The sequence below is a fragment of the Mesoplodon mirus genome (genome assembly GCF_964341445.2).
Source record: "Mesoplodon mirus genome assembly, chromosome: 5".
Classification (NCBI taxonomy): Eukaryota; Metazoa; Chordata; class Mammalia; order Artiodactyla; family Ziphiidae; genus Mesoplodon; species Mesoplodon mirus.
Window position 1 is genome coordinate 84,444,351 of NC_138980.1, and position 576,716 is coordinate 85,021,066.

At 35.9% G+C, this 576,716-nt stretch overlaps 2 protein-coding genes and 3 pseudogenes across 5 annotated transcripts; 2 read left to right on the forward strand and 3 right to left on the reverse strand.

Moving 5' to 3' along the window:
- The first annotated feature begins 149,034 nt into the window (after window positions 1–149,034).
- Window positions 149,035–151,303, forward strand: LOC309804379 (cytoskeleton-associated protein 2-like; annotated as a pseudogene). Its single transcript has 2 exons — window positions 149,035–150,414; window positions 150,662–151,303. The product of its transcript is annotated as a cytoskeleton-associated protein 2-like (transcript).
- A 5,363-nt stretch (window positions 151,304–156,666) lies between these two features.
- LOC309804911 (bolA-like protein 2) lies at window positions 156,667–156,939 on the forward strand (annotated as a pseudogene). Its single transcript has one exon. The product of its transcript is annotated as a bolA-like protein 2 (transcript).
- A 40,650-nt stretch (window positions 156,940–197,589) lies between these two features.
- On the reverse strand, window positions 197,590–470,345 carry PRR16 (proline rich 16). The gene is given in 5 exon segments (XM_082621216.1): window positions 197,590–198,861; window positions 298,440–299,343; window positions 351,348–351,380; window positions 351,383–351,445; window positions 469,840–470,345. Coding segments are annotated over 4 exon segments (1,011 nt in total). The 5' UTR covers window positions 469,999–470,345; the 3' UTR covers window positions 197,590–198,861; window positions 298,440–298,587.
- Window positions 470,346–492,162: 21,817 nt separating this feature from the next.
- Window positions 492,163–492,776, reverse strand: LOC309804153 (diphosphoinositol polyphosphate phosphohydrolase 2-like; annotated as a pseudogene). Its single transcript has one exon. The product of its transcript is annotated as a diphosphoinositol polyphosphate phosphohydrolase 2-like (transcript).
- A 5,918-nt stretch (window positions 492,777–498,694) lies between these two features.
- On the reverse strand, window positions 498,695–499,461 carry LOC309804604 (ADP-ribosylation factor-like protein 1). The gene has a single exon (XM_082622023.1). The coding sequence runs from the start codon at window positions 499,422–499,424 to the stop codon at window positions 498,948–498,950; it is 477 nt and encodes a 158-aa protein (XP_082478149.1). The 5' UTR covers window positions 499,425–499,461; the 3' UTR covers window positions 498,695–498,947.
- Between the last annotated feature and the right edge of the window lie 77,255 nt (window positions 499,462–576,716).

A 576,716-nucleotide genomic window follows, 5' to 3' on the forward strand; every position in this document is an offset into this window, starting at 1 on the left:
TTTTAACATGTTTCACTCTACAGAAATAATAATGTAAATATTTTGTTTTAAGAAATAGGCCTTTTCCACTAAAAGTGAAAAATTAAAAATTTAATGTTACCCTCCAGGCTTAGATTATCCTTGATTGTAAACTGAACATGAGTCAAAAAATGTAATGATGGTTAATTAGCAAGTCTTATACAGGGATAGAGCAAGAGCTTCCCAACAAATGTGTCAGAGCACTCTTCAGATGCTAATGGTTTACAGGCAGACTGAGATATCAATCCCATCAGGCTTTATGTATTCAGGGTGGGGCTGAACTAGTCAGACTCCCCAAGGGGTTTTGTCCATCCAACAGTGACCAGTCTCTTTACCCTAGTAAGTTGTAAAATATAATCATTTTCAATACGCTTTAATGTAAGGGGGGAAAAAAGAGGCAATTTACAAGAGGGTGCTGCGTGAAGACGAGAGAAATCTTATGCTGTTATTTACTCACTCACATGTAATTGTTGCCTGGCAATTCGATTTAAGAAAACTCTGGAAAAGTACTAGAGAGAATTAAAATGAAAATCACACAGGTAAACAGAAACTTCGAGAAGAAAAAATTGTAATTGTGTTAGAATTCATTTTCATTAGACATAAAGGAAACTTTTTTCTGACTTGCTAGGTTGCCAATAAACTACTATAATATTTTATGGAGTTATGGAGAGAAATGATATCTGTCTATGATAGTAAAATTCAAAATAGGGGGTGGGCAAATAATCTCACTGTTTCTGAGATTCATTCATTTGGATAAGAACTAAAACTTAAAGTGTCACCTTCATATTGCCCCTTGTGAAAGTCACTATACAATTGGATTATTGAGGGAAAAAAAAAGTAATGACAGTAGATACTCAAGAATAAAATTCAGGAGGTTTCTTTTTCAAGGTTAGTAGATTTAGCATTCTACCTAAAATATTTTTACTTTCAGGACAGTTTGACGTTATAGACATTATTGTCCCAAATGGTGCCAATGCTATCATTACCACAGCCATCCGTGTTCTAACCTGGAGTCATCCTTTAACCCCAACAGGCACCAGATTAATAGTCTTAGACTGTGGAAGGGAAGAATGTATTCCAAAGTCCAAAGGAGTATTTTGTCAAAGTCTAAGAGCTAAAAATGAGAGGACTAGATAATATAAACTATATTTATGGGAATCTCTAAAATCAAGTTTGCCATTTCTCAACATGTTTTTAAGAAAAGAGTTAAATTTCCAAAATATTTCTATCAGATTTGTATTCACTTTAATTAATAAAGATTCTACATGCCTCTATTATCTTTTTATAAATGTATAATCAATATTAAAATATATTCATGAAGAAAGAGATAGAGACAGAGAGCACTCCCCTGTTGTATTTTTTGTAGTGGAGGATATTACAGTAATGAAAAAAGTACTTAAGGGCTCATTTTTATATCTAGGACATTTCAAGTAAGTGTTAAATCCATTTTCCTTTCTAAAAAGTATGCATTAAAAAACTCTACATTTATGTTACGGTTATGAAATAGGATAGGTAACATGACAGAAACATGTTACCTAAAGTACAGTACACATTAGGACTTAAATAGGAACGAGGGAATGGATAAAAAAGTTAGAATTGTATTCTGTTTCACATGGGAGAATTCCAATATTAATGAAAGAATGAAAGAAAAAACAGTTGGGTAGGAAGGTAGGAAAGCAGGGAGGGAGGGAGGGAGGGAGGGAGGAAGGGAGGAAGGAAGGAAGGAAGGGGGCTATGTAACCTGGAAAGGCAGAAGTAAGGTTACATATGACTATAACCACAGACACAAAGTCATAAGGAATCCATTCCATAATCCTTCCCCTCTAACACGACAGAATAATACTGTTTTATTATTTTGGAAGTCTGGTTAAAGTCCCAAATCTAAGGATAATGGGTACGCTCTATAGCAAGGCTTTAGATAACATCCCATCCATCTTAAGAATGAGATGGCCAATAGGTCCTTGGATTTTCAATTCTATTATCCACCTTCCTATAATATAAAACAAGGCTGGAGTTTTGTTAGAGATCACTTGATTGATCAAACTTTGCTCATATTTTCACAGTGGCTTGGGGGTATAGTGAGACATAGGTAAAAGGTCTGCTAACAAACAACCCAATCCAAAAATGGGCAGGTCCATCAACAGATGAATGGATAAAGAAGATGTGGCACATATATACAATGGAATATTAATCAGACATAAAGAGAAACGAAATTGAGTTATTTGTAGTGAGGTGGATGGACCTAGAGTCTGTCATACAGAGTGAATAAGTCAGAAGGAGAAAAACAAATACCATATGCTAACACATATATATGGAATCTAAGAAAAAAAAGTCATGAAGAACCTAGGGGTAAGCTGTGACAAAGTGAGAGAGTGGCATGGACATATATACACTACCAAACATAAAATAGATAGCTTGTGGGAAGCAGTCGCATAGCAGAGGGAGATCAGCTCAGTGGTTTGTGACCACCTAGAGGGGTGAGATAGGGAGGGTGGGAGGGAGAGAGACACAAGAGGGAAGGGATATGGGAACATATGTATATGTATAACTCATTCACTTTGTTATAAAGCAGAAACTAACACACCATTGTAAAGCAATTATACTCCAATAAAGATGTTAAAAAAAAAACAAAAACAAAACAAAAATGGGCAGAAGACCTAAATAGACATTTCTCCAAAGAAGATATACAAATTACCAACAAACACATGAAAGAATGCTCAACACCATTAATCATTAGAGAAATGAAAATCACAACTACAAGAGATATCATCTCACACCGGTCAGAATGGCTGTCATCAAAAAATCTAGAAACAATAAATGCTGGAGAGGGTGTGGAGAAAAGGGAACACTCTTGCACTGTTGGTGGGAATGTAAATTGATACAGCCACTATGGAGAACAGTATGCAGGTTCCTTAAAAAACTAAAAATAGAACTACCATATGACCCAGCAATCCCACTACTGGGCATATACCCTGAGAAAACCATAATTCAAAAAGAGTCATGTACCAAAATGTTCATTGCAGCTCTATTTACAATAGCCAGGACATGGAAGCAACCTAAGTGTCCATCATCAGATGAATGGATAAAGAAGATGTGGCACATATATACAATGGAATATTACTCAGCCATAAAAAGAAATGTAATTGAGTTATTTGTAGTGAGGTGGATGGACCTAGAGTCTGTCATACAGAGTGAGTAAGTCAGAAAGAGAAAAACAAATACCGTGTGCTAACACATATATATGGAATCTAAGAAAAAAAAAGTCATGAAGAACCTAGGGGTAAGACGTGAATAAAGACACAGACCTACTAGAGCATGGACTTGAGGATATGGAGAGGGGGAAGGGTAAGCTGTGACAAAGTGAGAGAGTGGCATGGACATATATACACTACCAAACGTAAAATAGATAGCTAGTGGGAAGCATCCGTATAGCACAGGGAAATCAGCTCAGTGGTTTGTGACCACCTAGAGGGGTGGGATAGGGAGGGTGGGAGGGAGGGAGATGCAAGAGGGAAGGGATATGGGAACATATATATATGTATAACTGATTCACTTTGTTATAAAGCAGAAACTAACACACCATTGTAAAGCAATTATATTCCAATAAAGATGTTAAAAAAAAATAAAGAAACTGGACAGGGTTATGGGCAGAAAGAGTAGAACATCAGCTTCAGTGGAAATTGGTACAATGTCAGAAAAGTGTCCAGTGGCCCCAGAAGAGGCCAATAGCCATCTACTCCTTAAACAGCCCTGTCTGTGAAGAGGACTGGTTCCAGTATACCGGGTGAAACCAAATCTACATGAAAGGTACCAATAGGTGCAGCTTGAAAAATTCGAGTAATATAGAGTAACATGTGAAGCATGTCATTAAATTCATTTCTTCAAAGGTACGTAGAATCAATTTTTTACCTTACCTCCTGGCTGAACTGCATTTCAGTTCTCAAAGAGCATGTCTTTGAGAAAAGGTAAAACGATCCTTTCAAAGTCAAAAATTGCAATGTACATGCAAAACTTTGGATACATTAAATGGCTTGTCCATAAACTGACTCAAACAGTGTCAATGAAACATGATAATCTCTGTGTGTACTTAACTCCATTAGTCTTTGCTTCTTGGAGGGGTAGTAACACAGTTAACAACTTAGTTTTAGCTACTTAAATATAATTTTGCTTTGGGAGCATGGGTTGCCTTCAAAAACCTAACAATAAGTGTAATCATGGAAATTATCACCGTCTTAGTTTGAATTCCCCAAAAGCAGGCACGAAGTTATGGTTTGGACATACGTAATTTATTTAAGTGACAAGAAAGAAGCACAGATGAGGAAGCAGAAAAAGAGACAGAGGACAGAAAATTCAGTAGAACAGCAGTCCCCAACATTTTTCGCACGAGGGACCGGTTTCGTGGAAGACAATTTTTCCACGGACCAGGGTGGGGGGATGGTTTGTGGATGATTCAAGCGCATTACATTTATTGTGCACTTTATTTCTATTATTATTACACTGTAATATATAATGAAATAATTGTACAACTCACCATAATGCAGAATCAGTGGGAGCCCTGAGCTTGTTTTCATTTGCCACTCACTGATAGGGTTTTGATATGAGTCTGCAAGCAGTTGATTTCTTATGGTCTCTGTGCAGTCAAACCTCTCTGCTAATGATAATCTGTATGTGCAGCCGCTCCCCAGCACTTGCATCACCACCTCAGCTCCACCTCAGATCATCAGGCATTAGATGCTCACAAGGAGCGCACAACCCAGATCCCTCGCATGCACAGTTCTCAGTAGGGTTTGCGCTCCTGTGAGAATCTAATGCCGCCGATGATCTGACAGGAGGCGGAGCTCAGGCAGTGATGCAAGTGATGGGGAGCGGCTGTAAATACAGATGAAGCTTCACTCTCTCACCCGCCACTCGCCTCCTGCTGTGTGGCCCGGTTCCTAACAGGCCATGGACCACTAGCAGTCTGTGGCCCGGGGTTGGGGACCCTTGCAATAGAAGTTTTGATAAACACTAATACGGACAACTGGGGATAGAATTGTCTCACAATTGTCCTACAGAGGGCCAGAGAATAGTGACCCTAACTGGTTGAGGTGGCTGAGGGTTTCCCTAGTTTAAATATCAGGCACTTCTGAGCTGCTCTTGTGGGCAGAGGAAGTTCCTACAGCACTAGCTGGTGAACGCATTAAGCAGAGAAGCAGACAGAAGCTGATGCTTGCTGCTTGACATGGGATGCATGTCAGGGAATCAGCCACTGCAGTTTCAAGTGAATTCAGAGGTAAACTGAGAGGACACAGAATAAGGAATGAGTGTTTACTACAGTCCATCCCTTGAACTACCCAAATCTATTCATGCCCTATATTGTATATATTTGGATACTGACATTTCAAGCAATTGGCTAGCCAAAATCTTTGAAAAATTAGAGAGTTAGTAACAAGCTAGTGCTTGTTATTTAACAAGATGGAGTTCTACAGCTCCAAGAGGTTACAAGGCAGTAGTGGTGTTCAGGAACTCTCTTCTATTACCAATTCTTGATTTCTTTTCCCTTTGTTCATTCTTCTACTCATCTAGCTTGTTTACATGAAATGGCCTAGATTTAATCTCTAATAAGTATGAGCCCCTAGTTATCTTGGAATTGTACATTTACCATTTTCACTGATAGTTGAAATATCACCACAGTGATTTCCAGCCTCCAGACATACTCTACCCTTTCTGCAATAACTATTAGCAACCCTAGGTTCCTAGGTCTTCATGATTATCAGTGTTGATTATACACAAGAATACAATAACGACTTTCTTTCTCTATTGTTCTATAAGAAAGAGCAGACATGTTTTTTTTAACTACTGGGGACAGAGTACTATTCAATAGCCATTGGTTCAGTATACACTGTATCCTGTATCATATATACATCCAAGCATCCACTCAAGCCTATCACCCCTATTTCAGATTATTGGTTGAGCTTAAGAGGTCATTCTACAATGTCCTCTAATGCTGTAGCTACCAGATGATATGATAGGGCTGCATGCCTACCCTAATTCTTTATTATAAAACTGATCCCTGGATCTAAGACATTTCATGATGGATCACATTTAAGGTAGACAAGAAGATGCTTCACTTAGTATTCCTTTCAAGAAAGAAATTTTTGCGCACTTTGGGAAGTACAATCCACAGACATGCCTAGCTGCCAGTTTTCAGTATTTTCCTGGGGTAGTCAGTATATGGTGACTAAAAGAGATAGAGGTATAAAGCCCCAGCCATTTCTATCTGATGCAGGTCCACTCTGACAAGCAATGCTTGCTCCAAAGCTCCCCAGTAGTTGGTCATGACTTGGTAAAATATACATCACAGTTCAACTTGGTAAAATATACATCATAGTTCAACTTCTCCCTGTATATAACCCTGCTTTTCTCCTCTTTTCATATGTTTCAGTCTCTAATAAACATTTTATACTCCAAAATCCACTTTGGTCATCTCTAGAAAATCCAACTCATGATAATTTGTACCAGAGAGGTCCAAAAAGGAAAGATGGCAATTCCTTGTCTTGTCTATTAGCTCATGCACATAAAAAGTCCAAAGTAGCCAGGTGGCAACCATAGCTGAGAGTTCAATGGGACTTTTGAAGTGTATACTGCAAAAAGACTGGTTTGGGGCCGAGACCTCTAACCATGCAAAGTATAGAGTTTCAGAGACAAGAAGTAAAATGTCCCTCAGTAGGTCAATTGGGAATGATGCTAAGTGGGACAATTTCTGCTCTTCCCCCTGTATTTTTCCTTTTAGGGGCAAAGTATAGTATTAAAGTATTTGCTACAATTCACAGACTGCATACCTAACGATGGACTCCCTGAACCTGCAGATTATTGCCTGTAAATTGGTGTTTTAACTGTATCTTTTGTTGTTCATTCCAACACTCTAGAAACTTCTGAGTAGTTGAGTATGTGGCAGATAAAGTGGATTCCATGGTCTTAGAGACACTTCCATAATTCCATTGAGGGAAAGAAGGTCCCCTGATCAGTTTTAATGTGTGACACCCCATGCTGATAGACTAAACACCCTGTTTGGATAATGGTGCTGATTGGCACCTTGTAAAGATGAAAAGCAAACTCATACTCAGAATGTATTTTCCCTGTTAGAATAAATATATAACCTGCCTAGAATGGAAGGATTCAATGAATAAACTTGCCACCAAGTAGACAACAGGAATTCTGGAGGAATGCAGTGACAGCAGTAACTAAATGAACCTTTGTAAAAGACAGCCCACGCTTTTGGGTCCATACATAGCTTCTTCTCTGCCACCATGGCCACTTCAGTGAGTTTTTGGTTAAAAAACTTGCTCAGGTCTGCAAACTGGACAAGGAAAAATCACTTTGTATTGGAAAGCCAGCACTCAGCCTCCAAGACGTCCATTCTTACCTTCTTCTGCTGGTACAAAGTGAATAGTACCCTTGTTGGCTGCTCATTTATTCTTCCCTTAGGAATGACATATTCTGTTAACCAGCTCCATAACATTCTGCAGTCAAACTCCTCTAGCTGCCACTCCTACCCTACCAGTCCATGACAAATGCATCCACCCAGCTCATGGAGGTTAAGTGCTCCTATGTGGCCTCTGTTTTTTCAGGATTCCATTATCCCAATGTTATTTATGAGTCTGTGTCTATCCTCTTGTCCTTTCCATAAACATCACCATCTGACAGGTTTTCCAGCCTTGCATAGTATATCCACTCCAGCTTGCTCACCTCTCTGTACCTTTTAATACTTTCTTCCACCCACTGTCACTGCACTTCTGCCATTTCTACTTCATTTAACATGAGCCATCAGTTTTTCCATAGATCCTTACCAGGGTATTTAGTCTTATATCCCAGGAGATTGATCCCAAATAAATGAACTCAGGATGCAATCCCACTTATACGCTACTGGCTCCTGATGGTTGTTTTGCAATTCTTATAGAGTGTAAGATAGCTTAGGTTATAACTTAATCCTAGTTTAAGGCCTAGAGGCCAAAAATGGAGGTGGAAACTAATCTGAGTGCCATATATGACTTGCAGGGGAGAAGCATTTGCACTCTCTTAAGGGAGAATTCTACCTCTTATTAGGGAAGGGTACACCATTTCTGTAGGCTCAGAGAGCTCACAGGAATCTGACAATTCTTGATTTGAAGGGACATTAATCCATTCCCTTTCTATGTATCTGGGATGCATTTTTTTCCCAACTAGGGGCCTGACCTTAGCAAGGAAATCTTGACTATGTTGAGAGTTTAACTTCTTTTGGAAATTGTCTTTTCTGATAATTAGAACCTGAGTCTGATTCTCAGCTTGCTATTCTCTCCAACTGCAGGAGACATTAGCCTCTTCATATGCTACCATGGAAGACTTCAAGCTTTAACACTTACCTTGTAAATGGAAATCAATCACTCAGTTTTTCCCGAAATAAAAGATTTTCCAAAGCAACAATGAAAGTGGATGTAGGTGTTCAACCCAGTCTTCTCCTGTCACCTTAGAATGTTCAGCTGTACTAAATATCTCCCCTTTGGTCAAATATTATAGGACTTCATTTATTTCCCTATCAGGGCCTCTGCTTTAGTATAGAAGCATTCAGGGCTATGCATTCCATCTACTTTATAGCTCCACCATTCTTACAATCAAATTCTGGACCTAATTTTTAGCATAATCTTCTCTCCTGCTATAGCAGATGAGAATATCTTTAAATGTTGCTATAGATGTCTTCTGGATTTTAGAGCATGCTCTGAGTAAAGAGTTGGCTGCACTGATCCTGTATTATCTGTCTTCAAAACTTTGGGGGCAGTTAAAAAAAGCCACCCAAGGCTTTACAGTCAACATTACCCTTACATCTTTCAATTACCGGAACTATTACATAAAACGCTAATTACTCTTCCATCTAAACACCATCCCAATGTACCACTCGTGGTGTTCATGGCAAGAAAGATGGTATACCACTCAATGGTGATTACCACTCTTTCCACTTACTACCCTAAAATGTTCCTTGTTGTCATCTGACAAATGACTAATTCAATTCCAGAATATTATTCCACAATTCTGCTTTCTTGGGCCATTTCCTTTACAACCATCATGATGTGGGAGAAAGCCCTCAGGCAAAAGATCAGAAAGATTTAGAAGGTTGGTGCGGAAAGATATTGTCCCATATATTAACTCTCCACAGTAGTTACTGAGAGTTGAGCTGAAGTTACATAGGTGGGCATCAAAAGTGCCTCTTATAATCATTTAATCATTGCTCTTTAAAAGGTAATTCTAATGAACTGCTTGAACATGTTTCCCCTCTGCCTACTACATAATTTTCCAAAGAATACATCTAAACATAAAATACATAAATTTGAATATTTAGTTAATCCATTGTTTATACCTGTCTTCATGATCAGTTCAATAGCAGAAGAAAACCCGGGTTATTTGAGCCAGCCTATACCAATAAAAATATGATCTGTAAAACCATATTTGTTGCAGCCTCTTAAATGATTTAACCTAATATAGATTTTTCTTATACTTTAGCCTAAAATGAATTTTGAAAGAAACTTTTGTTATGAAAAGACAACTTGCTTAAAAAAGTAGTATCAAAATTATAAGACACTGATGAAAGAAATTAAAGATGATACAAACAGATGGAGAGATATACCATGTTCTTGGATTGGAAGTATCAACATTATGAAAATGACTATATTACCCAAAGCAAACTACAGATTCAATGCAATCCCTATCAAACTACCACTGGTATTTTTCACAGAACTAGAACAAAAAATTTCACAATTTGTATGGAAACACAAAAGACCCCGAATGGCCAAAACAATCTTGAGAACGAAAAATGGAGCTGGAGGAATCAGGCTCCCTGACTTCAGACTATACTACAAAGCTACAGTAATCAAGACAGTATGATACTGGCACAAAAACAGAAATATAGATCAATGGAACAGGATAGAAAGCCCAGAGATAAACCCACACACATATGGTCACCTTATTTTTGATAAAGGAGGCAAGAATATACAATAGAGAAAAGACAGTCTCTTCAATGACTGGTGCTGGGAAAACTGGACAGCTACATGTACAAAAATGAAATAAGAACACTCCCTAACACCATACACAAAATAAACTCAAAATGGATTAAAGACCTAAATGTAAGGCCAGACACTATCAAAGTCTTAGAGGAAAACATAGGCAGAACACTCTATGACATAAATCACGGCAAGATCCTTTTTGACCCACCTCCTAGAGAAATGGAAATAAAAACAAAAATGAACAAATGGGACCTAATGAAACTCAAAAGCTTTTGCACAGCAAAGGAAACCATAAACAAGATGAAAAGACAACTCTCAGAATGGCGGAAAATATTTGCAAACAAAGCAACTGACAAAGGATTAATCTCCAAAATTTACAAGCAGCTCATGCAGCTCAATATCAAATAAACAAACAACCCAATGCAAAAATGGGCAGAAGATCTAAATAGACATTTCTCCAAAGAAGATATACAGATTGCCAACAAACACATGAAAGAATGCTCAACATCATTAATTATTAGAGAAATGCAAATCAAAACTACAATGAGATATCATGTAACACCAGTCAGAATGGCCATCATCAAAAAATCTACAAACAATAAATGTTGGAGAGGGTGTGGAGAAAAGGGAACACTCTTGCACTGTTGGTGGGAATGTAAATTGATACAGCCACTATGGAGAACAGTATGGAGGTTCCTTAAAAACTAAAAATAGAACTACCATACGACCCAGCAATCCCACTACTGGGCATATACCCTGAGAAAACCATAGTTCAGAAAGAGTCATGTACCACAATGTTCATTGCAGCTCTACGTACAATAGCCAAGACATGGAAGCAACCTTAGTGTCCATCGACAGATGAATGGATAAAGAAGATGTGGCACATATATACAATGGAATATTACTCAGCCATAGAAAGAAATGAAATTGAGTTATTTGTAGTGAGATGGATGGACCTAGAGTCTGTCATACAGAATGAATAAGTCAGAAAGAGAAAAGCAAAAACCGTATGCTAACACATATATATGGAATCTAAAACAAACAAACAAACAAAAAAGTGTTCATGAAGAACCTAGGGGAAGGATGGGAATAAAGACACAGACCTACTAGAGAATGGACTTGAGGACATGGGGAAGGGGAAGGGTAAGCTGGGACAAAGTGAGAGAGTGGCATGGACATATATACACTACCAAATGTAAAATAGATAGCTAGTGGGAAGCAGCAGCATAGCACAGGGAGATCAACTCCGTGCTTTGTGACCACCTAGAGGGGTGGGATAGGGAGGGTGGGAGGGAGCGAGATGCAAGAGTGAAGAGATATGGGGATATATGTATATGTATAGCTGATTCACTTTGTTATAAAGCAGAAACTAACACACCATTGTAAAGCAATTATACTCCAATAAAGATGTTAAAAAAAAAAGGTAGTATCAATGATAATACACAGTGAGTACCACCTGACTAAATTTTGAAATTATAATGGAAAATTAGTAAAATTGAATAAAGGGGTAAAATCTAAGTGACTATATATGGAGTGAGAGATAGTGAAACCTCAATGGACCGTTGAGGAAGAGGAAAAGTGAGCTGGCTTTATCATTCTTAGCTATTGTTTTGAGCTTTTTTTTCCCCAAAATATTCAGCTTTTTCAAGATTGATAGAAAAAGTGACTGAAAGTGTTCTAAGATTAGTAAGTAAATTTTAGAGGGAGAACAATCCTATAATTAAAATATAAATATATTTTTCTTACTGGTAGACAATCAAATCTATTTGTAAATTATAACAATTTTTTTATAATGATTGGATCAGAGAACAGTGTTTAAAAGTGTACCTCAATACTATGGAGTCAGATAATCTTTTTTTGCAGTAAATATGGAAAAGAGCTACCAATATTCTCTACTACTGCCCTCTTAGCCATATATTCTATCCTTCTATGATAAAAAATGGCCTATATCTACTTTCCTAATTTATAATCCATTTAAAAGAAAAGTCCTTCATTATCAGTAAGAAAAAAATAGTATGCTTCCATAACCTGTGTTTCATAAATTAATAAGATGGAAAAATTAGAATTTATAACTTTTGTACTATTTTCTTTAACAAATAGCTTAAGTATATAAATGAAATGGAACAACATATAGTTAAAATTTAAACCAAAAAGGAAATTCACAAGAGCTCAATAAAAACTTTGCTTCCTAAGAATATGATTTTATTAACATAATCTACACAAACATATTCCTTCACTTCCTTCTGTTTCTTTGCATATTATGTTCTTCTTATTTCCATAGAAATAGTACAAGTTATCTCATACCAAGATAATAGTTGTCTCACACTTACTTTGTTCACTTGTTGATTTTCCCATTGATTTTACATCTGGTCCAAAACGGTGTTTTTGTAAAACTTTAGAGAAAAGATAAAGGAAGTTTTTTCTGGAATTCTCATAATAAACTCACATGCCTATGGTGTAGTGAGTCTTCAATCAAAGGAAAAGAGGAAAGGATTTTTGGGTTCAAGTAAACAGAAACAATGGATTATAGACGACTCATGACATCTTTAGAAAAAACACGTAAATTTAATGACAGTTTATGAAGAACTGTGAAGTATCTAAAGATGTGAAATATAAATGTTTACAACATAGGCAACTGCTCCAAAACTTCAGTTCCCCTACACTGCCCATCCATCTCTAATAGATGATTTTGGACCACTCTTTTCAACTGTGCTTTCCATAAACCCATAATGAAGATGATGCTAAATTATTATTTTTATAAATCATCACAACAAACACATTACTTCTATTTTATAGAGAAGAAAACATACTCACAAATAGGTACTAAATAACTTTCCCTAAAACTGGGGTTTCTAACTCTACTTCTTTATGCAGTATTACCTTCAATCTCATAATATTTCTTCCTGCTTCTCACACATATATCAATCTCAACTTTTATCTCATATGCCCATATACCTCTTGTCTTTTTCCTTCCTTCCTTTGAATTCACTCCACACACTCAGTTATCTTTACAGGTGATGCCTCCACTATAAGGCTTTTGTAGTACAGATTTCCCTTTGCCCTAAGGGACAGAGTATATGGAACTCAGCTCTATATACTAACATCAATCATTTCTCTTATACCATTTTAAAGATAAAATCAATTCACCTTTTGAAGTAGCCCTAATACCTTGAAAAATTGTTAAATGTACAGCAAAGACAGAGGATTATAAGATACTTTCTCTGAAGCATTTGGTGTATTATTGAACTCTATCCAGAGCATCCTTTCTATTTCTATTAAAGACAATATCTGTGCCATAATCTGTGGATTCAAAATTACAAGCATAGTGCTAGCTCCAGAGCTTGTTAAATATTTCCTCAAAAAGAAAGAAAAAAAAAAAAGCCTTATTTGCTTGCTACTAATCAAATGCCTATCAAAATTCAACTGGAAAAAATGGAATCCTTTTTAAAAAATTGACCCAATATTTGACTAGAAAGATAAAAAGCTAAATAAAATTTATAAAAGAAAAGATAGAAGCGTCCTTGGAAAATTTGTTTTCCAATTTTAAGTTTATACCTACGAGTAACATAGAAATTATTTTCAAATTGTTATTTGAAGTCTCTATAAATAAAAGAGAATTGCCATTTTATTTTCTTTGTGTGTATCCTTATGAAACGTGAAAATATTAGTGTACCAAACACAGGAAAATTCAAGGCAGATATCCCAAATAAATAAATATTTAAAGCAAGGTTGTCCAAAAAAAAAAAAAAAAAAGCCCTGATGAACACCCATGCATTAGATCTATATATTTTCATATTACACAGGAATTAGTGGATAGAAAAGGAGAGATATATTAAGGTTAGTTTACATGGTGATATGGATAAATCAATTTATCTTGTTTCCAACCTAAGTCCTTTCCTTTGATACAGTTTGAAAAGGAAAGACTGCTGTGGCATCTGTCTTTATCATATAGCAGAGAACAACTAAATAGAGGGCCTGCCCTCGTGGAGCTTGTAATGCTGAAATATTTTATTCCTTCAAATTTTACATCTACATGCCTTTATTGAAAAAACTGAAGCCAAATAGATAATTGTCATTAATAAAAATGTTCCCACAATCTACAAAATAGATTCATATGTAGATATATATGGTAAGATTTTAGGTCATAAGGTAAACTGGTGACACATGAGATATATATATCCAGCCATACAATTCAAACAAACATTAACCTAATGACATCTTTTCTTCTCTGGTTCTGGTCTTTCTATCACTTACAGGTGTGACAAAAACTTTAGAATAGCAAAGTTCTCAGGATCACTATACCACAGAAGGAGGAATTAATGAAGAGGTAAGAGAAAGTGAGTGCTGATAGAACAAATTTCCTTAAAGCGCAAAATAGCAGGCAAGCAAGAGCACAATTTGAAGAGTTAGCCAAGGAAAGAGTGGGATAAATCAAAATAATCTTAGGTAGAGAGCAGAAATTTAGGGAAGCTTAAGACAACTGAATAGAGCCACACACTGAGATCTTCTGTTGCAGGAATAAATCTAAATCCCCAAAAAGGTTTGGAAATTTTTGAGACATTAGTAGGGGGAAAATAATAGAAAATCAACAAGAATAGAACATGAGAAATATGGGTTAAATTTGTTGTGATTACCAAGACTTTGCGATTTTGTAGGTGAAATTCCTTCAAGTAATAAAATTCAGTGGTTGGTTGTATAGACAAATGGTTGAAATAGATCAGATGAAGTATCATTAGGCTTGAGGAAGGATTGTGAAACTTGCATGTTCTATGGGTCATCAGTGGGGATGCAGCGGTCATCAAGATAATAGAATGTGGCCAAGAAGAATGAAAATGTGAGACAAATACAAAAACCCTTGGCCAAAGATTACAAAAGAGTGGGATGACGTGTTTCAAGAGGAAATTTGATTTTGTGAAAATTTTAGTAATGTAAACTCTAAAAATTAATAGGCATCGAGACTAGGTAAAACTCCTTACTTCTCACTTAAGCTAAGGTGGTATTAGAAGATTCCTTGTTCAGGCTTTTACTGTATGGAAAATGGAATTAGCCAGGGAAAGATTAATTTTAGCTCTGGAACTTAATATTGTGTGAGTAATATTCCTATCATGAAATTTTGGTAGAAGGACTTGAAGTTGTGTTCTCATGACATATTATGGCTATTCATATAAAATACTGGGAAAGGATCTTGAATAGGATGAAGAGTGATTAAATACTGTTTAAGATCATTAATTATTGGGTTAGGACTATCCTGCTATCTAAGACATGTCTTGGTGACTACAGTAAGAATAGAGGAAGAAAGGGAGAGGAAACAGTAGAAGTGATGGAAGGAAGGGCATTTATAACATGTAAACAAAAAGAACAACGTGTCACTCATCATCCCATTATACAAAGGGTTAAGTCACAACCCACTGCATTCATTCACCCACCCCCATGCCAGTGCAATCTGAGGAAAATTTAAGATGAAAAACAGGATTAAACATTTTGTGCTTTGGATATACAGGCCCCTGGATAGTTAAGATGCATATCTAAGGAAGAATTTCAATGACCCCAGGTTCTTGTATCTTCCCATACCTAGAAAAGCACTAAAATCATTAACTTGAGGTATCTTTTCTTTGTGATTAGTAGTACTCTTTTAACAAGATGTACATCTGACAGCATGTATTTCCCAGCGCCCCACCCCAAAAAAAAAAGAAAAGAAAATGTATATAGGCCACTCTCCTAGCTCTTTGAAGCAGTCCCCTCAGACCTATTGAGAAGCTGTTTCCTGGGCTCTATCCTCAGTAAGGTCCCTGAATAAAACTTAACTCACAACTTTTATGATGTGCATTTTTCTTTAAGTCAACAGTTTTGTGACTTAGGTGGGACCCAGAGAAGATTTCTCTACTTAGCCCACTATGAGGATCCGGAGGCTTGGTACCAGCAAGGGCTCTTTATGTCCCTCTGCCTCCTTGGTGAGTCCAAATGATTGGGTAACTTCCTCCTGGTCTCAGATCTCTGATCCTGGTTAATGATCCTAAGCTTTTATTTGGTGGGGGATAAGCTCCTAGCTGTGAGGCGTAGGGTCTCCCTGAACCTCAGGCAGTTCAAGAAAGAGGTACCTTGAATTGAGTTGAAAGATATTGTAAGCAGAATTGAAACCTTTATCTTTTTTCTCTACTTAATCCCTCCAGAATTTCAAAAATCTGAGTGTTCATATTTTTTATGGCGATGTAGTTATGTGTATAAGTTCAATAAGAGCTGCGCACCTTATAACAGGACAATTGGAAACATTGGTTATATTACTATAGTTTTGACTGAAAGGTTACATTTGAGAATATACAAAAAATCAAATCTAACCAGATAGCTTTAAAGAGCTAAAATAGACTTTATGGAGCCATAAATCCCCTTGGAAAAACAATCTGGTACTTTGCTAACAGAGTTCCTAGCAGCCTTATCAGGTGAATTACGGAAGGCCATTTCTTGGCAGGTACAGGAATCTCAAGATATTTTAGGGTTATGGAGATGAGAGGAATCCACTCAAATCTGTAAGTATTACAGGTGGAATCTGATGACAAATCCTTGGCATGACTTTCCTGGTCTTGAGAGGCCTTTTAAAGTTTAATCTGAGATTCCTTATAAAAAGTTCTAACAAAGCCAACTTAAAAGCATCTATATGATCAATTATATTTATGATTATATTTATGTAAATAATTAAGACAAGTTTATTGTAACCAGACTGATTTTGTTAACAAATTAGCCTTAATTTTGCAGAAATAAAGGTAATTTTAGTGACAAAAATTATGTTTCAGTAAAATACCTTTGTGGATATTAAGTCTTAATGTTGTTAACTGTATTTGAGGTTTGGTATTTACTGCCTAAGAATCACTTCCTAGATAGTTCCTTGTTACTATGTTGCATCCTTGTAGGGTTTAATTGAACTATTAAAAGGACATTCTAAGCTTGTTTCTGAGGTTTATCACAGTAATCTACCTTTGGATAAAGATCAGATGCCTCATGACTTACAACCAGGATTATATATACTAGAAAAGACAATTCTCTCCAGCATAAATGGAAAGTCCCTTATTAGGTAATTTTAACTAGCTTGTGCATAACAAAACTGAAGAGGATTAACTCTTGGATTCAAATTTTCAACTTAAAAGGGCCCCTGTAATGGACTTGTCTATAGAGAGGACTGCTGACTTCAAACCCACTTTAAAACAATGTTCAAAAGAGAAGAAACAACATCCACACCAGGATGAGAAGAAGATGACATCAGAAGTAGACAGCTATCTCAAGATACCAGACCTAAGCTGAATGATTATTTATAGTGTTTCTGATTCTTGGACTTTTGCACAGTATAGCAAATGTTTTTCTATCATAGATGCAATCCTATGCAAATTTTAGATATCAATCCAATTGTTGGGTTTGTGGTCAATTACCTATATCCTTTACCTTCTTGTTTATTTTCGTGGATTTTTCCTCTCCAAGGCTCTAATTGGATGGACCTTAGAAAATATATTTTAGAAGAAGGAAGCTGTAGTTCTTTTCAGACCACTATTGCTATTACTAAATGTGATCCCCTTGCTTGGCAAATCATACTTGCTCTGACCCTGGCCATAAATATGAATTTTCTTTTAAAGTTACTTAAGCTCAGTCAGCACAACAAGCAAAATTCCAGTCAAAGAATAAAACTTCCCAATTATTAGGAGGGCCCTTCCTTCAGTTATGGAATAGATTTATATGGTTAACACCAGGCTATGGTAATTTAAGTTTAAAGGCTCTGCCTATATTGGGAACAATTAAATCATAATAAAGATAATGAGTCTAATAATGCTAGGAAATTTGGTTGGTGCTATATGAAAAACACCAACACATCATTTCCCTTAAAGATAGCAGTTAGTATGGAACAGACTGAGTCTGGCAACCAGGGATATACTAGGTCAATCCTAAAGGAACTCAATGGCTTTGTGGCCCTGGTTTCCACCAGTATGGATAGGAAGATATACCTTAGGATTCCCTTGAGCTCAAGACCACAAGTGTGCCACTTTAGATATGACTCCAACAAATTTATCTTTAGTACAATCCTGATGGATCAAGAATTCTGCATTTCATTGGTATGAACATTTAGCAGCTATTTTTCTGCCTTCAGTAGAATTGGAAGATATAATTGCCCACACCAAAGTCTTAATAAAATTCACCCAACAGGCCCTAAATTATAGTAATCAGGCTATTAGCCTACTGAATTCTGAGGTCTTTATGATGAGAAAAGCAGTATTACAAAATTGCATGGCTCTTAATATCCTTACAACATCTCAAGGAGACACCACCACCACAATTTAAACTAAATGCTGTGCTTTATACCAGATGAATCTTCTGATATAACACATTTAATGACCCACATGAAAACAGATTTCTGCCTTAAGTGACTCCCTTCTTGGTCTTGGTGATTTTTTGATCTTTTAAAGAGCTGGTTTGCTTCTGGATTCTCATGGCTTAAGTCTCTACTTATGACCTTATTAATGCTACTAGTTATGTTCCTTATATGCTGTCCATTTTCTAAGATTGTTGTTTCTTGCATTATACAATGTGTAACCAGGTCTCTGACAAAATCAATGATGGCTAAACACCTTGAAGCAACTGATCACGTATATAGCTCTATGTAAAATTAATTGTAATAGTGCAACTCTAGATATGGGACGAAGCAACAAGAGACAACATTTTCTGGATCACAAAAGGCTAGTAAGACAGAGGATTTAGAAAACTTTTAGCTTACTAACAGGGCATAATCCAAATACAGCACATGAATGGCCTATCAACTAAATTCTCCCCTGACCTAGAAATAAGCCTTCCTCATGCCATAGGACAAATTGATGATGAAATGTCTCCTAAACCTTGATCAAAGTTATGACCAAAAGAGGGGAAGCTGTAAACAAAATTAACAAAGAGTGTCACTCATCATCCTATTATACAAGAGGTTAAGTCACAACCTACTGCAGTCAGCCACCTCCACCACCAGTGCAATCTGAGGGGAATTTAAGATGAAAAACAGGATTAAACATTCTGTGCTTTGGATATACAGGCCCGTACATAGTTAACATGCATATCTAAGGAAGAATTTCAATTACCCCAGATTCCTGTATCTTCCCATACATAGAAAAGCACTAAAATCATTAACTCGAGATATCTGTTCTTTGTGATTAGTAGTAATATCCTGCCAAGATGTCTGCTTGACTACATGTATTTCTCAGCCAAAAAATTCATATATATACTGGACCCTCTCCTACCTCTTTGAAGCACACCCCTCAGACATACTGAGAGGCTGCTTCTCAGGCTACAGTCCTTAGTAATGTCCCTGAGTAAAACTTAACTCACAACTTTTATGTTGTGCATTTTTTTTAACTTGACAAACAAAAGGGTTTCTTTTTTTTTTTTTTTTTTTTTTGCGGTACACGGGTCTCTCACTGTTGTGGCCTCTCCCGCTGCAGAGCACAGGCTCCGGACACGCAGGCTCAGCAGCCATGGCTCACGGGCCCAGCCGCTCCACGGCATGTAGGATCTTCCAGGGCCAGGGCACGAACCCACGTCCCCTGCATCGGCAGGCAGACTCTCAACCAGTGCGCCACCAGGGAAGCCCAAACTAAAGGGTTTCTTACAACAAAGTTAAGGGAATCTCAAATGGGTAGATGGTAGGAAGTGTAGGAATGGACAAAAATAGGGAAGGTCTGAACAGAGTTGAGTCTAGATATGGAAAAAGCCACAGTGTAAAAGAGGGTTGGATAAGAAGTTTGGAGCTAAGGACCATTGATCATTTCCTCTTTGAGGTTATTTTTTTTAATATAAAAATTGACAGTGTTTGCTTGAATTTGTTTAAATTTATTGGAAATCAAGCATTACTTAAATTTTGCAATATTTTAAACTAATTAGAAAGCACAGTAAAATACTTTCCAAAAGAGAATTTTATTGTAAAAACTTAGTCTTGATTCTGTTATTGAAAATATTTGTATAAAAAGCAAACCATTAAGATTATTTATAGATAATACAAATACTATCTTTCTCTCACATACACACAAGCACATAATTAAGTAAATAATTAAATATTCCATTATGTGCTTCTCAGGGGAATCTTGTAAGAATCTATAGAAATATATGCATTTTTAAAAGTTGATTGCAAATATTTCTCTACTTATCAACTGCTAAGAAACATCACACTACTTTTATAAACATCACATTAAATTGAGACAGATTTCACTGTGTTCTGGCTTTGGTGATGCCCCTATCAAAACATTTTAGAATCAGAAAGTGTGAATTTTATTTAAATAGATTAGTACAGTTTCAATCATGTCATGATTTTCTTTTGTGACATTTCTTGCAATTTATCAGCTTTTTCTGAGTTTCCAGTGGTGGTTGGATGGTGATGATGGTAAACAGAAAAAATGGTCCTGGAAATATCAGCTAAGTTCAGGGAAAAGGACAGCATATGCTGCAAATAAAAAAGTCTTCAGAAATCATTTCAGTAGTTCTTAGTGCTATATTTCCAAAGGGGGGAAAAAAAACAAAACCAAAAAAAAAAACCAACCACTTGGTTTTCGATGATATATTATCAGTGTGTAAATACTTAACTCCAAGCTCTTTGGTCTGTTCAATTTTCTTAAAGCTAAAACTGCTCTAAAAAGTGAAGTCTCTTAATTTTAATAAATAAATAAAAATAAATGGTCTCTCTAGACTCTATATATCTCTTTCTGTGATTCAACAAATAGCTCTGGAAATAGTGATTTAATTATAATTTACAGAAATCATTATATAAATATCCTGCCTCTATGGTTTTCCTTAGGACTGGGTATTTGGAAAAAGATGGAAAGGATTTTTTATTTTGCAATATTTTCCAAAAGAGCTTTCAGGTTACATTTAATTTTTATAACTATTATTTTCTTACTGAAAATTTATGTCATTTATTGCAATTGCTCTGGGCTAACAGATTATTGGTTCACACTGTTTTCAGTATTTTCTAGATAATTTATTTGAGAGTGGATGGTACTGACTGCTCATTCCATGGGACAAACATGATTCCAGGCAAGTTTTCAGTCAAAAAGAGTCAGGTGAATTATGAAAAGATAAAGCTTGCTTACCCAGTTTTAATGAAATTTTAAAATCATACACATGAAATCATCAGTGAGCTGAGGACAGTTTTATGTCTTTGAGCTTCAATAGGTTCTATGATTTTGAGGCAACTTTAATTCTTGTGCCTCAAAAACACAAAAAATTGAGTCCTCTAAAACATGTTTTAAAAGGGAATTCTGCTGGATAGCATGGAAATGCCCTAAATGATATGGTTGCCTACAACTAGGATTTCACACCAGCAAGTCAATGGAGAAAAAGATAATTTGCGTTAAGAAATAATCTAGGTCACTTGTGTTTATGATGACTCATCTGCTATTCCTGGCACAACTTGCTTCCAAAAATCTTGAGAAAATCATGATTACCAAAAAGACAAGAGCATAAGACTATTGTGGAAATATTGTTTAATTTTATCATCAAGAATGTCAGTAACTGGCTCTGGAATATACTGTCATAGTAACTTTATATCACATTCTTTCCTTAGTTGTTTAAATTTTTAAGCAATTAAATTGAGTAAAGAATAAAAATAATGTAAAGCATTCAATGAATTTAAAATGTTACTTTAATAGGTAACTAACAGACCCCTCAGAATATTATAATTAATTTCTTTGAATAAAGTAAAATAAAAAAATATAGTTCACATTTGGTATGGTCCTTAAACACCCTAAGAAATAGATTTTTCATTAAAATATTTTGTATTTTTATTAATGATTTGGTCTTTTCTTTAACCATGATGATGGAGGGAATATCTATTGGTTTATTTGTTTTTACCTAAAATGTAAGACCTTTTAGAGGAATATTCTATTATTTGCATAAATTATTCTTAGAGGATTTTATTAGTAGCTGTGTAAAACTTCTCAAGCTGGGTTACATGAAACCTTGGAGGACATGCCAAGTGTATGTGCATAAGTTCTTATAGGACAAACAAAGTATATTTAATTAGAACACCAGTCTTACTCAAAGATTTACAGAGGAAAAGTGAGGTAATGTACTCTTAATGGATCTATTAGGGTAATAAAAATGTGTTGCTCTTTGGAGAAAAATGAAAAGATTTTACGTGTAAATACAAAAGTGCAAAGAAAAGTTATTCTCAAAGCAGGACACTTCCAACCCCAGACCAAGCCCCTGGCTCTGTCCTTACAGGTAGGTAGGGAGCCCAGCTCTAATTTAAGTGGATAATAGTAAGCCAGCATGGTAATGTTACTGCTACCCCTGTCCTCTTCAATAAACCTTAGGAAATGAGACATCATGGGTTGTAGCATTAAGAAAGGATGATAACATTGAATTTACTCATTTAATTATGTATTCATGCACCCAATGCATAGGTGTTGAGAACCTACTATCTATCTTGCGAATTCATCAAGGAAAAAAAATAATCTCAGTCTCTCTTTTCATAGAACTTACATTCTAAGTGGCCTATGTTGTGGCACAAATGGCTTTAACCACAGAAGACTTTTAGGCAATTAAGTACCACTTCAAAACATAATTATGTACTAGGGAAGAAAGAAGAGCATGAGCACCACAAAGATGGCTGTCTCTTGTGTTATTTATCATCAGCACTTTCTTTGCAAGACCCTTTCTTCTCAGACACATGTAATACCAGACACAGCTACACCCAGAGCTCAATCAGTTTTGAACAAAGCAGCCAGTACAAACTCAAACTCACTAGCTACTAGAGTCTTGGGTTTTCTTGCTGCTGATATACATATCTGAATTTATGAGCAGTAGTGTACTAGGAAATAGTTAACACCTGGCTCTCTGGCCAAAAAAAAAAAGTATATAGCTACAGACCTACAGATATGGATATATAGACATGTATCATAAAATTGTACTAAGGTAAAGGATGTGCAGCACACAATCTACAAGTAATAATAAAATGTATTCATTATTGTCATTTCCATATAGCCAATTAATTTTCACAGGTTTTTTCAGTTGATTTTTGCCAACCTTTTGGATTTGTTGCCAACCTATAGTTTCAGTTGATGAGCCAGTGTAGTTGCAACATGAATGCTGGTTGATATTTTTCTTTAATGAGTAAAATGATAGTGAAATCATAGGCATGTTGGACTTTACTCATTTGTCAATGATGTAGGCTACTTTTTAATGAAAAGAGTTCTCAAATACTGAAGAATATTTCCTCTTTTGTGTGTGTGCTATACACAATGTAACAGCTACAGACACCATGCACTTGGAAGTTTAATCTGCATTATGAACACTGCCTCTATCATTTTCTAGAGAAACAAAGCACCTTTCTTCCCATTTCAAGCTTCCAGCATGATGTCACAACGCACAGCTGGGAAAAGATACACAGTAGTCCCCAATTTTGTAGTATCAATATTTCTACCATACGGATTGATACAATAAACATAAATAACCCCACAATTATAGATGAGAGAAAACAACCCTAAAATTAGAAAGCAGTAACTTTTCTTATTGATATGTTATGTAATTAATTTTAATTTATATAATTTAATTTTTAATAATAGTTCTTTAAAAAATAGCTTGCAAAATTTCTGAAAATTTAACAATCAGCTCTCACAAGCACTTATGAACCAACTTCGGCACAGCACTGCTCATGAGCCTCTAGTAAGCCCCAAACACCCGTACACCCATATCACCCTTCCTGGTTTTCTAGGAACTTTTCCAGGTTTTAGCACTGAAAGTCTCACATTCCAAGACACTGGGACATTTGGTTACCCTAATCCATGGACCATCCAAAATAGTTATGTAACTGCCTAGTTACTAATAGAGCTGGATTTTTCGTCTGAATTTATAGCCCTTGCAAATTCCTTTCCCCTCAGCATCCCTGTCCTCTGCTGCAGCTGTTTGCTAGAATGATAGACTCTGTAAGATGAATTATTGTCATGGTCCCAGTCACTGTCAGATTTTGAATAGCACAGTTGTACTATTTACCACCTTGAATTTGTTGTAACTCAAGTACATACAACCTAAGTTCATCATCTCCTTTTGGTTCATTGAAATCAAGGCTTTGGTACCATTAAGTCCTCTTTCCTTCACATAATGGGATCTCTAAATATTCAGTTGGTAGAGCAATTCTGAAATTAAATGAGGTTATGTTCACACAGTGCCTAATACAGTTGTTCATTAAGTAGTAAATATTACAGTAGTATTCTTATGATTATTCCCAGTCCCTTCTTAAACCAACCATTTATTTTCCCTGGCAGCCCTTGCTGAGAGCCAGCCTGCCTTTCAGCCAAGTATGTGCAACTATTGCAGAGCCCCTCTCCATTACATACGATTGAAGAAAGGAGCCCTATGGCTGGCACTTCACACTGGAATAATGAGTATCAGCCATTACTTGCACCAATGATTCAGTCCCTGTTTCTGTCCTTTTTGACCAAGCAAGCTCTAAACATAGCTAATTCATGCAGTCAGCCTCTATGAGCCACATTTTACTTCAAGTCCTTTATTTCACAGTTGTCTTTCAAATTTAACCCATATTCACATCCAGAAAGAACAGGGGACTACTTCTTGCCAGGGTGGGAAATACTTCCCACCTTGATATTATAGTTTTGGCTGGAAATCAAATCTAGGAAAAGGAGTGCAAAATGTGGGTAGTGAAGACTTCTTCAATTTTTTTTTTCTTTTTCTTGTTTTTAGGAAATTGTTTAAATAGCTAACTTGAGATAGGACCTAAAAGATAAGCCAGTGCTCTAGAGTAGAGGTCAGTAAACCCTGGATGGCCCACAGTCTGCTGTTGTAAATAAAGTTTTATTGGAACATAGCCCTGCCCATTCATTTACATATTGTAAAAAGCAGCTTTTGCACTACAATAGCACACATAACTGCGTAGTTGTGACCCAGACCAAGTGGCCTATAAAGTCTATATATATACTATCCAGCTCTTTATAAAGAGAAAATGTTTGCCAATCCCTGCTCCAGTGTCTAAAAGAAATATTTTAATAGTTTTGCCTGGTCAGGGGTAGATGACTTGGGAAAGGGGAATGCAGATCTCTAGCTGCTTCTAGTTTTTCAAATCAGGAAGAGGACATGCTCTTGCTCCTTCCTCAAATAAAGCCACATAGGCTCTTGCTGTGAATGCATTTACCTAGAATGTATTGGAGACCAGGACTAAGGCTATTGCTTGCTTTGACAGAATTTTCTAAATCCAAAGTCAGAGAGAGCCCTAACAGCCTGCATTGTCAGATACTGATATGTTTATTCTGAAAATGCTGGGATGGTTTCTGTTTGCCAGGCAGCTTTCAGAACATCATCATCATTTTCCAAAAATTGTATCTGAATTCACCCGATAGTGAAAGATTAACAAGTTGTATCGCCCTGGGCTAAAATTAAATTTGCTCTTTCGTGAAAAAACAAATTCATTTTTTGTGTAGAGGAATAATCATGAGTAGAGATTAAGAAATTCTTATCATAGGCTGAGATTTATACAACAAAATCAAGTATAATAATCTTAGTCAAAAAATGCATTAATTACACTGTTATTCTTCTATGGTGCTTCATTGGAGAGTTGTCTGAATTAAAACTATTTCCTTCTCAGTTCTTACATTGTTTTTCTCTACATGTTTTCATAAAATAAAACCAAAATAAAACCATGATTATTGAATTTTGTGAAGTCTGCTTCAATTGATATAGTAGAAAATTAGGTGAGACTGGATTCTTACTCATTGATAGTTTTTGTTTTTTGGTTGTTTTTTTTTTTTTTAGTGTCTTTAAACAAGAAACCACATTTTTGCCTGAAGCACTGGCAATATTAGGTGTTTGAACTGGGGAAGCTCTCCCAAGATTGCATATCATGAGTAATTTTTTTTAAAAGAATGCCATAAGTCTCCCTTGTTGAGTAGATGTCCTTTAAGTGTTTTCCAGTAGAAATGATAGAATTATTGAGTCAGGCCCTAGAAAGTGGTATAAGTCTACCCTTCAAGAAGAAACAAAGTCTGGGATAGAATGACAATCTACCTTATGAACAGATCTATTTTTCTGCTTCATTGCACAAGTGTGGGGATGAGGGTGGAGGGAGCAAATTGCTTGGGGTGTAGGGCCAGGCCTGAACACGTCTGAGTAAGCTGTCATCACCACTGACTCCCTTCTTAGGGCTTACCACTCATGGCTATGTCTACCCACCAAAAACCCATACAAACACACACACACATGCACACATACTGAGTCATTCATGGTTTCAAGAAATTAAAAGTTAGCTAAACGTAGTCACCCCACAAGCCAATTTGAGTTCAATGCCATAAGTACTGACTCTGCCTAATTCTCCTTCACTCTTGCTTGCACAGCCCAAAGCATGATCAGGGTGGAGCAGACACCCACCTTTACGTTGTCACTCTCGACTGGGCTATAAACAAAATCAGTTTTAACTTATACCAGAATCTTGGGGGTGGGAGGTGGGAAGAATGATAGGGCCTGATGAAAATCATAAGGAAAATGAATTATCTATTTGCCATTCTGCTTTAGTACTCAGTCTCACAGCCATGTCGTCTTTGGTGGCAACGGAGGGAAAAGAAAGTCACACTCTCTGTTATCTTTGTTGTTAAAACCATCCCCAATCTTTAAGGCAAATAGCGTCCTATTAGAAAAGTATTCCTTCACCTACAGAAGAAAAATTTAATTTTCTTTACTGAAGTACTTAGGAACTTTGGTTACAGCTTCTCTTCAGCAATTATTACCCTGTGGAACTGATAAAGTAATGAGGCATACACATGATTTGACTACAAGTGAGAGTGGAGCAGGGTTTGGGGATGGGGGCAGACACTTTTGATAATTTATTTGTGAGAAACAACTCCCTCTCTTTTGTTTTGCTCCCTGTAAATATATATTTTTTATCCCCCTTAAAAGCTCCACTCTATGCAAACTCAGTCTTTCCAATAGCCATAGGTTTCTAAATAAAGCACTAGTGATTTAAGGTCTTTAAAAACTGAGCAGAAAAATTAACACAAAATGAGATTCACTAAAATTTATATTACTTATTTTTCAAGGTAAAATGTTATTAAATTAGTTAGTGTTTATTTATACACATAAGTACGACTACATTGATAAATGCACTATCAATGTGGCATCTTTATACCGCCATTTGATGAATGTTTATTGAATGAATAAACAAATAAAATATTACATGCATGGCACCTGTTTAGTGATATGAAGAAGGTCAATCATATGAGACAGACCTTGCTCGAGAGATTAAATTTTAGTTCCCAAGTCAAATATATACCCTGTGTTGAAGGGTAATGTTTTGAACATTAAATTGAGGGTAATTTTTCTTTTAAAAAATATTATGAAGCCTTTCAAACACTGAGAACATTGATAATAATGTAAAAAAAAGAAAAAAGTCCATGAATCCATCATGCAGCTAAAACTATATTTGTCTCCTCAGCAATATAATTTCACTAAACATTAGACACTGACATGTCTATGTTGAGATAAAGATAGATAGATAGATCTATTTCACTCACTTTAACTGCTGAATACATATAACAATTTATTTTTCATTCCTCTATTGGATGGTTGGATGATTTCCACTGAATAAAGTTTGTATTTCCAGAAAAATTTATTGCTACAATGTGATCTCTGAGCACATAGAGCCAGTAGTACCTACTGATCAGGAAGAAAGAAGGTGATGCTTAAAAGAAAAAAAAGGAAAAAATTGCTTGGACTTGATATTTAAGACACATTTTTAAAGCTCTTGTCAGAAATAATAGTTTGGAGAGAAATGCATGTATTTGCAAGACTCAGATTTTATTAAAAGAAGAAAATCTTAATCGGTTCAAAATGCAAAACTAAAAATTAGAGAACTAAGAGGGCAACAGGAAAAAAATAAAAAGCTATGGGAGGGCTTCCCTGGTGGCGCAGTGGTTGGGAGTCCGCCTGCCGATGCGGGGGACATGGGTTCGTGCCCCAGTCCGGGAGGATCCCACATGCCAGAGAATGGCTGGGCCAGTGAGCCGTGGCCGCTGAGCCTGTGCATCCGGAGCCTGTGCTCCACAACGGGAGAGGCCACAGCAGTGAGAGGCCTGCGTACCGCAAAAAAAAAAAAAAAAAAAAAAAAAAAAAAAGCTATGGGACTGCAGGAGGGCCTTGGAGAGGTTAAGGACCCATACACTGAGAACTATAAAACATTAATGAAGGAAACTGAAGATGATGCAAAGAAATGGAAAGATAGCCCATGTTCTTGGACTGGAAGAATTAATAATGTTAAAATGTCGATTTTATTAAAAGTAACACACAGATTTAATGTAATCCTTATCCAAATATCCACAATATTTTTTTACAGAACTAGAATGAATAATTCTAAAATTTATACGGAACTACAAAAGACCCCAAATTGCCAAAGCAATTGTGAGAAAAAAGAACAAAGTTAGAGGTATCAAGCTCCCTGAATTCAGTCTATGCTACAAAACTACAATAATCCAAATAGAATGGTACTGGAACAAAAACAGACACACAGATCAATGGGACAGAATAGAGGCCAGAAATAAACCCACACACATATGGTCAATTAATTTATAACAAAGGATGCAAAAATACACAATGGGAAAAATATAGTCTCTTCAATAAGTGGTGTTGGGAAAAGTCAACAGTTCCATGTAAAAGAATGAAATTAGAACATTTTGTCACACAATATACAAAAATAAACTCAAAATGGATTGAAGCCCTAAATATAAGACTGGAAACCTTAAAACTCATAGGAAAATGTAGGCAGAACACACTTTGACATAAGATGTAGCAATTTTTTTTTTTGAACCTATCTCCTCCAGCAAAGAAAACAAAAGCAAAAATAAACAAATAGACCTTATTTAAAGTTTTACACAACAAAGGAAACTATCAACAAAATGAAAAATAACCTACTGAGGATGAGAAAGTGTTTGCAAATGATTTATCTGATAAGGGCTTAATATATAAAATATATAAACAGCTCATACAACTCAGTATCAAAAAACAACCCAATGGGGAGTTCCCTGGTGGCCTCGTGGTTAGGATTCCAGGCTTCCACTGCTGTGGCCTGGGTTCAATCCCTGGTCAGGGAACTGAGATCCTGCAAGCTGCGTGTGGCCAAAAAAAAAAAACCCTGAAACAAAAAACAGCCCGATATAAAAATGGGCAGAAGGGCTTCCCTGGTGGCGCAGTGGTTGAGAGTCCGCCCGATGCCCGGGACACGGGTTCATGCCCTGGTCTGGGAGGATCCCACATGCCGCGGAGCGGCTGGGCCCGTGAGCCATGGCTGCTGAGCCTGCGCGTCCGGAGCCTGTGCTCTGCAACAGGAGAGGCCACAACAGTGAGAGGCCCGCGTACCATGCAAAAAAAAAAAAAAAAAAATGGGCAGAAGACCTAAATAGACATTTTTCCAAAGAAGACATACAGATGACCAACAGACACATGAAAAGATGCTCAACATCGTTAGTCATTAGAGAAATGCAAATCAACAACCACAATGAGATCTCACCTCACACCTGTCAGAAAGGCTATCTTCAAAAAGATCACAAATAACAAATGTTGGTGAGGACACAGAGAAAAGGCTACACTCATGCACAGTTAGTAGGAATGTAAATTGGTGCAGCCACTATGGAAAACAGTATGGAAGGTCCTCAAAAAACTAAAAATAGAATTACCATATGATCCAGCAGTTCTACTCCTTGGTATATGCACTCCTTGGTGTATATCCAAAGAAAATGAAAACCTTCATTTGAAAAGATACATGCACCCCAGTGTTCATAGCATCATTATTTACCACAGCCAAGATATGGAAGCAACCTAAGTGTCCATCAACAGATGGATGAAGATGTGGTGTATGTATATACATAATGGAATATTACTCAGCCGTAAAATAATGAAATTTTGCTACTTGCAACAACATGGATGGACTTGGAGTGAATTGTGCTTAGTGAAATAAGTCAGACAGAGAAAGATAAATACTGTATGTTATCACTTATATGTGAAATAAAAAAAATAAAACAAACAATAAACTGTGACAAAACAGAAACAGACACAGTAGTATCGATAACAAACTATCAGTGGGATATCAGTGGGAAGAGATGTGGGGGAAGGGAAAGACTGAATAAAGGATAAAGAGCTACAAAATACTATGTATAAAATAAATAATCTACAAGGATATTGTACAGTACAGGAATATAGATAATATTTTATAACAACTTTACATGGAGTGTAATCTGTAAAAATATTGAATCCCTCTGTTGTACACCTGAAACCGATATTATATATCAACTATAAATTTTAAAAAGGGACAAAAAAGAATAGGAAGGGACAGCAGAGCTCTCTCTCTAGGAGCATACACTGAGTAAAGGCCATGTGAGCACACAAAGAGAGGCAGCTGTCTACAAGCCAGGAAGTAGTTCTCACCAGACACTGTATGCCAGCACCTTGACCTTGGACTTCCCACCTCCAAAAGCTTGAGAAATAAATGGCTGCTGTTAAGACCACCCAATTTAAGGTAAAAGCCTGCACTGACTGAAACAAGCATTTTTTTCCAAAGGCAATCTGAATACTTCTGCCTCTCTTTTCCATATTTTTGATGAATCCTTTTCCTTGAATGTTAACATTTTTTCTAGAAAGGACATATATAGGTCCTAAGACTGCCCATTTTGATTGCTTACCAAAACGAAAATGAAATAAAAATACAAGCAGTGTTTGTTGACTAACTTTTCCAGAAAATATTCTGAAAACTTTGTATTTGTTTGGTTTTTCTTATTGTGCATAATAACATTTTTTTTTTCCTTTTACTTCTTACTTCTCTACACAGCAGCCACATTTTGGTCTTGGATATCTGGACTTCCCTAGAACCTGAAAGGAGTATTTGGTGTTCTGCCATGTCCTAGAATGGCTTCAGTACTTCAAGGGAGAAGGGAATTAATTCAACTACAAAAAGAAAGGGAACTAAATGTTAAGGTTAAGGGAGAAGTAACAAGGTTCTTAGAAAAGCAAATATCTTTAAAAAAAATTCTTCACTGCAACCAGAGAATGCAGAGTACCTGTGAGGGAGTAACGTATAGACACCTGCGGTCTGAACACGATGCCCCTTACCCTTATGAGCCACGACCGAGGGTCAGCAGCCTGCCTTGGCAGTGAGGAAGTAGGCATTTAATGTTTATGGGGCTCCCTGCTTTGGAAGAGATTAACTCGGCTTGAGCAGTGAGCAGTTCATCAATGACCATGATGGGCTGAACAATGGAAGTTTGGCTCCCACATTTCCTGCAATATTTAATCCCAAGGTTTGTGTTGGAAAGGGGGCCCTGAGAAATTACTAATATTGGGCTTTCTTCCAAATGTGATGAGAGGCTAGTTGGGTTAAATCCGAGTTAGAAAAGTAAACAAAAATTACCAAATACCATCATTTCAATTACAGTAGCACACCTAGCTCACAATGTCTTTGTTTATCTATTTTATATATAGTCATGTTTTTCTGTTCATCCCAAACTCCTAATTTAACCCTCCTCCCCCTTTCCCCTTTGGTACCATAAATTTGTTTTCTATTTCTGTGAGTCTGTTCCTGTTTTGTAAATAAGTTCACTTGTATTATTTTTTTAGATTCCATATATAAGCGACACCATGTGATATTTGTCTTTGCCTGACTTACCTCACTTAGTATGAAAATCTCTAGGTCCATCTATATTGCTGTAAATGGCATTATTTCAAGATGAGAAATTATGAGAGAAACAGGACTGTGTCTAGGATCTTGCTTTTCACAGAGATTTCCAGACTTGATATTTAAGTTCAAATATTATTTTATAGCAGGTTATTTTCCTTAGGAGGTAAACACCTTTTTTATACATGAGAGCTTTTATGAACACCGTGTGAGGTATGTAACAATTATAAGGTTTTGAAACTCATTATTTTACTCTAAATGTCACCTTACAGCTGCTAGTCACATTATTACATACTTACCAAAACTATGTCATTATCACATTTTTAAGAAACTAATCCTAATCATAGCTTGCAATCCTGAAATATAAAAGACCCAGACATGCACAGAAATATAAAAGAAACCAAATCTTTAGAGTGTTCCATATAAACAAACCTATAGAGGTACTGTAGAAGCCGTCCTGTGGAACTAACTAAAGGACTGCAGTACCCCTATATTTCCCTTTGACATGGGTCTTTTGACTGACATCCCTTACTAAACAACATTTAAGAGTGCAAAGCATTTTAGGCACCCTCTGCATTATAAAAGGATATTTCCATGAGATAATATAGTTGGCTCCATTTTTATTCTCTTTATTACTTCATGTGAAAATATGCAACTTAATATTTAACTTATTTAACATATTAAATTTTTGTCTACTTTGTTTCCACGTCTTAAAAATCACCAAATTATAGTTCAAAAATTACACATTTATCATATAGAAATGGCCAAACTAGTTTACGAATAAACTTGCGTCTTAATTATAGGTGAAGCATATTAGAAACCACAGATGTATTTGTGGTAAGTATTGATTTTAATGTTGAGTACTGAAATCCAAGACAGAATACATTACATGTCTTTGTTTACCTATTTTTAACTTCTCTCTCATTTATTTTCCTTTGCAATAGAGCAGGCAAAGTTTATCAAACCAGCCCCCATATATACATACAAGTGATCCCACTCAGTAGTGGATATATAGTAAAGTTTTCAGAGAAAACTGAGTAAAGCTATTACCATTACTTCATTGTGAAAGACATCCATCACATATTAAAGACTTCAGAAATGTGACACTAGGTTTGAGATAAAAGAACCACAAGGGAAAAGAAGCCTATTCTCTGACCTTCAAACATTCCTTGTATCTGTTGTAATTCTTATTGTATTTTCTAAAAATTCTTAACAAAACTATAGATTGTGAATGTCTAATCTGATTGTGAACTATGGGACAGAGTCTGAATCTCCTATTGCTTTTTGAGCATCTACTGCATACCAGATTGACATCCATAAATACTTCTTTCTAATGGCCAAATACAGATGTTTTGCCAAGGTGACATTAATTACTGGTGGAAAATAAAAAAATATATATTTCCTACATATTATTCTTCAAGGAAAGTCATATAATAAGAATATGATAGATAAGAGTTAATTTGATTAAATCAAGATTTTAGTAATTTTATGGAGGTTTTTTTAAATTAAACAACTTTATTATTTGTTATAATTATTCTCTGTATTTTTAGATTTAAAACATATTAGCTTCAAGTCAAAGGGACACAGCTTGTTTCTTTCCTCAGTCCTCCTGTGTCTTTCTTTCCTTCCTTTTTTTTTTTTTTTGGAAATAATATATATTATAGATTTCAAAGCAATGACTTTGATTCTCAATTTATTCTGTGGATAATTAAGGAAGATAAATGCTCATTGGGTCCCTATTTTTCAGCAAATCAGCAGGAGCAGATTGTTACAAAGTCACTGGGAGTTGACCAAGTACAAATTCAAAGGGCTAATAATGGATTTTTGCCAAAGAGTGCTAAAAAGGCAACTACAATTTTAAAATAATGTATTTAACTGAAAATAGTAAGTTATTTATGAGAGAGTTCTACTCAATGGTGGAGGAATGACTTTAAAATGTTTTCATACAGTGTATCCCCCAGCGTGATTTCTTGACAGGTTTTCTCTTTCTCTTTACTGAAGGTAAACCTTCAGTAGGTAATAAACCCAGAATTCACTTAAACATGATTCCTGGATGATTCTGTTGAGTAAATGTTGTTTTGTTTCTCTCTTGATCTTTCCTTCCTTTATTTCTACTATGTTTCTATTATTTCTTGTCATTATTTCATACCTTCCTAAAGCAGCTCCTCTTTCCCTCTCTCCCCTTCTCCGTCTCTGAAACACACACACGCTCCTCAAATTGTTTGTGTATCAGGTACAGATCTGTCTTACCTATTTTGGAGTCCCTAAAAGAAAGACCAGAGATGCCTGATTTTACTCTTTGATAGTAATGTAAGAAATTTTCTGAAAACTGTATTATCTTGTGCCAAAATCAGATATAAACTGCAATAGAAACATTGTTGGACAATTTTACTTTTGAATTTTAATGAAAAAATCAAATGAATTATTAGCAAAATGAATTCAAGAATGTATAAAAATAATTAGGGAAAATCATTACCAAGTATAATTTAATCACAGCAATAGAACACATGTCTTAACCTTGGCCAATTACTTTATATAATTCACCAAACTGAGCCACAAAATTTCAAAGTCAAATAAGTGATCATATTCGTATGTGTGTAAAAAAACTTTGCTTAAAGTTTAACAATTCATAATTTAAAAGAAAATCATAGTGAATAAGGAAGAAATTTAACTTAACTGGTAAAAGATATCTTTAAAAAAAAAAGAATCACATATAACGGTGATGTCAGAAGATATCTCAAAAGTTAGGAGCAAGACAAGGATGCCTGTTATTATCATTCTCTTCAACACTGTATGGGAAAACTTAGGTAATACAATAGGACAGATAGATTGAGAGAGAGACTGAGTTTAGTATTAGAATAAAAGAAATAAAATGGTTATTGTTCAATTAATGTGTTATAGATTCATAAACCAATCCATGAGAACCCACCAATTATTATAACTAGTGACTTCAAATTTATACATTTGTGAAAGTTTACTACACAAAAATCATTTTTCTATAAACCAGTAGAAACATTTAAGAAACAGACATTTTTAAGGTTATTAAAATAGAAATAAAAACTGTAAAGCAGGGCTTCCCTGGTGGCGCAGTGGTTGAGAGTCCGCCTGCCGATGCAGGGGACACGGGTTCGTGCCCCGGTCTGGGAGGATCCCACATGTCGGGGAGCGGCTGGGCCCGTGAGCCATGGCCACTGAGCCTGTGCGTCCGGAGCCTGTGCTCCGCAACGGGAGGAGGCCACAACAGTGAGAGGCCCGCATACCGCAAAAAAAAAAAAAAAAAAAACTGTAAAGCAACTGAGAATACAATTAACAAAAGTCAGGAAAGAATAATGGAAAAACTTTTAAAATGTTATGGAAGGCCATCGAGGCAGACTTAAAATGTAGAATATGCTATCTTTAATGGATGGCAAACAATACAATACAGATGACAATATTTATAAAATGAATCCTATCAATACCTAAATTGGGGTTGTCATAAAAATTAAAGTGTTCTTCAAATTCATAAAGCTAAAATACTGAGAAGAAAGAAAAATATATCCCATCAGATATCAAACTTTTTATCAAGTTTTATTTAAACCATATGATACTGGCATAAGGATAAACAAATATATCAATGGGCAAAAGAAAGATTCATTCATACTTAGAAGCTTTGTAGAGGAAAGCTGGCATTACAAATCAGTAATGCAAGAAACCTGGAAATAGTACCCTTGAATCACTATTTTACTTTATACAACAATTTACCACAGTACAATCACATAACACAAGAAAGTTTGGGCAAAAAGGAGCTGATTTAATAACTTTGGCAAACAGTATTTTGATTAGATGCCGTAAGACCAGAGACAAAAAGAACTATACATAAGTACCAGACTCTAGATGATAAATTTGCTTCTCAGAGGGGCAAGAGGTAACATTTCTGGAATTACTTTATGTGTATACTAAGTTTGGAAAAACAAATTATAGGTATGTGGAGTCAGTTTCTCATTGCCATTATCAGATTAAGAAGTTACAACTAGGCAAAATGGGGGTAGAGGAGTCTAGGATGACTTTTGAGGTGAATCAGAGTCAGGGTTATCAGTATGAACTAAAGTTTATGATACATGTATGAGAAAACATCAGAAGAACCTAAATTGAGGGACTTCAAAAATATCTACCTATTCTAAAAAGTGTCAATGCCATGAAAAACAAGGAAACACTGAGAAACTCTCACAGATCTCTTTAGAGACTAAGCACACACACCATCTAAATGCAGTGCATTATCCAGAAATCCATCTCGGAACAGAAAAAGGACATTATCAGAAAAACTGATGAAATCCAAATAAAGTCGGTGGTTTAGTTAGTAGCACTGCACCAATGTTAATTTCTTAGTTTTAATAAATATAGCATAATTACATAAGGTGTTAACATCAAGGGATGCTGGATGAAGGGTATAATGGAAATCTCTGTGCAATCTTTGTGACTTATTACTAAATTTAAAATTATTTCAAATTAAACAGTTTAACAGAAATAATTTCAACTTTACTCAACTTTCTGTTCCTCACTTCTTCTAAATGTAAAACACACTAATAATAAATTACATAAAACATGAATTTTATTTTTATTTAAGACATTTATGTAGAAACAAAGTATCAGCCAACATTTCTACTTAGTAAAATTACATTATGCAAAATATGACCTCCCTGTACAACCCAACTTCCCATCAAATGAGAATTGTTTAACTGGGCTATAAAACTAATAGAAAGTTTCATTTTCCTGGCAGTTTTATAAAAAGACTTTTTAAATTTTTATTTTTTTCTAAATAACTGACAAATATTTCTGGGGTTAACCAAAATATCTCTTTGCATAAAATCAACAGAAAACCTGTAGTATTAAATGATAATGGTCATTTCTTTAGCAATTGTCTCTTTATCCTATTCATTAACACAATAGTTCATTTTGAGAGAAAATGTTTATGAAACAAGATTTGAAACCTAATTATATTTTAGTAGTCAAGACAAGAATTCCACAACTAATCCAGAACAACAGAGTCAAAAAGTAACCTCTATTTGAATTTATTTTATATTGTCTCATTTGAGTCATGCGTGTATGTATGCATATGTGTGTGTGCATGATGGGATTGTATAATAATTACGTGCATTCCATGAGCAGCCAGTGAATGGACATAGGAAAGAAACAATATTGGGATTTTAATTGGTTCTCAGCCTCTGTAAGGTACATAAGGAAGAGCTGAACTTTATATTAATTATTAATTTTCTCTGATTCAGTCAATACCCTCTTATTTCTTTTAAATACTTCAAGTATTTATCACGTAATCATATTTTCCCAATTTTTATTATAATGGAATCCCTGGCCTTTAATACAATCATTCACAAGCTTTAAATTCACCTGGAGTGCTTGTTAAAACACAATTTGTTAGGTCTCACGTTCAGAATTCCTGAATCAATAGGTCTGGATGGAGTGTGAGAATTTGCATTTCTAGTCCCTACCTGATAATGCTGATGGCATGCTAACCACACATTCTTATTGTATCTGTCAGGTGCTTCTGCTTCTAGTGTGAAAAGTAGGTATTTCGCTGAGCCTGCGCGTCTGGAGCCTGTGCTCCGCAGCATGAGAGGCCCGCGTACCGCAAAAAAAAAAAAAAAAAAAAGTAGGTATTTCAAGCTTCTTCTTTCTCCTAACACCCGATCTGGCAAGAAGGAATTACAACTGGTAATTCCAAATAATGTGTTTAATGTGAATAAACATTTAGAATGAAAATAGATTTGCAAAGAAAGAACTGATATGTTTATAAAGTTCATTCATATCTCAAGAATTCTAAACCATATTAACTACCATTTGATTGCACAGCTGATTATCTCTAGAACAATGCTACATTTTGCAAATCAATATATGGTTGTCTGAGTAAAGTATAAATCAGAGAGCTCCTGAGACAAAATGGGGTTCTTCTTCTTATATACTGTCCTCCTTCTTCACCTGCTGACCAATGAGAAACATCTGCTAAACAACAATTTTAAAATATCTCCATGGACATTTCTTTCTGAATGGTATATAAGGAAGCTTTGATCAAAAGCAGCTTAACTGAAAAAAATATATATATATTCCTTATGCCAAAGAGGCATATTTCGGGGTGGAAAATTCTGCTCCCCTTCATATATTTAGAATCTTCGATTGGAATAGGAAGACATTTAATGATTATATTTAATAGGAGTCCATGTTATACACAGATTTGGGTAGAACATTAAAATGATTATTTACAGCTTTATTTTGAGGTTAAGGTAGTTCAGGTTTATATATAGTCTACAGTTTTTTTTAACAAAGGAGAGACATGATGGACTATTCTTAAAGTATAAAAAAAAAAGAAGCAGCTTAACAAAAAAATGTGCCATGTTAAGTTTTTAATTTATATTTCTAAGCTGAAGTATATCTGTAAATGAATTGGTATCACACCTCTGCTAAATTTTTTTCTTGTTATTTTTGTTATTGTTAGTGGTCTAGTAGCATGGATGAGGCTAGTACTTCATCAAAGCAATCAGAATTACATTAAAAATCATTTTCTGTTGTTGTTTAATAGGAGTTTTTTTAATGACTTTTTTTAGACCATTTTAGGTTTACAACAATTTCGAGAGAAAGATAAGAGTTTTCCCATATACCCCCACCATCCCCATACATGCATAGCCTCCCCATTATCAACTTCATTCACCAGAATGGTCAATTTGTTTGTTTGTTTGTTTTTTCATTCTTACCATGGATGAACCTATATTTACATATCATAATCACCCAAAGTTCATAGTTCACCTTAGTATTCACTCTCAGTGTTGAACATTCTATGGGTTTAGACAAATGTATAATGGCATACACTCTTCATTATATTATAACATCATACAGAGTATTTTCACTGTCCTAAAAAAATATTTTTATAACTCTAACATTTCATCACCTGAAAGTTCATGATCCAAAAAGTTACAAGTATTTATCTACTTATGGTGTTTCTAATGATTTCTTCTAAGACCTGATGGAAATTATCAAACCCTATGTAGAAAGATCTTCGTCTGATAAAATGAATGTATTTCTACTTGTCAATTCCCTTTGAAAACATATATAATATTTAAAATTATTTGCAAATGATCATGAACTCATTGGGAGATATAAAGCTAAACTACTAGTTCAGATATGCATTGAGACTTTCAAATGGCTGTGTCTAAAATTTATTATTAATAGCGGTTATTTTATTATTAGATTTTATTAGACCATTGTGCTAGTGAATTTTTTTCTAAGAATTCTTTTTCCTTGTACTTTCTTTGTACTTTAAAGCTTATAACCTTAAAATCAAATAAAGCTTCTCAGGGATGGCATTTACTTAGAGTCTATGTCCAAATTCTTACCATATGCTATCTTAAAATACCCCTATAACCTTTTCAACAAACTTAAGAGGAAGGTATTATAATTCTCATTTTGTAGGCAAGGAAAAGGTCTCAAAGAGATGTTATCATCACCTAAAGTCACACTAGTAATAAAATTCATTTATCATTGAACACAGGCATACTTTGATTGTACTCATTGTACAAATAAATAAAGACAAATAAGTTTGGGATAAATGTTTTACTTTCTACCAAGTAACAAAAATACAGAGATTAACTTGGAACTACAATGTTGAGTTTAGTTTTCTTTCCCCCAGAGAAGCAACACTTAGTTTCTCAAACTCCTTGAGTCTACAATATCAAGAGAAATTGATTCTAGAAAGGGATGGGGGGAGAGCTCTGTCCTACCTTTGACTTCCTCTTCGGTTTACCTTAAAATCTAAACTACATTTCAATTTCCCTCTCCTTTTGTTTCATGGTGACTTAATGGCTTCCTATCCTTCACCTTCTGCCTGATATATAATTTATGATTATTCTGAGCTTTGCCTAAAGGGAATGAGTCTCTGGAAATATACTCTCTCATTTGACTGGTAGGTTAGTGTTGCTTGCAGTTCAACTAGTTTCCATGTAAGAATACATATTTAACTTCATCAAATCCTAGATTATCATTTGCTAAAGTAAGTGGAAAATGGCATTTTGCAGGTCTTTAATTGACTTAAGACATTGATACTAAAAACTTTGATTAAAGACAGAATTTGTATAGCTCCATCCAAAAATCTTCTTTCTACTTCATATTGTTTCTCTTTTCAAATCTATTAGAATTTTCCATCATTATCATCCTGGCAAAAACCCAGCTCACAGATATAACCTGGGCTTGATCCTGTTACTATATACGCTCATGAAAAACAAAGAGAATGGATGAGACAAAAATAATTTCACTATTTCTATGGCTGTCTGATTTTCCTAAGATCCAATATATGTTTTATTGAATGTCCTGAGCCCAAGAACCACTGATGATTAAATCATTACAGTATCATTTTTTCATTTGCTACTTTTCCCTGGTTGACTTTAAATGCTGTTTCTAAAACTTTTATTTGGTTTTTCCTTAACAATTTTGTTTCTGGTGGCTGATCTACTAAAACAAGGCCACCAGAATAGTTTGCCCCTGTTCCCAAGGCTTTGAGCTATGTGGGACAAACCAATTATAATTGGATCATTTGGCTTTTAGAAGCCTACCTAACTCTTCCAACTTGTTCAACTGCCATCCCAGAGTCTGTGTAAAACAGGCTGTAATGAGCCAAGTACTGCCTTGGAAGAACTCAGAAGATTAAATTCCACTTGAATCAAGATGTTAGCTACTTTTGCTTTCTAAGCAGTATTTCCAAAGACGAAATGATTGAGAATAAATCTAGTACTCAGGTAAAAATAAATGCCGACCAACAGAAGGCAGGAAGACTCAAATTACTTCTGATGATGAGTGGCATCAGCATCAAACTATTGACCAAGAACATAACGTTCTTTGGTGAACAGAAGCTCAGGAAAGAGAAAAGAAAGAAGAAAAGTAATTTAGGAAAAGTAGCATTTAGCTATTTCTTTCCTTCGACATTCACCCCCTCTTCTAATGAAGCCACTTCCCACCATCCTCTTATTCTCATTTTCTATGTTTCATGCTTAAAATTCGAAGGTAATGTGTCTCAAGGCAGAAAAGCAGCCTGAACTGTCAGGAGGGGAAGGGGAAAAGTTGCTAACATGACCCAATGCAGCTAATGAGTGAAAGGATGAGAAATGTGTAAAGAACTGACTTTCCTTCCAGGCTTCCTGTATTCCAGATCAGTTCTTTCCTACTAACAGGCTCTCTCCACTGTGCTCCAACTAGGGAACGCTGAACACTGAGAAAGCAAGACTCCAAGCATATTGGCCAAAAGGCTAATTTGCTTTTCTCATATCTACAGAAAATATTTTTTTCTTTATACTTAAATGTTTTCCAGAATCAATAAATATGATATATATGTATTAAATAAATGAAAACCAAATACAACAGGTTTTCATAGTTTAAAAAGTTCGTACTGATAAATTAATGAAACCATAATACAGAATTTAGCCTGCCGTTGTGAAAGGGCCATAGGGACCAGAGCCTATAGAGGCTGAAGAGAATAAAAGATGTTTTCCAGAAGATCAGAAATGATGTTTGAGGTTCAGAAATTATCATGTTAATTAAGATGTGGGCATTAAATCTTTAGAGCCATAAGGATGGCTATCAGAGACCTAAGATGTTTCCAGCCTTCAGGCAAATCAAGAGTCCTGGATTTACAGATTGCTGGAATTCTACAAATAAGTAAAGTATTTATAAATAATATTTCACAGATAGGTTACCAAATATATGCCTAAACTGGCCTGGCTAATGCCTGAAATTTCTCCAAAATAAGTCGACTCTGTTCACTTGATGCTCTATGATATTTTGTGTGTGTGATATTTATAAAGCATAAACAAAATTTTGTTTATGCTTTAGCTGAATTACAAGTTACAGATTCATTCCTAATAGTAGGTCCAGTGGAGAAAAGAAAGGGATGACAGGGAATGTCTGAGAGATTGGGGGAAGCGGACTCCACTAATGTGAGAAAAAAAGGCAATGAATATTGGGGTTGGGTGGTTTGACTACTTCCCAAGTTGATTAAGAGGAGGACTTAAAAGGGAATCACCATTATACTCTACTATGCTAGAACTGAATGATTAAACTTTAAAAATGCCTGATTAAAAAAATTTAATACCTGATATTATATTTGGAATGCTAAGAGAAAAAGTGCTGTATTACTATGAGTTATTTTTTCTTCCCCCTGTATTCATAGTGAAAAATTCCAAAAACAACCTGGCCAATAAAACAGCTTAGATGTAGATCATATTTTTATAGTGAATCATCTAGCAAGGCAAGAAAAGACAATGGACACTGTTAATGGATTTGCACAAGTCCACAGAAGTGAGTTGTTTATGTTACAAAAAATGTTTTCTTATAATATATATTTGTCATATAAGTATAGCTGGTAAAAATCTTATAACTATTATTATTTTTCATTCTAAAAAGATTACAAGGTAGCTTTACAGCTTACCTGAAATCTGTAATTTTGAATGACATTCATAGAGAATACAATACAAAAAGTTTTAAGATACTCTTCGGCCAGAGATGCATGAGACTTACTTGAAATTCTAAGAACTTCACTAATTTGAAGTTTTAAAGGTAAAATTAGTAAACTTTCAAATAAAAATTGTTTTCAGCTCTAAGAAGAAATTATATACTATATTTTTATGATACAAAAGCAGACTTCAGGAACAAAGTCATTGCCCTTTTTGAAGGTATTCCTAGTTTTACAATAAAATCACAGAACTTATGCTTCTCCCTGTGTTATTTTGAGTTTACTGTCAAAAGAGCCTTAGAGAATATATCTATTTAGACCCCTCTGTGACCTTTGCTTTCATTGAAACCTTCTGTGCATAATATGCTTTAAAACTGGAGTTGCATAGAGATTTAGCAACTAAATGTATGAACATTAAATATACATGCCTGAGGACAAACCAAAATTATGCATTGTGACCACTGTTAAAACTGTGCTACATTGCCTTCCTTTTTAATCACAGTAAGTTGGGAGAGTAGGAAAGGGAATATTCACATGGCTGAGGACCAGATTTTCCTCTATTTCTACAGAGGTGTATGACAGCCCAAATTCCATGAAGATCATCAGTCACTTTAGGTCTAATTCCACATGTTTTTCCTTGGCTTTTAGACCATATGCCATCCATATTTCATAATTATTGAGTGCTCTCCTTTTTTTATAAAAAACCTAAATTCATTCTTTCTGGGTTTTCATAATGTTGTACATCTTTTCCTCTCAATATGACACCTGTCCCTCAATCCTCTAGATATATTTTTCCAGATCAGCATTATCCAAAATAATGTTATATAGCTGTCCTTGCAGATCAGTTCTGAGATCTAAGTTAGGAAAGGCTGCACTCTAGACTCTCCTCTCTTAGAGAATCACCATATACATCCCCTATTAAAGATTCTGAGAAAATTAAAATTAAGAAGAAATAAAACTGTTATACAAACACATTTTTATTTATAATTTTTTCCATAACACACATGAAAATCTTAGGGAAAAATATAGTGATAGGAAATGCTATCCCAGATTCTAATCTCTTGAACAGCTGCAACTCTTGACTATTGGCCTCTTATGTGCAAACTATTCAAGAAGTATATTATTAACAAGAAGATAGTACTCAGAACAGAGCCAGTATTCTTAATTACAGACTTAGAGAAAGCTGTGGTTTTATTCCTTCATATCCAATAAGCACAGACTGCGGTGACTTGAGATGACAATACTCAGAAAGATTTTTCCACCAATACATAAAGGTTAATGAAGGCCTTTAAATTCTTATTTCATATGATTAAAATAGCCAACTCTTTTTTGTTACCCACCTTAAGATTTTTCTATACAAAATAGAAGAAACGATATAAATAATGGAGTATAATGAAAACTAAACAACCAATGGAATTGGACATTTTCAACTTAATGTCAGAGTTTGAGCAAATAAGCTATGTAATACCGAACAATATTTTAAAAATAAAAAGCACATTTAAGGTAGAGGAATCCAGATCCAAATAAACAACTCCCTGAAATCTGCCCCTTATAAATATATAGCTAGTTAAAAGACTGATTCAGAATGGCAGCTCTTCTTCACAAATTAAATAGTCTCAGAGAGCTAATTAGAGATTCCTGAAGAGGATACAACATATTAAGGTCAAGAGACTTTCATACCAGAATCCTATTTGACTATAGACAGAATATGTAGAATATAGACATAACACAACACACACACACACACCTATTGTGTATTGCAGATTAGCAGTTTTGTATGCTCAAAAAATGTTTCCCTTTTACTTTAGGGATAATCTATTCCCATTTTGAGCTATATTGGGGTCTAGCTATGAGTTCTCTTTAGATAAAAATAAAGACTACATTGAGCATCTTTTCATTCTTTAACGTGGTAAATTCCTTCCCATTTCAGGATCTTCAGGACTCTTCTCCCATTTTGACCTGGCTTCTCCTACTCTTTTTCTCAAGTTTTAGCATAAACATTATTTTTTTTCAGGACAGTTTTCTCCAAAGTTAATCTTGGCGCCTATTTTACTCTTTCATTGCACACTCTACTTTTTCTTTTGTAATACTTATTGCAACTATAATTAAATAATTATTCCTATAATTATATATTTTGTGATTGTATCATTATCTGAGATATCTACATTAAGTTCATCATTATGATCCCCAGTTCCTAGGACACCTAGCACATAATAGGTCACTGAAATTTTTTTAAAATAAGTAACAGAAGGGAGTAATTATATTATCTTTTAGTTTTAGCCTACATGAACATATTTGGAAATGTATTTCACTGTAAGTTTTATACTTTATCATCTTCTGCTATTTCAGTTTTATCAGAGTGTTCGGTAGTCCTCCTATCCTCTTCTCAGGCAGATATTGGTAGGTGAGATAACTTACACACCCAGACTAGCTCCACCTTCTTGCTACTACTTGTCAAATGAAATTATGATCCCCATGTCCTTTATCAGAAAGGGCCAGTTCAACTGCATGACTCTTCTCTGTTTTGTACAGCCTCCCAGTTAACTGACAGGAGCTTCTCTCTCCTTTCCATGAGAACAGATGTCTCATTGCAGCTGAGTTCTTTCTTTTTCCAGTTGTTCTTTAAAAATTAAACTTGGAGGACTGCTGAGTCCAATGCATAAATCTGAGACCATGAATGACTTCTAACTTAAGGATAAGCATCCTATAAAGGTGGTTGTCAATGGTTTGTATAAATATATTAATGTTTGTGTGAAAAAAGATAAGACATAGATGGAATTACTCATGTCCTTAAAGGAGACAGAAACTGAAACACAAGAAAGAAAGAAAAAACAACCCAATCAAAAAATGAGCAGAAGATCTAAGTAGACATTTTTCCAAAGACATACAGATGGCCAAAAAGCACATGGAAAGATGCTCAACGTTACTAATTATCAGACAACTACAATGAGGTATCACCTCACGCCAGTCAGAATAGCCATCAGCAAAAAAATCTACAAACAATAAATGCTGGAGAGGGTGTGGAGAAAAGGGAACCTTCTTGCACTGTTGGTGGGAATGTAGATTGATACAGCCACTATGGAGAAGAGTATGGAGGTTCCTTAAAAAACTAAAAATAGAACTACCATATGATCCAGTAATCCCACTCTTGGGCATATATCCAGAGAAAACCATAATTCTAAAAGATACATGCACCCCAATGTTCACTGCAGCACTATCTACAATAGCCAAGACCTGGAAGCAAACTAAATGTCCATTGACAGAGGAATGGATAAAGAAGATGTGGTACATATATACAGTGAAATATTACTCAGCCATAAAAAAGAATGAAATAATGCCATTTGCAGCAACATAGATGGATCTAGAGATTATTATACTAAGTGAAGTATGTCAAAGACAATATCATATGATATCACTCATATGTGGACTCTAATTTTAAAATGATATACCTGAACTTATTTAAAAAACAGAAACAAACTCACACATTTCAAAAACAAACATGGTTATCAAAGGGGAAACATGCAGGAGAGGGATAAACTAAGAGCTTGGGATTAATATACACACACTACTATATTTAAAATAGGTAACCAACAAGGACCTACTGTATAGCACAGGGAATTCTACTCAATAGTCTGTAATAACCTATATGGGAAAAGAATCTGAAAAAGAATGAATATATTCTTTTGTATATTCATTGAATATATATATTCAATGTATATGTATAACTGAATCACTATGCTTTACACCTGAAACTAACACAATATTGTAGATCAACTGTACTCCAATAAAATTAAAAATAATTTAAAAAATAAGAAAATAATACTTCTCAAAGCTCCTCAGATAATATGACTGAAAGATCCAGGCTATGAGGGGTATACACTTATATAATTAGCGAAGAGGCCACTTTAACAAAAAATAATGTGAAATTAAGTAAAAGACTGGCATAAGACAGACATATAGAATGACAATATAGACAACTCTATAGACAATAGAATACAATTCACAGTTCATAAATAAAGCCATACATTTATGCTCAATTGGTTTTTGATAAAAGTAACAAGTCACTGGTAAAAGAAGAGTCTCTTCAACTAATGGTGCCGGTACAACTGGATTTCCATACGCAAAAGAATGAAATTGGATCCCTACATTATGCCATATGGAAAAATTAACTCACAATGGATCAATGACCTAAATGGAGGAGCTAAATTCATAGAACTATTAGAAGAAAACATAAGGGTTAATTTTCATTAGTTTGGTTTCAAAATGGAGTCTTAGATGTGACACTAAAAGCATGAGCAACAAAATAAAAAATAGATAAATTGGACTCCATCAACATTTAGAAAAATTTTGTGCATCAAAGGATATTAGCAAGAAAGTGATAAGCAAACCTACAATATGGTAGAAAATATTTGCAAATCATGTATCTGATAAGGTATCTAGAATTGTAAAGAACTTCTAAAACTCAACTACAAAAAACAACTCAATGTAAAAATGGGTAAAAGACTTAAATAGACCAATGAAGATATACAAATGGCCAAAAGCACAAAAAAAGATGTTCAGCATCATTAGTCATGAGGAAAATGCAAATCAAAATCACAAGGAGATACCATTTCATACCTACAAGGATGGTTATAATCAAAAAATGGAAAAACACAAGTGTTGGCTGTGATGTGGAGAATCTAGAACCCTCCTACATTGCTGGTGGGAAGTAAAACGGTGCAGTCACTGCAGAAAAGTTTAGTGGTTCTTTGAAAAGTTAAACACGCAATTAGCATATGATCCTGTAACTCTACTCCAAAATAATTGAAAACAGGGACTGAAGGAGATATTTCTATATCAGTGTTTATTTCAGCATTATTCACAATAGCTAAAAAGGTAGAAACAACCTAAGTATCCATCAACAGATGAATGGGTAAAAAAAACGTGGTATATCCACACAATAGATATTATTCAGCCCTAAAACAGAATGACATCTGTTATGCAACAACATGGATAAACCTTGAAAACATGAGTGAAATAAACTGGAACAGAATAATAAATATTGTATGATTCCACTGATATGAAATTTAAAGAATAGGAAAATTCACAGAGACAGAATGTAGATTAGAGGTTACCAAGGGCTAGGTTGAGGAGGCACTGGGGAGCTATTGATTAATGGTCTTTCATCACCTCAAACAAAATCTGAGTGGTTACAGAATTGTTGTTTGGGGTGATGAAAAAGATTTGGGAATAGATAGTGATGATAGTTATCCAACGCTGTGAATATAATTAATGTCATTGATTTGTACACTAAAAAATAATTGAAAATTTTATGTTATGCATATTTTACTGTAACATTTAAACTAATATAATTAATGCAGATTAATTTTTTAAATAATATCATGCATAAATTGTAAAAATTCTATTGAAAAACAAAGAGGGAGGAAGGCCCATTCCTTGATCTTTCCTTCTAGGGAAATTGTTAAATAGTATCTCATAGATGTGTACAGTATAAAAAGTATGTTCAACGTAGGAAAACTCTCAAAAGCTAAGCACAAGAGTGAATGTTTATTTAGAATAGGAAATGCATCACAACAAATTACAACTTGTAAAAAACTGACAAATATCACAAAAACCTACACACATAAGATTTGCATTAATTGACTGCTTGATACATACACCTCTATGCTTTTCCTATTTCTTTTTGTTCTATATTCTTTGAAAGTCTCTTACTAGGATAATGATTTGTAAACCATTTTCTATGGAGGAACAGCAAGATCATTCAGTGTTTCCTCTAGCATGATCTGTATTGTAAAGTTCAGCTGTGTAATAAGAGCTTTCATTTCCCAGGAACTTCAATATCACTTCAGAGAATCTTTTTTCTAGCCATTGTAGTTTACTTTTGCTCACAATCAACTGAACCCTCCTGTCCTGCAGGAGTAAATGCATGTCTTAAGGGCCATGTTCATTATCCCAAGGGACTTAATTTATATCTCAGGTTCATTGCTGAGCTTCCTTAGTAGAACCTTATGTGGGTTTCTTTGCCACATCCTCCCTGTACGCTTTAGTCTCTGAGAGCTTCAGGGTCTCACAGAAGGAAAGAGATTTTAAAAAGCATTGAATGACATTCAAAGTGAAACCGAGAAGGACTCTGTGGGGCTCCTCGGCATGGAAGCCTTTCAAACAGTTGCTAAACAGGGAAGGGATGAGATGCAGAGACAAGGGAGGAGCAGCTAAGAAGCAATAGTGTAGCCTTGGGGCAGGGTCCTGGTACCGCCTCAAGGGACACACATAACAGTATCTTTAAGCTCTTCTGCAGAACCCCTGACCAAATGGAAGATGTTCTAGAGAGAAGGTCACAGTTTGATAACCTTGAAGCTCATCAGGAGACCACCTGAAGCCAGATTAAAGGAGTGCAGGCCCTGCACACACCCTGACCCTTATCAGCAATCCCACCCCTGAACCACTGCTACATAACTTCTCACCAAATCCTCCCAGATTGGGACACACAGCTTTTCAGGGCATGAGCCCACTGTGTCCCTCTGTGCCCGGCAAAGCAATAAAGCTATTCTTTTCTACTTCACCTAAAACTCTGTCTCCGAGATTTGATTCAGCACCAGTGCACAGAGGCTCAGCTTTCAGCATCAAAAGTGACCATAAAAAGCACTCAGTCTAGGATATTTTAAACTTAAGTCATGTAAGATTCACCCTCACCTTTCCATATCCATACACCATTTTTGCTGTTACTTGCCATTTATTTTCCAATTTTTTCCTTATTCATGTTAGCCTGGCCTGACACAATTCTATTCATAAAGTCACAGCTTTGAATTGCAGCTTAGTTTTTTTTCCAATGGACATTAAAATACATTTACAATTCAAAAAAGAAAAAAAAAAATAAAGAGGCCTTCTGGGTCCAGCTAAAACTGTCTTATTCCCTGTGTGCCATTAGAGTAGATGATGAAACAAAGTATGTTATAGTGACTGGAGAGGAAGAATTTTATTGGGGAAGTTATTGATATAGGAATAAGAAATCCCACTGATGAAAACTACATGGAAATCTCGTTATTTTCCAAGGCTAAAGTAATTATCCTTTTTATTAAAGTGAAGTGGTGAAAACAGCTGTGCCTGCATTTGTTTTCTTTTTTCTCTACAAGTGCTTTATTTTTTTTAGACAAGAATAATGCTATTCATTAGATTATAGCAATGTTTAGTGCACTCAGAAGTCATTTTAATCAAGTAAAAAAAAAGAGTGAAATTAAGTAATAAAGAAAGCAAGTGAGGGAGCCAGGCCTAGGGTTAATGAGGGGCAGAAAAAAGATCTTGCTTCGGTCACTTCCTCCATGAATCCATAAAAACTTTCTCTGTCATCTCCCTAGTCAATCTCTACAGGTAGAAGCAACCATCTCATACTTCCTACACTTTATTGCTTATTTTTTCTCCTATAGTCCATAGCTCCTGGGGGCACAGAAGATGCCTTATTCCCATAGACACCCCTGTCTCCTGGTATCGTGTTAAGTATATGGGACTTGCTTAATATTGTTGAATAAATGGCCAGTAAGGGATATATATATGTGTGTGTGTGTGTGTGTGTGTGTGTGTGTGTGTGTGTATATATATATGTATATAAACACACACTTAGAGAAAAAGTATTTTAACACTTATTATTAATAATACTTAATAAAATGGAGAGTATTCCTAAAATCTGAGACCCCATGATAAAAAATAAATGAATACAGATTTAAGAGGAGAAAACTGGAAACATTTTTGTAAATTTCTGTAAGACATAGCATTAGTCTACATTTAAATTAAGTGTTAAAATACTCTACACTACAATAATAGGTTTTAGTGTTTTCTAGCCACCATACTGACAGATCTTATTGTTTGCATTTATATGAGACTAGAACAAAGAACTTTCAAAATATCTAAAGTGAAGATACCATCTGAAAAAGGGAAATAAAGAGATTAAAAAGGATAAAAAATTAATCAGGATAGAAGCTAACTTGTGGACAATTAGATTTAAAAATCATCTGGATATATGCAGAACCACAGAAAAAAACTCCATAATTGTATTTAATAAACTTTATCTATTCTACTTTAACTTGGTCTTGAATAGTAACAGGTAGTTTTTAGTGTATAAAAATTACCCTACCGCTTTCCAAATTGTTCCTTGTGTTCCAATTTGCCCTCTACATACTCATTGCCCAGTGTCCTCTGCTACAACCCAAAGGTCTGTAGAAGGACAAAAGCCAGTGATGCAGCAGGTAAGTGTGAGATGGTCATGGACATGAATCCTCTTTGCTGAGCCTTGGGGCCTGTACCACCACATGCACTCCTTAAGGCCTTACCAAATCAAGTGTCAATAGGACCTGGATGGTGATATAAATGGGTATAGTGCATTAGGCAACGATGTGCTGACCTGGAGAATACATAATCCAAATTTAAACAACAGCTCCTCTTCAGTAACTACTAATGCATTGTCATAGAAAAACAGAGCACCAGTATCGTTGAAATTGTGATTTGTTATAGGTAAACTAAAAATCTTGACTTTTATATGAAATTTAACAACTATTAAGTCTTCACAGTTACATATTTAGGAACATCATAAAGGTCAGACAAAACACATCTGCAGCTCCAATTTGTCCATTCATCCTCCAGTTTGTAAACTGTGATTTAATTACATCTCAACAAAATTTTAAATTTTATAAGGATTATCTTAACATAGCAACGGTTCTAGAAAGTTGTGATTGGAGTACAAAATAGTAATACCTTAAAAAATGTATTAAAACAGTCAGGAAGAGGATACTTCCAAGAATTATATTATACTGGATGATGTTAGACTGCAAAACTCTTGCCTACAGGGACTAGTGACTTTTATGTTTTACATGATACATTCTGACTCTTTGTTTCTCCTTCACTCTTCCAAAAAGTTAATTATACACCTTAATTCATGACATTAATCTCTTTCTCTATTCAATTGTTTAGTATACTTTACCTTTTCCCCACTTCAATTCCATACCTCCCTAAAATAGTAAACCGGTCTAATGTATTTGATGCATATACTTCTATTGCTATGTATTCTAACAAATTGAATTGTTTTTGTTCTTTTTAGCTTTCAAGAACAGAATTATAATGTGCTATAGAGCTAGTTATTTTTACTTTCTTACTATGCGTGTTGCTTTCAGCATTTGTGATCATCTAGTCTATTGTCTAGTATATCTGTGTAGCACTCCACAGAGTGCACCCACCATGTATACTTATTCATCCTGAAGTTATGGATGCCCAGAGAATCTCTGACTTGCTGACACCATAAGTAACACTACAATAATCAACCTGTGCATGTTCCCTTGTGCATTTGTGCAAGAAAGTTTTTGGTCTATATGTTCAGAACTTGGATTGCTGGTTCATAGGGTATATGAATATATCATTTTACTAAGCATTGCTTGACTGCTTTCCAGGAGCCCTGCAGCAATCTACATTACCACCAGCAGAACATGAGCATCCCTGGAGTCCACATCCTGCCGAATGTGTAGCATTATCCAGGACAATAATGTATCTAAAATTATATCATATAATTTTCAATTCTCTATCAATTAACACAAGCATCTCTTTATAAGCTTACTGATCTTTTAGTCTTTGTAAGTTACTGGTCCAACTGTTCACAAGCTTATATTAAGTTGTTTATCTTTTTCTTATTGATTTGTAGTAATCTCTTATACAGTAAAAAAATATGAATTATATTAATTTATGATGTTGAAACATTTTGTAAGTTCTGTAATAAATATCACTTATCATTATGTATAATACATTTTTATTTAGCTCTTGCATTATTTTGATTTTTAATGTACAATCATAAGTAAGAAGAGCCAATACTTTTCCTCTTTATCTATGCAGACTAAAACGAGTTTAGAAGGTTTGTCTTTTTTACCTTTTCTTAACCAGTTTGTGTTGACAATCTAATTGTTCTTGAAAATTTGACAGAGTTTCTGTGAAACCATTTGGACCTTGAATATTTATGACCAGGAGATCTTGAATACTATCTTTTAGTGTTTATTAGTATATTCATTGTTTTTATTTCTTTCCATTTTAAAGTCAGCAATGTTTAGTTTTCTAGGAATTTATTATTTCATCTAATTTTCAAAATTATAACATTTTTAATTAATTTTTTCTATGCAATGGCTTTGGCTTAGTAACATTTTCTACTGTTCTTTATATTTTTCTTTTAATACAAATTGTTTAACAATATGTCATTTGATTTCTAAACATACTGGATTTTTAATATAGCTTTGGGTTATTCATTCCTAATTACATTGAATCATAATTGGAGAATTTATTCTGCATGATATTGATACTATGGATTACTCAGGCTTTTTAGTGGCCTAATCCATAGTCTGTTTTGTAAATGTTCCAGTTTGTTGAGTATAGACAGTGTATAATTAGCAGCTCAAGATTTATTCATTATGTTATTCATATCTCAGATACCTCTCATTATGATTTTCTACTTAATTTATCAGTCTAAGAGATGTGTTTTAAAATGGCTTATTTTTATCAACTGTTTTCTGCATTCTGTTTTTTTATAGTTTTTGAGGCTCTGTACTAACATGTATACATATTCATGACTATAATATTATCTTTCTACATTGTTCTTTTTTAGTAGATAATAAATTATTGACATCATTCCTCAGAAATTAAATCATTGCTTTGCACACAACCTTCAATAATATTTTTAATTGAATTGGGTTAGCACTGAATTAGATAATGTAACTGGTTTTAAGGGTGGACAAACAGGGAATTGGGAAGTTGGAGGCCTATAAATGAATTAGAATTATCAATAATATGTCATTCTGCTCTTGAAATTTCTCTGAAATTGAATGCCCCCAAGAGTTCCAAAAGCCAATTTATTTTGAGGTTTAACCTAAGATATTACTGAGTCTATGAAACCAGGACTAGAACCCAGATCTTCTAGTTCAGTTTGAGAAAGAAAGAAAAAGAGAAAGGGAAAGAGAGCAAGAGAGCAAATCAGAGTCATATGCATGACTAAGAGAGACCAAGGATTGACGAAATCAGAGATGGAGGGATCAAGAGAAGGAGAGATTGAAAGAGATAAAAAGAGAAAGAGACAGAGAGAATGACCCCATTCTTTGACCAATTATTATGTGCTAGGCACTGTTATATATTCTTCACATATATTATTTTGTTAAAGTATGCAAACATACTCCATAGAGCCATTTCTAACAAACAAGAAAAACAACTTCCAACAAACAACATAGATCAGACTCTTTCCAACACAGCTTAGATATTTATGGCTTAACTCTTCACAGTCAATTTGATTCGGAATGAGGACATGCGTTTTCATAATCCACAGGCAGGTCTATTTTTTTTTTGAAAACTGTATCTAAATTTTTTCTCTTTTAATCAGAATTTCACTATTGGAAATCAATACAATGAAAGTAAGCCTAAAAATGGTAACACTTTGTATTCAAAATTGCTCAGTGAACAAGAATTTATAATTCAAAGGGGAAATTTACAATATATACAGGTAGTATAATGGGAAAAGATTTAAATGTGATTAATTCAACATGACATGATAAAGTCATGAAAAAATTTGATCAATGAATGAAATTGTAAAAATATTTAGGAAGACTCTTATTCACTTAGTTAAAGAATAATGACAAAAACTGTAGTGATAAATTGTCTCAAAAATCATTGCAGCATCATGGGTAGGTGATTACTTTTATTACACATTTTCAATGTTCATACAAACATACACACATACGCACACATACATGCACTTATTGTTTATTATTTCTAGTTGAATTTCAGATGGTCAGAGAAAAACTTTGTAGGCTTTGAATTTTTTTTAATTTATTGAGATTTGTTTAATGGACCAGAATATGGTCTATCTTGGTAAGAGTTTGTGTGCATTTGAAAATAATACACATTCTTTTGTTGTTGGGTGAAGTGTTTTATAAATGTCGATTAAGGCAAATTGGTCGATGGGGTTCTACAAATTGTCAATATTACTGCTGATTTTTTCACTGCTCATATTTTCAATTACTAAGCAAGGAGTTTTGAAGTCCTCAATTATAATTGTACATATATCTTTTTCCTTTTTCAGTTTTGTGATTTTGTTCCATGGAGTTTTAAGTTCTGCTATTTCACTAATAACATTTGGGATTGTTATAGTTCCTTGATGAATTCTTTTTATTACATAATGTTTTTGTTTCTCTCTTTTATGATTTGTGTTTATATGGTATAAATTTTTCATCCTTTCACTTTTACTTTGTACGTATTTATAGTATAAGTATTTTAAATGGGTTACTGAAGACAGCATATTACTGTTTCTTCCCTTTTATTAGCTTAAATATCTGTGTCTTTTCATGGGAGTGTCTACACCATTGATGTTTAATATAATTATTACTATAGGTGGGTTTATATCTACTATTTTATATCTACCTATATCTACTATATCTATAGTAGATATAGATCTCATCTGGCCTTTGTTCTAATTTGACAAACACTCTCTCCTTGACCAAACTTGAGTCAGGATCCTCTGAAGACTCTTTTTGACCATTTCACCTTTGAACTCTGTCCTTGGTCCATTTAGTCCAGTTTTAGTAAGACCTGGAGAAGACTGATGTCCCAGCTTGACATTAAGCACCAAGCAAATTCCCACTCGTTCCACCTCTTTGCTCTATTCAGGTCCTCAGTAAGTTGGATGAGGTTTACCCAAATTGGGGAGGGCAATCTGCTTTACTAAGTCTACTGATTTTACGTGCTAAGCTCATCAGAGGCAAACACCCTCACAGACACACCCAGAAATAATGTTTAACCAAAATTCTGGGCACCCTGTGATCCAGTCAAGTTGACAAATAAAATTAACATTGCAACCTCCGTTTCAACTCTACTGTCCTTTAGTTATACATTTTTAACAAATGTCATTAAACCCCCAATACAATATTATTTTTATTAAAATTAACTTTGCTTTAGAAAACTAAAAACTTGAAATAATAATTTATATTTGCTGATATGTGTACCACTTATATCACTTTTGTATCTTTTGTGCAAGTCTATCTGGTATTACTTTCCCAAAATATAAAACACTTCCTTTAACAGATTTTATAAAAGAGATCCTTTGGCAATGAATTCTCTCAGCTTTTGTTTTTGCCTTCATTAAAAAAAAAAAAATTAACACCTTTATTGGAGTATAACTGCTTTACAAGGAATGAAATTGATTTATTTACAGTGAGGTGGATGGACCTAGAGTCTGTCATACAGAGAGTGAAGTAAGTCAGAAAGAGAAAAACAAATACCATATGCTAACACATATATACGGAATCTCAAAAAAAAAAAAAAGGTGGGCCTCCCTGGTGGCGCAGTGGTTGAGAGTCCGCCTGCCGATGCAGGGGATACGGGTTCGTGCCCCGGTCCCGGAGGATCCCACATGCCGCGGGGCGGCTGGGCCCGTGAGCCATGGCTGCTGAGCCTGCGCATCCGGAGCCTGCGCATCCGGAGCCTGTGCTCCGCGACGGGAGAGGCCACAACAGTGAGAGGCCCGCATACCGCAAAAAAAAAAAAAAAAAGGTTCTGAAGAACCTAGGGGCAGGACAGAAATAAAGACGCAGATGTAGAGAATGGACTTGAGGACATGGGGAGTGGGAAGGGTAAGCTGGGACGAAGTGAGAGAGTGGCATGGACATATATACACTACCAAATGTAAAACAGATAGCTAGTGGGAAGCAGCCACATAGCACAGGGAGATCAGCTCAGTGCTTTGTGACCACCTAGAGGGGCGGGTTAGGGAGTGTGGGAGGGAGATGCAAGAGGGAGGGGAATTGGGGATATATATATATATATATATATATATATATATATATATATATATATATATATAGCTGATTCACTTTGTTATAAAGCAGAAACTAAGGCAGGTCTATTTTTAACAGATTTTATCAAAATATTTTACTGTATTTCTATAGCAGAAATAATGCAGCCAAAACATATCATTGGCAAGCACATTTCTGATATTTCTATGCTAGTACTCTCCAAACCTTATTATAAAACCATACCCAAATGCATAACTAATAGCTGTATGTGGAAGAAATGCACTTAGCAAGCAAAATTCATACCTATTGGTAAAAAAATAATATTTTCTAACATTCAGTTATAAAAATCATACTATTGTGGCTGTCTAAAATATAAACAATGAAAAGATTTTCAGTATATTTATATTGTCTACCATGTTACATTTTTTACTCTTTGGTCTTCAGGTTTTAATCAGGAGTCTGTAAACATTTAGGGTTTTCCAATAACATTTGTTTTTACCTGAACTTCTCATTAAAATCAGCTTGAACTGGTTTTATATTACTTCAACTGGGAAAGTTGTAAATGATAAGTGGCTTATAATGAACAATCTTTAGGGGTTTATAAAAACTCAAATTATTTGCAAATGCTGTGTGTGTGTGTGTGTGTGTGTGTGTCCATGTGTAACAGTGAGGGGATTATTTAGGAGTAAGATCTGCTTTGATGAATGACATATTGGACCACTGATTTTTGTCAATATGATATATTGAAAGCTTCAAAGAAGCCAAGTTAAAAAAATTAAAAATCATTTAACCATTAACACTTTTCAACTCATTATTTGTTGTAAATTAATCCATGAGTGTTTTGTGAAAAGGCAAAGTTCAGTAAAGTTGTTTCTTCAGCAGTCAATATCTACAGTTGAATGAAAATGTTTATTACTAAAATTTTATTCTCATAATAGGAATTCTATCACAATTATACAGATAAATATTTTTACATGTAACTGATTTGAGATATGCAAATATGTCCTAAATTCAATTTATTTAATGTTTAAAAATAAATCCACATTAAAGGATAAACAAAAAACATATGCCTTAGTTCATAAAAGACTATCCAATAGTTTATGAATGTGGCATAATTTTTAAGATTATAAACTGGAGATAAGAAATTAATAAACCTCTTAAGAATGGTAAATTGTTCTAGTCATTTAAAAAGAAGATGGCCCGCAAGAGACATTCAATACAAGTCTTAAGGCTGTATTTTTTGAAATTCTGACTAACTTTATACACAGTAAAATAAGGCATTTGTGGAAGCAATAACATATATATAACATTTATAACATTTATGGAAAAATAAAAGCACACAAGACATGACTCATCCTTTGAAAGACTTATGAAGTTATTTCCTCATACATATAAATATGTCTCTACAGCTGGTCTTAATAATCAATATGTGTATCATGAAAATCAGTTGTGTTGTTGTCTGTTTCCACTTCTGAAGGATAGTTAGTAGAAACATCAAGCTCAAAATAATTAAAATAATCTATGTTATGGCTCTTTATAATAAGCTATAGTTAAAGTGGCTGTACAATTTGTTATCCAAAGTGGGACAACTTTGAGAGTGACAGTGGGGTAAAAATTGAACCTGTCCCAGACAAACTGGCATATATGACTACCTTAACTACAATAAACTTTGATTCCTTCAAATTTACTTCTTTTTTTCCAGGAAAAAAAAAATACTGTCAGTATATGAAGCTTTGGAACTTTCTCTACAGAAAAGGTTCAGATGGCAAACTGGTTTCATTTCAAATGTCCCTTCTCATTAACGCAATGCTTGGCCCACTGGACCGATTGAAAGGCCATGTTGAAACTTAGCAGGAAGGCATGCCATGATCAGTTTTCAGTGGAAGAGGTAATGCTACAGGGGTGGAGTATTTTCTGATTTTGATGGAGTGTGTGTTTTACTAGTTTAACACTTTATTTTTCCTCCTGCTTTATTGGTTTCTTGACTAAAGAAGTAATAACAAAAATGTGCCAGTATCTTTTCTACATGATCTACATTATTAGTCTTCAAAACAACTCTATATGAGAGATTAACACTATTGTTCCCAATTTACCAATAAGAAAGATGAGATACTGAGAGTTTTAAAAACTTTTTAAGGTTGTACAGCTGATAACAAGTAGGTCTGGGATCCAGACTCAGACAGTCTGGCTCCAGATGCCGTATATTTAAGCAGCATGCTAGAATTCCTTTGGATAGTGCTTGAGAAGTAAAAACAGACAAAATAAAAGGATAGGAAATACTGAAGTATGGATAAGACTAGAAAGTCAGAATCCACATAGAGCAGGCCTTAAAATCATCTAAATTTTAAATCCATTTTGCTTAAAACAATCACTTTGTTCATGTCTGTAACCACAGTAATAGAAGGACATGTTCGGCATTTTATGGTGCTTAATAATTGTAAAATGAGTGACTCAATATTCTATAGTAAACATGTGGGCTTCTTCCTTGTCTTTTATTTCAATTCCATAAAAGGCAGGAGAGGTAAGTATAAGGTAAAGTGACTCTGTTCAACAGTCATAGGTATATTTAGCTGGGAATAGCAAAGTGAAATACCATGGGTGGTGCCTTGTAAAAAAGTCCTGCCTTGAGATAGGCAGTCAGTTCTTAGACTGCCTCCAACTAGTGGTCTCATCTTAAAATCTGACTTGAAAATATGTAATGTCCCATAAAGTTTTATAATTTTAAGTCCACGTTTTCATTCCTAGACTAGTGATTTATTGTTTCTACATATTAATAAGGACCCTGTCAAAGCGGGGGTGGTTAAGGTCTTAAACCTTCTCAAGCTCTTTTGTCTTTTTTCAATTATTTCTTCAATCTACTTTTAGAATATTTTGTCAAATTATTTCCCCCAATGGTTGTGATGCTCCTTAATTACTATGAATTCAGAGTATCTAATAATATTTTTAAATCTCTGTTAAAGTATTTTTAAGAAAGATGTGCACTTGGCAGAAAAGTCCAAAGTATGTTACTACTTAAGATGATTTGTGTATGGGTAAGTGACATTAGTGCTATATATCAATGTTAATAATTTAGAGGGGTTGATCTGGCTATTGATTATTATCTCCATGTTGGTTTAAGGGTATCTCAATTAGCAAACTATGATCCAACTCTAATATTCTAATAGAATGAATAGATTTCCTCAATCTACATATTAACTCTTGAGAATAAACTCAAAACCCCAGGAAATCATTTCTAATTCACACAAGAGCTCCAATCAAAGATCTCCCATGTGGTCAATTATCAAAATCAAAGTATTTCTTACAGGGTCAGAGGAGGAAATTGTTCCATCTCGTACTGTTTCACATGTTCTAACAAGTATATATTATTTTTGCAATTTAAAAATGAAGTAAAGTTGATTAAAGACAAAAAATTTTCTTTTAAGATTATTACAAAATTACCACTGATAGATGCAAATTAATTACTCAATTGATTACTTCATACAACACTCAATAAGGTAGATTCTCTTAAAAACTCCAATTTACAGGGGAGTTGAGCAAATCACACAGTTTGTATGTAGTTTTATTGAGTATCCTTTCTGATATCTATTTGCATAATTGAGAGGCAGGAAATCTTAGAGGTGGAATGGCTGAGTCCAATGTTTACATGTCTTAATTTTCCAAGTTATCAGCAATTGGCCCTCCAAAAATTTTAATTCCATTTACACACCCACGATCAAAGACTGCTAGCCCATTTTCTTACCAACATGCATCATTAGCCTTTTTAATTTACCAAACTTTCAGATGTTTGTTGTCCGTTTTTAATTTATTACTGAAGAACAATTTCAAGGGAAGAAACACAAATTATCAAGAGGTACAGGCAAAATTCTTTTTTTTTCCCCAATCCTGGAAGGAAATTTCACCAGTGGGATTGTATCTTTGCTAAATGAATAGGGTAAAACATCATAACTGACCCCATGAATCATATTGCTAAAACTGGCATCTAAATATTTCAGTGATTATTACTGGCTGGGTGCAGTTCATACGATTTGAAGAGAAAATAACCCCCATAAAATTTGAACATCCTAATCCAAAGATATAGATATTATTTCTGAAAAGAAACCAACAACTAGGTATTTTCTCTTTATTTTTCTCTAAATATTCTAAAACTCGGGTTTGGGTTCCAACTCTGCCTCTGAGGAGCAATATCAGTGTGGGCTCCTTACTTAACCTCTGTAAAACTTGGTCTTCTAAATTGCAAAATACAGGTAATGATAGTTCTTAACTCAGAGTATTAAAATAGTAGAGGAAGATAATGCTTTTAACGTGTTTGTCACATTAAATATTCTCAATAAATTGCTATGATTAAAGTCAGAAAAACCAAGATCTATAGAAGGATTATAATAAATTACCTATACCCAAGATAAAATTTGTAATGAAAGTGAGAACATGATGAAATTGAAAGAAACTAATTAGAATTTAAATGAAAATGGAGACTTAATGTGTCTCCTTTAAATCACTGTTACTCATTCCAGGTCTTTCAGAGAATGTGATTAAAAGATTATATAGGGAACAAGAAATTATTTGGAGGAAGTATTTCATCACAAAACAAAACATTACATGGTAAGAGTAGATTAATAAAATTCAAAATAAAAAAATAATTATAATTTTGTTCATGAAATGCATTTTGTTAACTTGATTTCTTGTCCAAAATTTTTTATTGTGCTATGAATACTTCACATGAAATCTAATCTCTGAGATTTTTAAATGTACGATACATTAATGTTAAGTACAGGCACAATGCTATACAGCAGATCTCTAAACTTACATAACTGAAACTTTATACCCATTGAAGAGAAACTTCCCTTTCCCTCCTTCTGTCAGCCATTCTGCTCTCTGCTTCTGCGGGTTTGACTATTTTAGATACCTCATATAATTGTAATCAAGCAGTATTTGTCCTTCTGTAACTAGCTAATTTCACTTAGTATAATGTCCTCCAGGTCTATCTATGTTGTCAGATAAAGCAAAAGAAGGATTTCCTTCTTTTTAAGGCTGAATACTATTCCATTGTATGTACATGCTATAATTTCTTTATCCACTCATCTGCCAATGGACATGTAGATTAATTATTTCCATGTCTTGGCTACTGTGAATAATTCTGCAATGAACACAGGAGTGCAGATATCTTTTTGAGGTCTTGATTTCAATTATTTCAGATGTACAATATATCCAGAAAGGGGATTGCTGGTGCATACACTAGTTCAATTTTTAATTTTTTGAGGAACTTCCATACTGTTTTCTATAACAACCTCATCATTTTACATTCCTAACAACAGTATATACGAGAGTTCCAATTTCTCTACTCTCTACCAACACATGCTATCTTTTGTTGTTGTCGTTTGATAATGCCATCCTAACAGGTATAAGATGATAGCTCACTGTGGTTTTATTTGCATTTCCCTGATGATTAGTGATATTGAGCCTCTTCTCATTTATTTGTGGACCCCTTTTATGTCTTCTTTGGAGAAACGTCTGTTCAAGTCCTCTGCATATTTTTTTTTCTTTTTTTTTTTTTTTGCTATTGAGTTATAGGAATTCCTTATATATTTTGGATATTAACTGTTTATCAAATATGATTTCAAATATTTTCTCTCATTCCATAGGTTGCCTTTTCATTCTGTTGTTTGCTTCACAGTATACAAACTTTAGTTTTCTACTTTGGTTTTGTTGCTTATGCTTTTGGTGCCAAGAAATCATTGCCAAGATCAATGTCATGAAGCTTTTCTCCTAGGAGTTTTACAGTTCTGAGTCTTATATTTAAGTATAATCCATTTTGCGTTGATGAGTATAAGACAAGGGTTCAATTTAAGAAATAAATGCAATAGAGAATAGAAAAACAATTTTAAAAATCTATGAAACTAAGAGCTTTTTGAAAAGAAAAAGCATATTGATAAATCTTTAGTTAGACTAAGAACAAAAGAGAACACTCAAATAAGATAATAAATGAAAGAGGAGACATTACAACTGATGCCAGAGAAATAAAAAGGATCATAAGAGGCTACTATGAACAATTATACTCCAAATTGAAAAATCTAGAAGAACTGGATAAATTCTCAGGAACATACAACCTACCCAGGCTGAATAAGGAAGAAAAAAAAAAATCTGAACAAACCAATAGAGTAAGGAGATTGAAGCAGTAATCAAAAACCTCCCGCTAAAGAAAAGCCCAGGACCAGATGACTTCATTTATAAATTTTATCAAACACTTAAAGAAGAATTAATGTTGATTCTTCTCCTCAAACTGTTCCAAAAAGTTAAACAGCATTGAATACTCCAAAACGTATATTATAAGGTCCTCATTACCCTATTACCAAAGCCACACAAAGACACCACAAGAAAACTACAAGCTGATATCCCTGATGAATACTGCTTCAAAATCCTTAAATATTAACAAAGTGAATTCAACAGCACATTAAAAGGATCATATAAAATGGCCAAGTATGATTTACCCCTAGAACACAGGGATGGTTCAATATACACAAATCCACTAATGTGACATACCGACAGAATAAAGAATATAAATCACATGGTCTTCTCCACAGATGCAGAAAAAGTTTTTCACAAAATTCAAAACAGTTTAATGATAAAAACTCTCAACACATTAGTTATAGGAGGGGTTTACTTCAACGTAATAAAGGCCACATATGACAAGCCCACAGCTAACATCACACTCAACAGTAAAAAACTTAAAGCTTTTCCTCTAAGATTAGGAACAAGGTAAGGATACCTACTCTTGCCACTTCTATTCAATGTAGTATCAGTATAGTACTAGAAGTCTTAGAGCAATTAGTTAGGAAAAAGAAATAAAAGACATCCAAATCACAAAGGAAGAAGTAAAACTATCTCTATTTGCAGATGACATGACATGATCTTATATGTAGGAAACCCTAAACACGTCACAAAAAAGCTGATAGAACTAATAAACAAGTTTTAAAAAGTTGCAGGACATAAAATCAACATACAAAAAGTAGTTGTGTTTCTATATACAACAAACTATCTGAAAAGGAAATAAAGAAAATAATTCCATTTACAATAGCATCCAAAAAAAATGAATAAACTTAATCAAGGTTGTGAAAGACTTGTACACAGAAAACTACAAAATATTAATGAAAAATTTAAAAATACACCAAAACTTTTTAAAAAATTAACATTATTAACTAGTAATAATTGAAACTCTTGTTGAAAACTAATTTCTATTATTGTATGTGAATATGTTTATTATTTTCCTCAATGGCTAGTTTAATACTAACAATTAATAACTCAGGGAAAATATAAAATAATGATGAGTTTAAAGATATGGAAACAGAAAAGAAAATCATAAAGAAAACCTTTAATAGACTCTAATTATAAAGTTAATTTAAAATTATCCTTTCTAAAAACCAAAACAAAGTTGAAATCTAATTAGAATATAGCTTATTTGTGGAAACAAAATAAGTATACTCTAAAAAACAGACCTCAAAACAGTTTTTCTTTTTGTCATGAGATAAAATAAAATTATACATTTTGAGAGGATTAGTGACAAATTTGAGGAAGTAGGTCATATTGCTAGGAGTATCTTGGCAATGTATATCATACTTTATTTCACAGCAATGTTGGGTATCCAGGGTAAGGAGAAGGTATTTAAAAAGTACCGTGCACCGACTGTGTTTTAGAAACTCACAAATATTATGATTAAACATGAGAGATAAGTATCACAATAATCAAAAAATGCACATTAAAAACTAATCCAAGAAGAAGTTACTCAAGCTAATACAGCAAATTAATAGAAGAGAAAGTATTCAACCCATCTCTGAGATTAGGAGGTACTAGAATGTATGTGCTTTATGTGTGGGCTTTAAAATCAGACACATAAGACATGAAATTTACACCAAAATTTCATTTAATTATACACAGTTGACTATTGTTCTATTACCCTAATCCTCAATCCCAGTTCTGTTTCTAGACTTTTTCTTGTCAATCTCTAACCCACAGAGGTTGTGTGAAGCTTCGAGTTCCCTCCTGAGAAAGGTGATAGTTAAAATATTTAATAACTTGCATAGCTTCATTACTACTCAATCAGAAGTGATATCAGATGCAAACCAGACCTTGTGAACAGACACTTGATGGATGAATTGAATATTGCTTATTGCTCCAAGACATTTTGGTCCTGGCTTTTCCTATTTACTCCATACATACATCTTATTCCAGCTCCTCTGTTTACATACCAGGCTACACCTCATCCAGCATAGATAAACTGGGGAGAGGGAATGTGTGGGCCAAACAAACAGGATTGGCAGGTTTAAAATAACAACTTAAAGTACTAAGACAATAGACAATTTTCTTGATCTGTATCCCTAATTTAGAAAATTGTTAACAAAAGTAGTCACTTAATTGAGAAACTAAAATAGAAACAGATTATTATTTAAATACCTTAAACTGGACCCAACTAAAAATATCTAAATATAACTCTGCCTAGCAAAGAAATACATTTATTTTCAATATAGGTTTAAATGACAAATGGTGGCAATTCAAAGAAAGACCAAAGATCAATGTACTTCAAAGTAAATACTGAACTTAGAGATAAAGCTTCAGAAAAAAAAGAAAAAGAAGTCTTACCAAAGGTAATGAAATCATGATTTTTACACCAAGAATATAGGAATTGAAATGTGTTTAGGCTAAACTGTGTTCTATTATACTAGGTGTTTTTCATGTGCTATTTATGTGATTCTCCTAATAACTCTATATTAAAGGAACTACTAGTCTCCATTTTACAGTTGAAGGAACTGAAGCCCAGGGAATCTAAATAACTTTGCTAGGAATTAAGTGGCAGACATAGTTAAACCAAGCAGGACCCTGTGGGGCTCCCAGGCATGGAAGCCTTTCTGTTCAGCCTCCATGACCTTCCCTGAGCTCCAAAGGGCAGGTTCAAACAGTTGCTAATCAGGGAAGGGCGGGGTTTCAGAGACAAGGGAGGAGCAGCCAAGAAACAATAGTGCAGCCTTGGAGCAGGGTCCTGGTTCTGTGGCAAGGGAAACACAGTATCTCCTGAGCTCTTCATACAACTAAAACCCCCAATAAATGAAGATGAAGCAATCCTCATTCCAGAGAGAAGGTCACAGTTTGATAGCCTTGAGAACCAGAGAAGCTTATCTGGAGACCACCTGAGGTCGGATTAAAGGAGTTGCAGGCCCTGCGTACACTCTAATCTTATCAGCAATCCCACCCTTGAAGCACTGCTATAAAACTCCTCATCAAATCCTCCCAGGTTGGGACATATAGTGTTTCGGGGCAGGAGCCTGCTGTGTCTCCCTTTGCCTGGCAAAGCAATAAAGCTATTCTTTTCTACTTCACCCCAAACTCTGTCTCTGAGATTCAATTTGGCACTGGTGCACAGAGGCCGAGTTTTCCGCATCAGTAGGGCATGCTTTTACCTTACCTTCTGGGGTAGAATTCCTAGGAGAAATGTGCTCTGACAGGAACTACTGCTCATAACCCAATGGAATGGGAAGAAAAGAACAATTACTACTGGAGGGTATACATGTGGGTGTATCTAATATCTGAGGGTTTCACCTGGCTAAAAATTGAGTCCCAAAATAAACATAGAAATATACTCACCTGTAGAAAAACTTCCTGCTAAATTATATACTTAAAAATTGAACTTTCCTCTTTAGGATCCAAACAATCCTTCCCTGCTTCCGCATCCCCGCATGTTATTGAAATTGCTGGCACTAATATCACTGGATTCCAAGGGTTGTAAAATATAATGACTTTTCATTATGAAATGACACAATTATATGTTGAAACACTGTATTTAACACCATCTCTATGTGTGTTTCAAAAACTCATGGTATCTCTGGGAAACCCAGTGTTTTGCAGTAGGTGGTTCAACCAAATATTCAGTGTTCCCAGAGCAAAATAGTGAAGTCCTACAGATAAGATTCATCTCTGTTCTATTTATCTTTTCAAATTTTTCTTTAAGTCACAGAGTTATTAAAAATATTATCAGCATCTTGGGCAAAGGCCTTGAACCAGAGCTTTCTTTAGATTCACTCTCTCTGAGCCTAAAATCTCATGAGTCCAGTCAAAGGCCTTTACAGAATACCCTGCAATATTTCTGGAATATTTTGGAAAGTAATGTTGTTCCCAGGTTGTACTGATAAGAAGTTGTGCATCAGGAAGGAAGGCAGCCTACTCTAACTGTTCTATAACTGGCATGGCTGGGGCACATCTTTTCTAAAGAAAGCTTTAACTCCAAGTGAAACAACAGCCTACTTCTCACTTGCATCTATCTGTTGCAAATCCAAACAGTTTTTCTCTTGGCCTTCTTAAAGCAAATCACATTTTGTAAACTGAAATATTAGGAGAGGGCTTTTCAGTCTCAATTTAACCGTAATTCTTAGAAGTATTTGATGTTGTTTGTCCAATTTCCTTCTATCCTGCTGAAGCTGGGTGACAGAGCCTGATGCCAACTGAGTGAATGAGCAACCTTGGGCTCTGACAGTCAAGGTCTGGAATAACTAAGCAGTTATCACCTGAGAAGAGCTGGAATGTCAGGATCAGTGTGATGAGCAGAGAGTGGAGATTTGAGAGCAAAGAATTGAGCTTCAACTCCTGGGCAAGGTCTAATTCCAAAGGATTAGACCAGAAAATGAAAGTGAAAAATCACAGAGCCAAGAGTTTAGCAACGTAGAAAACAAGTGAAGGTAAAATAGGTTCAGAATTAGCTAATATTGGTTCTGTGTAATTTCACCCAAAACTGACTAAACTCAGCAACTCCCTTTTTGGAATTCTTAGGTGATTTCAGCTGATATAAACACCCTATTCCTTGGCACCTTTTTCAGAGCTTTCCTGCCTTTCCCTGGAGGAAAAGTGAGATATGTGTAGAACTTTTAAAAGCTCTTTAAAGTTTTCATGACTGCCTTCCCGACATTCCTCTTTCCAGAGATTGAGATTGGTTTTTGTGCTCAAGGGGCCTGATATTATCTCCACTGTGTATTCTGATTCCCATCATGGGCTATTGGGGGTGAATTCACTAGTATGGAAACATAAGACCACTAGCATTCCAACAGAGATGCTAAGGAACAGTAAAGATGATACAAGGGCTAGTAGAGGGTACTAGTGATTTGGTCTGGTTTCTATGAAACATTCACTGTTTCTCCTGATGGAGTAGGTGATATCCTGGATGGACATATAGGATGTACAGAATCTGGACCCTGTGAATTCAGGGGTCTATCTTTCTCCAAAGCATCCTGATGCTTTCAAATCCACCACAGTGTAAAAGCCCATGATCAAATACCAACCACACAGAATTTCCAAATCACACATCCACTCTTTCTCCCCTTTTACATACACTTGATTTAGAGATGATGGTTCAATAAATAATGGACTGGACCAAGCCAAGCCTTGGGCCCATTTACTCATAAGTTGACAATGCACCCCACTATTTGCTATCTGTGATCATAATAATCCCTTACAGGTAGTGGCTTCATAATCAGTAAGATTTTCACCAATTTCATAAATTGTAGAGTAGACTGATTTCTATTAATAGAAATAGAAATCTTGGTGGGGGACAAAAAAGGATCAGGGTAGCCATTTGCCAATTCAAGTTACAATCTGAAAGCCAGAGGGTCTCTCTTCCATCTTTTTGAGGAGATTCTCAGCTCTTGAGGGGCATACTGTACAGAAAATCAGCCTAATATATCATTATAATCAGGATAGAATTGCAAAGGAGACTGAATGCACAGTTTCAACAGGTCATTTGTCAAATGCCGATCCTTATAGGAAATAGGAGTAGAACTAAGAAATCTAAGATAGGGATATTAGTTAGGTGAACCTGAGAATCTTGAACCTCCAAATTCTCTGAATCTTATGCATTAGTAGGAATAGCCTCACTTCATCCAGTGATCAACAACTTCTTGACTGGAAATTGTACAATGGCTTCAGATGAGGCAGATGTCTCTTACAAAAATACTTGCTTTCTTCTAGATCTTCCCCAGTTCTTCTCATTACATTCAGGCAAATAATGTCATGTCCTAACACAGCTGAAGTGGTAACATAAAGTCCCTTCTCCAGTAAGAAATAGTTGGCATACCAAAAAAATGTCAGTAGTTAGCTAAGTTGTACTGGCAGGAAGCAGGAGTACATATACATGAATGGATCTAGAGAGTTGGACTGGAAGGTGAAGTAGAATATGAGACTCAACGACAAAGAATTTATCGTCATGACTCCACTCACCCATAAGTTGATATTCAGTGTTCTGACAACACCTGGAGCAAGTCCTAATCATCTGCTGGCATCACTCTTTGGAGGTGTACATAACAATGATCTTCAAGAAATAAGTGGAGATACTGGACTTCCTTGGTAGAGATGTGAGAAATAAGGTCAGAAGACTGGGAGGTGGCAATGTAAGGCTAAACCACCATTTGAATTTGGAGGAGGTAATGTCTCTGATTTGATCTTTCCACATTTGTAAAAGAGATCTAACAATACCCTAGATTAGACTATAAACTCCTAGACAGCAGAGACTATGTTTTAATTCACTATCATACCTTCTATTCCTTGCAAGATAGCACAAACATTTGTTGATAGAGCAAATGAAGGAATAGGGTTACTGTGAGGATTCAAGTGACACAATGTACAGATGGAAAAAATATATATATATCTGGTATGTAAAAGAGCTCACTACCTCAAAGTAGTGAGCTTTCACTTCCTTCTTCACCTTCTTTCTTTTAAATCCGTCTCATAATCTCTCTCCATTCCACTCTCTGCAAAGAGAATCACATGCTCTGCCCTGTTTGGAACAATTATTATCTTCCGCCTTGTCTGTTAGAATGATTTTTTATCTATTAATCCCTGCTCCTCTGCCAATGTCTACAGAACTGTCTGCTGAGATAAGTTTTCTCAGTCTCAGATCTAATCATGCTAATACTTGCTTTCCACTTACTTTAGTACAAAGCTAAACTCCTTTACCCTGGAAATCAATGCCCTTTACTGATATGGTGGAAACAGTATGGGCTACAAGTTAGCAAATGCCTGGGGCATGGCCGCTAATTAGCAAGCTTTGGCTAGATTTAATCTGTCTTAAATTCATCCCCTTATCTGTACAAGTTGTATACTAGTACATAACACAGAGGTATCACAATAAAAAATAAAGGGTTAAAATATGGGAAGCACCTAGTAATGATAGGCACCAGATTAGCTTTAAAAATACATATAATCATCTCTCTTGTTATACCTCCTGTCATTTCCCTTCAACTCAAGATGAGAATGACTCCAAGTATCCCATTTTGGGAGACTGAGTTGTTGATGAGGCTATCTAAAACAATCTAGTTTATATCTAGAAAATAATTGTTTCTTCGCATTGCTCATGCTGCCATTTTCCTCTAGAATATACCAAATTCCTTCTTTACCCAAAAACTTCTTCTATTGTATCTTAGATTAAATTAACCAGCTGCCCCATGAAATAGTAGTACTTCCTTTTCCTAATTCTATAAAACTAACTGGTTAATTTTGTTACAATACTGATACTACTATAAAGTAATTGCATTTGCCATTGCCACTCATCAGACTGTGTACTCTCTGAAACACCTATTTAGTTATTTCTGCATTCCTCCAATATCTTAGCAGATTCTGGTGCACATACTCATGCCTGGTAAATATATGAAGGTGATTGAGTGAAGGAATAAAAAAACTTCAAATTTCATCAATTTAGAAAAAAAGTTTTAAATATTTAATGACAGAGATCTATTTGGTCAAAACCTATGGCTAAAGCAACAAGTATCCTCATAAAATAATAAAATGAAATCAGTACCATGAAATGGGCGAGCATCTTAGCAGATATGGTAAATAAATTGTTACTTAGACATTAGTGAAGGTTTTACCAAAACCCTCATGAAAATTTTAGCATTACATGAAAGTGAAGAAAAGTACAAGTGTTAAAAGTGAAGAAAATTATAGTAAATATGAAGCTTTAAAATGATTTATTTTAAAATATTTATGTTTGCCACTTCCTAAAAAGAGTTATTCTCTCTTGCTATCTCATTGACTCACATCCATATGCTTATATTTTGGTTAACAGGTCCACTGTGAAAGAAGAGAAGAAATTTAAGACTGGGAGTTACTGTCTGTACTGAGTCCCATCGAGAAGGAATAAAGAGGAAAAATCAGAATATTAGATATAGAAAATATCAACTGAAGTGACATACATCATCCCTTAAAGTTTTGCTGCCACTTGCTCAGCAAGCTTTCTCAAAATTTGACAGGGGTGAAAAAAATTTTTTAAAAAAATACTTCATTTGGCCATGGAATAAATTCTGTTCTTGAAATATTACATGGGGTCATCAATGCAAAGAAAGTACATGGTAAAAAAAGGAACTTAGAAGATTCAGTTAAAGGTGTGCTTATTAAAAGTTATATAAAGGATTTTGACACAGAAACTCAGTGGACCTCTTCAGATCAATGCATGATAAAGAATTTTCCACATGCAAAGAAAAATTCAGTTCAAAGCAAAGGAAGCAGATTGCAAATGCTTGGAGCATTATCTATTTAACAAAATATACAAATAGAGCCTTTCAGATCTTTTAGATGGTTAACTCCTACAAATGTGGATAATTGTAAAATAGACTTTAATTGGGCTTTGCATAGCACTTCAAGAAATAGACTTAATGAAATATTTTAAGTGCTAATAATTAAGAACAGTAGTACAAAAAGATTAAATATTCTAAACTTGCTTTCCAGCAAGTTTAGAATAAAAGCCTTTATTTTTTGCTTTATTTCCACTGAACTCGAAATTTCCAAGACAAAATTCTTTGCTGATTGACACTCAGTGATCATTTTTTCCTATAAATCCACTGCTCAGTAAATCCATCGGCCACAGACATTTGCATTCCTTCTTCTTTTATTTCCTGTGTGAACTAATCTCAATCATTTTCTTTAGATCATAAGCCTTTTGGGGAAGGAACATAATTTCTTTGCTCCAAAGCTATTAAGGCCCAGATACAACTGCAGCTTCACACACAACAAATGACTTAGATCATCATTTGAAGTATATTTGTAAAGCTAGTAAGACTTGAGGCCTGCATGCTGAAACACCTAAAGCGGGTGAACTGAGCTCTGGAATATTGTGTACCTGCCCTTCCTGAATGTACAAACTGAACTACCCTGGGCTATTTAAATATTTGTAGAAAAGCATTATCTGTAAAAGTAAAAATGATAAGCAGCTCCATTTTAAAGAGAGAAGACTACCAATCACGCTTAGCGATTCTTACCTATTTTGAGTCATGTGAGGAGCCTGGTGTTTTGTGTATCAGTCATATGATGAGGGATAATATACCTATTCACTATATAATTCACAACAGTGGGTGCCCATTCTCATTAAACTCTCTCATACTCATTAAACTCTGTGCTGGAATCCCTAAGACATTCTTGTCTCCCTTGAATAACTGTGCAGATACCAAAATCAAACCTAGTTTGCCACAGATCTTTACCCAAACCTATATTTAAACTGTAACTCTGGGTAGTTGAGAGAATTGGACTTCCACAGGCTGTGCCCAGGACAGTTAACCCTCATAGACTTCCTTCCTCCCGCTCCACCCCTATCCAGAGATAGAGCTACCTACAAGCGTTCTGGGTCTTCCACACTCTAATAGCGATGTTTAAGTGGAATAATTGGTCCACTCCAGTTCCTTAAGGAGATATATAGGCTTCTGTCCCAGCTATAGGGAATTTTGGGGAGATATACCCAAGTTCACAGACATAGAGCTGTAGGGTACCAATGATTCAACAGTGTCTTGCAACGTACCTTTACTTCCCTAAGCCTACCAAACTAAAGAACTCACAGATTGGGGTAGTTCAAGATGGTGGCATAGGAAGAGCCTGAACCTACCTCCTCCTATGGACACATCAAATATACAGCTACATATGGATCAATTCCCTCTCAAAAGAACTTGAGAACTAGACGAACACATGTTCCACAACAAAGGATTTAAAAAAACACATCAAGAGCAGTAGGAGGGACAAAAAACACTCTCACCCAAAACCCTCAGCCCCAGCATAGTGTCACACACTAGGGAAGTATCTCACCAAATGAGTGCTTTTCCCAGAGAAAAGAGGGGTTGGAGACCCACATTAGGAACCCTGGCCCCCGGGATCTACACTAGAGAGACAAGCTCTCAAAATGTTGAGTTTACAAAACCAAAGTACTGACGTCCAAAAGTTCCAAAGTGCTATAGGAAACTGAGACCCCTTCAAGGGCTTACATGTGGTCTCATTCACACCAAGACCCAAAGAATCATAGCAATATGAAAAGTGCCAAGACTATGTAGGAAGGAGAGGCATTTGCAAATCTAAAATCATTGGCTGGAGGGGAGGGAGCCACTGGAAATTCTCCCCTCTGTTCCACATAGACTAAGGGATTGGCAGGCACCACTGTCACATTCCCCCCTAACCTGCTAGCATAGGAGGATGAGCTCAAACATGGGGAAAAGTAATTGCAACACTATCCTGCCACCTTGCTGAAGCCAGAAAGCACTGGTAGTTGCAGCACTCCTCCATTCCCTGGCTGGGGCAGGTGGACACAAATGGTCATGGCATTCTCCTGTTCCCTAGCTAATGTCTGCAAGTAGGAGCAGTTACAACAGCACCCTGCCCACTGACTGGAGCTGGGAAACAGTGTCCACAGAATTATCCCTCTCCCAGACTTAAAGCAGAGTTGACATTCCCCTGTCCCCTGACTAAGCAAGCAATCTCAGCATTCTCCTGCTCCCGGCATCAAGCGGATGCACATGCACAGACAAGGCACTCTCTTGCTGCACTTCTGAAGCCCATAGGCACAAGTCATATTCCTTTTGTTTTTCTGAAGCAAGAGAGCAAGCCCTTCCCCCTAAAGTCTCCAGGTGCCTAGCTAAAGCCAGCAGCCATGCTTAATCCACACAAAGGATATCCCTTGATCATCTGGCACTGGTGTCCAAGGGTGCTGGTGTTCCTGAGCTCCATGGGACTTTAGCAGTCAGAAAGAGTTCTTCACAGGCCACCTCCGCCAGCACACTGCACAGACAGCACACTGAAACACAACCCCAATCTTCCTGGGATAAAGGCTTATTTACTTGATCTGGCATTTAATTGGGAGAGGCAGATTTCAGATTTCTCACACATCTAGAGGTTAAAGAGGCACTCCAGGGAACATAAGCAGGGAGACATCATCCTTGAGCACTGCCTTGGCCTCACTACATCTTGACAAAACTCCTCAAAATGGAGATCATATACATACCAAAAGCCCCAGTTTTGGTAAATGTCGCCCAGGACACCTCCAGATTTCCTGGTCTGGAGGCCAGAGGGGATTAACACTTTAGACCCACAGGACTTTGTATAGCTGCATACATCAAAATCTGCTGTCTGAAGATCTGGCTTCTAGCTAGCCTGAAACTATGGACTAAATGAGATTCCTTCCTTGGAACACTGACAGGTCTTGGCACACTCTCAACCACAGAAGCAATATCAAGAATATATCAAGTGATACAGATAGGCACACAGATTTGAGAGACAACCAAGAAAGAGGTAGGTCAGGTTAAGCAAGAAGCATTATCACCTATACAAGGCCACTCCTTAAAGACAGAGAGGTAGCAGTTTGCCTAATACATAGAAACAAACACAGAGAGACAAGCAAAATTAGGAAATAGAAAAAATATGTTCCAAACACAAGAATAAAACAAAACATCAGAAAAAGACCTTAATGATATTGAAATAAGTCATCTACCTAGTAAAAAATTCAAAGTAATGGTCATAAACATGCTCAATGAAATCGGGAGAAGAATGGAGAATTTCAACAGAGAGAACACACAAGAAAGAACCAATCAGAGCCGAAGAATAAAAAACTAAAATGAAAAATTCACTAGAGGGAATTAATAGCAGATTAGATGGTACAGGGTAGTGGGAATCACCCAATTAGAACAGGAAAAAAAAAGAATTTAAAAAATGCGGATAGTTTAAAGGACCTTTGGGACATCAAGCATACTAACGTTTACATTATAGAAGTCCAGAAAGAAAAGAAAGAGAGAAAGTGGCAGAAACTTATTTGAAGGAATAATGACTGAACACTTTCCAGACCTGGGGAAGGAAACAGACATTCAGGTCCAGGAAGCACAGGGAACCCCAAACAAGATGAATTCAAGGAGATCCACACCAAGTCACACTATAATTAAAATGCCAAGAGAAAAGTAAAGAGAATTTTAAAGGCAGCAAGAGAAAAACAATTACTTAAATATAAGGGACCCCACCCATAAGATTATTAGTGGATTTTTCAGGAGAAATTTTCAGGCCAGAAGGGAGTGGCATGATACATTCAAAGTGCTGAAAAGGAAAAAAATCTTACAACCAAGAATATCATTCAGAAATAAGGGAGAAAGAAATTTTCTGAGTCAAGCAAAAATTAAAGGAGTTCTTCACCACTAAACCAGCCTTACAAGCAATGTGAAAGGAACTTCTTTAAGTGGAAAAGAAAAAGTCATAACTAGAATTAAGAAAATACATGAAAGAAAAATGTCTCACTGGTATCAGCAAATATATAATAAATGTAGTAAATCAAACACTCATAAAGTTAATATAAAGATTAAACAACAAAAGCAGTAAAATTCACTTCAACTACAATAAGTAGTTAAGGGACACACGAAATATAAACATGTAAAATATGACATAAACAAACTGGGGGGGGTGAGTTAAAATGCAGTATTTTTAGAATGTGTTCAAACTTAAGTAATAACTATCAACTTAAAATTGACTGATTTATACAAATATTTTTATAAATAAACATTGTGGTAACCTCAAACTAAAACCCTATAATAGATACATAAAATAAAGAAATCCAAAATAACACACAAAAAAATTCATAAAAACACAAGGGAAGAGAACAAGACAAGAAGAAAAGAGAAAAACTACAATAACAACCTGAAACAATGAACAAAATGTCATTAAGTACATACCTATTAATAATTACTCTAAATGTAAATTGACTACATGCTCCAATCAAAGGACACACAGTAGCTGAATAAATAAAAAAAAAAAACAAGACCTATTTATATGCTGGCTACTAGAGACTCATTTCAGATCTAAAGACACAAACAGGTTGAAAGTGAAGGAATGGAGAAAAATTTCCATTCAAATGGAAATAAAAAGCTATATTAGCAATACTTAGATAAAACAGACTTTAAAACAAAGACTGCAATAAAAGACAAAGAAGGTCTTTACATAATCATAAAGGTGTCAATTCCCAAAGAGAATATAACATTTGTAAATATGTATGCACCAAACATAGGAACAAATACATATATAAAGCAAATATTAACAGACATCATGGGAGAAACTGACAGTAAAACAATATTAGTAGAAGACTTTAATACCCCACTTATATCAATGGACAGATCAGCCAGACAGAAAATCAGTCAGAAAACATTGGCCTTAAATGTCACATTACATCAGATGTACTTAATAGATATATACAAAATATTTCATCCCCAAACTGCAGAATATACATTCTTGGATCAAGAGCACGTGGAGCATTCTTCAGTATAGGTCACATGTTATGCCATAAAACATGTTTCAATAAATTTAATAAGATTGAAATCACTTCCAAGCATGACAGTATGAAACTACAAATTAAGAGGAAAATTGTAAAAAAAAAAAAACAAAAAAAAACCAAGTGGAGTCTAAAAAACATGCTACTAAAGAATCAAAGGGTCAATGAAGAAATAAAAAGGGAAATCAAATAAATGTACCTTGACATAATGAAAGTGGAAACACAACTTTCTAAAATCTATTAAACACAACAAAAGCAATTCAAAGATGGAAGTTCACAGTGACACAGGCCTACCTCAAAAAGCAAGAAAAATATCAGATACACCTTTCAAATTTACACCTTAATGAACTAAAAAAAGAAGAAAACACAGTATTCAAAGTAGTAGAAGGAAAAATAAAAATCAGAGAAGAAACAGGTATAATATAGATAAAAAAATCAATGAAACTGAGATAAAACTTTAGCGAGACTCATCAAGAAAAAAAGAGAGCACCCAGATATAATGCATCAGAATAAAGAAAGGAAAGAAAGAAATCATAAAGATCACATAAGAAATAAATGAAAAAGAAATGAAGGAAACATTAGCAAAGATCATTAAAACTAAAAGTTGATTCTCTGAAAATTTTAAAAAAATTGATAAACCATTAGTCAGACTCAACAGGAAAAAAAAGGGAGAAGATTCAAATCAATAGAATTACAAATGAAAAAGGAGAAGTAACAACTAATACCTCAGAAATACAGAGGATCATGAGAGATTACACAAGCAACTATATGTCAATAAAATGGACAACATGGAAGAAATGGACAAATTGTTAGAAAAGTACAACCTTCAAAGACCAAACCAGGAAGAAACAGAAAATATGAACAGACCAATCACAAACACTGAAGTTCAAACTGTGATTTAAATTCTTCCACCAAACAAAAGTCCAGAGCCAGATGGCTTCACAGGTGAATTCTATCAAACATTTAGAGAAGAGCTAACACCCATCCTTCTCAAGCTCTTCCAAAATATAGCAGGGGGAGGAACACTCCCAAACTCATTCTACGAGGCCACCATCACCCTGATACCAAAACCAGATAAAGATGTCACAAAGAAAGAAAACTACAGGCCAATATCTCTGAGGAACATAGATGCAAAAATCATCAACAAAACAGTAGCAAACAGAATCCAACAGCACACTAAAAGGATCATACACAGTGATCAAGTGGGATTTATCCCAGGAATGCAAGGATTCTTCAATATAAGCAAATCAATCGATGTGATACACCATATTAACAAATTAAAGGATAAAAACCATATGATAATCTCAATAGATGCAGAAGAAGCTTTCAACAAAATTCAACACCCATTTATGATAAAAACTCTCCAGAAAGTGGGCATAGAGGGAACCTACCTCAACATAATAAAGGTCATATATGACAAACCCACAGCCAACATCATTCTCAATGGTGAAAAACTGAAAGCATTTTCTCTAAAATCAGGATGAACACAAGGGTGCCCATTCTCACCACTACTATTCAACATAGTTTTGGAAGTTTTAGCCACAGCAATCAGAGAAGAAAAAGAAATAAGAGGAATCCAAATTGGAAAAGAAGAAGTAAAACTGTCACTGTTTGCAGATGACATGATACTATACATAGAAAAGCCTAAAGATGCCACCAAAAAACTATTAGAGCTCATTGATGAATCTGGTAAACTAGCAGGATACAAAATTCATGCACAGATATTGCTTGCATTCCTATATACTAACAACAAAATATCAGAAAGAGAAATTAAGGAAACACTCCCATTTACCATTGAAACAAAAAAATAAAATTCTTAGGAATAAACCTACCTAAGGAGGCAAAAGATCTGTATGCAGAAAACTGTAAGACACTGATCAAAGAAATCAAAGACAATACAAACAGATGGAGAGATATACCACATTCTTGGATTGGAAGACTTAATACTGTGAAAATGACTATACTACCCAAAGCAATCTACAGATTCAATGCAATCCCTATCAAATTACCAATGGCATTTTTCACAGAACTAGAACATAAAATTTTACAATTTGTATGGAAACACAAAAGACACTGATAAGCCAAAGCCATTTTGTGAAAGAAAAATAGAGCTGGAGGAATCAGGCTCCCTGACTTCAGACTATATTACAAAGCTACAGTACTCAAGACAGTATGGTACTGGCAGAAAACAAAAACACAGATCAAAGGAACAGGATAGAAAGCCCAGAGATAAACTCATGCACATATGGTCACCTTATCTTTGACAAAGGAGGCAAGAATATACAATGGAGAAAAGACTGTCCCTTCAATAAGTGGTGCTGGGAAAATTGGACAGCTACATGTAAAAGAATGAAATTAGAACACTCCCTAACACCATGCACAAAAATAAACTCAAAATGGATTAAAGACCTAAATATAAGGCCAGACACTATCAAACTCTTAGAGGAAAACATAGGCAGAACACTCTACGACATAAATCACAGCAAGATCCTTTTGACCCACCTCCTAGAGTAATGGAAATAAAAACAAAAATAAACAAATGGGACCTAATGAAACTTAAAAGCTTTTGCACAGCAATGGAAACCATAAACACACAAAAAAAGGTAATCTTCAGAACAGGAAAAAATATTTGCAAACAAATCAACTGACAGAGGATTAATCTCCAAAACATACAAGCAGCTCATGCAGCTCAGTATCAAAAAAACAAACAAACAACCCAATCAAAAAATGGGCAGAAAACCTAAATAGACATTTCTTCAAAGAAGACATATGGATGGCCAACAAACACATGAAAAGATGCTCAATATCACTCATTATCAGAGAACTACAAATCAAAACCACAATGAGGTATCACCTCAAACTGGTCAGAATGGCCATCATCGAAAAATCTACAAACAATAAATGCTGGAGAGGATGTGGACAAAAGGGAACCCTCCTGCACTGTTGGTGGGAATGTAAATTGATACAGCCACTATGGAGAACAGTATGGAAGTTCCTTAAAAAACTAAAAATAGAACTATCATGACCAACAATCCCACTGCTGGGCATATACCCTGAGAAAACCATAATTCAAAAAGAGACATGTACCACAATGTTCACTGCAGCACTATTTACTACAGGCAGGACATGGAAGCAACTTAAATGTCCATCAATAGATGATTGGATAAAGAAGATGTGGTGCCTATATACAATGGAATATTACTCAGCCATAAAAAGAAACGAAACTGAGTTATTTGTAGTGAGGTGGATGGACCTAGAGTCTGTCATACAGAGTGAAGTAAGTCAGAGGAAAAAATAAAATACCATATGCTAACGCATATATTTGGAATCTATAAAAAACCTAGTGTCAGGGCAGGAATAAAGATGCAGAGGTAGAGAACGGACCTGAGGACATAGGGGGACAGTGGAAGCTGGGGCCAAATTAGAGAGTAGCATTGACATATATACACTACCAAACATAAAATAGATAGCTAGTGGGAAGCTGCTGCATAGCACAGGGAGATCAGTTCAGTACACTGTGACGACCTAGATGGGTGGGATAGGGAGGGTAGGAGGGAGGCTCCAGAGGGAGGGGACATGGAGATATATGTATACATTCAGCTGATTCACTTTGTTGTACAGCAGAGACTAGCACAACACTGTAAAGCAATTACACTCCAATAAAGATGTAAAAAATAAATAAAATAAAATCTATTAAACACAGCAAAAGCAATTCAAAAATGGAAGTTCATAGTGACACAGGCCTACCTCAAAAAGCAAGAAAAATCTCAGATATACATTTCAAATTTACCTCAATGAACTAAAGAAGGAAAACAAACATTACTCAAAGTTAGCAGAAGGAAGGAAAAATAAATATCAGAGGAGAAATAAGTGAAATAGAGACAAAAATGTAGAAAGATCAATGAAACTAAGAGAGAAATCTTTAGCCAGACTCATCAAGAAAAAACTAGAGCACCCAGATAAAATGCATCAGAATAAAAGAGAAGTTACAACTGATATCACAGAAATACAAAGGATTATAAGAGACTACTATGTACAATTATACAGCAACAGATTGGAAATCCTAGAAGAAATGGATAAATTCCTAGAAACCTATAACCTACACAGACTGAATCATGAAGGAATAGAAAACCTGAACAGACTGATTACTAGTGAGGTGACTGAATCAGTAATCAAAAACCTCCCAACAAATAAAAGGCCAGGACTGGACAAATTTATTGCTATATTCTACTAAACATTTAAAGAAGAAGTAATACCAATCTTTCTCAAACTCTTTCATAAAATAGTAGAGGAGGAAACACTTCCAAACTCACCTTATGAGGTCAACTTTACCCTGATATCAAAACAGTCAAAGACACCACGAGAAAAGAAAATTACAAGCCAATATCCCTCATGAACATAGAGGTAAAAATCCTTAGCAAACTGAATACAACAATACATTAAAAGAATCATAAATCTTGATTAAGTGGGAATCATTCCTGTGATGCAAGGATAGTTCAATAACCACAAATCAATGTGATACATCACACTAACAAAATGAAGGCTAAAAATAATATGATAATCTCAATACATGCAGAAAAAGCATTTGGCAAAATTCAACTTCCATTTACAATAGATGTCTCAACAAAGTGGGTATAAAAGGAACATACCTCAACATAATAAAGGCCATATATGATAAGCCCACAGCTAATGTCATACACTATGGTGAGAAGTTAGAAGCTTTTCATCTCCCCAGTCTTACTCAACATAATACTGGAAGTCCTAGCTAGACCAATTAGGCAAGAAAAAGGAGAAAAAAAAAGCATCAAAATTGGAATGAAGACATAAAACTGTCATTATTTGCATATAAAATGATATTATACATAGAAAACCCTAAAGACTTCATCAGAAAACTGTTAGGGGCTTCCCTGGTGGCGCAGTGGTTGAGAGTCCGCCTGTCGATGCAGGGGATGCGAGTTCATGCCCCGGTCCGGGAAGATCCCACATGCCGCGGAGCAGCTGGGCCCGTGAGCCACGGCCACTGAGCCTGTGCTCCCCAATGAGAGAGGCCACAACAGTGAGAGGCCTGTGTACCACAAAAAATTAAAAAATTAAAAAATTTAAAAAAATAAAAACTGTTAGAACTAATAAATGAATTCAGTAGAGTAGTAGAATAGAGAATTGATATATAACAAATTTGTGGGGTTTTTTACACTAAAAATGGACTACCAGAAAGAGAAATTAAGAAAACAATGCCATTTACAATTGCATCAGTAAAAATAGATACCTAGGAATAAATTTCTCTGAGGAGGTGAAAGACCTATACTCTGAAAACTGTGATACACTGATGGAAGAAATTGATCATAACACAAATAAATGGAAAGATATACTATGCTCATGGATGAAAAGGATACTGTTAAAATGACCATACTTCACCAAGCAATCTAGAGATTTAATGCAATCCCTATAAATACCAGTGGTATTTTCCACAGAACTAGAACAAAAACTTCCTAAATTTCTATGGAGCCACAAAAGACCTTGAATAGCCAAGAAATCTTGAAAAAGAAGAACAAAGCTGAAGGTATCACACATCTTGACTTCACTATACTACAAAGCTATAGTAATCAAGACAAATGGTACTGGCAGGAAAATGGAGACAGATCAATGGAACCAAATAAAGAACCCAGAAATAAACTCATGTATATATAGTCAATTAATTTTTTAACAAAGGAGTCAAGAATAAACATTAGAGAAAAGACAATCTCTTCAATAAACAGTGTTGAGAAAATTGGGAAGATACATGCAAAAGAATAAAACTGGAGTACTACCTTACATCATATACAAAAATAAACTCAAAACCAACTAAAACCTTAAACGTAAGACCTGAAACCATAATATTCCTACAAGAGAAGTTAGGAAATAAGCTCTTTGACATCAGTCTTAGTGATAGTTTTTTGAACCTGTCTCCTCTGGCAAAGTCAAAAAAAAAAAAAGAAAGAAAAACAAACAAATGGGACTACATCAAACTTTTGCACAGCAGAAGAAATCACTAACAAAATGGAAAGGCAACCTACTAAATGGGAGAAGATTTGCAAGCGCTTATATCTGATATGGGATTAATATCCAAAATATATGAAGAATTTATACAACTTACTATCAAAAAACAAAGAATCCAATTTAAAAATAGGAAGAGGACCTGAATAGACTTTTTCTAAAGAAGACATACAGGCCAATAGGTACATATAAAGACCTTTAACCTCACTAATCATCACAGAAATGCAATTCAAAACCACAATAAGATATTACCTCACACCTGTCAGAATTGGATATTATCAAAAAGACAGCAAATAAGTGTTGGGGAGAGTATGGAGAAAAGGAAATCCTCATGCACTGTTGGTGGGAATATAAATTGGTGCAGCCACTATGGAAAACAGTATGAGGGTTCCTCAAAAAATTAAAAATAGAACTACCATACAATTCAGCAATTCTACTTCTGGGTATTTACCTGAAGAAAAAAAAAAACACTAGTTCATAAAGATATATGCACCCCTATGTTCATTGCTGCATTTTTTACAATAGCCAAGCTATGGAAACAACCTAAGCACCCAGTCATTAACAGATGAATCGATAAAGAAGATGTAGTGAGTACACACACACACACGATGGAATATTACTCAGCCATAAAAATGAAATCTTGCCATTTGAAACAATATGTATGGATGTAGGAGTATTCTCCTAAGCAAAATAAGTCAGACAAAGAGAAATCCCATATGATCTCACTTATATGTGGAATCTCAAAACAAAACAAACTAAACAAAACCAGACTCACAGACAGAGAAGGGGTGATTGCCAGATGGGAGTGAAATGGGGGTGTGGGTGAGCAAAATAGATGAAGGGGATAAAAAGATACAAATTTCCAGTTATAAAATAAAGTCATGGGGATGTAATGTACATCATAGGGAATATAGTCAATAAAATTTTAATACCTTTGTACAGTGACAGATGATAACTAGACTTATCATGGTGACCATTTCATATTGCTATGATGTACACCAGAAACTAATATGATATTGTATGGCAATTATATTTCAACCTAAAATAAAGAACACAAATATAAGGATCCCAGCTTCTGTCAAGTCCTATTCATGTAGGCATTTCATGTATATAAAAGTAAGTAGGAAGGGAAGAAAATCTTTTGGCAGTTTCTCTATTAAGGTAATGAGCCATGCTCCAGAGAGTATAAGGGCATTGTGATTTCGACCCTCTTTAAACTGACCCTCTGAAGGGGTAATTGCTACTGTTGTCATTAAAAGTTTCCAAATCTGCTGTCTTCAAAACACCGCTGGACTGGGTTTACTAAAGAGTAAACAAAGGGGTAAGGTTTCCATTCTCTTCTTTCAATCTTGCTTTGGATCCTACTGAAATACACTCCCTGTCTGTCTATGGAATCCTAAATAAGCCCTCCTCTTTCTGGTTAGGTTAAAAAAAGTAGTGTAACTCTATTTAAAACTTCTAATCTCATATCCAAGGAAAAGCTCAACAACATTTATGCTCCCGTTTACAAATGTTTACTTTTCTACTAAGTTAAAAACAGGGAGGGCTATAAAGGGTAAAAGTCTCTTTACTTGGTTGCAAACCACTGCTTTCAGAAGGTTATTGCCTCTTAGGCCATGCCCTCTGTGCAGCCAGTGTTCAAACACTCTTTTGAACGATATGTGGTTGGCTTCTCTGGAATGCACTTTGAGAGTTGAGACCCACAAAATTTCCTGTCGTAGGTTATCTGGATCTAGTTCAAACTCTTCCATTCATAGCTGTTCACATATAGCCATCACTGATGGAGCTGTCTGTCCAGTGAGCAGGCCACTTCAGTTAGATACTTGCAATATGACTCATCTGAGCTATTTTTTATGATTTCTGCTGCCGAGGGAAACCTCTCACATCCCGGACTCAAATACCAGCAGTGGAACCTGCATCACAGCTACCTCCTGTGCCATATCTCTCCATTCTCCTTCCTTGGTTCTACTTGAGCTGGACCGGTTCTAAGTAGATTTTCAAAGGAGTTGCATCCTAATTTCCCCTTCTTTTAGATGCTCCCCAAATGTTTTTAACTGGTTTCCCTAATGTTCTATTTTTCCCACTTGGCTTCAAGGAGAAGAAAGAACCACTTTCCCTTCTCCTGAGTGGAGGAAAATCTCTCAGCAATAAACCTATCCAGTCCACAAGACTCAAAAACGTTCCCTCAGCTTCTTTTCCCTGCAAGTCAAGCCCCTGTCTCCTCTACACTGATAGAAGTGCTAGGGTAGTGCTTCCCTCCAGGAATGCCTTTCTGCTGCTCCTTAAGAACTTACACAGAAGCCTTTAAACCCAATTTCTGACCGCTTTGACTCCATTAGAGTGAAGGAAGACTTATTTTCAGATGTGGGTCTGGCAGCCAATTCTAGGCAGGTGGAAGAGCTCCTAAAAGCCTGTTATTTACATCTAAGAAGAACATTTCTGCCCTCACCCCTTGATTAACCTCCCCAGTGATAAGAGTAGTTGTGTCTCCCCTCATCATGCTGGCAGAGTAGGATAGGACAATAGCTACTCTGATTTTAAATTAGCATATGCATCAATGAACACAATGCATACACTATTTTATTCCACTTAATTAAAACTCCATTAACTGTAGTTCAAGATTATTAAAAATCTCTGTGCTTTATGCCCCTGGAAGAAATAGCTACAAGGATCATTATGACACAGAACACCAAGCTTGGGTCTAGAGATCACACAGAGAATCCTGGCAATAAGCCTCTGCCTGTGAAGTTGGTCATTCTGTTGTTTTTATTGTTTAAAACTGCAGGTGACAAAGATCTGCTTGAAATTGATTAGACTAACTCCTCATCCCTATTAAAACCTAAGAAAGAATCTAGTTTTAGGTGCCACTATTTGTCTAAGATGGCTCAAACAGAGCCATTCAATGCTTATTTTGTGGCACTTTGTAATAAAACAATCTTAGTCTTAGGAACGAATTGAAATGATTCTTAGCAAAATATCAAGGATTTATTTTTCCTTCAATCAGTAGAATAAAAGCCAGAAAACAGAAAGCACTTTCATTTTTAAGTAATACTAAATTGTGTTGTATAAAAAAATAACAAAAATATAGAAATTACAAAGATGAGTTATCTTGAGAGGAGACTGACTGCAATCACACTGGTGGAAAGAGGGGACTACACCCCCTCACTCCTGGGAACCCAAGCCACCCCTCTCCACGTCTTCCCTGCAAACTGACACACATTGTTTTAGTTGTGTATTTCATAAGGATGCTACAATTAAGGGTGTCAATTCTAGCGCAGTCATGTAACTGTATTGACTCACATAATGGTGTATAGATAGGTTCTGGGCATCTCTGATAAAGCCTAGAGCTGGAAGAAGAGGGAGCTTCCTACAAATCCTGCACCTGCACATTCAGCCATGCACACACTCCAACAGAGAATGTGCGTACACTTTCACCAGCACACCTGTGCGTGGGAGCGAGTCCTGTCCCTCCCCTAGTCTTTGTAAATGCTGAGGTGGCTTTTTTCTCCCAAACCTGTCCACCCTTGTCTTATGGGTATAACAGGGTATATGCACAGCCAGTTAAGAAAAAGAATTACATTTTAGAAGCTTTGCCTGATCCTTACAGGTCCAATGCATATGCTGTAACGGTGGATTTAAAAAGGGTTTTCTTTGGAAAAATACTTATTTAGATTTTCTGCCCATTTTTAGATTGGGGAGGTTATAAATTAGGAGCTCAGGATTAACATACACACACTACTACATATAAAATAGATCACCAACAAGGACCTACTGTATAGTACAGGGAACTCTGCTCAATATTCTGTAATAACCTATATGGGAAAAGAATCTGAAAAAGGATGAATATATGTATAGTATATGTATAACTGAATCACTATGCTGTAAACGTGAAACTAACACAACATTGTAAATCAACAATACTCAAATAAAGTTTTTTTAAAAATAATGAAAAGGGTTTTCATATATGGGACCTTTCACATAAATATACACTAAATTTTACCAAGTACCTGAGCTCATGATTCCTCAGCCTCATAAGTGAGCTGTAGTGTGTGGTTGTTCAGACTTTGCAATAGCATGCAAACTTTTTTTTGGGGGGGGTGGATAGGAAGTTCCTTTCTGTAATTGTCAAGATATAACTTAGGCAGAGCCTTAACAAAGTCTATGCTTAAGAAAACTTGAGTCTGCAGAATAGGAGAAAGGAAATTGTCCTCAGTTTCCTTCAAGAAATAGGAATACCTTGAGTTTTCTGAGGAAGGAGATTTTTCATACCAAAGATGAGGATGAGAAATATATAAGGGGGAACCAGGGAAAATAGGTCACAGGAGACTGAAATAAAACTGTGAGGTTGTGAGAGCAGGAATATTTCACACCCTCCAAGGGCCTAAACTCTCCATGCTCCTTCACCACTCCTGACCTCTTTTTGAAGCACATGGGAATGAGTTAGTTAGGCTGCAACTGGTAATTGTACTCTTTGGTTTAGCTTTAAGATGCTGATATCACTGTTCATTTAAAAATAACAACGAAACACACTTCAAATATCTTTCTGGGTTAGCAGTGTGTGTTCTCTTAAGGGAGGCTGAGCAAGAGATAACATCTGTCTCTAGTCACCTAGCTAGGGCCCATCCCCACAGTGTCTGTCCCCCTCATGTGTACTCCCAGCTGAAAAAACCAGAGCAGCAGATGGTTCCCCAAGCAGGAGAGATCACAGGCCAGTGGTCTCTGTCTTCCTCTCAGAGCTCACCCAGATACCCCACTCTGGGAAAGACAGGACTGGTCCCAACACATCGATTCTTCACAAAATTAACAAATAGATCACTGAGGAAAGATTTGGAAAAAGTTATGTATTCTTTATAAGCCAATAAACGTAGTAAATAAACCAACAAGGATATGCCATTCAGCATGTAACAAGTCTGATAAAGAAGAGCAACCCTTCTTTCTGCTTCTTCCATCTTTCTATCTGCTGGTTCTTTTTCCAGCATGTGCAAGGTGCATGGCTCCCCAATTCTGGGATTCCTGGGTATGTTTCTCTACTTGGCTCTCATTTTCTTGTCCTCCTGGCTCTTCCATGTTTCTTGAAATAATCATCCATACTCCCCATCTCTGCTTCCTTCAGTCTCTCTTCAATCCCTTCCCTTTTCTCTACTCACTCTTCTGGCTTAGGTCATCACAGACCTCCATATTATCAAATCCAATACACTAGGGAGGGAGGGGGACTTTATTTTTGTAATTGGTCCACTATCAGAATTCACCAAGGCCTGAGTTTCCCAGACTTTTTTTCACCTTTATGAATATATGATGCCAGTAACCTTTGTGTTTGCTGTGTTCACAGTGGGACCCCAGAATTAAGCCCTTGGCCTGTGCTCTTTGCTCTGTGGTTTCACCCAGGCTAAGGGTTTCCACTATACCACCCACGTGCTGATGAATCTAAGCTCTAATGTGCACATTCTGTCACTGTCAGACTCACCCATCTGGGATGTCCTAAAGGACCACATATCAACCTGTCCATGTTCTTATTTATCATCTTTCATCCAAAATCTTCCTTTCTTTTATATTCTTGTACAGTCTCTGGTTTAGTCCTTAATCCCCAATATTGTCCATAAATATTTTAATGAATGAATTCATAATGTTTAAGAAGAATCAGTAATGGCTCATAAAAATTAATCATATGAACTAAAGTAATTTACATGCTCACCCAAAACAATCAAGTTAACTGAGTGTATAGACATAACTCTTAAAGATTCAAAACATAAAATCACTAACAAGTCTCCTTCTATGAAGCATTTTGTGACTCCTCTATCACCCTGCCTCCAACAATCTGTAGAAAGCCAGAGAAAAAATGATGATCTGTGTGTCCTACCATAATACTTCACAAATAAAAATTGCAGAACTGATCACATTACAACCAGGTAATTTAGGTGTATGTCTTACTATAATTTGAGTTTCCTAAAAGCTAACAGTATACATATGTAGTTTTCTCTTATCTGTGACTGACATAGCTGGCACTTGATATTTTTGGACAAATAATAAAGTCCAGTAGACTTATCTTCAGTGTAGGATGTTCTTCTCACTTTATTTTTTATGTAAGATTCCATTTGATGATGAACTATTTGGTTTTAAATATCTTTTAATTAATATTTACTAAGCCACCCACTGTGCTTAAAATACAAAGATAGGTAAATAGTAACAGTACCAGTTTAAAGACAACTCCTTTGTTGATGGATTGTAGACTACTAAATATTGAAATAAATGTAGTACAACTCAATTTGAGGCACAAGGATACAAATCTCAACTACTTCAGGAGCTTTTTCAATTGCCCACCACAGACTCTGATGGACAATTCCAGGCAGTTTCTCTTTTACAACCCTCCAAGAGTCATTGCTAAAGGGTGACACTGTTACCAATTGGAGGGTGCTCTCTCAGGTGAATTAGAGTCAAAACACATTAAAACAGAAAAAAAAATGAGAATCTCCATAATGTATTATTTTCATCTGCTACATATACATACATACATATATATATATACATATGTTACTTTATAGGAATATTCCAAGAATGCATGGTCACCCAAAATAAGTTTTTTTTTTTTTTTGCTGTACGCAGGCCTCTCACTGTTGTGGCCTCTCCCATTGCAGAGCACAGGCTCCAGACGCGCAGGCTCAGCGGCCATGGCTCACGGGCCCAGCTGCTCTGCAGCATGTGGGATCTTCCCAGACCGGGGCACGAACCCGTGTCCCCTGCATTGGCAGGCGGACTCTCAACCACTGCGCCACCAGGGAAGCCCCCAAAATAAGTTTTAAACTTACTATAATTATCAGAGCATTTTTACTTAATAAGACTATTTCTATAGATCATATCTTAATCCCTAAATCAGTTTTGTGAATTTTGACCATGATAATGGCAACTTTTTATGAAATGGATCATATTACCCTTACTTAGTCTACCGTAATCATTTCATGATCAAATGGCACCCCTTAAGAACCCTGCCTACGTGATTTCTATTTTTAAGTTATCTAAAGAAAACCAAGTTAATTATATGGCAACCTAAAAACTTAGTTAGCAATCTGTGCTTCCTACAGCTAAAAAACCAAACTGACAACTTATTTAGTGAGGGAGTTCAGATGAGTTCATACTCTGAAAAGTTTTATTTATTTAAAATTTCTGTTTCATTTGTTGTGGTCAATAACCTGAAAATTGTTTCTGAATGATCGAATAATTTCATAATCTTAAATATATTTTATAAAGTGATAAAAATATACTCTAGGAGTTTAAAGAAAAGCCAATACTTTGATTAGTAAATAAAGCTAAAATTTCATTATTACAAAAATATAGCTGTCACACTATTTAAAATATAACTTCAGAATCTACCAGCCAAGAGGGTGATTATTTACTGATAGAAATTTAGTTTTCAATATTTGCTGCCTGGAATAGACATAGGTCAAACTCCCCTGGATTTAAAAAGCAAAAGCAAGCCTTCCACAGAAACAGCAACTCAAGAGAAAAGTGAAAGGTACAAACATGGTTTTATAAGAACTCTCTTGGCATCCAGTAAGAACTTATCTTGGATATTCACATAGCTCTACAACATTGTGTGGCTGAGTCACTCGCTGACTTTTAGTGTGAGTTTCTCTACAAAATAAAAACATAAAAAGTCATTATTTGCAATATCTCAAATCCAAAATATGTCACATATATTCAGATTATTAATCTCAATTCCATTTGTGAAAAGAAGAGGAAAAATGGTTTTCATGGCTGAAAAATGTTTATGCATACTTGATTACTTAAATAAACCTTATGGCAGTCAAACTTACTGAACAAATTTACTCAATGCTGGATGGAAATATGGGCACATAACAATCTTCTGAGCATTGAAGTCAGAAGCTATGGGTCCTGATTTCAGTAGTATGAAATGTAAATGTACATGGTAAATGTGGTACAAGCTAACTCTATTTTAGCTTTCCACGTAGACATTAAGCAGCTCATGACTACACCATAACACAGTATGCATAAACAGTGTATTTCATGGCATGGGCTGCCAGATTTTCATTTCCTACTGTCTAGACAGCCAGTCTAAACACTGTATTCTGATGCCTACATGGAGTATAATTCTCCAAAGACTTCTTAAAGCTCCTGGTAGAAACTATGCTAGACACTCCCATTTTATTGCTTTTCTATGGTACACTTTGTATTCAGAAAAACAAATTACAGGATTCCTTAGGAGTAGGGGGGGAAAAAAGATTCAATCATTCTTTAACTTATAAAATCAATAAGGCCTTAACAACCAACCACCCACTCTCAGTCCACTATCCTCCTGATGGCTTTTAAAGTGTGTTCAGCAGTCATGCTGAGCAGTTTTTAGAAGAGAAAATATTGCATTGTCATGAAATACACAGTGTATAAAATGTTTCCTGAGAGAAAAACCCCTGGAATTAAAATGAATGTTCTCTATAGATTATTATAATCTTCAACGTACTGACAAGCCTAAAATAATGTTTTGTAAAAATCGAATAAAATAAAATAACCTAGTCTTCAGTTTTAATTCCACAGGGAACAGTCAATTATAATCAATTTTAAACCAAAACTAGAAGAAATGGGTTACATCTGAGGTTGACCAAAGTACAACCAGAGACAGTCAGCCAAATTCATGCAGGGCTCCCAAGGAAGTGCTTAATATCAGAATATAACTTAATAATCAGGCACAGAAACCAACCTGGGATCAAAAGTCACAGAAAGACAATGGGTCAGAAAGAATTAGAAAGAATCAGGCCATAGACACTGTCCAAAAACATTCAGAAGAGAATAACAAGACACTGAAACAATGTGAGCAATAGTTTGACATCAGGAGAACTTCTAAAGTTGTATGAGAGTAGATTACATGGGAATTATTCGTTTGTGTTGGCCTTCCTACAAAATTATGATCTTTTTACATGCAGCAATGTTTTTTCCCCTAAACCCTTATTATAAACCAGAGTTCTTGAAACTTAACAACATCCTCAGAAAAAAGATATTGAATGAAAGAGGCACGAATGACAGGGAAAAGCACCAAAATGGTGCCTGATGATACCTGGTTCAGCTCACTTGTAAACGTCTAGAGTTTACAACTAAACCTTAGCCTGCACCCTAGGAAGAGAAGTAGGTTTGTAGTAGTGTAGAGCAGAAATGAAACAGAAAATCATCAACTTAGAGCAGACAGATCCTGATGTAGATTTTGCCAAGTAGAATTAGTAGGACAAAGCACATGTTGCTGGGATTATGGTACATAGTGTAATCCAGCTCTTTACAATGTTGCACAGGCTAATCCCCTACACACACTCCCCAGTGGAAGCTGCAGCACTCTGTCATTGTTTCTGTGATTTCATCCTGCATTCTCTGTCAAATACAAGCATGATGTTATGTATTTTAAATATTTAAAATATTTTAATAGTATAGTAATTAAAAATTCACTTGGCTTTAAGAATTCAGCATCATGTATTGCCCCAGGCCCAGGGAACCAAACTTTTTAAAATTTTAGAATTTTTTATGTCAGAGGATGAGTGATGAAAATTTGTGTATTATTTATAAAAAGCAATAAGCTGTTAAAAAGTGTCCCTGTGTTACTTTATTTAAACAGACTTCACTGCAATATAATTTACATAAGTAAAATGCATCAGTTTTAAGTATACAACTAAATGGATTTGGTCAAAGGTATAAATCTATGTAATCAAGAAATATTGTCTAGTATTCAGTGTATATATTTTGTTAAACTCATCCCAAAGTATTTTATATTTGGGGATGCTATTATAAATGCAATTATTGTCTTAATTTCACTTTTAGATTTTCCATTGCCAGTGTATAGAAATAAAATTATTTCAATCATTTACATATTAAGACCTGTTTTGTCACCCAGAATATAGCCTATCGTGTTAAATATGGTCCATGACTGCTTGAAAAGAATATATGTCCTGCTGTTGATGAATGAAATGCTAAATATTTATCAATCAAGTCATGTTAACTGACAGTGTTGCTCAGGTATTCTTTTATCCCTAATTGTTGCATTGCTTTTCTATCAATTTCTAAAACAGGAATGCTGAATCTCTAATAGTAACTGTTCATTTGTCCTTTTCTCCTTTCACTTTATGTACTCTCAAACAACTATTACAAGGTATCTATTTATCTATGATTTTTATGAATGATTAAGCTCACTCTTTTATCATTATGAAATATCTCTATCTCTGGTAATATCCCTTCCCATAAAATCTACTTTGTCTTATGTTAATATAGCAATTCCAGCTTTCTTAAGATTAGTGTTCACATGGTTTATCTTTCTCCATCCTTTTAATTCATCTGTGTTTTTATATTTAAATGAATTTTTGTTGAAAGTACATAGTTATGTCTAGACTTTTACCAACTTTTATGCTTCGCTGCCTTTCAATTAGAGTTTGTATCATTTACATTTACAATATTACTTAATATGGCTGGTTTAAATCTACCATCTTGCTATTGGTTTTCTGTATTTCATATTTGTTCTTTGTTCCTTTTTTCCCCTCTTTTCTGCTCTTTTTGGATTACTTGAGTGTTATTTAGCATTTTATTTAATGTCCACTGTGGGCTTATTAGCTAAACTTCTTCCTTTAATATTTTTAGTAGTTTCTCTAGGATTTATAATAGGCATTTTTCCACTTCTCATGGTTGGAGGGAAAGAATATGTTTATTATCTTGACTATGGTGATGGTTTCATGGTGTATACGTTTATGTCTAAAAAATTATCAAACTATATACCTTAAAATGTTTCATCTATTTCATGTCAATTACACCTCACTAAATCTGTCTGAAGAACAGAAGAGAAAGAACATTAGGGTAATTAGCACTTGTAGTTTAATAGGGTTATAAGCCCATTGCATGGTAAGAAGTGTTGTGCTAGACAAAATCCTGCCTTGTGTAAAAATACCTATATTACTAAGTAATATTCCTGAGTTTCTCTTCTGTCTGGGAAACTGGAACATATATTTAAGATCCAAGCTAAATATCTGAAACATCACAAGTAACTTCTGAGCCATTGGTGCCTCTAGCTATCATAACCATAGGGGAAACTGGGGGAAAAATGACCATAATTTCACAATCTAAAGGAACCAAAAAATTAAACATTCATCTGTGAGTAGTCCATTCCCATATGTGCTTTCTTATCTACATTAGATTCATCTGTTCAATTTTTCTGTTATTTTTGCCTCAATGCTTCAGAACATAAGTTGGCAATTTTTTTTTCTGTGAAGGGCACAGAGTAAATATTTTAGAATTTGCAGATCACATACATTCTATTTCACATTTTTTTTTAAATAAGGCTTTAAAAATGTGAAAACAATTCTTACCTCGGGGGCTGAATATAAACAAACCACAGGCCATAGTCTGCAAATCCCTGCTTTAGAATAAACTGTTTATTTACGTTCTTTGGGAACTCATCAATTGCTATGGACATTAAGCACTGCAAAGGCAGACATACAATACTGGGTATGGTAATATACACTCAGCATGTTTCCTTCTTACATTTCACCCAAATACATATGAGGTAAATATTCGAAATCCTTTGCATCTCTTCAGTTGGCACAGAGTGAGAATTGACACGTTAACATTTTAGAGGCTTACTTGAATTCTAGGCTGGCTTTTAAGTATTTGTAAGTTAATGGAAACCTTGAGAAACCTTGAACTAAGCTAAAAAAAAAGTCAGCCATTGTATATGTACATATACATGTACATTGTACATATTTGTAAGCTAAATGGAAACATTAGATTTGCATAGTTTTCTTGTAAATTAAAATCCATTACTTCATCAATATAAATGAGGTACAGTAAGTCCTTTTTTCGGAAGCTACATGATTTTTTAAAATTTGCATTAAGGGTGTATTTGTAAAGGCTAACAAATATATGTAAAACATTTATTCCTATAGTGCACAAGTATTTTTAAAACTGTCTCACCCAACCTCATCTTATTTGGGTAAATGTGTCAGCGTTATTATTCATACATTCAGCAGATGTTTATTGACCATCTAACTTGTCTACTTAGAAGAGACTGGAAAACAAGATAGGCATGGGGCTTACCATGATGGAGTCTTTTTTTTGTAAGACTGAGGTGATTAAAAAGATATAAATAACCAAAATAATTACAGACTATGAAAAGTGAAGGAAATAAACATGACAACCTTGCATAGATAGAGTAACCTCCAATATGAAAACAAGGAGGTAAAGTTGGAAGAAAAGGCAAACTTTGAAGACATAACCCTAACCCCAAGACTGAGGAGAGCCAGTGAAACGACATCAAATGGAAATATTTTAGTGTGTTTAAGGAATCATTAAGAGGTCAATTGTCTGACATAGGTGACCAGGAACAAGGGCATGAAATAAGGCTGTGGTAATTGGGAATAAGTCTCACATTGCTACTTGGAGACAAGACTGGAGGAGGAAACAGTGGAAGCAAAAGGACTAGTAAAGACTCAATATGCCCCCCTTCCCCTTAGGGGAATTATTCCTCAGATGAGAGACAACAGTGCTTTAGAATATGTTAGCAGCAGAGGGATGAAAAGGAGTGAATGGACATATAGACATGGAGCAAAAAAAAAGATTGATACCCTAGTCCATTTGCATATCTGTAGCAATGATCCAACAGAGAGAGAGAGAAACTTATGTGGCAAAAAAAAGATGAAATAAAGATTCAAAGTGCTTTAGAATTTAAATTACACTATCTTATTCGGCATATGTTTTTAGAATAATGAAAATGAGGAGGAAAGTTGCTACTTGTTTAAACTCATGAAAAATTTAGAAGCGGTGTTTAAAACTTAAACCATAAACTCATCCTATTCATCAAATATAAGTATTTGCCATGTGCCAGACCATATGCCAGATACTGAGAATACAAATATAGAGATATATGATCTTGATATCTCTGAGCTTATATTTCTGACATTACTTAGTTATCTTCAGTGAAACTATTTAATATTTTTCCTGTATGTTTTCTATTGTATATTAACCAAGTAAAGAAATAAGGTGCTTTAAAACCGTGCAAGGACGCTTCCTCTTCTTCCTCTTCCTCTTTCTTTCTTTTCCTGAATTATTCACTTGTCTAACTGTTAAGTGAAGCAGGACAAGGCATATCTGTAGTTGGGGTGGGGTTGCTGTGTTGGTCCAGCACAAGATGTTGGAATTAGAGCAGGATGACAAAGACATCTACCTAAGAGTGAGGGTGGAGCTGGGCAGCTTGACATGGCAAGTCAGAGCTGGAGGAGGCAGAGGAGGGTACCCATGCACTGGGGCAGTCCAGTGCAGAGAGTTAGATCTCAAACAGGATGAAGACAGAGTCCACACTTGAGAGTAGCCCCATACAGGGTTTTGAAGCCCAAGTGTAGAAGGTGAAGTGACAGAGGTATCCACACAGGGAATAGCCCTGTGTGTGGAATCAGAGCCCAAGCAGAATATGGATGGCATCCATTCCAGGGTCAGCCTAGCTGGGGGTGTCTAAAAAGGGTAAGGAAGGATTCCATGTTTGGGGGCAGCCAGATATAGAGATTCAGAGCCCAAATGGGGCAAGGCAGTCTGGTATGAGGTTTCAGAGCCTGAGAGGAGTAGGGAAAGCATCTTCATAAGGCAGTACAGCCTAATGCAGTGAGGGCCAAAGCCATGGGAAACTAGCCAAAGCCTAGTTCAAATAGGGTTCAGAGGGGATGAAATGACCATGGAGATGGGAGACTCATTATATACATGGGAACTGACTGACTAAAGGGTAATGGGAGCCAAGATTCTCACTCTTAGAGAACAAATGGAAAGAGAAAAAAACTCGAATGAACACTGAGGTGTTGAATTAGAAGTAGAAACACCGCTGTGAACTCATGCCATACAATCTTTATAGATAGACACAGAATACATATAAAAGTACATATAATTTGCCCCAAGCAAACTGTAGCACAAGAAAGGGAGTGCTTACAAAGTGCATGCACCCATACCCACACATCCACACACCCACACCCATACATATACACACACTAGCTTTGTCTATTGAAAGAACCTGGAAGTAGGAACACCGTACACATCTAGCATACCAATTGTGGCTTTTGAATGTATTCTCCTCTAAAAGGAACTAGGGTTCCTTGGAGACATGGCTAATTCCACTGCTGGACCAGGGAAAGTATGAAATAAACTTGGAATCCACTGCTGTGCCAGAAAGCAAACAAGTGCTTAAAGAAAGACACAGTCATGCCAGAAGGACATAGAAGCCAATTTCAAGGGGTTTCCACTGGCCAGTTCAACAACCACATGACTAGCATTTAAAAAATTAAGCATGGGATTATAAACCACTTAAAATGTCATAAATCTATATAGATATAAACAAAAATGTATACATTTGAAGTTTGAAAAAGAAAGAGATATTTATATAGTTTCAAAGTACCTCCCCACAAAACTCATACTGTTTTAAAAGGAGAAAAGAGACCCTTTATAATAAATAAGCCGGGCAAATATTCCCTTAATCAATAATCAAGTGTTATTATTTTAAGTAATAGGGCAAATCAAAATTATGCACCATCTGGTAGGTTGAAATAATAAGAGCAAAGCATCACTCCTTGTGATATTCCTCTCAAAGGTACATAATCTGAATCCAGTCATAAGGAAACATCACAATAACAAAAATTGAAGGACATTCTAAAAAAGAACAAATAAACTGGCCTGTAATCTTCAAAAGGATCAAAGTCACCAAAGCCAGAGAAATGGTAAGAAACTATTCCAGACTGAAGGAAACTAAAGAAACATTACAACTAAATGCACTACTTGATTCTAAACTGGATTTTTTTTTTGCCATAAATGTGTTTTTATTGAAATAACTGATGAAATTTGCATGGGGTTGGATGAAAGTAATGAATCAATGTAGATTTCCCCAATTTTTGGTGGTAATAGTGTGGTTTTATAGGAGTGTTCTGGGATGGCAGGGCATCAGAACAGTAGTTACTTTCAAATGGTTCAGGAAGCAAATATTCTTGTACAATACTTACAACTTTTCTGTAAGTTTGAGCATATTTCAAAATTTAAAAAAAAATAGTACCAAATGCAGTGCTGGGGTTTTGATCTCAGATCATCTCAAATCATATACTATTTAAAAGTTGTTTAATTAAAAAGTGAAACAGACTTCCGGGGAAGATGGCGGAAGAGTAAGACGCGGAGATCACCTTCCTCCCCACAGATACACCAGAAATACAGCTACATGTGGAACAACTCCTACAGAACACCTACTGAACGCTGGCAGAAGACCTCAGACCTCCCAAAAGGCAAGAAACTCCCCACGTACCTGGGTAGGGCAAAGCGGAGAGATTCCCACACAGAGGACCGGTGCCGACCAGCACTCACCAGCCCGAGAGGCTTGTCTGCTCGCCCGCCGGGGCGGGCGGCACTGGGAGCTGAGGCTCGGGCTTCAGTCGGAGCACAGGGAGAGTACTGGGGTTGGCGGCGTGAACACAGCCTGAAGGGGCTAATGCGCCACAGCTAGCCGGGAGGGAGTCCGGGAAAAAGTCTGGACCTGCCAAAGAGGCAAGAGAAGTTTTCTTCCCTCTTTGTTTCCTGGTGCGCAAGGAGAGGGGATTGAGAACGCTGCTTAAAGGAGCTCCAGAGACGAGCGTGAGCCGCGGCTGAAAGCGCGGACCCCAGAGATGGGCGTGGGACGCTGGGGCTGTTGCCACGGCCACGAGGCCTGTGTGCGGGTGCAGGACACTGTCCACGCCCCCCTTCCGGGGAGCCTGTGCAGCCCGTCACTGCCGGGGTCCCGGGATCCAGGGATGGCTTCCCTGGGAGAACGCATGGCGTGCCTCGGGCTGGTGCAACGTCACACTGGCCTCTGCCGCCGCAGGCTCGCTCAGCATCCATACCCCTCCTCCACCGCAGCCTGAGTGAGCCAGAGTCCCCGAAGCGGCTGCTCCTTTAACCCTATCCCGTCTGAGCAAAGAACAGATGCCCTCCGGCGACCTACATGGAGAGGCGGGGCCAAATCCAAAGCTGAGACCCAGGAGCTGTGAGAACAAAGAAGAGAAAGGGAAATCTCTCCCAGCAGCCTCAGAAGCAGTGGATTAAAGCTCCACAATCAACTTGATGTACCCTACATCTGTGGAATACATGAATAGACAATGAAACATCCCAAATTGAGGAACCAGGAGTCAGTGCTGTGCCTCTGAGGTGGGAGAGCCAACTTCAGGACACTGGTCCACAAGAGACCTCCCAGCTCCACATAATATCAAATGGCGAAAATCTTCCAGAGATCTCCATCTCAACACCAGCACCCAGATTCACTCAACGACAAGCAAGCTATAGTGCTGGACACCCTATGCCAAACAACTAGCAAGACAGGAACACAATGCCACCCATTAGCAGAGAGGCTGCCTAAAATCATAAAAAGTGAACCAATCTTAGCCACTGGGGACAGACACCAAAAACAACGGGAACTACGAACCTGCAGCCTTCAAAAAGGAGACCCCAAACACAGTAAGATAAGCAAAATGAGAAGACAGAAAAACACACAGCAGGAGAAGGAGCAAGATTAAAACCCACCAGACTTAACAAATGAAGAGGAAATAGGCAGTCTACCTGAAAAAGAATTCAGAGTAATGATAGTAAAGATGATCCAAAATCTTGGAAATAGAATAGACAAAATGCAAGAAACAGTTAACAAGGACCTAGAAGAACTAAAGATGAATCAAGCAATGATTCAAAACACAATAAATGAAATGAAAAATACTCTAGATGGGATCAATAGCAGAATAACTGAGGCAGAAGAACGGATAAGTGACGTGGAAGATAAAATAGTGGAAATAACTACTGCAGAGCAGAAAAAAGAAAAAAGAATGAAAAGAACTGAGGACAGTCTCAGAGACCTCTGGGACAACACTGAACGCACCAACATTCGAATTACAGGGGTTCCAGAAGAAGAAGAGAAAAAGAAAGGGACTGAGAAAATATTTGAAGAGATTATAGATGAAAACTTCCCTAATATGGGAAAGGAAACAGTCAAGTCCAGGAGGCACAGAGAGTCCCATACAGTATAAATCCAAGGAGAAATATGCCAAGACACATGTTAATCAAACTGTCAAAAATTAAATACAAAGAAAACATATTAAAAGCAGCAAGGGAAAAACAACAAATAACACACAAGGGAATCCCCATCAGGTTAACAGCTGATCTTTCAGCAGATACTCTGCAAGCCAGAAGGGAGTGGCAGGACATATTAAAAGTGATGAAGGAGAAAAACCTGCAACCAAGATTACTCTACCCAGCAAGGATCTCATTCAGATTTGATGGAAAAATTAAAACCTTTACAGACAAGCAAAAGCTGAGAGAGTTCAGCACCACCAAACCAGCTTTACAACAAATGCTAAAGGAACTTCTCTAGGCAAGAAACACAACAGAAGGAATATACCTACAATAACGAACCCAAAGCAATTAAGGAAATGGGAATAGGAACATATATATCAATAATTACCTTAAATGTAAATGGACTAAATGTTCCCACCAAAAGACACAGATTGGCTGAATGGATACAAAAACAAGACCCATATATATGCTGTCTACAAGAGACCCATTTCAGACCTAGAGACACATACAGACTAAAAGTAAGGGGATGGAGAAAGATATTCCATGCAAATGGAAACCAAAAGAAAGCTGGAGTAGCAATTCTCATATCAGACAAAATAGACTTTAAAATAAAGACTACTAGAAGAGACAAAGAAGGACACTACATAATGATCAAGGGATTGATCCAAGAAGATATAAAAATTGTAAATATTTATGCACCCAACATAGGAGCACCTCAATACATAAGGCAAATACTAACAGCCATAAAAGGGGAAATCGACAGTCACACATTCATAGTAGGGTACTTTAACACCCCACTTTCACCAATGGACAGATCATCCAAAATGAAAATAAATAAGGAAACACAAGTTTTAAATGATACATAAAACAAGATGGACTTAATTGATATTTATAGGACATTCCATCCAAAAACAACAGAATACACATTTTTCTCAAGTGCTCATGGAACATTCTCCAGAATAGATCATATCTTGGGTCACAAATCAAGCCTTGGTAAATTTAAGAAAATTGAAATTGTATCAAGTATCTTTTCCGACCACAATGCTATGAGACTAGATATCAATTACAGGAAAAGACCTGTAAAAAATACAAACACATGGAGGCTAAACAATACACTACTTAATAACGAAGTGATCACTGAAGAAATCAAAGAGGAAATTTTAAAATACCTAGAAACAAATGACAATGGAGACACGACGACCCAAAACCTTATGGGATGCAGCAAAAGCAGTTCTAAGAGGGAAGTTTATAGCAATACAATCCCACCTTAAGAAACAGGAAACATCTCGAATAAACAACCTAACCTTGCACCTAAAGCAATTAGAGAAAGAAGAACAGAAACATCCCAAAGTTAGCAGAAGGAAAGAAATCATAAAAATCAAATCAGAAATAAATAAAAAAGAAATGGAGGAAATGATAGCAAAGATCAATAAAACTAAAAGCTGGTTCTTTGAGAAGATAAACAAAATTGATAAACCATTAGCCAGACTCATCAAGGAAAAAAGGGAGAAGACTCAAATCAATAGAATTAAAAATGAAAAAGAAGTAACAACTGACATTGCAGAAATACAAAAGATCATGAGAGATTACTACAAGCAACTCTATGCCAATAAAATGGACAACCTGGAAGAAATGCAAAAATTCTTAGAATTGCACAACCTGCCAAGACTGAATCAGGAAGAAATAGAAAATATGAACAGACCAATCACAAGCACTAAAATTGAAACTGTGATAAAAAAAACTTCCAACAAACAAAAGCCCAGGACCAGATGGCTTCACAGGTGAATTCTATCAAACATTTAGAGAAGAGCTAACACCTATCCTTCTCAAACTCTTCCAAAATATAGCAGAGGGAGGAACACTCCCAAACTCATTCTACGAGGCCACCATCACCTTGATACCAAAACCAGACAAAGATGTCACAAAGAAAGAAAACTACAGGCCAATATCACTGATGAACATAGATGCAAAAATCCTCAACAAAATACTAGCAAACAGAATCCAACAGCACATTAAAAGGATCATACACCATGATCAAGTGGGGTTTATTCCAGGAATGCAAGGATTCTTCAATATACGCAAATCAATCAATGTGATACACCATATTAACAAATTGAAGGAGAAAAACCATATGATCATCTCAATAGATGCAGAGAAAGCTTTCCACAAAATTCAACACCCATTTAAGACAAAAACCCTGCAGAAAGTAGGCAGAGGGAACTTGCCTCAATATAATAAAGGCCATATATGACAAACCCACAGCCAACATTGTCCTCAATGGTGAAAAACTGAAACCATTTCCACTAAGATCAGGAACAAGACAAGGTTGCCCACTCTCACCACTATTATTCAACATAGTTTTGGAAGTTTTAGCCAGAGCAATCAGAGAAGAAAAGGAAATAAAAGGAATCCAAATCGGAAAAGAAGAAGTAAAGCTGTCACTGTTTGCAGATGACATGATACTATACATAGAGAATCCTAAAGATGCTACCAGAAAACTACTAGAGCTAATCAATGAATTTGGTAAAGTTGCAGGATACAAAATTAATGCACAGAAGTCTCTGGAATTCCTATATACTAATGATGAAAAATCTGAAAGTGAAATCAAGAAAACACTCTCATTTACCACTGCAACAAAAAGAATAAAATATCTAGGAATAAACCTACTAAGGAGACAAAAGACCTGTATGCAGAAAATTATAAGACACTGATGAAAGAAATTAAAGATGATACAAATAGATGGAGAGATATACCATGTTCTTGGATTGGAAGAATCAACATTGTGAAAATGACTCTACTACCCAAAGCAATCTACAGATTCAATGCGATCCCTATCAAACTACCACTGGCATTTTTCACAGAACTAGAACAAAAAATTTCACAATTTGTATGGAAACACAAAAGACCCCGAATAGCCAAAGCAATCTTGAGAATGAAAAACGGAGCTGGAGGAATCAGGCTCCCTGACTTCAGACTATACTACAAAGCTACAGTAATCAAGACAGTAAGGTACTGGCACAAAAACAGAAAGATAGATCAATGGAACAGGATAGAAAGCCCATAGATAAACCCATGCACATATGGACACCTTATCTTTGATAAAGGAGGCAGGAATGTACAGTGTAGAAAGGACAGTCTCTTCAATAAGTGGTGCTGGGAAAACTGGACAGGGACATGTAAAAGTATGAGATTAGATCATTCCCTAACACTATACACAAAAATAAACTCAAAATGGATTAAAGACATAAATGTAAGGCCAGACACTATCAAACTCTTAGACGAAAACATAGGCAGAACACTCTATGACATAAATCACAGCAAGATCCTTTTTGACCCACCTCCTAGAGAAATGGAAATAAAGACAAAAATAAACACATGGGACCTAATGAAACTTAAAAGCTTTTGCACAGCAAAGGAAACCATAAACAAGACCAAAAGACAACCCTTAGAATGGGAGAAAATATTTGCAAATGAAGCAACTGACAAAGGATTAATCTCCAAAATTTATAAGCAGCTCATGCAGCTCAATAACAAAAAAACAAACAACCCAATCCAAAAATGGGCAGAAGACCTAAATAGACATTTCTCCACAGAAGATATACAAACTGCCAACAAACACATGAAAGAATGCTCAACATCATTAATCATTAGAGAAATGCAAATCAAAACTACAATGAGATATCATCTCACAGCAGCCAGAATGGCCATCATCAAAAAATTTAGAAATAATAAATGCTGGAGAGGGTGTGGAAAAAAGGGAACACTCTTGCACTGCTGGTGGGAATGTGAATTGGTACAGCCACTATGGAGAACGGTATGGAGGTTCCTTAAAAAACTACAAATAGAACTACCATATGACCCAGCAATCCCACTACTGGGCATATACCCTGAGAAAACCATAATTCAAAAAGAGTCATGTACCAAAATGTTCATTGCAGCTCTATTTACAATAGCCTGGAGATGGAAACAACCTAAGTGTCTATCATCGGATGAATGGATAAAGAAGACGTGGCACATATATACAATGGAATATTACTCAGCCATAAAAAGAAACGAAATTGAGCTGTTTGTAATGAGGTGGATGGACCTAGAGTCTGTCATACAGAGTGAAGTAAGTCAGAAAGAGAAAGACAAATTCTGTATGCTGACACATATATATGGAATTTAAGAAAAAAAATGTCATGAAGAACATAGGGGTAAGACAGGAATAAAGACACAGACCTACTGGAGAATGGACTTGAGGATATGGGGAGGGGGAAGGGTAAGCTGTGACAAAGTGAAAGAGAGGCATGGACATATATACACTACCAAATGTAAGGTAGATAGCTCGTGGGAAGCAGCCACATAGCACAGGGAGATCAGCTCGGTGCTTTGTGAGCACCTGGAGGGGTGGGATAGGGAGGGTGGGAGGGAGACGCAAGAGGGAAGAGATATGGGAACATATGTATATGTATAACTGATTAATTTTGTTATAAAGCAGAAACAAAAAAAATGTTATAAAAAAAAGTGAAACAGCCTATTTTGATTCATTCGTTTATCTTTATTTTACCTATTAATGCAGTAATTTAACACCTGCTCTGTGTGGGACGGACGTTCAGACATTTTATATACATTTTTCATTTAGTAATTATAATATCCCTGCAAGTTATGAACTATTATTATAATTTGTACATGGAAATAATGCTCAGAGAGTTAAGTTGACTAATGCCACATACAATATAGGACAGCCTGAGTTTAAGTCCAAGCCTTATATATGCCACTCAACAGTTAACACTTGACTCAAAGACATTTAAAGACAAATCATGGGGCTTCCCTGGTGGCGCAGTGGTTGAGAGTCCGCCTGCCGATGCAGGGGACACGGGTTCGTGCCCCGATCCCGGAAGATCCCACATGCCGCGGAGCGGCTGGGCCCGCGAGCCATGGCCGCGGAGCCTGTGTGTCCGGAGCCTGTGCTCCGCAACGGGAGAGGCCACAGCAGTGAGAGGCCCGCGTACAGCAAAAAAAAAAAAAAAAAGACAAATCATGTATCCTTTTGATTAAATAGCCAATTAACTAATAATTGTGGTGTTATATAAACAGACCTTAAAACCATAGAAACGTTAATCTTCTTTACTCAGTATTACTGCTTCACAGTAACTCCCAGCAAAGAAATGTGACCAGGAAAAAACATGGAAGAAGCTGAAATGCTTATTATTATGTGAAAGTATACAATCTGAAAAGTCTACATAGTTTATGATACCAACTTGATGACACTGTGGAAAATGCAACAATATGGAGACAGTAAAAATGATCAGTGGTTGCCAAGGGTTAGTGGGGAGGGAAGAATGAATAGATGGGGCAAAGAGGATTTTTAGGGTGGTGAAACTACTCTGTATGATACTGTCATCAGAGATACATGTTATTATTCATTTGTCCAAATTTATAAGATGTACAACACCAAGAGTGAACCGTCATGTAAATGATGGCCTTTGGGTGGTAGCAATTTGTCAAATGTGGGTTCATCGATTGTACTAAAATGTACCACTCTGGTGAGAGATGTTGATAATGGGGGAGGCTACACATGGCGGTGGGCAGAGGGTATATGGGAAATCTCTGTACCTTCCACTCACTTTTACTGTGATCCTAAAAATTCTCTAAAATTAAGTCTCTTAAAAAAACTGTGGGGCTTCCCTGGTGGCGCAGTGGTTGGGAGTCCACCTGCCGATGCGGGGGACGCGGGTTCGTGCCCCGGTCCGGGAGGGTCCTGCGTGCCGCGGGGCGGCTGGACCCGTGGGCCGTGGCTGCTGGGCCTGCACGTCCGGAGCCTGTGCTCCGCAGCGGGAGGGGCCGCGGCGGTGAGGGGCCCGCGTACGACAAAAAAAAAAAAAAGGTCCATACACAACATCAGATGACCGTGTCAACACATATTTAATGGATGAGGCCAGGGGAGAAGCTATAAGTAAAGCTTGCTCATTCAAATTTTGTTTTTCCAAATGTGCTTGAAGAATTGAAATTTTCCTCACATGCAATTTGTGCAATGAAGTTACTGATCACATGTGAATAATATTAATATGCCTATACATTTAACATGCCTATACTATCACAGATATATACTTATTTTTATACATGTAATACATACCTATATGTAGTAGATATATACAGAGAACATAAAGTCTCATTTTATGATGAATTAGGTTCCACAAGAAGGAGTCAAAAGCTCTTGGAAAGGCAAGTGCCACATCATAAAACATAGACCTACACTCCTTCATTATTTATAAAACAATGAAGTTTCCTAAATTAGGAATAACTCATTATTTCTTCGATTTAGAACCATATGAAGTTGGCTGACATCTCTAAACTGGAGAATTACACTTCCCATGGTGGGTTAAGAGAAAAAATTTCAGAAGAGAGACTGGCTAGGAGATAGCAGATTCCCAACTCCCATCCCTCCCTCATGAGCTAGGAAAAGAATAATCTGTACTATTTAACTTCTAATCATTTTTCTTGTTGTGGGGTAAGTATGGAAATATAGATTCACATAAGTTTAATATATATGATAAAACTATATTCCATTAAAGTGTTTGCATGTATGGATTCTGTCACAAGTTAAAGTATATGTTATGAAAATCCATGAAGAAAACCTTTTAAAAATACACCAGGAGGGGCTTCCCTCGTGGCGTAGTGGTTGAGAGTCCACCTGCCGATGCAGGGGACACGGGTTCGTGCCCTGGTCCAAGAAGATCCCACATGCCACGCAGCGGCTGGGCCTGTGAGCTATGGCCGCTAAGCCGGCGCATCCGGAGCCTGTGCTCCGCAATGGGAGAGGCCACAACAGTGACAGGCCTGCGTACCGCAAAAAAAAAAAAAAAAAACACCAGGAGGACAATTGTTTTGAAAAAGAGTTCTACCCTGTCACTCACTTCAACAAATAATTATTTTGCGTCAATCCAATACTGCATGCCAAGTAGTGTGAAAAGTCTCTTTTCTAAAGAAGTGTTTTGATGTGAGAATAAATTAAGAGAGAGATGGAGAGAGGGAGGGGAGAAAGGAGGGAGGAAAGCTAACTAAAGGAGAGAAGCTCTAGTTTATAATTTAAAAAATACTCCTTAACTTTGCTTTCATGGTATTTATAAATTATACTGTCTGTTTAAAATCACAGAATTGTTATTAATTTAATAAACCTGGAAATTCTGTACACTCATTAGGCATTAATATAAATAAGAATCTGAAAGAAAAACCATATTAGAAAATTGAAAACACAGGCGGTGGGTTAAATAATGGGTTAAGTGGAATTAGATTGAGCATGTCTGAGTACAGAACTGAGGAACAAAGGAAGCTCATTGCTCAAAATGTGTTTATGTGTGTAACAATATCCACACTATCCATGCAGCTTTGCATATTGCAAATATATATCTTTTAAAATCAAACTATAGGCACAAAAATCTTATTCCCTAATCAGAAAACAGACCCCAAAAAAACACCAAACAAACAAAACTCCAACTTGGAGCGCTGCCTGCAATCAAATCCATTTCATTTCCCTTCCCCTGCAGGCCCACAGAGCAATTCCCCCATGCAACAAGCCCATTGCTGAGGTCTGTGTGGTAGCAAATGACATTATAATCCTGTATAAATTCTCCTAAGGGCAGATGAATGGTCATTAAATCACTGCTGAGTCATATCTATGTTCATCTTATAGAGATGCAGAGACAAGGGCTATGGCCAGTGACTGTAAGTTTCTGGCTCCAGTTCAGTAAATCAACAAAAGGCAAATCCATCTTGTTTCTTGCAGACAATATCAGAGGGTAAGAGAAAACTCTGCCACAGCAGGTATGCCTACACACACATACAGCCTAAACGTTAGCTGGGGCATTTCAGGCCCTCAAAAGCAAGGTAAGATTATTGTGAAACCCTGTGCAGAAAAATTTAAGCCTCATCAAATTTCTGCTAAGCTGTAAGAATAACCCCTAACCCCAATTTCTATAGTTATACATGTGTTTCTCTTTCACATTATGGTTTTTCATTCATCTTAAAATATGGGTGTCCTCAAAAAGGGTAAATTTTAGTAAACTTTACTAGCAAAGATAAAGCATGGAGAAAGTGGCCTTACAGCCACCTGCCCTCTAAATACATAGACCCCTCTCTCATCTCTCTCTTCCCTACACCCTTCTCCCACTCAGGATTCAAAACAAAAATTCTTATCACCTGGAGCATAGATTCATGCCCTTCCCCATAAATGCAGGTATTATCTGACACTCAGGCTCACAACGACTCAAATTCTATCTCAGTGAGCTTACCAAGAAATCACTCTCAAATAAATAGTGTGCATTGTAGGGGGAATTCTTGTAAGTAGAATGTTCTCCATCTTATTACCTGTAATACATATAGATGTAAAGTCACATGTACTTCGTGCAAGTATGAAAATCTGTACATGTATGACAACTATCAGGAATTTTTTTGGAAAACCAGTTGATCTCACAAAGGGCTGAGCAGAGTCAAGAAAGAAGTTCAACTCATGATTTCTGTCTCCAATGAGCTTACTGACATGTTAGAGTGACAAAAGTGGCCTCAAGTTTGGTGGGCTGCTCTTCACACTGTATCTGTTCCTTTTGGAAGCTAAATTTACTCAGCCTTTTATTTCCAGAAATACTGTAGACTAAATAATCCAAGAACATTCTCTTTGGACAGCACCTATTTATCAATATTGTTAATGCCTGGCTGAGTGCATGGGATATTAAAGGAAAACCTATAAACAGCTATGATGTTCAAACATTCTATTTGACATTCAAGTGTTTATAAAATATGGTTCCAATTTGTCTTAGTGATGACCACTAAATAGAATTAGTGTCATATCAGAGGGTGATCACCATTACCTTGGAATCATGCTTTCATTAGATTTTTCTAGAATAACATTACTGGTCTCTCTCTGCCCTGTTTCTAGACTCTGCTCCCGATTGGTAAGTTTGGAGAAGGAACTGAGTAAACCCTGAATGCAACTAAGAGCCCCTCTGTTTCTCCACTCTCCTCAGTCTGGTTGGTGCAAATAGCCTGCCCCAGAAAAGACCTGAAATTATCCAATCATGCAATAGTTTGAACATGTTTATGAGAGAAGTAAAGCATTAGGTGCCCATCTAATGCTTTTAGTGCCCATCTAAAATTATATTCACCAGTTGGCTTCATATGTATAAAGTGGATAATGTTACACCTCTCTCCCTGTCTTTTTTATTGATGTGTTTGAAACTCTGAGAATCAGAGTAGAATATGAAGACAAGCTTATTGCTCTCTCCAAAATGCCAGCATGTTATAATGTAGATTCATGAAAAAAAAAAACCCAACAATTTACTGTGACTATCATCACTGAGTTCTAAGTATCCCAGAATTTTCGAAGTCTACAGGCTCAGTAAAATATATTTTATTTACAAGCCAGGCCTAGCTTCATACACTCTCTAATCACAAACTACTCCTCTAGTGGATATTTGCCATGTTTAGTCATCCAGGGTACTTAGAAGATCCATTTTGTGTTTAGAGAATTTCCTAAGTTCTAAGTTTTGGGGTTAGTAGGCTCTTCTTTGGTGAACCAATACCATCAGCCTCTAAGCCTGGTTTTTTAACTCTCCTGAAATGCTGTAACCTTTGTACTATCCTTTAACTGAATCCTTTACTACTTGAACTACAGTAGATTCTGTTAAATACAGCAAGAACCAGAATAAATTCTAACTTCTTCTAGGTAGAGTTGGCCAGAACTACCCTATCCCTGCCAGCTATAGCAGTCTTCATTAACCTGTGGCTTTGCCCCTTATAATATCATTAAATTTAAGAGAGAAGCTTTTAACTAAAGTTCAATATATGTTAGATGTTATTTTTACTTTTCAAGTCTTAGAAGAATTTCCCATCTTTAAAAAGTTCTGCTAAATACATCGAACTCTCAAGTTTGTTTCTTATTTGAACTCTGAAAACACAAACTGCCCATACGATGCAATTGCCCTTGCTGAACATAAATTGCTTTTCCAAGGGAACAGAGGGAGCTAATCTTTACTGAGTATGCACTATGGGTTATAAATTGAGATAAATGCTTTATATACATTATGACCTTTGATTTTCCCATTTTAACTCCAAAAATAACATGAGTTTTCTATTTTTATTGTATAGATGAAGAAAGCAAGGCTCACAGAAATTATTTAATTTTTCACACAGCCAGGACTCACATACAAGTCTGTGGAATTTCAGCTATTTTCATTCCTATACCGCACAATACAGATCTCATTTTTTATTTATTTATTTATTTTTTTTTCCAGATCTCATTTTTTAGATCCATCTTATAAAATATTGAGTACTATGTCAGATGTAATATGTTATATTTCAGGCAAAGCCTCAGGGCAAGATAGTTCCCATGGAAACATGGGACCGCAGAAAAAGAAAAACTCTGAAGCTTGAATGAGCACACACATTGGAATAGGATAGGCCTGGTTGGTAGGTCCTTAGTAGCTGGCTCCTAGGTGTACTGCCTGACACATAACGGCCTTATTCACAGAGCAGAAAATGGTTTGCTGTATTCTAGTGATGGCCACTAGAGCAATTTTTTCATTGGCTAGCAGCAAGAAACCAGAATTATAGCCAGCCATAAATAAGCCATAAATGGACCATGAGGTCACTTCTTCTTATTCATTAAACTATTATTAGGTACTTAGGATAGAGAATAATTGATGTTTGGGATTCTGACCATCAGTAGCAGAGATCAGCCACTTAGTCTTGAAATCACAGCAGAATAAAATTTCTAAAATAAGGGGAGATATGGAGAATCAGAGTGGAAAACAAGTTGTAACCTAGAGGTAGGAATTTAGGTACAATATAAGCAAGAATTGGGGATGACGGAACAAGTACTTGTAGCACAATGTAAGATTCAGTAGTCACCATCAACATCAGGCTCTACAGCTAGATATACACCTTATGGGAATTTCAGTAATGACCCCTTTACTTAGTTCCATGGTCTTAGATTTTAACAGAATTCCAGAGTCTCAGATTCAAGAAGATGACATATGGTTCCCTGTAGTGTGTTTCATAACTTTCCACTAAACTCACTATAAAAACATAGTACTGAATAATTTACTGTTCAATTCTGCTTCCAACTCTTAATGTACCTCCTACAGCCAAGATTGTTCTTAAACAATATATCATAATATTATCTTATCAAACTACTGAATTTGGTCTTTTTTCTTGGTGGGGGAGAGTGAATATTTTATTTTAAATCTTTCGAATATAGGTTTCATATTGGGAAGTGGTCAGTTATCAGCATAACGATTGGTTATCATTGGATAGAAGAGTAACATTTTTGAAGACAAACTTTGTGCTTTTTAAAATAAACTTGGACCTACTATATTGCTGTTGTGTGTGAAATTTGAGAAGACTGTAGAGCTCCTTATGGGTAATATGTATGCTTCTAATGGATTTTCACATACTTTTAGATTTTCTAAGTATCTTTTAAATTTCCACACAGATAGAGGTGTCAAAATCTGGGAATCAAATTGAATGCTCAATCATCATCACATCAAATGGTTAAGATTTCTCGTAGTTTATTCTTATCATCCCACCCCCAATATGCAGACACCCCTTATGTAGACAATGCCCAATCACTGATTTTATATTGGTCCCTTTTTTTTTTCCTCTACTCCTTTCTGTGGTGTATAGTGATTTCTGCAAAAATTACCAACACAGATCCCACATCTAAGACACATGCTCCTTTCCTCGGTACATACAATACTCTAAATTTTATGTTGTACTGAATTATAAAAGTGATAATAATAGTGAGAAACTCAACAACATGCAAAGAGAAATTATTTAGACCAGGGATCAGCAAACTTTGTTTATAGAGGTTCAGAAAAATAAACATATTAGGCTTTGCAAGCCATATAGTCACTGTCACAACTACTCAACTTTGTTGCTGTAGCTCAAAAGCAGCCACATACAATAAACAAATGAGTGTGGCCATGTTCCAATAAAAAGTTGTCAAGCAGATTTAGTCTGTGGGCCATAGTTTGCTGACCTCTGATTTAGACACCATCTACAAGAACATTGCAGTTTATTTAACTGTAATAACTAAAATTACAGGATGTTTTGACTAGGGATGAAAGAATGAAATCAAAAGTGCCAATTATTCCACATTTAAAGACTACTAAACATAATCGAGCCAGACACAATCCCTGAGGGTCTAACAAGGGTCAATAAAATCTGCAATACTACAATTATCCACATCTTCCTCTCTCATGGCTCCCTGCCACCACTTTACACTCCACTCCCTGACAAACTTAAGAGGAGGGGGAATAAAAAAAAGGAGAGGTATAACATAAATGTAAAAGCTTTCCCCTTTATGGGAACTATGTCAGTGGTGAGAAAAAGTGTCCCTCTGGATAAAGTCAGGAAGCATTTCCCATCTCCTCAAGTCAAGTTTCATGGTAGGAAGGTCTAGCTTAACCCCTCACAAAGATTTGAAGTACTAAGAAGAAAGGAAAATGATCACTTCATCCCTGGCTGGGTAACTCATGTGCTGTAGAATCCTGAGTTCTAGCCTGTACCACAGTTAGAGGGAGGTTGATCGTAAGGAGGTAGTTCTTAAGAGCACTTGACATATAACCATTGCAATTTGAGGCAGGATATAAACATTGAGCTCAGTATCCATTTCTAGTCTAAGAATTTCTAGCACTTGAAACTTCTTGGAAATGCCTGGGTTAAAAAAAAAAAGAATAAAGGAACTGATTATAGTATTCTTGTGAAAAAGTACAATCTTCCTCCCCATCTCAATCTTAGTTATTGGAAGCCTTCCCTCAAAACCTGCAGAAAAGGAACTTGGAACTTTTGTAAAAGGGTCACAAACATCAGAAGAGGTGGCAAGCACTAGAAAACACCCAGGACCATCAAGTCTATTGAGTAGACAATTTACCCAAGAATAAGCTGGAGACATGTACCACCAGTGAGACTGAAGGAGAATCAACCAATTCTCTCTGAAAAGTTTCTCAGTAATCAAAGGGAATTGGATGAAATGGAACACTATTCTCAAAGAAACTTGCAAACTTCCCACACAAAAACAATCACAGGGGGGCTTCCCTAGTGGTCCAGTGGTTAAGAATCCACCTTCCAATGCAGCGGACGAGGGTTCAATCCCTGGTCGGGGAACTAAGATCTTACATGCTGTGGGGCAACTAAGCCTACACACTGCAACTACTGGGTCCACACACCGCAACTACTGGGTCCACACTCCACAACTACTGAGCCCATGCACCACAACTACTTGAGCCCACGTGCTCTGGAGCCTACGCGCCACAACTAGAGGAGCCCGTGTGCCACAATGAAGTGAAGCCCAGCACAGCCAAAATAAAAAACAAACAAAAAAAACCCCAATCACATTGGTGGAGGTAGAATCCACCACAGAAGATGAACTCTGACAAATTGACACTTCCCCATGATCACTACAAATTTTCTTATATTAAGAACAATATTCTCTCATGTCTGTGTGACTCCAAATATTGTAATAGCTGAAAGATATGAGAGATGTGTTTATCATAGGTATCCATGCTTTCCCCCTTTACTCCAAGCAGAGATACAACTCAAGCCTATGATCAGAAAGAAAAGGAAGATAAATTTAAATTCAGTTCAAAACTAAACTCTCATAATGACTTAGACTTTTATTACTTAAAGAAGAAATGAAAATTCTTCTGTTAAGGGATATAAAAGGACATACTTTTTATGTCATGCTTGGAAACAAAAAAATTAATATTTCATATTTATTCCTAATAGACCAACTCAGTATAAAACCCACACAATCATGGTCAGTTCATTTAGAATATTCAAAACAATTATAAGATGATCTACAGAATACTTGTTTCATAACAAGAAAAATTTCAGCTATAGTTAAGCTTAATATATATAATAGACATATATATTTTACCTAGACCACCAACACATAACATGGATCCCAATTATGTACATTGCTTTAGTGTGTTCCTTCAAGAAAGGAAGAAAATTGTGAATGTATTTCTGTTCTGCCCATTTATCATGATTTCTAGAATATCCAGGATAAATTCCCCTGAAAATATTTCATTTACATAAGTCACCTAAAACTCAAGTAAGAGTCAAGGAGCAGTCTTTGAGATCTGGACATGCTTGAAGTAGCATTGCATTCTCAAACTATAAAAGTAGCTTAGGGCTTCCCTGGTGGCGCAGTGGTTGAGAGTCCGCCTGCCGATGCAGGGGACACGGGTTCATGCCCCGGTCCAGGAATATCCCACATGCCACGGAGTGGCTGGGCCCATGAGCCGTGGCTGCTGAGCCTGTGCGTCCAGAGCCTGTGCTCCACAATGGGAGAGGCCGAAACAGTGAGAGGCCCGCATACTGAAAAAAAAAAAAAAAAAGTAGCTTATTCTGTGACTATATAACTAAGGCAATAATACCGTCATCATGTACCCAGGTGATGAGTATACCATAGCCGTTGGTTATTCACTATTTGGTAGTTCACAATGAAGTTTCAATTACTATGGGATCAGTTACTCAATATGAGGGCAGTAAAGAAACCAGACCTTTTAAGTACCATGTGAGTATTAAGTACCTTGTCTCATAAAATCCTTTAACCAAACAGTTCTGCTTTTAAGAGCAATGCTAATTCCAAACACTGCAATTTATTGCCCTTAGAACAGGACATAAAAGTTATATATGGTACCCAGCAAGGAAATGAAAGATTTTTATAACACAATTTTATTCTTTCTATTAGTCAAGGGAACCATTTTAACATAAAGTATTATCCTGAAGGCATCTAGGAAAAAACAATCCTATGTTAAAAACTGAGAGGTACATAAACGCAAAAATACAACCTTATTTTTCAACATGTCTCAATATTGTATGACTCTATGACAGGTATGGGTATTCTAGAGATTTGAGCAAAGATATAAGACTGAGTTCTAAGGTAAGAGTAAAGGACAATAATATATTGAGTAATCTGATAGCTGAATGTCTTCTGAATACTTAGCATAGATATATAGAACACAAAGCAAGAAACAAAAAAGCAAACAACTTTAGCTACAAATGTAGATGCCATGTGATACAAAAACATTGTGATGATAATATATGGCCATTAGCATGAAGCTTTCAATAAATGTGATGGGTTAAACTTCTGTTTATTTCTGTTTCTTTCTATATTTAAAGGATAAAAAGTTACATAGACAAAATAACAAGAAAGAAGTTGACAAAATGACAGCAGGTTAAAGATATCAAAAAATGATAGCAGATTAAAGGTTTAGAAAACAGGAAGCAGAATAGCTAGAGATAGCTGGCATGTCATAATTGGAAAAATATATATATAATTGCCTGCAGATCAGTAAGCCAATCAGAAGCAAACTCATAGCCACAGCATAATTTGACGGCTGGACACTCCAGTACCTCTGAAGAAAGGGTGTCAGGTTTCTCTCAAAACAGGAGAATTTTTTGGAAACTCATATACATATAAACATCTTAAGATATTTTTCCCCAATTCCACCCAACACAGGACTACTTATTATCCATCCTGGCAGACATTTAGAAAGTCAACCTATGAAAGTTAGATCTAGGAATTTTCTGGACTTGGGGATACTGGGCACAACTGAGTATGAGGCAGCTATACTAAAATATGATAATTCATTGTAAATCTAGATTGTAAAGAGGGAAATGTTCCAATTCCCTATGCAACTCCTAAAACAGATTTATCTCCCAGGCTGGAAAATGAAAGATTTCCAAAATATCTGAGTGACCCATAATAGAATTAAAAAATTAAAAGTAGTTTGATTATGTTAGGACCTGGCATGAGAAATTGTACCTTGTCCACTGTGACCCTCCCTATACTGTTGATGGCAATACTGACTATGTGATTTGATTTGTTCAGTAAGAAGTAACCAGAGGTAGCACTTCCCAAAAGAAGTAGTTAAAGCCATTTCTTGATTTAACATATTTCTTTTTCCTTTGTTGTGAGATCTGGCAGACTAGGTACCACAGTAAAGACAACATTGAGCAGAGCCACCCAAGAGCAGCTTTGGACAAGTGACAGGAGTGAAAAAATAAGGATATGACTTGCAAAAACAAAAATTAAAATAAAAACAAACAAAAAACCCCCAAAAACACAGAGCCACACCAACTCACAGTACAATGATATTTCAGAATCCAATGAAAAAATGAAAGGTATAAAAAATTTCCAGAGAAGTAAAAAGGGGAAAGAGGTGACAGCTAAATATCATACTAATAATCAGTTTTGTGAAAGGCATCTGATTATTCAACTAACTGGAACATTGAAAGCTAGAAGACAGTGAATCAATGCTTTGAAAATCTTGGTGGGAAATTATTTCCAAACTTGATGTCTATACCCAGTCAAATTATCCATAAAATGTGAGAGATACATTTTCAGACAGTATCTCAGAAAAACTCCATTCTTCAGCTATTGAATAAAGCTTGTGCTGTTCCAGTCTCAGAATCGGTTTTTGTCACTGGCTCCTATGAACCATGGAAAGCTTCTAGAAGATGCATTCCACCAAAATAATATAATAAACCAAGAAAGAGAAAGACATGGTGTTGTATAATAAAGAATTTGACCTTTATCTCTGGTTCCTGAAAGGGAGACTAAATTCTCGGAACTTCTCAAGTAAGAGGAATGTCTTTGTTAATCATGAACCCTCAGATCACACCTCAGTTTATGAGATGAGTGCTGGGGGCTGGTCAATAAAAAGGCCAACCATGTAATCAGAGGGTTTGGGTTTTGAGACAGCCCAAACTCCCAGGAGGGAAAGAGTACTGGAAAGTGAATTCAATCATGTGGCCAGTGATTCAATCAATTATGCCTACATAATGAAACCAAAAAAAAAACACTGTACACCAATGCTCACTGGAATTTCCTGGTTGGTGAGCACCTTGATGTGCTTGGAGGGTGATGCACACTGATTCCATGGGGAGAAGGCATGAAAGCTCTGGGTTTGGGACTCTCCCAGACCTTGCCCATTTTATCCTCTATAATTAAAATTTAATAGTAAACAAAACAAACAAAAAAAAGCACTTTCCTGAGTTCTCTGAGTCATTCTAGCAAATCACTGAAGCTACTGAATTTGTAGACAGTTGGTCAAAGTTGCGAGTGGCCTGGGGACCCCCAAAGTGCAACTGTTGTCTGAAGTGAGGACAATTGGGAACCACGTCCTTTAACTTTGGGGGTCTGTGTTAACTTTGAGTGATTATCAGAATTGTATTATAGCACACCATTTGGTGTCACAATGGCACCATGGCTGTTGCCCCAGAGTCATAACCCTGCCCCTCCCTTGAGTGGAAACCAATTACTCTTATCTAAGATTCAGGAGGAAGCTGCAAAGAGAATAAAATAAGAATTGGTCAGAACGAACAAGGCCCAAGATGCCAGAAGATGTGACTTCCAGTAATCTTTGAGCCTCATTAGATGCTCACTGTAATACACTGCCCTGCCAGATGACACACCCACCAGTACCACAACAGTTGACAATTGCCACGACAACAAGTGGAAAATCCCATACAAGCACTAAAAAGGAGAGTTGCTTCAGTTCTAGGTTCAAATCACGTCCCTGTTCTCAGATAACTCATGAACATTCCTCCCACTCTTTCCAATTCCCTCCCTTTTACTTTGACTCTCCTATATATTTGGTGTCTCCACCCGAATTGTGTTGAGAAGTTGATTTGTGAACTCACTTCCCACTTCTCCATTCTTCGGCCATTGAATAAAGCTTGTGCTGTTCCAGTCTCAGAATCAGTTTTTGTCACTGGCTGCATGAATCTGATTGGAAAGAGAGGCTCTCTGGCCGAGTCAAAGGTCTTGGCCCAGGCTAGAACCTCAGTGCAGGTCTAGTCGACCAATTTGGTAACAAGAATACAAATAATTCAGAAAATACAAGATACAACATAAGAATTCCAAGGTTGCTTATATGAGGAAGCTCCAGGGTTGGCAGCTTGAAAAAGGTTTAAAGAGAAACCATCCCAGAGCATAGGATGAAGGAAAGCTCCAAGAAAAACCAAACTGATAGATGACCTGATGGTTTGGATTATATATAGAGGATATTCTTGATTCCTTGATAATTTTTTTTTTTTTTTGCAGTACACGGGCCTCTCACCGTTATGGCCTCTCCCATTGCGGAGCACAGGCTCCGGACGCGCAGGCCCAGTGGCCATGGCTCACAGGCCCAGCCGCTCCACGGCATGTGGGATCTTCACGGACTGGGGCACGAACCCGTGTCCCCTGCATCGGCAGGTGGACTCTCAACCACTGCGCCACCAGGGAAGCCCCCTTGATAAATTTTGATTGAATTGGTGAAAGTTACATTAAAAAAAAATTAGCAAATAATAAAAGACAATTATTTACTCCAGATAAATCCTAAAATTATAGAGAATAAACATCATAATATATTATGTGTCTCAGCTCTAAATGATAAAGGCATTAATTTAATCATCTCCCAATCTGTTTTAGAAATATGGAGAGTAAAGTTTTGAAACAAGAGAAATAAGTGCTCATCTTCCATCTCTTTATTAGTAAATCAATATGTATTGTCCAAAATTAAAAATTCTGTAGTATAAAGCACATTATTTTGAAATATGAAGGTAAAAACCATAAATACTAAGTAAAAGAACTGAAAACACCACCTTTGGGAAATGAGTCCCAGAACTGTGCTAGAGTGATTTAGAGCCTAGGTCTCTGTAAAGATCCAAATTTCATTGGCGATTCAGAATTCAAAACTTAGAAATTTTCCATTTAGAGAAGCAACAAGGTACAAAAATAATAAATATTATGTTACACATCCAAAGGAGTTTTGGGCAGCATCCTATAACCATATATATTCAAACTTCTGAAGTAAAACATTTCAATGTTCACAGTTTATGGATTACAAAAAAAAAAAAAAAAAAGATTATAAATAGCTTCCTGATTCTTTAAGCAAGGTTTAGGTATGGAATTAGTTTTTAAACATCTTGCATTTTTCTAATTTTTTTGAAAATTGGAATTGTAGAGAGGAATTCCTTACCTGTTTGGCTGAAACTTTTATTTTTAAAACCATGTATCAATACATCCTATCATTTGCTAACAATTCAGATCTTGAAAGACAAATAGGTAAAGAGTAAATAATGATACAATTAGAAAAAATGAAAATGGTGTGGCTACTCATTTTCAGATAAACATGCAGTCTTATAAAATAGGGTTGGTGAAGAAATGGAAGGAAAGGCAAAGAAAAGGCTTGCGTTTTGTGTCCTTGATGCTAAAGGAGCCAGATAAAGCATCAGACCATTTAGTGAGTATAAAGGATAGACAGATAAAAATATTTGAGTGTGTAAAGGTACATTTTTAGAATAATATAATAAGTTCTATTTATCTTCAAAGAAAATATTACAATAAGTTAATTGCATTATATATATTAAACTTATTAAAGATTCCAATGATCAACATGTACAGACCACTTGAACAACTTTACAGTGGTTGAGAGGAACCTGGTTTCAAAGAATATTTCTTTAATGATTTTAGTGTTCCTACATTAGGATAGCATAGTGTGCAGGAAAGGGTTAACCTAGCAGGCCAGAGTTGCTCAAACCCTGCACATTCTCAAGAAAGGCTTTCTTTTCCCCCCAGGACTGGCCCTTAACTGGCTCATGACTGCTGAGCTTTGGAAGATTTTGCCTGAGAACAGTGTTTTTGTATGCTTGTAGCTTTGGGCTACTCTGTACAAATTTGACCAGAGAGTTTATGCTAACAATGTGATTTATGCTAAACACCTACTTTTCTTTGAGGTTCTGGAGTCTGAGTGGCAGACCAGCTGCATATATAAGTCACAGGTAATGAACACCTGCCCACCTGCCTGACCACTAATAAAAAAAAGAGGCTGGGTACCAAGGCTCAGGTGAAATTCCCTGGTTGGCAACACTTCCTACATGTTGTCATACATCATTGATGGGATATACATCATCGATGGGATGATTAAGTGATCCTGTGAGACTTCACTTGGAAGATACCTAGAAGTTTATACCTGGTTTCTCCCAGACCTTCCCCCATGTGCTTTTTCCCTTTGCTGATTTTCATCTGTATTCTTCCACTGTCATAAACTGTAACTATGAATACAAGAGCTTCCAAATCCTTTGCGTCCATCAAGTGAATCATTTAGTCTGAGGGTGGTCTTGGGGGGCCCCGACACTTGGGGTGTTAGAGATTATCCTAAATAACAAAAATTTGGCCGTGCTTAAGTGTGTGTTTGATTCCAGAACACTAGGTTAATATGACCTCATTGTTTTGTTAAAGTTGCCAGCTACTGTTTCTCTTACTACAAATTTCTCTTGACTTTAGATATATTTTGCTGTTGCCTTACATACTCATAGCCTACTTGGAGCCTAAAGCTCTGTCAGTAGAGTAGGAGTCATCCATGAGCTGTACCTCTAAGCAGATCCATTACTTCACCAATCTTCCAGATAAAATTTATTCCCAAGTTTTGCCATGATTCCTGATAAGTCATATGTACCATACAGGAAAACTATTAAGCCTTCCAGCTGGCTTCCAGCAGAATCTCATTTTTGCTACAAGTAAGGTAAAATTGGTAGCAACCAGCACCGAGAACAAATACACATTTCTTTTACCTAACTCATAGTGCTGTTTAGAAGACTGACCAAAATGAAGTATATGAGAAGGGCTTTGTAAACTCAATAATGTTGTTAGTTATCATCATTATTATGTGTCTATGGATTAAAGCAGTTGCCTACTTGTTCAATTGATTTCTTTCACTCACATTTGACTCCCTCTTTAGCTCCATAATGAAGAAAGGATCATCTGAGATTTGTGTCTGGATGATGTCCCAATGACAAGGAAAAGGATTTTCAGAGTAATATCCTGCTTAACAAGGTAGCATGGGTTTCAACCTTGTGCTAACAAGGTCTGCAACGAGGTTTCCCAGAGTCAGGGTCAATAAATTCCTCGTAAGCTGTGTGTTATCTGATGGATGGAATGGCCCATGTTCTCAAAGGAATTTCTAATTAGAAGAGTAGTTAGAAAAAGATTCTGACTAATGAGCCTATGTTTTCAAGGTTGAGCCCAGAGTGTGGGGAGACTAAATTTTTATGTGTAAATAAAGTTGCATCTGTGTGATCATTAATTGAAACCCTTCTCTAATACATAATTGATGGTTTATATTTTTTGTCTTTGAGCAGTTGTTTCTCCCAAGCATGCCCTGCCCCTTGCTGTGTTGTCTGGTCCTTCAACATCTTGTTACAGTAACAAGAAGCAAGCCTGCAGGGAGAGCATCCAGTCTTTCCTTCCTGCTGAGCTTTCAAAGCCAGCTTCTATGAAAATGTATGTTACATGCAGAAAAAGATTATCGTAAACCGTGAAAATCATGCCTTGAAAATAATATTCTAAGTTAAATCACTGTTTTATTTTCCTAGATAAAAATAATAAATTGTAATTTGGAAAGGAAAACGATTCTAAGTTCTCTACAAAGCACCTACTCCTTTCTTTCTTTCTTTACCTTGTATCTCACATATAGAAGCCTCTTAGCATTAAGGGGGGTAGAGTTCAGCCCACCTTCCTCAGCAGGACATAGAAAGGTATCCCTTATAAAGACAGATAAGAAAGTGCTGGCATGAGTAAAATGGAGCAACAAAGAGCATTTGTCTGATCTTCCTCCTCTTCCCCGTATATTTTCTCCTTTCCTCTTCCTCTCCTCTTCTATTTGCATCCCGCAGGACTTAATTTAAAAAATGAAAGGTATTATTGTGGGAGACACAGAGACTATTACCAATGCAAATTCAGTGAAGAAATATGATCATGGATTGTTTACATAACCTAGGACTATCCTATTAACATGAAGAGTAGTCTAAGAAAAGCAAAATGAAATCAATTTTTTTCAACATGATTATACAAAGGTGAAAATCGAATGCTAAAAGCAATGTTACTGATTTGATTTTCCTCTGCCGATACTCTGTCATAAATTTAAAATCTTATTTTACTTCCAGAACAAATTCCATGTGTCAATTTGCATCCTATTTCTTCATTCAACAGGAGTGTTTTGTGTTGTGTTTACTACATGCCAGACACTCTTCTATGCACTAGGGATACAGCATTTAACAAAACAGACAACAGTCTGTCATGGTAGAATCTGTGTTCTAAGGGAAAGATTAGACAACACACAAAAGGAATAAACAGGTTAGATAGTTTACTTGAAAGTAACAAGTACTTTGCAAAGAAAGAAAGCACGTTGATGTACTGGAGACAGGAAGGGAAAGAGCAACAGGACCTGAGTCAAAGAAGTAAGGAAGCTCAGCTCACGGTGGGCTTTGCCAAGGAATCCTTATGACTCTGGCTTTTGCTGTGAATCAAAGGAGACATCCATTGGGCTATTAAACAGGTGAGTAACATTATCTCAACTAACAGTTTTTAAAAGATCACTGTGACATGAAATTACAAGAATGAAAATTATTTATAACCACAAGTCATTTTTCCTTTTAGAAGCCTCAGGATCTAAATTCTTTATGGTGTTAAGCTGAATGTCACAGAATGGATCAGCAGACTGGATTCACAAAATCTGGAGGCAAAAGTTTTGGTCCAAAACTAAAAAAGGCTGAGGCAAGCAAGCCACTTAGATAAGTGTCCCTGCAGTGTCAAGAAATTGCTTGAGGAAATAAAACACCAATGGAATCATTCCATCTCTGCTTTCTTCCTATAAGAGTCTCCTGTATATTTTATTCCTCTCACCTCACACATCCCCATGGTGGCTGTTGTTCATCCAGACTTCACAGTCTGAACACACCTGTTATCAAGAACATTCTGTGGTCACACCACCTTAGAAACACATTATCCCCTCATCTCTGCTTCAGGCCAACTTAATTCATATATTGCAGTTCTCTTTGATGCAGTCATTTTTCTAAAATGCTGTTTTAGAGACTTCTCTCGCTTCTATTCCACAAGTGTTTTGAAGTACTTATTGTGCCTTAACCTCTTCATAGATACTCTTTAAAATAGAGGATCTTAAGAAGGCACAATCTCAATTGCTAATATCTAGGATAAAGACATGCAGCACGTTTTTCTACCCTTCCTAAAAATGTTATACAAAATAAAACTATTTTATTAATCAACTAATTAGAAAAGCTTTTATGTACTGCTTAATAAATCTACATGCAATCACTGTCCTAGAGTCTTAGACATAAAAATGATGCACTCCTAGGTTTTTAAAAGCTCACAGTCCAGTGAAGTAGAAAGACAAACAGACAAATGCGGATCAGAGAGATACAGTCAGAGATGGGAACACATAGGATTAGTACAAATTCCATGAGACAACAGACAGCTTAAAGAGTCTTTGGATTAAATTGTACCCCTCTCCAAAATTTATAGATTCAGTTCTAACCTCAAATGTGACTGTAGTTGGAGATAAGGGCTTTTAAGGATGTAATTAAGTTTAAATGAGGTCATAAAGGTGGAACACAAATGTAATAGGATTGGTGTCCTTATAAAAATATGAAGACACCAGGCACACGTGCACAGAGAAAAGACCATGTGAGGACACAGAGAGAATGCATGTCTGCAAGCCCAGGAAAGAAGCCTCAGCAGAAACCTAACGTGCCAGCACCTTGACCTCAGACCTCCAGCCTCCCGAACTGTGAGAAAATAAATTTTTCTTCTTTAAGATACACAGTTTGTGGTATTTTATTATGACAGCCTGAGCTGACTAAGACAAGGAGATCAAAGACAGCCAGGACTTCAGTAAATAAGACTGGAGCATAGGATGTAGGGAGACATTTGCAGAATGAGGACTGGCTAGCCTTAACTCTGGTAAGATTGGCAGTTGTCAAATCATGAATCTGTGTTCTAGAGGCAGGGTAGAATCTGTGTTCTGGAGGCAGTGCTGACCGAGAGTCAGTTCAAACTGTTCAAATTAAAGATATGGTTTTTTCGTAATTAATAAAAATTAGAACCATTCTTCCTCTTGTTTGAGTAAATATGCTACTGCTATTTACTTAGTACCTGGACAATTTCATTTGGTTTCTCTGAATGACTGAAAGTCAAAATAAAAGAAGGAAGAAAGGAAAGAAGGAAGCAAGACTATCACATGATGTTTTGATTAAGGGAAGCAAGATTAAATACCCTACACAGTACAATCACCCTTACTGTTCTATATTTAATCTAATCAGCATAAGTCAATTTACCAATGACTAGGTTCATACCAATTAGAGAAATATAAAAAGGTTTCCCAAATGTCAAAATCACTTAAATTATTATAAATCTCAAATCCACAACTTAAGGACCTTCCAATTCAATAGAGAGAGGAGTTACAGCATCCTACATTTGAAAATCTCTGGTTTAAACAAGGGGAATAATGCAAAAGTGAATAAGGCATCATCTCTTACCCCTAAAAGATTATGTTCTAGTGAGAAAAAGCAACAGGCAAGATAAAAGTTTGTTTTTTTTTCTTTTTTTGAACATGGAAAAAATGCAAATAATACAATATCCAATCTATCACTCCAATTTAACAGAGGTTCACTTCTTTCCATATGTAATTTATTTTTAAGAAATAAGATGTTAGATATTTTTTTTTTTTTTTTTTTTTTTTTGCGGTATGCGGGCCTCCCACTGCTGTGGCCTCCCCCGCTGCGGAGCACAGGCTCCGGACGCGCAGGCCCGGCGGCCATGGCTCACGGGCCCAGCCGCTCCGCGGCACATGGGATCCTCCCAGACCGGGGCACGAACCCGTATCCCCTGCATCGGCAGGCGGACTCCCAACCACTGCGCCACCAGGGAGGCCCGATGTTAGATATTTTTAAGTCTCCCCCTCCACCTTCTGCTTCCTCCAACTCAATGCCTTCCCACCAAATCATCATCCTGAAGTTGTGCATATCCTTCTATAAATGTACTTACAGCAATACATAGTATTGCTTTCTGCAGATTTAAATGTACAATGAAAAGCATAGCTCCATTTATTTTCTAGAGAAAGCATTCTAGCCTTCTGTTTCAGCCATTATCATTTACCTATTATCAAAATTTCAGTATTTGTTAAAATTTTCTATTTTAGAAAATGAGTTCTTTATTGTATGAATAATTGGTACGGATAAAAGTTAATCCACATAAAATAGAGAAAAATGATTAAATAGTGAACAAAAAGATCGATTAGGATATTACCTTGACAAATCAAACTAAAATTATAAAAATTATGAATTTTAGGTTGTGATTATGATTCTTTAATGTTTTAGAGTAATTATGGTTCAAATGTTTCCAGGATGTATTTTTCTGACAAATTTTATGATAAGGTAAATCTACACTCATCATTTTGCATTTGACTTTATCCTCTTTATGTTTTTGTTATTGAATTTTTATCAAATTTCCAATAAGTCTTCCTTAATCTATTGATAGTCAAATCATTCTCTGTTGAAACTCAGTTATATCAATACCCATGCAGATTTTATTTTTCAATTGTTAATTGCCCCATCTCTGCTATAATTTTATCAGTTTTGTTTGTAATTTACACTTAATACCACTTTCATTAATTTTCTAAAATTTTTCAATTTACAATTAGTTCCCATTGATTTTTGTGTTCTACACAAAGTATTACCACGCTGAATTATGAGGAAGTGAATCAATGCAGATTATGACAGAATATATGACTGAAATTACTTACTTTATAATCATCGAATTCATCATTAAATCATTTCACAAAATTTTAAGTTATCAAATACCAAGACAGCTGAATGCTCCCCTCAGCTTGACTAAATTTTAGACAAATTTCTTCCTGACCATATGTCCCCTGACCTTCCTTTTCTTAGAGCACTTACTTTAAATTTTTTTTTTTTTTTTTTTTTTTTGCGGTACGCAGGCCTCTCACTGTTGCGGCCTCTCCCGTTGCGGAGCACAGGCTCCAGACGCGCAGGCTCAGCGGCCATGGCTCACGGGCCCAGCCACTCCGCAGCATGTGGGATCCTCCCGGACCGGGGCACGAACCCGTGTCCGTTGCATCGGCAGGCGGACTCTCAACCACTGCTCCACCAGGGATGCCCCTAGAGCATTTACTTTAAAAACTTACCACAGCAAATATTTACTCAGCCACCTCTGTAATGTATACACCTCCTTCAAAAGTCTCTCGCCAGCTTTAAGACTGGGAAAAGTCTTTTGCAAGTACCTGGAAACCATCTCTTTAAAATGTAATCATCCAGGAAGATAACACCTCTATCTAACAGTCTTTGGGGGAGGGTAGGAGCCTAACTTCAAGGGACACCTTGCTCCAGTTTATAAAACTCCTGCTACCATGAAGATACCAGAAAGTACAGCTTACCTATGGGCAAGGCCAATTAGTAAACTCAGGTGGCCTGTATTCTCCACACCCCACTCCAGCTCTTAAAATGTCTCCAGCCCTCAAAGGAGTTAAGTTCAAACTCTCCCCTACTGTAACAGTTTTGAACAAAGCCTTCCTTGCCTGTTTAACTTGTGTGGTCCAATTTTTCTCTGACAATGTTTTTTCCATTTCATTCTCTTAATTGCTAGAACTCATATACATAATGAATACTCAACTAACCACAAATTTCTCTATTTCAGTATTAGGCAATTTGGGAGGGTCCCACTGGTTTTTTTTTTTTTTTTTTTTTTTACAAGGCAGTCAAGAAACTTTGAAATGAGCAAGGCCTCTTTATTAACATGTTAACTGCTTAACTTGAGTAGATATGGTGCATTTTGATCATTCAAATTGCACTGTTGGATTTTTAAGAGGAAGGGCCCTGCTTTACAATTTTGTTCTCCATAATGCCTAACACAATACTGACTGTGTAAAATGTATCTCAAAAATGTGGTGATGTTATATGATTATGGCCATTTGATTCCTAAATTTCTATCTCTGAAAAATAGCTAAAATGTAATCACAAGTTATATTAAATTCAATGTATTTACTTGTGTTTCAGACAACACAGCTGCACAAGAAGTGAAAAAACCTAAACGGCCCAATTGCAGAGAACCTAAATGCCCAATTGTAGAGAACTGTTCATTAAAACATAATAACAAATATATATTCAGTGGGATAACCTGCAATATGTATGTCAATATATTTGATTGGAGAAATGGTAATTACAGACCTGGGGTAGGAAATATACAAGATGAGAATATGTTATCTTATTACAACTGAAAACAGAAGCCACCAATGAATTTGGGTCTTATCCAAATGGCACAGAGCCAAGATGAAGGGGTCAAAGATGGAACAACTTGAGTACACAAATAATACATTAATTCATGCAAATGATCCAACACACTAGTATTAAAACAAACTTATTAGCTCATAGTGATTTTTCTAAAAAGGATAAAGACAGAAATCCAAAACTCCGACTAATTTTACAAAGAGTAAACAGCACCAACTCCTTATTCTGAAAATTGACATGTAAAAGGAAATAATTAAACATTTATCCTGACTTTCTTGCACAAATTATTTCAGTGTAACCAAATCAACTTAGTTTATAAAAGAAAATGATTCTTGGGCTTCCCTGGTGGTGCAGTAGTTGAGAGCCCGCCTGCCGATGCAGGGGACACGGGTTCGTGACCCGGTCCGGGAAGATCCCACATGCCGTGGGGTGGCTGGGCCCGTGAGCCATGGCCGCTGAGCCTGCGTGTCCGGAGCCTGTGCTCCGCAACGGAAGAGGCCACAACAGTGAGAGGCCCGCATACCGCAAAAAACAAACAAACAAAAAAACACCACCACTGAAGTATTTTGCCACAGAAAAAAGTCTAACCTAAATGTAGTTAAGACTCTAGCTGAGTTATATTACAATAAATACAAAGGATAGGAAAAGTTAACTTATACCACAAAGAATCAAACAAACAAACCCAGAATGTAAATGCTCTGCAAGACAACTATATTAATTTTCTATGGCTAGTGTAACAAGCTATTAAAAAAAAAAAGTGGCTTAAAACAACGCAAGATTCTTACCTTACAGTTCTGTAGAAGACCCACACAGGTCTCACCAGGATAAAATCTAAGTACGGTCAGAGCTGAATTTCCCTTTGGAGGCTCGGTGGAGAATCCATTTCTTTGTCTCTTTCAGCTCAAAGCTAGCAATATTCCATCTCTCTTGCAACCACATTTCCCCCTGAACCTCCTCTCCCGTCTTTCTTCCATCTTAAGTACCCTTGTGATTACATCGGTCACACCTGGATAACCTAGGTTAACTCTTCCCACCTCAATGTCCTTAACTTAATCACATCAGCAAATACCCATTTTCCCTGTGAGGTAACATTCACAGGTTCTGGGGATTAGGGTGTGATCATCTCTGGGGGCCATTATTCTGTTGTCTACCTCAACAACTGACTCATTTGCTTTATTGAATCAATGGCATTAAAAAAAATGACAGTAGAAATTTTTCTAAGTATATTTAAGAGACATAACAATAAAATATTACGTATGGTCCTTTTAAATACTAATTCAAATTTTAAAAGATAATTTTGGTAGGTGTGTTGGTTGCATTGTGCTAATATGAGAAAATGTCCCTATATTTTAGAAATATATACTTTATATATAATACAGGTACTGAAGTATATAGGAGATTATACAATGTCTAGATTGGCTTCAAAAATACCTCAACAACAAGCCCCTCCACCCCAAAAAAGTGAGGTTGATACCATGATCCCCATAAGGTAAAGGTAAGGTAAATTCCTCAGCATCATACTGTGAGCAAATAATAAATTGAGATTTAAATCCATATCTGTCAGGTTTTGAATCCAATTGTTTTTTGAAATGCTGTGCTAACACTACTCCTTTCTCCCCAGGCTTAGCACAAACAGGCTTATGTATAGATCGAACAGAAAGAGTTCAAGTCACTTGTTCTAGCTGTTTGTTGATCTGGAAAACTGGGTCACTTCACTTTGAACCCCACTTGCGCTACGGCTCTCATAAGCTTTAACAAAATTGCCATCCACATGAGAAATAACTATTATTTAAATAAGATTGCCAAACTTGCTCCTTTTTATTCTAGAGCAACTGCACTCCTGGGATTATTCACAATTCCCTCAGCCCTGCTTAATCTCTGTGGCTGCATTCTATACAGCTGTAGACGCTAAGAGAAATGGACAGCAAAAGCCCTCTGCTCCCTATAAGGCATCACACCTGGTTCCCTAAAGGTCTTTTTGGATGCAGAGCATCTAGGTCAATTTCATTTATCATCATGTTGCTCAAAAGAAAAAATGGCATCCAGTCCATTTTACATAATCATAAGAGAAAAGATGGACACTGCATGAAAAAGAAATGTTAATTACAGAAAGAAATCAGATTCCTTCTACTTATTGCAATGAAGCTGACCATCCTGCCTTACAAAAGCAGCTCCTATCCCCAGATTTCCATGACATGGCCCCTCCACATATCAATACCTTTTAAAAATTGAGTCTATCAACATAAAGCAAGCATCAAGCCCTATCCATTAAAAGCTAAAATTTGATAGGTGGATGAAAAAAATTAATAGCAGTTGTGTACTCTGATTTAAAGATTACAGAATTTATTTGAAGTGTTCTTGATCTCTTAAAATATAATAAATTCATGCCATTTGAAATCCAAATTTTCAATGAGCCTGATGTCTTTCATACTGATTGTACAACAGGAAGCCATTTCCTTAGCAATGAACACATTTAGCATACTCACAAATTTCTAACCTATTAGTCTCTAAGCTCTATTTTATCTCTTTTTGGCATCACAACATTTCCTGAATCCACCCACCTCCTTTGCAACCCTCCTACCAGAATTCCAGTCTCATCATTTCTCACTAGAGCTATCAAATTAGATCCCTGACCTGTCCACCTGCTTCCACTCTTACCCTCCTTCAAATCACCTTCTACAGTAAAACCAGAGTGGTTTTCCAAAAAGCAAAACTGCCCATAAACTTTTCATTAACCAACAGATATGATCTCAGTGATTTAGCATGACATCTACGGTCCTTTATGATTTTAGCTTTGCCAATTTTTCAATTTCACCTAATACTCCTCAGCTTGTGCTCTGCATTGCAATTATCCAAAACCCCTTCTATTCCTGAGAAAACTAGGTTGTCTAAAGTCTCATAAATTACTCCTTTCTGCCCACTTTTGCAGCTTTCTCCCTACCCAGAGACACAAAAACTGATCTGTTTCCACTTAGCAATGCCCCTTGGGACTCTCTCTAGACACCACTACATTCTGTTTGTTCTCCCAAATCCACCACTGTTAATGAGCCTGAAATAGGTCTTTGATTCTCATCCTACTTTGCTTCTCTATTCTACCTTCTTTCTTCAAATCAGACTCTGCCTTATTCCCAAATTCTGTCCAAGTTAAAGTGTGATCTAGTTAAAAGAGAGAGAGATTCCCCAAAGAAAACTGTTATTGCCTGTCTCAAGAATCCTCACCCCTTTCCACCATCATTGTAAGCTACAGGAACTCCTACAACACATTAAGTCTCGACCCAGATCTCATCTTCTCTGGAGCAAAACCCTTGATTCTCTCTGCCTCCAAAGCACTGTTTTTATACTTTTATAATTTAGGTATGTGTTTTCTTGCCTGTCCTTGCTACACTGTGAACACCTAGAGGTCGAAGGCCCTCTTTTATATTTGCAGAGAGTGGAACATAAGTGGTGCTTTCCAAGTATTTCTGGAATTAACTTGAAAAAAATTATGACCATCTTTTGCTCACCATTCTCCTTCTCCTCTTCTCCTCAAGTCCTGTGTTAGTAGAACCTTTGGTTCCAACATGAAGAACTATACTTAAATGAAAAGATATATTGAAGAAATTTCTCTGGACTGAGAGGGAAGTCAGAGATTGGACAGTATTTGTTTTATAAATGACAATAAAGAGATGATTTCAGTAACTTCTATCATTACAAAAAAAATTACATTATCATAAATGACGTTTCCCCCTCTATGTCTCATATATGACAGAAGCTGTCCAAAATGTGGGTATTACCAATATGGAAATGTAAGAAGCATTACATTGAACTCTACACGGTTAACTCAATCCTATAAATGCATAGCCCTGAACTGAGGCATTATAGTATTTGCAAAAGAGGATTTCGTTGTTGTGTTGTTGTTGCATGTACAAACCTTGCCTCCTTAAAATGTATACGCTGGTAATGTGAGAAACAAATATTTACACAATCAGTTAGCAATTTTTAAATTGCTAGACTCCAGCTGAAGAACGTTTTTCGTCTGTGGCATCTGTAAATTAGAGCCTGATTCTTTACCAAAAGGAAAACACTTAGGAAAGAAACATGTAAGAGCACACACCACGAAAGCTGAAAGTTTTAAAGGGCTACTAATAACATCTTCACCACTTTGTTTCTAGTCATTCTATATCCCAAACAAAGCAACATAAAAGTTATCAACATTCTGTCAAATAAAGCAGCGGTCCAACCTTTTTGGCACCCGGGACCACTTTCATGGAAGACAATTTTTCCACGGACAGGTGGTGGGGGAGGATGGTTCAGGCGGTAATGTGAGTGATGGGGAGCGGCAGATTAAGCTTCACTCGCCTGCCACTCACCCCTCCTGCTGTGCGGCCAGGATCCTAACAGTCCGGTCCACAGCCCCGGGGGGTTGGGGACCCCTGAAATAAAGGGCTTAACTTTGAATTCAAACATTGGTTTGAAATTTAGTATAATTAACAAGACTTTTAAATTCCCAAAAGCCAAGCCAATAGGCTAACTTGTTAAAGTTTCCTTAGATTAAATGATCTCTCCCTTTTATTCACTGATGTGCTTTTTCCACTCTAAGTAAAATTGTTATCTACCTCTGGAACTCTTGGGAAACACATACTGTATACTCTCAAATTGACAATAATGGGTTTTGATCTTCTGATGAAACAGGCCAAGTGAAAGTGCGCTTTGGAAGCAAAATGCTCCCATATGTGAGGGTCACCTATACTGGGGTTGTAGAGGTAGATTAGACCCAGACAGATGGAAGCATCTCTTTTCACTGTATACTCCTGACATTTTTCTGCTCTGGTAGTTTTACTCATGCTGTTATTTCTACCAATTCCATTTCTGCGATTTCTGGGTTCTCAAGTCTCATCCATTCTACAAAATGCATCATAAATGTCACTTTCATGGGTATGCCACTCCCAGAAATGTTACACACCTTTCACAGGACTGGAATCTAAATTTAGCAGATATGATCAAAGTACTCATAGTCAAAATTATACTTAAAATACCTCAGGAGGGCACCACTTTAGAGAATGAGATCATCTTTCATAAGTCTTCTCCCACGGGAACTCTTGAGCTGAGCATGAGTGTAGGGGTTTCTTGTACCCCTGCCCAATACAGGAGTCACTAGTCACATGTGATTACTGAGCACTTAAAATGAGGCGAGTGGTACAGGTTGAAATGATAATGTCTTGGATGTATTTGATTCAATGAAATAAATTATTAAAGTTAATTGTACCACTTCCAGTTTCCAGCCTGGCACAGAAGGAGCTCACAAATCTGTCCCAACAAGTAAAAATCAGTTAAACTATAAATTATCAACAACTCTTCTTAGGTTTGTCAGAGAAGTGAGTTCACAGAACGAACCACTGCCTTCCAGATTGGAGAGACAAACAGGCAAATATAGAGAATCACACCTATTTGAATGGAAACCCCTGAGCAGTAACCTTTGCAGGAATCAGCACCAGATAGGAAAACCTAAACTGTAATTGATGAAATGTTGAAGCTCACTGTGGATAAACCTGGGTTAAAAGCTTCGGGGGGAACAGCCACGGGGAGGCCCTCACACTTTGAGTTTGATCTTCCAGACTTGACCAGGTTCTCACAGTGAATATCTGAGAAAAATCTCCTCATGCTTCCAGCAAGGAGAGGGGGAAAAGGAACCATTTTAAAATACTCCAGAGTATTCTGTTCTTACAAGCCCTGTCCTTAGGAGAGATTATTCTACCAGAACCTAACCTACTAGGGTTTTATTAGAATCTAACCTACCTGGAAGGAAGGAAATAGCCAATTCCAGACAGCTCTAGCTTTCCACATATGCGTAAAAGGAAATATCCAACTCCTAGCTCCTTTTAGCCATCCTGTCCCACCTAAAGTAGTGTGTGTGTGTTGGGGGGGGGGTGGTATAGAGAAGTACTGATGAAGTTCACAGTCCAGAAGCACAGGCTTATCAAAAACCTAAGACCTAATCATAGGACTACAGAATGTTTTCCCTACACCCACATCTTACCACTACAATACCAAAGGCCAATTACCCTTTTACCCAGTACATTATGTCTACCTTCCCAAAAAAGTTACAAGGCATACTAAAAGGCAAAAACAGTTTAAAGAGACTGAACAAGCATGAGAACCAGAGTCAAATATGGCAAGAATGTTTTAATTATCAAACCAGAAATTTTTAAAAATATATTATTAATATGCTAAGGGTTTTAATGGAAAAAGTAGTTAATGTGCAAGATAAATGATGTAATAAGAGAGATGGGAATTCTAAGAAAGAACAAAAATGAAATGCTGGAGATCAAAAAACAGAGTGGAGCCATGAAGGATACTTTTGATGGGCTCAATAGTAGACTGGATATGGCTAAAGAGAGAATCTCTGAGTTTCTGGATGTAACATTAGAAACTTCCAAAACTGAAAAACATATTAATTATCAGGTTTTTTTTAAAGTATAAATTCCTGGTTTAGAATGGCTATTATCAAAAAAACAAATGCTGGGAAGGATGTGGAGAAAAGGGAACCCTTGTGTACTGTTGGTAGGAATGTAAAACCTGCATTGGTAAAACCAGTGTGGAAAACAGTATGGAGTTTTCAAAAAAATTAAAAGTAGAATTACTATATGATCCAGCAATCTCATTTCTGGGTATATATCCAAAGGAAATGAAGTCACTATCTCAAAGAAATAGTACACCCCCAAAACACTCTCATAGCATTACTCATAATAGCCAAAACATGGCTATCAAGCAAGAATTGGCTAAAGAGTGTGATATAATATTATATATATATATATATATATATATATATATATATATATATATATATATATAACTCAAATATTATTCAGGTACAAAAAAGAAGGAAATTCTGCCATTTGCAACAACATGGATGAAGCTTTAGGACACTACTCTAGGTGAAAGAAGTCAGACAAAAATAAATACTGTATGATCTCACTTATAAGTGGAATCTAAAAATGTCAAACTCATAGAAACAGAGAGTAGATTGATGGTTACCAGAGGCTGGGATCTAGGGGAAATGTGGAGATTTGGGTCAAAAGGTGCAAACTTCCAGATATATGATGAATAAGTTCTGAGGATCTAATGTATAGCATGGTGACTACAGTTAAAAATATTTTATAATATATTTGAAATTTGCCAAGAGAGATCTTAAAATTTCTCCCCCATTACACAAAACAGGGTAATTATGAGAAGTGATGAAGGTGTTAATTAGCCCTATTTTGGTTACTATTTCACAATATATACTTGTAACAAATCATCATGTATATCTTAAATTTACAAGATAATGTATGTCAATACAAGATAATGTATGTCAATTATATCTCAATAAAGCTGGGTAAAATGTTACATTTAATATTTAAAAAATAAAAAGGTATGTCCAAGATTCAGAACATGGACATCACTAAATCCGGGCAAGAATGTGGAGGAACAAACCTCTCAGTACTGTTGGTGGGAATGCAAAATTGTACAATCTCTTTGGAAGACAGTGTGTTAGTTTCTTACAAAACTAAACATACTTTTATCATAAGATTTTTGTGTGTCACTGGATTTTTTAAATACATATATTATTTATATTTTAACAGCCCATATTAAAATTGTATTATTCCACAACAAAACAATAATTTTTGTGTAATAATTGGAGGAAAAAAATTTTGCCACTGTGTTCTAGAAGTCCTTTGTAAAAACTAGTAACCTGTTTGAAAGCAGAACAGTTATAAGTGTAAACATATATACATTTGATATGTTAGTGGGTTGATTAATATTCTTATTAAAATAATATTTGTTCATTTAATATTTCAGTGTATAAATTAATTGAATTGAACTGCATCTGATAATAGTGAAGTAACTTGTTACAAACACACTTATAATCAAGTAGAAAACAGCTACCAAGGGAACTAGGACTTGAGGGGGTTAGAATTCTGGAGAGAACAAAAGCTCACTGAAGTGAGCTTGGCATAGAAGTAAACTATACTTTTCCCACAAGGCATGTGCCAATTCCTAAGTTACATATAGCAGAGAGGCTAAGAAAGCAAGAGGAAAGCATCAACTAGAAGGATTAGAACATGAGATAAGCTTCTGGCAGCCTTATGGGGTTGAAGAACCAAAAGTTGAGTTCAGGGCTACTAATCAACCAGGAATTCTGGGGCAATAATTTCTGAGAGAAAGAAAGTACACTAAGATAAACAAAGAGAGGCTATTGTGTTGCTAAGGCATTCACTGATCTATAAGCAGCTTTGTGGCCAAGAGGCTAAGAAGGTAAGGAGAATGCTGGCTAAGAATGGAACTTTAGGAAGTTTCATGCAGCAGGGTTAACACAAATTAGAAATTAGAGCCTGCCAAGGGAGAGTGACCTCGGCATACACCCAAAACTTCCACATAGGACTCTAGAAATATTACAGCTTAGGAATAAGAAGAGACCTGAACACAGATCTACCCTAACAAAAGACTTGACCCTAACTGCACAAGTTCAATCTCAAGCTAAACTAAAGTAATTTACCTCTACTCTAGCTACATGTCAGAAAGCAACTGGAACTCCATTCTGGTAAGAAATAACATTGTCAAGTGTTTCTAACAATCTCTGCAAAGTTTCATAGACAATGTCTGGTATTCAGTCACAGATTACCAGCTACATAAAGTAAAAAACCAAATGAATGAAAACCAAGGGGAAAAAGTAAGATCCCAAGGTGATCCAGGCATTAGAACTCCTTACACATGGATTTTAAAATAATAGTGATTAATATATTTTTAAAAGATGAAAAGACTGAAATTTAACCCAAAAACTAAGTCTATTTTTAAACAGAACTACATGGAAATTAAAAAACTAAAAATATTATACCTAAAGATAACATACTGAAAATTTTGTTAATAGAAGATTAAACACCGTAGAAGAGAGGTGACAAAGACGAGTAAATAAAAAATATTAAGATTGATGCATGGAGAGTAGTAAAGGATAGAAAATATATGATATAGCTGAGAGACATGGGGTAATAAAAATGTCTAACTTGAGACCCAGTAGGAGAGGAGTGGTGGGGGTGGAGAAAGAAGAAATATTTGGAGATACAAGTTAAAACTTTTTTTAAGTGATAAAATATGTAAGTCACAGATATAAAACTCTCTAGAAACAAAGCAGGATAAATATAAAGAAAACAACACCTAGGCACAGCACAGCAAAACTTTTCAAATCCAAATACCACGAGAGAATCTTAAAAACAGCCAGAACAAAACCTACATCCTACTGTCAAAGGAGCAACAAATAAGACTGACAGTTCTTTTTTTCAACAGAAACAATGGAAGCTAGAGACGATTAAATGACATTTTTAAAGTGCTAAAAGAAAATAATTGTTAGCTTAGAATTCTGTATTTAGCAAAATTAGATGATGAAGTAAAGATGTTTTCAGGTAAAAATATATATATATATATTAGAATTTGTCACTAACAGATTAACACTAAAAGAAATACTTAAAGGAGACTTTTATGCAGAAGGAAAAAAGTTGCAGGAAGTAATGAACAGTATATAAAGCACATCCTTGTCCAAAATGATGGTCATAATGATAATGGTAATGGTAATGGTGATGATATTGATTTGGGGAATTTAAGGTGTAGAATTATAATAATTCATGTCAACATTAACAAAAAAGGATAGTGTGCTAAAAGGAGACAAAATGGCATATTGTACAGGAAGTGGTAAAAGTACTAATTCGTCTTAGATTCTATTAAGCCAAGAATTCAAACTGTAATCTCCTGGGTAATCATTAAAGATGCATTTATTTTACAAAAAAAAGCTAATAAAGGGGAAAAATGGAATGATTAAAAACAACTCAAAGGTAAGAAAGAAAAAAAAAAAGAGCACAGAACATTAAGGAATGCAGGGGGAAATTTTTAGATGGTAGATGTATACCCAAATATAAGAGTACTTTGTTCATTTAAGGGCTAAGGTTTCCAATTATTTGGCAGTCCCTGCTAAAGCTGAACATAAGGATATTCTACAAACTAGTAATTATTCTCATAGTCATAGTCACACATAGCCCACAGAAATGTATATATGTACCATTGTCAAAAGACACAAAAAAGAAGCTTTATAACAGCATTATTTGCAATAGCTGAAAACTGGAAACAATCCAAATAGTCATCAACAATGAAATAGATAAACTGTGTATAAAAATCTTAAATGAATTACTATGCTATGCAGATAAAATGAACAAGCCACTGCTAGAGGAATCACACAGCTGAATCTCATAAATAAAATGCTAACTAAAAAAAACAGACATAGGGCCTCCCTGGTGGCGCAGTGGTTGAGAGTCCGCCTGCCGATGCAGGGGATACGGGTTCGTGCCCCGGTCTGGGAGGATCCCATATGCCGCGGAGCGGCTGGGCCCGTGAGCCATGGCCGCTGGGCCTGCGCATCCGGAGCCTGTGCTCCGCAACGGGAGAGGCCACAACAGTGAGAGGCCCGCATACCGCAAAAAGAAAAAAAAAAAAAAAAAACAGACATAAAGGAGTATATAATGTATAATTATACTTACTTCAAAAAAAGAGTTGAAACTAATATAAGGTGTTTAAAATCAGGATAATGGTTAATTTGAGGAGGAAGGAATGGTATTAATGGGGAAAGGTACCAGGAATTTTCTGGTGTACTGGTAATGCTCGTTCTTGATCTGGGTGGTGGTCATGTGGGGATCCCTTTATGAAAATCTGTTGATCCCTTTATGAAAATACATATGATTTATGTTCTTTTCTGAATGATGTTATACTTGAATATATGAATTCATCTTTCAATGTAAATAGGTAATGAGAGGCTCTCAATGTAAAGCCAATTTCAATATGTGGAATTTTAGAAGTTAAACAAAATGAATTTAAAACTTTTAGCCAATATGTGAACCTCCTTATTCCTAAAATATTATTTTCTTACTTGTCATCAAAACAATAAAAAAATTAGTCAGGTCTAGTTTTCTAACATCGATGTTTTCCACCAAAATAAATGTGTAAATAACTTTCTTTTCATCTATTCCTTTAGCAAATATTCATTATGTTTTCTGTGGGAAACTTTAGGGGCTTCACAGAACACAAAAATGTAAACAGCATAATGACACTCCCGTTTATATGAAATGGACATAAGAGACAAATGTGCTCCCAGGTTTTCTGTTCCAGTCTAGTTTAATATCTTATCAAACATCTCCTCCAAGGATGATACATCATGTCAGTCTAGGAACTTATATTCAAAGGGGTCAGCAAATTTTATGTTAGCTGTTCTTGAGTTATAAAATCACTTTTGGAGGTATAAAAAAAGTATAAAATTCAAAATTTATTTTCTATATTTTAAATGAATTTACTGAACCAAATCTATTATGTCTTCCTGCTAATAACATTTGAGAAGAAGAAATAAAACAAATTCCTATGGTGAAGAGTTCACATATCAGGAGAACAATCCAGAACATTCTTCATGAACTGCTTAGCCAGATTTCATCTCAAACTTCAGGGGCTGGTTCACATTTGAGTTCAAGACTAACACCTGCATGGTTATTTAATGGCAGCCTGCAGGGTCTCCTGAGAGGTTGGAAGACGTGAGGCTGCACTTCGATTGCACCGTCTTTCACAGCAGATGTTAAATCCAAAACATCCTAGGGAAACATTAAGGTCACTTGTTCCACAGTTGGTAAAGAGAAAAGGTGTACTTTTCATCTCTTAACAGTACCCTCTCCAAAGCTCAAGTTCAACTTTTAACCCTTGCTAAGTATTAAAGTACACCTATATCTGCTTTCAAATCCCTCCAATCATATAATGTGCCTCTTTATAGAGTGAGGAAAGCACTATGGGTTTGTGGAAGAGAAAATGTGCTGGCTTGAAACCTAAAATCTCTTTGAAATTGATTTGAAATGCTTACCAAATGATTCCTGAAGTGAACTCAAATCTGGAAATGGGTATTTATGAAAATTTGAGGATTCATTTAGAAAAGAGGTTCTGTTACATTTAGAAAAGCATATGCTCTCACATCCTACACTATACTCTGCAAAAGTTTTTACATTTCATACCTAAAGTTACTATCTTATTTTCAATAAGTCAATTGAACAACATTGGTTGAAGGCCCATTCTGTGCTGCCTCCTGGCTGTTGTATCATTTAAGAAGCTCACAAAATTTGTGGAAGTTATAAAACAATAAAGGCATTAAAGCATCTTAATATCAGTACAATCAATATAGAACCAAATGCTAGACAATAATCAAGGGAACCTTGGTTAAGGTAAATTCTTGGCAAGATAAAGAGAACACCAAAAGATCAAAAAATAAAAACATAACTGTAGTATTTGGGAGATAGTGATATAAAAGGCTGTTGGGAGTGAAAGTTATATGTTTGGGAACTAAGTTGTAAAGTATAATGAAAGCATTAAGGTACAAGGGATGGCAAACCTTGAATGCCAGAATAAGCATCATGGACTCACTCTGCACTCATTCCTTTGGACAAGTCTGGCAGCAAAGTATTACACAGACTAACAAGAGATGAAAGAAGCTGAAAATGGATGAGCCAGCTGGAGTTGTTGAGTTGATTCAGGCATGCAGTCTAGAATACTATTAATAAGAATGAAGAATAGAGACCTGTGGAAACTTTAAGACAAACTGCACAGGAGCTGAAAGGAAAGACAGGGATCACAGCCAAATTTACTAAAAAATGTATAATTGCCCTTCATTTCTGTTCAATAATATGAATATAATTCATAATATCACAAAGGGTAATTTTTAATTCTAATGACTATTCAAAGCATTTAACTGAGAAGACTTAGTTGTTCATGTAATTCTGTCTCTATGACTAGACATTCTAAATTACACAGATCAATAGGAAATCTCAACAGTGATAAGAAAGCAGAGAGAAACTAAATGTCTTAACTTCAGTTCTTTCACAGAGATAAATAATTTTTAAAGGCATACATTGAAATTTTAGAATGTTCTGATGATAAACAATAATAAACAATAGCAAATAATATTTATGCTGTACTTACCATGTGTCTATCACATGTTAAGCATTTGCATAAATCATTTCATGTATTCTTCAAAAAATTCATTTGGGATAAAATCTGTAATTATCTCCATATTATAGGATACAAAATTGACACTAAGAGAGGAAACTACCATAGGCATAGAGTTACTAAGTGGCAAAATCTGAAGAGACAGAAATGGGTCTGCCTATTGACAAACTCTGCCCTTAACTACAGACATGGTCCTAAAACAATCTTTTGTTGCACTCCTTGCTTGGTAGACTTCAAAGACCACATGACAGGATTTAAGATACCTGAGTATTAAACTCTGGTCTCTACTACTGTTTCTATGACTTTGGGCAAGTCAGTTCATCTTGATGGCTCACAATCTCCCCGTATATAAAATGAAGAGATTGGGGGAACTCAGATTCCTTTAAGCAATAAAATTATATGATTAAATGATATTTACCATATAATTAAGTTTTCAGAACTGCAAAGATTTATAAATTGTTCTTATTCTAATTTTGGCATTCAGATCAATAATGATTCCTTGTTTCCATTTAGTCAGAGAGTTAAGGATACTTGCTGCTTGATGGCAACCTCAATTTTAATTACTCAGCTTTGTAGTTGTAGAAAAGTACTTATTTGTTTTTGAAGCATATTATTTTGCCCTGCTCATTCTGTCTGTTGTATTTTTATTCTGGATGGCATGATAGGAGAGCTTAGCATCTTTACTTCAGCATTAATACTCAATCATGAGTTATCAGTGAAGCTTCCGATATTACAACAGTAAACCCATTTAGTGCATAAATACATTTAGAAAGAACACATTTAGCCTGGATTACACTTGCACTCTACAATTAAGATCCAATCCCTTCCAGAAAATTATAACTATGAGAAAAGTGCATGGTGAGGTTGGAAAAAGAGTTTAAATTATGGTTTTTAATTTTAAAATCACAGATATGCATACATACACATATATAAAAGATATTTTTGCTACTCCACTTCTGGTAGTAATCTGAGTCACAACTTGCACTTGTTTGAGTTTGGCAGTAACTGTTTTCTTAAAATGTTAAGCATAAGCTCTCTGGATATATTCCAAAAGCTAATAGCAAATATACTTAGATAAATTAATGCATAAATAAATAACTAAGATTAAAGCAAATCTCATGGGATTCTGTTAGTTATAATAAAAGAATATATTTTACATGTACTGATTTTTCTTTTAAGAAGAAAACAAATGAAACAACAAAAAAACATACATCTGGTTCAGGTTTTTCCAAAATATCAGGAATAACAATATTTGATTCTTTCCAAAATATGAGTATCCAACTGGTCTCATTATGATACCCCACAACACTTGTATATCTTCTTCTATTACATATAAGTTGATAGAATTTTTTTAATCTCCTTTGAAACATGGGAAGCAAAGTGACATCAAGTTGAACATACATATTTCACTGGCACTAATTCAACTCTGTGTGTGTTTCAAAAAGTTACTAGCAAGCTAAAAATATCAATTTCAATAGTTGGAACAACTCATCTCTCTTTACCTAAGCTTAGGCATGAGAGGGGAGACACAAATTTTCTGTTTTTCCTGAGTCTTCATACCACTGTGCATCTCAGTAGGAGCACATCACTGGGTTTAATGTATTGTGCATGTATAAAGGTATATATTGTACAACATGTGTTCAAATAGTAGCCTAATGACTTCAACATAGTGTCAACCAAAACAAACAAAGAAACAAACACAGCAATCTGATCCCGTGGTGAAGAAATAACTGGCTTTGTTGGGGTCACTAAAACTCTTTGTAACTCCAACGTAGTGCTCTCCCAAGGAGGTTTCAGTGGTAAGCTTGCTAATATGTCATTTTTTGTTTTTGTCTACTAGACTTTAGAACAAAATTTGTACTAATGTGTAACTCACCTAGATTGTGTTCTTCAATTAGGCATGCATTTCAATTGCCACTTTATATAGCAATCTGAGCACACACTGCTGTTGATTTTTTTCCCCATTCTTTGCTACAATCCCATACAACTAAAATAATCTTTCTGATAAATTCTGAAGATAATATGTGTAGATCTGAAGACATGAATTTTCCAGGATACAGGTGCCAGATTATCTAGTCCATTTGGATGGAGGAATATGAAATGTGGATTAGATCCTGAGGTGAAGACTACAGACTCTGTGGTTGCCTGTGAATTCCCAGCCTGTGCGTGCCAGAGCACATCTTATGTGTACAGAAAATTAAAGAACTAGTCTCTCTCCTGCATTCAGTCCTTTGGAAGGCTTTGGGGAGACCTACTGGGTGTCAGGAGCTCTGATGGGCAAAATTTCCACCAGATCAAGTGGTTGAGAAAGAGTGGACTCTCCTCTTGCTTTCACCCAGAGACCCGGACAACAAAGATCTCCGTGTCTCTCCACCACTTTCAAAACCAACCCACCCCTAGCCTTTGCTTCTATGTAACTTAAAATTAACCAAATGGACATCAAGACTCTTCCAAATAACTCATGACTGAAGATGAAACCAAAACAAACTGCAGATTACTTAAAATTAACACAAATAAACCTATTTCATATCAAAACTTAAGAACACTTTGCCCTATGTATTTATTAAGAACTTTGTTCTATGTATTTATTAAGAACTTTGGAACTCAGCAACTGGAGCCAATGGGTACCTCTAAAGACAAGCATCCAGAGTGAGTTCAAAGGTGAAGATTTTCATAGTCCTGAATCTGGAACATTTTAACCCCTCTTGGACTCCAAAGGAATTCTAGAACAAAGTTTGCTCTCTCTAGAGATGCTGACCAAAAGAGCTTTGAACATGGGGATACCAGGCAAAGCTGATGGAGAAGGTGGAGTGCACTATGGAAGAAGATTAGGTCTCTGCATATCGAATGGTAGTCACCAAACAAGACAAGAAAAATAAATTACATATAATATGTTATATATTATAATACATATGTGAATTTTACATTTTATATTTTTTACTAACATGGCTAGAGCATCAACATGCTAAATAATATTTCAATACAGTCATCTTTGGCATTTTGCTGACTTTTAGTCATATAAAATTAGGCTTTACACATAGTTTTCATTTTGTCAGTATAAAGGTATTTTTGTTGAGAGAGAAGAATATAACTTTTTAATTTAGCAATTAATTAGCTAGATCTGTAATTTTTAAATATTTGATTTTGAAATGTGGGCCTCTGTTTGTATTTTTGTAGTAGGTCTTGCAAATATGAGTGGCAGGCTTGTTTTTCTTATGTTATTTTTCAATCAAAATTTATTCAGAGAAAAGAAAAATACATGTGCTTTACACATGTATTTAAACTGAAGTAAGAACTTTTTTGACCCAGCACCATTACCAGAACACAACTCAGGATATAAAGCCAGTAACAGATATAATAATGAAAAGAGTAGAAATCTGAACTTCATCTTTATTTTTATTTAAATGTCTACTTTTAGAGTTTGTTCATATTGATGAGCTTTATCCTATAGTTATGAATGCAGGAGGAATATTTTTAACTTAAACATGTATTTCTTCAAAAGAGAATTTATATGAATGAAACAATATTGGCAAATGGGCTTTTATTCAATATAGATTTCTAAAATGAGATAGTAATGTTATGTATTACTCATAAAAACAATTTTACATCTACAAATAGTGTTTAAAGAAGCTGTTGTTATAATTGCACAGTAATTTTACTGTAATTGTGATATTGGTAATTTTTTAGGAAGCTGAAGGCACACTATAAAACTGTGCAATGCCCTCTGTGAAAATGTGTGTGGTAGATCCCCCTGATATATAATTAAATGTGTTCATAAAAATAAAATCATAAAAACCTTCCTCTCCTTTAAAATCAGAACAGGCCCATATGCCAGAAGTGCAATGCTTTTCTAAGCTACATGTGGAAATAACATCTGACCCACAAATTGTTTAACATTTCTTAAGACATCAGAAATTGCCTATGGTAAGGAGTTCCGTACACCAGCACCCATATCCACAGAGAACATTTCAAAAGGTGTAGTGACCAAGCAAATATTATATATGTTCAACAATTCTACTCCTAGAAATTTCAACTAAACTCATAATTTGAGGAGGAGACAAATTCAAATCAATTTGTGTATAATTCAACTATTAATGGATATATTAAAAAAAAGACTTTGGTTTCTTTTCATCATCACTCACTTGAGAAGTTAGAATGTGGCTCAGAATTAAGTGACATGATGAATATCAAATGTTAGTTCAGGAATTTGCCTAATCACAGACTCCTTTGTGGAACACAAATATCACCTTAGGATTTTGCCCATAATTGGATGGCAATTTTTTAATAGCTACTTCATTAAAAATACTCTTTTCTTTAACATGTTTTAGTCAAACTGGAAACTGCATTGTTCCACTATCTAACTGTAGTATCTCCGTAATAGCATAATGTCGAGAGAATACAGCACACCTGGTGCACCTAAACAATAACTGTCTGTTTTTGTATTTATAGAGGGAAAGTCTCTTCAGTGGCTCCTTGCTGAAAAACAATTTGCAAGATAAATAATGGTTACTTGTTTTGGGAGAGATGGCTTTCCAGCAATACATTTATATGAAATTCTAGAAAATGAATGTGACCAATTTATAATTATATACATATAGCAACTGGAAAGAACTATGAGTAAAGCCACATACAGGGACATATCTCATATTGAAATAGTGAAAAGCAACATGAAGCCCAATGTGAACACCTCATATTCTGGAGAAGCTGATTCAATTTGAATTAACTTTTAATATCTAAAAAGTGTTTGTTCTCTTCCCAACCAGTTTCCTAGAGGCTGCAAAACCGTGAGTGCTATGCTCGTGTAAATGTGCACAGAGTTCATTCTGTCTTCACTAAGTTCATTCTTATATTCCTGTAAATTGCTGGTAGTGTCTTTATTCTTGGTATATTTTAGTTAAGGGAATAACATATAGTTAGAGTTTTATGTGTGCCATTGTTGCAGGTTATATAGCACTGTATGCTTAAAAAAAAAAGACAGTGAATATACTTGGATACTTGGATATAAGTGAACAAATATTTAAACACAGAATGGAAACATCCTTGATTTGAATCTATTTTTTAATGTAACAGAAATAAAATGGACAAATATCACATACAAATGATAGCTCAGGCCACACTCATGATTCTGCCTGAGAAGAGCCTGTGCCTCTGGCACGAAAGATGCATCTACACAGTGAAAAGGCTCGTGGCTGTTAGATTAATACTCTTGCCACAGATAACCTGCAAGACCCAGGAAGAGAGTGAAGCCAGGACAGGACACCACAGTCAATCCTGTGAGCCATTCTGTGAGAGGAAAATATTGGCAAGACTTATAGAAATTGTTCAAAAATAAGTGGGGTTGATAGAAAAAGAAAACTGAGTGAGCTGAGACAATGTAGTATGGTTGAAAGGAAGTATTTGTATGGGGTGTGGAGCATGTATGTGTGTGTTTGGGTCTGTGTCTCTGTTTATGGGCATGGTATGTGAGTCTGTCAGATGTGTATTTTCTGTGAATTTTCTACCTTACTGTTAAATACATATTGGGAATATGTGGCCATGATGCTTTCGGTAATACCAAATTAGTCTTAATGTTTAAGCACATATATTTGAAGTCATTCATTATGACTACATGCTACCTGGAAATGAATTTCTTTCAAAAGTATTTATAAAGAAAAGATAAATTTTCTTATTTCACTGCATCTGCTGAGATTTTCTCTACTGTAGTCAACAAAATCACATATGCTTTCTTCAAACATCTGGAACAATTTTTTTTCCTTTCAATTTGTTCCATTTCAATTAAAAAATACTAAACTAAAAGTACTGTGTTCAGGATTTTCTTTTTTAGGGTTGGCATTTTCTTAGAATGGACATGAATATTCTTCAATTAAAGTTCATGCAATTATGGACATATATACACTACCAAATGTAAGGTAGATAGATAGTGGGAAGCAGCCGCAGAGCACAGGGAGATCAGCTCGGTGCTTTGTGACCGCCTGGAGGGGTGGGATAGGGAGGGTGGGAGGGAGGGAGATGCGTGAGGGAAGGGATGTGGGAACAGATGTATATGTATGACTGATTCACTTTGTTATAAAGCAGAAACTAATAAAAAATAAATAAATTAATTAAAACAAAACAAAACAAAAAAAAACCGTTACATTAAATGGTCTCTGGAGCAGGAAAGTATTTTCTACTGGAATAAATTCTAAGGGTAGATTTCTGATTCATGAATAGATAAGTTGAAAGATTCAGTTAGGATTAGGGTTTTTAGTTATGTTAGCCATTATTTTTTGTCCCTCTTGGGAAAATATAAAACCCAAGGCAAAGCTAGAATTTATTAGCTTCTATCACATAATCAGTGCATTCTTCTTCACATAGTAACTAATCCCAAACCTTCAGGGTGTGGATTATACTTTTTTTTTTTTAAATGGCTTTCACTTTTAAAGTCACTAATATTTAACTTCAAAAATATCAATTATTATAATCCTATCTTCTGCCTACACAGACAATTTATAAAACCTTTAAAACTCTTTCTTCATTTCTGCTTGATATACCAATAAATGGTATATGTAACATACTCTATCTAGTATCTCTATAAAAAGTTTTTCCTTTTGCCTTGTAAAATATTTTGAACCTAATTGTGATATTTTTTAATAAAACACATGTTTTACCTTAAAAAAAAAAAGTTCATGCAATTAAAGTATGTGCAAAAAAAGACCTGAATCAATTCATTTCCAAAGTGAGACTAAAGGAAGAAAAAGAAATAGAATTTTGTGTGGTTATGCAATTTGGAAGGCAGGAACTGGATCAGAGTAGCCTAACAGAGAAAGAGGTCAGAAAGGCATTCTGGGAAGAAATGGAGACAGACCATGTTGCTGGGCACTGTGTAGAAACTGAGCTAACATAAGGAAGTGCCTTGGGACAGCAGAGGCAGAAAGGAATACAGGGAAAGTAAAATGTCTCATACAATTTTTAAGTTAATATGTAAGTTTCTCCCCCATTTCCTCTGTGAAACGAGTAACACTTACACACCACTCCCATGTTTTTAGAGTGAACTCACTGGGGGAAACTTAAACTGGTCCTAAATTTGAAATATAAGTTTGTAGAGGATGAAAGGCAGAAAAAGGACAGCAAATAGCAAATATCTAGAATACATATGTTCTACAATGTTCTTTCCAGGTTTATTGAGGTATAATTGACTTAAAATATTATGTAAGTTTAAGGTATACAATGAGATGATTCATATACATATATATAAATATATATATATTTATATATATATAGCAAAATGTTACCACAATAAGGTTAGTTAGCACACCCTTCAACTCACAAGACTTCCATTTTGTGATTGCAATTGTTATGGTGAGAACATTTAAGTTCGACTCTCATAGCAACTTTCAAAGATGTTGCCAGAAAACTACTACAGCTCATCAATGAATTTGGTAAAGTTGCAGGATACAAAATTAATAAAGAAATCTCTTGCATCCCCATACACTAATAACAAAAGATCAGAAAGAGTAATTAAGGAAACAATCCCAGTAACCATTGTATCAAAAAGAATAAAATACCTAGGAATAAACTTACCTAAGGAGGCAAAAGACCTGTACTCAAAAAAGTATAAGATACTGATGAGAGAAATCAAAGATGACACAAACAGATGGAGAGAAATACCATGTTCTTGGATTAGAAGAATCAATATTGTCAAAATGACTATACCACCAAAAGCAATCTACAGATTCAATGTAATCCCTATCAAATTACCAATGACATTTTTCATAGAACTAGAAAAAATAATTTAAAAATTTGTATGGAAACACAAAAGAACCTGAATAGCCAAAGCAATCTTGAGAAAGAAAAATGGAGCTGGAGGAGTCAGGCACCCTAGCTTCAGACTATACTATAAAACTACAATCATCAAAACAGTATGGTACTGGCACAAAAAGAGATATATAAATCAATGGACCAGGATAGAAAGCCCAGAAATAAAACCATGAACTTATGGTCAATTAATTGATGAAAAAAGAGGCAAGAATATACAATGGAGAAAAGATAGTCTCTTCAATAAATGGTGCTGGGAAAACTGTACAGCTATATGTAAAAGAATGAAATTAGAACACTCCCTGACACCATACACAAAAATAAACTCAAAATGGATTAAAGCCCTAAATGAAAGACCAGATACTATAAAACTCCTAAAGGAAAACACAGGCAGAACACTCTTTGACATAAATCACAGCAATAATTTTTTGGATCCCTCTCCTAGAGTAATGGAAACAAAAACAAAAATAAACAAATGGGACCAAATTAAACTTAAAAGCTTTTCCACAACAAAGGAAACCATAAACAAAACGAAAAGACAACCCACAGAATGGGAGAAAATATTTGCAAATGATGCTACTGATAAGGGATTAATTTTCAAAATATACAAACAGTTCATACAGCTTAATAAAATTTTTTAAAAATCAAAAAATTTGCAGAAGACCTAAATAGACAAAGAAGACATACAGATGGCCAACAGGCACATGAAAAGATGCTCAATGTCACTAATTATTAGAGAAATGCAAACTTCTTTATTCATTTTATCTATAGATGTACACCTTAGGTTGTTTCCATCTCTTGGCTATTGTAAATAATGCTGCTATGAATATGGGAGGAAAGATATCTTTTGAGTTAGAGTTTTTATTTTCTTCATATATATTCTCAGAAGTGGAATTGCTGGATAATATGACAATTCTATTTTTAATTTTTTGAGGATCATCCATATTGTTTTGCAGTGGCTATACCAATCTACAAGCCCACCAAACCCTTTTCTCCTCATCCATACCAGCACTTGTTATCTCTTTTCTTTTTTATGATGGCTATTCTAACAAGTGTGAGGTGATGCCCTATTGTGGTTTTAATATGCATTTCCTTACTTACTAGTAATGTTGAGCATTTTTCCATGTGCCTGTTGGCCTTTCTTATATCTTCTTTGGAGAAATGTCTATTCAGGTTCTTTGCCCATTTTTTAATTGTTTGGTTTATTTGCTACTGATTTGTATGAGTTCTTTATATATTTGGGGTATTATTCTCTAATCAGATATATGGTTTACATATTTTTTTTCCCATTCCATAGGTTGTCTTTTCACTTTGTTGATGATTTCCTGTGCAGAAGCTTTCTAGTTTGATGTAGTCTCACTTGTTTATTTTTGATTTTGTTGCTTATGCTTTAAGTATCACATTCAAAAACATACTGTGAAGACCCATGTCAATGAGCTTTACTCCTATATTTTCTTCTAAAAGTTTTATGGCTTCAGGTCTTACATTAAAGTCTTTAATCCATTTCAAGTTAATTTTTGTGAGTGGTGTAAGATATGGATCCAGTTTCACTCTTTTATATATGAGTATCCAATTATTCCAGCAACATTTATTGAAAAAATTCTCTTTTTGTTGTTTGTGTATAGAAATGCTACTGATTTTTGTATGTTATTTTGTATCCTGAAAATCCACTGAATTCATTGATTAGATCTAACAGTTTTTTGGTTGAGTCTTTAGGATTTTTTATCTATAAAATCATGCCATCTGCAAATAGAGACAATTCTATTTCCTCCTTTCCAATTCTGATACTATTATTTTTTATTTTTTTTCTTGCCTGATTGCTTTAGCTAGGACTTCCAATATTATGTTGAATAAGAGTGGTGAGAGTGGTTTCCCTACCTTAGGGAAAAAGTTTTCAACCTTTCACCACTGAGTATGACATTAACTGTGGGCTTGTTACAGACAGCTTTTATCATGTTAAGATATGTCCCTTCTATGCCTAACTTGTTAAGAGTTTTTATTGTGACTGGATGTTGAATTTTGTCAAATGCTTTCCCTGGATCTATTAAGATGATCATATAATTTTTGTATCAAGTTCAATATCAGGTCAGAGGATATGGGACATAGACATAGAATGAGATCATTTGTAGTATTTACTCCACATAAAAATATCAGCTGGAGAATGGATAAATACCTTGTGGTATAGTCATATGCTACAATAATATACAGTATTGATATAAATAAATCATGCCTTAACATCAAATTGGATGAATCTCAGAATGGTGGGTGAAAAAAAGCAAGTTAGAAGATACAATATGGGCAGTGTGCAGCCACGCTGGCTTGAGGGAGTCTGCGGCGGTCAAGCTGGAGACGCGTCCCCCCCCCAACCTAGAGCTGCGATGAGCACCCCAGCCGTGCCCCAGGACCTGCAGCTTCCCCCGAGTCAGAGGGCCCAGTCTGCATTCAGAGAGCAAAGAAGACAAAAACTTAAGGAGCATCTGTTAAAAAGAAAAACTTTTTGCATACAAACAGGAAAATCAGATATTATCCAGTGGTAGAGACGAGAGAGTGAAGACATCTGAAGGCCAGATCGAAGAAGAGACAAAAGTTCTGAAACTTAAGGCAAAAGTGGTTGATAAAAAGAATGTTGGTAGACTTACAGGGATCAAGAATAATATAACAATGGAAAAAAACTGTATTCCTTTAAAACCTTCTAATAAATTAACCAATTTAACTACAGCAATTGGTACACCTAATTTTGAGGATAATAATCAAACTCTGCCATTGTTACCAATTAAAGATGACCCCCAAAGTCAACATATGTTAAGCCAAGCATTTCACCTTAAAAACAACAGTAAAAAGAAACAAATGACTACAGAAAAACCAAAGCAAGGTGCTAACATGCCCAAACGCCCAAGAAACCTGTGCTTGGATCTTATCATAGCCAAATTGTTCAGTCTAAGATTAATTCCTTTAGAAAACCTCTACAAGTCAAAGATGAGAGTTCTGCAACAATGAAGAAACTTTCAGCTACTGTCTCTAAAGCCACAAAGTCTCAGCCTGTAGATGCCAGCAGTGTACCAGTGAAAAGTGATAGAGCCTCACATATGACGACTGCTACTAAATTTGTGAGCACTACATCTCAGAGCAGTCAACTTGTACGTCCTTCTATTAGCAGTCACCACAGTAATAACCAGGATGCCATGAAACGAGGCATCAGTCTGCCAGCATTACAGTTCGGAAAGGGCCTCAAGAGAAAGAATGATTACAGTTAAATACACTTTCGTCTATTATCAAAACCAGTTCTTCTCAGGACATAAAAAGAAATAAGACACTATCAAGAAGCATGACATCTGAAATGGTAGCCAGACCTGCTTTTTCTTCTAATACTAAACTGATAGAAAAGTCAAAAAGCATTGACCACCACAGACATACCATGGTGAAAGCAGCTATTGATAGGAGATGGACTCAGCCCAGAGAAACTGCAGAGGAGAGAAAGGCTCATCTGAGTGAGTGGAAAGCTGGCAAAGGAAGAGTAATGAAAAGGCCTCCGGGCTCAGTGGTTACCCAGCCTGAGCCCAAAGCACAAAATGAAAAACTAGTTGGGTCCTTCTGGACTACCATGGCAGAAGAAGATGAACAATGATTGTTTACTAAAAAAGTAAACAAGACATTTTCTGAATGCCTACACCTGATTAATGAGGGATGTCCAAAAGAAGAAGTACTGGTTACACTGAATGACCTGATTAAAAATATTCTAGGGCTTCCCTGGTGGCACAGTGGTTGAGAGTCCGCCTGCCAATGCAGGGGACACGGGTTCGTGCCCCAGTCTGGGAAGATCCCACATGCCACGGAGCGGCTGGGCCCATGAGCCATGGCCGCTGAGCCTGCATATCTGGAGCCCGTGCTCCACAACGGGAGAGGCCACAACAGTGAGAGGCCCGCGTACCGCAAAAAAAAAAAATAATAAAAAAAATAAAAAAATTTAAAAAAATATATATATATACACACACATATATATTCCAGATGCCAAAAAACTTGTTAAATATTGGATATGCCTTGCACATATTGAACCACTTACAAGTCTATTGAAAATATTTTCACAATCTATGAGAAGGCCATTCTGGCAGGAATTCAGCCTACTGAAGAGATGTGACATGCAATTGTTGACATTCTGACAATGAAGAGTCAAGAAAAAGTTAAATTTGGAGAAAATATTGAGGAGGCTTGTGCAACCAAGGAACAAATCCAAGAAGCCACCATTGATGATATAAGTGCTAATCTGGAGTCAGAAAAACCAGAAATAGAAAATAAGCATCCTAGGAATGTGGTATTTCAAGGTTGTGAAAAAAAGCAAGACGACAAAACAAAAGATCCAACCAGTGATATTAAAACCCCCAATACAGAAACTAGGGCGGGTTGCTTAATTAAATATAATGTGTCTACTACTCCATACTTGCAAAGTGTGAAAAAGAAGATGCAGTTTAAAGATGTTAAACTGTTAGACGTTCTCAACGTCTTCAAGAGAAGACTTCTAAATTGCCAGATACGTTAAAAGACCATTATCCTTGTGTGTCTTCACTGGAACAGTTAACAGAGTTGGGAAGTGAAACTGATGCTTTTGTGTGCCACATGTACTCAGAGACTGACACGACAGAAGAGAAGTGAAGCTCTGATAGGAATGTGGTTGTATTATTCCGAGGGCATTTGGTTGGTTGGTTTGTTGTGGCTTTGCATGTCCCTTAGGTCAGGAGTTGCCAAGTACCTAAGTATTCACAGCAGTCAGCACTCTTACTTATGTCCACTCTAAAGCAGGTGTTGCCTTCTGTACGTCGGAAAGCTAATCCTACCTTGGCAATCTCAATAGACTGACTTTTTCTCTAACACAGGTAAATTTTGTGAAGACAGAGTTAGCTTGCTTTGTCACCCAATTCTAGTAGCCCAGACTGCTGTGGTCTCCTGTGTCCCTGGGACTCTGCCCCTGGTTCTTACTTGTCACTCTCCAGCAAAGCCAGTGAGTCTGCATCTGTGGTCTCTTGGCCTCTCTTTTATTGTAGCCGAGGTCCCCAAGAGGGATAGTTAACTAAATACTCCATTTCTAAGAGAAGATACTTCGTTGGAAGAAAGAAAATGTGCCAAACCTAGTGGGCATTCAGAACTTTAAATCTGAGTTTCTTTCTTTAGTTCCTTTTCTAACTTGACTATCTAAAATATTAAAAATTTTAACTTCCATTGCTTCGTTTGACATAGTTTATAGACTAATAGAAGGGATTTAGAGAAGGAATATATAATATTTCATAAATCTCATTCTAGTTTAGGTAGTATTTCTAAAATAACTAATACTTAAAATTGATTTCTTCCTTGTAACATAAAAACTTCATCATGTTTCCTAAAACATGATAGTCATACACAGTAAGTAGGTCTCTGTTCCCCACAATAAATACCACCAGTAAAATTGTTTTGTTAAGTCTCTGAACTAATACTTAAATGGCATACATCCTTTACCAACTCTAGAGTTTCAAGTAAGGATTTAGTCGTTGTAAAAGATTAGATAGTTTTAAAACTGCATAATATGAATGTGGTTGAAAATCACATATTTATGTTCATTAATTCCATTTGTATAATAGTGCCAATCTTTGTTCTATTTATTGTCTTATGTTCTAGAGAGTAGGGTTTTTATTCCTTTTAAACTGTGTACCTAATACGTATACAATAAATGAAAACATCTATATAACAATTAAAAAAAAAGAAGATACAACATGATTCCATTTTTGTGAACTTCAAAACCATGCAAAACCAAAGAATATTCTATTTAGAGATACAACCCTATGTGGTAAATGTTTCAAAAAGTATTAGTTAATACACTTAGTGAATTTTTTTCACTGTGAGTAGAGGAGAAGGATGGGATCTGGAATGAACCCTCAGAAACCTCAAGGCTTTGGACTATTTCCTGTGTTTCTTTTTTCCTTAAGGTAGACAGTGAATAAAAGGGTGTTTGTATTTTTATTCTTTATACTGAATCATATGTTATAAATACTATTTTGTACTTCAACTTTCATACTAGCAATTTTGAAAAAAGCAAAAGAAAAAATTAATGATAATCATAACTAGAAAATAATTAATATGTAGATTTTTTTAAAAATCATTGGAGAAGGGAGGAAGGTCAAAGAAAGAACTCAATCCAAATTCAAGAAAAGGAAAGCTAAAGGATGAATAGATAGATAAGATCTCAGCAAGTAGAAAAGGAAAATATACAAAGTGCCCTTTGGAGAAGGGAACAGCTGCCAGGGAATGGCAAGGAAACTGGTGGCTTTACTGTGAAACTGAGAAAGCCAAAGATGTGAGACAAGTCTGAAAATAGAGATAGTAACCCGAAAGAACTTCAGTGCTCAGTGGATGAGTTTGTGAGGTTTGCTTTTGTTTTCTTTTGTTTTATGTATAAGAAACATTGGAAGTCTGTTAAGATTTTTAAAATAGTATACCCTCAATATATTATGTTTGAAAGCCAATTGGTTATCCTGTGGAAGAAGAATTGGAAAGAGAAGTTCAGAAACAGGAAGAACTGTGAGGGGCTCAAAAGCATTGTGACTTGACTTACTTTTCACATTTAATGCAAGCACTGTTTTCTAGCATTTATGCTTAGACCTTCTACAGAAAATGCACTTCTGCAATGTGACTTGCTCAATACCCTGGGCTATATGGCTCGAGGCATTTCCTCTGCATTTTAAATTCTTGCAGTCTAAATGTTTACTGTAGTAAACATTGTTGGTTTCTTTCCTCAGAAAACACAGAGGAAAAAAGCTAAGATGGAGAAACAAACAAACAAAAAAATCAGGTAAGAAAAAGAAGAAGAGTGAGTGATAGATAACCCAGTAGGGAGGGCAAGAACAGGAGGGGACTGGGAACTACAAAATGTAGCTCATAGAGGCTGGCTGGCCTTAAGTAAAGCACTTAACCTTTGCTCCCTTCAGTTTCTTCATCTGTAAAAAGAGAAGTTCAGCTAGATGACCCAAAGTCCCTCCAGAAAAATAAATGGATGATTTATTTTGTAATAGCATGATTCTATTATATTATATGATTCTACTGAAAAGGTACAAATTCATTCTTGAAGAGCTTTCCTTGTGTTTAAGATACTAAAGCAAGATTAAAATAATGCTAAAAATACATTATATGATTATATGTTTGAATTTCAACTTTAGCTTCATAGTTTTATATTTTTCAGGGGTTTAATTTGGATCTAGGAACAAAATGAAACATTAATAACTGCCACAGCCTCCTGGCAAGTTATTATTTTGCGATAGAGAGTAAGAGGAGGAATGCAATGATCTGCTCAGCACTGCTCATCATCACATGTTGTTTTTGAGACCAGAATTCAATGATTTTTTTTTCCCTTTGCTGCATTAAAATGATGGCATTTTTCTTAAAACATACAGGGCTTTTAATTCTGTAAAGATTGGCCTATTTAAGGTACCAACTATTTCAAAAAGAACAGTCATTTTAAAAAGCAGCAGAGGGCTTCCCTGGTGGCGCAGTGGTTGAGAGTCCACCTGCCAATGCAGGAGACACGGGTTTGTGCCCCAGTCCGGGAAGATCCTACATGCCGCGGAACAGCTGGGCCCGTGAGCCATGGCCGCTGAGCCTGCACATCCAGAGCCTGTGTTCCACAACGGGAGAGGCCGCAACAGTGAGAGGTCTGCGTACCGCAAAAAAAAAAAAAAAAAAAAAAAAGCAGCAGAGCAACTGGAAGATTTTATGAAAAAAATACAAATCAATCAAAATGAATACCATTAATAAAATGGTAATGGAAAGAACTACTATTACAGTCATCACACTTATAAAGGCTTGTGGAGTAAGAAAGCTATACTTGGGAAGTATCTATTAAATTAATTTATTTTTATCTTTTCTTTTCAACTCGAAAGCAGAAAAATATTTGTTAATTGGCCTAGTGTGTTTTTGTTTTTATATTTTATGTGTCCTTACTGTAGTAAAGTCTTCTTTTGTACTGTGTCTTGCTAATAAAATTAAAACTTAAAATTGCTTTTAATTGAGATTTTAATTGCTTATAATTGCAAAAAAACCTTAAAATTACAAAATAAAATTTAATTGGTAATAAAGTAAAAATGGCAAGTGTGATTTAAAATAGATAATATTTGAGGTAGCTTATCAGACATTTAGGTACATTATTATCTCCTTGAACAAATTCTACCTAGGCTCCTCTGACCCCTTTCTCAACTAGACCTCAACCTTGATCTATAAAGACTTGAATACCAGCATAGTTTCTAACAGCTCAAGGCCACATCCTTAGGATGATCCTGGTTCCACTAATAGTTCATGCCTGCAAAAACTCAAAGCTGCCAACAGAATTTAGTTTGTTCCAGCCAATACCTGAAGATAGGGCCCCTGTCTCCCAGTCTCCATGGGAGGATAGGAGCCTAACTTCTATAAACTCTGGTTAGCAAAACCATATCAGTTTCAGATAGACCACCCCCCCACTTCCTGCTTTTTGTAATTTTACACTTCCCTGGCTCTACTGAACCCTGCCCACCTCCCTCCTTATTCCCTCATTCTCCCTTTAGAATGCTGGGTCACCTCTGTACAAATCAAAGTTGAGTTCAATTCACACTAGTCTCTTTTCCCTATTTCCCTATTGCTGATTAAAATCTGTCCTTACTACTTTAGTATCTAACATTTTTTATTTTTGACCCTAATAAATTCTTAGGGTCAAAAATAAACAAATTAGAAGAAATTAGGCCAGAAAAGTAACTTACCTGGCAAGACAACATAATTAGTAAGTGATAACGTGGTAATTTCAATCCAGGCCTGTTTGATAATCACTGTTAATTACCTTGCTTCTCATTTGGACAAATATAGTCAACTTTTCTTAAAAATTGAGAATAAATCTTATATTGAAGGTTAATCAATTATATAATACTTAAAGTATGAGATATAGGCTTTTGAAAGTCCATTGCCATTAGAATTCACAATTGAGAAAGCTAACTTCTGTTAAAAATTGCATTAAAATAATTAATTCATAAAGGAAACTATAAAAGCCTAAAAATAGATCTATGTAAAATAAAGATAAAAAAGACAATATGTTAAATAAAAAGAATATTGACATGTTTTATTTCTGGATTTATTAATGGAATTGATAATTATAGGAAATGTTTCTTTATAAAAGTTCAGCTAGATGTTTATAAATTCCTTCAACAGAAGCTACAAACAGAAAGAATATAGGCTTGAGAATCAGAGAGGCTGAAGTTCTAATCATAGTCCTGCATTTACTGATTATGTAACTTGAGCAAATTACTTAATTCTCTGAGCCTCAGTTTCTTCAGCTACATAATAAAGACAACATTGTGGTAGACAGAATTCTAAGATGGTCTCCAAGATTTCTGGTTCATTCTGTACATGCCCTATATGGTTTTGTGGTTGAATGTGCGTGAGACCTATAAACACGATGCATTCCCATAATTAGGTTCCATTATATGGTAAAATAATCATATTTTACAGATGTAATTAAGTGCCCTAATCAGCTGATTTTGATTTAATCAAATGGGATATTATCCTAAGTAAGCGTGCAAGCTCTTAAAAGAGGGTATAGATGGCAGAGAGATGTATTTCTGTTGGCTTTGAAAAAGTAAATTGCTATGTTGTGCAAGCATAATAAGTAGGTGACCTCTTGGAGTTGACTGCAACTTCCAGCTGTCAGCCAGGAAGAAAATGAGAACCTCGGCCCTACAACCACAAGGAAATGAATTCTGCCAATATCTGACTCATCTTGTAAGAGGACCTCTAGCTTCTAAAGAGATCAGATCATCGGCTGACAACTTGATTTTAGCCCGATGATACTATAAACACAAGACCCATCTAACTCATACCCATTGCCCTTTGCATTGCTGAATCACTCCTTTGGTATAAATGCAATTCCAGATTATAAAGCATGAATTTTTAAAAAATGCCTCAGCTAGTAAGGGCAGAAGCAGTGTGGCAGAGGTCCGAGCTGGGCTACACTCCCCCCACCCCGGGCTGCCATGATGGAACTCAGCATTGAGTACCTCCCAGAGAAGCTGCACTGGGACCTGGAGGCGGAGCACGTGGAAGTGGAGGACACAACTCCCACGTTGCATGTCCAGCTTCCGAGTCCTCGTGGTGTCAGCCAAGTTTGAGGGGAAGCCACTGCTTCAGAGACACCGGCTTGTGAACACTTGCCTAGCAGAAGAGCTCCTGCACATCCATGCCTTTGAGCAGAAAACCCTGACCCCAGAGCAGTGGGCCCGTGAGCAGCAGAAATGAGGGACCCAGACCAGCACACCTATTAACTTATGAATCAGGGCCCCCAAAATATAAATAAAATAAAATAAAATGCTTCAGCTATTTCTCTTATAACAGAGGCAAGAAAGAAATAATAAGGTACCACTTGACTCACTATCACTTCCTTTATTATTTTCAAGACTATTTGGGGAAAAATAAACCTGCACAATTGCTCTAAATTCCTCATTTTCTCTTTTTTCTCTACTCCAAATTTTCAAATCCAATTCCTAAATATGGGATAAAGGCTCCTATACAGTAATCTTTTTTCTAAAACTGTAGTCACTGGGTGGGTCATCTTTGTTGTAAGGCAGCTATTTCAGTTAGAGTCTCTCAGTTACAAGTTAAAGGATATTTGACTAAGGTGGTTTAAGCAAGAATCATATTTCTTTATTCCATATAAAAAAAAAAAAAAAGAAGTCCACAATAAACTTTGGCTTAGTGGTTGAACAACTGGAACCTAGATTCTTTCCAGTTTCTACTTTACCATTATCAGGTGTTAGTGATGGGTTTTCTGAGCAAAGCATAGCTGGTGTAGTACCAACCATCATATTCTTAACAGCACACCAAGCAGGAAGGAAGTAGATGATGTCATATAGGGCCTTTATCTTATACCATCCTTTCTTTTATTCATAAGACAAACCTTAATAAAAAGCACTCCAGTAAGACTCCTTTTTAGCTACCATGGGCTTCCATGACTGTTAGCAAAGAAGTATGGAATTGCTATGGTTGGCACAGACCAATACAGCTCACTCCCTGGTGATGGACACATCACCATCCAAACACACTAAGAAGTCTCTTAACACAAAAAGCCAGAGAAATGGCTAACAGATAGCCCAGCAATGATGACTACCTTACTAGGGATCTTTTTTCAATATTGTGCAAGATGCTGCTGTGTTTGGTGACCATTTGTCTTACACTAGGGCTTGGGGCAAATTCCATAAGTCCTATAGTATGGATTAAGAAATGACTTAACTGGGAAAAGGGGAAATGTACAAAGCTATAGAGCTTATAAGAGAAGGTAATCATCCTCCATCTTCCAATTATTCCACAAAGAACAGTGCTGGGGCCTGGGAGATTTGCTGGAACAAAGTGTGTGTTTCTGTTTCAGTGAAGGGACCGCCAATCCTCCAATACTTTTCATTCTTGCTTATCAGTTAAAGGATACACAAACTGCACGGACACCAAGATTTTAGTGCTTGGTTTTTATAGGAGCTTTATGGGAATGATAGCTGACTAACACCTGAAAACAATGGGTTCTATAAGAAGTTGCAATCTTCTTGCAAAGAAATGAAGGTCACTATTACCATGGAAACTTTTGGATACAGCCCTTCCACTAGAAAGTGTTGAGTGGACTTGTTCCAGCTGGCTTATTTCCCCAGCAATCCAGAATGAAAGCATATAATCATTTTCAGAGAAGTCTTCCCCATGGTCTCATCAAGTAAATATGTTCCATCTTGCAAATTAGCCTGTCCACATGCTGAATAGGAAAACAGTGATATTATTTGTCATTCCTTCATCCTAATCTATTCCCTGTTTGACTTTGGCATCCAAATTGAAGTTTATCATTCTCCTTGGAGGTATGTCAAATTGCTCTATTTTAAAATTTTGTTCTGGCATTGCATAATAAGCTCTGTGAAGATAGAAAAGTTGAATTTTTTTTTATCACCATTGACCTCTCTAAGAACAGAGGAAGTGAGAACCACCCAATGCAATCCTAATTTCTACTTGGGTCCATTCAGATACAACCTACCATTTTCCCACTAAAGTTAAAGCAATAAAAAGAGATTTATCATGCCTTCTTACCCCTTACTCACAGATTTCCAAGTATCTGGGAGCCCTACAAAGACAGTTTTAGCTCCTACCTCAATGGGCCCTCCCTTCAATTTATCAACTGGCAGAAATCATTAATTTGATGCACCTCAAAGTTTCACTTGTTGGTGACTACTGATACAGGGGATGATTTTCTCAAGTCACAATTAGTGCTGGTAGTTTCAAACATTGGTGACAGTGCTGTGTCAGGATCACCCCTAAGCTCCTCAAGCATTGTAAGTACTGTGAGTATGGATGGTGATCCCAGCTCCTGAGATGCCAATGGCCACATTGCAGCTATACATGTAAGGTTCAGACTGATTTCTACACAAAAGCCAGTGACTCCACTTGCTACTGAATTTCCCCACACAAATTCTACAAATTCACTGATGCCTTAAACTCTAAGTCTCTTTAGTTCTTGCTCGTCTTTTTTCCTACAGTTCTACCGCCTTATGATTTTGTCATGTTGGGCAGGAAGCTAATGTGAGAGAAATTACTTTACTATAATTGTAATACTTTCTCTATATCACTGACCTGTCTGCGTCAGTTAGCTTGCCTTGTAATTAATTCTTTATTAGAAGTCTCCTCATTCTCCCATATAAATTGATAAATACCTGCCCTAAACCACTAGTTTTCCAGACATGCCTGAATGCTGGGATGAATACAGCATAGGCTCAAGCTAGTGACTACCCCCACTTCCTCCAACTCCCAACATTGGAAACTTAAATATTTATGCCTTTCCAATATTTGCTATTTTTCATCTGTTTCCCTACATAGGTTGTCAGTAAATTTCCTTAAGAGTAAATAAGCCCAAGTGACTATTTCTAACAACATCAGTCAAAGAATAAATTTAATACTCTCCCATATGTATTTCTGCATTGCTCAAAGGTTTGAAGAGTACACTGTATTTCTATACTTTTAAAAGATATAAAAAATAAACAAAAGCTCAAAGATAGAATAGTTAGAAATAGGGAGGAAATGTATCTTCAGAAGATAGGCAGGTTGATGACAGATGCTGAGTGAAAAGAAAGGAGGCTGAACTTTGGAACTGAATATGGCAATCCCTATGGATCTGAGCAGAAGTCTGCAGTGATCGACGGAAATGAGCCTGCACCTTCCCCCACATCTCCTTCCCCCACATCTCCTTCCCCCCAACCATAACCTCTTCACACTCTTTTCAGATCAAAATCACTAAATTCTGCATCTAGAAAGGATTAATTATTTCGTTCTTTTCTGTTTAAACAAAAGGCCTGCATCTGTGTGAACCCTGAAACCATATTTACAATGAAGAGAATGTAGTGCTCCAACCTCCTATGAGATTGTCCTTTAATATCTCCTTCTGGAACAATATGTTCAGGGAGCAGCAAGATTAACATATAAAAAAACACAGAATGGCAAGATGACCTGAGTTTTCTGCCCTTCCGTGAAACCCTATTTGCCTTAGGCAACTTTTAAAACATTAAGAGAGTAAATGAGGAAAGAGTAAACGTAAATTGGAGGAAAACCACAACATGCTAGAGCTAAAAGCAATCTTAGCAGTTGAAGTACATGGCATTAATGTCCTCAGTTCTTTACCCTTCCCTTATCCACATCCACTACATATGACTTGGCAGTACCTTCTCCCAGAAAAGGAAGAGAAGATTCCCTACCCCTTGCTTTCGGGTTTGCCACATGATCTGCTTGGGTTAATGGAATGTTAACAGAAAACAGTTTGTGCTATTGTGCCTGCTCTCCTTCACATCTGTCAGAGCAGGAGAGTAAGCCTGGGCTAGCTGAGGAGGAGGATTAGAGACCTACAGGGCTGAGCCAGCCAGGGATGTACCCAGCCTAGAACAGGAGACCCTCAGGTGACCTATGGATGTGTGATCTAGGTAAATGCATATTGTTGTGGGATACTGAGATTATAAGGTTGATTGTGCCATATATTAGTTGATACCATACCCAACAACTTCAACTCCTTCAATTTACTGAGGAGAAAACCAGACCCCCAAAGTGGAAGCAGATGGATAGTAATGGAAACAGGGCTGGAAATTAGGCCCTGAAACAACCTTGAAAATCTGAATATTTACTCAAGGTTCAGATATCAACTTGCCACATGGACATTGGAAAGCCGATTAGTTTCTCTGAATCTCAGAGTTTTGTTGGAAAATGAAGGTAACATGTACCCTAAATAAAAACTGGAAATTGCCTGGTCTAAATAAGGTATTCGATGTGAAGACACTTTGTGAAAAAGAGAGAAAGAAGCTCAAGTGGTTAGTGCTTAATGAATGCCAAGTGCATGATGTAATCTTTGCTTATATGATGGCATTTTATCTCACTTTATCTTTAAAATACCTACGTATTGGGACTTCCCTGGTGGTGCAGTGGTTAAGAATCTGCCTGCCAATGCAGGGGACACAGGTTTGATCCCTGGTCCAGTAAGATCCCACATGCCATGGAGCAACTAAGCCTGTGTGCCTAGACTACTGAGCCTGTGCTCTAGAGCCCGTGAGCCACAACTACTGAACCTGCATGCCACAACTACTGAAGTCCACGCACCTAGAGCCCATGCTCCACAACGAGAAGCCACCGTAATGAGAAGCCCACGCACTGCAACGAAGAGTAGCCCCTGCTCGCCGCAACTAGCAAAAGCCCGTGCAGAGCAACGAAGACCCAACACAGCCAAAAATAAATAAATTAATTAATTAATTTTAAAAAAAACCTACCTGTTAATAAGGTAGGTGTGCACTTACTTGTTGAAAAACAGGTGATTACTGTATGCTTACAGAGCCAGGTCCTATATACATTTAATGAATAAACAATTCAGGCTGAGGGAACTTAAGTAACTTACCAAAATAACCTCAAAGAACTTGGCATGTTTTTATTAGTCAGTAGGAACTCTGCTGATTGTAGCTCAGGAAAACTGTTAACTACTGAAAAATAACTTTCTGCTACTGGGCACCCAGAAACATGTTACAAAGTTATCCAAATTAGAGTGTCTGCTTTTAGAGCTTTGATATGAAAATTTTATTAGAAACATTTTTGTTTTTACTATACAAATGTCATGATATATATGACATGCCACCTGCCATTAACAGTCACCCTGGTCTCTAATTACAACAACATTCCATCTGCTCTGGAAGATGACTACCAAGGCCTTGTCACTGGCCACTGGTCCCTGGTGGTCTAGTGGCTAGGATTCAGTGCTCTCACTGCTGCAGCCTGACTTCAATCTCTGGCCAGGAACCAAAATCCTGCTTCAAGCTGCTGCAGGCCAAGACGACCTAAGACCATACCCATTTGCATTTTGTAAACTCTATGAAGTATGTACTTATCCCCTGCCTGTATTTCAAACAACACGTAACAGTCACTGTGCCAGATTTAATCATAATTTACATTCACCAATACAAAAGTGCTCCTGAAAAACAAATCATATTTTTCAGCATAACTGAGGTATAATTGAGATAAAACTGTAAGATATTTCAAGTGTATAATGGGATGATTTGATAAAAAATATTTCTTTTAAATGGAACTCATTTATGGGTAGGAAAGTATTTATTATGTTGAATCTCCACCCAAGTCAACTTCCATTTCATTTGAGGTTAAGGAACATAAAAAGTAAAGCATGGGCTTTTATATCTTCTAAGTGGGTTTCTACTTAAAGATAATAAAAGATAGCATCTACACCAAAACACCTTGTTCAGTTGGTATTTATGTCAATATGTATATGGTGGCACAATATTTTGAAATATTAGCAGAAGTTTCCATCTTTTAAGCTTTTTTTTTCTTTTTCTTTTGTAAGACTGTGGCCTTTTTACTATTCATGCACACATTGTGAGACATTCATTGCTCAATGAAAATAATTTTACAGCAAAAAAAGCCATTTGGGATTCTAAAGGCAAAAGCCTGAGTCTGAATGGGTTTGAAAACAGAGTTAGAGATAGATTTCCTACCATGACACCATGACAGCCAAAGATTCTCCTGATTTGATGGTGGCAGGCAGGGGACAGGAAGGGCAGTAAAGAGCCCAAATGAAGAGGAAATAGGGAATAAGGAGAACTTACAGTTCCCTAAGAAAGGTGAGTCCTGGTCCCTGGCCACAGTAAGCTAAATAATTGAAATCCATATTGTTTGAGGATGGTTATAGATGCATCTGGAGATCACTAAATCTATTTCTAGTTACCATTAAAGGCAGGTGGGAAGGCAGCAAAGTATTCTAAGGAGCCTCTATTCCTGAGGCCAGCATGATATTGAGATCTACTTAGGTGAAAACTGAAGAAAGAAGTGCACTAAGGCTTGGCTGTTAGCCTGCACTGCTCCAGAAATAGTTCTCAGCCACAGAGACCACAGCAAATAAAAAAGGAGAGGACACGGGGTAGAAAGTGAAAGGTTTTCAGTTCTAAGGTTCTTGGAAACTGGTCTGCAATCCAGAGACCCACCTTGGTGTGGGGGTGGGTGGAGGGATAATTTAATGAGAGAGGAAGAAGCAGGCATGAATCATCAAATATTAAAAGAGATATTTGCATTTTAAAGTGATACATAGGGCAACAAGCACAGAACTGAAATAGGTGGAAGCACTATAGGCTGGTCTGTGTTATGCCTCCTTTGAGGGTGACTTGGAGACTCAAAAGTGCCTGACAACTGGGAATGTGCTGGTTACTTATGCTAATTATTGGCAAGTGCTCAGAGTTCACTGCCCCAGAGAAGCTGCTGAATAAATACAGTTCCTTGCCTCTCATAAGGCACAGCTGTGTGAGATAACCTGCAGAACCTGATAAAAGTTTGGGGAACTAAAAGGGAACAACTTTCTATTTTTCAATCTGCCCTTTGATAATAGTGTTTTAATATTTAAAAAAGAATCCACTGACTAAGCACATTTTAAATGATGCCAATAAGCAGAGAGCAGACAGCAGAAGCAAGAAGAACTACAATCCCACAGGATGTGGAACGAAAACCACATTCACAGAAAGACAGACGAAATGAAAAGGCAGAGGATTATGTACCAGATGAAAGAACAAGATAAAACCCCAGAAAAACCACTAAATGAAGTGGAGATAGGCAACCTTCCAAAAAAAGAATTCAGAATAATGATAGTGAAGATGATCTAGGACCTTGGAAAAAGAATGGAGGTAAAGATCGAGAAGATGCAAAAAATGATTAACAAAGATCTAGAAGAATTAAAGAACAAACAAACAGAGATGAACAATACAAAAAATGAGATGAAAAATACACTTGAAGGAATCAACAGCAGAAAAACTGAGGCAGAAGAACGGATGAGTGACCTGGAAGACAGAATGGTGGAATTCACTGCCATGCAACACAATAAAGATAAAACAATGAAAAGAAATGAAGAAAGCCTAAGAGACCTCTGGGACACATTAAATACATCAACATTTGCATTACAGGGGTCCCAGAAGGAGAAGAGAGAAAGGACCAAGAAAATATTTGAAGAGATTATAGTCAAAAACTTCCCTAACGTGGGAAAGGAAATAGCCACCCAAGTCCAGGAAGCGAAGAGAGCCCAAGGCAGGATAAACCCAAGGAGAAATGCGCTGAGACACAGAGTAATCAAACTGACAAAAATTAAAGAAAAAGAAAAATTATGAAAAGCAACAAGGGAAAAATGACAAATAACATACAAGGGAACTCCCATAAGGTTAACAGCTGATTTCTCAGCAGAAACTCCACATCTAGAAATGAATGGCATGATATATTTAAAGTGATGAAAGGGAAGAAACTACAACCAAGATTACTCTACCCAGAAAGGATCTCATTCAGATTTGATGGAGAAATCAAAAGCTTTACAGACAAACAAGAGCTAAGAGAACTCAGCACCACCAAACCAGCTCTACAATGAGTGCTAAAGGAACTTCTCTAAGTGGGAAACACAAAAAAAGGACCTAAAAAAACAATTCCAAAACAATTAAGAAAATGGTAATAGGAATATACATATCAATAATTACCTTAAATGTGAATGGATTAAATGTTCCAACCAAAATACACAGGCTCGCAGAATGGATACAAAAACAAGACCCATATATTTGCTGTCTACAAGAGACCCACTTCAGACCAAGGGACACTTACAGACTGAAAGTGAGGGGATAGAAAAAGATATTCCATGCAAATGGAAATCTAAAGAAAGAGCTGGAGTAGCAATTCTCATATCAGATAAAATAGACTTTAATATAAAGAATGTTACAAGAGATGAGGAAGGACACTACATAATGATCAAGGGATCAATCCAAGAAGAAGATATAACAATTATAAATGTTTACGAACCCAATATAGGAGCACCCGAATACATAAGGCAAATGCTAACAACCATGAAAAGGGAAATCAACAGTAACACAATAATAGTAGCAGACTCTAACATCCCACTTACACAAATGGACAGATCATCCAGACAAAAAAATTAATAAGGAAACACAACCTTTAAATGATACAACAGACCAGATAGATTTAATTGATATTTATAGGACATTCTATCTGAAAACAGCAGATTACACTTTCTTCTCAAGTGCGCATGGAACATTCTCCAGGATAGATCACATCTTGGGTCACAAATCAAGCCTCAGTAAACTTAAGAAAATTGAAATCATATCAAGCATCTTTCCTGACAACAACGCTATGAGATTAGATATAAATTACAGGGGAAAAAATGTAAAAAACACAAACACATGGATGCTAAACAATATGTTACTAAATAACCAAGAGATCATTGAAGAAATCAAAGAGGAAATTTAAAAAGAGAGATAAATGACAATGAAAACACAATGATCCAAAACCTATGGGATACAGCAAAAGCAGTTCTAAGAGAGAAGTTTATAGCAATACAATCCTACCTCAAGAAACGAGAAGAATCTCAAATAAACAATCTAACCTTATACCTAAAGGAACTAGAGAAAGAAGAACAAACAAAACACAAAGTTAGTAGAAGGAAAGAAATCATAAAGATTAGAGCAGAAATAAATGAAATAGAAACAAAGAAAACAATAACACAGATCAATAAAACTAAAAGCTGGTTCTTTGAGAAGATAAACAAAATTGATAAACCTTTAGCCAGACTCATCAAGAAAACGAGGGACATTACTCAAATCAATAAAATTAGAAATGAAAAAGGAGAAGTTACAACAGAGACCACAAAAATACAAAGCATCATAAGTGATTACTACAAGCAACTCTGGATAACCTGGAAGAAATGGACAAATTCTTAGAAAGGTATAACCTTCCAAAACTGAACCAGAAAGAAATAGAAAATATGAACAGAACAATCACAAGTAATGAAATTGAAACTGTGATTAAAAATCTTCCAATAAACAAAAGTCCAGAACAAGATGGCTTCACAGGTGAATTCTATCAAACATTTGGAGAAGAGCTAACACCCATCCTTCTCAAACTCTTCCAAAAATTTCAGAGGAAGGAACAATCCCAAACTCATTCTATGAGGCCACCATCACCCTGATACCAAAACCAGACAAAGATACTCCAAAAATGAAAATTATAGACCAACATCACAGATGAATATAGATGCAAAAATCCTCAACAATATACTAGCAAACAGAATCCAACAACACATTAAAAGGATCATACAGCAGGATCAAGTGGGATTTATCCCAGGGATGCAAGGATTCTTCAATATGCACAAATCAATCAATGTGATACACCACATTAACAAATTGGTGTTAAAATACACCACATTAACAAAAAATAAAAACCATATGATCATCTCAATAGATACAGAGCAAGCTTTTGACAAAATTCAACACCCATTGATGAGGAAGACTCTCCAGAACATATGCACAGAGGGAACCTACCTCAACATAATAAAGGCCATATATGACCAACCCACAGCAAACATCATTCTCAGTTGTGAAAAACTGAAAGCATTTCCTCTAAGATCAGGAAAAAGACAAGGTTGTCCACTCTCACCACTATTATTCAACATAGTTTTGGAAGTCCTAGCCATGGCAACCAGAGAAGAAAAAGAAATAAAAGGAATCCAAATGGGAAAAGAAAAGTAAAACTGTCACTGTTTGCAGATGACATGATACTATACATAGAGAATCCTAAAGAGGCCACCAGAAAACTACTAGAGCTAATCAATGAATGTGGTAACGTTGCAGGCTACAAAATTAATGCACAGAAATCTCTGGCATTCCTATACACTAACAATGAAAGATCAGAAAGAGAAATTAAGAAAACAATTCTATTCACCACTGCAACAAAAAGAATAAAATACCTAGGAATAAACCTACTTAAGGAGGTAAAAGACCTGTACGCAGAAAACTATAAGACACTGATGAAAGAAATCAAAGATGACATAAACAGATGGAGAAATATACCATGTTCTTGGATTGGAAGAATCAATATTGTGAAAATGACTATACTATGCAAAGCAATCTACAGATTCAATGCAATCCCTATGAAACTACCAATAGCATTCTTCACAGAATTAGAAAAGAAAAATCTTACAATTTGTATGGAAACACAAAAGACTCTGAATAGCCAAAGCAATCTTGAGAAAGAAAAACTGAGTTGGAGGAATCAGGCTCCCTGACTTCAAATTATACCACAAAGCTATAGTAATCAAGACAGTATAGCACTGGCACAAAACAGAAATATAGATCAGTGGTACAGGATAGAATGCCCAGAGATAAACCCACACATATATGGGCACCTAATTTATGACAAAGGAAGCAAGAACATACAATGGAGAAAAGACAGCCTCTTCAATAAGTGGTGATGGGAAAACTGGACAGCTACATGTAAAAGAATGAAATTAGAACACTACCTAACACCATACACAAAAATAAACTCCAAATGGATTAAAAACTTAAATGTAAGACTAGACACTTTCAAGCTTTTAGAGGAAGACATAAGAAAAACACCCTTTGACATAAACCACAGCAAGATCTTTTTTGACCCACCTCCTAGAGTAATAAAAATAAAAACAAAAATAAACAAATGGGACTTAATTAATCTTAAAAGCTTTTGCACAGCAAAGGAAACCATAAACAAGAGGAAAAGACAACCCTCAGAATGGGAGAAAATATTTGCAAATGAAACAACTGACAAAGGATTAATCTCCAAAATACACAAACAGCTCATGGAGCTCAATATCAAAAAACAAACAATCCATTTAAACGTGGATGGAAGACCTAAAGAGATATTTCACCAAGGAAGACATACAGATGGCCAAGAGGCACATGAATAGATGCTCAACATCATTAATTATTAGATAAACACAAATCATGTCATGCCTTTATACTTGTATATTTAACAATTAAAAAAATGAAATCAATAAAATATGTATTTTTTGTATTGCATAGGTAATGTACATGTTTTTATTTTCTATAAAAAATAAGGGAGATTGTTTTATTCAAAGCACATAGCAATAAGAAGTGAAATAAAAATGCTAGAAAATGCTCCCTTTTTATTCAGTTAAGTAAGTGAACTTTCTACCTGGAAGATGATGCTCTCATTGGCATCAGTGTCATAGATTAATGGCAGCTTTTTGGATGCAACCTTTGATAAAAGATTTTTTTCTGGTCTTTAATAAAGTACTATTCCATGAAAGATATTATAATCTCCCAACATGGTTCTTTTGTAGAGTGGTTCAATTTTTTTCCACTTGCATAATTTTATTTTGTTATCCAAACAATAATACTCTCTGAAGTACACCTAGATAGCAGTGCAGACTTAGGATTGTTAATGGATTTTTAATTGTCAAAGTTTTTTTTTAACTTAGTAATTATCAAGGGTTAAGTACTTCTCCATTAGTAAGTATTCCTTGACCAGAGAAAACCATTTATGTTATGAACACTTTTATTATAAAAGAATGTAATACCTAGTTCCCTGTATGACTTAATGTTATTAGTTGATCATTTTTCCAAACCCTCAGTAAACCATGCTCTACTACAATTGAAATCATCAGAATCAGCTGCTCATCAAGTTTGAGAAACTTATCTTTAAAAGCAGAGCTATTTTGATTGTATAAGGTGGACAATGTCATTTGTTCTTTAGTTTAAAATCAGTAAAAAGTATTTTTCATGCTCTTTTGCCTTCTTTCTCTCTTTATCTGTTCAGAAGAAAAATGATTATTGTCAGTAGGTGCTAAGTACCTCAGGAAAAGTAGAATCCCTTGACAGAACGTGCTTCAGCCGGATAAGGGGAGATGATGGACTAAACTCATTTTACAGGGTGAAGCTCCCAAGATAAACCAGAGGAAGACATCTGGGATCTGTTGAATGAGCTGCTGTGAAGATAAGGCCACAGCCCTGTGCCTTAAAGGAAAGAGACTTGGTAGCAGCAGGCAGTTGCCAAGAGAATTTAACGAATTTAATTACCTCCTAGTTTAGTAACCCTGAATTCACTGAAAGGACACTAAAATGGATTTATTCTATTAAAATTTAATTTAATAAAATTTCTGAGGCTTTTGCTGCTTACAGAGAGAAGCTATGTTTAAACATTCATGCACATCAGAGGTGATGATCAGTATGACACTCATCAATCAGGAAGAACACTAGTGACGGCATTAATTCAGGGTCCTGGAGGTGCCCGGAATTATAGGCACTAATCCTTCAGATACTGAATCATGGAGACTTGGGAGATCCCGGATAGAAAAGGTTAGTGACTATCTACCAGTTCAGTGTTTATTATCAGTGTCTTCTAAATGAATATAAGCCCCATACAGCTTTTAATTTTGTGCATATTTATTCCTTCTAATAGATAGTATCCCTGTTCTTTTTGACTAATGCCTATTCCTTCCTATTCTCCTAACCCTGATACATTTTTAATCAGGCAATATTTCATCCTGCTATCCAATCACATTTTTTAGATACTATGCCCTTATGTTTTACTCTCACTTCATATTTTCAGAGTAACTCGCACAATGACATAGTTGTCATGGAATATAAAGTGATCCCCCTGTAGGTTGCATTTTCCCCTCATTTCACTTTTTCTCACCATGGAGTTTACAGATCACCCCCATTCTTCCTCCTGCAAATGCTGATCATTAAACTCGCAGGAAATGTTTAATCAACTTACTTCACAAGCCAGAAATTGATGGTCATATGTAAAAATACATACAATGGCCACAAAAAATCAATATGAATATTTACACTCTCATCCTCTTCCCACACTCACCTTCATCTTACCTCATGGAACATTTTGCTCAGAATATTTCTCCCCTCATCTGCTTAATTGCAAATAAAATTAATGGGGATAGCATTTGGGGGCAGGGAAGAGAACCAGAATGTGAATACTCATACCATAATTCCTGTCACACACATACATCTTGAATGTGATTACCTAAAGTGACTGAGATAGTAATCCCTGAAGGGGTCTTTCATGTCATAGATGTTGAACGTGGACTTGTGGACAAAAAAAAAAAGAAGAACAGAAAATAGCTCTGTCTAGGAAGAGTTCTCCATTCACTAGACACCTCTGCCCTTCCCAAGTTATCGGTGCTACGTCGCATTGTGTAGTCAGCCACGAGTACAGCCAACTATCAGAACTGAAAAAGAAACATTAATGAACCAAATTCCTTTAGACTCACAGATGTTTGTTGCAATACATTCTAGCACTATTTTTTCCTCTTTTAACTCAATCTCCTAGGATGACAGAGTCAGTGCAAAGCTGGAGGAAAAAAAGAGTATTATTAACTTCATTCAGTAAATGCTTTTCAGTACCTACTATGTGCTGACACTGAATCACTCAAAACCCTTTTGAGAAGTAGGTAAAGAAAGATGTACCAGGCACTGGTCAGCCATTAGAGATGCTAGACAGGCAAATATGATTATAATACAGTATTGATAGGCACCAAGATGGGGATAAATGTTTGGGGTATTAGCTATCAGAGCAACACAGGATGACAGCCCATGAAAGGATAGGGGATAACTTTGGAAGTTTTTTGGAGGTACTGATGCTGAGCTGAGTAGCAGTGAGCCCCTCAAAGGGAAGAGGGAAAGGGCGCTCCAGGCAGTGGTGGTTTAAACTAGTTATAAAGGAAACAGGCTGTAAAGTTATAAAGGGCAAAGGAGGATCAGAGACGTCCCTGGTTTAATAACTATTGGGTCTGGGCAGATGATTTTTCTTCTAAGCACCTAACTACTCATGGGCAGCCTTAGAGAGAATGAGAGAGTGGAAAAGAAAAACAAAACAAAAAAGAGCCCTTAAGTACTTAATAAATTGCATTTTATCTGCAAAATGTTGGTGATACACTCAGGGAACTCTATTTCTATAAATCTGGAGTGAAAAATATTCAAGTTAGGTAACGATCTTTGAGGCAGAAAAAAGAGTTGAGGGTTAAAGGACTTTCTGCTAGAAATTACTAGTTGTTGCAGGTTGTAATTTCCAGAAGCAGACACCACGTAGAGTATGGGGTATAAGATGTTCATAAAGGATCAAAGCATATGAAAGAAATGGTGAAACAAGACAGAGAAGAGGAAGAAGTCAACTGTGAAGCAAGCACAAGGAAGCCCTGGCCACCCCAGCAGCGAGTCTTCAAGTGAGCAGTGCCTCTTGGAGTTATGTGCAGGGGCCAAAACGGCCATGTCTTTATCCCTCTGCCTCATTCAGTTACAAGTGGGCTACCCCAGGAAAGGTGTGACCTCAGACAAGGCAGCTCTCAGCTGCTGAGACACACAAATTCTCTGCAGTTGGGCAGCAAGACCTTCCTTGAAGGGGGATCTGGGAGGCACACCTCTGGATCTATTACAATAGTGTTCCCTAAAAGTATGTCCTCCTCCCCTTCTGGGTGAATGCAAGATGGTGCTTCTCAGCCTCTTTCAGATGGGCTGGGCACCTCACTTTTTGTGGACAATGGAGACCCTACTTGGGAGTCTTCTGTTTCTCTCCTCCTGCACCAAGGGGACTGCATGTTCCATATGGTGGAGCTGAAGGACAGAGGAGCCTCCCTCCACCTGCATTGAAGAACAACTACATGGACATGATTCTGAAGAGTTCAACCTTCAGATGTAATGGAATGAGGAATTGTGATAAGCTCTTAAGGAAGATGGTGACATGATTAGATCTGCCTTTAGAAAGATCAGTTTGGTTACAATATGCAAAATTGTTGAAAATCGATGAGGCTGGAGGCAGACAACTCATTAGCTACTGTTTGAGACAAACAGGATGACAAGGGAAAAGGATTTACAGTCAGGGAAAGAAAGTAAAGCTACAGCTAAGGATTAACTATACTATTTGATGACAGATTGGATGGAGGTCAGAATACGTAGTCTGGGGTGTGAGGCTGGGGTCTTCTATTGTATTTCCCATAAGAGCGGCTTGATAGGACAATAATAGCAGCTAATATTTACTAAATGCTTTGGTGCACCAGTCACTGCTCATCACTTTGCATGCACTGCCCCCTCTTCTCAGCGGTCAGATTTATCCTTTCTGCTTTGCTGGCAGAAACCCAGCTCTATTTAGGAACTAGGTTTTTGTGTATCTTTAAAGGGGCTTCCCTACCCCCAGGGGTAGATGCTCATCAGTCTATGCCAGCCATTATAATTTCATTTCCCTTATTAGTGATTTGTTACACATGGTCATGTATTAGAAAAACAAGACAAAGAGGAAAGTCTAGTGAGAGGCCTCTGGGATTGTTTTCCTCATAATTAAAAAAGGAGAAATAAAATAGGGACTCCCTTGTTCCTGCCTTTGGCACTGCCAGGTGAGGCCTCTATGTTAGGAGCTACTTGTATTCTTTTTGTGCCCAAAAGGGTAAAGTCAAGAGACTACCAGAGAGAGTGACAGGAGCCCTCACATCATGGAGGTGAGCAGGTAACCAACTCTGATAGAGCCGACCTTGGGACTTCCTGTTATGGGAGGTAGCAAATTATTCTCGTTTGTTTAAGCCACTTTTAGTTTATTCAGTGACTTGCACCTAAAGGACCCTCGCTGATACACCTGTTTTAGAGTTATTATCTATGTTTGAAGGAGGTAGGAGAAGGAGTGAGGGGATGGCCCAAGCTCCGCAGATCTACCAGCAAGAGTAGGAGATCCTCTCACGATCTTGGTGGTCACCCCTGTGGAAGTACTAGAAGCTTAAATGCCAGTATTTGGGAAAATAACGTGCTTTGTTCACTTTCTTTTTCCCTGAGACCTGACCTCAGACTTTCACAATCTCAAGTTTTCTTCTCATTTGTAAGACATCCTTTGTTTCCAGGGATTTTGAAGCCATAGCTTTTTTCTTCACTTCTTGCTCTGGCCCTTAAATATTTCAATGGCTCCATTCACCACATTAGATGAAGAATGTCATTAGCTCCGAATGATTGTTAGTGGCTGTTCAAGAACTGACTATAGAAATTCAACCTTTCCCTAGTGACTGGTGTGCAATTTTGTGACACTTTACAGGGTCCTATGCTCTGTAGATCATAGGATTGGGAATGGCTGTTACTGTGGCTGCAGATTTTTCAAGAACTGTATTCTTTTGAACAGAAGACCCTGCAACCAAATTCTCAGATTCTGTCTTTTGTTTCCATAGTCTTATTTGTGGCTCAGGTGAAACTATGTTTTCCAACAGGATAAAATTGTTTATATGTTTTCTTCTTTCAATAAATACAACCTCAAATAGTATAACCTTTAGAAAATGCATTCTTTTCATTTTAACTTTATAGTAGTTATCTAGTGAAGGCAAGATATTCCTGAAGGATAGACAAAACAGGGAAAATTGAAAAAATGAACAAATCAGCTCCTTGGTACCAAAGAAAAATCCCACTGAATGACTTAGCTTTAACTTTTCCATCAGCAGTTGGTCGATAGATGCTTTGGTCCTAAAGAGGTGACCTAGGCAGAAAACCCAATATCCACTATAGACGCAAAATGCTGAAAGCAGTTCCTTCATTCTTTCTCTCTGATTTCCACACTTGTATTTGCAATTGCTTAGTGCTAACTTAGACAGCCAACTTGGCCAAACTTAGCATTGTGCTCCTTCATTCTATTTAGTAAAATCCACCTTTTTTTTTTTCTATTTCTTATCTCAGTTTTTATCATCACTATTTACCTTGTTAAATAAAATGGAACTCTGGAATTCATCCTTAGATCCTCCCCCCTTTTTTCTGTCTTTAAATTTTTTTCTGATCAAAATGCCCTTTCATCCTCTTCTTTACATAATGAAATTTTATATATCCTTTAAGATTGAGCTCAAATATCACTTCCTTTGGAGCCACCTTTGTTGCTCTAAGCAAAATTAATTATTCTTTCCTCTAAACCACCAATTTACTTTGTACGTCCTATTAGTCCTCTAGGCTGCCACACAAAATACCACAGACTAAGTGACTTAAACAACAGTTACTTCTCCCAGTTCTAGAGTCTAGAAATCCAAGATCAGGATGCTGGCATGGTCAGGTTCGGTGAAGGCTCTCTTCCTGGCTTGCAGATGGCTACCTACTTGCTGTGTCCTCACATGGCAGAAAGAAAGCATCTAAGCAAGCTCTCTGATGTCTCTTCTTATAAGGGCACTGACCCCATCATGAGAGCCCCATCCTCATTACCTCATCTTATCCTAATTACCTCCCAAAGGTCCCATCTCTAAATGCTATCACACTGGGGTTTCAAGTTTAAACATACAAATTGAGGGGGAGGTAACATATATTTAGTCCATAGCATACATTATTCTATCAGAAGAGTTACCACATTGTAATAGTATAATCAGTGTATATGTATAACTTCTCTTTATACCATGAATTTCTAAAAGGCAGGCACAGTCTCATTTCCTTTTGATTTTCAGTGACTAGCACAGGGACAGCTATCAGGTTATGTTTAAGACTTATTTGCTGAACTTTGAATAAATCTGTTATTCATATGCCACATTTAATATAAAATGACAAGTCTGCGTTTCTAATCCTATTTTTTTTATATGCTGGTAGCTTGCCAATATCAAGATTCTGGTAGTGATGAATTAGTCATTCTTGGATGGCAGACCCTATTTTGCACTCACAGAACACTAGAACTTTATAGCACATTCCACAAATGTAATGAATTAGATGTATATTTAGCTCCTTACTATTTTTTACTCTAGTTCCACAAGAATAGAGACTATGTATATTCTATCAATCACTACATATCTTATGCCTAATACAATGTCTTGCATTAAGAAGACAGACAATAAATTTTTAAGAAAGTATAGACATGAATACATTGCGCGTGCAGATCTGGGAAATATTGCTATGGAAAAAATACAACATTTCAAATATTCACCAAGGAAGAATTTTAGGCAGATTAACTTGAGTATTAACTGCTGATAAAACCCCCAAAAAACAACAAAAACAAAACCATCAGTGATTCTCATAGAAGTAGCACTTAAAAAAGATAGAACCAGCCTTCTCTGAGAAAAAGCATGTAGATTTTGAGGGTAAAATCCTAAGCTAAAAGAACCGCCTTTGTGAGGACTAGCTGTAGTTACTGACCAGTTATTAAAACTTCTAAATATTCCAGATATTGAAAGCCCTGAATGCCTTAAGTCAGAGTTTAGTCACATACAAGCACATGCCTAGAAAACATTAGATCCCAAGGAAATAAATGTGACCCTGATAAGCACAGTATTTTCTGAAACAAATACCAACTCTGTCCACACTGAAGAAAAGAGGCAAAGTCCTGTGGAGGATTTTTAAGGAAACATATTTGGTGAAAAGGAAACAAGAGTTGCTTACTAACTTACACAGTGAATGATAAAAATGTTAAACTGTCAGTGGGTAAGAAAGTGGTAAGGATTATTATATATATTAATATGTTACAGTAAATATTTTATATTTACATGTATCTTCAAAAATGCAAAAGAAAAATTTTAAATGAATTAATTTCAAAGACTTAGTAAACTTTTTATTGTTAATCATGAAAATCAGATGAGCTCAGAATTGTCCATTCACCCATCTCTGTTCATCCCTCGGTTAAGTCTCTCCTTCAGTTGACTACTAATGAAGCTATGTAATATTGGTGCCTACTAAGAGCATATTTGATGGAAGAAACTGTGTCTTATAAACTAAAAGCAATGTTTGACTTAAATTATGATAGGAACTCAAATCCCCATTAGCCAAAGGACAGTTATAAATACAACAAGCCCATCAGGGCCTCTGAAAATTGATGGCTCAATAGCTGATTTAAATAGGGATGACTCACATGCCAGTAAATCATCATTACTGTGAGTAAACCAGGTTGTAACCTTTCAGTGATCTTAGAAGAAACTGCTTATTGATCATAAACAAAAGTCATAGAATTTGATACAAATGTAATGAAATGAGAAAGAGGGAAGTATCCTTCATGTTAATGGCAGTTGACACTACCATGGACCTTATTTTGAAGTAATTCGTATCTACTTTAATGGGATTTTCTCCCACAAGAAACATTTTCCAAACCCTAAAATTTACTTTGTTCATTCCCTGTGATGTGTGGCAGGATTTATTTTCTAGAATAATGGCTTTAAGCCCATAGAGCTTTCTTCAGTTTTGGACTTATAACCTGTTTTTATTTATTTATTAGTTATGATTAAATGGAATAGCACATATAAATCTTCACAATTAATCATTAATTACTTGTAGGCATTTTTCCTTTGCAGTCTCAAAGTAATTTTCAGACATGTAATTTTAAGTGTAACAGCAACTTGCCTTTAAAAAACACTAAGCAAAATTTGTCCTTTGCTCTATCTCCAAATGTCTGGATTATAGTTTGTTTTTGTTTTTTTCTTGAAATTTCTTTTTACATTAGAAGTTCATATCAAGTAACAATAAATGTTTTAGTATTAAAACAAGGAGTTGAAAAAAGACTTTTTAAAAAAACTTCTTTTTAATAATGACTATACATGGCTCAGTATAGGCTGAGATATGAATGGGAGTCTCCCCTTTACTACCTTGAAACCAGAAATTCTGAATAAAATAAAATCCTGAATAATTATCCTTAGTAGGAAAAAATAATTATTTTATCACTGAATTGCCTTCTACTTAAGGTTTAATTACAGACTGTGTGTCAGCTTAAAAATAGTTTACATTTTAGGCAGAAATGCAACCATATGAATATGTAATTTGAGCTCAAGTTTTTGTGTTTAATAAAAATATAGAAATATTATTATCATGTCATGTATTAATAAATATTAACACTGTAAGGAAGATATCTGTTTAAGCTCATAAATTCTAAAAATGGGTCAACAATTAGTCATTATTTTGTAAATCTTGAATAATAAACATATTAGAATATGCAGATAATTCTAATTTCCAAAGTAATTACCTCAATTAATAAGTTATAAAGGTTTCCAGGTACAAAGTCAATATACAAAAAAATCAATTATATTTCTATATAATTGCAGAAAACGAATGAAAAAATAATTTTATGAGTTGTATTAACAATAGTGTCAAATAATATAACATAGGTAATTTTCTTTCAAAAAAATTCAGGAACATTGCAGTGAAAAAATTGCCAAGACAAATTAAGACAAAAAGAAATGGAGAGATATATCTTTTTTATGTATTAGAAGGCTCAGTATAGTTAAAAACACAATATATGACAAAATGCAACACAAATCCAATCAATATTCTAGCTGTTTTGTAAAACTTGACAAGCTAATTCTAAAATTTAAATGAAAATACGAAGGGCTTACAATGGCCTAAACAATTTTGGAAAAGAAAAAAAAAAAAGCAAAGTTAGAGAACTTAACAACCTGAATTTAAAGCTTAGTATAGCACTATAATAATCAAGACAATGAGGCATTGGCCTAAAGACAGGCAAATAGATCAATGGAACAGAAAGGAGACCAGAAATGGACATATACTTGAAATGCCAATTGAATCAAGGTAATTCAGTGGTGGGTGAAAGTAAAATCTTTAAAACAAATGATGCCGAAACAACTAGATATCAATATTCGGGGAGAGGGGACAAAGATCTTGACTCAACTCCGACTGATCAAATTCAAAAACACAAATTTAAGTGTACTACAGTCCTAAACATAAAAGCTAAAACTGTAATGCTCTAGATGAAATGATGGGGAAATATATTTATGACATGAGAGTAGGTAAATATATCTTTGACAGGACACAGAAAAAGAATAATTATAAAAGAAAGAAAATAGACTAACAATCAACATTTTAAAAAATCTGTTAATCAAAGGACACTATATAGACAGAAAAAGTAACCACACACTAGGAAAAAATATGGCAAGGATATATCTGACAAAATACTTGTATCCATAATACATAAAATAATGCTACAACTTGGTAATTAAAACAATCCAATAAAAAGAAGGAAAAAGAAGGAAAACTACTTGAATAGACACTTCACAAGGGAAGGTATATGAATACCAAATAATCCTATGAAAAAGCATGTTCAATGTTTTTAGTCATCATGGAAATTCAGATTAAAACTAAAAAAAATAAATATCACTACACACCCACTAAAATGGTAGGGTTAAATTTATTAAAACTGAAAAAGACCAACAACTCAAGTGTTGTCAAAAATAGGGAGTACCTGAACTCTCATACATTTCTAGTAAAAGTAAAATAATACAAATTTTTGAAAAACTGCAGTTTCTTTAAAAGTTAAATATATACCTACTTTATGACCCAGGAATTCCAATCCTAGGTATTTATCAAAGAGAAATGAAAATGTATGTTTACAAAAAAACTTGTACAAAATATGCATAGAAATGTCCATAGCCAAAATCTAGAAACAACAGAAATGACCATCAACAGAAAAATACATAAACAAAATGATTATGGTAGAGTTGTATTATGGAATACTACCCAGCAACAAAAGGGAACAAATTACTTATACAAAAAACAACATGGTTGAATCTCACAGACATTCTGAGGAAAAGATGTTGAATACAGAAGAGTACATACTTGATGCTTCTATTTATATAAACTTCTAGAAGAGTCAAAACTAATCTATAGTGAAAAAAATCAGAAAAGTGGCCATTCCTAGGTGAGTGGATATTGAATGTTAGGGACACATGAAAATTTCTGAAGTACTGGAAATGTTATATATCTTGACAACGTTGTACATTTATCAAACTCATCAAATTAAACACTTATGATTTGTGCATTTGCTACAATTGATGAACCTTCAATGACACATCACAATCACCCAAAGTTCATTAGAATTAACTCTTGTACATTCTATGGGTTTGGACAAATGTATAATGACATGCATCCACCATTATAGTATCATACAGAGTATTTTTACTGCCCTAAAAATTCCCTGTGCTCCACTTATTCACCTCTACCCCCCAACCCATAACAACCACAAATCTTTTTACTAGCTCTATAGTTGTGCCTTTTTCTTTTCTTTTTTTAGTACAAGAAATAATAGAAAAGTTTTATGTTTATGGGAATTTTCCAACAAATAAGAAAAACAAAATAATGATATAGGGCAGAGAGGAGAGAGCTCCTGGAGTGATATCCTTAAGTAGATAAGGCAAGATGTAGTCTAGCTCATAAGTAAAGGAATTACCTTTGGACATAAATAAGCACTTATGGATCATCCATGATAACAGATGGGAAGGCAGACTATGCAGGTGTAGATACCTGTAGATGGGTAAGGCTAGGGGTGGGAGTCTGTGGAAGTTTTCTCCTGATAGCTTCAGTTTGTACAGTGAAGTAGGAATCAAAGTCATCCAATGAGAATGAGGATTGAGAGGAGACTTTTTAATGATCTGAAGAGAAGGAGACTATAACATGAGTGGAACAGTGAAGTAAAGTAAGATTTCCAGAAAGTACTAAACACTCATTTGCTATTCTTGTTCATGAATTTATAGTGGGACAAAGGTGTGTATTTGCATGTTCTTTCCAGTCCTATCCAATTTCATGGATATATATATATATTTGAAGTGTTAGATTTAACCATAGCTGTAGTTGAGCTCAGCTATCTAATGAAGCAAGAAGAGAGGGACAAGGGACTTGAGGGTTTATCAGAAGAAATGCATAAAATGATTGAGTAATTTAAGCAATGCAAGTTGGGGAAAGATATTAAGAGTGTGAATTATTATAATCTCAACTGATTAGAGTGTAATGAATGGGTTGTTCGAGTGGGGCAAGGGATACTAAAAGAAGAGCCAGAGAAAGAGAAGTGATATTCAAAGTGAAATGCAGGAAATAAGGATAATGAAAATTTTAGTTTGGGGTAATAATGAGGTCTAGAATAGGACTAGGGAATAGCTGAGGAAAGACAGAGGTCAAGAAAATTGCTCAGGAAATCGAGGGGGCAAGGTGCTGGAAGTTTCATCTGTGTGAATACTGACATTGCAACAAATTGACAGGAGAGGTGTTGAAGATCATGACAAAGAGCTGAGAGCTAAAGTCTCTGAGAAATGAAAGTAGAATGATCAGGCATGGGTAAATGACAGAAACAATGAGAGGTAGTGGGTAATCAATCTGTTATCAATCTGTTATCATGAGATTCAAATCTGGATGGTGGGGATGATTAGAGAGAAACAAAAGAGAATGGTCTGAAATGGTCTTGAAAATAAGCCTGAAGAGTATAGACAAAGCCAGCCCTACCTTAAACCCCAGTGATAAAGCTGAGGTGAAAAAGCAGCCATTGATGGAAACCTGCAAAGGAAGTATTGTCTTTGAAAGACAGACTAGTTTTTTTGTAAGTGCTAGAAAGTGAAAGCATGTTCAGAGAAGATAACAGATTGTGAGTTCCAGTGGAAGGATTTTGGAAATTAAGGAAGAGTTCGAGAAAGAGATAGAATAGCAGGTAGAAAGGGTGATTAGAGTGAGTGAGGTGACCCTGACTGGGAAGCCTGAGCTCCTGGTGGCAACTGTAAAGGGGAATAGAGGGTTTAATAAAATTACTTGTTTTGGATTTAAGCCAAATGGAGACAGCAAGGCTGTGAGAATAGCAGGGGGTAAGAAGGTGTGGGCATCTGGTTCATTATCTTGACCTCTGCTGATTGAGGAAAGAGATCTGGGAACTCAGGGCTAACTCAGTGTGAAGACATTTTTATGGTTGGAATGATGGCCATAGAAGGCCTGGAGACATAGGCCTTGACCATTACATGGGTTTACTCTTGACTTCTATTAACAAAGTGGTATTTTACACCAAGTTTAATCCAACTTAGATTTTTCTATCATTTGTAAAGAAAAGTTACACAGTTTTAGCTAATATATATTAAGCATTTAGTAGATGCCAGGCAATGTAAGGGTGTAAGCATATACATGTTTTAACTCAATTAATTCAAACAATATTATGAAGTTAATGTGATTTTCATCCCTATTTTATAGATGACAAAACTGACAGAGAAGGTTAAACATCTTGCCTAAGATCACAAAACTGGTAAGTGTTTAAAGCCAGGATTTCATCCCAGAGAATCTGGCTCTATAGACCTTGTATTTACCTAAATGCCAATAAATGAGACAACAGTTTGTGTGTGTGTGTGTCTGCGTGGTCTGTCTTAATAAGAGTTTCATTTTCATATGTTAAATGCTCACTTAAAATAAATTAAAAAAAAACAAAAAACCCCAAGGTTTTAGAAGTAAAAAAAAAAAAAAAACAAAAAAAAAAAGAAAGGAAAGAAATGTTCACCTAGAGAACTTCCAAAACTGTGCTCAGAATGAGAAAATTATGCTGCTCTGTTTTAATTCTTAGCCTTTAACTGAACATCTGGACTTATCACCTTTTACATTTGGGGATGAAAATGATGTGTTTAATGAATTCAATTATTTCCTCTTTGCAGATTTTAACAACTGAACTATTGAAAACATTCATTTCCACCTGTTAATTACAGCTATTAGACAGAATAGAAACACTTTCCACCTCAGAAATAGAAATTTAAGGAGTATTTTTGACAACAATGTTCCCAAGAACATTCCTTGTATTTGGTTAGAGCGCAGTCATCAAAGATACACACATGGGCTGTGAAAGCAGCACAGAAGTGGAAGCATCACTAGAAAAAAACTGAGAATAACTCCTCAAGGAACAAGGTGATAGAAAGGTCAGTTATTTGGAAAGCCATTAGACAAGAGCCTGTTTTTATTTTTTTGCCCAAAACTCTGCATTTGGGATTCAAGGGTGATGTGTTTGATCAATCATTATTTTAAGGTGCAGCCAGATGGATGCTCAAATTGTCTGCTTTGGCTCTAAGTAGGTGGCTGGTAGATTTTCAGGATAGGTAGATTTCTTACATGCCTTAATGTTCAACTTGACAACTAGCTAGTGGTCATTAAACCAGCTGAATCATTGTTTTGGATTAATATTTTCTATAAATTAAATATTATTTTGCAAATATAGTTAATTATAAAACAAATCCCCAATTTTGAAAATTTAAAATGTGTTAATTTATGGATTTTTTTGAGGGGGCACATATGTACATTGTTCTATTTTATCAAATTTTATTTTTCCTTTCTATGGCTTATTATTAACTATGAAAAGAAATGGTTCATAAATGTCTGCAATTTGTTCTCCTGCTTCTGGATGGGAGAAACCACACTGAAGGAAAAAAAAAAGAAAGAAATCAATACAAGACAAGTCAATAAATGGAGGCTTAGTGCAGTACCTACCACAGAGAACATTTCCCCTTTTTTCAAAAATCTATTTAATAAAGTTTAATTATACCAATTTCTTTTTACTTTGTCCACATGGAAACTAACTACTTAATAGTCTTTCTTGTAGGGATTATTCACACATTTGAAAATTATTTTTCAATTTGTCCTTAACTTGTTCCTTCTCCAACTTAACATGTGCAATTCTTTTTGTATTGGTTTTATTATCTAACCCTTTAATCATCTCTGTATATCTTGCTACATAATTAACAAGATCTGCAATGTTCTTCAGAGTGAGATTTCAACACATGAAGAATCCACATTTCAAAAAACTAAATAGAAGGTGGAAATACATTAACTATTTCCATTATCTATCATCCTGCCAATGGTCCCAGGACTGTCTCCCAATTCTTAAAATATAATCAATACCAGATGAACTTCCCATATGAATATAGTATTCTCGGTACTCAAGACTAAGAATATTTCCTCGCTGTTTACCAGTAGTGATGATAAATTTCTACCAAACAAACTTATTTCCTTGCAGTCTCTTTTGAGATCAATACTAAGCGTTGTTGGGACAGTTGAAAGGAGCTCTGGGACCACGGACACTTGCATTTTAAAGTGTCTTTCTTTTGTCAGTAACCTCATGGCTTTCTGCTATTCATATCCTAGATAATGCCCTATGCAGTACACAGAACAACAGACTTACTCAATACTTCCAAGCTCTTCAGGGGTAGGAAAGCTGGAGGAAGATCTGACCATGCCTCAACCAGCTGAGCACTGCCCTAGCCAGCCTGACTCCTAGACATTTTGCAAAGAAATAAAGGGGACCAACTAGGACAGAAAGATAGGCTCAGGAAAGGCAATCCCATTTACGGGGCCTGGAGGAAGAATGAGCACCAAAGCAACATGGTTGAGTTGTTCAAGGTTGTTCCAACAAAGAATCTTGATTGATCATCCATTATCAATCCACCCTGGTGAAAGGATCCTTACAATCCACTCCATGAACATACTGTCCCCAAATTTTTACCCAAATTGATCAGACAACCTTTCACTTGGAACCCTAAACTCTGGACCTGACACACCACCTTTACTTTTTATTTTACCAATTACCCTCTCTCCGGCCTTCCCACTGTGTAGATAAGCACCACAAACATTAGCCCTGCAAAGAGGACTTTATTCCCTGGGTAACATCACCCCAACTACCAATTACTGGGTACTTCTTACTGTGCCTTCATACTTTGCCTTTTATAATTAATCATGTTTAGTTGCTTCTTTTAAGTTAAACAGTATAATCTCTGCTCCATTTTTTTTTTCTGCTCCATTTTTAACAGCAATATGGGCAACCTGGATGCCTTTTTACTCTTCCAGCGTTGGTACAATATGAATCATAATAGAGTAGCTCATAAATATCACTTAAAATTGAATTGGTTGGGCTTCCCTGGTGGCGCAGTGGTTGAGAGTCCGCCTGCCGATGCAGGGGACACGGGTTCATGCCCCGGTCCAGGAGGATCCCACATGCTGCAGAGCGGCTGGGCCCGTGAGCCATGGCCGCTGAGCCTGCGCTCTGCAACGGGAGAGGCCACAACGGTGAGAGGCCAGCGTACCGCAAAACAAAACACAAAAAAAATTGAATTGGTTGGGGTTTGGGGAGGCTGAGGAATTTGAAAGTGATAATTTACTAGATCATAGTCTCAGACCAGCATCATTATTCCATAGCCAGACTGAATATGGGCCATCATGATCACCACATGTAGTCTACCCTTGTGGTCTTGCCAATGAGAAGCTGTCTAGCGTCTCCCTAACACATAAGTGAGCATAAAGGATACAAGTAGATTGCCTTTAGATTGACCACTATGCTTTCTGCTAAAATGAGTAGAGTCATTTTCATGTCATTTGCAGTTTGACCTCTTAACATATATATTTTTGTCATTTTAAATTTCTCTTTGTTTTCTTCTATTTTACAAGCCCGATATTTACATATTCCTTTGTTGTTTCCTCCTCATCCTCTTGATTTCTAAATACTGGAGCATGCACAACTCCATCTTTGAACTTCTCTATTTATACTCCTTCCCTAAATGATCTCATCTAGTCCCATGGATTTACTCATAATCTACATTATGATGTGATGAGTCACAAATGTAATCCCTCTCCTATATCTTACTTGGAATTCTAGCTACCCCTCTTGACATGTCCATATAGACATCTATTATGCATCTTAGACTTACCATATTCCCAAACCAAATCCTCATTCCCCCTCTCAAACCTGCTTTTCCTTCCACTTCAATCGTCTGAATAAATAGCAATTTCATTATTCTACTTGCTCAGAATCCAAAGAACCAAAATACTTGGAGTTAATTTTGACATCTCTATTTCTCTCATAACCCATAATCTAGCAATCTATAAGCAAATGCAGATGGCTAAACTTTCAAAATATATCCCAACACTGAATACCTCTCACCACCTTCACTATGATCCACCTTGGTCCAGGACAATGTATTCTCTCTTCAGGATTATTCCAGTATTCTACTAAACTGTCTCAAACCCTGTCCTAAGTCTCATCTACATATAAGAGTAATATTTTTTAAAGATAAATCATCTTTCTCCTTAGATCTTGCCACTTCTCAGATATAATCCATTTAATAACTTCTCACTTTACTCATAAGAAAATCCAAAGTCCTAAAATCCCTACAAGATTCCACAAAATCTGACACCACCCTTACTACATTGTACCTCATCTCCACTGCTCTTCCCTCACTCACTCTACTCTAAGCTAAATGTCTTTTCCTCCAACACTCTAAGCATGTTCTTGACCCAGGGCCCTCACTCATATTCTTTACTTTCCTGAAACCCTCTTCTCACAGTTCACACAAGGTTGGCTCCCAAAGTTCCTTTGGGTCTATGTTCAAATGTCACCTTATCAAAAAAGCCTTGCCCAACTGCTCTAAATAAAATAGCACTTTTACAACCCTGACTTTCCTAACCTCCATCATTTCCTATTCCCCTTTACACCGCTGTATTTTTCCCAAAATTTTTTATTAACATCAGATATACTCTATATTTGATGTTAAATTTGTGTTTACTTGTCATCTGCCTACTCCCATTAGAGTGCAAGCACTGTTTTTTTCTATGTATTCTTGTACCCCAGTTCTTAGAATAGTAACTTAGCCTAAAAACACTTATTAAATATTTGTTGAATCCATTAATTTTATAGGAATGCTAGCATGGCTTCTTGGAATGCTAACAGATTTGTTGCTTGTAAAATTAATATACTTCTAAAGTAATCAAACATACTGTATTCTCTCAAATGATTTCTGCCCCTCTAATTAATAGAATTGTATGAACATTTGGTTATTGTATCTTTGTCACTCCCAGTAAACATCATCATTTAAGCCATGAATATAAACAGAACATAGATATTCAAATACTTTGGTTTTTCCTCAAATAAAACACAGGAATTAAAAACAAAAGCAAGGTTAATGTTCTGGTTAATCATCTTACCATAAGAGGTCATAAATTCATTAATAAAAATGTATTTAGCTGAGTGCTAATGTAATTGGAGGAAAACACACAAACGAAACAACATCAGCAACAAAATCATCACTCCCAGTTCCACAACTTCTGAAGAGTTATTCTGAGCAAATAGAAGATAATTTTTTTTTTTTTTTTTTTTTTTTTTTGCGGTACACAAGCCTCTCACTGTTGTTGCCTCTCCCGTTGCGGAGCACAGGCTCCGGACACGCAGGCTCAGCAGCCATGGCTCACGGGCCCAGCCACTCTGTGGCACGTGGGATCCTCCCGGACCGGGGCATGAACCCGTGTCCCCTGCATCGGCAGGCGGACTCTCAATCACTGTGCCACCAGGGAAGCCCAGAAGATATTTTTACTGCAATCCTACCAGGTGCCTAAAAATCTCTTTGGGTTAACAAGCACCCTCTTAACTTCTAAGTTTTAGTAGGAAGCTTAGTATAGATGGGTCTTTATTGAAGAAAATATCTCAAAAAGAGGTCTTAAAGGTCAACTGCTCTATGTCATAAAGTGACAGTAATTGGGGGTTGAAGGCAGCTAGAAGGGGACAATTAAGGTCCTAAAGCAGGGTTGGCTGAGGAGATGGCGGTAATTTGGCTAAGGAAGGCAGAAGAGGTATGGGATGTAATCAAAGAGAAATCTCCCCTTGTGCACTACCATATGTGAAATTTTAGGTTAGTATTATCTAATGTACAAATTAAAATGGGTGCTGACACTTGAACTAGACCATAACCCTCTACTATCCCTCCTTAGTTTTAGTAAAACATTCTAGACTTGGAAAAGTCTTGTGTTGCTTCTGCTTTGGCAAGAAGAGAATAGGTGCAGTTTTCAGCTAGAGGAGAAATGTTGTGAAGAAGAACATCAGGTACAGGGGACAAGATGCAGAATTAACGTATCAGTGGAAGTGGGCAAGGGGAGCACCTGGGAATGGGGAGAAACACACACTCCACAGAGACTCTGAGAAGAAGCTGGTTTATCCCACAGCATGTAGGAGGCAAGAGTGAGGTTGTTTAGGGTGACAAAACAGAAGTTTGACTTATACAGAAGACAGGCTCACACATCTAGTCCTCCAGTTATTCCAAGGTTCGGTCTTGGAAAAATAAGAAACAACAAACAGACTGCATCAGCTTACTAACCACAAACCTCCTTTTACTGAAATGCACAGTACTTCCTTGTTAAGTGCCTGGCTTTTATTTAATTTCTTGACACTTTGTCTTCCTCTTTCTACAAATTATGCAGCTCTCCTTTTCAGTTTTGCCTGAACTGCCAGGAAGTGCCAAGTTAAATTTTAGGCTGAAGCAATGAAAATGTGGGACATAATATCCACTCAATATTTGTTGAATGAGTAAAGGAGAATAGTTAATAGCAAGACATTAAACTGGATCTATCCTAAATTCGAGGATTATGGCTTTGCAGGAAAAAGTACTGATGGCCTGAAAGTTTTGGATTATATGAAGACTCAGGGAAGTCATTTCCCTCAAGTTGGGATAATTGCCCCCAGAAGAGACTGAGAGGGAATACCTTAGGGCATCCTCTGGTAATTTAATATCTAGGTTATCTTAGCCAGTATCTCCAGCAGGTAATGTTGACAGATCTTTCCTGCTGTGAAAGATTTAAATCTAAAAGAGCTTCCTCACAAAAAAGGAGGCTGCTTTTCAAATCTTTGTTGAAAGGAACACTTTTTTTGCTTCTTTCTTTTGCTTTTTGCTTTGCTCCAGTTATTCTAACTTTCTCAGTAAAATTGCATTAGTTTACTCAACAAAGCATTTGAGTGTCCAGTTCACATCACACATGCTAGAGAAAATAGATGTGCAAAGGAAAATCTATTGGCAAAGGCCATTTCTACTTCAGCATGCCTCTTGGTCTCCTCTCAAATGGCCTGCTTTGATGGAGGAGTTGAGGAGTATAGAAAGGAAACCTTCTCTTTTCTCTTTTTGGTGGGGAAAGGGTAGTGAGGGTGGATTTTTATCTGACAAAATTAGATGGTTTTAATTTTTCAACCATCTGTTGTTCATGATAACATTAATACCTACCTAGGTAGTCATTATTTGGGAGGTCATTAATATAGAACATTAATAATTTAAATGTACAAATAAAATATTCTGGCATTTGAAGTTCAAATACATTATATATTTTCACTTAAAAGAAGTGTTAGGCTACCTAAGTGGATATGTTAGTTTTGTAAAAAAAAATAAATAAACAAATAAAAAACAAACAAAAACCTCAAGTAAATAGAGAGGCCTCAGATTTGGGAGACAAGAAGGGGGACCTCTCATGCCCAACAAGGATAGCAGAGCCCAACAGGGAGAAGAAAGTTTCCTCTTCTTTTCTGACAAGAACTTAACCAATAAAAAGCCAAGGACTCAGGAATCAGGCTCCCTGACTTCAGACTATACTACAAAGCTACAGTAATCAAGACAGTATGGTACTGGCACAAAAACAGAAAGATAGATCAATGGAACAGGATGGAAAGCCCAGAGATAAACCCACGCACATATGGTCACCTTATCTTTGATAAAGGAGGCAAGAGTATACAGTGGAGAAAAGACAGCCTCTTCAATAAGTGGTGCTGAGAAAACTGGACAGGTACATGTAAAAGTATGAAATTAGAATACTCCCTAACACCATACACAAAAATAAACTCAAAATGGATTAAAGACATAAATGTAAGGCCAGAAACTATCAAACTCTTAGAGGAAAACATAGGCAGAACACTCTATGACATAAATCACAGCAAGATCCTTTTTGACCCACCTCCTAGAGAAATGGAAATAAAGACAATAATAAACACATGGGACCTAATGAAACTTAAAAGCTTTTGCACAGCAAAGGAAACCATACACAAGACCAAAAGACAACCCTCAGAATGGGAGAAAATATTTGCAAATGAAGCAACTGACAAAGGATTAATCTCCAAAACTTACAAGCAGCTCATGCAGCTCAATATCAAATAAACAAACAACCCAATCTAAAAACGGGCAGAACAACTAGATATTTCTCCAAAGAAGATATACAGATTGCCAACAAACACATGAAAGAATGCTCAACATCATTAATCATTAGAGAAATGCAAATCAAAACTACAATGAGATATCATCTCACACCAGTCAGAATGGCCATCATCAAAAAATCTAGAAAAAATAAATGCTGGAGAGGGTGTGGAGAAAAGGGAACACTCTTGCACTGTTGGTGGGAGTGTAAATTGATACAGCCACTATGGAGAACAGTATGCAGGTTCCTTAAAAAACTAAAAATAGAACTGCCATATGACCCAGCAATCCCACTACTGGGCATATACCCTGAGAAAACCATAATTCAAAAAGAGTCATGTACCAAAATGTTCATTGCAGCTCTATTTACAATAGCCAGGACATGGAAGCAATCTAAGTGTCCATCAACAGATGAATGGATAAAGAAGATGTGGCACATATATACAATGGAATATTACTCAGCCATAAAAAGAAACGAAATTGAGTTATTTGTAGTGAGGTGGATGGATCTAGAGTCTGTCATACAGAGTGAAGTAAGTCAGAAGGAGAAAAACAAATACTATATGCTAACATATATTATATATGGAATCTAAGAAAAAAAATGTCATGAAGAGCCTAGGGGTAGGATGGGAATAAAGACACAGACCTACTAGAGCATGGACTTGAGGATATGGCGAGGGGTAAGGGTAAGCTATGATGAAGTGAGAGAGTGGCATGGACATATATACACTACCAAACATAGGGTGGATAGATAGTGGGAAGCAGCCGCATGGCACAGGGAGATCAGCTAGGTGGTTTGTGACCACCTAGAGGGGTCGGATAGGAGGGTGGGAGGGAGGGATATGCAAGAGGGAAGAGAGATGGGAACATATGTATATGTATAACTGATTCACTTTGTTGTAAAGCAGAAACTAACGCACCATTGTAAAGCAGTTGTACTCCAATAAAGATGTTAAAAAAATAATAATAATTTAAAAAATAAAATAATAGTAACTATGGGAAAAAAAGCCATGGACTCTTTGTTTACTACAGCCCTCCCAACTTCCCCTTCCTCTCCAAGAAAGCATTCTTCTTCCCTTTCCATGGAGGGACCTGTACATGGCTCACCAAGGTTGCAGACCCCTAACTTCAATTCTCTGCTGAACCCAAATAAGCCCATCTTTGCTGGAGGAATAACTGGCAGTCTATTTGTTTCAGGTCAATTGTTTGTTCTTCATTAATTATTATGTATATTCTCCTGTTGAAAATGATGATTTCTAAGGGAGGCAATTTTGTGACTAAAACGGTGATCGTAAGTTGTCATGCAGAAGAACACGCCTCCCATTTTATACTATAACCAAACCACTGTTTTATCTCAAAAGCATGATTTCATTCCAGAAAATTTTAATGGCATCTTGAAAAAGGAAGCCTCAACATTAACTGAAACCACACAGCAAGTACCAGTTAACAAACACAGTAGTTTTCAATGTTTTGTAAGCATAATTAAGTAACATGTTTTGCTTATTGAAATATATTTATGTTCTATCCTCATGTTTCCTAAACTAATGCTGACATCTGTACTTTTGGAAAATAATAATTACTACACAAATGGCACATATCCAGTGAAATATCCTATTACCTCCCAAATAATTGAGTCGAATTTCCTGATATGAAAAAGAGCCTTTTCACTTACCACTACTACGAATATCAAGTAATAATAATAAAATTTAAAAACTTGTATCATTTCTAAATGCTGTAACATTGACCGTGTGTCTTCATAAAGAAAAAATGAATCTCGGTTTCCACTTTAGAGTGTGCACATGTGCACAGGAAATCACCAACAACAGGTGCTGCATACAGAATTGATTATCAGAGCAAAAAATAAGTAACCTAAACATGCAAACACAAAGAAGTGAATAGTTAAATTGTATAGGGAATTACCAGGAGATACAAGTAGCAATGTGTAAAGATCTTCAAGATTTATTCTTGAATAGAACAAATTCAGGTTGTAGAACATTATATAAATTATTATGTCATTCATAGAAATCACACACATATCAATATGCATATCAACACAATATTTTTCTATTGGTATAGATATCATGCCAAAGGTTACAGTGGTTTCCTTTGGAGATGGGGTGGGATGGGCAAATGGTGGCAAATGGGGAGATTTTCTTATACATATTATTTTTATTTTTATGATAGTGAATTAAACATATATTTTAAAATAAAGTAAAAACTGTGTACTTCCTCATTTCATGCCCGAGTTCCTTTCCCTCAATTTCTAATTATTCAAAATTAAAGTGTTAAGAGTGTTTCTTTAAGGCAAATCAAAACCACAATAAGGTACCACCTCATACCAGTCAGAAAGGCTATCATCAAAAAGTCTACAAAAAACAAATGCTGGAGAGGGTGTGGAGAAAATGGAACCCTCCTACACTGCTGTTGGAAATGTAAGTTGGTACAGCCACTATGGAAAACAGTATGGAGGTTCCTCAGAAAACTAAAAATACAATTACCATATGATCCAGCAATACCACTCCTGGGCATATACCCGGACAAAACTATAATTCAAAAAGATACATGCACCCCAATGTTCATAGCAGCACTATTCACAATAGCCAAGACACGGAAACAACCTAAATGTCCATCGACAGAAGAATGGATAAAGGAGATGTGGTACATATATACAATGGATACTACTCAGCCATAAAAAGAACAAAATAATGCCATTTGCAGCAACATGGATGCAACTGGAGATTATCATACTGAATGAAGTAAGACAGAAATAGAAAGACAAATACCATATGATACCACTTATATGTGGAATAAAATATGGCACAAATGAACCTCTCTACAAAACACTCACAAACATAGAAAGCAGACTACTGTTTGCCAAGGGAGAGGGGGGAGGGGAGAAGGAGAGGGATAGACTAGGAATTTGGGGTTGGTAGATGCAAACTATTACATTTAGAATGGATAAACAACAAGGGCCTATTGTATAGCACAGGGAACGATATCCAATCTCTTCAGATAAACCATAACAGAAAAGAATATTAAAAAAGAATATATGTGTATAACTGAGTCACTGTGCTGTACAGCAGAGATTGGCACAGCATGGTAAATCAACTCGACTTCAGTTGAAAAATAGAGTGTTTCTTTAGATTATGGTAAAATATTGCATATTTCCTTCTTGATAATCTTGCAAAGGAATTGTTAATGCACTAAATGTTATTCACTTTTGTAGTCTCATCTTCATGTTTCATTAAAAAATTACTCTATATTTTATTGGCATTCAATACAGAAACAAAAAATTATTCAGAAAAATATATCAGGTTAGCAAATTGCTGATTCAATCTGTACATTAGGTAATAAAGAATAAACACTTTTGAAATATTTAAATACTTCCCTAGAAAAACTGAAGGGAGCTTACAGAGCACATGTCTCCATGCTGTGCTTGGTTAAACTGTCATTCATGGATTAGTTTTATTTTATGATTAAAAAGACTGAAGTAACTTGAAAAGTGTGGACTACCCTTTCTCTGATAGATGACACTGCATGCCACAATATGCTCTATTTTTCACCTCTAAATTTTAAATAATCTCAAACACATTTAGCTGTTATTGTACGTATTTGAATAGGCACAGGGCCAAAGAAAGTCTCTGGTTAGGCAAGTGCACACATCTGCAGGGACTTGCATTTTCTATGGGAACCCATAAATCTACTTGCTTACATATTTACTTTTTAATTTTATGGTGTATTGGTCTCCTGTATCAAAGCCTCTGAAATACCTGGATTTTGTCACCACAACCAATGAACAAACATCTTTTTAGCTATGATCAAACCAAAAAAAAAAAAAAGGTAAGAAATGTCTTCTTAGAATGAACATAAAATGAGCTCCCAAACTTAGGTACCTATTAAGTAAAAAGATGTTGGACAATTCCAATACTCCTTTTCCCCCCAAAACACCTGATAAAACACTCCATTAAGGCATGCACAAATGAGTTACTGAAATATTGTATTTACCAACACATTAGAATATCATAATGATGAAGTGTGAAAGCCCAAGAGTCAAAATGTCCTGTGAAAATCTCTTATATCATCTATACATGCACAGTGCCTTCTGGACCAGAATCACAGTCAGTGCGATGAGATGTTCACAACAGTAGACACACAGAGGTTTTCCATGTCATTACTAATGTTGGGTATATGTTCATGGAAAGGGATAGACATGAGTATAGTAGAATCCATAAAAATTAAATGTTCACAGGATATGACTCCACTGTGTTATTTTGCTCCCAAAGATATGAGTTGAAAATCTTATTCCCTAAGGTTTGCACATAATTTAGTGTCTAAAATCTCCAACAATAAACTCATGGCATGATGAATCGGTGCTACATTTTTCAAGTCTTGTGGCAGAATTGGATAGTTTTGTACAACCTCATTCATTCTCCCTAGCCTCTGTAGTGTCAGAATACCAAGTTTATTTAAGGAGGCTATGTACCCAGCCCATAGTCCTCCTTATGCTGGTGTGGCCAGTTTAAACAACAAATATACAAAAATATCGTGTGAACATGTTTTAGCAAGTTTCCTTAAAAAGGAGGAAGTGAGCTGTTTCTTAATCATGCTGCCTGGAATATGCATGTAATGCCTGGAGTTCTGGTAACTGTTTTGCGGCACAAGGACAAAGGTCATATTCTAAGGATGTCAGAGCAGAGAATTTAAAAAAGCCTGGATCCCTTTTGATTTTAGAGAGTTGTCAGGTCTGACACATATAGGCAAACCTAGTTTTATAAAAATTGGTGTCAACATATTTCTAAATGTCTGTTGTTAGTCTACCTGTAGTTGCTCAAGTCTTTATGAACTCACAGGTGTCTAGTTAAGCATTTTTTAATACCTTCATTGAGAAGTATACGTTACATAAACAAAAAATGTTCCCAGTGTCATTCTTAATTTTTTATGTGTAATTCTGCTCTCTTTGATATTCATCTTGAACCCCTTTTTCTTATGGTTTGCATTCAATCAGATATACTTTAACCCATTGTTTTATTATGTAACTGTCTGCATTATTTTGTTTGGAAGTAGAAGTAAAACCTTTGTGTGGCAAGGAAGAAGTGGGATCAGCCTTGGTCTTTTCAGAAATTAAACCCACATTTGTTATATCAGATAGAATTGCTATCACCTCTGTTATTTCTGTATACTTACCACTTTGACCTTTCATGGATGCTTGTTCTCTGCTTTACTAGGTAAGATCTGGCTTCCATCTCACCAGTTTTCTATGCGTTATGCTTTTTACTCTCATTGCTCCAAGCTAATTAGGTTTGTTTTCAGGTGGTCTGACATCCTATTTTCTTTCCTTTTTGCACTGCTTTTCACATGATTTTGCCCCGTTTATCAACTAGTTACCTTTCAGATCTCAGCCAAAGTTTACTTCCCTCACTGAGTTAGATCCACTGGATATATGGTCTGGGTATACCATATAACTTTCTTCATAGAATTTAGTACAGTTGTATTTTTTGTTAACTGGTGAAATTACAAGTTTAATGTATTTCTCTCCAACTAGATTATAAAGTCCATCAGAATAGGATCTGTAACCTGTTTCTACCTACTGTCCAAGACAGTTCATGTTCCAGAGTGGGCACTCGGTAAATAAAGAGAATTATCTTACCCATGTCAATAAATCTGATAATTTCATGAACTGGGGCCAGCAAGGGGAGAGGTGCATGTAAATAACACACCTGTACTCTAAAAGCAAATGTAAGAAAGTAGAGATTAACTTCACTGGCATTCTAAATTCTAAAAAATATGTATAAGTATAATAGTACTTCTCAATGGGAACTAAATATTGTTTAATAGATTTTGGAAAAGCAATACTGAATTATGAAGATAGCAAAGCTATCCTCTTAAAGAGGATGAAAGAAGATTCAGTGATAGACAAGTGAAATTACTTGAAAAGTAAATGTAATTAAAGTGGAAGAGAATAAATAAACTAAATCCAAGAAAAATTTTAGACTTTTTTTCTGGTCTGTGCCCCACCTCCCCTAGCCTCACTCCAACTCCCTTTATAAATTACTATGAGTTATCCTGCTGAATAGCAGGCCTGATAATGTCACAACTTTGCAAAATCTTTTAGACACTCTCCACAGACTACAGCAGATATAGTACTGCTTATTGCTAAGAATACTCATAAAATAAAGAACTGTAATTTTTTATCATTTATTCTTGATGGATTTTGTTGTTAGATGTTTGGAGAACAGTTAACTTTCCTATTTATGAACTTAAATAATTCACAGCTTGAAGCAATCAGCATGGGTTTTAAAAGAATTTGAATGAGTCCAGGTATCCATACTTCAATGCCTCACATCCCCCAGGAACCGGCAATTTGATTCCTAGCTGAGTTATTTTCATGTACAATGTCTTAATTTTAATGGGTTCAAATCATGCGTAACAAACTAATTTTCTTCATCATGTTACAGAATACTCTAAGTACTACCAAGAGAGATTGCAGAGAGTAAATCAATTTAAGTGTGAAGAACAATATAATGGGAATTTGGTTTTAGATCATAGTTTGGGAATAAACGTAAAGACCTATTTTAATTTGTTGAACATAATTTGTTTGTGGGGTTTCCAGTATAAGATGGTGACTTAGGAGGATCTTGGACTCATCTCTTTCCACAAACACACCGAATCTGTAGCTACATACTGAAAAATTTTCTCTGAAGAAAACCTAAAAACCGAGCAATTCATTCGCACCAGGCTAATGAGAGGAAGCCCACAGTGAAGCGGGTGGGAGAGGATGGAACACAGTATCACCATAAACCCCACATGCAGTGCAGAGACCCACAGTCTGGAGGGAACTCAACCATGAGCTTCTCCCTGAGGAACAAAGGGTTTGAACCCCACATTAGGCACCTCAACTTTTAAGACTTGTGCCTGAGAAACGAGGCCCCAAAACATCTAGCTTTGAAAATGATGACCGCGAGACCCACAAACTGAGGAGCGCTCTTAAAGGGCTCTCTGACTCACCTGCCCCAGGGCGCCCAGCACAGAGAGAGCCGATCCAGAAGCTCGGAGACTTTTAAGTGAATGAGGCTTAAAGCATCAGCCTAGGAGGCACGCATCTAAATTCACATCCCGGCTCGCCGGAGCCAGCAGCTACCATCTTTGTTGTTTTTTTTCCCCAGCCGGAGCCACTTATGTGCTCCGCCCCTGGCTCCTTTTAACTGGCAGACGCCATTTTTTTTTTTTTTTTTTTTTTTCCTCCCCAATTCTAAGCCTTTTTTTTACTTTCTTTTCTGCCCGTGGGCGCCGTCTAAACACTGCCTCTCTGCCTCCCTCCAGAGCACCAGTATCTCTCCGAGGGGAGGTTTTACACGTCTAGTGCCCTCGGTTTGGGGGGCTGCTGCTCAGGGGACGCCCCTTAATTGCCTGGCTCTGGAGGCTGGGGGACTTGTGATCCTCGGCCCTATGGGATTGTAACAATCAGCGAGTCATTTCTTGTCAGACCCCACCCCCAGGGCACTGCACAAAGACCAGACTGAAACACACCCCCAGTCTTTCTGAGAAAGGGGCCTACTTACTTGTCCTGGAGCTTTGGCTTGAGGCGCAGGCTTCTGGTCCGGCACACAGTTTAGGGGTCTAGGAAGGGCCTGGGGGTAGGTGGGTGGGTATGGAGGCTGGTACTTGCAGTCTTTCCTCTTTTCTTCCCCCTCGCTCCATCTCACTGGTGTGTCCCAGAAAGGAGTTTATTGTCTCCTTGTCTGACAACCCAATTTTTGCGGCTGCTGCCAGGGAACACTTCTACATTGCCTGGCTCTGGTGGTCAGTAGGGCTTGTGCTTGTGGGTCCCACAGGACTTGAACCAAGGGAAAACAAGTCCTTAAAAGGCTACTACCCCCCCCACACCCCGGCACAGCAAGAGGAAACACCCAGGAGATCAGTCTTTCTATGAAAGAAACCTGTTAACTGATTATCATAGCTGCAGCCTGAGGGCCTCTAATTAAAACACTCATCTAAAGGCTGAGTGCATCTTTTCCAAAGACCTCAGAGGGCTGGCACTATCTTCCTGCTCTCCCCTGGAGAGCAGTTAATAATACTCTATTGCATATTTGAAAGTTGCTAGGGGAAGGGGTATTGAAAGTTCTCATCACAAGAAAAAAAAATGTGTAACTGTGTTTGCTGACAAATGTTACCTGGACTTATTGTGGTAATTATTTTGCAATATATACAAATATCAAGTCATTACATTTGTACATCTGAAATTAACATAATGGTGTCAATTATACTCCAGTTAAGAAAAGCATAATTTGTTGGAGCTGCGCACTACTTACTGGTGGTAGCAATGATCATAAATATAGGCTCCAGCTGATGAGGCTCAAGTAAGGGTGAGAACTTTGTGGGCACTCAATAAGCCCTTGTTGACTGAGAATTCTGTTTTTGCTCCAGTAGGATTGCCTAGTCATTTTTATATACACTGATGGAAGTTCTCAGCAGATCTCTGAGTGGGACTGAGGACTCATTAGGTACGATTAATGGCCTAAAAAAAAAATCTAATTTTTATCTTCTTTTAGAGCAGATTTCCAAGAAGACAACTTAGAGGAAATTCTTATTGATATAATACTAAAATTTTCTGTTTTGAATGTCCCCAATATATTAAAACTAACTGCAGATACTTAGCATAACTAGAATATTAAAATAACTTTTGACAAGAAGTTTCTAGTGAAAAACATATCACTTCTTCTTCAGAGTTTAGGGAATAGAAAGCACAATTTTATACCACAAAAATATTTGAAATTCAGTCTTCCATTAGTTCTGAATTAATATGATAAAAGCTTGCCAATGACCAAAGAAAATGTCTTCCAGGTAATGAAAACCAAATCGAATAAGCAACTACAAGTAATACAAACAACACATTTATTTAGAAAAATAAACTGAAAATGCTGTTTGTCTAGTACATTTTCCCATGAAGCATAGATAAATGGCTATAAAAATCTCTTATATGTCAAATACAAATTACAAATGGTTTTGTTAATTAAGAGAACAAATAGATGTTCAACACAGATGTTTAGTGTACAGTTCACTGTATTTGACTTCTTGGCTGTTAATGATATAAAATGATCCTCACTAAAAAAAATTTTGATCCCTTTTTCATTCATTTGACCACACTGATTTTTTTTCTTTATTATTTTGTAGTTTTTCTTTAATCTGAGACAAGTCCATTTTTTATTAGATAACTGATTTTTTATAGAAGACAGAGAAATCAATGTCTGGAGAATTCTTAAATGTTTCCTTTTTGGACTCCTGCAAGAAACTTTGTTGTGGTCTCAAAACTCATGGGACCATCTGTGCAAATAACAGCACACATCATTACCCTGAATGGAAGTGACAGTGCAAATAGTAGAAGTGCATTGAGAAGTAATCAGCAAGAACTGACCCCTCCTCTCTCAACCAATATGGGGTGAAGGATTGAATGCAGAAAATTTTCAAGCAATTGACAATACTCTTATTCCGTTATGGCTTTGAATGTGTACAGAAGATGGCAAACGTCCTCTTTCTTTGCAAACAGCAACATTCTGTTCTAGTACTGTTCATTGCTGCAGTGTTCCATCGTTTGTTCAGTTTTGTTTGTTATTTTGTTTTTGTCTACATATTTTGAAATGCTGGGTAGTTCTGGCTATAAATACCTATTTCTATACTTTCACCTTCCCAAATGTTAAATTAAATTATAATTTACTGGCTGAATTACTGAATATAAATTTTTTGGTGTTCACATCTGGGAATAATTTCAATGGTAAAATAAGATGGATTTTGTTTGTTTGCTTTTTGGTTTTTTGTAGGTTTTCTTGTTTAGTCCTTTTCGTCTTTTTTTTTTTTTTTTTTTTTAATCTTCTTGGTAATATCTGAGTAAAGAGATTTAAGGCTGTGGCTTTTTTTGCCCCCAGGGCTCTGCTCATGGCTGTCAGACTAGAGGCAGATGGTGTTATGTAGACCATATCAGTAATCATTTGTGCTCCAAGTTGAGGGGTTTGCTGCTCCAAGATGGACAGGTTTCTGGTTACTTCAAAATTAGATCTGGCCTCAAGAAGTCATAATGATGAATCTGAAGTGACAAAAATGAACTGACATGCCTCCAGATAAAGGTATTCCTTCCAACCTGAAGGAGCTGTTAGAAAAAAGAAAACAAACGATCAGTTTAAACAGCAAGTATAGTTTAAAAAAAACACATAAAAAATAAGAATGAAGAAATCATTTGTTAATAGTATGCATAATTTAAAATTCTGTGAATTATCAACAATTTTTCTTTAAATGTATAAACATATTTAGAACATATATTCCATCTAAATTTGATATATAAAAAAATTTGATAACTTAGTCATCAAAATTTAGTAGTAGCATGCTTATATTTCAGTTGACAGATCTTCTCTTATCTCTGACAGTTTTTAAAACTTCAGATAAATTTGTCCATTTATAAATATGCCAAGTTTTCAAAATATTTCATAAATTTTGACTATAAACTTTTCAATATTTATCCCCCTCAAAAAAGTTAATCAAGAAATCATATTTATTAAGGTAGAACCTTCATTTTAAACAACAAAGGAAAAGTATTTTCAAAACATTTTGCCTAATGTAATGTTCATTGAAATTATATAGTCTAAATGTATTATCAAATTGCCAAAAAGACACCCTTTTCCATGATGCAGCAAAACTGCCCGAGAATTAGTCTTCTTTTACTTTATGCTTATCTGCAATACTTTCAAATTAGTACCTTAAAATAACTTATATCCACATTTGTAATTAATGAATACATTTTTCTGAAAACAATAGGAAATGAAACCTAGCCATAATATTCACTCTGCCCACCTGACATCAAACATGCTTAGCACCAGTCACCTGTACCCACCACCAGTCCCTCCAATCAGAAACTTACACAAGCCTCTTAGATAGCCTCATCCACCAGAGGGCAGACAGCAGAAGCAAGAAGAACTACAATCCTGCAGCCTGTGGAACAAAAACCACATTCACAGAAAGACAAGATGAAAAGGCAGAGGGCTATGTACCAGATGAAGAAACAAGATAAAACTACAGAAAAACAACTAAATGAAGTGGAGATAAGCAACCTTTCAGAAAAAGAATTCAGAATAATGACAGTAAAGATGATCCAGGACCTTGGAAAAACAATGGAGGCAAAGATTGAGAAGATGAAAGAAATGTTTAACAAAGACCTAGAGGAATTAAAGAACAAACAAATGCAGATGAACAATACAATAACTGAAATGAAAACTACACTAGAAGGAATCAATAGCAGAATAACCGAAGCAGAAGGACGGATGGATAAGTGACCTGGAAGACAGATGGTGGAATTCACTGCTGCAGAACAGACTAAAGAAAAAGCAATGAAAAAAAAAAAAAAATGAAGACAGCCTAAGAGACTTTTGGGACAACATTAAATGCAACAACATTCACATTATAGGGGTCCCAGAAGGAGAAGAGAGAGAGAAAGGACCAGAGAAAATATTTTAAGAGATTACAGTTGAAAACTTCCCTAACATGGGAAAGGAAATAGCCACTCAAGTCCAGGAAGCACAGCGAGTCCCATACAGGATAAACACAAGGAGAAACACGCCCAGACACACAGTAATCAAATTGGCAAAAATTAAAGACAAAGAAAAATTATTGAAAGCAGCAAGGGGAAAATGACAAATAACATACATGAGAGCTCCCATAAGGTTAACAGCTGCTTTCTCAGCAGAAAATCCACAAGCCAGAAGGGAGTGGCATGATATACCTAAAGAGATGAAAGGGAAGAAATTACAACCAAGATTACTCTACCCAGCAAGGATCTCATTCAGATTTGACAGAGAAATCAGAAGCTTTACAGACAAGCAAAAGCTAAGAGAATTCAGCACCACCAAACCAGATCTACAACAAATGCTAAAGGAACTTCTCTAAGTGGGAAACACAAGAGAAGAAAAGGATCTACAAAAACAAACCCAAAACAATTAAGAAAATGGTCATAGGAACATACATATCGATAATTACCTTAAACGTGAATGGATTAAATGCTCCAACCAAAAGACACAGGCTTGCTGAATGGATACAGGAACAAGACCCATACATATGCTGTCTACAAGAGACCCACTTCAGACCTAGGGACCCATATAGACTGAAAGTGAGGGGATGGAAAAAGATATTCTATGCCAATGGAAATGAAAAGAGAGCTGGAGTAACAATACTCAGATCAGATAAAATAGACTTTTAAAAAAAGAACGTTACAAGAGACAAGGAAGGACACTACATAATGATCAAGGGATCAGTCCAAGAAGAAGATAAAACAATTATAAATATATATGCACCCAACATAGGAGCACCTCAATACATAAGGCAACTACTAACAGCTATAATAGAGGAAATCGACAGTAACACAGTAATAGTGGGGAACTTTAACACCTCACTTACACCAATGGACAGATCATCCAAAATGAAAATAAATAAGGAAACAGAAGCTTTAAATGACACAATAGAGCAGATAGATTTAATTGATATTTCTAGGACATTCCATCCAAAAAGAGCAGATTACACTTTCTTCTCAAGTGAGCATGGAACATTCTCCAGGATAGGTCACATCTTGGGTCACAAATCAAGCCTCAGTAAATTTAAGAAAACTGAAAGCATATCAAGCATCTTTTCTGACCACAACACTATGAGATTAGAAATGAATTACAGGGAAAAAAATGTAAAGAACACAAACACATGGAGGCTAAACAATACGTTCCTAAATAACCAAGAGATCACTGAAGAAATCAAAGAGGAAATCAAAAACTACCTGAAGACAAATGACAATGAAAACACGACAATCCAAAACCTATGGGCTGCAGCAAAAGCAGTTCTAAGAGGGAAGTTTATAGCTATACAAGCCTACCTCAAGAAACAAGAAAAATCTCAAATAAACCATCTAAACTTACACCTAAAGGAACTAGAGAAAGAAGAACAAACAAAACCCAAAGTTAGCAGAAGGAGAGAAATCATAAAGATCAGAGCAGAAATAAATGAAATAGAAACAAAAACACAATAGCAAAGATCAATAAAACTAAAAGCTGGTCCTTTGAGAAGATAAACAAAATTGATAAACCATTAGCCAGACTCATCAAGAAAAAGAGAGGGCTCAAATCAATAAAATTAGAAATGAAAAAGGAAAAGTTACAACACACACCACAGAAATACAAAGGATCCTAAGAGACTACTACAATCAACTCTATGCCAATAAAATGGACAACCTGGAAGAAATGGACAAATTCTTAGAAAAGTATAATCTTCCAAGACTGAACCAGGAAGAAATAAAAAATATGAACAGACCAATCACAAGTAATGAAATTGAAACTGTGATTAAAAATCTTCCAACAAATAAAAGTCCAGGACCAGATGGCTTCACAGGTGAATTCTATCAAACATTTAGAGAAGAGCTAACACCCATCCTTCTCAAACTCTTCCAAAAAATTGCAGAGGAAGGAACACTCCCAAACTCATTCTATGAGGTCACCATCACCCTGATACCAAAACCAGACAAAGATACTACAAAAAAAAAAAATTACAGACCAATATCACTGATGAATATAGATGCAAAAATCCTCAACAAAACGCTAGCAAAGAGAATTCAACAACACATTAGAAGGATCATACACCATGATCAAGTGGGATTTATCCCAGGGATACAAGGATTCTTCAATATATGCAAATCAGTCAATGTGATACACTATGTTAAAAAATTGAAGACTAAAAACCATATGATCATCTCAATAGATGCAAAAAAAAGCTTCTGACAAAATTCAACACCCATTTATGATAAAAACTCTCCAGAAAGTGGGCATAGAGGGAACCTACCTCAACATAATAAAGGCCATATATGACAAACCCACAGCAAACATCTTTCTCAATGGTGAAAAACTGAAAGCATTTCCTCTAAGATCAGGAACAAGACAAGGATGTCCACTCTCACCACTATTATTCAACATAGTTTTGGAAGTCCTAGCCACAGCAATCAGAGAAGAAAAAGAAATAAAAGGAATACAAATTGGAAAAGAAGAAGTAAAATTGTCACTGTTTGCAGATGACATGATAGTATACTTAGAGAATCCTAAAAATGTCACCAGAAAACTTCTAGAGCTAATCAATGAATTTGGTAAAGTTGCAGGATACAAAATTAATGCACAGATATCTCTTGCATTCCTATACACTAATGATGAAAAATCTGAAAGAGAAATTAAGGAAACACTCCCATTTACCATTGCAACAAAAAGAATAAAATACCTAGGAATAAAACTACCTAGGGAGACAAAAGACCTGTATGCAGAAAACTATAAGACATTGATCAAAGAAATTAAAGATGATACCAATAGATGGAAAGATATACCATGTTCTTGGATTGGAAGAATCAATATTGTGAAAATGACTCTATGACCCAAAGCAATCTACAGATTCAATGCAATCCCTATCAAATTACTAATGGCTTTTTTTACGGAACTAGAACAAAAAATCTTAAAATTTGTATGGAGACAAAAAAGACCCCGAATAGCCAAAGCAGTGTAGAAGGAAAAAAACGGAGCAGGAGGAATCAGACTCCCTGACTTCAGACTATACTACAAAGCTACAGTAATCAAGACAATACGGTACTGGCACAAAAACAGAAACATAGATCAATGGAACAAGACAGAAAGCCCAGAGGTAAACCCACGCATATATGGTCAACTAATTTATGACAAAGGAGGCAAGGATATACAATGGAGAGAGGACAGTCTCTTCAATAAGTGGTGCTGGGAAAACTGGTCAGCTACATGTAAAAGAACGAAATTAGAACACTCCCTAACACCATACACAGAAATAAACTCAAAATGGATTCAAGACCTAAAAAAAAAAAAAAAAAAAAAAAAAGCTTAGCACCACTTAATATGGAGAGTGTATGGTCTTCTCTTTACATTATGATATAATAGATAATATTCATACAATGACTTATGATAATAGATCCAGAAAGTTATTAAAATAAACCTCATGCCATAATTAATTGATTAGTAAATTATTAGAGAACTCAGAGAAAAAGAGTTATGGTTTTACGTGTATTTTTAATTCCTTAAATCCATCTGGGAAGCCCGTTTTAACCCTTTCACTTGGAAGTAAGTGAACCCCAAGTTCAAGGTACTTTCTCCAAAACACACAAACATACATACAGACAACAAAGTAAATCGTTTAGTCCTTCTGTGACAAACCCAGTCATTACCATTCTATTCGATGTATTAGAATTACTTTCATTTTTACTCTCAACTACCAAGATAAAGTCCTGGAATGAAATAACTTAAACAAATAATCAAAATGAAAAAAAAATAATTCTCAACTCCAAATCACCCAATGCATTTAGTCAATGTGTGTTGAGGGCTTAATCTGGCTCATCATAAAGGTGTTTTATGAAAGATAGGGACATCGTAGAAGACAAGCTTTTGTCATGTAGTTAAAAAGATGCAAGACTATATCAGTACAGAGGAGTGGAGAAGGCTGCACCAAACTCGCCTAACCTGTACTCAATCAAACAGCGTTGCTAGTACCTGCCTGTGCCATTTCTGTATCACCTAGAAATATAAACCTCCTTCATGTATATTTTTCTTTTACTTATATAAAGGAAATCGGCATTCAAGCGGTTACTAATGTATCAGCAATCCTACAATAATTAATCTTTTAGTTTTACTATTAAAAAGTATGAAAAACACACAAAGAGGACTTTGCACAATTATATGGGAACACAATTCGTGTACTTGGGACCAAGACAACTAAATGTACAATTATAGTTTCATAGATCTGTGATATAGGACTCTTTATCAGGCTACATCATTATTTATTACAGCTTATTGAAACTGGTAAAACAACCTATTATTCATTCAAAAATATGTATTCACCAACTATGTATACCAGATACTGCTCTAGGAACCAGAGGTACAAAAATGTAATCTCCTGCCCCCCAAAGAGATTAGTACCCAGAAGGTAATATTCATATTAAAGATTTGTGCCATAATATCAATATATGTAAGTATAAAATAAAGAATGAGCATGCGAGAAGAAGCCTACAGAAGAAAGCATTTGAATTAAGACTTGAGAGATGGGTTGGAGTTTGCAAAAGTAATACATTGCTATTAGTTATGAAATATGAGTATTTCAAATGGAGAGAACTGCATGGGCAAAGTTGCAGAAGCAGGGGAGAGTGTTGTACCTTCAATATTGTACAGCATCAAAGTGAAGGGAGAAAATATAGTTGTTTCTCAAAGGCTGGCAGGGGCCAAAGTGTCCTTTTATACCATGTAAAAAACAATTAGATTTTTATCTTAAATGTAATGGGAACTATTGAAGAATTCTGATGAGAAGAGTGGCTGGGGGAAATGTGGAAAGTACCACTGAGGGAAAGCGGGGATACATATGGCACACATTTACAGCAAAGGAATGTCAAAGCCATCAACTGAAAGCAATAACTAATTATTCCAGTTGCAGATGTTTTCTTAGTGGCAAATTGAAGAGAGAAAAATAACCCATTCTTTTTTATTTCATTGGGAGAGAGTTTCATTCATTTTCTATCCAAGATAAGAGCAAACATTATTATGAAGCTTTTCCTATTCCACCCAATTTTTAAGTATCTCATGGAAGAATATATTGCCTCTGAGCCCCCAGTGATCATACATTTAAAGCAGAGAATAAAATCTTCTAAATAGTACATGTCTATGTCTACTGAATGGATTCTAAGATTGGGTATTAAGGAATGCATTTAAGACTTACTGAGTTTTGAAGATGCATTACAGATATCCAGGCCTCTCACTGTGTGGTATCAGATATCACAATCAATCTGTTAACCTCAGGCTCAAATATTTTTTCCCACTAAAGAAAAGACCCAAATAATTTTTGTATGTAATTTTCCAATTAAAAAATTTCATGATTTTTCATTATTACAGGTTTTAAAATACAAACATTTTTAAACCTCCACATTCTCTTTTTTTGTATGTTTGTTTCAAATACAAAAACATGTAATGCACCATCATAATTATACAAGTTAAATACATTTACTCAGCATTGAAATTATGAAACATAAATCATATACACCAAGATTTTGTATAACCAACAGTGAGTTGAAGTACTCAGGGCAATGCTTTCTGACCCATTCTTCAGATCGGTGAGTTAATTGCTTCATTCTGTTTGAAAAGGCTTTGCTTAAAACTAATTAAAATGTTCTTCATTTTTTGAATGGAATAGGTCAAGGTTTTCAAGGCTTCAAGGGTCACTTTTTAATTTTTGTAAATTTTTCCAGACCCAAATGTGATAAGCAAAATATGAATGATACTAATTTTTAGGCTTTGAGTCATCAAATTGTCAAGTTTAATTTATGTAAGTAGCATCTTAAGTGACTGAGAGCATTTCTACACAGTAAGGGCAACATGATTTCAAAATGTCAAAGACAGCAAATAATGCTAAGAAAAAGCTAAAAATATTACAAAAAATTTGTCCAGACAGAAGTGTCTCATAATTCTATATTTATTTGAACCTTGGTGTAACTTTTGTGATTCTCTTCTTTATAATCTATATTTATTAAGTATAAATATATAAACTTGTATATAATTATATATTGTTATAAAACATATTTTATAAAAGAAATAAGTATTTATATGTAAATATATATTAGAGACACATATAATTTAAAATATTTTAAACTATGGGACAATGTATCATGTTTCATGAGTCTGCTTCATTTTAAGAAGTAGTGACTATGAAGAGATCAAAGTCATTTCAATAAAATCTGTCTCATTTCCCCCAAACTGTTAAAGTCATAGTAGCAAGAAGTTTTCACTTAAATTAGTTAAATAAAAATGTATGGAATACCTGCTATAAGCCAGGCATTATGTCAAGCATGGAAAAAGTACAGATAAAAACTTAGATTCCTATTATATCTAAACACAAGAGCCAAATACTTCACACATTATTTAATTGTTATATCAAGCTATGAGGTAGATATTCTAACCTATTTCCAAGTATGGAAATTCTGGTGAGATTAAATCAATGTCAGCACTACCACCTGAAGCCAAAGCCAAATTTGCTACCCCCATACCATTCATTTGGCACTATCACTATAGAGATGACTATTTGTAACAAAGAGTAGGGCCCACATAGGCTAAAATATTCACTATCTGACCCTTTACAGAAAAAGTTTGTCAATCCTGGTTGGATCTATCTATCTAACTTGTTTGTTGTAGTAGTATTACTTGTGGACCTAACTTTGTATTTTTCCAAATGGATTGACAATTATTTTAACAGTGTGTACTGAATTATCTATATTTTGCTGTATTTTGATGTGCTATTATTATCATGGAAAAATTCACATACATACATGGTGTATTTCTGGACATAAGTCATTTATTTCCTCTCCAGTATACATTTCAGATTCAGGTGTTTGGGGTTTTTTTTTTTAGCAAAATTTTAAAATTCTATGGGTCGGCATGGAATTTATAAACTAGTGGGGGCAGAACTGGCATCTGTACAATATTAAGTATTCATATGAGAAACATGATGGATCATCACTATTATTTAGACCTTTATTTTAGGTTGCTCAGTACTCTTATTATTTTCTTCACAGACATCTTTAACATTTCTTGTTAGGGTTATTCCTAGATAGTATATAGCTTTCATTGCTATTTTGGTAGAATATCTTAAAATTATATTTTGTGTTTCTTACTGGTATAAAGGAGTATATTGACTTTTTAATATTCTTATATCTAGCTAATTAACTACTTTGTCTTATTGGCACTAATAAGTTTTGTCAATTCTCAATTTTGTCAGTTCAATTTACCTTGATAAGTAATCATATTATCTATAAGTACTGAGTTTCATCTTTTTTTCCCAAAATTTAGACCATCTGTGGTTTTTATTTTTGTCTTATTTCGTTGTTTAGTGCCTCTAGTAAAATGTTGAACAGTGTCAGTGATAAGAAATGGTCCATAAAATTATTTCATTATGATGCCTTACTTTAGTGGGAAAGTCTTGACTGCTTTTTATTTTCTTCTCTTGTTATTGGTTGTTTAAATGTTTCTTGAAGCTTTTAGTCGTGTATATTTTTTCTATAAAATTAACTATTTTATCCACACTGAAACATAGAAGTCCCTTAAGTCAGCAGTCCCCAACCTTTTTGGCACCAGGGATCAGTTTTCGTGGAAGACAATTTTTCCACGGACAGGGGTTGGGAGGGTGGTGGTTCAGGAGGTAATGAGAGCGATGGGGAGTGATGGGGAGTGGCAGATGAAGCTTCACTCGCTCGTCCACCACTCACCTCCTGCTGTGTAGCCTGGTTCCTAACAGGCCATAGACCAATACCTATTCATGGCCCAGGAGTTGGGGACCCCTTTCTTAAGTGTTTTCCTTTCTGATTCCTAAAATTCCTCATTTGTTTCTTCTCTATTTTTTTTTCCTCATCTTCAATGGCACTATAGGCTGAATATTTGTGTCCCTCCAAAATTCATATATTGAAACTAATCCTCAATGTGGAGGTGTGGCCTTTTGGAGGTGAATAGGTCATAAGGGCAGAACCCTCATGAATCAGATTAGTACTCTTATAAAGGGAAACCAAAGAGCTCTCACCCATTCTGCCATTTAAGAATACAAGGAGAAGAAGGAAGAAAATAGGTTTTTACCAGACACTGAATGTGCAGGTGTCTTGATCTTGGACTTCCCAGCCTACAGCTGTAAGAAATAAATGTGTTTTTTTTTTTAGGCTATCCAGTCTATGGTGTTTTTGTTACAGAAGCCCTAACAAATTTAGACACTTAAGAAAAAAAATATTTTGAAATTCTTTTCGAAATAAAAATTTAATTTTTAACCAAATTTCCTTTTTTATACTTTGATGATTTTTACTTGTTAATTTGCTTTTTATCTTTATTAGTTTTCCTTATCTACTTTATTGAGAACATTTTTTTTTCAGTTTTTTGAGTTACATTATAGCTGTCATTTTGAATTTTATTGCTTTATAAGTCAGAGAATAAGGCTTTTTTGGTAATCCAAATTCCCAAATATTTGTGTTTCCTAAAGTGAATAGAGGGGTAGCAAAATATTTTCTCCCCCTCTATGAAAATAAAAATGACGTTGAGTTAACCTTCTAACTTTGTTTCCATGGAAATCTAATACTGGTAGAATGTCAGCTGTATTACTAGGCTACATTGCTTATGATAAAAATAAACCCTGATTTGTAAACTGCATCTGGTCTGGGGGGACTGTGAATGACTATAAATACCTTGTGGGATTTCTTGAGTGAGGTACAAGAAAACCTTTTTAAAACTGGTAATTTTTATAACTGGTAATTTTTTTTGCTTACAGGCTGTTATAAAAGATACCGATTCCTATTTGGGACACGGGAAGTGTTAAAGTAGGTCTCACACTTACCTATGATCTCAGATTTTTACCTGAGCTGTCACTTTGCAGTGTTGAAGAAAGACGTTAGCCCTAGACACTTGTGGGAACTGACATGTTAAAGAATCACCTGATTCTGCCTGATGGACATGCTTTGTTTATTGTATTGTATCCTTCTAATGAAACCATTGTCAAGTGTGGCCTATTGGGGTCATGTGCAATTAATTGTCCAGTTGAGCCTAAAACTAGTAGGAGTGGGTGTTATACATATGGAGTTTCTTTTTCATCCATGCACTTATCAAAATGTAATTGGTTTCAATATTCTGTGATGTAGAAGACTAAGCATGGTCAGGAGGAGTTTAAGGGAAAACTGTGCACCCCCTGCAACTTTTTATATAGCATGTAGATGTAACTAACACCTGAATCCCCTCTGAATGATGCTACGCCTGTCTTGGTCATGATATGTCTGCAACAGCAAAGTCTGATGAGAGTGAGAATTTTGAACGAGAGTTAAAAACACCCTTACAGAAAGAATTAACAAAAAAGAACAAACCACTATAGTGGAAGAAGGTGGGCAGAGTTTTTTCAAGACATGGAAAAAAAAGGTTTCAAAGACCTTTCAATGATAAAAATTCTGAGGTAACCTTGTTCTCAAAAGATAGGTAAGCAATGTGTTACCAGTTTGAAAGAGAATGTAGGTGAAGCATTCTAGGTAGACAGATAAAAAGACCTAGGTGCATTTTTTAAAAAGTTGTGTACTATTTCCTTTCACCCATGTAGTATGCTTTATATTCTGCCCATATATTGGGTCCAAGTTATTAAAAGTTTAATTGTTTTAGTTATTATACATATACACATAGAACTTGGTACATACGATTAAATTAGGAAAAGACAGTTATGGATGCGTTTCATTGTAATCTTTAAGTTCCATTAAACATCTAGCTAGTTTGGCATAACATTTTATTTCATGCTTCACAAACTATGAATACTGAGAAAATTACCTTGAAAATGATTATTTTGATATGAGGAAAATGATACTGCTAATTCTAGCATCATGTTCTATGTTGACACAACTAATTTCTTCTTATGAATTATCTATGACATTTTCTAAAATACAAGTGTGATTCTCTGATAGCTGCCCTGTTTTCCAGAGCCCAGCAGCAGTGCAGGTACTGCCTAAGGAATCTGTACTTCCATGAGCAAGACACACTGAACAAACCTGTAGGTAATGTTTGATGTATTGAGAATATTTAGTAAGTGCATATGTGCCTGACAAAGTAACAATTTAGAGAGATGATATTTAAGTCTTTAAGGCCAGATGGTCATTTTCTAAAATAAGTACCTGATACTCTAAAATATCATGCACTTCAGAAATGCCCTTCTCATCTGAGCTAGTGTGTCAGACATGACATTCAATAATATTAATTCTAAATTACGAAGTCTAGCTCCAAATCTTACAGGGTCCAGTGAAAAAGTAAAATGCATGGCTGTTCAAAAAGCAGGAAAAAAAAGTCTGTCCTTTCTTACCCAGTCTTTATTGTTTTTAATTTGCTATTTAATGTCATGCTCTCTAGCACACGTTGAGTGAAGACCCCCACGGCCCCTGGGGCTTTGCCCCCACAAGTCAGAGCACATCACAGGGCTGCCAGTGTTTTGGCATCCACCGAGCTAGACGGCAGCAGTGGTCTTGGTATGCGACGGGAAGTGGGTGGCCTGGAGCTCACCCAGGTGGGTGGTGAATGCAGAACAACACTTGAGGGAAAGCTTCAAGTGCCAAGCACATTCTCCATTATCCCATCAGACTTTATTTACGCAACACAAACTCAAAGATAAAAATATCAAGGCAATGACTGCAGAGCATTAAACCCCAAGCATAAGGGGGTGTGGGCGTGGTGGGGGAGGGTGATACTTCTGAAGACAGGGCCCTGTGCAATTGCCATGGTCACACACCCATGAAGCTGACCCTGTAAGTCTGTCCCAAATAGACTGTTTCATCAGCCCCACTCCAAGCCTTAACTGTGAAATTCAGAACAGCCCCAAGCACACGTTCAGCTTTGTCTATTACTATGCTCTATTGTGTTTGGTTTTTCATTCAAAAGTAACTACATAAGAATAATGCACATGAACTATAAGAAGTAACATAAAATCAGTTTCAAGAATGCCTTAAAACATACATGACAAATCAATCTTTTTATTCCTTTTTATAAGTAAATTACTAGTGTCCACTTGTTAAAATGTTGACATTTTTTCATAGAAAAATAGAATCTTTATCTAGTGTGTAAACTAGGCATGAAAACTTTACCTTCTGAAATAAGGACATAGTTTGTAAAATCCATGTATGATATATAAGTACTGGACAATTGAATTTGGGGAAATTCTCTAAGAAAATTACCAATACATATAAATAAAAATATAGAAGTTCTCTTACTCATGGAACATTTGCATTCACAAGCAGAAAGCACTTTATTATTATATTGAACTGTATCTTTTTTTTTTTACATGTGTATATATATGTAGAATCATATCAGTTTGAAAAGGGTGTTTTTAATTATTTTGCCAATTTAATTCAGTTGAAATCAGTTTGATGACATAATTTTTAACAATGATGGAAATTATGTTTTACAAAAGATGTTATTTCTAATAGTGATGTTACTATGATGTGGTAATACTGTAAGATATTGATAATACATTTATAATTATTTCAATATATGTACATCATAAAAGACTATTTAAAAGCATATCTTAGAAGCTTACCTCGGACTGTTTAGGGATATTTTGTCAACATTTCAAAAAATTTTTATTATTTCTATATAAATGATATGCTCAAATATCATAAAGTCTTCCATAGAAAAGAAGTAAATAATGTGAAAAAGAGTCATTTTGTTTCATGTTTTGGAGTTCAAGTTGAAAGTATTATCTCGAAGAATACTTTCTAGAAATCTTGTTCTACTGCTCATTATGGACACAAATGAATCACTAAATTAGTCAAGAATACCACCAACTTCTTATGATTAAGTACATATGTAACTACTTACAAAATATTCCTTCCACAGGACACATGCAATGTATGCTTGCTTGCTTGCTTCATTCATTCATTCATTAATCTAAATTATCTGCAATCCTATGGTGTTTCCTTACTATTGGCTAATGTTGAACTCTACATGGATTGATCAGTTAGCAAATTCCTGAAAATTCTAAACACAGTGTCTAGTGTGATGTTATGGTTTTGGAGTCTGAGGCTCAAAATTAAGTTCCATCCCACAGTACTTATAAGGAAAAGAAAGATTTTTGAGACTCAGTTTCCTCATCTGTTAAAAAAATGTAACAGCGTTATTCCTTTTTTTTTTTAATAATGCCATTTGCAGCAACATGGATGGATATACAGATTATCATGCTGAGTGAAGTCAGTAAGACAGAGAAAGACAAATATTATATGATATCACTCATATGTGGAATTTAATTTAAAAAAATGATACACGGAGCTTCAAGATGGCAGAACAGTAAGATGCGGACATCACCTGCCTCCACACAAATACATCAGAAATACATCTACACGTGGACCAACTCCTACAGAACACCTATTGAACGCTGGCAGAAATGCTCCCAAAAGGCAAGAAACTCCCCACGTACCTGGGTAGGGCAAAAGAAAAAAGAAAAAAACAGAGACAAAAGAATAGGGACGGGACCTGCACCATGGGAGGGAACTGTGAAGGAGGAAAGGTTTCCACACACTAGGAGCCCCTTCAAGGGAGGAGGCTGCGGGTGGCGGAGTGGGGGAAGCTTTGGAGCCATGGAGGAGAGCACAGCAACAGGGGTGCAGAGAGCACAGCAACAGGGGTGCGAAAGGCAAAGCAGAGAGATTCCTGCACAGAGGATCGGTGCCGACCAGCACTCACCAGCCCAAGAGGCTTGTCTGCTCAACGGTCGGGACGGGCAGGGCCTGTGAGCTGAGGCTCGGGCTTCGGAGGTCAGATGTCCAGGGAGAGGACTGGGGTTGGCAGCATGAACACAGCTTGAAGGGGGTTAGTGCGCCACTACTAGCCGGGAGGGAGTCCGGGAAAAAGTCTGGAGCTGCCAAAGAGACAAGAGACTTTTTCTTGCCCCTTTGTTTCCTGGTGCGCGACGAGAGGGGATTAAGAGCGCTGCTTAAAGGAGCTCCAGAGACGGGCGCGAGCCACGGCTATGAGCACGGACCCCAGAGATGGGTATGAGACGCTAAGGCTGCTGCCGCTGCCACCAAGAAGCCTGTGTGTAAGCCCAGGTAACTATCCACACTGCCCCTCCTGGGAGCCTGTGCAGCCTGCCACTGCCAGGGTCCCGTGATCCAGGGACAACTTCCCCGGGAGAATGCACGGCGCGCCTCAGGCTGGTGCAATGTCATGCCAGCCTCTGCCGTCGCAGGCTCGCCCCACATCCGTACCCCTCCCTTCCCCTGGCCTGAGTGAACCAGAGCCGCCGAATCAGCTGCTCCTTTAACCCCATACTGTCTGAGGGAAGAACAGACGCCCTCAGGCAACCTACACGCAGAGGCGGGTCCAAATCCAAAGCTGAACCCAGGGAGCTGTGCGAACAAAGAGAAAGCGAAATTTCTCCCAGAAGCCTCAGGAGCAGCGAATTAAAGCTCCACAATCAAGTTGATGTACCCTGCATCTGTGGGATACCTGAATACACAAGGAATCATCCCAAATTGAGGAGGTGGAATTTGGGAGCAAAGATATCTATATTTTTTTCACTTTTTCTCTTTTTCTGAGTGTGTATGTGTATGCTTCTGTGTGTCATTTTGTCTGTATAGCTTTGCTTTTACCAGTTGCCCTAGGGTTCTGTCTGTCCTTTTTTTTTTTAATTACTCTAAAAATTATTTTTCTACAAAAAATTGTTTTTTCTTAATTTTTTCATTTCAATAACTTTATTTTATGTTCTTTCTTTCTTTCTCCATTTTATTCTGAGCCATGTGGATGACAGGCTCTTGGTGCTCCAGCCAGGCATCAGGGCTGTGCCTCTGAGGTGGGAGAACCTCAGGACACTGGTCCACAAGAGACCTCCCAGCTCCATGTAATATCAAATGGTGAAAATATCCCAGAGATCTCCATCTCAATGCCAAGACACAGCTCCCCTCGATGACCACCAAGCTACAGTGCTGGACACCCTATGCCAAACAACTAGCAAGACAGGAACACAACCCCACCCATTAGCAGAGTGGCTGCCTAAGATCATAATAAGGCCACATACACCCCAAAAAACAGCACCAGACGTGGACCTGCCCACCAGAAAGACAAGATCCAGCCTCATCCACCAGAACACAGGCACTAGTCCCCTCCACCAGGAAGCCTACACAACTCACTGAACCAACCTTAGCCACCGGGGACAGACACTGAAAACAACGGCAACTACGAACCTGCAGCCTGCGAAAAGCAGACCCCAAACACAGTAAGAGAAGCAAAATGAGAAGACAGAAAAACACACAGCAGATGAAGGAGGAAGATAAAAACCCACCAGACCTAACAAATGAAGAGTAAACAGGCAGTCTACCTGAAAAAGAATTCAGAATAATGATAGTAAAGATGATCCAAAATCTTGGAAATAGAATGCAGAAAATACAAGAAATGTTTAACAAGGACCTACAAGAACTAAAGAGCGAACAAACAGTTGTGAACAAGATAATAAATGAAATTAAAAATTCTCTAGAAGGGATCAATAGCAGAATAACTGAGGCAGAAGAACGGATAAGTGACCTGGAAGATAAAATAGTGGAAATAAATACTGCAGAGCAGAATAAAGAAAAAAGAATGAAAAGAATTGAGGACAGTCTCAGAGACCTCTGGGACAACATTAAGTGCACCAACATTCAAATTATAGGGGTCCCAGAAGAAGAAGAGAAAAAGAAAGGGACTGAGAAAATATTTGAAGAGATTATAGTTGAAAACTCCCCTAATATGGGAAAGGAAATAGTTAATCAAGTCCAGGTAGCACAGAGAGTCCCATACAGGATAAATCCAAGGAGAAACATGCCAAGACACATATTAATCAAACTATCAAAAATTAAATACTAAGAAAATATATTAAAAGCAGCAAGGGAAAAACAACAAATAACACAAAAGGGAATCCCCATAAAGTTAACAGCTGATCTGTCAGCAGAAAGTCTGCAAGCCAGAAGGGAGTGGCAGGACATATTTAAAGTGATGAAGGAGAAAAACATACAACCAAGATCACTCTACCCAGCAAGGATCTCATTCAGATTTGAAGGAGAAATTAAAAGGTTTATAGACAAGGAAAAGCTAAGAGAATTCAGCACCACCAAACAAGCTTTACAACAAATGCTAATGGAACTTCTCTAGGCAGGAAAAACAAGAGAAGGAAAAGACCTACAATAACAAACCCAAAACAATTAAGAAAATGGTAATAGGAACATACATATCGATAATTACCTTAAATGTAAATGGATTAAATGCTCCAACCAAAAGACATAGACTGGCTGAATGGATACAAAAACAAGACCCGTATATATGCTGTCTACAAGAGACCCACATCAGACCTAGGGATACATACAGACTGAAAGTGAGGGGTGGAAAAAGATATTCCACACAAATGGAAATCAAAAGAAAGCTGGAGTAGCAATTCTCATATCAGACAAAATAGATTTTAAAACAAAGACTATTACAAGAGACAAAGAAGGACACTACATAATGATAAAGGGATCAATCCAAGAAAAAGAAATAACAATTGTAAATATTTATGCACCCAAGATAGGAGCACCTCAATACATAAGGCAAATACTAACAGCCATAAAAGGGGAAACCGACAGTAACACAATCATAGTAGGGGACTTTAACACCCCACCTTCAAAAATGGACATATCATCCAACATGAAAATAAATAAGGAAACACAGGCTTTAAATGATACATTAAACAAGATGGACTTGATTGAAATTTATAGGACATTCCATCCAAAAACAACAGAATACACATTCTTCTCAAGTGCTCATGGATCATTCTCTGGGATAGATCATATCTTGGGTCACAAATCAAGCCTTGGTAAATTTAAGAAAATTGAAATTGTATCAAGTATCTTTTCCGACCACAATGCTATGAGACCAGATATTAATTACAGGAAAAAATCAGTAAAAAATACAAACACATGGACGCTAAAAAACACACTACTTAATAACCAAGAGATCACTGAAGAAATCAAAGAGGAAATCAAAAAATACCTAGAAACAAAGGACAATGAAAACATGATGACCCAAAACCTATGGGATGCCGAAAAAGCAGTTCTAAGAGGCAAGTGTATAGCAATACAATCCTACCTTAAGAAACATGAAGCATCTCAAATAAACAAGCTAACTTTATACCTAAAGCAATTAGAGAAAAAAAAAACAAAAACCCCAAATTTAGCAGAAGGAAAGAAATCATAAAGATCAGATCAGAAATAAATGAAAAAGAAATGAAGGAAATGATAGCAAAGATCAATAAAACTAAAAGCTGGTTCTTTGAGAAGATAAACAAAATTGATAAACCATTAGCCATACATATCAGGAAAAAAGGGAGAAGTCTCAAATCAATAGCATTAGAAATGGAAAAGGAGAAGTAACAAATGACACTGTAGAAATACAAAGGATCATGATAGATTACTACAAGTAACCCAATGCCAATAAAATGGACAACCTGGAAGAAACAGATAAATTCTTAGAAATGCACAACCTTCCAAGACTGAACCAGGAAGAAATTTAAAATATGAACAGACCAATCACAAGCACTGAAATTGAAACTGTGATTAAAATTCTTCCAACAAACAAAAGTCCAGGACCAGATGGCTTCACAGGCGAATTCTATCAAACATTTAGAGAAGAGTTAACACCTATCCTTCTCAAACTCTTCCATAATATAGCAGAGAGAGGAACACTCCCAAAGTCATTCTACAAGGCCACCATCACCTTGATACCAAAACCAGGCAAGGATGTCACAAAGAAAGAAAGCTACAGGCCAATATCACTGATGAACATAGATGCAAAAATCCTCAACAAAATACTAGCAAACAGAATCCAACAGCACATTAAAAGGATCATACATTTTGATTAAGTGGGGTTTATCCCAGCAAAGCAAGGATTCTTCCAAATATGCAAATCAATCAACGTGATATAACATATTAATAAATTGAAGGAAAAAAACCATATGATCATCTCAGTCGATGCAGAGAAATCTTTTGACAAAATTCAAAACCATTTATGATAAAAACCCTCCAGAAAGTAGGCATAGAGGGAACTTTCCTCAACATAATAAAGGCTACATATGACAAACCCACAGCCAACATCGACCTTAATGGTGAAAAACTGAAAACATTTCCACAAAGATCAGGAACAAGACAAGGTTGCCCACTCTCACCACTCTTATTCAACATAGTTTTGGAAGTTTTAGCCGCAGCAATCAGAGAAGAAAAAGAAATAAAAGGAATCCAAATCGGAAAAGAAGAAGTAAAACTGTCACTGTTTGCAGATGACATGATAGTATACTTAGAGAATCCTAAAGATGCTACCAGAAAATTCCTGGAGCTAATCAATAAATCTGGTAAAGTTGCAGGATACAAAATTAATGCACAGAAATCTCTTGCATTCGTATACACTTATGCTGAAAAATCTGAAAGTGAAATTAATAAAATACTCCCATTTACCACTGCGACAAAAAGAATAAAATATCTAAGAATAAACCTACCTAAGGAGACAAAAGACCTGTATGCAGAAAATTATAAGACACTGATGAAAGAAAGTAAAGATGATACAAATAGTTGGAGAGATATACCATGTTCTTGGATTGGAAGAATCAACATTGTGAAAATGACTCTACTACCCAAAGCAATCTACAGATTCAATACAATCACTAATAACCTACCACTGGCATTTTTCACAGAACTAGAAGAAAAAATTTCATAATTTGTTTGGAAACAGAAAAGACCCTGAATAGCCAAAGCAATCTTGAGAAAGAGAAAGAGAGCTGGTGGAATCAAGCTCCCTGACTTTAGACTATACTACAAAGCTACAGTAATCAAGACAGTATGGTCCTGGCATAAAAACAGAAATATAGATCAATGGAACAGGATAGAAAGCATAGAGATAAACCCACACACATAGGGTCACCTTATCTTTGATAAAGGAGGCAAGAATATACAGTGGAGAAATGACAGCCTCTTCAATAAGTGGTGCTGGGAAAACTGGACAGCTGCATGTAAAAGAATGAAATTAGAACACTCCCTAACACCATACACAAAAATAAACTCAAAATGGATTAAGGACCTAAAGGTAAGGCCAGACACTATCAAACTCTTAGAGGAAAACATAGGCAGAACACTCCATGACATAAATCACAGCAAGATCCTTTTTGACCCACCTCCTAGAGAAATGGAAATAAAAACAAAAATAAACAAATGGGACCTAATGAAACTTCAAAGCTTTTGCACAGCAAAGGAAACCATAAACAGGACCAAAAGACAACCCTCAGAATGGGAGAAAACATTTGCAAACAAAGCAACTGACAAAGGATTAATCTCCAAAATTTACAAGCAGCTCATGCAGCTCAATAACAAAAAAACAAACAACCCAATCCAAAAATGGGCAGAAGACCTAAATAGACATTTTTCCAAAGAAGATATACAGATTGCCAACAAACACATGAAAGAATGCTCAACATCATTAATCATTAGAGAAATGCAAATCAAAACTACAATGAGATATCAGCTCACACCAGTCAGAATGGCCATTATAAAAAATCTATGAACAATAAATGCTGGAGATGGTGTGGAGAAAAGGGAACCCTCTTGCTCCATTGGGTGGAATGTAAATTGATACAGCCACTATGGAGAACAGTATGGAGGTTCCTTAAAAAACTACAAATAGAACTACCATATGACCCAGCAATCCCACTACTAGGCATATACCCTGAGAAAACCATAATTCAAAAAGATTCATGTACCACAATGTTCATTGCAGCTCTATTTACAATAGCCAGGACATGGAAGCAACATAATTGTCCATCATCAGATGAATGGATAAAGAAGATGTGGCACATATATACAATGGAATAGTACTCATCCATAAAAAGAAATGAAACTGAGTTATTTGTAGTGAGGTGGATGGACCTAGAGTCTGTCATACAGAGTGAAGTATGTCAGAAAGAGAAAAACAAATACTGTATGTTAATCCATATATATGGAATCTAAAAAAACAAAATGGTCATTAAGAACCTAGGGGCAAGACGGGAATAAAGACGTAGACCTACTAGAGAATGGACTTGAGGATATGGGGAGGGGGAAGTGTAAGCTGTGATAAAGTGAGAGAGTGACATGTACATATATACACTACTAAACGTAAAATAGATAACTAGTGGGAAGCAGCTGCATAGCACAGGGAGATCATCTTGGTGCTTTGTGACCACCTAGAGGTGTGGGATAAGGAGGGTGGGAGGGAGACACAAGAGGGAAGAGATATGGGGACATATGTATAACTGATTCACTTTGTTATAAAGCATAAACTAACACAACTTTGTAAAGTCATTATACCCCAATAAAGACGTTAAAAAATTGAAAAAAAAATTTAGTGGAACCAAAAAAAAAAAATGATACAAATGAACTTATTTACAAAGCAGAAACAGACTTACAGATATCAAAAACAAACTTGTTACCAAAGGGGAAACGTGGAGGGGAGGGATAAATCAGGAATTTGGGATTAACATACACACACTACTATATATAAGATAGATAGCTAACAATGACCTAGTGTATAGCACAGGGAACTCTACTCAGTATTCTGTGATGACCTATATGAGAAAAAATCTGAAAAAGAATGAATATATGTATATGTATAAGTGAATCCCTTTGCTGTACACCTGAAACCAACACAATATTTTAAATCAACCATACTCCAGTAAATTTTTTTAAAAAATGGAATAGATATTAGTATGTACCCGCTAGGCTTGATGAAGAAAATAAATGAGAACATAGTTAAAAATGACTTTGCAATGTTTACATATTTCCTTTTTACAAAGAGAGTCATTGAACCAACACATTTTTGGAGTAGATAATTCCACGGGAGAACTGCCAACATTCTGTGCCCCATCTCCCATTGGCGAAGGGGGCCACAGTAGTGGATTCGTTAGGAAATAAAACCAGAGTCAAAATAAGTGCCTTGCTCTCTTGCATTATTAACAATATCAGCATTGGCTATTTTTTGTAACCAAAGGGTTATACTTTCTAATATGTAATTACTTTAGGACAACAAAGTGCATGGTAAAAAATACAGAAGTGTAAACAAATGCTAAAAGAACCAATTTAGAAAAACAGCCAGCAGGACAGTCTTTTTCTATGAACATAGAAAAGCACACTAAATGAGAATATTCACTTCATAATTTGAGTAAGTCGGTGGGGATTCAACTATGAAACGTGGATGTTTACTTACCCTGGCTCCCCTTAATCTTCACTAATGGTGTTCAGAGTATAGTCTTTTGTGTTTATTTTTGTTTTATTTTGTTTCTGAAAAATCTCTGCTTTCATAATGTTTTCATTAGCTTAGGCTAGACAGCAATTTTACTCATGCTAATGATTGTGAATTGTTTTCTCTAAAGCCAAAAATGTTTTAAAACCCCCTTCTTCCTAAATCCCTTTTCTCCTGCCCCTCCTTTGAATTTCCTTTTTTATTCACTGACATGCTGCTTAGGGAAACAGTTGCAGCCAGTTTGGAGAGCACTGTGAAATGAATGGTTGTGATATTTATCCCTCCTTTTGGCAAAACTCCTTTGTGTAACTGCATTAAAGCCTGCCGAATCTAATGTTAACACATGCACATTTTACTGAGTTCCACTGGAAATGAGGCATGCTGGAAAAATGGCATGATTTTTTCATGGTGGAACGAAAGTATCTTCAATCAAAACAAAATTAAAATGCTAACATTGCTCCCTCCTCCTTGTTTAAACATTCTGTCAAATCACATTCATTTTAGGTTTTCAATTTATTACATGAAACAAGTGATGCCAATACTTCCCCCTCTAATATCCACTGATGTTTTTCAACAATTAAATTGTCTAGACAAGTAATAAAATGCTGCTCTTATCTTTATGGAATGACATTTCTTTCTTCTGGCTTTTAAATAAATGATAGGATGCCTTCCGTGAAACAGCAAGTGGGACTTTATGGGTTGCATTTTTATTAACCTAATATAATCAGTTAACTAGTTTTCTTTCCCCAAGCATAGGTAGGGTTAGAAGTCGAGGACAGGGAGGTTAGACATTACAAATCTGCTGAACAAAGCAATTTTATAGTCCTTTTAAGTCTGAAAAGGAAATCAGAAGTCTCTTGAGTTATTAACATCTCTGAAGTTACTAGACTATGAAAAACCTCTAGTTGCCCATGCCCACGGATTATCTCTAGTTTCCATTTCCTTTTTTAAAACATGGTTCTCAAAAGGAATTAGAAGTAAAGCAAAATAAAACATATTCTACTTACTTAAATGTTATTTTTCTTCTTCCAAATGCTTTGCTTTTTAGGCACACATGACTGAATAATATAAGCTCAAGGATGGGAAAAACGTCTTGCGTCAATTACAATAAAATTCTATTTCTGGAAAGTCTTTGTAAAATGCAGCATATGGAAGGTCTCCTAAAATTGTTCTGTTTAACTTGAAAGGAGTAAGACAATGTTACAAGTTTAACTGGCAGGTGTCTAGGATATTTTTTACTTAACCTGAGAAAGGGTCAATTTCCTATCACCTTTACTTCAATCTTGCCACCATTGTGAACTAGAAAATATGAGTATCCATATGTATACACCCACATTACCAAGAGAAAACAGATGATCCTTTGTAAATTAGACAAGTAACTGAATAATAAGCAGTCTTCACTGCCGTTAAACGTGGAATTAATCGGAAAGAGGTCCCAGGTACCCTAACAATATCTGCCATGATACTTCGCAAATGCAATTCAATGACATAGCCCTTCAACTCCAAAAGAAGTAAACTATACTATCAAAGTACCACTATTGTATTATATTCAGAATTCAGTAACTCCTTCAATAATGGCTAAACCAAAGACAGTCTCAGCGTTTGGCTCTCAAGGCACTTTTTGTTCAGGTGGTATCTAATATATTCTACTTTAATATTCCCTCTTTTACTTCAGGAAAAATGTACAAACAATATGTATGATTTCTACATTTTCAATTCCGCATTATCAGTGGACTTCTAACTTTAATAGAGCCCCAAAAGCCAGTGTACTTCTGGATAAACTGGATTCAAGGGGGTATAATTTTAAAAAGGCATCATGGTACGTACAATAAAAACCTAGAGGCTTGGGGCCATTTAGTGTGAATAAAAACAGCCACGTACATTTCAACAGCCTCCAGGTTCATCTCTATTAAAATATATGCAATGTTTCGTATCCTTGGCAGAAGTAAAATTCTGGTCCAGATAATTATTTCTTAACGGGCCAGGGGCTGTGCTGTGCATTGTAAGCTATTCAGCATCATCCCTGGACTCAGGGTCATTCAGTGTCTTAAATGAAAAGTTGAATGGTGTTACTTTGTTCATTCATTCACCTTAAAACTTGTGAACTCCTACCCTTCTGCAATTATCTGCAATTCAGCTACTGTATATTCCTTAAATAACAGCGATAAGAATTGTGGTTAAAGAAATAGAGTAACACTTGTTCTATGCAAGAGCAATGTTCTATACCCCAATAATAGTATTTTAGAAAGCTAAACACTTGTTCTATGCAAGAACAATGTTCTATACTCCTAATAATAGGATTTTAGAAAGCTAAAGTGCAGGTTACAATTTTTCAGAGCTGATAGCAAAATTTTCATTTCATTGCCTGCATGAATTCATCATCTGTCTATTATTTAGCTTGGCCAACAAATACAATGTTTGTCCATGATGGTCCAGTACCGAGCAAAGTCTTAAACTTACATAGTGCTGTCAATCTCATTACAGAAACATTTACTGGAAATATACATAGGTACATGAACTGCTCAAGGTGCTTGGAAAACAAAGGTGATAAGATATTAAATGAAGTACCGAATGAATTTTGAACAGAAATTAGAGAAAATGACCTCTGCCTGAGAGAATTGGAACAGACTTTTAAGCCAGCTTCCTTATGACAGATGAATAAGATTTCGACAAGAGAGGGAACATTATTCAAGCAAAGCAGAGCAGAGTCAGAAAAGCATATATCCAGGGATGGTGAGAAATCAATGCAGTTAGAGCCTAGCCTCCAGAGTGGGTAGCAGTAGCAGGAGACAAGGCCAGAAAGGGGGGCGTTAGCATGGAGGTGACAGGGAGACCTTCAATGTTTTTAACTGAAATGTGACTGGTCAGATTCACAGTTTAGAAAGATAGCTCTGCAGCTGTATGAAGAATGAAATGGAGTATAGCGGACCTAAAATCAGGGATAGCAGTTAGCAGTCCATAAAGGCAATATTTCATTGAAAGAGAGTGAGATATTGAGCTGAAAAAAATAGCATGAGAGATTGAGAAAAGGGAAGGGACCCAAACAAAATTTAGGATGTAGAATGAATAGAACTGCAAAATAATTGGAGTTGAAAGGGAAGAGATGAGGGACATTTTCCTTTATTGTTTCTGGTGTGGGGACTTGGATGGATAGTAATATCATTTCCTGAGACAGGACAAGAGACAAGGAACAGATCTTAAGGAAATACATTGTTAACTGTAGAGGGTATACTATCATCCTAAACACCAAAGCAACGTGTATCACAAAGGGTATTTAACATAGTCAAGTGTAAATTATAGAAATGTTGGTTAAAGTGGGAAATCTGGTTTCTTAAATCACAAGCTCTCCAAAAGGAACTTTGCTTTGTTGATACTATTTCTATTAATTAAAGAGGATTCAATTGGGAATCTTTAAACTTCATTTCCATGAATGTCACGTCTTAATACAGTAAGGTTAGAGAATGTGCTGAGAAACAGTGCTTGAAAGAGCAGCTTGGCTTACTGGAGGGAAGAACACTGCTGATTAATACACTAGAATTCTTTGGCATTCTAAATAAATTTAGTGGCTGGCTTTGTGATGTCATAAAGCCCTTAGACAATTAGATAAACTGTATGGGCTTACCCCTTCAAAATATGCAGATGTACACCTACATAATATTTTGCTTATGATTTCAAGATTCATAGACACCCTTGCATTGCATGGAATTCAGCTTAAGAGCTCTTGAATTAGAGTTGTACAAATTTAATTATAGTAGGTGTTATTTTTTGAAAAATCAAATAGATATTTTGAGTATATCATTAGCGCTAACAGGGAGTATTTTTCATTCTAAATAAACTCATATAGTTCAGGGTTGTACAACTCAGTACTATTGACATTTGGGTTGGATAATTCTTTTTTGGGGACAGGGAAGGGGAAACTGGGAGGTGCACTGTAGAATGGTTAACATCACCTTGGCCTCTACCCACTAAGTGCCATTAGCAACCCCTAGTTCTGGCAACCACAAATGACTTCAGACATTGTCAGATGTCTACTGGGAGGCACATTTTCTCCATTTGAGAACCAGAGAAATAGATAATGACTTTTATAAAACTCCCACCTAAGAAATAAAGTTCGGTGCAGTCGGCCCTCTGTATCGGCAGGTTCTGCATTCTCTGATTCAACTAACCTCAGATTGGAAAAAAAATTCAAGAAAATTCCAAAACTTGAATTTGCCACACTTGCAACTACTTCCATAGCATTTACATTGTATTAGGTATTCTAAGTAATCTAGAGATGTATTAGGTATTCTAAGTAATCTAGAGTATATGGAAGACATGTCTAGGTTATATGCAAATACTCTGACATTTTCTATGAGGGTCGTGGACCTCCTTGAATTTTGGTGTCCTTGTTGGGGGGGACAGGTGTCCTGGAACCAATCTCCTGCACAGACACTAAGGGATGACTGGATTATCTCTCTGAAGAAAAATATTTTCATGGGAAAATTTTCTAGAACAGAATTACAAAGTCAGCAACTAAGGTAGGTGTTTACATCTCCTATTTGGGGGGTGGATAACTCAATCTTTTCTCCTATATCCCTACTCTTAGTGTAAGAGTGAAAATTATCTACTCTTCAAAGATGGCTGAGAATTAGACAATAAAGTTATTATATCATAGCAGCTCCTTTTTATCTATTTGTTTTCCTCTTCCTTTTTACAAAATTAACTTTCTCTTTAAGAAATCAAATACTCAAACTTGAGTAAGGAAGAAACTGATATTTTCATAGCAAGAGGAAATGCATCAACTAAAAAATAAGTGAAACACTGTAGAATGTAGTTAGTAATTGAATATAGTTCCATCTGCAATATGAACAAGACTGTGATCTTATGGAAAATGTTAACTTGATTTAGTACTGTAATGGGAAATCTGTAACTTATGGGCAAGTTATGGGATATATTGGCATCAGATACAAAAATCTGCTAATACCCATATAATACAGATACTGAAAATTTAATATAAATCCTATCTTACCCTTCTCTGCCATTCCTTTATCCCCAATCTTGCTCTGTAAAACCATGTATTTTGTCTCTTTGTTATCATTCATATTTCTTCTTATTCTTATTTTCAATATACTAGACATCTGTATTTACTCTGTGCATTTATTTCCTTGTTTCCTGATATATTCTCCATTTCATTCTGGGGGCCACTCCCTGCCTAACTCTTAGCCAACCTGTTTTAGGTAGTCTGATACAAACAACATTTTTCCCTTAAAAATAGAACATATAATTTTTTAGCTAAGCAGTTAATCATGCAGAGTAAATACTATCTTGATGGTATGTGTGACCATCTAACAAAATTGGAAAAGGATGGAAGTGAAAATATTGAGTGGCAGCTTCTGGAAAACTTTTTAAAAGAAAAGTTGCCCCATACTCTTGTAAATGTTTCTCCCTTTCCTCAAACCTTTTGCCTGGAATGTAGATTTGATGGCTGGAGGTCTAGCTGCCAGTTTACACAATTAGTATGAACATACTATGTCAGAGATGGTCAAAAGGAATACTGAAACTCAGTCCTTAAGGGCTTTGTAGACATGAGGTGCCATGTCAGCCCTCAAGACTTGTATGTAAGAAAAAAAGTTGTATTTTATGTTTTTAAAGCCACTGTGATCTGGGGACTCTGTTTTTCACATAGGAATCTAATCTTAACTGATATGGGTGAGAATCCACTCTGAATGGAGCATGTGATCTAAGTCTAAGTAAAAAAGCTGACCACATTTCTCTGTTTCAGAGGGACACATTCACTATATCAATATCTTGTGTAAAAAGGCATACTTATAGATATCTCAGACCCTACTTAGCCGGAAAAATTTTGATGAATAAACTATAAAGATGCTGTCATTCTCATAAAACCTCTAAGTATATTCTGGTTAAAATATCAAAATCCATAAGAGCTTGGGACATAGTAAAACCTTCATGAGATGACTGCATATGATTTCCAGGATGGCAATGAATGATCTCACAGTTACAGAATTAAAACAAAAATGTAGGGAACCATGGAAATTTTTTATAGGCATTAAAGGCTATAATTAGGATAGTCTGATGTGAGTTTAACATATTCTGGGAATTGTGATCTGTAGAAAACCATGGTGTCTGGTGCTAATGGCAACATGCATTTTGTGATGAAGCATTATGCAGCAGCTAAACAATCTTCACCCATTCATTTCAGCCAGTCCTTCTGGGTCCATTGCACAAATGCCAGAATCACAAGGTCTCTGACCAGTTTGTGAGAAAGAGAATAAAAATGTTTGTGGCTTTTTATGACAAAATAAAAATTACAAATAATACCAGGAAATATTGGGTTCATTAATAGCAATCATCAATTCTCAATCATTAAATGCAATTCACATAGAATTAATTTAGCACTTGAAATACTACTTAAAGTGCATAGGCATTGCCTTAATAGTATGTTTCATATAATTAACTGAGCACAAGAGGCAGAAAGCAGACCATAGCGTGAGTTTTCCCATCTTATTTAAATATGAAAAGATTTATCCACTTGCTAAATCTCAGAGAGAAGATGTGGCACATATAAGATGTTCTTATACTTGTTTTTCAATGCTAACATTTTCTTTAATTTTGAAATAACGCATGAAAATTGAAAATCCTTGGAAAGTATGAACAGTATAAAGAAGGGGTAAAATATCACTCTTTCTGACACTCAAAGGCATCTGATATTATAGCTCTGGCATATTTTATTCCAGTTTTCAATTTTTTTCTTAGTTGAACCAATTTCTAGTGTAAAATATTTTTATAACATATCAAAAATCTTTGTAACATTATTTAATGGTTATTTAAGGTAAAGCTATGTTCCCCATTATTTTAAAATTAGAGTATGTAATTCCTTCATATAAAAAGTACTAATATTAAAATAAACTCAAAATTGATTACAGACCTAAATATAAGACTGGATACTATACAACTCCTAGAGGAAATAATAGGCAGATATCTCTTTGACATAAATTGCAGCAATATTTCTTTGCATCTATCTCCTAAAGCAAAGAAAACAAAAGCAAAAATAAACAAATGGGACCTAATTAAACTTAAAAGCTTTTGTACAACAAAGGAAACCATCGACAAAACCAAAACACAACCTATTGAATGGGAGAAGATATTTGCAAATGACATGACTGATAAGTGGTTAATATCCAATATATATAAACAGCACATACAACTCGACATCAAAGAAATAAACAACCTGATTTTAAAAAGGACAAAAGAACTGAAAAGACATTTTTCCAAAGAAGACATGCAGATGGCCAACAGGCACATGAAAAGATGCTCAACATCACTAATCATCAGGAAAATGCAAATCAAGACCACAATGAGATATCATCTCACACCTGTCAGAGTGACTATCATAAAAAAGAACACAAATAACAACTGTTGAAGAGGATGAAGAGAAAAGGGAACCCTCGTACACTGCTGGTGGAAATGTAAATTTGTACAGCCACGGTGGAAAGCGGTATGGAGGTTTCTCAAAAAACTAAAAATTGAACTACGATATGACCCCACAATTCCACTCCTGGGTATATATTTGAAAAAAAAGGAAAACACTAATTCAAAATGATACACACACCCCAATGTTCATAGCAGCATTACCTATGATTGCTAACATATGGAAGCAACCTAAGTGTCCCTCAACAGCTGAATGGACAAAGAAGATATGGTATATATATATATACAATGGAATACTACTCAACTATAAAAATGAATGAAATTTTGCCATTTTCAGAAACATGGATGGACTTGGAGGGCATTATGCTAAGTGAAATACGTCAGACAGAGAAAGACAAATACTGTATGATATCACTTATATGTGTAATCTAAAAAATACAACAAACTAGTGAATAAAACAAAAAAGCAGCAGACTCACAGATACAAAGAATAAACTAGTGGTACCAGTATAGGGGTAGGGGGAAGAAAAAGGAAGTTATTAAGGGATTGTATGAAATCATGTGTGTGAAAATTTTGAAAATTATAAAGCACTGTAGAATTTTTAAAAATATTTTATTCAATTAAAAAAAGTATTAATAAATATCTTGGACATAGGATTTCAAACCAAAGTAAACATTAATAGAGACTTCACAAAGTGTGCTCCCTTGACATTAGTTCAAGGACAAGTTTTGAAAGAATAAAATAAGAAATATTCTACAAACAAATATGTTTGTGAAATACTGCATACAATTTTTTCCTTGCTGTGGCATCCTAAAAATCAATAGCATTGATACTTCAATAATCATGCTTTAAAGAAAACTATTTGTTTTTTCTTTGCATTTCCCCAAATTATGACAAGAGTTTTTGCATATTACTTATTTATATAAGTGTTACACACTCTGGGAAATACTATAATAATTTTTTTAAACATGTTAAAGAGTAAAACATGTTACAGTAAGGCCAAAATTGCTCAGTAGATTTTAAATATCCCAATAAAATTATCTAACCTATACTTCTTAAAATGTTTTTAGAAATAATTAATGCTAATATTAACAAATGCAAACAACACAAAGAAGCAATCAAAAACATTTCCCCAACAGACTCTAAATTCTATCATAAGAAATCACCATCACTAACATGGGATGAACACTATTCTAGGCATTTCTCAAATCACATATGTAGATAGAAGGACATACAGGTAAGTAGGTAGATTAAATAAATATTAGTGGATAGATGGATAGATAAGTAAATGACATTTAAATTTTACATTATGCTGTATTCTATATTTAAGAGCTATTCTAATAAAATTAATTTGTATTTAACAGAAGCAACATAAACTTGGGTGCCCTGAAAATATCAGTAAGATGCAAGTAATTTTTTCTTTAACAGACAAAATATTATTTTATAAATAATCCCTGTAAAGGTCAGGTAAATTTTTGATAAATAGTAAGAGTTTCACATCATTTTTAAACTACATAATTTAAACTACTTCAGATAATATACTTGTACTTCTAGCAATACAGAATGAAGAAATTAGCTCACTTAGACTTCGTTCTACTTCCAGTAGAATCAAAAGAGTTGGAATAAATTTTTCTTAAGACCCAGTATGATCTTTCAGTGTGTGGGTTATAATCTTTAGTTCAGGGATGTTTTCCTCTTACATCTTTGAATACTTTTTGTTCTTCATATTCTTCAAAACTCCAGTCATGCTTCATTTTACTTTGACTCTTTCCACATAGAGTCATTTTTATCTTTATTACCTTCTCTTTCTTTTAAGTGATTTTTTTTCAAGCCTTTACCATACATCTCTGGTTGGGTGTCAATAGTTTTTATTATATTTTTTATAAAATCTTTATCGTGTCACTCTCTTTTTAAGAGAGGTCACATTTCTTTGCAATTTCTTTGAAATTGAAGAATTGTCTGAAATCTTGTTTCCCTCCTACAAGTAATTCTTCCATAGTGTATGTTCTTTCAGTATCTTTCTCTCCTTTTGTAGTTTCCATCCTTAAGGTCATGTATTTTATGCCCCTGCTTATGAGTTATCTTCAAACCATGACAGCCTGTATACTGCATACTGTCAAATGGACAGATAATGGAAAAAGAAAGGGAGTGAGCTCCAACTCTGATTTATATTGTTTTGAGTGCCCTCTTACTAAGTTGGCTGTTTCCTTTGGGCACAAGCCCACCCCCACCTTCACTCCCCCAAGCATCAGCATTTAAGCAGTGGTAGGTTGGTGTAGCTCATTGATCTGATAATTGTTGCTTCCTTTCCTTCCTTCACCCCTCTTGACATCAGGATTCTCCTTTGCATTGAATGTTCAGTTGTGGACAATAAAAATGACTTTAGCATGCTTTCTCCTTCAGGATCATATTCACTGCCATGTTGTAAGAATGAATTAGGTTTCCACACAGATGTCTCCTGATTCTGTAGTGGCCTGTCTTAGAGCTCAGATCTCATTCAAATCTAAGGATGATGAGATAAACTGCCATCACTGCGACACTTGCTTTTAGGTATGCGTTGTGCTGTTTTATCTCTCAGGCTATTCTCTGGCTCACACCAGGTAGTGGTCTGAGCTACTGGCAGTGTGTTCAGATTGTTGTTGATACTCGCATTATTAGTAGTACTGGCTCTCAATAGATTTTGAAGAAGGAAAATAGGTTAAAAAATTCCTTTGTCCTGTCATCCATAACCAGAAAACTGATTCCATGCTTATAATCTTTAAAATATTGCAGGTATATTTATTTAAGGTGTATTCAAGGATAGTTTGGGTATTGTCAGAAAGAATTTGTGTCTATTTGCTTATTTTTAGCTTAGTCAACAAACATGTAGTATACTTAATCTGGACCATGAACTATGCAAGCTACCAGAAATACAGAAATTAGTTATTTGTTATCTTACGATCAAAGAGTTTACAAATCCAGTACAGAAAATAGACATGTAAATAAGCAGACAAGATGCAGTGTGTGTGTGTGTGTGTGTGTTTTATGACACAAATACAACAATAGTGTTATAGGAACTCAGAGGAGGGAGCAAATGAGTTGTATATCACTGCAAAGAGAAGATGATATCTGAATTGTGGCTTAAAATATTAATAGGAATTTACCAGGCAGAGGTGTGGGCAGGGAGAATTAGTTACTGAGAAAACAGTGTCTGCAAAGAAAGACTTGAAGACATAAGACATCTTCATTTGTTTGAGGACAGTGAGTGGCATTTTGTTTCTGGAAGAGTGGGTACATGCAGGAAGGAGAGGAGTGGGTTTGGATATGTAAGTTTGGGGCAAGATTGTTAAGGACATTGAATTTCACCATAGAGAAATTAATAGGGGATGATGGATGACTTAGTTTTGAGATTCTAATGAAATAGGAGATGCAAGACTCACTTTACATAGCAAGTCTTTTTCAAGCACTAGATGCACTTTGCTAATACTGCAGAGTTTCAGTCTAAGGCATCTTTTGTCATCACAACTTGAACTCTGTCCTCTCAAGCATAGCCACCCACACAGAGCAATTCTATTATGTCTTAAGCTAGTTTTGTTCTCAGATGCCACAATATTAAAGGAGTTCCATTCCATTATTTAATTAGCTTCACTGCAATATATAAATAACTTAGGTATATTCACTCAAGACCACAGTGGTAGGTAAAATGTCTGAGCAGGGGAAGGAATTGGTCAAACCTGTTCTTGAATTATTTTGTTATTCTTAAGTTAAATTTGCCAATTATGTGTCCCATTCTAACATTCTTTGAATTTAATAGAAGTCATAAGAAATGTAACTCTTACTGCAAATCTTTAATTTCTTTCAAATAATTTTGCAATCATTTTCTTCTTGTAATTTCCTGCTCATAAAAACTCAGGTAGTTAATTTGAATGAAGTTTATTCTTTTCTCCATACCTGTTGAGTATTAAACCAGGATAATGAGTTCTTGAGGGTTATGTTTTTGCTTCAGCTTCTCCAAATGTACAATTAGAGGCAGAATCAGAAAGTCACCATATTCAATTTATTCTATAGCAAAATAACTGATAATTTCCAAGGAGTGAGAATAGAAGAAACCAGGGACCAAATATTGTGTTATATCAATAGATAAATATACTATAGAGAAATCTCAGGATGAGGAGACTATGAGATAGTAAAATGAGTAATAATTAATATTATGGAAAGAACCAATAAATCACAATATCTAGCCCTTGTTCTTTAAAACCTTTTATAGAACGGTATTGTGGGGTTTTACTATTCTGAAAAGACTCATCTATATTGACTAGAAACAAAAATATGTTGAAATAAACTGTATTAAGATTGAGAAGAGACCACATTGTATGATTTCACTTACATATGTCTAAATATGACAAATCCATGAAGACCAAAAATCCACAGTGGTTGGTTAGGGCTAGGAATGGGTATGTGAAGTGACATTTAATAAGTATGGGGTTTCTTTTTGGGGTGATAAAATATTCTAAAATTAGATTGTAGTAATGGTTACATAATTTGGTGAATATACTAAAAAACATTAATTGTACACTTCAAAATGGTTTTTATGGTATGTGAATTGTATCTCAAGAAAGCTGTTTTTTGTTTTTTTTTTAAGTAGGCTGGCAAGAACTCATTCACTCTAAGTTGGGAATTTTTTTAATGCAAAGGATATATATAACAGGGATGAGACAAATGGAATGAGCTACAGTGAGAACCTGGTTTCAAGTCTATGTTCAAGATGCCATATTTACTATTCCTTTTTAAACTTCTTTTCCTTTAAATAGTGCCCTTTTGATGACTAATTCTATCTGGTGACATAAGTTTGCTAGGCTGTTTTCAACATCCCTTTGTGATCTGGCTATAGTGAAATAATACTTCTAGATTCTATAATATCAAAACAATCTCTGGATATTTAGGGAGGTAAGACTGCTGAATTTAGAACTCAGATGACAAACATCTTCAAATTTTCAAATTCAAGTGAAGGAGTATAGATAATGCTGCACTTGCAACCCTTATTTTTGTGTCTTGTCTGATATTACTATTCCCCAATGATGGGATATGCATGGTTTTGATGAATGTAAAGAGTTTTGCTTGAAGAAGTTGTGAAATACACTATTTTATTGCAGAGTAAAATCAGCATAGAACTTTGTGAGAGTTTCCTCTATGAGCTGGGCATGGGAAAACATGCTGCTTACTCCCATGATGCCATGAGACATCACCAAGTCAACTAAATCTCCCAAGACACTGCAATTTGGACTGAGATGTGTTGCTTGGTAATAACAGAGTGTCATGGCTCCTAACGGTAGGCAGTTCCTGAAATCTAACATAAATAAATGAATTCTAGGTTTTAACCCTTTTAAATAATTTGCTGTTAATTTTTGCTGTGATCACATCAAAACGCTCTATAATCCTGATTACCTATTCCCCAAATTTGGGCAAATGTGAGCTGATTAAATTAAAGAATGGTTACATAGACATTCTTGTTTCATAAGAGGGTTTCATATCATATTTTAACTTTCTCCTGGTATTCCAACCTCTGGAAAAAAACAGTCACTGATATTATGTCTTCATATACTCAGCATTTAGGGGAAAAATAAAACTTCAATGTTTTGAAATGATACGTTTAAATCAAATATTCTACTTGTCAGAATTTACTATTAATATAAATTATATTAAACTCATTTTTTAAATTTACTGGTATAAAAAATAGAGCACCATTTGGGAAACTGTCACTAACAGTAATATCTTCAAAGTTCATTCATTTCATCAAATATTTAAATAACATCTACTATATACCCATCTCTAGAATTGAGCTGCTTATTGTCTTGTGGGGAAAGAAGATTTTTGTGCTTTACTGAGGACTATAGTTTCTAGGAAATCAGTGAAATGAAAGATCAGTCTGAGCTGATTAAGTGAAAATGTATAAAAAAGGAGGGAATTAAGCTGGGTATTAAAAAGTATGTAAATAAAAGATACTACAGAGACACTGTAACCCATACAGGTAGAAGACATTTACAATGCATATATCATACAAATGACTCATTTAGAATATATTAAAACTTCTATGTATCAATGAAAAAAAAAGAGATAACACAATAGAAAATTAGGAAAAGAGTTGAATATACCCTTCACAAAAGAGGAAACCCAAACGACCAAAAGACATACTTTCTTTAAAATGCTCAACTTCATTAAGCAGCAGAAAAATGCAAATAAAATGACACCAGTACATATCTATTAGAACAGATAAAACAAAAGAGAGGCAATGCCAAGTTCTGGGAAGGATGTGATAGAACCAGAGCTCTCATGTACTGATGATGTAAGTACACTTAAATACTTTGTAAAAATTATTTGAAGTATCTACTAAAGCTGAACAAATGGATACATAAAACTCATCAACTTCATTCTTAGGTATAGACCTAATAAACAGATAGGTTTATAAAAACACGGGTCTAAAATGTTTATAGTATCGCTGTTAATAACAGCCAAAAACTGCAAACTTCTCTATTAATGATGTTTATCAACACTGTATGGATATATAAATTGTGGCATATTTCTTTAAGTAGTATATAACAATGAGAATAAAAATCAAAAGTTACCTACAACAATATAGATGAATCTCACAGACATAATGTCAATTGAAAGAAGTTATAAAAGCATATATACTTATCTTCCCATGTACATAAAGTACAGATCAGTTGAAACTAATCTGTGACATTGAAAATCAAAAAAGCAGTGACTTTTGAGAGATACTGACTGAAAAGGAGCCTACAGTGGCTTTGGAAATGCTCATAATGATCTTTTTCTGGATCTCAGCTCTGATTACTCAGTGTGTTTAGTTTGAGAAAATCCACTGAGTTGTAAACGAATGATAGATGGACATTAATGCAGGCATATTGTAATTCAAAGAGTATTTTAATGGGTAAAAGTTAGAGGTTTAGAAAAAAGTAAAAAGAATTCTTTATTAAAAGATGGTTTTCACAGCCAATTATTTTCCAAAAAATTTTTTCTTAAGTGAAAATAAAGATGGAAAGACAAAACTTTACTCTAAAAAATTTCCCCAGAGTTGGATTTTTTCAGTTTATATAATGCAATCTGCTTAAGCTGATCTATTTTAAACAGTCTTTCACCACTGTGACAGGCCAAAATCAACAACTTTTATTTATATATGTAAGGTCCTTCCAGGGTACATTTGAATCATCAAAGACAGACAAAGATGTGTTTAAGTTTATTTAAGTCTAATTGGTTAAATCTTCAGTCTTTGAACATCAGTAGAGCCATGTGTGATATCTAATGGAAAATATTTCAGATTATTTGCTTAAGTAGATGGTCATGTGTGAGTCTATGGTCTATTATTTATAATTTAAAGACATTTCATTTTAAAACTATATAATTTTGTTCTCTATTTTCCTCCTTCCTTCTTAGGTGTACACCTAATACTCAGATGTGTTTACAAAAGTATAAGAACTAGAATGTTTATAGCATTTATAATAGGCCAAAACTCCAAAATTCACTATTAATGTTGCCTATCAACACTGGAATAGATAAACTGTGGTATATGTCCATAATAGTAGTATATAACAATGAGAATAAAAGTCAAAATTATGTACAACAATATGAATGAAACTCACAGACATATCAATGGAAAGAAGTCCAATTATTCATGAAATATTCATAAAATCAAAGTTCAATTATTCATGGCTGAATAATATTCTGGGGTGTGTGTGTGTGTGTGTGTGTATCACAATTTGTTTATCCATTTATCTGTCAACACTTAGGTTGTTTCCATGTCTTGACTATGGAATAATGCTGCAGTGACTATGACGGTACAGCTGTCTCTTCAACATAATGATTTTGTTCTCTTTGGATATACACCCAGAAGTGGAATTGCTGAATCATATGGCAGTTCTATTTTTAATTACTTGAGGAACCTCCATACTGTTTTTCACAGTGGCTATATTAAAACTTCCTGATATAAAATTTAAAACAAATGTTAGGTCTGTTACTCCTCAGTACTGTTGTAAAACCTGCCTAACAAATACTATCATCTATTTGTTCAATGCAATTAATATTTGACTAGGAAAGCTGATGTCTCAGAAACAATATTACAGCCAGAGTATTCAGTGTTTACCTTTCCCACATATCTTAAGTAGGAAACTTAAGTTCAGGGAAGTGAAACAATTTGTGGGAATAATGGAATTAGTGAAAAGTAAAACATCTGTCTCATTTGAAGTGTTAATATTTACTCTATACCATCTCTCCAAAAGAAAAGAAACTGCATATAGAAGCCATGTGGGTTTTTCTGTTTATATCCCACCACCCAACCAAATAAATTATTAACATACCCTATTCCTATAACAAAGAAACATGTTCCTGCAATAACCCTAATATGGGCATCAGAGCCACTATCTGAGCTAAAATCTATTGGACTTAAGAGGCCAGCATCACTCCTGTAACACATTAAGTAGCTTCCTGGGGAGTAGAGGTTGAAGAAGTAATGATCCTCTGAGAGAAGATATTTGGAATATCTTTGTGTCTGAACTTACCCACATTTATTTGTGACCTTCCAAAGTCACACCATCATAGCTCTTCTCTTTAAATCAGAAAAGTTGTCAAACTATACAGAGAGTCATTGTTGAAGTTACTTGTTAGTGCATATAAAATTATACTGTTTGTTCAACAAAAGAAAAGTGAAACAAAACAAACAAAAAGCAAAAACGACTGAAATAAAAATTTTAAAATATGTTTCATTGATAAAAATCAAGTTCTTGGAAACAAATTTTGGTGGAAACTTATGCCTTCTCCCATGATATGTTTCACAACAAAATAAAACTGGAAACATTGAAAAAGATAATCAGGAAATAGCAAAAATAAAACATATAACATGACACAGGAAAATCACAAATCTTTCAACATTGTGTATAGATAAGCAGTTCCTTTTCTCAACAAAAATGAAGAAACATTAATACTGAATCACATCAAGTCTAAAATTCTAATTTCTCAGGTTAATAGAAATGCAAACATTAGTTTGCAAATGTTAAGTTACAGCTAATGAACTAACATAAACGAACCAGTATCCTAATAGTTTTATTAAACCAGGATGGTCAAAATCAGAAAAAGTAAATACAATGAGCTATGTGCTGTAGACATTTCAAATATTAAGTGCATTGTTAAAGTTCGCTTTGATAATCTTTTCTAAAATCAATGTCAAAATGTTTCCTCAAACCAAAGTGAGTCTATGCACTAACAGACAAAGCAACCCATGTATGATTTTCTTACAGTTTTGAATTTCTATTCCAGCTTTTCTCTTTCCTGTGCAACTGATAAGTAAAAGCATAAGTACAAAGAGGTTCAGCAGAGCAAACTAAGAGCATGCACATAAAAAATACCCATTAACATATGTTGACACACAAGTTGCCCAAAGGCAGTATCTTTTAATGGTTCTTAATTTTGTTGCTTCCTACAGTTTTTTTTTCTTTACACCCCATGGACAACAAATAAAAATGAAAAGTATAGAAAATAAAATTAGGGTTTAGATTATTTAAGTGTTTTGACTGAGGTCTTGCAGTAAATTGCCTATGACACAACATTTGAAAAAAACATTATAGGTATTTTCAATGAGCAAGAACTTGTACACACTAAATCCTGCTTACATTTCTCTGGAAAGTAGACACGATACAGTAAAGCCTTTATTACCTGTAACCCCAGGAGGAATAATTACATTTTGTTCTAGAAAGTAGTTTCAAAATTAGGCAGTAACTTGTCCTGGCCCCAGGAAAGGAACACATGAGGGTATAAATTTTTCATCTAAAGAAAAAGCATAAAACATTTTGCTTAAATTTTCTTCTTCTGTTATATTACTAAACCACTAGTCATGGAAATGATGCCTCTGAACTTTTCCTTACTAAGGGACCCCATTCATCAGAGGGGTGATGTACAGTCTACCATACTGGTGAAATGTTCAGCACTGTATGCATATTCTGTTTACACAGCCATGCCATAAGGAAAAGGCAAAAATTAAATTGAACACATGGAAGAAATTTGAACACTTGGAATTTCAATATATCACCATATCTCTAAATTAAATTGGGTATTAGATAAATCCTTGGAAACCAGGGTATTGTTTGGGTTTTGTTGTTGTTTTCTTTCTTTCTTTTTTTTTTTTTTGGTCTCTCTCTCTCTCCAAACATTTAACAATCAAGCTAAAACTAATTTTATATATGAACAGTGTCCTTATTAAAAGGGGAAATTTGGAGACAGACATGCACACAAGGAAAAAAAGTGACGATGGAGGCAGAGATTTGGTTGATGCTTCTTTAAGCCAAGGAACACTAAAGACTGCCAGCAAACCACTAGAAGCTAGGAGAGTCATGGAACAGATTCTCTCTCACAGCCCACAAAAGGAACCCAGCCAGCCAGCACTCTGATCTTAGACTTCTAGCCTCCAGAACTGTGAGAAAATAAGTTTCTGTAATTTAAGCCACCCAGTTTGTGGTACTTTGTTACAGTAGTCCTAGCATATTATTGTACCATACTTTATTCAGGTTTCCATAGTTTTACATAATGTCCCTTTTCTGTTCCAGGATCCCACATAATTACATCTAGTCATTATGTCTCCTTAGGCTGCTTTTGGCTGTGACAGTTTCAGACTTTCCTTATTTTTGGATGACCTTGATAGTTTTGGGAAATAATAGATATTTTATAGGATACTTCACTATTTGCATTTGTCTGGTATTTTTCACATGACCAGACTCTGGTTATGGACTTTTGGGAGAAAGACCACAGAAGTAAAGTGCCATTTTCATCACATCATAGCAACATGAGTTTTATATACTATCCACGTGATTTATCAGTGTTGATGTTGACTTGATCACCTGGCTGAAGCTGTCTTCTCAGATGTCTCCATTGTAATGTCACTTTTTTACCCCCTTTACATTAGGATGAAATCTTCCTCAACAAAAAAACAAACAACCCAATTGAAAAATGGGCAGAAGACCTAAATAGACATTTCTGCAAAGAAGATATACAGATGGCCAACAGGCACATGAAAAGATGCTCAACATCACTAATTATTAGAGAAATGCAAATAAAAACTACAATGAGGTATCACCTCACACTGGTCAGAACAGCCGTCTTTAAAAAGTCTACTAATAACAAGTGCTGGAGAGGGTGTGAAGAAAAAGGAACCCTCCTACACTGTTGGTGGGAATGTAAATTGGTACAACCACTATGGAGAACACTATGGAGGTTCCTTAAAAAACTAAAAATACAGTTGCCATATAATGCAGCAATCCCACTCCTGGGCATATATCTGGATAAAACTACAATTCAAAAAGATGCATGCACCCCAGTGTTCATTGCAGCACTATTTACAATAGCCAAGACATGGAAACAACCTAAATGTCCATCGACAGATGAATGGATAAAGATGTGGTACATATATATAATGGAATACTTCTTAGCCATAAAAAAGAACAAAATAATGCCATTTGAAGCAACATGAATGCAACTAAAAGATTATCATACTAAGAGAAGTAAGTCAGAAAGCAAAAGACAAACACTATATGATATCACTGATATGTGGAATCATAAACACAAATGAACTTATCTACAAAACAAAAAAGGACTCACAGACATAGGGAACAGAATTGTAGTTGCAAAGAGGGGGTGGGGGTGGGGAAGAATGGATTGAATGGATTGAGAGTTTAGAATTAGATGTAAATTATTACATATAGAATGCATAAACAACAAGGTCCGACTGTATAGCACAAGGAACTACACTGAATATCCTGTGACAAACCATAATGGAAAAGAACTTTTAAAAGAAAGTATATATGTATACATATATATGTATATATGTATAACTGAATCACTTTGCTCTACAGCAGAAATTAACACAACATTGTAAATCAACTATACTTCAATTAAAAAAAAAAGAAAGACTTCCTTCCTTTTGGAAGGAAGTCACTGTACATTACTTACACTTCAGAAGTTGTAAGTTATGCTCCCCCTCCTTGAAGGCATAGTATTTACATCAATTATTTGGAATTATCCTGCATAGGAGATATGCTTCTTCTCCTCCACTTATGTATTTAAACATTTATTTGTATCAGTATAGACTCATGGAAGTTTATTTTATACTTTGATTTATAATTCAATCCTACTTTTTTTGTGACCCAAATTGTTCTACCTTTGGCAGTTCGAGTTCTTTCTGTCCCTTTGACAGATCTGTATCAATGTGGTGTGTGTGTTTTAACACGTCCTTACTTTCTGGTACTAAAAGATGCTCCAAGATCATGTTGTGTATTTCCAGTCCCAGTCTTAGAATCAGCCATTCTCCAAGGATCCCTCATTCCTTTTATTAAAAATCAAGATCTGGGCACTATGTGCGTTCATTACTACTGAAGTGTCATTGCTTTTAGGCTACTTTGGATGACAGCACAAAGAAATACATGTGTGTATTTGCATACACACATATCTATAATTATTCCTATACATAACCATCTGTGTGTGTGTATGTGTGTGTATAATAGCTAAATATGAGCTCTTATCTATGTCTCCAACTGCAATCCATTGTTACATGGATCATTCTGGCCTGCACCCATTGTTAGTCTGTAAATTCATTGCAACACTGATAAACCTGGCTCCTATCACCCACCATTCATTTAACTAACTGTTCAATTCCATTATACATGTATATTAGCATCAGAATTAACTTGTACTTCTGGGAGAAACAGCTTTATTAACTAGCATTCAGTGTGTATGTGCAGTTCCTTTTGACTTTAGTCCTGGAGACTCCACTCATATCCAAAGTTACTTGGTCAGCACCTTTTACAACTAACTCCTTAAGAAAGATTGTTTCACACATTTGTAATACAGTTAGGTTCTCACATATTCTGCATTTCTTCCTGGGATTTCCCAATCTCTTACATAATTTTTTGAATTTGAATATATTAAGGTTCACTTTGTGTGCTATAAAATTTTACGGACTTTGACAAATGCAGGTCATGTATTGACTATTACGATATGTTATCTAAAAAGAAAAAAAAACACATTATGTTTCACCTATTCAACCCTCCATCCTTCCCTCTGAATGCCTATCAAACACTGAAAGTTTTATGCTATCTGTATTTTTATATTTTCAAGAATGTTATATAATTGGGATCATATAGTATGTGTCTTTTTCAGATTTTTTGTTTGCTTATTATTGAGTTTTAAGAGTTCTTTTTATATTTTGGATACAGATCCTTTATGAGATAAACGTTTTGGTAAGACAGTGAAGGAGCTCTAAAATTATTGGGGTGCTAGGAATTATAATATGTTAAAAAGGAAAATTTAAAGAATAATGCTATAAAAATCAATGGACAACTCTTAATCACTGCATTTTCTGTTTGTATCAATAAGGATGTTTGAAAGGAAATATGCTAAAAAATAATAAAGTTACACCATTATAAAAAATATATTTTTAGACTAAGCAAAAACAAAGTTACCATTTTTCTGTATCATTTTCACACTCTACAACAGAATAAAAATAGTTTAATTCCTTGAAGAGATAGATTAAAGCTGATAAATAATAAAATCAAAGAGCTAATGCACATGAGGCCTGTAGCACAGTGTCTAGTAATAGTAAGCCTTGGTTCACATTTGGTCTTATTATTATTTTCACTCATTATGAAATCAATATTCACATAAAAATACCACAATTTGAAAATATAGAAAAATTTGCTTAACACATTTCTTTTTTTTTTAATTTTTTGGTCATGCAGTGTGGCCCATGGGACCTTAGTTCTCCAACTCAGGATCCAACCCCGGCCCTCGGCAGTGAAAGCGCTGAGTCCCAACCACTGGGCCACCAGGGAATACCTGCTGAACACATTTCTTAATAAACAGAAACCATTTCCATTATTTTTGCATCAATTTTTTTTTTTTTTTTTTTTTGCGGTACGCGGGCCTCTCACTGCTGTGGCCTCTCCCGTTGTGGAGCACAGGCTCCGGACGCGCAGGCTCAGCGGCCATGGCTCACGGGCCCAGCTGCTCCGCGGCATGTGGTATCGTCCCGGACCGGGGCACGAACCCGTGTCCCCTGCATCGGCAGGCAGACTCTCAACCACTGCGCCACCAGGGAAGCCCTTTGCATCAAATTTGATTCCAAGTAAGAGCTCAGTACATAACTACAAATATCCACAGTTTAAAAAACTACTAGGGTAACATGCTACTGAAGTTAACAATAAAGTTACCAATAAAGGAGCTATAATAAAACATACTTTTACATTCTAAGTTTATATGTAATTACTCCTCTATTTATGTAGTACATCTTAGGTGAATGATAAAATTTTACTCTAATGCAGTTGTCAAAAGCTTCATAGAATGATTAGAAATATGAATATACCAGGTTTTTTTTCCTGTTTAAATCCAGAGATGAGAAATGTCACTTTTGTTTTATGTATATGATTCATTAAAATTCCTCAAACCCACAATTGTGAGAGGCTTATATTTGCATTAGTTAGACACCATCCACTCTCCAAGCCTATGATCTCAAATTTATCTGTTATCATTCTACAATTATTACTTTATTATTTAATCTTAAATGAGAAATATCATGATCTTATAGTTCAAAAATATTCATGTCAAAGCAGTTTTTATGATCATTCATATGATGATAACCAACAAAATAATGAAAATGATTAAGTTCTTATTTTCAAGCACTATTATTTATTTTGTTCTATACAGCAAAAGAGAAGAGCTAATGGGTCCAATTTTTTCCCATGGACAACTTTCCCCATCTGAGATATTTTTTTAATTGTAATGAACTGTGGGCAAATTAAAATTCAACTGATTTTACCTAAAACTGGCTAATTAATTTCTGATATTAACAACTTGCCTTCAGCTTTTCTAGTTGTAAGGAAGAAACATACACTTAGAATGCTTTACTTGAAAGGGGTTAATTGTAAATTGTAAAAGGAAATAAAAAACAGGAAATTAGTTCAACAGAAACAGAGGTAGCCTCAATAGCCTATTTTCATGAAGACTAAAGGCCTCTCTTTTTTGTTTCTTTCTACCTGTTTTAATATAAAAACAATGATAATAGTAATACAGTTTCAATAACTAATATTTATTGAAGACAAATGCTATGCTATCTGCCTTAGAGCAAGCCCAACAACTTCATTTTGAAGATGAGAAAACCAAGAGTTAAAGAAATACAGAAACTTGCCAAATTAACATAGCTAAGAACTTCCAGACCCAGGATTTCAATCCAACAGTTTATCTTCAAAATGTACACTCTGTGCTATTCTATTCTCAATTTTCCACAGCATTACCATCTAAAATATTTCTACTCTATAGCTCATGGCTTCTGATTACTGAAGCAAGATGTTTTGACTTGTATATTTTGATCCTGCCCTTAGTCTTTTTATCACCAGTGGTACAGAGTTAGTAATAAATAAGATTAAAGATCTGGTATTCCTCTGCTGAGAAAGACAACTCTTTTGCCTTTTGCTTAAGATTTACTTATGTCAGGAAGACTGAAATATAAGATCATTTCCAAAAATATTCTGGTTAATAAATGTAAACCTCAAGGTATATCAGAGTACATATCATTAAGTAACTAAATAACTTTTCTCTTTAAATGGGAATAATAATCATATATACCTCTGAGACAGGATGGAAAGGGGCAGGACACAATCATTAAAAGAATGACACAGCCATTAAAGATACAACAAAAACTGGTTAGAACCTATTAGGCCTAAGATGGCAGAAGACTCAACTTCCAGTGGACCTTGAGCCTCATTATATGCTTATTGCAATACATTAGCATATGCTAAGTGATACAACCACAGGCGTCATGACAGTTCTGAGACCTACCATAAAAGGCCAAAATGTGGGCGGCGGCCCAATTCCTGGAAATTCCCACCTCTTCTCCAAGATAGTTAAAATATTCCTCCCACTCATTAGCCTATGAAATTACCCTGCCCATAAAAACTAGTCACCAGCAAGCACAGCCTGGGGTCAGTCTCACCTTCTGAGATGGACCCACTTTCTGCCTATGGAATGAGTATCTCTCTAAATAAACTCACTTTCACTTTACTGTGGCTCACTCTTGAATTCTTTCCTGTGCAAAGCCAAGGATCCTCACTTGGCGCCAGTCCCAGGAACTTGCCCTAGACCTGAGACATGACCATCCTCTCTTACCCGATTCTCCTGCAATGTCTCATATTTTAGTTATCAGAATTAAATTAGGTAATGCATCTGAAAACATTTGGTACAATGATTGGCATATAGTAGCATCACATAAATGTTTCCTAGATCTTCATCATCACCACCATCATTATCACCAGCATCATGCTAGTCTGAACTCTGACCCAAAGTTCCAAGTGTAATTTTTTATATTATATTTAAAAACAATGCACCATCACAGTGATATAACACCACTCTTTATCTTGTCAAACTTCTAAGACTCCATTATTTAATTAAAAAATTCTAAGTTTATCCCAACAAAGCTGATGCCCTTCTGGCAAGCCTCAACAACGAGGGCCATTTTCTTATTGTTTTGGCTCAGTTATGTACCTGTTCTTTTTCCTAATTCTATATTAACATATTACTTGCAGAATATAAGAGAAATTTTAACCTCCTATGGCCTTTTTCCAACTACATTACTGTACTGAAATTATACTTTCACAGGTAAGTGACTGATTAATTGTCAGATTCAAAGGTCATTTCTTATTTTCTATGCTCCTGGACTTCTTTTAAAGCATTTGATTCATTTGACTTTTTTCTAGAACCTCCTGAGTTTAACCACTTCCAAGTCCACCCTGCACACCAGAGACTGACCTCTTACAAATCTCTTAACAAGTGCTCTTTTATCACATCACTCATCTGAAAACCATTAATGTTTTCTTGTTTTCTTGTGGGAAAAGAAAAAGGTCCTTAGCATTTCATCCTTCGTTCTCCACAATCTTATCTTCATTTATCTTTATAACATTCTCTAAGTGAAAGAGACAGAAAGTCTTACTTTGCAATATTTTTTTTTAAGCAGCATTTTGCCAGTTCTCTCTCTGAGAAAATACATAATTACCCATTAGAGAATCCTTCCTTCCCTTTTCCGTTGTTTTCTACCTGCTGCTTTCCACCGACCTCTCTGAGCTGAACTCGTATTCGTGTAATGAGCATTTTTGCTACCTGAACTGAGCTGATCCATAAAAACCACAAATAAGCAGAAGTTTGTAACCAAATACTGTTCTTCAAACTTCTGAACTAGATATAAGAGAAATTGGGCTTCCCTGGTGGCGCAGTGGTTGAGAGTCCGCCTGCCGATGCAGGGGAAATGGGTTCGTGCCCCGGTCTGAGAAGATCCCACATGCCGTGGAGCGGCTGGGCCCGTGAGCCATGGCCGCTGGGCCTGTGCGTTCGAAGCCTGTGCTCTGCAACGAGAGAGGCCACAACAGTGAGAGGCCCATATACCGCAAAAAAAATAAATAAATAAATAAAAATAAAAAATAAATAGATATAAGAGAAATCACATATTCATGACTTTGGACAGCTCAGTTCCATCCTACCTGTAACATAATCTAGAAATGTAGGAATTGCTAAATGTTCATCTCATAAACTGTTATCACTTCCCAAAATAAATTTTTATAGGAAATTTTAGTTTTTTGTTCTGAATCTCACTAAGTTAGTTTGATCTAAGCAAAAAGCAAGTCTAGTCAGAGCAAAGATAGTGCAAGATGGGAAAATATTTCTAATGCACAAATGTATAACCTTACTGTCCTTCCTAACATTTCAATCAAAAAGAAAACACAGGTAATGAAGCAAGATTTTTCTCTTATTCTCTTATTTCCATTCTTTGATCAGTCTCACATTATTTCCACTGTTATCTATGCACCTGTATTCTATCATGGCTTTCAGGGTCTATACTGGAAGATACTTTTAATTTATATCATATGGGTCTTATCTTGTCTAATATTTTCCCAGAGTAAGCCATTCCTCTTAAAAAATGATACACTCCCGAGTTGGAATTGAGTTTCTCTAACATCTTCATATAATAACAAAATCCTAAATGATATATGGTTGTGATAATCAGGACAGTCTTTAAAAGTTAGCATTAATTTCTCTAAATCCATTAAAATATTCTAAGCTTCTTCAGTAAAATTCAGTCCTTCCTAATCTAATACTGAACAATTTTAAAGATAAAGGAGAAATCCTTGAGCCACATAAATAAAGATATAACTAGAGTTAAACACCATAAAATTCTGAGGAAGCAAATGTAAATGATTATTACACAAGTATACTCAACAAATAAGTAAATAAATAAATACTCACTTGTTTAGTCTATATTAATGTAGGATACTAAAGCATTTCCACCCACCAGCCCCTAAAAAGAGAATGTCCTGACAGCTAAATAAGATTAGAAATTCTGGGTGATTGTTCACTTGATCCTTCTTTTTTTTTTTTTTTTAATGCTGTCACAAACTTATTAGGACAGAGAGAAAGAGGGTATGTTCATATTTGGGGTATTTCAAACCAAGAATATTTTACCTTATTTTCTTGCTGTTATGGATTCTGAGAGGCAAGTCTTCTGAAAATATACCAGTATGAAAAGGAAAACTTTTTTTTTGGCTGCCCGACTCGGTTTGTGGGATTTTTATTAGTTCCCTGACCAGAGATTGAACCGGGGCCCTTGGCAATGAGAGCACGGAGTCCTAACCACTGGACCACCAGGGAATTCCTAAAAGGAATTTTAAACTGCAAAATTAAAATAAACAAAGTGTCATCAAATATGGTGAGAAGTTTAAAGTATGGGTAGCCTTGAATCCTACAGAGTTTGTAACTAGGTTTATAGTATATCACAGTGAGCCAATAATTTACCTTATTTATCTTTATTAAGTTTTTTAAAAAATCAAATGGTTGATGCTGGGTGTATTTTTCCAAGAAGCTCTTTTACCACTTAGTTAACAGTTAATTTGTTTCAAATTCCCACAAAAATATTTATCTAAACAAAACCATGCTGCTGAATGATTTCCTGTATAAAGCTACCAGATCTTTTAAAACAAAATGAATTTTAAAAAGACTCAGACTATAAACCATATTGATTCAGGTACATTTTGTCTGGATTCAAACATGTTCTAATCTTCATTATAACATGGGTAGGGGGGAAGTGGTTAGGTAGGAAAATTTCTCAGTGATCTTTTCTCAAAAATAGCTCTATAAACAGAAGAAAATTTGATTTGAAATTTAATCTTGGAAAATTTCAGCATAAAAATGATCTCTGATACTTTTCCACTATTTCTTTCCAACAACAAAGAATATTCAGAAGACAAATACTGAATATGGAACTTCCTTTCTGTAAACACTTTTTGGTGATACCATATGGAACTCCTTCTACATATTCTTACTATCTGAACCTAAATTTCATAACTTAAAAACATAAATATGTTCTTTGGTATTATTTTGTATTATAGATGAAATTAGTGGTATACTTATCAGTTTTCAATGCAAAGATAGGAAATGTTTAATGAGAATTTTAGCACATAGGTTGACAATCTAAAGTAAACACTTGATTATGCTGACTATAAATTCCTAAGTAGTTTCATTGGTTCTTTAATTTTCTACATTTCCCCTATAATATTTCAAGTTCAAGTGCAAATCTTGGGTCAGAACTGATTGAAAACAATTTTCTTTTATTATAAAAAAGTTAAGACTACAGTGTGATTTGAACATTAATAACAAAATGTTATATCTTCAAACTATTCAGAATAAGAACATAACAAATAACTCTGCCATTGCATAAGTAATCTATGCCTTCTGTATTTCCATTGCTTCAAATGTCAGAGAAAAACAAAAAGTGTGAGAGTACCTTATTATAAATAACAATCAATGATCCCAAAACAAAAAAATTAAAAAGACTTGCATTTGGCTTTTCTATAATATTCTAGAACTACTGCATAACACATATTTTAAAGCTTAAGTAACATCAACAATTTTCCCCATGCACAGTTAGAAAATAATTTGTGTGACACAGCCAGATTATTCAATCTCCTAATATAAAAATTTTGTCCTAGTTTATTTAATTTCCAGTTAAATTTTGTGCTTTTCTTCATTTGAATTCTCTAATTAACCCTGTAATTAGGTATTTAGGTATAAAGTATACATATAAGTATCCATTGATTAGCCATTATGCAATTTTGAAAAGTTTCAATTAAGCGAACGTAAATATAGCTATGAGTTTCTTAGTTCAGAAAATAAATTATGCCTCTAAAAATATTTTGTACTAACAGATACTTGCTCCAAATAAAATATATTTTGTAGTTATGTGATTCAAATATTTTGATGTTCTGATGATTTCTCAATTAAGTAAAATCAACAATTCATAGTATTGGGTTTCCAGTTTCAGCTCAGAGATGTCAAAAAATTTCACTTAAGAGCTGGAAGAACATGGCTCCCATCACAAGAGAAAAACTGACAAGCTGAAAATGAAATTCTTGTCTTTAAATCATCAGAGAATTGAAACCACAGGCCATTTAACTATCCTGAAATCTAGAAGGAGATGCAGGAAGAAACAGGGCCTTGCCTAACTGGAACAGATACTGCCAAACAGCACATGAGACAGTTATAAGATTGAGCTAATATTTTTTTAACAAGTTGCTGAAAACTGAATGTGGGCTGGTATGAGAGTATGAAGCCCCTGGGGCTGCAGACAGGGAGTTTCAACCCTCGAACAGGCTTTTCCTATGGAAAGTCACCAGGGACGATAAGGAAGGTCTGCAGGAGCTTTACCCATGGCATTGGCTGCGGGAGGGGAGCAGTAGCAAAAGGCTAAGTTTACAAAGAGAACTCCAGGCCCAGATGGTTTCGCTGGTGAATTAGAGCAAACATTGAAGGAAAAAAATAATACTAATTCAACACAATCATCTCCAAAAAAAAAAAGGAACACTTCTAAACCCATTTAATGAAGTCAGCTCTACCTTAATAATAAAACCAAATAAATGTCTTTGATTATAGGCCTCTTACAAATACAGACACAGAAATTCTCAACAAAATAGTCTCAAATCATATCCAACATTATGTAACAATGATAATAAATCATGAACAACTGAGGTTCACCCCAGGAATCTAAGGCAAAAGCAACGTTCAAAAATCAATTAGTAGTTACTATATTCACATACTAAATAAGAAAAGCTATATGAATATCTCAATAGATGCAGGAAAGTACTTGACAAAATTAAACATCTGTTTATGATATTTAAAAATCTCAACAAAGTAGAAATAGAAAGTCTTTCTTAACCTAATAATCAACATGAACAAACAAACAAACAAAAAGGACAAACAAAAATCTACAGCTAACATCATACTTAATGGTCTTCTTTACCTGCTTCTATTCAACATTATATTGGAAGGCCTAGATACTGCTGTAAAAAGTAATAAAAAAGGTACCAATTGGAAAGGAAGATATAAACTTGCCTCTATTTAAAGATGACACAAAAGTTTGTAGAAAATTCAAGGAATCTACACAAAAGTTGTTAGAACTAATTCATAGTTTAACATGTTTTCAGGATACAAAGTCAGTCAATTGTAATCAATCATTTTCCTAGATATCAGCACTGAACAGTTGGAATGTGAAATAAAAATACCATTTTGGAGATGACTTCTGAACTATAACACTAATAACAAGATACATCAAGAAATAATTGATAAGCTGGACTTCATTAAAATTAAAAACTTTTGCTCTATGAAAGACGATGTTAAGAGAATAAGACAAGCCACAGACTGGGAGAAAATACTTACAAAAGACATATCTGCTAAAGGACTCTTCTAAACTATACAAAAAAAAAAAACTCTTAAAACTCAACAATAAGAAAACCAACAACCCAATTTAAAAATGTGCCAAGGACCTTAACAAACACTTCACCAAAGAAGACATGCAGGTGGAAAATAAGTGTATGAAAAGATGCTCCACATCATATGTCACCAGGGAAATGCAATTTAAAACAACAACAAGATACCCTCACACACCTATCAGAATGGCCAAAATACAAAATACAAAATCCAGAACACTGATACCGAATGTTGGTGAGGATGTGGAGCAACAGGAACTCTCATACATTGCTCATGGGCACTGCAAAATGGTACAGCTATTTGGAAGACAGTTTGGTGGTTTCTTACAAAACTAAACCTACTCTTACCGTATAATTTAGCAATCATGCTCTTTGGTATTTTCCCAAAGGTGTTGAAAACGCAGGTATACACAAAAACCTACATGCAGATGTTTATAGTAGCTTTATTGACAATTGGCAAAACTTGGAAGCCAACAAGATATCCTTCAGTAGACAATAGATAAATAAACTGTGGTACAACCAGAGAATGAATTATTATTCAGCGCTAAAAAGAAATATGCTACCAACCATGAAAAGACATTGAGGAACCTTAAATGTATATTACCAAGTAAAGAGATCAATCTGAACAGGCTACATATTGTATGATTCCAACCATATGATATTCTAGAAAAGGGATGGAAAACTATGGAGACAGTAAAAAGGTCAGTGGTTGCCAGGGGTTGAGGAGGAGGAGGGATGAATAGGATTTTGAGTGCAGTGATAATATTCAATATGATACAATAAGGTTCATATAGAATGTACAACACCAAGAGTGAACTCTAAGGTAAGCTATGGACTTTGGGTGATTATGATGTAAATGTAGGCTCACCAGTTGCAACAAATGTACCACTCTGGTGAGGGTGTTGATAGTGGGAAAGCTATGCGTGTATGGGGATGGAGCACATGGGAAATCCCTGTACATTTCTTTTAATTTTACTGTGAACCTAAAATTGCTCTGAAAGAATAAAGTCTTAACAAAAATCCATTTACAAAGGCACCCATAAAAAAGTAAGTGCTTACGTAGAAATCTTACAAAATATATGTGGGATTTATAGACTGAAAATGTAAAATATTCCTGAGAGAAATTTTAAGGGCTCTAAATAAATAGAGTAATATACCATTTTCATGAGATGGAAGACTCAATTTGTTTAGAAGTCAAATTCTGCCCAAATTGACCTGTAAATTCAATGCAATCCCAATCAAAAACAAAGCAGGCTTTTGTGGAGAAACTTAAAGACTTTTTCTAAAATTCATATAGATCTAGAATATCCAAAACAACTTTGAAAGAAAAGTACAAAGTTGGAGGACTAACTCACCTTGTTTCAAGACTTACTATAAAGTTACAGTAATCAAAGCACCGTAGTATTTGTGTAAAGACAGAGAAATAGATCAATGGAGCAACAACAACAACAAAAAATAGTACAGAAATAGGCCCACGCATGGACAACTGATTTTCCATGAAGGTGCAGACAATATCTTTTTCCATTAATAGTGTTGGAACATTTGGATATCAAAAAAGTGAAAAAGGAACTTCAATTCATACAAAGTATCACATACAGAAATAATTCAAAATGGATTGTAGATTCTAGAAGAAAGGATAGGATAAAAGTTTTGTGGTCTTGGGTTAAACAAAGAATTCTTAGGTATACATCAAAACCATATTCATAAGAGAGACTGATGAATAGGACTTAATAAATATTAAAAATTTCTGCTCTTTGAAAACACTATTAAAAGAATAAAAAGATAAGCCCCAGTGTGGGAGACTTCAATACACCTCTTTCAGAATTGGACAGAGTAGGAAAAATAAATTGCATGTAGGAAGTGTTTAATATGAACAACAAAGGTGTGGAAAGAAAGAAAGAGGGAGAAGTCTATCTCAAATGGAAAAAGTACATTGCTCTTATGTCTATAAGACTTACAAAATATGTCATTGTAACTTACCACAAGAAGTTTATAAAATTTGAAATAGAAAATTGTATATCTCATATTCTCTGAAAAGTGGAAAATTTAAAAGTAAGAATTTAGAAATAAACTGTGACAAAGATAAACTTTTTAGAAAAGTAAGAAATATGCTTACAAAATTATGAAATTAGAATAAAAAGTACAGACTCGGAAAACCAGAATAATCCATGACAATAGGAATAAAGCACAGTAAAATCTGTACTCAGCAAAACATTTATGGCTATGAAAATCTTTAATTACAAAGAAGAAATAATAAATGAATAAAATACTAATTGGGGAAAATAGCAACTAAATAAACCATAAGTAACTTAAATAAGAAGGAAGGAAAAAATAAAATGGAAAAACATGTGTATGCTTGCTTGTACATGCACACAAACAGAATGTCTAAATCCAGATTGCTTTTTTTTAAATGCCAAAAAAGACATCTAGAAGTTTAAGTTTATAAAATAGACAATAAATCAATTCATATTTAGAATAAGAAAGGAAAATTAATGGAAGATTTAGGAGAGGTTACAAGAATAGGAGACTAAAACATAGAATTCTGTGGCAAATAAAGAAAACTCCTGAGGAAATGGAATTTTTATGTTTAATAGAATATTTAAATAAATAAATAAATAAATATATATATATATATATATATATATATATATATATATATATATATGCATATACATACATATACAATTTCCCCAAATTAGAAAACTTGACTGGTCCAATTAACAGAAAAAATTAGAAAGATGATTACAGTGATAAAGATCTATCACTAAAGAGCACCAAAATAGAGAAGAGATTGAGGAGAGAATTGGCAGAAGCCAAGACAATTCAGCTCAACAGGAGAGATACAGATGAGGGAGGACATATAACGGAGCATGTAAACTTCCAGCAATGGTTTGTAGTGGAGTGTTTCTCTAAGGGAGTAAGTGTGGCTTAGACAAGTAGAGGACAGAAAGAGAAGATACTGAGGGCATATTCCCTAAAAGAGGCAAACGAGAGTGGATTGTTTCCAATTTCTTATCTGCAGTACATTGCATTTACATATGTCCAATAAATCACCCAGATGGCCTATTTAAATACATGAAGATAACATCTTATGGATCTGACAGCAGGAGAGTTGAAAGCCTCCAACTGAGGGAATTCTTCATGATTTGGCCCAGGGAATCAATTCAGTCTCCTCAAAGCAGTAAATTCCACTTATTTTCCTGACTGACAGGGTCCCCTGGGCAGCAGTGTTTTTTTTTGTTGTTGTTGTTGTTGTTTAAATATTTATTTATTTATGTTTTTGGCTGCGTCTGTTCTTATTTGTGGCACCCAGGCTCTTCGCTTCGTTGTGGTACACCAGCTTCTCTCTGTTGTGGCGCAAGGGCTTAGTTACCCCATGGCATGTGGGATTTTATTTCCCCGACCAGGGATCAAACCGGCGTCCCCTGCACTGCAAGATGGATTCTTAACCACTGGACCACCAGGGAAGTCCCCAGCTGGCCTGCAGTTTAAATGTAACTGCTCGTTTGTTGAAGCTGACATTGATAATGTCAGATTTCATGAAATTACTGTTAGGTCCTTCAATTATTTCTACAGATCAGGGTGTCACAGATCCAGCCCAGAACAACTGCAGGACATTGGAACCAAAGAGAAAGCTTCAGATAGATCAAAATTTCAAAAGCCTGTACAACAGGTAAATTATGGCTAGTTCCACACAATATCACATTCAGAAGAAAATGTAGATGGGATTTTTCAACCTGCCAATTTTTTTCTCGTTTCTCAATTTCTCTATTATTTATCTTCTATTAAAAGAGGTAAAGATTTTTCTAAATCAGAAAATCTCAGGCAGTCTGGACTTAAAGATATTTGAACAGTGATTCAGTTCAATCACTAATATGCAGCTTGACACCTGTGTATTAATTAGGATTCTTTGCTTTAAGACAACAGACAGCAAATCTGGATAGTTTTGATATATTATGAACTGATTAGAAAAGTGTGAAGTATCTCTTAGAATAAACACTGAAAAGCCATATCCGGAGAAGTACAGACATTAGAGCAACTCTGAATACCCAGCTGGGGGAATTAATGGACAGTTTGTATTGCGTCCATCTCAAGAGAGGAATAAGCTCCCACCTTCTGCAGCTCAGATTCTGCAGAGACTCTGACTAACTTGTATCAAGTTGCTAACTTGGCCAGGAGAGGAAAGGACATTCTATCAACAGCCCCTCTTACCATAGCCCCTCTTAGACCTTACCCAATGAAGGTAGGTTAGTTCCTCTAAGCAAAATTCATTGCTGTGCAAATATATGGGGAAATGTAGGGCGGGCAGGGAAAAACAAACATTCATGCCACACTCTCTATGATTTCTTGATACAGGGCTATCTATTCTGTTTAAAAACAGTCAGCAGTGGGAACCCATGACCTCCCAAGGTAGCATATTTCATGTTTAGACAGCTCTGTTATACGTGATTTTCTTAAATTCAACAGAATGTTCTTTATTTACAGTTTTCATCTTTCACTTTGAATTCTACCTCATAAAGCTCTTCAATCAATAATTCTCCCTCTTCCACAGCAAACATTTGAAAGTAATTTCAAACAATTTCAACCAGTTACTGATCCACGTAGAAGTTCATATATCCAATGCATGTCTCTCTACCTTGTCTGAGGAATTGGGGAAACTCTGTAAAAAGCCTTGAATCTGTATTTCCCTGATAGTGACAAAGAAAGGAGCTAAAATGGACATGAGTTTTAGAGAATTGTTTCTAGGCTCTAGTGATCACTGCTTCCTCTACTACTTTTTTGGTTTCTATAAATCATCAATTTAATATTTCCTAGATCTTTGATGCAAGTGACAACAGCATACTGATGATGAGTTTGTGGATTCTATCTTCCATTTAGATTATAACGTTTGTGCATCATAAAGCTTCCAAAATCTTGCCCATTCCACAGAATCTGTTACTGAGTTGTTTTCTCAGTATTCTAAGAATGGAATTTTTTAAGCCTAGGAAATAAGCACTTTCTTATAAGTTCTCAGCAGCAACAAAGCACAAAATCAAAACTGGAAGAAACCTTAGAAACTGGTTCCACATCTTTTGTAGGTGAAGTGGATAACAAAAGTCATTTGTCTATGTTACTTACTAATTTGGAGCAAAATTTGGTTGTCAAATCATGTTATTTCTTCCACCCACAATATTTCAAACTGCATTGGATGGTTACTTTTTCTTGCTTGTACCATTACAAATGTTTTTTCCTTTCTTAAATATATTTATACCTATTTACTTAAGACTCTGCTGCTAGCTTAATAATAATACTAATAGGTTATATATATATAGCCTTTATTATGTTCTAGGCATTGTTGTTAACTGTTGACTCATAATAACTCATTAATGCTCACAACAGGAAACACAGAGTTTGCTTGCCTGTTATCACACAGCTAGTATGTGTCAGAGCCAGAATTTAAGCCCAGCTGGTTTAATTTTAGATGTTAAATTCATAAATACTACAAAATTGTGCCTCTCAATGCTCAGCTGTATGTCACTCAGCTACTGCAAGTATATAATGGGCTACCATATATATATATACATACATACATACACACACACACACACACACATATACGCATATACATACATACACACTCCTTAGCTCTGGAAATGTAACACTGACTTCATAACTTCATTTTCAAGCTGACACTCTTCCTATCCCACTTTCCTGTCAGCCTTGTCCAAAAATCTCTAATGTGCGTAACACCACACTCTGCAAGTCTGCTAGTACTATCGCCACTTCTTATAATCTGACCCTTCCCTCAGTCTAGCTTATTATCTGTTACTTTCAATATACATCTTCCTTTAGTCAGGGCAGTGTTTTCACTGCTTCCCTCCCCAAGCCCCACAAGCTCCTTTCTGATTCTCAACTCTGTACCGAGACTTCAGTCACATTTCTGGTGTGTTCTTGCCCTTTCTCACTGCTGGCCAAGTCCTACCCAACTCTGTAGTCCTATCTCAAGTATAAAAAATCTATGAATATTTCCTAATAAACACATCTTGCTCTCATCTAGACCAACCCACTGTTTTCATATCTCCATTTCAGTTAGCCTTTAATTATCTCTAATCCTAAAAATATGTGAGTGTACTTTCCTACTTAGATTGCAAGTTAATTGAGGGCAGGAATCATGATACACTTCTTTTCCAACACCTAACATCATACTGGACCAAAAGAAAGTGCCTAGTGAATATATGTTCATCAGTTCTTCATGTGTACTTATAAGACCTAACCCCCAAATTACCTTCAGCAGGAGAGTACACCATTCAATGAACTTTATAGTAAAATACCATTACAATTAAAAAAAAAACTTAGGATTTTGTTTCCTAAACCTTACACTGAGGACTACAATATTTTAATTTCTAAACATTAGTTTTTCTTCAGAAATTTCAATAATTGGTTGAAAAATTTTTTATCCTGGAGACTATAAATTACATAAGATACATATCAATAGGTGATGTTTTCAGTTTTAGTGTTATGATGAGGGATTACAGGGAGAGATTTTGACAACTAAACAGACAGCCAATAAAAACTTCTAAAACATTTGTCTTCAAATGACTAGAAGCAAGATTACTCAAATAATATTTAAATCAATGTATGTTTTAAAGGTAAATTAGATTGTGTTTATGACAATTATATAAAGGATATCACATGAAATCTTCAAATTTAAATCCTTAAGAATTTTTCTGTTTTCTATGAAACAGAAAACACTGATTTAGCTCTAATGCATAGATACATGTATTCTAAAATGTTTTTAAAGATGAAACATGTTCTAAATATATCCATAGTTAAATCTGACTATTTGCCCTCTGTGGCTAAGTCTCTAGCACACTGTTGTCACTTGGTACTGGCATACACAACAGAAATACTAGACTTTTTTTTTTTTAAACAGGGGTAAATAAAAATTATTTAAGCTGTAAAATTATAAAATTCAATTTAAGCAATGTTGACAACAAAACATCATTCTCTCATTCCATTTCTCTCACTTCCCTTAAATAAAAGTAAATTTTAATTCTGGCATTTCTAGATTGCTACATAGTCTCTCATAGTCCCTAGTACTTCTTTCCCTTGCTCTTGGCCCACCATACACATAAGCCTTCTTTCAGTTCCTTTAAGCACCTATGCATGTTATCTTCTACATCAAGGATTTAATCACATTTCATTTATCTGTCTGACATTTTCTTACTAAATGAACGACTTTTATTCTCAGATCTGAGCTCAAATATCATTTCCTCATATAAGCTTTCCAAAACTTCTATCTTAGATAATATCTTCCAAATGTTTCATAAGAACTTGTATTCTCCTCTCATAGCATTATTGACGCTTTAGATGAAATATTTGCTTAAGGCCTATTTCTCTCACGATTCCATATTCTCCATGTTGACATATACATTGTTAGCTCACTGCTACTGTCTCTGGCATATACTAGACACATATAAAATGTTGGGAGAATGAATGAATGCACTAAAGAATGAATTTTACATGGAAGGAAAAATGCCCTAAGAGAAACATGTGATAGTTTTGGAGAACAAATGCTGAACTAAGACAAATATCTTCCTTGGCGAGAATCACCAGTATTTGGCTCAAGGAGGTTAATATTATTCAATCTTAGCTGTTTTGAAAGTGTCAGCTTCACTCCAGTCTAAACATATTGTGAAACCTACCTGATTGATTAAAAATATGCTGAAGAAACCTTTTTTCCTATTTCAATATATTGCTCTCATAAGGCAAACATTATTGATTGGTACTTGATAATTCTATCTATCCTAAAAGTGTAATCATTCAATAATATATTTACCAATGGTATCCCACATAGAGATTTGACAGTGTGGGGATCATTTACATTTTTGAATTATTGAATAATAAGTAGAAAGTACATGATGGCAATTGATGATAAATCAATTAACTTTGTATGATTCTTAAAAAGCATAATTTTTTTTAATGTAGGGAATAGACTGCACCAAATATAATTTTTTTCATCTCTCGCTACCTATGATAGCTATATTTTTGTAAACCGAATCATCCATGGAATAACATGAATTACAAATATCACTTTAGGAAATGTTTGATAAACTAAATGATTTCTTTCTTTCTCTTTTTTCTTTCTTTCATTATTTCCTTTCTCCCTTCCTTTCTTCCTTCTTTCTTTTTTGTAAATTCCTAGGTTACAAGAAGCACCTGATTCTATATGTACAATTTGATGTATTTCTTGGCTAAGTCATACCTAACAACTTAATATCAGATTGTGTATCTACAGACATCCATTGTGGCTTTTTAGGTGGCCACTAGGTTAGTTTTCTTAACATGTGTTCTTTTACAACACGGACAGCTCCCTCTGACAGTCTTACAACATTTTGAGAATCACTGATATGATCTGGTCTACCAAGACTGGAAGCATTTTCTAAAAGATGAAGCTATCCACATGAGATAGAACCTGGCTAAAAATTCAGCTTACATTATTTACTCTAGCCTGATAAATGGCACTGGTTCTTAGCAGAGAAAAAGTTGGAATGCTTAATTTACTGATGAGATTAATTTTTTAAAAAAACTTGAATATACAGAGAATGACTAAGATCTTCTAGTAGCACAGTAGATTAACAGGTAAATGTAAACTACAGACATCTCCCTAGCCCCACACATGTGGCCAGTCTCTGAGGAAAAATCTATAGGTTGTTTGGTTTCTTTTTTGAAAAAATTTGGATTTTTCAATATACATTTCTTTTTCTCCTAACGATAGCAAGTTTCAAGTAAGCCTGAAATGAAGCTTTCTCTTCAATAGTCAATGAAGAAATTAATTTTTCACCAACTCAGAGTAATTTACCTCAAATAGACCTGACTGTAAAAATAAGATTTTAATATTTTCATCCAAATTTCAAAGGAAAGCTTGTTTTTATTCCCCAGAAGAAAAGTGCTCTTTTTCAATAATGATATTGCACAATAATTCAAATTAAAATAATTTATCTTGGGCTGCAGGTGAGGGGGAAACTATTTACTTTCATTTATCCTGAATTGTAGTGGTGTTAAGCCAGTGTTCCCTTATCACTCCTGAATATGGATCTTCCTCCTGATTCATTTTCTGTTACAACGGCTCTCAACTCTGGCTACACTTTCAACACCTCTAGGAGCTTTTAGAAAACACCACTATCAGAGTCCAGCCCCAGATAAATTTAGACAAAATTTCTAGCACTAGAACCTGGGCAGCTATTGTTCTTTAAACTTCCCAGGTGATTCTAATGCACAATGATGGTTGCAAACCCTTAATCCAGTGACTGTTTCATCTGAAAGAAATTAGTCAAAAGTAAATCCTAAGAAGTTAAGGAAAAATAGTCAACCAAACTCGGAGTTTCTAGATTTAGCTCGCTTGATTAAAGAAATCCTATTAAGATGTGCTTCACCAAACAGTGCATATGAATTCCCATTGTAGCTCCAAATTTCTTATTTTCCTCAGAGACTGGAGGGTACAATTCAAAAAATCAGTTATAACTTCAGAGGAGAGTTGTTTTCCCAGGTTCAAATCATGCTTAAATAGAACAGGGCCAGGGATTGGAAGCAGATCTTGTTTGCCTCAATAACATTAACTTCATGCCAAAGTCAGTCATAGTTAGGGTTGCCTGCGCCATGGAAATCACATTCACCAACATATTTCCATTCCGAACACTAATGGAAATGATCGAAAAGAATTAAAATGTAATATAATTGAATAGAAGAAAAATTACTTTTAGAAAAGATTTAACGAATCTAAATACAAACTTCCAAAGATAATAGAATTATATTAAATCTTTAAATTTCACTGCCTCCAAACCTAAAAATATGGGTGCAAATAGGCTAAAGACAAAATGAAACGTACCAACCAACAAACAACAAACTTCCACAAATATAACAGAGGTCATCAAAAACAAGAGCTGGTAGTCAGAGAAAGAGAAGGCTTTTAAAAATATTCTACAATATAGCTCAATGGAACAGAATAGAGAGCACAGGAAAATACCCATACACTTATTCCCAATTAATCTATGACAAGGGAGACAAGAATATACAATGGAGAAAAGACAATAAGTGGTTCTGGGAAAACCGGACAGCTACATGTAAAAGAATGAGATTAGAACATTTCCTCACACCATATACAAAAATAAACTCGAGATGGAGTCAAGACCTAAATGTAAGATGTTAAAACATAAAATTCCTTTAAGAGAATGTAGGCAGGACACTCTTTGACATAAATCGTAACAATATTTTTCTGGATCTGCCTCCTAAGGCAAAAGAAATAAAAGCAAAAATAAACAAATGGGACCTAATTAAACTTAAAAGCTTTTGCATAGCAAAGGAAACCATTGACAAAACAAAAAAGACAACCTACTGAATGGGAGAAGATATTTGCAAATGATATGAGATAATTGGTTAACATCCAAAACATATAAACAGCTCATATGACTTAATTAAAAAAAAAGGGGGGGCAGAAGGCCTGGATAGACATTATTCCAAAGAAGATATACAGATGGGCAACAGGCACATGAAAAAATGATTAACATCACTAATCATGAGAGAAATGCAAATTAAAATCACAATGAGAGTGCTCGCTTTGGCAGCACATATACTATAATTGGAACAATACAGAGAAGATTAGCATGGCCCCTGCCCAAGGATGACATGCAAATTCGTAAAGCAAAAACCACAATATCACCTCATACCCATCAAAATGGCTGTTATCAAAATATCTACAAATAACAAATGTTGGCCAGGATGTGGAGAAAAGGGAACCCTAGTACACTGTTAGTGGTATTGCACATTGGTACAGACACTATGGAAAACATTATGGAGTTTCCTCAGATAACTAAACATAGAACTGCCATATGATCCAGCAATTCCACTGCTGGGTATATATCCGAAAAAGATGAAAACACTAATATGAAAAGATATATGCACCCCAATGTTCATAGCAGCATTATTTATAATAAGCAAGATATTAAAGCGACCCAAGTGTCCATAAACAGGTACATAAAGAAGACATTATATATATATATACACACACACATATATTTATATATATAATAGAATACTACTCAGTCATAAAAAGGAATGAAATTCTGCCATTTGTAACAACATGGATGAACCTAGAGAGTATTATGCTTAGTGAAATATGTCAGATAGAAAAAGATAAATACTCTATGTTATCACTTATATGTGGAATCTAAAAAATAAAACAAACAACTGTATGCAACAAAACAGACATGTATTTAGAGAACAAACTAGTGGTTATTAGTGGAGTGAAGGAAGGGGGAGAAGAGAAGATAGGGTATGGGATTTAGAGACACAAACTACAATATATAAAATAAGTAAGCAACAAGACCATATTGTACAGCACAGGAAAATATAGACATTTTTGTAATAACTTTAAATGGAGTATAAGCTACAAAAATATTGAATCACTAGGTTGTACACTTGAAACTAATATAATATTGTAAATCCACTATACTTTAATAAAAACGATAAAAATCCTAACTTTCTATGCCATACTACTGAACTGTCTTCATCTCTCTCTGAAATTTTTTGGCATGATTTACAAATTAAAACATTATGTAAAATAAAACTGTAAGCATCGTAAGAAAAAAAAAGTATTTCCTTGCTTTCAGTCATAACGATGATAGCCAACTTATTAGGTAGACAAGAGTTGGGAAGCACTCATCAATAGTATGACTTGAAAAGTCTAAAGCAAAGTTCTGAGGATTAAAGTAGAATGTTGTGAAGTAATAATATTAAATCAATTAATTTCTAAATATAATATTTTTTAATATGGTGAAGATATCATACCTAGGTTGGAAAACCTAGGGACGAGGCTGGCCGGTTCCCCCTCATTTTATCCTCACCCTCTACCTTAATGGCAGAGTTAACTTTCGTCTATTAAATCAAAGAGAAGATCAGCACACAGCTATACTTAGGAGCTTGCATGATGTATTACTGATATGCCCAGTGTTTTAAACAAGAATGTCAATAATTATTCATGATACTTTTTATGAAAGATTGTATTTTCTATAAATACAAGTTTTTTTTTTTCTTATTCTTTTTTCTGGTCATTTCTTCTTCTCTGTGATTCTCTATACTTTCTTAATATCTAGTTTGTACAAATTTTGCCCCAATAAGCATTTTCATAGGCTTGGTTTCTTTCATGTATTCCCTAATTCCTGTATCAATTTTTATGAGTTCTTATAAAAAAACTTTACAATACATTGCCCAACATCAGTATTCACTTAGTATTCACATGTATATAATATCATTATTTGCCTGGATATTCTGAAGTTCAAACCTCTAAAAACACACTTGTATTTATCCTGGATATTCAAAAGTGCTTAACTGAACCAAATACTTTCTAAAGTAAGATTTACCTTTTGAGATGTATGCATGTAACCATTAGAAGCTAGACAAAAACATGACCATTCAGCACTCACTTACTCATATCTCCCCAATTTGAATCAGACATTTTGTTGAATGTATTTTAATCGTTTAAAAATTCTGGCTTTCAAGAGAAATAAAACAAAACACAACCAGTGTTTCTACCTGTTGTTATACTGCCTCTCCTTTTTCTAAGCTACTTTAGGTCATGAAGCTCTGCGTTATGCCCTATATAGCTAAGTTAAAGCAGTCATAGATAGCTTGAAACACAAAAGGATTTTAAAGCAGAAAAAGCAGATCAATATTGAAATGCAGTCCATGTTATTCTATCTTCAAAGTGTAGAAGATGGGTTTTAAAAATTTTTTCCTTTGCATGTCTCTCAAAATATAAACAAACACACAATTCTTAAGGAACTAGTAGATTTGAAATATTAGAGAAAAGGAAGGGTTATAAACCTAAGCCTTAACCCCTAAATAATTACTTTTATGAAATTTATAACATTGTTTTTTTAGATTTCTATGATTGAGTGACAAAAACTATCAAGAAATAGCTTCTGTGAGAAAATAGTCTTAATTTCCTCAAATACTGAAAATTAGTTTTTTAAAAATAATTTTTTTCCTAATAAGTTATTTCCTAATAAGTCCTCTATTCACATTCTAAGAATCAGTATACATGTGTTTGGGATATGCAAACATTTAACAATTTCTAAAGGACAGTACATGTATAAATGGGGAAACTTAGGCACAGATAATTAAAAAGGAAAACAAAATCTTTTTGAACTGAAAATACAAGAGTAAAGTTATTTAGTGGCTATACATTACTCAGAGGTTCACAAAGAGCTCTAAATATAAAGAAACAATTTCAAAATTAAGTAAATCAAGAGGAGATTGGAAAATAAAAGGGAATCAGTTTAATTAATGAATTAGTAGAATCTATCCACCCTCCCCAAACACACATAGTTTTAAATAAGGAATTATGTAAGTTGAAATAAAATAAATGTAACTTTTAAGTATACTTGAATATATTTGAACTATAGTAAAAACATTTTATTTGGTAAAGGGCTTCATATTTTTTTTTTCCAAACCGAAGGAAACATTGAAAACACTGCAAAATAAAAAGAGAGAAAGAAAGAAAATAATTGATAACAAGGACCTGATAGAGCCCTTTTAACCAGTTCAGGAAAACTGTGGGAAGGCTGGGTAATCAGGATGGATGCTAAAGTTCTTTGTCAATTAGAGTCTGAAAGCTATAGATGCTTCCTGGTTGCATAATAACAAATTTACTGAGGAGATAATTTGTGAGAGAGCTGAGCATAGGTCTCATGCTGTTCACGATTATAGACCTTCTTGAATACTGCATGAGAAATTTCAATAATTTTCAGTAATACAGGCAGAAATTTAGCACAAGTTCTATAATGAAAATAACAGTTTAGTGGAATGGTAGGATCAAAGGTGATTATGAACTTGTACATGTTAATATGGTGCAGTATTTTGAATGCGCAGCCAAACAGAATTGGGTCTGACTACTAATAACACAATGTGTTTTCATTTCTAGATTGACCTCGCTGTGGAAATTCAGAGTGGACATATATGCCCTATGCAATTTTGTTTCAGAGTACCAGGGCATAAGAAGAGCCCTACTAAAGGAGTAGATAAATGGCAATTGCATTTACCTGTCTCTTCTGTCAGTGATACATCTCCAGCGATATGCTCTTAACATTTTAACAATTAGCTATTCAGAAAGAAAAAAACAAAACAAATCCATGGGGTCAATACTCCCTCCACACCCAATTTCAAGCTACCAAATGACATGATTGGATGCAGCGTTGAGAAAAGATGTGCACAATGGGCTTTTACAAGTGGGTGTGAGCCAGATGCAGCACCCCACTGTGACAGCAGCACCCCCCAAATATCATAAGAACATCAGTCCCAAATCATTATGTCCAGGCTTCTTGTACAGCTTAAGAGCATTTAAAGGGCATTTATGAAGATGCTTGATCCACCATTCTTGGTCTCTATATTCAGAATCTATAACACATTTTAGTCTACTGTACGCTTTTAAATACAAGTATCTACTATCCATGTAGATTTCTAAATTTTCAAGGGAAATATTCTATCAGATACATCCATAGAAATTTTGCTGGGTTCTGAGACCTGTTGAATTATAAAGTATATCTTTTATTTTGACTTTCCCACAAATGTGAAACCTAAATGCCACACTTTAAAAATCGGCTGAAGAGTTTGCATTTAACGCTAAGCTGTATTCGTGTACAATTTAAGTTTTAATGATATCTCCACCCTCAAAGAAGCTAAAAGGATTAACTCTAATCTCCATATGAACAGTTTTCAGTCTGTGTAAGGATAGGGATAAGTGAGTCTGAAGGCAATAAAAAGAGCAGAGAATTCTCTGCTAAGCAGATGAGAAGTCAACTTTAGATGATATAGTAGTGCTAGGAAAAGCATCTCAGGGTAAATACTAATTTTATTTTTCATATGTATGAATTATAATTTTGACTCCCTATTTGATAAATCCACCAGACATCTTACATCCCATACTCACTCATCCCTTCTTAAGCTTAACATGCTCATGGCTTCCACTGTTACCAAACTGTCTTAGTTTTCTTTGCACATAAAATTACAATTTCTTCTTCATCTCCTTGCTCCCTGTCCTACCCTGGTCTATGAAAAGCCAATCATTCCCAAAGGTCCATCCTTGGCACACTGCTCTTCTGTTTGCACATCTTCACAGGTTGATTTTTTATCTATTCTTATAATTCGGCCTTTATGCAAATGACACTCAAATCTATGTGTTCAGCCCAGAAATTTTCCCAAGATTCAGATTCATCTATCTTTATTTTCAGGTGGACAACTACTGCTGAGTATTCCACAAGCCTTTCATGGTCTGTATGACCTTAAACGTTGCATATCTATTTGTGCCTCTTCTATGTTCCACCTTGGTTGTGCCATGATTAACTCTGTTACCTACCTTAGAATCCTGGAAATGCATCCTTTAGAGAGCTGCTTAGGAGATCTATCAAGCATACAATGGTTTCCATACCATTCTATGGCACCAAATATTCCATTGTCACCATGAAAATAGTACATTTCTATCTATTGAAGAGAAGTAAAATTATTTCTAAAAATAAGCCAGTACTCAAAACCCTAAAGGTATTACTCAGAATAGGTTATGGAAATAAAAATGGTTCTGGTTGACAAATTATACTGGAGTTAGGGGAGAAAAATGGGAGTTGTAGGCAAATCCCACCCACATGGCTTCCCCTTCATTCCTGTGGCAGTTCTGAGGTACTCTGAGAGCCAAGTTGGGTCCCCATAGCAAAGGTTGAAAGCCTCTGGATTACAGAATAAAGTTCCTTTCTTGGAACAGCACGCAAAGCCCTCTATGACAAAATGCTGCTCCCCACCTTACCCTTCACATCCCAGCTGATTACAGTTTCCCCAGATGTCAGGCTGTTTCTCATTTCCCAATTTGCTTATGTTACCCCTTGGTAGAAATACCCATTGAGCCTCTCCACCCCTATCATGTAGCCATTTACTATGCAGCTTTAGGATTTAAATCAGATAATATTTCATTCATTCAATTATTCAGTCAAACAACCATGTGTCAGCAAAAGAAGATACTTGCTTTCACAGAGTTTCTAACTTTGTGATGAAGGCTAGACAGACAATAAGCCAACAAATATGCAAACCCCAGCAAAGAGTGAACTGCTTGAATCACCTATGACTAGTGTCATGCTGGCCACATACTAGAAACTCAGGTAACCATAAATGAACATCTTATGATTGTCATGCACAGTGCTAGATGCTTTCATATGTCAATTCATTTTAATTCTCAAAATTATGTGAAAAAATGAGTTATTCCGCCACTTTGGTAGATGAGGAGACAAGGGCTCAGAAAGATTTACAAATTCACCTATGGCCACATAGATGGAGAGTGTCAGAATCTGAATACAAATCCAGAAATGTCCAATTTCAGAAACCATCCATGTTCATAATAATATTGGCTTTCGGGTGCTATAAAAAAATAAAGACTCCGTCCTTATCTGAAATCAATTCGCATGCTTAAATCTCTCCATCCCAGAGGGATTTCTATAAATTCTAGGAAGCTTAAAGGAAGTTTTACATTGTAGCACTTCAGAATTCAAAAGAACTTAATCATGAGCAGTGAATCTGCAAAATATGCTCTCGGAGCCCCACTGATTTCAGCAATAGGAGAGAACAGCCTCCTGCAGCATCTGTTAGAATGAAATGGCTTACAGGCAGTAGAGGAAAAGCATAAATGGTGTACTGAACACCTGGTACTTGAGGCATTCTTTGCTATGTAAGAACCAAACTAAAGCTTCAGTTATTCATTTTGAAAATGCTTATAAGTTTTGCAATAAGATTCTCAAATAATAGATGTGAGCTTCAAACATAATCACTAACAAATGATTTAATAGAAATAAATGGTTGTTACAAGAATATAGTGAGAATAAACAATGTTAAAAATAAGGCACGTGAGAGCCTGGACTGCAGGTTACTGCTGCCCAGATGAAAAACACTCCATTTTTACAGACAGATAAAGTGTTTTCCTGTAGAGTCTGAATAAATGCTCTTCTTGAATCTGTCAGCATGAATTCCCAAGAGAAAACAAACCCAGCAAATCTCAAGTTCATAGTTGATTCCAAATTATCCCCTTCCATTTATTGCTTAGATAGGGAGACCATATGGGAATTTAGTATAATCTGGACAGGTATGATTTGCCATCAGTGTAAAAATATCCCCTTAACTTCCTAATTGTTTCATTAAAGCTTAATAACTTAAAAACTGCCTCCTTACTGGACAAGAGAGGAAAAAATCATTTGCTGTTTTTGTGTCTCATTTTTTATACGCAAAATGCTTCTAGGCTCCTCTGTAGAAAAGTCATTTTGAAAAAGATAGGGTTTTTATTGCTGCTATCTCAAAATATTGTGGCCTGTATAAATACTTATATTACTTTATTTTTAGATCAGAGACCGATGCTTTGCTAGTTTTATTTAATTTTCTAAATTATAAAAGCAAATTACAATAAATAGTATTTAAAAAATTAGTGCAGCTTCCATATATAGTTATAATATATATTTTGAAATTTATTTTCATGTAGTGCCCTTTTTATGCATAATTTGACCAAATAATACACGTTATTCTGTATCCTAATTTCTTCATATGATGTTAAATTATAAACACTGACCCATCACTGTCAATAGAATATTGAATAGAATATTCCATCAAATAAATATTCTATAGTTTACTTAATCAATCTTGTTTGTGGACATTTAGATAATTTTCAGACTTTTTTCCTGTATTATTACTAGTTTGCCTGATCTCTGACTTCATGAATTTTAAATATTAAAAGTTTTCTTAATGATTATGAAAATAAACTATGGAAAACTCTATACTAGTCAACTTATTCTTTTCTATGTCTCCATATTTTAACAAGGATTGACATCTGAAGTCTTAGTTTTGTTTAGATACATAAAACATATTATTTTTAAAACAACTATATTTGTCAGATCCACTACATATTCTTCACAGCAATTCTGCAAGGCAAATATTATTCTCATTTTACAGATAAACTATTCAAAGTGTTTAAGCAATGTTCTCATGGCTTGTTACAAGAGATGTCTGCATAGCAGTGTGGGTGATAAGTATCAAAAGAAATTAACAGTACAGGTTTGTGGAGAGGAGATGGAATTTTGCCTTGGACACCTTGGGTTTCCATTGCCTGTAGGATGCCCAAATGCAGTTATATATTAGGAAGGTGAACACACATTTGGAACTTTGAAGACAGTATTTCTCTGAAGACACCAATTTAGCTTATAAATGCATTTCAAGCCATGGAACAGAAAGGGATTATCATGGTAAAGTAGGTAACATGTGAGGCAAAGGGAGGCAAGTACAGAATCTTGAAGGAGCAGATACATTTGGCAAGAAGAAAGGAAACTCAAGAAAAAAAAAGAAAAAAAGAAGGAATAGTGGGTAAAGTCTTATAAATCAAGGGAAGAGACAATTTCAAGGACAGGACACTGATCACTCAGCAATAAAGCCACCGCTGGTGATCTTGGTTAGGGTTAAGTTTCAGTGGTGTTCTGGAGCTAAAGAGGAATTTTAGTGGGTTGATGAGCAGCTAACCTATTTAATAGGAAGAATTGTTTTAGAGAACAAGAGTGAAAAATGAGACACCTATAAACCATGGTAACAAAGCTCCTGCTGAGTGGGTAGAAGGACGAGTCAGCTGCCACGGAGACCCTCAAAGGGGTCCTCTGAGTATGGAAAGCCATGAATTCAGCCCTGTTTATGGAAACCTGGCATATAATGTTTCCTTCCCATAAAAAGTGGACATGTCAGTCAGAAAGGTCAACAGATATGACCTCTCCATTAGTCTATGTCCCAAATGACTAAAACCAATGGCAAATACTCCTTTATAATTTACTCTGTCTAAGCCATTGTTAACTATTAAAAATATTCAACTACAAACCATTAAACATATTAAACTAGGAAATATTAAGACATACAAGAATCAAAATAGTAAGTTATGATGGTGACAGCTGCCTTACCCCATTGGCAGGCCATTTCTGTTTGCCAAGAGCCAGGAGAGAACGGCAAGATTCTAGTTTTGTTAACTTACATACTTTTTATATATCTTTATAAAAAAAATCAGTAAATTGTAGGGCACTGTGGAAACATTACTATTCCCCAACTCCCCGCCCCCTGTCTCATGCCCTTTAAACAGCTCAGCCCTAACCTTCACCTCCAGCTGTGCTGCCAACAGAAGGCTCACAGAGGAAAAGTGCAACTGTGATTTCTTGACACCCACAGATAATTACTATACTGTTTGAATCTGAAGGAGATAATTCTCTGTTCTGCTCTTCTTTTGCTTAGCAAAAAAGAACTATTTACATCTCAACTTTCCTTATGTGTTACATTCAAAGCATTATCAGAACTACAGATATCTCATGAAGCCCACGGCATTCTCTTATTCACTATACTCAACACTGACTGGCTAAAAGATACTTTTAATTACATAAAATGAACAAATTTAGTGCCAAATACAAAGACATACGTTTAGCATAGTAAGCTTCCCCTCTTTCCCAAGACATCCCCAAATGTTGTTATTATCAGAGCTTATCCAAACTCTAAAATCTCAAAGAGACTGGATTATGGATATGCTGCAGGTGGAGCTCTCTGAGTCCCTCCCTTAGATGCCAGGTGTTCCTCTGTTTCCTCACTATATTATTCATTCAAGGAAAAAATAATTGAACATAACTTTTGTCCAATTTTTGTTTTAGGACCTTGAGCACTCAGGAGAGTGAACAGGAGCTCATAGTCCAACAGGAGAATTCCACAGGAAGGACAGAATTTGCTTGCTACCCAGAATGCTGGTGGTGGGTGCGTGGGAGCGTTAGAGGGGGCTCCCAGAAGGCCTGATGTGAGACTGGGGCTGCAGCTGGCTGTAGACAGTGAAGAGATTGATTATAAAATTATTAAATATAACTTTCTGCCATCAAGACACAAGTCTGGTCAAAGGAGAAAATTTAAAAAGGAATATTTCCCCTCAAAGCTATAAAAGGCATTAAGTAATATCCCACACATATTGGTGAGGAGAAATAACCTATATATCTATATCTATATCTAGACTTGCATCTCTGCATAGAAAATCAATGACGATATAAATTAAATTGATCCTAAGAAATAGTAAAAATGTTATAAATGTAGTTTTTTTTCTTTAACCAGAGGAAAAACTCTCAATTAATGTAAATTTAAAGTGGCCATAACCATCCCTAGTTTTTAAAAATATTAACAACTTTGAAATATAAGTACATAAGCGTTAAATATTAAAATGATGTATTTTTAAACATAGTCTCTGAAGGGCAGCAAACATGTCATAATTTGTTTTTGTTTCTCCACTGCCTGCACAGTGCCTGATGTACTATAGGTCAGACTAAATTTGTTGAAAAGCTGTGAAATTGCTGGAACCAGTAGACATCTCAGGCAACTAAATGTCCAATATTTTGTATATATGATACATTTCCAGGGTATTGTATATTCTCCTTAATTGCAGGATGAAAGACAAATATAGTGCTTTAGGTACAAGAGATGTTATAGCGACTCATTAGTCACATAATGGTATTAAAAAAGCATATTAGCCATTTTAATTTTATGACTCCTTGTTTTCATTTCACGGCTATGTGAAATAGAGCACAGTAACATCATAATTTTGGAGAGATGACCTAGACATTAAGACAAATTCCCCAGAAGGGAGATATTTGGCATGAGTAAAAGGAACTTACTTAACAAACCAGGCAGAAGAATTGCAACTAAACACTCATTATTCGATATTAGACTATCCTAGGGAATCAACTGATGTTTTAATAGAGTTTGTTGATGAAAATTACCTTCTTTAGGGAAATAAAAATATTTGATCCTTTTTACATACCTTGAAAAATTGAGAACAGTACATTGGGGTTTTGATTTTTTTATCATAATTAATGCAATGTGTCTAAATCCTTTTTTCAAGATTTTTGCAACTGTTGGTGCCATAAATCCTTGAATGAATTTGGGAATTTTTGTATCATCTTGTTTCATGGACAATATGGCAAAGATAACAGATAACTCCTTTCAATGCTCTGTGCTAAGACTCTTCACTGTAATCTATTTACTCTCATGGAAAAATGAGAGGAAATTATATACCACTTCAATCACACAGTTCTTTGTTTCCCCCTTTCTTCAAGCTTATAATGTGAACCTAATAGAAGATGCTGATATGTAAAATTCTTAATAAATATTTTATGAAGAATGCATATGTAAGTCATCATACCAGAAGAAATGGATGACAAAGTGATATAACACACAGTCCTCTCCCTACTTTTTAAAATCTAGTCAACCAGACATACAAGTAACAATTCAAACAATAAATGGTAATATTGTTCCCTATCCCCAGAATCTGACCTCCATGCTCCGATGCCAATGCCAGTGAGTGTCATCACTGTCATCAGGTCCCTAAGCAGGAAACTGGGTACCTCAAAGACTACTTTCTCTCCTTAACCCCAAATATATAATATATTTGAAATCCCATAGATTCTGCCACATTAATATATACTTTATAACTGACCCCTCCTTCTTATTTCATCTTTCATATTACCAGCAGACTGATTTTCCTCCCAAATTAAAGCCTGATTCCATTATATCCTACCATCAACTCTGCACTTAGCTAGAAAATAAAATCCTAGCTTTTCCTGGTAGTACTGAGAGTCGTCTATGGTCTGGCATCCACTCACTTCTCTTGCTTCTTTCTTACAGTGCCTCCTGGTATCTAGTATCTTTCAGCTGCATTATGGCTGGAGGTCCCTGAATATTCTGCTCTGTTTTGTTCATTCTGCTCTGATTGACCAAAACATCTGAATGACGTTAACCCCTGTATCTCTATTTTTTTTCAACAAATATTTACTGAAAGACCTAGTATGTACCAGACTCAGATGCTGGACTAAATCTTGAGAATAAAAAACAAATCATTTAAACATGTAGCCCTCAAGGAGATCACAGTGAAGCCAAGAGTAAATTTAATCAGATAGTCATGATCCTTTCATGACCTCAGTTCCTGCCCCCTCCTAATTATTCACTTTGCTTCAGCCTCTGACCAACTTGTTGACCAAACAACTCAAGTTGGCTCACACTTCAAGCCCTTTACATATTGTTCCTTTTGTTTGCAATATTCTTCCCCCAGGTAGTGCCATGTTTACTTCCCTTATCTTATTTGGTTCTCTGTTCAAATATCTACTCACAGTGGTCTGCTCTAATAATCTTTTTCAAGGTTAAAGGATGATCTGGTGGGAATGTAAATTGATACAGCCACTATGGAGAACAGTATGGAGGTTCCTTAAAAAACTAAAAATAGAACTACCATATGACCCAGCAATCCCACTCCTGGGCATATACCCAGAGAAAACCATATTTCAAAAAGACACTTACACCCCAATGTTCATTGCAGCACTATTTATAATAGCCAGGACATGGAAGCAACCTAAATGTCCATAAATAGAGGAATGGATAAAGAAGATGTGGTACGTATATACAATGGAATATTACTCACGCATATAAAGGAAAGAAATTGGGTCATTTGTAGAGACATGGATGGACCTAGAGACTGTCATACAGAGTGAAGTAAGTCATAAAGAGAAAAACAATTATCGTATATTAACACATATATGTGGAATCTAGAAAAATGGTATAGCTGATCCTATTTGCAAAGCAGATATAGAGACACAGACGTAGAGAACAAACATATGGACACCAAGAGGGGAAAGGGGGTGTGGTGGGATGAATTGGGAGATTGGAATTGACATGTATACACTACTGATACTATGTATAAAATAGATAACTATTGAGAATCTACTGTATATCTCAGGGAACTCTACTCAATGCTCTGTGGTGACCTAAGTGGGAAGGAAATCCAAAAAAAGAGGGGATACATGTATACATACATAAAGAAAAAAAATTTAAAAATCCATCACAAAACTGTTCAAGACACACTTTGGGAAAACATTTGCCCTAAATATAGAACAAACATAAAAATACAGTAAAATTGTGCATAATGCAGAAATTTCTATCACTTACAATTATTCTACAATTATAATTATTTCTAATTTTCCAAATTTCCATTGTTTGATAGCTCCTTGACCAAAAAGTGGAAAAGAGAAGTGAGAATAGATTATCCTCCATCCCTCAAAAAACTATTTCTACTGCAAGATGATAAAACCAGAAAAAAATATGGTAGAGAGTGATAGTTCTTTGAAGTTTTGTGAATTAAAGCACATGAGAATCTTGGGAGAATTTAGTTTCTTATATGCGTAGAAGAAAGATGCATTATTGTTTTTTGCATTTGGAAGAGATAAAGAAAATGGGAATAGATCAAAAGGTAACCTAGTAAACTATAATTTGGGGTAGGAAAATGGCAAAATAAAGATGAAGATAAGAAGAATGGTGGAAACTAAAAAGAGGCGTGGAAATGTAAAGCAAGTCGGGACAGAAAGCTAGAGTCCTGAGTCTGGTGTGAGGCATTCACGGAGATGGAGGCACCATTTGGTAGACTAGGAGACAGGAGGCAAGAGTCGTCTTCTTATGGCTATAAATAATTATTTTGCCCCCAGTTGGCAAAATGAAATATCAACAAAATAAAAACTATAACAACTGTTCCCATTTCTGTGCCCATATCTCAGCAATTAATCAATAAAACCCTCTACCATATACAGAGCTTTGTACAGGGTTTTTCACTTTTTAGTTAGAATATGCCACGACTTCCTCCAAATTAAGACCATGCTTGGTAGTTATTTTACACGAACTTTCTACAATCTTTAGGGATTTCAAATCAGTTAGAAAGTCAGTATGTCATTCTCACCTAACATCAATTCACATGGGAGATCAAGATAAAATAATTTTTTAAAGGAACTTGACTTAATCTGTGTCATTAGTTTCTGTTATTAGAACATTTCCTCAAATAGAAAGTTGAGACTATTTAAATTATTTCTCTTATAACTATCATGCTGTTTTTCTAGTCTCACCTAGAATTGGGAACATGCATTTTATGAGAAAATACTGGCTTTTCTGGTTGTTGTTGTACAACATGTCTGAAATCATAGTACTGCTTGCAAATGGATTTAATGAGCATAAACATGTTCCCATCAGCTACAACCCACAATGTCATCATTTCTACTCTGTCTCTCCTTTTATGAGTATAATTACAACAGAAAAACTGAAAAAGGCAACACATTTTCTGCTATTTATGTGACAGTGTAATTGGCAATTACCTTGATGGAGATAATTTATTGTGTAATGCTTAATGATGTTTAATATACCAAAACAAAAGCTCAGAATAAAATATTTCCTACAATCCATATGCCATCACATACAGTCAAACTAATGGAGCCAACATGACTATAACATCATGATCATCTATCATCACTGTCCTTATGACTCTGATAAATCACACTCACTGGTATGAAATAACAAACTCTAAAGCTATAATGAAGCTTTAGATATCACTTTGTACATACATATTCCAAGAAGAGCATATCTTATTTGAAAATTAAAACTATAATGTGACTGAAGCAACAACAAAAATCTTTAAGACACCTTTCACAATTTGTTTAAACAATGCACTGAAAAATTGAAAACCATAACATATTTCCTGAACTGCAGTCATAAACACACAGCATTAATATTTGTCCTCTGGTCTTATCCTCATTATCACCATTTTCTCCTCTCAATCTAAAAACATATGCCCCTCCTCAGTGCTTCTCTTCATAACCCCTGTAACATCTGGTACATACTCCTATTAGTGGTATACAATGGGATACTGTTTACAATCCTTCATTGTCCTGTTAGTTTCCCACATTAGACTGTAAAATTCTTCAGGGCAAGGACGTAGTTTAATTTGTAATACTTGTGGAGGTAGTATTTGTTGCCTAACAAAGGCTGAATCCCTGTACATAATTCCTTGAGAGCAGACTCCTGATTATATTCTAGGTGCACCCCTATATACTATGTAGTCCTGGAAAGGGCATTATCTTTCCTGGTCCAGGGTAAACCATGGATAGTAGCTTAACATTGTAATTCTCTTCTATTTCCAGTGATTGGTTTAGGCATAGTTGTTAGACACAATGTTGCCCAATGAGAAGTGAAGGGAAGACTTTTAAGTGGCTTCTGGAAAAGATTTTTTAAGTCTTTTAAAAAATCAAGAAGGAGCTGACTGCTCTCCTTCTTTGGAGACTTATGAGTCCTCATGTGATGTCTGTAGCTGCAGAAATCATTTAGCAATCATGAAGGTGGTTTGCCAGAGACACCAAGGATAGAAAAAAACTGGCTTCTTGCTTATGTCATTTAGCTGCTGAACCACCATCCCCAGAGACATGTGTCTCCTTGGTATGAAATTTAATTTATTTAAAAAAATTTTTTTAATTAAGCCTGATGGGTTGGAGTTTTCTGATATTTGTGGCCAATGTCTCCTATGTAATGTCAGTTTTTGCACTTTACTGAGTAAGCCCTCAAATATGTTAAATGAATAATAAACTCTAGTTTTAATGTAGAATGTGAAATCAGACTATTTCTAGAAAATTTAGCAAAAACTTTATCTTTTGCATCAGAGAAGTACTTTATAGGATTTCTGAAATAGTATCTGCAATATGAACTTCCAATAATCAAAGTTCTGGCAGGTATCATGTATTACAAAGATGATGGGTTGAATCCACAAGGCATTTATCTTTTGTCTATTAACAATTCATTTCTAGACTGTAGAAGGAAAAAAAAAGCAGAATATTCAATTTCTATCACTTCAAATTGTAGTACTGAATGTAAGCTACAAATTAAATGTAAAAAGCAAATCTCACTTAGAATTTCTATCTCGATATGTATATTACAATATAAAACATTAAAAGTTGTTGGTAAAGTTTCCTTTCTGACATTCAACTTTAATGAACACTTTCTTGACTCTAAATGGTATAGTTCATTTTTCAAATAAAGAGCCCAGATTCTTGGAGAGCTTCCGATGAGGGGGATAATACACTAAGATCTTCACAAAGGAAATATCACACACTGCTCATATCAGGCCCTTTTCTTTTTAAATCAAATGCCATCAGCTTTCCAGATCACTACTAAGCAAGAAGAAAGAGACTGTATATGTGACAGGAAGCATTGCAATCTTGTTTGCAGCCAGTGACTGAGCAGAAAGTTGAAAACACACAGGTGTAAGAAACAGCCTTGTGATTTCTATGCAAATCTATCCCATGTGACTTTACTAATCAAAACATTATTTTTGTCAGGTTACCCATGAGTTCCCTCAGAAGTTTTCAACAGTAAATTATCAAAGATAACTAGAAGATAAACTCAGGAAGAATGATTTAACTAGAAGTAAACTATACACAACTACAATATTCCCTCAAACATTTTTCCTCTGGCTAAAAATATAAACAAGTCAATAGTTAGCACTCCCTTACTTTACATAATAAGTGAAGGACTTAAGGAATAGTTACAGCTTAAAGTGTTCATACCTTTTGACCTGAATGACTGTACAACAGGAAATTTGTTTGAAAGTATTAGTGAAGAGGAACTTTCTTTAGTAAGATGCTCATCACTGAATTATAATAAAATAAGATCAAAATAATTGTCAAGCAAGGGTAAAACAATTATAGAAATTATTGTTAGACTGTAAGTTCAGTGATGAAATGAAATGTCCATCTCCCTCACCTTCTGCTCTCAGCACACTTCCTGGTGCAGAGAAAACTCTCAGGAATCATGATTCATTCACTCACTCATTCATTCTATGTATTCATCCAACAACTAGGTATTAAGTCTTATATTCATCTCAGGAATTATGCCAGCACTGGTGATACAAGGCAGAACAGATGCAGTTTTGTCTTCAAGGGGTATAGCTGGTAATGCAGTTAGGGAAGGAAGGAAGAACAAAATATAAATACTGTGATGAAGTGCTAATGTTCTGCACATGACTGGTGGTGTTTATGGAGTAGACAGTTGAAACCATGGAGATTTTTTTGCCAATGGAAATACAAAAAAATTTAATGAGTTAAAGAAAAAAAATGGTGGAATTCACTTAGATTCAAAGAACAACAGGAAGTTGGTGATGCTTCCTGAGAGAACCAGTCATGTAGGTGGGAAGACAGATCTCTGCTGGCCACAGAGTCAGGGAAGGGGGGGCGGATTTGGAAAGCAGTTGGACAAAGAAGGAGCCTGACAAAAATATGTTGAATGAATGTAGCAAGGGTGTGGGAGAAGATGATGACTGAGAAAAGGCTTCTAGACTTTCCCATATGTGATTGACATTTCTCCATGTCGGAATATTTCTGGAGATGCTTTTTTACCAGGCTCTCCCACTTTTTCTGTTTAAAATTTGTGATAGGCATATGAGAGATATTGGTGCAAACTTCAAAAATAGTGCATTTTCTGGAATAGCCACAGAATAACACAAGAAAAAATATCAAGCAATTTATTTTGCTTTTCATACACACCACCACTGCTTTCTCCTGCTTTTGCTTTGTTTCTTAACATGGTAAGAAGAACATGATAATGAAAAATGACATGGTTTTAGCTCATAAAGAAAACTTTATCTCATAGTGATAAAGTGTTGGTTACTATTTAATATTCCTAAATGGAAATCATATTAAACAGTATATGAAGTATTAGCAAAAATAAGAATATTTTCACTTTTTTTTTAACTTCTGAATGCATCTGGGACACATTCACTTACAGCTTGCTTATTATTCAATTTTGTCATAAATTAAATATATGTGTGTGGATGTTTATATATTATTCATTGACTTTCAAAGGAGGTAAACATGAAACACTGAAATCAAAACAGCTTCCACAGTGGCTTGTGCCTCTCATAATAAAGTTCTGTAATTTATTTTAAAGGCAGAGCATGTAGGATTCAAAGTTTAACAAGGTTGCTGCTTATTGAAGATCAGACTTAGGAAACCAATTTAATATCTATACCCCATACTCCCAGTCACTTCTGGTAAAAAGTAATTTTTATCATAACACTTTTCCAGAACTAAATTAGTTCCAATTACATATTTTACATTCTGTACCTCTATATTTGATTTTAATAAAAATTCTAACAGGTTGCTCAACATTAATCACTGACTATAATAATAACATATGCCATTTACTTCTGTGGACACTTCTTTTCATGAACTTAATATTGCTATTTAATATAATATTATAGACATATTTAGCACAAAGAAGAAATTGATTACCTGAACAAAATAAGACATTAAGTCAGAGAACTGTCCTTTTTAATTGTTTTCTAATCATAATATACCAATTACATAAACCAAACCCTTGGGGTACTAGTAAGATTCATGGATCTTGGAATTGTATCAAAATTTTGGCTGAAGAGCAGCTTTCTGATATAACTTGGGCTGTGATATAGGAGAACAGCCTAGAAAAAGATTACTTACTAAAGTCAAGGTAGATTCAAAGGCTTTTATATCATTCTAATTACATTCATATTTATTAATTGTACTATTATATACTTAAATCCTACAAATAACTTTCATTGTACCTACATTCTACGAATTCAAGCAACTATTAAACTCAAAATTATATTGCATGCAGAAAAAAGGGGATGCATTATAGACAGACAGTTTTATAACAGAGAGAAAACTACTGAATAGAAGTCCCAGGGTCTGACCCACTATGGAGCTGAAGGAACCCGAGCAAGTCACTTAATGACTTTTGGACTCAGATTTTTAATCTGTAATATCAATGGTTTAATTATATGTTTTAAATTCAAAAATTCAAAGATTTTCTGATCCTGAATTCCTGTTTCCTATTTATATATTATCACCGAGTTTATATTCCAATGGAAAGAAACAGATGAAAACAAGTACAATTATTGTAGCTGTGGTAGGCAGAATAATGGTTCCCCAAAGACGTCTACATACTCATCTCAGGAATCAATGAATATGTTTACATGGAAAAGGGAAATTAAGGTTGCAGATGAAATAAAAGTTGCTGAACAACTGACCTTGATATGGGAAATCATTCTAGATTATCCAGGTGGGCCCAATATAATCACAAGAGTCCATGAAATGTGGAAGAGGGAGACAGAAGAGCAAATGCCAAAATAGAACCATGTAAGAAAAACTCAGCAGGTCACTGCTGGCTTTAAAGATGGAGAAAGGGCCATGAGCCAAGGAATGCAGGCTGCCTCTAGAAGCTGAAAAAGTCTGGAGAATTCTTCTCTAGAGTCTCCAGAAAGAAACATAACCTGCCAACTCCTTGATTTTAGTCCAGTGAAAACCATTTCAGATTTCTGACCTCTAGCATGATAAGATAATATATTTGGGTGATTTTAAATCACTGTTTGTGGTAAAGTGTTACAGCAGTAATGGAAAACTAATATAGTAGTAATACATGCTAAGAATACATCTCTATTCAAAATGAGATGAGTGTACCTGGGGTAAGGTGAGTGAGCTACTATGTACATGGTAGTCCAGACTACTTGGCTGAGTATTTTAAAATACTTCTAATGTTAATGCATGTGCTGGTCACATGCCCCCATTAATAAGTTTTTCTTTTTTTCCCATTGGATATATGGGCAGAGTAACTAGGGCCTATGGGATTTTCAGTAACTGAAAATAATTTTGAGACTCCTTTAATGCCCCTAAAATGATAAATTAAAAAAAAGACCCTTCACAAAATAAAGTCAATGAATTTAATTACATGCTTATAAAATGTAACATTATGCTAAATTCAGTCATTTTAATTTAGCATATAGGTAAAATTTATTACATTTGAAAACAATATTGTCTCTTGGAAAAAATTCATGTGTATTTCTGATTATGTAGTTAATATGATTATGAAGACATTATAGACAACTGTCAATCAAAATACCTACTTGTAGGCAAATAATTTCGAAAAGAAATTCTAAATATCCATCCAAACTTTTAACAGCAAGTTCTATTTAATGTACGACGTGGGAGTATTTTAATATATGCGATGTCGTGCTGGAAGGATCTTTGAATGTAAGGGTGTCTTTGGTCCATGAGAGTCTTCAAAGGTCCCTGCTCACCACTCCCTATTGTCTTTCTCATAGACAAACATCCAACTTCTTTTACATTGTCAGTCTGTTCCCTGATTACTACTGAGTTTGTGACTCCCTGTCCAGTTACCCACAGACAAGCTTGGAAATAAAAAAGGGAATGTGACTTGCCTTCACTTTGCATTGAGGCATCAGTGAGTACACATGAACTACTTCTACAGTTGCCCTGACGTTGGCTCTCCAACACACGTCACATCAAATTCCATTCATGACTTACTTTCCACTTTTGGAATAATGAAGAAAAGCATACTTAATAGGAAGTTAAGAGTCCTGGATTCAGTTCTTCATGTTTAATGGAGAATTTGGCCCAAATAATCTCTAAATTCTAAAACATCTATTTCTATGCCTTCTAGATTCACAATAATACTGGGTCTTGCTTAACAATTGTGGGCTAACAGAAATTCTCACCTTTAGGACTTCCTATAGCCCCAACTTCTCCAGGTTAGATCAACACCACTTGGAATTTGGAGGCAGATGGGCTAGCAAGGATTAAACTGAGATATGTATCCAATTTAGCACCCCATCCAGTGCCCCATCCCCTCTACAAGTCATCAAGTTGTAGTCTGTTTACTTTTGTAAAATTTAATCTTCCTGAAAACTTAGAAATTCTATAGTCCATTTGGGGCAAATGCCTGAAAGAATAAAGCTGTACAAAAAAATGCAAATTGTAAGTCTTCCTTCCAAAATATAGATTGAAAAAATTCCAGTATCATGAGAGAGAAAGAATATCCTTGTTTCAAGACAGCTGTGATATTACTAAATCGGTATTTGTTTCTAGAAGGACAAACATTTTATAAATTCAAAACACTTAAGTATATCAACTTGTAACAAACCACTGTGAATGTGATGATAAACCATCACCAAAACTCATGCTGTTTAAATCAGGCCATTGTCCTGGTTTTGAAATATCAAACTAAGATCATAGAGTTAATAAAAATTGTTTCTTTTCAGTATAAATTTTGCCAGGTAGAGACTATCATACACAAGATTAGATATAATTATAAAGATTTTTGAAGGGAATGCTAAAGACTAAAAATTAATGCAGAAGATATTTTGAACAGACAATGATAACATTCTTCCCTGAAAAAATCTCACTATAAGTGTTGGCATCATTTGCAGGTAATTAGTCAAAAATGTCCTGAAGATACCATTATAACTAAGTGCTAATTTAAACTAAATGTGTTTGATAATGCCCATGCACCTTCTTTAATTCTGCTTTCTTTCCCCAAATTCTTAAAAATCTGAAGCTATGCATGTACATTTAGTTTAATTCTGATCTCCTTCTGAAGTAGATATGCTTAATACAACCCATAATAATCTTTCTCCTAGTGTTTACAGTACTTGATAATGGCTCCTTGTACCTCATAAAATCATGGGTGTCTTCTTTACCCTATCCACTTTATTTCCTCCACAATATTAACAGCATTTTTAGCTTTTCCCTGTCTGAGGTTTACTAGAACATTGGCATATTCAAGTAAAGATGTTTTAAGATAATTTCATTTAAGGTATCCTAGGGAAATCATTTCCTGACAGTTAAAATCCAACCAGGAGCTCATTAGTGCTACTGTAAAAGAAAATGACCCTTTTGATAGAAGAAAAATGAGTAATCACCATTCTATTGAAAAGTTGAAATAAATAAATGGTAGACATGATTAAAACATTGGTTGGAATTTTCTAGCTTTTGATACATTCATTATCCAAAAAAAAAAAAAAAGCCTTTTGTCTTTCAAACATCCTAAGATTAAAAGCAAGGAATGAACAACATTGACCATGTTTCTTACAGGAAATGAATCACTGGGAAAGGAGAAGGATTAATCCTGGCAGTTACTAAATTCAAGAAGAGATTTTGCTGAGGGTAAAAGGTATCTTTACTGTCATCAGAAACCCTGAAAAAAGACTAAATTTATTAAAGTGAAAAACATTAAACATATTCATAGTTGCTGATTCTGTGCAGAGAAACTTATATGCTTCCTTCCATTCTTAGAAGCTAAAAACTGATCAGTAACCAATTGGTTACTTCAGTCTCCCTGGGCCATCAGTTTATACCCTACCATAAGAAGCTGAGCCTGGTGATGCCTCCCCAGCTGCCACGCCTAATTCTGATATGCAACAGAATTGCCCCTTATCCTTCAGAGCCCCTAACAACGCTTTCGTACCTTGTTTCTCTTAAGATTTTAATGAAAGAAACTCCATTTATTAATAGTTGAAGTTATTTCCCTTAACTTTCCTTTTTTCTTCTTCCCTTTATCAAAAATGGTGTCTTAACTCATAAGTCCTATGAACAAATGATTTTCATTTGACAGAAGAGTGGAAATTTCCTACAGCTGTTTCACAAATATCCTAAGAGAATCATTTGCTGCCTGTAGGAAGCCTTTATTAGAAATAAGGAACATGACAGGCAAGCAGATTAAATGGCTCTTGCCCTAAAGATGCATCTACTTTTAAGTCAATAAAATATTCAGATTGTTGAAAACTATAGAACACGTAGCATACAATAGTTTCAAATGAACAAAACTTTGTCAGAGATAATCCTTTCCTTAAAGGAGCTGGAGAGCTTTAGGAAAATAATTAAGAACTTACTCTTTGAAAATTCTTATGTAGCCAGTGTTGACTTCTCGCCTGGTATTTTCACAAGGCTGCGGTGTACTGGAAAGTTCATAGGTTTTGGAGCAGATCAAAATTATGGTCTAGTCCCAACTCTGTCACTTAATAGCTGGGAGACCTAGGGTAAGTAAACTTAACCTCTCCAAGCCTCAGGGTCTTAGTAACAAGGGAATAAAAGTCTCTCTTAAAGGTAATCAAGACAGCCTTCACACTCCGCTCAGCTTGACTCAATTTTAGGCAGGGTTCTTCCTCTGACCTCCCTTTTCTTAGAAATTTACTTTAGAAAATTTTTAGTAGTAAGTTCTCACTCTGCCCTTTGAGATGTAGATCTTCTCTCAGCCTCTTAGCAGTTTTAAAACCCAGGAATGTCTTTCTCCACATGGAGCCATCATTTCTGAAGTGTAATCATCAAGAAAGATAGCATCCCTGCCCTTATCTCCCAATCTCTGAGAAAGGGTAGAAGGCAATTAGCAAACAGAGGTGGCTCATCACCGTGGGCCAACGTCACCCAGTGAAGGTTCTTCACTTGGGCCAACCTCATCCAGTGAAGGTTCTTTAGTTTATCACAGCTAAAAATGCTTTTTTTTTTTTTTTTTGCAGTAGGCGGGCCTCTCACTGTTGTGGCCTCTCCCCTTGCAGGGCACAGGCTCCGAACGCGCAGGCTCAGCGGCCATGGCTCACGGGCCCAGCCGCTCCGCAGCATGTGGGATTTTCCCGGACCGGGGCGCGAACCCATGTCCCCAGCATTGGCAGGCGGACTCTCAACCACTGCACCACCAGGGAAGCCCCAATCCTCTTGTCTTGTTTTAGCTGAGCTGAGCTCAGTCTTCGTCCCTTATTGCAGTAGTCTTGAATAGTCATCCTTGCCTGTTTAACCTGTCAGAGCCATTTTTCTTTGACAAGTGTTGTTAAAAGGATTAAATAAAATAGTATATGAAAGATGCCCAACATTATTTTTAAATTACTTTGAATCATTTTTTTCTTTTTAATTAAAAGGGTCAAACATAGGATTATAGAAAACAATTTAAGAACCAATCAGATTTATTGCAGTTGATATTACCATAGATGCTTGAATTCCATCCGTCTCTCTCATGAAATAAAATGTTACAGAAATAAAAACAAAGTACCTAACATCACAAATAACGGTTGCTTAGTAAATGTTGCTTTTATCTCTATCTCCCTCTCTTTCAAAGAACACAATTCTTCTCTGAATACAGATCCCTGAAAATCCCAAATGTCTTTTTTCAAAGATTAGGTATATTGGTATGATATGGTAGTTAAACAACTTTAAAGAAATCCATTGTGTTTTTTATGTAAGAACAGATTCAAGGAATCTAACAGCAAGCTCTATTTCCAGCATCTGCTGGGCCGGTGGAATAGTCTGCACATTAGTGCCTATAACAATGATGGGGCTTTTTGACAGCTGCATCCTGGCCAGAGGATGTAGAAGGTTTACAGCCCCAATACAGTGCTATCCACACCAGATTCCCAGCCGAGAGGGCAAATATTATGCTCCCTAAGCCAAACTACAAAGTTTTCTCTTTGGGAACTGATACAATCATGGAGCAGGAATATCAGAGTGTCATAACATCAGGAGGCAAGGAGATGGCATGTTCATTAATACTAAATGTAAAATCTCAGAGACCAAGTGAGTCTAAATGTGCTCCAGAGTTAACCCAAAGAAATCCTTCCAAGCTGCTCTCTGAGTTAAAAATAAAACACAAGTCACTATCAGTTTGATTTTCATGAATATGAAAACGGCTTTCTATTCTGTAGTAGGATCACTCCTAAGGCTATTTGGAGCCCTTTTTACACCCATTTTAATTAGATTCCATTTCTCTAAACTTCGCTACATGGCCCTTAAAGGGGAATGATAAAAGATATGTGAATTTTTGAATAAAAGTGCTTTTTCAAAGGTGACTTTTCTGTTATAGAATAAGCAATCAATGACATATCAAGATCTATTGGAATACTTGATAAATTTTTAAGTTGAAATGTTTTACAACTTTTTTCTATCCACATCATCCTACGACACGCTCCAGTTCAATTTATTAACTGGCAATATTTATTTCTAAGCGTAATTACCATAGGATCAGAAAAGAGCACTACAAATTATAAGTATTGTTATCTTTAATATTTAATAGAGAATTTGAATTTTTTTTTTTTTTTTTTTTGCGGTACGCGGGCCTCTCACTGTTGTGGCCTCTCCCGTTGCAGAGCACAGGCTCCGGACGCGCAGGCTCAGCGGCCATGGCTCACGGGCCCAGCCACTCCGTGGCATGTGGGATCTTCCCGGACCAGGGCACGAACCCGTGTTCCCTGCATCGGCAGGCGGACTCTCAACCACTGCGCCACCAGGGAAGCCCCTTGAATACTTTTAATGATTATGTTCTTATTGCTACCTTATGTCCTGAATGTCAAAAATAACTTTTACTTCCTTAGCCAAGGAGCATAAAAACAAAGGAATAAAGAAAAATTTAAAGTTTGTTAAAGCTAGTGTGAATAATAGTTGATTATAAAAAATAAACATAATAGAAAACATAATCTTGAAGAGGTTATGAAGAATGTTTTTCTAAACAATTCTAAACAAATTGAAAATTGACTTCTACTTCCTCTGTGTAAAAATGAAAGAAATATACAGACACTTAAAGTTTGTTTAAATCACATGTGGAAAATACCAAAATATATATGAATTTGTTATAATTAATCAGCATGACTTGTAGAAAGTTGAATTTCAGAGAGGCCATGAATAATATAAGATTTCTAGCAATGTCAGAATATTATATTTGATACTTTAGCTTAAATGCACCATCAGCAAATCTGAATAACATATAACAATGAATTACTGTCATAAAATTAGAATAATATTCATAATCAGCTTAGAATTACTTCCTTGTACCATCAGCAAATCTGAATAATACGTAACAATGAATTAGTGTCATAAAATTATAATAATATTCTATATTCATAATCAGATTAGAACTACTGATTCCTTGTACATTACTGATTCTCAAGCAATATTCTTAAAATGCATGCAATTCAACTTTTGGTTTTTGTCACAATTTAATACCAAATTTTACTTTTCACTTTTTAAAACAGCCATTGACGCAGTAAATCACAGAAACTTTGAGTGGTAAAGTAATACATAAAGACATACATTCCTCACTTTAAATTTACCTTAAATGGATCTCTAGCTCAGAAATTAATTATTTTTAATGTTGCATTAACCAAAATAAGAGTTTAGTGCTTCACATAAACTCTTTAAAATATAGATTTCTAAGTACATTCCTTTGTCTTGCTTACATGGGAAAAGGAAAATGTAAACAGACTCCATTAATACTCATTTCATGCTGCTGCAATTAGGATGAAATAATTAATATCAGATGTATCATTCTCTGTATATTATTATTTAGTGGTTCTTACCATGCTGATATCCTAGAATCACCTGGGTAATTTTAAAACAATCTAATGTGTGGGCCGACCATGATGAGACTCTGATTTAATTGGCTCAGGATAGGACTCAGGGTGTAAATCTTCCCAGGTGATTCTGATGTTTAGTTAGCACTGAGAGCCACGTTGGTATATCAGGAAAGCAAAGGAATAGACTCACAAGATCTGAAATATTCCACAGCACAATGGTGCTCTAGTTTCTATACCATCCAGTTCTAAGAATTTTTAGAACATATATTCTCAGATTTCTCATCTCTCCATCTGGAAAACATCAGCTTTTCTTTGGTACAATTAGCACTACTCTTTTATAGGAACGCTGCATTCTTTCGGATTTGCAACACATCCCTAGGCCAGGAAAGGAGATTAAAGAGAACCTCAAGCCAATGGAGTCAGTTTCCCACTCGTGGAAACCCTGTCCCCATCCTGGCTCATTTCCAAGATGCAAGATCAGATGGAAACTGCTTTCCACAGCACTGTCCGCTCAGAATCTACAGGCATCTTTTATCCTTCTCTACCACCTTCACTGGTGTTTGTTTCCTCTCCCACATTTTTTAAAGAACCTGTTTTCCTAGGAAGTTCAGAAGGAATGAAAGTGCCTGTGTTCTTATATTAGCTTCTGTGTTTGAATTTTGACACTGAAAAAAAAACCCTCCCACAATTCTGTTTGCTTATATAAGCCCAGATGCATCGTTAGTATCTAATTCAATATGGAAAATTACCTACAATACCTTAAGATAGTATATACTGCCAGATGCAGTTCCATTCCTCTGTTGTTTAAAGGACTAGTGTGTATCAACTACCATTTATATCAGCCCATAGGTTACAAGAAATCCAGAATAGCTTCCCTCATTTCATGGATTAGGAAGTTTATGAGAGCTAACCTTTATAGCTTTAAGTTAAGTAAATGTCACACTTTTTAACTCTCAGTAAGGAAACTCTCAAACACACTGAACCAAAGATATAAAAATAGCTTTTTCAAATTTCATTCCAATCTCCCCAAACATTGCAAGGAACAATACATTAAATAAGAGCCACAGCAAAAGCTATAGAAAATGGTAGTCAATAAAACACTTCACAACTGATTGTTCATTCTATGAATTCCATCAACAACTATATATTGAGAGCTCTGCTGATCTTTATCAAAGTGATTTTATCAAGCACAATAGTATGTTCCAGACTCAGTTCACAGGATAGGCGCTCTACGGAAAACAAAACAACATGGGGCTTCAGTTCTCTAGGCTTAGGAAATAAATTTGATGCAAGTGCTGAACAGAACCATGGAAAAATAATTAGGATCTTCTCACTGGGAAGAAAACTCATACAACTTGTATATTTATTCCAGTAACTGGAGCCAGGTTTAGGGTGGCTTAAGGAGAATCTAATACCATCTATAAGATTCCAGTTGCAAATCACATTTACCTCTTTTATCTTTGAATCTGGCACTGCAGTCCTTGTCAGCTGAGAGTACTCAGTTGTCCCCAACTACACCATCGTAGTGATCTGGATAGAGCTGAGGATAAAATGGATCCTGAAGGAATACAGTCAAAAGACTGAGTATAAACCTAAAAGCCTCATTCCCATGAGAACATTTATAGGACACACCTGACTCTCACCAAGCCCTCTTATCAGCTGGCTACATCCCTGGGAGGATAAAGGGCTTTCTCCCACATTGCTGTCAGAGTGTATCTTCAAATGAAAAAAAAAAGTCAAATAAAATAGTGGCATACTATATAACCTTAGTCTAAGCAGTAAAAAATACAACTAAACTTTCACGTATTAATTTAAGTGCATAGCCTTCATTTTATTCCATTGAATTCAGCTCACTTTTTAGGTACAAGATTTTAATTGCTTACCTTATTTCAATTTTCTTTTTGCTTCCCTTCCCTCTCTTTGCCTAGCACTTTCTGCACATGTGATAACACTTTACATTACTAGCTCAAATTTTCTTACTTATTTCTTCTTCTCTGCCAAGATTCCATTTCTCACACACCAATATGTAGCAATCTGTCTTCTACTGGGTACTGCTTGTTTTAAGTTCCCAGGAATAAATTTCATATCAAGTGAGGAAATTTCCATTTCTGTTCATGAATTTGCATGAGTTTATTTGTCCTACTAAGAGGTCAATTTTATAACGTATTAAGTGAAGGGACTGGATTTAACCATATTAAGTTTCTTCTACTCTAATATCTTATGGTTTTTTGCCAGTGAAGGTAGATGGTAAATAATTGCCTTTCCACAATATTGTTAATTTGAGAGATGATATACACTTAAATTCATATTTGTTTAATTAACAGTTGGCTATTTTTTCCAAAGGCATTTTAAAGTTTTATACTTTTGAATTTTTACCTGTGTTGTACCCATTTTACCAGTTATTTTTTTAAATATATTTTATTTGTTATGAAAGGATTCAAATAAATAGTGGAAGTCTACAGCACAAGATTTACAAAAGCTCCCCTCTTGAAACAGGAGAAATTATTTCAGGCTGGGGCCAGGAGAAGGTGCAGCAACAGGAACTGAGTAAGGACTGCCGGGGGGTTAGTCATTTTAACTACTTGGCCGTAGCAGCCTTAGCAGTGTTGAGCTTCCTAGATTGGGCACTCGTAAAAGCAGCCTTGGAAAGGTTTTTGCTAGAACTGCCAAGCCCACAGCTAAGAATTTTAAATAGCAGATGATCCTGAGCCTTCAAAATTTTCTGGATTGAGATGAAATGATGAAAGGAAAATTTCTCTGTTGGATATCTGCAGAATGGACTGGCAGCTGAGGCAAGAGTATGAGTGACAAGCAGGAGGCAATGTAATGTCAGGATGTAAGGGATAAAAGCCTCTCTGAGGAGAGTGGGAGTGGGAATGGCATTACCACACACACACACAAAAGACTTGGCAAAAAATTCAAATTACTCGGATAAAAGGAACAAGGGAGAAGCAGAAGTTATATCTGGCTGAAAATGGGAGCTTTGATGATCAGAAGGTGTATTGGGAAGTCGTATAGAGGAGCTCTTTTTAATATTAATTCTCTGTAATACTGATAATAAATCCACTCAGAAAAAAGGAAATTTATTAAAAAAAAACAGAACATCAGTAGTGTACTTCAAATATCAAGCAAAATGCAGTCATTATTTGATACAACTATGAAGTTTTGGAAAAAATAGGTTAAATAAATCCAAATATTCCATTTTTGTCCTAAAGAGCAGTTTGAATTGTTAGAAAATAATAGTTTCAGATGATAATTTTGGACTACTAGCAATATTTATTTACTTATACTTAAGCCATAAATCACTGTGATCAAAGAACTTTTATTTAGTTCTTGGTCCTTTTGGAAGGTACCTCACTGAAACATGTACTCAGGTATATCATAGACTGTTTAAAGCAAAATAAGAGTTAATGCTTTGTCAAATTTTACTAATATCACTGACAAATGATATTTTTAATCACAAACAGACATTTATTCCTCTTTCAAACAAATGGATTTAATCTCTTATTTGACCATTTTTAGGAGAGTTATAAAAGCCCAGTGGTATTAGACTTTAGTTTGACAAATTATATTCTAAATAAATTTACTCATGTGCTATTATTACGTATTATTGTAAATAATTAAAATCAAGCTATACTTGTCAAAACAGTTTAGTAAACTGTGTTCTCTGTTGTAGTCACCTTGAATATCTATCATGTTCATTTTCTGACTTACTAATTCACAAAATCTAATAAATCAATAATGAGAGTTCTACACGTGAACTGACAAGGTTCTAAGAAAATCATTAGGCTTACTTGATAATAGTAACTATAAAAATTGATGTAAAATAATTACTTTATAAATGAGATGAATAAAATATCATTAGCATCAACCTAGGCAATGACAAATCAACCCACCAGATTAAAAAGGAACATGGTAATTTGGTAAGAAGTATTACAAATTCATAACAGTGTCTGCATTTGTGTGAGGTTTTACTGTCAGCAAAGTATTTTCACATTCATTAAATCATTAGGGCCTTATAACAACATTTTGGAAGGTGGTATCCTTTAGAGGAGAAACACAGAGGAAAAAATGTTAGGAAATTGGGTGCTATTGGGGTATGGTTAGTGTATCAATGTTAATGTTACTCTAGGAGAAATAAAATGTGTGAAACCAGGCAGTTTGGGGAGTGAGTACCTCATGAAGGTTTAGACAAAATAAGGCAGGGGAAATGCACATCACTTATATTTTTGTGTCCAGAAGAGAGACATGAGCTGAAAAATAGTGGGAGTTTGAGCAAATAAAGCAGAAGCTATGACTGAACTTTGTGTTCATTCTCATTCTGTGTTCATTCTCATAACTCATTCTGTGTCAGCAGAGCTTTCATCCCATACAAATAACATAATGGAATTTAAAACAAGACATAGAGTAAATAATAATTAGCTATGCTTCCATACATAATTTACTTAGTTCCAACCTAGAGGAAGAGTTTGGGAGGTGTTTCTGACCTCTGCAAAGAATAAGGTGGAATGATTTGGAGTTTTAGCCTATTCAATTGTGCTGAAGGTTACAGACTTCTTGAATCCTAAAACTGCCTATCTGCGTTGCCTCATCCATTTTACCTTTCAGCACTGCTGCCGAAGAAGAGCGGAAGCTTATGATCCTGATGCCGTAGACATTCACTTGGGGTTTGTGAAATTGCAGCATCCTTCTGCTGGTCTTAATCTTCTCGCTCCTTACTTTGTAAAGGAGGATTGTGTGAGCCCAGAATACACACAGGGATGAAATTAATGACTCAAGAACTCTATTAGGTAGAAAAGAGTGGCACCATTATCTTCATTTGAAAGCAAGCCTCAGACCTGGTTAAGCAATTTGACCAAGAACATTTGGGAGACAGGAAAACTGAAACTCAAATCCAGGCCTTCTGGTTTCAAACTTACACTTTTATCCTAATATACTGCCCTATAAATTAATATTATAAACACGTTATAATTTACATTATCAATGACAAATTTCTGTAGTAGAGTTTCATATATTTTGAAACTCATATATTTCATATATTACATATATTTTGACTAGTTGGGATAAATAAGTATCATCAAATAAGGTTTATCTATCCTTATGGGGATAATTATTTATATAATAACTTAATTTACTGAAAAATTCTTTATTCAAAATTTTAACTAAAGAAAATTTAGTATGCAATTCTCAAATGCTTAACTAAAAAATGTAGGTTGGTGAGTAATCTCAGACAGAATTCAAATATGGTAGCTAATGGCTGTGATAAAATTCATCCCTCATCTTCGTTAATGCTGTCAATTCCCTGCAATAAATTTTTAAGCAAGGCTGTTGTTAGTTTCACTTCCTATCTCTCCATCTTTGTTTAAACTAAGATGGCATCACAATTTATGGTTAGATTAAACAAACATCAAGTAATATGAAAAGGAAAGAAAATGAGGTCTATAATATATTCAAATTATACACATGCCAAAAAATTACTCCTTTGGAAACCATGGTTGGCATGATAGGTCCTCACCCATATATGGATCTCCTTCCCTTTCTTGAGCATATGGGGACAACAGGGAGGGCCACATCACTAGTGTTGGCCAATGACATGAACAAGGACTGAGGAAAAAGCACAGCTAAGATTTTCCAGTCTCCCTTCTTCTTGTGGTGGTTTTGGAAGAAGATGCATGACCGGGTGGTGAAGTCACACATTCAACACAGCCTGGATCGATGAATGACTGCCTGAGGTACACCTGCCCTGGAGAGTCTCCTGGACTCAGGGTGAACTTTGAATGAACGAGAAATAACTCGGTTGCCTCTGGGATACTAGAGTTGTTTGCTACCACAGCATGAACTAGTCTCATGAACTAGTCTATCTTGACTTATGTTCTTATATCTTCCAACAACTTTCAAGCAAGTTTCAGTGAAATGACTGTAAGCTCTACAGATGACCTCTGCACAATGCAGGGGCTGTGCTTTGGGCAGTTCTGAAAGGTGGTGGAGAACGTGGGCTGTGGAGGCTGACTGCCTGCCTTACAATCCTGGCTTGACCACTTCCTGGCTCTATGACCTTGAACAGCAGTGACATAGTTTCCTCATTTGTAAGATGTGGATAATAATAGGGTCTAAGACATTGTGTTGTTAGGAGGGAAAAATGATGTTATGAGGGAAAAATAACACATACAAAACACAATGCAAGCCCTTGATAAGTGTTAGATATCATATATTGTCAACATCAACTCTAACCTACCCAAGGGCACACATTGTTTTATTTAGCTGGTCCAAAATTCCCTTTGGTGGTGAGGAGAATTGACAACTACATTATCAAATAGTGGAAAAATCATATCTATAGTCTAATAACAAAAGGATAGAAATGCTTTTATTAGAGCTCTAATGCACTGGTTCTTTAGTGGTTCCACAGAGTGGATCTATTGCTATTTTTAGCTGTAGGGGTCAACCTTAGGCACATGAAACTCACAAATGAAATACCAGTAATACAAATGACACAGTTAGTTTCAAATGGCATTAATACTGTGGAATCAGAACTTCTCAGGGAAAAAAATCCAAAATAATAGACAGCCTTTGAACTTAAGAGAAAAGGTTTCACTGGAACAGTAAAGCCTCTGGTATAATACATGACAAAATGCGGCTTGCATTATTCAATAGCTCATTCATTTTTGACGGTAGTGAAATTGCCTGAAATCCATCTCACATTCTGCAAAGATCAAACATATTAAGAATGTCAAAATAACATTAGGTAACCCCTTTTGAGTGTCAAAATAAGTCCTCAGAACAAAGGGAAAAAATTGCAAAGTTCAGAGCTATGAAGAACACAATTAAATGGTGATGCTGTGGGGAAAAAAAGTATGGGAAGTCCTGCTGGCACTAAAATGCCAGCCACTTACTAAGCGGTCAGTTTTGGCAAAACACTGAAACTGAGGTCCTGGATTTCTTCACTTGTAAATCAGGATAATAATATCTATTTTATACATTCATATGAGACTTAGAAAAAAATAATGTATGTAAAGTTTCAGAAAGCAGTTAACATATTAGTTTACCTATCGTTGATCAGTCTAGAGGTCATAAATCATAAGCAATATTTCCTACGTACTTTCGCTTGACCTTCACATAATTCTATATCCCATGTTGATTTAACTACATTTTAAAGAGAGGGTTATTTGCAGACCTTCTTTAGGTTTTTCGAAAAAGACCAGATGGATAAATCCAAGTGCTTTCAATGAAATGACACCCTATATAACTGATGTTCCACTAAAATATATCTAATGCAGTTTTATGTTCAACACTGCTGCCTGCCCTAATGGTAGTCTCACATCTGTCATTATTTCAGAATCAGGCAATTTACACAACTCTAAAATTCAAGAATGTTTAGTATAAAAATCTGAATACAGTGTCACAGTTCCTAGAAAATGTCATGTGATTTTTCAATCTAGTAATTGTCAGATTCTGTGCACTGAAATATGTGATACAGAATTTTAGTGTTCATAAATCATTTCCTCACCTAGAAATCATCAGTATGTACCAATGCACAACAATGCAATATTTTGCTACAAATTTGAGTGTACATTACAGCAAAATGTGCTACCAACAGAGAAACTGTGGAAAGAAACTGAATCAGGACAATCACAAAAACACTGCATTGTTGCATATATTCCACGGAAAAAAATCAGTCAAGGCAGTGATTCATGATTTGATTACACCACTCCCAGTGCAATTACATGTGGAACTACTCAGCCTTTTCTTCACAGAACATCCAAAAAGAGCTATAATTAGAACCTGTAGATAAAAGGCCTTGCATAGTTTCAGAGACTGTGTGTAGCTGCTGTTCTTGGTCATGTTAAAAGCAACTACTGATCTGCCCAAAGAAAGCCGTATAATACAGTGCCTTATTCCTTTATTCATTAAATAGTTAGATGTGGGCATAATTCAAACAAGATTTTTTAGGTTAATTAAACCACTTCGGTTAATAGCAGACATTTTTTTCATAGACTACTATTAAACTAATGAGAGGAGGTATGAATATATTATCAAATTGAAGAGTGGGGAATTTCTCTTCTCGCATGCCCTGTATTTTTGAGCAGATATTTTATATTTAGCTTAAGCATGGCCTAAAAAATATATCAGTTTTATTTCCTTTTATGACTCCTAAAACCACTGAGAGATGGAAGAGAACTTTGGTCAATTTTATTTTCTTTTTGCCTTTCATCAGTGGAGATACAATATCCTCCCAACACAAAAATGGGAAGCAACCTAAGTGTTCATCAACAGATGAATGGATAAAGAAGATGTGGCACATATATACAATGGAATATTACTCAGCCATAAAAAGAAACGAAACTGAGTTATTTGTAGTGAGGTGGATAGACCTAGAGTCTGTCATACAGAGTGAAGTAAGTCAGAAAGAGAAAAACAAATACCATATGCTAACACATATATATGGAAACTAAAAAAAAAAAAAAAAAAAAAAATGGTCATGAAGAACCTAGGGGCAAGACAGGAATAAAGACACAGACCTACTAGAGAATGGACTTGAGGATATGGGGAGGGGGAAGGGTAAGCTGGGACAAAGTGAGACCTACCAAACATACATACACTACCAAACATAAAATAGATAGCTAGTGGGAAGCAGCCGCATAGCACAGGGAGATCAGCTAGGTGCTTTGTGACCACCTGCGGGGGGGGGGGGGATAGGGAGGGTGGGAGGGAGGGAGATGCAAGAGGAAAGAGATATGGGAACATATGTATATGTGTAACTAATTCACTTTGTTATAAAGAACCTAACACACCATTGTAAAGCAATTATACTCCAATAAAGATGTTTAAAATAATAATAATAGTAAATAAAAACAATAGGCTTCCCTGGTGGTGCAGTGGTTGAGAGTCTGTCTGCCGATGCAGGGGACACGGGTTCGTGCCCCGGTCTGGGAAGATCCCACATGCCGCAGAGCGGCTGGGCCCATGAGCCATGGCCGCTGGGCCTGCGCGTCCAGAGCCTGTGCTCCGCAAGGGGAGAGGCCACAACAGTGAGAGGTCCACGTACCGCAAAAAAATAAAAACAATAAAATAAAATAAAATAATGACAAAAATTTTCTTATTCCAATTTAATTAATGGATACAGTTTTTTAACCATATCTTCTACCTTTCACTAGGAATAGATGTTTTCATAGCAGTACTACCATTTTACATTTTGTAGAAACATCACCTTCAAAGGAGTATTGAGGCCAGCTTTTTGGTACACTACTCTATGTGTGAATAAAAAAGTTAAAGCCATGTTGTGAAAAAAGAATCTGCCCTTAAAGATTTGGAAAAAGCGTTTCTGCTTTGGTATCTTCATGAAGAGAAAATATAGACCACGTTTTATGATGATTTAATGCATGATGTGCAGAGCTTGCATTTCAGAATTTAAATTTTGAAAGCAATGCTGGCTGATTACAAAAACCGCACTGCCACTTATGACACTTTAATTACACGTTTCCTGGCAAATATTATGACACTCTATGTTAATTGCTTTCCATGCTTTACAAGTTTATATATATTTAGAGACATGACTAAGTGCCAATGAATGTTGCAGAATTATCGGGCAAAAAAGCCTATTGGCCCAATATATTCTATACGTTAGTAAAAAAAAAAAAAAAAAAAAAAAAAAGAACATTGGAGCAAATAAACTAAAAGGAATGTCCCAACACTGCTGTAATCTAACATTTAATGTTGACTATGTAATAAATAAACTGTAATAAGAGAAGAAGGTCAATAACTATAACTTTTTTATGTTGAGATTTAACTCAGCTTTATAGGCCAACAGTTACTTATAAATGTGTTAAATAAAAACAGGTGTTGTGGTTTTGGCATATGTCACTAATCAAACATAAAAAGATGGTCTTTCATGGGGTAGCTCCATCTATAATTTGAGGAAGAGAAATGGATTTGAACCTCAGAGGTTGTGTGTAGGCATCTGGCTCAAATATCCTTAATCAACCTGCTTAAATCATCCAACTTATTCAACTTGCTTTATTGCAAATGAGTTATCTGCTCAGTGGATGGTATGTGGCTGTTAGTAAGCTCTACTTTGAGGTCCAGGTTGGTTCCCAGACATCAACAAGGGTCAAAGTTTCAAACTATAAAGTAATTATTAGGTCACAGTAATTGGCTGTGAAAGAAAGATGGGCTGAAGGGAAAAAATTCATGTCTTCAAAGACTTCATAATATCAAAAGGCCTCACACTGGACGCACATTTGAAAGGATGTAAATATTTACATCTAGAAAGGTAATAAAATCCTGGGTTGGGCTTCCCTGGTTGAGCAGTGGTTGAGAATCTGCCTGCTAATGCAGGGGACACGGGTTCGAGCCCTAGTCTGGGAAGATCCCACATGCTGTGGAGCAACTAGGCCCATGAGCCACAACTACTGAGCCTGCGCATCTGGAGCCTGTGCTCCGGAACAAGAGAGGCCGTGATAGTGAGAGGCCCGCGCACCGCGATGAAAAGTGGCCCCCGCTTGCCACAACTAGAGAAAGCTCTCGCACAGAAACGAAGACCCAACACAGCAAAAATAAATAAATTAATTAATAAACTCCTACCCCCAACATCTTCAAAAAAAGAATATATTAAAAAAAAATCCTGGGTATAAACCTAAATGAACATATTACAATGTGTTATTTTGGTATTCAATGTCAATTATTTATTTACCTGGCTCACATCTATTAAACATACTGATCATATAGTTAATAAACTTTAGATTCTGGCCTTTGATTATTGGTCTTACCTTTTGTAACTTTCTGAAAAGTTGGATTTATTCTGCTTGCATTATCTTCATGTCCGACACACACACAGAACAAAAATCATGCTGAGTAAATTTTCAACGTGACGTCTCTATTTTTACTCATTTGATTGTTCCTTTAAAAAATAAACCTAGGGGCTTCCCTGGTGGTGCAGTGGTTGAGAGTCTGCCTGCCGATGCAGGGGACACGGGTTCGTGCCCCGGTCCAGGAAGATCCCACATGCCGCGGAGCGGCTGGGCCCGTGAGCCATGGCTGCTGAGCCTGCGTGTCCGGAGCCTGTGCTCCGCAACGGGAGAGGCCACAACAGTGAGAGGCCCACGTACCGCAAAAAAACAAAACAAAACAAACTATTTTCTTTAGGGAATTACACCTAAAATATGTTATCATTTTAAATAGGAAGTTGTCCAAAAACAGTACTCCAAATTATGATGCTATAACATGAAAAAGGCAACGAAGAAATATGATTGAAGACTACTTTCCTGTAGTAGCAAAAGTTCAAGTTTTACGATCAAAAGCCAAATATTCAAAAGTATTACAGTATTCTTTTTTAAGTTGCATAATAATCAAATCTCCACCAAAGATGACTCCTTCTACTCCTGCCACTTAATGACCACATTTTGCCCAGGCAGTTACCTGTCATCATGATTCTAAGGGAGTAAACTCATTTCTAACTCCAGGGCAAATCATAGGATCAGTCCAAATCATGGTAGTTAGGAAGTGAACTTTTGTCCATGGGTAAGTGTGACTTTAGTTGGCAAATTAGACTAAAGAGAAGCACACTTATTGGATGTTAGGAGGAAAGGATTTCCTCTCTTCCTTCTATAGAGTAACAAAGAACCGTGGCATATTTCAGCTCTGAGGGAGAATCAGCTTAAGGTGAATGCTGAAAATATTCTGTTCCAGAAACATCTTTATTTTCCTCTAGGATTCTCCTGTAAATGGGGGAATCCCTCAGGAAGGCAGAGAGCTTGCTGATGCAGGAGCAAAGTCATCCTACAGCTTCAATGAGCTGGTTTATGCAGTGACTTGGAGGCATGCTGAGACTGGGGAGGACCTAAAGGGGCTGGCCTGCAACAGGTCATCCCTGAGGTACCAAAATGGAGGCAAATCATATGAAAACGTTTACAGTTCTATTGAGAATCTGGATTATGAATATTTAATTTGAAAAATTCTGACATATACTCACTGTGATCTCCAAACTCTGTCAGAGCTGCTATCCATTTTGATGTAAACTAACGTGGGATTAAATGAACCACTGCTTCATTTTAATTCTGAGGAACATTTGATTTTGCCATTATTTACCATTGCTTATGACATATGATATTTCCACAGACCAAAATCTTTCATTACATATATAGGTGAACATATAGTCATAATTGTATAGTATAGAAAATAAATGTTCTGGTATTATTCTTAGCATTTAATAGTGCAAAACTAGTGACAAACATCTTTAGAAAAAATAATAAAAGTCTTTCAGTATTAAAATTTCTTATTAAAAAGCATTAGGTCAGAGTATGGCATGTTCTTAATGCATAGATGAGTTAGGCATGAATAAAATGAATCTAATCCCATCCCTTATGGTAAATCAAAATATTTGAAATCTACAGGTCACAGTTTGTCACAGGTCAATTTGAAAAAACAATATATTCAGCTTTTCCGTTATTTTGTGGTTTCATGATGTAACTTTTAAACAATGTATAGCCAGGACATAAACAACATACTGCATACTTACCCGGTGATTTTTTATGCCACTCTGCTGAATGCAGGATAAATATATTTGGGCTTTTTATTGCTTGAGTAGAAAGTGCTCATTACGTATTATTTTATGTTTATAATGTAAGAATTAAAAAAAACAAAAAAGTTTTTTTAAATGGCATACATCACACTGTTGTGGTGGTTGACTTCCTCAAGATTGTCTTCTGTGGTTTTGGTGCTGTGGGAGGAGGCACAGGTGCAGGTCTGAGTGGGGGGAAGCTGTTACTGTGGCTTATTCCCAGCCCCCCATTTTCTAGTGGAAAAGGAGGGAGATGAGGGGGAGGAGGCTGGGCAGGGCCATAGGGAGGAAGCTTTCCTGGTGGGTGGACAGGTTCGCTGTGTGAGTGGACCTCCCTATTTTTTATGTGATGCCGGGTGTCACAGTCAGGACAATAGCCATGGTACTGGACTTTTTCATTAAACCGGACTCGTTCCCGAGGCCCTGCTTGGGGGCACCTGTCTTTTTCAGGTCTATGCATCAGAGGCTGCACTGGAGCCTTGTCCAAGTTACTGCTGGGTCTGCAGCAAATGTCTCCATTTGGAATTTTGTTTGGTGCCCCTGGGAAGCCTCTGTTTTGCAGAAGGGTGCCATTGGTCTTTACCGGATTGACAGTGGGCACCACTCTTTGTGGGTCTTCACACTTCACAGGTGTCAACCGTGGAGGGGGAGGGGGAGGGTTTGGCTTTCTCAGGACGGTGAGGATAGCAGATGGGTGGGCTGGGGGTTTAATGAGGGGGGCATTGGCCTGCACTTTGATCTTCTCTATGCTGGAGGCTGTTGTCCCACTTGAGCTACTATTCAGGGTGTCCGTTTTGGAGCTGTCGGTCATCTCATCCTCCAGCTGTAGGTCAGAAGTCAGGGTATCAATCTGGTCAACCACCTGGTGGAAAGGACAAGGTAATTGTGTTGAAGAACGACCCGAAGCAAAATATACTACAAACAATATCTTCCTGTCTCGCTATAATCTGTTATGGGAACCTTGACTAATACTGGGGTGTATTCCACTATTCTTAATGTTTTCATTCAATAAATTTAGGCGAGGCAGGGTGACTCTGGGTGGCTCCCATGGTAAGTAGTAGTGGCTCAGACTAGGATCAAAGAAAGGAAGATGGAGAGAAGTGAATGGATTTAGGAGCTAAAACTGAAGACCTAGCTCTCATGGTATTAGTGTGAACCAATCACATAAGACCCTCATGTGGAGGAAGTAAAATCTCTGAGTCCTCTCTAACTTCTGGTTGAATCTGGCACCTCTTATAACAGGGTTGCTTAGTGTCTCTGCCCTGTTAAGTCATTGTCTGGGGCAACTTGTGGGAAGCATGGCCTCAGGTCAAATGCTCAATTTCAGAACCCAGAAGTTAACCCTCTATCATTTACACTCCCTGCAGTCAGAGATCTTAGAGGCTATTCTCATGGCTACCACACATGTACTAGTATGCCTATAGGAGGAAAGAAAAGTTATGGATTACTTTAAAAATAATTTATTTTTAAATGGAATGAGTCCCTTCATCTCACGTTTCCATATGTAGACTTTTCCCTCCTCTCTTATTCAGGCCTAAGTTTGTTCAACTGTGAAGTTGGCTCTTTGGCACATGGTGGCACAATTGGGCTCAAAATGAAAATATCATTACCAACCAGAAGTTAGAGAGGACTCAGAGATTTTACTTCCTCCACATAAGGGTCTTATGTGATTGGTTCACACTAATACCATGAGAGCTAGGTCTTCAGTTTTAGCTCCTAAATCCATTCACTTCTCTCCATCTTCCTTTCTTTGATCCTAGCCTGAGCCACTATTACTTACCATGGGAGCCACCCAGAGTCACCCTGCCTCGCCTCTCACTTCTGTAATCTCAGTGGTCTTTCTAAAAACAGAATTGTGCTCTTGTCATTCCTTGCTTAAAACCTTTCAATGCCTGCTCATTTCTCCTGTGATATATATCAATTCTTAACATGGTCTCTAAGGTCCTGTACAGTCTCAGTATTGTTCTGATAAGTGTTTAATAACGGGTTCTTAGAGGTGTGAATGAGTCCTGATTTGAAGAGTTTGCCAGTTTCCATGGTGTAAACTCCTGCCATGGTTGACTTCAAGTGAGTAAAGGCAACATCACTAAATGTGAAATTGGGAAGAAACCTGCAGGAGTGCATCATTATAAAGTGTTTCCACCATACCAGTAGAATAAACATAAACTCAGGAGTACAGATAAATATTAAAATGTAGTAAAATAGTTAGGAATGACTAGGAATAATTAGAAAAGAATCTTTCTTTTTAATGTAATCTACTTAATATAGGTTTATATACTTTTGTTTTCAATAATAGTTATTTCACAATTGGCTCACAAGATTTCTGAAAATAAAACAATTGGCCCTTTTTAGCCAGTACAAGACAGCACTCCTAAGTGACCCTCCATACTCAAATCTCTTAAGATGCCCTTTTCCTTTCTGTTCTCAAACCTCTTCGGTCTTCTTTCAGACCCTCATAATTGCCAGTCAGCTTCCTGCCCCAGGACATTTGCACATACTAATTTTTCATGTAAAGGTCACTGAATTTGTGTGTGTGTGTGTGTGTGTGTGTAAGGAATCTTATCATATCTATCTGACACTGGTTAGCTTTAGGCTTCATTAAGTTAAGAATGCATGGGAAAAACTGTACGGCAACTACTGAAGTAAAAGACAAACTTACAACTTTTGAAATAAGGATTAAAATGTGAGTAAGGGAATTTTGGCAAATCTAAAAATGGTAGAAAATAAGAAAACAAACAAAAAGCATACTAAATAGAAACAAACCCATAAGATAGTTTAAAAAAACCAAACTTAAAAAATATTAACAATATTAATAATCATAACAAGTATAAATAGATTAAAATAATTTATTCAAGAAGGGACACAGAAGGATTGAATACAGAGTGAAAGAAATAAGATATAGCAGGCAAATAACCAAATGAAAACTGATGCAACTATACTAATACTGAGCAAAAAACCCTGAAATTTTTTAAATCAAATAGTATTGTATCAATACAAACAGGTGAAAAAAAAATGAATGAAACAAAATTGAAAGTTCACGTACACACACACACACATGCTCGAACAATGGGATAACAGTTATTAAAGAAGTAATTCACATAAGGGATGCTCCAAATTTCCAAAAATCATATACTCAATCTCACTAGTAATCAAGGTAGTGCAAACTGAAGAAGAATGAGAAAGTGTTTCATTCTGAGTAGTTTAGGAAAAACGAACCAGCCTGATAGTTCTACTTGTTGGTGATGAGGTGGGTAAATGGGAACTCTGTACATTGCCAGTGCAAATGTAAATTCAGTGTGTTGGGAAATTTTTCGACAATGTCTTATAAATTGTATAAGGTGCTTACCTTACCCTACCGTACAGGTATTTTAGGAACAAAGTCTAGACTGTTCTGGAGAAATTCTAAGAGATGTGCACAGGCTTGAAAAAGCACAAGGATGTTTCTTTTAGGGTTTTTTTTTTTTTTTGGTGTTGTTTGTTTGTTTTGCCATAGCAAAAAAACTGGAAACAACCTAAATATCTATTAGTAAGTGATGTATGTAAATACAAACTAGTTCAAATGAAGTAACTACAGCTATATTTATCAACAGGGATAAATCTCAAAAGCCTTCAGTTGAACATAAAAATTTAAAAATATATATCTGTATATGTATCCAATATGTATGTATTGTTTATATGTAGAAGCACAGATGTTTTAGTTTATACAACATGAAAATAAATGATACACATTAAGTTTAGGCAAGGAGGAAGGGGAAAGACTGTCAGAAGGCATCAGCTATATAGATGAAATATTTTATTTCTTTTAAAACTTGATATAAAGTAATTATGATAAAGTGTTAACATTTGTTAAGTTCAGGTTATATTTGATACAGTATTTATTTTATGTCATGTGTAAAATCTTTTATAATTTGAAAATAAAATAAATATCACTACTTAAATAAAGTTAGAAAGAAATAAAAGGAGAATTTCTTAACAGCTGCCATGTGGAGAACACATTGAAGGCTGCTGCAGTTTATTTACTTGTTGAGTTAGAGGATATTGCAGCCAAGTGAGAGATGAGTAAATTAACCATACAAGGAATACACTGTATCCTTATAATTACACTTCTATGTTTTGCTGAAACGATTTCAAAGTATCATATTGCAACTAAAGGAATTATGACCACAGGCATGATGGAACTAAGGGGAAAGCAAAATGAAAGAAAGTAGGACTAGAGGGACACATTGTTGCACATATTTGGAGGTGAGAGGATAGCATGACATCAATCAAAAGTCTAAGAACATCCACACCTAACATCAGGAACAAAGGAGAAATGTGTATCTCAAACTTGAAATTTAGTCATCTTTCCAAGTAATTGTGGCTACTCGGATCTACGGAGGAATGTGCTAATGGGAGTGAAACAGAGGGAGATGTAAAGAAAGGATAATGTGTTCAGTGATTCCAGGAGGTTTTCCTTAGCCTCACATACAAGGAAGCTATGGTTAGATTGTGGAATAATTAGGAATACTGATAATTGTGGCTCAGGGATCACATGAGCTTAAGGTTTTCATATTGGAAAATATCCCTAAATATTTTCATAAAAAGGAAGCAGATTTGGAAGAAATTAACTGACTAAATGATCTTATTTGTGGGTATACAAAATTCAGCTTATACTACTTCTGTAAATGTTAAACTGCAAAGAATAAAAATAAAGATGCTTCAAGGTTTCAGGGTTGGCATTAGAGTGAAATTCAGGATGAACAGATTTACCTAAAATTAAAAAAATAAATAAATAAAAACAACATTAGGAGCTCCTTTTCTTATGCTCTCACTGGACTTTGCCATTTTATTATTACAGTTGCCTCTGTATATCAGAATTGTCTCTACCTGTGTGTTTCCCTCAGACCATGTAAGCACATATTTCCATCTTTGAACTCCTGGCAGAGAGTACAGTGATTGTACACAGTGGATATTCAATAATAAAATGCTGAGTAAATAAACTGGATAAAGGTTGAACCTCTGAGAAAAGTCATTTCTTGCCCTCACTTCCATCTCTCCCCAGCTTTCCCATCTTGGGTCTGATTTTCGAGGTCTTCAATGTCACCAACTCTGGGTTGTCCAGAAAGGCACACAGGAAAGGATGAAGTAGAAAAAAAGGAAGGCAGCCATAAAGAGTTGGTGAGGCTTAGTGAACTCTCTGCCTATGTTATCTGACTCTGGAAGCCTAGCTCCACAGCTTGGCACAGAGAACATTTCAGTCACTCTCCAAAACAACTAAGATGGTTGAATTACATATTTATCTTTAAATATTCATCAGTATAGCCCTAAACGTATTGAGATCTTTCCTAAATCCTACATATTTCAATTAAAAACCACATAATATATAGCTCAATGGCCTTAAAAACAAAACCCTTTTTCAATTTGAGTGAATCTTTCTCTAGGGTCTTCTCAGTAACAAATCACAACTTCTAGAATTTCATTAAGAATTACAAACTTAATGAAAGGAAAGGAGGAATTTAACTCCAACTTAAATATGCACCAAATTATGAGTTCTTCTATATTTAATATTTATTCATAAAAACAACCACAATTTAAATGTGTGGCATCAGCAGTAAAGAGAGAGGGAAATGAATGAGAGCAATGGGTGAACTAGCTGTCAGACCATGGTCCATGGCTGAATGCAGGCTGACCCAAAAGCTTCACTTCTACTTTTTTTTTTAATAAATTTATTTATTTATTTGTTTTTATTTTTGGCTGTGTTGGGTCTTTGTTGCTGTGTGCGGGCTTTCTCTAGATGTGGCGAGTGGGGGCTACTCTTCATTGCGGTGCACGGGCTTCTCATTGCAGTGGCTTCTCTTGTTGCAGAGCAAGGGATCTAGGTGTGTGGGTTTCAGTAGTTATAGCATGCAGGCTCAGTAGTTGTGTCCGAGGGCTCTAGAGCTCAGGCTCAGTAGTTGTGGCGCATGGGCTTAGTTGCTCTGCAGCATGTGGCATCTTCCCGGACCAGGGATCGAACCCATGTCCTCTGCATTGGCAGGAGGATTCTTAACCACGGCGCCACCAGGGAAGCCCTCCATTTTTGACATAAAATAAAAATTTAAAAATCTATACTTGTATTTATCTCTATATATTTTACCTATCTATCACCTGATTGATCTATTGACAGGAAATAAGTTGTTCATTATTTACTATACAACTCTGTATTCCACTGCTAGACCACAGTACTAGTGATGTACTAAATATGAATTAATATGTATAAATAACTCCTGTAATTATTTTGTGAATGGGAGAACTATATTTAATTATACTTGCGCTAAAAACAATTTAATGAGTGGAAAACATTTAAACTATTCCACAATTTGGTTAATTCTGCTTTGACATTTATTTGTTTAAAAAAAAATTTTTTTTTTGAAAAGGTCCAGTGACCAATATGAAAGAGTTGCTCAGGTGGTGAGCACTAAATGCTTGCCTTCCAAGGAATGACTAGAATTGCCTTGAGTTCCCAAAGCTGTCTTTGGATTTCTACATCAACTGCCACTTCCTTAACGATATTATTGTTTCTTAGAGACCTGACCAATCACAATATCCCAGACACTATAATAACAGAGTTGAATTATCTAATGTTTATTTATTCTCCTTGTCCTTGGTGTATTTGATAGAGTATATAACATAGATAGTGGAAGCAATCCAGGATAAATAAGGCACTATCTTGAAGTTGCCAGAGACCCAGGCTCTATCCAACTTTCTGTTCTGCTATCCCTAGGGTTTGGTGTCCATTTTCAAGTCCAAGTTCATAGCTGGAGGGCTGGCCTTCGCATATGTATTTCAAGGGGAAGGATGAAGAACGGTGGGGAAGGCACACCTACTCCTTTTTAAAGAGATGTTTCAGGAGTAATACATTTTATTTACTTATGTTTGACCAGCCAATAGTAAGTTGCTTAAGTGGAGGAGACTGGGAAATGTACGCTTTTATCTGGGGTCCAACATGCTCAGTGAAAAGCTATGCTTATTCCTCAAAATAAGAAGGGAGAAAGGACATTCCAAGGCAATTAGCATCCTCTGAAATAGAGACTAAAACACACATACAGAAAACACACACACACACACAAACAAACACACTGGTATACCTTTAATCATCCTTGTTGGGAAATAAATATGAAGGTTATAAACTTGCTTAAAAATTCTTACTGAAAAATTATTTGAAACATTTTTTGAAACAGAATACAGTATATGTTTTGAAGGTGTTTTGTTGTTTCCTTTTGTAATATTCATTTAAGTGGCAATTTATACCCTGTTCTCTGAAAGTAAACTAGATTTAAAAATAAACAATAATCATAATTCATAGCCAAGCCTGATCAGTAGAAAATAAGCTAAAACTACAATGTATTTTTTCTTATTTTTCTGTGTGTTCAATTGGGTTTGACAAATATTTATTGTGCAAATATTATTAATCTTTTATGAGACACTGAGGATTAAAAAAATAAGGCTTCCAGTTTAATAGAGACTGATCATGTGTATTTAGTGCATTCCTCCCCAAATCATATCTAAATGAGAGTAAAGAAATAACTACAGTAATAAATTCAGAATATCTTCTCAAAGTGTGGTATAGGCTGACCAGAGATTTTTATAAATACCTGGGTGAATTAATGAAAAGGTGGTCAAAGTACTGATGGAGTCCCAGAAGGATTCCAAACTTGAAAGTGGAATAGAGAGAGAGTGGAAGTGAGAAGTAATGCAAAATTAGGGTGTGAAGTTGTTGAGTGACTATGTTTCACAATGGAAAAAAATTGTGTCAAAAGGTGCAACAAGACTGGCAACATGCTAAGAGCTCACACCCTTAAGGTAAACTGAAATTCTTGCTGTAAAGAATCTGAACATGTCTCTGGATAAGAAGGCAGCACTGAGTGTGGTTGGTAGGATCTCAAAACAAAGCTCTCCTCCCTCATTATTATTACTTTTTTCCATTGGGAAGGTGGTAGAAATGGGGCAAGAGCAGCTAGCTTGTCTTCTAAAGTAATTCATGCCCATCTGACACATTCAGAATTTTCAGTCAGCATCCTCCTTTTCCCTATATGTAGGAGAGGCTGTTAAAACATCTTTATAATATGAATATGTCTGAAGATCAAGAGATATTTGAGGGTAAACAACATCACAAAATAGAAGGACCAAGATGAATGAAAAGATCAATATTGAAGGCAAAGCTGTCATTATTAGTAAAGTAAGAGAACTTTGTAGTAATTCTAATTAATGTATTTGGAGAGGTTTCAGAATGTATTGCAGCTATAAAATAATGCACTGTTATAAAAGAACAGACATCAAGAAAGAAAAATATTTGAAGTATAAAACATAAATACTAAATTTAAAAAGATTATTTTTAAAGAAAAGCTAAAAGAAAAAAAATCTAAGAAATATTCTTAATCATAAAGCAAAATTATTTTCTTTAAGAAGGAAAATAGGGACTTCCCTGGTGGCTCAGTGGTTAAGAATCCTCCTGCCAATGCAGGGGGCATGGGTTCAAGCCCTGGTCCGGGAAGATCCCACATGCCGTGGAGCAACTAAGTCTGTGCACCACAACTACTGAGCCTGTGAGCCACAACTATGAGTCCACGTGTCACAACTACTGAAGCCCACCCGCCTAGAGCTCTTGTTTCACAACAAGAGAAGCCACCACAATGAGTAGCCCGTGTACCACAACAAAGAGTAGCCTGCGCTTGGCACAACTAGAGGAAGCCCACGGGCAGCAACGAAGACCCAACGCAGACAAATATAAATAAATAAAATAATTTAAAAATAATAAAATAAAAAGGAAAATACAAGAAAAAATTTAAAGGCAGGGAAAGCAAGAAAATCAATCCTGGAGCTTCAATGACTGACTGAGAAGTTCCAGAAAAAAATGGGGAAAAAAGATAAAAATGTGGGATTCCAATAATCAAAAAAATAAAAAAAATAAAGAGAAAATTCCACAGGTGACAATACAAATGGAGCTTCAGAGGGAAAGAGTCAATTGAGTGCTAATCAGGATGAATAAAAATGAAAACAAAGTCAATCATTTACCAAACAAACACAGAAAACTCAGAAAGAAGTGAAAATTAAATAATCATCACAGCATCTTATGTATGAATGGATGATGAAAGTCATTTTACCAGTAACTTCAAAAGTTCTGTGGCAAAATAATTTTAACCCCAATTCTATACCTGACTAATTTAACAGTTTATTGTAATGAAAAATTAAAATATTTTTAGATATTAAGGACAAAGATAATTTACTTCTCCTGTATCTGTTCTTTAAAAGTTAAGGTTATTCTGTAGCTCAGCAAAATGGAATCCAAGAAAGGAGGAAGGCACACAAAGCAAAAAACATTGTAATTAACACGGAAGTATGAAAACAAAATAATTTAAGAATGACAACTTACTTGAATCCCCAAAGCAATTATTCTAAGCTAAAACAGGAAATCAGAAGTCTCCAAGAAAAAATAATGAATTACATTCAATAGATCATACAACTGGAAAGCTGTCACACATTAGGGATAGGGAAAAGAAGTGAACTATTGAACTGTGGGTGATGAGTATAATGTGTGTAAAAAGAGTAACCATTTGAATCTTGAATTCTCTTTTGAAAGGTTCAAATTTAGAAATATAGGTTTAAATTTATTTCTTTATAAGTTCATTAACAGTGTTTCATTCTACTTTTACTATTAAGATGCTGGTTACTGATTTTTCTTCTCAACATATGGCAAAAGCAAAAAAGACTAATTCTTCATCTTCCATAAAGATGAGTCAAATGACATGGTTTGTAGTTTAAAAAAAGTGTTTGAGCATATTGTTTAGACAGCTGACTACCTGAAAAACAAAAGCAAATGTTAAAAGGGGTTTTCACCAAGGAATAGGCCTAGACATAGGATGGAGATGATATAGAAGGCGAATTTTATACATCCTTATGTAGAATTTGATTTGGAGATAGAGACGAATGTGCAAATACCTGCCTGATAATAGTTGAAATTATACTCCCCCAAAAACTCAAAGAAAAAAAACATGAACTAGATACAGTCCTTCCCCATGCAAACTAATAATTACCACACAGTGTACCATGTGTAGTGGTAAAAGGATTGACAAGTATAGGAGAGCAGAGAAAGGGGTGATTTATTCTTTCCAAGCAGGTCAGTTGGTAGCATTGGCCAGAGATAGTTTCAAGTCAGGTGAAAAATGAGAGATGTCTTGAATGATAAAATGAAACTTGGAGGAAAAGGCATTTCTTGGCAGAAGGAATAGCATGTGCAGTGGCATAAAGGTACGAAATATAATTTTTTATATGTTGATAAAGGATAAAGTAGCATAAGGCACATGAATAAGAGACAAGGCTGAAAAGGCAGACAGAGGCCAGGTTGTGGGGAGCCCTGCAGGGCGTGTTTAGGAGTTTCTACACCAGTTGCACTTTTGAAGATCGGTTCCCAAAAGGTTTGGATTTGTGGCACCAACCAAAAAAAGGCATAAAGTTAGTGCTTTGATAGAGAATGAAGATGGACATACATGCTTTAGTAGGTAATTTCTTTTTAAGTTAAATTGTTTTATAGCCATGGGATGAACAGTATTTAGAAAGACCAGGTCTAAATATAAAATTCTAGATATGATTTGTCCAAAAAGGTTCATGGGCCTTGGCAACCTTGGAAAATTATACAAGTATCAACAGTTTATGTTATTTACAGCACTAAATGATCTAAAATTTGTAACTCTACAATTTGCAAAATCAAGGTATTTAATATTTTTTACTTATAAAACAAAAGTACCTGGTTTCATTTAAACCAGCTCCTCATCGAACCATAAGCATTTTTGAGGTACTCTTGGAGGAAGTAGAAATCACCCAAATTTTCACACACTGTTTCTAATGTCACGTGTCCAAATGCTTACTGTATAAAATAAACATAAGACAATTGAGTACTAAGGGATAAAGTGCTATTGCACAGCTCAGCTCCACAGAGGTAAAATATATCAATATTACATGTGATGATCACTTCATGTAAGTCCTACGTTTACTTGCATGTCAGTTTTAGTAAGTGAGTACTTATGACTTTTCTTCCCCTGTAACAAACATTATTCACACACTATAGTGGTTGAAATGCCACTGCTAACTTTAATTTCTGTCTTCATAAGAAACATGCTTATACTAAGGCTTCCTGTAAAGTGTGGAAAAGGAAACCTCCCTCATCACAATTGCTATAAGCAGCTTAACAGATTTAAAAGACTCATCCACTTGCAATTTGTGAGTATACACATCAAAATGATTCCATTATGTTAACAATGTCCAGGAGGAGACTGTAACTCACAATAATGGACCTGTAAACTTCAACACAAGCTTATAGCTCTCAAACTCTAATATCTTTCTGCATTTTAAAAAGTGTAGATGAGGGGCTTCCCTGGTGGGGCAGTGGTTGAGAGTCCGCCTGCCTATGCAGGGGACACAGGTTCGTGCCCCGGTCCGGGAAGATCCCACATGACGCGGAGCAGCTGGGCCCCTGAGCCATGGCCGCTGAGGCTGCGCGTCAGCAGCCTGTGCTCCGCAACGGGAGAGGCCACAACAGTGAGAGGCCCGCGTACCGCAAAAAAAAAAACAAAAACAAAAACAAAAAGTGTAGATGAATAAACCTCAGGTTGTGTATTACTTTCCCTACTGATGGAAAACTAGCTCAATAAAAAATATTCTGTAAGCATCATGAGTAAAGTTGTAAGAACAACCTCGCTATTCAATCCACTCTCTCTTCCATTTAATCCAGTCTTTGCACTGCAGCCAGACAGAGCTTTCCTTAAATCTGTACGTATAACATAAATTATTAAACCTTAAGTGGTTTCCTATTGCTCTTAAGATAAAGACCAAATATTTATAAAATCACAATCCTCCTAAGATCCGGGTCCTGCTTTGTACATCAGCTTGCCCTTGTGCCACTTGCCCTCACTCTGCTCTTTTCATTTCTTCCTGTGCTTAGAAGATGCTAAACTCCCGTCTCTGGGTCTTTGTGTAAGTCATCCTCTACCTAGTCCTGGTTACTCCTCACTGTTCCCACAAAACACACACACACACACACACACACACACAGAGACACACACACATTGACCTATTCTTCAAAAATTAACCCACATTTCTCCTCTTCAAGGAAAGCTTCCAGATTGCCCTGAAGTCCTGCAACACAGCCCTAGAGCTCCTGTACCTGTGCTTCACAGCATGAACCGCACTAGTGACTGATCGTGTAATTAGCTCTTTAATGTCAGACTCCTTGGTGAAAATGTAAACGCCCAGAGGGCAGGGTATCCTGTTCCATTACATCTGAAACAGAAATATATATTAAATGAATAAATCATAAACAAATAAATAAAAGGAAAAATACTATAACAAAATATTTTTACATTAGGTCCCTATTGTTTATGGTTTGATGCTTGTTTGTGAACTTTTGAGGTGATGAATTTCGGTTGTAAACAGACTTTGTTCATGAGATTTCTAATCTCTGTGTGTGTGTATATATATATATATATATATATATATATATATATATACACACATATATCTTAAAAATACAAGATATTTTCTGTTAGAGGGAAGACATTGAAATGATATATTAAAATCCAATTGCAAGATTACTGAAGCATTTCATTTATCAATATCACTAATGAAATATTTAAATATTTAAACATTAAAATGACATTTTGACATATGTTTTTACTTTTTCTCAGATAGTGAGTTAAATGTTTATTATCTAACATAAAGGAAGAGGAATTTAGTAAATTAGACGATTATTTGTCTAAATTATCTTAGAATCTATGTGAACATTAAATTACTTGTCAAAAACATCAGAAAAACTCTATTACTCCTTTCTTGATATCTCAAACATATAATTATAGAAATAATAGCATTTATCAAACCTTCAAAATAATATTACCAGACATGCTGATATTGATAACACAACTGAATATGAAGGTATGGCGTTTGGATGTAATTATCATTTGGGCTCTCATTAGTTGTGTGATGGTGAAACTGGGTCTTCCCTCCTGGTATTAGTTCCCCACATTGTTAATTAAAAAAAAAAAAGAGGAAAGAGAGAGTAATTGTCTGTAGTATCTGTGATACATGCTAGAGTATGACTATATATAAAATGTTTTAAGAGAGAGGAAAGAACAGTTAATTCTGCCAGGGAGGGAGGAATCACATCAGAAATAGAACGTATTTAATGGACTTTGGAAGGATCAGGTAGAAAAAGCTGGAAGATAATTCCAGGCACAATAAAATACAAAGGAAAGGAAAGGAGGTTTGAAAGATCAATTGAGATTTCCAGCAGAAAGCCATCCAATGTGGCAGACTGAAAGGGGTATGGTTTGTGTATGTGTGCTGTGTGTGTGTGTGTGTGTGTGTGTGTATGCATGCACATCTGAGGGGATGTTTAATAGATGAAGGGGCAAGCTAGGAAGAGAAGAAAGTGTATAGAGACAGAAAGAAAAAGAGATGCAGGTGAGGAAATGCTATAACACCGAAGGGTCTTCAATACCATGCTAAATACCAAAAGTTTGGCCTTTACCTGAAAGTAATAGGCAAAGTTCAAACAGAAAAGTGATGTGAGCACCTATGATCTTATAGAGGCTTGAGGGAGTGGAAAGACATTGCCATAAACCAAGTCATTAAAAAAGATTATTCTTGTCATAAGCAAACATAGGGAAAGTTATGGAAAATGATGCAAATGAGAAGGTTACATTACATTATTTTTGCATTAGTGGAAACATTTGAAAATCTCTAAAGCCCATCTTTGGAATATCTTTCCTAACTTGAAAATACCTAGTCTAACTCAATTATGGTGGAAGTGTGCTTATTGCAACTGCATGTGGGACATTATTCTTGGTTTAATAAAGGTATGCAAGCATTATAATATTCCTCGCTGTGCCTGAGTTCTACTCCATTTTTAATGGAGTAAAGGGAGTTGCATTTTAAAATATAAGACCTTCATGTCTGATTTAATGAGCCAGAATATATGAGATGAAAGAGAGAGGGGAGATTTAAAATTTGGAATTCTTTTAAAATAGGCTTCTCAAGCATCTGTCTTCATTGTCATAGGGTTCCAGAGATATTTTATAAAAGATAATTTACACATAATTTGAAAAACAACGAAAATCTTCACCACAGAGAGCCAACAGCCATTTAAATCCGCTAGTACTTGAAAATTGATCTTTCACAGCTGTCATTTTGTGGAAAAGTCCCTGAAAGACTTTAGCATGAATTTTTTTTTAACAAGAATGGAGTATTCATAACAAAAGCTAGTCCTACTGTTTAGTTCTAACAAAAAGATATGCAAAGGCACTATAGATACACATGTTCTATATATGGTATTAAAAGAAGCAAAATGTAGAATATTTTTCTAACACTTTTAAAATGTTAAGGCAATGAACATATGAAACTTATCCCATCTGTGAGTTTGTACTATTGACTACTTTTCACTTATTAAATTATGAAACAGTGCTTCACGGATATACAATGTCAAAAATTATATATTTTATGTATAGTCTGGATAAGATTCTTGCATACTTTATATATTATAACCACATTTAAAACCTTGGCACTAACCAGTTAATCTTTGGTTGACATATAAACTTCACTGTTTATCTTCACAATTATGCTTGCACTGGTAAAAAAAAAAAAAAAAAAAAAAAAAGCCCTCTAGTGGCCACAATTGTATCTAATTCTATTGTACTTGGACAAATTCTCTATTGTTATTTTTAAAATAACTAGCATATTACATTGTTAATATAAAATCCAGGATAGTGTTTCTTCTTTCAAAATGACACTTTCTTTTTTACTGAGGTCTAATTTAATGAAAAGGTGGAAAAATTGTGCTATTTAACATCATTAAGAAAATAATTTTTAAAAATATGCCATATAATACAAAATTATGATAGTGTGAACAAAATGTGCTGATATTTCAAAATTTAATTTGTGGAGAATTATGCAAATAGATTTATAACATATGATTTTCACATGTATAATCCAAGAATTAGAGGATGATGACTAAATAATCTGGGTAATTTGTAATATCTAGCCATTTAGACTTTTTTCCAGAAGGCTAGTGTTAACCATTTACATATAACTATATGAGGAATGTTTATAAAGTAATACAGCATTTTCAGATTACCACAGAAACAGAGCCGTCAAATCTAACTGGGGAAGGTATGTGAATACACGGCAATAAAGAAGGGACTTAACGGTGGACAGTAGAAGACATGATTGCCTAAAGGTAACACAAAGAGGGCACCATCTTGCCCCTTTCAAAAGATTTCAAGAGAGGAGAGAAAAACTGATTTTTATGTGAAATTTACAGATTTTTCAAACTCACACACAAAAACGATCACGCAGGTCAAACCGAATCTGTACACAGGTGTTATCCAGCTCACATCTCACCATCTTAAGATCCCTGGCATAACAGACTATGCCATTACATGAGTCCAAAATAGAATTAGTCTCTTTTCGCATCTTTGAAAAAAAATTTGGACAAACCGTTCTCAAAATTAAAATACTTGAATTAGTCTTAAGCAATAAATTAGGGCATCTTACTTGCTGCAGGGTCATTTTAACTCTCAAAACATTTTCTCTCAACCTTTTCATTGCCCCATTACGTGTAGAAAGATGTGCACGTAGAGTCATTCTTCCCAGGCCTGTGCCATGAGGATCTTATGGCAGAGGAGGATTTGCCTAGTTCTTGATACATTTGCTATTTTAACAGATATACCACTGATTAGAGTTAGTTTATTAAAAGTAAATCAAGTCCCTAACTTCAATGTTTATTATTAGTAAACAAAATTTAATTTCAGTCCACCTCAGAATAGGTTGCAACATGAGGGTATCATAGCATGTTACTGAAGGGCTTTTTATTACAGGCGGTTTCAAAGAATTGCTCAGCAAATAGTGCCAATATGCAGATAGTTCTTTTAGATTCAACTCTCAAAAGCAACAGAGTAATAATCCAATTCTCCAAAATATAAAGGGAGTACTCTACAGGGATGTTAATGTGTATATCAGAGAGATAAGAGTTTTTTAGGTAGGAGAAAAGTGAAGTTTTAACATTGAAAAGTCATAATAAATGATTTTCTAATTGATGCTTTTCTTTCTAGGCTCATTTTCCTTAACTTCAAGTGTTTTGGCATGAACTAGTTAAAGAACAAAACCTACTTCCTTGAGACATCATGATAAGAAATAGAATCTCTAGGAAACAATGACAAAGGAAATGTTCCTGAGTAATAAGAGCAAACAATGGTAGGAGGTGTGCACTGAATAAAAATGAAAATGAAATGATTTTTATTTTATTTTTTTACTTTTTGTACTCTGTCTAATGTTTTCAACCTTTTCAGCAGCATGCATGCGTCACTTTTACTTACAGGAAGTGAGGTCATAGTAAAAAGTTTAGTAAAGTAGAATCTCCCCCTCAGTAACTAACAAAATTTAAAAATAGCAAAAACACTTAATCGCAGAAACCAAAAAACTAAAGAGACACAACTCACTGTCTGAAATACTATCACCAAAAGAAAAAGAGATATAGTTTTAACTTGATTCAGTACAGATCGTTAAACTGGTCTTAGTGCCTCAGGATGGTACCAATGAAATAACAAAAGTCTTCCAGTTTTCACAAATAGTGTCAAATATGAAAAAAAGTTGTGGACTTTGGGCAGGCCTGCAGAAGAGAGGACAGTGAAACAATTAAAAGTGAGCAAGGGGCTGAACTGTAGGGATAATATGACACAAAAAGGGCCAATGGAAAACCCCTGAATGCAGTAGTAGAATGAACTAGAACACAACATTTACCTATTCTACAAAGGGAGAACATGAAATAAGTTTGCCATCACACTGGGGCTTGCCTGGGAGGATAAGTCATACTTAGACATGCTAGGGACATGGTTAGGAAAAGTCATCTACACTACTTGAGGCCCAATGGAAGTGTGAAGCAGAGCTGTTCAAGTTAAGCAAGACAAAAAGAACTGGCATGGTGACTCTGTAAACACTACTGTGGCAAGAAAAGAAAAGAAAAGAAAAGAAAAGCAAAGGAGCACATTATGCCAAAGACAGACTCATTTTGGAAGAAATGGAAGAAAATCTGCCCTTGAGTGCTTTTTGTGCTATAGAAACAGTCAAATAAAACAAACAAACACACAACAATAAAAGAAGAAAATAGAAGAGGAATTGAAGACCCAAAGAAACACCTGAGTTTTAAAACACGACCATTAACAAACTCACAAAATGCAGACAGCAAGCTAGAGAACAGACATGATTGCAATGCAATTACTGACAGAAAGGGAAAGCTTGACATATTCACTGTGACTGCAGAAAGGAAAATATGGAGATTTCAGACAGGCCTGTTTGAAATACTTTCAGGGTCTGAGGTAAGAGGAAAATACCATACACTGAAATTAAATAATGGTAATTTCAAGCTAATAAACTATTTAAAAACATTTACAGAATTTTTGGACAACTCCTCCGTATTCCACGTCAGAGAGTGGCAGTGAAGATGGACAAGTTCCAGCCCCTGAGCCCTGCCCTTGGCCCATCACCCTCCTTTTCCCACCCTAGTCTTCCTTACACCATGAGGCATCTCAAATGCATATGTGTAGATACCCTGGCCCATACATCCAAGCTCTGTTCACAGCCTCTACAAATAGTCAACCTTTGATCAATAAATCTAAAGATGGGCTTCCCTGGTGGCCCACTGGTTGAGTCCGCCTGCCGATGCAGGGGACACGGGTTTGTGCCCCAGTCCGGGAAGATCCCACATGCCGCGGAGCGGCTGGGCCCATGAGCCATGGCCGCTGAGCCTGCGTGTCCAGAGCCTGTGCTCCGCAAAGGGAGAGGCCACAGCAGTGAGAGGCCCGCGTACCGCAAAAATAAATAAATAAATAAAATAAAATAAATCTAAAGATAAATAAATCTAAAGATAAATATACCAGTGGTTTGGTCTACACTCAGAAAGCTCATGACAGGAAGCTACTACACATCCTTGAAATGTGTTTGGAGCTGATGGTAGAGGAATTCCAGTATCTAGGGTACTGGAGGATGGTGTACACAGAAAATACAGACTCTGACTGGACATGGCTGCCTGGTCTCCCACAGCAGGTAGAGGAGGGTGGCGGTGGGTCACTCTAATGCCCAGTGTTCCTGGCAAGGGTCTCTCTTGCTTAGATCTAAAGGCAGTGTTGATTGCAGAGAGAGAAAATAATAGTTGTGGAGGAAATACGAAGTTCATATACAGCATAGAGAACATTGGTTTTCCCAGTAAATAAACTTCATCATAATGGAACAGAAAGATAACATACTCAAAAGGCTTAATTTCTCTGAAGGGAAGAAATTACTGAATTTGGCTGTTAAACTGTGCAATGTGCTCCAGTAAAATCTGTTGGTGAACAACTGCCACTAAGAAATATCCAGCACTTCAAGGATAGATATCCAAGCAGAAGTTGCAAGTTAAAATCAAGGAAGAAAAATCAAGCTGGTATCAGAATTTCCCAGTGCAACATCAAATGACAGAGGAGGGAACAGCAATGTGTACAAAGTTCTGAGGGGAAGGAAGTGTGAGCCAAGAATGTCATTCCCAGCCAAGTTGCTATGTAAGTATAAAGACAACACATCTAACAATCTCAAACCTCAAGTACCTGCGAAAGATACCAAACACCAAAATTCACCATTCCAAAAGATGGCAGGGAAGGCTGTGATGAAAGGATTAGATCAATATTCCATGGCCAGGTCCACATACTTTGAAGGGCAAAGTACATTCCCAGAACATTTAAACAATTGTCCTTTAATATAGAGACAACTGACAGAAATTCTCAAGCATGTAAGAACACACAGAATACAAGAGCTCTTGAATACATCATTAAAAACAAATACACAGGGACTTCCCTGGTGGCACAGTGGATGAGAATCCTCCTGCCAATGCAGGGGACATGGGTTCGAGCCCTGGTCCGTGAAGATCCCACATGCCATGGAGCAACTAAGCCTGTGCACCACAACTACTGAGCGTGTGCTTTAGAGCCCGCGAGCCACAACTACTGAAGCCCACGCACCTAGAGCCCGTGCTCTGCAACAAGAGAAGCCACCACAAGGAGAAGCCCGCGCACCACAATAAAGAGTAGCCCCCACTTGCCACAACTAGAGAAAGCCCGCGCGCAGCAACGGGCCAAACGCAGCCAAAAATAAATAAAATTAAATCTTAAAAAAAATAAAATAGGGCTTCTCTGGTGGCACAGTGGTTGAGAGTCTGCCTGCCGATTCAGGGGACATGGGTTCATGCCCCGGTCCGGGAGGATCCCACATGCCGCGGAGTGGCTGGGCCCGTGAGCCATGGCCATTGAGCCTGCGCATCCAGAGCCTGTGCTCTGCAATGCAAGAGGCCACGGCAGTGAGAGGCCCATGTACCACAAAATAAATAAATAAATAAATAAATAAATAAATAAATAAATAAATAAATAAGTAAAAAATAAAAACAGAAACAAACACACGAATAAAAAAACAAAAAAATTACTTGACTCTATACTTGACAGCATAGGGTCATATCAAACATGGAAAAGGATTTCAAGTCCAGTTTTACTTTTATATTTCATAGTCATTAAACACTAAAATTATAATTTAAAATAAATTCATAAATTATACCATTTATGCAAATTCTAAAAACACACATTTAGACTACGTATTGTCATGAGTACCTATGTAGTAAAAGTTCAAAAGCATGCATAGGGAGGATGAGCAACAACTTCAAGGGGAAGGAGGAGATTGGATTGGGAGCAAAGGACTCAGAAGTGTTGCTGCATCTGTGTGGTTTAAACAGGATAAAAAGGTTCCTAAGCAAATGTGACAAACAAGAATAAATCTGAATCATTGGTACCATGTGCTTACTATTTTATTTTCTGTACTTTTCTACATGCTTAAAATGTTAATAATTAAAAATATTTAAAACTGCAAAGCCTGCAAAATGTATTAGCTTGCTTTACCATGCAGAAGTTTTGAACATTTTAATTATATTGCCTGTGATGTTATCAAAATGCAGATTCTCCATTAAGAAAACAAACAGGAAGAGCCCTATGGCAAGCTTCCTTTGCAGTGATGTCTCTCAATGAAAAGAAATTAGTCACAAAATATGTTTCCACTAATACCAGATGACTTAAAATATGTTGATAACAACAAAAAGTGTTCATAAGAAATATGATCTCAAATTTTAAAATAACTATAATACATTGGGCTGGCCAAAAGGTTCATTCGCATTTTTCTGCAACATCTTACCGAAAAGCCTGAATGAAATTTTTGGCCGAGCCAATATATATTTGGGGACCAGGTGATAGAACGCTCATAAGTTTATTATAAAATTCTTGTTTTGCCTGCAAGGATGAATGTATTTACACTGTCCTTACGCTAGCTTCATTACATCAGGATGAGTTTAGTAATGAAGCACTCATGTATAGTTAAGTCCTTCTTTTCCCTTCTTCTCATGGGTGAGCTATCTCCAGAGTTCATTCATGTTCCATTCTAGGTGCAACAAAGGTATCTTCCAGCCTCCACTGTGTGGGGCTAAATCAGCAACCCTAGGATGCTGTATTTGGACTAATCCATGCTTTCAGACAGTAGTACGCCATTAAGTGTTTAACAAGCAGCTCTCCGGTGGGGGGGGAGGGGGAAGCCCCTGATTTTTGTTATTTACCAATTTCAGTGGTATAAGTACTCCCAACAAGACTGATTTCAAGCTACTAACATGATGGCACTGAACAGGGAAGGTGTGTGACCAGCGGGGCTCTCATAGCCCTGTGAGCTGACTCCACACACACTGCACAGTGTCATTCTGCAAGCTGCCTTTTATCAGTAACGTAAGTCATATTTTCCCTTCAATCTGATTATGGTGAAGTTTAATTTCTCAATTGGTTTAGAACTGGGGTTGGCAAGAGAAGTGCTAATTATTTGTTCCCCTCAAACACCAAAAAATATAGAGGTCCAATATATGGGCCATTTCCAATTTACCATTATAGCTCTATAAGCAATATAGTAAGTCAACGATACTAGGCACTTAGCAAATACAAACGAATACAGAAATTTGATTTTGTAATGTTATAGGGATGTTTCCATATATATATATATATGTGTGTGTGTGTGTGTGTGTGTATATATATATATATATATATATATATATATATATATATATAATAGCATGATGTGCAACCTTCATTCAAACAATGTAGGCTTTTCTGTTAAAAAATCATTTCAGGGCTTCCCTGGTGGCGCAGTGGTTGAGAGTCCGCCTGCCGATGCAGGGGACGTGGGTTCGTGCCCCGGTCTGGGAGGATCCCACATGCCGCAGAGCGGCTGGGCCCATGAGCCATGGCTGTTGAGCCTGTGCGTCCAGAGCCTGTGCTCCGTGGCGGGAGAGACCACAACAGTGAGAGGCCCACGTACCACAAAAAAAAAAAAAAAAAATCATTTCACTATACTAAGGTAAATGAAGACATTTCTCATGCTAAAGCCCTGGGAAATAAAAATAGTAAGGTCTTTTTTTATTAACCTCAAGTATTTCTACTGAAAGCATTTGGATCTGTTTTCTTCACAGACATATGGTAATCTCATAATATATGTAGATTGAATGAAATACATTTCCAAATAGTTTAATACTGAAACATTAAGCACAAAATATTGCATATGTATGATATAAAGTCCCTTCTTCTTGTAAGTAATCAAGGTATCTACAGAGTACACACTTGTTCAGCTTTAGGTGCAAGGAAGGCATCACAATTGAGTGACTATTTAAATTGCTTACACTTGTTTTAACAGAAAAAATATTACATAAGTGGCTATGTTAAAAATTGGTAAAAAGCTACTTTGGCAAGTTGTATATAAATGTCAGCTTAAATATGCCCCTTTTAGAGTTTATTTGTAGTTACAATTACACTGAATTTTAGATGTTGACATTTATATTCACAGCTATTTTTCCCTATTCTGATATGTTTGATAAGTAATTAAACTTTTTTTTTTCAAAGAGTAATTACTACCATGAGAAAAACTTTCTATTTTCTTGGGAGTTTAATGTGACAAGAGATTATGAAAAAAAATATTTTTTCCACGTAATATCTACCAACCACCCTTCAACCTCTCATCTATTAAGAAAAGAGGTGTCATAAGAGGTAAACAGACAACTGAGCCAAAGACAAGCAAATATATAACTTTAAGTCAGCCACACAGTTTAACTACTCAGTTGACTTCTTCCTCCATGGTGCCCAATGAGAGCATAATTACAGATTTTCAGTCAGCAGAAATTAAAGTACAACAAAACTCTGTCATAATGTGGTAAGTAGGGTCCAAGAGAATCACTCATGTAAAAGGTGGTGATGATATTACAAGGACAATGAAAAGAACCAGACAAGTCTAAACAACTAGAGGGTTTGTAATTCTATGGGTCTGGCTGTGTGTTCCAAATCTATCAGTCTCAAGCTGGAATTTGGCACCACTACCCTGTCTTAAATGTAGAAGAGGGAAAAATACTTAGTTCCAAGATTATTTGGGATTTTCTGTATAGTGACAGTAATTCAGGCATCTCCTGATTAGCTGTCATCTGCCTCATCTCCCCTATGGAGAGCACTGGGAAGGATTAATACCAAGAATATGAGAATGTTCCTCAATTTGCCTGGCTCCTCCAGAAGGGGTCTCACTCTTCTCTCTGTATCCAGCCTCCTCATTAGACTACGTTCCTTTAAAAATGTGGGCTAGGTTGAGAATGAAAACCAATCTTCAATCACTGTCATGCAAATTTGCATTACCATGGGACACATAATGCATGGTTTTATTGTATTATGTTCTTCAACACTACAGGATTTTAATACACAATCCAACACACCATATTCCTGAGTTTGTAGATCATAAATTAAATAAAGAAATGTTAGAGGAAAAAATAAACACTAAATTGGTTCCTCAATTATTACTAATCTACCACTTCTCCTGCTCTTTCCTCTCCTTTTCTAAATTTATTTATACAAAAGCTTCTATATATATCTGGAATAAATAGCTTCACCTCCTTCTATTCTTTCCTTTACACACTAAACTATTAAGTACCATAAAAATCTCTTTTGTAAAAAGTCAGTTATTGAATTGAAGAAAACCTATCCATTGAAAATGCCTGTCAACATTATATATGTCTATCCCTTTGATTATTTGTACAAGTAAATTTGATAGACAATGTCAACAAGCCAATATACACAATCACCAACAGAAACTGAGCATTTATGTTATTAAGTATCACATTATTAAGTATTCATCATTACCACAGGCCAGAGTTAACAGAAACAATAAATGAGCAAAGTTATGGGGGAAGGCTGGAGTGCTATCAGTGGAAAATTAGGGGAGATGTGAACAGTGAGAAGCACATCTCTTTTGCCTTATAAAGTTTCTGAAATTTTCTGTTCTTCTACCAGCTTTTTATCTACACTTGGGTTCCATTGATGGCTCATTGGAGCCATCTTGGTCTTTTTTTCCCAATGCTTTTCCTTTTTTCTAGCACTGGATCTTCAATACCTATTCCCTTATCATGTTCCAATGTCATAATTCACAAAGGAAATGGAAGAGTTCACAAACAAGGAAAGGCATATTTCTTATAAATAAAAAATACCACCCAGGGCTTCCCTGGTGGCGCAATGGTTGAGAGTCTGCCTGCCGATGCAGGGGACATGGGTTCGTGCCGCGGTCCGGGAAAATCCCACATGCCGTGGAGCGGCTGGGCCCATGAGCCATGGCCGCCGAGCCTGTGCGTCCGGAGCCTGTGCTCCGCAATGGGAGAGGCCATAACAGCGAGAGGCCCGTGTACCCCCCCCCAAAAAAATACGACTCAAACTTATCACTAAAATACCATTTTCCAATCAGAATAGCAAAAGTGAAAACGTTTATAATAATTATCTTGGCAAGCATGTAACCCAAAGAGGGTATTTTATTTAGATAGTTTAGTAGCCAATGTTTGAAAAGAGAATACAAAAAGGTTGCTTGGTCTCAGCACAAGCAGCTGAACCTTACATTTATGTTACCAACCTGGGGCACTATGAAATCTTTGTGTGGAAGCACGTGGCATAACAATTTTGGTGAGTAATTTTAAATGAATTAAAATGAAAAATAAACATACCATTTGGCCCTCAGTTCTACATCTAGGAATTCATTCTATCTATGTATGCATGTATTTATACATATACATTCACTAAAGTACTATTTGTTATATATGTATATACGTGTAACTATAGATATACTCTCATCATGTATCTAAGCATGCTAATTTAAGTCTCATTTGTTAAAGCACCGCTTGTAAGAAATAAGAAGAGGAACAAAAACGAATTCTCACAAACTAAAAGAAACAAAGCAAAACAAAAATATGAAAAAAAAATGAAATGTCCATCAATGGGGAATTGAAGTATACACAGTGCAGCTCTGAAAAAACTGATCCAGAAAGGTCTGCATGTACTGTTATGGCTGACTAAGAAAGATTAAGAAGCTGTATTTTTAAACAATAGTGCATATGGTGGGATCAAGCTTACAATGAAAATCCCTTAGGAAGATTCTAAGTTGGAGATTAATGTATCCTTTTTCCATAATCCTAACACAGTAAGTTTTATAATTCAAACACATTTTTCCTCCAGCCTTGGAAAAGATTTACTATTTGATTAAGCACTAGATGAAGTAATTAGCTTGCTTTGAAAGTCCATGTTGTATGTACAGTGAACATAATAATGTAAATAGGCACATATATAAATAATAGAATCACATTCAATTTTAAGTGGTGCTAATATTATACAATGCTGGGGGGGAGTAGAGACCACTGAGACTAGATTTAGACACAGAATATTTATGTGCTCACTCTTGAGCATATGGACACTGAACAGATTACATATTTAAACCTACTTCCCAATAACCTTTGCTATGCTGAGTTTGCATACCTAGCTAAACTCCATGAGCCAAAGGGCTTATGTTGGAAATCCTCTGAAAATAATACACTTTTGAAAAAAAATAAGGTGTGTGTGTGTGTATGAAGGTTTTATACAAGGATAAACCATATGTGTTGAGACAGTAGGACTGATAACGTTCTGGAATTTTGGAATGTAAAGTAAAATATACTTGGAATGTAAAGAAAGATATATTTTTGGATATATCTTTGTATTTAAGTTTTCGCCATGTGTATGTGTCATTTAAAAAAAATCACAACACACATCCTTAGAGAAACAAAGGTATCTAGAAATAGGGGTTAAAAAAATTTAGGAAGGGGTATCTGTAGTCAAGATCACTTATCACCATCTATTTGACTTAGGCCTAGGTTTATGGTGAATGTACTTCTATAAATAATTATAAATCAAATGTACAACCCTACAGATAAAAAGCCAAAAATCAGTGCAGTCTGTTAATGTCACTAGCACTGATGCTCTCTCTCCTGCCCCTCACTGACAGCCATAACAAGTTATATTTCTCATACTTAGGTGCTTCTCATGGTTGTCTGACTGCTCAGAGCACCTCTAATCTCACATCACTTTATCCTTCAGGTCACAGCCATGTGAAATTTTTCTAAAGTGAAAGATTCCTTGGCCTAAACCTCTTCAGTGTCCCCTCCTCACTGTCTAGGTAAATTCTAAACTTTTAAACAAGCCTGTGAATTGTCCCCTAACAAACTCCCCTTCCTCCCAGTGAAAGAATACTTGAGTGTTAACTGGGCACATAGCCACCCTCTTCCAAAAGTATACATTTCCCAGATTCTTGTGTGACTAGTAGATGTGACACACAGTGGACACGTAGCCAATGGAAGATAAGTGGCATGTTCAACTTCCAGAAAATATCTTTAAGGGAGGAGTTTTTGATCCACTGCCCATTCCTCCTTTCTGCTGCTTGAAATGCTGACACAGTGATTGAAGTGGCCATCCTGGACCACAAAGTAGGAGATGAACACTGAAGATGCACAGGACTACATACCTGATATGGGAGAAAAGTTGATTTCCCACTCATTTAAACCCCAGTTAGATTGAGAATTAGCTCCTCAGAGTTAAGTCTGATCAGAAAGAATACAAAACATCCTCTGTGACCCGATCTCTACCTACCTTTCTAACTTCATCTTTCATCACTCCTACAATTGTACTCTACATTGCAACTATATCTAACTACCACTTCCCATCTTGTTTCTTATTTCTATATATTAGTATAAGTTGGTCCCTGTTTCTGAAATGTTCTACTCCTACCTCTACTCAGCCTCTGCTCCTTTGCATGGGAAGCTAGACAATGTACTCATCAGAAGACAAAAATAGTCTCTCCCCTGGACCCACAGTACATAACATGTTTGACAGATAATAGTTGCCTCCGAAAAGTTCAGAAAAATCTTAGAGCTAAAGAAAATCTTCTTAACCTATTGCCCACTCTCACTGGTCTAGGAGGGGAGAAACAGGCAGAAAGAATTTAGAAGAAATACTATGGAGATAAAAAGTAAACCTCAAATATCTTTATGAATATCTTTTCAGAAAGAGAGAACAATATTCCTTTTTAGTGGATGCAGTATATTCTATGAAAATATGTAATGAAAAATAAGAAAGGGCTCCCATATATTAAACATTTTATCACCACATTTAAAACTCCAGTAAAAAGATTAGAAGGTGAAGTCCCAGAAAGTAGGATAAAATGACTGAAATGGAAAATAGGAAAGAAAAGATAAAAACAATGTAGGATCAACCTGGGACATTCTATAATCAACTCTTAGGAATTATCAGAAAGAGAGAAGAAAGCTTGAGGAGAGAGAAGTAGTATAAAAAACAATATGTGAACACATCTCAAAACAGTAACTTATAGTAAGTACTCATTGAACTATGCATATAGTCATTCTTTATCTCATGTAAGCCAATCATAATTACTGACCACATACTACTTGTCAGAACATAATGCTAGGCACTGGAGAGAAAAGATGAGTAAGATAATGTTTCTGCTCTTCATGATCTTATTAAAGAAGACAGACATATAAAATCGTAATTACAATATGATGACATTAAGTATGACAATAAATGTTTGTACGAGGTCTGTAGGAGAGTACAGGAGGAATACATAATCCATCTTAGAGTTAAGTTGGAATTTCACAACATAACATTTATGTGTTATATTTATGAGTTAATATAAATTGTTCCTTACTTTTTATTTTCTTTTAAATCATTTCCCATAAAATGTATTTTGGTGTTTAATTTAGTGATATAAAACCTTTATAATCTATGTAATCTAAATGCCATTGAGCAAAACCAAATAATCCCATTGCTTTCTTAATTGTGTAAGTGTAACATATACAGACAAATATGAAAATCCTAGTACAGCTCAATGAGTTTTTTCAAAGTGAACATAGCCATGTTACTAACAGAGACCAAGAATCTGAATATTATCAGCACCCCAAAAGATCCTTTGTGCCCCTTATACTCACTGCCCTCTCCGGAGGGAAACCACTTTCCTGACATCTAGTAGTATGGATTAGTTTTACCTATCCTTGAACTTTATAAAAAATGGAATCATATTCTATATGCACTCTTGTACCTAGTTTCTTTGGCTGAATATTATGTGATAAGATATTTCTACATTGTTGGATATATAGTTTTATTTTAAATAAACCTTTTTGTATAAGGAATGTTTTTAGATTTACTGTATTTTTGTGAAAATAGTACAGAGAGTTTCAGCCTGATCTTCCCTATTATCAGAATCTTACATTAATATGGTACATTTGTCACAATTAACAAACCAATATTGATAAACTGTTGTTAACTAAAGCTCATATTTACTGAAATTTCCTCAGTCTTTCCCTAATGTCCTTGTTCTGTTCCAGGGTCCCATCTAAGACACCACATCACATACAGTCATGATGTCTCTTTAGGCTTTCTTGGTTGTTAAAGTTACTCAGACTTTTCTTGTTTTTCATGACCTTGACAATTTTAAGGATTATTGGTCAAGTATTTTGTGGAATGTTACTCAATTGGGATTTATCTGGTGTTTTTCTCATGGTTAGACCGAGGAAATGTGTTTTCAGAAAGAAGACTGCAGAGGTAAAGTGCCATTGTCATCACGTCATATAGAGGGTATTTATTATCAATATGACTTATCACTGTTGATGTTCATCTGAATCACTTGGCTTCAGATAGTGTTTGTCAGGTTTCCTCACTGTAAAGTTACTCTTTTTTTCTCCCTTTTCATATTACAAGAAAGTAATATATACAAGAAAATAACAAGCTTACATAACTCCAAAGCATAGCATCTTAACTGCTGTACTACATAGAAACCTACATGACAAGGACATTTACCACAGATCCAATGTATGATATCTATGTAGAATATAAGTCCAGGAAACACAGATACCTTTGTAAATCTGTTTTTTCTCACAGAATCATCTAAATTGATTATCAAAATAGTTAATTAACTTGATCTTTAGATCAGTGTGCATCTATAGAAATAGTCTTAGACTGCATTTACACAAAGCCAAGTGAAAGAACTAGAAAGTAGTCATATAATTCATATAAAAGTCATCTGAAGATCTGGGTTAGTCAAATTTTGGACGATTTAAAAAATTTTTTAAAATTCCTTTTGCATGTGTAGACCTAGTTACAGAGTTTCTAAAGAAAAATTTCAAAAATACATACCACATACTATTAAGAGTTGATATTACAAACACAGAAGAATGCTGAGGGAATTTATTCATAGAAAATTATAATAGATTACATTATTTAATGTATTAAGGAATACCTTATTGAGAACATAATTAACAAATAAGTTGTTGCTATCATTTTATCTCATAAGAAGACAAAATTTATAAGTCCAGTGGGACATATGCCTGAAGAATACGTACTGTTAACTCTTTCTCTAGTTTAATGTGTAAAATATTCTATTACCCTAACAACCTAGAAAACAACATACTATATTTTCTATATATTATACTGTAAATTATATAATATACCCTCAAGTCTTAAATGGCATTCGGTAACTTAAATTACTTTCCAAATGGCCAGTGGCTGAAGTTACATCTTTTCATTTTATGTTTAAACCCAGTTTTCATGCTCCTTTTTGAACTGAAGTAAAAGTAAGACACTGGATAACTCATATCTCCTGTACACTCAGTAGTAACAGAAATGGCAGTGATCTTCAAAAAAGATTCTGCTGTCTTCATCCATCCCTGAGGCAAAACGACTCTTGATCTTCATGCTAGCTTTGAATTATGTGGGCTGCCCTGACTGTCATACACCATAAATCTGAATGGTCAATCTAAATCAGCAAGCAATACATTGAAACCTTCCTAGAAAAACTTATGCCATTAAAGTTCAATCACCTTAAAACTGATATTCATGCTGAACTTCAAAAGAATAGGAGAAAACTATACTGAGCTAGAGCTAAAATGTTCCCAAGTTTATTTTCTACATGACTTAAATTAGATCTTCTCCTAATCCAGGGGTGTGCTGGAGCCAGTTCATACTGGCTTGCAAGAACCATTTGTTAATTTTTTTTGGAATTTGTGAGCCTATTGTTAAACACAGACATTATTAAAAATTAAATTATGTAAAATTACAATTAATCATATTAAAAACAAAGGTAATAAATATTCAAAACTCTTCAATCCTAACTGTACTATTATATATATCCTTGAGGTCATTTACATCTATTGTGTGTGGTAGAAATTCTACATATGGTGTGCTACTATGCATCTCTTCCCAATTCCACATTCAGTGACATCAGGTTAGTAGTTTGAAAAAAGTCATATAAGTCATGGTGGGAACATTTACACCATGAAAATAAGAAAAGAAGCAAATGTTATAAACCAGGGCTTTTTGCCTCCCCATCTCAGAGAACTAGTGGTTCAACATTTATCAGCACACCATCAACCAAGCCCATATTTAACCCTCCCCCTTGCTGACTCGATCTTCACCCACCTCCTCAAATTTCTTAGTGATGGTTCTCTTTAAAGATATTTCTTTTGGGTAAACTTTCAGCTTTGCACATCACACTGATTCAGTTAAAAATAATAGATATTTTTATTCTTTTGAGAGAAAAGTAGAAAAGCAATGCCATTCCAAAAAATCATTTCTCAGGGAGAGAGCTTCTATGTGATTTTAACAAATTGTTAATGTAAAGAAACGTAGGAGAGCTTACTGATGGTAGACAGAAATGGGTTTAATCCATTTTACTACCTACTACACTGGTTGCATATTTAATCTAAGGCTTGAATCCTTGTTTACTAAAAAAAACAAAACAAAACAAAAAATGTGGCAATACCCTATGTTATAGAGTTTTTGTGATGACTACTGTGAGATAATAAACATGAAGTTACCACAGATGCTCAGTAAATATCACCTATTTTTTTATAGTGCACACCTAGGTTTGGCAACGTATCACCATTGTGAAAATAGAAGCTATGGTTCAAAAATATGTAATGAGTGCAATGTAGATTAACCTTTTCTAAATTCTGCTTGCATATTTATACTGAATATATATATATATATATGTATACATATATACATTTAGCAGTGTTCCTAAAAACTTCTCATATTTTTCTTCATTATCCAATTTCAGTAAATGGCTAACCCATTCCTCTCCTAAGTGCTTATCTAATAGTGTAATGAGACCTCTCAGTTCTACCTCTGTAATGTGACTAAATATGCATTTATTGCTCTTTCATTTCTCTGGTAGTACCTCAGTCAGGATCTCAATACTTCTCTACAAACAAACAAAATTATGTAACCTGGTAATTTCCTCATAGTACCTGTATATAGCAGTTGTTTGTAAAGTACTTTAGGAAATGATATTAAGATGATGCATGACACTCAGATACTTTTACAAAGGTCTGCAACATCTTCTAGGCTGTATAGAATTAAAAAGAATTATAAGTTTTTAAAGAGAGTTCAGAAGTCAGCCAAAAGCAATTACAGATTATACAGTTTTCTATGGATAACTCTTTTAGAGACTTGAATTATTAAAGAAATAACCTGAAGGGTGACATTACAATGGATGTCAATAAGTTAAGGCCTAGTAGTCAAAGGAATCAGTCAAATGCAGTCTATCAAGTCACACACCAAAAATAAATGAGCTTACATTTTGGTAAGTGATTAATTATACCAAAGTGTAATTATACACAGAAAAATTTCTTGGCAGAGGCTGATATTTATCACCCAAATATAAAGTGACTCTGTTTATGATTTTTTTAAATCTCTTTGAAAACTAAGTAGATTTTCATATATCTGTAATCTTTTAACTGTCATCTACTTGAAGATTGGAAGACATCACAAAGCTCTTTTGCATCCTATAAATATACGATTGATGCCATGACACATATGGGACAGCAGTTGAATACCTAGGGGCAAAACTTGTCCATGTAGTCAATATTTCCTTCTTAAAACTTCTCATCCTATGCTTTTTCTGTCAGGGCCTTATTCTAATTCTTTCCTTAATCTTAACTTCATTTTGACATTCATACAAAAGTTTCAGGCAGTTGTCTGAGCTTCCTTGACTTATTTGCTAATGATGTCTCTTTTACCTGGATTGTCCCCCTCTTGCAAGCTAAAAATTCTACAAATTCTCCGAGGCTATGCATTCATTCTTTGATTCGTTTAGCAAAGAGACACGCACTGATGAATAAGATGGCCATTTTTCCTATCCTTATGAAGTTCCAGTATGGAGGTAACAAAAGAAAATTTAAAAATAAATGGCTGCAATTGTGAGAGGTGTCAAGACGGAAAAGTTAGAGGTAATATTTTCTAAAAATCTATAAACAACATGACTGAAACTTTTCTGGCTGTTTATTCCTCGCAACCACAAAGATATCGTGGTCATTTTTTCCTCCCGTCTCTAAACCCCACGTCGTTCTTTTATTTCAATAATATTTTAATAATCGTTCTATATTTATCATACTCTGGTCTGTATTACACTTATTTGCAATCTGAACTTATCCTCCTCTTTGGGGGATTGTGAGCAACTCCTGAAACATCTATTCCTCTCAGATAATCAGTCTAAATCAATCATGGTCCCCACAGTGGACAATAAGACATAAAAGGGGAGACTGCTGGGCTGCTTCCAGGAAAAAATGTCCTCTGTCTTAAGAAAGATAACCGCAAGATTACATGGTATGTTTTTTCTTCTTCTGGTCATTGATATTCAAGATGCGATGCCTGGAAGTACTGCAGATAATTAGTCATCAGAGTGAGCATGATAAAACCAAGGATGACACAATGGTGCAATAAGGGAAGCTTGCCTCTTGATGATATCATTGGGCTGCTGAATGAACCAATCCTGGGGTACCCACAGACATACCTATCCCAGAACCTGTTATTAAGTGACTTTCAAATTCCCCTTTCTGTTTACGCCAGTAATTTGCAGCAAATAGTGGTATATTACATTACTAGACTGTAAACATGCTAAGGATGGAGACTATGTCTTTTCCATCTCCATTATTTCTAGTATCTGGTGTAACTTTTGCTCATAATAGCTGGTCAAAAATAGTACCTGGGGGGCTTCCCTGGTGGCTCAGTGGTTGAGAGTCCGCCTGCCGATGCAGGGGACACGGGTTCGTGCCCCGGTCCAGGAAGATCCCACATGCCGCGGAGCGGCTGGGCCCGTGAGCCATGGCCGCTGAGCCTGCGCGTCTGGAGCCTGTGCTCCGCAACAGGAGAGGCCACAACAGTGAGAGGCCCGCGTATCGCAAAAAAAAAAAAAATATATATATATATATAGTACCTGGGAAAATTAAAGTTGGATTTCAACTAAAATATTTTTCATTTATAGTGTCTCATTTCTGTGTGTTTGTGTGTGTGTGTGTCCAAGTTGTTAAGCACTACACAGTACGAGCTTTAAAGTGTCAGCTCAATTAGAATGTGTTTCCTATGATGCTATAACACACGGGTTGAACACTTATGATGCTATAAAAAAGACAAAGAGAAAAAGTACTCAATTTTGTTCATCTTTCCTTCACTAAATAAAGGATTCATGTCTTGTCTCCATAACAGGCCATAAACACAGCCAGGTTATCTGCAATTTTTAAAGAAAATAGAAAAGGTCTAAGTGTTAGAGAAGTTGAAAATATTGAACACTCTCCAGAGATGACAAGACATACAAATGTTGGTAAGGCACCTTAGTAAGAAGACAGCCATGGGGATACATATCTGATTTTAGTCAACAGCTGGCTTTAGATGAATAGGTTGTTGAGATGAATATTTTTATGATAAATGAAAGTCAGGGAAGAAGGCTTTCTATCAAAGGTCTCGTTTCAAGTAATTTAAATTACCATAAGGTTTATAAATTCAAAGCATAAACCAATAGACGTACACAAACCAGTAACATTATTTTACTATATGAAATATCCTCATCGGCAATGTTCTATCTGAGAAATAGATAGTCATCATCCATTACTCAAAAAAAGGAACAGGAATGACTTTTCAAATGGAAGGTCAAATGAATATGACTATGCATCATAAACAATGAGGGAGGCTTGGTCCTCAGCTCAAAAGTTTATGAAATATTTGACCCAAGTGACAACATTAAATGAAAATATAAATGTGATTCAGTTTTTCTGTTGACTCACGTGTAAATGCAACAGCTGGCTGTCAGATATTCTGGAAAGCCCTGCTTGCACTCCCTGGCCATGTTAATCCGCACTATCTATCTGCCTTATAGATCTTTAACTCCCATCAGGCTCTTTTATTAAGAACATGAACAAAATTAAACATCATTTGTTATAATATCAGCATTTGACATTTCCCAAGCTTCTTTTTCTTAGAATATTTGAACATGCCTTTTGCCTCTTTTCCACAGCAGCCCTGCTAAAAACATCAGAGCACTTCACAGGACCGATATTCCATACATTGGAGTCAAATAAAAATAATAGCCAGCATTTATTAAATGCTTTCCCTGTGCCCAGAATTAAGCCAAGCACTTTATATACATTATCTCAATGAATATTTATTATGAGACAGTTTTTTATCATCCCTATTCCCCAAAAGTGGAAAATGGAGATTAGAGAAGTTAATAGTTAACACACACAGATAGTTAGAGAGTGTACAGGTCTGGAACCCAGGTCTCTGAGTTCTACAGCCTCAGCTAAGATGCTTTAGCTCCAAAGCCACCCCCACCCCCTACTTCATCCAGATTTACTGAAGCCTTACCTGGAAAAGAGATCATCTGCTGAGCTTACAATGAAGGCTCATTGGTCCATTTTACACTTTGGGGACATATTCTGTAATATTCATCAGGTTCTTAGTATAGATATTTAAAATACACTTTAATAATTTTAAGGTTAAAAAAAAAAAAGAAGTCACTACTGGTATACTTCACAATTTACTAAAGCTTTGTAATACTGTGACCAAAACAAAAGAGTGAGAGAATCTTTTTTTTTTTCCAACCATGATTCCATTTTCCAGCATTACTAAGTCCAAACAGTTACCTGAATGTAACTTGAACATAACACAATCAGAGGTGGTGGTTTTGACTATCCATGCTCACAGTACAATCACGTAGAGAAGCGAAAGTTTAAATGGGCTGGAGACTAGACAGGCTCTTTTCTAATGCCTTAAACTTACAGGTAATAAACTAAAGAAGCCGAAGGAGAAAGTTTCACAACCAATATATGTCAATTTAAGGTTTTTTCTTGTTTTGTTTTCTTACTTAAATGTCTCTTCTTGCTTTCAATCATTTTCCTATCAACAAACATATTTGAAATCTTATTCTATTTTAAAAATGAAGCAACATATCACTATATCAAATATTTAACATTATATTTCTCCTTGAAATTAATTTAACTCTAATTATAATAATTCAAAAAATAAGTTATTTGTTCATTCAAGTTTCAAATATTTATTAGTGATCCACTATAGGCCACTATAGTCTTATGCTAGGTACTGAAAAATCAACCTAGTTACTGACCTCAAGTATCTTAGAGAAACAGATGAGAAGACAAAAGTCACAAAGTGATATGCTATAGAGGTGAAGGTAAAATGTAGTGGGAACGTATATATAGAAAAGGAAACTTTTAGTGTGTCTAGAGGTGAGAGGTGGGAGAATGACAAGGCAAAGGTGATGCTCACTGAGCATCAGATGAGTACCCAGTTGCTTGGAGTTCTTGTCAGAGGGTCACATTCTGGACAGATGGACCGGTGCTCAAAGTGAGAGGCATGACAGAACTCAGCATATCTGTGAAGTAGCAACAGTTCAATGTGGTTGCAGCAGGATGTGTGACGATGCAGACTGCAGGAAATGAGCTTAGACAGTTGAATAATTAAGGGTTTATGGATAACCCAAGGGAGCTTATAATTTTTTTCAATAATCAATGGTTTTCAAGCTGCACTCTGTTCTGCACTGGAGATACACCGCGGTACCTTCATGTCACCCAGCAACGCATGAAGGGAAGAACCTCTCTGTGGTCACTGCTCTCTTACGTTCCCGTCCCATACATTGAAACTCACATCTAATCAACTGTAGGTAATTGAGATTACACAAAATATCATTTAAAAGCGGAAAATATCATTTGAAAGTGCCCATTAAAATCAGGTATGAAAGTCACTGTTATGGGAACTAGGCAGCTGTTGAGGAATTTTTAACAGGGAAATGACAGGTTCAGATTTGCAGGTGAAAAGATCAAGAGGACCAGTTGGTGGCTGAAAAGACTAAGACTGATAAGTGAAGGTGCTGTCCCAAGTGTCCAGGTGAGAAATGGCGACAGCCTAAAGGGACAAAAGAACAAAGGAAGGGATAAATAGTAGAGAAGCTTGGGAGGTAGCACAGACAAGACCTGCTGAACTATGAGATATGGAGGGTGAGGAGGAAAGGAAAGTTACCAGCATTTCTGTCTGGGGAAATGGGTAGACAATATGAGGCTTACCTAAGAGGGAAGGATTGAGGTGGCCGGGGGCAGGAAGCGTGGAGAATCATATGGACTCAGTATTTCACATCCTGACTTTGAGGTTCTGGGCACAACCCTATAAATATGATCACCATGCAAAAGGATGTCATCCCTGAGGTCAGGATTGAAAACTACCCTGTAGGTTCACGTTAATGCTCTCCTCAGTTCTGTGATGGAGAGTGAAGCTGCATATGGATGATCTGTCCCTGGCATGTTTTCCAGAGAGAACAGTGACACCTTCTTATACTTGTTTTCATCTGAAGGGATGAAAGTCAACTAAAACAGAAGTAAGCTTAAAGTGTTCCTACATGGCCAGAAGCAGATGGAAGGATGTTGTTTTCCACTCTAGAGGCATGCATAGTGTTCTCATGCAGAAACACTGCATGAGGGGCATTCCTCACATCATGTAGTACGGCGTGACACTGTGACAATGCCACCTGGAAGTGGGGTGCTCCTCTTCCAACCATAGAAAAGCTGGAGAACTTAAAGGAGGAGAAAAAACATTTCCTTCCCTTTCCCATACAGTTTTTAAGAGCTACATAGTACTTACATATTTCTGTTACTGCTTATCTAACTGCACTATAGTTATTCTTTCTGTTTGCCTCAGTCATTCATCTGTTAGCTCCACCAGACCAGGTACTGTAACTTTTTGATGGTTGAGTCTCTGGCCATTACACACTACCTGGCACACAGTTCTCAATAAACATTTGCTGAATGAATGAATTTAGAAGTTTTTTTTTTTTTTTTTTTTTTGGCATACAGAGGAGACAGGTCATATTCTGCTCAGCCTCAGCATAATTTTAAACCAGAGGAAAGTTTTGTTTAGCTACTGGCTCTCACTGACTGTCTTTGTTTGCTTGTTCGTTGCAACCATCCTGCTCCCTTCCTACCTCCACCCCTACTCTATTCTTCTGGTTGCCAAGGCATTGGCCTTACAATGGCCTCTTTTTTAAAATTTTAGGCAATGGCTGTTTCTCTTACTTGTTGCCTCTAGGCTCTGCAGGAAGTCAGCCAAATCACTGAGAGCCAATTCATAGACAGCCAATTCCCAGAACGGCAAAGTGAAAAGTGCTTATCTAGTAAGCTCGCTCCACCTAAGGGCTTAAAGCCTAGTAGTGGTTTTATTGGTGAAAGATTCAGGCAGAGGAGATGAGTCGTGTTTTGTTCTGTTTTGTCTTGTTTGCTTTTTATGAGATTAGTGAGGTCATTTGACAATACCCGTTGTCTACTTTTTAATAAGGATGAGAGTTGGCCAAAAGTTATCGTGTGAAGAAAACAGCAGGACAATTCATGTTCTACCTTTGGCCTCACCTAGCACTCCATTCATAGGCACATGCTGTCATTCTAGATGCAATTCCTGTTCTCTATCCACATATAAATGATTAGTGCATAAATAAAATGCAATCTTTCCTAAGGTCATACTGCCTTCATACTGCACAGATGGTGAATTACAAAGTCACTACACAGCATTAGAAGGACTACCTTCAGGAAAACTTTATGTGTGTCTGTCTCATGTTTTTCTTTCCATATGGAATCAGATACATTAATGTCATCAATGTAAACATCCTTGGAGTATTTATAGGTCACAGGTTTAATTCAGTCACTGATTTAAAATGATAATGAAAACATTTTAAGGTAAGAAATGCTACCATCATTTCAGGGCTTTGGATTTTGAGCATATGAAAGCATTTCTATATAATTTTTCACTCATCTTAGTCTAGTCAATTAACTTACAGAAGAAAATAGAATATTACATACATTGATACGTTATAATAGGAAGCAAAATATTCTTCCTATTCATTAGAAGTTTATTTCCATTTTTATAATCTTCTTAATATAAAACTGATTATAATTAAGGTTTGTTTCTTTCCTAACGATGCTATGATTGAAACAAAGTACTATAACTATAGTAACCAAAAAAGTAATATTAAAATAATAAAAATAATTGAATCCAAAATCATAATTAAATATCTCACATTGATTAATAGGTAACCATTATGTATAAAATGGCTAAGCACCAAAAAATAAGTTACTTACTCATGGTAAATGTCATTTGTTTGCTTGTTCTGAGTTAGTGGAAGGTACAAATGCTGAATTAACTCACTAGATACTGAAGTTTGAAATGAAATCTGTTATTTTCCAATAATAACAAAGTAAGAGGTATAATGATTTCAGAACTCCTTGAATTTAACTGCATTAATAAGATCTTGGCTTCAATGCTATGAAACACATGGCTCAGCTCCTCTGAAATAACATCTTTCATTAGGATTGAAGCATTTGCCACTGATCAAATAGTCCATTATATGGGGGTCTTTATTATAAACTGAATAGCAAGAGAGTTTGCTCCATTTCTTCCTAATCAGATAGAGAGATAGAAAGATAGACAGATAGAGGTAGAGATATTTCTAAGATAACTATTACACCATAGGCTCTGTGTATCTTGGGGTTTATGTGTTGGGATGTGTGTACTAGAATGTGTGTGTCTGTTGGTGTGTGTGCATACTAGGTTGCATGTGTGTGTGTGTGTGTGTGTGTGTGTGTGTATAGGAAGCAAGAGACAGTTCAGAGTAGTAGTTCACAGCTAGATTGTGGAGTCAGACTGCAGATGACCTGTTTGCTAATCCCAGCTTCACTACCTCCTAGGTACGTAACTTTGAGAAGGAGCTTAACCTCTCAGCAAGCCTTGCCTCTAAATGGGATTTTAAGAGAATTTCATGGACTTGTTAGAATTAAATGAGTAAATAAATGGGAAGTCTTGGAACAGTGCCTGGTTCACAGTGTTATTACTTATTGATTACCATTATTGAAATTCTTCTAACCTCTACGTGTCATGAATTTTCCTAAAAAATATTGGGTCAAATACATTGTTTAGACAGCTTTTGCACACACATATGTTTGAAAATATCACATTGCTAATAACTTCATGAATGACTTTGGTAAAATAACCTGTCTGTGATGCCATTCCTATATTTTAAAAAGGGTTACTGTGATGTCTGCCAACATTGGAGGAGGAGTTCAAGAATTAATGAATCAGGCTAAAATTTCTAACAAAGAGGATGACATAATATTGATGACAAAGAAGTTGACATATTACGGAATCTCAGTTTGTATTTTTTTTTTTTTGTGGCCTTTATGTGTTACTTTACTTGCATTTCAAAGCAAACCAACAACAAAACTGCTAAATCAGGGTTCCTTTTGAGACAGATCTTTTTAAAAAGTGTGTGGGAGAGAGTTGAAAGCAGTAAAAAATATAGGATGACATAAAGACAGAGGAAATAGATTCATCTAATTAGAAAAAAAAAATGCCAGAGAAAAGCAATACTCAAATGGTAAATTGCTTTCTTTTCAATCTATTTCTTTTCATGCTCTGTAGAAAAGGAGTATTCCAGACTTCTATTATGTATGTACACATAAAATTAGGGCTCTTAAATTTGCCCCAGAATCATCCATTTTAAAATATCAGCTCTTTTTTTACTATGGTGATATATAAAGATGAGGTTGTATCTATTTGGAGTCCAGTAAAGTCCCGCTGAAAGTTTATATTTTAAATAAATCTTCACCATCCCTTATTCTATTATCATTTGCTCCTTTATTATGAGTCAAGTCCCAACATTAAAAAGCTGTTTATTTGTGGGTGAACACTTAACATTACTGAAAACATAGTGAAACAACTGAGGGATATGGGAGACTTCTCTTTCTCACAATATACCAGACTAGATGGATTAGAAAACCTGAAACTTCTCATGTGGTGCATATATATAATGGAATATTACTCAGCCATAAAAAGGAACAAAATTGGGTCATTTGTAGAGACATGGATGGACCTAGAGACAGTCATACAGAGTGAAGTAAGTCAGAAAAACAAAAACAAATATCATATATTAACGCATGCATGTGGAATCTAGAAAAATGGTACTGATGAACCAGTTTGCAAGGCAGAAATAGAGACACAGATGTAGAGAACAAATGTATGGACACCAAGGGGGGAATGTGGGGGTGGTGGGGGTGGTGGTGGGATGAATTGGGAGATTGGGATTGACATGTATACACTAATATGTATAAAATGGATGACTAATAAGGACCTGCTGTATAAAAAAATAAAATTTAATTTTTTAAAAAAAGAGAAAGAAAACCTGAAACTTCTCTAAAACGCATATTTAGACTTGCTCAAAAAGAAAAGGAACCAGCCAGGTGCCAGAAACAGAAATGTAAGCCAGTGAGCTGGTACAGAAACAAACCTTGTGCAAGGTGACTATCTGCATAACCAAGGGGCTTGGGGTTTGGCACTCTCATGGACCACAGATAATGGGGTAGCAACACCTGTATCAAAGCAGGATGCTAGAAGAACTGTATCTCTGTGAAGGGGCAGGCAAGAAAAAACAAACATACCTACTGAAACTAGAAGACAAGGACATTTTTCCAAACCACTGGTGAAGGGAAACAAAGTGGTTTTCTTTGATAACTTTTTAAAAAACTTTACCTGGGTTTGGGATTCAAAGTTATAGAATCTGCACAAAATGACCATCCCAATCCAGGGAATTATAAATGCCTATCTAACAGTGAGCTAGTCATAGCACAGAAGCATCTGGAAAAAATAGAGGCCAGAAGATCTTAGGAGATTTTAAAGATTTAGATGACCTTATAATCAAAAATGACAAAATGTGTACAGAAACAAACCACTATAACTGAGTGTTACACAGAGAACAGACAGCAGGATTAGAAACTCAAGCACTTAATATAATAACAAAAGATAAACTGTGAAATAAGCACATCTAAAGTGTCTAAAAGCATAAAAAGTAAACATAGAATAAGATACTGTATATAAATGCAAAAAAGTTTATAAGCAAATTAAACATCAAATTAAACAGTTAATGAGGAAAACTAGAGAAAATACATGAGGAATTAAAACAGAAATGTAAAGATTGTTAAAATATTAAAAAGTTAAGAGATGTAGATGACAGAAAAAGAAGGAACATTTAATAAAATTTCTGAGACAGAGAGGGAGGGAGGGAAGGAGACAGGAAGAATGAAAATAAGGAAAATGAAAATAAGTTAGTATTTAAAGAAAGAATGGCTGAGAATTTTCCAGAATTGACAAAAAACATGAATCCTCTGATAGAAGGGGAAAATGAGATGTGAGTGTGATTTGAAAATAAAATGCAAATCTGCGGTCATCATAATGAAATGGCCAATGACCAAAGAACATAGAAGATCTTGAAAGCAAACAGAGAGAAAAAATAGATTAGCTGCTAAAGAATCTAAGTTATGCTGACAGCTGATTTCAGACTTTTCAAATGCAACAGTAGAAACAAGAAGATAATGGATTAATATTATTAAAAGACTGAGTGGAAATGACTATTTTCCTAGAATCCTATGCCCAGTAAATTATCTAACATGAAGGAAAAAACAAATATTTTTCAAAATGAAAATAATCAGCATCTTCTACTAGTTGTTCTTAACTAAACAATTAAAGGACGTGTTTTAGGACTATGGAAACTGACCCAGAAAGGACTGAGAAGAAATGGTAAGCAAAGATATTGGGAAGCATCAGAAAATCTAAGTAAGTATTGCCAGTATAACAGAATAACTATACTAATGACCTCTTTAGGGTATATAAACCAAGATGAATGTAAAATATTGAACAATAGAGTAGTGAGCAGAATTATAACATTCTGAGACCCTTTTGTTGGTCAAGAAGCTTGTAGAAACACTTCTAGGTATGTTAAATTTGCATTTTAGAAATGTGCACTTGCAGAAATCAAGCATGCATGTCAAAAAGTAAATGCAGTCTCTAAAGAGCAAGAAAAATAGTGTGTATTTCAAACAAGTTGAGGGAACTCAACAATGAAAATCAGACATTCCTTCCTTTAAGATGCTTACTGTTGGTTGGAAAGACACAGATATCATTTCACACAAGAAAGGATAAAAATCTGTTTTATTCTAGAGAAAAACAATCTCTTTTGCCTATAGTTTAAGTCCTTTCCCCTTTACAGCCTTAGGCGGGTAAAGAGTTCCAATAAACTTACATGTTTCCTAGACTATAAAAGGCACAAGTGCTGGGCTTTGCCAAAAACACATAACAGAAACAGAATCCATTATTCAATGTATGTGCAGAGAGTTTTAACAAGTGTCTGCAAACTTGCCAATACATGTGCTTTACATTAAGTCCACCACACTCAGTCTCACTTATATCTAAAAAACAACCATCTTAAAAGCAAAATAAAGGTAACCAGAGAAATGTTTACATGGTTCCCATGCATAGTGTTTTCTGAAAAAGATACCCATCTTTGTTCCCTTGGTGTCAGCACATCAGTTTCTGAAGGCGAAAAAACATGAAGTGAAAACAGGAGGACTGCAAATAAAAAACAAATCATCCAGGCTCGACGTTCAGCCTTCCAGGGAACCATCCATCTTCATGTGTAAGGAACATAAATTCACAAGAAGATAACAGAACAACTGAAGAAATGATTATAAGTCACATTGCTGTTGAAAGAGGACATATACCCAGCAGAATCAGGACAACAGAAAGGTGATATAATTAAGAAATATAATTGTACTTAGAATAGATCAAGAGATATTGTTTCAAATAACAACAAAAACCACTAACAGTTTTTTTTTGTTTGTTTCTTTTAAGAGAGGGACTAAAAAGGAAGAGAATAGATTTGTGAGCTTCTGACAAATCTGTGTTTAACAATAAGTTGTTGAGTCCATAAGAAATGGACTGAGATCTAAGGCTTTTAAGCAACAGGAAATGTGCCAGTCAGAATATTCCTGGGGAGGAATAACTTGGAGGTACATCAGAGCCCAATTCTACCTTTTGTAAAAGCAGCAGTGTGTCTCTCTTCTTTTGTTTCGATGTATGACAAGCCAGCACAACAGTTAAATAATCTTTAACACTTCCCTAATTTTTCCACAAAGCTTGAAGTCTGGGAATGAAAAATGATGCTCTCAGGAACATTATTTTTAAATGGGTATTGTGATGGGTGATCATACTTTCTCCAACTGCTCATTATAAGATGCCTGATAATGCACACCAAAGACTATTATAATGTATAAGTTACAAGTCATATTTTAAACCTGTTATTATTTGCAGTCCCAACTTACTACATGATGTTAAGAAAATCTTGCAAGATGATAGTAATGAAACTGCTTAGGAACCCAGCTATGATATCTACTATGGATCTACAAAATTCATCAATCAGCACTTTTTAAATATCTATTGCAAACAAGGAGTGCAGAGTATTAGAAGCACATATGGATCATGTGTTCAGGAAAACTGAGTACTAGGCCCATATCAGACACATAAAAGTTACCTGACTTGGGCTTAATCCCTTTATGTCTCTGTTGCCTTATTTGAAAAATGGGGGAAATAATAAGTGAATGACTTGTATACCTCATAAAGTAGAAATAAGTAGAAATCTAAGGATAGAACATAATGAAATTGGGCTGTTGACTATAAAGCAGTATATTAATTACCTGTCCAGGATGCAGGTAGCCGGTTTCCTCTACCTGTGCTGATATTCCTCTATACATGAATCTAATACCATGATGCAACTTGCATTTAAACATTTTCATCTGAAGAGACAAGCTTTAAATAAGTATAGAAACCTAATTTATTTCCAAAGTCAGACACTCGGTTTATCACATCAAAGGGAAATTATGTCTGTACAGAATTCTAAACACTTTAGCATAAAAATAAATTTTTATGCTATTTTTTTGCTAAAGGTATTTTTTATGCTATTTTTATGCTAAAGGTAAAAATGACTTTTTATCTTTTATTCATTAAATTATGGAGGGAGAGCAGATAAATGTAAAAATTACAATGGATTATAAACTTTTGAACTTGATTTTCAGTCTGCTTTACCTTCATCACTAAACTACTGTCCAAGATACTAAATCTCTGGGCCATGATCCAGTTTGTTTGTCTCTTATTAACAGCTTTATTAAGGAATAATTTGCATAAGATAAAATTCACCCATTTAAGTGTAGAATTCTTTTAGTAAATGATTTTTAGTAAATTTACAGATTTGTACAATCATCGCCATAATCCAGCTTTAACATTTCCATCACCCCAAAAAGACCTTGCATGCTCCTTTGCAGTCAATCCCTATTATAACCTTTAGTCACAGGACCCCAACACTCTACTTTCCAGCTCCGTCAAGTTGCTTTTTCTTTTTTCAATTAATTTTTATTGGAGTATAGTTGATTTACTGTGTTGTGTTAGTTTGTCAATTTGCTTTTTATGGACATTTCATATAAATAAAATCATACACTATGTGGTCTTTTCTATCTGCCTTCTTTTATTTAGCATACTGTTTTTGAGGTTCATGCTTGTTGTAGTATGTATCAGTAGTTGGTTACTTTTTATTGTTGAATAATATTCTATTACATGAATAGTTTATGTTTTATCTAATAATTGGTCAATGAACGTTTGAATTGTTTCCAGTTTTTGGCTATTATGAGTAATGCTGCTCTGGACATCATAGTCCAGTTTCAGTATGTAGTGCTTACTCAGTCTTGGGGAAATTGGTATGCAGATACACAAAGCTTAAATTTAGACTTTCCAGGTGCTCCATTGTTCTAAAGTTTCCACGTGAAGAGAGAACAGAATTGTAAAGTGTTTAAGAGCACAGATTCTGGAGTTCTAGAGTTGGGTTCCTTGGGTTTGTAAACCAATTTGAAATCGTACATTCTAAGTAAGGCAAGTCATTCACTAACTTCCTTGGTTTCCTTTAGTAACCTTGGTTTCCTTTAGTAACTGTAGAATGGGGATAATGACAATGGCTCCTTTATAAGTTTAAAGTGAGGGTAAGATGATGCAAAACACACTTAGCAAAGTGCTTACTAGATGTTAACTATGCACCAAATCATCATTAAATAATTTTTAAGAGATTAGTAATGCTATTAAAATAAAATATTTCGAAGATTTCTGAATCTATTTTCCAACTAAGAGATACAAGTCTTATTCTTGCTTAATATAGTTTAATTATCAAGCACAAACACCATGAGTTTTTATATGGAGGGTAGCAAAATACCTCTTTTTCTGTCTGGCCATTACTACATAGTCATTGACTGGGGAATAGTCTCTAATAACCTCTTGCTTCTAGATAGAGAACATCACTGGATTCAAAGTAGCAGAATTAGATTTTTACCATAGAAAAACCATTCTTCCTGCTATCAATCCTCTTGAATGTGACACATGATAGACACATGAGAAGAAAGGGAATAAAAAATAAATAGAAAAGCAATGAAATGGCTTCTATAACTTAATTTAATTATTTAACAATATATAGTGCATATTATGGGCCAGGAAGAGTTCTGAATTATTTAAAAATAGTAATGAATTTAATCTTCATAACAACCTTATGAAATAATCTATTAATTATCCTCAATTTCAGTTGAGATAACAAGGCACAGAGAGGTTGAGTAATTTGACCAAGGTCACACAGCTAGAGAGTACAAAGCTGAGCTTCAAACCAGGCACCCTAGCTCTAGCGTTTAGTTCATGCCACTATGCTTTGTTACCTCTCTTAGTAGAAGACAGAACATCTGACTAAAGTGGACAGATTCCCAGAAAAGACAACTAGAAGCACAATCAGTTTTGTTCTGCACACAGACCCATTTTCTTTAATCATATTATTTGGTTTACTTTAAGTCACAGGGAAATGCTTCTTTCAAAGATGTGTAAAAGAAGGAAGGTATAAATTAAAACTCACTTTCGGTTTCATCTTAAACTCTCTTGCCCATTTTATGTAAATGTAATACTAAAAAGTCAAGCTTTTCAAGTTCATACATGAGGTTCTTTAAATGCCTGAAAGGATCCCTAAGCTAACCATTTGAACATACTCTGTAATCAATCACTCTATCTGTGAATTGATAGAGTAATAGACCCTCTGTGGAAAACATCCTCAATTTTTAAAAAATCTTGTGTAATTTATATGGTTCTTGGAAGATCATAGTCTATATCAATATTTTCAACTTTTTAATTATTCAAACATTAGGTACATACTTGTAAAAGATAAAAGCTTCATATAAGTGAAATGCAGCTCTACATTAATATTTTAAAGAATTTGAAAAGTTCTGATATATATAAACCTGACTAAATTTGTTTAATGCAGCACTCAAACTATTAAAATAATGGAGTCTACTTTTCCCCTATATAACACCATTTTACCTATATTTGAAAATAGCACTAAAAAGTGCTCTAGACATCTAAGCAATCCATAACCTATTAATGTAATTATTTCTTATTCTTCTGATGAAACCTTATTCCAATACAGTCTTTGAGGTCTGAGTCATGAGAAAGATGACAATAATATATGATAGCATGAGTAAGTGTAAAGATGATAAAGAACAGAGTAACATTCATTAACATTATTACGGGCTTATCACACTGCAGACATTGTGTTCTACATGTTTCATCTCACCTAATGCTCAAAACAATTCCAAAAGGCGAGTATTTATTCATTAATTCTCATTTTACAAAAGAAGAACTTAGTAACGTGCCAGAGCACACACTTATTAAAGAGGTGAAGCTGGGCTTCAAATTCAGGCATTCCAAACTCAGAATTCATATTTCAACAATTACACTTAACTTAACAATTACACTTAATTCCACTCTGTCCCAGGCAATCATTTCACTTACATGTGTAGAATCCCTATTACTAGGAATAAACTAGGAAATAAACATTACATAAAACTACCAAGGAAAATCTAGGAAACAGCAGGTATGGTTTATTCATCACAATGTGTTTATGTTGACTCTTGATACATTTGTTATTATAAAACCTTTCCACATTTGTATGTCGCTTCTTCTCTTTAGTAAGGAGTCTGATGATTAGAACCTTTTCTCTTCTTCCCTATCCTAAAACAACTGCAGTGACAGCATATTTTCAAATAGTGATATATTCTGTAAATAGTTGAAAATAATAAAATGTCTCTGCAGTCAAAGCTCTATTTCATATTACCTTTCATTTTTCTTTGGAAGGATCATTCGTACATTAATACTGAATTCCAAGATATAAAACGTGTTGTGTTTGTGAGTGAACAGTATGTGTTTTTTTTGTTTGTTTGTTTTCTCCCTACTGCATACTTTTCAAAGTGCTAACAATAAGTTTCTATAAATCAAATTCTATTTTGACATATGGCCTTTTAAATGGCAAAAAGGAAATCATGAAAAAAGCACTAGATTTAAAGACTGCAAAAAGTTGCTAAAATATGGAATGCCAACTTCCAAGAAATGCACATTTTTCATGCTTTGTTCTCAGGAGACAGTATCAAAGTAATGAGTAAGACATTTCTTCAGCTCGCTGTAGCTTCTTTATTTCTTGGTAACCTCTTTAAAGCATCTGAGCATGTAAAAAGAAGAACAAATGGATCTGCAGAGAGAATTTTTTTCTTTCACTACATATCAATACTTATTGTGCCATGACTTTTCTAGATGTTGAGGACCCAGTAATGAAAAGGGCAGATGAGGCCACTGCCCTTAAGGAAGTTACATTTGACAGGCAGGAACAGTCAACAAATAAGAAAGCAAATACATAACAAGATATCACAGAGTGGTGAGTGCTGTGAAGAAAACTACAGACAGCACTATGAAAGATAGTGGTATGTCAGGAGGGTAAGTGCATGAGAGGGATTTAGAGGCACAAACAGGGACAGCCAGAGCCCAGGCTGAGTGGTCAGCAAAAGTACTTCTGAAAAAGGTAACACAGGAACTGACACTAAAAAGAAGAGAAAGAGCCAGCTATGTGCATGCTAATTGCAAAGGCCCAGAAGAAGAAATGAGTTTGGCAAGCCCAAGGAACCCAAAGAATAGCTTGCATGGGAGAGTGCCAGGCAGGGGCACTGGAGACCAGTAAGAGATGAGTTCTGGGGTTAGAAGAGATTACAGTGGATGGATCACAAGGTAAAGAGACTAAAGGAGCTCTAGTAGCAATGAGGAGCTGCTAAAGTTTTCCATGTGAGATGACACTGAACCTTTCACATTTCAAAAATCTGACTTTTGCTGCTCTGAGGAAAATGGATTATAGGAGGGCAAAGGAAGAAGCAGAATCTGGTTAGAAATTTGTGTAAAGGCAGTCTAATTAACCTAAATATCCATCGATGGATGAATGGATAAACAAGATGTAGATATACACAATGGAATATTACTCAGCCATAAAAAAATAATAATACCATTTGCAGCAACATGGATGGACCTAGAGATTGTCATACTGAGTGAAGTTAAGTCAGACAAAGACAAATATCATATGATATCGCTTATATGTGGAATCTAAAAGAATGGTACAAATGAACTTATTTACAAAACAGAAATAGAATCACGGATGTAGAAAACAAACTTATGGTTACCAAGGGGGAGGGGAGGAGGGGTAAATTAGGAGATAGGGATTGATATATACACACTACTATATATAAAATAGATAACTAATAAGGACCTACAAGTGGGGAACTCTACTCAATACTCTGTAATGGCCTATATGGGAACAGAATCCAAAGAAGAGCAGATATATGTATATGTATAAGTGATTCACTGCACTGTACAGCAGAAACTAACACAACACTGTAAATCAACCCTACTCCAATAAAAATTAATTAAAAAAGTAAAAGATGAGGGTAGCTTAGATGGGCACAGTGGAGATGGTGAAAGAAGGATTTAAAATGTATTTTGGAGGCATATTTGACAAAACTTTCTGAAAGACTGGACGTGAGGGGTGAATGAAAGGGAGGAAGCAAAAATGATGCCAAGAGTTTTGGCCCAGGCAACTGGGCCAAACTGGTTAGATGATGGAGGAAGTTATGACATAGAAGAAACTAAACAAGAAATTTCTGGGTCTAAGTATTGATTCTTAAGTTTTGCTTTCGATATCTGAAATGGCAAGTAAACATCCAATGAAGATGATGAGTGGTTCAGGAAAAAGTTTAGGGCAGGAGAAAAAACTTGGGAGTCACTCACATATACCTGGTGTTTAAAGCTATGGGACTAGATGAAATCAGCATGGGAGTCGGGGGTGAGGAGGGAGAGGACAAGGAAGGGAGGGTGGGAGGGACACAGAGAGAGAGAGCAAGTGAGCATGGGTGTATGCACAAGTACTCAGACTAAATATCTGGGCTACTTTTAGATGCTAAGGAAGCAAGAAGGATTCAGCAAAAAACACTAAGGAGAGGTAGTCAATGAGGTAGAGGAGAAATGTAAATTCACCTGTTGCATGAACAGAACCTTCACAGATAACATTCTAACAACCATAACCAAAAAGTGCTCTCTGGCAGTTTTCACCTACAGCATTGCTATTGTAGCAAGTTCGCTGACCTACATCATAGGACTACTTGTTTGCCAGTTAAGGTTGGATGTAAACAATACTTCCCTAGAATAATTTCCACAGTGTTTTGATTTAACAACGAAATCAAGCAACCCCATCTCACAAGCACACTTCCCCCCAGGTTACCAATCACTGCACTTATCTGGGGGAGAACTGCAACAGAACCATGAACCTGACCTTCCTGTTTCACCATTGTGCCCGCTGGCCTTGCTGTCACTGTGCTCCGTAATTCTTCGCGGTTATCATATTCAAGGTCATTTTTGGGACAAATAAAGTTAAGATAAGTTTCATTCCGTGTTTTCTTCTGGATTTGCACAATCTTGCAAAAGTTCTCATAGGTATTTCTCCTATTCTTTTCATTTCACCAACTAAATCAGTAGACTTTGCCATGGCTTGCCAATTCACTGTTCATTCCTTCTATAGAAATTCCAATGACTATTAATACTTATTTCAGTTTTTGAGCCACTTTAAGTTTAGCTTCTTTCTACTGTCACTATTCATCCTTATTTCATAAACTCAGTTTATTACTTTGTATGCTCTCTCTGATTTACCTTCAACTCACTTGTCTTATCTTGTTTATCTTTTTAACTTTTCTGCTACATTCTGAACATATCAAGGGCAGAATTGTGTCTTACTAATCTTCACATCTCTTATTTCTAGCATGGTGCCCAGTACAAAATGCATGTGCAATAAGTGCTGAATGAATTAATTAATTAAATAGTCTACTAGATTAGTTCAAATTTTTCTTTTTTCAGTTTGACAAAAATGATAAAGATATAAAAAGACCGTTTTATTATATTTTAAATTAGACCTTTAGGAGAAATTTTCCTATTGCTGAGATTCACCGGTCCCCCAAATTTTCCTACCTCCCTTTTATTTGGATATGTAATTTTCATTAGTATGCTAGCATAATAACAAGTTATTTTGAGTGATAACTGCTATTCAATTGACCTATGATTATATATATATATATATATATATATATATATATATATATATATATATATATATATATATATAAATTCTCAGGAACTACGAGTGTGGTTAAACTCAACAGCAACATTAAATGTTGGATTTTCTCTTTTGCTCAATGTAGCAAAAATTCTTATATTTTAAAATTTGAAGCACCTACAATTATTATGGAAAGACACTGCAAATCTTATACTACTATTTTTACTAGTCACCTGTCAACTTTGTAATTACTTCAACAGTGAATTTACCATTTTTAATCAACTAAACTCTGCTGAAGAAGTTAAATATTAGCACTGAATATTTTTTCTAGAAACATTATGAGTTTGAGAGGTTCTATCACAGTCTGACAAGTACACCAGAAGTATAAAGGCTGCAAATGCTTAACTGGAAAGAGACAGATATTGTTTGGATGTAGATAATCGAGATTTTATTTCAATGAAAAAATGTTGAGCCTACAGTGCTCTGTTTTTTTCTGCAAAACTCATGTCAACAGAATACATGAAACTAAATCCTTAATTCTATGGTCCATTTAGTCAGCTGAAGGTCTTGGGAACTCAGATTAAATAAATGACTTGCAAAATATTAATGAGCAAATTAATATTAGAGATAGAATTTGAATTTGAGAAATCTTCATTTCTGGTCTTACATTATTTTCACCACATAATCTGATCTTAGATAAGTCATATAGCTAAATGGTGAGTTCATATTACTTATAAAGAAGGAAAGGAAAATGAAAAAGAAATTATAAGTATTTCTCCATAGCTCAGGCCTATCAATATAGACATAGACAGATTCTTTTAATCTCTTTATCCTGATTTAGTCAACAACTTATCCTTACTTTCCTTTCCGTATATTTTTACATTTACATAATGCTCTATACTTTCTAATTTACTTACGTCTAAAGTAGAACTTGATTAAGAAGACAAGTGTAGCTTAATTCCAAATAACATTTCCTCTTATTTTCCAATTAGGGCATGTAAAGATAAAGACTTAATTCACGGCACAGCTCCTAACTATTAAAAACAGTATGATTGGGCTTCCCTGGTGGCGCAGTGGTTGAGAGTCTTCCTGCCGATGCAGGGGACACGGGTTCATGCCCCGGTCCAGGAAGATCTCACATGCCGCGGAGCGGCTGGGCCCGTGAGCCATGGCCGCTGAGCCTGCGAGTCCGGAGCCTGTGCTCCGCAACGGGAGAGGCCACAACAGTGAGAGGCCCACGTACCGCAAAAAAAAAAAAAACAACAAAAAAAAACAGTATGATTGTTACAATTCCACAAATGAAAATAGTTTACCAAGTACATTATTGAATTCACTGTACACTAATATAGCAAGTTTATTTAATAAGCTCTCAAGTACAAAATCAATACTACTCAGAGGAATTCACTTCAAATAGAGTATTCCCAAATGAATGAGAAAAGTATGTAACTGTTTAAAGAAAAACAGTGATTGTAAACATGTCAATATATCCCCAATATTTAACAGTGTCCAGATATCTTTTATTTTTGGTTTTAGATAGAATAAATTCACTCTTCGAATTAAATATTTGATTGATCACAGCATCTCTCAGATTTATCTAGATGTGGAAAAATTTAGTTTCATATTAACACAAATGATAAATAGAGTCCTATATAGATAGAATCAATGAAATTAAATTATTGCTTCAGAAACATCAGGGGGTTAATGAGCAATAAACCCATACTCTTTCATACACAGAAAAACACTGAGACCAATGAAACCTTTATTGGCAGCCTTTTATGGTGGGAAAACAGAAAACTGCAACAAAAGAATGCCTTGATTTTACATGTTTTTACTTTAGGAATACACATCTGTTAAAAGTAATTGTCCTTCTTATGGTCACATATGGTGTAGGCAAGACTATCCCTAAATTATGAATGAGTTTTATGTACCACAAATCAACTTTTCAGAAAAAAATGAGCATTAACTCAATATTTGATTCTTTTTTTTTTTTTTTTTTTTTTTTTTTTTGCGGTACGCAGGCCTCTCACTGTTGTGGCCTCTCCCGCTGCGGAGCACAGGCTCCGGACGTGCAGGCTCAGCGGCCATGGCTCACGGGCATAGCCGCTCCGCGGCATGTGGGATCCTCCCGGACTGGGGCACGAACCCGTGTCCCCTGCATCGGCAGGCGGACTCTCAACCACTGCGCCACCAGGGAAACCCAATATTTGATTCTTAATAATCATATCATTTATATAATTTTGTTGTTTTTTTAGTGGTGAAACATTACTTTCCTATAGTTAATAAATATAAATTATCAAAATGTAAACTAGTTTTGTTCATAGAAAACATGGATATTTTAACACAAACTCGTTAATTCTGACACCTTGGAAGTTCAATTTTGCAATTTAAAAACACCATAAATGTTCCTTAGAATATTTTTAAAGCCTTACAAAGAAAACATTGCTGAATTTCATGATATTATTATATGTATTTCCCTTTATGGAATTTAAACATACAACACAGACTGAAATATGACAATTTATGGTGATAACTAGTATGTGATTGTTAATCATCTTATTTATGGTCATTATTTAAAAATTTTAATATTCAAAGAGATCTAATTATCAGTTGTAACTTTTGTGTATATTCCAAATAACAAATTATATAATGGACTTGCATGTGTCTTAGAAATGCAATTACGTGTTGTCTAAATTCCTGTAAACATCATGTCAAAGTAGAGCTGACCTTCTCGGGCATTTCCTGGTGTCCTGTTGTCACTGTCTGCCTGCAGCACTGTTTCCCTGTTTCATCATGTGGGGAGGTGGGAGTAGGTTATGGAGCTTCTGTTAAAAAAATTAGAGAACTTTTAAAAATAGTATATTTACTTTAGACTTTCTAAAACACACTGAACTGAACAGGTGCAGGATATGATGAAGAGGGGGTGGGGCATTAGTCAGTATGAAGGAATAGGCTGTACTGATGGAGATGTACACATGAATGGAAGAGAGGAGGAGTTAACATGTAAAGCATGTATATGGAGGAAATGCACGTGAAGGACTACATAACGTGAATGAAAACATAAGAATTGCAGGATAGATAAGTCAGTCAATCAAGTCTTCAAGAACTGTCCCTGAGCATCTATTCTTCCTGAGTACAGAATACTAGAGCAAGTCAGTGGGAACTTTCCTGAGATTAACATTTCTTCATTAATAAATACTGCTTTAGTATTGCTGCCCAGTGTATCATTAACATAGACAAATAAGGACCATCTCCGGGAACAGTAATCAGGAAGAGAAGGGGCAGTCAACCATGTCACAAAAACTGATACAAATACCCCCCAGTAGTGTGGTGGTATACAGTAGCCTCTGGAAATGAGAGAGCCATCCTCAAATATGTGAAGGGATGCCTTGCCTCAGGAAACCTAGGCTTGTTGTATGAGGTGTCAGTGGGCTGAACCAACCTCAGAGAAACTACAGTAAGTAATGGGAACCAAAGACTACACTAAACCTGAGTCACAGAGTTGGTTTCAGCAGAGGCAAAGTGATCTCTTGGCAGTGACACTGTCAGGACTCTAAGTAGAGAACAGTGAGTACAGAGCCCCGGGCCTGTGAGGTCTAAGTACTGAGCCCATGTCCATGAGTCACACTCAGTCTCCAAGTGTGCAGTCCCTCATTCCTGCCTTAAGCCTTTGGTAATATGTTCCCCAAACACTGCAGTTGCTGTACTCGAGACATGTTCAAACTAGGTATAATTAAAAGGGCAGGAGTTTCAGTCATTCAGTTTGCACAATCATTCACTCATTCTCTCACTACTTATAGAGCCCTATGCTTGGTCAGTACTAGGAATGCTGAGATGAGGGCACACATTTCTCAGCTTCCTCCTGCTTCCTGTGCTATTACTGATTTTCTTCATCAGTAAGAACCTTGATAATGTAGTAGAGAAAAAGCAAAATTATACATATGAATAAGCTCAAGGCATTTAACATCATCCATTCATAATGAATGCCAATTTATGAAATACTCACTGAGCACCAATTATATGCCAGGAGTACTTCTAGTTGCTGGGGAAAAAAAACACCCAGAATCCCTACCCACATTTTTATTACATATACACGGATTATAGGAAACATTTTGGTTAATAATGAATTATAAAGTTTGGAAGCAAAACACTAATTTAAAAAAACCTAATGAATAGTATTATGCAAGCACTTTTTGTTACTTAATATTGAAAAATTTTATGGTTCAAACATTTAACAAAGATAACAGTCAAAAATAAGAACAATCAAATGTTCCAACCACATTTCACATTAAATCTACATGAATACTCCTAATGATGTTGTCAAAAATCAGATTCATAAAGTTATAATGCTGCAGAGGAAAAGCAAAGAAGTGATAAAAATTAGCCTCTCTATATTAACACTTCTGATGGAAATTATGCATCTCTGTTCTGACCTCCTCGTCCCGAAATATTTACCCCAAAGAAACACTAAAAAAAAGAGCCTTAAGGACCTACAGAAAGGAATAGAGATTTTTCTGTTAAACACTACTGTTTCATTCTTCACACCAGGACACTGGAGAATGGTGGTAGAAGTATGGTGGTCCCAGGCAAGGTACTTAACTCCCCTACTTTCTCTTTTTTCTCATCCCTGAAAGGGAGGTAAAAAAAGTACAGTTGATCCTGGAACAACTGGGAGGTTCGGGGCATCCATCCCCTTATAGTCAAAAATCCATACAACCTTACAGTCTTCACTCTGTTTGCTCAGTTCTGAATCTGTGGATTCAACCAACCACAGATCATGCAGTACTGTAGTACATTTTTATTGAAAAAAAAGCTGCATATAAGTGGATCCACACAGTTCAAACCCATGTTGTTCATGGACCACCTTGATTCATAGGGTCAATGTGAAAATTAAATGAGCTAACACCTGAAAAGGATTTAAGACTTTTTAAAGCACATAATAATAAGTATTTGCTATCATTTCTATTATTAAATTGGAAGAGCATTGCAGCAACAATGCATGTCAAAATCTTTTTTGATAGAGGTTCTCAGAATACTTTGAATGAAGAAGAAAAGGGGTAAAAATGAACTTATTTACAAAACAGAAGTAGAGTAACGGATGTTGAACACAAACTTATGGTTACCAGGGGATAAGGGGAGGAGGGATAAATTGGGAGACTGGGATTGACATATACACACTACTATATATAAAATAGATAACTAATAAGAACCTACTGTATAGCACAGAGAACTCTACTCAATACTCTGTAGTGGCCTATATGGGAAAAGAATCCAAAAAAAGAGTGGATATATGTACATGTATAACTGATTCACTTTGCTGTACACCTGAAACTAATACGTTATTGCAAATCAACTATACTCCAATAAAAATTTAAAAAAAAAAGAAGAAGAAGAATTCTGAACCAAGCACCTAAGCTTTGTCATTAATCTGGGTCAAATATTCTCCAGGCAATACAGCAGCAGACCAAGCTGCAATAGTTGGTGCCCATACGCTCTTCCTCACAGCCAAGTACAAGTGCCAAATTCTAAGTGTGCTGCCAGAATTCCTCAGCTTCATAATTGCTACCACTTTTTCCATTTTTCCATTTTGACAGTATAGATTCTGTTTTGCTGTTTGGCAGAGACTGTCTGGCTTTGCACACTGGAAAAAACTATTACCAAACCATTCCAGCCATAACTTGTGGCCTTATTCAGCAACAAAACTCTTCTGCCAAATACAAACTGAACAAGTCCTTCCTTCATTCCCCTCATGTATTTCAGACACAGTCTCAGACTAGGGTAAGAGCAAAATGGAAAAGGTTTGAAAATTATCTGGTAAATATTGGAGTAAATCATCAAGTTGTATTTCAGTTATCCAGAGTATCATTACCCATTCTAGAAGGAAAATGTCTAAACTTTATACTTGGATCCAGCTATTGGGAAATAACAGAAGATGATGTGAATTTGTTAGAGCAAAGAGTACCAAACCTGAATTCTTGACAAATGTGCATTTACATTTTTGGCCTTTGCAGAATTAATCAATATCCACAATCTGTTTTGGAAACTCTGCCTAGAGTATTTGCTTATCCTTCCGGCAAGATGCAAAAATGTCCACAGTATAAGAACTGTATGTTGAATAAGTTTTTCACGAATCATTATGGGTTTTACACTGAGCTTGTCACATTATCTTGTCTCCCTTATGATCAACATCATACATTTGTATAATGTGTCACATGTAGAGGGTCACAGTCTGGCTATAGAAGAAAAAGATGTCTCTGTATGAAACCATGAGATTTATCTAGGAATCAAACATACACCCATAATCCACTATCTACAAATATCCATCAGTTGAATCCCTGTGTGAGAGTACTTTGCTAAGGAAAGCTCCATTCAAATTCTAATCAGTATGCAGCTGGCTGCACTAAAAGTTCCTCTAGGGAAGTGATAAACTCTTACTCATCTTCCTAGCACCAGAATCTAAGAATCAAAGGAGATTTGTTTATTTGCTGAACAAACTTAATTAAATTTCACCTCTGAGGCTAAGTGGCAGAGGGCTATTGACTCTCAGTCCAGATTTCTCAAATGAATCATGTGTCTGGATATAAAGACTTAAAATGTAAGGTTCAGTCTCATTTTTAATAGCCATCACCTAAATGATGTATTACTGCCTAAAAGAAAAACTATTTATCAAGTACAGCATATCACTATGCTGTTGGAATTGCACAAAGAACTTAATGGAATTGCACAGAAAAGCCTACAATATAAATATATTTTAAAAGCTGAACTTAATTAAATAATAGATCATACATATAAAGCAATCATATGAATTGAATAAAATATTCAAATGTTGGATTATGTTTGTTTATTTTGTCCTAAATGGAAGGTAAAATGCATGGTCTAAATAGCTTTCACGTAAATAATTTGGAATTATCTTTGGGGGATTTAAATCATGAAGTTTAGTAGTATGCTTATAGAATAATTGAAAAAAAAAAGGAAGAATTTTCCTAAGACAATTTAAGATTGATATTCTAAGATTTAAGAGAAAGAAGAAAATAGAAAAAAAAATAAATTTATAAACTTTCAAGTTTAAACCAATTTCAGCTTAAGTGCTACCAAAAAGACAATGATAAAATCCAACCATATGATCTAATATTTCTCATTTAGAAAATACCAATACTAACTTTAATTGTGCATTTTATGATTATTCAGAAAACCAGCAATTAAACAACAAAATATGATCCTTGTTTTAAAATTCATGCTTAATTACTAATTTCCTTCGCTGTATTTAGACATGGGCAGGATGTGTTATATCCATGCCCCATGTGTAAATTCATGGGTAAATAACAGCATTATATGCCCTTCAGTCTCTGCTGACACGCTAATTGGATGCTTTTCCCATAATCTTCACAAAGTATACACAATGCTTATATATCTTTCTTCAATAAGAATTTAGTTTCAGAAAACAGTACAGAGGGATCTTTTAACTAATCCATCACTTCGATAAAATGAAAATGTGAGCTTTCAGGTTCAAAATATGATCATGCCACCTCAGTGTTCAATTAAAAAAATACATGCATTCATACTCATACTAAAAAGAATTTAAGATTGTGTGGAAGTAATGGTACATGCATATTTCACTGAATAATGCAATAGAAGAATTGCATTTACTATAAGCATTTTAGAACACAAAATAGCATATTTTTTAAAAGAATCAAATCAAATAATATGCATGTATTGAAACTTTTTTGTTCACTTTAAGGTATGTATAAACTGTAGTTAACATCACCACAAAACTAAAAACTCATGTTGCCACATCAGACATTCAGGGTTTAAATAAAGGGAGAGTACAGCTTTGAAACAGATTATTTCAAGGCAGTTGAATTTCGAACCAGTTACCTTTGTAGCGCAAGGGAGTTTATTCAACTGGCACTAGCAAACAGATGGACAGCAATGGAGGAAACCTACTCCCCTACAAATCTATACATTAAATGGGGAGGAACTGCTTTTCCACCTCTCTTTGCAGCACAGCTGTTCAAGGTACTAAAATGGGCTTGTGATACATGCCATGCACATCTGGGATTAGACTGTAGAAGTATTATCTGAGGCTAAACATCCTTATTTATGGAATTTGGGCAAAGCAGAGGACAGGCCTCAGTATCAAAGTGGCTAGCTCTTTGTGGGGCCTGAGATTTGGAAAGCTAAGTACAGTGCAAAAATGTAACTCTGAGACCACAGTAACAGAATTGAAACTGTGGAAGCTTCCTCCAGTTTAAACCATTATTCTAGAAATAGCCCAGGGAAACAGGAAAGAAAATGGAGTAAAGATTTTCAGATAATAAAAATGAATATTTGTACTACTCTGTCTTTTAATCGTATGAGTAATGTAGTATATACACATCTGTTACCTGTATCTAATTCCAAATAAAACATTTTTTAAAAATTTTGAGTAATTCAGATTTCACTTAGAGAGAAGAGGGGAATAATTTGATAAGATATACATTGCTTTGGGCCTTACTATATCTATATCTAATCTATCTACCTATTTATCTATGTTGATTTCTCAAACATGAAAGACAAAACTTCAGCAATTTTAGAAAAAAATAGTAAAATTATGACCTTGAAATATAAATGGATTTCTTACACAAGACTTGAAAAGCACAAAGTGTAAAGTAAAATGGTGATAAATTTGACTAAAAATTACAAGAGATACTATAAACAATGTTCAAAACAACCAAAAGAATAGAAATAGATATTTTCAAAACATGTATCTTATAAAGTACTAGCACTCAACTATAGTAAAAAAAATCTTCTATAAATCAATACCAAAAAGATGAATAATCCAGTAGAAAAATGTAAATTATGTAAACAGAAATTTTAATAAATGAGAGAACCCAAATGGCAAATGAATATTTGTAATTGAGGAAATAGTGATTAAATATTAATTAAATACGTTTTCATATCCTTAATAACAAAACTTGAAAAACTATAACTGCCAATCAATGGGTGAGTATATAAATAAACTGTGGTATATCTTTATAATGGAATGCCCTTTATATTCTATAATAGAATAATTTCCAGCAGTAAAATATATAAACTATAACCAGAAGTTTCAAGAAACGAACATTATATGAAAAATTATTTGCACAATAAGTGCATATGATGCAAATCCGACAGAATTCAAAAAATTATCCATACTATGTATAAATTTGTACATATGGAGAAAATACAGAAAATATTTACATTATAATAATAAACGCCAAATTCAGGATTTCATTTATATCTAGGTACAGAGAACAAGAAAAAGGAAAGTGGGATTAAGAAGGTTTATCCAGGGGATATAAACGGTATTTGTGATATTTTATTTATAAAACTTTTATAAAATTTTAAATCAAATTTGGCTAAATATCTAGGCTTTTCAGCATAATCAGGCTCTAGTTTAATGAAAATCATGCATCTTCACTTCAAGTGCTTTAACTTCACCCTCAGGCAGGTATACAGAGCTCACACTCTTGTACTACAGTGTCCAGATAAAGTTCAGGTACCATATGTAGGAAGAGAGAAGAAACTTTCCTAAAAGCTCCAGCAGGTTCCTTCTCACATCTCATGAGCATAGATCAATATTATAGCTTTAAACAGTCAGAGTGGCCAATGGATTAAAAAAAAAAGACAAGAGATCAAAAAGTGTGATATCTGTTATGCCTATTATGTGACAGGTAAATAGAGAGATAAAAGTACAAGTCACGAGACTTTCTATATTTCAATGGCCAGTTCAGCAAAGCCAAGTAATTGCTGACACTTGAGAACAAAGCCATCCTTAACATTGATGAGAAACCTCTTAAATTTTCACAATAGCTGCCAATCTTTGACCTTACTATGAGTATTTCCACTTAAAAAAAGTACTTAAAAATACTACATTTTGACAGGAAATACATTTTTAATGATGGAAACATTAAGAGTTAACTTAAGTTGCAAAGCTAAATTCTTTGAGTTAGGACTGCTGTCAAGATAAAGCAATATTAGAGACCTAGAACTCTTTAAAGTATTTATATGAAAGATAAACACTAATTGGTGAAAGAATAAGATTCTTAAAGGGAAATCTCGTATTCACATTAAGACTCTTTGAGAATAAAATGATTTCTCAAGTTAGTAATTTTAAAAGGAAATCATAAAGTAGATATCTTAGGTTTTTGTAACTGTTCAAGAGGTTACCTTTAATTATATCATGCTATTCCAGAAAACAGAGTAATATATCTTTAGAAGTTAGCATTTTTCATTGAGATTGTGGAATATTATATGGGAAACATATTAATAAAATATTAACAACATAACAAAATATATCCACATGCCCTATAAAGTAATAACCATTATCATGAAAATCCAAAGTTAAATATTAGCTAAGATGTAGAGATATATTGTCTCATTTAAACAATAAATTATGGTCCTCCTAAGAGTGAATTACTGAGAGAGTGGGCAGCAAAGAAAAAAAAAAGGATACATAATGTGTAGACCAGTAATATATCAAATTACTTTTGAAATAAACCCTTGCAAAAGATTATGGTCCCATCATCTACCAGAAGCCTGTCTTCCTAAAGTCACAATATAAAAAAATTATTACTTACTATGATTCAAACACTTCAACACTTCATAAAAATATAGTATATTGGTTGATGCAATATATGTCAAAACAAAACAAAATGAAAACAAACTGGCTGGTCCTGAATATATAGCATTTTACAATTTGGTCGTCAACCATCAATTTAGTCAAGAACATTTACTAAGCATCCACTGTGCTCCAAGAGTTATTCTGCATTTCATTCCCCAGGCATACAAGCATATTTTTCATGTTAATAAGTAGAGTATTTTGATCTGAAATTTATGTTTGAAAGAGAGTGTTTTGGAAGCAGCATATAGATGTCAACCGAGGTAAGTTTGTTACCAAAATTTATAGAAGAGTCGTATGACATATTCATCATTATGTATGCTAAAACTATAACAGAGTTTTATGGTTATGGTTATGCTAGTTTATCTTCTCAGACATTCTGATGATGAAAGTGATAGACGTCCAGAATACCATATAAAGATTCAAGCTGTTGTACTGCATAAGAAATAAGACTATGACAGCAATCCTAGGATTTTTCTCTTAAACACATCAAATGAAAACATAAGCTACTCTTGCAAAGATGTTTTAGCATGTCTCTTGAAGAAGATACCATTCTAAAACTTTTACTTTATTTTGTTCTTTTAAAGAATCCAGATAATTAATTTAAACCCTTATTATGCAAATTTATTTGCAACATTATTAATCTCTATGAGTTCACTATTTTTAAATTACTCTTACTCTAATATTATATAGCAATTTCTAAAATCATGAAAGTTGGAAGCAACCAACATTAGTTATACACCCAAGACACTTAGACTATGCAGGTGATTATGGTACAAAAGGAAGTAATTATACACATAATTCAGAAAACAAACAAAAAATGAACAAATAAACTATTTGATTTTACCCCAAACCCCCCCAAAACCAATCACTGCATTTGTTAAATTAACTAAATAAAAATCAATTTACACTTCACTTTATAATGTGTAGATAATTTACAATGCATAGAGTTCCGAAAACACTGCGAAACAGAGATATATTATCCATTTGTTAAAAACAGATCTAGGGTTATATCCATTTATAAAAATACTTATACAGTCTTTAATACAATGAATGTAACAGGTGAAGGAAGAGAAATACATGGATACACATATATATTCTCTGCTAATCAAGGACTTACTATGAAAAGGAAACATACAATACTATTATTAGATTGGTATTAGAATAGTTTGGAATACTATTAGATTAAATCTAAAGAATACAAAATATATACAACAGATGGGGATCAGAGAAGCTTTCTTCATGGTGCACTACTATATATCAGAACTGTTATGAATAATTATGAACATACATATATATACTCATTTTTATTCATAGTAGTAATAGCTAATTTTTTTTTAGATTTGTTTTTGATGTGGACCATTTTTAAAGTCTTTATTGAATTTATTACAATATTGTTTCTGTTTATGTCTTGGTTTTTTGGCCTCGAGGCATGGAGGATCTTAGCTCCCCGACCAGGGATCAAACCCTCACCCCCTGCATTGGAAGGTGAAGTCTTAACCACTGGACCACCAGGGAAGTCTCTACCTAATCTTTATTGAATGTTCATTATGAGCCAGTAACTTGAATTTATAGTTAAGGCCTTGTTCTGCCTTCACCAAACCATTTCACAATTTTTCCATTTTACAATTACATTCTTCCCCATTTTACAATTACATAAACTGGAACTTGGGGGGGTCAGAGATCTAGAAGCAGCTACATACTGATATGAAAACAGATGTGTCTGACTTCAAACTGGCCCCCAAACAGTTCAAGCATCAATTTTAACTGCTAAGAATTCTAGGTATATTGGCTACCTCTCAAAAGTCTGAAGTTTTCTGAGAAAAGTAAAACTTTCTAAAACTTGAACACTGAATCAGTCACTATAGAATGAACATAAAAGTATTATCAATAATTACAGAGTGAGTATAAAATAAAATATTTATTTAAAAACTCCTACTGACAAGATACTTGTGATAAACAGGAAGATGAGGCAAACCCCTCTCTAGCTACTCACTATTTCTTAGTGAGACAAGTCAAGTGTATGAATAAGTTCAGGAAACAAAAAGACCAAATGACTATAGTAACACAGGCACAAACTGCCATGGGCATTTAGAGGCAAGAGAAGAATGTGAAGGGGAGGAATCAAGAACCTGTGCTGGCTCTCAAAGGATACAGCTGGGGAGAGGTTGGGAAACAAGGCCTTGTTAAGGTAATAGAATATTTGATATTGAGACTTATCATTTGTTTATATTCTATTGAGAGGAAAACATTCTTACAGTCAAGTGTTTTCTGAAAATCGTGTCTTAGATATGGAACAAAAACACTAGCTGAAATGAACATGAGAGTAAAGGTATCTCTTAAAAATGTGCTGAAAGGGTAGATATTAAGTGTTCTAATCACACAAAAAATAATAATAAATAAAAAGGGCAGGAGGAAACTTTTGGTGGTGACGGATATGTTTATGGCATTAATTGTGGTGACAGTTTCACAAATATACACATATCTCCAAAATCATCAAGTTGTATACATTAAATATGTACGTCAATCGTATTTCAATAAAGTGTTTACAAAAGAACTAGCTGATGATCCTAGATATGAAATCAAATAAATCAACTATGAATCACAGAAATGCTTCTGAGTAGAGAAAGAGGACATAATTATTATATGGATATGGGAAAACTATTATCAGTTTTAAGGTACCTTTCGGTAGGCAAATTCAGAACCAGATCCAGTTTCGTTCATTGCCTTTTGGCCAGTTAGTCTAAGGATCACCGCTCTAAATCCATAGCCTCAGACTAAGCCTGTGTAGTGACAATAAAGTTTGTATGGTGCTGGATATTCCTATATTTTGAAAATTTGTGGATATTATCCTTAGAATAGGCTATGTTACATCAAATATTAATAGATTCTGATAAGGCCAAAGTAGATAGAGGTATTAAAGAGAGTAGCATCTGCAAAAGTGTGAAAGTTGGAGCTAATAGCCAACATTCAGAAAATTAGGCATGTTCCAGGTTAATTGGAGCATACATTTTTAAGGCAGAAGATACATTTCAGAAAGTGTCTTTAAATTAGTAATAGGCCTTGAAAATCAAGGTAATGAGCTTAATTTTTATTCTTTTTTAAAATACAAAGCTTATTTATTCTTATAATAACCCTATAAAGTGGGTTTTACTATTAACCCTATTTTACAGAGGCTAAAACTGAATCCCAGAGAGGCTAAATAATTTAGCTAGGAAACGGTAGAGCCAAGATTCTAATCCAGGGTGTTTACTAGGACTTTTCTCTTTAGAAAATAACATTATTAGAACTGGGTTTTAGTATAAATAACATAAGGATCCTATGTTAGACATAGAGAAAAGGACTAGATTGTCCAAATATTTTTTAAAAGAACAAAATAAAGGAGAGCGGAAGATAAATATCTTAATACCAGAGTTGTTTTACATATTACATTTCAGAATCAAGATTATTTTGTACAAATCAATTTGAAATATATTTTTGTATTTTGTTTCCTCTTGGAGAGTAAACTTCAAAATGACAGGAATCCCAGAACTGAAGGTAATGTGTTAACAAGTACCTGAAACACTATGTTCAGGCTGAAACATATGCTCAGCTTGAAACACTAACCTGAACTGTAGCTGAAATTCTCAATGAAATGTAGATCATCGGGAAGACAAACAAAAATTAAACTTCATTTTTAACCAAAGAGAAACACCCTGTTCTTCATTTCCCTAAATTAGCAAAGTGTTCTTAATTCTGTTGTGTAGTGATGTGTGCTGCTATTCTATTGACTTAAAATTTAAATAGTAAAAGATTAGGCCCCTATCAATAAGAAAATATATTTCCATCAAGCACAGAAGTGAAATCGACTTATCTGTCTTGTTCTTATTTAGCATTGCAGAGTCCACTGATTTTTAAACTGTTTCAACAATTGAACCTTTCATTTTCCACGGCAAAAAGGTAACTGCATCATTGTTTTATTTTAGAGCAAACTTTTGAGAGACTGAGGACAACTGTAGACCAATCTGGTGGGGTGGAAAGGCCAGGGGCTTGGATTCCAGCAGGACATGTTTCAGCCCCCTCTCTGCCCTGATCATGATGGAAATGACCTCTGCCCCATAGACCTCCCTTTCTTTTACTTTTTATCAGGGCACCTCCATCCTGTAGTGAAGACCTATTTGCATGTCTTTTTCTTTTGGTAGATACAGTACAGGACAGAGGGGACTCTTCGTTTCTGTACTTTCATCGTGGAATACAGTGCTTGGTCCATAACAGATATTTAATGCATCCAGTTAAACCAATAACCAAAGTCAGGATAGCCTTTGAAACTTCCAGCAAATCCCTGGAATGCCTGGGTTAAATGCCTAAATTGATTACAGCTGCTGTGCCAACGAGTCTGAGAATCCTCCCTAATATTAGGCAACTAGTGGATAGCCTCCAGACAGGGTACCCAGCACTTAAGAGGTAGTTTCCATTTGAACAACGAATAACTTCATTCTAAAGCATCCATCAACCTCCAGAGCTGTCTTTCTGCCAGGCAACTAATCTTTAGCCTTGGCAGTTCAACATGCCCGAATCTCATGAGATTTACAGACAACTGTAATGCCATTCTTGACAGTTATTTCATCCTTGACACAGTTATTTTATTTTTAGACCTGATTCCAGTCATGTTCCACAAAGTAAAATCCCATTTTCTCAGAACAAACACTCACCAAAATGTGCAGGCTAAAGAAAAACAAAATCAAGTCTCCCCTTGTGTCACTTGGCCTAGTCCCTGTAATGCTTAATAAAATATCTTCAGGAGACAAGGGTGACTCATTGCTTCCTACCTGGTGTGCCAGGCCCTGGCAATTTTTAGAACCCTCAGATGGAATGGCAGATTGTATTTTCTAAACATGGTGATACACACACAGACGAACACACATCCCTTCCTGCACACTTCTATTAAAATATGATGGCAATCCTCCAGTGAAATGTAAGGTCTGTTTCCCCCTCCTTAAACCTGGGTGGACCTTAGTAAATGCCTCAATCAGTAACATGCAGCGGAAGTGGTGCTCAATGACTTCTGAGGCTAGGTAATAAAAAGGAAAATGACCTCAGATGGTCTCACCCTCTGACTTGAGACACTTGCTCTTGGAACCCAGCCACCCTGTCGTAAGGAATCCGGGGCTAAATGAAGAGGCCCCATGTGGGCATACCAACCAATAACTATAGCAGGCTCCCAGCATCAGCTCTGTGAGTGAATGAGACTATAGATAATCCCAACCTCCAATGTGTGAGTCTTCCAGCTGAGACCCATAGAAACCACAAGAGATAATGGATGAGGATGGCTGCTTTAAGCCATCCAGTTTTAGAAAGATTTGTTATGCAGCAATAGACAATGAAAATTGATTTGGCAGGATGCCTAGCCTTTGGAATGTCAATTTACAATTAGATTTAAGGCAATCTTAGATCTCTCACACTCTTTGGGCATTTTTTTATTGAGAGACTATCTGGAAATAACCATTCTGAATTTCATATTCCCATACCAAATATTACCATTATGGAAGAAATAAGAAAATCATTCAGAATGTACTGTACTGAATATCTTAACTGCTTGATAAAAGACTCCAGATTGTTTTTTAAAGCCCTCCACAATATTTCCCCATCTATGTTTTCAACTATATTTCTCCAACAGGGTTTGAAGAACATAGTTTTGTTCTCAGTGTTTATTTTTTTAATTTCTTTTCATTTTTGAGGAAACATGAATATTTTTGGCAGAAAATGCACAACACTGTAAACCCCTGATTCCATCCAAATACTCCTCTGAAACACATTTTTGTTCACTCAGCTTTCACTCTTAGAATTCCCTCCTCACCACTTCTTAAACCTATGGCCATCTGAAACCTGTGGCTCACTGCCTAGTCAGCCACCAATAAACACATCTACAAATATTCTACAAACTTGTCCTAGAACATGCTAACTGGGAGATCTCACTCTTATCTGCTAAATAGCATACTCCTGAAGTCAAAATAAGTCCATTTCTTTCCTGAATTATTTGCCTTTTCTTATATGATTCAGTTTTCCTATCTATAAAATGGGGATGATAATTATACCTAGCCCCTAAGGTTGCTGTATTAGTTGAAAATATAAGCACTTAATAGGCCAGAGTATACCTATAATTATTATATTTACGTCTTTGCTTCACAGTTGTATTCAAGCTTTTACTGAGCAGGTTTTTTCCTCACTGAACCATTGTGTCCAACCAATTACTTAATATTCATTATATCTGATTATCTGCAGTTAGAGAAGGCCAGGACATTAAACCATCAAATAATTTATTGACATTAAACATATTCAAATTCAAGGGATGCCTACTATTTAAAACGCAGCCATAAAACTAGAAAAATAAGCCTCTTCCAACATTCCATATAGAATTTATTAATTTTGACAGAATACATGGAAATTTAGGAAGCCAAGTTATGATTGATGGTATAATTAGAACAAGAAACACAATTTTAGAAACTAGAACTTCATTGCTAGGATAGAAGTTCAGTGAACAATCTTTTTCCCAGGAAAACTGTAGCCCTTTCTCTCAAATTTAAAGAGGTGAAGAGGTGCAAGGCAAAAAAAAAAAAAAAAAAGTGTGCTTTGGCAATTACTCTGGACTCAAAACTCCATAGATGATTTTGAGAACCAAGTCAGGTTTGGGATTTACATTTGAGTAATATGATAATGGAAGCCTAAGTAATATGAAGGTGATAAGAAATGGCATAAAATAAAAAGCTTATGAACACAGTGCCTACTCTGTGAAAGAGTAAATCTCCATTTGAATATTCCTAATCTGTACTGATAAAATACTTACTTGCAAAGGCTAAGGAAGAAGTTTTAAAAAACAGGTATTATAGTTGTAGAAAAGAATCTCATCAGTATTCTAAGATTCTAGGAAAAATAACATCGAGGTGCTTTATCTTAAAAATCAATGACGGGGCTTCCCTGGTGGTGCAGTGGTTGAGAGTCCGCCTGCTGATGCAGGGGACATGGGTTCGTGCCCCGGTCCGGGAAGATCCCACATGCCGCGGAGCGGCTGGGCCCGTGGGCCATGGCCGCTGAGCCTGCGCGTCCGGAGCCTGTGCTCCGCAACGGGAGAAGCCACAACAGTGAGAGGCCCGCGTACGGCAAAAAAAAAAAAAAAAAAAAAAAAATCAATGACATACAATTTAACACAAGGAAAATTACTATGTAAGAGTGAAAAGGTTTAGATGTTAATGGTTTTCAAATTTTATTTTCATTTGTAGCAATACTATATATGAGAGGCTAGTTAACATGCCATCCCTAAAATAAAAATTGTCAAGAATCAACCATTTTAGAAGTTTCATATAAAATAGTTATTCAGAGATAGGAGACTAATCCAAAACTGGGAAGAAGCTGTATGGATACTGGTGTTCATATCTGTAGTGTGCATCACAGAGAACAACTAAATGTTTTCAAATAGAAACAGAATTATTTTATGGCTCATTTTATGTTGTAATATTATACAACATAAAAGTGTTCACAAAGACTAATAGTAACTCAGAAAATACTGATGGTATAATGTTTAGTGAGGAATAAAATAACTAAAGCACATACACAATAGGAACACAATGAAGCAAATTTATGTATAGCATAGTAACTGAGGGGAAATATAAAAGAGGGTCCTTGGATTGTGGCTGTCCAGCTGACCTTTTTCATATTTTCTGTTATTTTACCAAATATTTTATAATGAAAAATATACCTTTTGCAATGAAATATTTTTTATTCAGTTTTTTTTCTTCTTATCCTCTTTCCCCTTTTTCTTCATTCTATCTTTTCTTCATTCACAAGTTGGTATACCAATTAAGAGTTTGCTTTCCAAATTCCACAAAAACTAGGTTTAAATTACACCTTAGCCACTTTCTGCCAGTGTGAATTTATGTAAGTTGGCAACTTCCTAGTTTTCCAAATCTATACAAATTTGCATAACAATAGCATCTCCATCTCCAATTGCTGGAAAATTAAGTGAGACAACAGTAATAAAGCTCTTGGCGTGGTGCCTACTGCATGGCCATCACTCAACAGATGCAATCTCTTACTCTGCAGTTTCTGCCTGTCATTCCTCCTTCTGCATCCTTCTTTACCTCCCTTATGAGAAGTTCAGTATTAAAAGAGGCAGAGGGCATATCAAACATTACTAACCAAAGCAAACATCTCTGTGTTCTTTAATGTTTCATTGACTAGTGTAAAAAGATTTGAGAGCGTTCCAGGGAACAGTGATCATGAAATGGTGTTTCCCAAAAATAACAGAGGTCAGTGTTTCGAAACAGAAGAAACTCACACAACCAAAAGTTATCTGGAAGAAAGCAGTATTATTATTTCTTTGTTCCTATTTTATTTTCTCAAAACTGAACTAATATGCTAATCAAGGCACCATCCATGGCAAGGATGGATGGGCCAAGGTCATCCTCTAGACCTCAACACAATAGTTTCTCGAGCTTTGGCATTTTTCAGTTTGCAGCCTTTGCTGACTGAGATTACATATGCTAGTGACTTCTCAATATGAAAACTGCAGGAGTTTAAACAAGGACACTTGAGATGAAAATGCAACACCTTTTGGATTGGATTTCTTTGTTAAAATTTTAAAGCACATCCTTGGAACACACACTGCTTCTGTCTGTACACATAGCTATATATAGTTATATGTGAATCATATTAGCGTGAAACTCACAAGAATATGCCATCATTCACCCATTTTGAACCATTTCCTGGAATTCACCCATGCTAAAAAAAATATCTGTCAGCATAAGTAAACCAAATCTTTTAAAAACAGTGTCTGTATTAAGTCAGAGAAACATAACAAATTGGATGCATACAGAGAGAGAAATAAAGAGGGATTATAAGGAATTGGCTTAGGTGATTATGGAAACCAAGAAGTCCCAAGACCTGCAGCCAGCAAGCTGGAAATGCTGGAAAGCCAATAGTACAGTTCCATTGCCAGCCTGAAGGCCTGGGAACCAGGAGAGCCAATAGTGTAGGCTCCATTCCAAAAGCCAACAGACTCAAGATGTAAGTAAAGCCAATGGTTCAGTTCAAGTTCAAAGGCAGGAAAAAAGCAATGTCCCAGCTTAAACAGTCACTAATTTTAAAATTTAGTAACAATTTTCCAATTGTTCCAGGCAAGAATACAAGAACAAAGTAGCAGCATAATTAAGTAATTATAGCTCAATTTAGGATAATAACTGGAAAAGGATAGTGTATAAGAGTAGGCATTTTCTTACTATCAGAAAAGACGTTTTTATAAAAAATGTTAAGCTTTTTCTCTTGGAGGAGCCAATTCTGTGCATTATATTAGCTGCAACACAGTATTAGCAAATCGAACCCAACAACACATAAAAAAGATCATACAGGGCTTCCCTGGTGGCACAGTGGTTGAGAGTCTGCCTGCTGATGCAGGGGACATGGGTTCGTGCCCTGGTCTGGGAAGATCTCACATGTCGTGGAGCAGCTATGTCCGTGAGCCATGGCTGCTGAGCCTGCATGTTTGGAGCCTGTGCTCCGCAGCGGGAGAGGTCACAACAGTGAGAGGCCCGTGTACCGCAAAAAAAAAAAAAAAAAAAAAAAAAAAAGATCATACACCATGACCAAGCTGGATTCATCCCAGGCTCACAAGAATGGTTCAACATATGCAAATCAATCAATATGATACACCACATCAACAAAAGAAGAGATAAAAACCATAAGATCATCTCAATAGGTACAGAAAAAGTATTTGATAAAATTCAACATCCATTCATGATAAAATAAACTCTTACCAAAGTGGGTATAGAGGGAACAAATCTCAATATAATAAAATCTATTTATGACAAACCCACATTCAACATAATACTCAATGGTAAAAAACTGAAAGCCTTCCTGCTAAAATCTGGAACAAGACAAGGATGCCCAGTCTCATCACTTCTATTCAACAAAGTATTAGAAATCCCAGCCACAGGAATCAGACAAGAAAAAGAAATAAAACGTAGGTATCCAAACTGGAAGAAAAGAGGTAAAATTGTCATTATACGCAGATGACATGATACTATATATAGAAAACCCTAAAGACTCCACACAAAACTACTAGAACTGATAAATTCAGCAAGGTAGCAGAATACAAGATTAACATACAGAAATCAGTTGCATTTCTTTACACTAACAATGAAATATCAGAAAGGGAAAGTAAAAAAGCAATCCCTTTTAAAATCTCATCAAAAAAACAAAATACTTAGGAATAAATCTGACCAAGGAGGTGAAAGACTTACCTGCTGAGAACTATATAATACTGATAAAGGAAGCTGAAGATAATTCAAAGAAGTGGAAAGATATACTATGCTCTTAGATTGGAAGGATTAATATCGTTGAAGTGGCCATACTACCGAAAGCAATCTACAGATTTAATCCCTATCAAATTACCCATGACATTTTTCACAGAACTAGAACAAATAATCCTAAAATTTATATGGAACCATAAAAGACCCAGAATTGCCAAAGCAATCCTGAGGAAAAAGAACAAAGCTGGAGGCAAAACCCTCCCAGACTTCAGAAATAAACCACACACCTACAATCAATTAAACTTCAACAAAGGAGGCAAGAATATATCAAATACAATGGGGAAAAGACAGTCTCTTCAGCAAGTGGTGTTGGGAAAGCTAGACAGCTGCATGAAAATCAATGAAGTTAGGACACACCCTCACCATACACAAAAATAAACTCAAAATAGCTTAATGGGGCTTCCCTGGTGGCGCAGTGGTTGAGAGTCCGCCTGCCAATGCAGGGGACACGGGTTTGTGCCCCGGTCCAGGAAGATCCCACATGCCGTGGAGCGGCTGGGCCCGTGAGCCATGGCCACTGAGCCTGCGCGTCTGGAGCCTGTGTTCCACAACGGGAGAGGCCACAACAGTGAGAGGCCTGCGTACCGCAAAAAAAAAAAAAAAAAAAAATAGCTTAAAGACTTAAATATAAGACACAACACCATAAAACTCCTAGAAGAGAACATAGGCAAAACTTTCTCTGATATACATCACAGCAATGTTTTCTTAGGTCAGTCTCCCAAGGCAATAGAAATAAAAGCAAAAATAAACAAATGGGACCTAATCAAACTTATAAGCTTTTGCACAGCAAAGGAAACCATAAACAAATCAAAAAGACAACATATGGACTGGGACGAAATATCTGTAAATGATGTGACCAACAAGGGCTTAATTTCCAAAATATACAAACAGCTCAGACAACAAAAAAACAAACAACCCAACCAAAAAAATAGGCAGAAGACCTAAATAGATGTTTCTCCAAAGAAGATATACAGATGACCAGTAGGCACATAAAAAGATGCTCAACATCACTTATTATTAGAGAAATGCACATCAAACCTACAATGAGGTACCACCTCACACAGGTCAGAATGGCCATCATTAAAAAGTCTACACTACCAAATGTAAAAACGATAGCTAGTGGGAAGCAGCCACATAGCACAGGGAGATCAGCTCGCTTCTTTGTGACCACCTAGAGGGGTGGGATAGGGAGGGTGGGACGGAGGGAGACGCAAGCGGGAAGAGATATGGGGATATATATATATGTATAGCTGATTCATTCTGTTATAAAGCAGAAACTAACACACCATTGTAAAGCAATTATACTCCAATAAAGATGTTAAAAAATAAATTTAAAAAAATCTAAAAATAACAAATGCTGGAGAGGGTGTGTAGAAAAGAGAACCCTCCTACACTGTTGGTGGGAATGTAAATTGATGCAGTCACTATGGAAAACAGTAAGGACGTTCCTAAAAAAAGCTAAAAATAGAGTTGCTATATGATCCAGCAATCCCACTCCTGGGCATATATCCGGAGAAAACTCTCATTCGAAATGATATATGCACCACAGTGTTCACAGCAGCACTATTTACAGTAGTCAAGACCTGGAAGCAATCTAAATGTCCATAGACAGATGAATGAATAAAGATGTGGTATGTACACACACACACACACACACACACACAATGGAATATTACTCAGCCATAAAAAATGAAATAATGCCATTTGCAGCAACATGGATGGACCCAGAGATTATCATACTAAGTGAAATAAGTCAGAAAGAGAAACACAAATGCCATACGATATCACTTATACGTGGAATCTAAAATATAACACAAAGGAACTTATTTATGAAACAGAAACAGACTCACAGACAGAGAACAGACTTGTGGTTGCCAAGGGGTAAGGGGGTGGGGGAGGAATGGATTTGGAATTTGGGATTAGCAGATGCAAACTATTATACATAGAATGGTTAAATAACAAAGTCCTACAGTATAGCACAGAGAACTATAGTCAATATCTTATAATAAAGCATAATGGAAAAGAATATGAAAAAGAATACATATATATGTATGACTGAATCACTTTGCTGTACATCAGAAACTAACACAATATTGTAATTCAACTATACCTCAATAAAAATAAATTTTAAAAAAGTTCTCAGAATTAGAAAAAGTAGTAAAACAAAACAAAAAACTCCTCTCAACTTCATTTCTTACATAAATGCTCTTAATTTTGTGTGACCATAGCCATTTGTCCAGAAAAGTAAATGTATTCCATTAATATTTGTGGTGCCAGTACAACCGCAGCACCATTGAGTACACACAGTGACAGAGAGGATCATATGTTATATCCTGCTCTAAAGAACACTGGGACCTTTAACAGCTTTGGAGAGATTTCAGGATAGACTAAATCCTGATTGTAGAACACTTCAAGATCACCTAAGTCAAATTCTGTGTCATGTTTACACTGTTCTCTAGATTACTAAACAACTGCCTTTAAACTCAAACAGTCCTTTCTAAATTTTTTCAAACTAAACAACCAACTTGCAATGTTAAGCCTATGTTTATGATGATTTGAAAAAGAAACTAGATCACATGCTTTGCAGTGTGATTTCACAATACTTTTTGATGTATGAATTAGTTTCACAGAATTCATAAACTGGTAGATACAGGGTGTAAATGACCTAAAGTCCTCTTATTTGTACTCCTCTGGGCGAAATAATTTCAGAACAAGAATAAATGAAAATTATCTTAGCTAACTTAACACATAAAAGAGAGAGAACCTAAAATTTTATTAAAAATAGTTTTGAGGATTTTTCTCCCCATTATTTGTCTATAAGTTTACCATGAACATAAACGTGTTTTGAAAATGAAGTAACACTTTTTATCTCTTGAATCCTGTGTATGCTTCTCTACACTTCACTGTTTTTAGCTTAAAAACCATAGAATACATGTGAATTGAGAATAACCACTTCAGAAACTAGACAAGTTGATACTATTTAAATACTGCTATAAAATTTATATTTACTAATTATTAACATGTGACATTTTTATAGAAAAGGGAACATATATATCATTTGACTTCAGGTGTGAAAACTGAAAGGCAAGTCACTTAATTCGGCACTCCATTTATTGAAATTAGAAATCCAGGAACCTTAAAGAAAAGACCAAGGTAGAAGTGCTAGAAATCAGCAACCTTAAAAAATAGGTCACTCAGAGGGTTAAACTAATATGTTCCAACCTTCATTGTAGAAATTATCTCAAAATTATATGTATTTTATAGTTTTAAAGAGTGTATATATATGTGTGTATGTGTGTGTATATATATATATATATATATATATATATATATATATATATAGTGTGTGTGTGTGTGTGTGTGTGTATGTTGTTTCTCACAATGAGGAATAAGTATATCAGTTGTTATACTTACTTCATTAAATAAATTAAAGTTAGCAAAGGGAAGACAGCATTCAAGCCTTACAAGCTCTGGATTCTGCCTGCTTTCCCAAGTTGACTGCACAGATTAGATATATGACACTAGACACGTTATTTAACCTCATTAAGCCTCTATTTCTCATCTGTAAAATGGCAACAATAGTAATTCCTATTGAGTTATTTGTCCTGGCATTGAGTAATCCCTTCCTCAATTTATAGGAAGGATTCTATGGATAGTATGTGTAACATAATTAGCATGGCACCTCTTTTTTTGCTGTCATGTTGCAGAGGTGATATTACTACCGTTAACATCATTGTCATCAATATCGGCCAATGAGTAGCAGTGAGTTCTTCACTCCAGGGAGTTCCAAGTCTGAAACTTGGGTGTCCTACCTGTCAATGTCCTCCACACTCACTGTGCTCCTTCTCAAGTTTTACTAAGTTTAGCGCAAGAGAAAGTTGCAGCCTTGCCACAAGGATATCAACAGCTCAAACACAAATGTTTTCATAGACAAGGCAGGAAATATTAATAAGACAGCAGATAATGGTGTGAACTATGACCAGCCAGAAAGTAGAAGCCCAGAGGCTTTCAAATTCAGTTTTTTCCTCATGGGTTTGAAATTGGAATTTTTTCCTCTTGCCATTTGACATAATAGTAAGAAAACATTTCCAAACAAGCATTTAAATTCCAAGTGATGAAACCTTCTGTATATTTAACAGCATCAGAGGGAGACAAATAGAAACATATCCAATGGCCAGAAACAACTCTAGTCGACATTCTTGAAATCACAGATTTAAAGTCACAGACATTAGCTTCAGCAATTGCCCTTAAGTTGATACAAATGCCCAGGGCCCTCCATTTGCCCCTGTTCAGATATAGAGGCCAGACAGAGAACAGGGGTGTTTCTTTCTGGCAGACAAGAGGCATACTAGAAAGGGTATTATAGTTTTGTCGATGCAAGCTTTCTCTTCTTGCTCTCATGTTTTTTTCTTACAGCCACTCACATAGGCTTTTGTTCCTACGACTCAAACAAAATAGCTCCTATAAGGGTCATCAAGAGTCTAGGCTCCAAGACAATATTCAAGTTTCAGTCCTCATTTATGTAATCAGCAGTGTGTAACCACTTTGATTACTCCCTACTCCATCTAATTATTTCTCTAGGCTTCTTAGATAACATTTTCCCTTGGTACTTCTACTCTATGACCTACCCTTTCTTGGTTTCTTTGCTAGTTTCTCCTCATTTCTTTTTTTTTATTTATTATTATTATTATTATTATTATTTTTAATAATTTATTTTATTTTTGCTGTGTTGGGTCTTCGCTTCTGTGCGAGGGCTTCCCCTAGTTGTGGCAAGCGGGGACCACTCTTCATCGCGGTGCGCGGACCTCTCACTATCGCGGCCTCTCTTGTTGCGGAGCACAAGCTCCAGACGCGCAGGCTCAGCAGTTGTGGCTCACGGGCCTAGTTGCTCCGTGGCATGTGGGATCTTCCCAGACCAGGGCTCGAACCTGTGTCCCCTGCATTGGCAGGCAGATTCTCAACCACTGTGCCACCAGGGAAGCCCTCTCCTCATTTCTAATACTTGCTAATATTTGAACTTCCCTTAGGCTCAGTAGTTAGATTTCTCCTCTTCTCCACCTACTCTCCTCCTTAAATGAAACTCATCCAGTCCCTTTAATTAAATACCATCTATATACATATAGCCTCTGCCCAGACCTTCCTAGTGAACTCCAGAATCATATATCTGACAGCCTATTTGATATGTCCACAGGCAACTCAAACTTACCATGCACAAAATGGAACTTCTGATTTTCCCTGTCTCAGTAAATGACTACTCTGTTTCTCCAGTTGTCTAGATCAAAAATCTTTTTCTCTCGAATGCATATCTAATCCATTGGCCAAACCTAAACATTTAACGTTATCTAGAATTTAACCTCTTCTCGCTGCCTGTACCTTTTGTACTATGGCAGGTTATATATGGCCACAAACTCTTTGAGAGCCTTCCTATCAAAAAGGTAAAGTTTAAATCCCCTATCCTGGAATTTGGGTGGGCTCTGTGACTGCTTTGACAAATAGAATGTGACAGAAGCAATGTTGTGTCACTTTCTAGATCCAGGCTTTAAGACACTGGCAACTACCAGTTTTGGTCTCCTGGGATACTTACTCTTACAGTTGTAAACTGCTATGTAAGTACTCTGAATACTACACTGGAAAGACCATGTAGAGAGGCACTGAGACAACATGGAAGAAGAGAGGAACTCAACTAAACCCAGATTTCTTGATGTACCTTCCAAAGCACCAGGCAGGTGTGTGAAGCTTTCTTGGATCCTTCAAATAAGCTACTCACTGAATACCTCCAAATGATACTTGTTTGGTCTTCATAAAGCAGAATTGCCCAGCGGGGGGCCATGCCCATATCCTTGATCCACAAAAATGTGACATATAATAAAATGGTTGTTGTATAAGCCACTAAAGTTGGGTGTACTTGTGCCAAAGTAATAGATATCCAGAAAAATCATCATCTCCCGAGGTACCATCATCACTCTCTGGAATGGCTTTAAACCCTTCTAACTGATCTCTGATCTCCCTGATTCCCTGCTTGATGTTTCCATCCTTTTCTCCACAAACCAGCCAGAGTAATCCTTTAAACAATATATCACTTTTTTCCTCAAAGCTTTCCAATGGACTCCTATCTCATGGTGGTTAATTCCTATCTCATGAAGGTTAACAGCCACATCCTTACAATGGCTCTGACAGCCTTGTCTGATCTAAACCTCCTCTACTGCTTTGACTTTATATCTCACCATTCTTCCTGATACCCACTCCTTCAGCCATACAGGCTTCACTGAAATTCCTGGAACACACCAAGCGCACTCCCACTGCATTTCCTACTGCATTTGCATTTACTGCCCCTTTGCCCAGAACAGATTTCCTCATTTGCCACCCACTTGGCTCACTCCTTCATTTCCATCAATTCTCTGCTTAGATGGCACCTTCTAAGAAAAGACTTCAATGACCATGATATATAAAATAACATCCCACTCCAGCATACTCTATCATCTATTATTGTTTTATTCTTTTTCCATAAACCATGTAACATAGTCACTATATTACCTATTCACTTTATTTTCTGTCTCACCACTTTCTGTATAATTTTATTGCATTCTTAAAAGCAATATGTTCTTAAAAGCTATATATTTTTTAAAAATTTATTTTTAAATTTACAAAAATACTGCCAAATTTTAAATTTACAAAAATACTCTTCGGGAATCTACTTTTCATTTAATAATTTATTACTAAGATTTATCCATGTCACTACATATTGCTATATATATATATATATATATATATATATATTCATTTTGCCTGTGGTATTATTTTGTGAATATACAAATTACTCATCTACTCTCATTTTGATTGACATTTAGATGGTTTTGAGATTTTCTACTATAAAGTGTTACTATGAATATCATTGTACGTGTCTTCCACTGCCTATGTTCAAGAGTTCCACTTGGTAAAATACCTAACAGTATAATTCTTAGGTCATAGGTTGTTTAATGTTATGCTTTTGGATTACCCTTTGCATGAGGTCATATTTCTACTGAAAACCATCTAAGCTTCCTTAGTCCCTACATTATACATCTGGCTCGAGTTATTTTCCTATGCAGGACTTCTGGTGGTTGACTTTTCACTATCTATGCTCCCTTTTTTCCACCAACAGCACTCTAAATTTCCCTCAGTAAGTTCACTTCTTTCCCATTTTTGGCAGTTCAGGTGGGTGTGTCACAATGCCAGCTCTAGAAATGAAACTGACTGGGAAAAGCCATTCAATATATACTATCCTCTTGATCCACAGTGATTGGTTCAAGAATAGGCAGAGATGGCATTTGGAGATGTTTGCTGGAGATTCTGGGACAAAATGTTTTATTTCTCTTTTATAGAACTTACCAAAGAGAAGCTCTCATCTCCTTGATAAAGATATAAAGCTTATAACTTGGAAATGGAGCAAATCCTGGGGATATCTAGTCAAGAAACAATAACAGAGGAACCAGATCTTGGTCACATTTTCAGGTCCTCATAAGTCATATCTAAACTGAATTGTATTCCTGGAATTTTAATCTGTCGTGGTATGATAATCCCTATCATTTAATTTTTTTATTTAACCAGAGTTTCTGTTATTTGTCTCATAAAAGTCATAATATATCCTTAATTTTATCTCCAATTGTTCCTTTACATTAACCCTTTACCCAGCTGTGCCCAATCAGGTCCCTTGTTTCCAAAGACTCCCCTGGCATTTATTATTTTCCATCTTTTCTCTAGCAACTTCTCATCCACATTGTAAAGCCCAACTCATTCCCTTTTCTTTTATGAACCCTTTCCTGTTCATGCTGGGACATAATATGATACCATAGTACTTTTCTGTTACTCCTTTGGAGGGTAATGTTCTGTTTTTGTCATCTCTTTTAGAGTCTTATGTTCCAATATTTTGCTGGGCTGTAGTATGCTTGTCCCCTTGTCCAACTGAGTTCATGGATCATGAGTTTTATTTCACTATCTCTCCCAAGACAGTAAATCCTTATTAAATAAACACATTATGCAAAGCATGTCCATGCTTTCTCCGCTGTCTGGTAGCCAAATTCTTACTCCAGTTTCTCAGTTCCCAAAATGCAAGATTCTGTGTTGAACAGAAAACCCCATAACCCCATCACTGTTGTAACTAAGACAATGAAGTTGCCTGAACATTTGCCTAACATGGGTCTCTTCTCAGCATATTACTCTGGATGCCCTAAAAGTCTGAGTACCACTCTTGTGAGTTTTTACAGGTATAAGATTTGCAAGTTTACAAGAAAGTTCATTAAAAAAAGCATCTTAATGCTCGTGGAAGATAAAGTAAACAAATGATTGAAAATAGTGTTTTATGAGTATAAAACAGGAAAACTTAGCACATCTTAACTATTTATAAATATTTAAAAACAGAAAGAAAAACAAATAAATCCTAAAAGCAGGATAGTGATGAGAGAGATATATAGAACGGGGGTGTCAAAACAAGATTAAATTGAATGAATTTTGTATGACCCAGAGTGAGAAATTAAAAATTCACAGAATGAGGCATCAGAAAGGGGACCTAACATCACAGGTCTGAGAAGTGGCTGGTGACTCTACTGTGTTTGTTAGGAACCAGTGATGACAGCATTCCAAAAACATTGCACAATTTTCCTAAAATTAGCTAAATTCGTTGCAGAAAAATTCTACTCAGATGGTTCTGAGAAGTTAACCTAGTATATCAGACAGTTAACGTGTAAATCTTGTGTGCCAAAAAAGCATCAAAATCACTTCTAAAAATGTTTATGGTGTTGTATAATCTATCATTACCAAAGAATGTGTAATTCTCACTTTCATAGTACTCCGTTCAATACAAAAATAAAAAGTGCTATAGCCTATATGCTACGCTATACAACAGAGACAATAAATCAACATATATTGAGCAGTATTTTCTATTTAGAATTGGTTCCCTTGATTAGGTGGTGGAGAATGCAGGGAGACTGAGGGACAGGAGTTGACCCTTTATATTCTTTTTTTTATATAGAACACTAAAAGTCATTTTTTCCTCAAATGATTTTATTTGGTTTCTTTCAAGAAAGATATTTCCCGTAAATATTTCATATCCCTGATCATAACCAATGAGAGCTCATCTGTGATGACTGCTCTTTGGAACAGTAATTTCCCACCAGAAGCACAACCTGATCATGTAGGGAGCTTTTAAAAGTACTGATTATTTGGGCTCCATCCCAGCCCTATTGATCTAGACTCTCCCTGGGCAGCGCCCAGAGACATACATTTTTCGAAAGCCAGCTTATTAGGGTCATGTATTGGCATCTGCAGTCTGTGCTCTTGCTGCACAGTGCCTGGTTCCATCTGCATCTGTTTTTCTGGATTCTCCAGGTCTCCTAAAAGATGACTGATATGCAAAGAAGTAATTACCTCAAAGCACAAAGCTTGTAATCACTTGTCCCACTGGTGTTGGTGATGCATTAACAACCACAGAAACAATGGAGGGTCCCAGTATATTCATTTAAACTAAAACTTGTATCACATCATATTAGAAGTACACCTTGCAACCATACGAAACTCCTATGACTGTCACACATTCTGCAGCCTCATCCAACAGACATGTGGAACCTGAGTGGAAATGGGTGAAAAGGAGAATGGACCTGCCCAAGATAGGGCCTGGTCCAAAGCGACAGATCATTTCTTACACAGGGCTTTCTCCTAGAAGTTAGTAAGTTGTCCTAATGATAACATCCTACCAGGTTCTGTGAACCCTGTCTGTGCCAGGCAAATGTAATGGGAAAATCACAGTGGTAGGAAGGTTAACTGAAAAACCACAGCAAGGTCAAGTCCCCCAGGTAAAAGGCTCTAGGAGGGCTAGACATGTTGTTAGGGGCTGTCTCAGACAGTATGGGGCGCTCTAATAAAATACCATATACTCTGTGACTTAAACAATAAAAAAAACATTTATTTCTCACAGTTCTGGAGGCTGAGAAGTCCAAGATCAAGGTGCCAGCAGATTCAGTATCTGGTGAGGGCTCTCTTTCTGGTTTGCAGATGGCTGGCTACCTTCTTATTACAATCTCACATGAAGAGAAAGAATAAGCTCTCTGGTCCCTTCTTATAAGGGCACTAATCTCATCACAAGAACCACTCACATGACCTCATCTAAACCTAACTGTCTCTTAAAGGCCCCACCTCCTAATACCCTAACATTGAGGGTTAGGGCTTCAGCATAAGAATTAGGGGTATACCTGCTGTATAAAAAATAAATAAAAGTAAAAAAAAAAAAAAAAGAAGAAGAAGAATTGGGGGTAGTACACAAACATTTAGCCCACAACAGGGCCATAGGCAAGTAGATTGTACTTCAGAAAAAAACAAATTAGACCAGAAATCCAGCAACACAGACTGAGTGTAAGTTTTTAGGTTAAGAGTCAATACTGCGCATGTGTAGAGACACAAGAGTGTCATTACAGGCTTACAATGCATGCATGAGATATCCAACTTAGGATAACAGATTTATTCTTCTACAGCAATTTACAAGATATGGTGAGCATGAAAGCATAAGACTCACTGATCTGATAAGCATGAAGACCAAACACAAACTGCTGAAAAGCGGTTTACTTAGAAATTATGCAGGAGTTGAGCATGACTTAGGAACAGAAAGGAAAAAACAACTGAAAGAACTTTGTGAACCATACAAGAAAATCACATTTTTACCAATTTAAGAATACTATATCTAGGCATGATACTAAGTTAGGGTATAAACTCTTTTCTGACTGAATTCACAGAGAATTGCTTCTAGAATATGTATGGAGAGCAATTCAAGAAATTGTTAGTAATTGCTTCCCAGGAGGGGTGAGAGGCAGGGAGATAGAGACAGAAGAGCCTTACTATAAAGTGAATGCCCTTTTAAAACTTTTTATAGAATTTACAACTATAAACTATTTTTAAATTAATCAATTTCAAAACAAGAGGTGAGTGCTTGAATTCTCACTTTGTTTTTTATACATGGATATAACTATATTCTGAAATCAGTGACCAAAAATACTTCCATCAGCCAATAGCATATCTCACAAAAGACATTATTCTAAATGGTTGTGAGGTCAAGAAATTCTAGACTGTTGGTGAAAACAAACACCAAAAGAAAATTGTAAAACTCAGCAGGATACAAAAGTACATGTCAGTCAAGCTATTGTTCTGGTAACATCCACTGGAATGGGATAGAAAGTCACACAGCTCGGTCAACCATGCTATGTGTATACATTTAACACAGAATATGCCACAATCCATGTGTGAATAGGCTAAATCGGTCCTGTCAAGATTCAGGGGCGGAAGCTATTCAGAATATATTGAAATGTAAAAACTGTGAAAGAAACCCATGTGTGGTGCAATTGTAAAGTTAATTGCACTTATAAAAAGCCCAGTATTCAAAACAATGAAGAATGATATTTTAGAAGTAGTGGGTTTTGAGAAGCTAACTATTAAGGCTTGTAATGCACTTTAGAATTAACAAGGCTTGGGCTTTCCTTGTGGCTCAAGGGTTGAGAGTCCTCCTGCCGATGCAGGGGACACGGGTTCGTGCTCCCGTCTGGGAAGATCCCACATGCCGCGGAGCGGCTGGGCCCGTGAGCCATGGCCGCGGAGCCTGCGCGTCCGGAGCCTGTGCTCCGCAACGGGAGAGGCCATAACAGTGAGAGGCCCGCGTACCACAAAAATAAATAAATAAATAACAAGCCTTTTTCACAGGAAACACTCTTCCTTTCTCCATCCCACAAATCCTTAAGTAGAGAGTATTATTTTATTTTCATTGTATGTACAAGTCTAGAGATTTGCTAGAGGTCTCACTCATAAGAAGTAGTAGAGAAAGGAATCAGAGTTCTGCTTTATTTCAAACACCTATGATCTTATCAGATCACATTTTGATGAACTGGAAATCTAATCAAACAGAGAAGAACAATTTCTTTTTGCAATTACTAGCTTTGAAATGACTCTCCACATTTAGGCCAAGTTAATAAGATTAGTCTGAATGGGCTATTTCCACATATGAAACATATGAAGAGTACAGAACCTCAAAATGTCATTTTATCTCAATGATGTGTAATTACACCAATTTGCCACTGTATTTTTCAAGGTTATACCTGGCTTTAATATTTTTAAAAATCCTTCTTTTTTTTAAAGTTAACATCTGTTATATCACACTTGAAGAAATAGAAAAGCTCAAGCCCAGTAGGATTTTAGCACAAGTATAAACATAGGCATATAAATGGATCATCAGTACATTAGCTCCCCCCAAACTGTTATAACCCTGTATGCCAATGCATCCGTCTGGACCTAACTTTCAATTATAGATTACTAACACAAGCCACTAAAACTTTTTAAGTTAATTTGTACTGCAGGGTGCTGTTAACCAAAAATAACCCAAACCCGAAATTACCCAATTATCAAATTAAGCCTGTATATTTTGTTGATGTTGTAACTGAGCTTACTTCATTAGTATTAAGCAAGAAGTCAAGTTCCTTATAAAAATTATATAAGAAAAATTGGAAGATATTGACATTTAGTATCATTTGATAAAAGGATTTAGAAAAGGGTTTCAAAAAAATGATTACCCCATTATCTCCCAGAAGGATATGAATAATTTCTACTTAAAATAATAGATATGCAAAATCATATTTAAAGTTACATATGGAACTAACATTAGAGTCTAGTGACAAGACACTTATTTGGTTTCAAAATTTCCTACGTCAAAATCACAGAAGTAAAAGGCCTATAATCTTTCTAATCCTTCCAAATGTTTTTATCTTTCCATAACTACATATTGTTTATATAAAAAAGAATTTACCTCCAAGTCATTATACCAATTTACTTCTTAATGGTCTTTCAGTCTTTAAGTAGAGATCTCAGTGCCTTTATTCTGTATTGTGGAAGAATGGATTTTTTTTATCTTATTATATTTTCGCTTTACTGAGGTATAATTAACAAACAAAATTGGAATGTATTTAGAGTATACAACATGATGATTTGATAAACGTATACACTGTAAAAAGATTCCCACAATCAAGTTAATTAACAGAGAATGGATTATTTTAAACAATAGTTCTTCAGACTTCTGGTTTTTAAATTATAAAAAAAAAATGGAAATGCTTAAATAATCTTAAAGTTAAAAAAAACTACATGAATATGGTAATTTTTTCATTTCTAATGACAAGCTCCTGTACTTCATAATAGAAACTCTAATCCTCTAACCAAAAACTATACCCTGCCCCTACTGAATTTGAAACATTTTTTAATATTAACAAGGTTTCAAGTAGCATGAGATCCAAAATGACTCTTCGGAAATTCTAACTTTGAAAAACATGTTATTTCAAGGAATGCTAAATAATTTCTAATTGTCAATAACTTAATTATCAGATATGGTTCATATTTCTTCTAAGTATTTCATGAATTTAAATGTAATTATATATTACAATCCCCATTTAGGAATGTAAAAGAAACCATAGGAATTATAATTACATATATTCAAACCCCTTATTTGCATGAGAAAATGAATATCTAGAACTGCCAGAGATTTGTCCAAAGTATTGGTCTTGGCATTGATTTTTTTGGATCTGGCTTTTGGATCAAAAGCACAGGCAACAAAATAAAAAATAAACAAGTGGGTTTATATCAAACTAAAAAGTTTCTGCATAGCAAAGAAAACAATCAACACAATGTAGAAGCACTACGGAACATGAGAAAATATTTGCAAACCATATATCTGACAAGGGGTTAATATCCAAACTATATAAGGAACTAATACAACTCAATAGCAAGAAAATAAATAAATAAATAAATTCTTTAAAAAATGGGCAAAGGACCTAGATAGACAGCTCTTCAAAGACATATAAATGGCCAAAAGGTATATGAAAAGATGTTCAACATCACTAATCATTAGGGAAAAGCAGATCAAAACAATGACAAATCACCTCACACGTTAGGAAGGCTATTATCAAAAAGTCAAAAAATAGCAAGTGTTGGTGAGGATGTGGAGAAAAGGGGGCCCTTGTACACATTGGTAAGAATGTAAATTGGTATAGACATTAGAGAAGACAGTATAGAAGTTCCTCAGAAAAATAAAAATAGAACTGCCATTTGATCCATAAATCCCATTTCTGCGTGCGCACGCATGTGCATGTGGGTGTGTGTATAATTCAGCATTACAAAAGAAGGAAATTCTCTTTTGCCATTCACAACAACATGGATAAACCTGGAGGACATTATGCTAAGTGAAATAAACCAGACACAGAAAGACAAACACTGCATGATCTTATGTATATGTAAAACCTAAAAAACAAAACAAAATGAAAAACCAGTCAAACTCACAGTAAAAGAGAGTAGAATGTTTAACAAGAGCTGGGGATTGAGCAAAAAGGGAGATGTCGGTCAGAGGGTACAAAATCCTAGTTATAAGATAAAGAAGTTCAGGAGACCTAACGTACAGCATAGTTAATAATAATGTACTGTGTACTTGAAATCTGCTAAGGGAGTAGATCTCAAGTGTCCTCACCACACCCAGACAGGAGTAAACATGTGAGGTGATGCATATGTTAATTAGCTTAATTGTGGTAATCATTTCACAGTGTATATATATATCAAAACATCACGTTATATACCTTATATATATACAATTTTTGTTTATCAAAAATACCTCAATAAAGCTGCGGGTAAAACAGCTAACAAATGGCAGGGTCAATTATTTGAACCCAAGTCTCCTGAAGCCCAAATCTCTTTTCATCATATCCGTACATGTTCAATTAATTGCATTAATAATGATAACCTGAAGCAATTTATAAAAAGAGCACAGATACAATCAAATCAAATAGCACGTAAGCAGAATAAAAATATAAAGAGGAAGTAAAAGTATTTATGTATTATATAGATATAAGCATTATATATCTAGATCCAGAACTACAAGGACTCTAAGAGCTGTTTACTGAAGTTTCTTTTTGGCCTTCAAAACACAGGCTTTTCTGTACACTATGAGAGAAGACAGAAAAAATGACTGTTAAAACACAGTTCTATTTTATGCCATTTAAACTGTGAATTTTCCATATCATAACACTCTTGAGTCATACAACGATACTGGTAGAAGTTTGGAGATTATACTCAAAGAATAAGACTTGGCTGACATAGAATTCCTGCCCATGGAAACAAGGGTTCATCATTTACAAAAATCAATTTTTCCAGATGGAAAAACAATGGTGACAATGGTCAGAATAATATTTCGTAAACTAAAATCTTGTACCACATAGGAAAAAAAAGTGACTGAGAAACTTAAACCAATAAAACATTACAAGCTTATCTAACAGATTAAATCTATAATTTGGAAAAAACAGGAAGTTACTAATTTAAAAAATATAGGCCCTGTTATGAATATTTTCGGGCTGAAGTTATTTGTTTCTTCAAAATTCATATGTTGAAGACTTAACTCTCCAGTGTTTTGCTATTTAGAGGTGAAGCCTTTGGGAAGTAATTAGGTTTAGATGAGGTGATGAGGGTAGGTCCCCCAGGATGGGATTAGTGTCCTTATATGAAAAGGGAGAACAAAGCTCTCCATCTTCTCTATGTGAAGGCTCAGCAAGAAGGTGACCATTTGCAAGCCAAGAAGAAAGTCCTCATCAAGAATGAAACCTGCCAACACCTTGATCTGGGACTTCCCAGCCTCCAGAACTATGAAAAATAAATTCTTGTAGTTTTAAGATATCCAGTCTACGGTATTCTGTTAATGGCAGTTGGAGCTGACTAATACAGGCCAAACACAGTGCTTCCCCAAAACTGATTTATTTGTAACAGTGGACAACTTTTTTCAAACAAATCTTATATGATGCCTCTTATATGATGAGATACAAGGGCTTGTCAGAATATGGAAAATTTGGAGCAGAGATATTATTTGGAGTGAGGGGATACTTTACCATGAATGAAGCTATCACATTGTGAATGCTGAATTTATTACAAGCGAATGAATGAATGAATAAGTGCTACATATTTACAAAGATTCCTTTGAAAGAAAGCACAGAGATTATTAGCATCAAGCCTCCCAAACTGGCAATACAAGCTTGCATAAGAAAAGGACAGCAACTCTGCAAGAATTGGGCTTCATCCTCTCTGCTGGCATGATCCTCCCTACATGGAGTGTCACTGCCATGAGTTCCCCTTAGTGGAACTCTGAAGTAAGAAAAGACAGGCATCATCTGCTTCTGCTGTGTTTGGCCAACTTTTTTGTGTTAATTTTGAAATTTTAGCTAAATTCGTGAGGAAATTATGTCGTATACTTGTATTATGTTCCTTCCTTCTAATCCCAACCTAACTCACCACTCTTCAAGTTACTAAACTAGTAACAGTAAAGCTGCTCTGGATGAGGTGATCTGGGAAGGCTGAAGTCTAGGCTTTTGTGAGGCTTACGTGAAATAATATACACAAAACAACTAACAGAGGATCTAAAACACAGTCCTTACTCAAATGTTAGCTCTTTTATTTACACCCATCCAATCTTGTCTCCATTCAGGAAACAGAGTTACCTCCCAGATTAGAGCCAAGCTGCAATGTGAACTGTATTATCACTTTTCCCCTAATACCTGAATTCCTATATTGCTATTCCACTGGATCATGTTTTCATTGAGCTAATATTAATGAAGCCATACAGTTCTTTAATACTCAGTTTTGTTTAAAAAAAAAAACTGCCCATTCCATATGTGTACAACTGAATTTTTAAAATATTAATTGAATATTTGAAATCCTCCTATGTTAAATTTGGTAATAATTTCTCCCCACAGTGCCAGCCTATCAAGTTCTTATGAATGCTGAATTTGGCACAAACAAATGAATGAATGAATAAATAAACCAACAAACACATACTATACCTTTATACATATACTCTTGAAAGAATAAACAGACGTTATTGACATGAAGCCTCCCAAAGTGGGAATTTCCAAAGAAAACCTACAAAATCATATCTGGCAGTCTTGCCTACACACCTGGCTCCTTCCAAACTCAGCATTAAAGAAACTTGATTTTGAAAATTTGATTTTAAACATCAATATGTTTTCCATCCTCTCTCAACTGTGGGTCATCTGCAAATTTAGTTAGCATTTCTTCTATGGATTTAACTAATCTAAGGAAAAGATACTGAAAGGGACAAAGCAAAACCGAAGAATTATTGAAATGTTGCCAGAGAAGACCCTGCTTGTTAGACTCAACAAGTAGACAAGTATTCAATAGACCATTTATTGAATTCCTACTGTGTGACTTGTTAGAAACTTCTACATTATTTATTAAAAGACTGCTATTAATTAGTATGACCTGACTGTGATTGTTTCATTGGTCATTATCACATGTCATATTGCAAGTTATAATGTCATCAAAGGTATTATTCAAGCATGATTATTGATTGTGGTATAGAGAATTGAGAAAAATAAAACACACTAATCAGAAACATCACAGGAATGAAGGACAATGATTAGATCTGTAATTGTTAGTAAATGGTTACTGATTGCCTGGAAAGATAATAAGAGATTTCTAATTCTTGAAAAAATTCACCGGTTGCTGTGGGTGTGACCTTAAAAATAAATTCTCTAAAGGAATGTAAAGAAAGAAGATTATGATGATCTGATGATCTTACAAAAACCATGTGAAGACAGTGGAGCGTGATATTCATCTTAAAAATCAAGAGACCAAGTGATTAAAAAAAAAGAAAGAAAGAAAAAGAGAAAGCATCTCCACAAAAAAACAAAACAACTGCCAAAACTCAGGCCTGCATGAATCACTATTCATAGTGATTCTGTGTTTGAAAAGCTGTGAATTATAATCCAAAGCATCTCTTCTTCCTGATTTTGGGGAGGGTCTCTCCTATATAGTAAAAACATCATGAGACACCCTTACAAAATGACTTACTAAAATCAAGTTGTGATACAGAGAAAGTAGTATCTAATATATTATTTAGTAGTATTATGAAAACATTAAATGAGTGTGATGATACTGGTTCTTAGGGAATATACACTATATTCTGGTCATCATGCTCTTTTTAATTTCCCCAGACCATGGTTTAATAACAAGTCTATGTAGAATTTTGCAAGAATAATGATCTTTGTATGTACCTTGCATGATTTATTTTTCACTAAAGGGAAGAAAATGATTTACCACTGTCATCTAAATGTTGTGGAAATAGCGCTAAAACTAAGGCAGAAAAGCTGGATTATATTTTTACATATATCACCTAGCCAAATTTGTCATGGACAAACCAGTTAAAATCTTTGGACTATCTATAAAATGAGAGGAGTAGCTGAGTTCAGAGTTATCTGGTCCATTCTTTGAACTGTGTGACCTCAGAGAGCTGAATATATTTAGTTAAGATCATGAGGCTGGTTAGTTAAGGAGGCAGGCTCAGTAGTTAGATCTCCTCATGTGAATTCTAATCTTTCTTTCCTCATCAATATGCAGTGGAGGACTATAAAAATCAATAGGAAATGAGTGCTAAAGAACTTCTTAAGGCATGACATGCTATAGAAATAAAACTACAATCCTGATAATAATTTCTTAAAGATTCTTTTGCGAAATTTCCATTACTATAAGATAAAATTTGCCTAAGCTTAAAAAGTTGCAGAAGAAATTTGCACATGATTTATTTCCACAAGTATGGTCCAAGGTCAAGAAAAAGGGTTTCATTTTACATATAACAAATACTAGTTTCTGAATGACAAGAATTTCCTAAAACTATTTCTAACTTAAAAAAGAAACTGCATAAATTCTGTAGGACAAGATAGGAATAATCCACATGCAATCAGGAAATACATTTCTCACTTTCAAGTTTAAGTGATATAAATGACATGGCTTCTGAATGGTAAAATGATAAATATTGTGTTTCACTATATGTCTTACAATTTCCACTTGACTTCAGCCATATTACAAATGTCAACATGATTGCCCAAAAGAATATATACACTTATTGTTTTCATTATAATTCTTCTGTATTTTGTAGGTCATATTAATGTCATATCCAATGACTATCAATAAGAAAGAATAAAGCATCTAGTCCCCAGTGCAATCACCTGAAGCAATATAATGAGACTGAGAAAAGAAGTGTATACCATTAGTTCCCGCTGACAACTTCCGCAGCCATGGCAATGAAACGAGCCTTTGGAGATTTTTGGAAGACACAAATTTAACTTCAAATCAGTATAATTCACATGCTCTTATCAAAACAGTGTACCTATTGTATAGCCTGCCACTACTGCGAAGGCCACATGTCACTTTTAGTATAAAAATGCCATGGGGATTGTGAATTGGGATCTGAGAGGATGTCTGAGACATTTTTTTTGTGGCTCCATCAGCAGAAAAGTTCTCCTCTGGTCCTGCATGAGGGGCTAAATCGATGAGATGCTCTGGACATCCTGCACTGAATTCTTGGTGGACATATTCATTCATCCATCATTCATCAAATTTGGTTTGATATTCATCAAACCAAACAGTGAATATTTGCTAAATAAGGCATGATGCTGGCATATGAGAACAAGTCAGAGAATTCACTAGTATCTTCCCTCTGGTGAGTCAAGAAACGTTTCCAGTGTGGCTAATGTTTCTCCTCAATACTCCTGCACCAACATTGGCTCCATATCAACAGCAATTTCTGTTACGTATTTATCATATCCTACCCTCACATGAATGCACAGGTCTTAGGCTTGACCAAAGGAAGCACTGGCTGTTGGCAGAAGATTCTTGGATTTACCACACAGTAACATTGATATAGCTTAACTTTCAGTTCAACAGAGGAAGCTAACATGCATTGTCATGCATTGATGATATGGCAGGTTATGCTAAGAGAACACCAACTTGATGAGGAAGTGCCTATTATCCACATTTAATAGATGATGAATCTGAATCTAAAGTGAAATTAAATAACTGGCCAACAGTCAAACAGCTGGTTAGCCTGAGAGCCAGAATTTTAACCCAAGTTCATCTGATTCTAAAAGTCAAATCTTAACTCAGCTTCCCTGAATAAACACAGTATTGAGGGCTGATAAAGGGCAATGAAGACCTGAAACAATCAGGGCATCTGCCAAGTTCTGTCCTTCCCTCCTTTAGGCTGCATTGCATTTTAAAACTATATTAACAGTGAAGAAAAAAAAGAATGAGGATAAGAATAGAAAGAGGGATAATAATGAAGGAAACATCTATGTTCATCTATCATGCTGGGTACTTACACAAATATTAACCCAATTAATCCTCTTAATATTGTTTCTATTTTCACTGATGGAGAAATCACCCCCTGAATAGCACCACCAGGATTTAAATCCATGCCTGTTTGAGTCAGAAACAATATATTTGCAAACACCTTTGTTTGCTACATATATTGAGGTCCACTCACTCCTATCAGTCCTAACACAAGGGGCACAGGAACACTTCTTAGCATTAGAATGGAACAGGATCATAGCTGCTTTCTAAAACCTCTTTATTTCGGACTTCCCTGGTGGCTCAGTGGTTAAGAATCCGCCTGTCAATGCAGGGGACATGGGTTCAATCCTTGGTCCAGGAAGACCCCAAATGCCACAGAGCAACTAAGCCCCTGCGCCACAACTACTGAGCCTGCATTCTAGAGCCCACAAGCCACAACTACTGAGCCCATACACCACAACTACTGAAGCCTGCACACCACAACTACTGAAGCCCTCGCACTCCAGGGCCCGCGTGACACAACTACGGAGCCCGTGTGCTGCAACTACGGAGCCCGTGTGCTGCAACTGCTGAAGCCCACGCACCTATAGCCTGTGCTCCACAAGAGAAGCCACTGCAGTGAGAAGCCAGGGCACTGCAACGAAGAGTAGGCCCACTCGCCGCAACCAGAGAAAGCCCATGCGCAGCAACGAAGACCCAACGCAGCCAAAAAAACCCTCTTTATTTCATCTTTAGTGATTCACCACCAAACCCAGAAACTTCCTATATCTTGTGTCTGCAAAATAAACCCACAATTTATCACTTACTTTTCTGTTCCTTTTCATTTTCAACGCAAATAACTTCTGTTCTACTGAATTTCTTGGAAAAACATGAAAAATTCAAACCTAATTACTACATCTATAATTTCTCAACAAATTTTATAATGTCTTGAACTTCATAGTTAGAGTTGTTAATAAGCAGTGATAGAGGACTGTATGTTTGCAGATGCCTTACCAGGGACGAGGACAAATAGATACCAAGGAACATGCCATGTAATACCTCATGTTCCCGAGAACGTTTTTATGAATGGCATGCCCTCTGCCCAGCACAGGCATATCTCCTCTCATCACTTAGTTAATGTGCATTCATTCTTCACTTTCTTCTCCTAGGAAAGCTTGCTCTCATTTTTGCCAAATCCCCTTATGTATCCTTTCCAGGGCTGAAGAGTGTTGCAACTGTCCATTTCTGTGAGAAATTATATAATTCTAGTCACTCAGGGGAGACTATAAACTCAAGGAGCACAGGGACTTGTCTCTTTTTATTCAACATTGTATCCCTAAGTGCCTAACAACAATCCTATGCATAGTAGGTGCTCCATAAACATTTGGTTAATTAATTTGCAAATGAACCACCTAGAGTTAGGACTAGACAAATGTGTAGCCATGGAACAGAATAAAGTTTACCAGATTTGAAACAATTAATTGGGACAATGTTCCACCCTAGCTACTTTAGCCATGAACTGCCTTGGCCCCTAATCCATTACCAATAAATGCCATTTACAAATACACAAAGATATATTTTGAAGAATCACTAAGTGTGTATTTAGAATCTTCATACACATGAGATGCTATGGAAGTACAAAGACATATAGATTGTGGTTACTCCTCTCAAAAAGTTCACAATCTAGTTGATTGACTAATAAACTCAGAGCAATTTGAGGAAGTGAAAAGAGGCAGCACTAACACAAGGGTAATAGGAAGAGAGCTCACTGAAGGTGACATACACAAGGTCTCAGGGTGGACTAGGGGTATAGGACCCAGTGCTCAGCAAGAAATGCAATGGATGTGGATTAAAACAGCAAAGGAGGTAGTTTCAGACCACAGAACCAGGGAAAACACTAGTTACTGTGAAGGAAGGGAAATAATTCTTCTTGATGCTCGCAGAAGATTAAGAAATAGTGGGACTGTTTCTATAAGCAGGGAGATCAGAGATTAAGAAGTGTCTTAAAACTCAGGCTGAGATTTTACATTATGAGGTAGACCACAGAGAGCCATTTCCAATTCTCAGCAGTGGAAGGACATGTTGAAATTTATGTTTTAGGAGGATTCTTCCAACAAGTTTATCTTTTAAAGAATAAAAGTAGAAAAATATGCAAGTTTAGGCAATGTGGATATATGAGGAAAATAGGTCGACATACTCCTCTAGAATGGTAACTTGACTTTGATTATTGAAAAGAAACAAATGTATATAAGTGTGTACATCCATGTGTGTGTGTGTGTGTGTGTGTGTGTGTGTGTGTGTGTGTGTGTGTGTGTGTGGAGAGGTAGAAGAGAACCTAGTTTTTGGTTGTTTTTTTTTTAAACACCAAGTCTCAACCTTTTCAGCACTCAGATATCAGTGCATCAAAAGCTAATTTGTATAATTTAGCCAAAAGCAAACAGCATGGCAGTCATACAGCTGTTTATATCACTGTTTGTTCCTTAATTCTTTAGTCACCTCTTGGCCAGTGGCAAGTCAGATGCCATCACAATGTTGCAATCAATCCATGAAAAGATAACATGCGTCAAGGCCTACCTTATTTCCAGCTCTACTGATAAAAGATAACTCCAGGACAACAACAAGAGAAAAGGCATAAGACTTGAGGGTCAGTTATAACATTTGACCCTTTAAATTGAAATTACTCCATCAACCAGCCAGAGCATGAATAGCCTGAAATGACTGACCTGTTAGTTTCTTTTCTTTTTGTTTGACCTGTTATTTTTTTTTAAATAAACCTCCTAATGTTTCTTTTAAAACATCTCTGATTCCACTAAAGTGAAGCATTTTCTTTTGAAGAGCAATGAAAAATATACCATACTTTAAAATATTTTCTCTTTATTATTGACTATTTTAAAGAATTATTTATTTTGTTTATTAACTGCTTAAATATCCAAGGCCCCTTAATTGAGATGGTTTGCTTAAAAAGCTGTAATTGACAGCTGGCTGAGCTTTAAGGAGAAGATTATGAAAGAACAGTAACATAATGTAAACAAGTGACTAAAAAAACATTGATGCATCTATAGCTAAAACTAATGGCTACTTGTGGCTCACGTAAGTTGCTGAATATTAAGAAAGTTAATATATTTGCGGCTGGTTACTTCAAAGCAGGAGCAGGTTAGGAAACAAAGTGAATAATAACATCAATCATGCATGTCTATTTACAATATTTGGAGACAGGGTCATACCATCCTGGTTTCCTTTCTGAAAACAAGATTCTCAACTTGAAAAACACCCTCTATCTTCCTCAATATCCCTTTAGACTTAGCCCTGTCATTATCAGCACATAGAAGCAGAGGTGACTCATCCTAAATCTACAATTTATCATATTCATTCATCAAATACCTTGGTGTTTTTACTTTCATTATTCAGGGTTTTTTGTTGTTGTTTTTTGTTTTTCTATATTACTGAAGTAAGGTCCTATGAAAATTAAAAGAAATAAGATTTCTCACCCATTGCCTGTGTGGGTGTCTGCTTTTATAAAAAATGGTAGATTCAATTCTTGTGCAAATTTTAATCAATTTTTGAAGAAACTGAATAAATTATTAATTCTATATAGACGTTCAGATCTTTACCCTTTATTGAGTGTTTGCAACTCTCAAAGCATGAAGGAAATTAATACTTGTTGCAGAAAATTTTAATCATTTCAAATAAGTGAGTACTTTGCTCACTTCAGTGATTGACATTTTGCTCTTTAAACAGCCTGTGCCAGAAAGCAAGAAGCCAATTTTGTTTTGATCAATTATGTTCTTGTAGATAATGCCAAAAGATTATTAATATTGTAAAAATGAAAATTGCATCATAATGAGGATGATCTGCTTTCCCAGAGAGGCACAGGTCTAAGAATACCAGTCAAGGTTTGAAGGAGAAGGATCACAGAGAGGAGAGTCATCGGATCTTACATTTTTCCTCTCAGGACAGGTTGATAGACCCTCTGAGTTTAGGGGGAGGCTCTGCCACCCCTCTTAGGCAGGCCATGATGGAGGGGATTTGGTGAGATATCCTGTTTTCTGCCTCACCTGGCAACTAAGATTATATCCCATAAATTTCCATATTACCTCCCCACCACAAAAAAAAAAAAAAAAAAAAGAAGGAATGAAAGATTTGGCAGTCGCCTAGTGATGCTGGTACCTGTCCGCCTCAGCAGTAGAAACCCATATCTTCATTGAACTACAATGTCAAAACAGAAAACAGAACTTCCAGTGTATATTAAGTTACCGAAAAAGAAATTGGCAAGAACACATCTCACTTTTCAAACTGTTGAAGAATGATGTATTCCTTCAAATTACATTTGGAAATTGAGGAACAAATGGATATGTAAGATCTAAAAAAAAAAAAATCAAATCTGTAGTCCCCAATGCCTTTTCATTTTCGTTTTACTTTGGTGAATTATTCATTATGAGTAGTGTAACACAGTCTTGATATTCAATAATTCACTGACAAAATGTATGCTTTTAGGATATTTCACCACAGATATCAATAACTATAAAGTATATCATGCAGCAATTTTTAAAAGAATGTAATTTGGAAAGAACTATATATGACACCTTATTTTTATATATGTTTAATGATTTTCTTTGGCCAATATTTTCTCCTAAAAATAAGCCTCATTGGGGCTTCCCTGGTGGCGCAGTGGTTGGGAATCTGCCTGACAATGCAGGGGACACGGGTTCGAGCCCTGGTCCGGGAGGATCCCACATGCCGTGGTGCAGCTAAGCCCATGCACCACAGCTACTGAGCCTGCGCTCTAGAGCCTGTGAGCCATAACTACTGAGCCCACACACCACAACTACTGAAACCCATGCTCCTAGACCCCGTGCTCCACAACAAGAGGGGCCACCGCGATGAGAAGCCTGCGCACCACAAAGAAAAGTGGCACCCACTTGCCGCAACTAGAGAAAGCCAGTGCACAGCAACGAAGACCCAACACAGCCATAAATAAATAAATAAATAAAAATTAAAAAAACGAAGCCTCATTGACTTGAAAAATAAAAAGTGTAAGGTAAGATTTTTCACCCTGCTTTATGACATTATGAAAGCCATGCCATATATGAGTTGTCAACTATAAAATTATAAGATGTTAGGGTTGAAAGAAACCCTACCAATGAATTTCATGTTAGGTGGAGAACACTGATTCATTCCAAATAGTGTATAATCAAAATATGAACCTGGGGCCTCCCTGGTGGCGCAGTGGTTGAGAGTCCGCCTGCCGATGCAGGGGATACGGGTTCGTGCCCCGGTCTGGGAGGATCCCATGTGCCGCGGAGCGGCTGGGCCCGTGAGCCATGGCTGCTAAGCCTGTGCTCCGCAACGGGAGAGGCCACAACAGTGAGAGGCCCGCGTACAGCAAAAAAAAAAAAAAAAAAAAAAAAAAAAAAAAAAAAAAAAAAATATGAACCTGGACAGAATCCAATATATAATGTCACATATGCTGATTATCTAATGAAATTAATTTTTATTTGCCAGAAAATAACTAAAACATTTGGAAGAGACAAAGATTCTTACAGACACATCTATGTGCATATGAACAAGCATGAAGACATGCCACCTGTAGGCAATTAAAAGGAAGAAAATTATCTTTTCTACCAAAAAGAGATGCAATGTTCAATTTAAGGTTCCTAAATAAGCCTATCTCTGTCCCTTCTCTCCTATCCTCTCTGCTCAGCATTGCCTTCTTCCTGGGGACACTATTATTTCCCAGTGGACTGATTACTTGGTGCATGTGGAGACATCAAATTCCCAGCAAGCAACACATTCATATTGGTTATGGAATGGTCCTTAAGATATCAAGCTGAGGAAACACCTCTGAGATATTTCAGATCTCAGATCTCTGCATGGGAAAATCACATACAGGCATCAAGAGTACTGCCCTCTAGATTTCTGAAAGGAGCAATGACTAGGAAATCAACCAGTTGGTGGGTCATGAAGTGACAATGAGTGTGAGTGTGAACACTTTTTTTAAGAAATGAAATATAAAGCTGTAGAATAGAAAACATGCTATATAGAATAAAATAGAAAACATAATTATATTAAAATTATTCTATTTTTTATTTTAGTTTCACATATACACACAAACGTGCATGTAATACATACACACACACATAGGTGTGTACTAGATGGTGAAGAAACAGGCATTTTTTTTACGTTGAAATGGGCAAAAATGTTGGAAAGCCACAGAAATAAGAACAGAAACCACAAACTGGCATCCAATGGATAATTCCAGACTACTGAATATTTAATTTAAGAGTTGGTTTCTTTAAAATGAATTAGTTGCTAATAAAGACTGTGAGAGTTCACATGAAAAGCTGTTTATGTGGCTTCCTTTGAAAGGGCAGAAAATGTGACGTTCCTCTGAGGCACAGTCCTTGGAAGCTGAGTAGCCGCTACACCATTAGGAAGGGCATGGGCTCTCCAAGTCATCAGGGTCCCTACCTCCCCCTTTTTCACTCAGTTCTGTATCTGCTACACAACGTCAGCCATTTGAATTTGTTACCTCTGGTCTAGACTTTTGCTCCCATGATGATCACAGAGGTCCAAGGATTGTTACAGAAACTAATGATTTGGCCTGGATTTTTCCACGGCCTGACAGACACTGAATAGTGACTGTACATGATCATGAAAGAAATGATTACCAAATGATCTTTAAAGCCAACACATGCTTTAGAGGTCCTCAGTTTAAACTTTTCATTTCACAGATGAGGAGACTGAGATACAAAGAGAGCAAGTAAAATGTTGAAGGTCAAAGAGTTAATAATTCCATGATTAGAAATAAGTTCTCACTCCTATCTTGATGCCCTTTCAATTACACATGGTTTCCATTAGTTAAATAATTTTCAGAAATGAAAAGCAGTACAAATAAAAGGCAGTGTGAACTGAAGCCAATGTGATGTGTTATGTGTAAATGATCTATGAGTAATATGGATACTGCTGATAGAAATAAAGTATTAGCAATAACTACACTGTTCTCACAAACCTCATCTTTTGTTCACATTAGTTTCCTTCCTTATCTCCATTATCCAAGTATATATAAGTTGAATGAGTGTAGATTGGTATAAATCAATTACTATATAGTGTACATTCTAAATATGAAGAACCCACATTAATTTCCTAATTTTGACAATTATATCTTGGTAATGAAAAATGTTAACATTAGGGAAAACTAGGTGAAAAGTACATAGGAACTCTCTGTACTATCTTTGTAACTGTTCTGTAAAAACCTACAATTAAAAGGTTTATTACAAATCATTAGAAACCACTGATAAAGATGTTATGAGAATGCCATATTCATTAGCAGTAAAAACAGAAAAGGATAAATGTATCTTGAGGAAAATATTACTTTATCAAAAAGCTACACCAGCATAACTATCACCACCCAAAAACTTGCAACAAGATGGTTCAAGGCTTATAACAAGGTCATGGCTAAAACAAAGCCCAAAAAGGTTGCTCCAAAATTGAAATACAGTGCCCCCCCCAACCAAGACATATAACACAAAAAATAATTCTAACCTTTTCAGAGGTTCTTTTTAATATCCTAGATGGAAGAAATGCCAATGATTTGGTTTTAGTCCCAAGAAGAAATATTACTTATTTTTAATCTGTGGTTTCAATGAATACTTCAGGTATTCATTGATAATAAAAGAACAAAGGGTGGGGGTAAGCCTACATATTGATTCAGAAACAGATCAGGAGAATATGAAGAGGCCAAGACATTCCGGCAGAAACGCCTTTTCAGTTGATGACCATGTCTATTTCCAAAACAGTCCATCTGGGCCAGCCATGAAAGTTGTGCAACCCCAATTATCCCAGTGGGAACACTCCTAAGTCTAGATCCAAAATTATTACCAAAGACTAATGTTTGTTATAAAAAATGATTTTGTATATGAGGGTATCTCAGCACCTGAATCCTAGGGAACGGGCAATTCTTCAAAATGTCCTTAAGTAGTTCTTTTAAAGTCCCGTAACTTCTGTGGCAGAAGATGCTATTTAATTGATCATCAGTAGTTTTTAGGAGTATAATGCACAGTCTAATGGGCACTTTGGGCTACACTGCTCATCAAAATCCTCTGCTTGTGACTAGAAATGATGCAGAGTTGGGAAGTACTGAAAAACATTCAGGCTTTCAAAAAATACAGTTTGTTATTGCTATATGTCTAGACGGTGCTACTTCTGCCCTACATTAAGATCTAAAGCTATCATGTATAAGACCTCAAAAGAATCATTTTATAAATTATATATATGATATGTTATATATTATATATATTATCCATATTTACAAATCCAAATACATTTGTTTGAATAATATTTACTGCATATCCTCTATGTTCATGGCACTGTTCTGCATGCCTAAACAGAACATACATTGGATCAGGGCTGGCAGATACTGAAGCACCAATAACAAAATTAATAGCTTAATTATGGTTGTAATAAGATAAATGCTACCAAGGAATAGTACAAGGTATAGGACGATAGCAAAAAGGGGGTATTAATTTATTCTGGGGTCAGTAGAAGGCTAAGCTCTTTAGTCTGAGTTCTGAAGGATGGAAAAGAGTTGGTTAGGGAAGACCAAAGAAGAGAGGAAGGGGGCGTGGGGTGCAGGATGTCTAAGATCCGAGGCAGGAAGGAGTATGACATTTTCAAGGGGCAGAAAACAGGCCCACATGACCAAAACTCTGGCTGCCCAGGGACACATGGTACACAGGACACCTGGTGAGAGAGGCCAGGCCAAGTCACAGGGGGTCTTAGAGGACTGAGAAAGAATCTTGTCCATATCCTAAGAGCCCTGAATTTTCTGGTAAAAGTAAGCCCAAGCCTGTAAAACAGGTTAAGGAGAGAAGAGGCATTTTCGTATTTGTATTCAAGAAAGATCAACTTGCTGCTGTGTGCAAGCAGGTGAGAAAGGCTCCAGTGGGGCCTCAGCAGTGGCCCTGCTGAGAATCCATGTCCTGGCCTGACAAGAGGTCCACAAAGAAAAGAAAATACACTGTACAATATCACTGATGAACACAGATGCAAAACTCCTCAACAATACTAGCAAACAAAATCCAACAGCACATTAAAAGGATCATACACCATGATCAAGTGGGTTTATTCCAGGAATGCAAGGATTCTTCAACATACACAAATTAGTCAACGTGATATACCATATTAACAAATTGAAGGAGAAAAACCATATGATCATCTCAATAGATGCAGAGAAAGCTTTCCACAAAATTCAACACCCATTTAAGACAAAAACCTTGCAGAAAGTAGGCAGAGGGAACTTTCCTCAATATGATAAAGGCCACATATGACAAACCCACAGCCAACATCATTCTCAATGGTGAAAAACTGAAACCATTTCCACTAACATCAGGAACAAGACAAGGTTGCCCACTCTCACCACTATTATTCAACATAGTTTTGGAAGTTTTAGCCACAGCAATCAGAGAAGAAAAAGAAATAAAAGGAATCCAAATTGGAAAAGAAGAAGTAAAGCTGTCACTGTTTGCAGATGACATGATACTATACATAGAGAATCCTAAAGATGCTACCAGAAAACTACTAGAGCTAATCAATGAATTTGGTAAAGTAGCAGGCTACAAAATTAATGCACAGAAATCTCTGGCATTCCTATACACTAATGATGAAAAATCTGAAAGTGAAATTAAGAAAACATTCCCATTTACCACTGCAACAAACAGAATAAAATATCTAGGAATAAACCTACCTAAGGAGACAAAAGACCTGTATACAGAAAATTATAAGACACTGATGAAAGAAATTAAAGATGATACAAATAGATGGAGAGATATGCCACATTCTTGGATTGGAAGAATCAACATTGTGAAAATGACTATACTACCCAAAGCAATCTACAGATTCAATGCGATCCCTATCAAACTACCAATGGCATTTTTCACAGAACTAGAACAAAAAATTTCACAATTTGTATGGAAACACAAAAGACCACGAATAGCCAAAGCAATCTTGAGAACGAAAAATGGAGCTGGGGCCTCCCTGGTGGCGCAGTGGTTGAGAGTCCGCCTGCCGATGCAGGGGATACGGGTTCGTGCCCCGGTCTGGGAGGATCCCATATGCCGCGGAGCGGCTGGGCCCGTGAGCCATGGCCGCTGGGCCTGCGCATCCGGAGCCTGTGCTCCGCAACGGGAGAGGCCACAACAGTGAGAGGCCCGCATACCGCAAAAAGAAAAAAAAAAAAAAAAAATGGAGCTGGAGGAATCAGGCTCCCTGACTTCAGACTATACTACAAAGCTACAGTAATCAAGACAGTATGGTACTGGCACAAAAACAGAAAGATAGATCAATGGAAAAGGATAGAAAGTCCAGAGATAAACCCACGCACATATGGTCACCTTATCTTTGATAAAGAAGGCAGGAATGTACATTGGAGAAAGGACAGCCTCTTCAATAAGTGGTGGGAAAACTGGACAGGTACATGTAAAAGTATGAATTAGAACAATCCCTAACACCATGCACAAAAATAAACTCTAAATGGATTAAAGACCTAAATGTGAGGCCAGACACTATCAAACTCTTAGAGGAAAACATAGGCAGAACACTCTATGACATAAATCACAGCAAGATCCTTTTTGACCCACCTCCTAGACAAATGGAAATAATAACAAAAATAAACAAATGGGACCTAATGAAACTTAAAAACCTTTGCACAGCAAAGGAAACCATAAACAAGGCGAAAAGACAACCCTCAGAATGGGAGAAAATATTTGCAAATGAAGCAACTGACAAAGGATTAATCTCCAAAATTTACAAGCAGCTCATGCAGCTCAATAACAAAGAACCAAACAACCCAATCCAAAAGTGGGCAGAAGAGCTAAATAGACATTTCTCCAAAGAAGATATAGATTGCCAACAAACACATGAAAGAATGCTCAACATCATTAATCATTAGAGAAATGCAAATCAAAACTACAATGAGATATCATCTCACACCAGTCAGAATAGCCATCATCAAAAAATCTAGAAACAATAAATGCTGGAGAGGGTGTGGAGAAAAGGGAACCCTCTTGCACTGTTGGTGGGAGTGTAAATTGATACAGCCACTATGGAGAACAGTATGGAAGTTCCTTAAAAAACTAAAAATAGAATGACCATATGACCCAGCAATCCCACTACTGGGTATATACCCTGAGAAAACCATAATTCAAAAAGAGTCATGTACCAAAATGTTCATTGCAGCTCTATTTACAATAGCCAGGACATGGAAACAACCTAAGTGTCCGTCAACAGATGAATGGATTAAGAAGATGTGGCACATATATACAGTGGAATATTACTCAGCCATAAAAAGAAATGAAATTGAGTTATTTGTAGTGAGGTGGATGGACCTAGATTCTTTCATACAGAGTGAAGGAAGTCAGAAAGAGAAAAAAAAATACCATATGCTAACATATATATATGGAATCTAAAAAATAAAAATGGTTCTGAAGAAACTAGGGGCAAGACAGGAATAAAGACGCAGACATGGAGAACGGACTTGAGGACACAGGGAGGGGGAAGGGTAAGCTGGGACGAAGTGAGAGAGTGGCACGGACATATATACACTACCAAATTTAAAATAGATAGCTAGTGGGAAGCAGCCGCATAGCACAGGGAGATCAGCTCGGTGCTTTGTTACCACCTAGAGGGGTGGGATAGGGAGGGAGGGAGACGCAAGAGGGAAGAGATATGGGAACATATGTATGTGTAAAACTGATTCACTTTGTTATAAAGCAGAAACTAACACACCACTGTAAAGCAATTATACTCCAATAAAGATGCTAAAAAAGAATACACTGTACAAACATGCTTGGCTCTTTCAAGAAAACAACACTTCCATTACTGTCTTCTCTGTCTAATGATCCATCACTATATGAAACATTGTTAGGTTCACCAAAATAAAAATTGGTTTCAAAGTAAAATGAGAACAAGAGCATCTCTGCACAGACAGGGGCCTCTGCAGAAGCAGCTATATTCTAAGTTTTAGGAGTGACGTGCATGAATGTCAACCAGTCATTTTGAAATGACAAAGATTCCAAATTCTAAAGACAATAAAATCTAAAAATGATTCAGTCATCTCTCCCACTACACATAAACCACTCATCAAAAAACCAAAAAAATAAAGAAAGCTTAATACTCTTACAATTTTTCACAATCATCCCTGCAAGAAATAGCAAAGATAAAACACTCTAGACACTTTATTTGCATTAGGCTGATATAATAATTATTGCTAAAAAGATAAGCATTCAATTATATTTTACCAAACTGATAATGCAAAGGTTAATCAATGAATAATACAAGAACCTCATGCCTCATAATGATCTTTTACATGCTTTCTCCTAACAAATATAGCTAAATTTTTGCTGGATAAGAAGACTGAAATCAATAGGAGTCTAAGATGGTTATTCACAAAGTTAATGAGTATCAATCTTTTAAATTTTGGAATAAAGTTTATTTTAAAATCATGTTGAATAATGTGTAGTAATTGTTTCTTATTCCTTAGTTTCTTTGTTATTGTTATTTTAAATAGCTGGTCCTGATTTAAAATAGTGTGAAACTTCCAGGAAAAAAAAATACCATGTTATGCTTTGTGACCACCTAGACGGGTGGGATAGGGAGGGTGAGAGGGAGGGAGATGCAAGAGGGAAGAGATATGGGAACATATGTATAACTGATTCACTTTGTTATAAAGCAGAAACTAACACACCATTGTAAAGCAATTATACTCCAATAAAGATGATAAAAAAATATACCATGTTAAAACAAATATAGCTGCTGTGTGTTATCAATATCACGATTTTTTAAAATCTTGTTTTCTACAACAGGAAATGTACATGAGAGCCTGCATCTGTTTACTTCATGCTATAGAAATAGCCTCGAATCTGCCTGTCAGAAATTTCACATAATGCTAAAAACCATGCTGAGCTGTTCTTTCCTGTTTTCTCAGGAGTCCAGGTATTAAAAAAAAAAAAAGGCTTTCCTGCCCTTGGGGTTATCTTCTCCTGATTTAGCCATTTTCCTTCATACCAATTTTCTTTCTCTCTATTTACTTCTCCTACTTTTCCACAATCTTCCTCCAGGGAACAAATTCACAATACAACTACTAGTCAGCACCCAACGCTTTCTCCCCGAAGTGGCCCTAAACTCTACCAGCTCCAAACCTGGCTAGAATCACTGGAAAAAAGGGAGTAACAAGGTATTTCAGTAGATTGATATCTCCAAGGAACCACATTATTTGGGAGCACTTAGAAAAGTCTGGAAAGCAAGGGCCACTTTCCTTTTTACCTAAAATTGCAACACATTAGTATAAATGCTGAAGATCCTTTCAGTTTGCAAAAGCACCCTATGGATCTGTACTGTTTTTTCCCCCTCTGAGGGAATTCAAACCACCAAGCGGTGACGAAACTGTTAGCGGTGGAAGCCTTTATTTAATCTACTAAATCTCCACTCAAAGTGGCACTTTAATAGTATATATTAATGTTTACAAATTCAAAATTGTAACGTGTATACCCAATAAACTGAATTGATGTGTATTTTACCAACATAAAATTTTGCAGCTGAAATTGACAGATGACTGCTGCTTTCATAGATGAATTACTCATGGATTTCATTTGGTTACAGAACAGTGACAAAATCCTAAATCACAGAGAAATACAGCTGAATTTGCGTCGAGTGCCTTCCAAAATCATAGAATATTCAGCAATTAAACTAATTCAGTAACTTGAAAGAGGGGTGCTAGAAATCTTCTTGTTCAAATTAGAAATGGTAACATCAATAATAGCTTACATTTGCTAAATAGTAACTATTTAAGGTGGTGAAATCAATGAATAGACAACTGTTAATCTCCTTTGTTTAGCAGGAAGTATGCTTCAAAGTATCTTTTAATATTATATATGCTAAAAAATATCATTTAAAAAATCCAAGATATATGGGTAACTATTTATGGTTAAAAATCATTCAAAAGTTCAAAACAACTTATTTCAGGCTGACTCCACATTTTATTTCAGTTCCATTACTGGCTCTTTAACCGCAGTTACTTGCAGGTAACTGTGGTTAAATAGCCAGTAATGGAACTGAAATGTTATCTTGCTTGGCCAAATTCATCTCGTTCTAATAACAGTGGTGGGTGGGAGGACCTTCCAATTTAACAATAACCACTAGTACCATGGATAAAATGATACATTTATGATGGGATGGGTAATATGTGTATAATACTTGCTAGAGCATCCACTGAGCTTTACTTTGTATCCAACAAGTATCCGTAAGGAACTGAGAAATCACATGATTACAAATGAAGCAAATACAACACTATACCCCATTTAGTCAATAACACATTTTCCAGAAGTGCCAAATATATGCCCAGAGATTGGAGGAAAAATTTTTATCTTGAGAATCAATTTGGTAAAACAAATTAAATACATCAATGATCTTCAATGTACTCAAGTTCATCAATTAGTAAATGTGTGTTCTTTCAGGGCTTTTAAGTGATTACTTCTTAAAATTAACCTTGAATCAAATAATGATTCCCCCCTGAAGCATACTGTGATGCTAAGGAACGCAGTTTGAAAACCAATAATCTAAAACTTTAAAAGATAAGGAAAATATCTTGGTTAATAGAATGCAGACAACAGATAATTCTAGTATTATGACTTAATTCATCAGTGACCAATAAAGCAGAGGTAGATCCACTAAAATGTAAACATTACAGTGCCTCTTATCATACATAAAAAAATGCCATTTTTTCACATAAACACATTTCTTTCCATTCATTCATGTCTGTTTTGTTTTAATCTAAACAGTGTATATGTATACTTATTTCTAGGCATTTTTTTAAACAATGAGAGAACATTTTATTTATAGAACCCCTTAAATGGGATAATGTTAGATATTTAACTGGAAAAGCAAAGTAACTTTGTAAAGTATATTTTATAATATAAATATGTGCAGTATTATAGCACTGGAAAAGGGGTGGGAAAAGGAGTGAGGATAACCAGTATTGTAGGAATCAGTGAACACTGACATTTAAACCAATAGATTCCAAAGGAGATTTAAACAGCTAGAACTCTCTCCTGATCACAGGAAGGTCACAGACACAAAGTCATTTGACTACTTCAACTATCACAACTCTATAACCAAACACCAGCAGTGGTTGATGTCATAGTTTTCAACAAAGTATATCACTTAATAAAAATAAATGAACTATGGTTAGTAACTAAACATGGGACAACTAATAAAATTTGACAAAGATCTGTAGACAGCAGCACTAAGTATTAATTTCTTGGTCTTGATAACTGTATTATGTAAGTGAATGTCCTTGTTTTATAGGAAATACAAAATATTTAGAAATAAGGGGGCACTATATATGTAAATTACTCTCAGTGATTTCAGAAAAACTATTAGAGAGTGAGAGAAAGAATAATAAAGTAAGTATGGTAAAATACTGATAGCTATGTAATCTGGATTCAAGAATGTATGTAATCAAGAATTCTGAGTACTAGCTGTACAAATTCTGTGATGGAAATTCTTTCAAAATGAAAAGTTTTAGAAATTATCTTACAAAGCTTGTTTTTTTCTTCATGATGATAATCAATAGACAGTAACTTATTGCAGCAATCTGCAACACTATTTTTAATTTTGAGGAGAGGAACAAAGCAATAGACATGGTATCCTAATGGAGCTTTTACATATGTACATTATACATATATGTATATATACACGTGAACGAGTAAAACAAAACAAAATCACTTTGAATTCAAAATTTATCACCATCTGATTCATTACATTATTTAGATACGCATCTGTTACTCATCACCATATATATATATATATATATATATATATATATATATATATATATATATATATATATATACATCTTTAAAAATAATTATGCCCTACCCTACAAAGTTCTGATAAAATTTTTGGTTCATTTACAAAATTATTTCTAAAACTATAAAAAAATTCAATTTACCAGTAAAATCAGAATTTTTCATACTATACGTACCGATGTGACTTGTTTAAGAAATTGCATTTGTCTTTTTTTTAACTTGACCAGTTAGGGCTCATACCTAAATACATAAAGGTGACAAACGTGCAAGGATTTCACTTTAAAAATATCTATTTTGAGATAATCCTTGGAAATACACAGAAAACAGAATGATAGACCCACTTGTATTGAATGTGTAGGGAGAGGAGAAAAAGTGAAAAACAGGAAGAGGTGAGAAATAATATATTTTTTAAGTACAGAGAGTCAGATACATAACTCCATCTATAAAATGATACATACAAAAAAGATAAAATAGAATATTTTAAGTGCACTATAGTCAAGGACAGTTGGACTTGAGTTTACCTTAACCATTTCTATTAGGTGTTATGGATAGCACATTTATATGTCTTATTTGTATATATTCTCAAAGAGCGAATATTTGAGTTTAATGGATAAGAGTAAAAGTACTATATATATATATATATATTTTTTTTTTTTTTTTTTTTTTTTTTTTGTGGTACGCGGGCCTCTCACTGTTGTGGCCTCTCCCATTGGGGAGCACAGGCTCTGGACATGCAGGCCCAGCGGCCATGGCTCACGGGCCCAGCTGCTCTGCGGCATGTGGGATCTTCCCGGACCGGGGCACAAACCCACGTCCCCTGCATCGGCAGGCGGACTCTCCACCACTGCGCCACCAGTGAAACCCTACAATATTTTTAAAAAGCTATTCAAAACCACAAGACCAACAGACCTCAGGAGAATGGGGCATCATTCTCCTGATGCTGAATGCCTCCAAACTCAGTCCTTGACTCTCTCTTCTCTCTCACTTAGTGATTTCATCAGTTTCATGGCTTTAAATACCACCTGTTTGCCAACAGCAACCAAATTTAAATCTCCATACCTCTCGCACAAACTTTTAGGTGATTTACACAATTGCTTATTAAACACCTCTGTCTGTATTTCTAATAAGCACCTCGAGCTTCATCTGTCAAAAATGGAGCTCCTGATCTCTCTCCTACCTGTCCCACTGAAGACTCCCTCATCTCAGTGGAGGCAACTCCAAATAATTGGGCAAAAACGATTGAATTCACCTTGACTCCTCTCTTGCTGTTATAACCTACATCCAATCTGTCAGGAAGCCTTGTTAGTTACTTTAAAAACATACCAGCATCCAGCCACTGCTACCTTTCTGATCCAAGCCATCATATCATCATTTGTCACCCAGACTATTGTAATAGCCTCTTAATTTGCTCTTTTCTGACTGTGACATCCTACAGGCTATTATCAATACAAAAAATAGAATTATCCTTTAAAAACGTAATTTAGATCATTCACTCTTCTGCTCAACAGTCCACATTGATCCCTCATTTTACTCAGAGAAAAGCTGAAGTTGTTACAAGGCTTACAGTACTCAATGACTAGGCGCTAATGTCTTTTTGACTTCATCTCCTATTGCCCTTCTCTCCTTCCTCTATTCCAGCCACAAATGCTTCCTTGAATACACTTGGCATAGCCCTGCCTTGGAAAGTTTTCCCTGGCTGTCTATATCAGCTGAAATCTTTTTTTCCACAGATGCTCACATGGCCAACTCCTTAGTCCCTTGAATTCTTTGCTCAAATGACACCTTTGCAATAACCATCCTACTCAAAATAGGAACTTATCCCCACATGCATCCTGGAACTCCAGATGCCCCTTACACCAGTCTACATTTTCTTTTTCCACAGAACTTAATGCTTTCTAAAATACGATATAACTTACTAGTTTATTATGTCTATTGTTTACTGTCCATCTTCTCTTCAAAAATTAAGCTCCAGGGCTTCCCTGGTGGCGCAGTGGTTGAGAGTCCGCCTGCCGATGCAGGGGACACGGGTTCGTGCCCCGGTCTGGGAAGATCCCACATGCCGCGGAGCGACTGGGCCCGTGAGCCATGGTGACTGAGCCTGCGCGTCCGGAGCCTGTGCTCCGCAGCGGGAGAGGCCACAGCAGTGAGAGGCCCGCGTACCGAAAAAAAAAAAAAAAAAAAAAAATTAAGCTCCAACAGAGCAAGAATCTTGGTCTGCTTCATTTACTGATACATACTCAAATCCCAACAACAATGCCTAGCACATAACAGGCACTCAATAAATATTTGTTGAGTTAAATTCAAAAAAAAAAAAAAAACCTAGAGGTGTGGATGATTAGGTTAGTTTTGGAACTACTAAATTTGATGCCTTGGAGTTGTATTCAGGTGGATAAGGTGAATATATGTAAAGATTTCTGCACAAAAATCTAGAAGTTTACTCCAAAAGGGCAAGAAGAGACTGCTTTCTAAGCCCCTAAGTTCCAGTTGCAGCAGACCCCTGAGGTAGACAGCCAGAGATGAAAGGGAAGAGAAAGAGCAGGGAAAACAATAATCAACCTGTGGCTTAAGGGACCCTGCTCTAAGTCAGAATGACCTGGGAACACTGAAAACATAAGGTAGACACTACCCCCAGCCCACTCATTCTATTTTTATACAAAAAGTTTCTGGAATGACATTTGCCAAATGTTAATAATGACTTTTTTCCTGGAGAATGTGCTTTGGAGTGGGTTTTGCTTTTTTGTCATTTCTCTAGTATGTGGATTTTTTTCAAAATAATTCTAAAAAATTGAAAGTGAATTCTTATAGAAAATAAAAGTTCTTCTAAAAGCCTATATACATTTCCTTATAAAAGATAAGACTTAATACACTTAAAAGAGAAAATTGAATATTTAAAATCTCTTCTAAGTTCCTTGAATGTAATATTGGACATTGTAAGGTTTCAAGCACTCTCTCCTCAGGCACGACTTGGCCAATGAAGTTATAAAAACCATCAAAACAAGAAAAAAATGGAATTATCAACCATTCCTATAAAGTCTGATGTCATATGAAATTTAACAAATAATTTTCTAATTGTTTATATCTATAAAGAAGCCAGAAAAGTGCTCCAAAGGAACTTAAAATAGATTTTCTGAAGAACTTATATATAAGAAAGAAATATGGAAAATATTTCCAAACTGCAGTGTATTATCCTCACCAATAATGGCACAGCTGGATAATCATAATGAGATTGATGTGTAGGTTTGTCCAGAGTGAGGGGATTTGGCAAGATGGCATCTCCGGGTCCCAACCAATAGGATCTTATGATTTTGAGACCATAATACATAATCATCATATAAATTCCATTCTCATCTTCTCTGTTAATATAAAACTCAATCCACGCTTGTGTTTTCAAAATACAAGAAAGGAAACCACAAGCATATTTAAAAAGGAAATTTCTAATGGAGTTTTTTTATAATTATCTTTCCAATTAACTCACTATAACAAGTTGACTGTGGATGTCTTCAACTCATTAGATATCAATTAACAACTCATCACTCTCTTGTCAACTTACTGTATAATGGCTCAGCAGTCACATCAATAAATTAATTATGCTTTGTCACATATTTACATATTTAAAGATATATGCATAAATTAAATATTTATAATTTAGCATTATGTGTAGGAGATACTACTCCTTTTTTTTCTGTTTTCTCTTGGGTTCTTCTCTACAAAATGAGTGCCAATTGAGAGAGTGCTGAAGCATCATTTAGACAGTGGCAGCACGTCACAAAACAAGCTGCCTAAATAATTGAAACTACAAACAAGAAGGCAGAAATCAAAAGATCCAAATTACTTCACCCAAAATGAAGCTTTTATGAGAATGACCTGCTAGAGGGTGCCTATGTCCACTGATCCCTTTACTGTATTTGGGAGTGACTGGTTATGGATGGGTTCTTTTAGACCTCTACCAGCTATCTTATACCTCTATCTCACTCACTGCATTCTGGTCATAATGACCCCAAGCTAACTAGGGCTTCACAGAGAGTGGAAGAAACCAGGGAGCAATAGTCTCTGAAACATCTGAACCACTCCCACCAATGATTTCCATGGTAAAACTAGGATCAAATATGTCAACCTATAGGTTGCCATCAAACTACCATCACTAAAGATGGAAAGAAGATTCTTATATTCAAGAAAGGTTCTTAATTGATAGTTTTCCTTCCTTTAAACAAGAAAAAAAAAAACAACCTTGAACTCTGGGCTTTTAACCTTCTTACTTATTCTAGCCAGTGTAATTGGAAAGCACAGAAAATGGATCTGAGCAAAGAGAATGTTTGATCTGGTAGAAGGAGGAGGCTGTCAGTGCATTTCTTTTATATTTCAATTATTTTTCACCAACTGCATTTCTATTTCTGTTTCTATCTTCTGTTGCACTAAGCTATGCACTGCATGCAGTGATGTAGGTAAAATTCTAAGATTCCAATGTGCTCTACTAAAGCCTCCTGCAAAATGTTTGCTAAAGCCTTTTGCTGCTTTAGTCATAAAGATTGTATGAAGCTCCCTGGCTGAGATGGGAAAACAGAAACTTCCATCTTGAGTGCTGTCAGGGAAACATCCTCATTATTCAAATCCCTCTTCTACTAAGGTTGTTCCTTTCTCCTCCTATCAAATTCCACCCTGCCATCCCTTTATCAAACTCACTTCCCCCAGATCCCCTGCACCTCACTTCATCTAAAATCAAATGTTACACAACCTTGTAATAATATGCTGTTTCACTAACCTGGGGTTATCCTAGCACTAGTTTTATGCTATTTCTCTCCTATTTAATCTTTTTTTTTAATTAGTTAAGAAAAATGGAAGGAAAAGGAAAACAGGTGAGCAAAAGAGAAAAGAATTAAGAGACAACAGAGAGAACAACAAAACAGAAAGTTCAGGGAGACACAATGAAAGAAGGACAAAAGACAGGAGAATTCAGAAGCAGCAGCATGGCACAGGAAGATCAGCTAGGTGCTCTGCAGTGACCTAGAGGGGTGGGATAGGGAGGATGGGAGGGAGGCTCAAAAGGGAGGGGATGTGGGGACATATGTATGCATATGTCTGATTCACTTTGGTGTACAACAGAAACTAACACAGTATTGTGAAGCAATTATACTCCAATAAAGATCTGTTTAAAAAAAAAGAAATTTATCATTACAAATAATGAGGGCTTACTCTGGGGCAGGTATTGTGCTAACTGCTTTACATGCAGTGCTTAAGTTAAAAAAAAGTGTGCCGTAGCATATTTACAGGGATAATATTCTCTGTTGCAAATTTCCTGTACTTGGTTCCCAAATGGTCAGTTTGTGTTAGCTTGACATATGACAGGAAAAAATATATACATATTATAAGAAATGTAAGCTTCTGAAAAATTGAAACAAATATTGTATAATATATTCATAGTCATAATATATAATATATTCTTTTCTTCTCATTTAATTCCAGCATACAAAACTCAATTTTGTATTATTTTTATTCAATTAAAAAGGTTAATATTAAAAAAAAAGGAAGCCTGTGACATTGTGTTCAATATTTTCTGGTATTATAATTGAGTGACTTTATCTACTTATATGCTCTTAAAAGATGTATCACCATGGAAACTAGATCCTTTGACAATTATTCTATTTTAGTGCAAACCAATACAAAGTGTTTAAAAAATACCCTGTTCTTGAATCCTGAGATTCTTTTTCACTCTTAAAGTTTATCCTTTCCTCCCTTGTCATTTTCAAGGGGATGTTTAAGAATTCAACATTCTTATTTCACCCCTCATCAAGCTGATTTGAACAGGAGCAGTTCCCAAACCATGAAAGCTGATGTACTTGGTGATAGTGAACTCCCAGCAGGAATTTTTGCACTTAATTGAAATGGATAAATATCACAGTTTTTTTTTATACAATCCAGAAGGTTATTTACTGTGCTTGCTGTTTTACAGAGAAAAAATTAGATTTTTGTCTTAGAGACAGGTATTTTTTTTTAAATAAGACAGCATTTAACAAAAAGCCTTACTATACTTTATTTCAATGCATATATAACCTGAGAGATGATTTGGGTTGTCAGTAAGTCCTTGTTAAAAGCAAACAGTGTCAGAAATTTCAAAAGTAAGTTAACACCTCCTCTGTGTTTTTGCAGCAATTTTATTATCTTTTCATTAGGAGTGACCATAATGTCATCATTAACATAATTATTAAAGCTATTTTCTCCAAAAGTAATATCAAATTCATCTTTATAATCTTTGCACAGCACCTGGCACTTAGTAGGCTCTCAATAAACACTGTAATGAGAAAAACAATTACAGTGATTGGTTTGTTCTTCATCAATGGAATGCACTACTCTAATATACATTAAGAAGCAATGTCTGCTGCAAATATCATATGATATCACTGATATGTGGAACCTAAAATGTGACACAAATGAACTTATCTATGAAACAGAAACAGACTCACAGACATAGAGAACAGATGAGTGGTTGCCAAGTGGGAGGGGGAGTGGGGGAGAGATGGATCGGAAGGTTGGGATTAGCAGATGCAAACTATTATATAAAGAATGGATAAAGAACAAGGTCCTACTGTATAGCACAGGGAACTATATTCATATCCCATGATAAACCATTATGAAAAAGAATGTATATAGATGCATAACTGAATCACTTTGCTGTACAGTAGATATTAACACAACATTGTAAATCAACTATACTTCAATAAAATAAGTTTTAAAAAGAGAAGTAATGTCTGCTGGATTGAGATTAAGTTTCTATATCAGGGAGGAGAGAACATTTAGATATGTAATAAAAAATGCTTGTTTAGCAAAACTGTAAAAGATATGATTTTCTATTTAAGCTATTTTCTATTTACCTGGATGATAATCCAGGTAAATCAGTCTCAGTGTCAACCTTATCTCTTTTCACAAGGCCCCAAGGGTCTCTGAAAAACATCAAAACTGTTCAGGATATTTGGGAATTCCATACTATTCAGATTCCTATCCTCCTCATGAGTAGGCCTATCATCATCCAGCAGGGGGAGGTCAGAGGGAAGAAGATCTCTCAGCCAACAGTCTCCAGGTGGCTGCCTCAGCCCTCCTCCAAGACTTTCTTGCCACTCACACTTCTGAGGAAAGAACTTGGTCCCACCTCCTGCTCCGAATGAACTCTATATAAATCACCTCTGGACGTGGTGTTTCTACCATATCCTCTTTGTATTCTTAAAACCGAGGGCCTTGTCCTCCCCATTCTGTACTGGATCCCTAAGACTCAGCTGGAAACTCAGATGCTTTCAGAGCCCGAATTTCTAACTGATTTAAGGACTCTTCATGCTTCCTCTGAGGCACTAGTTTTCCCATTTTCTCCTTTTCTGTGGGTTCCCTGCCACACAAAGCTCCTTCCTCTACCCTACCCCCAGAACATGGAAACGTTGACACAGATGGTCAGTATCTTGATTCCTACAAAATACTGTGTAGTATAGCAATCACCATTCAACTGCACTCAGATGAAAGCTGTTTTAGGACAACATCAACTCTACCACCCTCCAGTGGGTCTCCTCAACCACTGCTCTCTGTTCTTATCCTTTTGGTTCTCCATAGTGTAAAGTGCCAAAAGCTCAAAATATTTTTTTTCCTATTGGTGTCACATTTGGATTTCCTGTTCCACCTCATCTCTCCATTATACCTAAATTCTAGAATTTCCCACAGCAGCAGCATTCTCTCTACCATTCCCAGGTGTACGAGAAGCTCATCATCGCCAGGCAGGAGGAGCCGGACATCCCGTCACTATCGTGGCTTGTACCCATTTTTTCTGTCTGACTTTTATTTAAAATAATACTAGGTAACTTAATCTGGATTTTTTTTTATCATTTAAAAAAGGGTTCTGTGGACTATCTGCTGATTTTCTTTCACTTCTTCATGTTGTTTCCACATTGGGCACATAGAAAGGGGAAAGGTAATTTCCATTCTTGTCTGTTTCCATTTCCAGACTACCTTGTTCTTCTAGGAGAGGAAGTGAAATGAGCATCCCTCAGCACTGCAGTTAACGTGCTCTTTCTCCCTTCTGCTAAAATGGCCCCAACATCTCGGAACATGCACATAATAAGGTATCTGTCAACCCTGTCTACTCTCTGAGCAGAAAGTTCAGGCAAATGTGAAGGGAGAAAGGAAGCTCAATTTCAGATTCTAGAGCCTTCTTCCAGAGACCAGGGACCCATGGCATAGTCCCAAGCTTTGTTTCCATCTGCACTCTACATCTAAATATGTTCAGACACTATTTTAGCTATACTTCTCACCTCATGACTCAAAATTAGCCAGAGGCTACTCCAACTGTTATTTGCTAACATGTTAATTTGATCAGTCTCTCAAGGCTCTTTGCTTCCTTAATCCTTTAAGACCAAGGTCAGCAAAGCACAGCCCATGAGCCAAATCCAGTCTGCCAGCTGTCTGTGTACAGCCCATAAGCTAAGAACAGATTTTATAGATGAACACTAGCAATCAATTTTTTGATAGGGAACAATTACTTTGAACAACGGTTAAGGAAAATATTATTCTCCCTCAAAAAGAATTCAATTAGACTTAGCAGTAGACTTGTATTACAAATATTTGTACTCAATTATTATGATTATATTTTGAATTTCATGAATAAAACTTTGTGGAAAAGTATTTATATTATATCCTTGATTTTGACTCTCAGCCCTCAAAGCCCAAAACAGTAATTATCCGGCCCTTTACAGAGAAGGTTTGCTGCTCTATTGGAACATAGCTGGAGATATTACATGAAATACAAAGAAAAACCTCCATAGCAGCTTAATTAAGGCAGTTTAATTAGGACTTCTAGGAGATTCACCTTGTATTTTTTACAGATTAAACTATAGATAGATAGATCTATATATAGTTTTTCTGCTGGTTATAATGCATATTGACTAAATGTCCTAAGTGACAACTACTCTGTCTTCATTTTCTTACTAAAACAGGTATCACTATTTTCAAATTGGTATTCATTACTAGCATTGATTGATTGCTTACTAAGTATTGGGCTTTATGAACTTCAAACCCCTTAGGTTGGCACTGTTTCTGTTTAAAGATAATTGATGAAATGGAGGCTCAGAAAGGCTAACCAGCTTACCTAAGGCACAGAGCTATATGAGGCACAGCTTACTTTGACTCTTGAGCTCCTATTCCTAATCACAATAATGTACTATCTCCACTGTTGTTTACCCTGTCCTTCTAGCAATTTCCTTTAACTAATCCCAGCTTCTATTTGTCCTAAAGATAACAATTCTTCACTGCTGTTCACACTGCCCTCCAACCCTCCATTCAGAAGCAGCCACAGTGGCATGGAGATTTAGAAGTGTAGCAACAGCTATGTCTCAATGCTAATTTGAACTTCTGGTAGCCTGACCTTGTTTAAATCACAAAGTCCAGCATGGAATTTTGGACAAAGGCCAAGACCCAAGACCCAAAGAGAAGCAGCTGTGGCTGTGAGATCCAACAGGCTTGACTCACCACCCTGAAATTAGGAGCTTTGGGCAAGGGAGCTGATTTACTGTATCTTCTACTTGGGTACTAACTTAAATAGGGAGACGTCATCTATCAAGGTGAAAACCTATACAGAGTTACAGAAACACAAATTGATCAGGAAAGTCAATGCTTTAGCAGTAGGTAAATCCACTTCAACCATTAACTCACTGTGTGACAGTGGCTTCATTTCATATAACCAGGAGTTTTTGATTCACTTACTATTTTTACTTTGAAGATTACTATATCATCAAACTCTACTTCCCATGACCCTTGGGCTCTAAAGTCTGCCTACACAGCAACGTAATCCAGAGAAGAATGCTCTCTGAGTAGTGGCTCAGTATAAGGAAATTATTCTGATACTGTCCAATGAGATAACACATCATTGATTCTCTTCAAAGTCTCATCTGGAAGAGTTATGATGGTTCTGCTATAATGATGTCATTGAAAACTTAGATATATAGTCTATAAACTTCTTGGAAAACAGTTACTATATATTATTTCATCTGTTACTTGATTTTGATGTTACTATGATCAGATTGTTCCAAATTTTTAAGAATGTGATTTAACCAACTGTTGACCTTACAGATTATATTATTTTCTGAATACCAATCTTTGGCAGATGGCGGAGGTGGTACAAGTTGCAGTGGCTCTATTCCCAAAGATGGGGCCAACCCAAGGCTTGACATACAGTGGACCTCAGTAAGTACACTGTAAGATGAATAAGTGAAGTAGGGCAATAATTCATGATACTTCCTGAATTTGTTCCCTCAGGAGAAAATATATAAGGCACAGAAATGTATTCTGAAAGTCAAAAAGGGAAATAAGTGGTACATAATTATAATTAAATAACATAAATGCTTTTGGAAGATATACAGATCTGAAAGTAGGTGTATAAATGGATTTAGAAATAACAAGGGATTGAGGTGGCCTCATCTGTGTTCCCATTGGGAAGGGTGGGTCTGGGTGGGACCTGGTGTGTGAAAGGGGAACAGTTTGCCATGCTCACATGAATGACAAGAAGGTGATCACAAGATGAGACCTTTATTATCCAGGCACAGAACGTCTCTGGGAGATATACTATACTTTCTTCGCAGCTCATGCCATGAATGACCTTCTCCCTCAGAACAAAAAGACTAGATCTGGAATTGTGGACCTGACTGTCCCCCAGCCCCTTTTCCTGACAAGAATGAATTACATCAGATTGCTCTTCAGATCTAGCTTAATCTGTTGCTATTGCATGGGGAAACGTTTGTCCAAAAATGCTGTTGCTTCTTTTTAAACACTTGAAATTCTTCTAACAGGGAGCAAAGCTTATCATTACATAATACTTCATCCATTGCCTCATTAAAAAAATAAATGTTATGCTCAACATCTATTGCACCAACTTGACCATTTGAACTGCACAGTGAGTCCCTGTCAAGGCTTATTTTTCAAAGTGCACTAATGACATAAACACTGACATGTTCTGTAACTGCTTCGTGTGCATCCATTTTGTCTACAATAGTTACGGGTACAGATTTGGCAAGACAAGTCCCTCATGATACATAGCAGAATTTTGTACCCAGTGGTTACTAAAAAAATGCTATATTGATGTCAATGCTAAAGGGAAATCATATGTTCTTAAATTAGGTCACGGTTGCATATTCACAGTGGCCCATGGAACTGAACAGTTTGAAGTGGAACATCCCCTTAGTAAATGTATTTATCTATAATGAACCATGTTTCAGAAAAAATTTAAGATGGCTTATAAAGATTCTTAAAATGTAACAAGAGAACGTAAATTAAAAGGAGGGGAGAAGGAAAAAGAAAACAATGGTAAAAGTACAATTTGCATTAATTTATTACATTTAAGTCTGGGTATGGAAGAACTGGCAGAAATGAGCTATAATAGGGCCTTGTAGGGTAGCTTGAATGATTAAGCTTGCAAAGAGAGGACAGCTTGGTAAATTCAAAGTCAACCTGATTTAGTATATTTAAACATATAATAAGAGGGCTCGCATTTACATATCACTTTGCAGTATACATAAAAATGCCAAATATATGTATTTCCTTATTTCAGTAATTCTGCATCAGAGATTAGGAAACTAAGTCTCATCAGAAAGAGTGACTTATCATGAAAAGTTGCTTTCTGTAGACTATAACACCAAATAAGACTTATAGACTTGAGAAGCAGAATTAGAGGACCTATTATAGGAAATCTCTACATGACCCTACTAACAAATGGGACATTTCTGTATTATTTTATTTTTAAGATATCACTTTAAATACTAGGCTGAACCATATGGAATTGCCATTTTGTAGGTCACAAATGGTTAAATATCAGCCATTTCAAATGTTCACCCTCATGGTTTAGATATCAGTGAAAACAAAATGTGATATGGATCTTCTGAAGCATCAAAATTTGTTCACCCTCGTTTCATTTTCTAGCTTGTACGTTAGACATGTTATATATTTATTAAGCAAAAAGTATAAACAAAGATACACAATTATCCTTAAATACACTAAGATCCTTTTTCAGAACAGTAACTCAGTAACAACAATCTCTGGATTCTGGTACTGTGCTTTCTGTAAGGATTTTTATGGTGTGTATATTGAAAACTATTTCATAGAGGAGAGAGTTCAGAACACAAGTCAGCTTAACTGTGCTGAAATCCCCATTCAAACTGGTTCGGTAACACTGGGCAGGTTACATTAATATGTGTCTCAGTTTCATCATCTGTAAATTGAAAATGAAACTATCACTTTCCCTAACAACGAATGCTCCACAACTGAGCCGTTATCTCTTTCTACTGTGACTGGAAAACTTCGCCAATTTGGAGCCAAGTTGGAAACTTAGCTTCAAGGAACCACTTTCACCCTTATGGTCTACGTATTAATATTCTTTGCCCTAGTTTTCAGTGATCACTTCTTTAAATTTTCCTTTGCTTATAATTATCTATTTCTTCTTTATTTCACTTTTATGAGATAAAGTATTTTTGATATTAACTCAAATCTTTTATGGTAGAAGCTGGGTTTAAAAAAATCAATAACTGAATACATAAATAATGCACACTCACTCTGAAATGTTGACTAAGGGTGATTTCTGCTAGAAAATATATGTCATGTTAAATTAAGAATGCCTATAAATTGAAGAGTGATAAAGCACTGACTGTAGGGAGTAATAAATGCAGTAAATTATGAAGCCCTCAGAAAAAAACAGATTTCAATTGAAAATAAATATTAAATCATAAAACACTGATTATTGAGTTTTGTGTTCAATAAATGTTGCTACAAGTTAAAGTTAAATGAAATTAAACAGTATAAGGAGAAAAATCTGTGTTCACTGACATCAATACTAAATGGTGTTTAACTACAATATTTGCGAATACAAATGGATTTATTGTACTTGTTTGTACTATGGCCAAGTTCATAAATGCAATTCAAAATAGCATTTACCCCATTAGTAAAAGCACATTAATAATAATATTGACTATTAAATAACACACTTAATACTATATGCTGTAACTGATTCCATTGAAATTACCACTTGTAGAGGCAATTACACCTAAAAAAAGTTTCATATAATTTTATGACACCGACCTAGAACTAATAATTAGATTGAAACCATATATAAATGTAATGAAGTATTATTTTCTTGAAATGCTCAAACTATGAATTCTACCTGTATAAGATAGAAACAAATAAATGAAAAACTTAAAATCATTTTAGTCACCCTTTGAAGGTAATTTAGAATAAGATAGCCTGGGATTTAAACTCTATGACTCTGAATTAAGTCCAAAGGTAGATAACAGGTTCAAAGTTTTACCACAAAAAATGAGTCCCATAAAGATAGGCAGACTGCCTGTGATTCTGGGCTGGTGTATATATATTAGAAACAAAGTGCATATATTTCAGTAGAGCTAAATGGTAATAACAACAGCAATAATTCCAGAAATCTATAGGGTACCTGTAGTACTAAAGGTATGTTCTTTATGATTATTCTAATAAAAGTGAATAATCTCAGTTAAGACACATTTTAGATAAGGCCTTAACATACTTTGAAGAGAGAAAATGAAGACTTATTTTGAGAACCTATTCTTTCTGTTTCCTCTGTCCTTAAGCTCATTTTTTATTTACTGCATTTTTTTTCTCCTTCACCTCATTAAAAACGTTATAAATTTATTTTTGGATGCTGCCTGCATTCTCCCTTCAGAACAGAGGCCTCATACCCTCAGATGCCAGGAGTGTTGCCTGCTGACAGATTACAGCTGAGTCCTATCTAGGAGTCATCCTGAGTCCAAGGGAGTTGTCTCACCCAAAGCTAACCTCCCTCATGGGTATCACCTACCCAAAGTCTGGTTGGTACGGAGGTACAAAGACTCTTGCCTCCAATCAGACATCTCTGGAGGGCCATATTAACTGCAGAGCTTCCGCTGGCACTGGCCGAGCCCATTCAGCACAGTTCAACTATCCTCATATGAAAGTACAAAATTTTGATTCTATTCTTTCATAAGTTTATGGTGTTTCCATACCTGTAATGCTTTTTAATAATAATGTTCAGGATTGACAGTATCTAGAAAAGATTCAGAGAAGAACAACAGGAAGGATTAGTTTAGGGACTTATCTATAGAAGAGCAAACTAAAAAGATTAGGTACCTTCAGCATAGACAAGGAAAGCTGAAAATGAGATAATCAAGTGTTAAAAACAGTAAGAATAAAAATGTAATATTTTTCAGCAATTCCTCGGCATACCAAATCCCCTAACATGTCATCTCCCTCTTACATCTGTGTTCTTTTTTCACTGGATTATACCCTTTAATATTCAAAGCCTCGTGTATCCCATATCTTCAATCTTAAAAGACTCCCTTCAACCTCTAAAAATGAGTTGTAATTACATCCTGTATCTATGTTCTCCACTACTATTCCTAACAACCTACTCCAATCTGACTGCCAACTCCACTGCCCAATGGAATTGTTCCTGCTATGGGTACTAGGGACCACAGTGCTACTAAAACCATTGGGTACTTTCATTCTCGCCTTACTTCGCTTCTCAGCAGCAACCAAACATCCCTTCCTTCTTTAAAAGTGTTCTGCTTTTGTCTTCTGTGACATTAAGCTCTCACATTTTTTTTTTTTTTTTTTACCTGCTGGCAGCTCCTTTTGTTTTTGGTCACCTCACTCATACATGTTTGTTCATTCACTCATTCATTTGGCAAAATGGAGTCTGGAGACACAATAGTGAGCAATACCAGATGTAGCTCCTGCTCTCATAGGGTCCTATACACCCTCTCCAGCTTCACTGTGTACAATTCTTTCCCAATACCACCATGTTGCTGCAGGTGCCTTTTTTTCTAGGTCTTCAACTATGCAGAGCTCTTCCTATCTCAAAGTTTTTACATGCATCCTGTCCTCTTCTTAGAAAGTCTTGCCTCAGCCAGCCCATCCCTAAAACAGCTCCCATGTCAGTTCCTCAGAGAAATTTGCCCTGGTATTCCTCTCTCAATCAGCATATACTCTTATTTCACTGTATCCAACTTTTTTCCTTAAAGGAAATAGCTGGCACAGTTTTTAAAATAATGAGACAACAACAACAAAAAAACAGCTGTTATTTCACTGTTGGTACAAGAGATAGTTTAGGTGAGAGATACAAATAGTTTCCTAAGAGATTTAAGTTCATAAATAAAACAATCATAATTAACTTTTGCTGTAGTTAATATCAGAAAAGACAACTAAGCTTTTTAATAATACTGGGCCACACACACCCAAGAACAAACAAGAAAGATTCAAACTCAGGCAATTTGACTCCAGATTCTGTAGCTCAATAGGGCTACCCATCCTTCACTGTATGGACACACAACTTTTTCTCCAGCTAGGTTACTCTAGTCCACTTGCAAGCAAACTGATGTATCACAGAGAATCTCAAAATTTTAGAGTTAAGTAAGTCTTTGTAGATCTCACAGAGGTAATACCTAGAAGGTCACACCGAGAGCAGTGGCAGATAAGACACTGGAATACAGTCTTCTGGTTCTCAGAAGAGAGCTCAGCCAAGACCTCACACCATCCCTTCTCTTTGGAAATGGAGTAAAGAATGACTGAGAAAGATACAAAGCCAAGTCCACCTAGGAACACTCTTCTATTACCTACAAAGTATTAGCCATGAGTATTCTGGAGTACTTCTCTAAAATGAGAACAATCTCTCAAAAATTTAGCTACTTTTGAAAAGAAAGCCAAAATATGAAATTGCTACTTGTTTTAAAATCCTGGACATTTCCCAGGATATATTTTTTTCGCCATAGAAAAGAGTTTTTCTCTCCATTTATATTTTAAATATAAAACAAGAAAATCATATATTTTCATGGGAACCCAGTTACGCATGTGAAAAGTTTTTTTAAGTGTCTGAAAGAATATACACGAAAGCCTTAAGAGTCTTAAGTCTTGAGTTTTTGAGGGTTTGCGGGAGTGGGGAGTGGGCAGAGAGAGAGAAGGAAGGGGGAGAACCACACCGGTAGCTGTCAGAGCAGGTTTCTGCTTCAATTGTAATGTTTTAATTTCTCTTAAAGGGCAATGAAATGAATTCACGTTATTGCTTGTGTAACTCTAATAAAATAAACATCAAAATTAACATTTTAAGATGAGAAAAAGTAGGCTACCCAAAAGGATTCAAGTCAAGAAAATCAGCCTTGGTATGTTCTCTGCCGTAATGGTTTTCCTCCAGACTTTTCGAGCACGGTAGTGTAAAAGTATCCATTGCTAAAGATAACTTTCCACCAGTATTTTACTCTGACTCAGGGAAATCCCAAGGAAGCTTTCTCTTTGGGTTGTATTCACCTCAGAAGGATTTCTCGCAGAATTTGCTAACAACAGAAATCGTTCTTGGTTATGATACAGTCCCAACAGGATGTTCAAAATGTCACCTGCCAGTCAGTGGTCCTGCCTGGCAAAGCCTGCTGCTAGGTACCATATGAGCCATATGGAAATTTCTAAAATAGGAAATAAAGCAGCAGGTCCTGAAGCCATCAGCTTCCCTTGCCATGGCAGAATTAGCATCAGTCTATGATGCAAAGCATTCCTGCCTTTGAAATGTCTAATATGCATGGAATATCACCAATCCATGGCGATATACCAAATAGTATTTCAATATATTCTGCTGATTACCATTTTACCTCTTTGATTGGCGCTGAAATGACTACATTTTGAAATAAGAAAATGTACAAGGAAAAGCATCCGTGCAGGCCATACTTTGCTCAGCAGAATTAATATTCTGTAGACACTAATATTGTGATAGGATGGTTTTAAAGTGCAATGTAAATTCCCTTTACCTGCCAATGTGTGTATGTACTTCCCCCCTGAGAGACAATGTCAAGGGATCTTTTCTTCTTCTAACATAAAAATTCTCAGACTTGAACTGTAGCGGGTCAATACAGGGAAGCAACTACACTAATAAGAGCGACTTAACAGAAGAGAGAAAATCACCCACCAGAAAATCCACAGTAAGGAGAAAAACAACAATTGAAGTTTAAAAAATATTTTAGGTCAGGCTCTCTTGAACAAGAGATCCTCAAAGTAAGAAATTATATCAACATAATTTGTATAGAAATACCTTCCAACTGAATAAAACTGAAGTAATCTCAGAACACATAAATGCTATAAAGGCAATGGATGTGGGATCTTTACATACACACAGTCCACACATCGCACAGTTTCTCATTCCATGGGTGAACTTTCTATAACATATTGTTTAAAATTGATTGTGAGAATACATGGTATTTATTGTATAAATTAATATGTACATGTGTGTACGTTGTGTCAAAGACTGGTACAATATACTATTAACCTCGTTTTTTGGAGTAGGTGGATAAAGATTAAAAAAAAAAAAAGAAAACCGTAGGGAAGGGTATTCCTGATGCTGTTTATCCCAAGAAATTTCCATAGAAAGATGCCATGTTCAGTTATGTTATACAAAGTTCTTGCCATCCAGGTCATCATCTGTATTATATAATGAGCATTAACAATCACATATTACTTCTTCATTGATTTACACAAGACAATTGAGTGCCTTTATTTTAGAAATGCACTCAATTTAGCATGTTCTCTACTTAAAACAAGGAGAAGGTTAACATATGAATATCAAGGAGTCCTTAGAGGATATTTTAGAACAGTAGATACACTCCATATATACATCTTTGATAGTTAAAGAAAATGCATTAATAGTCTTTTATCACAAATTTGAAAAACGTCTTCAATCTCATACAAAACTGAATTAAACTCTTGAATGTACTGACTGTCCAAGCATTCTAAATGCCACTTGACATAGTGGCATAGAGAATCAATAAATCATTAGGCTGAAAATGGCATCTTAGGTTCATCCATTCATCATTCATTTATAAAATACTTATTGAATACCTAGTATATGCCAGACATGGTGCTAAACGCTGGACACATAATGATGAATGAAACGCATGTTATCTCTAACCTTTTAAGTCTCACTGTGAATTAAGTAAAAACACAAATATGTTAAGTCCAAACTGAGGTAAGTTCTATGAAAAAGGCGAAGACAGTGATATTTTAGAGAATATTGGGATGAGGAGGGCAGGGGCAGTCAGTGTCTGAGGATGAGAAGGAATCAGGTAAAGAGCAGGAGGGACAGAACTCCAGGCAAAGGAAACATGCATGAAGGGCTTGAGCCTCAAGAATTTGAACCATTTGAGAACTAGAATGGATCGGTGTGGCTACAGCATAAGAAGCAAAGGAGAGTAAGATCTGAGAAAAGGTTGAAAGGCAGACAACAAGAGATCATCATCATGAGAGGTTTGTATTTTATGTTCATCATGAAGTCATTGAAAGGATACAAGCAGAGTGATTTGATCTGATTTAAGCCTTAAACTGACTGTTTAGAGAATGCTTGTAGGAAATATGACCTCAGCATCTTCCTAAGATGTTTCTCTGCTGCCAGAAACCAACCTCCTGCAAGTTGAAATTCATCCATCCCTTCCAAATATCTGGGAAGAATGGCCAAAAGCAGGCATCCTAGAAGAAAGGATTTCCATATACCAAGTTCTACCAGAGGTACCCCAGCCTGATGGCAAGTTTTCCACCTCATTCTCATGGTTGCTAACTTTTTTAGCTAATTGCAGAACCACAGCCAGACAATTGTGATCTTCCATGGATTTGATCCCTTAGAACTTTCACATCCCTGATGCTCGCAAAGCTGCAGAGAAATGGAAAGTGTTGTCAAATTTAAAAAAACTGGATATAGGGTAGTGCTGACACTCAGCATAACTGTAGCGGGGAAAGTTTTTGAAACTCCAAAGGTGTTAATCTTTCTTCTCAGAGTTCCTTAACCACAGTAATAGAGCATTACCAAATAACTGTGATGACTAAAACTAAATAATTTAATTGTGCGGTGCAGGGCTTCAAACAGATGTCTCTTTCACCAAAGCTTTTAAAAACATCAGTTGTTCATTTTCTTGGAAGACCTCCAGAAGGGGCAAGTTTCCTTACTTTTCTAAGATAATCCAAATTGATGGAAATGACACAACCTAGAGCAGTTTCCTTGGTTTCTGTGTGTGTGTCTGTGCCTTGTTGACACTAAACTATGTCAAAAAGATAATCTATTTCTCCTCTGTGGCCTAGTTACTGTTTCAAAGGAATTTAATTATTTTCTATAGGATGAGAGGAAAAACTGAAAGTCAAATTGCCAAGAACTACCCAAATAAATACATTGAGTGGAAAGTTGCACTAGGTCTGAGTTCTCTAAATACTGAATTAAGCTAACATAGGCAGAGATGGTAGGGGAGGGGCTACAGTGCGAAATCCCACCAAGAACTTAGAAATAAGAGAGATAAGGTTTCCCTCTGAACATTAAATTATAATTTAAGGTTCACACCACATAATAGGTCAGAGAGAAACAAGGGAAGTCATTTTGAAGAGTCAGAAGTGGCTCCCTGACATGGAAACCTGGTTATAATGCAACTAAAGTCAATAATAACATATCAGTCAAAGGAGAGTCAGCAGTGAAATTGGAGAAAAATGTAGAAGACGAACATTCTCAGAGTCCTGGTGCAAGGGAAGGGATGTTTTTGCCCAAGGATGAGTTCTCTCTGGTCCTAGGGACAAATAAAATCGCATTTGCGTGAATTAAGTTACCTTACATTGATGCTATTCAACCTAAACTGATTTTGTGCTACCTGTACAGGCTTTTAATTATATTCTGGTCTCCCAAGTCGTTTGACTTCAGGGAGAAATCAGCTACCCAAAAGATGATGGCCCCTTCAGTAGTGCTATTTCTTATTATACATTAACATGCCAGCATTCTGCTTGTTTTCATTAATTTCTGGAAGCTTGCATGTGGGATGCTAAAAGACAGACTCACATTCAGAATGCCATTAAATCAGGTTTCTGAGACTGTAAAGCTGAAAATCATATCAAGTAACATCATCCTGCACTCTGATCCACATGATATTAGTGTCTCCAAACAAGTAGAGAAAGCCAACCCATACACTTCACAGATGAGATAACTAAAGGCACATGGCTTCTATGTGGCAGAACCAGGACTGGAAGCTGGCTCTCCTGATTCCTTGTCCATCTTGTATCAGGGATGTATGTGACACAGTAATTATCTACTGACTCTCTATCTAAATTCCAGAGTGTGGGATAAACAAGAATCCTCTAGGCATTCCAATTTGGGGACACTGCTAAGTTGAATTCACTCATCTAATTAAGTGATTTTCAAACTCCCCCTCATCATCACCCAATGCATCCTACCTCCTCCTTCATCTGCCATGTATAAAGCTGCTTCTGAAAGTTTAAAAAATAGTAGCATCGTACCACGTCTAACACCCAATATGTGGGTACAGATGGCATTTCATGTGGCATGATCCTTTTCTACAAGTGATAGGAAGTGCATAATAATCCCTCAAAGATGGCAGGCTCTGTTGCACAATGGTAACATGCCAGAGAGTAATTTTTCATTTTAGCAATTTCAACTGAAGAGCCCTTTCAACTGTCAAGACCTATCCACTTCTCATGTTTCCATTATGAACTATATTCTAACACACATTAACAAGCTCCTATGGAACACACTGAATGTTACTGTTTAGTATTTAAGAAGATTTCTGAATGGCCATCATCAAAAAATCTATAAACAATAAATGCTGAAGAGGGTGTGGAGAAAAGGGAACCCTCTTGCACTGTTGGTGGGAATGTAAATTGATACAGCCACTATGGAGAACAGTATGGAGGTTACTTAAAAAACTAAAAATAGAACTACCCAGCAATCCCACTACTACTGGGCATATACCCTGAGAAAACCATAATTCAAAACGAGTCATGTACCACAATGTTCATTGCAGCTCTACTTACAATAGCCAGGACATGGAAGCAACCTAAGTGTCCATCGACAGATGAATGGATAAAGAAGATGTGGCACATATATACAGTGGAATATTACTCAGCCATAAAAAGAAATGAAATTGAGTTATTTGTAGCGAGGTGGACGGACCTAGAGTCTGTCATACAGAGTGAAGTAAGTCAGAAAGAGAAAAACAAATACCGTATGCTAACACATAAATATGGAATCTAAAAAAAAAATCGTTCTGGGGAAACTAGGGGCAGGACAGGAATAAAGATGCAGACGTAGAGAATGGACTTGAGGACATGGGGAGGGGGAAGGGGAAGCTGGGACGAAGTGAGAGAGTGGCATGGACGTATGTACACTATCAAATGTAAAATAGATAGCTAGTGGGAAGCAGCCGCATAGCACAGGGAGATCAGGTCAGTGCTTTGTGACCACCTAGAGGGGTGGGATAGGGAGGGTGGGAGGGAGACGCAAGAGGGAGGAGATATGGGGATATATGTATATGTATAGTTGATTCACTTTGTTATAAAGCAGAAACTAACACACCATTGTAAAGCAATTATACTCCAATAAAGATCTTTAAAAAAATATCCTATGATAAACCATAATGGAAAAGAATATTAAAAATGTATATATATATATATATAAATCATTTTTCTGTACAGCAGCAGTTAACACAACATTGTAAACCAACTATACGTCAAATTAAAAAAAAAATTGTCATTCTCTGCCCTAAGTGAAAAAAAAAAGAAGCTTTCTGAGAACACAAAGTGTTTTGCCAGTCATGCATACCTTGCTTCTAATACCATCTCTTTGGAGGCAGGCATAAATTATTCTCTTTAACAGCTGAAAAACTAACACTAAGTTGGATCAAGTTATTGAAAAAATAGTTTAAATAATAAGCCCAGCTAGAATAAAACATGTGTTTACCCAGTTTGGGCCATTCTCTCATGAGAATCTTTTAACCCTTCATGGACTAGCTCTTTTTGAAATTTTCTTTTGGGCCAGTAAAAACCTTACTGATGCACTAGTCCAAATATGTACATGGAGAAGGCAGTATAATGAATAGAGAATCAGTAGCTCTGTCATGCCAGAAGCCCAGCATGTCAAGCTGGAAAAAAAACCCCGATAAAAGGACTTGAAGTCCTGATAGGTCGTTAAGGATTAAATATTACTCAGTCATGACACAAAAATTCCAACTTAGGAGGTTATTCACTCACTGTTAGTGAATGTTTCTCATTATACAGATAAAATAAAAGCTGCACTGTCTTGATATTCACCTGACAGTTTTAGTTCAGGTTAATTTCCTCCTGCTCTAACTCAAATACCATAAGGCAAAACTCCGGTGCCTTTAACATTGCAAGAAAACAGAAACTCAACAGCCTTCAGTAGCATAAAACTGATAACCTCCTCTTCTCAAATTTAAATTGCCTACTCCCAGTAACATCCCGATGCTAGTACATTTAACTACGAAGAATGACAAAAGAAACTACAGAGAAATCCTCAGTGGGGAAGCCCTTCCAAGCTATTATTTCCTATGCTCCACCCTGAGAAAAAAACAGAGCCTCATCAACCTAGCATACTCTCCAGCATGTGACTGCATCTAACTGAAAAATTTAAGTTGCCCAAGATGACTTGCCATCTCTCTTCTGGTGGTCTCAGCCAGGCCTTCTGCCCTCACATCATACTCAAGCATATGGTTGTAAACAGTCCTGCAGATGGATACAGAGAACTCAACAGAAGCCCAGGGGATAATCTGGCCTACAGATGTATGATTACACCAGTGGGCCTGTGCTGCTCATAAACCATGTGAGTTAAAGTATTTACAAGATGAATACAAGAAACACAGAGCACACGTGAACGTAAAAGACGAGGATTTACTGTGCTGCTGCATTTTGCCAGCTAATTGGAAATTTGTTACCTAGATTCATGTGTATAGAACATAAGATAGGGCTATGTAATCTAAATCAACAACAACCTATTTTAGAGAAAGCCAGTTACATCAGTATAAATTTTCAACTTTACAAATTTTATTTGACTAATCAAAACAAATTATCACCATCCAACCCCACCCAAATGGAGTTACAGGTTATACAGAAAAAAAGCACATAGTAATGAATATTTAAATTCAGACGATGATAACCCTAGTAAGTCTCATGACATTATGGTTTAACTTATCCACAGGCAGCATTTATACATTTAACATATTCACTGTTTGATAAAGCAAACCATAGTCATAAAATAGCTTTATCCTCAAACTAATATCTTACTTAAAACCCATGATGATCCCTGTATATGGGAAAAACATTCAAAATGCAAAAGTAAAGTGTGTGCAGAGACATATTACCCACATAAGGCACTGTTAAGTAAAGACAGATTTTATAAGCATATTCTTCATATATTGGAAAAGCCTAAGCCTCTAAATATAGGAATTTCATGATATAGAGAGGGATAATACCATCGTTCTAAAGCCTTTCCTTTCTACTGTAATTTCTAAAGCAGCTGAAGCGTCCAGGATTATCATCTATCTAGAGGAAGCTGATTTTATCATATTGCAGCAGACTGCTACTGACAAGGGCAAAGTGTCATTAATCTCCACATATGCTCCTTTATGTTATTATAACAATTGAAAATTGTGTTCAATTGCACATTAAAAAGGAAAAAAAACAAACAACCACTGCTTTCAGCACATAGGGGTTTACATAACAGAAAGTCCAAATTTAAGTAGTCTAGGATGAGGCAACAACTACAAGAAGTCTGGAATGAATACTCCAGACATCACCCATCTCAGTGCGTGGCTTTCATCCTCATAGTCTCAAAAGGGCAACTTGTGTCTCTGGGCATTACATCTCTATTCCAGGTAGCAGGAAGGGGAGGGAAGGAAGGAAAAGGAGAAAAAGTATGTACAGCTGTGTCTGCCCTCATTTAAAAGCTTTCCTGTGTTACCAATGACTTATATTTTGAAATGACTGACCTAAGTATGTCACTTTTTAGTAAGAGAAGTGGAAAAGTGTAGTTATTTAGTGGGCACGTTAGTGCCTCAAACCAAAGTGGGGTTCTGACATGTAGGGTGAAAGAGGCACATGCAGTGGGTAGGCAACAAGCAGTAGCTGCCCCTGTTATGAATGCACTGCTTTGTTGTCCAGGTATTTCTGTGTACAAACCCAGTAGGATGTAGTTCTGAAAGTCTCAGAAAAAGAGAATCAGTTTATACTGATTCCTTTATCAGGCAGTGATTGCTGCTCCAAAGATGTCCAAGCTCAAACTGCCATATTTAACACTTCAGAATGACTTTGATACACTAATAGTTAACTAATGTGCCTTTTCCTTTCTCCTATCCTCACCTCACCAATCTGAAATAAAGGTTATGAAAGCACTGGATTTACCCTCATACCCTATATTCATTGAACATTAGGCCATATCTTTTAATGAAATTTTTAAACTTATTTTTAGAAATAGCTAATCCAAATATAGTCTAATGTGTTTTATTTTTGGTTTGCAAGAATTTCTTCTAAAATATGATTAACTTTGTCCTTTCCTGATAAGATGGAATAAAGATGGAAGGAGTTATAAATAAAATCTGAAAGCTAATTATCATCAGAATTCCAGGTTAAAACAAGGACACACAGGTAGTGACTGGAAGGTAATTCATATGAAAATACCCTACAGCCTCTGTACAATGTGCATGTCTGTCTGTCTGTTTCTTCATTTGTTTTTAAAGTATCATTGCTGAGAAATCAGTATTTTTAAGTTCTTGTGAACTTTGTCACATGATATGAGTTTATAAGTAAATGTGACAAAAGACACATTTTATGCCAAAAAAGGGCAAATATGTACTATTGAGATATATATATATATACATATTATATAAATATATACACATACTTTCAGAAGAGGAGTAGTAAGTTTTAAACGTAGATATTATATCAGTTTAAAGCAGAAATGACAAATAATTCATGAACAATTTTTATGTTATACAGCTTTTGAGATTACTCATAGAGAAAAGACTACAAGTTTCAACCTGTTTAAAATTGTACTCTGTAGCGATCTGTCGTAACAGAAAAATGGAAAATTCCATGCCACTTTTTCCATTAAAATAATTGGCAATTGTACAACTGCCAAATCTATGTAACCTTTGTCCTCCAGTGATGGATAGTCTGATAATTCTTATGATGAACAATCTTAAAGTAAATTTTGAGAACCAAATTTTGGAAATTCCAGCTTCAGCTACTCAAGCACTCTCCATCTGGTAAGTGGGGTGCAAAGGAGCCCATTTGGGAAATCCATTTATGACTGGATACCTGCCCAAGCAGGAGGCAAAAACCACATTCACACATGTTTAAAGTAACCAACTTCCTGTTAAAAGTTCTTGCCCAGGACTTGGATTGGTTTTATTGCATTTGCTCAGGAACACTTAAATAACAAAATGGATTGGAAATTGTCTCTTTATTAAGAACCCCATCAGTATTTCTTTAGACGTTAGAGTTTTCAATTCAAATACTTATGAGAAGCCTCATTCAGTTTATATTATCCTGAAACTCATTTCCAGGAGTCAGAAGAGTGTTTGGAAGGGGAGAAGAAAGAGCAGGAGAAGAGAAGATAGAGAGGATTAAATTAATCAGGTGGAGTTCTTTTTAACATTATTAGTGAAAGTATTGAAACACAGCTTGATTCTCCAGATTATATCCCAAATGTTTAGGAAAAAAGAAATACTAAATTGAGAGAATTCCTAGGAACCTGGAGAGTTGCTACAATAAAAGATGCCAATATCAGCCACAAGTGTTCCTGCCTTCTAAAATCAACTACTTCCTTCTGTACCCATGAGTCAGTGGGATCAAATCCTTGAAAATGCAGAGTATTTTTTTGCCTACAGATTTGTGACTGTGGGCCCTGTAGGATTTAATTGACAGTGCAGGTAATCCCAGAGCGCATGAGTCTCTGGAACTCACACTTAATAAGCCCAAGGAGCAGCATGAAAAGGTGTTGCCATTCACCTTCAGAGTTTTGGCTTCAGAGGGGTTCTCTGTGGCTCAAGGGCCCTGCGTGGCTATGCAGCAAGGAACTGGCTCCGTGCCCTTTTCTGAATTCCTGCATGAGCTCCTCTCTACTGACCCCATCATCATTTTCTTCTGGAGACTCTGCTCTTTTTGGACCAAATATTCATTGCCCACATCAGTCTTACGAAGGGTGACTCACTGCTCTCTTTGTTCACTGGAAGTACTTCTCAAAGCCTGGAGTAAAAGAGTTTCTTTTCAACATGTCAACCCAGTACTTCACAGCAAGCAGTCTCAAGGTAGTAGGAGAAAAAGACTTTAGAAAAATCCCCACAATGTTTTTAGTAACTTAGCTTCATGTATAAGAAATACCTGGTAGCAATTCAAAGAAATTCTTGTCATCTCTCTTGATTTGTCTCCACTAGGATATGATATGCCTTAAGACTCCAAATTCCTGCTGCTTCTGATGTATTGCCAATGACTTTTCCACCTTGAGATGATGGAACATGGCTGGTTGTTTACTTCCAGCAGAATCAGCACCAAGGCCAGGGCAGAGGGTGTGGGTGAAGGGCCTCAGTCTCTTCTATAAACCACTGTGGCACCAACAGCTGGACTATTTTACAGTTTTTTCCAAGGAAGTAGGAGTCTTACTTGAGTGACAATAAATGTTTCTGCCCTGTTCTCTCACCATACTTTAGGTGTACCACAACTGGATTCCACATTTTCCCTGCAACAACTCTATTATTATTTCTATTAGGGCATTCACACTGCATCAATAAATTCATTTTTCCTACCCCTAAAACAAAATCATGTAAAATTATGTCACTTCATAGAAATTGTAATGAATGAACTATTTTAAAAAAACTTTAAATCCTTATAATTTGCATCATTTTAAGTAAATATTTTTCTAAATCTGCATTTTCTCTTCTTTTTCCTCATTTCATTAAACATGAAATACTTTAGTGCCTAGAGTCTGATTTTTTTTTCAGACTTTTTATGACATTTACAAAAATCTTCAATACTTAATTTTCTAATTTATTCTTAAACTGTCTTAGATTTGTTGGTGGAATTTGTTGTCTTTAAGATTAATTGAATGTGTAACAATTAACTTTTTCTTAACCTACTTGCCCCCCAGATTTTTATTTATGTACTTCAACATAACACGGGAATGTGAACCAGGAAAATATTTCTTACATGAAAGGATAAATTATAGGTTACTTGAGCTAAACATTTCACCAGTTAATATGAGAAGGTTCTTAAATGGACAGAAAGCTTCTTTTGCCTCTTAAAAGGAGACTTTGCCTAAGAAGAAACCACTTATTTTTTTTTAGATAAATCTTCATTAACTCTACAATAAACTCATAGATCACTGGTGCTAGGGGAAAAAAATTTATTATTCATTGTATTAGGGTGAACCAGAAATTCCCAGTAAGGAAGTGTTTTGACCAAGAAAAATGGCAACATCATATGCTTCAACTAATAAAAATAACTGCCTCCCAGAGGGATTAACAGACTTGCCCAAGGTCAGTAACAGAGCTGGAATCTAAACCAAGACCTCTGGATTCCCACACCAGGTGGCCTTGCATTTTAAGCACACAGAGACTCAACATATTAGTTGTCTTTTTATTACCGTTTCTGTTTTCTACCACTTAAAACACTCCTGTCACAGATACAAGGAAGAATTAAAAAGATTTTCTGCCTGAGGAAGTAACAAAGATAATAAGAAGAATATTTAAGACTTGACTGGCTACTATATAGGCTTTAAATGGGTTAAATATTACAATTTTAATATATGCTTTTAAAAATAATATTTATTGGATTTCTTTACTAATTAGGAATGGAACACTTTCATTTATTCAATGTAAAAAATAAATAAGAGCAGAATTATGAAGAAAATTAAGAATAAACAAAGAAAGCACATAACAGAAAATTGATATAGATTTTTTTTTTTTTGCAGTACGCGGGCCTCTCACTGTTGTGGCCTCTCCCGTTGTGGAGCACAGGCTCCGGACGCGCAGGCTCAGCGGCCATGGCTCACGGGCCCAGCTGCTCTGCGGCATGTGGGATCTTCCCGGACCAGGGTACGAACCCGTGTCCCCTGCATCGGCTGGCGGACTCTCAACCACTGCGCCACCGGGGAAGCCCTGATACAGATATTTTGATGCATACTCTTTTGTTTAAAATTTTCTGTGCTTCTCTATTTCCTTTTAACAGATTCCATAAAGTGGTTTACTGGGAAAAAGAGTTCGCATGGCTCTGATGAATACTGACAAAATGTTCATCAGAAATATTGTTCCAATTTACACTTTAATTAGCTTTATTTTGAAAATGCTTGATTCCCTCCTCTGCTTCACAGTGACTTTTTAAATATACACCAGCCATTTCTTTTTCTTCTTTTATGAACCACTGGACCACATTCTCTTGACATCTTTTAATTTGTATAGTTCCATTCATTTCTATAAATGAGACCTAAACCAACATATAGAAATATCATTTAAAGTAAATGCCCTTTAAACTACAGAGAAGATATTGTTTATTAAAGATGTCCACTTAAAAAAGGGTTAAAAGAATGGCAAATAACTATTTTTTCAGCATACCATCATAAGCTAGACTTATTTTTAGAAGTTAATCTTTACTTATCAAGATTCCACGTTGTGTATGTGTGTGTGTGTGTGTGTGTGCGTGTCTGTGTATGTGTGCATATGAGTGTATTTTAGTAATGCCAAGTCCCCTTTTCTTTCTAGACAAAAGAAATATCTGGCACCTAGTTAAACTCTTGATGGATATACTATCCCCTCTCTGATTTTATCACAGTATATGTTTAAATTTATTTCAATTTAAAAGTCACAGATAGAATTCAGATGTAATGTTCAATTAATTTAATTCATGTCATTAACTTAAATATGTCACCCACAAAGACTAAACCCAATTCTGGAGATTTCTTCATTAAATTAATTCTACACATTTCTACCGTTCTAAGTCCTTTCACAGTTACTCTATATACTGAGGTAAAATATTTTGTATTATTTCAAATTAAGAAGTTTAATGCCTCTATATGTAATTTAAAGTTAAAAGCCTCTTCCCTGAATTCTTTAGGGGAAAGTACTCAATCTTTTCATCTTGCATTTCTAATGTATTTCATATCATAGTCACTCACTTTGTTTTTTAAGGCTTCTTAGTAGTTATGTAAGAATAAGATCATAAAATAAAAGCAAGAAAGTTTTATCCAAGCACTAAATTCTATTAATCTACAAGATAAACAAAGAAGTATATAAAATTTATACAGCTTAGCATGAACTTAAATAATTCTGATTCTTTTCTCACAGATTGACTTTAATTGGTATGCTGAAAGATCCCTTCTTTTACTAACAAAAAATAACAATAAGGTATGGCCTTCAGTGTGATTTCTCTATTCAAATTTATTTAATGAGATTGACAGAAAATATAAATTTCTTAAGAGGGAATCAGTTTTCCATGTGGTACCACTATCTAACTAAAAATAGGCAAGAAATCAAAAATAAATGCTTCTCTTTGGTGACTGCCATATTTTTGAAATTGACGATTTAAAATTTAACATTTTAAGGAATTCCCCAGCAGTCTAATGGTTAGGACTTTGCACTTTCACTGCAAGGGTGCAGGTTCAATCCCTGGTCGGGGAACTAAGAGCCCACAAACCTCGCGGCACAGCCAAAAACTATTTTTAAGTAAAAATAAATGGGGACTTCTCTGGTGGCACAGTGGTTAAGAATTCGCCTGCCAATGCAGGGGACACGGGTTTGAGCCCTGGTCTGGGAAGATCTCATATGCCACGGAGCAATTAAACCAGTGCACCACAACTACTGAGCCCACACGCCACAACTACTGAAGCCCTTGCACCTAAAGCCCACACTCTGCAACAGGAGAAGCCACCGCAAGGAGAAGCCCGGGCATCGCAACGAAGAGTAGCCCCCGCTCGCTGCAACTAGAGAGAGCCCACACGCAGCAACGAAGACTCAACACAGCCAAAAATAAATAAATAATTTTTTAATTGTTAAAAAAAAAAAATAAAAGAAAAATAAATAAATAAAATTTAACACTTTGGCCAAAAATATTTAATTTTACAGCATATCTGAATTATCAAATACAGAATTAGTTTAATATTCCAGTTTAAAAACAAATGGACTTTTACTTCCAAAAAAGGTGAAGTAGATGTACTTTTCTCTATGACTCCCACTACGTACAACTAAAACCCCTGGACATTATATATAAAATGAACATAAGAGGACTCTAACAGAGGGATAAATGAAGGAAGAACAGCTAGGGACCTCCAGATCTAAAGGGAAAGAAGGTGGTGTGTTTCTGGATTTTCATTTGCCTTATATATCCCAGACTTGTTGCTGAAGAAGCCAACAAGCTGACAATATCAAGGGGAGTAGACAAAAAAGATGCAACAAAAGCCTCCTCTCTCCAGCCAAATCACCAGGAAAAGAACAGCCTAGCAAGACAGAAAAATTTATAGTTGTTCTCCAATCAAACACCACAGAAAAACTGTGGCCCCCAATCCCACTGGCACCAATGAAGGCCAAGTGGGGAACCTAGACTTCCAACCTTAAGAGGCTATAAAGAATCACCCCAATATCTTCCTGAGGTAGTATCAGAAAAAGGCTGAGTAAGGGGGGAATCTGGACTTTCATATTCAAGAAATAGGAAAGAACAGTCCTCCCTCCTGCACTCCACCTTCCCTTTCTTGGACATCAATAGAGGAGAGTAGGGAACTAGATTTCTATACGTACCAGCAGTAATGATGTGTTGCATTCATTTCCAAGACTTTCATAACATAATACCCAAAATGTCCAGGTTTCAGTTAGAATCACTAATCATACCAAAAATCAAGAAGTTTCCAAACTGGATGAAAAAAGGAAAAAGAGACAACCAATAAATGTGAACACAGTGATGACAGGAGTAGCAAAGATTTTAAAGCAGCCATCACAAAAAAATGTTTTGATAAAAACTATGGACATGCTTGAAACAAATGAAAAAGTAAGACAAATAGAAAGACTCAGCAAAGAAAGCAAAGACATAAAGAAGAGCCAAATGTAAATTTCAGTAGTGAAAAATATAATCATCAAAATTGCAAACTCACTGAATGGGCTCAACAAGAGAATGGAGGGGACATAAGAATCACTGAATTTAATTGGACACTACAGATTGGACATCACAATCAAAATAATTCAATCTGAACAACAGAAAGAAAATAGACTGAAAATAACAACAACAACAACAAAAGAGCCTCAAGGATCCATGGGGCCATAACCAGAGATCTAACATTCATTTCATTGAAGTCACACAGGAGAGGAGAAAGATGGCAGGACTACAAAAAATTTCTCAAAAAGTAATGACTGAAAATGGCCCATATTTGTCAAAATACATATGGGTATGAAACATATAGTGTGGAGAATATAGTTAATAATTATAAAATATCTTTGAATGGTGACAGATGGTAACTAGACTTACCATGTTGATCATTTCGCATTGTATAGAAATACTGAATCACTATGTTGTGAACCAGGAACTAATATACTGTTGTAGGTCAACTATACTTCAAAAATAAACAAACAACTCATAGAAAAGATTCAGGTAGGTGGTTACCATAGGTGGGGGAGGGAGGGAGAATTGATGAAGGTGGTCAAAAGATACAAACTTCCAGTTATAAGATAAATAAGTACTAGAGATGTAATGTACAATATGATAAATATAATAACACTACTGTATGTTATATATGAAAATTGTGAAGAGAGTAAATCCTAAGAACTATCATTACAAGGAAAAATTTTTTTCTATTTCTTTAATTTTGTATCTATATGAGATTATGGACGTTCACTAAACTAAACTTCTTGTGGCAATCATTTCATGATGTATGTATGCCAAATCATTATGCTATACACCCTAAACTTATACAGTGCTATATGTCAGTTATATCTCAATAAAACTGGAAGGAAAAATAATTTAAGACATACACCCAAAGATTCAAGAAAATGAGCAAACTCCAAACAGGATAAATCCAAAGAAATCCAAACCAAGATACATCGTAGTCAACTTTCTGAAAACTAAATACAAAGAAAAACAATGAAAGTAGTGAGAGAGAAATAACAACTTATCTATAAGGGAAAATTATTTTGAAGTACAGCAAATTTCTAATCAGAAACCATGGAGATAAGAAGGAAGTAGAAAAACAATGTTCAAGTGCTTAAAGAAAAGAACTATTTACCCAGGATCCTATAACCAGTGAAAATATCCTTAAAGAATGAAGGGAAGAGGAGACCTTCAAGATGGTGGAGGAGTAAGATGTGGAGATCACCTTCCTCCCAACAAATACATCAGAAATACATCTATATGTGGAACAAATCCTACAGAACACCTACTGAATGCTGGCAGAAGACCTCAGACTTCCCAAAAGTCAAGAAACTCCCCATGTACCTGAGTAGGGCAAAAGAAAAAAAGAAAAAACAGAGACAAAGGAATAGGGACAGGACCTGCACCACTGGGAGGGAGCTGTGAAAGAGGAAAAGTTTCCACAAACTAGGAAGCCCCTTCACTGGGGAAGATGGGGGGTGGGCAGGGGGGAAGCTTTGGAGCAATGGAGGAGAGCCCAGCAACAGGGGCGCAGAGGGCAAAGCAGAGAGATTCCCACACAGAGGATCACTGCCGACCAGCACTCACCAACCCGAGAGGCTTGTCTGCTCACCTGCCAGGGCGGGTGGGGGCTGGGAGCTGAGGCTCGGGCTTTGAAGTTCAGATCCCAGGGAGAGGACTGGGGTTGGCTGTGTGATCACAGCCTGAAGGGGGCTAGTGCGCCACAGCTAGACGGGAGGGAGTCCGGGAAAAACTCTGGACCTGCCTAAGAGGCAAGAGACCATTCATTGTTTCAGGGTATGCTAGAAGAGGGGATTTAGAGCACCGCTGAAACGGCGCAAGCCGCAGCTATCAGCACAGACACCGAGATGGGCATGAAATGCTAAGGCTGCTGCTACAGCCACCAAGAAGCCGGTGTTCAAGCACAGATCACTATCCACACCACCCCTCCCGGGACCCTGTGCAGACTGCCACAGCCAGGGTCCCATGATCTAGGGACAGCTTCCCCGGGAGAACACATGGCACGCCTCAGGCTGTTGCAAGGTCACGCTGGCCTCTGCCACCGCAGGCTCAGCCTGCATTCCATACCCCTCCCTCTGCCCCCCCCACCCCATCTGAGTGAGCCATAGCCCCCTAATCAGCTGCTACTTTAACACCGTCCTGTCTGAACAAACAACAGACGCTCTCTGGTGGCCTACATGCAGAGGCGAGGCCAAATCCAAAGCAGAACCACAGGAGCTGTGCAAACAAAGAAGAGAAAGGGAAATTTCTGCCTGCAGCCTCAGGAGCAGTAGCTTAAGTCTCCACAATCAACTTGATGTACCCTGCATCTGTGGAATACCTGAATAGACAATGAATCATCCCAAAATTGAGGCAGTGAACTTTGGGAGCAACTGTAGACTTGGGGTTTGGTTTCTGCATCTAATTTGCTTCTGGATTTATGCTTATCTTAGTTTAGTATTAAGAGCTAATTATCATTGGTAGATTTGTTTATTGATTTGGTTGCTCGCTTCTTTTCTTTTTATATATAGATATATATATTTTTTTCATTTTTCTTTTTTTGAGTGTGTATGTGTTTACTTCTTTGTGTAATTTTGTCTGTATAGCTTTGCTTTTACCATTTGTTCTAGGGTTCTGTCTGTCGTTTTTTTCCATTCTTTCTTTCTTTTTAAATTACTATTCAATTCTTTTATTTTAACTTTTTAATTTTTATTTTAATAACTTTATTTTATTTTACTTTTTTCTTTCTTTTTTACTCCCTTTTCTTCTGAACTGTGTGGATGACAGGGTCTTGGTGCTCCGGCCAGGCATCACGCTTGTGCCTCTGAGGCGGGAGAGCCAAGTTCAGGACATTGGTCCACCAGACACCTCCCAGCTCCATGTAACATGAAACAGCAAACGTTCTCACAGAGATCACCATCTCAGGGCTAACACCCAGCTCCACTCAACGACCAGCAAACTCCAGTGACAGACACCCTATGACAAACAGCTAACAAGATGGGAACACAAACCCACCCATTAGCAGAGACGCTGCCTAAAATCATAATAAGGTCACAGGCACCCCAAAACACACCACCAGATGCAGTCCTGCCCAGTACAAAGACAAGACCAGCCTCATCCATGAAAACACAGGCACTAGTCCGCTACACCAGGAAGCTTACACAACGTACTGAACCAACCTTACCCACTGAGGGCAGACACCAAAAACAACGGGAATTACGAAATTGCACCCTGAGAAAAGGAGACCCCAAACACAGTAAGTTGAGCAAAATGAGAAGACAGAGAAACACAGAGCAGAAGAAGGAGCAAGGCAAAAACCCACCAGACCTAACAAATGAAGAGGAAATAGGCAGTCTACCTGAAAAAGAAATCAAAATAATGACAGTAAAGATGATCCAAAATCTTGGAAATAGAATGGAGAAAATACAAGAAATGTTTAACAAGGACACAGAAGAACTAAAGAGCAAACAAACAATGATGAACAACATAATAAATGAAATTAAAAATTCTCTAGAAGGAATCAATAGCAGAATAACTGAGGCAGAAGAACGGATAAGTGACCTGGAAGATAAATCAGTGGAAATAACTACCACAGAGCAGAATAAAGAAAAAAGAATGAAAAGAATTGAGGACAGTCTCAGAGACCACTGGGACAACATTAAACACATCAACATTCGAATTATACGGGTCCCAGAAGAAGAAGAGAAAAAGAAAGGGACTGAGAAAATATTTGAAGAGATTACAGTTGAAAAATTCCCTAATATAGGAAACGAAATAGTCAATCAATAATCAAGCCCAAGAAGCGCACAGAGTCCCATATAGGATAAATCTAAGGAGAAAGACGCCAAGACACATATTAATCAAACTTTCAAAAATTGAATACAAAGAAAAAAATATTAAAAGCAGTAAGGGAAAACAACAAGTAACATACAAGGGAATCCCCATAAGGATAACAACTGATATTTCAGCAGAAACTCTGCAAGCCAGAAGGGAGTGTCAGGACATATTTAAAGTGATGACAGGGGGAAACCTACAACCAAGATTACTCTACCCAGCAAGGATATCATTCAGACTTGAAGGAGAAATTAAAACCTTTACACACAAGGAAAAGCTAAGAGATTTCAGCACCACCAAACCAGCTCTACAACAAATGCTAAAGGAACATCTCTAGGCAGGAAACACAAGAGAAGGCAAAGACCTACGATAACAAACACAAAATAATTAAGAAAATGGTAATAGGAGCATACATATCGATAACTACCTTAAATGTAAATGTATTAAATGCTCCAACCCAAATACATAGACTGGCTAAATGGATACAAAAACAACACCTGTATATATGCTGTCTACAAGAGACCCAATTCAGACCTAGGGACACATACAGACTGAAAGTGAGGGGATGGAAAAAGATATTCCATGCAAATGGAAATCAAAACAAAGCTGGAGTAGCAATACTCATATCAGATAAAATAGACTATAAAATAAAGACTATTACAAGAGACAAAGAAGGACACTACATAATGATCAAGGGATCGATCCAAGAAAAAGATATAACAATTGTAAACATTTATGCACCCAACATAGGAGCACCTCAATACATAAGACAAATTTTAACAGCCATAAAAGGGAAAATCGACAGTAACACAATCACAGTAGGGGATTTAACACTCCACTTTCACCAATGGACAGATCATCAAACATGAAAATAATGAAGGAAACACAAGCTTTAAATGATACATTAAACAAGATGGACTTAATTGATATTTATAGGACATTCCACCAAAAAGAATAGGACACACTTCCTCCTCAAGTGCTCATGGAACATTCTCCAGGATAGATCATATCTTGGGTCACAAATCATGCCTCAGTATATTGAAGAAAATTGAAATCGTATCAAGTGTCTTTTCCAACCACAACACTATGAGATTAGATATCAATTACAGGAAAAAATCAGTAAAAAATACAAACACATGGAGGCTAAACATTACAATACTAAATAACCAAGAGATCACTGAAAAAATAAAAGAGGAAATCAAAAAATACCTAGAAACAAATGACAATGAAAACACGATGACCCAAAACCTATGGGATGCAGCAAAAGCAATTGTAAGAGGGAAGTTTAGAGCAATATAATCCGACCTCAAGAAACAAGAAACATCTCAAATAAACAACCTAACTTTACACCTAAAGCAATTAGAGAAAGAAGAACAAAAAGAACCCAAAGTTAGCAGAAGGAAAGAAATCATAAAGATCAGATCAGAAATAAATGAAAAAGAAATTGAGGAAACAATGGCAAAGATCAATAAAACTAAAAGTTTGTTCTTTGAGAAGATAAAATTGATAAACCATTACCCAGACTCATCAAGAAAAGAAGGGAGAAGACTCAAATCAATAGAATTAGAGATGAAAAAGGAGAAGTAACAACTGACACTGAAGAAATACAAAGGATCATGAGAGATTCCTACAAGCAACTACATGCCAATAAAATGGACAACTTGGAAGAAATGGACAAATTCTTAGAAAAGCACAACATTCCGAGACTGAACCAGGAAGAAACAGAAAATATGAACAGACCAATCACAAGCACTGAAATTGAAACTGTGAGTAAAAATCTTCCAACAAACGAAAGCCCAGGACCAGATGCCTTCACAGGTGAATTCTACCAAACATTTAGAGAAGAGCTAACACCTATCTTTCTCAAAATCTTCCAAAATACAGCAGAGGGAGGAACACTCCCAAACCCATTCTACGAGGCCACCATCACCCTGACACCAAAAGCAGACAAAAATGTCACAGAGAAAGAAAACTACAGGCCAATATCACTGATGAACATAGATGCAAAAATCCTCAACAAAATACTAGCAAACAGAATCCAACAGCACATAAAAATGATCATAAATCCTGATCAAGTGAGGCTCCTCCCAGGAATGCAAAGATTCTTCAATATACACAAATCAATCAATGTTACTCACCATGTTAACAAACTAAGGGTGAAAAACTATATGATCATCTCCATAGATGCCCAATAAGCTTTTGAAAAGATTCAACACGAATTTATGATAAAAATCCTCTAGAAAGTAAGCATAGAGGGAACTTACCTCAACATAATAAAGGCCATATATGACAAACCCACAGCCAACATCATTCTCAATGGTGAAAAACTGAAACCATTTCCTCTATGATCAAGACAAGGTTGACCACTCTCACCACCATTATTCAACCTAGTTTGGGAAGATTAAGCCCCAGCAATCAGAGAAGAAATAGAAATAAAATGAATCCAAATCAGAAAAGAAGAAGTAAAGCTGTCACTGTTTGCAGATGGCATGATACTCTACATAGAGAATCCTAAACATGCTACCAGAAAACTACTAGAGCTAATCAATGAATTTAGTAAAGTAGCAGGCTACAAAATTAATGCACAGATATCTCTTGCATTCCTAAACACTAATGATGAAAAATCGGAAAAAGAAATTAAGGAAACACTCCCAGTTACCTTTGCAACAAAAAGAATAAAATACCTAGGAATAAACCTACCTAAGGAGACAAAAGACCTGTATGCAGAAAACTATAAGACACTCATGAAAGAAATTAAAGACGATACAAACAGATGGAGAGATATACCATGTTCTTGGGTTGGAAGAATCAACATTGTGAAAATGACTATACTACCCAAAGCAATCTACAGATTCAATGCAATCCCTATCAAACTACCAATGGCATTTTTCACAGAACTAGAACAAAAAATTTCACAATTTGTATGGGAACACAAAAGACCACGAATAGCCAAAGCAATCTTGAGAAAGAAAAATGGAGCTGGAGGAATAAGGCTCCCTGACTTCAGACTATACTACAAAGCTACAGTAATCAAGACAGTACGGTACTGGCACAAAAACAGAAATATAGATCAATGGAACAGGATAGAGAGCCCAGAGGTAAACCCACACACATATGGTCACCTTATCTTTGATAAAGGAGGCAAGAATATACAGTGGAGAAAAGACAGCCTCTTCAATAAGTGGTGCTAGGAAAACTGGACAGCTACATGTAAAAGAATGAAATTAGAACACTCCCTAACACCATACACAAAAATAAACTCAAAATGGATTAACGACCTAAATGTAAGGCCAGACACTATCAAACTCTTAGAGGAAAACATAGGCAGAACACTCTATGACATAAATCACAGCAAGACCCTTTTTGACCCACCTCTTAGAGAAATGGAAATAAAAACAAAAGAAACAAATGGGACCTAATGAAACTTAAATGCTTTTGCACAGCAAAGGAAAACATAAACAAGATGAAAAGACAACCCTCAGAATGGGAGAAAATATTTGCAAATGAAGGAATTGACAAAGGATTAATCTCCAAAATTTACAAGCAGCTCATGCAGCTCAATATCAAGAATACAAACAACCCAATCTAACAATGTGCAGAAGATCTAAATAGACATTTCTCCAAAGAAGATATACAGATTGCCAAGAAACACTTTAAAGGATGCTCAACATCACTAATGATTAGAGAAATGCAAATCTAATCTACTATGAGGTATCACCTCACACCAGTCAGAATGGCCATAATTAAAAAATCTACAAACAATAAATGCTGGAGAGGGTGTGGAGAAAAGGGAACACTCTTGCACTGTTGGTGGGAATATAAACTGATACAGCTACTACAGAGAACAGTATGGAGGTTCCTTAAAAAACTAAAAATAAAATTACCATACAACCTGGCAATCCCCCTACTGGGCATATACCCTGAGAAAACCATAACTCAAAAAGAGTCATGTACCAAAATGTTCATTGCAGCTCTACTTACAATAGCCAAGATATGGAAGCAACCTAAGTGTCCATCGATAGATGAATGGATAAAGAAGATGTGGCACATATATACAATGGAATATTACTCATCCATAAAAAGAAATGAAATTGTGTTATTTGTAGTGAGGTGGATGGACCTAGAGTCTGTCATACAGAGTGAGGTAAGTCAGAAAGAGAAAAACAAATACCATATGCTAACACATATATATGGAATCTAAAAAGAAAAAAAATGGTTCTGAAGAACCTAGGGGCAGGACAGGAATAAAGACGCAGACATAGAGAATGGACTTGAGGACACAGGGAGGGGGAAGGGTAAGCTGGGTCAAAGTGAGAGAGTGGCATGGACATATATACACTACCAAATGTAAAATAGATAGCTAGTGGGAAGTAGCTGCATAGCACTGGGAGAGCAGCTTTTTGCTTTGTGACCAGCTAGAGGGGTGGGATAGAGGGTGTGGGAGGGAGACGCAAGAGGGAGGAGATATGGGGATATATATATATATATGTATAGCTGATGCACTTTGTTATAAAGCAGAAACTAACACACCATTGTAAAGCAATTATACTTCAACAAAGATGTTAAAAAATAAAAGAAAAAAAAGAAAAATGAAGGGAAAATCAAGACATTCTCAGAAAGAAGAAAAGCTATGAGAATTATTCATTAAACAACCCTCCCTAAAAAAATGACCAAAGAAGTTCTCTAAACAAAAAGGAAATGATAAAAAAAAGAAAGCTTAAAACACCTAGAAAGAAGATAGAACAAGGTAAACAATAAAATACAATAAATAAATACAATAAATACAATAAATACAATAAAATACAATAGATATTCCTTTCCTGTTGAGTTTTCTTAATTATTTTTGATACTGGAATAAAAAGTTTAACTGTCAGATGTGGTTTTCAATGCATGCAGAGAAAATATATACGGTAAATATACTATAAGTAAGGGACATAAAGGAAGGTAAGATTTCTACATTGCTCTCAAACTGGTAAAATGACAACAGTAGACTGTCATAAGCTATGCATATATAATGTAATACCTAGAACTACCACCAAAAGAAGCTATATAAGAGAATAACATAACACTGTAGACATATCAAAATGGAATTCTAAAGTTGTTCAAGTAATACACAAGAAGTCAGGAAAAAGGAAACAGAAAAAGCAAAGAAAAGAAAGAGAAGACAAAAACAAAATGACAGACTAAAGGGTTAACATGTTAGTAACCATATTAAATGTAAATGGTCTAAACACTTCAACAGAAGAAAGAGATTAATAATTTGACTGATTCAACTATATACTATCTATAAGAAACTCTCTTCAAATATAATGATAGAAAAAGATATACAGACCTTAATCACAGAAAACAAAGTGTCTGTATTAATGGTAGATCAACTAGACATATATATATATATATATATATATCACAGCGATAAAGAGAGGAACATTATGTAACAATAAATGGATCAATCAACCAAGAAGACATACCAGTACTATTGTATAACCGAAACAAAAACTGATATAACTGAAAGGAAAAACAGGCAAAACCATACAGTAGTTATAGTTGAAGACTTTAATGCCCCTCTCTTAAAACTGACAGAATAGCTAGATGGAAAATCAGAAAGGATATAGAAGTCAACAATATCATTAACCAACAAGATCTAATTGATGTTTATGGAACACTCCACCCAACAACAGAATGCACATTCTTTTCAAGTGTCTATGAAACATTTACCAAAATAGACCACATTCTGGGCCACAAAAAAGTCTCAACTAATTAGGAGAATTTAAATTATACAGAGTGTGTTCTCTGACCTCAATGGAATCAAACTAGAAATCAATAATAAAAAGAAAACATGAGGACTTCCCTGGTGGCACAGTGGTTAAGAATCCATCTGCCAATGCAGGGGACACGGGTTCGAGCCCTGGTCCGGGAAGATCCCACATGTGGCAGAGTAACTAAGTCCATGTGCCACAACTCCTGAGCCTGTAATCTAGAGCCCAAGAACCACAACTACTGAGCCCGCACGCCTAGAGCCCATGCTCAGCAAGGAAGAGAAGCCACTGCAATGAGAAGCCCACGCACCTCAACAAAGAGTAGCCCCCACTTGCCACAACTAGAGAAAGCCTGTGCACAGCAATGAAGACCCAACAAAACCAAAAATAAATAAATAAATTTATTTAAAAAATAAAAAAGAAAACATGAAAATCTCCAAATACTTAGAAACTAAACAACATACTTTTAAACAGTCCATAGTTCAAAGAGGAGGTTTCCCTTTCTCAAGGGAAAGTTAAAAATAAACTGAACTGAATGAAAATAAAAATACAAAATATCAATATATGTGGGACAAAGCTAAAGCAGAAGCTGAAAGGGAAGTATTCAATGTACAGCAATATATGCTTACAACAGTAAAGATGAAAAAATCAAAGTTCAATACTTCAAGCCCCTACCTTAAGAACCTAAAAAAATAAAAACAGGAAGAATAAAAATAATAAATATAAGAACAGATAGATATCAATGAAATTAAAAATGGAAAACAATGTAAGAAATCAATGGAATAATGAGCTGCTTCTTCAAAACGATCAATAAAATTCACAAAACTAAATAGTGACAAGGAAAACAAGAGAGACAACATAAATTACCAACATCAGGAATAAAACTAGGGATATCACCACGTCCTTCAAAACAATCATAAAGGAACACTATACAAAGCTCTACACATATAAATTTGTCAAGTTAGATGAAATTGATTAATTCCTTGAAAAACACAAACTACCACCCTTAGCCAATACAAAACAGATAATTTGAATACTTTTATAACAATTAAGGAAATTAAAAGGAAAATCTCTAAGCCCAGATGGAGGATTCTATCAAACATTCAAAGGGGAATTAATAAAATTTAACACAATTGCTTCCAAAAAATAGAAGAATTTTAAAAATTCATTTTTTAAAGCTAGTACCACCCTAATGCCAACATCAATCAAGCACAGAACAACAACAACAAAACTATATATAAATATCCCTCATGACTTCAGAAACAAAAATCCTTAACAATTTATTAGCAAACAGAATTCAGCTATACATAAAGTTAATTATACAGCATGACCAAATAGAGTTTATTTCAGATATGCAAGGTTAGTTTAATCTACCATATTAAAAGGCTAAAGAAGAAAAATTACAGGATCATATCAAGTGCAGAAAAGGAAATAAAAATATACATCTAAAAAAGGCAGAAATAAAACTGTCCTTATTTGCAAATATCATGATTATCGATAGAAAATCCCAAGAAATCTAAGAAAACAAACAAACAAAAAATCTCCTAAAAATAATAAATGTGTTCAGCAAGGTCACATATATAAGATATACAAACAAAAATAAATTGTAACTTTATTTACTATCAATGGGCAGATGGACACTGAAATTTATAAATAACTCAAAAATCATTTACAATCATTCAAAAATAGGTAGAAATCTAACAAAACGTACATACGATAAAAAAACCATCAAATATTCATAAAAGAAATCAAGTAAGGTATAAATAAATAGAGACATATTGTGTTCATTGATTGAAAAACTCAACATTGTGAAGTTGTTAATCCTTCCCAAATTGATATTCAGGTTTAATCCCAGCAAGGTTTTTTTCATAAAGATTGACAAGATTATTCTAAAATTTACATGGAAATCCAAGAAATTAGAATACCTAAAATAATTTTGAAAAAGAACAAAGGGGAAGAATCAGTCTACCCAACTTAAAGACATTATATAGCTACGATAATCAACACTGTGTGGAGGGATAGACACACAGACCAATGTAACAGAATGGAGAACCTAGAAACAGTCCCACAGAAATAAGTCCAAATGATGTTCACAAAGGTGAAAAAGCAATTTAATGGAAGTTAGCCTTTTCAACAAATGGTTTAAAAAACAATGGTTTCAACCACTTGGAGCAAGTGGTTATTCATATGCAAAACAATGAACTTCAACTTAAGTCTCAAATCTTATACAAAATTTAACTCAACATGGATCATAAACTCAAATGGAAAAACATAAAATTTTAGAAAAAAATAAGAGAAAACCTTCAGGATTTAGTGCTACGCAAAGAGTTCTACTTGACACAAATAGTATAATGCATAAAGTGAAAAACTGATAAATTGAACTTCATCAAATTTTAAAACATTTGTTCTAAAAAAGACCCTGTGATGCAAAGACAAGCTAAGACAAGCTTTGTGATGCAAAGACAAGCTACAGACTGGAAGAATATATTAGAAAACCATATATCTGACAAAGGACTAGTATCTAAAATATATAAACAACTCTCAAAACTCAACAGTTAAAAAATAAACAATCTCATTGAAAAATGAGATATACATTTCACCAAAGATGATATACACCTAGCAAGTAAGCAAATGAAAAGATGCTCAACATCGTTAGCCATCAGGGAAATGCAGACTAAAACCATGATAAAATATCAATAAACACCTATAAGAAGGCTAAGATAGAAGCAATGACAACATCAAATTCTGCTGAGAATGCAGAGAAACTGAAAAATGGAATCACCCATACATTGCTGGTGGGACCAAAATGGTAAAGCAACTCTGGCAAACCGTTTGAGAGTTCTTACAAAACTAAACATAGAACTGCCATATAATCTAGCAATTGTACCCTTGGGCATTTATCTAAGAGTAATAACAATTTATGTTCATACAAAAATTTACACATAAATGTTTATAGCAACTTTTAAAATAAAAGCCCCAAACTGGAAACAACCCAGATGACCCTCCTTCAATGGGTGAGTGGTTAAACAAGGTATGGTAAATCTATACCATGGAATACTAGTCAGCAATAAAAAGAAACAAAGTATTTATTAACAACAACAAAAAAAACCTGGATGAATTTTCAGGAATTATGATGAGTGAAAAAAAGGTAATCTTAAAAGATTACATATTATATGAGTCCATTTATATAACAATCTTGAAATGATCAATTGTTGAAATGGAGAACAAATTAGTGATTGGCAGGAGTTAGGGAGGGAGTGAAGATAGTAGGGATGTGGGTGGAGCTATACAAAAGGCAACATGAGCTATTCTTGTGGTGATGGAACTATTCTGTATCCTGACTGTGTCTATGTCAATCTCCTGGTTGTGATACTGTACTATAGTTTTGCAGGATATTATCACTAGAGCAAACTGGGCAAAAGTACAAGGGACCTCCATGTATTATATACTGCATATGAATCTGTAAATCTCTCAAAATGGAAAGCTTAAATAAATAAAAGTGGTACCAACTTACTGAAGACTGGTAAAACAAGGTATAAGAAAAAGTACAACAGTTTAGGTATAAAGCAGTATATAATACAATCGATAATGCTTTTTTGTTTTGTTTTAACTAGAAATGAAACAAAAACCAATAATAGTTCCAAAAATTAACCTCAGAAAACTGAATACTATTAAAAAGCAAGGTGAACAAAGAGATTGAACACTATAATTTATAAACCCCATTTCCATTTTTTGTAATATGTATACTGGTAATTGCTTCATTCCAATTTACTGATTAATCAGACATTTCTAATGGATTCTGTTATCAAGGCTTTATGATCTTGGGAGTTACCTCATTCCCTTAAACTGGTAGATAGCTTTTAAAAGGAAATAAATAAAAATAAAGAGAGAGTGTGCATGCTTACATCTTGTGTTTAAGTGAATACAGAATATACAAGAAGAGAAAATGATTAAGGCATAGTATTTCTAATGTATTTTCAGGCTAACAGATTTCCAAGAAAATTAATCATGGGGCCTAGTCATTTTCCACTCTTTTCAAGTGACTTCTCATGCTATACTCAATGTGACAGTAAACATTATAAACTAAATCTAGACATAATTTACACCAACATCTGCAAAAGGCTCACTAGTAACTCATGATGAACAACTTCATTGCAGTTGGTCTATACTTTGTACGATACATCATTGCTTTCATTTAAGAGAACTTCAGAAAAGTCACAGCAGGTACAAACATCAGATGTTATAAGCACATAAATATTCCTGTTAGTACCTGCTTAAGGTTAGAATTTCCCATCATCCAAAATGCATCTCCAACAAACATAGGATGAAAAGTATACCTAATTACATGTGTTGTCCTTTTATAATTTTTCACTAATAAAATGCCTCAAACTGAGGGTAACCAGTATTTATCTTAATACTTTTTCTGGAACTATGAAAAATAAAGAAAAATGTGACACAAATTGTTAAAAAAGCTCAATTATTATACAAGATATAGGGTAATACTTTTAAATCTGCTCTTCTAAATGAGCTAAGAATTATCCTAAATTGTAACAATTTAGCAAGTTAAGATTCCATTGTAATAGTACTTAATGTAAGTGCATAATTGCTTATTTAAAATGCTAACAAAAATATATTTATGATTGTATACAAGTCAGACAATCATTTATGTTATTTCAATCAATATAAAAATTATTTCCCTGAAATTCAGGGAAGGAAAAATATATATATCCTTTCTTCCCTTCTCCCCTAGAAGCAAACATATTTCTGCCAAGAAATATATATGTATGTAATTTTAAGATCAAAGAATTAAATTTAAATTATATGACATATTATTTGTACTATATAATAATATGAAATATATATGTATCATGCAATTTAGAGCAACTACTTACAATACTAAGCCCCGACTTCCTAATTATTTCACCATCTTATTAATAGAGAAAATGAGAAATAAAAATCTATATGACACATTATATCCTATAAATTCAAAACAGCATTATACCATTGTCTTCTAATTTATACAGAGAGGAGGATATATTCTGAAAATCACTCTTTTCTGAACTTATTGTTTTAAGGAATGAAACATAATTTTTTTTTTTTTTTTACTTTCAGTACTTGGATTGACAATCATTTCAAATTTTTATGCATTTGCCAGACTTTTTAAAACAGAGTATGCTACTGGTAATTTAACTTTGTTTAGACAATGTAAATAATTGAGGAATAGAGATATTTTCTTCTATGAACAAATATGGTTAGTTGTTACTGTGCATTTGCTTATTTTTTAATAGTCATTCTGGGTTTTTCCTTACAGTTGGGCTATATGCTTTTGTTCCACACCAGTGCCAGTACACAAGTGTCTAGGGGGAGAAGAAAACCTGCAACCCATTCTAATTTGGTATCTGTAACTTGCTATGTACTTAAAACCAAGATTGTTAATATTTTTGCCGACTAAGACCAAGTTGGAATTGACTAAAATAAAGTAAACTTGCTTTAGTGAATGATCTTTGCAAAAATTAGTTAAGAATCACTTAGGTCAATTATAGGAAATGCTTTTTTCTCTTAATTTCAGGGCATTGGCTATGCTCTGACGTCTGAGGTGGTCAGAAATTTGTCTTCATGATAAGCTAAATAATATATTGTTATTCTATTTAAGTTCTACTGACAAGCACAATCAAAAGGGATACATCCACAGATTTATTATAGGCTAAAGACTCCACCAAATGTGAGTTTCTTCTTTTTATGACAAATTCTGACATTTATTTAACCTATTTGATCAAGAGTCTTTTCTAAAATTGTTCCACAGAATACTAGTCCTGACAGATGGTCTCCAAAAAGCAGACTCCTTAATCCAATAAGTTTAGGAAATAATGTCAAATTTATTGAGCTTCACAAGTCATCTGTGCATGTAAGAAACACGTGTTCGCGTGTGTGGGGGAAACCTATTTGATGAAGTGAATATCCTATAAACCTAACTTTGAAAAACAAGAATCTGGAAAGAGTAAAGTTGTGGCCAACACAATACTGGGTTCACCAAATCCCAAGTGATTTTCTTCATCATGGGTTTATAAGACTTCATTTCCCTTGCATCTAGGTCGGGGCTACCGTTCTGTATACACAGGCAATCTGTGTTGCTTTGCAGACTAAAAGACAGGAATGTGGTTATAAATTCTTGCATTCTTTTTTCCCTGGAAATGCTGTGTTTAGATAGCAGTATCATGAGAGACTGGGTCCCTAAGCAACTCCTTGGAACAGAGCTCCCCACCAACTTGCATTGGAGAGTATAGTGTATTAGACAAAGAATCATTTGTTAATGTTTACTAGCATTAGGGTTAATTTATTACTGCAGTATCATCTAATCTACCTTAAACAATACAATAGTTGAATTCAGAAATGATGAAAGAAACAAAAAGGAAGTATATATAAGACTTAAATTATAGATACTCAGATATTCAGAATTCCTTATTCACTCTTTTATAGGTCTTCATTAAATATAGTTTGCTAGGGTATGGTGTGATAGGCACTGCTCTAAACTAAGAGAGTGCAGTGATGTAAGACATATAGGGTCCTTACTCTCATGGAACCCTGACTGTAAAGGAAGAAAATGTCCAGTGGGTAAAATGCTCATTAAAAAAAAAAAAGATGGCAGTTTTCCTATTAATTATATTTGTAATTTCTGTTCCCCTGCTAAATTTAAATACTGACATTATGGCAATTAAAACAACAAAAAATGAGCCATTAATCATCATTTTTTATTAGAATGACAGATCAGATACTAAGTCAAATTTGGATATTTCTTGGTTCTCTTTAGTAACGGAAACCTATCTGAATATAATCATTAAACTATTTCAAAATTTATTTTGGAAAAAAATATTCAAGGCAAATAGAAACAAATTTTACCTAATTCTATAAAAATACTACTATCTAAAATTTTCTTTATCACTAACCAAATTCTGTGTATTGATGCAACACTTGTATTAAGATTTTCTTAAATTCACAAAAACATTTTTTTAAAGCTGTACTCCTAGCCATGTTGATGCATCATTTTCCACCTGTACTGAGAAAAGTAATATGCTTTCTATAATTTATAGGAAATACATTAATATAATGTATTTTATTTTGATCTCTACTTTCAAAAAACAGATATCCTACAGAGATTCAGAATTTTATAATACACACATGTACTTCTCCTATAATAAAAATGGAACCAATATCTGTAGTGATATCTTTTAAGATGATGGTTAAGTATCTGTGTTATTTTTGAAAATTAACAAATATCAAAGAGAAATAAATCAGTCAAAGTGCTCTCTGCCATGTACTTTATAGTCAAAAAGTACTTTATTCATTGCCAAGTTGAGAAGTACTATATAGGATGGCTTAGAGGAGGATTTATGAAGACATGAATTCAATCAGTCCTCATACATTTTCTATTGGTGTAGAGTGAAATAAGACAATTTTAAATAATTTCATAGCAGATCAAATTTTCTGACTAAAAAGTACGTAATTGGTTTAGATTTCCTCACAATTTAAGACAATCGTCCTCTTGTATCAACTTAGTAAATAGTGTCCTACTTTCAGTAAATATTATAAGTGTCCTAACTCTATATAAAGCAAGCTTATTACTATATTTCTTTATTAAATGATAGCCCTTGCTCTGTTTTTTATTTTTTGCTTTTTTTTCTCTCTGAAACTCTGTTCAGGTGTCAGTGCTTGTTTATTAAATCCCTTTTTCTTCATCAATTTTCCTGAGGGAAGAAGACACATGATCAGGAACCAATAAGAATATAATATGGTTAAAAACATTTCAAATCTAAGAAAGAGCTAAGTTATAATATAGGAGTTAACTCTATTAAATAATACTAAATCAGTAGAGTGACAAAAAGAAAAGCATTATGAATAGGAATTCAGTAAATGTTTCAATAACTATCCCCACCCTGCCAGCAAAAAAAAAAAAAAAAAAAAATCCAAGAAGCGTTACTGGCCAACCCAGTATTCAATGCAGAGTATAACAGAACCCAGGTAACCTAAAAGCTTGTTGGTGAGTAATGGAATTCATTAGACATTATATTTATTAGTATTAACGACTTCAGGAAGCAGATGTTAGGTTCTCGAGCATTTTGGTGCATACTGCCTGTAATGAAACAACCCCAAATAGGCATTCCATACCATGTTATTCTGTGTGTTTTAAAAATGTAACTTCCCCCAAGGGCATACAATGCCGTCTGTTATGAATAAGGTTAAAGTATTGAATATATCTCCCTAAAAAATATATAGGGTGAATGTTGAGTATTAAATTCCATCTAAAATGTACTAATCATTATAATATCAAATTACTTCCAGGGAGTTGATAGAGCTTAAAAAATAATGTCTCTGAAAGTCACTCAAAATAATTTATTCTTTCTATTCTTTTTTTAACTTAATCTGATTATGAGGAATTGAAATAGTAGGGATCAAAGTAGTTTAAAAACTAAAGGGCATTAATGAAATATAAGTAACATTATTACATGTCAGTTTAGAAAAATTGACTTCAAACACCAGCCTCTGATTTTTAAAACTTTCCAAACAGTAATAGTTATTTAACCTTACAATTTAAAATTATTTTCTCTTCTATATATGCTAGCAATTATTAATATTCTATATTAAATGACAATTGTTTATACAAGTTATTTATTTTACTTATTTGTTATTCCTAGGGATACCTTTGTTATTTCTTAAGGTACCTTGAAACCAATGTATTTAGATAATGTTTCAGTATATTAAAATAAAATGATGTCAATTATTTAAATATTTTAATTTCCATGTTCAAAGACTCTCCTCAGGTTAATATAGTTTTTTTTTTTTTTTTCATTTCTAGCATGTGGGAAGATTCTTGTTCATATCCAAATGCCCAACTAAAGCCTAGACCTCAGATTTAAAAATTGGGGAAAATTTTGGTTTTTAAAGACAGAAGTTCAAGAAGTTCTATATTTCCCCTGACTGAAGTGGACAGGTTGGAAATATACATATGAAAGACAGACATAATCAAATTCCCATAGGAAAGGGGAGAAAGAATGTTTTTCATACAATACATTGAAAATTCAGTAACTGGACAATATAAACTACAGAGGGGGGAAAAATTTATATATATATATATATATATATATATATCACGTTAAGAAGGGCTTACTTTTATATTAATGTGTGTTCTTTAGTAACTGAATGGGCTAATTATAAGTACTCATATTTTTGAACACTAGAGGGAGTACACAAAAGAAAAAGAAGAAAAAGAAGCCAAATACAAATATTACCTAGTTTTTGAGTGTTTCCCATAATATTGGATCTTTGCAACAAACTGCTTGCTTATTTCTTATGGACACAGTAGGATGATTAAAATGTATTTAAACAGTATCCAATATCACTTTTGTATGTCATTTTCCAGTTAATTTAAAATTTATAATGACTAATGACAAGAAAGGTACACAATGTTCAAGAAGCAGAAAAATAGAGTGAATGCTATAAAAAAAGAAAGACATACTTTCTCCTTACTGCAGTTTACACACTTGATTGGAAGAAAGTAGAATTATATCTGATGTGCTTCAAAGAGTTTAAAATGACATCCCTGAACCTTAGGGAACAATGGGCACTCTGAAATCAGAGCCAGACTTGTCTGAAGATGAAGGCCTGAAGTTACACCACATTTAGGTTTTATATAAACAGGATGTCCCTAGAATTTCCATATGGGAGGGATAATATGGGAGCCACTGGTTGGGAGTCAAGAAGGGTCAGGACTTCATGAGTTAATATCTTTTTAACATTTAGAACTCTGCCTGACACATAGTAAGCATTCAATGTGTTAGCTGTTACGGAGAGATCCTTTGTCCATTTCAAAGAATAAGAATATGGATTGGGTTTAGTGGAATGGGTTTAGTGAGGTTAGTAGATTTTAAAAATCAAAGCAGGGGAACAAGAGCTCCCTCCAGCCAACCTACAAACTACTACCATATGTAAAGGCAGGAAGATAAAGAATCAATGCAAAAAGTATTGAAAAAGCATCTACTACATGTTCCTTCTCTGTAACTGGTATATGGGCAGTGGAAAGTGAAAGGTAATAGTTTGATCTTTGAGAACTTTAATGGAACAAAAGTTGGAAGAGATCCAGTTATTCACAAATTCATTTAATGAGCAACTACCACATGACAGCCACTGCACTGCTCTAGTCACTTGAGATACATAAGGGAATAAAACAAAGGTCACTGACCTCCAGGAGTTGACATTCTAAATGTGGGAAACAAACAAATAAATAATGAATACTAGGAATAAATTGTTTAGTATATCAGAAGCTAATAAGAATTAAGGAAAAGAGAAAAGGTGAAATAGGAAAAGAAAGATGGAGAATGCCAGAGTGTATAACAATATGTGGAGTTGACAGAATTAGCTGTGGTGGGGTAACAGGTGAGTGAAACTTTAATGAGGTAACAGGGCAGTAGAGTGGAGTTAGCCATAAAAATGTGCATGGCACATTCATTCTTGAAATAGCAAGATTAGTGAGGTTGAAGCAAGGACAGCCAAAGAGAAATCAGTAAGAAAGGAAGTGAGCGTGAAAACAGGGGTGAAGGGAAATCTGGGGCCTCATAACCACTGTGAGCACTTTGAGTAAAATGGCAAGTCATTACAGAGATTTGAGAACAATAATGTGATCGAGATTTACCCAGATCACTGAGCTAAAAAAAGGGGGCTTAATGAAGCAAGAGAATGGTCAGGAGGTTACTGTAGCAACCAAAATGAGAGAGGATGTTGGCTTGAACCAATGTGGTAGCTGTGGAGGAGACAAGAATTTGTCAAATTCTACAAATATTTTGAAGGTAGAGCCAACCAGACAGTCTGATGAATTGTGTATCATGCATGAGGAAAAGGATTTGATAATGACTCTAACACCATCCATTGACTTGGCAAAGACTGAAAAGGCTAAGTTTTGAGGGAAGGAAAATATCAACATTCCAGTTTGGACATGGAAAGGTGAAGATGTCTCTTAGACATCCAAGTAGAGATACAGAAAAGACCACTGATCATATAAGTTTAGAAGAAATGTCTGGGCTGGAGACACAAATTTGGAAGTCATGAACCTATAAATGGAATTTAACCTCCAGACTGAATAAGAATACCAATAAGGGGGGCCTCCCTGGTGGCGCAGTGGTTGAGAGTCCGCCTGCCGATGCAGGGGATACGGGTTCGTGCCCCGGTCTGGGAGGATCCCATATGCCGCGGAGCGGCTGGGCCCGTGAGCCATGGCCACTGAGCCTGTGCGTCCGGAGCCTGTGCTCCGCAACGGGAGAGGCCACAACAGTGAGAGGCCCAAGAATACCAATAAGGGAAGTGTAAATAATTTGTTTTTTTAAAAAAAGGATCAAATTTGAGCTCAGACATCTTAGAGGAGAAATAAGCAAAGGTAACTGAGAAAAAAAAATCAGTGAGGTGAGAAAACATGGTATTCTTCAAGCCAAGTGAAGAAAGATTATTAAAGAGACTGTCAAGTGCTGATAAATTAAATAAGGTTAGGACTAAAAACTGACCATTTGATTAAATAACATAGAGTCACTGACAATCTTGACAGAGGCAGTTTCAGTGTAGTGGTTAGAGTGTAGGTCTGATCGGAGTGGGTTTAGGAAAGAATAAGAGGAAATAGGTGATGTCAAGTATAAAACGTAAGATTTTTGGTAAAGGAGAGCTAAGAAGTGGGATGGTAATTTTCAGGAGAAGTGGGATCAAGAGAAGATTTTACTATTTATTTTCACTTTTATGCTGATGGGAATCATCTGGGGGAGAATGAACAAAAGATGGTATAGTAGAGATAGGTGAGAATTGTTAGTGATTTTCTTGAGTAGATGAGAAAGAACAGGCTCTCATGGCACAAGTGTAATTATTGGCTTTTATTCCTTAACAGCTTTAATAAGTATTACTCAGAATTGGATCTTCAAGTTTAAGTTCCTCATCAGATAACAAGAGTAAGACTTTAAAAATGTTGTACTAAAGATTACATGGTAACTAAAAGAGAAAAGCAACTTTTTTTTTTTTTTTAAGGCACAAACAGGGAACAATTGTTAAGGAACATAAGCAAATACAACTGAGTGGCATAGTGACCATAAACATGAGGAATACAGAATTCAAGTTGGGTAAAAATTGTGATGGTGTCAGGATTGTCTGGGATGGTCTCTGTGTTACTCCCTGAAGGAAGGAAAGAGATAAGGCCAAACTGAAACAATGGGACTGCTGGATATCGGGCTGTAAGGCTGGGTTTGTTCATTTGACATTTTAAGTATCAGGAGAATAGTGTGTGATCTTTTAACCAGGGGAGTGGCATGAAGAAAGCAGTGTATTAAGAAGATTAATCTGGTAGTGTTTAAAGAATGAATTGGCAGAGGAGAACAACAGACCAGATAGCTCTAGGGCTATTAAAACATCTTCCATGAAATTGATAGCATAGGGATTACAGAGGTGGCAGTGGGAAGGAAGACAGCCAATCTGAAACCCCCTATTTAGAAGAAGACGTAATGATTTTATGCTCTTGTTCTACCATGTACTTTTCTTTCATAGCCTTTAACGCTCCTTAATAAATATTATTTCTGTTATTATTTGAATAATGTCCTCCCACTAGCATGTAAGTTCTAGATGTCAGGGGCCATGTGTGTGTTGCTCAATATTTTTTTTTTTAGTCCCTAGCACATGGCCTTGCATATAGTAGACATTTTTTTAAAGTTTTGAATAAGTGTATAATATATTAACACATATCAGAGAAGCTTATGAGGAAGGAGAAGAAGGAAAAGAGAAGAAGGAAAAGAACAAACAATGAAGAAGACAGGAAGAGGAGGAGAAGGGAGGAACAAGAAAGGGAAGCATGACAGATGACATAGCGGAGGAAGGAGAGGAAAAAAGATTGTACTGAAGTTAAAAGCATGAAAAACAGCAGAGTAACTATGTTGCTGCTGGGAACTGGGGAGCTGGTTCTGGACAACAGTTTAAAGGGAGAAATATCGGGAGTCCAATTCCATCATTTGCTCTCTATATTAGTTACCCCCTCTGCCTCAGCTTCCTTGTAAGTAGGACAATTATAACGACCTCAAAGGGTGACTGAGAGGATTAAGCAAGTTAACACAGAACAGCTCATGGTACATGTGAGTACTGAACAGATCTTAGTCACATTCATGTTCATCATCATCATGACCATCACTGTATTTCTTCTATAACTTGTGCCACACCACGAAGCAGTGACACCATTCAAACCTCCCCTATCTCTACAGAAATGGAAGAGGCAGGAGAAGCATAAGACAGTTTGATAGATGAGATGAAGAGGACTTCTTTCCAGTAAAGATTGCCACTGACCTCATTCAGGAACTAATGGTGGCAAGGAGACAAGCAGCTCAGTCTCAGCCCATTGTCCCTTCTGAGTTTCCCTTTTTTTCCCCAAATCTTAAAATACACACATGTATACAATTTCCTTGAAATTTTTCAATTTAATCTTTGATTGTGAAAAATAGAAAATGAGATAAGGGAAGTGGTGAGTGAAAGTGAGAAGATATATTTTTAAAGTAGTTTCAGTGAAGGGAAAAAGAAAAGAATCAGGTAAATGTAAGAAAAGGCACAAATAATGTTTTTTTTTAAACAAAAGAAAAGATAAGAATACAAGATATGAAAGGAACATAAAGCCCCGGTGCTTGATGGATAAATACCAAATAAAAGCTTAAATAAATTTTAAAAAAGGTGGGTAAAGAAAGCAATATTAAGAAATATGTAAGTGACATGGAATAAGAGGGAAAAGCTAGAGCAGTCATTCTCAACTAGGGTGATTCCCCTCACCCCCCTCCAGGGCACATTTGTCAATGTCTAGAAACATTCTTAGTTGTCACACTGACATTTTTAGTTGCTGCTGGCATCTAGTTAGTACATGCCAGGGATGCTCTAAATGTCCAACAATGTATAGGACAGCCATCAACAACAAAGAATTATCTGCCCAAAATGTCAATAGAGCCATTTTTGAGAAACCCTGAACTAGACAGAAATTAAAGGTAAAGAGGAAGCAATGGAAGTAGTTCAGATCTGGTCACTCTTACAGCTCAAAATTGCAAAGTCCTCATTTTACTCTGAGTAAGAGTTAAAATTGTTAGACATGTCTCCTTACACATTTTACATTGCCTTAGAGTTACTTCTTGCACTCTACTAGAGGTGAAGTTCATCCTACTACAGGTGACTTTCTTCAAGGGCAGGTCCTTAAGCTTATTCATGTTGTCATCCTTTATGTTCTTTTGCACAGTATCTTACACATATCAAGAATTCAATAAATCTTTCTTCATTCATGAACTAGTGTCACACACAAAAAATAATAAAATAAAGAAAAATGCTGTTCTGGGACCAGTTTTAATAAGAGAACACGCTTAATTTACAATAAGCTCTGGAAACAAACATTTTATCCTGCCATGTGGTGATGTTCTCTAGCACATATCATTAAAAAAAAAGTGAGAGTTAACCTTCAGACACAAGAGCATTCCGCAGTTTCAGATTAGTGAAATGTGTGTGTGTGTGTATGTATATATATACATACACACACACACACATATATATATATATATATACTCCTACCCCGCTTTGAGATAGATTACATCTACCAGAGTCCCTCTAAGAGAATTGCTGATAAACTGCCCATTTGCTCCTGGAATAAAAACCATCCATTTATAGCCATCAGTATTTCTTTTTTCCTTTTCTGTAGGGTCAGGACTTATGATCTTGAAAATTATGGAGATGGGTCTCAAACAACCAGCTGAATTTTTTTTTAAATCAATCACTTGTTTTGTCTCTTCACCTGAATTATTCTCACCCACTCAAGATTCCCTAAACATCTGCAAAAACTTATGCCTTCATGAGCTTTTGTTCCAGGGGAAATACCCACAATTCTGTCATACTTTCGAAGTGCTCTGTGACATGGGGGAAAAAATTAAGAACTACTGCCTCTAGAAGACAGCTAATTTGACCGATACATATTTTTTAACCTGGCATTTTTTTGTCACATGAACATAGTTCAAAATCTTAGGACAAGATATGATATTATGAAAGAGGCCAACAAACAACAGTAAATCTGTTAGCTTTTGGACAGTACTACAAAAGAGAACCTGTTAGAAATTGTCAAATTTGCTTTCTCCAGACAAGTATGGTACATGCTATCTGTAGCTGAAACTCTATTTATAATGGGTCAAACAACATAATAACTGACTCATTGGGCATAGGTATATAATTTGAGTGACTTCAATTATCATACAAGTAAACATTTATCTCAAACATCAACCCGAAGTAACACTTGCAAAGCAGAAGGAGGAAAAACAATGATCATACATGTAAGTTCTGTCTTAACAATGTTAATGTTTCTTACCTAAAGTGAGGCCTGAAATTCAACTCCTTTGGAATCCTCACATCCGTCCATTCTCAAAAATACAAATAGCTTGTGCCACATAAGGCAACATCTGTTCCGAGTTGACAGGCCACCTTGTGAACCTACTTTGATGTGGACACTACCTAGACATGCCGATTTTCTTGTTTCAGTTGATGTTATTTTCTGGCTCTTATTTAGAGCTGAAGTAGCTTTGACTTTGGTTTCCCAGGTCTAAGAAATTATAACTTCGAGCAGTTCTTCCTAATGAACTAACTTTTAATATGATAAAAACACTTCTATTCATATTATACTATAAAAAAATAGGATTTTAGAATAAGGTATTTCTTTTTTCCCTTATATGTGACGGGAAGAGGGGGTGGCTTAAAATTGGTAGCACTAAAATTAACATGTGAAATCTAACAATAAAGATACATTTGGCATTGCTAGCCAGCTCAATAATTTGGGGCCTGGTAAATATTCAACAAGCTTCTCTATTCATCTGTCACAGCAAAAAGCGAAACAACTGTCAAACCCCAAACATATCAGAAAACTTAAGGACAGTACCTCCCTTCCAAGGCAATTTGATAACAAAAGAGAATAAAAGTTTCCCAAATTCTTTTAAATTCATTTGAAACTGCTATATACAATGCTAGACATCAGCAAGCACCCATATTAGTTGTTCCTTTATTTTCTAACTCATAATATAAAAAAGAAATGTCATATTTTTCTTAAAGTTTTTGTTGAAGAGTAAATAGGTCAAAAGTAATTCACTGTAGTACCTATTTATTCAGAAGATGAAAACTGCAATGTCTAGTTAACTCACTATTAATTTTGCCTCAATACTGGTGCCCAAAACTGAGTACAACCCACAAAAACAATGACTGTTACCACAAAGAAATAATATACTCACAATAAGACTTAAAAGTTTTATTAGCTTCACTAGAAATTTAAGAAGATGGGTCCACACATATACAGACGCTGGGAGTAAAAGACTTGTGAAAAACTCCCTGGAAGATAGTTTCTCAAGTTGGATTGAAAACTTTAAAACTTTCGTACCCTTGATTTCTAAGCAATTGGGGGAAAAAATAGGAAGATCCATAGAACTCAGTGGTTAAATGCCTGGGTTATAGCACTAAAATGCCTAGCACTGAAGCCTCACTCACAAGTAAGGGACCTTGGCAAGTGACTTACATCTCTGGCCTCTGTTTTTTAATCTGTAAAATAGAGTAACAATAGTACCTTCCTCATATGTCTGTTTTGAGAATTAGAAGACCTAACATTAAGAAATATACTTAGAATAGTATCAGGCAGGTAGTAAAAATCTAACTGTCTTAGCTATTTTTACTGTCAAAGCTGTTCTTTTAGTGATACTTAACCACCACAAAAATTTGTTAATAGAATGTCGAACATTAGGGGCATGATGAAGTAACTTATAACAGATATATATAATGGTTGTGATCTAATAGTATTCCAGAAAGCAGAAAACATCATTGTATATAACTTCATAATTTTACATGACTTTGTCTATGTTAAAAACATGCATACAAAAAGATGGAAAGAAAATATAGCAAAATTCTCAATATATCTATTTACGTGTGGCATTAAAGCTGATTTTTATGTTATCTTTTCTAATTTTTTGATTTTTCCAAACTTTTTATATTATTCATATACTGTATTACTTATGAAATATCTTCTTTAACAAACTAGTACCCTTAGGATTTGAAGGAAGGATGAATACGTGGAGCACAGAGGAATTTTAGGGCATGAAAATACTCTGTAGGACACCATAATGATAGATATATATCATTACATATTTGTCCAAAGTCACAAAATGTCCAACATCAAGTGTAAACCCTAACATAAACTATCGACATTGGATGATAATGATGTGTCAATGTAGATCCATCAGTTGTACCAAATGCACCAATCTGGTGGGGGATGTTGATAATGGGGGATGCTACACATGTATGGGGACAGGGCGTATAAGGGAATCTCTGTACCACTCCCTCGATTTTGCTGTGAACCTAAAACTGCCCCCCAAAATAAAATCTTAATAAAATACACAAATAAATTTAAATTTTAAAGGAAAAAAAAGCACCCTTCATTGTTTACCAATCTTTTATTTTCAACTTAATGTCAGTTATGCACATTTTAATCAGAAATGGGTTAGCATATTATTGGAATTTTTCCTCTCTAATTTTCAAAAATTGTCCATGATATTTTTCATGAACTAGTTCTACAGATGCTCTGTAGTTTAATTTGTGTGGGAAAATATGTTTTACTCAAACTTACATTTCTATCTCTTTTCCTACATTTGATTTAATTACCTCAGACCCTCAGAGCAGTAAGGGTGGAAAAAACATAATCCAAGTAACAATGAAACTATTACATTGGTTTTATTATCTATTACGTCACTATTGCCTGAAGCACACTGTCTATTTATTATTTTAAGTCTGCTTGAATTTCTTATCAGTTAATTCTCTGAGTCTTGAATGGTTTAATGCATTGGAAATAGAGAGACAGTAAAGGATGGTTATTGGTTATTTCTATTTTCTCAGAACCATGCTGCTCTCTTAATAACATGCTAAGCCATCATGCTTAAGAAAAGAAAAACTAAAGAGCATTTTAGCATTTGGTAATATACTTCAGTTTGAGAGGGTAGACTGTTGTATAGAGTAGTAAAAATACAGCTATTGCTACAAATTAATCATCTGTGAAATCTCACTCATTCATGACTTTAGAATTTAGAAAATACTCCAGACATTATTCTCTGTAATTTGTTCAAGTAATGAATTTTATATGCATGGATTCATTAACCAAAAAATATTTGGTAGGATTTCCTAGATCAATAAACTAAAGCACTTCAACTGGATAAGCCATTAAAAAAGATAAAAAAACATTTAAAAACAAAAACATTTTGCAGAAAATTGTTAATTCTATTAATTCTGTTTTCATCAGCCCCCAAATGGATCATTTCCTATAGGTTTTCAAACTTTTCAAAATTAAACTTAATTTTAATTTATATGACATTATAAGAAAAACGTTGAGTGCTTTCCAATCCATAGTCACAAAGCTGACAAAACCTTTCTACTCATGGAGTCCAATCAGTCAGTGATCCCAGAGCAGACAGAACAACTCATCTTTACTGGTTTCTCCATAATGGTCATGTCTACTCACAGGGCTAAGCAATATATATATACACACATACATATGTATATATATACATACACACACACACATATAGTTAATTCATATAATAGTCTTGTTACTTAAAATCGTAAAATGAAACAGTATGAAGAATGCTCAAGGTTATAATCAGTCTAAACTAAACAAGAATCCAGCTAAAGCAGCAATGAATTTTGTTTCCAAGTAGAAGACTATTTATTATATATTCCAATCGCTCCCTAAGCAACAAGATCTATGATTCTATATTAACACCAACATTTGATGCACAACAAGTTTACCAGTGAGATCTCCACAAAAGAACAGGCAAATTGATACCAAGAGAGGTCAGCTTATTTGAGAACTCTCTTTAAAAAGCAATAGCTCTGGGGGCTTCCCTTCCCTGGTGGTGCAGTGGTGGAGAGTCCGCCTGCCGATGCAGGGGACACGGGTTCGTGCCCCGGTCCGGGAAGATCCCACATGCCGCGGAGCGGCTGGGCCCGTGAGCCATGGCCGCTGAGCCTGCGCGTCCGGAGCCTGTGCTCTGCAACGGGAGAGGCCACAACAGTGAGAGGCCCGCGAACCGCAAAAAAAAACCCAAACAAACAAAAAACAAAAAAAAGCAATAGCTCTTTTTTTCTGCTTACTTCAAAGAAAAAGGATTGCCCTGGAAATGGCTAATTTTATCCCTAAAACTCTAGAGTTGCCCCACTATTTTTTTCTTTATTTTCAACGTGTAGAAAAAAGCAACATGGATTAATCTTGCACTCCAATGCTATTTCCTCTTAATTGCTTCTCCTTTCTACCTTTTCAATCTTATCCAACATCTCAAAGACCCCAAATTTTCCTTTTTGGCTTTTCATTCTCCCTAAGGACTTGGCCTTCATGAAAATCTCCACTGTTTAATCGTAACACTTGGATATGTGATCTCCTGTATATGGCACTGACCCGTTTGTGTTAATCATGACAGTCTGAATAAATCATAAGTTTCTTAAAATTCATATCTTACCATCTTTTTTAAGTTTCTACTACCCTTTTCACCAAAGGCTTACTACTAAGTACATACCAAGTATCAGTTTATAAATCTATATATACTCATTCTTATTCTCAATTCTGTATTCTTAGATCACAGTGAGAGTGGTGGTCACTAAAAGTAGTAATGCCTTTTTACACTACTGATGTTCAAAGACAGGATAAATATATCCCAACCTATTCTTTGAGTTCACTAAGACCAGAAACTCCAAATTATTCATCTTGGTAGCAATAGAAAGGTAATATAGTATTTGGCACACAATAGATGCTGAATAAATATGTTGAATTATACTTAAGGCTTTTCCATTATAGTACAGAAGACCCAGAAACCCATATTATTTCTGAAAAGTCAAGTTATTTGAGGTTTTACTAAATTCTGAAGGCAGAATAAATCTGCCCCTAGACTTCCTAGAAATCCTGTTCCTCTTCTTCTAATATACAATCTAATTATAATTAAGCAATAACTAATCATAAAAGGTACCAATAATAATAGAATTTTGTTACTCGTTTTTTTAAAAATTTTTTTGTTCATCAGTAATTTATTTATTTATTTACTTATTTATTTTTGGCTGCGTTGGATCTTCGTTGCTCCGTGCGGGCTTTCCCTAGTTGCAGCGAGCGGGGGCTACTCTTTGTTGTGGTGCATGGGCTTCTCATTGCGGTGGCTTCTCTTGTTGCAGAGCACGGGCTCTAGACGCGCAGGCTTCAGGAGTTGTAGCACGTGGACTCAGTAGTTGTGGCTCGCGAGCTCTAGAGAGCAGGGTCAGTAGTTGTGGCACACAGGCTTAATTATTCTGCGGCATGTGGGATCTTCCTGGACCGGGGCTCGAACCCATGTCTCCTGCATTGGCAGGCGGATTCTTAACCACTGTGTCACCAGGGAAGTCCCTGTTACTAATTGTTAAAGAGTTCCAAGCAGCTACTATTATGTTGGAATCTATCCCACTACCTGAATTTTCAGATGACTGAAGTCCAGAAGACTTCTAAAGAGAAAATAAATTTCAAAATAACCTCAAACAAAAGTCTAATCAAGTGCACTAATTGTTGGTGCAGAGTTTATGCAAAAATAAAGAACAAAATATGCAGAATACTACATTTTAGTTAGAATGAAAAAGGCAGATATGGGGACATATGTATATGTATAACTGATTCACTTTGTTATACAGCAGAAACTAACATACCATTGTAAAGCAATTATACCCCAATAAAGATGTTTAAAAAAAAAAAGAGAAAAAGTCAGGGAAAAAACAAATACCATATGGTGAATGATACAGTGATGCAGTCATAATCACTTTCTTATTTCTAATTTCTGTTCCAAATTAATAACAGCTCTATGCTAACTTATATTAAAATATATTATGGCATAAACACATACCATTGCCAATAAAGGAATTAGAATTCAAAATATAACCATTTATATTTAGTATATACCAATGATAAGCTGCCAGAATAGTGAATGTAACAATTAATGAATAGTGACATTTATATTTACAAGTCATAGGTGTAGGCACTAACAGGTTTGTGATTTACAAAGTTTTGTTACTCCTCCATTCAAAATTACATCAAAAACAGGTTCAGTCATGTGTTCAATATTATCTTAAAAAGATAAATGCCGGACAACTGCAAGATGTCATAGGTTAAACATGCCCTATAAATATTTTGTTCTTGAAATAACTATCTCTCCTATTACATAAATGGCCAGTGTTTTGAGATTCAGACATAGTATCCACAACTCCATGTGCAAACCTAGGATGATGATATCCTCACAAAAGTAATTAATAATCACATCAAATCATTTATCATTCATAAATTCCACTCTCAGGGGTGAAATTTTTAGCCAGACAGGGCCTGGCACCCAATCAAAGCTTACAAAGCATCAAGATAAAATTTTATCTCTAGATCTGTCTAGAAGACAGATCTTTTCATTTACTTGGTTTTACATTACCTATGCTTTTCTATTCCTTTTATAACTGTTTGTTTGTTTTTTCCCTAATAAAAATGCTCAAGCAAATGAAAACAGAAAGAGTGAAAGGGAGAGAGATCCACAGACTCCCTGAAACATTTCTTTGTGATTCTATCCAAGAGCTACAGTGAGGTTAAAAGTTTCACTATAGATCTACCTGGTCTCCAAACATGTACAGAATAATGATGCAAAGCAGAACTGGGACCATGTGCAGTTTCTTGTCATTTATTCTGTCTAAAATAAGGAGTGAAGTGACACATCATAACATAAGAAGTATGTGCCCATAGATGCGGAGTTTTGATTGACTACTTTCTCTTAATCTCAGCCTCCTTGCTGAAGCAGTAAATACGTTTCTGTGATGATGTAGGTTTCCCACATCCCCCATCTTAGAAACCTCAACAACCGTAAAGCACAATTCTGCCAAAAGGAACTTGCCCAAATTTGTTCGTTTTTTAAAACGCCATCATGTTTCGGATGAAAATACAGCCTTCCAAAGATGTCAAATAAAAGGATAACAAAGAAACAAACAGCATCTTTAGGCTTGAATTTCTATGCATAACCTCGCCATCTGTCAACCAGTTGTGAAACAATGATCCTAGAGAAGCCCTGAAACACGAACAAGTTTCCTCCTCGCATCTATCATCTGTATCAATCTCCGCTCTCAGGACCTCAGTAGTAATTATGTTCTGCCAGTGGAGCAACCTACAAGAATGGCATTTGCCATTTGCAAACCAAACCCTGCCGATGAATGGGTCATTTTAACAGACTTGTACTTGGTAACAAACGCGGAGTTCAGTTCACAGAGGTAACAGGGAGAGGAGGAGAAAGAAGGAGGGCTCTATCCTCACATTTGGATTGGAAATTGGACAGAGGAGGTCAGTCTCTAGAGGCCAGCCATCCAAACGACCCTCAATCTCTTCCCTCTTGGCCTTTGAAACAGGATTATAATTTTAGACCTAGACCACGCCCCACCCCTTCCCTTCCCACTGCGGCCACCACCTTCGAAGTTACAGTGTCAGCTCTCCTGCAACTAGGGGTGCGGACTCCCTGGCGGAGAACAGCCCCAGGCACCCAGTCAGTAGCGGAATACTGGGCTAGGACTCTGCCACCAGCTCCGAGACACCACCGGCGGGCTCGCGGGAGACCCCACCCCTCCCAACCCTGCCCTCGCCCCCGCCCTGAGCTGCAGCCTGAGTTACGCATCCTCAGCCTTGACACTGCCTCCGCTTCTTTCTATCCGCATCAACGCTGGTGGGGGTGGGAGGGCAGAAGTAGAATGGGGGTTGGGGGGAGCGACAAAGAAACACAACAGTCCTGGTTCCCAAGAGCCAGGACTCAAGTGGCAAGACGCTGGTGCACGCACACCAAACACACACACACACACACACTCACTCACCGACGCGCCCTGCGCCCCAGGTTCTATGCCAACCGGCGACAAGATAGGAGGAAAAAAGGAGGTGGGGTGGCGAGAAGGCCCGGAGTTACTGGGAGGGACATTCCGAGGAGAGCAGGGGATGCCTCAGGAAGTGCGAAAGTGAGAAAGTCCCAGACCCCCTTTACATCCCCAAGTCTGGGCTCTCCAGCCAGCAGCCCCGGGTCGCCTTCCTTCCAGCTGGGCTCGGGAAGCGGGGAGGGGGGCCGGAGCCGAGCTTCTCCCAGGCTGCCCTCTCGGGCCTGGCCCAGGGCCCGGAACCCGGCCCCCTTTCAGCCCCGGCCTGAGGAGGCTGCCAGGCAAGGAGAGACTTGCCAGCGGACTCTGGGGGAGCAAGAGGGCAGGAGAGAAGCATCTTGCACCCTCCGGCCGGTTGCTGGTTTCTTCCTCTGTCGACACACCCCCAGTGAATCCCCTTCCCCAGCACACACACACACACAAACCGAGACACGCGTGTTCACCCCTCTCACCATCCCAGGTGCATCGATTAAAACACTAGTTGATTTCTTCCTGATTAAAAAAAAAAGAAAGTGCAACAACTCTTCTCAGGAGTCGCCGGAGGAAAGAAAGTCCGTCTGCAGGCGTCTTTCTATAGTTTCCCTTGAGTTAAGAAATCTGGCGGTCCCCAGTGAAAACGGGACCGGGAACCCCAGCGGGTGAAAGGCGACGAACTCCTTCCCCACACCCCGCACCTCTCACCTCCTTAAGTTCCTTGGCCACGTCCTTCAGGTCGCCCAGGACTAATTCCAGATCCTCCACGATGATCTTGATCTGTTCCTTCACCTTGGTTTTGGAGGCTGCCGGCGGTCCCTCGGCTGGAGAGGACGAGGAGGGGGTCCCCTTGGACTTGGCTGACATTCTTTGGGGGCAAGCGAGGCAGGTCAGCACAGGCTGGCGAGCGGAGGCTGCTGCGCGCCCCGGTCCCTGGCGCCGCGGCGGCCGCTGCCGCCCCAGTCCCCCCACATCTTGGACGCTCCCCGGGCAGCGACGGGCGGCTGCGCTCGGCGCTCGGCCGGGTGGCCGCACTGTGGTGCTGCCATCAACTCTCCGAGACGCGGCGCTCGGCGCGGGGCTGCAGACGGGCGAACAGCGCGCCTGCGCCTCCTCCCGCCGCCGCCCGCCGCTCGCGCGCACACAGGCGCTCGCTCCCCGCCCGCGGAGAGGGGCGCCTGGCCGCCGGTCTCTGGCTGTCAGCTGCAGGCCCCGCGGCACGTGGGGAGATCCCCCCGGGATCTCTCCCAGAACACCTGGGCGTCAGGGAGCCGGGTGATAAGTTCGTGTCCTGCCCACCCTCTCGTCTTGATACTGAAATGCCCTCACCATCATATCCTGCTGGATGTCTTGTCACATCCAGCTTGGATTCCTTCTGTTTCACCCACCAGCAGAGACCCGGATCCCCACCACACTTTCTGATCGATTAAGAACCACAGTAGGGTCAGAGTTTAATTTAGGGCTAGTAAAGCGACCCTAAATGTTCATCCAGGGCCAAAGTGTGTCCCGAAGGCCTCCAATCACTCTCCTACTCACCCAAGAGTTAAACAGAGGTGTTCTTACCTGTGCAGAAATAAAAAGAGGTGTGGATAAAATCGACCCCTCACCTCCTGGAATCATGATATTTAACCAGTGTTCTTGAAAGAGGTAGCTTAATCCTGCTGATTCCACAGAACTAATAGAGGATTTATTAATTGGAAGTCCTCACATCAAAAATCCCCTGTGAGACTGTCTGAGTCATCTTGGCTGTACTTATCTGGGACAGCTCCCGTTTTTTGTTTTTGTTTTTGTTTTCTTAACTGTCTTTCCTCTTTTCATGGCCTATGATGATGTATGTTTTGGATGCAGGGGAAATACATTGGATCTCCTCTTGTGAAAGCTGAATAAGAAGAGTTTGCCACCAACTTTTTTTTTTCTTTTTTGTATCCATTTCAAGTCTTTTGCAACTAAATAAAGAGGAAATAACTTTCTGATTGTTCTGTCAAAATGACCCAGGGAGGGGAGTTAACAGGAAGCCTTCAGTTTCATTCTCAGTAGGTGGCTAGGATTCTCATTAGTTAAAGTTTTAATTTCCTTAGTAGCAAACCCATGGGTTATTAGCTACTGACCTGGAAGCCTGGATCTACTTTATTTTCTTCATACACTCTACTCCAAATCATTATTTTAATAAGCTTCCCATTTAGTCATGCCTTAGCAAGGACCTCTGTCTCTTGCTTCTCACACCCCAGATTGTTCCATTATGCTTCTATACATGAAGAAAATCTTGGCAGCTCTCCTCTTCCTCGTTCCATAAACCCCTCATATTCACTCTCTTCATTCTGAATAATTCATCTTGATAAAATCCTTGGAAGTCATATTTGAAATATGGAAGAAAAAAGAGACAACAGAAGAAAAATAGAAATTTAGAAGTGTTATCAAAAGAATAACAACATTGAAAAATGCATTGAAAAATCAGAGGAAAAAGAAAGGTAGAAAGCAGAAGTTGCTGGAAGAAAATTAAAATAAGGAAAGAATAAAGGAACCAGTGTGCACTAAGCAAATTGGAGAGGAGAAGAGGGAAGAAATTATTAGAAGTGTTAAATAAGTAATATGCTTGAGTTCTCTAAGGCAGAGAGAATATATATTTTTAAGTGCCCTGTCTCTGCAGGTTCTTCTTTATTGTATAAAGGTGTAACAGTAAAAAATATATACATCAGGTTTACAAACTCCCCCACGGTAAATTCCTAATCTTTAACTATACTCTTATTTCGTATCTGAAGACGGATAAGTGGTCAGAAATAGCGGAAAAGAATGTGAGAAAAAGGGAAGGTACTGCTCCTTTATATTAGAATTTTTGACTCTTAATAGTAGGCAAGTGAATAGGGAAGCCCCCAAAACTCAAAAATGATGAAGTTAAGCAAGAATACTGGAAAAGAGGAAAGGAGGTGGTGTTTTTCTTCCACTGACAAAATAATCCTCTTGTTAATATAAGGATATTTCCATGCCACTCTGAATCTCTTCACTAATGATTAAAAAAAATTCTGTTCTCCTATGGTATCCATTGCTAGCAATGAGCCAAACTATTTTGGCTCAAAACTGAATCATAATTATTACTTTAAAACACATTATGCACATCCATATCACAGTTCACTCTTAAATAATGGTTATCATCTATCTACCTATCTATCTATCTATCTATCTATCTATCTATATTTAAATACAATATGGAGTTAACTGAAAGGGAAAAGTTGTAATTGGCTTCCAAACCCAAACTAACAAAGCTAGTCGACCCCCAGCAGTGATGACTACCACTATCTTTTAGTCATTAATCAGGTATGGATAAAATATTTCTAAAGAAGAAAGTTTTACAAAAAGAGTTAAAGATATTGAGGGGAAGGAGACAATAAGAAGGACACAAGGATATACGTCAAATCTATTTGCTTTCTATTTTTTTTATCACCTTTGTGGAAAAATTAGTCACTCCTTTGGCACATCCTGCACTCTGTCAGAGATTCACATATATGATGTTTTAAAGCCAAATTATGGGGACCACACAACAAAAGTGACACCTAATAAAATTTCTTATTAATGTGTTCATAAATCTGTTTATGCACTAGTGCTAGAGGCAAATGGGTACATACTCAAACCACATCACTTACAAACTTAGAATAACAGACTGCTAATAGAAAAGTGTCTTATTTGTAGAAATGATTGTTCACCCAGAATGTTATTCTTTCTGTATCTTTAGTCAACATTTTCTGAGGGTTGCAGCAGGAAGGGTTGCATAATTATAGGAGATCACCTAGTGGTTGTTCACTTACAGGCATTTATCAATATTTTCCCATGTGTGTATGTATGTGTGTGTGCATGTGTGTTTAATCTGTTGCATTCAATCTCTAATAATTAACCTGCATGAGGAATGCTATGACACTGACATACTTTTTAATTCACAAAGAGCTCAAGAATATTCCCAAAATATTTTGTCCCATTTTGTTGACAGCAGCTTTTATCAATATACCACCATAATAATGTCCATTGAGTCTCAAAAAAAAAGGATATGCATAATATAACATCGCTCTTATAATGACGTCGCTTGGTTTTCTTTCTTTTTTTTTTCTTTTGCATAAACTTTGCTTGTAAAATCCAATAAAGTCATTAGAGATATTTGAAAACATTAAGAAAAAGAAAAAAAATAAAGGAATGACAACTTTGTTTTCACCAAAATAGTTTTCACTGGGTGAAAAATACTGGCAAACAACGTGGATAGGAGAGAAAATGCCATTAGTGAAACGCAACAGAGAAAAATGAGTAAAGTTCTCCACGTATACATTGACTAAGAAATATACTGTACATGATATGCCTAGGCAGTGATTTGCAAATCTGGCACACATCAGAGCTTGTTAAAATACAGATTGCGGGATCCCACCCCCAGAGTGTGTGATCTAGTAAGTCTGGGGTGGGGTTTGAAATTTGCATTTTAACAAGTTTCTAGGCTGCTGGAGAAAGACCAGCCTCTGAAAACCACTGGTTTGAGAGATTGAAAGAAAACTTTAGGTTTCTTTTTAGCTAGAAAGCCCTAAAGATCATCCAGTTACATCTCTTCATGTTATAGATGAGAAAACAATGCCTTGGGAGGTTAAATGGTACCTCCAAATTTTCACATCTAGGGAATACAAATTGGGAGCTAGAACCTCATGTTGACTCAGACTTGTGGAGTTGTCTCCATTTGTCTAGAGAATATCTCCTTTTTATGTAGCAATTGCTTTTGGCATGATGGCTATCTACTATAGATGCATATTGGTAAAAACAAACAAACAAACAAATGTGATCTGGAAGTTTAAATACAAATACCTATTGTACAATAGTACCCTGAGTAATTAGAACTTTTTCTATTCCGAAGTAGCTGTTCCATAAACACTTGATAGGGACATGAATGAATGAAGTGTTGTCTATCTCTGTGTGTTTTTAAACTAATTTAATTCAACAAATATTTTTTTTTAATGACTACTTTAGGCAAGAATCTACGCTATGGAGTAGATGTGCCACTAGGTTTAGCAAGGCACAGTCCCAGCAAGAACAATTAGATAATTCCACATATGACTCTAATATAAAATACTGTACCTCAGAGTATCTCTTTATTGCCCTCTTTGCTAACTAGTCAGTTTATTTTACAAAGTCAATGTATACTTAATATTTTTTTTCCTTACTTTTTATCCATGAGACAGAAACTGAACTTTTGCTTAACTGAGCAAAGGAAATTGTCTTGTAGCTTAACCATAGAAAGGCAAGGAGAGAAATATTTTCCAGTAGAATTGGAGCCAGAAATTCTAGGACCATTGGGACTATTTCTTTCTATGTATCCCATTCCCTTTTAATAGATTGGCTTTAGTTTCTCCCTGAAGTTGAACCTTGGTCAATGATAAATCCCGGTTCACATCTTTATAACTTTGCACGTAGAAAAGAAAGAGATAATTACAGAAAGCTCCCGGGAGAGGACTTTGATAGGTCCAGCTTAGGTCATGGACACACACCGTGGCCAATTACTGTGATCAGCTCAGGTGCAGAGCTGCTCTTACAGTTGTGCCACTCTTAGAGAAAAGTCATACATTTGTATATTTATTACCATGATTTTCCAGCAGGTGGCAGTAAGATGAGTCATTCTACAAAACTCTGTATATTATAATAATTTTCTGACAATATGGAAGTAAAATATTTTTAGGAAGCAAAACTGTTTTCAAATTCATACAAAGAAAGACATATGAATTAGCAATGGTCCTACTTGGGTTAGTAACTGGTGATGAGGAAGTTAAATGACTGGCCCAACTTGGATTAAGTTGCCTACACCTGTAGCCTATTTCTCCTTCAAAGGAGGAGATGTGCCCCTGTGAAAATAAAAAGTTATCTACCATATAGCCTTTAGATTGGATTATATACCTTTCTTTTTTCTCACACTTCAGATTGACAATTTAAAATTGTTTTGCTTCCCAAAGCTAGCTGCACTCAAGTCTTTGTTTTAACATTTCGTTTACCCATGAAAAGAGCCACCAACCCCCTCATCCATTCCTATTTTTGAGTCAGCTCTAAAGACCTGCAAAATTAATATTGTGAAATTATATATTGTTGGTTATTATATATACATATATATCATTGGTTATACAGATGAACATAGTTCCTAAAACCCTTGGAGTTTCCTGGGCAATAAGAGCAATGACATAATGTTTGGTCTTTTGTTCTCAGTTCTTGAAAATGCTACAAGGAAGTGCCTTTTGGATCCCACCCAAGGGAGGAGGCTGGATGCCAGGAGAACCAACCATGTGATTAGAAAGTTGGGACTTTAAATCCCACCCCCTGATTCCCAGAAAGAGATGAGGTGCTTGAGGTTAAATCAATCACCACTGACCAGTGATATAGTCATTCCATGACTATGGAATGAAGCCTCCATAAAAACCGAGAAGAACAGTTTCTGGCCCTCCTCTTCAGAGAGCTTTCAAGTTGGGGAATAAGAATGCTTCCAAGTGTCACCGTACTGGGTCCCAACCTTTATGTGGACAGAAACTCCTCTGTTCTGCACCTCACCCTATGTATCTCTTCATCTCACTGTTGATTTGTCCCCTTTAATATCCTTTTATAATAAATCAGTAATCCAGTGAGTAATGGGTTTTCCTGAGTTCCGTGAGCAGTTCTAGCAAGTTCTTCAAACCCAAAGAGGGGGTTGTAGGTACCTCTGATTTAAAGCCAGTCAGTCAGAAGTACAGACAACAACCTCGGCTTATGATTGGTGTTTGAAGTAAAGAGTGGTGTTGTGGGACTAAGCCCTTTACTTGTGGAATCAAATTCTATCTTCCCATAGATAGTGTCAGAATTGAGCTGAATCCTCAGACATGCTGCTGGTATCTGAGAATTGCTTGTTGGCGTGGGGAAGCCTACACACAGACACACACAGACACACACACACACACACAACTTGGAATTGAGTCCAGGAACCCCTTTCAAGACTTCCCCAGCCCAGAGCTGCTGAACTGCCCCACCACGTGTGCAAGCAAAATGCTGAAACAATTATTCCCATTCACCCAAGTTTTCAAGAGTTTCCACTTATCCTGAAACCTTGGGACCCATGCCTGACATCTCATTGTACTCTATCCCATTCTACCCCTCAGCTACAAAATGCTGGACCAAGTGAAGAAATAACCTGAGACTTTCAACACTCAAGGACCATTACAGACTTGGCCAAAGAGGTGCCTTAAAACTTGGCCAGTTGCCATTCTGCACAGTTTAACAGCCTAACAGCCTCTTTCCATAGAAGGTGATTCAGCTACAACCAAGGAATACTTGATCATTTAGTAGAACCCAATAACCCTGCTAACACCAAAACAATTGAAAATCCTAATCAATCATTCATAAGCCCAATTAATTTTAATAGATACCTGGAGATCCCTATCCTTGTTAAGTATCAGGATTTTTTTCCCAAGGAAATGAGTAAGGGTGGGCCAGGAATCATTACTGTTTCTAATAGAGTCAGAAAGGACAGAGAATTTGGCAGAGGTTGTACCCCTCCCCCTGCTTAAGGAACACCTTGACCTTCAGGAATGTAAAGTCAAATCCTGCTAGTTGTAAGATGTCACCAATGTTATCCACTGTGTACGGCTAGATAATGTGCAGTTTTAGTTTCTCATCTGGGATGGAATGACCCAAATCTGCAAACAATCTAGAACATTCTGTGTAATGCTTATACTCCAAAACTGTGAGAAAAATAAATCACAGTATTGAATCCACCCAATCTACTACATTTTTTTGTGGAAGCCCAAGCTAAGATAAACTCTGTTTTGTTTTGTTTTTCTAACTTCACTGAGATATAACTGACATAATATTTTATAAGCTTTAGATGTAGATGTTGATTTGATACACTTATATGTTGCAAAATGATTACTACCATAGCGTTAGCTAACATCTCCATCCCATCACATAATTACCATTTCTTTTTTGTGGTGAGAACATTTAAGATCTATTCTCTTAGAAAATTTTAATTATATTTTATAGTATCATTAGCTAAAATCACCATGCCATATTTGAGATCCCCAGCTTATAACTGGAAGTCTGCACCCTATGACTAACATCTCCCCTTTTCCTTACCCTCTAGCCTCTGGTAAACACCATTCTACTCTCTGTTTCTAGAGTTCAGCTTTTTTAGATTCCACATGTAAGTGATATCATACAGTAGTTGTTTTCCTCTGCCTGACTTATTCTACTTAGCAAAATACCCCCAAGTTCCATCCATGCTGTTACAAATGGCAAGATTTCTTGCTTTATCATGGCTGAATAATATTTCATTGTATATGTACACCACATCTTCTTTATCCATTCATCCATTGACTAACACTTAGGTTATTTCCATATCTTGCCTATTGTGAATAATGCTTCAGTGAACATGAGGATACAGATAGCTCTTTGAGATCCTAATTTCACTTCCTTGGGATATACATATACCCAGAGTGTGCAATTGCTAGATTACATGGTAGTTCTAAAATAGATTTTGGTACTGAGAAGTGGAGTGCTGCTGTAACATATACCTAAAAATGTGAAAGAAGCTTTGGAACTGAGTAATGGGTAGAGGCTGAAAAAGTTTTGAGGTGCATGCTAGAACTATGGACATTTGGGCCATTCTTGTGGGGGCTGAGAAAGAAAAGAGGAGATCTGGAGAGAAAGCCTCCATCTCCCTAGAGAGTGCACAAATACTTATGAATAGGATGTTTGTAGAAATATGGACATGAAGGGGCATTCTGGTAATGTCTCATACAGACAAAAGGACATGTTATTGGGAGTTGGAAGAAAGGCTATCCTTATTATAAAGTGACAAAGTACTTGGCTAAAGTATGTCAGTGTTCAAGTGTTTTATGGAAGACAGAACTTGTGAGTGATGAAACTGGATATTTAACTGAAGAGGTTTCCAAGCAAATGTTGAAGGAGCAGTCTAGTTCCTCCTGACTGCTTATAGCATAATGAAAAAAAGAAAGATGAACTAAAGGAGGGATTGCTAAGCAAGAAAGGAACCAGAACTTAAAGATTTGGAAAATTCTCAGTCTGACTATTTTGTAAAAAAATAAGAAATCATGTTCAGAAGAGAACACCAAGTGTGAGGCTGGACTATCAATCAAAGATACTATAGAAACTGAAATACAGCCAGTTTGAGCTGAAGGGGACAGAGATAGAACAAAATGAAAGAAGGATGTCAGACTTCTTAGATTCTATAGAGCTGGATCATAATTCTGTGAGGATGGAAATGCGTACTCTCCTTCAAGAATTGGAAAGAAAGATCCCAGAGATCATTTAGAGATCATCAGGGCCACCACCATGGATTTAACAGGTCAGATGGCTTTCATCCAAAGACTTGGGAACGAGCCAACCCTGCAAAGCTATGGGACAGGGTTACCCAGGATCTTGGGGGTATGACCCCCATGCATCAGAGTCATGGAGGGAGGGTCACCACTTCAGCAGTTCCTGAAGGCAGAACTGATGCCACCGTGGGCCTGTGGAGCAGAGCATTGAACCAAAGAGTATTATTTTCCAGCACCAAGATCTGATGGAATTTACCTTGTCAGGTTTTGGACTTGCTGGGGACCCATCACTCTTTCCTTCTTTCCTGTTTCTCCCTTTTGGAATGGAAATGCCTATCCTATGCCACCATTGTATTTTGGAAGCACATTAACTTATCTGGTTTCACAGGTTCACATATAGAGAGTAATTTTGCCTCAGGATGAATTGAAACAGAGCAGGGCCCTATGGTCTCACTCCCCCACCCGCTGCCCCAGCCACCATGTCCTCTGCCTGCCTTTTGTCTGTAGAAAAACATTAACCAAAGAATAAGTTTAATCAGAGAAGTGAGAAAATGCAGAAGCAAAGGAAAGCAGTCAAAATAATTATAGTGTAGTCAATAAGCAAAGTCAAGAACTTTTAGTTCCTCCTCAAGGGCTGTAGATAATGTACTGAGCCATGTCCTGTGAGCTGTCTTGTAGATACTGAAATCCCCACCAGGTGGAAGAAGTTAACTACATGATGACCAGAATGTAGCCATGACATAAACTGCCACAATTCCAAGAACTAGCTTCAAAGAAATGGGAGAAAATGACCCTGGAACTGAAGATTAACTGTACTTAAAACAATCAAAATGACATTGATCAGACCACTGCATGACCAATTTCAAGATGACTGTCAGAGCCGACTATGCTGCTTCTGCGTGTAGCCCCCTCCCTCTGCCTATAAAAGCTCTTGCCCACTGATTGTCAGTGGGTGGAGTCGGCCTTTGACACAAGTCCGCCCTCTCCTCCGGTTGCTGGCCTCTGAAATAAAGCAAACTTTCCTTTTCACCAACTTTGCCTCTTGAGTATTGGCTTTAGAGTGGCGAGCAGCCCAATCCCACTTTTGGTAACAGAATTATACCTCATGTCTCACCCATATCTGATATAGGTGATACCTAGATGAGATTTTGGACTTCAGATTTTAAAGTTGATGGTGGAATGAATTAAGACTTTGGGGATTGTTGGGATGAAATGGATGTATTTTGCATGTCAGAAGGACATGGATTTGGGGGGCCAAGGGCAGAATGGTGTAGACTGAATGTTCACTTCCCCTAAAAATTCATATGTTCAAGCCCTAACCCTATGTTACAATATTTGGAGATGGGGACTTTGGGAAGCAGTTAGGGTTAGATGAGGTCATGAGGATGGGACTTCAAGATAGGATTAGTGGTCTTAGAAGAAGAGGAAAAGATTTTCTCTTTTCCCCACTCTCCACCCTCACCTTTCTCTATTTCTCTTTCTCTCTCTCTCTCCATGTACAAGTACCAAGGAAAGGCCATGTGAGGACACAGGAAGAAGAGGAAGAGCAAGCCAGGAAGAGAACTCTCACCAGGAGACAAATCTGCTGATAACTTAAACTTGGACGTCTCAGCCTCCAGGACTGTGAGAAGATGAATTCCTATTCTTTAAGCCACTCAATCTATGGTGTTTTGTTATGGCAGGCAGAGCTCCCTGAAACAGGTATTGTCTACCTGAGGAGTTCTAAAATTACATGAAGTGGTGACATCTCTTAGACAGTGGTTGAGATATGCCTTGGAGGTTGGCTAGTACACAGAGTGTAGATGTGAGCAGTGCCCTCTGAGATTTTATAATTCACAAGGTGTAAAGTTGAATATTAAAGTCTTCCGTAATGGACAGAAAGGATTAGGGAGAGAGAGAGAGCACTTTGCCCAAGTAGGATGGTTGCTTTGGATGTGCATACAGCCTAGGGGTTTAAACTAAGTAGGAGTAGTGAGCCTGAATTGGAAATAATCCATAGATTTTCAGGAATGATAAGGAGTTATCAGACACATTCTCTGGTAACTAATTCAATACATCAATAAGAAAGCAGTCAAGTATGATTTTAAGATTTTGAATATATGTTATTTGCAAATGTTCATTCTAATGTTTTGAAATATAATTAAAAGGCATACATAATCTGGTAATGATGCATTTTGGTGGAATGAAGGAAAAAGAAGCAGAATGCATACACCGTATAGTATGAAGTCAAATGGCCATACACTATTCTCCTAACGAGAACTGAATTATTTATGTAAATAATATACCATTCAAAGACCAAGTAGCACTCTAAAGTTTCACATATAAAAATAGTCAACATCACAAAATAAGAAGATGTTTGCACGCTAATGGAAAACACTAATTGTAGCAAGAGTTCAGAAAATCTTAATATTACAGGAGTGGAAATTACTTAAAAGCCATATAATCCAAATATTACATTTTAGACTTACTGATATATATACTGAGTTCAGAGAAATTACAAGATTAGCTGGAAATCATAGAATCAACAAATGACCAGAATCAGACCTTCATACGTGGACCCTTGAATGATACAAACAGGTCAAGAGAACGTTAGCTGTCCCTAAACAAATTCTTTTTGAAAGCATTGTATAATAATGAGGTATCATAAAAGTGATTTCTCCTACCTTAAAACATCCCCACATCTTGAGACATACAGCCAATCTCTAGTACTTTAAAAGATTTTGCTAATAATATCCTTTGAAAGACAGCAACAATTAGAACAAGAAATCATTAATGCTAGAGACTCTAGAAAACTAGTATAGGAGACTGCCAAAGACAGTATCAGAATAAGATAGAAAAACTGCTAACTTGGCAATACAACAAAAATAAGTATGTAACTTTTCACAACACAGATTTCTTATTTTGTTTTAAAATTTAATATGTATGTGTTGGGTGGCCACATATGAAATATTATAACCATCTCTCATTAATTCTCATTAATGGAATGATCAAAACCTTGATATCTCTGCTATTTTAATAATATTTGTTCAGGACTTCCCTGGTGGTCCAGTGACTAAGGCTCTTCACTCCCAATGCAGGGGTCCTGGGATTGATCCCTGGTCAGGGACCTAGATCCTGCATGCCACAACTAAAAGATTCTGCATGCTGCATCTAAAGATCCTGCATGCTACAACTAAGACCCAGCGCAGACAAATAAATAAATAAAATTTTTCTTTATTTTAAGTGAATGACTTGGGAGCTTCAACATGGCAGAAGAGTAAGACGTGGAGATCACCTTCCTCCCCACAAATAAATCAGAAATACATCTACATGTGGAACAACTCTACAGAACACCTACTGAACGCTGGCAGAAGACCTCAGACCACCCAAAAAGCAAGAAACTCCCCACGTACCTGGGTAGGGCAAAAGAAAAAAAAAAACCAAAAAACAGAGACAAAAGAATAGGGGCGGGACCTGCACCAGTGGGAGGGAGCTGTGAAGGAGGAAAGGTTTCCACACACTAGGAAGTCCCTTCGCGGGCGGAGACTGCGGGTGGCGGAGGGTGGAAGCTTCGGAGCCACGGAGGAGAGCGCAGCAACAGGGGTGCGGAGGGCAAAGCGGAGAGATTCCCGCACAGAGGATCAGTGCCGACAGGCATTCACCAGCCCAAGAGGCTTGTCTGCTCACCTGCCAGGGAGGGCGGGGCTGGGAGCTGAGGCTCGGGCTTCAGTCGGATCCCAGGGAGAGGACTGGCTGCGTGAACACAGCCTGAAGGGGTTAGTGCACCACAGCTAGAATTAGATATGAAACAGGAGAAGTAGCAAGTGACGCTGCAGAAATACAAAGGATCATGAGAGATTACTACAAGCAACTATATGCCAATAAAATGGACAACCTGGAAGAAATGGACAAATTCTTAGAAATGCACAACCTTCCGAGACTGAACCAGGAAGAAACAGAAAATATGAACAGACCAATCACAAGCACTGAAATTGAAACTGTGAGTAAAAATCTTTCAACAAACGAAAGCCCAGGACCAGATGCCTTCACAGGCGAATTCTATAAAACATTTAGAGAAGAGCTAACACCTGTCCTTCTCAAACTCTTCCAAAATATAGCAGAGGAAGGAACACTCCCAAACTCATTCTACGAGGCCACTATCACCCTGACACCAAAACCAGACAAAGATGACAGAAAGGAAAAAAAACTACAGGACAATATCCCTGGTGAACATAGATGTAAAAATCCTCAACAAAATACTAGCAAACAGAATCCAATAGCACATTAAAGGATCATACACCAAAATCAAGAGGGGTTTATCCCAGGAATGCAAGGATTCTTCAATATACACAAATCAATCAATGTCATACACCATATTAGCAAATTGAAAGAGAAAAACCATATGATCATCTCAATAGATGCAGAGAAAGCTTTCGACAAAATTCAACACCCATTTATGATAAAAACCTTCCAGAAAGTAGGCATAGAGGGAACTTTCCTCAACATAATAAAGGCCATATATGACAAACCCACAGCCAGCATCGTCCTCAATGGTGAAAAACTGAAACCATTTCCACTAAGATCAGGAACAAGACAATGTTGCCCACTCTCACCCATATTATTCAGCATAGTTTTGGAAGTTTTAGCCATAGCAATCAGAGAAGAAAAAGAAATCCAAAACGGAAAAGAAGAAGTAAAGCTGTCACTGTTTGCAGATGACATGATACTATACACAGAGAATCCTAAAGATGCCACCAGAAAACTACTAGAGTTAATCAATGAATTTGGTAAAGTACCAGGATAAAAAATTAATGTACAGAAATCTCTTGCATTCCTATACACTAATGATGAAAAATCTGAAAGAGAAATTAAGGAAACACTCCCATTTACCATTCCAACAAAAAGAATACAATATCTAGGAATAAACCTATTTAAGGAGACAAAAGACCTGTATGCAGAAAATTATAAGACACTGATGAAAGAAATTAAAGATGATACAAATAGATGGAGAGATGTTCTTGGGTTGGATGTTCTTGGGTTGGAAGAATCAACATTGTGAAAATGACTATACTACCCAAAGCAATCTACAGATTCAATGCAATCCCTATCAAACTACCAATGGCATTTTTCACAGAACTAGAACAAAAAATTTCACAATTTGTATGGAAACACAAAAGATCCTGAATAGCTGAAGCAATCTTGAGAAAGAGAAATGGAGCTGGAGGAATCAGGCTCCCTGACTTCAGACTATACTACAAAGCTACAGTAATCAAGACAGTATGGTCCTGGCACAAAAACAGAAATATAGATCAATGGAACAAGATAGAAAGCACAGAGATTAACCCACGCACATATGGTCACCTTATCTTTGATAAAGGAGGCAAGAATATACAGTGGAGAAAAGACAGCCTCTTCATTAAGTGATGCTGGGAAAACTGGATAGCTACATGTAAAAGAATGAAATTAGAATACCCCCTAACACCATACACAAAAATAAACTCAAAATGGATTAAAGACCTAAATGTAAGGCCAGACACTATAAAACTTTTAGAGGAAAACATAGCAGAATATTCTATGACATAAATCACAGCAAGATCCTTTTTGATCCACCTCCTAGAGAAATGGAAATAAAAACAAAATAAATAAATGGGACCTAATGAAACTTAAACGCCTTTGAACAGCAAAGGAAACCATAAACAAGAAGAAAAAACAACCCTCAGAATGGGAGAAAATATTTGCAAATGAAGCAACTGACAAAGGATTAATCTCCAAAATTTACAAGCAGTTCATGAAGCTCAATATCAAGAAAATAAACAACCCAATCCAAAAATGTGCAGAAGATCTAAATAGACATTTCTCCAAAGAAGATATACAGATTGCCAACAAACACATGAAAGAATGTTCAACATCATTAATCATTAGAGAAATGCAAATGAAAACTACAATGAGATATCATCTCACACCAGACAGAATGGCCATCATCAAAAAATCTACAAACAATAAATGCTGGAGAGGGTGTGGAGAAAAGGGAACCCTCTTGCACTGTGGGTGGAAATGTAAATTGATACAGCCACTATGGAGGTTCCTTAAAAAACTACAAATAGAACTACCATATGACCCAGCAATCCCAGTACTGGGCATATACCCTGAGAAAACCATAATTCAAAAAGAGTCATGTACCAAAATGTTCATTGCAGTTCTATGTACAATAACCAGGACACAGAAGCAACCTAAGTGTCCATTAACAGATGAATGGATAAAGAAGATGTGGCACATATATACAATGGAATATTACTCAGCCATAAAAAGAAATGAAATTGAGTTATTTGTAGTGAGGTGGATGGACCTAGAGTCTGTCATACAGAGTGAAGTAAGGCAGAAAGAGAAAAACAAATACCGTATGCTAACACATATATATGGAATCTAAAAAAAAAAAAAAAAGTATGGTCATGAAGAACCTAGGGGCAAGACCGGAATAAAGATACAGTCCTACTAGAGAATGGACTTGAGGATATGGGGATTGGGAAGGGTAAGCTGGGACAAAATGAGAGAGTGGCATGGACATATATACACTACCAAACGTAAAATAGATAGCTAGTGGGAATCAGCCGCATAGCACAGATAGATCAGCTTGGTGCTTTGTGACCACCTAGAGGAGTGGGATAGGGAGGGTGGGAGGGAGGGAGACGCAAGAGGGAAGAGATATGGGGACATATGTATATGTATAACTGATTCACTTTGTTATAAAGCAGAAACTAACACACCATCGTAAAGCAATTATACTCCAATAAAGATGTTTAAAAAGAAAACTGAATTACTTAAAAAATATTTGTTCTAATTCTGTCAATTCCTTTTCTAATATCTTTTTACATACTTCCAAGCTGTCTTTCTCTTTCAATAACTTGTAATTCATTGAAACTATTTCAGCTCAGTATGTATTTGTAAATGTTATAATTGAGAGGAAAAATGCTTAGTGTTAATAAATTTTAAGACATTGTCTTTATTCTATTATAGTATCCCATCATAATGACCATCTCCTATTTATTTAGCTTTTCATATAATTTTTATAAAAACTTTTTCGGCTTACCATATATAATGTACTATGTACAGAGTACTACTAGACTGTATTTTCAGTGTGTTTAGCACTAGCTAAACTAATATTTTAGCAGGACATTTGAAAATGGTTCAGCCCTTTCCCACATAGCACAGACATTTAATATCCCTCATTCCAGTAAATGCCAGTCACAATAGCTGTCCAGACATCTAAAATGCCCCCTACAAGGTAGTACTGTTCCCTTTAAAAACCACTATGCCAAAGGTGTGTAGTATCTAACAGAAGGAAAAGTCTTTATCCCCTATTTTGAACTTAAAAAAAACTAGTACAAAGTGCTTCACTGTCTCTCTTCTTTTTAAACAATAAAGCAGTGGGCTCTGGTGGGAAGTCGGTGGATTCGAAGTGAGACACCTTAGGTTTGAAACTCATGTTCTGCCGCCAGTATGTGATCACAGACACTGAAGCTCCACCACCATTTGCTTCTTTATCTACAAAAGTGGATACAATACCTATTTTGAAAATGTAGAGTGAGAATGAAGAGAGATAATTAGGTGGAAATGTTTTGTAATCTGTAAATTACTGAATAAATGTTAGTCATTGTTATTCTTTTTTGTGTTTGTTTTGATTATAGTTCACTGTGCTTCAAGGAACGTGCTACCTCTGCTGTTCCAGGATTTGGTTGCTTTCCAGAATTACTTGATTAAGTAAATCCCTCTAGAACAGCATTTTTCAAATATGTCTCAGCAGTTTCAATTAAAAAAAAGGAAACACTGCATACTATGGACCCCTCCTACATAATGTTGAGGTTAAATATCAGTATGTTAACATCTGAAAAATCATACCTGTTTAATTTCAGTTTCCAAACTTGTTCCATTTGACCATGAAATCTCCAAATCTCCTTCTATGTCTCCTCCTTTCCTTTCCTTTCTTCCTTCCTTCCACCCTTCCCGCCTTCCTGCCTTTCCTTCCTTCCTTCTTTTAACATAACACTTCTAAGTATTCTGCTTAAAGAATTTCATGGAACCCAACTTAGTAAGATCTATTTTAAATGTTTCTAGTGATTACTCTTGATCATGTTTTGCTTTCCCTAGGAATTGATTCTGTATAGCTGGATTATTCTGTATAGGAGAACTTTACCAGGGATTGTGTATGTTTCAGTAGTATTTTTATGCTGATATACTTTTCCATATGACAAATTTTCTTTTGTTATTTTTGTTCCTGCTATATTCGTATAGAACTTTACTATTTTCCAAGCATGCCCCAATGTTACATCATCATCTTCCTTTATCTAAGGATAATCCAGTAAAACTAAAGCGGGGAAGTACTATTATCCTAAATTTGCAGATAAGGCTTCCAAGGCTAAGAGAGTTACTTAAGACCACACACACCTGTTGTGGGACATAACCAGCAGCAGAACCCCAAAGTCCTCATCCTTGCCCATTGAGCTTTCTCCTACAATGCAATGCTTCCTCAACTGTTTCCGTTTCATACTGTGAACTTTCACATCTCTTTGCTATCTTTGTGTGCCCTGACCCCCCACCCCCCAAATAGTGCATTTTCTGTTTCAGGTCAGGAATGTGAAGGGTAGAATTTGCTTACTTATTTTTAGCTGCCTATAACTGAACCCCTGTCTTTATTTGCTACAGGCTGTTTGGGAACAGGAGAGAAAGTTTGAGAGGTTTATATTAGTTTTGAAATACTGAAGGAAAACCTCCCATTCTCAAATTCAGACCAAGATTTATTCAAGAAATGTCCAAGACTGTAGCTCTTTCAGATTTGTTAAGCCTAAGACTGAATCCTCAAAGGTTTGGGTTAATAATCCTGAAGTAGAACAGTATGTACTGTAACAATGGGACTTTCCCTGCCATAAGGGCATTGCAATGTTTTACAAAAGAAAAGCAGTTGTTCAAGTGATGCCCATCTGGAGCCATAAAAGAGCTCAGAATACACTAACACAACCAAGAAAACAACAGGGAAAGCTTTTCTGTGTACTTTCCACCATGCCTTTGACACACTGGCAGCTCAGTGACATTGCTGACATTTCTGAGCTGTTGGGGAGAGCAGCCCATGAATAGAAAGTGTGACTGAGACTGCTCTGGCACAGGGCCCTACTGTAGTACAAGGTGGAATTCAGGCAGCTTCTCTTTGACAGGCTGAATGCCAGGTAATTTATAGCCAGGTGACTTGATGATTGGAACCGATGTGAAATCTAGACTATGTATCAAATTCTGCAATAATGTGACTGTTGGATTCAATCTGCTCCTTACCCAGGACTTTTATTGTTTTAGGAGTTGCAGTATAAAAATCAATAACTTATGCAACATTGATTATAGTAGGAGTGTAAGCTATTTCTTGTTTATCTGACAACATATATGTTTCTAACCCTAAACACATTTTGATGGATCATGTTTCACTAAATCCAGCGATAAATTGCATATCATAAAATTAATTTAATATTATTCTTTTGATTTTGCTATATGATATACATTCAAATTTTTTTTAGTCAATTTTGTAAGGATTACCCTGTTAAAGTTATGAAGTTAAAATGGGGCTCCCATAGCATTTTCTACTGAAGTGATTCTGCGGACACAAGATGTGTACCTGATGGCAGGTGGGGGCTGAAAGGGTAAATGAACGGAACCTGATGGGGGAGTCATCAGAGCAAGAGTTTGAATAAAGAAAACCAGACACACTGTCCCTATTGTTTGCAGTGATCTCTGTACAGGAGATCACCTGTGAGGACTACATCCTTGAGCTCCTTTGGTCTCTACCTTCCAGATTGGTTCAGGTAATCGAGACTAGAGGAAAGCTACTTCCTTGTCTGGCATATTTCCTGTATGATTGGCTGTGTCCCTTAGCCACAGCCCTTGACAAAGGCCTTCCTGGGTTCTATTTATATTATTCTGTTCCTTCTTCCCTTCAGTCCTCAGACTTTTCTGAGGTTCTGCACCACTCCTTGGTTTCACTACACTCTAGGCAAAGTTTTCCTGACTGTCCTTTTATTAAACTCTTTTCAAATTACCCAGTGTGAAAGTACCATGGTTTAGCTGCCCCTGCCTTACATACACTAGAAGTCAAATATGTCTGCACATGCATGGCTGGCCAACAAGTTAGGACTCCACTTGTAAAAGTATAAAAGAATGTTGTGGGCTTCCCTGGTGGCGCAGTGGTTGAGAGTCTGCCTGCCGATGCAGGGGACGTGGGTTCGTGCCCCGCTCCGGGAAGATCCCACATGCCGCGGAGCGGCTGGGCCCGTGAGCCATGGCCGCTGAGCCTGCGCGTCCGGAGCCTGGGCTCCGCAATGGGAGAGGCCACAACAGTGAGAGGCCCGCGTACCGCAAAAAAAAAAAGAATGTTGTAGGAAGGCCTTCAGTCTAGGCAAAGAGAGACCTAGGGTCCCCCACCTTAATCCTAGAGCCTTTGCAGGAAAATAATGTGTGTGTGTGTGTGTGTGTGTCTTTTAAAACAGAGTGTGTATCTGTTGGCTCATTCTCCCATCCACACATCTACCCTGCAATATGAATGCATCCCTAACCAATTTATTTAATAAATTTCTTATACATTAGGTCAAATACAGTAGAATTTCAGCAAGTTTATATGGTCAAATGTTTTTACAGGTACACAAAATTTCAAATTTTTCTGGCGGTGTTCTTTCTTTAGCCCTCACATTTAAATTGTGCAAATAAATTTACCATCATACACACCTTGTTTAGATTAGTTTTCTAAGCAATGAGATATATTCAGAAACATTTAGTGTGTATAAGTAGCATCAGTTGTTTCTTCCATAAGCAATATCAGGCAAATCAAAGAGATTGGGCAACACAACCCTAGGTGGGGATAAGTATTTTTTTTTAATGCAGTTGAATTAGTTTTTTTTTTAATGTTAAAAAAAATTCATTCCCATTTTTTATTTGATGTTTCCAAATATAAAAAATGTCAAGGTTCTTACACCAATTATCTCAAATGAGACCATGCAAAGCAATTTAAAGTGTACACCACAATCATTCCCCCTTCAGTTTTGCTGCTTTATACAACTGTGTGATTCACAGAAAACTGAATGGCATATGGGTTGGAAAATTTCACCAGTTTACAAACAAACAAACAAACAAAAGCCCAACAACAAACACGCAAGATAGTTGCTACTTTGTGAATCAATTTACAAACTTTTTAAAATTTAGGAGCCACATGGAACTAAAAATTTTAGCTGCCCAATTTTATCCAACTACCCCACAGAAAGCACAAATGACAGTCCCAACACTCTGTAAACTTTGAAGAGTTGAGATAGTAGACACTATTTGTTATCTATAGTAGATTCAACTGTTGAGTCTGCAAATGTAGGCTTTTTTCCTCTTAACAGAAATAAATCTCCTCTAATTTCCTAGGCTGGGTTACAAAAGAATAGTGAAGAACCCTTCATGTGAAATTTAAAGTGTGACGACTGAAATATTCTGATGCATTATACAAATTTTTTGCTAGTTGCATAGACTAAAGACAGGTGGTTTGCTAAATGGCACTGAAGAAAATCCTGACCCAGTGGCACCACTTAGTCCAAATGTTTCTGACCAAAGAAAATTATACAACAATACTTATAGGCTCACTTTTAAGAAATGGCTGGCATTAATACTGTACATATTTAACATGTCAAACACATAGTCCAAGAGTTTATAAAATAAGTTCATGCATTATTACCTCTAATAATATCATATACAAGATACCCAGCCCTCCCCCCACCCCCAGTACTTCTGATAACATTTCAGGTGGACACAGTCTTATATACAAAAACAATCCAGTTTCTCTGCTGTGTTAAGTATATAATGTAAAGAGACTTCAGAGATTACTGAGAAAAAAACTTAGTCCATTGAAGATTGATACAAAGTGTCAATCTGTGGAATTTTAAAATGTTTCCTGTAAAAAAAACCACCCAGAATACATAACCTCTGTACAAAAAAAAATAAAAATTCTGGATGATAATGTTTGATCACACTACATAAATTAGAATGAAATGTCATTGGTTAAAAGTTTTTCTACTTTACTCATTCCTTTGACAGCATTAATTTGTGAACTAATATTTATATTTAGTTCAGCTGCATTTATGGCACAAGATATCATTTTCAAAACAGTGGCACCAATTTTCCTTAAGTGTAACAGCACTCTATTTTTAGCAGCAATTATATTTTTAAAGGTTAACAATTTATAGAACAAATGTATAACTATGCTTATTTTCTACTTTATATTCCACCAGTTACAATTATTTACAAGAAGCTAACTAATGTCTACATATGGAATCATCTTTCACTTGCCCCACCTCATTTCTGACTTGGTCAGGGAAGTACAGGTGTTTCAGACAATCCCATCTATTTATGTGTTTTAAATGGGATTCTTGGATTTAAGTGAATATAAGGACAAGTGTAAGACAAAGTAATTCTTAGTTCAGGTATGTTCCAGTGCCCCAATATTTAGCTATACGATAAATAGTACCTACTGACCAGCTGTAAAAGATGAGATGTTCCAAGGTGCCTTAACAATCTAGGTCTGTAATAGCTGAACAAGAAGGCCATTTCACTCAATTGTTAGGTAGTCAGCACTGACTGGCAGTTAAGGTGGTAACCAGAAAGTTTAACGGAAGAGATGTCACTAAATTAAAAAACTGGAAATATGTTGTTTTTTTTTGTTTTTTTGTGGTACGCAGGCCTCTCACTGTTGTGGCCTCTCCCGTTGCGGAGCACAGGCTCCGGACGCGCAGGCTCAGCGGCGATGGCTCACGGGCCCAGCCGTTCCGCGGCACGTGGGATCTTCCCGGACCGGGGCACGAACCCGTGTCCCCTGCATCGGCAGGCGGACTCTCAACCACTGCGCCACCAGGGAAGCCCCTGGAAACATGTTTGTAAAAGCAATTTACACTGAGGGAAATATGGTTCTCATGTATTCTGTGTAAAGAGAGATTATGGATGAAGGGAATTGGCAATGCAGCATGCTAACTCAAATTCCATGAATACAGTTTTCATGATAAGATGTTATGTACTACATGCATTTTGCTTACTGTACCTGCCTAACAATCACCAGCTCTATAGAGTTAAACTCTGTGTTAAAGGACTATTGAGTTTTAGGGGAACTGGCCATATCAGGTAGTTAGGGACATAATACCAGTTATGAAAATTGAGACAAATGTGTTGACAAATTCCTGAAAATAGGGCCATATAGAAATAGTCCAAAATCTGGAATCTATGAATCAAAATTGTGATCCTATGAAACAAGTTTTGGGGTTGATGGACTACTTTAATATCAAGAATTATTGTCATAAATTCCCACAACAGAAGGATTTGTTGAATATGTTAATACTGTGAATGAGAAAACAATTTAAGGGGGAAATATACCCACGAATAAGCTGATCTGACAAAAACCACAGACTGACATCAAATGGACAAAAAACTGAGAAAAAAATGCTGCGAAAATGCCAACCAAAATAACAAGGTGGGTGGGCTGGGGGCACAGTTAAGGCATCTAAAAAAAATTCCACGTGGCTTTGGCTTGTTAAAATATTTTGCACTTTTTTTTTTTTTAAAGAAGATTTGAAAGCATCTGAAAAACATGCAAATTGTTTGAAAATCCTGCATGACAAATTCAGACGGTTTATGCAAATTGTTTGAAAATCCTGCATGGCAAATTCAGACAGTTTGCAAGTGTCATTCAGAGGTATGCCAAGGATAATAAAGCCTCTGCCCATGAGATTGCACATGGTGGAAGAGGTCCTTCCAGTTCTCTCTGTCTTACACTAGATTGCAGCCCAGAGGTTTGTGCAGCAGTTACAAACACGGTGTTGCTATCTGGAATGGAAGGGACTGTGGAATTTCCATTGGCTGGAGAACAACCCAGCTTTAGTTTTTCCAGATACTCGGCATGTACAGGCTTATGACACTAGAGAACTTTGATGGCATCTTCTACTTTGAACCACTCTCTCTTTCTTCCTATATTAACAGAATCTTCCCAGGCTTCTAGTATTTCAGTGACAGTAAGAACATAAATATATGTCTGTGCTTTCGGTCTTGGTTCTCAAATATGCCCAGGAGTCTGCCCAATTTTCCTTTGATTCCAGCCTCTTCATAAACCTCCCTCAAGGCAGTACCGCCGGGCTCCTCCTCGGGCTCCATTCCTTCTCCTGGAACAATCCATTGGTCTGGGTACCCACTGCTGCTCACCAACAGCACCTCGTCCTCCTGCTCGCTTCGGAAGCACAGGCACGCAGCCCGCTTCTTGAAGCCCTCGCGGTCATAGGTCCGCGTCTGGTAGGGCTTGAACTTCATCACAGAGGCGGGCTCTTGTCCGGCCGCCGCCGCGTGGCCCCAGCCGCCGCCACCCCGCCGGGGAGTGGGAGCGAGGGCGAGTCTGGGCGCAAGAAAGCGAGGCGGCGGCGCGGGGAAAGGCAGCGAGGCCGGGTCCAACCCAACTCAGCACATGCAGGAGCTTCAGCTGACCTTACTGTTTTTTCTCTACATTTAGCTGGTGTATCCTCAATTCTCGGGGCTGTTAATTTTGTCACTAACAATCATGAACATAAAACCACCTGCTATAACCCAGTACCAAACACCACTATTCGTATGATCAGTACTAACCACAGCAGCATTGCTTCTACTATCCTTACCTGTCCTAGTAATAATATTACTATTACTATATTACTATTATTTATTACTATTTCATCTATATTTCTAACATTATTTATTATATTTCAACTAAAAATCTCAAAACACATCTACTACCCCAACCCAAAATCAACACTCACTAAAGTGCAAAAACAACCTACCCCTTGAGAAACAGTATGAATGAAAATCTATTTGCCCCTTTCGTAACCCCAATAATAATAGGCTCCCCCGTAGTCATTCTAATCATTATATTCCCAAGTATTTTATTTCCAACATCAAAACGACTAATTAATAATCACATAATTTCCCTTCAACAATGGCTAATTCAACTCATATCAAAACAAATAATAGGTATCCATAATCATAAAGAACAAACTTGTTCACTAATACTAATATCACACATTCTATTTATTGGGTCAGCCAAGCTCCTCGGACTACTGCCCCGCTCATTTTCGCCCACCACACAGCTCTCAATGAATGTGGGAATAGCCATCCCCCTATGAGCCAGGGCCGTCATTACAGGTTTCCGTAATAAAACAAAAGCATCCCTAGCCCACTTCTTACAACAAGGCACACTCACCCTCCTTATTCGTATGCTAGTAATTAGCGAAACTATCAGCCTATTCATCCAACCAGTGGCACTGGCTGTGCGACTAACAGCCAGTATTACAGCAGGCCACTTACTAATACATCTAATCAGAGACACAACCCTAGTGCTAATAAGCACCAGCACATTCATGGCTCTCATTACATTTATCATTCTTGCCCTACTCACTATCCTCGAATTTGCTGTCACTACAATTCAAGCCTACGTATTCACCCTCTTAGTAAGCTTATACCTGCATGACAATACATAATGACCCACCAAACCCACATATACCACATAGTAAATCCTAGTCCTTGGCCCCTTCCAGGGGCTCTTTCAGCTCTTATAACATCAGGCCTAATCACGTGATTCCACTTCAACTCAATAGTTCTACTAATACTGGGCCTACTAACTAATATTCTAACAATATCAGTGATGACAAGACGTCATTGGAGAAAGCACTTTCCAAGGCCACCACACACCAACCGTCCAAAAGGGACTTCCATATGGAATAATCTTATTTATCCTATCAGAAGTCTATTTTTTACTGGCTGTTTTTGAGCCTCCTACCCCTGAATTAGGCGGGTGCTGGCCACCAACAGGCATTCACCCCTTAAACCTCCTAGAAGTACTACTCCTCAACACTTCCATGCTATTGGCCTCTGGTGTATCCGTTACCTGAGCCCATCACAGTCTTACAGAAGGAAATCGTAAGCACATACTTCAAGCCCTCTTTATTACAATCGCCCTCGGTGTTTATTTTACACTCCTACAGCATCACAGTATTACAAAGACCCATTTACGATCTCAGATGGAGTCTACGGATCAACTTTCTTCATAGCCACAGGATTCCACGGACTACGTGTAATTATTGTTTCTACTTTCGTTGTTGTTTTTTTCCTACGCCAATTAAAATTCCACTTCACATCCAACAACCACTTCAGCTTCGAAGCTGCTGCTTGATACAGACATTTTGTAGATGTTGTATGACTATTTCTTTACGTATCTATCTATTGATGAGGTTCATAGTCTTTTCAGTATTAATTAGTACAACTGACTTTCAATCAGCTAGTTTCGGTACACTCTGAAAAAGAACAATAAGCCTAATACTGACCCTATTAACAAACACAATACTAGCCTCATTACTCGTACTTATTGCCTTCTGACTTCCTCAACTCAACACGCAGAAAAAACAAGCCCCTACGAATGCGGATTTGACCCTATAGGATCCGCCCACCTACGCTTTTCCATAAAATTTTTCCTAGTAGCAATCACCTTCCTCCTTTCTGACCTAGAAATTGCCCTCCTACTACCCCTTCCCTGAGCAACCCAGAATATTCTATTTTTTAGACCAATCTTCAGCATATTTTTGTAAAATTATATATTGTTGGACCCCTCTAGCCTTCGGGATAGTTCTATAAAATGGAAGACTTGAGGAGACACACTGGACAGATTCTCACTGAGAGGGTGGAGTGTTGCTGACCACATCCCTAAGGAATTCTCACAGTGCATCTGGTGAGCGTGAACGTGTCTGTCCTTTGGGAAAATGTAGCTAAAGTTAACACTACAGTCATCCCTCGGTATCTGCAGGGGACTATTTATCTGTGGATACCAAAATCCAAATATACTCAAGTCCCTCATATAAAATGGAATAGTATTTGCATATAACCAATACATATCCTCCTGTAATTTAAATCATCTTTAGATTATTTTTAATACCTAATACAATGTAAATGTTATGTAATTAGCTGTAAATACAATGTAAATGCTATGTATGATAAGTAGTTGCTAGTATGTGGCAAATTCAAGTTTTGCTTTTTATAACTTTCTGGAATTTTTTTGGAATATTTTGGATCTTTGGTTGATTGGATCCGTGGATGAGGAATCATGGATGTGGAGGACCAACTGTACAGATGAGAACACTGAGGCAAAAAGAACTTAATTGCATATAGTCACACAAGAAGTAACAAAGTTGTAAATCAATCCCAAGTGTGACCGACTGCAAAGTGAGTATTCTTAACTGCTAGTCTTTGAATCAAGAAATAGGAACTCTATTATCTGTCATATATCTGCAAACTTGAAAGTTTCTGTCCTTTCTTGGTCTCAGTTTTTCATCTGTATAATGAGGAAATTTTACTTTATTGTCTCTAATAAATTTTCCACCTGTATTATTCCATATATTCAATCAATCATTTACTTAATGAGCTCTCATCAAGTGCCCAGAAACTTTAAAGTATACCACTAGATTATCTGGATAGTGTAAATTCAAATAATTCACTTTTTTGCATTATTTTTTTCATGAGATTCCACCAGGAGACACAAATAACTCATCATCTGTGTTTTTTGCTTCTTTCCCTGGATTCCTTCCACTACCAATATTACAGACACACAAACACATAATTTTTTCACCAACAGTTGGGCTACATTCTCCATAACCTAATAATATTTTCTTAATTCTAGAGATAGAGTATATTTATTGAAAACCTTCTATATTTATGTAATTGACTAATTGTTTTTCTCATTTTCCTGTCAGCTTTTCAATAATGAAACAATGAAAAAAAAAGAAATGGTCTGGAATGTTTTCTCTGATGGTTGAAACCTATTACTTGGACCATAAATTTGCTGTCAGAAAAACACAAGATCGTTTATGATCACACATTTTTATGTCCCAGAAGCTATAAATGTTTCCCACAAAAGTATGTAAAATAATTTTGCTATTCTATTCTTTGTGCTTCTAACAGCTTTACGTAGTCTACATTTCAGAACTAATTACTCTCACCATGATTCTCTTTTTGTCTATAGACATAATTCATTTTACTAATTACTCAATATACGTCTTCCTATATACCAACCCAGTAGCATCTTATGAGTATGTGTTGACTTAAACCCTGTATAATACTTGCATTTTGTCAAAGAAATATGTTGCTCTTTACTGTCTTGAAAAAGTAATGCCAGAAAAGACATCTACACTAAATTCATCTACACTGAATTATTATTTTGTGTTCTGCTGGTCACAGGCTGGCTCCCCCCAGAAGTCAGCCTGCCAGGTGGTTTATAGGGTCAATTGTACTGGGTATTTGTTACTCTACTCTTTCTTTTCCTGCCCTTTCTCCCACTCTGTTCTACATCACAGGGAACACCATTTTCCTGCCAGCTGGTCTCTCTTGCCAACTGGCTTCTGGACAGGTTTAAGCAATGGTGAAAACGGGAAGGTGAGAGCAATAGAGAAACCAGAGTATTTCTTCCTCTCTTAGACTCTGCGGGAATATCTTTGGTTGTGGCTGCATCTTCTCAGCTCATGCAGAACAAAAACCCCTCCTTCTGAGATCCAACTGCTGAGAGCCAAAGTTCTAGCTCTTTGAGTAGCCCAACTTCTAGATCTGGTATCACTGATAGGGACAGAGTAAAGGGACAAAGTAGGTGATTAAATATTCAATAGTTAATCCCACTAAGGGATCATAACTAGAGACCAAAGTATGGGAGACCTCATAAATTAATGATTACACAAGAAAGTAGGCCTGCTTAACAACAAAACCAAGTGGGCTTACTTAGCAACAAAACTATGCAATAGAAGCATGAGACATACCCCAAAACAATAAAACAGTGGTGGAATGGTCCACATCCTGCCCATTGAAGTCAGTAAGTTAATGATCCTTGAAAAGGGGCTTTTTCTGCACGTACTAAGCAGGAATATAGGGGAAAGGTGGCATTATACTGAAACCTGAGATGATTTACCATATTTTAGTATATGTTACTGCCTTTTTGCTCATTTCCATAGTGCCATGACAGTCCCAGTTCGACCATGTAGGAAAAAGAAAACTGCCCCACCCCATGTGGAGGAGAAGCTAGAGATGGAAGTTTGATATCTACTCAAAATGAGGAAGAAGGGCTTCCCTGGTGGCGCAGTGGTTGAGAGTCCACCTGCCGATGCAGGGGACGCGGGTTCGTGCCCCAGTCTGGGAAGTTCCCACATGCCGCGGAGTGGCTGGGCCCGTGAGCCATGGCCGCTGAGCCTGCGTGTCCGGAGCCTGTGCTCTGCAATGGGAGAGGCCACAACAGTGAGAGGCCCGCCTACCGGAAAAAAAAAAAATGAGGAAGAAGATGGTCTTTTTCCTTTGATTGTAAAAATGTAGCTCACTAAGTTCTCAGGGTGGCATTCCCTTGCCTGCCAGTTGTATCTCTCACAAGTGTTCTATACTAATGAACTCGTTCCTTAGCTGTCACTCTGCCTCTCGCTTAATTCTTTCTGCACTGAGACAGAAGGATCTATGCTCTACTGAGTCCACAAACGCATTCTGTGGTTCCATCACTACTTCTTCCTTCTGTCCCTTCTTGTCTAGGCTAGTCAGGCTCCTAGATGTTTTCAATCTCTGGTTTGCCTAATTATCCATGATTGATTCACCAGCTCTTCTATCATCCATGTAAACAATTCCCTGAATTTTATTCCCTCTGCTTAAAAGACCTAGTATGGTTTCTGTTTTTTGGACTGGACTCATAGATTAACCCACACTGATTCATTTCACACTCATTCACTAAGACTTCATTATGTATCACACTTGTGCAAGGCACTGTTTAAGGGTAAGAGCATACCTGTTAATATGATATACTTTTCCTATCTTGTATAAAAATTATAGTCCAGTGGGAAAGACAGATATTATATAATAAATTGTGGGTATGATATATATCATAAAAGATAAATTATCTGATATTATGGGATCAAAAGCAAGAGAAAGTTAAACCAAAATGAAGAGTTAGGAAGGTTCTTCAGTTTGTCCCTTTTCAAATGAGATCTAAAAGGTGAGATAGCCTTGACCAGGTGTATGCAATAAGAATATGTGAGGAGAAAAAAATTTATTTTAAAACCATTTTACCTAATTTCCCATTTTACAAATGATCTATAAAATTTTCATCAGTGTTTGCTTTGAGGGTATAGAGCTATGTAGCTGGGCAATGGAAGGAGGAAGGAGGCTTTATTATGTACATTATTTTTTTCCAACCAAATACTTATTTTTAATATTTATTACAAATGTTGCAGTCAGTTTGGTATATGCTGACAATCATACAGTTTTAACATTTAGTAGTGTCAAGCACACTTTAACTATTTCCAAAGGGACATGTGATGTGGTCTTCGTTTCAGAGGAGCAGAAGTGACTGAATTACTGTCTGCTCTTTAATGTTTCAACTAACCATTCCATTGCCTCATCAAGGCCAGTGACTTTGGTTGCTAAAGTTTTGAATATTTGCCATTTTCAGTCCTTCAAGGCAGGTAACCCAAGTGAATTTGCCATCGCCGAGGGAGTCATGGCCTGTTCCATGTCCTGCTTATTTGCAAACACCACTAAAATGGCTTTTCTCAGCTCTTCTTCCTCCAACATGGCAACTAAGTCTGATTTAGAAATGCCAATTTGCTCTCGATCACAACTGTCTACTACATAAATGACTGCATCTGTGTTTGAATAATAACATCTCCAGTATGGTCTGACACTTGTCTGTCCTCCTAAATCCCAGACTTGGAATTTTAGGTTCTTGTATGTTACCATCTCAACACTAAATCCAACGGTAGGAATAGTAGTAACGACTTCTCCAACCTGTAATCTGTACAAGATTGTAGTTTTTCCTGCCCCATATAATCCCAAAATTAAAATCTTCAATTCCTGGGTTCCAAACAGACTGGAAAAAATGCTTGAGAAAAAGCCACCCATGATGAACTGCCTGCCCTCCCTCATCGACCATCAGAGACTTGCCCCAGCCTCGGCAGCAAGGCCTAATCGAGTCACCACCTCCCCTCACCTAGGCCTGAGATCTGGCTCCGGCTCGGGCTCTGGTTCCCAGGGGGTTTCCTTGGAAGCTTGGCCAGCCAGCAGCTTCCACGTCGGACCTCCCGGCCGGGGAGGAAGCAAGGGGCCACCGCCTGTACATTCTTCTATAACCTTTGAATAATGCTAACTACATGTATTTTATATCCAAAAAGATCATTTAAAATTACCTATAAATATCTGAAAGTTTCTAAGACAGAACTGGTGAATAATTTTTCTAATTTAAATAAATATCCAAAGAGACATGCATGATAGATAGTTCACTGAGGTTTTCTGCACTCTCTGGATAGTAGAGTGTTCCCAATTAGAATGAAGGTGACCCAAAATATTTCAAATATTTATGTAAAAATGTGTGCCTTAGAAAACATATAATGCCAGGTGCTTAAATAATAATAGAACATAGATATATTGGCCATCTGTGTAATCCTTAATTCAAAATCTCCTGCAGCCACCCAAGAAAGAGCTACAAGGTGTGTACCTGCAAACATAAGTGCTGAAATCTGTCCCTGTGTGTCATCTTGCCCCTTTATTTAGCTTGAAAAGAGCAACTTATATTAAACCTATTGTGACTTGTTTTAGTACTTTATTTTTCCTATTTTTTTTGTTCAATTTTATTTAAAATACTTATTATATAATATTTATCAGGTACCGTGCCTGGCTCTGAGGATGGTATAACAAATAAAATACCTATCTTGCCCTAAGGAAATTTTTATCTGAGAGATGCAGACAAGTGAATGAGTGCTTATGATACCATATGATACATCCCAAGAGAGAGGTTGGCATAGTGTGTTACGGGAACCCAATAGAAAGGCATCTAGCTAGCCTTGGGAAATTAAGGCATGCTCACTGGAGGATGTAACAGCTAATTAGAAGAGGAATCAAAACTCTTTTTTGGTGGAAATACACAAATCTATACGTTAACACTTTTTTGGATAACAAGATTGAAACCAAACAGTGGTTAATTCTCCAAATAAGCCAAAACAATATGGTAATTTATTTATGAGATCCAGTTTATAATTATTATAAAAGACTATACCTTATATAGATTAACTGCTGTACCCCCATCAATGCCACTTAAGGGTGATTGCTGATAAAAATTTTTCATAAGATGCTAGTCTCAAATAGTGTTTTCTGAAAGTAAGGCATAGGGTATGTTTTACCCTAAGGTCTCCTTATTCTCATAAAAGAATTATAATTAGAGCCATAATTAGTAAACTTGTTCATTATTCTTAATTAAATTAGACATTATCCAGACATCAAAAATTATAATATACTCCAATTATGTGCCAGAGTAAGTTATTCATATAATTGGCCTTATGCTTAACATACAATTAAATGTGCCAAATAAAGCAAACAAACAAAGCCTCTCTGGAGCTCCTGATTACAGAGTTCCATGCCTGCCCAAGCTGCTCACTAGCTCCCTTTTCACTGAACTTTACTTTGACTCTAAGTAGCTTTCTCTATCCTGCTGTATAAGAGAAAGTCAGTGAAAGGTTGGAGAGGTTCTAATAAACATCTGAGCTATCTAATCATGGCCACACCCCCTCTCATGTGCAGTGAGGCTTTCTATTCATCTCCGTTTGTTTCCTAGCACTACCTTGTGGCCAAGATGGCCACGATGGCCATGATGTCAAATTCTCCTCTCCTTTTAGCTTTCAGTTGATTATGGTATTTCCTCTTTTTTTGACCAGATGAGGTCATTCAACATGATATCTCTCATCGTTCTTAGTTTCTATTTCACCAATACTAAATTTTAACCTCTCTCAATGTAGATAGAAAAATGCAGTTGTAGACAGAAAAATGCAGTCCTTTCTAAGGTTAATTCTTTTACCTTGGTTCTTCCTCATAACGAGTATTCTTAAAATCTAACAAATGCTTTTGTGTAATTGTTCTGTATTTTTCTTTTAATTTTTCTTTTCCTTTTTTGCTGACTCCTTTGTCTTTGTCCATAAATGTACCATTGTTTCCACTTTATGGAAAGGGCTATCACTTAATTCCACCTGTATATGTGTCTGTCTGCCTGTCTCTGTCTTTGTCTCTCTCTCTCACATACAATATATAGACATTCAAAGGAACATTTATACAAATGCTATACAAACAAAGAACAGGGAGTGAGTGGCTGGGGAGCTAGGGAAAAGGGGTTTTAAGACTGAGATTTGAGCCAGGTCCTGAAGAATCAATAACTTTTTTCTTGATCAGTGGTTCTCAAACATTTTTGATCTCAGGACGCCTTTATGGTCTTAAAAGTAAGTAAGGACCCCAAAGAGCTTTTGTTTATTTGTGTTATATTGATCAAGATGTTTGTGTTATAAATTTGAAACAGAAATTTATATTTGAAATTCACTTACAAATAACAATAAAAACCCACTGCATTGTTAACATAAAAATATGTTTACAGAAAATAGCCCCATTAAAAAGAAATCAAAGTATCATTGTTTTATAATTTTGCAAATCTCTTTAATGTCTGACAATAGAACATATCTGGCTTCTCATATCTACTCTGCATTTAATCTGTTGCAGAATGTTGTTTTGATTAAAGTATGCAAAGAAAATCCTGCCTCACAAAGATATATAATTGAACAAGGGAAAATGATTCTAATATCCTTTTTATATAATTGAGAATACTGTTCTTTGATATTATGCTAAAACTCAGCTAGTAATAGTATACTCTTACAGGTTAGTGGTAATATGCAATATGCAACCATGCCAATGAACTATTATTGCCCAGTTTCATTAAAATCCACTGGTCTGTCTTGCACTTTGATATTTTACTCATGAATAACTGTGAATTGATTATTTGGAAAATATTTGTTCATAGAATTAGGCAGATCTTCCAAACTTGGACACCTTTCATTATAAAATGTAAAAGCAAAATCCCATTCACTAATATCCCCACCAATATCACCACCTCCAGTTTGATGGCAGGATCAGCAATATACTGCCACACTCTTACTGGTTTCAGTACGCTATTGTTCCAAACCTCTGGAACCGCAATGTCCAATATGATGGTCATTAGCCTAATGTGGTTATTTAAATTAAACTTAATTAAAATTAAATTAAATAGCATTAAAATTTCAGTTGCTCAGTTGAATTTAGTTGTATTTCAAGTGCTCCATATCACATGTGGCTGGTGGCTATTATATTGTTTAGTGCAGATAGAGAGCCTTTCTATCACTGCAGACAGTTCTCTTAGGCAGGGGTGAGATGGAGTATCTTATTCTTTTTATCCTCAGCATAATTTACTGCATTCCCCTTACCCTAGTGACCATCCTAGGAGGAATTATGTATCACCAGCTTTAGGAATATTTCTTTGCTCTGTTTCTATCTTTTGGTTAACATAAACCCCCATGAGAATGCCCTACCCAATACACTAGACTTGCCATTCTTTGATGTCCTATATTTCCAATGTCCTTCACCTGTAGGCCACTTGTTAAGCAGCCCCAAATTGCTCCAACTCTAAGATCTTAAAATTCACTCTCTCAGTCTCAGATCACTTATCCCTGTAAATAAATACCCCCCCACACACACACACACTTACACATTCCAGGTCCAAAACTGGGAACTGGGAGTCAGGGACTGACAAAGGATTTTTGCTCTATTTCTGAAGACAAGAGGCATTTAATGCCAAACTTTGGAAATTTTAAACTCGCTTCATGTTCAAATGGAAAAAGTGGAATACTTGGGAATCTGCCTGTTTTTGACAGCCCCCCCATCACTTTCTAGTCACATAACCGGTTTTATTTTTCTTTATCATACTTAGTGCTTCCTGACATTATTTTATATATCCATTTATTGTCTATCTCCTCCATTAAAATATAAACTCTCTGAAGGAATCCCCTTTGATTCCTTCTATGTTTTACTATCTAGAATAGTAAAACATAGCCTTTTGCTCAAGAAATATTTGAGTGGATGAATGAATACAGAACATATGATCACTTTGACCATAATAGTTACTTTTTACAAAAAAACTCTTCCATATGAGATATATTATGTTAAATACTTTATATGTATAGTTATTTAATGTTAAGGAAAACCTTAAAAATTAAGCAGTACTATTTTCATTTTAAAAAACAGGTAACTGAATCTAAGAGAAGTTGAGTCACTGATATAAAATCAGAAGTTAGTTAGAGAGATACATCCAGCCTAACAGTTAGAAATGCTCCATGAAACTGCTACCCCATGAAACTGGTAGAAATCATTTTAAAAAATCATTTTATGTCTCTAGAATTGGTTTTAAGAACATACAACAAAAAGAAGAAACGTTTCTTAGAGAAAATATACTAAAACTCAATAAGAGCAATGAGAGTCAGTGATGCTTGTACCAAGACCCACTCCTTCCTTCCTTCCTACCTTCCTTCCTTCCTTCCTTCCTTCCTTCCTCCCTCTCTCCCTCCATGGGGCCCAGGGACTGAAACTCCACTACAGTGGGGTACAACCCAGAACAGGGCTTCTCTCCCCACAGCCCCATTCAGAGGGCTACGTTCTCAGGAGAGGGAGACTGTCAGCATTCTTCATCCTACCCCCAGCTCTCTGGTACTGAGGCTAAGTCTGGGCAAGTGTGACTAAGAAATGGCCCCAGTGAAGGCTCAATCTTCATCACAACTGAAAACACTGGGGCTCTGATTGCCCTTGTCTTGTTGGTTTGCTTATTTTAAAATTAATTGCATTATTATTATGGTAATAAATGCATATAGTTTTAAAAAACCTGTCAAAGTCTTATACTGAAAAGTAGAAGTTATATTTCTTTTCATGTGATAAAACCATTGAAAAAATTCAATTACTATTATTTAGTTGAGTGTTCAAAGAGAGAGGACATAAACACTGGTGGTGGATCAGGAGGGTAACTTCCAAGCAGTGGAGAAATGGGGTGTTGCAATAGGAAGTCTCTGATTGAGAGCGATGGCTGCCTGGGGATTCCAGAGAGCATGGCTGCCTGGGATATGAGAGGAGAGAAAAAGAGGATGCTAAAAATAAATTGTCTGCTTTGATATTTTGTCTTGGTTTAGTCCAAATGCTGGGTATGAATTCTTGGGTTAAGCAGAATCCTTGTCCACTCAGCTCAAGGAGAGGAGATTTAGGTTAATCCAGGTGACCTTGGCCCACTGCCTGCAACTGCTCAAAGCAGGAGACCCTTGCAGTCTCACCGTGTGTCCTAAATCAATCATTGGTCCTTGTATATTCTAAGGAGGTAGTTGGGTCCTTCTTTAACCAGATAACCCTGAGGCAGCCACATCAGACCCATAGTCATCCTAAGAGAATTGGTAGTGCCAGAAGGTTCCAAGGAGGAAAGGTATTATAGTATCCATAGATGAGCAGAATGACAAATATGGCAAATGGGATTTAGAACAGCAATTCCTTAAGTGTGTTCAATGCAACATTACCCCATTAGATGCTCTCTGAAGAAAAAAAAGGCAAATAGAGGTCTGGATCAATTCCATTAAAGGCCTTAAAGCACTGAAAAAAACTCAAGTTTACACCCACCATGTATATCAAAATAAGCATATTAGATTATGGAATAACTGTAACAAGTCCAGCAAAATTCTCATTTTTCCCTGGTGTTAACTTCCTTGATGCTTTAAACAAAGATTAAATATCTATGTAATTTTTCTCTTCCCAATGCTGCTGGTGTCCCAAACATGTATTTTATCTGCTTAATGGTTAATGATTATTCTGGCACAGGTTCTATAGTTAAATAATTTGGAGAAGTGATGCATTTTCTCTAGAAGATCCATAATGCATGTGAGTATATTAAAGAGTGTGACAGCTCACTGGAGAGGAAAATGTGTGACTTTAACATAGTGTTTCCAAATTGTATTTGACCATAGAACCCATTTTTGACAGTATACATATTAGTATTCTATTGAACTAATGGTCTGCAGAAGATATTTGGAGACCACTGCTTAGAGGACTAAAGTTGGACAAGGCAGGCATCTGGCCCAAACAAGCCCCATCGTGTCCAACATTCTGCACAAATAGACACAATGGCACCAAAGATTAATCTTTTAAGGCATCTGTTCTCTTAATAGGGAACATAAATCCTAACCATCTAAATATACTTCTTGCTTTTTTCAGATAAAATATCTTCTGTACCTAACTGTAGTGTAACATTATTGGTGCTATTTTAATTGTCACTTGATATCATCTCAGAAGCAGCTGGCTATGTTTTGACTATGATGAAATTGACAGAAGTTGTGTATGTGTATGTGTAATGTAATTTGTAAGTCTCTAAAGTTTTGACTTGTGTTTTTAAAAAGTGCCATGTGCCTCAATAAATGATAAATCACTCAAGAAAGTTGAGATTCTAACAATCTGGTATTGATTGGATGAAGAGAAAGTAAATTTGAATTATGTGTAAAGCGAAAGATAAACAAAAATCAGAAATTTTCCTTTGTTCAGTAATATTATATGCAGTGCTACAAGGACTTCACAAATTACAACCCAATGTACCTACTGAACACATAGGAATATGTGTCTCTGATAAACACGATAAACATGGTGATCTACTAGAGCAATGCCATCTTGGAAGATTAATTCAACTGTATTATGTAGTAATCACATGGTAATAGTGAATTTGGAGGTGACAGCTCTGAATAACTCTGCTGGAAATACGTTTTGAGACATTTTTCTAGTATAGTTTATGGATATGTGTTGACTCATTGCTTTCATTCCATTTTTCCTTGTAACCAATGACATGAATTAAAAGGAGATGACTGAGATTCAGGGTATAATCTATGACCTTGGAAAAAATACAACCAACCTGTCCAAGTGAGAATTGTAGTATTATTACTTAACATAAAGCTTTGCCCAAATGAGTTAATGAACTATAATATATGGTTTCACAGTGTATGTGGTACAGAAGTTCTTAGTATTTCTTCTTCTGTCTTGAACATCAGAGCTAGATGGACATGAGAAAATCTAAATTCATTGAGTATCTCATCATCAACAGAAGACTAAAATGAATACTGCTATTAAGTGCTTACTATACATAATAACCTGAGGCAAACTCATTTAAAAACACATTTCTTTGCATTTATTTGATGACATACGACATGGAGTGTCTTGTCATATGCTTATTTGTCACCTGTATGTCTTCTTTGGTGAGGTGTCTGTTAAGAGCTTTGGTCCACTTTTTAATCAAGTCATAGGTAAACTCTTTGTATGCCCAGAGTTTTAGAGCTACAAACTACCCAAATATTGTCATTGCTGTATGTTTCATCTTCCATTTTGTGAAGTAGGAGAGGCCATCCATTATTTTTCTTAATTTTGCAAAACAAAACATATCTTAAAACATTGCCTAGAAAATTTCTTCCTTTTAAGCACACAGAACTGAGCACTCAGCCCTCAGATGTTGCTGGGACTAAGATATTTCATTGGAATGGCCTAAAAATGGAAAAGTATTATGTTTCAATTAACATTTATTTTATTCATTTCTAGCGTAAATAAAAAGAATCCTCATATTGGGATTAGGTAGAAAGTAAATCTGAATTTTTCTATAAATAACATGTAAATTATGAAACACATTTCATTACACCTATCAAGTATTAATTAAACCATTTACAGACATTTTTTGGATAGAAATCATAAAGTTTTATCCCTTACCATAGAGAAAAACACTGACTGAATATTGCATATAGGAAAAAGTCAAGTTTTATGTTATATAATCTATCCCACCAAAAAAAAAAACTATATTTCTGGAAAAAATGTTTTACATGTTTAGAAAATAATCATGTTGTTGAAAATATCAATCCTTATACACACTAGAGCATCTAACACAATGCATGATACAAGGTATACACAGTAAATATTAGTAGATAACATTTTTCAGAAAAGCATAATTTTTCCTTAAATGATTTTAAGTATTCTGTCTACTAAGGATGATTATTTTTATATTCTCTATCCAAACACCCACTGGAATGCTAAACCTAGTAAGCCAGTAGAGAAAATGTGTATCATGATTCTACCTTCTTCAGACATTTCTCAGAGTGAGAAAAAGAAACCTTCACCTGTCAACTTCACTCTTCCTGTTCCTGTCATTCTACGTATCATCAGTTAAGTGGATCTTGTCTAAACTATCCTCAAAATTCTCTCCTCCACAATTACTTCCCGATTTAACACAGCCGCTCCTGGTCACTCCCAGGATCACCACAAAAGTCTCTCCCTTGACAATGCTCAGACCCTACCAAAGTTCTTAGCCTTGTAGAGAATTTTCTCTTACTTGACACACTTAGACAAGTGTCTCACTCTAATTCAAAGCCCTGTTTTACTTATCCCATCTCCTCCTGACTTGACTACAACTTCTAAAATAGTGAATGATTTCGTCTACATTTATTATAATAAAGAATTGGAATCCATTTTTTATGTTTGACATGACTAGCTTTTAGTTTCTCACCTGTCTTTGCTGCTGCACCACATAGCGTAACCAAGATAAGAGAGTCCCTGTGTACTACTCATCCTGTGAAGTCAGTGGCAAGTCCCCTGGCAAACCCCCAGGCAGCATGTGGACTCTCCCCCAGACCCACACCCCAGTCACTACCAAGATCCAACATACTCTCTCTGCTTTGCTTTTGCTTCACTCCTTAAGGAACCTGAACCCTTCACCTTTGGAAATCCTTTTGTGGTTTACTGTGTCAGTAATTGTTTCACATCTTGATACCTGTATTTTATTAGTCCTGGCACCTATTATAAATTCCTCGGGGGGTGATTTATAGCAGGAGATGCTAATCATACATATACAACACTTTTTATACACTTGCTTATGCCAATTAATCTCATCCTTGTCATCCATAATTTTTTTTGAAAAATGTTATAAAATGCCTTAATTTCTTTGTGCCCAATGCAGATATTTATGTAATATTTATATATACATAATATATAATTACATAGTATATAATTTTATATTTCTTTATAATAGATACTATATAAGTATAAAATATGTAATTATATATGTAAATATATAGTTAATGTCTCTGACTGCACAAATGATCTCTGCCTCTCTGTGAAATTTGGTAATAACAAAGACTGTCTTTGTTTTTCTGTGATTAACACATTAAAATAGATATTTAATAAATCATTTTTAATTTGGAGGTAAATGGATTTAATTAAAATACAAATAAAAAGTGTAGAAACAATATATTTCCTTACTGCCTAAAGACAAATATTGTGTCTTGTATTTTATTGCCAATACTATATCTGGGCAATATAATATTTATTTTTGTTCATATAATAATATAATATTTTGTTTTGCAACATGTCTTAGGATATACATATGCTTCAAGGTCTCATCCCTCATATAGGTTCTTTTTTTCAAGCTTCCTTTCCTAATTTTGGTCTCCTGATGTGCTGATCATGGGCATAGCTCTGTGTGGATTAGCAGCCAGCTCTTTACTTCTGCAACAAAGTTCCTAACCTCATCTCTTTGTACTATGAGTTATTGTGATTTGCAAACTATTTCTTGTGAAAAAGTATCTTTTTATTGTTAGAATTTATGTCAGTCACACACTAGTGCAAACATCTGGAACAGAGAAGAAAACACTTTGATTCTATCCCCAAAATGTCTCAAAGACCAAGAGACAGGATTATATAGTCAAATGAACAGCATAAAAGTACAATGGAGAAAGGCGTAAAAACACTGAGATTATTTAAGGTGGTCAGAGTATGATCACATATTTCATTTCATGTGATGAGTGTATTAATTTTCCAGGCTATCTTCAGTTAGGGATCACAGATTAATTTTTCTTTTGACAATCGTTCTGATATTTCACAGTTACACAATCCAAGCAAGGGTTTTGCACAAATGCAACATCCAACTCAAATGATGATAAAATGACCATGGCACAAATAAAAGTGGTCCAGAGCCAGAAGACAAAAGTTAAAAGTGGTGTTGGTGCCATAGCCTCGCAATTCTTGAATTGCGTTTAAAGCCATTACATTTTTGTCAGGTAATTCCCTTTTATTTGACTTTCGTGGAATTCTTTCCAAAATAAATCCAATAACCATATGACTAAATAGCTATGTCAGAAACTTGAGTGTTATTTCCTGTTCTCAGCACACTTATGATCAATTTTTTAAATGCAAATAGAAGTTAGCTGCAGGCAAATGAAATCGAATTAAAATTTATGAAAAGATATATATCAAGGATTTTACATGTGTTGAAATATTTCAGTTTCTAAATTGACTGAAACAAGTAGTCTAAACTTGCAAGGAGAAAATCTTGATAATGACTTATTGAATCATGATTTTAGCAAATATCCTAACAAAGAATACAACTGGTAAACTCTTTAGGAGAGACTAGTGTGTCAATGGACTTATTAGACAAAAAATGACCATTTTATTTTATACAATAATTTTGGGGGAGAGGTAGAGAGGAAATGTATTAATTCTAAGAATGAGTCTTAGAAATGTTTAGGATGACTTGTGCCCTTTAAGTGACTATCTATCCTGGTATGATGGCCTAAGAAAAGAGTGTAGTACACTCTGATGGTTTCCTCACTTCAAGATTCCCTTTTCTCTGTAAATGACCCTATATACAGGAAACACACTGACCCTTAAATGCCATGTGACCTGGCTTCCACCCTCTCAAGCTCACTTACTTAGAAACTGTTCCATCCCAAGCCAATCAGAGAAATTACTCATGGAATTTGAAAATTGGCAATGTAAGATAAAGATATTTGTTGGAGTAGAATTACTTCGGTAGACACTTCCTAAAGACAATATCCATGTATTTGTCTTGTTGAAGTCCTCCCAAATTTCCTTATTCAATCTTTCTCTTGACCTATATTTTCCAGCTCTTCCTTTGATTCCTAGTCTCTACCCCAGCTACTTTTCAAATAAATCATTTTGTTGTTATTGCTGTTAATTTGTCCAGAGTTGGTTTCAGTTGCCTGTCAATAAAATGGAATTTTAAGTTACAGATATTGTTGCCAGAGAGTGAATTGTAGGCAACAGATCTTTCGGGACATGTGGAATATTTAGAAAGGAATATCAGGCCAAGGAAATGGAAATACATTGAGTCCTTTCCTTATTTTAAGATGGTAAGCAGCCTATGGTACAAAAGGTCAAAACAAGTTAATCAGGTTATGTCCTGTGATCCACTGACCATGAGTTCACTGAGGTTGAAACTCTGAAGATTTCAACAAATGACACTGTGGAAAATTTAAAGCAAATACAGTAGGTCCAGAGAAAGAGAGATATACAATCTTTTTCTGATAGCCTTAAGTAACAAAATAAAAGAATCAAATTCAGATTTTAAATTCTGGACAGATTACATGGAATAAAATTCAAAATTCTGAGGGTTGCTAAAAATAGGTCTATAAATAGAAACTTGTGATTGTCAGCTTCTGTCATTGTGTCCTGGAAGGGCAATGGCAGAACTTTGAGTAACACATTTTCATTATTTACTTTAACTTGAAGAAGAGATGAACCAGTCAGTGGTTAACAGTGTAGTCAAGTGGTCAGGGCTTCAGAGGAAAGATGGAAGTTTAGTGGCAATGTGACTGGAGAGAAAGGTTGTAAATGAACCTCTTGCAATGGTTCCTGAACTTGAATATATCTTTGTGAATGCTCACCAAGAGAACCTCTCAAGAAGACAGTCTTAACAACCAAAAGGAATAAGATGACCTATTTTGTGAATATCACTTATCTTTCTTTGCCATCCAGGTCACAGCTTGACCAATGATTCCAAAAATGCTGCCATGGGACAGGGAAGTAGACTATGCATGGGCATGATGACATAGACTTCCTTCCACAAGGACAACCCTCCTATCACTACTGATTATATTATTACTGCTGAAATCCTCTTTGGCAGCTGAGTATACAAGTTTTTAGCAACTCAACTAGCCTTGATACTCCTTTATAGTAACATGCTTCAAGGTAAGTGGCAAGCTACCTGGTGGCAGTTAGATTCCTTCAATTAAGAAGTCAGCAGTATGTTTATTCTTGCCTGTTTACACACTTATTCTGAATTTACCTCTGACAGAATCATCTTTTGTGGACTTACCCACTTCCTTATATAAAATAATGATATTCCATACAACAGTACATGAGCATAGCAAACACTTAATGGGAAAATACGTTAATGGGTGCACATGTTTGAGATTCACTAGTATTTTCATGCATTCCAATATCCGGAAGCATTGGAAGAGTAAGAATGTCTTATTGAAGTCTCAGCAGTGGTGATAATCAGCTTTTCCAAGGAAGTCAGGAAGTCATCTTTTGGTTGAGACTTGAAGGTTAGTAGGAATTAATTAATTACTGAGTAGAGGAGAGAGCTTCAGGTTTTAGGAACAAATGGAAATATTCCAAAGTAGGTAAGAGCTTTGTGTGTTTGAGGAACTATCAAACTGTTTTGTATATGTGTGTGTTTGAAGAACCAGCCAGTTGGTCTGATGGAGAAGGTTAAGTGGGAGACAGCACTGGAGAGATTGTGCAGAGCCCTGTTACAGATACTGGAGTTCACCCCACGTGCAACAGTAGGTTTTTAAAGGGTTATAAGGGAGGGTGGCTCTACGTAATTTACTTAAATTTTTAGAAGACCCTCTGAGCAGAAGGTTGAACAAAGAATAATCCACAGATTTTAGGCACAATATACTTGGGGAACACAGTTGTCATCTGCAGCTAAATGCTGTGGGCAGTTGGCATCCTGGCCCCTGAGAATACCATTGTACTTATCAGAGTGCACACAGGGCATGGAACATCTGCACACTGCTCCAGTAGTTGATTTTAAAAGTTCCTTTGAAGCTTACTTAAACATTTAGATAATTAACTCATCATGACTTTTGGCTCTATAGCTTACAATAGGGGAAAACATTTTGACTTGAAACATTTGAACTCAGATGCATATCACCTCAACCATAGAATAACTTCAGCATATCTCCTGTGGAACATTTGACTTAGAGTCATATAGCACCCTGAGGGGCTTGTCAAGCACTGGCTGGCTGCAAATACACACTTCTAAGTGGCTGAAATGAAGGATGGGAGGGGGTTATGTAAAACCATCTATTTCTGTCTTGAAGCTTGTCTCCTAAAACAACAATCTTAGTATTTATAGAGTTGATGCCTAGTTACTATTTCTCAAAGTAATTAGAAGGTGGGTTAGAAAAGCAGCCTATTTAACATCTTTTAAGGCTGGAATTTAATTGACCCTATTACCATTCTTAATCATGTGAGTTACAAGTATTTCATGATATAGACTTTGAAGAAGTGTTAAAAGGCTGCAATGTATTATAAGCTAATGCAGGTTAGTTGTAAAATAAACTTTCTGGAGTGAAAAGTTTGTATAAACACTGAAAAAAAAGGCATGCATTATTTGCTAATATCATTCTTTAATGTTATAATAGGGTGTGGCAGTAACCCTTTATAGTATACTTTTCCTAAAAACTATATTCCTACTCATGCCACACCTTAGATTACAGGACTGAATTAGATTTACTCTGGGGATTTGCATTCAAAAGCTAGGTGGTTTGTGACTGACTAGAGGGTGGGATAGGGAGGGTAAGAGACGCAGGAGGGAAGAGATACGGGAACATGTGTATATGTATAACTGATTCACTTTGTTATAAAGCAGAAACTAACACACCATTGTAAAGCAATTATACTCCAATAAAGATGTTAAAAAAAAAGCCTATGCCCTTAACTTTCAGTTATCCCACCTTGACTTAATCTATAATTTGTGATAATGTAATTTATCTGTGATAATATATAATTTAACTCCTTACTCCTCTAATCTACTCTGCTTTGGTGATGGGAATAATATTTTAGAATTGGAAGACTTATGCTCTCATATCCTTGCATAAGTTGCAAGGAAGTTAGTATCCAACACTTTCAGGATAGTATATAATTCTTTAATATGATAACAATAGCAAGAACAAACTTTCTAGTTTCTGCCTCACATTTCATTTTTTCTTGCCATACTCACTGAGTTCCAGACTTCAGACTTCTTGAATGAATGTACCACGATATAACAAAGCTGGGGCCTGTCTGAAAAAGATTTTATTTGCCCTCTTGACTTCCTTCCAACACAATCTGACATAAAGGGTATTACGCTATATTTTAATTGATTCATTATCACTCCTTCCTATTAGACTGTGAGCTACATAAACCCCAGTGTCAAAAAGAATTCTTAACACATACCACTCAATTCATATTTAATAAATGTATAAATTTAAAAAATGAATGAAGTATGGGTTCATTTAGTTGTATTGTATGGCTTAGGGTTATAACATTTAGTTAAATGAAAATTTAGTATGAATTAGTAGCAATGTGGCTCTCTAAACAGTCAATAATATTTAAGATTAAGTTTGTGTCAGTGAAGAACATATAACATCTACATTTAGGGAAATAATCAATAGGCATTCTAATATGTGGAATCATAGAAAAACACGTATTTATATACTCCAGATCTAAATAACACAACTAACAAAGTATATGAAGAAAAGTGATAGCAAAATATCAAATTAGGTGCAATATATAATAGGGGACTATAGATATAAAATAAAACAAAAACAAACAAAAAAACCTCTTTATGTGATTAAAATGAAATGTTTTGTCATAGTACATATGTAATAATATCTATAAGGATTGGATAATACTATTATGTATATCAGTGTACATACCGCTTAGGTTAAGAAACAGTGTATTAGCAATACTAATGAAGTCCTCAGTAAATCCCTTTTTATAAACATGTAAAAAAAACTCCTATTATATATAAGCAGATGACAGTTAAATGACAGCTTTGCTTCTTTTTTTCCTTTTCTTACACCCTATATTTATTTATTATCTTCCTGAATTAGAATCTATGGAATATTCTTGGGGAAGTGGTGGTGAGTAACCTTGTCTTATTTATGTTTTCAAAGGGAATTACTCTAACATTTTACCAATAAGTTTATTTCCTGAAAGTTTCATAAGCTAGCATATATCCAGCTGAGAAAATTCCTTTCTATTTCCAGTTCTTATCATGAATGTGTGGTAAATTTTTATTGGAAATATTTTTAATCTACTGAGCTGATCATATGGTTTTTCTCCTTTAATCTCTTAATGTTAAACCATCCTTGCATCCATACTCATTTTAAATGTATTATTTTTTATACATTGGTGGATTCAGTTTGCTGGTATTTTTCTTTTCTTTGGTCCAAAAATAAGATTAATTCCCTTTCTCTTTCTTAATTTGTGTGGAACTTTTAACAGGAATATATTAGCTTCATAAAATTAGTTGAAGAATGTATTGTTTTTCTATTGCCATTTTAACAAATTACCACAAACTTAATGGCTTAAAACAATATAAACTTATTATCTTACAGTTCTATAAGCTAGAAGTTTGACATGGGTTTCATTGGAAACTATAAAAGTTCCAGCAGGATTGCATTATCTTGGAAGCTCTAGGAAATAATTCATTTCCTTGCTTTTTTCTAGGTTCTTGTTAAAATTCTCACTGTATTCATTAATTATTTTCCCTAGTTCAGTTAGCATTCTTATTACTAATGCTTTGAATTCTTTATCTGGTAAACTGTTTATTTCTGTTTAAACAGTTGTTTTTCAGGGATTTTCTCTTGCTCTTTCAATTGAGACAAATTCCTCTGTCATCTCATTTTGCTTTCTCTGTCTCTATGAAATGAGGTGAAACAGTTATTTATTGCAGTCTTGAAGAGGTGTCCTTATATGGGAGCACCCCTAAACAGTCTAACTGTGCCCATGGGTTTTGGTGCGAGAGTTGGATTTGACATGGGAACACAAGTCACGTCTTTCCTTAAGGTGTGCTGGTAGCTATCAACTTGGAAGGAGGTGAGGGTGGAGAGGGAGTTGCTAGGACTAGAGCCACGTGTAGGCTGGGCTTCCCCTCTGCTCAGTAGCCATCACTTCCTTATTGGGGTTGGGCACAGGTCCCAATTTGCTGGAGCAGGAGGGTGCTAGCTCTGGAGCAAGAGGAAGTGGTGTGGGCACTTGTGGTGTGGGCACTTGGCATGTGTCAGGGAGCTGGGTGTGGCTGTCCTGTCTGGGTCAGAGACCTGGACTGCTTTTGATGCATTGCCTGTGTAAGTGCCAGTAATGGCTGCTCCTACCCTGCTCAGACGCAGCTTTGGAACTGAGCCTCATTTGTCCCTCACAGCTGAGTTCTCCCCTTGGTCTCGTCTTCCCTTTGTTGTACTCCAGGGCTGGGGCACCCAGCATGTGGCTTGAACTGCTCAATCCCCAGTGAGGAATGCTGCCTGTGTATTGTCCCTTTTCCTCTGAGTCCCCTCCCAGGGGCACAGGTCCTGACCTGATCTCTTCTCTTCCCTTCCTACCTGTTTCCATGTAGATCTTTTTATAGTCTTGGTTGTACAGGGGTCTTTCTGCCAATCTTCAGTTAGTTTTCAATGAGAATTATACCACAGGTAGATATATATTTGATGAGTTTGTAGGTGGTGGGAGACAGTTCCATGTCCTCCTACTCTGTCATCTCGATCTCCTCCCTTTATTAACAAATATTAGCACCTCTAGTTATTTTTAACACTCTTGTCCTTTAACCTGATACTATAGGTAAGTGGCTAAGACACTGCTACATTACAGTATTAGAATATTCTGAATTTGACTATCTGTTAATGTTTACTGGTATGTTGTATATTTTTATATGTTTTTATGTTACTAATTAGCATCCTTTCATTTCAGCTAGAACTCCTTTCAGTATTTTTTGTAAGGCTGGTGAAGGTGATGAATAACCTCAGCTTTTGTTTGCCTGGGAAAGTCGTTATTTCTTCTTTATTTTTGAGGAATAACTTTGCTAGACAGAGTATTCTTGGTGGGCTAGATAGAGTATGCTAGATAGAGTATTTTCTTCCAGTACTTTGAATATATCATTTTATTCTCTCCTGGACTGTAAGGTTTCTACTGAGAAATTTGCTAGTAGTTGTATGGGGTTCCATTACAATTTACAAGTTTTTTTTTCTCTTTCTTCTAAGTGTCTCTCTTTGCCTTTGATTGTTGACAGTTTATCAGAATGTGTCTTGGAAGAGGATATTTTTATGTTTATTTTGTTTGGTGACCTATGACTTTCATGAATTTGGATATCCAAATTTTCCCCTAGATTTGGGAAGTTCTCAACCATTATTTCTTTCTTTTTTTTTTAAGATGTTTTTTTGATGTGGACCATGTTTAAAGTCTTTCTTGAATTTATTACAATATAGCTGCTGTTTTGGTTTTTTGGCCACGAGGCATGTGGGACCTTAACTCCCCAACCAGGGATTGAACCCACACTGCCTGTATTGGAAGGTGAAATCTTAACCACTAAACCATCAGGGAAGTCCCATTATTTCTTTAAATAAGCTTTCTGCCTCCGTCTCCCTCTCTTCTCCTTCTGGGTCTCCAAAAATTCTTAAATTGATACTTTTGATGATAGCCAATAGATCACTTGAGGTTTCTTCGCTCTTTTTCATCCTTTTTTCTTGTTATCCTCCAGCTGGATTATTTCAAATTTCCTGTCTTTGATCTCACAGATTCTTTCTTCTGCTTGATCTATTCTGTTTTTGATTCTCTCTATTGCACTTTTCATTTCAATACTTATAATTTTCAGCTCCAGAATTTCTATCCAGCACTTTTTTTTTTAATGATTTCTATCCCTTTGTTAAAAATGTCTCATTTTGTTCATATATTGTTTTCCCAATTTTGTTGAATTGTCTTTCTGTGTTTTCTTTTAGCTCATTGAGTTTTCTTAAAAGAGCTATTTTGAATTCTTTACCTGGTAAATTGAAGATATTTATGACTTTGGGTTCATTTACCAGATTATAACTGTGATCTCTTGGTGGTAACACATTCCTTTGATTTTTCATTTTCTCTGAAGTTTTTTTTTTTTTTTTTTTTTCAGGCTCCGGACGCACAGGCTCAGCGGCCATGGCTCATGGGCCCAGCCGCTCTGCGGCATATGGGATCCTCCCAGACCGGGGCACGAACCCGTATCCCCTGCATCGGCAGGCGGACTCTCAACCACTGCGCCACCAGGGAGGCCCTTCTCTGAAGTTTTGTGTTGCTGTCTTCACATTTGAAGTAGCAGTCACTTCCTCCAGTCTTTACAGACTGCCTCCAGGAGAGAAATACCCTTCCATCACCCCTGCTAGCAATTCTGAGGCTATCTCAGACTTTCTATCGGAATACTTGCCTCTCTCTTGTTTTCTCTCCTGTGGCAGAATGTTTCATATTGTGTGCTTTCTCTGGATGCTGGAATGTACCAAGCCAAGTGCTGTCAGCCTTTCTTTTTTTCTCAAAAGTGGCACTAAAGCTGAAGTTTGTGGTCTCTCCCTGGTCCACAGATTTGACTGACTTTCTGTGGCTGTTCCCTAGCTGTCTGCCAAAGCTCTCTCTTGCCACTGTGGAGATCCCACATATGGAGCTGACCACAGGGCAGGGGTGTGCATGTGGTGAAGCATGCAGAGCGCTGAACGTGCCCATGGGCCAGGTGGGGTCATCCCCAGGTGAAGCATCCCCAGCCTCTTGTGAGTGGGCTTCTTGATGGAATTGCAATGCAGTTAAGAACCACAGGCCTTTACAGGCATACCTCATTCTATTCTACTTTGCTTTATTGCACTTCACAGCTATAGCATTTTTTACAAATTAAAGGTTTATGGCAACTTTACATTGGCAGATGAGGGTTAGCATTTTTCGGCAATAAAGTGTTTTGTGAATTAAGGTATGTACATTGTTTCTTAGACATAACGCTATTGCACTTAATAGTCTACAGTGTAGTGTAAACATCAGATTTTTATGCAGTGGGAAACCAAAAAACTCATGTGACTTGCTTTACTGCAATATTCACTTTATTGTGGCGGTTTGGAACCACACCCTCAATATCTCTGAGGTATACCTGTAATATCCTCCAGGAGTTCTATCTACCACTCTCCCTGACTCTTTCCATCCCTGAGTCATGGTTCAGTGCTCTGGATGATGTGAGAGAGAAATTAGTCATTTTGGCAGCATCCTGCAGAGCTGAGGAAGCCAGGCATTCACTCACACACTCTCTCTTTCCTTGATTGAATAAATCACAGACCAAGAAAGATGCTTCTTGGTCCTAGGCTGTACTTCCTTGAGGAGAAGGAGGTAGGTAAAGTAAAACTGTTTCTCTTACCCACTCCAGTGGGTCCAAATATGTACAGATGAACCCCAACTTAAGATGGTTTGACTTACAATTTTTCAATTTTATGATGGTGCAAAAGCAATATGCATTTAGTAGAAACTGTACTTCAAATTCTGAGTTTTGATTTTTTTCTGGGCTGGTAATATGTAGTATGATACTCTCTTGTGATTCTGGGCAGTGGCAGTGAGCCACAGCTCCTATTCAGCCATGTGATCATGACAGTAAACAACCCACATACTTACAACCATTCTGTACCCATACCACCACTCCTTTTTTCACCTTTAGCTTGGTATTCGATTAATTACATGAGATATTCAACACTTTATTAAAAAGTAGGCTTTGTATTAGACAACTTTGCCCAACTGTAGGCTAATGTAAGTGCTCTGAGTACCTTTAAGGCAGGTTAGGCTAAACTATGATGTTTGGTAGGTTAGGTGTATTAAATGCATTTTCAGCTTATGATACTTTCAACTCATGTTGGGTTTGCCAGGACATACCTCCATCGTAAGTCAAGAAAGATCTGTAATTTCTTCTCTAACAAAATGCTGAAATTTCTCTTTTGGAAACCTGGACCTCCACAGAGCCTCTCTTGTCCATGAGTGATTGTCTACATTAGCATTCTCCTGGGCCTCCTGGACCATGACTAAGAGGAACTGAAGCTGTTTCACAGACCACTGCAGAATCCACAGACAGAACCAGGGACTGTCTGCCTATTACCTGACACAGAGGTGGACAAGACTCCTCTTATATCCCTTGGCATATGGTGATTAATCTCACAGTTCCCTCAAAGACACCTTTGTCTGTGGATACCAGGTTTTTGTTGGTGATGAATGGAACACAAACAAAAGGCATCCTATGTCACCATGATGCTGACTTTACTACTTGTACAATTATTTTAAATTATATTTCCTGTAAACAACATATATCTGAATTTTACCCATTATCAATATCTTCATTTTTGTTTGTTCATTTATTTATTTTTACTGGTGAATCTATTTTCTTTATATGTATTGCAATTACAAATATGTATGATGATATCTCTTCTATTTTATCCCTTTTTTGTCCTATGTTGTCTATATTGTTTAGTTTTCCTTATTTTACTTTTTTTAGGATTGATTTTTTTTTTTTTTTTTTTTTTTTTTTTTTTTGCGGTACGCGGGCCTCTCACTGTTGTGGCTTCTCCCGTTGCAGAGCACAGGCTCTGGATGCGCAGGCTCAGCGGCCATGGCTCATGGGCCCAGCCGCTCCGCGACATGTGGGATCTTCCCGGACCGGGGCACGAACCCGTGTCCCCTGCATCGGCAGGCGGACTCTCAACCACTGCGCCACCAGGGAAGCCCTAGGATTGATTTTTTTAAACTCCACTTCCTTCTTCTATCTTTTAAAAGTTACATAATTTCAAATATTTTAGTGGTTGCCATTGTTCTTTTATCATAGATATATAATCACTCAAACGTTAATCAGAGTCTTTCCTAGCCTACAAAAGTAGGATCTTGGGACACTTTAACTCTTTTCACACCTCTCTTTTTGGCTTATATCCTGTTGTCCAAAATGTTTCTATTGGTATTTTTAACTTCTAAAATTAGATAATAATATTGATAATTCATATTTTCCCAGACATTTACCAATTTCTGTGTTCATTATTGCTTCTTGCATCTCAGATCTATTTAATAATTTTTTTCTCATTTGTAAAGTAAACTCTCAGTATTTTATGTAATAAGGCCTGTTGTTGGTAAGCTATCTCAGTTTATATTAGTCTGAAAATTCTAAATTGCAGCACTTATTTGCAGGAAGAAAAGTGCCCTTAGTTTTCATTATAGACACAGTCTGTGCATAAGCAGCCTTGCCATTTGGCCATTTTGGTCAAGCACATTGTTTTAAAATGTCTGTGCATGACAGGGATGATAAGCAAATTGCACTAGATGAATCACAGTGGAGACCTTTTGAGCTCTCGATTTACTCTTGGGCCATGGTTGAGACTAACTGCCTTGTCATGGGACACCAGGTGAACATTCATCCTGAACTGCCTATTGCCATTTGGATGTTTTCTGATCCAGCAAGCCATAAATTCTGATTACCAGGATCATCCCATATTATTCGAAGCAGTTGATGTGGTATATTCATGAATGAACAAGTCTGAAAGCAGGTGGCTCACGTACTCAGTGTGTTCACTCCTGCTATATTGTCCATGTTCCCTCAGACCACAGTTTTAGCCTCATATGGAGTTTTCTAGTTTAATGAGGAGGAAAAAGAACAAGCTTAACTTACAAATCTCTTTACATGGTATGGCTGCACTTGCTAGAAGTAGGCTAGTAGGGTATTACAGCCCAACCTGGGCTTGGCCCTGAAGGACAGTAGAATAGAGAAAACTTCCTTGTAGGTAGAAAATATTTTTTCCTGAAAGGAAATATACTGTAAAATATAACAGGTGTTTAAATATAAGAGAACGAGCTAAAGAATGGTTTGTCAGGATGGTCAAGGATTTGGAAAGGGTAAGAATGGAGAATGAATAATTGGTAAAAATTTGCAAAGCTTTCCTCTTGGAATGAATCAAGAGTCGAGGAATGCTTTTGTCCTATGTGAGTACTCATCAGCTTCTAAAGATGCACTGAATATTATGTTGACAAAATAAACTACTATATATAGATATCAGTCAGCCTTTTTGCCCAAGCACCCCTGTAATTTGTTTAATGAATTTATTAACATAGTGGCTAAGGTAGAAGGAATGGAGGTAATGTACAGATGTAAAAACACAGGCTGCCATCATCTAAACTGACTTTTTTCCCACCAATTTTGCCTGATATAATGGCAGCTATGTCAAACCCTAAGCCTTCCATACGGCTACATAATTAACAAATCACCAGATGGCAGATACTGTACTTCCTAAAAGAGGAAATTTTTTTCCTATCTTAATAAACACATATTTTATATATAGTTTGACTTTGTTGCCTATCACACTTCTAAAAGTAGCAATATCTGTATCTTAGGATGTATCTTATTTACCACCATATTATCCTAATATCTCTTCTGATCAAGAAAATCATATTCTTGCAAAAGAAGTAAGGCTTGTGTCCACAGGATTCATTAGCTTTACCATGTACATTATCACTTGCAAATCACTTGAATTATAGACCAGTGGAAAGGAATACTGAAGACAGTTGCTGTACTTGCTGGGAGATATACCTTAAAATGCTCCTCAGAAAGCAGTATGTACTCCAGATTAGCAATTAGTATATGGTTCTGTATCCTTCACTCCCCAAACCAGAATATGTGGGTCCAGAAACTTTAAGGCATCAAAATGAGACTGGCTTCTCTCACTATCACATCAAAGACCCACTCACAACATTGATTGCCCCGTAATAAATTCCCTTCTGCTCAAATCAGCCACAGTGGATCCTGTCTTACATAAATAAGAGCCCTGACAGATACAGGATTTAAAAATACATACACAAAGTATACTGATTAAATGTTTTTGGAATCTGTGAATGGAATTTTATGAAACCTAAATAAGATAATGTATGCATACAGTTTTATAGTCAGCGTGACTCACCAGTCAAATTTAAAAAAAAACCCAAACATTTATTATTAGAAACTGTGAGTGCAAATCTGGATACTAGGTACATGACTCAACAGGATCTTCTTGAGCCTTTATTTCCTTACTTTCCTTATTTGAGCCTGAGTTTCTTTACAGAATTGGAAGAATGTTAATCTAGGTCATGTTTGTGAAAGGACTAGATTTCTTAAGTGCAAGGACCATGTAATCTGTATTTGGATGCATCCAGCATCCTTTGTGTTATCTAACACACTGTGTCAATAAATGGTTGTCCAACTGAATTGCAAAGATTAGGTACCACGTGCATGCTAGTTATTCATTTCACAAATTCAGTATTTTTAATTACCTTAATAATATCCATGTATTTAATTATAAGGATCTAGATATAGAGAAAACGTTTCTTGCATACAGGCAACAAAATGCCAACAGTTATTATTGAGTTAAGGTCATAATAAACTTACCTGGAAGTTGTATGTCCAGGGCTATGTGTCAGCTGGCACTTAAGCTGAGTAAATCTGTGAGATCACCAAGAAATCTGTGTAAGCAAGGAGGCAGAAAGAAACAGGCTTAGACTAGTGGAGGGAAATTTGAGATAAAAGAGTGACAACTTAGTAAAGAATTTATGGGATGAATGAAATGTCAAATGGGATATTTATTAAGGCATTTTCCATGTAGAGTTTGGTATAAACGTTTTTCTCTCTTTCCTTGAATCTGACACAAATAAAATCTACACAGCTCACTAATGATTTGGTAGTGGATTTAATTTTAGAGGCTATGATGAAAAGCCAAGTCCTGTTTCAAGGTTGGGGGAAAAAAAGAAGCTGTTTAAGATATGATACCCACATACAGGATATATATTCAAACTGTTGCTTATGGATGGCCTCCAGAACACCTCCTTTATAAATGCATACAGAACAATTGGGAGAGTTTACATCTTACACCCATTGAACATACAAAAACATTAGTGTATTTAGTATATTTATTACAAAATATCTTAAATGTATAACATTGTTTTTAGAATTAATTTGTTTATTTATTTATTCAATCAATTTTAAACTATCTTTATGGAGACATAATTCATATACTATAAAATTCACCCATTTAAAGTGTAAAATTTAATATCTCTTAGTATTTCATAGAATTGTGCAACCATCACCACAAAATAAATAAATTTAGAACATCTTTGACCCCTCTGAAAGAAGCCACAAATCCATTGTCTCCCCGCAACACCCCTATCTCTCACCAGTAACTAATCTGTGTCTTTGTAGATTTGCCTATTCTGGATATTTCAAATAAACTGAATCAGACAATATGTGGCTATTTGTCAATGTTTTTTCTCACTTAGCATAATGTTTTCAAGAATCATCTAGTTGTAGTGTGTATCAGTACTACATTTCTTTTTATTGGCAAATAATATTCCACTGTATGGATATGCAACATATTATTTATCTGTTTTTTGGTGGATAGACATTTCAGTTTTTTCCACTTTTAGCTATTATGAATATTCATATACACATTTTTTTTTTTTATGCGGTACGTGGGCCTCTCACTGCTGTGGCCTCTCCCATTGCGGAGCACAGGCTTCAGACACGCAGGCTCAGCAGCCATGGCTCACGGGCCCAGCCACCCTGCGGCATGTGGGATCTTCCCGGACCGGGGCACGAACCCACGTCCCCTGCACCAGCAGGCGGACTCTCAACCACTGCGCCACCAGGGAAGCCCCATATACACATTTTTGTGTAGATAAATGTTTTCACTCTCCTGGGTGAAAGTGTTGACTCATATAGTACTCCATATTTACATTTTTGAGGAATTTTCGTATTGCTTTCCAAAGTGACTGCATCATTTTATACTACCACCAGCAATGTTTGAGAATTCCAATTACTCCACATCCTCAACACTGCTTGGTTACTGCCTACCTTTTTAATTATAGCCATAATTGTAAAAGTGAAATGGTATCTCATTGTGGTCTTGATTTGCATTTCACTAATGACTAACGATATGAAGCATATCTTCATATGCTTTTTGGTAATTTGCATATCTTTGAAAAATATCTGTTCAGTCTCTTTTCCATTTTTAATTGGGTTATTTGCACATTTATTATTGAGTTGTAAGAGTTCTTTACACACACTAGATACAAGTCTTTTATCAGATACATGATTTAGAAATATTCTCTCTCATTCTTTACATTATCTTTCTACTCTCTTGATGGTAAAATTTGAAGCACAAAACAATTTTTTTTAATTCTGATATAGTTCAATCTATGTATTTATTTTCTTTTTTTTTGCTGATGCTTTTAGTGTCATGTCTAAGAAACCACTGTCTAACCCAAAGTTAATAAACTTTATCCCCATATTTTTTTCTAAGGATTTTATACTTTTATATTTAAGTTTGTGATCTAATTTGAGTTAATGTTTTTGTATGGTGTGAAGTTGGGGCTCATCTTCATATGAATGGTTCATTCATAACCATTGCATATGGTTATCCACTTGTCTTAGCACCATTTATTGAAAAGACTATTATTCCACATTTAATTGTCTTGACACTCCTGTCAAGTGACCATAAATGTAAGAGTTTATTTCTGGACTATCACTTCTATTCCACTGTTCTATATATCTATTCTCATGTCAGTATCACACTCTCTTGATTACTGTAGCTTCGTAGTAAATTTTGAAATAGGAAAGTGCGAGTCTTCCAGCTTTGTTCTTTTTCAAATTGTTTTCGCTCTACTGGATTCCTTGCTTTTTTATATGTTTTATCTTTAGATTGTCAATTACTACAAAAAAAGAAGCTAGGATTTTGATAGGGATTGCAGTGAATCTTTAGATCAATTTGGGAAGTATTGCTATCTTAAGAATGTTAAATTTTCTGATCCATGAACTTAGAATGTCTTTCCATTTCTCTAGATCTTTAAATTCTTTCAACAATGTTTCATCATTTTCAGTGTTCAGGTACTGAATTTCTTTTGTTAACTTTATTTGTATTTTGTTTTTTTGATGCTATTATAAGTGAAATTATTTTAATTTTTTTGAATATTTATTACTAGTGTATAGAAATACTAATTTCCTGTATATTTATCTTTTATCCTGAAGTAAATCCTGTTAAGCTCATTTATTAGTCCTAATAATTTTAATGGAGTAATTAGAATGTCCATATACAAGTTCATGCCATATGTAAATTGAACTAATTTTACTTCTTCCTTTCCAATCTGGAATTTTTACTTTTTTTCTTTTTCTTGCCTAATTGCCCTGGCTAGGACCTCTAATACAATTTTAAATTTAAGTGGCAAGAGTGGATATTCTTGAATTATTTCTGATTTTAAATGAAAAGCATTCAGTTTGTCAATATTTTGTGGCTGTGTGTTTTTTGTAGATACCCTTTATCAATTGAAGAAGTTGCCATCTATTCCTACTTTTAAGCTATTTTATCATGAAAGGATGTTTTCTGAATCATATGAGAAAATTATTTTTTGTACTTTATTCTATTAACATGGTGTATTTTATTGTTTTGCTTTTAGCTATTAAACCAACTTTGATTTCTGCAATAAATCCTGCTTGGTCATGGTATGTAATCCTTTTTATGAACTGTTGGATTTGGTTTGCTAGTATTTTTAAAAGTCATTCAATCTAGTAATAAATTATAAGTATTCTGCTACATGTAAAGGGTGAAATTATGATGAAAACCATACATAATCCTTTCCTTCATGAGTTCCTAGTTCAGCTGGGGAGATAGATTTCATTTAAATAGTCATATAAGTTATTACTAGTTACTAATGAAAACAAAAATTATAAAGGGAAGGAACATAGATGTATGTGAGCCTATAACAAAGAAAGAGACAAATTGAAATGTGGTGTGTTTTTTTTCTGTAATTTGAAGGATATTTAGTTACTAACTAGAAAATGAAGGAACATTCTAGAAATTCTAGGAAGATGAATAACATATTTGAGAAACTGGGGAGAAAAAAAGACTACATAAATACCGTCATTTTTAGAGAGGTCTCGATAGAGGCTTGAGACCTAGACAACACCCACACTATCCAGGTCCTTCTGGGTCATGTTATTAATTTTCAATCTTACCCCAAGAGAAATAAGAAGCTATTGATAAGTTTTAAGCAAGTGAAGTAACATTATCAGGTTTTCATTTTTAAGAGATAACACAGACTGCCTTGTGGAGAATGGATTGAAAGAAGGATTTAATGATAATCAGGAAATTATTCAGGAGGCTGATAGTAGTAGTTCAGGTGAAAGATGCTGCCTGATATCCTGGCATAGGCTGGTGACAGAGGAGATTCAGGTATAAGAAACTGTGAGAGTTCTTTAGTTAATGTCATGGCCAAAGCTGTCTGTCATATGCTGAGTGGCTAGTATGTGTCAGGCACTTCTTACTGTTTTAATCCCCATCAAAACTCCGTGAAAAGTGTAGTGTTATCATTCACTATGTTATAGGAGAGAAAACTGCAATTCACAGAAGTAAGAACTTTTCCAGTTTCATAGAACTAGGAGGTGACAGAGCTAGGACTTAAAAAAAAAAAAAGGAACTATGAAATAAAGATAAAATTATACCACTGGCTTTTTAAAAATTACTATAAATTATTAAAAGATATAATTCAATTTTTTCTAATTTTATTCTTTATGATTTTGCAGAATTCACAATATTCACAAAAGACTTGCACCCAAATTATTCAGACTTTAGAGCTTTATGTCATATGGAGATAACATAATGATAAATAAGAAATAAAGAAATATTTAAAAACTTATACAAATAATTGTATAGTACCAAAAAACTAAACCAAGCTTACATATCAATGTTCAAACTGTGTGATGAGGTGAATGGAGGAACTCCATTTGAAGGAAAATACTCCCAAATTAATCTAATATTTTGTAAAGCACATCTGTGCTATTAAGATAGACTTTTTATACTTCTGCTTTTATAATATTGCTTTAGTTGCTTTAAAGTTTATAAATTAGTTAATATTGTCATTATTTTGGAAGTGAATTATTCCTGGTTTTTGTTGTTATTATTGTTTTTAAACATCTTTATTGGAGTATAATTGCTTTACAATGGTGTGTTAGTTTCTGCTTTATAACAAATGAATCAGTTATACATATACATATGTTCCCATATCTCTTCCCTCTTGCGTCTCTCTCCCTCCCACCCTCCCTATCCCACCCCTCTAGATGGTCACAAACCACTGAGCTGATCTCCCTGTGCTATGCGGCTGCTTCCCATTAGCAATCTATTTTACGTTTGGTAGTGTATATATGTCCATGCCACTCTCTCACTTTGTCACAGCTTACCCGTCCCCCCTCCCCATATCCTCAAGTCCATTCTCTAGTAGGTCTGTGTCTTTATTCCTGTCTTACCCCTAGGTTCTTCATGATCTTTTTTTTTTTCCTTAGATTCCATATGTATGTGTTATCATACGGTATTTGTTTTTCTCTTTCTGACCTACTTCACTCTGTATGACAGACTCTAGGTCCATCCACCTCACTACAAATATCTCAATTTCGTTTCTTTTTATGGCTGAGTAATATTCCATTGTATATACATGCCACATCTTCTTTATCCATTCATCCGATGATGGACACTTAGGTTGCTTCCATCTCCTCGCTATTGTAAATAGAGCTGCAATGAACATTTTGGTACCTGAGTCTTTTTGAATTATGGTTTTTTCCGGGTATATGCCCAGTAGTGGGATTGCTGGGTTATATGGTAGTTCTAGTTTTAGTTTTTTAAGGAACCTCCATACTGTTCTCCATAGTGGCTGTATCAATTTACATTCCCACCAACAGTGCAAGAGGATTCCCTTTTCTCCACACCTTCTTCAGCATTTATTGTTTGCAGATTTTCTGATGATGGCCATTCTGACTGGTGTGAGGTGATACCTCAATGTAGTTTTTTTTTTTTTTGCGGTATGCGGGCCTCTCACTGCTGTGGCCTCCCCCGTTGCGGAGCACAGGCTCCGGATGCGCAGGCCCAGCGGCCATGGCTCACGGGCCCAGCCGCTCCGCGGCATATGGGATCCTCCCAGACCGGGGCACGAACCCGCATCCCCTGCATCGGCAGGCGGACTCTCAACCACTGCGCCACCAGGGAGGCCCCTCAATGTAGTTTTGATTTGCATTTCTCTAATGATTAGTGATGTTGAGCATTCTTTCATGTGTTGTTGTTGTTGTTTTGACTGACGTGTTGCTGGGGCAAATTTCAATAAGCAAGGAATTTATCTTCTTATTACAAATTCTAGTTTCTAACATTTTTATTTTACAAAATCACATATGCAATGATGAAAACTACTTTTCACAAAAGAGCAAGGAAAAATTAATTTTTAAAACACATCTTGTTGCACATATCGTTGGAATAAACTTGTTGTTTTAAATGGCTAATTAGAACAGTTTGTCATACTGGAAACTGGTATAATGACATTATTTTAACCACTCAACTCACAGGAAAAAACAAAAGTGTGTGAGAGACACTCTTTTGAACCTTTATTCTTCTGTGTCTTTCAGAATAGTTCTGTCTCATTATCTCCAAGGTACTTGTCACTATAAAACTGAGATATTCAGACAGATGTTATACTAGAGTATAAATAAAGAACATTTTCTCAGTTGAGTAAAATAACGTCTATTCAGTATTTGGTATATGCAAACCCTCTTTTTCTATGAATTAGAAATTTTTCTGAAGAGAATTTGATTTCTAATAGTGAATTTCTTATTCAATGTATTGAGACAAAAGAGTAGGCACTTTGTCCAATATGAGAAGAAACATACAGCGTAGTTTTCACATAGGGTCACATTTTCCATGGTTCCTAGAGGGCTTTTCACCAGCAACTTGACGTCTGCAAGGTAATAATTCACATCCTACTTTTCTATCCGTGCCTCCTCCTACATACCCTGCATACTCTGAGCAAGTTAGGCTATTTAATCTTTCTCAAATACAACGCATATTTTTCTTATTTGGTTTCATTGGATGATACCACTGCTGTATCCCAGCAACCCAACTTGTCCAAATTCTTTCCAAACATCAAGTAGTAGTTTTTCAAATGTGCTAAACTTCCCCTCACCCAAACCCTATTGGAGATAATTTTGTCCCTCTTCATATTTCCATATTAATATCTTCCTCACTATGACCTTCTATTATAGTTATATATATACTTGACTAATTGATGTATTCTATGAGATTATAAATTCCTTTGTGGTCAATTCTTTCTTATTTTCATATTTGACCTCTTTCTTTGTCTCCAGTAGTTCATGGTGCATAGAATTGTCAAAGTGAATCGCCTTCACAGAGCTATTGGTAGAGTTAAGCTCATGATGCATATAATGAGTGAGTGAGTGAGTGACTCATAGATCCAACAGAAGGAGAAAAGCCTGCTCCTCCAGCTTTTAATAGTGCCTTAGGGATGCATTTGGAGAAAGACTTCCTGGTATAGCAGTTTCTTACTTGTCAGAAGAAAAAAAAAAAAAGGAAGTAAAGGAAAAAGCCAAGGGAGCTAAGAATTTTGACCCAGAAAAACAGCGATGGCACTAAAATAAAAGTGAGGTAAGACCAGGAATGAAGTAATCAGTGTATCTCCTCAAATAAAGCTGAGACTTTCCACCAGACACCTCTTTCACCCTTTCTGATGGAAATCTTTGATGCACAGCTTATTTCTGGAAACTAGTCCAACAAAATAATTTTAAAATGTGGATTTTGAAATATTAACTATATATCCTGGCTATTTGTTATCCTTTTCTGGAGAATCAGTCTTAACTTCTTTCCTATGCTTGTGAAATCACCTCCCACAAGCTTGTGAGATTTGATGGGATTAATAGAGTGTGCTAAAGTTCCAGATATTCACTCTTGTAGTCTCTCTTGCAGCTAGAGTTCAGGCAAATGACCCAGGTATTGCCAATAAGGTTTTTGGAGAGGACTGACTAAAGAAATTCTCTGGCAGAGAGGAAAACTACAGCAAGATCAAAACACCAGAAGCAACTAGAGCAGGGGTGTTAACGTGGGTGGGTGGTAAAATGTTCAGGGCTAACTGTGCCGAAGTGTAAGGAGCATCTTCCATGGCTTTGTGGGAGGGTAGCTGTTATGTCTTCACCAAATGCATGAAGGAGTTGGGGGTATTTTTCTAGATTATTTTTAGTCTCCTGGCATCCTGGTGATTCCATCCATAACCTAGTATTACTTGAGCATACTATGTTCCTTAACGTAGCAGATAACTTCTCTGTCCTTATCTTCCTTACCTTTTACAGTGCTTGCCAATCGACTTCCAAATATCAAGACTTGCCCTTTGCTTGAGGGCTTGCTCTGGCTGCCTAAGCCCTCTCTGCCTGTGTACAAACCAGGCTAGAAATTCGGGGAATTAATGTCCACAGGGACAGTCTTTAATCATTGACTGCTAGCAGCTGGTTCATAATACCCAGCTCTCTCCTTTCAGGGGTAATAACCACATGGAATTAAGTTACTGTGGTAGCCTGTTTAATAATGTAGTACCTTTTTGGCTTCCTTACCTTTTCTCTATCATTTCCCCACTCCTCTGCTCACATTTACTGGGATCATTTCCCAAATAAACTATCTGCATATGAATCTTGTTTCAGAGTCTGCTCCTGGAATTCCAACTAATACACTTAAATACTCCAAAATTGGTTTATGTTGTTTAAACTCAGAAAACTGACTTCCTTCCCGGATTAGGGAATTTGACATCACATAAAATGTCTAGTCACATGACAAGTAATAATCTAAGCTCTCATAATGGTTCTTTCTTTCCCTTTTTTATGCCTTTGTCATTCTAATTTGAATTTTGTCAAAAAAAAAGTGTGGACAATGGAGTCATAGAGCTCTTATCTCAAATACTAGATTTAGCTTTTACTAAGCAAGTGCCACTCGACTATTTACCTAATTTTTCTGAATCTGATTTTCTTCTCAGAGAAATGATAGTACTTATAAGTCTCTTATAGTGAAAATATATAAAAGGAATATTTCAGATGTCTACACTCTACCAGTCACACTAATGTCCAACATAGATATTTTCCTTTCCTCCTCTTCTTATTTTGGTCCACCTTTTCCTCTTTTCCTCGATCAAACTTCTTTTTCCTTATATAAACATTAATTGAACAAAAGTCAAAATTCTCAGGGAAGTGCAGTTTTGGTGAGATTAACTAACCACTCAAGGCACTTAGAAATCTTGATATTACATTTCCCTCAAGGTGGCAACTCTGATTCTATATCTCATGATATTTTCACTAAATGTAAGTCTCTACCTAATATTCACTCAACAAAATTTGCCTCACACAAAGCTCATCTCTCTAGTATACATATAGCTCATTCAGGAGCTGCTTTTTGTACCCACTACTTTTGGGCAGCCCACACTACTCTCCTTCCCCCATATTCAACACAGTTATCACACATGCTTGCCATCCCAAGTATTTCCCCTGAACTATTTCCTTCCTTGGTGCTCCATTCTCTGGACTTTTCCCTCCACTCCTCTCCCTCAGCTCTGTCTATTCTAACAGCTTCTAACACTTTCTTGAAGCCTGGACAACCTACCTGAGTAACCTGGTAAACCAATTTAAGACAAAACGCTCTTCCAAGTACCATTTGTGTTTTCATTTGGACTTTGTTAACTCTGAGGAACTATGAGAGTTTGAAGCATAGAAGCAGAATCTTTAAGGGAGATATATTTGGACAAGAAGATATTTTTCACATTTTAAACTACTACCCCATAGTTGACTGTTATTCCAGCAGAATATAATATGGGCTCTGGAACTCCTGGGTAATAATAAATTTCCCATTCCCTTGACATTTTAGCAATTATAAATAATCTTTCTGACAATACTTCATACACCCTGACTTTAAAAATGAGTATCTGCTTATTAGCTATTCGTACAACAAATACTTTTTAAACACTATTACGTTCACAACATTTTCTTAGGCATTAAAAGTCAGAAAATTGAGATCTCCATACTCTAAGAGCATAGGTATTAGTTTTGAAATCAAAGAATAGATGCATGAAGTTGTTATAAGCTGGTTATACATGACTTAATTTCCAAATAAATTTTTATGTACAAAACATTCTATTGCCATTCTAGAATGTTAAGATAAGTGGGTATTAGAATAGTTAAGAATGAATTGTACTGAGTGTGTGAAAACTGGGGCAATGCTTGAACAAATGGAGAGTATTTGGATATGGGAAGAGAAAAGAGATGGGCATTACAGATGGGGAGAATCACTGGAGAAGAGATTTAGAATAGAGACTGAGGGTGTCTATACTGGAGAGGGAACTGACCCATCTGGAATGAAGCAGTGTTCGAGTGTTGAGAAGTAAATAACTTGAGTGTGGGCAGATTTTGTTTGTTTAGTTAGAGTGGTATGAGTGCCTACAGGTTATGATAGTTTGTGTTAGAGTATATAGGAAATCACTGGACATACTTCGTATATCATTCTGGATCAAAAATTTTACTCATATTTAAGGGAAAGATAATTAACATCAAAACAGAGAACTATATCAAGAATAAGCTGCAAGATTCAAATGTAACTCAGCAGAAAGACCTAAGCTGAAAATAGAGATTTGAGCTGTGTTAACAGCCTATTGGTAGCTAAAGAGCAGACTGTGGGTGAGATCATCAAAGACAGTGTTTAGAGTAAGACAGGCAGAGTTTGGGAACAGACAGAATAAGAGCTGCATGTAAAAGAGCTTGAGAGTAATTTGTAGGACAAGTTTGGGTTGATCTAAGAGAGAGGTGTCATGGAAGCTATAATTTCAAAGAAGGAATTGTTACCACTGTCAAATAATGCAGAGAATTCAAATGACATACAGATTAAAAAGTATTAATATCTTTTATATTTAATTCATCATAAGTGATTAGCAACATTTGACAGAGTAATTTCAGGAAAATGGTGAGTTAGGAGGCTCAAGTACGATTAGACTGTTCTTCTCCTATCTCCAGAAAGTAGCTCATGTGTAGGTTGCAGCATCTCTTAGGAGATATTCTCTGATTCCCTACAAGTGCCATTAAAATCTCCTTCTCAACCAGCCTGGTGATCTATTTATCTCCCATGCACTCCTCAAGTTGACTACCTGACATCAAAGTAGGGAGAATATTTTCAGGAATGATCCTGATATGAGGAAACCAGCACGTGGAGCAAGAGTTTTAAAGGCCCAAGGGCAAGGATCTTGACATGAGCTCTACCAGGCATTGACAGGTCTGTCTCCAAGGATATATGTATATATATATATCCCCACCCTCTTGGACCTCCCTCCTATCCACTCTATCCTGCCCATCTAGGTCATCACAGAGCACCGAGCTGTGTTCCCTATGCTTTACCACAGGTTCCCACTAGCTCTCTATTTTATACATGGTAGTGTATTTATATCAAAACTAATCTCCCAATTCATCCTACCCTCCCCTTCCTGCCCTGTGTCCACGTACTTTTAAGTTAGATATCCTGTTTTTAAAGTTAGAATCTAAAAATTTCATCATACAATTCAATGGTTTCAAAGGATATAATTTCTATTTTAAATACAACTGCTACAACACTTTTAAAAGGGTATCCAAAAACAGTATAGAGGCTTCTCAAAAAACTGAAAATAGAGGTACCATATGACCCAGCAATTCCTCTCCCAGGTGTATATATGAAAAATAAAACAAAACGAAAACACTAATTCAAAAAGATATATGCACTACAACGTTCATAGCAACATTATTTACAATTGCCAAGATATGGAAGCAACATAAGGGTTCATCAACAGATGAATGGATAAAGAAGATGTGGTATACAAGGGAATACTACTCAGCCATAAAAAAGAAAAAATTGTTGCCATTTGCCCCAACATGGATGGACTTGGAGGGCTTTATGTTAAATGAAATAAGTCAGACCAAGGGAAACAAATACTGTATGATATCACTTACGTGGAATCTAAAAAAATACAACAAACTAGTGAATAAAACAGAAAAGAAGCAGACTAGAGAACAAACTAGTGGTAACCAGTGGAGGGAGGAAAGGGAGGAGGGGCATTATAGGGGGAGAGGAGTAAGAGGTACAAACTCTTGGGTATAAAAAAAGCTACAAGGACATATTGTACAACATGGGGAATATAGCCAATGTTTTATAATTACTATAAATGAAGTGTAATCTTTAAAAATTATGAATCACTATATTGTACACCTATAACTTATATAATATTGTACAGCAGCTATACTTCAATAAAAAGAAAAAAAGAAAAAAAGTATCCCAAAGGAGTATAAATATAATCACAAGGATATAATTACCTCATAATTCAGTTAAAAATATACAAACATATTATTTTTAATGTTCAAAGAAATTTGATTGCTTTTTCCTCAGTGAAATCATATTTTCATTCAATTTTCCCTAAAGATTTCCATCTTAATATATTTTCATGCTTGAATGTTTTTATTGAACACTATCATATTTCTTTGCAATAAAATATAATCAAATATACATTTATATCAAAATTTCCTATGAACATCAATTGTAAGTGTCTAAAATTTCTTCTGGAATTAATTATGTCACAATAATTATTAGTAACTAATTATTAAGGACAACATTATAAATATAAGTAAAAATTTTAAAACATAAAAAAGTAGAAGTTTTACTGGAAATGAATCTATTGATGAGAGAGTTGGGAAGAAGTGTTGTGGTGCCTTGGTTAAAAGGGTTTTCCTACAGTAAATGCGGAGCGTGTCTGCATTTCTGGACAATGCAACATGCAATATTGGGGAAGGGGAAAGGAGTGAAAAGAAAAAAAGAAAAATGTGATTGTCCAACGGTAGCCAGGAAAGGAGAACAGGTATATCCCTTCATAGCAAGCGTTTTCCTAGGAAAGAGGATCTAGAGAATTGGAGGCTCTGAAACTCAGTTTCCTTAATCAGATCCTTACTCACATGCACTTAACGGTCTCTCTTTATGTGTCCTTGGGCCCTCTGCTTAAAGAGCATTTCAAGTTAAAGAGTGAAGCTCTCCTGAAAACAGAGCTTTCTTTTCCAACTCACCCTGCTTATTTAGGAAAAAAGTCTATGTCTTTTGTGCAATAGACTCTCTGTCACAGGAGCTATAATACATATAATCTGTTGTTTTAAGAACCATTACAGGATTGTTTTTAATTTAAGTAGAGTAATTAGAGTTGGAATTCCGTTCCTCCATTCCATTATAATTTTGAATTTCTTTCCTTACTCCAGTGACAACATGACTTTATGAAAAGGCCTCTGTTGAAAAATCCACTCAAGGGTATGTGAAAGACTTGGGTAGAAGAGCAAACTGGTGCGAAGGTTCCCATGAGAACATTGCTACTGTCATGTAGTAGAATTCTGTGGAAAAGCAGGCATGAGAGTGAAGGTAGGAAGAAGGGGTGGGGTTGGGTCGTGAGTGGAGATAAGAATCAGAAGGTTTTGGTATGATATAAACAAGTTCTCAAGGAAGACCCATAGGTTTATATCTAAGTGTAGAACTACTAGCTGTAACAACGGTTAAGGAGAAATATTTATCCCTTTGAAGCCAAAAGCATGCAAAATGATGAGAAATTTTACATATAGCCATTGATATCTAAGAATTTTACTTAGTAGCAGAAGGTGAATGATCTCAGGTTTGGCGAACAACATGCAGGGTAAAGCTACACTATCAAAATGTATACAGAAATAATTTTACAAGAACGATTTTAATTTTTGTATGACTATCTTGAACCCTGTTTCAGTAATGTGGTAAAGAAAAAGTATTGTCTGGGGTTCTTCCAGACAGAAAAGCAGCATAGTAAATGTAAGATGTTGCTGTTGACATTAGAACTCATGCATCCCACACTAGTAAAAGAAAAAAATTAAGCAAACTAAAAGAATACTAAGACACTGAGCAAAGTATGAATCATATCCTGTCCTCATAGAATTTTATGTTTATATTTGAATTATGCAACTTAGTTATGGGAATCGGCCACCAAAAGTTTGTATAAATGTTTTTCATCTGAACTGTGCAGAACCAAAAACAGACAAACAGTCTCAAGTAGAGGAAATTGCTACATCTTCAGAATAAAACTCTGGAGTTTACTTAAATTTGTGCTCTAAATATCAAATTCAACACAAGACAAAGTTTAGCTGTATTTAGGGTCTAATAGCTGAGAAACACTGTCAGCACAGAACCTGCTCACTGGAAGAATACTCAATATACATCTTTTCAATGAATGAATTAACTAATTAATGAATGAATGGTTGGTGCCTACCAAAAAACAAAACAAAAACAAACAAACAAACAAACACCCTAAACCAAAAACCATAAAATGCATACAGGAACAAATACCTTAGATTTTAAGATCTGTGAAAACCTATTGCTATTGTATTAATTTTAGGAAGTAAACTTATTAAACATCTGAAAGTAGTGATTTAAAAATTTTTATTTTAAATGTACTTTCCTAGTTCTTTTACTTTATCACACATATTCTTAATCTAATTTATTTATGAATTATTTTCCTCCAAAAAGTATATGTTCTAAAAGGTTTTATTTTGAAAGGCCAAGTTAAACTAAAGACCTCAGATGTACTTCAAGCAAAGCCACTCCAGAATGGGAGTTTCTTTTTATTGTATTAATGTGATTTTTTTCCTTTGCTTCTTAAAGATGGAGTGGAGCAAAGAAGTTTAATACCCCATGTTGCATCTACTGCAAAGATATAATAATCCACAGATGTGCAAATAAATGAACACTCTAATGTGAATGTTGTGTTTTTCCCGAGCTGAAAAGAAAGGAACATTGAAACCAAGTCCAGCTGACAACCTATATATTTTACATACATTTTATAGTGTTGTTATTAAAAATCTATTAGGAAGACAGAGCAAAACGTTTATCACATCATTTGGACCTTATTTTTTGGTAAAGAGATGAAATAAAAGAGTGAAAAATCTTTCTCCCTTAGTTAGTTATTAGTTACAGAAATTATTCATACAACTGTTATGAGGACTAGCTCAGGAAGTATGCCATCTGAGTGTAGGTCATTCTTTCTACCGAATTGAGTGAGGAGCTGAATTCGACATTCATTATCTTGTATATTTTGTATGTGGTTCATGGAGACCTGCATTTATGGTATTACTGCATCCTCCGGCAGCTTGGGGGTCCACTCTTACTAAAGCTTCACAGATATTGACTTGGACTTAGAAAAGATGAGAATTTAGAGCTTAAAAAAATCAAGTGCTCTTTGCAATGTATAGTTTTAGAGTTAAATTAATCATAGTCTTATTCCAAAATAATGTCCTACTTTGCTAAGTTTGTATTAGTGTTATCTATTTATTCAATTTCCAATTTTAAATTTCACTAATATATTGCTTCAATGAATTACACACTATTCTCTTTCTGTACCTCTCAAAAATCCAAGTGTGAACGAGATTTTTTTTTTTTTTTTTTTTTTTTTGCGGTACGCGGGCCCCTCACTGCTGTGACCTCTCCCATCGCAGAGCTCAGGCTCCGGACGCGCAGGCTCAGCGGCCATGGCTCACGGGCCCAGCCGCTCTGCGGCATGTGGGATCTTCCCGGACCGGGGCACGAACCCGTGTCTCCTGCAGCGGCAGACGGACTCTCAACCACTGCACCACCAGGGAAGCCCCTAAGTAGATTTTTGAAGGTAGTAAAAGTTCTGTATGAGTTACTTTTTCTTCCTCTTCAAACCCATATATTTACCAGGTATTGTTAGCTTACTTGGACATAGTGCCTTGCAGTCCTAGCTGATTTGTAGTCTGTGACCACTGCTGTTAAGGCTCCCTACTACCCCTTGCTCCAGATGCTGAATACCTGAATCTAGCTACAAGTGAACAATGTTGCCCGACTGACACATCTCACATGTCACCATCATCTATCTGTTTCTTCTTGCCTACAATTTTCCTTCCATAAATGAACTTATATATACACAATTTTTATGAGAATTCCTTCTCTCTGCCCATCTACATTCAAATAAAACATTGTTATAGTACTTTTTAATATCTTCTTAAAGAAATTAAAATATTTCACACACTAAAAACAGCTTTATTTTACAAACTTCCAAAATACATTTTTCAAATCTGATATTTTGTCAAAAGATATTTCACAATTAATTTTAAGTAGGCATCCAGTCACTGGTTTTCGATAGCATATGGTTGTTAAACCTAATTATTTAAAGATAAAATCCACAAGCCTAATTTCTGGATTGCAAATTGAATTGGACTCTGAGATTGTTTTATTTCTCTCTATACATTTGTGTGTGTGTGCACATGTGTGTGCATATATATATCGTGTTATTCAACTTGTTAAGTATCTTACTGGTCTAATAGGAAGAATATTTTATGACTACCAAAACTGCTGGCTCATAGGTTAGTACTTACATGGTAAATCATAATTCAAAACTCAAATTTTAGTCTGTCTTCAAAGTTGTCTATAATTATTGGGTTTTATACGCAATCTATAATGCAGGCTTCAAAACAGTAATCATGTAAAAGTGAGCAAAACATCTGCCTACTGCTAATATAAAACACCCTCTATGTCATCTGAGTGATAGGGGAACACTGAGTATGTTTAGGTTTGTAATGAACAGCTTAAGAAAATTCCCCTATGGTTGACTTAAGCTGTCTAAGTGTAATATTCTTGAGATTAACATTTTGCTATGTTCAAAATATGCCTGCAAAATAAGATGTATCTGCTGCACAATACAGATTGGAGTGCATGTGCAATTTTATACGTGCAAATTCTTACAGGGAATTTCAGATGTGATAAAAGAGTAGTTGTAATGCTTGGAATGGGTTAAGTGATATTAGAAAGAACCCAAGTATGGGAAGAAGAAAGAACAAGATTTCTAAGTGGAGGGTAAAATCAAGTTCAATGGGCAGCTACTTAATTTACTAAGAAGATAAAAATAACAAGACACAGAAATATGACTGAATTTCCATCAAAGACAACTCTAAAATGGAAAAAAAATATTCCAGTGTAAGTTAACCAATAAAATATAGAATTTATGAACACATCAATTAATTAAATTGTATATAAAACAGATACCTAAACTCCTTCCTCTCATTTTAAAGTAAAATCAAAATACTTATCAACATGTGTTGAAATATAATCTCTCTACATAAAGTAGAGATGATGTCTTTTAAGCTTAAAAGATGTCTTTTAAGCTAAATGAAAGGAATCAATTGCTGATTGGATAAAAAAGCACAGGGTTCTAGGAAACAAATCCAGCTGACTTGTAACACCTCTGAAGCCTCCTTTTCATCTCTAAAATAGAGCAGGCGTGGACTTGCCTAACATACCTAACACAACTCCTTGGGAAGCAACTCCTCAGTCTATGGTAGCACTAAAAAAAAATTCTGATCATCAAATCACCCTTGTGATTATACTGTAAGCAAGAAGATCAAATGTCTTTCCTTTTTATGAAAATTTCCCTCAATCCAACATTTATTTGAGTCATTAAAGTCACTGAAACCAAAACTAACAACAAACTAGACAGTTAAATCCAAAGCTTACTGTACTTATTCCAAGAACACATATACTTCCCCAATTTTTCTGACCACTAGTTAAAATATATATATATATATATATATATATATATAATTATTATTTCAGAATAAGGGCAGCTTATCTAAAACTTGTTTTACCATTTTTCTTCCCTAATAGTATTCTTCAATTTTTGTTCACAACTCTCATTAAAAAAACAGTAAATTGAGTCTAAGTCTCCATCATTGGTTTCATCACAAAAACTGTATGATTATGAACATAAATGTCCATGTTTAAAAAAGAGTTAACATGTTCATTAATTTGTTATTTTAGAAAACCTCCAAATAAGAATTTTTTTCTACCTATGCAACAAAAGTTATTTCTAAAGAATTTTTAGAAGTAAAAATTCAGAAAAAATTACTTATTGTTTCTTTTATAAAGGCAAGGCAATTGATGGAAACTTTCTTTAATAAACTCAGTATGACATTTTCTGGTTAAAAGTTATTTAAAGTCATTGCTACCTTTGTTTTCTAGTCTGAAATCAGTGGAATAAAAACATAAGAACAGAAAAATAAGTTTTATTTTTAATGAAACTATGGAAGAACTACTGCCAAATATATTGAAATGTAGGCCAAACTGAGGTCTGATACTCAGGATGTAAACCATTTCAAATCTTGAACAGGACACAAAGTACTTCCAAATTAGGAGGCATGTCCTGGGCGAGGGAGAGGGGAAAACCAGTGATACCTTCTTTGGAAAAATAAGGCCAATTGGTAAATAAAGGCTACAAGATAGTCCCTGTGCCTATGTGACACCACAGAGTGACAAAGGAAGTGGGGTAAGATGAAGAAAATCATGGACACATTATCTTTGCCTGAGGCTCTTGTCACTGCCAGGATGGAGGAGCAGGGTAAGTGCTTATTATTTCTAAAACTTCTACCTCTGGCAACTAAGGAGAAGTAAAAAACTAGTAAAGGACATGTAACACATAGGGTTCTGCTATTAGTCAGAAATATCTTCTGCTATTGCTGAGCAGAGATATACCCAAGAGTAGAGTGTTAGTGAATTTGTGTAACTGATGCAAGTTCTATATGCATGCTTTTCCAGCACAATACCCTGGCTCAGGCTTAAGTACTACTTATTGTAAAGCAGCAAGTTGGCCCAGAAATGTCTGTCATTCCGAGATTAGTAATAATTAGAAAGATACAGTATGTGATATATGCAAAGTAATTACAAAAAATATAAGCAAAAACATATAATTAATACATAAATTTAAAAACACTGCAAAGAATATCAAACGGAAGAAACTATTGAGATAGAATCTCTCTTAAAAATCAGTTACAGAGGGCATCCCTGGTGGCGCAGTGGTTGAGAGTCCACCTGCTGATGCAGGGGACACGGGTTCATGCCCTGGTCTGGAAAGATCCCACATGCCACTGAGCAGCTAGGCCCGTGAGCCATGGCCGCTGAGCCTGCGCGTCCGGAGCCTGTGCTCCGCAACGGGAGAGGCCACAACAGTGAGAGGCCCGCGTACCGCAAAAAAAAAAAAAAAAAAAAAAAAACAGTTACAGACAACATAGCCTATATAATAAAAAGAAGCTCCAATAACAATTAATTGGCTTCAAAGAAGACACAATGAGGCCATAGGACAGAGCTGGCACAGCTCAGGAATGAAAGGAAAAGTAAAATTATTTAGAAAATTAAAAAAATAGCTGCAGCATAAAAGAGAGTAAATACTACTGAAAAAGAAGTCAGTTACATAGAGAACAGGTTTGATAATGTTCAAAACAAATATAAAAATGAAAATGAGATTGAAATTTATATGAATATATGTGTAGGAAATATTTGGAAAATAACATAAATTTAAAAATGGTGCCTCTGGGGAGACTAAACAATCTGGGGATCTTAGAGGTGAGAAAGATAATTACTTTTAATTATGTACTTTAATTTTCTCATTATTTTTAAATTTTTTACCATTAAAAGTATTATAAATTAGCTATTGTGTGCATACTCCACAACATTATACTATATTAAACCATCCTACAGACATTTGTGGCAAATTAAATTTTTGCTTTATTGATGCATCTTTGTATTATGTAGAATATTTAATTAAAACCACATTGTACAATGATTGATCATATCTAAAATTATGTGATTAGAATTAGATGTAGATGGAAAAAGTACAAGAGTGGAAGAGAGATCACAGAACATAAAAAAAGAAAATAATGCAAAGAAAAAACAGATTTCAAATAATCAGAGACCAGAATTATTAACTGCACATTTGGCCAGATGAAAAATATTATTTCTATTCCCCAATAATGGTAGATCAGTTAAAAACTTTTCATGAGATTTTTTGTTTTTTTGATATGCAACATTTCTGGGCCTGTGCACAGCTCATTCTAGTAATTTGTGTCAGAGTCCCAGGTGTCAAACTGCCCTTTTTATTTTCACTCCATTGTTTTCATTGTACATTTTTTTATTAGTCCCATTAGTATAGGACCATGCTTACATGATATAAAAATGTCAGGTGAAACGAGAACATCACTTTATTTAATTAAATGTGTGTAAGTTTCATGTTTTAAAAAAGTATGCTTGATCCATGTCCTGTGTCTTTCAAAACACTCACTGCCTTCACATCATTGGGTCTCAATACATGGTAGCCTCTGAGAAGAGACATTAAAGGAAATGGTCACATAACCTACACCCTTAAAAAGAGTTTTTTAAACATATCCCCAAACAACTCTTTAAAAATTATGATACTGCTATTTGTAGGCATCATAAGAAACTAAGCAAACTGGAAAATGTAGATATTAATATAATCAAAAAGGAAAGTAATTGAACATACAAATTGACTTGGAAAAATATAAGAACAAAAAACCGATGGCATTATTTGTTTTAAGTTAGATTTATTTTTCCTCTTTCACCTAAGAATGTAGTGTAATGACAAACTTTAGAAATAAAAATGTTGAAACAGTCTACTTAGTGGCTGAAAAAGGTAATAACTAAAGGTACAAATTTAACTAATCTAAGATAAAAGATGAGGAACAATAGATCATTGAGTAAAGACAACAATGCAAATAGAGCAAACCTGATTTATATAATATATAATATAAATATATATTATATATAATATATATATTATATATAATATATATATAAATATATATAAATATATATATATATTTTATTTATATGAAGAAAAGGACAATTTCCACATTTAATCATTGTAATTAATTCTTCTAAAATTAAGCTTAAAAAAACCCTAGGATATTCATGGATGACTGTTCTGGTGACTTGTGACTGGAAAAGAGAAAGCACTGTGTTTTATTTCTAGTGCTGAAAAGAGAGGAAGAGAGAAGACATAACCTTTCATCTCAGCTTTTGTTCTAAAACAAAAAATAAATCAATTTCCAGGGTCTAGAAAACATTTTCTAATTAAAAATAAAAGTCAAATTCCCTTATATGACACAGTAAATGTAGAAGTTTAATTTAAAATGCAAGAAAAATCCAAAAACAAGAATAAAAAAAAAATATATAAAACCAGAAACTAAATAAAATGCAAATGGTGATTTGCCTATTTTCAAGTATGTCATTGGCCTATAAAACAAGCAACCCAATCCAAAAATGGGCAGAAGACCTAAAAAGACATTTCTCCAAAGAAGATATACAGATTGCCAACAGACACATGAAAGAATGCTCAACATCATTAATCATTAGAGAAATGCAAATCAAAACTACAATGAGATATCATCTCACACCGGTCAGAATGGCCATCATCAAAAAATCTAGAAACAATAAATGCTGGAGAGGGTGTGGAGAAAAGGGAACACTCTTGCACTGCTGGTGGGAATGTGAATTGGTACAGCCACTATGGAGGACAGTATGGAGGTTACTTAAAAAACTACAAATAGAACTACCATATGACCCAGCAATCCCACTCCTGGGCATATACCCTGAGAAAACCATAATTCAAAAAGACTCATGTACCAAAATGTTCATTGCAGCTCTATTTACAATAGCCAGGACACGGAAGCAACCTAAGTGTCCATCATCAGATGAATGGATAAAGAAGATGTGGCACATATATATAATGGAATATTACTCAGCCATAAAGAGAAACAAAATTGAGATATTTGTAGTGAGGTGGATGGACCTAGAGTCTGTCATACAGAGTGAAGTAAGTCAGAAAGAGAGAGACAAATACCGTATGCTAATACATATATATGGAATCTAAGAAAAAAAATGTCATGAAGAACCTAGGGGTAAGATGGGAATAAAGACACAGACCTACTAGAGAATGGACTTGAGGATATGGGGAGGGGGAAGGGTAAGCTGTGACAAAGTGAGAGAGTGGCATGGACATATATACACTACCAAACATAAAATAGATAGCTAGTGGGAAGCAGCCGCATAGCATAGGGAGACCAGCTCAGTGCTCTGTGACCACCTAGAGGGGTGGGATAGGGAGGGTGGGAGGGAGGGAGATGCAAGAGGGAAGAGATATGGGAACATATGTATATGTATAACTGATTCACTTTGTTATAAAGCAGAAACTAACACACCATTGTAAAGCAATTATACTCCAATAAGGATGTAAAAAAAAAAAAAAAAAGAGTTGAACAGGATAATTTCCATTCTAAATCTCCTGTATTTGCAGCAACGTGGATGGACCTAGAGATTGTCATACTGAATGAAATAAGTCAGGCAGAGAAAGACAAATATAATATGATATTGCTTATATGTGGAATCTAAAAAAGGTTACAAATGAACTTATGTAATAGAGTTACAGATATAGAAAACAAAGTTATGGCTACCAGGGCGAAAGGTGGGGGGATAAATTAGGAGATGGGGATTGACATATATTCACTACTATATATAAAATAGATAACTAATACGGACCTACTGTATAGCACAGGGAACTCTACTCAGTACTCTCAGTACAGTACTGTACTGTATACAGTGCAGTATGGGAAGAGAATCTAAAAAAGAGTGGATATAGGTATAGGTATAACTGATTAACTTTGCTGTACACCTGAAACTAACACGACATTGTAAATCAACTATATTCCAATAAAAATTTAAAAAGAAAAGAAAAAAAAATCTTAAAAAATCCACTTATATTTTAGCAAAACTTGGAATTATAAAAAGATATAAATAGTATTACCCATTTTTTTAGTTTTTTGTATATATATATATATATACACACATATAATATGCATACACATAATACATATATGAATTTATAGTATTGATGATTATTCCCCATATTTCCTTTTTTAAATAATCACTCATAATGCTTTTTTAAAAGTTATTTTTAAATATTTAAAAAATATAATTGCTACGGCTTTCAGGAATGTTTTCTAGATAGCAGGAATAAGAATGGATTGAAAAGACCCAATGATTACTTTTTAGTGGGAAAAGAAAATTATTGTCAGTGGCTTTACCTTTGATAACTTATTAAAAGTAAAGAATGTGAAATATAATTTTATTTCTGGACTAAAGTTACTAAACAGGTTGTACTTAGTCATTCATAATACATTTAGAATTGCTTGAAAAGTTATTATGTTGAAAAAATTCTGGAACTGAAATCATTCTTCGCCTTTTGCTTATAAATGTGTAAAGACCTATCTCTTGCATTCTAAACTCTCATCGTTCAAACGTTTGCTATGAATGCAAATTTGTACAGCTTAAATACAAAAATAGTATAGTAAATTATATTTTAGTTGATAAACTAGTTTCTTTTTATATTTTAATTTGCTAAGTGTTATTTGCATTCACTACATATCGCGTTTTTTTCAATTTTATTTATATGGCAATACATGGTTATTACAATGTAGAAGTAAAACATAATTTGTATCTGAGTCTATATTTTATCATTGCACTTAGAACACACACCACTCAGAAGCTAGCTAAATACTGAGTAATTATTCAACTGATATTATAAACCCTTTATACTGTGTTATTTAGATGTTCAAGAGAATTTTAGCAATATTTGTAGAAATTGGGATTTGGGGGTAGGTAAGGAATTTATTATGACTTTTCCAAATTTAAATAATTGAGTATAGACTCAAAGTATACCTGAAAATTCATTATGCAATCTATCTTAAAATTCAATTAGATTTAGAGAAAAAGATATGACTTTAATATTTTATCTAAACATGACACTAATGCTAAAAACATTTTTGTTACATTTTTGACATACAAGTGAATGTGTATTTGGAATCTGGTTTAAAATGACCAGAAAAAAAGTATGGTAGAGATGGTTTGGGAGGAAATCCTCAACTACAACATTTTAACGACCTACAATATTTTGTAATGACTCTTCTTCTTGAGAGCTGGGACAAGGGGGTGCATGGAAATTACAAGTGAAAATTCTTATATTAGTCAGATATAGGTGTATGTTTATCTGCAAAACATATCACACAAATACACATCTTTGTTAACTGCCTAAGATATTAATAATGAAGGATGCTAGAAAAGTAAAGTATAATTTAGTGCAGGATAATATTACAGAGCAGAATACAGAGAATAAGGAGAAGATGAACCAAGAGGATATTCAGAAAGATAGAAGAAAATAAAACCCGAGACTTCTAGTCTAAACTCTGAATTGCAGACCTGATGACTTCATATGAATTCATGGATAAAACTGAATTAGACTGAGAAGATGAAAACCTTGAGCAACCCCTCCACACCTTCCCCCAAACAAAGAAACAAAAGGATAGCTTCCCCCTGGCTTCCTCAAGAAGCAGTCCCACTTGTCCCTTTCTCTGTCCACAGGCCCCAGAGAACCTCTTGGTCTTACTTGTTCTCTCATCCATGAAGGACTCTATCCCACACAGGAAAAAAGAGATTATCGAAGCCATGCCTTTCTTCCTCTCAACTCTTTTATTTTGTTTTCTGAGTTTTGAGTTAAAGAAATTCATCAAACAAGCCATTTGCTTTAGTTTCTTCTTCAGTAACTGTGAGACAAAATTGTTACAATGGGCATGATTAGGGACTTCAGTTAAGAAATTTGAAAATCATTTGGATTCATTTGTATAAATAAATTAACGTGTTAACCTCTTCCTAGTAAAGTCAATATTCCAGAGAGTAGCTTGGAAAATATCAGGGCCACCCTTCCAGACTTCAATGTTAACAAAACTAAAATCTGTTTTATAAGTCCATACACATAGCTTTTCAGATCAACTACACAGAGCTTCTTCCCTAGTTATCTCAATTTTGAATTGCCTTGTGAAGAAATGTCCTTCTTAGAGAATTGATATTGAAGAGTTATTTGCTAAACACTTATTCCTCTAGATTCTCTAAGTTTTGCACCTGAATAATTACCAGAAAGCTGTATTCCAAGCCTTTGTAGAGTTGGTTTTACTGAACTCTTACTTAATTAAGACCTAAGGTCTTGGCCTTAGGTCTTTGCTGAGGTCTTCAGTTCTTAGGTCTTTGCTAAGGGAAGTCCCTGTGTATCACATCAGCAGAAGCAGATTTATCATGAAGATGACGAAGTTCAAACTTCAGGGCCTCTCACTTCTTCAGGCACCTTCCAAGGCCCTGAGAGGGGCCCTAACACTGGGTTCATAAAGTTAAAAATTTTGGTAAAATTTACAAAAGTAAAATATTTTATCAATAACCTGTTAAAACCACTGCCTGGGCCCATTCTACCTTTTCCTCTGACATACTTCACCTCTTATCTGGTGGTATTAGTGTGGCCCCCAAAACATTTGTATCTAGGAGGAATTTGTGTTGACCAGATTTTTTTTTACCGAGGTAATAAATGCTGTTTATGACTTCAAGTTTACATAGTGTTCCAACATATTAATACCCTGTGAGCTTCAAAAAACCAAATACATTTACAACAGTATTATTGGTCACCAAAGTGAAGGGATTTAGTGGGTTACAGTATATAATGGCAGTGACTTTAGTGTGCTATTCTTAGCCATCCTGGCACATACTTTGCCAACTTTCCTGGTGTCATGATACAAAGCTGCAGGGACTGAGGTCATAACAGAACCAGCATTCAAAGAACAAGAGTAGTGTAAAAGAAACAAGGTTTGAAACGTACATAGCCATAGCTAGCTTTTCAGAAACACTTCCTACCATGAGACAGGTAAAATGGTTAACAGAGAATTCCTCATTGGTGCCAAGTAAACATAGAAGTTTCTACCTGCCAAGAATAGACTCAACAAAACAGCATAAACAATTTAAACCACCACCATACTTTGTGTTTTTCTTTTTCATGGGGATTGAGAGAAACAGATTTGTCAGAATTTCTGTCTTTGTAGGACACAAATCTGTAGTAATACTATAACTGGTTACTGAAGCTGTGCATGAAGTTGCATGTTTTATGCATCCCAGTGTTTCAGATACTATCTTTGTGAATCTGACACCTCTTCTTTTACTAAAGTCTGGAAATTCCAGACAAAATAGCAGGTAGATCATACCCAAAGCAATAGATCTTGAAGTGGACAAGGTAAACCTCTCAGAGAAATAATGAATAGATTCTTGGATCATTCAAGAATCCAATTAAGATGAATGTATCATACAAACACACTGGAAAAATATTTAAATTTCCTGATGATTTAACATCAGCACCTGACAGTAACAAAGATAATAAAACTCACCTGCCACTGTAACCAAAGCATCAATGACGTACTTGCCAGTGTATGTTGTCAGTTTAAGAAATATTTACGATTAGTCTGCCCAAGAAAACTTGAAATATAAATTTCCTGAAATCTTACAGCTCATATATGGAAAGAAATGTGATACGAATTTTCCAAATTTGACAACAATTCTAAAAATTTATGACATTACAAACAAGTTGTAAAGCTCAAATGAACTTTTTAGAACTACCAATAATAATGAAAATGTTCAATCAACCATGTTATTTTCTCACAGATGATATAATAAAACTGCTGTCATGTACACCTGAAACTCATATAATGTGTCAATTATACCTCAATAATAAAAAAAATTGTTGTTCTAGATGACTGTTTTAGAGTATACAGCCAACAAATGTAGGAAAAAAGTATTATAACAGCAAGTTGTTAATGGCTTGTTGTCAACTTTAAAAATTTGAATTTTTTGTGATTTATTTTTCACTCTAAAGAAATGTTATCTTTTCTTCCTAATTTTGTACTTATAATTGCATATTCTGTTTCTTAAATTGGGGGCTCCAAGATAGTATGTTTCAGGCCTCAAAAACCTGCATGAGTCACTGGGTTTCAGTATCTTTCTCTGCTGCTGAAGAGGATGACCACATAATTTATTTTCCCAACAAGGATACTTTGAGAATGGAAGTTTTATATAAACAATTACAGGCTTTAAACTGGAAAAACCCCCGCCAAAAAACAGAAGTGGGTCATACTACTTAAATAAATACTCACAAGAGAAATTTGTGATGGATTGCACAGACAGGGGAACATTGGTCTATTCTGAGAAATTGGTATGAGTCATTGTTATTTATCTATCAAAGCTATAACTCATGTTTTTCTTCTTTCCTTGACTTCCAGGAAGCTCAGAGGTAAGTTTTATGCTCAATAGTTATAGATTTCCTTAGTTCAGTATTTTCTGGTTGATTCTGTAGCCCATTTACCCCTAAATGGCTTATAATGTAACTTCCTCCCTCTATTTTTCAGCTTTTATTAAAAGGTTATATGGTTTTAAAAAATATTTTTACTGAATACTGCCTCTAAGAATTATTGGAAATTAGTATTATATAAAGAAAATAGTTACAAAAGAAAAGCCTTTAGAATCATTATTATAATAATAATTGCCATTCATTAAACAGAGACTCTGACCTAGTTCTTTTATGTAAATTATTTTTAATATATTTAATATATTTTTATATTTAAATATAATATTTAATATATTTTCTTTGTCCCAATAATTTCTAGATCTCAATATCTTCTACTACATTCACCAAATATGGGATACATTTTAATAATGACGACTTAGAATACGAATTGATTGTCAGCTTCACAATTATTAATCAATTTCTTTAGTAGAATGGAGGGAATTTTCCATGCACACACACATACACTATACACATATACATATATTGTTTTACATATATATATGTATACTGATGTGTGCGTGCGTGTGTGTGTGTGTAGCCTTAAGTGTTTGAAAAGGTACCATTTCCTCTGTGAAGTTGCACCTAACCCTCCCGACGTGATATTATTGTGGCAATTCAATTATCTGCTTGGCATTTTGACTTTCATAAACTCAGGAGAACTTTCACTGCTGAATAAAAAGACTGCATTCATTTCTGGCTGTTGTGTGAGGCTCCTACGAAATAGATGGAACCTTATAGCTATGAAGAACACTGGAGAGTCTTGGCAGCAATGCCAGCCCAGGAGACTTGGTTGATTTCCTGAACTAGGCTTTTTCTGTGCACATGGCCATCTGTTTCCAGTTCTACTGTTTAATAACTATAGGTGCTGCCTTCAGTGAAACCTATCAGCTTTCTTGACTGTGCCCATTATCTTTTCCAGAGGGAGATCTTAATATGGGCACACAAGTGATCCCAGTGAGGGAAGTCAAGTCACAAAAGGAACCTCTAAACACTGTTTTCCCAGTTTCACACCTGGGGGAATACTGTAGTCTGTGATGGCCGAATGTGTGGGTATTGCAGTGAAGAATGGAGGCAAGAGCAAGTGCCCTCTTCATGAATAACAAAGACACTAAGATTTGAGCACATTCTAAGAAACTTCATAGTGAATGCTGTGACTACGCAAAGGGCACAATGAAAGAGAAAACAGACTCTCCCTTGAGAGGACTTCTCAGTTACATGGCCTGCCTGCTTTTCCTTCCCTTCACATGTTCACAGCAATATGACATATTGAGGGACATTTCTTGAGACAAGGAAACATTCTCTCTCACTATTCCAATTCTGGGTGAGAACAATAAATCAGAGATATGAGGACTAAAATGAATGGGAAGAAAACATTAAGAGCATTAATATTGCTTTCACTCTTTTGGTATATTTTGTCCATCAGTACTAATTATAACAGTGTCTCTGTGAATATTTTCATATTTTAGTCATTTAAAAAGTTATCTTTTCCAGACTTGAATTTTAAGATAATAAACTGCTGTCAAGGTAATAAAATATCTCTGCCTCCCAAAAGGGGGAGAAACAAATAGTTAAAGAAAACAAAACATAGCAAAATTATACCAGCACAATCAAGGAAAATGATTAGAGGGCAGGAAAAGAACTTAATAGAAGTTTCAAAATATTGCTATGCCTTGGTTTGGGACAGTCCAAGCAGCCTGAATTCTGCTCAGTTTGTGCTGGGAAGAGTGATGGGGATTAGATAAGAAAACAGTGCCCCCAAAACATCACTAATACTTCCATTCAGGAGAGTAATAGAAGGCATAGCATGAGATTAGGGATTCTGGTAGAGTAGGTGGACATTTCCACTTGCCCTCTCCTGAGTCCCTGTAAAGGACAAGGAAAACCACTGTAGTTCACCACTTTCGTGATTCCCTAATGAACATAAAACTGTAAAGGGGGGCTTCCCTGGTGGCGCAGTGGTTGAGAGTCCGCCTGCCGATGCAGGGAACACAGATTTGTGCCCCGGTCCGGGAAGATCCCACATGCCACGGAGCTGCTGGGCCCGTGAGCCATGGCTGCTGAGCCTGCGCGTCCGGAGCCTGTGCTATGCAACGGGAGAGGCCACAACAGTGAGAGGCCCGCGTACCGCAAAAAAAAAAAAAAAAAAAAAAAAACTGTAAAGGGAAAGCTAAGCAGTCCCACGAAATACTCAGAGCTAATTAACTGCAATTTAATCAAACAGAAGATGAAAGATGAAATAAGCAAGATGGGAGAGCAAATGGGAGATAGACATTGATTACGGAGATCCTCCCTTGCTATCCCCTCCATGTCCACCCCCCGATTTTCAATGCAAGTGCCAAAACACATATTATTCATATATTTCTCTCCTCTATTGTTGGGAAGTGGAAATGATTGTAAAGATGAGAGAACAACTGAATTGGTCATGGTGAATGGGTCAGCTTCTTCAAGTTGAGTTAGGGGAATTATTTAAAGTCAGGGGCCATTCCTGCACTGGATATGGGTGCCTCCCAGACACAGTGAGATGAGTACATGTCCAGGACATTTAACAAAGCTCCAATGCAAACGGATGCAGAGACCATAGAGTCCCGCCGAACCCTCCTGGGGTTCTGCAGGCTCTTCCACCCCTAGTCCATGCGCTGCAGAAATTCAGTTATCAGCATGGATTTCAGAGGAAAGACAGATTTTGGATAAGGAACGAATCAAGTAGAACTTACTCTGCAGTTTTAGTGCAAATAAAGGGTCTAAATAGAATTGTCACGTTACCAAGTTATGTAAGAACAAGGTGAAGCAAAAGAAAAAGGCAACATTTAGACAAAATTACTGCAGCAAAAAGAGAAAGTGAATAAAAGGAACGTGGCATGTAATGAACAGAGGTGACTTTATCTTGAAAGAAAACAGAACTCAAGAACTTACAAAAGCTCAAAAACCTCATCAGTCCAAAAACACTTCCTAATAAGACACCTGTTCTGAAAATGCTAGGTTTGTGTCTTAAGAGAGGTTGCTAAAATACATTTTGAAACTAGAATTGTTATTGAGGGTAAAAAATCAAATCTATATCAAAGGATTAAAAAACTATTTCAAAAATTGTTTTTTTCTTTTTTACTGTGTGATATCACTTACATGTGGAATCCAAAAATACAACAAACTAGTGAATATAACAAAAGAAACAGACTCACAGATACAGAAAACAGACTAGTGGTTACTACTGGGGGGAGGGAAGCGCTGGGGCAATATAAGCGTAGGGGATTAAGAGGTACAAGCTATTAGGTGTAAAATAAACTACAAGGGTATATTATTGTACAACACGGGGAATACAGCAAATGTTTTATAACTATAAGTGGAGTATAACCTTTAAAAATTGTGAATTACTATATTGTATACCTGTAACTTACATAATGCTGTACAGCAGCTATACTCCAATTAAAAAATAACAATAAAAACAGAAAAACAAAAAAAGGAACCTAAGAAGAACAGTAGCGTAGTTTTATACGTTTTAAATGGTCAAGTAATATATAAATACTCCAAGGAATATGGTACCTTCCCTTGACAAAGATCTGAAGTTTGCTCAGGGAAGTGCGTTATGATTTGTGCATTACTGTGAGGTGGTGGAAGGAGGGTCATTTGAAACCAGACAACAAGTTTTGCCCCCAGAAGTTGGATGGGCTGGCTCATCACACACCTGTGAGCGGAGGTACCTGGTGGATGTTTCTGGTATGTTCATATGAGCATTTTGCATATTCTTAAGGCTTTTGGTTCAGTTGGGTGCAGTTTTTAACATTTACCTAGCCGTTTATTGCTGATGAAACTGCAGATAAGCAAAGACAAAACTTGCGGCATGCTCACAATCCTCCCTCATGTATAATCATGCTGTGTTTTCAAAACAAGCATTATAATAGAGCTAATGGTGTTTGGAAAACACCAAGGTCTGTTTATGGCCTCCCATTTCAGATCTTGGTGTGTATATGTTGCTCTTTTTTTGCTTGAATTCTTCCTCTAACAGTGAGCCATAGTCAATGATTTCTACCTTTATTATTTATACTTCTGCATCATATGGAATGTATGATGGTTGCTTTTAAAAGGCATGAGAAACAAAAGCCTCTTGCCTTGACAGTTTGAAAATATTGTAATCATTGGATGAAACCTTAAGCATTTGATTTTAACTTGTGTAAAAATAGAATGATATATTTTTTTAACATCTTTAATGGAGTATAATTGGTTTACAGTGTTGTTTTAGTATCTGCTGTATAACAAAGTGAATCAACTATACACATAGGTATATCCCTAAATCCCCTCCCTCTTGCATCTCCCTCCCACCCTCCTTATCCCACCCCTCTAGGTGTTCACAAAGCACAGAGCTGATCTCCCTGCACTATGCGGCTACTTCCCACTAGCTATCTATTTTACATTTGGTAGTGTATATATGTCCATGCCACTCTCTCACTTCGTCCCAGCTTACCCTTCCCCCTCCCCATGTCCTCAGGTCCATTCTCTACGTCTGCGTCTTTATTTCTGTCCAGCCCCTAGGTTCATCAAGATCTTTTTTTTTGGATTCCATATATATAGGTTAGTGGATGGTATTTTTTTTCTCTTTCTGACTTACTTCCCTCTGTATGAAAGAATCTAGGTACCTTCACCTCACTACAAATAACTCAATTTCATTGCGTTTTATGGCTGAGTAATATTCCACTGTATATATGTGCCACGTCTTTTTTATCCATTCATCTGTCGATGGACACTTAGGTTGCTTCCATGTCCTGGCTATTGTAAATAGAGCTGCAATGAACATTGTGGCACATGATTATTATTATTATTTTTTTACATCTTTATTGGAGTATAATTGCTTTACAATGGTGTATTAGTTTCTGCTTTATAACAAAGTGAATCAGTTGTACATATACATATGTTCCCATATCTCTTCCCTCTTGCATCTCCCTCCCTCCCACCCTCCCTATCCCACCCCTCCAGGCGGTCACAAAGCACCAAGCTGATCTGCCTGTGCTATGCGGCTGCTTCCCACTAGCTATCCACCTTACGTTTGGTAGTGTATATATGTCCATGCCTCTCTCTCGCTTTGCCACAGCTTACCCTTCCCCCTCCCCATATCCTCAAGTCCATTCTCTAGTAGGTCTGTGTCTTTATTCCTGTCTTACCCCTAGGTTCTTCATGACATTTTGTTTTTCTTAAATTCCATATATATGTGTTAGTATATGGTATTTGTCTTTCTCTTTCTGACTTACTTCACTCTGTATGACAGACTCTAGGTCTATCCACCTCATTACAAATAGCTCAATTTCATTTCTTTTTATGGCTGAGTAATATTCCTTTGTATATATGTGCCACATCTTCTTTATCTATTCATCTGATGATGGACACTTAGGTTGTTCCCATCTCCGGGCTATTGTAAATAGGGCTGCTATGAACATTTTGGTACATGACTCTTTTTGAATTATGGTTTTCTCAGGGTATATGCCCAGTAGTGGGATTGCTGGGTCTTTTGGTAGTTCTATTTTTAGTTTTTTAAGGAACCTCCATACTGTTTTCCACAGTGGCTGTATCAATTTACATCCCCACCAACAGTGCAAGAGGGTTCCCTTTTCTCCACACCCTCTCCAGTATTTATTGTTTGTACATTTCTGGATGATGGCCTTTCTGACTGGTGTGAGGTGATACCTCATTGTAGCTTTGATTTGCATTTCTCTAATGACTAGTGATGTTGAGCATTCTTTCATGTGTTTGTTGGCAATCTGTATATCTTCTTTGGAGAAATGTCTATTTAGGTCTTCTGCCCATGTTTGGATTTGGTTGTTTGTTTTTTTGATATTGAGCTGCATGAGTTGCTTGTAAATTTTGGAGATTATTCCTTTGTCAGTTGCTTCATTTGCAAATATTTTCTCCCATTCTGAGGGTTGTCTTTTTGTCTTGTTTATCTTTTCCTTTGCAGTGCAAAACTTCTAAGTTTCACTAGGTTCCATTTGTTTATTTTTGTTGTTATTTCCATTTCTCTAAGAGGTGGGTCAAAAAGGATCTTGCTGTGATTTATGTCAGAGTGTTCTGGCTATGTTTTAATTAAGAGGTTTATAGTGTCTGGCCTTACATTTAGGTCTTTAATCCATTTGGAGTTTATTTTTGTGTATAGTGTTAGAGAGTATTTTAATTTCATTCTTTTACATGTAGTTGTCCAGTTTTCTCAGCACCACTTACTGAAGAGGCTATCTTTTCCCCATTGTATATTCTTGCCTCCTTTATCAAAGATAAGGTGATCATATGTGTATGCATTGATATCTGGGCTGTTTATCCTGTTCCATTGATCTATATTTCTGTTTTTGTGCCAGTACCATACTGTCTTGATTATTGTAGTTTTGTAGTGTAGTTGGAAGTCCTGGAGCCTAATTCCTCCAGTTCCATTTTTCTTTCTCAAGATTGCTTTGGCTATTCAGGGTCTTTTTTGTTTCCATACAAATTATGCAATTTTTTGCTCTAGTTCTGTGAAAAATACCATTGGGAGTTGGATAGGGATTGCATTGAATCTGTAGATTGCTTTGGGTAGTATAGTCATTTTCACAATGTTGATTCTTCCAATCCAAGAACATGGTATATATCTCCATCTGTTTGTATCATCTTTAATTTCTTTCATCAGTGTCTTATAGTTTTCTGCAAACAGGTCTTTTGTCTCATCTTTTGTCTCCTTAGGTAGGTTTATTCCTAGGTATTTTATTCTTTTTGTTGCAATGGTAACTGGGAGTGTTTCCTTCATTTCTCTTTCAGATTTTTCATCATTAGTGTATAAGAGTGAAAGAGATTTCTGTGCATTAATTTTTTATCCTGGTACTTTACCAAATTCATTGATTAGCTCTAGTAGTTTTCTGGTGGCATCTTTAGGATTCTCTATGTATAGTATCATGTCATCTGCAAACAGTGACAGCTTTACTTCTTCTTTTCTGATTTGAATTCTTTTTATTTCTTTTTCTTCTTTGATTGCTGTGGCTAAAACATCCAAAACTATGTTGAATAATAGTGGTGAGAGTGGACGACCTTGTCTTGTTCCTGATCTTAGAGGAAATGGCTTCAGTTTTTCACATTGAGAACGATGTTGGTTGTGGGTTTGTCATATATGGCCTTTATTATGTTGAGGAAAGTTCCCTCTATGCCTACTTTCTGGAGGGTTTTTATCATGAATCGGTGTTGAATTTTCTCGAAAGCTTTTTCTGCATCTATTGAGATGATCATATGGTTTTTCTCCTTCAATTTGTTAATATGGTTTATCAGATTGATTGATTTGCGTATATTGAAGAATCCTTGCATTCCTGGGATAAACCCCACTTGATCATGGTGTACGATCCGTTTAATGTGCTGTTGGATTTTGTTTGCTAGTATTTTGTTGAGGATTTTTGCATCTATGTTCACCAGTGATATTGGCCTGTAGTTTTCTTTCTTTGTGACATCCTTGTCTGGTTTTGGTATCAAGGTGATGGTGGCCTTGTGGAATGAGTTTGGGAGTGTTCCCCCCTCTGCTATATTTTGGAAGAGTTTGAGAAAGATAGCTGTTAGCTCTTCTTTAAATGTCTGATAAAATTCTCCTGTGAAGCCATCTGGTCCTGGGCTTTTGTTTGTTGGTAGATTTTTAATCACAATCTCAATTTCAGTGCTTGTGATTGTTCTGTTTATATTTTCTGTTTCTTCCTGGTTCAGTCTCAGAGGGTTGTGCTTTTCTAAGAATTTGTCCATTTCTTCCAGGTTGTCAATTTTATTGGCATAGAGTTGCTTGTAGTAATCTCTCATGATCCTTTGTATTTCTGCAGTGTCAGTTGTTACTTCTCCTTTTTCATTTCTAATTCTACTGATTTGAATCTTCCCCCTTTCTTTCTTGATGAGTCTGGCTAATCGTTAATCAATTTGGTTTATCTTCTCAAAGAACCAGCTTTAATTTTATTGATCTTTGCTATTGTCTCCTTATTTATTTATTTCTGATCTAACGTTTATGATTTCTTTCCTTCTGCTAGCTTTGGAGTTTCTTTGTTCTTCTTTCTCTAATTGCTCTAGTTGTAAGGTTAGGTTGTTTATTTGAGATGTTTCTTGTTTCTTGAAGTAGGACTGTATTGCTATAAACTTCCCTCTTAGAACTGCTTTTGCTGCATCTCATAGGTTTTGGGTCATCGTGTTTTCATTGTCATTTGGTTCCAGGTAGTTTCTGATTTCCTCTTTGACTTCTTCAGTTATCTCTTGGTTATTTAGTAGTGTATTGTTTAGCCTCCATGTGTTTGTGGTTTTTACAGATTTTTTCCTGTAATTGATATCTAGTCTCATAGCATTGTGGTCGGAAAATATACTGGATACAATTTCAATTTTCTTAAATTTACCAAAGCTTGATTTGTGACCCAGGATATGATCTATCCTGGGGAATGTTCCATGAGCACTTGAGAAGAAAGTGTATTCTGTTGTTTTTGGATGGAATGTCCTATAAATATCAATTAAGTCCACCTTGTTTAATGTATCATTTAAAGCTTGTGTTTCCTTAATTATTTTCATTTTGGATGATCTGTCCATCTGTGAAAGAGGGGTGTTAAAGTCCCTTACTAAGATTGTATTAACGTCGTTTTCCCCTTTTATGGCTGCTAGCATTTGCCTTATCTATTGAGGTTCTCCTGTGTTTGGTGCATAAATATTTATAATTGCTATAACTTCTTCTTGGATTGATCATTATGTAGTGTCCTTCTCTGTCTCTTATAATAGTCTTTATTTTAAAGTCTATTTTGTCTGATATGAAAATTGTTACTCCAACTTTCTTTTGATTTCCATTTACATGGAATATCTTTTTCCATCCCCTCACTTTCAGTCTGTATGTGTCCCTAGGTCTGAAGTGGGTCTCTTGTAGACAGCATATATATGGGTCTTGTTTTTGTATCCATTCAGCCAGTGTATGTCTTTTGGTTGGAGCATTTTATCCATTTACATTTAAGGTAGTTATAGATATGTATATTCCTATTATCATTTGCTTAATTGTTTTGGGTTTGTTATTGTACATCTTTTCCTTCTCATGTGTTTCCTGCCTAGAGAAGTACTTTTAGCATTTGTTGTAAAGCTGGTTCGGTGGTGCTGAAATCTCTTAGTTTCTGCTTCTCTGTAAAGATTTTCAATTCTCCATCAAATCTGAATGAGACCCTTGCTTGGCAGAGTAATCTTGCTTGTAGGTTTTCCCCTGTCATCACTTTAAATATGTCCTGCCACTCCCTTCTGGCTTGCAGAGTTTCTGCTGAAAGATCAGCTGCTAACCTTATGGGGATTTCCTGGTGTTACTTGTGGTTTTTCCCTTGCTACTTTTAATTTTTTTTCTTTTTATTTAATTTTTGATAGTTTGATTAATATGTGTCTTGGTGTGTTTCTCCTTGAATTTATCCTGTATGGGACTCGCTGTGCTTCCTGGACTTCATTGACTGTTTCCTTTCCCATATTAGAGAAGTTTTCAACTATAATCTCTTCAAATATTTTCTCAATCCATTTCTTTTTCTCTTCTTCTTCTGGGACCCCTATAATTTGAATGTCGGTGCATTTAATGTTTTACCAGAGGACTGTGAGACTGTCCTGAATTCTTTTCATTCTTTTTTTCTTTATTTTGCTCTGTGGTAGTTATTTCCACCACTTTATCTTCAAGTCTCTTATCCGTTCTTCTGCCTCAGTTATTCTGCTATTGATTCCTTCTAGAGAATTTTTAATTTCATTTATTGTGTTGTTCATCATTGTTTGTTTGCTCATTAGTTCTTCTAGGTCCTTGTTTAACATTTCTTGTATTTTCTCCATTCTATTTCCAAGATTTTGGATCATCTTTACTATCATTACCCTGAATTCTTTTTCAGGTAGACTGCCTATTTCCTCTTCATTTGTTTGGTCTGGTGGGTTTTTACTTTGCTCCTTCATCTGCTGTGTGTTTCTCTGTCTTCTCATTTTGCTTAACTTACTGTCTTTGGAGTCTCCTTTTCATAGGCTGCATGTTCATAGTTCCCATTGTTTTTGGTGTCTGCCCCCAGTGGCTAAGGTTGGTTCAGTGGTTTGTGTAGGCTTCTGGTGGAGTGGACTGGTGTCTGTGCTGTCGTGGTTGAGACTGGATCTTGTCTTTCTGGTGTGCAGGACCACCTCTGGTGGTGTGTTTTGGGGTTTCTGTGACCTTATTATGATTTTAGGCAGCCTCTTTGCTAATGGGTGGGGTTGTGTTCCTGTCTTGCTAGTTGTTTGGCATAGGGTGTCCAGCAGTGTAGCTTGCTGGCCTGCATCACCATTTTATTGATGGGTTGAGTGAAGGTAAGAGGTAGAGTTATCAATGTGAAAGTATTTAAATATTGTAGTAACTGATACAGACATCCTGGGTCATCCTGCCTGAATATCAATACCCCCTAAGTAAAGTGGGATCATTACTACAGTAGGCTGTTAATATGGAGACAGATTTAGGGCAGTAATGCAATGCCCTCATTGATTTCAGATTTCTGGTAGAGATAAAGACAAGGAAAGATGTACAGTTTTTCACAACAGCAAAATTCTCTGTCATATGGTAGCCCTCTAATTGACCTAATGCCCACAGGACTGTCTCTCTTACTGATGAAAAATACTTTTAGCTCTATTCTGAAGAAGGCCTCTCTAGCAGCTGCTTCAGCAAAGTATAGGCAGGAAAGTGCCTTCACACAGAGTAAAAGGAAAGTGCTTGACTAAGCGGTGAACATTCCCACTCAGATACCGCCTTTCAAGCGACCTGCCCCCTCCTTCTCATGGCTAACTGGAACCAGAATCAATGCCAAACTACAGAGAGAGAGAGAGAAAGAGAACCAGTGAGAGAGAAAGAAACAGAGAGAAAGCTGGAGAAAATCTCTCTTTCTCTTTTCCCTTTCTTTTGGACTAAAAGCATTGATCAGAGACCACATAGACTCTGACAGATGGAATCTGAATCATCAATATTAAATAACTGAGAAGTCCCTTTCTAAACTAGGAGGCAGCACATTAAAATCACTAGAATATGAATGGCATTCTGTAGTTAGAAAGCAAAAGACCATTCCAAGGAATTTGAGCAAATGTGCCTCTGTAAACTAGATTTACCTTAACTAATAGCAGAAGACTTAAAAAAAAATTTAAATTCATATTCTCAGCAATATTTGGGAATATATTATATGGATAAAATATTTTGATGTAATAAGAAAAATTGCTTTAGGTTTATAAACTCAATTGCTGAATATAAAATATTTTTAGGTGCGATTATATACATATTCTTATGAGGTAAATGTTAACATTTTTCAGGTTGAAGTGTCACATCAAATGGTTAAACAAAATGTGAAAGGGTAGGAGTGGATAGAGACCAAAAAAGTGAGAGAAAAAGAGTAATTTAGTCAAAATATTTTCAAATATGAATTTCTTCTTTTAACTTTTTTCTTATGTTTAAAAATGTTCAAATTCAAACTTAGAAAAAATGATAATCATAAACTTAATCATAAAGGCAGGAATAAAAATTAAGGATGCATTCATAATAAGTAAATTAAGTCAAAATGTGCATTTTCATGAGAATAAATATATATATATAATATGTATGTATATATAATTCTAAGGTTGCCATTGTGGTCCTAAATAGCTTTAGAACATGATTGATAGAAAAAGAAACCAATTTGGTGCCTCATTCTAGAAAGAACAGCTATTTCTACTGTTAAACAAATGGGTTTAATCCTATAGATATTCTGTTCTCAGCAGATCTCTTCTAAGCCTACCCAACCATGTGACCATATGTTCAGTAATAACTTATTTTGTTTGAATGTAAGCTGATTTGTCTTTGAACTGCAACCATCAAATATCAATATTATTTTTTAAGAATGTGATGGAACTCCTAACTAAGAAAAACATGATTTGTGCATTTTGGCCAGATTGCTAAGGTATTTGAGGTACTACTTTTTTCTCCCTGCAGAATGCTGAGTATATAATTTGTAACTACTGTGGAATATCTCAAATGTGAAACAGTTTAACAGCATTAATGATACCACCAAAAAATCCTACTTATGCTTGCCATTCCTTTGATGGAAATCAAATTTGTGATTTCTGTTGTGGGAAGGAAAAAATAATCCTAGAAGAGACAACAAATTATATTCAATCTTTTTATACTACAATGTGAATTAACTGATCATATCCTTTCTAAAAGCAGATTTTGGATAAAAGGAAGAGAGCAAACATAAGTCAAGCATAACTATCAACATTTGTTAAAAGAAACATTTTGTCTAATTAAAAAATCTCTTTTAAATTGTATTTAGAGTACCTTATGAGAAGTGTTGCCTAGAGTGAAATTACATTATAATTTATCATTTGCTTAATATTTGTAGTTTTTAAAAATAAAACATATCTTTTCTACATATTTAAATCCATTTTACTTGTGAAATGTTTTAAATACACTTAATAATCAAAGATTTACATCAGATTTAATAAATGTTCATGTTTTGACATATTTGTTTTAGATCTTTTCATTTAAAAACTCATTAATTATGAAGTTTTAAGTATATTTTACCCTTATTGATTCAATTCCCCACTTCCTTTTCAAGAAGTAACAACTGCACTTAGGGTGTTTAGATTCCTCTTTCTACCCATGTTTTTATACATTCACTACACCTATGTGTTTTCATCAATTTATGGTATTGATAAATTTTTAGTGTTTACCATAACTAAGCAAGTTATATTTACCATAACAAATGTAAAAGCAAGGTGCCCTGCTTTCTCTCTCTCTCTCTCTCTCTCTCTCTATATATATATATATATATATATAAAATATACATATTATATATATATTATATATATTTTTTAACTGAATTACCTTGCTATATACCTGAATTATTGTAAATCAACTATACCTCAATTAAAAAAATTTAAATTAAAAAGATTTATCTACATGTATTTATGTGGCTCTATTTCATTAGTTTTATCTAGTAAATAGCTTTCCATTACATGAATCTACCTTAGATTTGCAATCCATCTTCTGTTTATGGGCAGTAATGTTAATTTCAAAATTTTGCTGTCATAGAGAAATCTTCAGTAAATTTCCTTGTACACATCCTTTTACAAACATGTGGTATAATTCCTCTAGTCTATAGAGAAGAATCTATCTAGAAGTGGAAATTACGGGTTGTAGAATGTGTGTGGGTGTGTGTCTGTATGTGTGCATCTTTGGTTTTACTAAACGTTCCCACTTTTGCTATGCAAAGTAGTACCAATTTTCACTACCACCAGAAATACATGAGGAGTCCCACATCCTCAAAAACACTTAGAGTTGTCATATTTTACAATGTGTGACCATACAATACAATGAAAATGATAGTATACTGAGAACAACATCTCATGAATTTTAAAATTTGCAACTCTTTTTTTGCAAGTGAGGATATTTCCATATGTTCGTTAACCTTTATCTGTTCATATCCTTTGATAATTTTACCCATTAGATTGTTTCTCTTACTTAGTAATTCATACCATTTCCTGTAGATTCTAGATTCTAATCCTTTGCCAGGTGTTTGGTTGGAAATAACTTCTTGTCTGTTGTTAGTTTGTCATTTCACTTTGTTTTATGGTGTCATTGATGTGTAAAAGTTTATTTATTAATTTTCTTGTTATAAAATCTATCATTTTTTAAAATTTTGTCTTGTGCAAGAAATCCTTACAAATCCTAAGGTTCTAAATATACATTCCTTTATTTTTTTAAGGGCCTTGTGATTTTACTTTGCACATTTAGATCTTTAGTCTATTGGGAGTTTCTTTTTCTGTATGAGTGTAACAGAAATCTCATCTCCCCTCATTGCCGCCAGCCCCCCTGCTTGTGAATAGTTGCTTTCCCCACTAGCACTCATTGAATAGGTCATACCTTTCCCTCCTTATGCTGCTCCTGACACATATCCCATTTTGACTTGGATACCAACTTAAGACATGCCGAACCATGCAAATAACAATAAAGGAACAAAAAAATATATATTAACGATGAAAAGGCAATCATTTAAAGGTGTTTCACAGCAGTGCTTTGGCAGTACTGGCAAGTACTTCTAGCCAATGGCTTCCAACAAGAGGGGTCTGAATGAACCCCCTGTTCTCAGCAAAAGAGCCCCCATATTTTCCCCCTGGTGGTCTACACACTCTGAGCCACACACACCCCACCCCTATGCTCACCGGACTGTGCTCCCTTCTGCCTATTGGTCTAACTATGGTCTTTTCCAGGACTAGTAACAAACTTTTAGTTACTATAGTTTCATAATAAATTTCCCATCTTTATTCTTCTTTAAAGTTACCTTAGTTAGCTGTTCTTAGTCCTTTAATCTTACATGTGAATTTTAGACTTAGCTTGTCAAATATTAGACTGAATTAAAAGTTGTCAAATTTTGACCAAGAAATTCACAAATGGTCAATAACCATTTTTGAAATTATTCTAAAAGATACTCAAACTAAGGTATGAAAAATCTCAAATGGATGTAAAAATGTCTTCTAACCCAAAATTTGTTCACCTATTGGTGATTTGGGCTCAGGACACCAGGATATTTCTTTTTCATTCATGGTAAAATCCCCAGAAAAAGATTTTGTTTCTGGTGAACAAGTCTCTTCAGACCTATGCAGCAGTAATAGCCTTGGTTTTAATTTTCAATTACACGTATTTGCAATATTTTCCTTCTGAAAAATGTTTGCTCAATTACCAAACTGTATGTTTTTTTTGTTTTGTTTTGCTTTGGTTTTTTTTGCGGTACATGGGCCTCTCACTGCTGTGGCCTCTCCCGTTGTGGAGCACAGGCTCCGGACGCGCAGGCTCAGTGGCCATGGCTCACGGGCCCAGCCGCACCGTGGCATGCAGGATCTTCCCAGTCCGGGGCACGAATCCGTGTCCCCTGCATCAGCAGGCAGACTCTCAACCACTGCACCACCAGGGAAGCCCCAAACTGTATGTTTGATAGATAAAGTAGTAAATCAGTTTTCAAAGCAAAGTAATGAAACATCATATTTATTTAAAACCTAACCTAGTGCAAAACTGAAACATTGCATACAATGTTTTACATACAATTTGTGTAACACTAATTTTATATTAAATTTTGTTTGTGTTTTTTTTAACATTTGTGAGTTAATACATGTTAATTCATCCCAGGAATTATAATTTCTACTAATCAAGACAAACATGCTTTTTACATAAAATTTTCCTATTGTCTTGTCACAGCCACTTTAGGATCTTATTTGAAAAATGTAACAAAAGCATTGGCATCTCACAGCCTGTTGGGTTAATGCCTAATAGCAGTGATGAGGCATCTAACTCTGGACTTGCTTTAGCTGAAAATTAAGGTTTTGGATATACTGATGTGATAAGATGAAACATTTTGCTAACTTGCATGTTACTATGTATCTGCCTCTGAAAAAAACAAAAACAAACAAACAAACAAAAAACAACCCCATACTGTGTACTGGTTGTTTTCCAGACAGGTAGAGTCAACTTATCCAGGGACTACATAAAGAGCAACTTCTTCCAGATCTATTTCAGATTCTCTAATAGACAGAGAGCTTCTACAAAATGAAACAAATCTATATATAAAGTGTGAGTGCATATCAAAGTCAATTAAGTGAGCATATCATGGACATGGCCTCTGGAGAAGAACTCTGGAGAACACTGAAAAATGTATTTTGTTTCAGAAGAAGACAAATATCCCTGACAAGTGGATCATACAGGTTCTGCCCATATAATTCCGATAATGAAATACTAACTTATGTTTGATTCAAATAGAAATTATTGAATAGTTTTTACATATTAGGCAGACTGTTAAAAACCACAACTATATGGGCTTCCCTGGTGGCACAGTGGTTGAGAGTCTGCCTGCTGATGCAGGGGACACGGGTTCGTGCCCCGGTCCAGGAAGATCCCACATGCTGTGGAGTGGCTGGGCCTGTGAGCCATGGCTGCTGAGCCTGCGTGTCTGGAACCTGTGCTCCACAACGGGAGAGGCCACAACAGTGAGAGGCCTGCGTACCACAAAAAAACAAAACAAAACAAAAAAACCCCCACAACTATATATATCAATGATGTGTGTGTGTATATTAGTATTACACCTTGCTTCAGAAAGCATTTGTACTTTCATATAAGGATTGAGAAGAAACACACAACTATCACAATGAATAAAAAACAGACAAAAGTGCAAAGAGGGAAAATTAAGTGTAATTATGGATATGGATAATATAAATAGTAATGCCATAAAGTCCTCTTCCCTTCTGCAGGTAGGACACTAAATGGCAACAAGTCAAACACATCCATTTGCATTTATCAAAATATTTCCTTAGGTTAAATTTCTAGATGAGGAATGACTGAGAAAAGGATATAATCATTCTGAAGGCTTTTGACCCATAATGACAAGTTGCCCTCTGCAAAGGTTATTTAATTCATAATCCTGCCATCACCCTATGAGAATGTCCACTTTTCCATGTTAGTTAATTCTGCATAGTATCATACTTATAACAAGTGCAATCCTAATTAAATAATATTGCATTTTATTTTCATTTCCATGGTTATTAAGCAGCCAAAAGTAGTCATAAAATATTTTGTGACTTGCCTCTTTGAAACCATTACTTTTTTCTTTAACTGAGGTGTTTGTCATTTTCTTAGTGATGTATAGAGATTCTTTAGCTAATAAGGACATTGTATGATATGTAAGGATAATAACCTATTTTCTGTCACATGTGTTAGAATACTTTTTTTCTGTGTTGTAGACACCTTTTTAAACAAATTTTTATCTACTTATAATGTTTTATTTTTTATTTGGTTTAATGCACTAATCATTTCTCATGTCATTACTGCCCTTGTTGTCAAATTTTATGGGTTATATTTATTCAGACCAACATCAGGTAAATATTTTCTTTCATATACATTCATGCATAATTTATTTTGGCATAAAATGTAATCTGGGAATTTTACTTTATGTTTCAAGATGGTTATACTATTGTACTAATACATTAATCATTCATTTCTTAACCAAGATATATGTTAAATTTATAATTCAGTTTTAAACTGTTCATCCTGGTTGACTGATAATATTATAATGATGCTGGAGTTTGTTTTAATTTTTAGAGAGTGAGAAATTTTTTAAACTTTTATCATGTTTTTCTTTAAAAAATTTTTTTTACTGAAGTACAGTTTACTTACAGTATTATATTAGTTTCAGGTGTCTAATTTAGTGATTCAGTTTTTTTATAGATTATGCACCAAAGTTATTAAAATATTAATGACTGTACATTCCCTGTTCTGTCTGTTACATCCCTTTTACTTATTTATTTCATAATTGGTAGTTTGTACTTCTTCATCTCCTTCACCTATTTCATCCATTTCCCCAACTTCCTCCCCTCAGGCAACCACTAGTTAGTTCTCTGTATCTTTGAATCTGTTTCGGTTTTGTTATATTTGTTCATTTGTTTTGTTTTTTGGATTCCACAGATCAGTGAAAACATACAGTATTTGTCTTTCTCTGTCTGACTTAAAGACTCCACCAAAAAACTATTAGAATAAACGAGTCAGTAAAGTTGCAGGATACAAAATTATTATACAGAAATCTGTTGTGTTTCTATACACTAATAACAAGCTATCAGAAAGAGGAAGCAATAAAACAATCCCATTTATAATCGCATCAAAAAAAATACTTAGGAATAAATTTAACCTAGGAAGTAAAGAACCTATACTCTGAAGACTGTAAGACACTGATGAAAGAAATTTAAGACAACATAAATAAATAGAAAGATATACTGTGCTCATCAATCAAAAGATTTAATATTTTTAAAATGTCCATACTACCCAAAGTAAATCTACAGATTCAATGCAATCCCTATCAAAACACCAAAGAATCTTTTCACAGAACTAGAACAAATCTTAAAATTTGTATGGAGAAAAACAAGACCTGGAGTAGCCAAAGCAATCTTGCAAAAGAAAAACAAAGCTGAAGGTATCATGCACCCTACTTCAGACTATACTACAAAGCTACAGTAATCATAATAGTATGGTACTGGCACAAAAAAAGACACATAGATCAGTGGAACAGAACAGAGAGCCTACAAATAAGCCCACACACATATGGTCAATTAATCTATGCCAAAGGAGGCAAGAATATACAATGGGGAAAGATAGTCCCTTCAATAAGTGGTGCTGGGAAAATTTGACAGCTACATGTAAATAAATGAAACTAAACTACTTTCTCACACCATATACAAAAATAAACTCAAAATGGATTAAAGACTTAGATGTAAGACCTGAAACCATAAAACTCCTAGAAAAAAAATAGGTAGTACTCTCTTTGACATCAGTCTCAGCAATATTTTTTTATATGTTTTCTTGGACAAGAAAAACAAAAGCAAAAATAAACAAATGGGACTGCGTCAAACTGAAAAGCTTTTCACAGCAAAGGAAACCATCAACCAAATGAAAATGCAATCTACTGGATGGGAGAATATATTTTCAAAGGATTTATCCAATAAAGGGTTAATTTTCAATTTATAAAAAGAATTCATACAAATCAATATTAAAAAAATCAAATTTAAAAATGAACAGAGGGGCTTCCCTGGTGGCGCAGTGGTTGAGAGTCCGCCTGCTGATGCAGGGGACATGGGTTTGTGCCCCGGTACAGGAAGATCCTGCATGCCACGGTGCGGCTGGGCCCGTGAGCCATGGCCACTGAGCCTGCGCGTCCAGAGCCTGTGCTCCACAACGGGAGAGGCCACAACAGTGAGAGGCCCGCGTACCGCAAAAAAATAAAAAATAAAAAAAATTAAAAAAAAAATGAACAGAGGACCTGAATAGGAATTTTTCCAAAGAAGACATAAAGATGGTCAACAAGCCCATTAAAAGAGGGTCAACATCACTAATTACCAGAGAAATGCAAATCAAAACTCCAATGAGTTATTACCTCATGTGTCATCAACTGCTATCATCAAAAGACAAGAAATAACAAGTGTTGACAAGAATGTGTAGAAAAGAGTACCCTCATGTACTGTAGGTGGGAATGTAATTTGGTGTGGCCACTATGGAAAACAGTATGAAGGTTCCTCAAAAAATTAAAAATAAAACTGCCATATGGTCCAGTAATTATTATATTTTTCTTGATTTTTTTTTTCAGTGTTTTGAACTATTTAGTGGACAGTCATCTTACTAGGTACTGGGGATGAAGTAGTCAATCAGATATTCACATTGAGGCTACATTTTAGTATGAGAAATACTCACTAAACAACTAATTACCCAATTACTTATTTAATTGTAAACTCAACTAGTAGATGGAACAAAGAGAGTTACCAAAAGGATCTAGAAATAGTGACTATAATAAAGCTTATTTGAGAAATAGATTTTGAAGACAAAACTCCAAAGGATAAAAAGGTATTATTAATTAAAGAAACAGTAGCAGTAAATTGTTCAAACAAAGGTAACAAACATGTGCAAATGTCATAAGATGATAAAAGAAGAATGGTGCATTTGAGGAATACAAAGACTACTGGGTTGGCTGTAGTAGAGAAAACAAATGGGTGAATGTCTCAGGTTGAGAATAGTGTTCAGGGACCACATCTCTCAGAACCTTAAAGGCCATGTGAAATTCTAAATATTTTTCTGAACAATGCAGATATTGAGTGGACTTAAACAAGAGAGAAATGTTATGTCCAGCTTCAATATGAAGAAAGAATGGGGAAGGAGCAAGAATGGTTATAGTGGGACTGGTTATGAGACTATTACTATGGTTCAATCTTGAGAACGAAAAACAGAGCTGGAGGAATCAGGTTCCCTGACTTCAGACTATACTACAAAGCTACAGTAATCAAGACAGTGTGGTACTGGCACAAAAACAGAAAGATAAATCAATGGAACAGGATAGAAAGCCCAGAGATAAACCCACGCACATATGGTCAACTTATCTTTGATAAAGGAGGAAGGAATGTACAGTGGAGAAAGGACAGCCTCTTCAATAAGTGGTGCTGGGAAAACTGGACAGGGACATGTAAAAGTATGAGATTAGATCATTCCCTAACACCATACACAAAAATAAGCTCAAAATGGATTAAAGACCTAAATGTAAGGCCAGAAACTATCAAACTCTTAGAGGAAAACATAGGCAGAACACTCTATGACATAAATCACAGCAAGATCCTTTTGGACCCACCTCCTAGAGAAATGGAAATAAAAACAAAGATAAACAGATGGGACCTAATGAAACTTCAAAGCTTTTGCACAGCAAAGGAAACCATAAACAAGACCAAAAGACAACCCTCAGAATGGGAGAAAATATTTGCAAATGAAGCAACTGACAAAGGATTAATCTCCAAAATTTATAAACAGCTCATGCAGCTCAGTAGCAAAAAAACAAACAACCCAATCCAAAAATGGGCAGAAGACTTAAATAGGCATTTCTCCAAAGAAGATATACAGACTGCCAACAAACACATGAAAGAATGCTCAACATCATTAAGCATTAGAGAAATGCAAATCAAAACCACAATGAGATATCACCTCACACCAGTCAGAATGGCCATCATCAAGAAATCTAGAAACAATAAATGCTGGAGAGGGTGTGGAGAAAAGGGAACACTCTTGCATTGCTGGTGGGAATGTGAATTGGTACAGCCACTATGGAGAACAGTATGGAGGTTCCTTAAAAAACTACAAATAGAACTACCATATGACCCAGCAATCCCACTACTAGGCATATACCCTGAGAAAACCATAATTCAAAAAGAGACGTGTACCAAAATGTTCATTGCAGCTCTATTCACAGTAGCCCGGAGATGGAAACAACCTAAGTGTCCATCATCGGATGAATGGATAAAGAAGATGTGGCATGTATATACAATGGAATATTACTCAGCCATAAAAAGAAACAAAACTGAGCTATTTGTAATGAGGTGGATAGACCTAGAGTCTGTCATACAGAGTGAAGTAAGTCAGGAACAGAAAGACAAATACCGTATGCTAACACATATATATGGAATTTAAGGGAAAAAATGTCATGAAGAACCTAGGGGTAAAACGGGAATAAAGACACAGACCTACTTGAGAATGGACCTGAGGATATGGGGAGGGGAAAGGGTAAGCTGTGACAAAGCGAAAGAAAGGCATGGACATATATACAGTACCGAACGTAAGGTAGATAGCTAGTGGGAAGCAGCCGCAGAGCACAGGGAGATCAGCTCGGTGCTTTGTGACTGCCTGGAGGGGTGGGATAGGGAGGGTGGGAGGGAGGGAGACGCAAGAGGGAAGGGATGTGGGAACAGATGTATGTGTATGACTGATTCACTTTGTTATAAAGCAGAAACTAATAAAAAAAAAGAGACTATTGCTATGGTAAAGCAAGAGATGATGGTGGCTTAGAATAGAGTCTAGACAGTAAGGAGAGAAGAAGATAGGTTAAAGAGATACTTAAGAGAGAGAATTAAAAGGATTCATCACTTTAATGAATATAAAGAGTAAGAGAACAAAGTATTGGGGATACCTTTTAGAATTCTGAGATTGTCAAACAAGGTAGATGCTGGTGACTGGCTGTGATGGAAGAGAACAAAGTTTTAGATATATTTAATTGTTAAATTTAATATTTAAATTTAAATTTAAATTTAATATTTAATTAAAAAGCAAAAGAATGATATATATCTAGAACTAAGAATTGGAGTTTCAAGAAGTGATATATGTATGGGAGTCATCAGCATGTGAATGGTCAATTAAACTATGTGATGGATGGGACAGCTTATCTCAAGAAAGGATATTCTGAGAGAAAAGGGCTAAACTAAGAGCCTATGGAATTTCAGTACTTACAGTTTAGATATACAAAGAGAAACTGGCAAAGAAACCTGATAAATAATGACCAGAGACAGAAGAGAAAAACTAGGGGAATATAAGAGAAGCCAAGAAGAACCAGAACAAAGCAATAAAATGCTTCTTATTGAACAAATCTAGGAAAAAAAAAAAAGAGGAAAACATAATTACTGAAAAGCAGAAATGTTAAGCAGGAGTTAATACAATTTAAAAAAAAAGAACATTTATAGATTCATAAGAAATAATTTTGCTTACCTCTGTGCAAAAAAATTTTAAAACCTAGAAAAATAAGCAATTTTCCAGAAAAAAATATAATTTACCAAAACCAACTCTTGAAGAGAACATCATTTAAAAAGACCAAACCATAAAAGAAATAAAAACTTTTGTCAAGCATCTGTCACAAAAAACTACTAGTCTAAGATTATTTTCTACAGGAAGGTCTACAAAACCAAAAATAACAGAATTCCAGTTCTATTTAAAATGTTACAGAACATAAAACAAAGAGGAAACCTTCGAAGTTCTAAAAAATAAGGACAACAATGGCACCAAAACTCATAATAAAATATACCAAAAAGGAAATTAGAGATAAATTTCAGATGTGAATGTTAATTAAAAACTTTCACATAAAATATTATCAAACAGGATCCAGAGAAATATATTATGATTGTTTTGATCTTTATTCTTATAATGCAAAGGTGATCCAATATTAGGAAAATTATTATCAAAGTTCATAATATTAAACTATATTGGAGAACAATTATAATCATCACCAAAGATCCTAAAAAGGCATTTCACAAAATTAAATATCTTCTTTGATAGAATATAATTAATATGCTAGGGAAAGGTATATACTTTCTTAAAAATGGAAAATATATTTATTTCTGTCCAAGAGCCATCTAAGCAAACACCCAGTATGCTGCTTTCTGAGGATACATGATATTCTTTTAAGTCAAGAACGTGAAAAGGAAGCCCACTATCAATATTTAACAATTTTATAACCAACATAATCAGAAAATAGAGAAAAAATAGGAGCTATGAACTTTGAAAGTAGGACTTAAAACCATTCCTATTTGCAAATGATATGACTGGAGAATAATACATTGTGGGGAGCCCAGTATACTCACAAATATCAGTACAATAAATAAGAGAATTCATCAAGTTAGCAAGATAAACAATTAATATAATTAAAGTAAATGCTTTCATATATACAAACAACTGCTTAGAAGTTATGATTGAAGAAAAGACAAACCTTCTAGCAGCATGAAAAAGTACTAAATACTAATAAACTCAATAAACTTATACCAGTAGTGATAAAATTGCCTATTAAATAAATGGTTTTGGTGCAAAAATAGAGTCAGGTACACACCAGGATCAATTTCTAATGGTTCAAACATTTAAATGTAAAGAAATGATTTTATAAAAGCTACCAGGAGAAAAAAAGAGAAAGAGAGGGAGAATTATTTTACAATCTCAATGGGGAAAAGGTCTTTCTGTGATTCAAAATTTAGAATCCATAAAAGAAATTATCAACAACAAAAACACCTTTACATGGCAAAAAAACAGCATACTGAACATCAAAGGATAAATGATAAACTGGGAAAAACATGTACAAGTCACATCACAACTGATTTCCGTAAGTTATAAAGAATTCCAAAAAAATAAACAGGAAAATAGAAAAGGAGATGAATAGAGTTTTTATGAGAAAATTTAAAATCTGCAAATGGCTCTTAAACATATGAAAACACATTGATTTCATTCACAATAACAGTCAAAATACAAGTAAACAGAGTGCTTACTTCTGTAGCACATACATCAAGAATTGAAGTGATCCAGGAAAATTATCATAGTTCCTGTGCAAGGATGACATGCAAATGCATGAAGCATCCCATATTAAAACAAACAGAGATGCTATTTGTAAGCATCAGTTTGACAAAACTGCAAGAGTTTTAAAACACACTTGCTTTAAAATGTTTAAAACTCTCGTTCATTGCTCATGAAAGTATAAATTGGTACATTCTCTATGGAGGGCAATTTTGAAGTATCTACCAAAAATTATAAGGCATACACCCTGTGAGCAACCAATTCCACTTCTAGGATTGTTTCTTACACATACTTTCATATACATAGAAAATGATGTATACACAAAGTTATTAATTGTGGCCTAGATTGTAATAGCAAAGTTTATAAAGAAGCTAATCCATCCATAAATCCATGTATTTAAGCTATACTCTTAAATACATTACAGTATATCAACACAGTGTAATAGGATACACTGTACACATTGATCTAGGAAGATGTTCAAGACACACTTTTTAAGTAAAAACCACAAAAGTAGAAGAGTGTGTATAGTATGGCATCATTGGTGTAAAACACAGGAAAATAAGGTATTCATATTTGCTTTTACATACATAAAAACCTGTCTGGAAAGACACACAAGAATTTAACTAAGGAATATCTGTTTAAGGGTTTACTGGGAACTGGGCAAAGAGAAATAGTGTTGGAGGGAGATTTTGCAATGTGTGGCTTTTTATCCTCTTTGAAGTTTGAAACGTGAATTTTATTTAAAACATAAAGGATTTCAAGACTGTTAGATAGTGAAGAGAAAAAGATGTGCTTGCTCTGGGTGATGAGAACACTCCTTATTCTGATTGGCAATAGTCATTACGGTCACTAAAGATGCTGATGAACAATAGTTTGTGAAGGAAAGTTTATGATTCTGCAGAGGTTCTAATCTTGCTAAAACTGATGCACCTGTCAGTGTGTACTTATCAAGAAAAGATGTCAAAGGCTTTTACTGGACCACAATATTACTCATTATAGTTGAAATTAACAATAGGCTCATTATATAACATGTCTTCTTAAAAATAACCAATGATATTGCAGTACAGGCATCCACTTATGCAGTTAAAGACTATGAATAAAGCACACTGTTTGATTATAAAGCCAATTCACTGATGCCCTCTGCTTTCAAGGAGCTTATATTCTACAAGGGCAAATAAGTCATGTATATAAATACATAAAACTACAAAATTAGATAGGAAGTGCAAAAGGTTATGAGAGAAATAAAGTGCCATAGGATTTAGAAGAGCCAGAGATGACCTTCAGCTGAAAAACAGGAAGGGGAAGATCAAGGGAGGTCTGGCATTGAAGTGAACTAAGAGGATCTTCAAGAGGATTTGTGAGCCTAACAGCATTCCAGGTGGAGAATATAACATAGAGACAGGAAGAAAAAAGGAGGACGGGGAGTGGGAAGCACAAATAGTTCAATCTAGCTTAGGAATATGGTATTTGAAAAGTGGAATCATTGAGCCCAGATTAGAGCACTCTGAATTCAAGGCTAAAGAGATTGGACTTCATGTTATGAGCTGGGAAGGCTGTAAAAGTTCAGGAGAATAGCCCCTTAGCAAGCCAACAGGCTTGTAGGATGGGCTGGAGGAAAAAGTTGAGGTAAAAAGAACAAGTAAGAAGCTTTTGGAGAAGTCCAATCATCGAATTATTACATGGAGAATGGAAAGGAATAGATAAATGGCATCATGTGGAGGTATAAGGAAATAATAAGGAATCAGTAAGTATCTGTTGTATGAGTAGATGATTAAATGAATGAAGGAAGCCAGACAGATGGAAGCAAGAAAGAAATGTTTTCCTATTCCTGGCTCAAGTTATTAGACAAGTCTGCATAGCGTTCATTCTCCCTGCCTGACACCACTAAAGAAAGGCAGAACCAACAGCCTGTTATTATAAAGGGAAGGAAAGAGCTTGGCTTTCCTCCTAAGCTTCTGCTCTTTCTGGTAGTTTCTCTAGCCAGGGGAGCAAGGCTAGAGTGCACTGCAGAAGGGCTGCAGCTTCGTAGGTGTGAATACAGTAAATTCTTAGTTACCTTAGAAGGTATTTGGTCTAATTATTTTTCTTGCAGCCACAGACTACTAATGACTAGATAGATATGTCAGACCCAATAAGGAAATGGGAGGAAAGGAGAGATGATACTCTGATTCCTCTTTGACTACAGGATTTAATGCTGGATGTTCTTCATATATGACTGGGTAAACATGTCTGAGGGTGAAAGAGAGGAAGAAAAGGATGTAAAGAAGGAAGCAAGGAAAAGAAGAAGGGAAAGAGAAAGAGTAAGAAGGAAGAAAGAAAGCAAAAAGAATTAAGGAATGAGGGGAAGGAAAGAGGGAGGAAGAAATGAAGGAAAAAAGGAAGGAAGGAAAAGCTAAACCTTTTTAAAATGTTTCTGTTGGAATATTTATAGACATTTACCCTTAACAATCAAATAAAGTAAGCACTATAATTTTTAATTTTATGGATGAATCCCTTGGATGATGATGATGATGATCTCAAGTCTTCTTATAAAGTTTCTCTCTTGGGCAGCAGGTTACTGTGTAATAAAATTGCTTATGACAAGGAAATGCAATTATTGTGAGAACACGGACTCTTTGGGAAACGATTCTAATAAGGCAATTTATGCTTCCTTTTAATTCAACTGATATTGCCATGGGGAACTGCACTTTTAGCAGTTTCTATCCAGTTTAGCAGTTTCAGATCCAGTTTCTATGGAAATTTTAGGCTGCTGCCATTGGATAAAGTCAATGGTGCCATGGGAACAACATCCTTGATAATGGTAAGTTTTTTCCCTGGAGGTGTGACTTGCTTTTTTTTATGAGATGTGACATAACCCACTGACAACTTAAAAATTCCTCCATAGGTAGACACAATATAAACTATTCATGCTGCAGTTCTCAAAATTCTGTGAAGAAAAGAATCATAGAAGGAGTTGAGGAAGATGGCGGAAGAGGAAGATGGCGGAAGAGTAAGACGCGGAGATCACCTTCCTCCCCACAGATACATCAGATATTCATCTACACGTGGAACAACTCCTCAGAAAACCCACTGAATGCTGGCAGAAGACCTCAGACCTCCCAAAGGCAAGAATTATATATCCAAGTAAAGATTTTTCAGTTAAAGGATGAAGAGAAAGGAAAATAACATAATAAATAATCAATATGAGGCACAGACTGTCTTAAACTACACCCAATGTATAGATGTGTTACTTATGTGGATTTTCCCCCCTTAAATATATGAGAAGTCGTAGTCAGGCAGAGAAACCCTCCCTCCCTTTCCATATTTTTCCACATTTGTCACTCCATCCCACAGTTGATTCCATAGTGTTAAGAATCATAGCTGCTTGCAGAAATCTTAGCCTTCAGTTTGCAACTTTCCATCACTTGGAGGGGTTACCAGCAGAAAGAAAGCTTGTATGAGTGTGGTGGGAAGAAGTATTTTCCTATTAAAATATTTGTTGTGTAACTTCAACTACTACACGTCACCTATGGAGTTTTAAAATTATTTTACCATGTATTATGTAGTTGTATAACCATGGTAAATATGCAAACTAGATCTGTTCCTAGATATCTGAAAGGTGATTCTATGATGATATAAGAAATCCCGAGGTATTCATAGCAAATGTCTTACATTATACATGTCCTAGTCTATAAATAAAACCTTTCAATAAAAGGAGAAAGAAGGAGCCAAGGGGATTGGATGCAGTGACCACTAAGGTGAGTAGAGTATTATATCTTCTTCCAGGTCTCCCGTTATCCCCTGGTGGCTTCATTTCTCCTGGGAGGAGAGGCTTTTTGTGTCAATCTAGTATCAACAGAAGATACTAGAATACATGTTTTAGAACAATGCATGGCAAAACACTGCTTTAACCTAGATGATAAATTTACTTGGTTGTTTTTGTCGGGGGTAGTGGTCAA

What these genes read in the sequence shown, in the direction of transcription:
- LOC309804604 (XM_082622023.1), bottom strand. Translation starts at nt 499,424, where the DNA reads ATGAGGGAGGGCAGGCAGTTCATCATGGGTGGCTTTTTCTCAAGCATT.